Genomic DNA, 576,716 nt, shown 5'->3' on the forward strand with positions numbered 1-576,716 from the left:
ACGAAATTTTTCATTCCCCCTCCCCCCCTTAAAAACCCATCGGTCCGATTAACCCGAAAACTCAGAAATATGCTCTTCTACATCCCCCAACAACCCTAAAAAGGTTTCATAAATCTCTCTTCACTTCCGAGCAAAAGCCTTTTTTTTGTCTAATTTGACTGGACTACAATAAATGTATATACGCACTGAGAGCAAGTAGATGATGGTAAAAACAAGGCAGAAAAGAAATTGAGTGAAGACAGAAGCTCGAAGTATGAGAGAAACAAAAAGCGAAGAGAAGAATAGCAAGCAAGCAAGAAAAGAAAGAAAGAAGATCAGAATAAGGCGTCGTACAATAAATGTTTTATTTGTTCTGTATGTAGGTTGCAGGTAGGGAGGAGAGGAAGGAAAGCCAAAAAAAGGAGGAGCCGGACAGATGAGACGGAAGCAGGAGGGACGGATGAGAGGAAGTTATGAGGAATATTCAGAGGAACCGACAAAGAGGGAAGGGAGCCAGAAAGAGGAAAAGGAAGGAAAGCTGAAGGGAAGGCCGGGGAGTATTAAGGAAAAGGGAGGGTGGGTAATAGCATGTGAGGAGTCCCCAATGGCCAGGATTTGAAGGGAAACTATGAGTTTGTAAAGGTTTGGGTACGTTCCTCAAAAACGCCTTGTAAAGCCGCGAGGCATACAATAAACCAATTGATATATTATATATATGTATATATATATTTTGTACATCTATATTATTCTTAAAGATTGACGTAATTCGTTGTACAGATTGTGTAGATCGTGCGCCTTAAATATTAATATCTAAAAATCTAAATTTAATAGAGATACAATTCACATTTTACCCATGTTCGAGCAAAAGCATAAATTTGGATTTATCGCAATACCACATGCTTAACATTGTAAAGCTGTTTGTACCTTTTCTTTCATCTTTCCGTTCGTTTGCATTCAATCACGGCGTTAATTGTAATATTTTGGCACAGATAGTATAAAACAGTTTATAATTGTCTATAGAATAACTTATTTACAGTATGTGATCGAGGCAATTTCGGCTTCCCAATATTGCAATAAATTAGCAGAACAGCCGAATCAAACCAAAATTTGCAATATGATTTGTAACTTCGTCTTTTAATTGTATGTGTGTAGAAATAGTCTATTGAATCGAGAGAAGAAAAGTAACTAAAAACTTCACTACACAACTGGCAGCGCGCGCGATTTCATCAGTCTTAACATGCCAAACTGATATTTTATAAACACGATAATATCATTCAATCTATTACGTAGGAATGTAACAATCACGATGAGTCCATTACTCGCAATGCGAATAAGATCTAAAAGGAAAAGAAATATTCAGTTTTTCCTTCTTGCGAAGAAATACACGACTTATACAATGCGTAATATCCCAAGTAGAGCAGAAAAGTCAAAACGATGTCAATTTGACGTCATATTGACCAAAAAAACGATATAAATTGGTCAATATGACGTCAAATTTACATCACTTTCATTTTCTGTACTCTTTGAGATCTCTTTTTGTTCGAAGAATTATCTATTCATATTTGCTTTGACGTTTCACTCAAAATATTACAGACATATATACACATATGTCTAAAAGATTGCATCTCAATTAAACAAAGAAAAAAAAATTACATATTATTTGTACATTTATTAGGAATCTGCTATTACCGATTCCTATTAATGTTGATTGAACATATTGATTGAAGTTATAATTTTTTTGTTTAAATGCATTTACATGAGAAAAAAACCGTTTGCGATATGCTAATCCGTATGTACATGCACGATAATATTTTTTATTATCGTAAATAGCCTTTTTTATTATTTGTATTTAGATTTTTGCAGATCATACATTAACATATATGTGCATATAGAAAAATTTCACGTGAATCTATACATACGACCATGCACACATAGAACATTCTGTCGACGTGCATATTTCACTAAGATACATATATTTTAGAAGTTTTAGTGCGCCCACCCGTTACAGTAAAACTGAGACGCACAAAAATTTACTTTACTAACGTCTTCGCAATCTCTTCATGTGTCAAAATTGCTCCACAATATCACACTTCTTCACACCATTTATTCCAGAGACGAAGTTCTGTCTGCAGAGAGACATTCAGTAGAGTTTCGCGTACAAACGGCGATCGCCTCTGACGTTGGGGTCTTCATTGGTACTCGTCTTATCCATGTACACCATTTCCGTCTTCTTGTCAGGCGATTCGTCTACTGCTTTTTCCAACGCGGTATCCTGTAAAATTGTCAGCGCGTGTCAGTTTCAGTCAGTTGCGACAAAAATATTTTTCTTTCAGCCGCGAAAAGAATTCAAAGAGTTTTATCAATCGTATACGTACCGCTGGAGGTATATGTCGTTTCTTCTTGAAATAAAGGAACGTTACGGTACCGATTAAGCATAATCCGATAGTTATCATAATTATGCCTATACTACTTAGCATCACGATTGGGTAGATAGGGACAGTGGCTAGTAACAGGCTTAAATTTGATGCCATCTCCTCGTTAACTTGTATCTTCAGCTCGAACCAAAATATCGGCATGTAGATCTTAGGCACATTTTAAACATCCTGCGTAAACATGTTTTTCCTTTTATTTATGCAATCAATTGTAGATAAGATCATTGTGAAGATATGTAGCTACGTATTGTCTTTTTTTGTAGTTTAATAAGTTTTGAAATCTTTCATGTACTTACGTCACAGTCTCCGATGGCTGCATAAGAACATTAATTTGGAATCTAGCCGATACGTCTAGAGGAATTCCCGTCATCTGAAATATCGAGCGTACTTTGTAAGACAACACCTATATTTGTCAAGTGCCTAAGCGCTATGATGTGTAACACGAAGCTACGCGAATAAACGCAACGCGATTGCTTTCTCAATAGCACGTATTATCGCGGGCAGTGCCACATCCTCCGCGCTCGATAGGCCGGATGAAAGGCGATAGTAAAATTAGTATCTCGGCAGTAACGCACGGGGTTGACTGACCCGCGCCGTTATTTCTATCGCGGCGAATTTTATCGTTCGCGCTCCAGAAACGATTTCGCTAGATCGGCACTCACGGGTTCGAGGGTGATGGAGAAGCTGTGATCCTTTTCGTTGGGCTCCAGTCCCTCGACTTGGTCGAGAAGCATGGGATCAGCCTTGTTGAAATGAGGTAGACTTAGGAAGACCGGCGCACCGAAACGGCACGCAGACACGTTTAACAGACCTGACGGCGTGCACTCATCACCGCAGAAGCAATGACCTAAGTTAATGGCATCCGGATCGTCGTCCGAGTATTCCGCTCTTTCGGACGAGCGACCGTTGTCGGAAGCCACGTTTCGGTGGTCGTGCTGAATCCCATCTCGGACAAATGCTCGGCTACGAAGAAGTCTTGGTCGTCGTGGTCGGCTCGAAAAATTTTGCCTGCTCGTGAGGATAACGTCGTCTCGTGTTGTTACCGAGAGTCTTCTTATCGATGGTATATCGATAACCCTCGATGCCGAAATGAGAAACCGTTCCCTCGTATTCGTAGATTAATGGACTAAAATAATATAAAAAATAAACCGGAAATAAGATCAAAAGTGCAGTATATGATCAACTTTGTACCACTGCTTGGAAAAATATTGGAATAATATTATAACAGGAAGTTGATGATATGTATGTGGCACTAAATGGATTATTTTTATGCCGTTTCTGACGCCATGGCGATTTGAAGATACTTAAACAACTGATATGTGATGTGTCTCGTGAAATTCTGTAATTCTGTTTATTAGATAGAACAAGATGCTATCTAAAATCTGATTATGATATTATTTATACGGCGATGAAAGTAGAACTGGATTGCTATCTAAAAGTAAAATCTCGATCTCTCGTTGAATACCGTTTGATTCGTTATTTGTGAGCGCGTAAATAGACGAAAGCGCATCATAATTTATTCTATTCTGCAAACTTGATAGTATTTTTTGGACTAACCGGCATAGGTCTACGCTGAACAAAGTAATCTCATCTTTCGTTCTGCTGGGTGGCCAAAATTCTCCCGCGCTGCCTTCAATAACGTTACAAGGACTCTTGTAGGATTTCAACGTATCTCTATAGTTCCACTTTCTCAAGATTCCCAACTGGCTGATGTCATTCTCACCCGTTTCCATATTTAAGTGCCCGTCCCATTCGTAGCTGCCGTTTCTCTACATAATCAAAATGACAATAAATTATATAGTACACATTTCTTTTCGATTATTTTCTAGCGATTTTAACCTTTTAATAATTATATCAGAACATGTTTATGTATTGTATCGCGGATTGATAAACTTCTTGTCAACAAAAAGTTATGTTTTGTCTGTTTTTCTTTAATATTTTTTATTAGCATCGATATAAAGCAGCGATTTAATTTATTTCCCATGTGAGCGATGCGTGTTATCATTATCTCTACGAGAGCCAGTTGTTTCAACAATGTAATCGTAGCTACTAAACTTTTAAAGTGTTTAGAGATACGCCCTTTCGTATAAATCTACTATAATTTTTGCAGAGCAGTAACATCGGTATAATATATAATGTATCTTTCGGGCGTTTTATTCGCTACGCGGCGCGACTTATATGTGATCTCTTCCATTCATTATCGATTTAAACCTGATTATGTTACAAGTACTCTATCGTCGACTGTAACGTCCATTGCCTAGTACCATGCAGTTCAAATTCTCCGCGCACTATTTTGATATTAATAGATTTTGCATCGCTCGTAGCGATCCCCAATGCCAAATGTTACTTTTAATATTAGCAATTTTAAACCGCTTATAAAAGACATGAACGATTTATTATAAGGTCACAAATTGGTACATGTTTCTGGTTTTCAAATATTTGGAGAAGTAGAATGATGCAATATGTAGTAATACTTAATATAGGTAATATCTACTCAAAGCGATTGCATTAAGTTCTTACGTGGGAAATTAAAAATGATTATACGCACAATAATTATACAAACGCATACATTACGATGTTTTTTTTTACCTTGCTGACGGCTAAAAATAAATCGCTAAGGAGAAGAAAAGGGGTATTCTGTCTTATTATAAAACGTACCATGTAAAACCAGCCGAAACGATCGAAAGGCGGAACATCATTCACCGGCCCAACTTTGCTCAGGGTGAGCAGGTTGTCACTGTAGCCTGCAAACAGCAGTTCATTTACTGTTTTACTAGTGTAATGCCGTCGTCTGATTTGCCTCAAGAGATAGGACAATACTTTCTGCGAATCGAGATTCCAGTATCGAATTACAGCGTACACTCCTGACTGCAAGAAAAAAATAATATATGTATAGTATCGAGTATATCTTTATATCTTCCTGAATCAATCGTGTTTCCATTTTTAAATCAGGACGGAATTTAAAAAAGCAAAAAACATTTGGATACATCTTTACGGTTATTCCTTGATTACCTGATTACTTACGATATACTTGATGCCCTCTGATATACGTGATTATTTTTTCACCTCTTTTATCGCCTCTACTAATTGATATCGAGAATTCAATTATTGTACTAAGCACGCGACAAAAGATGCAATAAAGCAGCTTACCGCAATGACGACGTCCAAATTGGTAATGATGTCGCTAAGACTCCCATTGCTCTGCTTCTCATCGAAGTACCATAATCGTCGTTGCCTATAGCTGACAGTGTTGTTCTCATGATTAAACTTGATGTAGTCCTTTTGCCTTACTTCCCTGCAATTCATAATTGCATTAACGATTTCTTCCGTCTTTATTTAGTCTTGCGCAGTCTAAATCTCTTTTCTAGTTGCCGAGCATTATTCGTAAATGAATTAGAAGATAACGTTAATGAAATAAAATTGAGTGTAAGCGTCCAGTAATCCTCTTTATATGGAGGGGTAAAAGCCATAGTGGTGTAAGTGAAATTTATTTAAAATATTGACTCGTGTGCAATTTATATATTTTATAGATTGCATCTCTCTCTCTCTCTCTCTCTCTCTCTCTCTCTCTCTCTCTCTCTCTCTCTCTCTCTCTCTCTCTCTCTCTCTCTCTCTCTCTCTCTCTCTCTCTCTCTCTCTCTCTCTCTCTCTCTCTCTCTCTCTCTCTCTCTCTCTCTCTCTCTCTCTCCTCTCTCCTCTCTCCCTCTCTCCCTCTCTCCCTCTCTCCCTCTCTCTCTCTCTCTCTCTCTCTCTCTCTCTCTCTTTGCACACACGAGTCAATATCTGAAGAAACATTTGACTTACACCACTGTGGCTTTTACCCCTCCATATGTAAGTTGAACAATATATGCATTTTCTGCATCACTTTAATTGATACATATTTCATTGGTCGGTACGTGTCGCGAATTCTGAAGTCGTTTGTTCAACCGCCGCTTAGACATCTGACCTACATATTTTGCTTATTAATATTAACAGGGCAATTGCCACGCAACAGGACGTACGCATGTAATGATGATGACCATACCTAATGCTCTCTTATTGTCAAAGGTGCAATCTTTATATTACCGATACAATATTAGGGACGGAAGCCGGATTCTAGGACAAGAATTTGAAAGGGGAAAATTCTGTTTTATTTTGTTCTTTTTTTAATGTTATACGCTTTTAAAAAAAAATTGGTGGAATTTAATTGACAATCGTTGTTCCAAAAGATTACGTATACATGGTTTTATATTTCGCTGACCACACATAATTCTGTTTATTGATCGACGAAAATTGCAGAAATTTGGAGTTTTAATTATATGTTTAAAATTTGATCCAATTGTTGTGATTGCCACTTTTTTATTACAGTATCTGTTTTAATTTATTGCTGTTATTGAAGAAACAGTTCACAGGAATTATCGCAGTCACATTATCTTTTAATACTCAGTTTTTCTTCATTTTTTCATAATAAACGGCACGCGAGGTATAATCTTGCGAAATCCAAATTGCCGATGATACTGATACCTCGGATCATTTCCATGCAAGTTGGTGTTTCGCGCGCTTACCGGTTTTAGCGTGAAAGTATATTGAGGTAAACCAGTCGAACGAAGGTCATGATACATGCGAAGCGGCACTTATCGAAGAGTCGCATCCAAGGCATGTGTTATCACGGTCGAGAAGAAAGTAATTAATTAGTCAATTACTTCATACAGGTTCGCTTACGCGTCGCGTCGCATGATTGGACCGGTATTTTTTTGTTCATTAAGATGTCAATATAACGAGGTTAACTATTTCTTCCTCATTGTCATTATTGGATTCGTTATATTGAACTGTAATTTTGTAGTCTGATTAGAATAATCTAATTTTTAATACATGCGAAGTACATCACATTACGATGCATTTTTTTACTTGCGGATAATTTTTTTACTGTTAATAACACTGATTAACATACCAATTATGATAGTTAGGGTGTTTTTTTTATCAATTCTAACTTTACTGATTGCGTTTTTATGTGAATGTCATTTCGATTTCAACAGTAATTGCAGCTTGTAATTTTGCATGCAAAGTTGTCAAGATCACAAATTACGTAATTATTGTGTAATTTTTTGAATACGATTATGATTTACATAATAAATATTTTGAAAAATGGTTATTTCGTCTTAAGGTCAATCAATTCTGTTGAAAATTCAGCTGTTTGTTTAACAATCATTTGTTTCACTTGCTGCTTTTTCAGCTGGAAGATATGCAATTTATAAAATATTAATTTTACAACGCTGTGTTTATAAGCAAAATTAATCTGATTAAGACGCATTAACAGGACGATATTAATTACTATACACTATTGTAATTTCATCTTATCTGGAGTGGCATGCGCGTCAATCGCACGATCTCGTAACTTTATATTTCCGCGGTCATCGGCTCGTAAAGGAGGGTCCACATTATCGAGCAGAACCGCGAGCCGAACTTCGCCGCGAACCGATCATGCGTCCACATTATCGAGCCAAACTTTGTCGGCTCGATAATGTCGGTTCGTGGCGAAGTTCGGCTCGCGGTTCTGCTCGATAATGTGGACCCTCCTTAATATTCATAAATGATATCTAAATATATTGATCTTCTTTTGAACGAATTAGCACATACAAGTGAAAGTTAACAGTGGAGTCTTGCTCAAGGAATTAAGTTTGGCCTTGTCGATGTATAAGGAAATGCGCTCTTCTTTTGCGTTCTTTTTTTTGTGACCGCGTTTTTAGAATTCGAGGACTATAATCAAAATCGTTCATTCGGGTGAAGGTTACTTACTTAAAGTAGTAAGGCCCAACTTGAGTGAATTGCGGTTTCTTTAGCCTTAATTCCTCCGGATTTGTCCAGTTAAAGAAATATATTTTCATAAATATTGGCGGTATGTTGCTGGTGTCCTTCCATACGTGGAAACTCTTAGAAGTCGGTGAGAGGGCCAATTCCTAAAGATAGAAAGAAATATTTAACAGAAACGAAAAACAACGGCCGATGACAGCAAATGTCACTTTATAGTTTGATGATGTTTCGCTGATTGCAGTTCAAGTGCGGTGACGACAATGCAAAATAATTTTCTCTTAAAATGGTACTTAAGTTATAGCTATTCAGATCGCGCTTTACGGTTGATGAACGCACGCAACAGTTAATTGACAGATTATACGGTAGCTATCCGCGCGGTCACAATAACCCATTAACGACGAAGATCGTTGATTTTTCAACATATTTTTAAACCTCATTTCCATGCCTGTAACAGAGGAATAAATGGATCAACGTTAGTGTTCCTTATATTTTCGGGTATGCTCTAACAGAATTTGGGCTCAGAATAGAGAATTTCCAACTACAAAATTAAATATGGCGGCCTCTGTACAAAAAAATGAGAAAAAATTGTTCATTTTTAATGTTTATGATTTTTTTTCGGACTAAAATCACGCAGAAATCTGGAATATCGCTCAACCATCGGTGCACAAAATTGTTGAAGTTCAACAGGAATTTTTTTGATATTCATGTTGATGACTTTTCCTTCCAAAATGGCGGCTAGAACGTAAAAATGTCCCCAAAATTAGAGTTTTTCGCTAATATCTCTTATTTATTATATAAACTATCTTTATTGCTTATCCCCGCAGGGTTTGCAAGTCGTTTTTATAAGGAACGTTACCCAAACCTTTACACTACTACCCTTTCTCCTCTCACTTTAACCCTTTGGACCAACGGCTTAACGTCTCTTTCCGAAAGACGGAGCCCAGTTTGCTCCGCACAAGAGCCTATCTTGCACGGAGGGCGCAGCTTCGGAAAAACATTCCATGTTTACATGGCTCTAGTGGACTCGAACCTGGTTCCTCAGATTACGAGTCTGGCACTCTACCACTAGACCACACTGCCGCCCTCTTATTTATTATATTATTTGAAGCTTATTATGAGTTCAGATGATAATTATCGAGTCTCTTAACGACGGTTGACGCAATGATCAATTTTTAAAATGGCGGGTCCAATATGGCGGCCGCAAAGTGGCTAAGACTCAGTTATTTCTTGTATTTTTCGATGAATTTTTTATTTCTATGATTATCTTATAGGTGAAATCATAGGTAGGAAAAGTCATCAACATGAATATCAAAAAAATTCCTGTTGAACTTCAACAATTTTGTGCACCGATGGTTGAGCGATATTCCAGATTTTTGCGCGATTTCAGTCCGAAAAATATCATAAACATTAAAAATGAACAATTTTTTCTCATTTCTTTGTACAGAGGCCGCCATATTTAATTTTGTAGTTGGAAATTCTCTATTCTGAGCCCAAATTCTGTTAGAGCATACCCGAAAATATAAGGAACACTAACGTTGATCCATTTATTCCTCTGTTACAGGCATGAAAATGAGGTTTAAAAACATGTTGAAAAATCAACGATCTTCGTCGTTAATGGGATAATGCGAGAAAAAAAAACAATTTGCACGATACATTGTCCTGAATTGCAGGCGTAAAAAATCCAAAAATACCAAATTATTCATATACATATTGTAATATATATAATTATGCATCTACAATTTACAATTTAATTTATTACTCACTTGTGATGCAAAAGCTTATTAATATCAATTTATCGACACAAGATTGAAAGATAATATTTGTAGTTAGTCAGTTATTAATAAATTGTAAATTGTAATGAGAAACGTGATAAGAATTGGATTTGATGGCGGTCGATATTGAACAAGAATTTATCCGCGACAGCTGTTAATCTTCGCGTTGCGTCGGTTGCGCGAATGGTTCGGTAGGTTTTTTTCCAATCAATCATAAATTTTTTGAGAAATATTTTGAGAATTATGATGGTAATCTCAAAATTTGTTTTTAAGAAATTATTACCAAAAAATACGCATTAAAAAAATATAAATAATAAATAATCCCTGAGATTGTGGTGTGGCTTTCGAGGGTTAATTATTAGATTATTTTCCTGTCTTTAAGTCAAATATTTTCTTAATCTTGTGTGAATAATCGGACGACTTCGTAACTGACTGTTTTTCGAAACTGTTTCTTTTATTAAATTTATGATTCGGCGATAACATAGACAAGATGCCCACGTATATATCGTGCCGCTGAGATAAGCAAGATTAGATTGTTAAAATGTCAATATTCCTTATACAAATCCACACAAATCCGTTTTAAGTTCAACTTATAAAAGGACAGTAGTTAAAGCAGATCTTCAAAGTAAACTTATCTAAATTTGATCCATAAATTTGAACCATACGTAAACATGTTGTCGCGGATAAATGTAATAATTATCGTCTACTCACTTTTTGAAGAATCTGATCAAAAATTGTCGGCCATAGGAAGCAGAGGGAGTTGCCGAGGGTTACCAGAAAGAGCCCTAAAATTCCAAAGCTAAGCGACTTGTTCATCCACGGCCTCATAGTGACGCCCTCATTTTCTTTCCGCCTCGACTTCGCCTGCTCAGTCGCCAATTCCCTCATTTGAGGCAAGTCAGTAAGGACGACGTTCGTTCTTCGTCCTTCATGAGTAGTCGGCTGTCTCGGAGCGGCTTCAGGAAACGCTGAAATACTTTCAAGCGTCGTTGCGATCAAGTTCCACCAAAATGTATCACCATGAGACATGGATAAAGCCGTGGGATCGAATTTGTTTTCGTTCTGATCGGCTGCGTCGGGTTCGGCTGCGTTGAGGTAGGCTTCTTCGGGATCAACGAAAGTAAAAGGGTACTCACTATCCGTAACGCTGTTCGGCAAAAATTCGCATTCCTGGAAAATGTCCGGGTTGAATGGAGAAATTCCAGTGCATTCAAACCCGGACACAATATTTTGATACGTTACGGCAAGTGGTAGTGCCTTAGCCACGATTCCGGGAATGTCGTACATTGTCATTGTCCTACCAGGATTCGACGTCATCCAGTTATCGCACTGTGCGTTTACACATTTCTCTAACGGGTCGTAGACGGTGCGTTTCAGCGGTTGCAGCTTAGGCGAGCAATGCGGCGGTAATGATAGGACAATGATTCCATTCGCTTTACAATAGTCGAGACCAGCGATGGACAAATGTGATTCGTGATTGTCGAGTATCAGTAAAACTGGAGCGTCAACGGAGGCACGCACATGGGACTGGAAGAACTGTAAGAAATTGACAAAATGCTCCGCGTTCATCCAGCCACTTGGATTCGCTTTACCTGCGCAGCCTGGCGGTCCGCCGTTAAGGAAATATTCCTTGAAATGTTTACGAGGAAAAATAAAAAAAGGAGGTAGAAAATTCCCGATCGCTGACACCGCCATTGCCAAAGTTACGAGGGTTCCTCGTTCCGCAAAAGTCACTCGCTTGATTTGTTTCACTCGCCCGATGATTCTATTCGGTGTCCGAAAAGTTGTTATTCCTGTCTCATCCATATTCCATATGCAATGAATTGGGAAACGATATTTATCCAGCACAGATTTTAGCAGCGCAAAGAACCTTTCTACATTTGGCCGATTGAAACTGGTGTCACGTGCTAAACTCGTCGCTTCCGGTTTGCGTATAGATAATGTTCGATGTCGTTTGAGAAAGCGGGTTAGCCAATCTTTACCAGCTATGCGAGCGGCTTCCCACGATGCTGGTACCTTCAGATTTAATTTTTTAGCGAAATCAAACACTAAACCGCGGATTTCCTTCGTAGATAGCCCAAAGTACATCTCGTTGCAATGTGCTAAGTATTCCACCAAAGTGCTTTCACTTTTAGAGTCCATAATCTGCATTTGAAATTAAGACGTTGCACAAATATGAATTTCGCTGAGCAGAGAGCATGCGTTTAAAAATTAATTTACATTATTTACCGATAATCCTCCATGATATGATACGGCCACGTCATCGAAGAGTACTATTGCACTATTACTCTTCCTTAGCCAGTGGGCCAAGGTAGATCTCGTGATTCCGAATTGTTTTGCGGCTACTTTAATCTTACATCCATCTTTTTTCACCACAAGAATTGCCTTCTTGAATCGCTCTTTGTCGACGGGAGTCGTTTTGCGACGGTATATGCGAACCATTTTCCTGCAATTGAAAAAAAAACAATAACGCATTTGCAACGGAAAATAGAGTGCAACCACCGGGGTAAAGTTGTCACAGTGACGAGTCTGCCCCGATGACTTAGTGACGACTTCGCGCCGGACACAGATTACAAGTTTAGTCACTCACGAAATATTAGAAATCAACGAAAATGAAAAAACCTCACTAGATTCGTGTTCACCATGCGTTACTCTTTAGAATCACTTACCTCGAGATTTGGAGAAAATAATACGTAATAATATTCGAGAGAAAAAAATATCACTTTTAACCTCCGTTAGGAAAACACGTTTGCCACGATCTGTTGTCTCGGCTGTATCCTTCTCTCTTGAGCTAGTTGAGCTATGACTGCCTATGACGTAGCTGCTTTATCACGCGCCGGCTATGCGACGTTGCCACGACCACGATACCACGCATTTCGGGTATTGCGTCTCGTGCCTCGCCGACTGCCAAGTCTCGAGTTAGCAAATCGACGATACGCTACGTTACATTTATAAATATTTATTTAATTATATTTACAATTTTTATATTTATAGGTTTTAAATATATATACATATACATGTACATAAAAGGTATATGTTTTACGTTGTTATATATTATTTATCATATATATACAATATTTAAGAAATATTAAAAAATGTACAGAATAAAATACGGAACGCATATCTTTATTTTATTTTAAAAATTTATTGAAGCAAAAACATTTCTAAGATTTTTGGATTATGACATTTCGGGACATTGTCTCAGTTCTAAGATTTCAAGATTATACCCTTTCGGCACATTGTCACGTTTCTAAGATTTCGAGATTATGCCCTTTCAGCATTGCATGTCCACCAGCCGATCGTATTAAGGTAGTTCGATGATGAAATAACTTTTGCCAAAAGTGATAGGTTTTATTTTTTATATCGAAAGAAGGAACTCTCCTGAATCGATTAAGCCCAGAAAAAAAATAATTCACCGTCCCATTCTCAAGATATTAAATTTCAAAATTAAGTGGTTTTAATGATTTTAACATTGGTCTAATAGGAAAAGAGGTATAGTTTCCTATGAATAACACGAGTTTGCGAAAAATCTTTTGCCAAAAATGTCCGAACAATATATATCGATGGAAAGAGGACACTGTGAGAAAGCCTATAGTTGACGGTGAACACCATCCACCGTACAGTTTTTTTTTAAATTAATAATTAAAGTTGAAAACTAGTCAAGCGACGCGTTAACACACACTTTATTTTAATCTATTTCAGGCAAAATATTATTCTACAACGTAAAAATTACTTACTAATGGTCTTTTTACGTCGTTACGAAGCTTTGCGATGCGTTATTCTATTTTTTTATAATCATATAAATAAAAAAATCATAAACATTGTTTTGACTTCGGCCATTCATCATCAAAATACCTTAAACGTAAGTGTGAAAATAATGGGATAATTTCACGTGTGTGAAGTTGGCCCCGCACTTTTTGAATTCTGTATTTTTAATAATTGTGCTACATTGTGCTACGTTTGTGCTGTATTGTGCCGCAAACCGTAACTCTGTAACTCAAAGCGTACTCGAGAAAATTAAAAGAAACAAAATTTTTAATAGCCCCGCACTTTTCGAATTTTTAGTTTTTTTTATTGTGCCGTATTGTGCTGCATTTGTGCTGACTTGTGCCGCAAACGCGAGATTGATAACTTCGATAACAATTAAGAAAAAAAATAAAAACAAAATTATACTAGCCTCGCACTTTTCCCGAAATAAACCTAATTTTTTTGGTTGATAGGTAGTAATTTGTGCCACGTTGTGCCGTTGGAATAAACTCGATATCTCTGTTCATTTGGTAGATAAAAAATATTAAATTTCAAAAACAAAATAACAAATAATTATTTTTACAACGCATTTATCGAACTTCTGTAAGCTGTGTTGAGTTTCGCTAGATGAGTACAACAAAGAAATGGCCGGAGATGCATAGAAAGTTGTAGGGATTAAAAATAATGGGCTAAGGGAGGAGGGGGGAAATGAGGGTGAGAGAAAAACTTTACATTTTTAAATTTTGTAAAATTGTGCCGGGTTGTGCTCGGTGAGTACAATAACTTTTTCCTAATGACAAAATGTCCGCAAATCGTTAGTTTGCGCAGCACAAGTATCTAAAGAAAGCAGTGTTTTTAGGAATTACAATTTTCAAACCGCTATAACTTTTGGACTGTGACAGGGAATGAAATTTTGCGACTTGTGCTGAATTGTGCTAGTCGAGCACAACAAGAAAACGGCTAGAAAAGAATCGAAAGTTGCAGGGGTTAAAAATAATGAGCCAAAGGGGATGGGGGTGAGAAAAAAATTACCATTTTCAAATTTTGTAAAATTGTGCCGGATTGTGCTAGACGAGTACAATAACTTATCATAATGACAAAATGTCCGCAAATTGTTAGTTTTCGCAGCACAACCATCTACTCTCTAAATTTTTTTCGAGTGAAATATCACTCTAATCGAGTGGAAATTCACTTGAGCAAAGAGTGAAAATGGAACATATCTTATCGAGTGAATATTGACTCGGTTTGTCGAGTGATTAGATCACTCGCGTGCTCGAGCAAAATTTGACTCGTGTATTTGAGTGAGAACTTGCACTCGATCAGAGTGCCTTCTTCAGATGTCTGATTTTGCTGTTCGTTCGTTCTTAGAGTAAAGTTTTACTTAAAAGGCGAACATGTTTCCTAAGGCTCACCACATAGCATTTCTACCTGTTATTTTAGAACGTTGGTTAGGTTAATTTGCTAAGGCCCGGTTGTTCCAATCTATTGGTAAACCAACTAATAGTTAGTTTAAGGAAAAACGAATCGGGAAGCCGCGAGTTGCGCCCTCGCGCGAGGAGGAGGCTCTTCGTCGGCATCAGGACACGATGCACGACGACCGCATCCACGGGGAGGCTCGCGAAGCCGTCGCGGCTACGATCTGCGCCCGCGGAATCACCACCGTGCGAGCATGACCGCGACGTCGGTGACGAGCCTGACGGTGAGCACCCGGGTGTACGAGGCAGTACGAGGGTCAGAAGCCGGGCACCTCGGGCCTGTGGAAGGCCGTCAAGGTCTTTCAGCAGCACTACACGGAGAACTTCGTGCAGGCGATACTGGATGCCCTGGGCGATCAGCTGACCGGCTGCATTTATTCCACATGTTTCTAACATAATAAATAATTTTAGCATTGTGAAGGACAATTTTTAAGATTAATAAAATGAAAAGATAAAATGTGAGCAGCAATAACGTTTGCAAATATTATCTTTTCACAACACCTCCACGGAAAGTTCGACTTTCCATGCCTGTAGAGAGGGGCGAAAGCGGTCAATTTCACGCCAAGGCGGCATAGCGGGCGGAAAGTAACCACTTTCCTCCCCGTTTAGCGGGTGGAAAATTGTCACTTTCCGTCCTAGGGAGGAAAGTGGTTACTTTCCGCCCGCTATGCCGCCTTGGCGTGAAATTGACCACTCTCGCCTCTCTCTAGGCATGGAAGTCGAACTTTCCATAAAGGTATTGTGAAAAATATCGTGTGCACCTCGGGGCGAAAGCTTTTTCAGATTCGAGTGATTTGCCGCCCTCGCCTTGGCAAACTTCACACTCGTCTGAAAAACGCTACTTTCGCCCCTTGGTGCACAATATATTATATCAAGTTGTTCCTTAGAATATACGTGATTTATAATATCAAGTAATTTCTCTGTGAAAACAAAACGAACGATTTTTAAATCTTAATATAATATACTTTCATGATTACAAGCAGAAAATATTTATCCAGAAAAAAATAACTTACTTGGGTTTTACTCTCTCCCAATTTTCAAACATATGATCAAGTACTAAGTTATCTCTTGCATGTCTCGCAACATTGTAATAAAAAAAATTAATATTATCTATGCTATCTTCTCTTATGTCTTTAAAAATCTTTTCATTATACTCTTCTGAATTCATAATGATGAAATTTATGTAAAAATGTTTAGAACAAGCCAGGAACTCTAAACTTTTTCTTTCTTTTCGATATACAATTTCCTTCGAATACATATGATACACACTTGTTAAAACAGTTTTATCTGCTACAGATAAACCATTACAATATATCCATTTCTTCCACCCAGGCGAGAATTTATGAAGTCTAAAGAGACAAGTTATAAAATTTAGTTTAGAATCTTACACGTGTATATTTTAAATATTTTTACAAAATACTCTATCAAGCATTGTAAGTAATATAAATGTATGGTTAAAAAAGAACGTTGAAACGTAAATTACTCAGGATTTGTTACGTGACCTTGCAATTTCTTCAAAGCCATTCTCTTGCAATTAGGATGATTGAGAACGCACGACCATTTTGCAGCTTCTTGTCTTAAACATTTCCTAAATTGTCGTTTGGTTCGTCAGAGTATCTTATTGTTTCAAGAAGCGGATCCAGTTGTAGGAGTATACTCGTCTAAATATTGTAAAATTATTTATTGAAAATTTTTTATTTGTATATTAAAATTTTATATTAGATTATGTCTAAAAAAGTGACAGAGTGTGCGAATATATATAAACACACACACACACACACACACACACACACACACACACACACACACACACACACACACACACACACACACGCACACACACACACACACACACACACACACACATATATATATATATATATATATATTCGCACGCTCTACATGTACATATACGTGTATTTAAGAACAGTTTTTGAAAGAAATATGCAACATAATTAGAAAATTTCTCGACTCTTTTTTTTGATCATTGTATGTATCTTATTCAATACATTGTATGTATATATCTTATTGATTATCTGACACAATATTACATAATTTAATATTCATAGTAAATTGATATTTATAAAGTTTACATTTTTGTGAAAAAGTTAACCAAACGTTAATAAAAATTCTACTACAAAATATATATTTATAATACACACATGTAGTTATTTCCTATACGTATTTCTTCAAGATACTTATAATTTTTGAAAGTTAAGTAAAATATTTAATTTAAATATTAGTATATTTCGTCAAAACGTTGCTTTATGATTTAATAATTAAATTTATTGTTATTTAAAATTAATTTATATTATAATTTTTGTACTTAAAGTAATGGAGTTAGAAGAGTAGTGTGCGTTAGCGGTCGCGTGCGTTAGATATGTTTTGTTTAACTTGAATTAAATGCCTAATTAATTTTTTCATACCTTCAAAAACAAGTGAGACATAGGCTTTTAAGTTAGAAGGGAAATCCTGTATATGTATATACATATATAAATAATTATACAATGTTTAGTATCTGAATTAAATCTAAATTATGAAAGTACCTATATAAATTTCATGATAATCACAATTTTTTACGCTCTATAATAATTTTTGCGGACATTTAACGCTCTTTTTTCTTTTTTTTAAAAGGGTAATTTTGTGGTAATAATTCTTACAATATGGAAATTTTTTACGTTTGAATGTTTTACTTTGAATAAAATGGTAGAAGAAAATGACGAAATTATTTCAGCTTCATATGTATCATAGTTTATCAAGTCTTATGTGTTTTTTCAATTGTTATTTCATTACGAAGCATGTAATATTTAGGTGTAACGATTTTTCTAAACAACATCTTTTACCTTGAAAGATTCACTTTCATATGGGAAAGGGAAGATATAAGACATGCGTTCAATAGCTTTGATCATAGGATACCATGCCACATATTCTGTCTCCCACCATAGGTATCTCGTAAGTTCCAAAAATATAGAGGCATCAAGCTGGCCCGTTATGCTAAAGTAAAATGCATCGATGATTTGAGCACGATTAAGAACATGAATATTCTTATAATTTTTAGAATTGAGGTAACATGCAATTCTTCGCCAATTCTCAGTATCGTACTTGACACGATAATATCCTGTTAGAAAAAAAATTAATGTTATTGACTATTAAACCTTCTCCCGAAAAAGGGTAAAAGAGAGGTACCACGTGTATAAGTTCAATAGTTCAATAGTTTAAAGTGTTATATTTTTATCATTTATTATAATTATCTTTGATTCAGCCTTTTGTTTCATTGAAATACATGGCATCTATTACACACTTAAAAATTTCTTATGGAAATATACTCCGAAATATCATATATTTTTTAAGATATTTAGCTTTACAATCATAATTAAATACTAAATACTACTATAACAGTTTTTATCGAAATTATGTATAGCTATACTATATTCTTGAAATTATAGGTATATTTATAACGGTTATAATATTCAATATTTTGTAGATAATATCTAATACAATCAATTGATGTATATACTTTGTTCAAACATGCACTTAAAGCCTTTCTTATCTTTCTTTTAAAGAAGTAATTTTTAAAAGTTTATTAATGCAATACCTAACAATTTAATTATAATGTTCTTGAATAGACATTTATTGAACACAAGTATTCCAACAAAGTAGTTTCTTGCGTAAATGTGAATGTGCATCTGAATTAAACTTTAAAATAATATAATTTAAAGCTAACAGTAAAATATAAAAATAAAATTTTAAGTGAATCTACAGAAATGAATTCAATAACTTTAACTTTCATATTTGATTAGAGTTCTTTTTCTTCCTTATTGTTTCACTAGTTCTTAATTATATAAAATAATCGCAAAAATATTATTGAATAAGCAATATTTACCAGTTTGTTGCAAGTTTGATATTACCCAGCCATGTTTCAACTTCGAATCAAGTAAAGCATGTGTTTCTCCCGATTTAATATGAAAGTACTAGATAAATTATTAAAATTCATGTCCCATGACGTAGTAAATGTTGTAGGAATAATCCACCAAGTCTCTGAGGCATTTTCTGATATCGTCATAGTGAGATAAGTTTTATCCTTATAATCTAGAGTCCGTTCCGTTTCACGCATATGCGCGCATTTATCTATAGCATACGTAACATTTAAGGCCATCGCACACAAAATGCATAGCTTAGCATAAGCGTAGCATAAGACCGCTGGACCAATGAGCATCTTATGTAAATCAATATGGCGACTTTATGCTGGATGCTCATTGGTTTAGCGGTCTTATGTTACGCTTATGCTAAGCTATGCAATTTTGTGTGCGATGGCCTTTACTATAGAAAATGCGCGCATATGCGTGAAACGGAACGGACCCCTAGTGATACATTTAGAACAGGATAATAATTTCGAAATATCCAAGGATATATTATCTCTTTTATGTTCATTTTTGGTGATGTAAAGACTTCGTGTGTTTTATTATAAGCAGTTTGCATGGCAATCCAGAAATAATTCAGAGAAGCTGATCTAACAGAAATTTTGCAAAATTTAATTATATTGATACTAAGTGTATTACATATCATAACACATATTGCATACATCTTAGGAACTAAAATTTATTGTTTAATTTGTATGTTAAGACCTACTGTCATTTATATAATTTTAATTTATAAAAAGATAAAAAGTTATATGGAAAGTTCAATATGGAAGTTATACGGAAAAAGAGAGAAATAATTTATATGATACAATCTAATGTAACTCATACAAGAATAAATTCTAAGAAATATATACACTCGCTTAGAAATGTAGAAAGTTAAAAAATATGTAAATTAATTATTGCACGATAACATGATTCTATAGATATACAGTGGATCAAAAAAGTATTTGCACACCCAGTTGTCTTACAATAACTTTATTCGAAAGAATAATACATAATTACGAATTGTGTCCATAAGTAACTTATTACATATACTGTATGTAATAAATTACTTATGGACACAATTCGTACTTATGTATTATTCTTTCGAATAAAGTTATTGTAGAAAAACTGGATGTGCAAACACTTTTTTAATCCACTGTAATGTTATGAAGAGAAAATTATTAGAATATTTTTCAAATAAATTAAACATAGGAAAAATGTACGAAAAGAGAATTGATAAAAATAAATAAAGCAAAGATAATGATAAAGAAATTAAGAAGAAAATAATGATATGTAAGTTAGTAAAAAGTATAAAATAAAAAGTGAGAAAGGGTTAAAAATAGAAACAAAATATTCTTAAAAAATATTGTTTAGTAAAATAGGAAGAATGAATAAAAACAAATCACCAAAAATTGTCAATTAAAACCCAGAAAGAAAAGTAAATGGAATGAAAATTATGGACACGTGGAAAGAAAATAGAGGAAGAGATAAGAGATTCACATTCGAAGAGAAGGAAAATAATGTATTAATGCAAAAACAAAACATTTCTTGTTAATAAAACATAACAAATAAATGCAAGTTTGGTAGAAAGTTGAAGATAATATGAAGATAGGGCAATAAAAACAGAAATATATACTTACTATCTTTTTAAATATAAATCGATACCACCTCGAAACACCTGATCGCTCACTAGATGTTGCAACATGCGTAATATAGCAGGTGCTATGACAATTGACATTATAAAATAATTAGATGTAATTAAATAAAATTATTAACAGCAGAATAAAAAAATTTACGAGAATCATTTATTTTGAACAAAATTAATTTTTCATTTTATTCGGATACTTCTTTTTCATTACTTCAAGAAATTAATATTTAAATAAATTAAAGATAAATTTGATTAGTGTATGTCTTATTCATTCCTTTTTAACGTTCAAGAAGTTTCTAATTATTATTTAATTATATCAGGTACTTCTTTTTACATTACCTTTGATATAATAGGCAAAAGGAAAAATTGAATTGATATCAAAGATCGTGCTGTATTCTGATGACATACGAGATTCCACAATTTCTTGGCCTTCGAAGTAGAGAGATTCTTGGAGATCTCGGGCAACAAACAAATCTGACATGCGAGAGTCTGGAATAATCTAGAAATAAAAGCTTTCATGATGATGAGATTAATTATTAAATATTTAATTTAAGAAAATGCTCTAACTAGCAATGTGCAACAGCACCACTTGCATGCTGTTACTGCAGTTATTTTAATATTTTTTATTAAGTTTAAAAATATGTATAAACACTTTCAATGTAAGTATTTTACAATTTTGTAGATAGCATTAAGTGAAATAATATATTAGACATATAAGAAATTAACCTTATCAATGACATCCGATGTGAAAAGAACCGTAGCAATACCCTCTTTTGAATCCTCCTACTTTTATCTGAAATTTATCTGAAACTTTTATCTGAAACATTTTTCCAATAAACTAATGCTTTCTAAGATAATTGGAACTTTTGATACGCACACTATGTATTATTATGTTCATTCATAAATTCAATTGTAGCGTAAAAGAAAGTGTTATAAAAATTATACTAAACAATATATTATTTATTCATGTTAAGAACACGAAGAAATAAGATCTTTATAATAATAATAAATTGGTGGATGGCTAGAAAATAAACAAATAAAAAAGTCAAACATAATTTTCTGGAAAAATGTCTAAATGATTCCAATTTTATGTAATTATATGTAATTATGTATTCTATATTTAATAACTAAAGTTATTAAGATGTTCTTTATAACACTACAAAATATTTTAGTGTTATTTTCACGCATTCTTTATATCTAATAGTCTATTTATTAAATTTTTCATAATCGGTTAAAATACTCGAAATTTTTATAAGTAATTTAATTATTAATTTTTCTTTAATAATGCATATGTATGTGGTCTTATTAGTTTTAAATCTACTCACTCTTTATTTTCTTTCTCGTTTATAAACGGAATCTTGAAGAAACCACCCTTGATGGGATCATTCATATCAGATATGTTGCCCATAAATTCCATGTTTAGAAAATAATTACCAGGTGATAATTCATCGTCAAAATTAAACGTGATAACTTCCATTTTACCTAAAGAAAAATTCATACTAGCGATATGCTTGGTCTCTTCACGCATATTTTCAATTGTTGCTGTATTTTTAATTATATCCAAATATTTTGAGTGCAGGGATATCGCTTTTGTTTGTTTATAAATAATGATGCTGATATTGGATATACGCCGTGGAAGATATTCTTTTCAATGTCCACTTTTAACTTAATCTTATAATGCTTCGGTATTATATCATTCAGCAAGTGATAATTAATTTTGTCTTCAGTGTCAAATATCTCTTCAGGAAAAGAAGCCGACATAATAATTGTTTTAAGTAGTAATTCTAAAAATTCCATGACAATTTTCTAAACAGGTTTGATGGTGTTTATAGAAATGAACCTACATTAGAAGAAAAAAATATGAAATTTGTAGTAAATATTTGATATTTATAAAGAGAGGAAAACAATTTAAAATAATTTCGTAAGATATATTCCGTTACATGTACAATTAAGTTCGTGACGAGGAGTTTTTGAGGTTCATACGTTTATAAGACAGCATTAATAGACTTTTGTGCTAATAATTGTAAATCCAAAATTAAACTTTCTAATTTTAAAGTGTGCTGTTTAATATAACAAGTAGCAAGTAATCTAATTGTGCATGTAACTAATCACCGAAATGCAACAAATTTGGGATCTTTGAATGGAATAAGCAAAAAGCAATGGACAAGAATAATAAATGGCTTGTTTAGGGAATGCAAAATTTAATTCAATCTCAATACAAATCTGAAAATAAGGTTAACACGTAAATTTTAAGTATGGTCAGATAACACGATGATAAATATAATAATTTATTTTTGAGACCCAATTATTTCAAAATATTTAAGTGTAGCTAATGATTTAATAAAAAACTGTGTTTTCATATTTTGCGTGTTATAATATAGTTATATGAAATTGATTCAAAATATACTTATATAATAGAAAGATCTTACAAAATAATTTGATACTCAGAACTTACAATAATACAGATAAATTTGAAATTAACTGTAATTAATGCTTACCCGTTACAAATTATCGATACCAGAAGTTTATCTACAGAATCGCGACCTTCCGTCTCGAGAGATTATATTAAGAACTGAGGACGATGGTAATAAATGTTATAAATATATAGTGTCACAAGTTCTAAAGTCGTTAAAGTTGTGTTATTATCCGATAAATGTGAATATCGTTATATTGTTATTGAAGCTTACCACATATACAATTATATTTTTTAATAAATTAGTATACATATGTATAATAATGTATAATAAATATATATAATAATATATATATTTAAATTATTTCATAAACGGCAAAAAGATTGTTTTATATAAATGAAGATGTTCTGTAGATAGACTTCTGGTAATTCGTAACTGGTAAGTATTAATCACAGTTAATTTCAAATTTCACCTGTATCATTATTGTACGTTTCGAGTATCGAATTATTTTAAGATCTTCTAGGATTATATATATTTCGAATTAATCTCATACAACCGTACTTATAATACGCAAAATATAAAAGTTTCTTATTAAACCATTAACAATTTATAATAAAACTGACAATACCTATAAACATTTTGAAAAAATTGTCTCGAAAAAAATTATTACATTTATCTTGTTATCCGACCTTGCTTATATTTGAATATAAATAAAGATAAAAATAAAATTGAATATAGGTGTATAAAGATCTTTCTTATTGTAATAGTTTTTTCATTGTCATCGGATTCATTTCTGATATAGAGTTGAGGTAATTAAAATTTTATAAAACTAACAAAAGGAACTATACGGGGTGTCCTTTTCCATTTTTGATGCGGTTTTAATATATTTTGCTCTAGATCAAAGGATATATATTTTTATATATGTGCACAATCGCGTGTTTCGAAAATTTCGGAGCACAGATTGAAACGACGTACAACGTTGATACAGATATGTCTGACGCAAGCGACATATCTATTTAGATGTAATTTATATATATGCTTAATTTATAAATTCATAATACATCCATATACTATATCCATATACATATATGTATAAATCATTTTATAACATTGTGAATAGATTGTTAAATATAAATAAAGATGTTAAAATAAAAAAAATTATAATTATCTAATTCTAATGGCATTACAATTGGTTTTAAATACTTAACGCTTTCTTTTTAAAATAATGTCAATTTTATTATATTTGTATGTACATACTAATACACATTTATAAATGTATTTCCAATAAAGACAATATTAATGTTTAATACAAATTATTTAAAAAAATACTATGTTTAAATATATATTATTTCATATTCTATTGTTTTAGAAACAGTTTATTTCATATTAATTTAATCATTCCACAACTGTAAACAGTTTTATATTTCTGATAAACACACGAAAGTTTGGTTTCAAGTTTCCATTAACTTCACCAATAATAAGGAAATTAAAAAATTAATTTGATTAAAACAGTACTTATTTTATATTCAATAACCATGTTGTAAGCGGGGATAATGTAATCTTATGTAAATAAGGAGTCAATAATATAAAATACTTCATTGCAAGATTGCATATTATTATTGCATATTAGATTGTAGAAAAATATATGTAGAAGACATAAATCTTAGTAACAATATAACGATATTCGAATTTATCGGATAATAACATGACTTTAACGACTTTAGAAGGACTTGTGAGACTACGTATTTATTATAACGTTTATTGACATCATCCTCAGTTCTTAGTGATCTCTCGAGACGGAAAGGTCGCAATTCTGTAGATAGACTCGAGGATATACTTCTGGCAATTTGTAACTGGTAAGCATTAAGCCCCTTGCACAATGCCAGGCAACAGGCAATAGGAACAGGGAATAGAAATCAGAAATCATGTATAAATGCAGAATAAACAGTGACACAAGCAATAGACCCAGAGTTTCCGTCACGTTGAAAATTCTGTGCCTATTGCCTGTTGCCAACCAATCATAGTATTCGAATTTTTTAGGTTGTAATTAAAATTTTTTTGGTTATTTCCTGTTCCTATTGCCTGTTGCCTGGCATTGTGCAAGGGGCTTTAACCATAGTTAATATTTCAAATTTTACCAATATCATTGTGAATTCTGGAGTATCAAATCATTTTAAGATCTTTCTAGAATTATATATACATATAAAAGGGTAAACTTGTACAATCATACTTATAATACGAAAAATATAAAAATATAGTTATGTAATAAATCATTAACTACACCTAAGTATTTTAAAATAATGGCCTCGAAAATAAATTATTATATTTATTATGTTATCTGACCTTGCTTAAATTTTACGTGTTAATCTTATTGTTAGATTTGTATTGAATTTGAATTAAATTTTACAGTCTTTCCATAAACGAGTCATTTACTTCTTCTTTATTACATTTTACTTATTCCATTCAAAGATGCCAAATTTGTTGCATTTCAGTGATTATATGTAGTTAGTTTGCTATTTAATATATTGGACAACACATTTCAAAATTAGAAAGTTTAATCTCGGGCTTACAATTAGTGGTATAAAAGTCTGTTACTAACTGTCTTACATGTAATTCGAGCAAACTTAATAACAAATTCGTGCAAAATAATAAAAAAAATAACATGTCATAATTAACGTGGTATTTTGCGAGATGTTATATGTATATTAAATAAATATGTTGTTTCTTCTTGTACTAAATTTTTGAGATTTAGAAAACCTTGTGATTTTCTAAAGATTACCTACTCGAATGATAGCAACGAAGCAAACACGATTTAAAAAATTACGAATTATACTTAAGGTATACCACAAAATACGTGATAAAAAAATTATCTATTTTTTTCAACTCGATTAAATACTTGTAATACACACTTGTTGGAGTTAAAACGAAGAGAGGGTCGTGGAAACAAAATAATCAATCTCATTTGTACAATCACAGAATAAGTCTTTATTTTATCACGATAGTTTATTATATTACGAGATCTGTACAATAAGGCCCAGTTTCATTAACGTCGATTAACTGTAACCTTCGATTAAACTCACTCTTCGTCTCTTTCTAAGGGGGACAGTTGGAAAGAGACGAAAAGTGAGTTTAATCGAAGGTTACAGTTAATCGACGTTGGTGAAACTGGGTCTAAAAGGTGTAACGTTTGAACTAAACTGAGGGGCAGAGAAAAGCGATGTATATAGAATAAACTGACGTGTACATGCTGTTATTTATCGCGCTTAATCAAAATACAAATTACAGTACATAATTACAAAGTACAGTAAGCATAGCATTAAACCGCACGAATCTCAAAAATACCTCGTCATAAACTTAATCGTACACGTAACGGAACATACATACAAAATTGTTATAATGTTTTCCTCTCTTTACAAATATTTACTAAATTTCATGTTTCTTTTTCTTCTAACCTAGGCTCATTTTTACAAACACCACTGAACCTGTTTAGAAAATTGTCATGGAATTATTAAAATTGCTGTTTAATATAATGTTCATTATGGCTTTTGTTTCTAAAAAAATGTTTATTACTGAAGTTTGCGCCAATATTTATTACCGCTTGCCGAATAATACAATACCGAAGGATTATGAGATTAAGTTAAAAGTGGACGTTGAAAAGAATATCTTCCATGGCAAATCTACTGTCAGCATCATTATTTACGAACAAACTCGTACGATACATTTGCACTCAATATATTTGAATATAACTACAAAGGGAACAACAATTAAAAATATTGATATGCGTGAAAGGACCAAGCATATCGCACGTTCAAATCATATTTCATATTTGAAGGAAATGGAAGTTATAGTGATTTATTTTGACTATGATCTAATACCTGGTAATTATACTCTGAATATGGAATACATGGGTATCATATCCGATATGAGTGGCTCCGATATAGGTGGTTTCTTCAAGACTCCGTTTATAAATGAAATAAGAGATAGAAAGTGAGTAGATTTAAAACTATAACATGAACATGTTCATGTTAACATACATGTTTATTATTAAACGAAAATTAATAATTAAATTGTTTATATTTAAATGTTAACTATTTTAATCGATTATAAGAAATTTCATAAATATGCTATTAGATATAAAGAATGCGTGAGAAAAACACTTTGAAATATTTTAGAGATTTATAAAATCATAATAACTTCAGTTAAAGATAGGGCAAAAATGTAATCGGAATTATTTAGACATTTTGCAGAAAATTACATCTTGCATTTGACTTTTTTCATGACATTTTCATTGACTTGCCATCCATAATTATATTATCATTGTACAGATTTTATTCCTTCATGTTTTTAACAGTATATTGTTTAGTAGGTATAGTTTTTGTAACACTTGATTTTACGGTACAAATAAACAAATGAGTGCACATATTTAATGTATTATAGGTAATTGATTAACAACAAAGGTTCTTTTATCTTAATCCAAGTGCTTATATTTGTTCATATTTTTAATTTAGATGATACAAGTAAGCAAGTTTCAAATTTAAACCGTAGAAATATCAGATATTGTAAGATGTGCTAATCATTATATTTATATACAATTTCAATATTTCAAAAGCAATCGTAAATTTTGTATTACGTACATATATTTTATGCGTAAAGGACCCTGCACTAAACATCATGAAAATGAGCCCCGACGAAAACGACTAAATTTGAAATATGTTGTACTTTTTGGGTCAATGAATAAATATTTCCTCAGGCAAAATGTAAAAAAAATGGACAGTTTCGTCATCTCAACCCTTCAAATATATAAAATTGTAATTAATCCTTAAAAGCCTGAGGTCAGACCATATAATGATAACCGCATTGATCCGAAAGTGATATCTTTGCTGGTTAAGGATTAATTACAATTTTATATATTTGAAGGATTGAAATGACGAAACTGTCCATTTTTTTTACATTTTCCCTGAGGAAATATTTATTCAGTGACCTAAAAAGTACTACATATTTCAAATTTAGCCATTTTCGCCGGGGCCCATTTTCATGATATTTATAGTGCGGGGTCATCCTTTTATATTACATTGCATACTATAGAAACATTGTTAGATATTGTATATATTATAGTATAGTACACTCTTTAATAGAATAATATATCGATATAAATTAATAATAAAAAATGCACACAATAATATTATAAAAAAATATTATTTTTTTATCGTAACATATAAACGTATTTCGTTGCTCCTATGCCACATATTAATACTAACGCATATTAATAATTTATTATTATTGAAAACATTGTTAAAACTCATAGATGGTTCGTCACAACACATAATTCGGCTACTGGAATAAGACGAACGTTTCCATGTTGGGATGAGCCAAGAATAATGGCTAGATTTAAAATTATCGTACAGCACCATAGAAATTACACGGCTTTATCTAATACGTTTGGTTATACGAGAGAAGTCGATGTTAATGATGGCATTGTACAAACATATTTTGAAGAAACTCCTGCAATACCCATTTATCTCGTAGCTATAGTGTTGTGCAATTTGCCTTATACAAATATATTTGAGAACTTGAGAGACAGGCAACAATTTAAAATGAATGTGATCTTGAGAAGCAGGTCACTATTTATACATGATGATTTAATATTCGCACGTCACGTCATTGCAAATATTACGCGCTATTTCCAAGACAAATGGAGGCAATTGAGGGTGTTTCCAACGCAAGAACATGTCGCGGTTCCAGGCTTGATAGATGACGGCATGACGACAAAGTGGCGACTTATATTTTACAGGTAAATATGATTAGATATTTTTCACCAACAATTAAACATCCATAACAGATAATATTATTTTTACTCCTTACAACTAAATAATTTAAATATTTATATATTTTTATTGTTAAACTGGTTTCATTACATGTATACATATATAATGTATAGTGATACATAACCGTGCTATATAAATTTTGTTTCTACACTGAGAGCCCCATTTTGTTGAATCAACTAAACCGCTTGTTTGGATATGAGCAAATAAATTTTTTAGTTAATATAACAAAAAATTTAATTAACACAACAAAAAATTAAGTTACGTAACAATTTAGTTAATACAACAACAAAAAGTTTGTTTGAAATAAGTATAATGTTACAAAAACAAACTTTTTTGTTATATTAACTAAATTGTTATATAACTTAATTTTTTGTTGTGTTAACTAAATTTGTTGTCATATTAACTAAAGAATTTGTTTTCCCATATCCAAACAAGCGGTTTAGTTGATTCAACAAAATGGGGCTTTCAGTGTAAAAAAAAACAAATTTATTTTATAACCAAAATGATAAATTTACTAACATAATTTTAGTACAAAATATACATTCGTTTTATTTAGTTGATTAATTACAATATAAAAGGAGTCATGTCTATTAAAAATGTTCTTCTTTTATATTCACTTATGTATAAATTTTAGAGAAAAGACTGACTGCTGATTCTAAGACTCAGTGAAATATCGAGACTTTCAGTGTTGAAGGTACTTTCGATATTCATCGATGACATACATGCCACAATAGATAAGTGGTTTGTGGTTGTTTAAAAAAATATGTGACAATACAAGATTTTTAATAATTATAGAACATTTTTAATAGTTAGGATTATTTTTGTATAATAATTGGCCCATTTATTTTAACAATTTTGTATATATGCTATTATCTTACAGCAATAACAGATATTTGATAAAAGTTGTAAATAAATTTTTTAAAATATATTTGATATTTCTTGCGAACATTTTGCTAGGAATTGTGGTAGGCTCAAACATAATCATACTATTTAAAGTATAAACAAAGGAAAGTTGTATATAAGATTTTAAATATATTTTTTTGTAAAGTTACATATTAAGATTAATGTCTATTTTCTTTTATAAATTGTGTAAATAAATTTATGTTTTTAAATAAACATATATTATACAACCTTTCCTCATATCTCTTAAAATAAAATAATCGCCTATCTAACAATTCATTCTGAATTACATTAAGTATAAGTAATATTAAAATGAAGATAATTATGATATAATAAAATTAAAAAAGCGATAAATAAGGCGACAAGATAATACGATAATTATAAATGATTTTCAGAGACGAAGATATTATTTATGATGAGATGAAAGATAATATTGCCCGCAAAATGGAAATAGCGTGTTTAATCGGACGTAAAATAGCACGACAATTGTTAAATTCTGAGACAAGTCCATCGTGGTGGAACCACTTCTGGTTAAATGAGGGTATTGCTGGGGTTCTTTTTACATCAAAAATCATTGATAAGGTTAATTGCTCATACATCTCTTATATTATTTTACTAAAAAATGGAGTGTACACTTAGAACTAGGATTCCTGAAATCTCTCCCAAAATAATACTGGGAGAGATTTCAGGAATCTTTGTTCTAAGTGTTTTTAATGCTATCTACAAAATTGTAAAATACTTACTTTAAAAATGTTTGAGCATACTTTTAAGCTTAATGAAAAATATCAAAATACTACAGTAACAGTGTACAAGTGGTGCATATTATTAGTTAAAGCATTCTCTCAAATTAAATATTCCATGATTACTCTCATCGTCATGTAAGCTTTTGTTTCTAGATTATTCCAAATTCTCGCATGTCGGATTTGTTTGTTGTCCAAATTCTGCAAGAATCTCTCTATTTAGACGGCCAAGGAATTATGAAACCTCTTACACTGTGGAAACGCAAAGGCATCATGATATCTGATATTAATTCAATTTTCTCTTTCTCCTATTATATTAAAGGTAATATAAAAAAGTACATGATATAATTAAATAAAATTTAGAAAATTCTTAAACTATAACCAAATGATAACCAAATCCATCTTCAATTTACTTATATTAGATATGGAAATGTTAATTTCTTAAAGTAAAATGGAAAAAATGTATAATGTACAAATAAACTGCATAATTAACTTTTTTTTTTAATAAATGGTTTTTACAAATTTTTCATTGCTGTTAATAAATTTAGTTAACTACATCTAATTATTTTATAACGTTATTTGTTATAGCACCTGCTATATTGCGCATGGTGCTACATATGGTGGGCGAACAAGTGTTTTGGAATGGTATCGAAATATATTTAAAAAAACAGTGAGTATATATTTCTGTTCTTATTGCTCTATATCTATATTGTCTTCAAGTTTTCCCCAAACTTGTATTCATTTATATTTATTTCTGTACCATTAACAAAAAACGTATCTTTTTTGGATTCAATTACTTTTACTTCTCGTCGAATGTGATTCACTTCCCAGATATCAGAATAATGTCTAAAGACATCTTAATGACGTTTTATTGACGTTAGGAACGTCATTACTCTGCTACCTGAGTTATTATCTCTTTTCTTTCCACATGTCCATAACTCCGAGCTAATTTTTATTTTTGTTCTTGTTTTGGTTTTATGTTGACGATTTTTGATTATTTGTTTGATTAAATCTTCCTATTATACTACTTCCTACTATTTTTATTCAATAATAGATTTAAGAATTTTTTGTTTTTATTTTGTTCCCTCTGTTATTTTTTACTTCTTTTACGTTTTTTACTAACTTACATTTCAATATTTTCTTCTAATTTCTTTATTATAATCTTTGCTATTATTTATCTTAATGTATTTTTTTGTTTTTTTTATGTTCAACTTATTTCAAAAATATTCTGTTTATTTTCCTTTCGTTACTTAATATCTAATCATGATTTCAATATTAATGTAATATGTTAATAACTCACGTAAACTTTCTTTACTTTTTACATCACTGAGTAAGTGCATATTTTTCTTAGAATTCCATCTTAAACAAGTTATATTAGATTGTATGTGTCATGTAAATTAGTTCTATCTTTTTCCCTATAACTTTTTATTTTTTTGCAAGTTAGAATTATATAAATTGACATCAGCTGCCAACATACAGAAATAAATAACCAACAAATTTTACTTTTTATGTAATATGTTTGTAATAACTATATGTGTTGTAATATACTGTGTCAACGTGATAAAATTTTGCGAAATTTCTATTAGATCAGCTACTTCGAAAGATTTCTGGGCTGCCATGCAAACTGCTTATAATAAAACATCAGCACTTATATCATCAAACATTAACATAACACAGATAATATATCCTTGGACAACACGAAGTCATTATCCTATTCTAAATGTAACATGCGATAAGAATGAAAACTCTTTTATCATAAGGTTGAAAAATCTATCCGAGACATGGAGAATACCTTTGACATTTACTAGGCAATCGAAAATCACTTTTGATACTTCTCCTTCTATAGTTAGATTAAAAGATAAGTTCAATATACCTGTGCCTTTAAAAGATGACTGGATAATATTAAACTTGCAACAAAGTGGTAAGTATTTTGAATAATTATTTTCTTGTATCTTCGCATTTACTTCTTAACTTGCTAGATATAGCAAGTTAATGTAAGAATTTGCTACATCTAGCAACAAAAGCTAGTCAATTTGCTATAGTAAATGTAGCATTGATAATATTATATTATCAATATATTAAATATGCTTATATGCCATTTTTTCTTATTTAATTTAAATCCAGTTTATGAAAAATATGTTATATTATATAAATTTAAATTTGTAATGCATGTAATGTAAATGCATGGTGACTTCGACAGCAGAATAATGATTAATTAAAGTATAGATTAGATCAAATAAATATTTGTTATTGTTTAAAAATATTTTTAGCTTTCAAGTTCTTCGTGTTAATTATTTTTTTATTTTAATAACATATTCTTTTCGTGTCACCAATTATTTTCTTCGATTTTTATTCTTTGGCTTATATGTTTCTTAAGATTCTAGGCTTTATATTTATGTCACAGAGCGAATATATTATATTTTATCGGATAGAATATTTTAATGTCAACATATAGTAATTAAACATACATTTTATTTCAGCTGCCGCAATTAGATTAGTACTTTCTTAGGAAAAATAGATTTAAACGATAAGTTTATAATATTTTTGTCACGTTAAATATATTTGCTCAAAATTATGATGTGTTTTCTTATGATGTTAAGTCTATTTTTATATAGCAAAATGCTTTTATAATACTTTTAAAGTATCTAATTACACTATTTTTAAACTTAGAGCATTTTAATAGTCATATCATGTTTCTTCTTATCCTTCAACTTTTTATAAGTAATATACAATTCAATTAATATGTACACTTTATTGAACTTATGCACATGATGGCACCTTTCTTTTACCTGTTTTTTTTCGGGGGAAGGTTTAATGGTCAATAATATTAATTTATATTATTACAGGATATTATCGTGTCAACTACGATACTGAAATTTGGCAAAGAATTGCATGTTACCTGAAATCTAAAAACTATAAAAAAATTCATGTTCTTAACCGTGCTCAAATCATCGATGATGCATTTTATTTTACCACGACGAGCCAGCTCAATGTCTCTATATTTTGGGAACTTACGAGTTACCTAGGGCAAGAGACAGAATATGCGGCATGGTATCCTATGATCAAAGTTCTTGAACGCATATCTTACATCCTCCCTTTTTCAAATGAAAGTGAATATTTTAAGGTAAAAGATGTTGCTAAAAAAAATTGTTATATCTAAACATTATATACTTTGTAATGAAACAACAATTGTGACGTAAGATTTAATAAAATATCCCAGTAAATAAAATGTTAGCAACATGCATGCAGATTGGCAGCATAAGACCCCGCACAAACCTTATGGAAAATTGCACGGAGTACAAAACTATTATTAATGGTACAAATTAATACAAAATGGAAACTAATTTGTACCACTATTAATAATTTTATATAATCAACAAGTAATCTGATAGGTCTTGCTAGCTTGATAGATATCAGAGGTGTCCGGTACTTTTCTCGCACACGATCACACGTGGGTAGCGTGACAACGCCCGGAGTGGTGGAGTAGCGCGCTCTCTGCCTCTGCCGAGAACTTTTATTTTTTCAGTTCACAAATTAATAAATAAAAAATTAAACAATTTTCAAATTGCTTCATGGATTAAAATTCAGAGTAAAGAACAGGGCAAGAAAAGCCGTAACAGAATGTTCGTGTTAAATTATTATTTTTAATAGACAATTATTCCAACCATAGTAAACTGCGCGCCGACAAATCGTCAGACTTGAAACACAATTTTGGTTGGAGTAGTAAAATCCCCTCTCACCCCTCCCCCCTAATTAAATCGTTACGATTTAATTTATGATGCTAAGCATCTAAGAACTGTGTTTCAAGTCTAACGATTTGTCGGCGCACAGTTTACTATGATTGGAATAATTGTCTGTTAAAAATAATAATTCAACACGAACATCTTGTTACGACTTTCCTCGCTCTATTCTTCACTCTAAATAAAAATTAAACGTTTGACTAAGAATAGTACACGGGATCAGATTGATGCAGTTGATTCTGGGTAACGCCAAGTACATAAAATTTCGGCCTTTAAACGGCCGCCATTTTGAATGGGGCTATCGTAGCGACTAAAACTGGTGGGATTTTGTCTTTAAAAGACCTTTCAAATATGCCCTCACTTGACCCTGAGTGCCTTTTAAAATTTTTAACTCCCATCTCGCACCCGCGCACCTGGGGATGAGAGATGATTGACGTTCATGCTAAAAGATAGCTTCTTTGAAATATTGAACACGTATTTTACCGTTTTTCAATATTTTTATTTTTACAAAAGTTATTTGGGGATTTCCACACTTTTGATAAACTTTGTATAATAATTTTAAAAAAATCAAACAATTTTCTAATTATGTTAAATCTATTTTTTTAAATTGTATTCTTAGTCCTAGAACACCACACTGGGTGTAGCACACCCATGTTTGTTTTAATAATGCCCGATGTTCTTACGATATAGTGAAAGTTAGAGAATCGAAGTGGTAAGGTAAATAAACTTTTGTTCTCTTTCCACAATTACCCATGCTGCCGTTTAGTAGACGTATGGCTACACCCAGTTGGTAGATGGGATTAACACGGTGTGGTGTTTTAGGGTTAACTACACGTATATGTTCGCATGTTACATAACGTTCTTCGAGAAAATCAATAACTCAATAAAAAATTTTTATAATTTTACAATGTTTAGACGATGATACTCGAACAATTAAAATCGCTTCTTGGAACAATAAAATACTCAGACGAATCAAACGAAAGTTATTCAATGGAATGTTTAAGGCAAGAAGCTGTAAAATGGGCATGCGTTCTCAATGATTCTAGCTGCAAAACAATGGCCTTGAATAAACTACAACAGCACTTAACAGACGGGTAATTTACGCTTAAATGTTCTTTATTAACCATACATTTACATTACTTACAATGCTTGATAGAGCATTTTATACAAATATTTGAAATATACATGTAAGATTCTCTAAACTAAATTTTATAACTCGTCTTTTCAGATTTCAAATCTCGCCGGGGTGGAAGAAATGGACATATTGTAATGGTTTATCGATAGCTAATAAAACTGATGTTATAAAAAGTGTATATCATCTGTACACATATAAATATGAAACTCTATTCCAAAGAGAATCAAAAAATTTAGAATTCCTGGCTTGTTCTAAACATTTTTACATAAATTCCATCATCATGAAATCAGAATATTATGAAGAATATTTTAAAGAGATGTTTGAAGATATGAAGATAAGAAAAGAGCCTATTAATAATATTAACATTTTTCATTACAATGTTGAAAAACATGCAAGAGATAACTTAGTACTTGATCATATATTAGAAAATTGGGAGAGAGCAAAACCCATGTAAATTATTTTCTTCCGTATAAATATATTCTGGTTGTAATCATGAAAACATATCGTATATGTATACGAATTAAGAATCATTTGTTTTACTTTTACAGAGAAATTAGTACAACTATAGCATTAATTGATATTATAAACCACGTATATTCTAAGGAACAACTTGATAAGGTAATATTTACGTTATTTCAACTTACATGTTATCTTTCGATTTTATTAAGCTTACATATTTTTGTGTATTCTCAGTATAATCTATTTATCGTGACAGAATAAGTTTGTAAAAAATAACTTAAAAAACTACAGCCACAAGTGTATATTCTATATGAGACTAGTATTATTTTATGGATATATTGAATAGTAAAATAATCTGTGTATGTTTTAGATGTCGGAATTTGTAAGGAACATGAAGATTGAATCACTGTTAGAACTCACTGTTTCTCCTAATCAGTCCTTTAACTCAAAATTATTTAGCGAGGTAAAAATTTATACAGGGTGTACCAGACCACTTGTCCCACCCGATTTTTTCGTAAATGTTAAGCCTTATATTCTATCCGAGGAATCGAATGATGGTATTTTCGTTTTCCGGAACTGATTGGGAGTAGTGACTACTACGGTCAACTCTATTGTATTTAGATTTTTAATGGAAACATATGTCGTGTAGTGTATCGTTGGATAGATCTTAAAAAAAGAAACATCTTTTATTGGAACATAATCACGACATCTTCAACCGTTGAGGAGAAACAACTGGAAAACTGAATGGTGATGGTATCGTAATAATAATGAACTTTCGTATCCGAAACAAAAAATATTACTTTTATTAAGCCTTACAAATGTTCAATATGTCTTCCATCTTATTTTAAACAAAAAAGGATTCTGTCTTTGATTGTTCGAGAAACATGCCGATCGCTAAACGTGATGCAAAAGTCCTTCGAGCTATAGATAACATCAGAAACAGAATCCGTTTTTATTTAAATCAAGACGGAAAGCACATTTGTGAGGTTTAATATAAGTAATATTTCTCATTTCAAATACGAAACTTCGTTATTATTGCGACACCATCATCATTCAGTTTTCCAGTCGTTTCTCCACAACGGTTGGAGATATCGCGATTATGTTCCAATAAAAAATGTTTCTTTTTTTCAAGATCTATCCAACGATACTTTACACGACATATGTTTCCATTCAAAAATTTAATGTTGAGCTCAGTAGCCACTACTTCTGGTCAGCTCCAGAAAGCGAAAGTACCCTCATTCGTTCTTCGAATAGGATATGGGGCCTAGTATTTCTCCCCAATTTTCTCTCACCGTTTACAAAAAAATCGGGTGCGACGGGTGGTCTGATACATCCTGTATATATAAATTTGAAAGTATTACACATTTACAAAAAAACATGTCATCAACATTTATTATTAAACTTGTGCAACTCTGTATATCACACACTCAAACTTGATTACACATATATGACACATATATACATATATGACATACATATAATTCTCAACACAAAATTTATTCTCCTATCTAATTATGTAACATAATTATTATTTTAAATTTAATTAATTTTGCTAAATCACGAACGCAAACATATGCATGTGTACACATATACATGGGCACGTAATAGGTATACATGCAATATATTTTGTAGCCGCATTAAACCTGCAAAAATTGTAAATATTATCTCTTATAATTCCAAAATCACTTATTTGTTGACAACATGTGGAATAAATTATTAATTTATTTGTAATATATTAATAATTTAAAATTATTTTATAGATCCGTGAATGTATTAGAAACAGCGCACCTAAACTAATTTCGGATATTGACAAAAAGATTGATGTACGTTTGTCTCAAATCGAGAATCAAAAAAACACTTTCATTTCCGTGTTTGGAAACAATTCAACCGGCCGAAAAATAGAAGACTGCAATGCTTGAATCATATTGTATTCAACTACATCTAAAACGTAAAGTAAAGCAACAGAATTATGGATTTTTTTAAAAATTGTCATCAAACATTTCTATATATCTCTTATGCTACTCCATTATTCATTCGGATTTATATATTGTTTATTCATTGTCCATTATATATGAATTTTATAGTTACTCCTATGTTGACATAGAATATCTTAAATATTATTGTAAGAGTTACCAGTTATTTTAATATATATATATACATGTACATACATATATATTTATATGTGTGCGTATGTATATAAATATAATTTATTGTTTAATGTAATAACTTCTACAAATACATATATTGGTGCATATATAATAAAATTGGTAATAATACAATTAATACAATTAATAAATATAATAATATTAATAGGTTATTTATATTACTAATGTATTATGTTAATACATATTATTATATATTTTAGTCAATAATAATATACAATTATTGATGTATTAATGTAATAAATATATGATTATTATATCAATAGTACAATAAAGTATTAATAAAATATTAATAATATATATTAACACATTATCTTATTATGCAATATTCAGTTTAAAAAACCGAATATCTATTTTTAGTTTTAATATTTTTAATTTTACAATAATATTTATGATATATTATTTAAATTAAATTGTATTTTTTTATGTTAGGAATTTAATTTTTTATATTAATATTACACACTTTCTTTTTATTCATATTTATAATTTATGTAATATATTAATTTTTGGCATTTTTATATATAGTGTTCGAAAATGTAATGTGTGTGTGTTTATTTCTGATTTATACAATAAAGTATTTTATTCTTATGCTATACAGCTTCTTTCTTTTTGTAATGGTCTTTTCTTTATCATCTGATTCATCTCTTATGGTATAGAGTTGAGATAGTTAAAATTTTATACAACTGACAAAAGGAACTATAGGGGGTGTCCTTTTCCATTTTTAATGCGTTTTTAATATATTTTGCTCTAGATCAAAATAAAAGATATATATTTTTATATATGTGCACAATCACATGTTTCGAAAATTTTAAAGCCACTAATTGAAACAATGTACAACGTTCATACAGATATGTCTGATGCAATCGACATATCTATTTAGATGTAATTTATATATATGCTTAATTTATAATATTCATAATATATCCATGTATGTATAAATTATTTCATAACATTGTGAATAGATTGTTAAATATAAATAAAAATGTTAAAATAAAAAAAATTATAATTATCTAATTCTAATGGCATTACAATTGGTTTTAAATACTTAACGCTTTCTTTTTAAAATAATGTCAATTTTATTATATTTGTATGTACATACTAATACACATTTATAAATGTATTTCCAATAAAGACAATATTAATGTTTAATACAAATTATTTAAAAAAATACTATGTTTAAATATATATTATTTCATATTCTATTGTTTTAGAAACGTTTTATTTCATATTAATTTAATTATTCCACAATTGTAAACAGTTTAATATTTCCGATAAACACGCGAAAATTTAGTTTCAAGTTTCAATAATAAGGAAATTAAAAAATTAATTTGATTAAAACAGTACTTATTTTATATTCAATAACCATGTTGTAAGCGGGGATAATGTAATCTTATGTAAATAAGGAGTCAATAATATAAAATACTTCATTGCAAGATTGCATATTATTGCATATTAGATTGTAGAAAAATATATGTAGAAGACATAAATCTTAGTAACAATATAACGATATTCGAATTTATCGGATAATAATATGACTTTAACTGCTTGAGATCGCGATTGCATCGTAGCGTGCATCGATTTCGTCGCACGAAAAGGCACAATGCGTCTGCCTTCGTTGTATTATAAGTTCATAACTTCAATAAAATGAGATTCGTTGTATGTAATTTCTTTGTGCTTTGCGTTATAACGTGGGCTTTTCCAAGTACATTTTTCAATCTATAATATTTCAGACGTTTCTCGACCTTTGTTTTTATGTTCTTGTGCGATAGAAAAACCCATGTTATAAACACACCACGGCGTGACAAACAACAACAATTGCTAACGGCCTGTTAACAATATTTCGTCTTGCGTCGGCGCGTCGCGGTGACGTAGGCAGCCGATTGCCAATCGCTCGTCTCAATCCGCGCCTCGCGCATGTCAGGTGCGAATTTATGCGTGGCGGGTCCCGTGGCCGCCAATCACACGTGAAGACCTGGACGGTCACCTCCGACGCACAGTGGGAAATTCTGTGCTGTTTTTGGACAAAATTCTTGTAACAGCACAATTTTTAAGATATCCCGTTGATTTTTTTTTTTTAAATGCTCAGGAAGACTTGTGCATTAATGCAGTACTGCGGAAATATATTTGTCGCACAACGAAAATGGTTAAACATAGAGTGCAATCCAGTAAATATGAAATTCATATGCAAAAAACGGTAATCCCTTCATAGACACAAGCTTCTAGGGTATAGTTTAACCGAGATGGATATCATTTTAATTATGTTTCAAGTCGTTGATAACAAATTCAAGCTTTAAATTTCAAAATTAATTTGTTTAAACAAATTATCTCAAAGTAAGATGTTTTATAAATTTTTATTTCAAAATCTGTGGATAGAATTACATAGAAAAAACATAGTAGGCCTTCAAAGTAATATCTTTTAGATCCAAATTGTTAATAATAATTTACGATTATTTTTTTAACCCTTAAATGCCACCCGGGGTCCAGCGGACCCCAGACCCTTTAGAATGATATATTTTCAAATGTTCCCGCCAAAAATAGAGCTCATATTTATTTATTTATTATTTTTTATTTTTTTGATTTTGATGCCAATATTTTAACTGTTGGCGATCTTAATTTTTTATACTATGTTGAAATTGAAATTTTAACAATATAAGCATTTTATTTTCTAAGCCTTGAACAACATTGAAAATAATTTTCATAACTAAATATCAAAAAATCAATAAGTAAGGAGACATTTTTCATGCTGGGGTCTTTTAGACCCCATGTGTCATTTACGAGATTCTTGAGAGGTGTGGCATTTAAGGGTTAACTTAAAGTATAATATCTCCTATATCTTTATTTAAAGGAATTAACGGAAGATTATCAAGCGAAATGAATATAATTTTCATGATTTTTGATAGCTGATTACGAATTTAACCTCAGAATTGCAAAATTAATTTGTTTAAACAAATTTATTTAAACAAATTATCTGAAAATAATATTTTTTATGAATATTCATTTCAAAATTATTCTGCAGATGAAATTACATAGAAAAAATAGAAAAAGCCTTCGAAGTAACACCTTGTAGATCTAAATTGTTAATAATAAAGGTTGATTATTTTTTTATAATATTTTTTATTTAGTATTACACAATAAATATTTGTATAATTTTCTCTGAATTTTCACTGAGTTTTGTTTAATGATAATAGTAATTTTCTTTTATGATTAACTGTCTTTGGTTATCGTTTTTAATATTAAAAGATGCTTATATCTTTTAATATTAAAAACGATAACCAAAGACAGTTAATCATAAAAGAAAATTACTATTATCATTAAACAAAAACTCAGAGAAAATTATACAAATATATATTTATTATGTAATACTAAATAAAAAATATTATAATAAATTAATCAACCTTTATTATTAACAATTTAGATCTACAAGGTGTTACTTCGAAGGCTTTTTCTATTTTTTCTATGTAATTCCATCTGCAGAATGATTTTGAAACAAATATTCATAAAAAATATTATTTTTAGATAATTTGTTTAAATAAATTTGTTTAAACAAATTAATTTTGCAATTCTAAGGTTAAATTCGTAATCAGCTATCAAAAATCATAAAAATTATATTCATTTCGCTTGATGATCTTCCGTTAATTCCTTTAAATAAAGATATAGGAGATATTATACTTTAAGTTAAAAAGATAATCGTAAATTATTATTAACAATTTGGATCTAAAAGATATTACTTTGAAGGCCTACTATGTTTTTTCTATGAAATTCTATCCACAGATTTTGAAATAAAAATTTATAAAACATCTTACTTTGAGATAATTTGTTTAAACAAATTAATTTTGAAATTTAAAGCTTGAATTTGTTATCAACGACTTGAAACATAATTAAAATGATATCCATCTCGGTTAAACTATACCCTAGAAGCTTGTGTCTATGAAGGGATTACCGTTTTTTGCATATAAATTTCATATTTACTGGATTGCACTCTATGTTTAACCATTTTCGTTGTGCGACAAATATATTTCCGCAGTACTGCATTAATGCACAAGTCTTCCTGAGCATTTAAAAAAAAAATCAACGGGATATCTTAAAAATTGTGCTGTCACAAGAATTTTGTCCAAAAACAGCACGGAATTTCCCACTGTGCGACGCCTAAAATAATTGGTGCTTGTCGAGAGAAAGCTCGGTTATAAAAGAGCGACGGAGAAGCTCTCTCGCTCGCAGTTCACCATCTCAGTTCTTCTTAAGCTCTCGAGACGGAAAGGTCGCGATAGTGTAGATAGACGTCTGGCAATTCGTAACTGGTAAGTATTAATCACAGTTAATTTCAAATTTTACCTATATTATTGTAAATTCGGCCGCGTCAAGTGTTATAGAATCGGAAATCTATTTGAATAGAAAAGGAAAAAGTGTTCAAGAAAGAAAATGTATACGATGAAAGGATTTCCAATTCTTATTTTCCTAAGTATAATACCATATAGACACTCAGTTAGGCGTAACACGCACTGACCAAAACTCCCAAGCTCCCCAAGCTTGACGACCAATTTCGAAAGATAGCCCAGTTTCTCCGCACAAGCCCCACTCGTGCGGGGGGTGCAGTTTGGAATATAAAAATTCCTGTGATCAGGTGGACTCGAACCCGGTTCCTCGGAGTTACGAGTCTGGCGCTTTACCACAAGACCACACTGCCACCCTTGAAGTATCCTTGTTAGATTTGTATTAAACTTGAATTAAATTTTACAGTCTTTCCATAAACGAGTCATTTATTATTATTCTTTATTACATTTTACTTATTCCATTCTAAGATGCCAAATTAGTTGCATTTCGGTGATCAGTTACTCGTTATTGTTATATTAGACAACACATTTCAAAATTAGAAAATTTTATCTACTGGACTGACAATAAGTGGCATAGAAGTCTGTTTCTGATGTCTTACATGTAATTCAAGCAAACTTAATAACAAATTCGTGCAAAATAATAAAAAACAATAACTTTTCGTAATTAACACGGTATTTTGCGAGATGTTATATTGAATAAATGTATTGTTCCCTCTTGTACTAAATTTTTGTGTAATTTAGAAAACCTTGCGATCTTCCGAAGATTACTCGAATGATAGCAACGAAGCAAACATGATTTTAAAAATAAAATTATCTATTTTTTTTTAACTACATTAAATACTTATAATACAAACTTGTTATAATTAAAATGAAGGGAGGGTGTCCGGACCGCGGAAACAAAATATTTAATATCAATGTAATTGCATTGAACATACGGAAATATTGTAAATATTATCTTTTATAATGTTAAAATTATTTATTTGTTAACATGCGGAATAAATTATAAATTTATTTTTAACATAATTAAAAATTTGAAATTATTTTATAGACTCGTGAATTTATTATAAACGGAGCAATTAAACTAATTTCGAATATTCACAACAAAATTGATCTACGTTTGTCTCAAATCGAGAAACAAAGAAGCACTTTTGTTTCCGTGTTTGGAATCAGTCCAGCCGGCCGAAAAATAGAAGACTGCAACGTTTAACATCAACATTTTTATTTTATATACCACTTATGTTATTCAGATTCAGTATTCATTCCAGTATTCATTCAGATTTATATATTGTTTATTATATCCATTGCATTATATACATTGTTCATTATATCCGAGTTTTATAGTTATTCCTGTGTCTACGTAGAATATCTTAAATATTATTATAAGAGTCACTCTAGTTATTATAATATATACATATACATACGTATATGTTTATATATGTGCGTGTATAAAAATATGATTTATTATTTAGTGTAATAATTTCTACAAATGCATATAATACATTCGTAATAATTACTATAATATAAATAAAAACACTAATATTAGTATGTTACAATATTTATATTAATAATGTATTATATGTTAATATGCATTATTATTATTTTATTAATTAATAATAAATAATTACACAGGCACACAAAAAAAAAGTGTCTTGGCCGAGACACTACACTAGTGTATTCCCATGTACTTTTTCCCGCTGAATCCGAATCCGAAGTCAGAACTGTCAGATTGGCTAAAATTTATGAGATAACCACAAAAAAACAATTTTTTTTCCCTTTAATTCGTGTTTTTGAGCATTTTTTTGTGGTTATCTCATAAATTTTAGCCAATCTGACAATTCTGACTTCGGATTCGGATTCAGCGGGAAAAAGTACATGGGAATACACTATAGCCCGGGAGGTAACGACACAAAAGTGTCAGCGATTTGATTAGTCTTGGAACAAAGTAATTTCTCTTGTTTTAATAGTGTTGTTGATGAAATGCAGAGTCTGGCTGCGCTGTCTCGCTGGAATGGGCGTTGCGGCGCCTGTGATCTTGTCGTAAAAACACTTATGTTGGAAGAATTTGATTAGTGCTGAGCTTTTATATATTTGTTGTTTTTTGTATAAAGAAATGTTTTAGAAGAGTCTGGCATGCAACTGACACTGGAAAATGAGTCTGGCATCCTCCCAAAGTCGTTGTAAAAAGTCGATTTGTAGAATCATTTGATTAGAGCTGTAACTTGTCAAGATGGTAGTTTAAATATATAAAATTATAAAAAAATAAGTCTGGCTACTTGTACTGGCTGGAAAATTGGTCTGGCACCCCCTTTAAAGTCGTCTGCACGAGCGCGCCGGTAGCTCGTTGCCCGCCGTATCTCTAAATATTATTAACGCATTACTCATTGAAAAAGATTTTTTTTGTCCAAAAGGAAAAACGTAAACGATTTCGTGCTTATTAGTAGTGGAATAATGTGTAATTAATTATGTAATAATCAGAAATAAAGTAATTTAAAAATAAAACTATATTTTAAAGTAGTCAACATTATGCAAGTATACGCTTATAAAAAATCAATTAACTTTATTTATTAAAATTATTAATTTATTCATCTGGATAATCTGTAATCAAACTTTCAATTTCTGAACTTTCATTTTCATCATCGGTGAGCTCGGTGTTGTCGGTATCGTCATCGGATTCTTCTTCGATTTCCTTTGATTGAGTGCGTTCATGATCTGAAAATAATTCAAAGTTGAATTTATTATTAAAATTACACGATTTTAATAAGTTGCGATAAAAACAAAACTTTTACGAACTAAACTAATTAACTCGTTTTATTTGCAAAAAAAATATAAATTATTATCTTAAAATTATATTTCTAAAGTCATGATTAAAGATTTATTAACAGTGTTTAAACCAAAATTCTTTATATTTTTCTCCCGACTGCTGCCAACCTTCGGTTGGCGAAGACGAGGGAGTATGCGTTTTTATAAACTAAAATATTATAATATTATAAATGAATAATAAGTTATTATAATGATAAGTATCTTTATTAATTTCAAATTATTTGTTGCATCATTATTATAACTTTATTATTAGTTTATTTATTCAAAATTAATTTTGCATTTATTTAAAATAAAATTAATTTATGAAATATACCTTCATTTTCTTCCTCATTCGATTCAAGTAATATTTCGCTCACGAACGGGGGGCAGTTGAACTCCTTCGAACCAAGTAAACTCGTACTTTTCGTCAACTTCTTTCTTACTTGGTTCGAAGGAGTTCAACTGCCCCCCGTTCGTGAGCGATATATTACTTGAATCGAATGAGGAAGAAAATGAAGGTATATTTCATAAATTAATTTTATTATAAATGAATGCAAAATTAATTTTAAATAAATAAACTAATAATAAAGTTATAATAATGATGCAACAAATAATTTGAAATTAATAAAGATACTTATCATTATAATAACTTATTATTCATTTATAATATTATAATATTTTAGTTTATAAAAACGCATACTCCCTCGTCTTCGCCAACCGAAGGTTGGCAGCAGTCGGGAGAAAAATATAAAGAATTTTGGTTTAAACACTGTTAATAAATCTTTAATCATGACTTTAGAAATATGATTTTAAGATAATAATTTATATTTTTTTGCAAATAAAACGAGTTAATTAGTTTAGTTCGTAAAAGTTTTGTTTTTATCGCAGCTTATTAAAATCGTGTAATTTTAATAATAAATTCAACTTTGAATTATTTTCAGATCATGAACGTACTCAATCAAAGGAAATCGAAGAAGAATCCGATGACGATACCGACAACACCGAGCTCACCGATGATGAAAATGAAAGTTCAGAAATTGAAAGTTTGATTACAGATTATCCAGATGAATAAATTAATAATTTTAATAAATAAAGTTAATTGATTTTTTATAAGCGTATACTTGCATAATGTTGACTACTTTAAAATATAGTTTTATTTTTAAATTACTTTATTTCTGATTATTACATAATTAATTACACATTATTCCACTACTAATAAGCACGAAATCGTTTACGTTTTTCCTTTTGGACAAAAAAAATCTTTTTCAATGAGTAATGCGTTAATAATATTTAGAGATACGGCGGGCAACGAGCTACCGGCGCGCTCGTGCAGACGACTTTAAAGGGGGTGCCAGACCAATTTTCCAGCCAGTACAAGTAGCCAGACTTATTTTTTTATAATTTTATATATTTAAACTACCATCTTGACAAGTTACAGCTCTAATCAAATGATTCTACAAATCGACTTTTTACAACGACTTTGGGAGGATGCCAGACTCATTTTCCAGTGTCAGTTGCATGCCAGACTCTTCTAAAACATTTCTTTATACAAAAAACAACAAATATATAAAAGCTCAGCACTAATCAAATTCTTCCAACATAAGTGTTTTTACGACAAGATCACAGGCGCCGCAACGCCCATTCCAGCGAGACAGCGCAGCCAGACTCTGCATTTCATCAACAACACTATTAAAACAAGAGAAATTACTTTGTTCCAAGACTAATCAAATCGCTGACACTTTTGTGTCGTTACCTCCCGGGCTAATAGACTTATCGGTCAGGATGTAGTGTCTCGGCCAAGACACTTTTTTTTTGTGTGCCTGTGTTATTGATGTGTAATAATAAACATTAATGTAATTAATGTTTATTATTATATTAATAGCATAATGATAATGTTAATAAGATATTAATAATATATATTAACACATTATATTATGTAATGTATTTAATTTAAAATACTAAATATCTATTTTAATGTTTTTAATTTTATAATAATATTTATGATATATTATTTAAATTAATTTGTATTCTTTATATTAGGAATTTAATCTTTTATATTAATATTACATTCTGTTTATTAATATTTATAATTCATGTAGTATATTAACTTTTAGCATATTTAATGTTTGACAATGTAAAGTGTTTATTTCTGATTTACAATAAAGATTTTATTCTTATACTATACTATACTATCTTTCTTATTGTAATAGTTTCTTCATTGTCATCGGATTCATCTCCGATATAAAGTTGAGATAATTAAAATTTTATAAAACTAACAAAAGGAACTATACGGGGTGTCCTTTTCCATTTTTTATGCGTTTTTAATATATTTTGCTCTAGATCAAAATAAAGAATATATATTTTTATATATGTGCACAATCACGTGTTTCGAAAATTTCGAAGCCACTGCTGTCTGGATTGCGTTGCTCCACAATGTCTACAACACCTATCTAAATAGAACAGCGAATCCGCACGACAACAATTATATCAAAACACAACACCGATATTCTGCGGTACAAGAATAGCGTATTATGCACATTACATCTGCGATAATATATATATTATATATTATATATATGGACTTTGCAGCAAGGTCCGATAAAGCATGGTGTGGTTGATGATTGAGAAGCAGGTATACAGCGAATAAAGATAGAGAATGCGAAGGAGGAAAGACACAGAGGTATATCCAGAGGAACGTAAGTGGCAATATAGTTATAGAAGTGTACGACAGAGAGAGGACTGAGTATGATAGTGAGGAGAGCAGAGGCAAGCACAAACGAGCGGGAGAGGATGCCGAAAATGGAGCAGAGGATGGAGGAGAAGGAATGGGCCAAGGAAATCGTATGGATTGGCTGGATGGAGAGAGAAAGAAGAGAGGATAGGAAAAGGAAGAGTTGAGGAAGGAGTGCAGATTGGAGGAAAGATGGAAGAACGGACGAATCCGAGAGGGAAGCAATTCAAAAGCAGCTAAAAATGAGAAGGAAGATAATAAATGGATAGAAACGAAGAAAAAATATAGGACAAAAGCAAGACCAAGTCGAGGAGGAAAAGGAACAAAGGAGGAGAGAGATGATGGCAAAAGTAGCGTGGCGTGGTAAAGGAAGAGAGAAGAATGTGGCTAGATAAAGAGAGAAAAGAAGAGATAATGGTAAAAACACGGCAGAAAAGAAATTGAGTGAAGACAGAAGCTCGAAGTATGAGAGAAACAAAAAGCGAAGAGAAGAATAGCAAGCAAGCAAGAAAAGAAAGAAAGAAGATCAGAATAAGGCGTCGTACAATAAATGTTTTATTTGTTCTGTATGTAGGTTGCAGGTAGGGAGGAGAGGAAGGAAAGCCAAAAAAAGGAGGAGCCGGACAGATGAGACGGAAGCAGGAGGGACGGATGAGAGGAAGTTATGAGGAATATTCAGAGGAACCGACAAAGAGGGAAGGGAGCCAGAAAGAGGAAAAGGAAGGAAGGCTGAAGGGAAGGCCGGGGAGTATTAAGGAAAAGGGAGGGTGGGTAATAGCATGTGAGGTCGCCCAATGGCCAGGATTTGAAGGGAAACTATGAGTTTGTAAAGGTTTGGGTACGTTCCTCAAAAACGCCTTGTAAAGCCGCGAGGCATACAATAAACCAATTGATATATTATATATATGTATATATATATTTTGTACATCTATATTATTCTTAAAGATTGACGTAATTCGTTGTACAGATTGTGTAGATCGTGCGCCTTAAATATTAATATCTAAAAATCTAAATTTAATAGAGATACAATTCACATTTTACCCATGTTCGAGCAAAGCATAAATTTGGATTTATCGCAATACCACATGCTTAACATTGTAAAGCTGTTTGTACCTTTTCTTTCATCTTTCCGTTCGTTTGCATTCAATCACGGCGTTAATTGTATATTTTGGCACAGATAGTATAAAACAGTTTATAATTGTCTATAGAATAACTTATTTACAGTATGTGATCGAGGCAATTTCGGCTTCCCAATATTGCAATAAATTAGCAGAACAGCCGAATCAAACCAAAATTTGCAATATGATTTGCAACTTCGTGTTTTAATTGTATGTGTGTAGAAATAGTCTATTGAATCGAGAGAAGAAAGTAACTAAAAACTTCACTACACAACTGGCACGCGCGCGATTTCATCAGTCTTAACATGCCAAACTGATATTTTATAAACACGATAATATCATTCAATCTATTACGTAGGAATGTAACAATCACGATGAGTCCATTATTCGCAATGCGAATAAGATCTAAAAGGAAAAGAAATATTCAGTTTTTCCTTCTTGCGAAGAAATACGCGACTTATACGATGCGTAATATCCCAAGTAGAGCAGAAAAGTGAAAACGATGTCAATTTGACGTCATATTGACCAAAAAACGATATAAATTGGTCAATATGACGTCAAATTTACATCACTTTCACTTTCTGTACTCTTTGAGATCTCTTTTTGTTCGAAGAATTTCTATTCATATTTGCTTTGACGTTTCACTCAAAATATTACAGACATATATACACATATGTCTAAAAGATTTGCATCTCAATTAAACGAATAAAAAAAATTACACATCATTTGTACATTTATTAGGAATCTGTTATTACCGATTCCTATTAATGTTGATTGAACATATTGATTGAAATTATAATTTTTTTGCGTAAATGCATTTACATGAGAAAAAACCGTTTACGATATGCTAATTCGTATGTACATGCACGATAATATTTTTTATTATCGCAAATAACCTTGTTTTTATTATTTGTTTTTTTGCGTTTTTTTTGCAGTTATTTAGATTTTTGCAGATCATACATATTAACATATGTGTGCATATAGAAAAATTTCACGTCAATCTATACATACGACCATGCACACATAAAACATTCTGTCGACGTGCATATTTCACTAAGATACATATATTTTAGAACAGTGCGCCCACCCGTTACAGTAAAACTGAGACGCACAAAAATTTACTTTACTAACGTCTTCGCAATCTTTTCATGTATCAAAATTGCTCCACAATTGCACACTTCTTCACACCATTTATTCCAGAGACAAAGTTCTGTCTGCAGAGAGACATTCAGTATAGTTTCGCGTACAAACGGCGATCGCCTCTGACGTTGGGGTCTTCATTGGTACTCGTCTTATCCATGTACACCATTTCCGTCTTCTTATCAGACGATTCGTCTACTGCTTTTTCCGACGCGGTATCCTGTAAAATCAGCGCGTGTCAGTTTCAGTCAGTTGCGACAAAAATTTTTTTCTTTTAGCCGCGAAAAGAATTCGAAGAGTTTTTTTATCAATTGTATACGTACCGCTGGAGGTACATGTCGTTTCTTCTTGAAATAAAGGAACGTTACGGTACCGATTAAGCATAATCCGATAGTTATCATAATTATGCCTATACTTAGCATCACGATTGGAAATGCTAGTAATAGGCTTAAATTTGATGCCATTTCCTCGTTAACTTGTACCTTCAGCTCGAACCAAAACATCGGGATGTAGATCTTGGGCACATTGTTAAATATTCTGCGCAAACATGTTTTTCCTTTTATTTATGCAATCAATTGTAGATTAGATCATTGTGAAGATATGTAGCTACGTATTTTCTTTTTTTGTAGTTTAATAAGTTTTTGAAATCTTTCATGTACTTACGTCACAGTCTCCGATGGCTGCATAAGAACATTAATTTGGAATCTAGCCGATACGTCTAGAGGAATTCCCGTCATCTGAAATATCGAGCGTACTTAGTAAGAAAACACCTATGTTTGTCAAGTGCCTAAGCGCTATAATGTGTAACACGAAGCTACGCGAATAAACGCAACGCGATTGCTTTCTCAATAGCGCGTATTATCGCGGGCAGTGCCACATTCTCCGCGCTCGATAGGCCGGATGAAAGGCGATAGTAAAATTAGTATCTCGGCAGTAACGCACGGGGTTGACTGACCCGCGCCGTTATTTCTATCGCGGCGAATTTTATCGTTCGCGCTCCAGAAACGATTTCGCTAGATCGACACTCACGGGTTCGAGGGTGATGGAGAAGCTGTGATCCTTTTCGTTAGGCTTCAGTCCCTCGATTTGGTCGAGAAGCATGGGATCAGCCTTGTTGAAATGAGGTAGACTTAGGAAGACCGGCCCACTGAAATGGCACGCAGACACGTTTAACAGACCCGACGGCGTGCACTCGCCACCGCAGAAGCAATGACCCGAGTTAATGACATCCGGATCGTCGTCCGAGTACTCGTCCGAGCTCTTTTCGGACGAGCGACCGTTGTCGGAAGCCACGCTTTCGGTGGTCGTGCTGAATCCCATCTCGGACAAATGCTCGGCTGCGAAGAAGTCCTTAGTTGTCGTGGTCGGCTCGAAAAATTTTGCCTGCTCGTGAGGATAACATCGTCTCGTGTTGTTACCGAGAGTCTTCTTATCGATGGTATATCGATAACCCTCGATGCCGAAATGAGAAACCGTTCCCTCGTATTCATAGATTAATGGACTAAAATAATATTAAAAAAAGAACCGGAAATAAGATCAAAAGTGCAGTATATGATAAATTTTGTACCACTGCTTGGAAAAATTATTGGAATAATATTATAACAGGAAGTTGATGATATGTATGCGGCACTAACTTGGATTATTTTTATGCCGTTTCTGACCGTGGCGATTTGAAGATAATTAAACAACTAATATATAATGTGTCTCGTGAAATTCTGTAATTCTGTTTATTAGACAGAATAAGATGCTATCTAAAATCTGATAATGATATTATTTACGGCGCGGCGATGAAAGTAGAACTAGATTGCTATCTAAAAGTAAAATCTTGATATCTCGTTGAATACCGTTTGATTCGTTATTCGTGAGTGCGTAAATAGACGAAAGCGCATCATAATTTATTCTATTCTGTAAACTTGATAGTATTTTTGGACTAACCGGCATACGTCTACGCTGAACAAAGTAATCTCATCTTTCGTTCTGCCGGGTGGCCAAAATTCTCCCGCGCTGCCTTCAATAACGTTACAAGGACTCTTGTAGGATTTCAACGTATCTCTATAGTTCCACTTTCTCAAGATTCCCAACTGGCTGATGTCATTCTCACCCGTTTCCATATTTAAGTGCCCGTCCATGTCGTAGCTGCCGTTTCTCTACATAATCAAAATGACAATAAATTATAGTACACTTCTTTTCGATTATTTTCTAGCGATTTTAACCTTTTAATAATTATATCAGAACATGTTTATGTATTGTATCGCGGATTGATAAACTTCTTGTCAACAAAAAGTTATGTTTTTGTCTGTTTTTCTTTAATATTTTTTATTAGCATTGATATAAAGCAGCGATTTAATTTATTTCCCATGTGAGCGATGCGTGTTATCATTATCTCTACGAGAGCCAGTTGTTTCAACAATGTAATCGTAGTTACTCCACTTTTAAAGTGTTTAGAGATACGCCCTTTCGTATTAATCTACTATAATTTTTGCAGAGCAGTAACATCGGTATAATATATGTAATGTATCTTCGGGCGTTTTATTCGCTACGCGGCGCGACCTATATTATCTCTTCCATTCATTACCAATTTAAACCTGGTTAGGTTACAAGTACTCTATCGTCGACTGTAACGCCATTGCCTAGTACCATGCAGCTCAAATGCTCCGCGCACTATTTGTTTGATATTAATAGCTTTTGCATTGCTCGTAGCGATCCCCAATGCCAAATGTTACTTTTAATATTAGCATTTTAAACCGCTTATAAAAGACATGAACGATTTATTATAAGGTCACAAAAGTGGGACATGTTTCTGGTTTTCAAATATTTGGAGAAGTAGAATGATGCAATATGTAGTAATACTTAAGATAGGTAATATCTACTCAAAGCGATTGCATTAAGTAGTTACGTGGGAAATTAAAAATGATTATACGCACAATAATTATACAAACGCATACATTACGATGTTTTTTTTTACCTTGCTGACGGCTAAAAATAAATCGCTAAGGAGAAGAAAAAGGGTATTCTGTCTTATTATAAAACGTACCATGTAAAACCAGCCGAAACGATCGAAAGGCGGAACATCATTCACCGGCATAACTTTGCTCGTGGTGAGCAGGTTGTCACTGTAGCCTGCAAACAGCAGCTCATCTACTGTTTTACTAGTGTAATACCGTCGGCTGGTACTGCTCAAGAGGAAGGACAGTGATTTCTGCCAATCGAGATCCCAGTATCGAATTGCGTACACTCCTGACTGCAAGAAAAAAATAAAATATGTATAGTATCGAGTATATCTTTATATCTTCCTGAATCGATCGTGTTTCTATTTTTAAATCAGGACGGAATTTAAAAAAGCAAGAAACATTTGGATACATCTTTACGGTTATTCCTTGATTACGATATACTTGATGCCCTCTGATATACGATTATTTTTTCACCTCTTTTATCGCCTCTACAATTGATATCGAGAATTCAATTTATTGTACTAAGCACGCGACAAAAGATAAAATAAAGCAGCTTACCGTAACGACGACGTCCAAATTGGTAATGATGTCGCTAAGACTCCCATTGCTCTGCTTCTCATCGAAGTACCATAATCGTCGTTGCCTATAGCTGACAGTGTTGTTCTCATGATTAAACTTGATGTAGTCCTTTTGCCTTACTTCCCTGCAATTCATAATTGCATTAACAATTTCTTCCGTCTTTATTTAGTCTTGCGCAGTCTAAATCTCTTTTCTAGTTGCCGAGCATTATTCGTAAATTTATGAATTAGAAGATAACGTTAATGAAATACAAATTGAGTGTAAGCGTCCAGTAATCCTCTTTATATGGATTTTATACTCGTGTGCATAGATGCAATCTATATAATATATAAATTACATCTATTAACACGAGTCAATATTTTAAATAAATTTCACTTACACCACTATGGCTTTTACCCCTCCATATGTAAGTTAAACAATATATGCATTTTCGGCATCATTTTAATTGATACATATTTCATTGGTCGGTACGTGTCGCGAATTCTGAAGTCGTTTGTTTAACCGCGGCTTAGACATCTGACCTACATATTTTGCTTATTAATATTAACAGGGCAATTGCCACGCAACAGGACGTACGCATGTAATGATGATGACCATACCTAATGCTCTCTTATTGTCAAAGGTGCAATCTTTATATTACCGAGATACAAGATTAGGGACGGAAGCCTGATTGTAGGACAAGAATTTGAAAGGGGAGAATTCTGTTTTATTCTGTTCTTTTTTTAATGCTATATGCTTTAAAAAAAAAATTGGTGGAATTTAATTGACGACCGTTGTTCCAAAAGATTACGTACATGGTTTTATATTTCGCTGACCGCACATAATTCTCTTTATTGATCGACGAAAATTGCAGAAATTTGGAGTTTTAATTATATGTTTAAAATTCGATCCAATTGTTGTGATTGCCACTTTTTTTATTACAGTATGGGCCAGTTTCACCAACGTCGATTAACTGTAACCTTCGATTAAACTCACTCTTCATCTCTTTCTAACTGTCCCCCTAGAAAGAGACGAAGAGTGAGTTTAATCGAAGGTTACAGTTAATCGGAGATGGTGAAACCGGCCCTATCTGTTTTAATTTATTGCTGTTATTGAAGAATCAGTTGACAGGAATTATCGCAGTCACATTATCTTTTAATACTCAGTTTTTCTTTATTTTTTCATAATAAACGGCACGCGAGGTATAATCTTGCGAAATGCAAATTGCCGATGATACTGATACCTCGGATCATTTCCATGCAAGTTGGTGTTTCGCGCGCTTACCGGTTTTAGCGTGAAAGTTTATTGAGGTAAACCAGTCGAACGAAGGTCATGATACAAGCGAAGCGGCACTTATCGAAGAGTCGCATCCAAGGCATGTGTTATCACGGTCGAGAAGAAAGTAATTAATTAGTCAATTACTTCATACAGGTTCGCTTACGCGTCGCGTCGCATGATTGGACCGGTATTTTTTTGTTCATTAAGATGTCAATATAACGAGGTTAATTATTTCTTCCTCATTATCATTATTGGATTCGTTATTGCACTGTAATTTTGTAGTCTGATTAGAATAATCTAATTTTTAACACATGCGAAGTACGTCATTTCGATGCATTTTTTTTACTTGCGGATATTTTTTTTACTGTTAATAACACTGATTAACATACCAATTATAATAATTAGGGTGTTTTTTTTTATCAATTCCAACTTTACTGATTGCGTTTTTATGTGAATGTCATTTCGATTTCAACAGTAATTGCAGCTTGTAATTTTGCAATGTTGTCAAGATCACAAATTACGTAATTATTGTGTAATTTTTGGAACACGATTATGATTTACATAATAAATATTTTGAAAAATGGTTATTTCGTCTTAAGGTCAATCAATTCTGTTGAAAATTCAGCTGTTTGTTTAACAATCATTTGTTTCACTTGCTGCTTTTTCAGCTGGAAGATATGCAATTTATAAAATATTAATTTTACAACGCTGTGTTTATAAGCAAAATTAATCTGATTAAGACGCATTAACAGGACGATATTAATTACTATATACATATTTGTAATTTTATCTTATCTGGAGTGGCATGCGTGTCGATCGCACGATCTCGTAACTTTATATTTCCGCGGTCATCGACTCGTAATATTCATAAATGATATCTAAATGTATTGATCTTCTTTTAAACGAATTAACACATACAAGTAAAAGTTAACAGTGGAATCTTGCTCAAGGAATTAATTTTGGCCTTGTCGATGTATAAGGGAATGCGCTCTTATTTTGCGTTTTTTTTTTTTTTTAGTATACCGCGATTTTATAAATCGAGAGTTATAATCAAAATCGTTCATTCGGGTGAAGGTTACTTACTTAAAGTAGTAAGGCCCAACTTGAGTGAATTGCGGTTTCTTTAGGTTTAATTCCTCCGGATTGGTCCAGTTAAAGAAATATATTTTCATAAATCTTGGCGGTATGTTGCTGGTGTCCTTCCATACCTGGAAACTCTTAGAAGTCGGTGAGAGGGCCAATTCCTGGGGATAGAAAGAAATATTTAACAGAAACGAAAAACAACGGCCGATGACACTTTACAGCAAATGTCACTTTATAGTTTGATGATGTTTCACTGATTGCAGTTCAAGTGTGGTGACGACAATGCAAAATAATTTTCTCTTAAAATGGTACTTAAGGGTCGGCAGGAGACCCAGGCAAACTGAGGTGCACCTAGGTGCACTTTATGTAGGTACTAAGTGCACGTTAAACTGCACTTTAACTCCGTATTTTATTTTTTATAAATTTTTGAGAACAAAATTGCAAAATCGGGCTCTGTAGCGGACTGCATTATTATATAAAGAGTATATAAAAAAAAATTCACGAGTCTATGTAACTTATTTTATGAGAAATCTTGTTATTACGAATTACGGATTCGTTTTCTCCGATTTCTCATAAAATAAGTTACATAGATTCGTGAATTTTTTTTTATATACTCTTTATATAATAAAATATATTATATAATACTCTTTATATAATGCAGTCCGCTACAGAGCCCGATTTTGCATTTTTGCTCTTAAAAATTTATAATAAATAAAATACGGACTCGCAACGAGTCGCAGCTAAGCCAACCCGACAGAGGTCTCCTGCCGACCCTTAAGTAGCTATTCAGATCGCGTTTTACGGTTGATGAATGCACGCAACAATTGACAGATTATACGGTAGCTATCTGCGCGGTCACAATAATGCGAGAAAAAAAACAATTTGCACGATACATTGTCCTGAATTGCAGGCGTAAAAAATCCAAGAATACTAAATTATTCATATACATATTGTAATATATATAATTATGCATCTACAATTTACAATTCAATTTATTACTCACTTGTGATGCAAAAGCTTGCTATTAATATCAATTTATCGACACAAGATTGAAAGATGATATTTATAGTTAGTCAGTTATTAATAAATTGTAAATTGTAATGAGAAACGTGATAAGAATTGGATTTGCTGGCGGTCGATCTTGAATAAGAATTTATCCGCGACAGCTGTTAATCTTCGCGTCGGTCGTGTCGGTTGCGCGAATGGTTCGGTAGGGAAAACAAAGACAGACGACGCGGACGTGACGATGGTGAGGGTACGGTCTTCTACCTTTATCAACACCGAGATTATTCGCGCGCGATGATGTTGCCGGCGGCGGTGGCGTGAAATGGAACCGTTCGCGACTTCGCGACGTGCCGCGACACAGAGAGACATCAATTAATCGGACAATCGGCCACTTTTCCAATCGGGCCCCGGACTAGCGCCGAGACAAGTGTCCAGTCTCTAAATGCATAGTATGTGGACCAGTTCAACGAGAGTGATCTTATTTATCGCAAACGCGAGATGCTCTGCATGCAGCACCATGTTTGGCGGCGTTTAATACACGGACGTGCCAGCTCTCATTTTCCGCGATTATGGATAAGAAACACGCGACGCGCATGTTATTCCTTTCTGAGAAAAACTTGATAAATATGATTATTCGGGAACAACACATTCGCCGAGTCCGACGTCCGGCGTTTTACTAAGAATACATATTTAAGGGGTTACATGGGTTTGGAAATTTCAAAAAATCCAGGCAAGAGCAAAAGGATGCCCTGACATTGCAGCTGCAGCAGGATCTTTGCTTTATGGAGCTGGAATCGACGATTCTATGTAAGTTTAAAAAAAAAATTTTTTTTCGTTTTATTCCTACTTAAAACTTTAATCACTTTTTTCTCAAAACTCTATTTTTGAAGTCGGTGGACACGATTTCTCAAAAACTAATCGACCGATCTTAATGAAATTTTGCACACTTCTTCTAGATAAGATTGTCTAGTGATTGAACGAAGGTTTTTTTTTCTTTGATCACAACTTATTTTACAAGGCAATATGTGGTGTAGATTTTTCCGAAAATTGTACTTTTTTGCATACAACTCTGCCAAAAATTCAAATTTCAATTTTTTTTAATCTTTCGTTCAATCACGAGCTATACTCACCTACTAACAGAAAATATTTAGTTTTTTGATTTCAGATAAAGCTATCATGAGTTATCCTGACCACCGCAAGGATACTTTTTTCTAAGGGGTTTCCGAAAACCAGGTTCCGACGGCAGAATTTTCAAAATTTTTAAATGAAAATTTTATAAAATATTGTTAAAATGTTGCTCTTTTATATGCTTAAAAGTTTGAATAAAATAATTTTTTTATTATATTAAAAAAAAATTAGAGAAAATATGCTTTTTTTAACCTTCGAAACCCATGTAACCCCTTAAGAATTTAATTGTAAGCGAATAATCTGGAGCTGACGAAAGATGTTTATTTCGATGCTGATTGAACGCCGCTGGCGCGGCTTGAACGTATGAACAATCGGTCAATATTATTTCGTTCTTGTGAATACCATTTATAATTTATGTATCTACGCGGAAAAAAAAAGATTAGCTACTATAGCTAAAATAGTCGTAATATATGGATATTATGGATAACTAACATGCATTTTTTGCAACGAGAGTTACATTTTTTGCAGCGAGAACAAAAGGTTTTGCTACTATTGCTAAACTATAGCTCTCGCTGCAAAAAATATAGCTCTTGCTGCAAAAAATATTAGTTATCCATATTTTACGACTAAATTTAGCTAAATTTTTTTCCGTGTATGTTTACGTGTGAGGATAACAGCTTCTAATGTAATGACTAACGATTGGTCTACATAGATTTTCGGATGAGGACCGTTTTGCCGTAACCGTTTTCAACGGCTACGTTAAGATAAAGGAAATTTCGGGGGTAATCGTTCTCGCGCGCGTATCTGAATTGTGTTGCAATTATATATATCCGTGTAATAAAGATTCCGAACAAGTTCATTTCTCCCTCTTTGTCTCGCCCTAGAATCCATATATTTATCGGGTGGACCGATGATAAAAAAGCCAAAGAAGACGAGGCTATCTATATATAGACTGCGATATATATAAAATTAAAACGAACGAACCGATTTATGGATGACAGTATCTTGCTTCTTATACATGATTAAGAATTATTTGTTTATCTTTATTAATTAAGTCAATTAATTAAGTCAATCAACCAATTTATATACACTTTTTTAGAATAACAAATAATCTATTCAGAACTAAAAGTGGACTAGAGAAAAATAAAAAGTTCAAATGATAAAGCTGTTTATTATAACTTTATAATATATTTGTACATAAATTACGTTAACCTTCGCAGGTCACACTTTTTTGCATACGTGTAAGCTATATTGGGGTCTAGAGAAACCGAGTCATTTTTTGCTCAGTTTCGGAAAAATCAACGTATTGTTGTTTTTTTTTTCTAATCAATCGTAAATTTTTTGAGAAATATTTTGAGAATTATGATGGTAATCTCAAAATTTGTTTTAAAAAAATTATTACCAAAAAATACGCATTAGAAAATATTAAAAAATATAAATAATACACCCTGAGATTGTGGTGCAGCTTTCGAGGGTTATTAGATCATTTTCCTGTCTTTAAGTCAAATATTTTCTTAATCTTGTGTGAATAATCGGACGACTTCGTAACAGACTGTTTTTCGAAACTGTTTCTTTTATTAAATTTATGATTCGGCGATAATATGGACAAGATACCCACGTATCGCGCCGCTGAGATAAGCAAGATTAGAAGATTTTCTTGAAACTGTGAATATACGTTAATTTAGGTGTGCTTTATGAGTGGTATAAATTTCAGTACTTCTTGCGGTATAAAAATCGAGATACTGAGCCTCCAAAGTTTCAATTTTTACCAAAATTTAGTAAAAGTTGAAACTTTGAGGCTCAGCATCTTGATTTTTTATACCGCAAGAGGTACTGAAATTTATACAACGCATAAAGCACACCTAAATTAACGTATATTCACAGTTTCAAGAAAATCTATAGAAAATCGATTTTCTCTAGTATAAAGACCGGTGAACGTCCTTAAGTTCAACTTATCAAAGGACAGTAGTAAAGCAGATCTTCAAGGTAAACTGATCTAAATTTGATCCTTAAATTTGAACCATACGTAAACATGTTGTCGCGGATAAATGTAATAATCATCGTCTACTCACTTTTTGAAGAATCTGATCAAAAATTGTCGGCCATAGGAAGCAGAGGGAGTTGCCGAGGGTTACCAGAAAGAGCCCTAAAACTCCAAAGCTAAGCGACTTGTTCATCCACGGCCTAGTGACGCCCTCATTTTTTTTCCGCCTCGACTTCGGCTGCTCAGTCGCCAATTCCCTCATTTGAGGCGAGTCAGTAAGGATAACGCTCGTTCTTCGTCCTTCATGAGTAGTCGGCTGTCTCGGAGCGGCTTCAGGAAACGCTGAAATACTTTCAAGCGTCGTTGCGATCAAGTTCCACCAAAATGTATCACCATGAGACATGGATAAAGCCGTGGGATCGAATTTGTTTTCGTTCTGATCGGCTGCGTCGGGTTCGGCTGCGTTGAGGTAGGCTTCTTCGGGATCAACGAAAGTAAAAGGGTACTCACTATCCGTAACGCTGTTCGGCAAAAATTCGCATTCCTGGAAAATGTCCGGGTTGAATGGAGAAATTCCAGTGCATTCAAACCCGGACACAATATTTTGATACGTTACGGCAAGTGGTAGTGCCTTAGCCACGATTCCGGGAATGTCGTACATTGTCATTGTCCTACCAGGATTCGACGTCATCCAGTTATCGCACTGTGCGTTTACACATTTCTCTAACGGGTCGTAGACGGTGCGTTTCAGCGGTTGCAGCTTAGGCGAGCAATGCGGCGGTAATGATAGGACAATGATTCCATTCGCTTTACAAAATTCGAGACCAGCGATGGACAAATGTGATTCGTGATTGTCGAGTATCAGTAAAACTGGGGCGTCGACGGAAGCACGCACATGGGACTGGAAGAACTGTAAAAACTGGACAAAATGCTCCGCATTCATCCAGCCACTTGAATTCGCTACACCTGTGCAGCCTGGTGGTCCGCCGTTAAGGAAATGTTGCTTGAAATTTTTACGAGGAAAAATAAAAAATGGAGGTAGAAATTGCCCAATCGCTGACACCGCCATCGTCAAAGTTACGAGGTTTCCTCGTTCCGCAGAAGTCACTCGCTCGATTTGTTTCACTCGGCCGATGATTCTGTTCGGTGTCTGAACGGTTGTTATTCCCGTCTCATCCATATTCCATATGCAGTGAATTGGAAAACAATATTTATCCAGCACAGATTTTAGCAGCGCAAAGAACCTTTCTACATTTGTCCGATTAAAACTGGTGTCACGTGTTAAACTCGTCGCTTCCAGTTTGCGTATAGATAATGTTCGATGTCGTTTGAGAAAGCTGGTTAGCCAATCTTTACCGGCCATGCAAGCGGCTTCCCACGATGCTGGTACCTTCAGATTTAATTTTTTGGCGAAATCAAAGGCTAAACCGCGGATTTCCTTCGTAGATAGCCCAAAGTACATCTCGTTGCAATGTGCTAAGTATTCCACCAAAGTGCTTTCACTTTTAGAGTCCATAATCTGCATTTGAAATTAAAACGTTGCACAAATATGAATTTCGCTGAGCAGAGTGCATGCGTTTAAAAATTAATTTACATTATTTACCGATAAGCCTCCATAATGTAATACGGCCACGTCATCGAAGTGTGCTATTGCACCATTATTCTTCCTCAGCCAGTGGGCCAAGGTAGATCTCGCGATTCCGAATTGTTTTGCGGCTACTTTAATCTTACATCCATCTTTTTTCACCGCAAGAATTGCCTTCTTGAGTTGCTCTTTGTCGACGGGAGTAGTTTTGCGACGGTATATGCGTACCATTTTCCTGCAATTGAAAAAAAAAACAATAACGCATTTGCAACGGAAAATAGAGTGAAACCACCGGGGTAAAGTGGTCACAGTGATGAGTCTGCCCCGGTGACTTGGTGACGACTTCGCGCCGGATTTAGTCGCTCACGAAATATTAGAAATCAACGAAAATGAATAAAACCTCACTAGATTCGTGTTCAGCATGCGTTAGGGCCTGAGCAGAATAGCTGACTTATAATTTTAAGACAGTGTTTTATGCTTTAAATCTTTGTTTTTAGCAACGCACAATACTGTCTTGTGTCTCAAGTCTTACAATGTTGACACTTTGTACACTCGTTTAAGACTTGAGACACAAGACAGTATTGTGCGTTGCTAAAAACAAAGATTTAAAGCATAAAACACTGTCTTGAAATAGTTGAAATTATAAGTCAGCTATTCTGCTCAGACACTTACTCTTTAGAATCACTTACCTCGAGATTTAGAGAGAAAATAATAAGTAATAATATTCGAGAGAGAAAAATATCACTTTTAACCTCCGTTAGGAAAACACGTTTGCTAATGAAAATCACAACATGGCACATAACCTCAGTAAACTCCGTTGGTCACGTGGACATCATAAAGTAGCGACACAACGTACAGATTTCGAGATAACTGTAGCCATTGAACTATAACCATACCATAGTTACCTCTCATCCTTCTCTCTGTCTCTGACTGTTTATATAGCCTCAAGGAGAGGTTGAAGGCGTCACAGTATAAAACTGGAGCCTGGAGCGGCTCCTGGCTCCAGTGGCACCTCCAGTTATAAATACGGCGATAGGAACGTGCCTATTCCGAACCTTTAAAAAAAAAGTGCATTCTAGGCGTGCATTCAGAAATTGCGTTTGACTGAAAGAGTCTTCCGTCGACTAAAGTCACACGAGGTGCAACGTAATTATAAGGTTTAGCAAATTTCCAGAATTTAAATTCTAATTTATTTTCGCGTGATGACATTGACATTGACGTTGTCGAAGTGAAAGAAACGCGCGTTGAAGAGAACCAGTCATGGAGAGCAGCACTCAGTCGTTGTACATCAGCCTCTTCAGCGAAGAGAAGAACGACGTTTTGAAGGAGGTCGGTAATGCAATAACGTACTTGCTTTCGTCTGATAATCATCTGACTTATCTTATTTCGTGTTAAGTTGTTGCATGCGTGCGTCGACGAGATCTGCGGTCGCCCAGGACCATCGTATCGACAATTCGTCAACAGTATGGATTGGACCAGAGCGGAGTACGAAGGAGTGTACAAGCTAATATCGTCACTGCTGCGGAATCCTGCCTCTCTCTATATGGTGGAAGAAAAGGTGTGACTCTGCTGAAAAATTGACTGTTATGTCTTATCGTTAATTATACTACAACATAACTTGTGTAATATAACTCTATACTTGAACTCTTTTGAATTCTTAGAGTAAAGGACGATGGGTAAAATAGGCCAATTTCTGTCTAAAAGGTGTAACATAACTTGGTACTCGTGTAGTAGACTGTTGCTCAGATGTAACAATAATGGTCCTCTGGTTTTTTGCTCATGCTCGTTATTTGGATTCAATATCTATTCCTGGTGAATATTTAAATATCTTTTATGTTGAAGCCTTTTCAGACTCTGATGACAATGAATGAATTTACGAAACGCTATACTATACAATATAATACGAAAAGTACAATAGGGCTCCAGGCGTAGGTCTACCTTTAAAAACCTAATACGCCTCTAGGTATGAAAGTCTACCATTTTAACATCTTCAAAACTGTACAACGTGTACACATCTGATGAGACTTAAGATTCTTTGAGAATGAGGCATTGACTATCTTTTTTAATTTTTATATTATAATATAAATTAAAATATTGATTCTGTGTCAGATTTAGTATTTCTGAATTACTTTATTTTGAAGTATTTCCTTAGTTTTTAGTACAAAAAGTTATAAAACTAAACTATAATACAAGTCTACGAGTAATTAAATAAGTGGAACAAAATCGTCATTCGAGTATTTTCCCATTTATACGGATAAAAATGCTACCATCGTATTCAGCGATCCAAAAAACATAAGATTACATATATATATAGGTATATATTTACGTTACACTTTTTAGGCAGAAATCGACCTATTTTACTTATCATCCTTTTACTGTAAAATTATCGTTTTCTAGATGCCACAAGAATACCACGAGTTACCCGAGCAAGTGCAACAGAACATTCTTACTTGCTTAAAAGTGCGTAGGGAACAACTGACAAACGCTTTATTGAGGGATCATTACAAAAGGAAACTACCTACCGTAATCGATCATGATTGGAGATTGAAGGTATCAAACAACCATTTTATCAATGACTGCATTCATTAATTGATCTCTATATTTACCCTTGGCTTTAATTGCTTCGTTATATTTCTTTATAGTTGGTGATGGGTTCAAGCAAAATGGCCTCGTTAAGAGAATCTCTCCTTCAGTTAGATCTCACAGTAGAAGATAAGGAATCTCGACGCATTATAAATTTGGAACTGAATAAAGACGAGCTAGATACGATGATAAACAGTCTAGAAAGGCTAGTGTAATAGGTTTTGATATTTTTATAAAGAAAAAAGAAATATATATGTGTATATATCTCCTGTATATTAGTATTAATTGTAAGTTATGATATGCAGAACATAGGATCCGAGATGAAATAAATACTCGCCGCTGATATACTTTGTTTCACAGTTTATTATAGGTTTATAGATAAATGTAGAATAGTTTAATTACTATTATAACTGCTGATCGAAGATACTGGAGACTGTACTTTCGCGTCTGAGGCGGTTTCGATTCAAAGGTCTCATTCACAATTTTGGTAGTCTCCGGCACAAAATAAATAAACGAGTTTGCCTCGACGGCGCCTCAGAGTGATAACAATCACTAGAGAATGTTACGGGTGTACGGGTTATCATCAGTCTCGGTTCGCTCGTGAAGAATTTCGATAAAAAGTTCGCTCTCGTCGCCAAAACATGTCGTCCTATCGAGAAGACGATGAATTTCTTTTATTTTCCTTTTCGTTGTAAAGATCATTTTTACGGACAGATATATTTAATGAATGGTTTTACTATACAACTTTTAACTTTACTTCTTTCCCGCCCTTACACGTAAATATGTATGTAACCGCTTAGAAATTAATGCCGGTCACGGATACGAGTTAAAGACTCGATCCTTATCCTCTCTATCGCTCGGCGATATTACCGGATATCGGAGCGTGTTCACACGTGCTATAATGCGCTTCTCGTTTACAATTTTATGATCTATGCTACGATCTTGATAAAAAAAGCTTCTCGTAAGACAATTACTCTTTTACTTCTGGAGATCCGTATAAACGTAGAAACGTAGAAACATCGTATGAAAACTTGACAAAGGTACCGTTCCGGGGTGGTAAATTGTGCATATCTCGTAAATTGTAATTAGGCGATACTTTTTTAATGATTATCATAAAAATTACGATAGGCTTCGTCATAAGTGTTCTCCCTCGTATGGAGAAGTAGCAATGTTTCGAACAAACGCCGAATTTACACAAACGCATTCTCTCTATAGTCTAGATTAATATATCACTTACATCTCGTTTTTTTTTTTTCGACTTACTGTATATACTTTATCTCGTATGTTCCATGGTACGTATATACGTATACGCGGTGTAAAATGTCTTCTTTGCGTGTGTTGGTGTATAATGTGTCTCTCCTCGTGTTCTCGCAAGCGCCTTTGTGCGCGCGCGCGCCTATCAAAATTATATGTTAAAAATGTGCAGTTCCTCGTTACAACGTAAAACGTCTCGATTGTACAGATGTAAAACGGAAAAAGGAAAACCAAGGACCGCGAAGGAAATACGAGCGAAACAATATGCCGGGTGCCCTCGAGATCGCCGATGTGAGCGCGATATCTTATTCGTACGAAACTTTGTCGCGTGTCGCGTGAATAATCTTCTGCCCGCTTCTGCTTTCAGTTTTCTCGTTCGCGTATTTCCATCTTTTTCCTGTTCTCATCGTGGCGAAGACGCATCCCCATCTCTCGTTTCGCGCGCTATCATTCTCTTTCCCCTTTCACACCGTCAATCGCTATATCACACACAGCCTGCCCTCTCGATTTCCTCCTCTATATTTCGGCTTTCTCTTTCTCTCTCTTTCTTTCATTCTCTCTCATACTCTCCCTTTCTTTCTGTCTCACTTTCATTCTCGTTCACACTCTTTCGCTCTCATAGAGTACAATAGTTATGTAATTACGGGAGGGCGCCATCCAATGAGTATTTCCTCTGGAATGCGCGACGAACGATTCTCGCCCTATCGTCTTGACGATCTTAATTAATCGCTTCTATCGCTTGTCCGTCGCGCGATGTTCGAGCATTAGACTTTACTTCAGTAACAGTTAATGATACTTTAAAAATTTCTACGCAGCAGGGGCGATCGTTGTAACCCGCGGCTGGACACGGCCCGAAAGTATTCCGATGCTTTAAAGCCCTTTCCGCGTGCCACAAGGAATGAAACGAGCGTCGTTTAATCCGTGAAAGAGACCGTGCACGAACGTTATATGCGCTTCTTCAGAATCATATGTTCATGCAATGTATGATCTCGTAGTGAACGTAAACAGTTCTTAAATAAATGATCATAGACTTTCACGCACGTATTCTCGTTTGTCCTGCCGTTAAACACCGTCTAATAATTAATAGGCCTACTATAGAGTCTAATATGCTCTCGCGATGCCGCGGTCGTCGTCATCGTCATCGTCGTCATCGCCCTGTTTTCCCCTTTTGCTGCTCGTAACGAAAGAACGTTATTTTCTGTTGCAGGAATGGTCCAAATATACATATCTATATAATATACTTTTTTGGTTTTAACGAGAGAAAAGAACTTTCTTCTTTCCAAAATACAATTCGATTAGTGGCGCTTATTCGTTTATGTTGTTTTGGTGGTGCGCGTCAGCGATGATTTCCTGGAAAAAAAAAGAAAGAAAAAATTAATGGTCTTGTCTATTTGAGAACACTTATATTCGTGTTTCTAATTAATTCTAATTCAAATTAATTGAACTTACATTCGTGTTGCATTCGATAGCTTCGTTCACTGCCGCCGCGACTGCTTTATCACTTATGTCGATCTCCTCGATGGCCTTTGGAGAGAAAGAAAATAAAAGCATTAATAGAGTTTATGACTGCTTAGTCACTGTAAGGTGCAATCGCAGTATTAATGATCAGATGGCCCCTCGCTCATTAATCTTCGTCGGTCAATATACTCGATAATGACCTTCAGAATCATTTACACTCGTCGAGCATAAATGATCTCTTGGCGATCATCATGCATATACAATACTGAGTCACATCAAAATTGCCAAGTATTCCAATTATTTAAAGCAGCTAAGATATCCGATAATCGTCGAGACATACTATTATGTCTTCTTTATTTTGCAAATTGTTGATAAAACGTTAATAGTTAGAATTTATTGGGAACAGATACTTTTTCCGAGATTGAGGCTCTTTCCAAGACAAGTTTTACGATTGTCTTGGAAATTATACCCTTCATAATATAATTGTATAATTTAACAACAATATTTTCATTCTATCTCTACCATCTTTTAAATTTCTCATTAAAGCACTTTATACAACGTGCATAAGTAAAATCTCCAATCATTAAGCGAATAACGATAAAGAGCCGAGAGCTGTTGAGACTCTCCTCGCACACTGTACTCGAAAGGATCGATCGATGCTATCCCGCGTATCATCGACAATGACTCACTCCAGGCTAATAATAGCGCAGACGTAGCGCGTACGTGATTATAATCTTCAGACTGCGACTAGACTGAAAGAAAAAAAAAATATATATATATATACCTTGGTGACCGAGGCGACATCCTCGGTGATAGCCGGTGCTGTTGGCGGGGAGGCGGGTGCCTCGGTTGGGATAGCCGGAGGTGCAACTTTAGGGGGCTCATCGGCGCTTTCCGTCGTGCTAACATCGTGGGCGACGTTGTTTTCTACCGGTGCTTCGACTTCCGGAGCGTTCTGTAAAATACAAGTCTCCTTGTTACACGATCATCATCATGTGTTTCGTTCATTTATCATTTTTCTCGCGCTCTCTTTCTTCAAGTCCAAATCCCAGAGCATGCTGTAACGAGAACGAAGGACGTAAGACCGATTCTGCCGAACAGTTTTCGTTCATAAAACAAAATCTCTTCCCTTCTTGTGAATCATCAGGTTCAAATGAGTGTCACAAATGAATCACGAGATGATTATGTTGCATATGTTGCAGTTCAAGTAGGAGATAACGGCTATTCTGAGATTACTCAACAAGAGAACTCAAAATAGAATTTTTCGTGTATATACACATACATGTAAAAAACTAGTAGTAGTTTTTTTAGCAATAATTTATAATATATAATAAAACAAATGGAAATAAAGTTGACGGAATTTTCTAGGTAAATTGTTACTAACAATAAAAGTATAATTGATATAAAAATACGCGTTAAAACGTATTTCAAGTTTGGCCAGCCTTAGCAGTGCGCCTGGACAATCGCGATGACTATTACCTCCTCGCTTGAAGCGCAACGTGCGACGACGAAATGCCTCAGCAGAATCGTTTCGTCATGCTTCGGGCAGCGCAAAGAATTGAAAATCCCGTTGATGAACCCCTCAGATAAGGAAACTCGGCATGCGCAAGTTACAAGATGCTTACGACACAACAGATGCAATTACGAGAACAGCACGACAGCAAAGTATCGAGCTCTTCTAATGAGCACGTCTAAATCTAAAACGCCAGCTACCACGGGCGTGTCATTAGTCCAACTGCTTTTACGTCTATCAATGAGATTCACGCTAGAGGTACCTCTAACATATTCGAGCGTCTATGTTATATTATTAGTATAAGAGAGCGTTCGATATGGAAAAAGATACACAATCTACGGAAATGACATTAACTGGCGCGGCAGCGCGAATGGTTATTCCGCTATTCGCCGCGCCATAAAAAGTACTCTACTGCAACGCATCGATTTTAATCGAAAGGTCATGTTAATATTGTCAAGAAAACCAAGAGGCAAACAACACAGGTGGCAATTGTGGTAGTGTGATAATATATATAATATATAAATATGGACTTTTATAAGACGGAGAGGTGGGCGGAAGCATCGGAGGACATCGAATAGCAGAGTAAGGCTTGTGTTAATCACGTTCGGCAGAACGAAGGATGCACACGAGACGAGACCCTTGAAACACAGCGGGGACGCATCGGGACGGAAAATGGACTTCAGCGGACTCTCTGAGGACTGACCGGCTCCGGTCGTGCATCGGCACACCCAAACGGCAAAGTATAATTTTGTTCTCGAGACGAGAATTGTGCAAGGTCTCCCCCGTACGTAACTGTCAGTCTCATGTCACTCGATGTTACCCTTCGTCGAGAGAACGGGGCGGAAAGGCGAGGCTGTTCGCTGGATACGGGGAGGGGAGAGGGGGAAGAGGGAAAGCGAGAGTTTTTTCCAAGTTCAAAGTACATGTCAATAATTTCTGAACAGAGAGCACTGGAGGGATTCTGGGAAGAGTGTGGAAATCAGGGGGGGGGGAAAGCCGATATTTTCAGGCTATAAGACCACAGAAACAGTACTGTGCGAACCGTACGACGAAGATATACGTGGAACGAGGCGTCCGCCAAAGAACTTTGGCCGGCCGCATTCATGCCAGGAGGTTGTGTTGCGTGTTAGTCACCTGGTGATGCTCCTTGGTGGCAGTCGACGGGATGGAGTTCGACAACTGACACGACAAGGCCTCTTCCTGGCTTTCGGTCTTCGCTACACACTCGGCCGCCAGTCTCTCCTTCAACTCAACGTCTGATTGATTACATGACATCGTCAGCGGTTCGCTCAGCAACATCGATTGCTCACGATTGCTGCTGTCGTTCTCATAAAACGAAGGAATTTGCGAGCGATCTATCGTGGCGGTTTCTGTCGCGATGCCGGGTGTGGTATTGGATCGTTGGAAGTTAGGACTTATGGGCGGTGTGAGGAGCGTCTCTGTCGGGTCTCTCGGGCTGGCCGCGTGCTCGACGGGAGCTGGTGGTAGATCGGCTACAGACATGGTCTGGGGAGGAATCAATAATAATGGACAAGAGAGTTCTTCCGGTGGTAAAGGATAATCGAAAGAATCTAAGCTTTGTGTTCCCGTGTCTTCAGGCGCCGGGGGTAGATCTTCCAAAGAGATTAGCACGCTTTCGGGTTCGGGCGAGAGTACTAGCGTCTGAGGCTCACTCGAGTGCTTTTCTGAGAGGGAACATGTCGGAACGTCTGAGAGCAGTGACGGCAAACGATGCGTCGACTCCAAATCGTCTAAGGGATAGAATTTCGGCGATGTTACGCGATCCTCCGATGAAAGAGGACGTTTTTTTATCTCCTCGGTTTGCTCAATTCGCGAGGAGGATGTTATAAACGGTTCTGTCTCGATTGCACTTGTGTTTTGAAGCTCGGATATTTGAGAGCAGAATGCAGTTAAATCTTCAGGCGGACATGGCAGCGTATTTTCAATATCATTTCTCATATGACTATTAGACACGCCGACGAATTCGTTTAATGGCTCAACTGTCGTGTGTTCTGGGACAGACATGTCCTCTAGTTCTTCTGAGATCAGAGTCTCTTCCGTGGGCAATGCAGTGTCCGATTCAAGCTCATTTTCCAGTTTCTCCTCGTCGGTCTCGGGGATCATTTTGACAGATTCAGTGGTGTCGGTAAGCTCCTCCACGCTATCATCTTCCGGAATGATCAGCGCTGGCTTGGCTTCTACTAAAATATCATCCGAAACTGACAGTGGACCCTCTTCGGAATTTATGTATAATTCAATCGATCCTTCTTCTTCCTTGATTTCCTTTGGCACATATTTCGCGTAATCGTGTTCATATACGACCGGTATTCCACTCGATTGTTCCACAACTGCCGACGACTGCTCCCTAGATGGGCTTTCAATCAACTTTGCAAAGGATGCAGAACTGACTTCCGACGATTCCTCCGCGTCAATAGACACACATTTTTCAACCGAAGGTAGATCCGAGTCTGATGCTTTCTCAATTGATTCTACGTGCTGCGTCTTATTCGGAGGACTCCCCATATTTTCAGACGATAAATATTGCTTTACCGCCGGGCAGGCGCCTTTTGTTTCAATCTCAGCCGACGATAACGTTTCAGCGTCGACTTTTTCATTATATCCGGCATCAGGCAGTACGTTTATCTTCATTGCAACTTCACAGCTATTTATCTCGCTCTTTGTTTGACACTCCACGTCCGATAAAGCCTCATTCATAACTTTAGCCGTCGCAACAACGTCAGGAACTTCCTCCGCACCTTTGCTCGGTGTACTTTTACTATCGCACTCCGTCGCTAGTGGCAGAGTCTCCTTCGCCCTATTCGCCTCACTTTTCTGACACTCAGATACTTTCTCCTTCATCGCGACATTGCCCTCTACTTTCAGCTCGGTCTCAGCTTCTTTATTATCACGGCTACTCCCTAACGTCTCCCCTACCTTTTTCACATCTTGAGATGTCTCGACTTCGATCTCGACCTCTACCACCGGCAGACACTTTACTTCCGCGAGGACAAAGGTCGCTTCCGTCGGGGGTAAGTTGTCGGGAGTAGAGGAATCAAGTGATGTCAGGGACGCGATAGCGGTGGTGATGGATTCGCTTGCGCGGCTCTCTTGGGGAAGAACATCCTCGCGGGACGACGGGTACGCGACGTCGGACGGTGGTGCCGGCGTCGATTCCTCCTCGTCGGCAGCCACGGCAGGCAGCTTGAGCGCCTCGGCCAGGGCTGTGGCGTTTGCCGCGGCCTGCCGAGCCTGCTGCAAGGGCGATGGATCTATCGGGGTCGGTGGTGGACTGGACGGGGGCGGGGACAGGAGGTCCTCACTGGCTTTCCTCTCAATGATAGACGGCGTCGCGACTGGTTGGACACGGTAGACGGGAATCTCTACCGGGTCCGCTACGGGGTGACCGCCGGCTGACTGACTGACCTCAACTACTTTTTTCTCGGCCTCGACTTTTTCGACCGCCTCCTCTTTCTTATCCTCGACGGACGGGACGGGAGTGGGGGCGGAGGGAGTGGGTTCCTTTTTCTTTTCCTCGACCGGGCTAGCGGCGACGGCGGCTGTTACTGCTGGCGACGATGCGGTAGCCTCTTCCTTCGGCTCGGCCGCGGCTGCTGCTGTCGGCGCGGCTACCTGCTCGTCCGCCGATGGACTGCTCGCTGTTGACTTCTCCTCCACCGGACTGCTCGCGGCGGCCGTTGCGTTCTCTGCGTCTTCGCCACCCTGAACAATCGAGAGAACACGCTGTCTTAGACATTTCATACGGCGCAACTGATTGTGAGATTCTTATCTAATGCAAGTCAAAACTTTACATCTTAAGATTATTTGTTTTTATCACACAGTTTCATATAGAAAAATATCGATTGCAGTATTTATATCGTAGAAGTACAAAATGCATCATCTCTGCGCAAATAAGTTTTTTGTAAACAGATAATTAGTAGCGTCTCTATCTACACGAATTGAAAAATGTAGACAATAATTTCGCGCAGAGAAATATCTATTATCCAACGATTTCGGCAGTCGATCGACTCTAAATTGAAGGTGAGTCGCCACGTCACGTGGATGCAGCGCGATGGCGGAAAATGTTAGTTCAGTCGAGCGCGATATTATTTTTTTGTTCGTCGCGAGGGGTGGCCGCTGCACGATTGCAGCGTGCATTCTCTCGAGCCAAGGGTGAGCTCCGAGCGACTCAAATAAAAACGAGGGTGAACAGCTTAATGATACGTCGATGTGGAACGAAAGAGAGAGAAAGAGCGGTGTGTAGAGAGGCGTACGTATCCCTAGTGCACACGAGGGAGGTAAAAAGAGGGTGCGCGGTGGGGCGCCGAGTTACCAACGTTCTCACCCTTTAGGGGCCGTGTCAATCGTGTCACTGTGTCAATGAGCGTTTTTTCTTTCTTTCCTCTTGTTTTTTTTTCGAAGACGAAACGATCACGATTCTCTCTGTCAACAGCGCACGAAATAATAGAGATTTATCGCGAAATTTAGTGTTGTACAAAGAACGATTATTGCGCGAACAACGGACGTTAGGCACGCCGATGAAAGGAGAGACGGACTCGGACGACGTGTGACGCGGCAAGTGCCGTATCGTTTATACGCATAATTCTGTTATCAGCTTGGTAACGTAATATGCAGAGATAGAAATGAAGAAGTGCGCAGCGGAATGAAAAGTAAAGGCACGTTCCGCCGACACACGCCGACGCGTTATTACGCTCAGAAATTCCTCGGACGTTCGTCACGTCCTCATAGTAATTGAGATATATTTATTGCCACTGTAAACTGCTTGATCTATAAATAATATTTGCCACCGTCTTACAGGCTACCGCTTTTGATTTTCAATCCTTAACCCGTTAAACGTGAAGAATATTTTTCGCGCGCAAAGATATAAAATAATGTTGCGAATATATAATTTTAATAATTAATAAATATTCATAAGTGTGTATTAGAATAAATTTGCGTGAAAATACTTCGCTGCAACGATGCTGATATATGCAGGAATTTTATTTTTGTTGATTCATATATAACCATTTCGCTCGACGACTCGTTTGTTTGACTGTCATCATTAGTCTCCGCTTGGCGTGTGCCGAGAAACACTCTCGATAATACCTTTAGGCTTGTGCAACCTAAGGCGGCGAGGACAGCCGAGACAAAATCAATTCTTGAAACCCGAGAGGGAAACAGAAACCGGACGTGAGAAACGCGCCGTGCGCTTTATTGTCCCGCGTTCCGTATCGATCGCCCCGGCGCCGCTTCTCCCGTCGTAAGGATTTTCCTATAAGATATAAGCCTTCTCCCACTTAAAGAATTACAACGGTGCCCAACGGAGTGGCACTTAGGAAGGCATTTGTTGCAGCTTTTATGTCGGTTGTACCCGGGAATCACGATTTTATTCTCCTCTTGCGAAGAAAACTTCTCCTGCAAGGGAGCCGTGAGAGAATGTTTTCGGTATATAATACAAAGAGATGTAACTCGACGGCGTTCTCCTTCAAGCAATCTTCCGCAAACATAATCCTCTACTGCTTTTGCATCTTACGTTTAAAACAAATAAATAAATATCCTGCGGCTACAAAGATTTCATTTTTATTTCTTTTTATCGCAATTCTGTAACTAATGTCAATTCGGTGGTGATGCAATCGCATTTAATTTTTGCCGAGAATATTTTGCGAATATTTTATGAGAGCCGCGTCAGGCGACCCGAAAATCCGCTCTAATTTCCTGAACCGAGGTACTCGCTCCAAATTCCGCGCGGAACTTTCCACTCAGGGATTCCTCCACTTCCGTCCGATGATATTTAAACGCAGCGCGCGCGTCACCGTCGGAGTGAAAGCGACCGTAAATGGACGCTCGCGCCGCGAGAATTTGGCCTAATATCAAAACGTAAAAACGCACGACAAAACTGGCGAACGGCCAAGGGCCGTGGCACCGTGGGGCATTGTCCGCAGAGGCGAGGAGGCAAGTGCCCGAGGTAATGAACTTCCGGCTGCTCGGCGTCCTCCTACGATGAAATCGATCGAGAAATTGCGGACCCGCTTCCCTATATACGCAATACCGAATTGCCATTGGCCGACGACCAATTCTGAGTAGGTTAACAGCGACTATTACGTATGCGATGTGCCAGGAAAAAATTGCATACCAATCGCCGATCTCTCTGCAGCAAAAAGAATACCCTCGATTCTTTTCCGGCAAAAATTTGCGATCTTTATCCCTGCGATTCATTCCTGATTCTTTTGTTTCGCAAATATCGCAAAGAAAATTATTAGATAAATATATGTATAATACGAATAGATTTTATTTAAAAAATAATATATTATATCGTCCATTTAGCGAAAATTTAATGCATCGAGGTCTTCATTCAAGCAATCGTGAAATTTTCCGCTTAAGAAATATTACTAAGAAAAAGGTATTTCGTAGTCAGAATATTCTATGAATAGCGAATGCATTCATCGCAAAAGCGAGCAAACAGAGAAAGCACAATACTTTCCCGATGCATAATACCTCTATCGGTTCCGCGTTGAACGATGTTATTACAAGTATATTTCAACGAAGAGCGCAGTTTGCGACGTTTTTAACTGCTTGAAAGCCGGCCAAAGGAATCAAGTTACTCACGTATTCCGAATATTTATCTTTCAATGTCGTTAAGTGATGCAGTAATACGCGCCAATTTGCAATAATTTCGCCGGAAAGTGTACCGCTTATAGCTGCTCCATTAACATTACGCCGGCTGAACACGACGTCTCGCATTTCCGACAGACAGAAGTGAGTTAATTTTGCGCTAACGGGCGCCGGCTAAATTTTTAATCGTCCCGTAAAACGCTGACGCTCGCGAAATAAGCATACTCCCCCCGCGCGACGAGCTACGGGGGATGAAACGGCCTGGGGCGCGGAAGAGTCGACGAAATGCCGTAACTTTCACGCCCTCGCGAGCACGTGGAACATTAGAAATGCATTAGCTCTTATACCTATCGCCCAGCGAGAGACGACCCTCGTAATCGAGACGACGCGATCTTTCAACAAACGTTCGGAAATCTTTGCCCTCTGATAAAGTTAAAAAAAAAAAACTTAATAGATCTGTAAAGCAAATGCTGATCATTACACGCATTTTTCTATTCTTCGTTGTTTCCTGTTTTCGAGTAAATCAGAAACCAGCTTCTTGTTTTATTAATATTCTTCATATGTAATAGATATATATTTAACAAAAATCTGTTTTCAATTTTTAATTGTAATTATAATTTTTATATTAAATTCGCGGATATTAGAAACTTAAAAAATGAATTCTTCAACAAAGTCAGAGGAAGAGAATTTTGGAAATTTCTTGTCAGTAACGTAATAACGTGTCGTGTTTATTCGACCGTGCGAATTATCCTGCGTGCCATCGCGCCCACGACAGCTGACGTTCGCCAGCACCAAAATCAATTTCCTGTTTGGGAAAAAATTAGTTGGAGCAGAGCGACTGGCTGAAACAATCTCGTTCTGTCACATTGATACGGTAATATTCTGCCGAATTATAAATAAGCAGATTTTTCTAAATGTTAATGCCATAAAGATAATATCATATTTCATTAAAATCTTTGCTTCTTAAAAGCTTTCATGAACGAGCTCCTAAGGTCACAACGGTACTCTGTCATTATGTACAATTCTGAACTTTATGTCCCTTGGAACGGGATCTGATGGCCGCAGGACGAAAACGGAGCAGGCAGGCAACAGCTACGCCATCGACGTTCCGGAAGCAATCTTGCGTATTTAACGAGCGTGACTTAGACAATAGCTACGCTAATGATTCGCAGGTGTTTCGCGAGGGACTCATTGACGTATATCGGCGCGGCGTGTTCCGCGAATGACATGTTCATCGGACACGCTCCGTATGCGGGCGTCGCCGTCACCGTCTCTCTTAATACGCCGATCGAGAAGCGGCGATATATATACCGCGTCTGGAAGACGCCGGGCTCGCGATGTACGCGAGCAACAAAATATAGCGTTTGTTTTAACTTCGCCATTCTTTCGCGGATATAAATTACGGGCATTTATCCGGTTCACCGGAGCATGTCCGCCAGCAATATCGCGCGCACCGGCAAACAACGCAAACGCGATCGGCGCGAGGGAGAGGCGCGCGTTTCGATGTATGCGTGAACGTCGAAAAACGCCCGATAGTCATAGTCGTAGAAAGAGAGAAAGAGAGAGAGAGAGAAAGTAAGAGAACCCGTCTATTGTTCCGTCGTATCTCTGCGCATCGATATGAAACGTTTCGAAATGCTCGTCGTTCCGCTACCACCGTGTGTGCACGACCGATTTCGCCATTGATTTAATGCGATTGTGAGATAAATCGGCAATCAGTTCGACGATCCACTTACAGTTTACTTCCCGCTGAGTATCGCATCGTAATGCTAGCGTAGTACGATCGAGAAGCGTTGCGAAATACTGGACTAAACTGGATATCTCATTGAATTTGCGGAGAACACCCTGCATTTAGAGAGCTAATAAAAACCTCGAGATATCGCGATTAAATTTCATTTTAATTAACCTTCGCGGTATCAACTTTCCTTGGTTCGCGCTAAATACTGCGCGCTTAGTTCCGCGCTTAGCTTCGAGATTGGCTTCAGCGAACGAGTAGGAGCGAGGTCGCAGTCGATTTCCTCCTGACGGCTCTTGGGCTTTTCGTAAGGCGCTTGGCACGCGACTCGAGCGTCGGCTAACAATCCCGCGTAGATAGAAATCTGACACGAAAGCCGACGCGAGAAGCTAGCTCGCAGCCGGCGTGTAAACGGCTCTTTAGGTCGCGGCGAGCGTCTCGCGTGTTTCACGCTTCGCGGTGGCGAGAGGCGAGAGGTCCGAGAGACGTATCCGTGTATGTTGGCCGTGCATAAGATCTACACGCCGTACCACCGTAATTGAGGCGTTCGGCGCGCAGGAACGAGAGAGGTCCGTAATCTGCAAGGTTCACATTTACACGCGGCTTAATATCCCGAAGAAGATACCTTTGTGCGAATTCGCGGACGTACCTTCATTTGTACCGACGAACCCTTCAATTCGCGCGACAAAAGAGTTATCAACTGAAAATTGTTGATTCAAGCGCTCGGCCGGCGTTTATAAATTTTCCCACAAATGTCAGTTCCTCGCCGGGCTTCCTGGCCTTGGGATAATTCGCCGCCCGGGGATAAACGTTCGTATGGATAAAACGGCTCGGCATGATAATTTAATCTCGCAGCACACCTCGCCCCCGGCACGAACGAGTCGCCGCGCGCCGCTTTCCGCTCGGTGAGCCGGGTCGTAATAAATTTCGATAAATCTCGTTGGAAATTCATAGCTAATCAAGGATTTAACACGCGCTTTGAGCGCCGGCTGGGCATAAATTGTATTTTTCCCCGCGGGCTATCATAACACTGAAGAAATTCAACCCTAGCGGAAACCATGCCAGCCGTCCATCCATCCCTGATAATGACCTATACAACCGCGAGTGGCTTGGCCCGCCGATGCCGTTGAGAGAGGTCAAGCGAAAACACTAAATAAAATACTTTAGAAAGGAGAGAAGTTTCATAGATCGTAAATTATGTCGTCGCGTCGCTGTGCATTATGAAACTACTCCCGCTGGTGCGATCACGCCCCATGCGACGACGCTCGAATAAACTGCGAAGCTGGGAGCTCTACCGAGGAGCGCAGCAGCGTTGATCTTTAGTCTCGAATAAATCGCTATTTTGGCACCGCTGACGCCTCCGGTCGACGAGCCTCGCGCCTCGTCTCAAGAAAGCATTCCGTCGCTTTTCTCTCGCGCGCCTTCGCGTTCCTACGCTCCTTCGTTCTATTTTCGCGCGCGCCTCTCGCATCTCGCGCGCGAGCGCAAGAGTGTCGGTTTACCGTGGCGGATATTCCATCCATTTAAATTTAACCGCGCGCGTATTCACCAATTAGGTATTAATTTATCGCCTAAACGTTAGAAGCAAAATTAATTTCGAAAAAAAAAAGATTACTAAAAAAAATGGAGCGCGCTAATAGAGTTTACTGTACCGTGGGTGGTTTTGCATTCTCTTCCTGCGCAGCTACCGGAACTGCAGTAATGCCCAATAGTGGAACGTAAGCTAATATTCTCCGAGTTCCGCATGCAAGGGCACTCGCCGCCCTGCACATGCCATTGCCCAAACTGCGCCCCGCTCTTAGGATGTATTCCATCTCGAGACAAATCTTCAATTAATCCTGTGCGTGCAATTCTCAGATTTTAACTTCGCCACTAAGATCTCTTCTCCCCGGCTGATGTTACAATGAACGATCGAGATTCTTATAATTCTTATAACAAATTATTCGTTTAAATAACTTGTAGATTATAGTCACGATTTATATTCTTGAAGCAATTAAGATATGAATCTTGCTTGTTGCGGACATGCGAAGGAGTCAAATAACCGAAAGCGTGTGTTAATTTTTAAATTAAGAATCTTGAAAATATTTGGATTAATTCGTAATTATAATAAGTATAAAATATTTGTTTAATATTGCACAATAAAATATTTACAGAACAGTATAATCAGTATCATATCGAGCAGCGTTCTGTCACGCGTATTTGCTTCGTCAAGTACGTCAAATACGATTATATATCGATCTATACTTAGAAAACTGGAGATTGCTTCTATATGTTCAATCTGGATAGTTTGCCACTCCCTATTAATAGAACTGAATCACCAAGCGAATGATTTATTCTACGCAGAAAAGTTTATATCGGCATAAATCGTGGGAAAAAAATCACAATTAGCATCAAATCGGGTCAAAATTACACGACATGAAATAAAATGATAATGAACATGTTTAAATATCCTTCACTAATCATTATTTTTAATGACGCAACACTTAGTTTGTTCAACTGTCAACTTTAAATCACATATTGCGTTGTGAAATATCCACAACAGGGAAATGTGTCAACACCGGAAGACCTCGATCGTCCATGAACATCAGCATATCATAATTGCGACACTACCTTTATCACACGCGCGCACGCAAACACAAGTGACAAGAACGGAGGCAGATCCGTACTAACTGTTCGCCGTTGGCGAACTACTTGGGCCAAGCTACGAGTTCAGTCAGGGTTTATATAGAGGATCGTCCCACGTCTCCTAGCGAAAGAAGAGAAGCGAGAGTCACACGTCGAAAGAGAGAGAGAGAGAGAAACTCACGAGAGGAGTTAGGAGTTAGTCACTAGCGACTGCGGCAAGTAACTAGAGATGTAAGGTAACACTAATTGTGAGTTAATGTATACAAATGATTGAATTGTACGAGAAAAGACACATTCCAGAGCTGATTAATCAATCAAATTATTATTACTAATATTTTATTATTAATATTTAACGTCAAAGTTCATAAATGTAAATAAGTTCATTCAAAAATAGCAAGATTCTGTTTCCAGAATCTTAATTTCTCTCTCGAAGGAAAGATTCAGATCGCTGTTTAATTATTTCAAGATTGGCGTGTTTCGCTTTAAAATTACACACGGATAAAATTAAAATAGTAAATTAATATGTGCAATTTTAAGACGTTATCTCTGGAACGAAAACTGTAGAAGATACTTATATTTTTATGCACATAAATTTACTCGGGGCTCTAAATATTCACGTTTTTCCGAGATGGCTTCAAAATACACATAATTATACATAAGTACACATGTCGTGCCGGAGGAGTCCGATTCCCCGGCGAGATACGAGGCAAAGAACGAAGAAAGCTGATCCGCGCGTCTTTGTATAACGGGTAGTTGCAAAGCTTTCGAGCGAGCGAGCAAGCAAGATAGTGAATTAGGGACAAGAACACGAACGGAGAGAAGGGAAAGCGTACTACCTACATGGTGAAATTAGGAAGAGAAAGATCCTCGAGCATACCGGGGCGATACAAGAGCGACAAAGTGCAGTAAAAGAGGCGAAGTTGACGGTACCCGAAGAGGAGAGAAAAGGGGAGTCCGATTCATCCTAGAAACGCACAGCTGCTAACCAATGCGTCGCCACGGACGAAAAATTTACGCCGCAAAACCGCCGCGCGGTTTCTATTCTTGGACGACCGAGACAGGAAGACAGGGAGACGGAGAACGCGCTAAATGGAAGAAGCGGGCGGAACGACGACGGAAATACGCATTTCTTCTTATTAGCGCTGAATTTATACCTATCCCTGCCGCAAGGACTTCTACGAATATATATACAGATGGCAAATTTTATTTCTTTAATCTTAATATTAAACATCTTTTTTCCCTTTTGAAAAAAATACTTCATAAAATTTTCTGGTCCATAAAATGTTCTGTCCCTCATTAGACTGCACGTATTATGTTTCGCGAAGAAAGCGAATTGTGAACAACAAAGAGAATGTGCCTGTAACAAATAACAGGTCGCGTAATCTATTGCGGTGTAACAAAACCAATGCTGCGCGATAAATGATAAATATGTCCGATAAATATTCCTTGAACAACGTGGTTCTTCAACAGTGTATTTTAAAGACGACAGACGCTCGCTTGAAAATGCAACACCGGCAATTTACGAGAAAGCGAATCGCGATAAGGTCGCAAGTCGTAGAAATTGTTGGACGGCATCCAAACCAGCTGAGTTTATCGTGGACTTTATTGTTCCGCTTTTGCCAGTTGGTACAAACACGCGAGAGAACGCGACCCGTTCGGAAGGCCGAAAATAATCGCGGATGTCGTAAAGAATATTGTCGCGAACGCGGCGACAACATAATTTCCGATTTCTCTCGGAAAACGGGAGCGCCGTTCCATTTATCTCTCGTCGCGCTGCGCTTCGACGCGAGCTTATCAAATCTCGCGGCGGCTGAAATAACCATGACGCGCGGAGTCGTCGGAATAACCGCGATACCGATAAATGAAATTCGCATCAGAGTGATCTTGCGAAATTGAGCGCGCGTTTCCTCTAACAAAGGATAACAAAATTTGTTTTAAAGCTCAATTATCCGGACATTGAAACGTTTTAAAATTTGTGTCGATGATAAATGGGACTCCCGTAAAATCTCTCTCGAAATTAACTCCAAAAGTTATTGCGGAACCTCTGGCTGGAAAACAGTGATTTAGGAGAACACCGTGCAGTCTAAACACGAGATGCACTCTTTTGGCACAGCTTCGATGCGGAATCGTTGGCGGCAGCATCGACTGCGAGCCTCAATATTATTCTTAGACGAAGAGACGAAGAGGAAAGAGGAAGCTTACCGAGAGAGATACTCGGACGGATATCAAGCGAGCGTTCAAACAGATGGAGTCGTTACTATGTCGGGAGAAGTAGTCAAATGACTCTTCATTATGAGCATTCTAATAATTACCGATAACGAAGAAAGGCATACGTGTTAAATAGCGGGGTTAAGAGCTACTTTCTTGGTCGGCTTACTGCCCGAAAAAAAAGGGAAAACGCTGCTCTGTCGCATTGCCATGTAAGTGTGCTTAAAAAATTATTCAAACGGGAATTTAAAAAAAAACATGGGCTGTTCCGAATAATACGTACGCTTCAATTTAGGACTGCAAAATTTATCACGATTATTCATATCTATTGAATATATATTTTCTATTGAATTGCACGCGGTGCTACACATGTAAATCTGTATGTCATCGTTGAGTGTCCACATATTTCGGAGTTGAAATTTTTCGAGAGTGCATGCACCAGCCAACAGTTATTCTGGATCGGAAGAGCATATTTCCGAAATAAAAGCGAGGTGAATCGTTTCCTGCAACGGCCAGGGATGCAAAACACATAAATCACATTTCAATTTTCGCTCGTTAGTCGAGCTTTTGCTTCCCACCGCGCGCTATATCGATCAACCTGCCGGCGATACAGTCATAACGAATATGTCAGTAGTGTTTCACCCATTCAATTCCGCTATAATCCGCTTTTCGGATCAACACTACTCTCCGCCTTTACTCTACGCATTCTCGACGCGACGAAACGAAAGATAAAAATTCGAGGACTTAACGAGTGTATATTTTGACACGTATGTCCACTCGATGGTGTAAAGTCGACGTTGAGCTACTCAATTCTAGATTGTGGCTCATGTATAAAAGGGTCCGATGAACGAAGCATATCTTGGGACTTCACGCATCGAGGCTATTTTTATTTTCGCGACCAAGTTCGAGCGCGACGATAACCTGCGAATTACAAGTATTTAAAAAACAATATATTCATATAAAATTGTTTAATTTTGTACGCGGGAAAGATTTACATAAATGTACGCCCTGAATTACAAGCATTTAAATATTTAAATACTTTTGGTAGAAAATACGTGCGCGACCTGCAGTTGCAACGACATCAGCGTTAATGTTACAGATAGAAACACATATATGCACTCTCGTATATTCACCCTCTTATCCGTCTTCTTCAGCCTTTCGAGAGTCGTGAAGCGCAACAAGAGGGGTGTGCACGAAAGGTAGATATCGATTTTATCACTCTACATGTGTCGATTCTACGTAGAATTGTGTGAGAGTCGAGAAGGTTGAGGATTAAGCGTACATATAACGAAATGGAAGCGAACAATACACGAAGTGATTAAACTAACAGAAAATTTAGCAAATATGTTAAATAAATTATTTCTTAAAAATCATTTGCGCAATTTCTTGTTTTAAGCAATCAATTTCGTAAAACCTTATTTTCAAGAATTCTCTTTCCCACAGTTTTGTATAATTTATCCTCTCGCAAACATTGACATACACTTCCAATAATTGTTTCCTCAGCTGCGGGAAGCGTACTAAAATAATTAAACACGAGTCATAAAAAAATGCACGTGCGATGGTTTGAGTTTCGTGTTTCTTCGGTATCCGAAAAAAAATCACGTCCTTCACAGGAGAGAAGCATTACGAGAAGCACGAACATGACCATCGGTAGCATGTGTGAAATCTTGACTACGTGCGGTCGAGGCCAGCTATCTTGCATAATTGAGAATCACTACCGCGTCTCTCGAGCACGTCTCCCGATGATGCTAAGCACTGGAAACCACGTTCCTCAATGAATACTAAACCATGCATTCATGGTCCATCCATTTCCGCAGACGCGCGATTCTCGAAGGGCAAGAAGCTCTTAATACAAGAGAATCAGAATACTCGAAATATAAAGAAAGGATACTCTCGAAAGAATCCTGTTAAGTGATATTTTAAATTGACGAAACAAATTTCTTACAAACCATTAAAGCTATTTTTGATCATCGTATTTTGACTGATAATCTACAGTATCCTAACGAATATGGCGTTATGGAATAAGAAATAATTGCATGCGAGACGCGCGCTGATGTATAGAAACAATCGTATCGCGGAGCAACATTTGTTTCGCGATCACGTAGGAGTCTTTTATCGTCGTCCGAGAAAAGTTGAATTTGCGGTCGCGGAAAATCGGGGAAATCCCGCTTGGCAATACCCCGACAATGTGAAACTCGGCAGAACGGCTCGCAATCTCGTGGGAGGATTCGCTCCCGAGAGCAGAAATGGGGCTCATCGATTCGAAACTACAGCGAAAAAGCGACGGCGCGGGCGGGCGGGCGGCGGCGGAGGTTCAGTGCGAAGAAAACGGAAGGAAGACTGATAAAGTGCAAACTGGAGCGAAAGATGACCGTCGTGATCTACCGACATAAATCCGCAATTCACCGAGTTTCCCTCGGTCCCAAACGAGCAAGAACGAACAAAGAGAGGGAAGACATTGCCGCATCCACGGCAAAAAGCTTCGCTCTTGTAATCTCTGAACGTGAGGTCAGTGATACGTCGCGGTTCTCAAAGGAAGCAATATCTCGAGCAAATGACACCGAGCTGCTCTCTCTCTCGGCGATACTTGATTGAACAACAGTCACCCCGGTGTCGCAAAAAAAAAAAAATGGAATAATACGCGGAGTTTCTAACAAAATTCGAAACCTGTTTCCTCGCGGAAATAGCGACGGTTTCTCAGTTTTTGTAAACTACCACGCGGAAGGACTAACTCTCGTTTATCTTCCCTAAAAGAAACGTGCCCGTTTGTGAGAACGTTTGCGGTTAGAATTTTTATCTCGTGGAAATCGGCTCTCGCATGAAAGAAAGATAAGAGCTAGGGACTTCGAAAACTCTTGTCTGCAATCTCGAGGCGTAATCTCAATCGTGGAAAAAAAATTTTAAAGGGGAACGACACAAAGCAAAAATTTCGAGACAATGAATTAGATACTCTTCAGTGTTAGTTCTTCAATTTTATCAAGATCAGTACTTCAGTTTAATAAAGAAGAAAAAAAGATGGCCAAAGAGAAAATCAATAAAAGTATAAAGATCAAATTGTGGAAAGCGAACCAATGTCGTCACCTTCGCTCTCCATAAAATTCCATAATTTGAAATTTCTCGACGAAATGATAAAAAGCACTTCGAGAGAAATAAGGTAAAAAGGAAAAGGGCGCGACAAAAATTGCGACTGAAAATCTCGTGAAACTAGTACGACTCGAATCGCATTTCGAAGTTGCCGTACTTGGCAGTTTCGCAGGGCGAGTCATTCTCAAGCGAACGCTTGAGTTTCCGAGAGTGCCGACCTTCGCAGTTTCGACCTTCACTGACGCGACACGGCGCGGGCCCGGGAGTCGTTCTCGTCCACGAATAAGAGAAGAAAAATAACTCGAATGGAAAACTCGTTATCGAGTGTCTCTCCGTCCCGCGCGGAGAGCATCCTGCGCGCAGCTTTCAGAGACGCGTCAAGGGCCATCAGACGCGAGAATTTCACCTCACGGGAAATCACGCGACGACCAGGTTGGCACATCCGATCGCAATTAACAGACGAACTTTTAATGAAACCGAACGTTCGATTCGCGCGATCTCTTTTTTTTTCCTTTCCTTTCCTTTCCTTTCTTTCTTGTCGCGAAGGCGACAGTCTGTGAAAACCGCGAGTGGGAATTTATCGTCGCGCGCACAGTCGCGACACGATTCAATTCTGTCAACTCGCAGTGCGGGAAAATTAATTAACAGTAATTAACAGTGTACCTTCTAAATTGATTATTGACAATATTATTGTCATTATTGGCATTCGTTGCGAGAGATCGCTTTCAAATTGTATGTAATATCTTGTTTATACGTATGGGGCGGATGTCGATACTGTAATCCTGATTAGCGCTAAGCCTATTAGCAACTGCGATATTTATGATAGATCGTACATGTGCGAAATAATTGATTCGCTATATATGTTAATCGATAATTATCGCGCGCTGCAGATTGCGAGAGATAACCGCGCGGTATAACTACGCGGTTTTATTTCACTAACGCGGAGAGGAGGCGGGGATTCTTTATTAGCGCGTTATGGGAGGCTGTTAGGTGAATCGCAGACACATAAAAGGCCGGTAAAGGCCATACCCATTACCCGACCAAGCACCGATTCCGCTTCCGCGTTCGTGAATAACAAGCGCCGCGAGATATCACTCGAACGTGCATTTTTACCGATCGGAGTTGCAAAAATATGCCTCTTACGCTTCTTCGTAAGAATGCTCGTAAAACGTAACAGTAACGCCGGCTTAGCTCGCGCTTCGCTCCTTAAATCCAACCGCATCCGATGTTTATACGGCACTTAGGAAAGTGTGATGGCAGGAATACAGGTAATACTTTACATCTTACGTCTTTTGTCTCGCGCATGATAATATGAGAGGAAACCGAAAGAAAAGCGGTTACTTAACAATCATATTATGCGATGTCGCAAGAAAGGACTTTCGACATCTAAGACACACGTGTGTGAACTGTGAACACATATCGGAGCTTTTTCAAAATATGACTCCGAAAGCTCCCTTTTCGCAGTTTCCTCGCGATTCAATTAACACGCAAAGGGGATCGCGCATCGAGTCTTTTGTTCATATTCGAGAATGGATCGAATCTCACGTCGGCACGGTCGCCGAATGCGAAAAGCCCTGGTAGCCCCGTCGGTCGGCATGGCAACAGCTCCGAGCGTCCCGGCGTCGGGACGCTCGATACTAGACGACGACGGCCGTGGCGGTAGCGGCGGCGGTGATGGTGGCGGTGATGGTGGCAGCGGTGGTGACGGCGGTGGTGGCGGTGTCGGTGTCGGCGACGACGACGACGACGACGACGCCCAAATCCGAAAGGACGAGTGCGCGATGGGCGTTAGACGGGGTGCGTAAATTCGCCACCGCGTATTTCAGATCGCGATTCGCACGCAATCGTTCCCTTCGGCGGATTTACCTACCCTCTGGGCCCCCCTCCCCCCCCCCGCCTGCATGCGCGAGAAATACGTGCATGGGCGCCACGAGGTCTCGCAACGATGGCAACGACACGCTGCAAAACAATGTTGCGCGAAAATGACAGTCCGATAACCGGAGTGTCGATTTTCGGCCCTCACTTTCGGCCCGCGGCGAGTTGATCAAACAGAATTCGATATACTTGATAAAGTAGTAAATTCTATACGCGTACACGGAGAGAATTTTCTCTTAAAATTTACCCTGAAATCATGGTAGTTGTGGGACAACATGTACCACCAAGAATTTTATGCGAGCTATTCTGATTAATATCCACCATAATAAAAAATATTAATATCTATTACATTCAAATGTGAAATATGTTTGATTAATTTTACTAAAATATATCTAGGAAATTTCAATAATTTTTCAAAATTTACCAATCTGCTTGGTAATTTTTACCACGTTGTTTGTAAAATGTCTTTTGTATATTTTAAAAATTCCTTGGTGTTGCCAAGTTGTCCCAAGTTTGTAGTGAATTTAAGGGTAAAATATAACAAAAAATTATCTCCGTATACCAATTTCACAATGTAAATGTAATAATAAAGAACTAATGCTAGAGCTCAATTAACATATAAAGCATCTTCCTTTATATATCTGTACCTTAGAGGTAAAGTATCTCCAGTCTTTGCCAAAATGGAGTTAATACATTTTTTAACATAACAAGAGCTTAAATTGTACAATGGTAAAGCGTCTTATGTCTAAATTACTAGTTCCTATAAGATACAATGTTTAGAAAGTCGTTTTTTATAGTGCCTAATTTTTAAACCAGATACAGCGTGTTATTGGTAGTTGCACTATTAAACATGTCAGTTAAACTACTTTATTAAAAGCTTAATAAATCAAGTTGCTATTTTTATTTTATATTTAAAAAAATATAGAATATCATTTCACTATTTAAAACTTTAAACCTTGTTTTCACGAAATGTTCAAAAATGGACATACGATTCTTTACCTCTAAGGTGCAGACATAGGTATAAACTTAAAATATTTTTATGACATCATTGAACTTTATAATATGTATGACCTCAGTGATCTTCGTAAAATACTCTTTATGTGCGTTCCACATGATATCGCAGTAAATGCGCTCGTAAGAAATGTTCATTTTTATCAGCGCCGTCGCTGACGCATTGACGGTATTAAAGCGTGTCAGGAAACTGACATAAAAGACATAAATAAGAGAGGGATACTGGCGAAGAAATAAAAACGAGTCGCATTTTAAATTCATGTGCAGATCGACGAACGTTTCTCCACAACGAGGTCTTTAAACTGACACACTTCGGCTAAATTCAAACCGCGATTAATAACAAATGAGAAACAGGAAGGCGGAACGGGGTTAGGGTCGGTCTCTCCTCGGTCGTCATATTTCGGTGGAAAACACGAATAATACTCGCGATCAAGGTGCGATATATTTTTTCATTGTGCTCGGCGATATCAATCTGTTTATGAATGCAGGTATATCTTCCGCGCATTTGCAAAATTAGTTTTCCTGGCTTGCACCGACACGTATTTATTTCCTCCCCTTCTCGCCCTCCCCCAATCCCCGTCACTTCTTCCGGTATCGTTATACGGGAGTAAATTGGAGTCGCTGGCAGGAGAAACGTCGGCTCTTTCATCAAAATGTGAGGCTCCTTCGTGGCTCATGGCGAGAGCGGTGCGTAGTTTTTTTTTCCTCTTCCCCGCTACTCTAAGAGGGATGCACTTGATTAACTTCCCTGAAGGAAACCCTTCGTCTTTCACGACCGTCTGCTTTCGATCACCTCATTTACATTATAAAGTTTCTCAAAAGGCACGTGTGCCCCTAAGATAAGGACGCAGACGAAAATACACAGCCACATTTATCGTCAAGCTGTTCAATCGTTCTAGGAAAAACTTTAAAGATTCAGGAACTCCACCAACTCTTTTGTCAATGTGATACATTCGATATTTCCATTTCCTACATTTTGAATTTTTAGAGTAAACTCTTAATAGAAATTGAAGAGGAAGTAAACGTTTCAGTTTGACAGACTTCAGGTGATAACCAAGAATTGCCCGATAGAAATTTTTCCTCTGTTGACCGTCCGTCTCGTTATCGGTCGTGACGAAAAGAGTGAACTACGACTAGACCAATATTTGACGGGAAAGGCTGGCCGCAAGATTATAGCCATCCATGAACCTCGTCGCGCCGCCTAGAACACCATAGAAATTCGCGGAAACCGAGCGGAATTCTGTCCCGAGACGGAAATTAACGTCATGTTCTTCCACGTACTCCCTATATCTAATAATAAAAATGTAACATTGAAAAAAATATTAATACTGCATTAAAAATATTTCAATGTATTCTACATTCGTGTTACACTCTCGATAAAACCCTAACTGTAAATTGACAAAAAGATTACTTTTACTTGTGCTCGTAATACTTTTTTTCCTTCTTTTTGCAGAAACACATTTGAGTTTTTGTGGCCAATGCGAAGAATGATCGACTGATCGAAAAAGACAGCAACAAAACGAAACATTTGCCGTTGACAGCAGGTTCTCCGGATAATCTGTTTTAATCCGAACAACCTTCGGATGGCTTTCAGACACGTCCGAGAGGAGAACCTTCGGCAGTCTTGGCCGCTCGCCAAGCACTCCGAGTCTGATTAGCTTGTAATTGCGTATTGTTTTCCCCAGTGAAGTAAGACAGAACCGTGCGACGGACAAGGAAAAGAAGAGAATATAAAGGGGAACGAGATAATGTCAAGCTTCGAGTTCTTGAAATCTACGAAAGATTGCTCTCCACCGAGTTAAGCTCCTCGAGAGACTACTTGCCTCAGTAATGACGGAGGAAACCGCGAAATAGCACAAGACAATTCAGCGACTTTAGAATTATTCAGTTAGCGTAACTAAAATACTTTGGTTAGAGCACTTTAGCATAACTAGAATTCTTCAGCTACACTGAATCGTTACATACTACACTGCTAAACGCATTTCTGTAAATTTAAATTCCATTTACTCGATAGACAATAAAAATATTATGTGTTTCAAGTCCGACAAATAATCGGCGCGCAGTTAAATAAAGTTGAAAAAATATATGTATATATATATATATATATATATATATATATATATATATATACACAGAAACTGACACGAAGACCTTGTTACGGCTTTATGCCTCTTTTTCATACGTTTGATTTTTAATCATTAGAGCCTTTTAAGATTATTAAAAATATATTAAATCCTCGTTTTTGATCGAATAAATAAATTTGAAATCTGGTGCAATAAGAGATTCAAGAACCGACGGAATGTCTCGAAGAATGTCTTCCGACTTACTTGACCGCTCTGATTTTGTAATACGATCCTGCTGCTGTCTGCGAGCGAGAACGACGGGCGAAAAAGTGTGGAAAAGGCGGCCATCGGCATGCGTCTTTCACGCGCGGATCATCGAAGGGGTCGAGAGCCCGTAGAGGTCCTTTGAACGCGGTCATGCACCTCTTTTGTGTCTCGTCACAATAAAGAGTGGACCCTTCTCTCCGACTTCCTTTCTCCATTTCTCCTCCTCGCCGCGGTTTTTTAACGGAATTTCAATCGACGACAAGTACGCACCGCGTCCGTTCGGGCGCGTTGAAAAGTGATCGTTAGAGTTCCCGCTACCTCGTTAACTTTCCATCTTTCCCGACTCGTTAAGCATCCCTTGAAACTTCGTGGAAGCGTAGACGCGCGTTCGATGCTGACCAACATTTGATTGTTCACGCTGTCGTACCTTTCCGTCCGATATTAATCAATTCACCAACGTAATGAGCGGAGTCCTTGTACGTTTCCGCATAGGGAAACTTCGTTTTATCGCCAAACGAGGAAGCAGTTTGCTCGCTTAATTTCCGCGAACGAAAGTTTGGAGCGTGGCTGCGGGAATATATACCTGGCAAACTTTTCTACGTTCGCAATCCCGAGGTCTTTACGATAGGTAGAATATAAATGCTCGGAAAAATTTTTCGCAAAGTCTGACGAGCGAAATCGGTGGCTCGAACATTACCATGAATGATGGCCGGAAAGCAACTCTCAGGCCGGAGGGAAAAAAGTTGGAAAGACTATAAGAAATCGTACCGTCACTTTGGACGCTTTCAGGATATCCGTGAGATTCCGCGAACAGAAGAGAAAAGTTCGGACTGAAGCGCGCTGTATTTCGTCTCTATCGTGAATCTCCGCGCGAGTCTCGAGCTTTTCATTTCACCTGTCGCATTGCTTCTGACCGTGCTTCCGAACGAAAGCACATAACTGAAGGCGAAATGCGATTGACGACACACGTAAGAACACCTTTCAGACGTCGGTACGTCACGCGGCACGTTCTATATATCGTTATTGTCACTGCGAATCCAGCAGGAACGAGAATTGAGCAAAGAGAGAACGAAAAGAGATGCTTTTCAAACTCGACGCGCGCAAACAGCATCATTCCTCTTCATTCAAACGCTCGTTTTTACGTGAATACTGTTAACAACGCATTTACATTATATTTACATTATAACATAGTAGTGTCAAATTATGCTCAATTTGAATCATTTTTAACCATTCCTATAGATCGCCAGTGCTTCTACTCAGCATGTCGTTAATTTAACTAAACCAATGAAGTGAAAATAATATTGTTTTGATTTAAAATAATACATTTCGACATACATGCTAGTTAAAAATAACGAAATGTTATTTAACTCAAGATACTGGTTTAAATTTCATTCTTTAATTTAACGGTATAGATAAATCGTTTGTCAGTAGTCTTAATTAAGATTATAATGTAACCAATAATGTACCATCAACAGAGCTACAAATAAAAATAAAAAGATTTTTCGACAAATTTTCATTCAATTTCTCGATAAGTTATTTTAATTTTTCGAATGTATTTAGACATGTATTTACGAGACTGCCATAGGAACCAACATCTTCAAGCACGAGGAAGTATTCCTTTTCAAAGGTACGCGCGCGTGAACGTGATACTGCATCGAGATATATATATATATATATATATATGTATATGGACGGTAGAACTCGAGGGATCGTGGGATGAATTTCATCGGGGCCATTAGGGATGAAATCGAACCGACGCGGACACCACCGCAATGCTTCTCGCCGCGCATGAAAACCGGTTCCGTACCACAGTCCTGGACTGTCACTACTGTCGTAACAGTCTTACTCTCCCGGTGCATCGACAAAACTGCACGTGCACGCATCGTTGCATGTGCAACGCTGTGACGGATTTACAACCGAGGATAGAGCGCGGCGTCTTGTCACATACGCGGCGAAATCTTTTTCGCAATCGACACAAGATTACACGTCGCGTAGAAAGTGAATATCGCGGAATCAGTAGTGATTCTCTGATGCGGATCTAACGGAAAAATAAAGAATTTATATTAATTAGTCATATTAATATATAAAATTCATATTGATGCGTTACATTAAAACGTGAGATTGATATTGATATAAGTTATATTAATTAATAAATTATATTGTCATTGAATTCATATTAAAAAGTTCATATTTACTTGGACTACTGGCCCATCGTGCGCAATAATTAAAACAGTTAAATATTTCCTATATATAGATAATTTGTTTATCGGATTTGAAATTTCGTATCCACTTCCTGCAGATCACAGAGGCATTTCTTAATTTAACTGAAAGCACATAAAAATTTGCCTCTGTCGCCGTTCAAAGATATGCTTACGCATCACGGCCAGTGACCTTCTATTATTCTGTCCTAAAATAAAGTACGCATGCAACGCGAACGCTTTGAGGTTGCACGTCACACGCCTGTCAACTTCGTGTACATTACGAAAGAAAAAAAAGGAACGAAAAACATTTACGCTCGCGAGCTGAAACGAAGAATGAAACGAAGTCTTTCCTCGCGCGTAAGGTTGGCCTTAACCCTCGCACAGGTGTTTTCTCTCCTCCATGGGGTGAGTCACGCAAGGCTAACTTCGGCTCACGAAAGCTCCCCCCTGCCTGCACTTTCTGACCGCCGTACTCTCCTTCTACACGGCCTACACGCACGTACCATGCGATACTAATTAATACCACTCGGTCGCCCCGCAATGAAAGTCACGGCGACGGTCGCCGGTCGGGGCAAAGTTCGGGGAACGAGCGAAGAATGAGTCGGACGGCCACACCCTGGAACATGCGGCGGCATTGTGCGCGAGGGTGTTGGAGACAATGTGTCACATTCACGAGACTTCGAAAAAGAGGGTCGTCTCATGCTGGGCGTCGAAAGAGATCTGAAGCACCTACAGGGTCGGCTCATTGACAAAAACAACCGTTCGAGATGCGAGAAGTACTTCCCGATGCTTCGAGGAGAATAGCGTAACATTTTTAAAGACTGTCAACTCGAGCCGAATATAGAAGAAATTCCAAACAAAGCTCTTCTTTTGAAAGCCTAAATAAAACGAGGGATTGTCCAAGTATAAACCGCCCAAAACGAAATATTTATTTTAGAAATTTCGTTCGTCGTGCTCGAAAAATATCACTTTAATTCGTAAGAAATATGGGTATTTTTTAATGCTTGTATTATTTTATATTATTAATGTTTAATTCACGGATGGAATAATTATCTTAGAATTTGTAAAATTAGCTGACAATACGGCACGAGCAATACACGCTGTCGATAACTGAAAAGAACATTGTAATTACATGAAAAATAACAGCTGAAAGACTAATTATTCGCGCGTTTCGTGAGAGTCGAATTAATGAATTCAATCGAGCGTCCGTCCACTCCGACTCGTCCGACTTGTTAACGTCGTTATCTGTATAATTTACTCGCAATGCGACCGCGATAAGGGCGCGGTCCCAGGAGCTAAATATAAATGGGCACGATATTTATTATCCGCCCGGTGTTGTAATTCACACGACGATATAAATTCGTTTAATCGAGCTCTCTTCTCGCACGCGTGCTCGGCGGCGCGCCGCTTTCATCCCCGGTCCTCGCTCGACGTCGGTCGCGTTCGCCTTTAAGATTTTACGCGATCATAAATAAGCACGCAACGACGGGCGAAGAACCTAACCGAGCGTGGGACGGATGATGAATCGAGAAAAAAAAGGTCACGCGCGCGTATATTTCCCGCAATTACTCGAGCAATCGATTTTTACACTCGACGTACATCTTAATCCCGCGTAGGTACCCACTTGTCGTGAGCCACGCTTTTTTCTCTTCGAGCCCAACGGACGCGTCTCGATACAGTTCTCTTTCCGCGACGAAATAGCGCGCCGTAGGCAAGTATATCCGGGAAGTTTGGGCCATTGAACCGTGCTGCTGGCGAACACAATGAGCGACGCCGAACACGGCGTAGACACGGCCACTGACCGGTGCTCGGTACACCCGGAGCCCCCGGTCGCCGATATCCCCGTAGGAAATTGGCCCAAGGGCCGTGACCGCGTATCGACGTTACGTCAAAGTCGCGTCAATCGTACTATCAACATTATGAAATAATTAGCGACGTCACCGCGCAGAAGAGCGATACACGATCGATCAACGGCATTCATCCAATCGCCCGTAATTCCAGAGTCCGCGAGGGGGTAACCGGAACATGCACGCACGCACCACTCCCATCAACATTTCGCGTCACGTAGAGCGTAGTCGGTCGCGTCTGCAAAAAAGCGCCGCACACGCAAATCCGAGTCGCGACGACGCGGTGTTCGGAGACAAGGTGGTCGACCGCGAGATACCAGCGGCAAGATTTATCGGAGAAATATCGGACGGTCTTCGTTGTGCTTTTACCCAGCATGAAAATATAACTACGTTTCCACTTCTGGTAAAAAGCGTTTTGTAAATAAATTCTGTGACAAGAATCAATAAAATTGCATAAATAAAAACATAAATAAATTATTTGTTAAATCTGCCCGTTAAAAATGGACAAGATAATAATAAAGATATTAAATTATTCGATTTGAGAAATGGAATACAATGGAATAATTTCTTGATAATTCAGTGAAGTAAATAATTAAATTTATCTCTCGTTAATTAAAGACAACCGAGATTTCCCGCGAAGAATTTCCAGCGATTACTTCATCGATTCGTCTGATTCATAATTTAACTCGTTTCAGTCTATGACCGTATTATTTTTTACCGACATGGCATTCCGTTCACGAGACAGATGTACATCACTTTAAATTAATTTTTGTGGAATGTAAGTAACACGATTGTATTGCCTCGACCCGCTTCTTCCTTCACCGCGTACGTGATAATGAAGACGTGACAAATGCCTGAGAAGGTTTAGACGCTTCGCGGACATAAGAATGCGTGAAGAGACAATTTAAGGGAATTAAGAGTTAATTGCCTTGAATTGAAAATTTCGCCGCCAATTAAAGCGAAACGAGCGCATTACGTAGAAATAGAAAAACGTGTCAGCCCGGCTGAAACTATGCGACGAAAAAGTCGCTAGATAATACATTTCGGACAAACAATCTCCCTAAAAGAATAATTAACGAGTCTTATCGTGTCGTATTACCGATTAACCAGCACACTTGATGCGGCGTTTACGTTATCTAATAATAAATATGATAATTATTAAAACGTCAACGAGAATCGGCAACAAGTCGGAAATGAATCATTAGATACGGGAAAACTTTTTCCGCTAATTGCTCGAGAAATTTCAATCCGCGTGCTAGGCGCTTCTCGACGTGCAATAGATAAACCGGTCGGCGCGGAGCAATAGGACTTTACAACCAGCACGACCGTGTCATAATATGCTCAACAATGTCATGTCGCTATTACGAGGCGCACACAACTGCGCTTGCACGCGGTTGCATACTACCACTTGTAATTCCTTAATGACTCCGGAATGCTGGGCCGTTCGAAGGGAGTGAAAGTCGTGGCTGAACAGCTGAAGCTCGCGGTGATACTCGCGATGACTCGAAGGTTGCACGGAGAGTGAGACGTTCTCTCTCTCTCTCTCTCTCTCTGCATGTACCCGCTGATGCCGCGATACATATCGGGTGTGTATATACTATAAAATCGTTATATAATCGTCGAACAAATACAGAACAATAATTACCTAAATATATATTATTAATTAGAAGATAAATGATCGTCAAACTCGTTCGGAGGATAATAAGATGCGGCAACTGCCCGGTTCATCAAGGTTACATTAGTGTCGGCAACGAGACGATACCGGCTATAAATATCTAGAATTCTTCTGTGAAAGAGCACGGGACCTTCGGTCCAGCCCGCGCTATGGAGAATGCATGTTTTCAACTGTCCGAGCGATACGACCGCATCCATCATTCGCGGTGATAAACAACCGCGAGAACGGACGTAAAAATGATCCGCCGATAAAGCAAAAAGTACCGCAAGACGCCCGGGGTCTATAAATAACGTAACAACACGCTAATGAAGCCCCGTCATTACCATGCCCCAACGCGATCGAAGGGGTCTTCAACGACTCGCATTCTTGCTTTCATCAAACCGATTGATAACGCGGGAGAATAACGGACGATGCTACGTTATTCTATACGTCGGGCAATAATCAAATAAATCTTTAATAACGCCGCAACTTGTCGACTTGGGCAGTGCGTCGATCGGACGATAAAATTATCGTGCTCGTGTAATATCGGGCGAAGAGCCATTGTCTATCGGGACACACGAGCTACAAGTCGAAGCCGGAGGCTGCGACGAGGGATCAGGCTGGCTGGTTGGCTAGCTGGCAGGCAGGCAGCAGACAGCAGGCAAGCAGGCAGGCAGGCAGGCAGGCAGGAAGGCAACCGGCGGGGATAATTTAACCACGCGCGGCGAGGAGCCGGTTTTCCACGGCGGCCTATCACGAAAGTTGCGCGCGCGCGGAGGTACGACGAACCGAAGGGATGAGTCACGGCTGTTCTTCTCTCTTCCCACTCTCTTTCTGTCGCGGCGAGGTCGCGGCGACGAGGAAAGGAAGGGAGACCACGCACGCGAATGCGGTTGAAACTGCAGACTGCAGAGGAAGACGAAGAGGAAGGTGGCGACGGTGGTGAAGGAAACGAGAGAATCAGCCGTCGCGAGGTTCCGCGGCTACGCGCCTCGCCTACGCGCGCGGCTACGGTCACGAGAGAGGAAGATAAGACGAGGAGCTGCAGAGAGCGAGGGTAAAAAACCCGCGAGAAGAAGCGGGAAGAAAAGCGAGAGCCAGCGTCGCTACTTATTATACATCTGCCGGCAAGCCGATCGCAGCTGCCCGACTGCGTTAACCGGAAAGAGTTACGATGATTCATAGCCGCCTCGGGATAATTAAGCATCTTAGTATGCTTTTCAGGATGTAGGTTTAGCAGGTGGATATGCAAGTGAAGCGTTGCCTTAGTCTTATCACTTTTATGTTCATTTCCATCAATGTAGATTAACTTTAATCTCGGTTTAACTTACTTTTCATCTTTTTCTAATTCTGAGAAGCAGAAAAGGGTAAAAAGTTAAATCGAGATTAAAGTTAATCTACGTTGGTGGAAAAGAACATTAGTATCTGATCTGTAGATGCAGGTACGCAAAATATCCAAACCATTTCAAGAAGAAATGTGTGAATCGTGTCACAGGTAAAATTGTTACAGTTACGTTTGTCGTTATCACACGTATTATGATTTAGTCATTTATTATACCTTTAATTTCTATCCAAGAATCGATCGCGGCTCAATCGAAGTTTCTAATAATGCAGTAATATCACGCGAGGCACCATCGCGCGATCATCGCTAATCTATATAGCTCGATACAATCGCGCTGATCGGAGTGTAAAGCGCGCGTAACGTGGAATAGCTTGTTAAGCCGCGCGACGAAGATTAATAATAACGTCTACAAAGTGAGCTCCATCATTCACGGAGCTCGTGAAAGGCCGTCGCGCCGTTGTAATGGTTGCGCCGTCAGCGTCACAAGGTATAACGTGCAGCTGCATAATACTTCATCATTTCCCTGCGCGACAATGATGCGATACCGGGGATGGCCCTCTCGTCCCGCCGATAAACACGCAAACCGAGGAATCGTGAGCGATGTTAACGAATAACTTTGTTAACGCGAGCCCCCTCGCGTCGAGTCTCGTATCATTTCTACCAAATAAATCTCCGATAATCGCGAGCGCCTTCGAGATTTATCGAGTCCCGGGGCCAATTAAGCACCGTCTGAGAGCCCTCGATTCCGTGACGGCTATCGCGTGGCCGTCCGCGATTATCCCTCCGCGCGCGCGGTGCACGCGGATCGCGGCGCACGAACTTCAAGGGAAACACGAAGTGCCACGCTTGATCAAACATAGCCCGTTATTGGCCGAGACTTTTTCGACCTAGCCGGCTAAATCGATTATTCGGTCGTGGCGATTATACGGGCGGGAAAAGATCGAGGAAGTCGGAACGGGGTCGCGGGCGATTCATTGCCGCGGCTCGTAAAGCCGATCGCTCCGTTTTTTTTTCCCCGCGTTGCGATTGTACCACCACCTACGCTACCTTGTCGTGGAACTTGGTCAGGGCGCCGCGATACGTACCTATTTCACGAGAGTCGTTCGATGAGCGCAAAAATATCTCACTCACAACGAGCAATAACGCAGGGCGCTATCGAGGCGCATTGCGAGTAACGCGCGAGTTTTATTCGTCGTCGCATCGATAACAAGGAGTGGCAATATCGGCAAAATTGAAAATTGGCGACTTTGTTTTTTCGAGAATAACGCAACGCAAACAGGCGGCGCGATATCAAAGAGCGGCGCAATTAGCTCGAACGAAATTGAACTCGATATACGCTCTCGTGCGCGAGAGCGCGATAATGTTTAACGCGAAAACGCATGATCGGTGTTATGAAATTTGGTAGAGGAGTAAAATTATCCAATTGCACGTTACCGAGAGTTAAATTACGCAAAATGTTTTAATTACGAATATCCGAGGGTAAGGTTTCCAGGTGAGCTATCGGATAACGAGAAAAAACTTCCTCGCAAATGTATTATCTCGCTCTCCCGAATTTTGCAATCGTAACGATAGAGATATAACGTTCTGTTAACGTTAAAAATAGTTCTGTTTGTTTTGAGAAGCACAGTGTGTTTTCGCAAGTAATTTCCTGTCGCTCCAACACTTGGAGTAACAATGTATTCGTGTGGATGCTCTCTCGCGACTCACCTCTGCGAGTGGCTCTTCCTTGGTGACGTCTCCATTCTTGGGCGTTTCATCGCGGCTCGGCTTAGTCTTGTCTTTCTTGCTGAAGCTGATCGACCTGAAGGACCACTTTTTCTTCTAGAAAACGAGAAAAGACCATCTGATAGCGATCGGCAGACTCATCGCGCGTAATTGCGCGTTGTAAGTACTTGGTGAAAATTAAACTTCTAAATTAAGGTGAACAACTGACTGACACGCGAATAGGTCTCGATGTACGAGACGTGACGTGAGGAGAATTTATTTATTTGTCATCGAGCACGATTAATTAAGCCTGGATCGGCGAGTCGCCTTACCTTATCCTTCTTTTTGGTTTCCTTATTGTCTGGAGAGGTGGCAGTGTTCGGACTGGCAGGGGTGGCCTCTGTGGGCGTCGTGACCTCTGCAACCTCCGCGGGAGAGTCTCCAGACGATTCTGGCTTCGTCTCCTCGGCTTTTACTTCTTCTTGCTGCGGTTGCTGAAAGCAGAGGTAAAGTCCTCCTTCGAATTTGGTCCTCTGAGATGTAACGTTAATCCTACGCGAATGGGTGTCTTCGATTCGAACGATAAAGATACTTTTCATGTACAATGGATATGTAAATATGTCTTACGATTACGACAAATATAAATCGTCTGTAAGTCTCGGAATCAGTCAGAATAATATGAATTGTCATAAATAGTACTTTACCCTAGGGTAGAGATTTCCTTAAGCATGAAGAACATGAACGAGAATAAGATACATAAGCAAGATATATACCACGTCGTAAATTGTAAATCCTATATCGTAAATCGATACTCTGTAAAGCTATAATGTATGACTTCCCGCGGTGATTCTTCCGAGTTCAACCATTTTGCAAAATGATAGCGCTCGAGCAGTTGATAGCTGCTTTCAACGTGGCTCGTCACGACACGCGATATATTTAAAGTCGTTAAAGAGAGACCTAGCATTTCCCATGTCATCCTAAAATCCGTGTATGCCTTTTACAACTTCATTACTTTGCTTCACTATGTTATCATTAACGAAACATCGAATTTCGCAAATTACATTGCCAAGAACTTTGAAGAGGGTGCAATTATGATAATCATCAAAAAGCTGATTAAAAATTGAGATTAATTTTTCATAGATTTAAATTAAGAACCTAAAAGTAATGTCACAAAAGCGTTAAACAAATTACCTTGATGCTTCGCTAATTCACTCTGGGACTTAAGTCATACCAATTTATACGAAAATGTAGAAGCTACGCAACATTGAAAATTTTATTATCTCATTTCTCGTAAACTATAGTTGAGTAAAACTGATTACACGGACAGGCTTTTCGCCCGCGAGCGTATACGTTTCCGTGATGATACTTGTATAGTCGTTGAAAGTTTCTCATCTTGCGTCCGGAAGTACCGCAGGCACTCCGGAATGAAGTCGCTTAACTCTTTCCCATCGTATTCCGAGGCCCATCACTTATAAATAATATCAAACTTCCGTGAACCGGGTTAGTTTTCCCGGAAAGCACATAGTGCACAACGAGCTGCACGACACGAGAGGTTTCTTTGTCCCGGGTCCTGAAAGGCCCTCGACGGTCTCTCTCGTCTTAACGGCGAAGTGTGCAGCTTACCAAACTAACCGAGAAAAGTGCGGCCGACAAGAGCTTGTCGGCCCATCTTTGCCAGAAAAAGTTCGCTGGAGTCGATTAGATTTCGGGGGTCGAGCCCTAAAGCCCCGGAATTTCCCAGCCTCCATAGAAATAATTGCATACTTGATCCAGTTACGATAAGACAAATAAGCCAATAAAGGATTAGAAAAAGAATCGGGTTACGATACTTCCATTAACATAAATCGCGAGTGACTTGTGTACAATCAAATTAGGATAAAATGCCATTTACGTCCGGGCTTGGATCTTAGTAGCCTAATATTATTTCTGTGTGTGTATATATATTATATATATTCTAATTTATTAAACTACGCGCCGATTCTTTGTCGGACTGAAAAATTGTTGGAACATTAAGTAAAATCCCTTTTCTCCCCCCAGATTAAATCGATTTAATTTTTAATACTATAAGCATCTAAATAACTGCAAAGAATTTATTGCGACTTATTTTTCTACCGAATTTAGGTACTTTACCGAAGTTACTTGTTGAATTTATGTACAAGTGTTAATCCACGTATAATTATCCTTGAAAACATGAAAACTATCTTGCAAATTTGCGAAAAAAATTCTAGACTCCTCGAGCGAAAAAGAATGCGACGTAATCGTTCGTTACCTCGGTGTATGTAATTATGATTCATGGCGCAAAGCAGGCGGACAGAATAATGCTTCGTTAAAAACGCTTCTTCGAAGCTGGCTGAAAGATCCCTCGGCATTGTCTCCCTAAATTTTGCGAGTCATCCTCCTTCCATAAACTAAAATTATTTTCTCCTATTATTAAAATTATTGTCTTCGCATTCACTTTCGCGTAAATAATTTTTCGTCACAAAGTTTTATTCCAAAAATCGAAACTTTTATTTTCCGCCAGCGCTGACTTCAGCTATTTAGCTGCGTCTATCCTTCATTTCCAATTCCTGATCGATAAAGCTGGTAACCGCGACGGTAAATATTGTCCGAGTCGAATGAAACAACGCGTGAATGGCGTTTTGCAAGTCGAGGCAGGTGACTGGTCGATTGTACAAACAACGAGCTACTTTATTATCGATGCAAATACGCGGGAACAATTCCACACGTTTATCCGAGATACGCAAACACGTACGGACGTACGTACGTGCGTCGCGATGCGATAAAACAACGCAACGGCCAATCAAGCGACCGTTCCACGGCGTCGTTTAAGAACGATATAAATCCGACGTGGGCGTTACATGGTGGATTTCCTGATTTACAACGGACTGGGAGGCACGACGCGCTGTCACATTCGATTACAACTAACGCGTATGCACAACGCCGTTCTCTGCCTCTCTCTCTCTCTCTCGCTTTCTCCTTCTCTTCTCGTCCGCATCGCCGTCTCTTCCATAACGACGGCGAGACGAGGCGAATCTCCTCAGACGCGTTTTGCGCGCATTATATTATGTAAATATCGGCTTATTTCTGCATTCACGAGACGCGCAACGACGACGAGTCTCGCTGTATCCGGCGAAGACGAGATACGAGCAAAGGCAGAAGAGAGGACAAAAAAAAGAATGGCCGGAAAACGAGGTCCGAAAAAGACGAGGGGCAACTGCGCCCGGAATATTCGCCTCGACGTAAGTGCCTGGGTACAATGGCACGAATATGGGGAACTCTGCATATTAATATGAACTACAAAATGTTGAGGATAAAAAGTGGATACCCACCCAAGTCAACAAACGCAAAAAATTGGTCAAAAATTTCAGAACGAAAGATAGGAAAACGCCGCGTTTTTGCTATTATTTTGTACCCAAAAAGTGAAAAAATCGTGATAGGATACATAACGCGAAAGCGAATCGAGCTGTTTTTCAAGCTGCGTTTCTCTATAAGTATGAATATTGCATTCAGTGTAAAACGAAATAATGAATTAAGATTCCGCGCGCGGATCGTATTACCGAAGACGCAGGCAAATAATAATAATGAGCGTCGCGACGAGAAGCCGATATATTGGAATTCGGAGGCCACATGAGTTTACCACTAATTAATATTCAAAGATACGCGGCGCGCGAGCAACCTTGCGCGGCGGATAAAGACGCCGGATCGTCGCGCAAGCCTGATCGCACAATATTGGAATACGAAGGAATCCACGGCACGGGACGCAGCGGGCTTTAAAGCGAAGGCCGAGAGATTTCCACAATAAATTCCTCGGCGCTGCAGACGTGCATATATGAATACGCATCATCTGTCCCGCGTACGCAGTTTCTATAACGAATTCCCAAGCGTTGAGTAATCGTCGCATATGCGATCGACGTGTATACGCGAATCCCGTGTTTTATTTTGACTACATAAGGCGATACCGCCCGCCGTGAAAACGCCACGCGATCGCGTAAAGCGAGAAATTACACGCAACGCGGGGCGGTTAAATTTAACCGTTAAAATACTCGGCTGGGGGAGGGATTTACCGCGTTTCACCGGAGCTGGAGACCGCGAAAGGAGATGGGCGTTATCCGCGATGCTCGCTAGACGGAGGAAACTCGCAGGAATTCAGACGGGTCAGAGATGCAATTACTGGCGGCAAAGCAGATGAGTCGTATTAATTAATAAAGCGCGTTCGTTCCGAGCTATGCGAGCTACATGTATGATGATTCATCAACAAAACGCGCGGCGCCGAGATATCACGATGTTCGCGCGGTATTAATTATACGTGAAATACTTTGCTTAATTTCCGTACGATATATTCCGTGCGGCTGATTCATCGTTCGGAAAGGAGGAGATCGATAGGCGGATCAACATCCCTTTGCCATCTATGTTAATCGCGTATAATATATCTCTATATCGATGTGTGTTGCAGTCTACAAGTTAATTATAGAAATCAGAAAGATTTGTGAACTCACGAGATACAAAGCACCCTGCAATTTAACTGTCGACCGCGGAGCGATATATCAATCATTAATAAATTTCAGCCTATTAGTGTCACGTTTTTCTTTTTAGTCAATAACATCGAGACTCGATATCAATCAAATTATAATTCTCTTAATTTTTATAAGTTGATAGACGATGACCTCGTAGATTATTTTGTACCATTATGCAATATTATTTTTTATCAGGTACTATTATGCGCAAATTATTTTTATCGGCTACCATTATATTTTTAAAACGATGGGATATAATAAATATATAAATGTCTTTCACGGTAGAATCTTTATCGCACGGTCAGGCGTCCATCCGCGACGCACAGATGAGTCACGGCCAAGGTTGCGATCCACGCCTCGCTCGTTACGGATTCGAGAGCGTGCCCTCTGCCGTACACGCACGGTGCACACAGTTTATTTCGCGAATATACGCACGATCGCGAATTCTCATTCAAAACAGGCCGAAAGCATCGTGTCGGACCCGTCGTCATATCAGCGCGGCGTATTAAGGGCAGGTGTTCAGCAAGACGTACGGGTTGACTCTTAAGCAGATCGCGTACACGCACCTGCCTGGGGATTTGGTAAGATTGCGGATAGAGAGCGGCGCGGTACGTCGCCAGACGCACGGAGACACCGGAGGAAAGCGATGAATATTCATGAGACGCGGCGGAGTATAATCTCGTACGTCACACAAACACGCCGCTTTAATCGCGATGAACTCGAGCGCGATCCGCGATCGAGAATCGTAACACGCGCATAACAACACAATGTCCTTTAACAACCGATGCGGAGCGACGGGTAAATCGAGGTAAACCATGATGACGTTATGCTAATGAGATTGACATATTTAAATCTGAATGTGGGTTAAGCAGCAACGCGACGGCAATGAAAGAGACACGGCCAACGAGACGCGGAGATTGGAAAGGAGAAACTCCTCGTGCCGCGCGAGAATATTTAATCTATAACGGATCGGTTTTACGACATTCTCCTTATCGCATTTATGCAAACACTTCATTAGCAGGGTCTCTCTTGCAGCGCAGAAAGAAATTCACGGAACGGAACTCGCCGAGATGCGATGTGACCGCGCGGAATTATTTGAGATGTGTCGGTCGAGAATGATCCAGCGATCGAGATACACGCGCGAAATAGTAACGCGAGGGGGGGAAAGGGAGATAGAGAAGATTTATTCGTCTAGGACAGTTAGGTATGCCTCGGTAAAGAAAAGGTACATGAAGCCGGCACATGAGCCGCGAGATTACAGTTAGTCGCGGGAATCGGCGAGTGTGCACTTGCACACGGCGAAGTTAGTCAAACGGTATTCGCTCGTTTTTTGTCAAAAATTTAACGGGCATCGCGAAGCTCGAGCTACTCGATTCACGGCCGATGTGTCATGTCGGGACACCGATCTCCATCAGACGCTTTATCAGACGCTCATGATATTCAAACGACAGGCACTCGCGATAGCGCGCGAATCGGGAAGCGATGGGCCTCGATGCAATGAGATTTCGATTGGCGGACGGATAATCGAGATAAACTCGCTGTCGTCTCGCGGGAAAATGATCGACTCGATACGCGAGAAGCGAGCGGATTCATGTTCGATGGAACGATAACGGGACGGCATGACTCAACGTAGCGTATCAAACTAATTTTTCACACGGTCTCTATGGAGACCGTGCTGGAAAATGCGCGTATCAACCTGGCGAAATCTTATTAGAAAAGAAAAAAAGAAGAAAAGAAGAAAAGAAGAAAGAAAGAAAAGAAGTAAATCGAACGTGCGGAATATTGCTACGAGATTCATCCGCTAACGCGAAAGCAAGCTCGCTTTGAACCAAAATTCTTGCCGCTGCTTTCGAATCGGAATATCTTTATGACGAGGGAAAGATACTCGCTCGAGTGGTCGAGGTAAGTGACGCCTTAAACCGGCGCGAAATGGTGGAGAACGAGAAATCGAAAGAGGAGCAAGAACGACTTGTCGAAAGGAAATGAAAGGAAGGAGAGGATGGTAGTAAAGTGCGCTCTCTCTCGCGTGTCGTCGTATCTGGTGCGTGACAGCTGCCGCCGCCGGTCTTGCTCAATCGGGAAAATATCAAGTTTCGTCTATAAGGAAGGGGAGGGTGGTATTTCGAGATATAAACCGCCGCGAACTTATGAGATTCGAGTCGAGAAGAGGGAAAGAGAGAGTGAGACAGAGAGAGACCCGAAAACTTGGCACGACGGAATTGACACACGCGCCACCAATTTTTCGAGTAGAGCTACTCCGAAGTAGGAAAAGTTCGAAAGACTAAATTGCCTGGAGAACGTTCACTCCAGTTCGGGCAAATAAAAAATACGGTTTTATAAAGAGTAAATACCTTAAAATAAAAGGTTACAATTAGAATGCTGCTAGTGTTTTTCGCACATTTTCATAAAATTTGGAGTTCGATAAATCAATCGATCGTAAGTGCGTGCAGTAGTACATATCATGTTATTATAATTAAAGTAACCGGAAAAACTAGTTGAACGGATTAGACGCGAATGGAATCTCAAAAATGCGCACGAATACGAATTCATCCGTGTTGCTTGTCTAGTCTACGTAATGTTAATGCACTTTGTAAACGCTAATCCGTATCAACGCGTGATGCGCAATTAATCGCGAGCGTATAACGAGCTTTCCGTTTATAACGCATCTTATGTAACGCCATGATTATCGGCCATCAAGCCGATATGCGCGCTTGAGCGGTCATTGAAGCGATGCAATGATCCTGTGAAGAGGAGATCAGCGCGCTGATTCTCGCGTTTATAAGTTATAACACGGTACGAGCAGGAAATCGATCGTTATCGAAGGTAGGCCGTTCTCGGACCTGCGAGTGAGGTAGCATTTCGCCTAGGTCATGCCCAAGAATAGTCAACCCCGGATGTCGTAAAGGCGACACTTGACGCGCGCCCCGCGTCAAGTCCGGTTTATACGGCGCTCTTTTGTCCGGTGCCAAATAATTCCTCGCGGGGGACGCGGCAAAGAACGCATCGACAGGAACGGGGAAAAGAGCGATAAAAACAGCATGCACTGTCACTGTCGCACTAATCCATTAATTGCTAACGTAAGCCACTAATCGTAATGTAATTTACTTTCTAAATAGATGTATATTGCGATGTCGATAATAACGTGTAATTCTGTTTTAGCGATACTTGCCAGAATCTTAAATTGAAGAAAATATCTCTCGTTAGCGATATCAGTAGCGGTATATTATTATCATTACATTATGACTTTATTATAACATCTCGGGAAATATTACGTATCAACGTCAAACGCGCTATACTCTACTAAAATAATTTGATGATTGTATAATACATTGTATATTATTTGATGATTTATTATTATTAGCTATTTTACACGCACATTTTTAATAATGAAGCTGCCGATAAGTATAGGTAACACAGTGCAAGAAGGTGATACGCCGTCGCTTTCGACGAATTGATTAAGATTAATGATTCGTCGACGCGTGCAACCTCCACCGGATGAATCGTCTCAGCGAGATAAGCTTCGAAGTAGTACCTACGACTTTTACGAGCAAACGCGTGATTCAGCACGCGCCCATTGTAAGCCGTTCGCGTATAATCCGAACGAGATCATTGAGAAATGGTCGATAATTGAGCGAGTGACTCACCGCAAAGCGATTTGAGAATGTCAATAATCAAGCGAAGAGCGAGTGGAGAGAACGTGGCATTTAACATGCCACGTTATTTAATTTGCCCTCGCACTCAAGAAAAATAATTATACGCGTGAAACGAATCGAAATAGTGTAATCGAGAGGAATTTCGCGGCCTGCCCAACGATAGGCGTGCTCATGTATAATCAATCAAGCCCGGAAATTCGAGTCAATAGTATGATTTTCTCGACTAAAATGTTCATTAATAACGAAATCGTGCGCTAATACGGTATTAATGTATGCCTCGTAATGAAAAATTATCGCGAAATTATACGAACTTCGAATGCAAATATGATCATATCGCTCGGACTGAAATCGAGGTAATCACCTGCGCAAACAATTAACCTTAATACGATCGACATGATTTTAAGATAATATGCATACATGACCCATATGGTACGAACAGAAGCTTAACGTCAAACGAACTTTATTTAGTCTAGTCGCCAAATATTAAATCAAACAATAAAAAAGTTAAAAATAGAGCTTAAAATTCTTTCGACAAAGCTCCTCTTTATTTTCTTGTACAATGTAACATAAAATTATATTCATCAATTAATTTAAAGCCTACAAAGTAAACATTATACATATATATATTTATCGCGCGATTAAAACCTCGCAATTAAAATCGCTCTTCAATATTTCGGCTTAAAACATATCGCCTCGACGAGGCAATAAAAACTTACCTGCTCCTTATCCTTTTCGGTAGTCTCATCTTTGTCCTTTTCTTTGTCCTCGGTGGAGTCCGTGTGCGGCGCTATGCCGTTGGTGGTAGGCTTCGTGTCGGCCTCCTCGATCCTCTCCAGCTTGCCATCGCCAGGTGCAGCCGCGTCGCCGACGACGCCACCTTCGGCGGGTATTCCCTCCTTCTTCGGCGTCGTCGTTATGTCCACGGACCTCTTGCTCTGTCTCGCTCCCATGTTTGCTTCTTACCTTCTCGTGCCACCTGTCTTTATCTCACTTGCTTTCTGGGTACCAGGTGGTGTCCAGCTAAACCGTCCTGCAATCAGAGCAAGAGAAAAGATCGATTAAGATATATTTTGCCAAATTTTCCAAGACACGATAAAAAGTAAAACTAACGACTTAGAACGTACTAACGATAAAATTAAGAGCGAAAGGAGCTCGAGAGAGCGAGAGCTGGTAAATCCGCGTTCGTTCGGGTTCTGCAATTTTACGCAGTTATTTGCACGCGTTGATTTGCACAGCGGTTTCGCCGCCGCGGATAAATTCATCCGTCTCGCGATACGCGAAAAGGAGCGGGAATTAAACTTTCACCGTACCGGAGATACATCGGAGATCCTCTCGGCGAATACTCGCTCCGTGTCGACGAACGGAGGATCTGGTTATAAGGACATGCAAATCGGAAATGCAAGCGGTCGCGATTCGAAAATGACGCAACTTACATTCACCTGCGCCAGATTGATCCGATAAGCGAGATTTATAGTTATCGATTCGCAGCCACGCCCTTCGTAATTAATAACGACTTTCGTGCGGATTGTGAAGGTATCTGTCTCTCTCTCTCCTCCCTCCCCCTATTTTTCTTATACCAGAAATCTCTTCTTAAAAATTTATTCGTATCGTATACGACAAACGTCAAATGGCTGGACGATAATGAGCCATACGAGAGACACAGTTCAGAAAACAAAGAACAAACAGCTAGCACAACGGAAAAGCTCTTCCATCGAGAAACAACTAGGCATTGTTCTACCCAAGGATTCGCTTGTATTCGTTTCCGTTATACGTATTGGCTAAAACGCGAAAAAAAGAGCGTGGAAATACCAGTAAACGCGTGAAAGCATTTTTGTCAACAGTATCGAAGCTATCATTTATACAAAGCGTTATGTTACAGAGGACTGTTAGGGCCATTCTACAATACGTCGCGAACGATTGCCAGTTGTTGTCGCCAAAAAAGGTTAAAAGTTCGTCAACTCTCTTTTGACAACCGCAACTGACAAGCGCAACCGGAAATAACACTTTTCAACTAACAGTTGCCATCTCGTTTGCGACGTATTGTAGAATTATCGCCCTTTGATCGAAGTAAATATCCAACGTCGAGAGATTTCGAGCTATTTTATTCGCGCTATTATCTTTCCATTCTAGAACACTGAACTGGAGATATCAAGTTCGGAGCACACGTCGCCGACGAAAAAGTACAGATCGCTCTTATTGCATTACCTGCGGCACTCGGAGGCGAACAGAAATACACGTCGCCGTCACGATTCTAATTATCCTCGGAAGAAAAGAAAAACAGCTGGTTGGAAGCTCGTCGGGGAGCGCGAACGAGAATAACGGTATGTACCGCGGCGATGACTTCGCTGGTAACGAAAGCGGAAACGCGCGCCGCGCCGCGCCGCGCCGCGCCGCGCCGTACCAAGGGAACGGCTGCGAAAAACTGGCACGGCGCGCGGCGTGGCGAAGCGCGTTAAAAGCCAGGCTCACCTAGACCACTCGTTTGTTGTGCGCGCGTTAACGCGCATTTAAACGACCACGTGGCTCGTGTACGCACGCACGTATCTCGCCGCTGTTTGTATACGTGCGCGCGCGAGCAGCTGATGGCCGCGATGCGTAACGCGGGATCTGTGGTCGCGACGAACTTACGCGAGGTCGTCCTTTGTGTGCCACTCGATGAGGAAGATCAAGGGAGAAAAACGATCGGAAATGATACGAAGCGCCATTCCTCAAGCGAATATGTAGAGATGATCGTAGAATAAATTGCGCATATAGAGAAACTATGGCCGGGGTATTCATAGTCAGATCTTATTTCAAGACCGTCGTAAGTAATATCTCAAGATGCTAATACGGCTCTGTGATTGGTTCATAACGTCTTAAGATTGTACTTAAGACGGTCTTAAATATAAGAACCGACTATGAACACCGGTCTATATCCTTTCTTTGATTCGAGATCTTGAGACAGATCTTTCTATAATGAAAATGCCTTAGGGCCAATTTCACCAACTACGGTTAGCTTAACCGACGGTTAAAGTTAACAGGATTGTCCAATAGAAATAAATCCACCCTGCTAACTTTAACCGTCGGTGAAACTAACCGTGGTTGGTGAAAGTGGCTCTTATAATGGACTTTAACTCTCTTGTTCGAAATTAACAAAAACTATAAATAAAAGTTTTATCTAAGAATAATAATCTTACTTAAACCGAGACATTTTGGAAAGATTTTTTATCTCTTTAAATTCCAAGTATCAATTGTAATATTTAATGTATTATCATAAAAGATGTTTGTAGAAACTTCTGTCATTAATATAAAACTTAATTAATATAATTAAATATTCTTTCATTCTCTATCGCAATAAATTATAATAAAATAGAGATCCTTATAAGATAAGTTCAATATAACGGCAATAACAAGTAAACGCACTATCTACATTAATACACTTTTATTTCGGTTTAAAGTACGCAGTTTTCCATATAGTCGCACAGAATTCGCTTGTTATGTGTAAAATGCCTCGTGACCGATATATATCTGATAATCTTTTAAGCGTTTCTCCTCGACACTTGACGTTAATGTTTAAAAAATCGATAGCCTGTGCTCTAAGTCAATAACTCTTATCACTACTTATCAGCGTTAAGTAGGTATAGCAGCTCTCATTTAGACATATCTGTCGGCGATGTCTCGTCGTTATCATATACTTGTACTATTATTTATTTCCACTTTCATTTTGTCAGATATATTTATCGATGAGTCCTGAATTTCGATTATGCGCAGAAATCTTACGAATGCGGCACCAATAACGTCTGAATTTCCATCGCGCGCATTTTCCGGATCTTCGCTAGGGAGGAAAAAAGTCCCATTAACGAGGCGATTTTTATCGCGCAAAACGCGCGGCGAAATTGGCTTTCTGCTTTCTAGCGGCGATTCATTTCCCGAATGAATTCGCCCGGCGCATTCCTCTCGCGCTACACGTCGCAGTTAAGTTACGCTGAACGAATGAAAGTCAGTGAACAAATAGTTACATTTAGCGCTAATTGAGCGACGAGAGCGTACGGAATGTAAATTGATTCTCCCCGCGATTGGATTTCGTTTCGCGAAAACAGAGCTGCGCGCGCGTCAATGCGAAGTCGGAGAGCTCTGTGAAGCGACCGTATAGCTGCTGTAGCTATATCACTGTCACCGCATAACGCCATTTGTTTCAAGGTATCCTATTCACGGTGCATTGCACCTCGCGCTATAGCTCCGCACTGTGTATCGGCTGACACACCACACACACGTCTAGCTGTCGCGCGTGCGTCGGATGACGGATCCCGAGACGGAAACACGATGACACAATATTGTTACCTCCGCGAGAATTCCTCGCGCAGCTCCGCTCGCTCGTAATTTTTGACACATTCCATCACCACTCGGTTAACGAAGTTTAGCAACACGGTCAAGAGATACCGGACGGTCGTTTGTGCTGTCGACAAGCTCGCGCACAAGTGTATTCCTATACAGAGATTATAATTAATAGACGACAATCTCTCGAAATGAATCCTCTTCACTGGGATGGGCAGAATTGGCAGAATAGAAGCCGTTATTACGATTCGTCTTCGCCTCCGGAAATAATGCCGCCCTTATAGACTAACGAATGGTATGTTTCCCCTCCGACACATCCAAATTTTCGGAACCAATTGCAGTAGGCTCCATCCACACAAAAGCTCGTCACGTCGTCGAAAGGGAGACGATAGTTGCGGGCGTTCCGCTTCGTTTCACCTTTATTTCTTCCTGGATTACCGAATTAGTAGAGTAATTCATGTAATTTCACATCCCCCTCTCTTTGCGATCAATTTATTCGCGCGTACACTCCCAAAAATTGCACGTTTCGCGCGAGGCTTCCCGAAAGATCTCACATGCCGGAAGGAAGACTCATCGTCGAAGCATCCGTAAAAATAGGCAAACAAGAAGACATAATTAGCGTCTGCTATATTAGGCGACGGCAGGAAGAGTTTCGACAAATATTTATGTTATCCCATATCGTGCTTGTGCGCACCACGTGGGAGTCGTGCGTCCCGCGAAGCGTTACGGTAAGAAAATAGCTCTATCGTACGCTCGAGAAGCGCCGTAGATCATCACACGTGTCGATTTACTAAGGGGCGAACGTGGGAAACGGAAAATCGTCTCCGGCAAAAATGGAAAAATTATATTTTCCTTCGAGCCGCGAGCTTTCCTCTTTCTCTCCGCTTCGCGTCGCTCGTTAATCACAATTCGAAGCGCGAATTTCCGGCGGTGGAGGAAGGTCACGGAGGCGTATCGCGGACGCGGACGCGGACGCTATATTTAGAAGCGTGTGACATCGAATCGCGAGATAAACGTCGCCGGCGCCGAATAAGCGTTGCGTCTCCGCTGAAAAACAACGATCGACCGCTGTGTTGTTTGCGCGTGGAAGAACGAAACGCGCGCGTGCACTCGCGCGAACGCGTTTCTCTCGGCTCAAAGTTCCCCGCGATAAAAATAGTTTCCCGGCGGAGAAAGGAAATTCATCGCCGCTCGAAAGAAAGAGAGACACGCTCTTCCGAGTCGATCCATGCAACGGAGCATGTATATGCTCTCCTTTACATTGTTATTTATTTTTCTTGTGTTTCGAATCTCTCGCGCTCGCTCTCTCTTTCTCCCCGTCTGCCGCGCCTTGTCTTTCGCATTAACAATCTCGTGCACGGTCCTATTATCGCGGCAACCATTTATATCATCCTTGGAGAGGAGCGACTGCGCAAGAACTGGTAACGCGAGATGTCTTGCATAAGAGTAACGATAATTGAACAGATATTTTTTCACGTTTTAAGACTTTGCCGCGCGTATTTAGCTTGCGCGCTCGGTAAATCGTGAGCAATTTACTACGCAAGTATTATTAGGTCGCGCACCCCTCGCGTTAATATAAATCGCGGTTGTATAAAGCAATTTTCTGAAGTACGATATAGACATTCCGCTGCTTATTCACTCACGAACACGACGAATATAGCATCCAAGTTCCGTTCGGAACGGCATTATTCTTGATCAATATAAGATTTTGTAATCGAACATTTATAAAACCATTCTTCACGGTGACAATAAAATATGAGTAAAAAGAATACGAAAAATATCTGACAGGCTTGACAAAATTCATCAAGTCAAATCCGATAACGGTGTCGTAACAATTCTCTTTTACGACGCCTTCTCTCTTTTATTCTCTCAAATAAATAGTTTCGCGGCGCGCGTTGCGAAACAGCGTTGCGCCGCTCGAGGCCGCGGAGATGGAAATGCGCACGCGAGAAGGCGTGTTGAATATACACCGAGCGAGTCGTTGCGGTCGCCAGCGAGTGCGCGATACATCGGAGAATAGATTCCGCGATCTTCTCGCGGTGGACGCGATTCCGCGCCAGGCAGGTGAAAGATGCGCGAAAAAAAGCGCGAAAGAAGCGCGAAAGGCGATTGCGAAATAAAGCCTACGAAGACGAAACAGCTCCTTCCTTCTTTTCCCCGTATTTATCTGCTTCGTACGGAGCGAACGAGCGCGGCCGAGGTATAATGAGCGCCGAGATTTCTTTCGGTCGTATCGCTCAATTGATTAATAAGCGCGCATTCAGAGGTCGATGCCGTCTATTAAGGCGTTAACAGCGACATAACGACCGCCGTCGGCCGTCGTTGTGTGAGAGAATTCCTCGCCGGCGATAACGCCAACGATAAGCACGACCTGCACGATGCACCGAGAAGAAAACGAACGGAACGAGCCTATTATGGGACTATAATGAAACGACGACGGACGACAAGAAGCGGCCGGAAAATTGGATACCTCGCGGCGATTTCAAGGTTGCGCAGGTGCATAAATAGGCGTCGATGACTCGCGTGTTCGTGCGCGGGGTTTTCGATCGGCGGCTCTTTCTTCGGCTTCTTCCCCGTTCGCGTTCCGGAATAGCGTTCCTCGCTTCTCGCTTTCACGCCGTATCAGCGAGGACACAATGGGTTTCAATCAAATTTTTAAATCGGTCAAATACAACTCACTGAATTTACATGAATCGTGAGAGACGATTTACGCGAGTAATGGTGCGGTACGTTAAAAATTTTGCCTCTCGCTATCGCCGCCTTGCCAAGCGAGCTAATCCCTGAGCGAATAAGGATCCTCTATCTCGGAACGGTGAGACGAGATAAACTCGAGATCGATGTTCGCCCGCAACCTGATTCAACACTTCAAGCCGATGTCACATCCGCTGACTCATCCGATGCACCAAATGACACACGCATTCTCCGCGATAAACAAAAAATTCTTTTCTACGACACTGCGCGAGAGTGCGCCCGTCCCCTAATTCCCACGGGCACGAAATGTGCATGCGCGTGTGTGTAATGCGTGTGTGTGCGTGCGTGCGCGTGGCTGTGTAACTGTACGCCCAATCAATCAGCCATTACTTCCTCGCGCCTGACGCGTCTAATTCGATGGTTCAGCTCGGACAGAAACCGACACACATTGAGAGACTGAAATAGAATAAGAAGGAACAAATATAATCATTAAAGGTAAGATAGTGACCGAAGGAAGCTACCAATCGGATGGCAAATGTAACAAAGAGAACAGCGCGGATGAACGATCCTCTGCCTATTGAAACAGCACTTTGACATTGTGATTAGTTAGAAATATAGACATACTAGCGCGGGCTGTATTCTCGTGCTCCTGTTTTGTTCCTCGTCTCATTCTTTCGCCTCATTGTACTCAGTACTGACCCCATTTTTCGTTCCCGAAAAAAAAAGACATCTGCTCTTTCTCTCGCAGCCGTTATCGAAATTGAGAATAACGTAGCGCGCGAAAGAATAGGTGTCGAACCAACTACCACACCATGCGAGCGGACGCGTGTCCCGCATGCGTGAGCAGATACGCTCGCACGTGCTCGCGCTCGCGCTCGTTCCGCCGAAAACCAGCCGAGTGGCCGTCGTAAGGGTAAACGGGGAAAGTTAGTGGGCCTGAAAAATACGTATGCATACGTGTATGTACACCCGGACCGCGCCGCAGAATGGATCTATTTTTGGCCCCCGGTTGCGGCGCGTGCACCCCCTCGGTCCGTGTAAACACGCGACCAGAACGCAACAGGGGCGAAATAAAGTCCCCAGGAAGCGGATCCTAAAGAGCGCTCGTAAAAACGACGCCGGGACAAAACGGGAACGCGGATTCGCGTGGACGATAAAAGAGAAATCGGCCGGAATTAGCACGATTGGCAAATAAAACATACGACGTGCGAAAGCGATATCAAATGCATTTCAACTTCAATATTTTGCCGTAGAAATAAAGCTCTCCTTGACGAACAATGACAGGCGATTCGGTCGGCTGCGATTAGCGCTAACCCGATGTCGAAACCGAGTCCGAGCCTCGCGTTTCTAACGTGAAAGACCGCGCTCGATCTTACCCGGGAATCGTATTCAGCGCTGAATGCGCTATAAGAGCAAAACCGCCTCCTCTCTCGGAGGCTGTGCGCGAACAAGAAAAAGGCAGATGTGGGCAAGTTAACGACCCGTTATCGCATGGACGCCGCCACCGCCGCCGCCGCCGTTGCTGAAACTGGTTGCTGCCGATTGTAGGAAGCGGGACGCGGATCGAGGGGGTCGCGGCCAAGCCCCGCATGGAGGAGAGGCCTCGGGGCGCGCGTTGCAACGAGGAGCGGCGGGCAAAGCGCGAGGCGAATCGCCTTCGCGCGAGAAGGTGCGTTTGACGAGGCCACGAAGAACGAAGAAACCAGTCGGCGTCACGGTGCAGGTGTACCGACGCGCGGGCTCGCGCTCGCGCGCAAATGCCGCGCGAGCGGATTTTCGCGGGAAAGCCGCGGCGCGCGGAAGGCGGCGTCGTCTTCATTTGCACACAATGCGCACGCGATGTTAATTAACGGGAACGTATAATCGACGATAACGTATAAAGTCGTTACGACGATGACTGGATGCAAATGCAAGCGTTAGTTACCACAGCGAACTATACGGAGACAAACGTTTTTTCTCGTGAAAACGATCGTTGAGAAAGAGAGAGTCGGAGAGGATGAAAACGTGCGGTGCGAAAAATCATCCGCACACGGAGAAAATGTGAGAACAAGATGCATTTGCCAAAAGGATCGGTATTATTTCGAGCCTTTCTCTGCTCGAGCTGCCCGTTCCTCCGACCAGCAACAATCGCTTCCGTGGAAGCCTTGACTGCAGGTAGAAGCCTGTTATACAAAATCGGCACAAAAGCGAAAAACGAAAGGGAAGAGACGAGCGGATCGTGCGCCTGTAGAAAAAACCCCCAAGAATACATCCTCGCGTCACTTTTTCCCCTCTATCGCCCTTTTTAATTCTATCTCAACTGTAAAAAGCTGATCTCTCTTCACGAACGAACACAGGATTTAGCGAGTTTAAAGTATACACGCAGTAATTTATTACGGCTGATTGTTCCGCTGCAAAATAATTAAATTCGTAAGCTTCTCTTCCTGAGATACAAAATAATTAATAAATTAAAATGTTAATCTACGGATTAATAGGCCGAAGTTAATTACTGCTAAAATACTTGATTATTCATAAAATCGTTAGATTTTGTTTTCAATAATTTTGAAAAAAAAAACTCAGAATAAAAACGTATGTTAACAGGCCTAATATATTGATAAACGCATGTAGATTTTAGCTCAACACACACATAGTTAAACACGATATAATATATATCTAAAATTATGAAAGTCTATATTTTTTAATTTTCGGCTACGTTTACTTTTTTTACATGACTTTTCAATCTAAAGGTATAAAAGTCTGTATTTTAATTTTCGACCACGTTTACTTTTACGTATTAAAGACTTTTATAATTTTAGATATATTATACACGTGTTTAACCATTAAGACCTACATGCGTTTATCAATATATTAGGCTCCATAGCTCGTTAACGTACGTTTTTATTCTTTGAGTTTGATTCTTAGTGAGCCTCTTTACACAAAGCTAATTATTAATTTTAAATTTCTTTGTTCTGAGTGAAGAGGTATAAGAAAGATTGCTCGTCCCCGTCTGGACGATTCGAAATGTCGGCGCGACAAAGAATACCGGCACAGCGGTATGCGCGATCCCAAGCGCGGAAAAGGTCGGCTGGAAATCGCGCGTGTACGTACATTACATACGTGGATACGTGCCGTATGCACGGCTCGATCGTTCGGGGGTTAAAGAAGTGTGCGACCACCGAGCAGATGGTGGGGCACGGAATCAAGATGGCGTAACGACCGGTCGTTCCTCGAGGGATCGTTCGTTCGTTCGATCGTACTCTCGAATGACCGTACGAATCTCCCGCAAGGTACGCCGGTTCGACTCGACTTCGCGGCTCGACTCGCAGGGCGTAGGGGGCTCGTCCTCGGGAAGGACGAGCGGGACGCCGACGTCCTCGAGGTCCCCCTCGCGACGCGGCTGGCGCCGTCCGCTATATCGATTGCCGTTCCGGCTTGCCCATTTTCAAAATGGCGCGGAGAGAGGGGACGGTCGAAATCCGGATGCCCCGGAGCGGCGGCCACGTTCCCGGCTGGGACTCCGCCTCGGCGTTTCCTGGGGGGCGCGCGAGATCCGTCGGTTGGTCCCCCCGCCGGCGAGAGAATTCGCCGAGGCGAAAGGACTACGAGGACGATGACCACCAGGACGATGTCGGACATCGCGCACGCACGCGCGGGTGCCCGCGAAAAAAAACTTTCGTGGACGCGCAACAGTTCCTTTTCGGGGGCTCCGCCGCAAAAATACCAGCTTCCTTTTGTTCACCAACGAAAAATAGAAGAACGCGAAACTCGACGATCGATCGACGAGACGCCGAACGCGATCGTCGGCACCCGCACCTCACTTGGTACTCACCTCTCGAATCTCGGCGGTAAAAGCGACGCGCTGAGAAATATTCTCCGTGCTGCGAGGAGACGCGACGTATGTATATATACGTTGCCGGCGACGCACACTTCGCGATGCACCTTGTATAAACCTTTTTCCTCGACGAAATCGCTCGGAGGTTCGCCGGGCGCACGTCCGGCGGGCACAATGCGCTTTTACGGCGTCTCTCTCTCTCTCACAGGTTCACGCGGGTACCGATACAACGGACGGGGGACGCTCGCGTTTATCGCGGCGATGCAACGTGCGTGGGGAAGAAAGGCCTTTCTTTCTCTCTCTCTTTCACTTTCGTTACGGCGTGACGAGGAAGAACTTTTTCAGCCGGGAGCACGATCGCGGACACATCCACTTGGCTCGGTAACGCGCGACCAACTGGCGGTGATTCGGTGAACACGAGCGGAGGGGAAGCCGCGTCTGTCTGTCGGGTCCGTCTGTCCGTCCGTCTTTCTGTCACCAATGCGTCGCTCGCTCTCGCACCAACGAGTTGGTTCCCTCTCCCTCCCTGCTCTTCTCTCTCTTTCTCTCTCGCTCGGTTGTCCGTCCTTTCAGGATCTTTCCGTCTCCCTTTCTCTTTTTCTCGCGTTCCCTCCTCTCTCTTTCTGTTACTCCGTTTCTGTCTCGCCAGCAGTTTCCTCTATCTCCTTCTCTCGCTCTTTCTCTCGTTCTCTCTTCCCTCTCTCTTTATCCCCGCCTTCCGTCGCTCCTGGACTTCTCCTTTCTCTCTATCCTTCGTTCTCTTCAAGCGCACACCCTGTACCCCGGCTCTTTCTCCCTTTTTATATCTATCGTCAGCCTCTCCTCTCTTGTAAATCACAGGTACGCCGATGCCCCAATCGAGAGGATCGTGAAAGGGCGCACCGGGGAACGTGACGGCCGTGGCTCTCTCTTCCTCTCGCGCCCGAACGTCCTCGGCGAAGGATGCTGGAGCGCGTGGCGACGAGACGTGTACACGCGGGACGAATCACAGGGCGAATTCACGGGACTACGCGGCGGTGGCCGGGCTCTACGGTCGGGTTAATGATCGATCGGCTCCTCTCTCGGCGGCGCGGGTAGCAGCAGCCAGCAGCAGTAGCAGCGACGACGAGAGATATCTCGCCGTCGAGAGACGCTCCTTTGTTCTGCTTGTGCCTGCGTTCGGTCGGTCTGCGTCCTACACGCCCACGCGGACGCTCCCCTCCGTCCGGAAGACACGGCCGAACGCGATATCGAGAGAGAGAGAGAGAGAGAGAGAGAGAGAGAGAGAGAGAGAGAGAGAGAGAGAGAGAGAGAGGCTCGCGCTCTCTCCACGCTTTTCGTTTTTCCCCCGGCTTTTTTCCTCGCGCGGTCCTGCGGTACAAAACGCTGACACGATCCGCACCTCTCGACCGTCCGGGAAAGAATGAGTACCACGACAATGGAGACGGAGGGGTAGCAGGGATGTAACGGGCGAAACCCGGCGCCCCCGGGATCTCGTTTCGCGCCATGGTGGCAGCCCTGCCGACGACTCCAGCTCTCTAACCAGGAGCGAGAAGAGAGCGGCGGGGTACGAGCGAGGTCGACGTAGGGCGGGGCCCTGTGTTACGAAGGGTTACCTTACCTAGGGACACCCCGAACCTTGTTTCGACGCGAGCACGTCGAAGTAGCGATTTTCAGGGTCGTGTCTTCGGGGTCGGAGCACGTTCTGTCCGTCACGTCGAACTTGGCAAATTTCACAGATTATCATACTGATGATACAGACTTATCGTTAGCGGAATGTATATGTAGCTTCTTCCTACGTAATTTAATCTTGTGTGAGAAAATGTTATGTTACAAGTTATGGTTGCGCACACATGAGAGAATATAAATTTGCCAGATTACCCGTTCTCATATTTATATAGGTACACCTGAATAACTAGCCAAGAGAGAATGTCCATGAAATATGCTATTTTTCTAAGACGTAGAAGCGAAAGAGGATACACTTAATATTAAGCACACAATAATGTTTACCGTGGATATACAATATCAACAATATGCCGGCGATATAGCTCATTCACCCATACTAATCTAATTCGTGGGACGCCCAAAGTGCCAGGATAGAATCCTTTGATGAGCATTTTATGTCTTATACGAGCGAAGAGGATTAAATCACGTTCCTCTGCACAAATCGAACAAGTTTCCTCCTTCCTCGGATTGTTCGGCTCTCCCAAACTGGTTTCCCCGCTGTCTCGGCTAAATTTCAGTTAAGGATCGCGGATAACGATCCTCTTAAGCTCGCGTTATCCCCGGTAACGGCGCAAATAGCCGGCAATCTCCCCCGTGATTTTTTTATAGTCTCGTATAACTCCCACAATCGCTGAGTGGAATCGCGTATTATACGTTATCGCGAAATTTTCGTGGAAAACTTTCGTTGCAAAAGGCGCCGCGCCCTACACTGCTCAAACACTTCGAGAAATTAGAAATTAATTATTCTGTGTTTCCCCTATTTTTAATGAAGTCGCTAGATTTCGCTCGCGCGACATTCAGGGAATTTCAAACGAATCGATCAATCGCTAAGGCGATCGTGATACAACGAGTTTCATGACTCCCCCTGATATAGTTCAGCGAATCGTATTTAAGGACGATTAAAACAACGATTATCGCCGGTCGCTCGCGTAATCTCTACCGATTGCGGTGCACTACGGAGAAACCGGCGCGGTCGTTTGGACGACTGCGGTGGTCGCTCGAGCGAAACAAAACACGCATTATATACCTGCTCGCAGCCAGCTCGGCTACATTACGAATCGCCTTTCGCCTTTGGCAACGGGAAGCCGATGACTAATGCGAAAAACACCGAGCGAGGGATGTTTGAAGCGATGGAACGCCGAGTTAGATAACGAACGGAATTTCAGACCTTGATCGTCGTATACGGTAAATAAGGCACGAGGAGAGCATGAATAGAGACCGAGATAAAATACTAACGAAATCCTAAGCGATTATCTGGTATCCGTGATAAAAGGAGATAAATCGTAGGAATGTGCGAAAACCCTGTAGTAAAACACGAAACTGAATCATAAAACAGCAGATGGCACCTCCATTGAGAAAAATCGCTCGGTCATTTTTTTCAGACATACGTCAAGCATGAGTCAAGCGTCTTCGAAAGGAAGATCTCTTTCATCGTTCGGGCATCCTCAAAGTCACGTGTATTCTTCTCTTTCGTCGATAATCTTAATCATGGAAAGGGATTCCTCATAAGAAAGTTAGGAGTGGGCGCGATCGGCCCTCGTTATCATTTTTACGCGAGTGAATTAATCCCCCGGGATCACTCTCTCCATCTCGGCGCGGCGCGTCGCTGTATCGCGATGCAAGCGAGCTGATCCTCCTGCTGCCACGCCCATAGAGCGATCGTTTCGGCTCACTTGCGAAAGAGCGAGACTACCTATACGCGACTACGACGCTCGATGCAGAAACTGCAAGAATACTTCCGCCGTTTCGATTGGCCGCGAGAAGCGATAGAAGCCACGACTTTGTTTTCCATTTCATTTATCTCCGGCAGAATGACGCGCGACGTTAAAGAGCCGCGGCCGGCGCGGCCTGCTCCTCACGATGCATGCCTTTCACTACGAATCCGATCTGTCCGGTCTGTCACGATCTAATGGCCGGCTATGCTAATCCGTGCCCCACGTAGCGAGCTGTGGTCTCTCTGTCTCTCTCGTTTGTGTAATTAGACGAGGGAGATAATTTCTGATTCGCGCACTCCGCACAACGGCTTACTAATTAAATGCAATTATCCGTTAGCAAACAAGTTTGATCCCCTCGCGATTTGCCGTCCACAAAGGGAAACATTTATTAATTTCTCGTGGGTCTCATTTAAGAGACTCTTGAATTTTGTTTCGAGGTTACGGGTAATTGAGATCGGATAAGTGGGTCAACAATTTTCTAATATCAAAAATTAATAAGCATTATAAAATCATTAAAGAACGATTTCTTACTTCATACCGTTATATTTGAAATTTATATAATTTAATTTCTGTATTTCCAATATAGAAGCATCACGTGAGTCATAAGCGATTGAAAAGAAACGTTAAAAATTAAATAACAAATCTGTAACTTCAGACAAATTTTGTTTCAACAGATTCTTCATTCCACGAGCTTAATATTATCAAGATACTTGCAAGACGTTGTAAATGTTGAAAAACGTTAAAAGTTATAACTCAGTTAGTCTCAGTTCTAAATAAAAAATTTGCACAAAGTCTAAACATAGGCTAATTGCGAGCCATCATACACAGTTACGATCCGTGCAACCGTCACGGACAAATCATCGCTGGAGCATCCGTGCAATTTGTCCGGGCACCTGTCGCTCGCATCGAAGACGATATCAATATTTACCAGCACGGCTTTGCCGTCAGTATGCAAAACTGCTTACGCATCGTTTAAGTGTAAGACGTCGTATGGTAATCCGTCTGGAATGTGTAAGCTCTAATCGTCGTCTCGATTCACGACAATCAGTCCTGCGACGCACTTGGCGACTGGGATCGCTTTCGTGGCTGGTCACCGGAAATCGACTATCAGGAAATGGAAGATCACTCCTTCTCGGTACCGCGCAACGTCTATATGTATGCACGTAAGCGCGTGTTGCGCGTCAGCTAAGATGCGCCAGCGCATTCCATGCCGAGGACACTCTCGTGCGCGAGTAAAACAATAACCGGATAGAGATTTCCCACGAAGGAAAACCTACTCGTAACACCTGCGCAGAATCCTGACCTCCCACAACTAATATTATTGACGAAAAAAAAATGCTGAATGTGTAAACTGTGAGGATGTTCGTGCTCAAATGCCTGCACAGAAAAAAAAGAAGTGTTAAATCAAGACTTATATACTTGTATATAAGCAAGAATCTATAATCTTCTTATAGGAATTTCAACTTTTTATTTCAACTTTTTTTTTCTTGATTAAACTATATAGGTAAATACCTTTATTCAAACAAGTTTTCTTCGTTTAACACAATTTATATCTCATTTCAAGATTACAGATACTTGCTTATACACAAGTATATAAATCTTGATTTAACGCTTCTTTTTTTTCCTGTGTGAATAATCCAATAAACAAACTTTTCTAACCGCGCAACAGGAATGATTAAACGGTCAATTTTCCAGGAAGATACGTCTCTAAAGTTGCTAAATCACGAAAGACGTGAAAATACCGCGCAATATTCCATTATACGTAAGAAGTTTTATTATGAGCGCGCGGAACGTGTTCTCGACTTGATTTTTAAAGACTTTATTATAAAGCGGTCAATTCTACGGTTAAAATCGTGTAATTACATTTCAGTCCTCGTCGCGCATAAACGGTCAAACGATTTCATTCGACGCTGAACAAACAATTACACGAGCAGCGGATTATTCCAAACGAGAAAGTTAGGAAAGTTCAAACCAAAACGAAAACTTTGGTCAAACTTTCCGAGTTAGCGAAGCGTCCCCTCGGTCGTCAAAAATCACAGTGGCTCGCCTGTCTCCCGCGGATTAAAGATCTGACGAAGCGCCGTGCCGAATTGTAAAAGCGATAGACGTTCTCTGTACGAGCGTGATGAAGAAACGAGACCGCGAATTCCGCGTACTGCGCGATGCGGATTACTCACTTGGGATGGCGACGAACGACAAACGACGAGTGACGACGATGACAACGATGTCGTAACGCGAATTACTCATAACGTCGCTGCTAGTTCTGACGATCGCGACAATCTAGCTCGTGATACAATCCGAAAGTTAAATGGCCAACGTTGACGACTATCCGCTTCTGCATGAATGTCTCAAAGGTTCGCTTTATTCGAACAGGTACGAAGTTGTGAGACGGCGAAAAGCGAGGAAAACGCGCGACTATCTCAATGTCAAGAAACAGATCTTAAATTATGAGAGATTTCTGGAAAATTATTTCAACAATCTTGTTGGACACCGATAATTTCCGGTTTAATAGAATATCACGAGAAAATCTATTCAAAACTCGCAGAAAAATTCATAATTGAGAGAAAGTGCACGATTTGTGGTGTACCACATATATCAAACGTGCTCGTAATACAAGGGCTGCCCACGAATTAATGGAAATCGATTTCGAAGGCATCACCCGCGAGCCTTATAGATTCAATTTATCTGTTATAAAAGCGATCCTATCTCCCTCTCTCTCTCCCTCTGATGCGTTTGGCGCACGTCCTATAATCGAAATCTCTCTCTCTCTCTCTCTATCTCCTAGATAGATTTCCCAATTACCGAGAAGCGTTACAGAAACACGCAGTAAAAGTAATTCGATTAAACCGTTATGCATCCAAGAGGCGTGCTGTTTCGACAGTAATCCGCTATTTCCTCGTAATTTCCAAAATTGGCTCCTTCGAAATCGCACTGACGGAGAACGATCGTCAAGCCGATTAACAAGTGAAGTCACGTAGAACGTTAATTTAACGAACGATCCTTCGCGGAGGATTTAACGCTCCATAAATCGTAACACGACAAAATGTAGCGAGCTGGCATTTCTTAAACCGATGGTTAAACATCGTACAAACTTGGACCCTACAGAAGTAGAGTCCAAGAATAAGCGGGTTATTTAATTCTAAAATTTAACATGTTTATACTTTTCCCTTTCGCTCCCATCGCGTGCGTATCACCGCGTGCACGCCAGATTCTACGTCTTCAATTAAATGAGGCGGGCATGCTCAGTGGCGAGACGGATAATAGAGAGCGAACGCTGTCACGACTCGGCGGCGATAATTGACATTCTTCCACGCGGACTGAAAAAGGCCCAAGCTCGCTCTCGCGCCGCTCGCGTTAACTCAATTAGACGCGACAATGAGAGCGATCTCTATGTTTCCATAGAACGGCGGTCGTTATCAATAGACAATAGTCGTGGCAGCAGCACCAACGGTGGCCAGTTCGCGACGCGGTGGTCGGGTGCGCAATTTCTTTGTCCCTTGTGTACCGTATATTGCGCACGTCGCGGCGCGGGGCGACGCGTCGTCGTTGCTGACGATGCTTTTCAGGATTTCCCCGCGCATCGTCACTATAGTTGACTACGTAGAAACGAAGAACGAAGCGCGACTCTTTTATCGCATTGCTCTCCTTTATGTCGTCCCGCTTCTATGCGCCGCATATTACCGCAGCGTTTCCGCTCGGAATGTCGCTCGGATGCGCGGCGACGACAGCCAGAGACTCCAGAGAGCAGTTTTTGCAGTGGAAACGACGCGACGATTTGTATATATCGCAGAGATTTCAACGTACAAAGCGCGAGTTTCGCCCGCGGCAAGCTCGTCGTTGCAACGCGTCGGAAAACAAGTTCACACGCTGCCGATTCTTATTGTGCATCGCGCATGCAAAGGATAATAATACTCCAACTTGAAATCTCTCGAAGTCGAGTCGCTGTTACATAGAACATTCGTGCAACAATATTTTCATTATTTTTATTATTAAAACGGAGCATAGTAATTGCCGCACTCACGACGAGCAAATGGATGTATAAACTACTTGGATAATTAACTGGAAATATAATTAAAATAAAGAAGAACCCAACCGCTCGAATGTAGCAAAGCTATGCACGTTCAGACCAAATTACGAGCTCCAAAAAAGGGTGTTAGATTAAAATAAAATCAATTTATTGAATGAACAGTATAATACATACGTTTACGTTTCGACTATCAGAACCAATTAATATGAGAAAATAAAATGAAAATTAAAAAACATAATAATTAAGTTATAATAAACATTGAAACAATTTCCTGAAGTAATAAAGTAAACGACACAATCACAAATACAAAAACGCCGAAATAAACGTGCATAATTAAAATGCGTCATCAAATTTTGTAAAACTATGCATAAACTGTTCCTGTAGGAACGTCACCGTCACCGAGGAATGATCGGAGCGATAGCGAATTCAGCCAGGAATGCGAGAGATGATTGGATCAGCCGTTCAACGATAAATCAAATTTATTCATCAAACGAGGTTGAGTAGTTTAATATGTCACGTTCCACCGCTTCTCTCAAAATACCCACGTTCACGAAGACGAATCTGTAAATGCGCGAATGCGAGGCATGGAAGAGAGCATCGCCGGCTCGTTTGCAGGAAACGACGACGACGACGACGACAACGACGACGAGGAGAACCAGAACAGCTCGTTCTAAGGAGCGGCTGCTTGCCAACGGTACAACGGCGGACACATGGCGAACGTGCGGAGGCGATTTCCATGATACGTCGCGATAAGACGTCGCGTTGGGTATACGCAGACACGCGAGCGAGCGGAGCGAGCGAGTGCACTCGCACTCAACCGACTTACATGGATCGTGAGTTAGCCCGGCGGCATAGCTAAGAGCGCTGCATCGCAATCGCGAGATTAAGGGATTAAAGATTCAATGAGATTTTAACCACACGCCAGACTTACAACTCCTGGAAGCGAAGTTTCTCCACGCTTTCGGTACAGAATACGTCAAGACGGAATGTTGCGAACGTGGGAATTATTGTACTAAAAGTTGTAAATTCATACATGAACCTCTTAAAACCCAATTACTTCAAGCCAAACTTAATTTTTGCAAATTTCTTAATTGCAGTATTATAATACGTAATTAGTTTATAACTTTATCAACTCTGCTTTTTATTTCATGGATTTGATTTTATTTCGTAAGTGCGGCTTCTGAAAGTTTCATATATAAATCGAAAAACTAAAGCGATTGTTCATGACATTTCCAAAATATATCAAAAAATAATATATTTCGCTCTGATTTTGATCGATTTGAGATAGTATCGCATCTTTTCCCCTTCGTCTGAACGATGTTTGTGCGAAGTTGAAGAGGAAGTCGGCGAAAATAAATAAGAAGGAATGCGCCTCGAGATAGAGAGGGTGCGGAAGAAACATTAACCTCGGGACGTCTCTTGACCCGCGGCATTATACGTCGTAAATTAATAAAGTGGTTAACGACGGGGGGATAAAAAGGTTCCCGTGGTTCTTCGTGGCTTCGAGATCGCTCTTTCTGAAAGGAATCAACGAAGAGATTGATGTACGTGAGTACACAGTGAGTGCCAGAACAGAAGGAACCAATCACGAGACTAACACATTCCCAAGACTCAGGGCCCTCCGCACAATCAAAAATATAAGGAACAAGGAACAGATATTAGCGATTAGGAATAAGAAATCAGGAATAAAGTTGGTGTAGCATTGATACACGGCTTCCGATAGGTTAAAAATCTATTGCCTGTGTTTTTCATTGTGCATCCAATATCTATTCCTTGTTCCTTGTTCTTATATTTTTGTGTGGGGGCCTTCATATTCTCATAATATATAAAATAGAGGAAGCGATGACGTAGCATTGTTAATCTTGCGTTAATCAAATCGTTGAATCATATATTCCTGCCAGGTACATATCTGAAAGAAGAACCATCTCCAAGAGCGGAATTACAAAATTACTTTCACAAACCCGTAACATTACGAATTCCTCTAGTAAATCGGCTCTCGTAAAAAGTTGCGAGGGAGTTTGAAAAGCAATTTCTCGAGATTGATCCACAGCAAATGAGCGACTCGACGATCCACGTGCAGATATAGCGGGTAGTAAAGACGGTGTCGATCCTGCACGTTCTCCGGCACGTTTAGTGCCGGAAACGGAAGCTCCACCTTAGTCGTTGCTTGCAAATAATGTTTGTGCGAACGCGCTCGAAGAATGTCGCATGGCGATGTAGTTGGATATCTAATCACTGTCTAACTAACACAAACGTCGCGTACGCGCGATATCCTGCTGCGATAAAAAGAAAGGAGCGCTGCATAGTATTTCGGATACTTCGACCATTCGAAGTTGAAAAGCCGATTTTCAGTGCACATATTGATCTTGAACGCTATATTTACATCGGATAAATAGAATTTTCATTAAATAGAGATTGGGATACGGAACTGTTTCCGTCGAAAGCGAAACCGTGTATACATCGCAGGTAACTCTATTTCAAATTGAATTACCGCACATTTCCAGATCCAGTCGTTTCAGCGACTCCGGCTGGATCGATCATCGGCTAAATTGAATTTACTGGGACCTGACCGGCTAAATTTAATTTAGAACAGTTTTAGCCCGAATTAAATAAATACATAGGAAATAATTAACGCGGTGCGCATCTAATACAACGTAACATTTAATAATGTAATATAATAATATATAATCTAACGTATAATATTTGTATGTATGTTATAATAATATAACCTAATGTAACGTAAACTGTTTCAAAAAATAGTTTTCCACGTAATACAAAAAATTAATCAATTTTATTACATAATTAGCTTCTCTTTATTTTGCGTGTGATTTGAATTTGCCTACATACATGATTGAAACAATTGATCAAATAATAATACGGTTAAATTAATTAAGATAATTTTAAAACTTAATGACTGCATTTAACTAATCGCTTCAGTTTATATATTGATGCATGCGAACGTGCGACGGGGTGTGCGTGAAGCCCTGCCAAGTGGTCGCGCCGCGGGTCTGCGTGCAGCAGACATGTCGTGGCCTTCTTACCGAAGGAACGAATGAATGAACGAATAAACGCCCGCGCGCAAGACGGGAAGGTCGACGAACCAGATGTGGAGGGAATATCGCGGATCGCAGAACGGTTCGACGAAAATGCAATTGGGTGCAAGGTCATGCGCGACGCTCTGATTCGCTGCCAAGAAGGCAACGGCGGAGTTTGCACGGTCAGTTTCCGCTGCGCTATTAGACTTCGAGGGAAGCTTCCGCGGCAGGAATCGCAAGCGAGGACGCTGCCACGACACACGGCAATTTGCCCGACACGCGTCGATTTGTCAGTGTCAACGTAGGTGGCCCCAAACGCGGCACCTACGACTTCCCTTTACCGGCCTCGCGGGATGGAATTGGCTCGCGCGCCGCATCCGGTTTCGTCGGTCCATGAATCACGTCATTGAGATTGGAAAAGGTTATTTCTTCTTTTTCCGCGGATTTGTCGTTGTCGCAGTTACTCATTGCTACCAATCGCCAGGAATCACGTTAATCGATCGAAACCGGGTCGTCTCTTCGGATTAATGACCTATTCGGTTGAAGCGATTATTTCTCGATGATGAGGGGAAAAACAGCGAGAATTGTAAAGTTTCCAAACTAACAATAAATTGCAAGTTTTGCTGTTTTCTTTTTGGTTTTATATCTTAATATTTTATAATAATATTATTATAAAAGTTATAATATTTTAGTGTTAATGTTTTATAGAGAGAAACGGAAAAGGCTCATTTAATTTGTATAGAGTTTCGCAGAGGCGTCGAACAACCATTTGTAAATTACAATAATCCCGCGATGCCTCATTATGATTTCAGTGTGGTATTATACGCTGCTTCCGAACCGTGGCGCTTTACTTGTACATCCGATTAGCGCGTGCATGCGTCTATGCGTCGCGTAATAAGTTGTTCAAAAATATATCGAGCACTCCGTAAGCTTCGCGCATCGAAGAGAGAGAGAGAGAGAGAGAAAGAGAGAGAGAGCCCATACCAAGCACAAATATTTATTCGTGTCAATGTAAACCGAGCGTCACGCTATTCTTCCGGACTATTTTATCGCGCCACTTTATCGCAGCATAACTCGCAGCGAAGACCTACACCTTCTCTCGCATTTTGTCGCGTATAACGGACGAAGTACTACGTGCGCGATCTGCATGTCATTCGCAGGCTAATGTCAAGCCCCCCGGCGTACGACATCAGACTACGTGCATGTTTCATATAATTTACGGTCGTTTTCTATTCGCAAATAAATAGAGAGACTCGAGAGACACGAATTTATACATGAAATTTATTAATAATAATCTTTATTAATTTTTATTAATCTTTTTTAAGGTTTTAATAAGATGCTTGCCTATCGTTAATCAATCTTGTATCTTTTCGACCCAATACGCGTCTGGCGATCCAGCCCGACGCTCTTCCGCACAGGAAAGCGAAAGCCGAAAGAGCGCTATATGGATGATATATAATTCTCACGAACAAATCTCCGAATCCCCTCGACTTCAAAGCGTCCAACGACCGCTCTAATGTCGCATTATTCGACGCCGGTTCCGGCGACCTCATAAACGCACTGTCCACGAATCATACCGCGCCGACCGACCTGCCATTTTAATACGGTTAAACCTCCACTTCCGAATAAAACTTCATCAGCCCCCACGAATCTCTCGCATCCGTCGGAACTGTGGACGGCTGGCGCCCAAAATCGCTCGTGTGTGCATCTCCCGTGCGTGCGCGACGTTCACAATCTCACGCACGGCCGTACGCACACACGCACGCACGCCCCCACGTGTTCACGCCCTACGTAGTGCTAATGCGAATATTGCGAATGCATGCGTGCACTACCGAGATGCATGCGGATGCACTTCCCGTGAAACTTTTGTTTCCTTTCACCCCCGTATACTGCGACAGGGCCGATATCTCCCCTTCCTTGCACGTGCAAAATATCGGGCTTTTACTCCTCTGTCGCTCGGTGAGCAGATTTGTCGGGCAGATGTCGAGGAAACGCTTCGGCTATCGTTTGGAAGATCGGAAAATTGCGATAGCACCGCGACAAGCGGTGTCAATCGGGATTTTCAGAAAATCGAAATGCACGCTAATTCGAAGACACGTTTGCACGAACGTACAATTTAAATTTAAGTTTAATTAAGGTAAATGTACCAATGCCTGGACAAGTACCTATGTCTGAACATTTTTATCATTTTAGTCCTTAAATAAGTATTATAACGCGAATTAAAATCAAAGAATCAAAGATAAAAATATTTTTCTTGTATTATATTTTTGTCTTTGATTTTAATTCGCGTTATACTTATTTAAAAACTAAAATGATAAAGGTGTCCAAACATAGGTCTTAAGTGTCCCGGCATTGGTACATTTACCTTAAACGCATGAAAAAAATTCCGACAGACTCGAGAGTATTCGAGGTGGTTTCTTACATACTTAATTTATAATAGTGTCCAGATATGTTTTCAAAATGTTTTCTCGCAAAAGGTGAATGTTATTCAAATGTTCGCGTTAATAAACAGCTTCCGCGGTTCCAGCGAAAATCCTTTATTATACCTATCACGCACGATGAATTATTCACTTTCCGTGATGCACAATGCGCGGGCCCCGCGACGAACAATTGTCTCTCGTATGTAATTGGGTAAACAGCGTGTCGATCGTGCCTGTAATTACAGAAATGTCGCCAACCGAAATACGCGTATCATTCATAAATTCATGTCACGTGACGAATGACAGGACCAACAATGACCAATGACTGCTGTACGAACGGCGTAATGCAGACGGACACCTCCTTTTCCGGAAGTCACGCTGACGGAGCGTGAACCTTCTTCCGTCTTTCGTGATTTCCAAAGCCAGGAGCTCGGCCGTGTTATACACGGAATATCAACAAGAACATAATTTATAGGTACCTGGCCCCTTCTATTTTATAAAATCTGTTACATTCTACGAGAACCAGAAATAAACATACAACCAGAAAATAGACCGAGCTATCGAATACTTCATAAATAAAAATGAGCAAATTATGGAATTCTAGAATCATTAATTCTGCTGGCACACAAAACTTCCAAAGTAAAGATAGATGACCTTTATTCAAATATCTAATATACTTTATGGACTTGGACGTTTCGCTGCTATTTATGTTTATGTAAATTCAACGAACGACGCGAAGTCAACGACGAACGGTCGAAATGACAGGTATGGTAAATCGCGTATGCTAAATTTATAGTCGGCGGCGAATGGCGGACGATAAATATTTTCCACATGGATCGCGTATCGAAAGTGACAGCAAAAGACGAGCGGAAAAATGTGGAGCCGTTTAGCATGACGCGTCAGCATATCGATATCTCGATGGGAATAATTCATCCCCGTGTGGCCCCGTCTTCGACGGACGGCGGTGCCGATGGACGCGCGAAAAGGAGCCGATTCGTCATGCGCGACGGATGCTCCGCGAATTCTTTACGCGCTAAACTCGAGCTCTCTCGAGTCACGTATGCCGAGCACGCGCGTGCAACGAAATGCGCATCGTGCACACGCGCACGCATAACGAACGTCCGAATTCTTTTTCTCCCCTTTCATTCCTCCCGCTTATCATTCCTCCTTATTTATCCAGTATCCGTGACAAGTATCCAGTACGATTCAAATAAAATAAAAACAGCGAGCTAGCGAAATATTAGTTATGTGTTTGATATATCTGTAATGTTAAATTCTATCGCATTAATTTTTATAATGGCAGCCTCCTCAAGTAATTGAAAGTAAAAATTTTCTTATATAAATATAATGTATGTGTATGCGTGCTCTACGCATATTTATCGAAATATAATTTATAATTTATATTAGAATGTTACGTTTAGATGTCTTAATATTGGCCACTATGTTAATAGATATCTCACAAATGTTCGTAATGTACAGAGAAATAACGCGCGACGTCGCATTGTTTACTACGTATTAGCATATCCCGACGTAGCTCGGAGGGAAGTTTTGCAATAGCGAGATACATCTGCTTTCTCCCTTGTACAACGCCTGACAACACCATTCGTCGTGCCGTACGCGGACAATAATGAAGCGCGATTTGCCTAAAACACTAATGGCGCATTGTGCTTCGGTGGGCCCTCATCGTCGTTCCTACGAGACCGCCGGTATATCACCGCCTGCGGCGATGCAATTAAGATCTAATTAAGCGTCACGAGAGAAATACGACGCTGAATTCATTCATAAGGTAACACACGGGCGCGCTCGCAGGATACGTGCGATAATCGTTAAATCGATTAGTATTGTTTAGTGCAAACAAATAAGTGCTTCTCACACTGATTATTAAACACTGATATTTATAATTCCTTCTAAATTGACTGCTTAGAAATTATATCTTGAATAAATTTCGATAAACCTCATTTTAAATTAAATAAAAAATAACTTCCTGTTATCTATCCTTATACTTTTAAAATTTTGCTGTAAGAACATAAAGAATTACGTTTTTTTATTTCTTCCTTGGTCAAACCATTTTTATCAAAATATCTTTTTATCTTTTTATCTAGTACATCCTGTACGCATACGAATCACGAACTTCTCGCAACTCCGTTTCTAAGTAGGATAACACCGCCATGGATCGAAATCAACTCACGTACTCGCCGTTCCCGATGGCCAGGAACGGCCGGTAAATGAGGTAAAGGCTGAAGTGACGGGACATCTCATCTCGAAGATTGAATTAAATACACTCCTAGAAGAACGTAGCCGTTATACGTGCGTGCTATAACGGTCTCGGGGGACGACCATGACCGCGAGATCACAGTGACTAGGTGACCCGTGTAGCCTCAATACCGTACGAGAGCGAATAAAAAAATTAACGACCTGTCCACGGAGTTATTCTTTTAAAGTCGCGTAGTTCAGCGTTTTACACATCGGCTAAAAATCTGATCACAAATACGTATTATATATATTCCCACGCAAGTGTAATAATTTTTCTGGATAATTAACTGAAAAAGGATTAATCTAACTTTAATAAACAGAGAAAAAAATATTACACACTATGGAAGCTAAGAGGACAGATGGGGGGGGGGAGGGGCGAAACTTGAATGTGAACCAATATACGTAAGTAGCGTTATTCAACGTGAACGTGGTACCATAGAGACGCACGATGCCGCTCTTGTCTGGATCATAAGTGACATTGAATAGACCGAGAAACTGCGTTTTGTCGGACCATTTGTGTAGTTCATTTTACTGCGCTCAACGACAATGACGAAGCGATTAATGACACCGTGTGAGCACGCACGTACAAAAGGACTAATGACACTCTGTGCACTGGTCGCGCGAGTACAATAAGTGTACGTGCACTGTAGAAAACGGAAGTACCGATTAGTATTATACTTTACCGGCGACACAAGTCAAGCAGTCAACTAGACATATCGAACGAGCTAATTTCGGAAGACTTTACACGACAGTTTCACAAAACAAGATAACTTCGAAATACGACAACGATTCCTTCTTGCGAAACGTTTCGATGCTAAAATTTCGTTGAATCGTAAATCGAGCACACAGAAATTTTGCGCAGAAAAATCAAAGATTAATTCACATCCGTTAATATAAATGCTAGCAGATTATTTATGCGATAACTGACAATTAAAGTCAATCATTACGAAAAATGACAAAAATTTAAAAACAAAAATTCTATCTACTTTTCTCGGCATCATGGTTTTCGGTTTAGCGGTCAAAGACTACCAGAAAGTTCTTAAAGCAATAAAAATGGTAAACGGAGAATGTCTGTCGCTTTACTTTATCCTGCGGGACCGTTTGAAGTGCAATAAAACGACTCAGCTCCTTGCGACCGAATGTTCAAAGACAGACGTTTTTCTCTTCCAAAAGCTCAAAAATTCGGAGCTCTTTCTAAGCGCAATACTTGTTTGTGTGTATAACGACTTACGAGAGCGATAAACTGAATCTAATATTCTATCAGTAAAAGACATCTTTTTAATAATTTAAATTTTATGATATATTTTAAAAAAGATCAGCATGATATCGACATAACATTCTGCAAAATATTTCTGTACAGTAGATTTCGTCTCTAATTTCTCCGTATAAAATCACCATTTCTATTTTCTCATTATTATATTTGAAATCCATTCGCATACGTCGACTCTTATTAACCACAAAATGCGAAGGGAGGGTTCCAGACCGCCACGTCGGCGGAATAACGATCCGCTCTGCCAGAACTCGAAAATTCATACGGACAGGAAGCCCCCCATTCGCATTCCCGAATCACACGCAAGATCAGTGTTACAAAAGATTAAAATAGCATTCATATATAAATTAAATAACAGAAAAATGGTAAAATAATAAAATAATAAAGAGAAAAGTTCATACCATTAAGGCACATAATAAATTTATCCTTCTAATTATAATTAAAAAAAGTGCAGAACAGCTCTTTTCGTTATCTAGCGTTACTGCTATTTAATATAATCAACTCTAATTGTCATATTTTACTTGTAATTGCTAAGAGGTTAATTATAAGATGGTAAAGATATCTTTCTCTTTCCATAAATAAATTTCTGCCGGCGCTTTGAAGAATACTTTAAGAACGCGATTATTATAAAACTTAATTTATATTAATTATTTGTGCGTCAAGTTTTATTCTTTGCTTGATAAGTTTCGAGGTAAAGAATCCTCGTGTTATTCGAAGAGAATTCTGCATTTCTGGCAACACTGGCCAGAGAAACGACCCTTCACGATTGCGAACTCAACCGGACCCCGACGGTGTGCCACGAGGGTTGCCGCTTTCGTATTGATTGTACGTCGGATGATTCATGGGGTATTCTGGTACGGTGACCACCCCCGCGATATTCTAAGCAGTTGCCAACCCCAAGCCTCGGAAGCTTATCCCCGCCGCCGAGACGGAAGGACACTGGCTGGAAACTACATGTTGAGATATGACAAATAAAGGGCATTATGCATCCTTGCTAAATACACTGCAAATTCGAGGAAAAACGAGATAATGCAACCTGGAAATCCCGAAGATCAGTATGCAGTTGGCATTGTAGTACTTTAGTGATATCTGTGCTATTCTAATAGTTTAATCCCGTGTCATATCTGTTTAAAAAAAATATTATCGTACAATCGAATAACGCGTGCATACAAAGTAAAATCAATAATTAGATGCCGCAAAGAAGACGCAGTTGTAACTGTAAGCAACTGAAATTAAGCAAGCCACTTGAATGCAATTTCGTGGACGACCCTCGCGCAGGTGGAAGCACGGAACAGGTTTGAGAAGAAAAGGAAGACTTTAGAAGACAAAGAAGAAAGTAAGAATTTAGAAAAGTTAGTCTACGATGCCATGGAACGCGAATTCATTAGCGAATCCTTAGAGCAGCCAGATAAAAATGTCACGATCATAAGTGCCACACCTGCCGCCTGAAGTTTCAACAACACTTGGCACAGGTGCGTCTATAAATATACAAGTGCAGAAGAACTCGATCACCGAATAAGCTAATGGACATTTCGTTTGTTATCGGCAGTTTCGTCGAATTTCGTCCAGGTGACGATATTTATTCTGACGTTTTTAACGCATCGATTCACTTTCTGTTAATTATGTAAATAAGTCAACCCCTCGAGAGAACTTACTTCGCACGTGCATTATATTCGCGCGTATATTTAATTGCGACTGCAGGACGAGAAAAAGTATGCTTTAAAAGGCAGCACAAGGATTACAGTACATTGTCCAGGGAGCTATATAGAATTCACGGAATTACTAATAATTACACGCGCTAATTACATTGCCATTCCCGTATGATTAAATTTCATCAATTAGACGAAGAAATAAATTTTTAAATAATTATTTAAAAATAATAAATAAAATGTAATAATAAAAATAAAACGTGATAAAAGAAATTTCAGATACTTGATATGTGTGTCATTCGGTTACGCCTTTCGCGAAGAATTATAACGTTTTACTTAAAACTAAACACGTCTCGATTCTACTTCCGCCGGATATAGAAATTCGTTCACTTCAGCACAATGTCGTATATAATCAATCTCCTCCTCAAGCCGCCCTCTTTCCTTTGGGCACTCACCCAAAGAATATTAAAGCCTTTCGCGGCTACTAGTGGGTGGAGGACGCGGCACATGGTCCAGAAGCAGCAGCACGAGAGAGAGAGAGAGAGAGAGAGCTATTTTTACGATTTCCGAAATAGCGTAACTGGCACGACGCGCGCGCGTACCTTACATTCTTCCCTGAGCTCTTTCTTCTCGAGGACCCTTCATCGCGAAAATAACGCGCAAAGACAGGCCAATGTCTCTTCTTGGCAAAGCAGCAGCCTCGCTGTGGTATTCTACATCAGACACCGAAACATAATCTCGATAAATTCAGAACGTTATTGCCTCGATCGTCGACCGTTATTCCGAAATATTGCCAAAGTCCATTTACCTCTAAATTGGTTCTCCTAATTTTGTCGAAAATAATCGTGGGTATGATTCCGGCGATTCCGGCGGAGAGTTTGGCCAACACTCTACTCACAATCTATCCGACGCGACGTCGCGAGTGCACGCGTCCGCGCGCCGCACGTACGAGGCCCCGGCACTTTCACTCGTCCGCCTCTTTCCCCGGATTTCTACGATCGCGATGTGAGAATAACGGCATTGGCGTATGGCGCCGTGGATATTTGGCACAGACCTGAGAGAGCGTTACTATACCGCGTCGCTCCCTCTTTTCGACGTGCTACACACGTGCAAGCGACGCCGCTTGTGGCACATCTGGCCGCACATTCAAGGCCGGACAATCAACTTTGCGCAAAAGGAGCCTCTTCGTACGCTATACAGGGTGTGTCGTCAGCTACGACTGACCTGAGAATCCTGACAACGCGCGATTCGCCATGTAGGATATTCTAAAATGCACCCTAATGAGAATAAGAAGATAAAATGATAATTTGATGACGTGGATTCTTCCCAGTCAATATCGTCATCATATTGGAAATTCTATTAAACTTTCTGCACAGTAATATCTTTTGATTTCCCAAGATATCGTTTCTTGTAATTCATCTATTAAGAGAAACAAATTTTTTAATCTTTATTTCTAAATGTGTGATGTATCAGCGATTTTTTCTCTTTTATTGCAAATTTTTTTTATAAATAATCAGAATCTAAGAGAAGTACCACAGTGTAAAATTATGGTCTTAAAATATTCTTGATCTTACAATTAGTGTAGTTTAAAATTAAAACACTCCATAAGACTACAATATAAGACACTTATTCAATCTCACGTTATATAAACGTTTTGTTTCAAGTGATATACAATATACGTTATCAATAATAATAGATGAGTCCTGGAAAATTAGAATAAAACTTATTTTCTCTCGGATACCACGGATACCGCGGTATTGCTCATGATACTACGCGATACTATGTCACCGATAGATGTCATTTGGTATTCGTAACTTTGAACACTCGATTGTACGAGGTGCTCGTTTTCATCAAAAGCTACGAGAGACCAAATTTGCATCGTTTATTGCCGGGATCCGAGGATCCCGAAGGATCTGCCGATAATGATCGCTCCAATGAATGACTTGATTGTCATGAATCCGTGCCGGTCGGGTAAACAAGTTCCTCAACAAAGAACGCCGACGGATGACAACGCTTTTATACGGAGACATGCAATGAATGCGAAATGCGCATAAGCTAGCTATCGAAAACAAAGCGAGGAAGTAACGAGTGAATACACTTTAAATACGCTTAGCGTTTTTCGACAGCTTCGCGGTTCTATCGCGATATTTTTATAACACGTGCAAAAGCAAACGAACGACTATCATGTATTCTTCGCCAGTACTTTTAATTGTTTACAGCTCGAAACTCGGAGCCTGAATCCTTCAGGCGTCTAACATCCGTCATCAAAGTACCAACTATTTCGGAGCACCCTGTAGAAGCTGTACATCATTGGGAGGATTGCTTCAATCGATGAAATTGATGTAGCGAATAACTACATAGATTCTCAAGATATCGGCAATTCGATTGATTGTTTCTGCTGTTACGACCGGTTGCGTCAGCGCGGCATTGTACGAAAAAATTGCGCAACGTCCTCGAAGGCCGTCGATTTCTCACATATATCTCGCGTTCGCGAGATTTCTTTTTCGCGCTATAACGCAGTAGTATCGCACACGTCACGGATCATTAGACTTGCAAAAGCTGTTCGGCGTATCGGCTTCTCGTTATCGTGTCTCGCGATGCGACGGTACAGTCACTCGAACCGTTCAAAACTGTGCGATATCGAATACTATCGCGCCGAGTCGTGTGTAAAGCGAACAAAGCTACAGAGTTTCGAAACTATCGCACCGTCGGTTAAGCCGCCGGAACGAGGAGGCTCGATCGGATGGTTAAATCCTCGTGCCTCGATGTTGTATCCTGGTTCCGGCATACTTTGGCTTCGGTATAGCGTTACCTAAAAAAAGGTAGCCGGCGCACGTATACGCAAACAAAGGCTCAGTCCTTTTATTATAGCCCTAATTCGACGTGAATCATGCACCACGCACAAACCGTGTGCAAAATATTATTCTCCTTTTTTTCCAGGGTAACACTTCGATAATTACTAATTATCAGTCGGCATAGTGTTATTTGCGCTGTAATCCGTGATTCGAACCAAACGATAACTTATCTCTTGAGATGTTCGGGGAAACAATCCAGCTCGCCAAGAATATCCTTACCTCGAATCTATCTCGACGACCTACTTTGTTTACGTCTCCTTTTTCAAACTTTTCACATGTGAACTTTACGATTCTCGGACAAATGGGCAGTCGAGAAGGAAGTCTCGTCCCTACTCGAGAAGTTCTTACCTAGCCTTCGCGTCAGTAGAGAAAATAAGACGCGTATAATTAAACCCCCGCGGGTTACAGCGTGGTACGTTTCTCTACCCGCGTTATTATCGTAAGACCCGTGGACGGGACGGGCTCGAACGACCGCGGGCACTCGTTATTACGGCTTATTAGCGACTCTGTCCCGATCAGGACGCCTGTAATGAGCGTCTTAAGTATAATCCAGTTCGAGTAGAAATGATTCGGGACGAAACGGTTCCGAACCTGATTGTTCGACGGAGTCAAGTCGGTCGACCGGAGAAAGCAGCGTGATCGTAATTACCGTCTCGTCGTTCGTGAGGATCCCCTATCTATTTAGTCGTGTCGAATTATGGACGCGCTCACGGGAGAGGAAGAGTACTGACCCACGACAAGAGCGGAAATCTGTCGGTCGCGGTATTCTTATACGTCGTTTTCAAGCTCGACTCTCTCTCTCTCTCTCGGCTCGGCTTGACTCGTCCCTTCCGTAACCGTAAACCGTAAAACACAATGCCGTAAAGTATAACGCGACCGTTGCGCTGTTGATCTGTCGTAGGTAGGTAAGTGCACGAGAAACCGAGGGATTTGGCTTAGAGGTCATCGGACGGGTGTCCTCTTCCAGCGACAAGATAAGACGTTAATTCGATGCTTCCTGGCTCGATTGAAACCGAGATTTTACAGAGGAGATTTCAGCCCCCTCTCCCTCTCGTGTTACGTAAGAACATACGTCGCGATGTACCTCTCCTTGAGTCCCACTCGGATCTTGCGCTTCATCTCGAAGTTGTTTGATTGTCGGAGATAAACGCAATTTGATTTCTATACGTGTAGAATATAGATATAGATGGGCACGCCCACGAGAGAGTGACACGGTAAACGAGCTGATAAGATTATTATTCTCCTGACCCCTTACAGGGAAGCCTGGCTGCTACAATACGTATTTATAAATTATATAACGCGAAATACGTACATAATTCTTATTAATTGTTCAATACTGAAAATACCTTTTAATAAGCGTTTAAATTATCAGAAATATTTCTCGGTTTTACATCAAGTACAACGCATATGTTCTGTAATCTTTTACGAGTGCTATTTTCCTCGTAGCATCTTTCTAATTAAATAACACAACGTGAACTGCGAAAGTAGGAAAATTTGGAGGGAAGGAATTTTCACCGCATGCGCGCCGAGTCAGGCAAGTTTTTAATAGTACAAATTCGACCGAATATGCACCATATTCTCATAGAAGTTTCGAGGATCGTTCGAGAGGGCAAACTGCCAACTACGGTTGCGAGTTGGAAACAAAATTCCAGCCGCGCCACGACACGAAGAGCGAGTTTCTCTCTGTTTATCTCTATCTCTTCCTCTCTCTTCCTCTCTCTCTCTCTCTCTCTCTCTTCTCTCTCTCTCTCTCTCTCTCTCTCTCTCTCTCTCTCTCTCTCTCTCTCAGCCTGTGGCATGTAGGAGTACGCATATTTGCGGGGCTCAAAGGGTCGTTCGAGAGGGAATCGGAATCGAGAGACCTGCGAGCGGGTTTACTATGAAAACAGGTACACACGAGTCGTGCGTCGTCGCGGGATAACCGGTTTCCGGCGATGTACATTTGCCGAAACGCCTTAATTACCAGGACCGCCGGGGTACATCCTCTCGTTCACGTTTCTTCGTCCAGCCTCCTTTTAAGCAAACACCGTTAACGGGAATCCGTTAATACCGCGGCAACGGTGGATATCGGTTAAACGAAGCCTGAACTGCATCTGTCACGCTCGGTAAATCATCGCTCGGTAAACTTACTTAGACGCGAGACAATAAAACCTGCCCGGCCAAATGAGCGTGCAGGCGAGTGTGCGCGTAAATTACGCTCTCGGTCTCGAAACTAATCTGTCGTAACGCGCGATACTATTAATAAAACCGTATGACTGATGGATAGCTCGAGGCATACGCTCTCAATCTATCGCGGTCGAACGGGGCAACAACGTTTGCCGTCGTCGCAACTTCGCGAATTGTATCTCGCATCTATAAACTCGCCCCGGGAGTGTTTTCCTTCACGCGCGGGCCGCGGAAGAATTAATTAATTGCTGGCAACCGTTAATTACGCAGCAGTAACTAAGCGTCAACTTTTTGTTATCTGAATCTGGCGTGAGTTCCCAATTTTCATTATCGCCGTCCGGGCAACACGAGTCGCGAACGAAGGATAGCAGCAATTTTCAAGCAACTTCGAATGGCATGTACATATGAAGCTCCGTTGAGATAATTATATATGATAGAAAAAATATTGTAGCGTGTAAAAAATATTGTAGCGTGTTTTTTTAAATATCTGATGATATACATATATATAACAACCGCGTTAACGTATGCAACTAGAAACTGGAGCAAACGCGAATATATATCCTAATACCGGTTAATATGCATGTCGTTAAATCGATATGTAATTACATCAGATACGTTGTTCACAGTTCATCGCTCTCCTGAACTCTTTGACCTTCTAGCAATATATCTTGAGGCTTAATCTGCGTACATAATTCCCAAAGATCTAACATAATTGGTTAATTATGCAAAATGGTATCTTATAAAAATCTAAGCAAATATAGGGTAATTGAAACTGCTAAGTGAATGGGACAATTTTATAATTCATCAGTGATAAAATAAGAGTTATTGCAAACTCGATGAAGGCCAGTGATTACTAATTTTATAAACTGTTTATAAACTCATTATAAACTGTTAAAATCAATCATTACTATTGGAAGATATAATTACAACACAATAACGCTTATATAAAATTAAATGTAAAATTATTAAATATAAAAATTATGTAATGTATTTAATTAATTATTAAATGGTAAAATTATTAAGTGTAACAGTAGGTACTCATCCTGTCACTCATGTAAAAAATAGATAATATATAAATGTTTTTGTATAAAATATAATTTAAGTCATATTTAATACTTAGAATCAAATGTACAGAAAGAGAGGCGTATTAATATGAGTTTCCAAACTTAATATTTCTGGAGAATGTAGTTCAGCAAGCTTTTGAACATAATCCCTAGCACATTAACGACTAGCTAATGACTACAAGCAAATGCAAAAGTCAAGAATTAGGTATATCCATGCTTTAATCCATTTTCTTAAAAGACCCGCTAAGTAAGCTGAATCATAGAAAATTCTCTTTCGTCAACTCCGTCTTGTGCATTGCATCCTTCATGTGCAGAATTTATTAGCGTATATCACGTTTCATCGCGTTTAATCCCGTAAAATGCAGAAAAAAAATCTGGCTAAGTTATACAAATGAACCAACTCGCAATAATTATATAGGACGTGTTATAAATATATACGTTTAATCTTCATTATACTTTCAAAATTTTACGTTGCAAGTAAATGGACTAGATTCGATTCCATTCGTTACATGTAATTGTTTTACGTGATTTCGCAACGTTTCCTCTATCGATCGTAACAAACGGAAAAAAAAAACATCACGGACAACGCCCGCAATCTACAATTCGTAAAAAATATGTCGCGTGTACCTATTAACGAATTTTACGCAAACGTCGAAATTCATTCCTCGGCATTTCTAAAACCGAACTCTGAAAATGTTCAAATATCATGAGTGCATCGATTTTTGTATCAAGACTGAAAATTATTAATAAACTAAAACCTCCAACATCGGAAACGCGAGAATCGAGAGTCGGAAATCGTAATACCTATGGCAGTTTTTCTGCAGAAATCAATTCAATTCGCGGGCGAGGTCGAGGATCGGTACGATTTAGTTGGCTGACACTACGATTAGAGAAACAGCGAAGCGAGCCTCAAGCACGTTGATTCGAGCTACGACAGCGTTCACGAGGTTCATAGTGCAGCGAACGGTTTACTGTTTCTTGCCAAGAGCCTGTCATCTCTCTTTCTCTCTCTCTCTCTCTCTCTCTCTCTCTCTCTTTCTCTTTCCTCGGCAATTCTTGTTTTTCTGTGTCCATCGCTCTTACATTGTAGTCGAGCGCTACAGTGCGCGCCATAGAGCGATACGTTCTGCCCTCTCGCTTCGATTCCCGCTCTAGCCCGGCTCTCTCAGCTGGCCGCGCTCTATTCACGTGTATTACTGAGAGACGAGGAGATTACCAGCTCGGGGCTGTGACTCATTCGTACAGCGTACACCATGGAAGCCATTCCCGTGATAATCCTCTCCAGTTTCTCCTGATGTTGCCAGATCAATAGAATCCTACAGGACGCTGAAGTTCACCGGACTTCAGTTAAATTCATAAGACGCTCTAATAATACGGACGCGAGCGAAAATCCCGCTACGAAAAATACATGTAAAATTCAGGCGCATCTAAAATTGTTACTTAATATATTTTAAATAAAGATTCTCATTCAAGTTTTTAAATATGAGAGGAATCTTTTATCTTCAAGTTACACGATAAGTTTTGCTGCTGCAATTCTCTCGATTTAACGGGAAGTAAAAGCGTGTTATATACGATATAATCGATGTTGCACTCTCGCATTAACTTCGGAAACGTGCTCGGAAACCGTTTGAAGCGCGCGGATTCCGCGATGCTCTCTTGTTCGCGAGACTAGCCTCTTCCCCCAGCAGTCCCTCCTCCTCTTAACGGACGTATCTTAACGACGTAGGTCACGGAGGCCAAAGAAGCAGTCCATTACTCCGTATCTCCGTGAAGGAATTACTCGCTCGGGAAAAACATGACGTCTCTTATTCTCGGCGACGATGAACGACGTTCAACATCACCCGTAACCTCGAAGCAGCGTGCCGGGAAACGTAACTCCTTCCTTCGTGAAAGATCGGAGTTTTAGTCACAAAAAATAGGGGTAACGAATTGCTATTTTTGCAAAATTTTGAAAAAACTGGATACAGAGGATATTCCGATTTCGGCATTTTTCCGTTTTTTCTTACTCGAGAAAATTAACTAAATATAAGTCAATTTCGTAAATAAAAGATGACCTGGTAGATCTGGAATCCTCGGAGCTTGTAAAAGAATCCTGAGAGCTTGTAAATGTAATGCGACATCGGACGCTGAGAAGTTAATCTCGGTCTGTCAGTGAAACTTAAGCCGGAGACGCGCGAGCTATCGCGAAACTTTATTTAGACGGTAGGCAAACTCAAACGCGTATTTATCTGCGCTGGCAGATAAAGCGTGGCGCGCGTCTTGGCATGGCTTGCGATAAAAATTTCTATTCTGCGCGGAACACCGCAAACAGCGATAACGAGCGACTGACGATTACGCCTATCAAAACGGAGGATATTGGATAACGATAGGTGAAACCAAAACAAGCATGCACGAGAACGGCCGCGATTAATTTACAAATTGCGATACATATTTACGAGCACCGAGAGAACTTTTAATTCCATGTCTCGCGAAACGCGCGCGTGTCTAGTTTGTGATGCGCATCGCGCGTTTACACGCGATGATGAATAATCGCAACGTGGTTACATCATGCCGCAAAATATTCCGCTTCAACCAACATTTATCACTTAAGAAAAAAGGAAAACACTCGAAAATATAAAAAGGGCTATAAGTCAGGAACATTATAATTGATTATTATTTTCAATTGGAATTTGCTTTGATCGAGTCCGAGATAAATTCAAACTTTGAATAGATAAATAATTTGCATGCGATACATTTTATGGCACAAAAATAAATTTATACTTTCATATAATTTGAGCAATCAAAGTTACTGATAGTAGTTCGATTTTAGATAGTTCCGGAGCGTTCTAAAATTTATCGGCTAATCAAATAACTCGATCGGAAGTAAAAAAAAAAAATAATCAGAATCAATATGATTCGCATTTCGAAGTGCAATTATTCCACAGTGCTGGAAATGAAAATTTCAACGGAGGATTCGCCGGACGGGACGTAGCTCGCTCGAAACCTACAATATCTCGTTTATTAATGCATCTCTGTAAACGCACGCACGCGCACGCGCGCGCGCGCGCGCTGCATAACGAGCAATTAAGAAATTAAAAAAAAAAAGGTCGTTAGGCTGCGCCCCACGTTTTAACCGATACACTTTCACGTGCGCCTGATGCCGCGGCAACGGGGATACGCGGGTGCACATTAGGCGTGTCTCCCCCCTGAACCCCCGTACTCAACTGAGCATGGCGAAACCGGAACCTGAATATATCAACTCAGCCCCCATTTAGTTTCCATCTCGCTCCCGAATCCGCTCGAACGTGTAGCCGCCGTGAAATGGAAATCCGCCCGCAGAAGTCAGGGGAGCGTCGGGCGAATTTTCTTTATGCTCGTTCGTCGTACGTACATCACAATCGCGAATTTTATTCAACCCTCGAACGTCTCAAAATTATCGAAGGATTTATTCAAGGAAACTAAGGCATAAAATTCTCTTAAAATTCGATGTAACTGATATATAACAGATATCGGTAACTGGAGAATGTAAAAAATAATCGATATCAATAAATATAATTAATATCAATATATTTGTAATTAATACACAATTATAATTAATATCAATATAGTTAGATATAACACGGTTAAACCTGAGAATATTTTAAAAATTAAGCCATTATAATTAGAGCTTCTTTTATCGATTACGCTCTAAGTGTATCAAACCAAAACTATATTTCTTTATTTTAGACAAATCACAGAATTCTTTTAAAAAGTTATAAGTAAGAAATCTTCTTCGGTGTTATTCTATAAAAGTTTTTGTCCCAACCTATTAAAGAGAGAATATATACATATATATAAATAATTTTAATACATTACGTGACACGTAAATACGTTTAATACCCCAATCATCGTTATTAATCGACCACGATTCGTTCGAGAAATCCATAAACGAGGTGCACTAAAGACCCTGTACATTTCCAACTGTCGCGTTAGGGCTTCCGCCCGGACGATACGACCCGTCTGCGATTGCGATTAAATCGCCCTCAGACGGGCGTGCGCGCTCCCGCCATGTGTACCGCCGGCCATTTAATCCGTCATCGCGTCGTCCCGGCGTCGTACGCGGCTTTAACCTTCACCTTGAACACGCCCTGCGCGCACGAAAACTATTTTAGGGTCGTCCGACCACCCTAAGAAAGAGAGAGAGAGAGAAAGAGAGAGAGAGACACGCACACGCATAAGCGTAGGCTCTCTCCCGCGGCCGGGAGCCTGCATTCTAATCTCGGTGCCGCATCGCGCGGCCGCCGCTCGATCGAATTATCACACCTCCCTCGCAACTTTACGTTTCTCGCACGTGCCGCAATCGCAACTACCCAGAAATTTTCGCGAAATTGCACGGTGTAAGGATAGCGGCAGCCGCCGACGTCACGCGCTCTGCCGAGAGTCGCGACGCGATCGTGCACGAAGGGGGCAGAGCCTGCCCTAATTCACGCGCTCCTTCGACGTGGAACTGCAACTTAGCCGCGAGGAAACTGCGGATCCGGTAATTTTTGGTTCGTTAAGATGTTATCGGCAAAATGGGTAATTTGCATCTCGACCGGTTCGCCGTCGGAACCGTCGAATAAAATCGCGGGCCACTTACCGCGGCGACTACACGCTGCACTGCAGAAATTACTAAGTGCGAGCGGAAGATGTACGACGACACAAAGTCGCCGCGCCGCGACATCGCGCTTGTAATCCCGGCTATTCTACTCTCGCGTTCAACGCTCCGATCATTTATTCATTCGCGAGAGAACGTCGGAAAAAGCGGCGACGTCCCACACAATCGCGTGGAAATAGCATCGGTGAATTAGCGTGGGTGTCTCGGTGAGTCAAGATGATTCACTGCTGCACTATAACGGAGGTAAACTACCGTGCGATATCTTAGTTACGACTGCATAATTATACTCCGCTTAAAGTGCCGGAAGTAGATTTGAGAGAAATCTTTTGAGATGAATCAGATAAATTGTGAGTATGTACAAAGTTTCGCTTTCGTTCAAACATTCCCGGAAAAACCGTCGGTAGCCGACGTAATAAAGAACCGGAGGTTTTATTGCATCGTTGTTCCCCCGGTTCCCGTGTAAAGAAAGTAGCAAGTGTGGCACGCATCTGTGAATACACACCAGTAGAATGGTGTATCCTTCACCAAATATTTACAGGATCCGAGCGAAGAGCGCAAAAAGGACGCCAGGATAAGAAACGCGCGCACGCTCTTGGCGAGCAATAAACGGCTGATCGTGAAGAGCATGAGACAGACATATTCATTTGTAAAAAAAACAAGATTTCAACGTTAAGTTATTCAGTGAACCGTGCAGAGCTCTCGATGATGAGCGTCGTAATCATCGAAGAAAGCGGTAGCTTCCTTACTAGAGAAACTAATCGGCCGTAGAAAATGATTTATAACATCCGAAGCTAGACGTTTAACCGCGATGTAACTATCATCGTGGAAGAGAAACACAAGAGGGGGCCGATATTTACGCGAGACAGTCCGCCATTATCCGGGACCCTTCAATTATCGGACGGACGTTGACATTCCCGCATCTCGTTCGAGCGATTCGCTCCGTTTCTCCGCCTGCTGGACCTTAGGCTCCGAGTTCGACACACCACTCGGAATTCACCCTAACATTCACAGCCGTTAGGAATGGAACGGCGCAAAAACACGTGTCGCCCGTGGACGCGCTCGAGAAAACAAATAGGGGGGGGGGGGGTCCTAGAACACCCTTCGGGAGGAACCCGAAACACTATCTCTTTCCCTGCGAAACTCGATGCCGCGGATTCTATATGGTCCCACCCTCCTTTGCCAAAACAATTCGTTTTGATTTCCACGGTAGGAAGATCGAGACTCTAAATCTCGTAACTCGTAACGTAACGTCTCATTTGCCAAGTAGCCAATTCTCTTGATTTTAAAGATCCTGACTGGAGTAACTGGATTCCTAAACATTACCATTAAATATGAATGATGATAAATTATTTATCATCTGAGAAAGCATAAAATAGAACAAAGGCGAAAGATCGTGTAAAATCGCGTGAAACAGCCGGAGAACATTTTTAACAACTATCCTTTAACGAGTTTGAAAAATTCATGATGGAGATACGTTATACATATGTAATAGATATTTGGAAACATATACAGAAGATGCGATGTAGAAACTCAGGTAAAATGCGAAATGTAAGGAGTGACAGCGCGACAGAGAGGTATGCGACGCCGCGGCCGTAGGAAACGGCGCAATCGCGTTAGTTGCGCTAATTGACGTAATTAACCACAATTAATTAGAAGCAAAAGAGAGACCGCTCGGGAGAGACCGGTGGAAATCATTCTACGGCTGATTCGACGAAAGCTTGATTCGATGGCGACTCGCGGCCGGCGGATTTCAGAGAAACCGCCGTCTGTCATGTGAAAATTTAACTGAGAGGTCCAATTAGGGAAATCAACCGAATCAAGCGCTCGCGCGAGCGAACTCTGCGTGTATCTGCGCGCGCGTTCCTCGTGCGTGCAATAATTATTATCGCAAGATCTTTCGTATGCGAGAACAAGTTGTAATGTCTCATAAATATTTTTCGAGAGTACAACACTTTGATAACATCGGAGCGCTTGCGAGTTAACGTTTTATTTTTGCGGAGAGCGGCTACGCCGAACAAAAAAGCATGTAATTACGACGCAACGCGAGCAAGAATTTAATAAAGTTAAATCATTTAAGATTCTTATGGACGTTTAAGACGCAGGTCACTTCTTGATTGTTTGTTTGTCAAACAGTTTCTTTCAAGAGAGACTAATAGAATGGAAGAATAGAAAAAACTTGTAGATGTATACACAGCTTGAGGTTACGACTGCCTCTTCAGATAACGACGAAGATCGTGACTATGGACTTACGCATTTATCATGCTAGAATATGTTAACCTTTTTAATCAGTTATCGTATCGATCAATCAACGGACCGAACCCCGAGGAGAAATGAAATTCAGCGACATATTTTTAGTCTGAGTCCGAAAACGTATATCAAACTTTATCTTCTTTGATTTCTTTCGTCCCTAAGGACGAGAGGGGACAAAACAAGGGATAAAAAGGAACCCTCGTAACCGTATCATCGCGGATTTTCTATCGAATCGTCAATAGACATGGCTTAAGTAATCCATTATGTAAAGGTTGTGTTCGATTTAGATATAGTTCTCTAGGCATATATGCGTATTCTCGTAATATAAATAACGAGAAATAGTGAAATACGATATATATAAATATAAATAACAAAATACGACTACAAAGATATCGAAAGATAATCAAAGAAAAAAATGGAGCGCTGAGTGTTTACAAAAATTCGATTAGCACAACAATATATATATATAAAATATTTAATTAATCAAATCAATTGAAATTATGAAATTGTATTTTAAGTCCCAAAGGAAAGACGGAGGAAAGTCGCTAAAATGAACGCTGACGTTGGTTGTCCGTTCGTCAGTCTGCATAATCGCGGAACGTACGAATTTCGCGTCTGCTGGAATATTCCGCGTGTTACGGTTCACGAAACGAGAATAGAGACTGAATAGGGTGCCGGCTCTCTCGTGGGCGCCACTTCTCTGTCCCACAATACACGAGATACCGGAGGCGATTCTACATGCATCGCGTCTCGACGTAAAAGAATGCGAGGGTTCGCCGGAAGAAAGAAAGAGAGAGAGAGTGAGAGAGAGGGAGGGAGGGAGGGAGAGAGAGAGAGAGAGAGCAACGTTTTGGAGATGCAATATACGCGCGCTATTCAACATCCTCGTCGGGCAAACGCTTTCAACAACAACGAAGTTAGCAAGCCGTGTTCGGATCTTTTTACGGCGAAAGAAATTACTCGTTGCTGTCGGAATCAATATGACGTCAAATAAAAAATAAAATTTTTCTCGTTTACACATAAAATGTCATTCCAAGAATCTAAAAATCAAGTGTAAAAATATATTACGTGAAGCGCATACGCGTAATATATTTTTTTACACAAATGGGCCACCCAGTCCGCGCTTGTGTATGTACACGTGTATAAATCATCTCGCAAAATTCCGGGGAAATTGGCGGTGCGGCTTTCGTACAATTTTGCAAACTACACAAAAGGTTGAGAAAAAAATTAAAAAGAAACGGTTGGCGGAATGCAGAAGCAGCGACGAACGACGAAAAGGTGGAGTTTCAACCACACACGGGCCGCCCGTCAATCATACGAGAAATTCTCACAATGTGCACAAAGAAAGAATTTCCCGTTGTGCATCTACCTCGAGGCTGAAGAACCGGCGCGGCGAGAGATTTACGTTCGTCTCAAACGCGAGAAACTTTGCAATATTTTGATCACATGTTCCCAAGGATTGCGTAACGCTATCTGATTGCGCGCAAGCGTGCTTGTACTTCCTGCACTCTTTCAACAGTTTGAATTATGATCAAATTCTTTGATCAACATCCGCCGATTTTCATCTCACTACTCGTTTCTTTAATTATATACCTACAAGTCAAACTTAAAGTCAATCTAAGTAAATCAAAGCTCTTAAAGATATTATAATTTTTGAAAAATATGCTTTCGTTATCATTTTGCATAAAATTAAATAAAAAGTATTTTAATCAGTAATTATTCAATAAGCATTGTGATACTTGAATATTTTCGTTGGCAAAAAGTTGACTTAACGTTTGTCTAAAAAAATATATAGTAAAGGATATAATAAAAAATTTACATTTCGTGACTCGATAGAAACTTCTAAAAGTACGTTGGTATCGTGGCGGCTCGTACGAAATCTCCGTTACGATCGATCGAGGATCGAGAGAGAAACGAGAAAGGGAGCGGACGGGCACAGAAGCTACGAATTTTTGTACGAGCGCGGAGCGGCTTGGGGGCAGCGGGAAAGGCGGGGGAATAGCGAACGCGCGAGTGGGGGAGGAAGGGCGAGGTTAAGCCGAGCTAAGAATGCGGGGGAGAAGAGGGAGCGAGAGCGTGGAGAGTAGGGCACGGATGGTGAACAGCTGCCGGTGTCTGTAGTGGCCGTTTTGTGTGAACGTGCCCCCATAACCCTCATACCTCCCCCTTCCTCCCGGGCCCTTCATCCGTCCATTCGTTCGTCCCTGGCCGCGCCGCTTCTCGGGAATAAAGGCGCGCTCGCGACCGACGCGCAAGGCGCGCGTGTGCACGCACGACACAATAGGTACGCGCGCGATCGAGAAGTCGAAAATCTCCCTAGGTGAGGGAAGGTCGCGACACGCGCCTCTACGCGAGCTATCGGGCGAACGGGAACGCCTTTGTTCAAGGGGTTCGAAATCTCTCGGCGATGAGAAAACAAACTTTCCTCGTCGCAACGAAATCCCACAAGGAAACATCTCGCCGAAGTTTACGGAGAACGGTTTGATAAGAGACACACAGGAATGTATACCTCGAGTAATTTATGTTCCTTAGGTTTATAGATGTCAGATAGCACGCAGGCACGAGACGTTTAGATTGTCAGTCACAGTCTTATCGTAAAATTATACACACATAATTTTCGTTAGGATTTTCCGTTAGAACGATACCTCGCTCGTCACGTCTCGCGGCTTCGAATAACAAACCTAAAAAATCTCCGAACCGTTGGAGAACCGCGCGTTATCGTACCGAAAGATAGAAAACAGGGTGACGCGATACAAAAGTTGCATAATCACAGCGGAACCGGGCTGGTCCGCGCCTTTCTGCGGCACTTATATACCGCGCCTGTGATTTATTCCTAAAGAATTCGCTATCGCGTTCAGTGGTCCGTGAAAGGAACCAATCTTACGAAATAATTAATACGATCTATTCCGGGTCTATATATATGTATACTTAGTCGATACGATAGCTCGAGACGAGAATCGCTGCCGAGTGCCGACATCATAATGGTGTATAAATGCTATGTATTCTACAACCCTCTTTTCCGTTGAGACAACGCGGCACACCACTGCGTATATCCGACATTTCCTGTCGGTGATGATTTATGACATCGCATTATTGCGGGGTTGATCCGAAAGTAAGGCGACCATAACTTCTTAGGCGTGTTTATAAAACGGGAAGGAAAGGAATAGGACATTTATAATTCTTGAAACGTGAAACGAAACTCTCTATTTGTGTTTTATATATTCTTTACTAATTATAAACATCATTATGGCTTTATTTTTAATTATCCCTCGAGTGTACCACTTAACACACGAGTCTCACATTTAAGTACTGTACAAATAAATTGCAGTTGAAAGAGATACATCTTCCTGTCAAATCACACGCTGCAAATACGTGATTAGGCGTTTCCGAAACCCGTGAGAACATTTCAAGAAAAGATGTCTCTTGAGCAACAAGAATGTCTAGTCACCCTATTCAGGAACTCGCGCAGACGTGAAATAAAATAAAATAAAAAAAAACACTCGCTAATTCCGTCTCTTCTTCCACTTTTGCTTCCTCCAAAGATCGCAACCGGCAAGAGAGAGCGATTGTCGGTCGCAATAGACACGAGATCGAGAATGAAGCACGAACGGAAAAAAAGCGAGGAAGACCGGTAGTGCGGGGAAAAAAAGCGCATGATCGCAGGAAACCATTTACCTTCCTTTTTGCCGAGAGACGCGCATCGCCGTTTTTACGGAACGGCGCTTCATTGCTATGCATCGCGTATGAACATCTTCGCAGCAACGCGAAGTTTTTAATCATGCGGCGTTCGCCGCGCGTCACGTCGCGACGTCGTCCCGCCACGTGCATGGGCGTATACGCGTGCACGTAAAAGATCGCAATTGACTTTACTAACGATAACACGACTCGTCGAGTTCGCGCTCGCGATCGCCGCGATCCGGAGAACCAGTCCGGACCGTTTCTATTATTCTTAGCATCAAGTTTCTCTGAACTACGAGTAAGACTAATTTATCAAAAGTCATTCTTGATCGCGTGCAAGCAATAAAAAAATAATTGCAGTGCGCGAAACTTTTTCCTATAAACTCCCACGTCATCTTTATGTCAGTTTCTTTAGGTCCACGAATCTGATGTGTATTATTTCGATCGAAAATCAACAAATTGTGCCGGCCGCGCCGCCGCGCCGCGAGATAATCGAATATGGCGGGTGTGCCAATGCGCATTAAGCCTAACCGGGCCGGCTTTCCTTAATGCACACGGCCGCACGGTATCCTGCCGCACGGACGGTATCGCCCAGGGATTCTCATTCGGGCCCGGCGGGCCAATTAGGCCGGATGAAATCACGCGGCGCGGCCGTAATGCGTGAGAACCGCGCACCGCTCTGGCGCGGCGCGCGGTTTAAGGCGCGAGAACTGGTTCCGAGAGGCCTACCCTGATCGCGAGCATCTCTTCCCAAGGCCCCCGTGTCCCGACGTTAAACGCGGCGCGTAGATGTTGCGAGAGAGCTCCTCGGGACTGTCTGAAATTAAACGTCGGGGACAAGGAGCCCCGGCGAGCTCACCTTTCCTCGGGGGCCCCCGGGCCTTCGCCCATTCGAAACGCGGGGCCCTCCTGGCTCTCTCCCTCGCCTCCCGCGCCTCCCTCTCACCCCCGACCCCCGACCGATCGACCGCCTCCGCTACGGCTGTGTCTTTTGCTTTATTTCTTCCTCATCTTCTTCCTCCTTCCCTCCTCGACTCTACCCCGCCTGCCTCTACCTGGCGAACGTTACGAAACGCATCCTCGGATCCTCGTAGATCCGAGAGCTCGGAATTTCATGGACGAAGAAAAAAAAGGACGCCGCGCGTGTGAAGGTAGTGAATAACATTTGAGATCGATTGACCAAGATGAGGCACACAAAACGTATGTTACGATCGGACAGGCTTCATCCATTACTGATAATTATTAAGATATTAAATTGATACATGAGCCTTAAGTGGTCTAGTGGAATGGAATGTTGTTTGCTATCTGGTCTAGGATACGTCATGTAAATTATGAAAAGAATACGTCGAAATGTTTTCATTGGAGAATAAACTGTCAATAGACGTAATGATTATTATTGGAAGATTACGGGCGAATTTTTCTCGACCTAATCATACGTCCTGCGTGTTCCAAAGTATATCTTTTCGTGTTGAAAGAGAGCTAAATATTTCCCGTAAAATCTAAACGGGCGGCGATTACACAATTTGAGGGTTAAGCTTGGTATATTTATAGGGGAGGAGGAATGTGCGCGCGGGTTATTTGGTATATAACCGGAGAACGGGGCATGTGGAATGAAATATCACGTGCACAAAGAGTGCGCCTCGGCCACGCGGTGGTTCTCCGTCGTCAAGTGGACAATATCTTCTCGTGTTACGACGACGTTACCGCTGTCGAATAAAACGAAACGACGCGCGCACACAAAGACGCGCTTCAGGCTTCGCAGGCCCTCCCCATTGGCCACATACGTGCCTGAGATATCGCGTTATAATTTGTTGTTACTGACGGCGAGACGTCACGTCGTGAAACATTCATGTCTCACCTTACTTTACCTCCTGCCTCTTGCGGCTACGAACACCTTCAACGTGCGTGTAAATCGATATTGATCGTCGAAAAATACATTCCCTTCTTCCTCCCGCGTTGCACATAATAGATCAAAGTAGCTAAAATCCAATAATTCTAATCTCTAATTCAACATTTTCATCTTTTCACATATTTAGTGTCAGTTTGGCGCGCATTAATGGCTTTTTCAAAAAGTATAATATATCAAAATATCATAGAGATCCATAAACATGCTTGCTTAACTAAAATAAAGATTTCATCGAACAGAATCAAGACAAAAAATTATATTGGAGACTCGAGTTGAAAGCTAGTCTCCCACCGAATTCATTAATCAAATAAAGAATATAAAGATGACTGATTGACCATCTCCTTTCTCTCTCTCTCTCTCTCTCTCTCGTTTCCCCGCGTCCCAAAGTATCTGCCACGGAAAACTATCGAAACATCTTTCGTGTGTACACACGAAAATTCCTCCCCCGATCGCCGGCGGTTCGATCGCGAGCAGAGCGAAGGTTTCCGCGCGCGCGCCCGGAACAAAGAAACCCAATGCCGCAATGCCTTTGCGCCGTTTTTTATGGTTTACTCCAAATCCCGTTAGAGGATTTCACCTCGCCGGCGCGTTAAAAAGAAAACGACAGAAGCGTGTCGAGCGGGGCGAGGTCGACAACCGCAGCTTTCGACATCTTGAATCCGAGAATGATTCGCGAGTATGGCCGTACCCGGCCGAAGGCAACGCGATATTTATTTTCCTTCCGCGAATAGTTAGCTAGGCGTAATCGATGATGAAGGAGCGACAACAAGAGAGAACGAGAGTCCCCTGGAGCTGTTCCGAACATCCTATCGATCGTATCGACGCTTCTCTTTCTCTCTTTCTCCTCTCGTCGTCCCGCGTGCAATCTCTCACGATTCAATTCAACTTATAACTTCTGTTATACATAATAATTTGATAATTTATTTATTAGCGGCATTATGCAATACCTCCCTAGCGTTAATTTCCCCGCAATTAAATGCTCGTTAACGCCGTCCCGACGCTATCTCCGCCATCTCTTTGTCGGCGCGGAGAGAAACAAGGGAAATTAATTTACGGCGGCGCATAAATAGATCGGGAAGAGGTAGAAAATAATAACGGGAGCGGCGAAATAATGAAAACTCGCAAAGTTGCGCGTAAACATCTATAATTGCCTCGAACGACACGATGATGGGCGGTCTCTGGAGCATCTTCCGGAGATGAGAAATACACGGTCGGTATCTCGGTCGGCGGGTGCCGAGCAGAACGAGCACGAAACGGAATACACGCGCGACGATACGCGATACAAGAGGAAGAAGAGGGCGTCGAAGACGAGGGCGAGGTGTATTCGCCGGGATGCGGAGGATGCTTATACTTGAATAGGAACCGGAACTCCGCGGTCCGTGCTCGGAATCGGCTACGCGATCGCACGCGTACGGGCCGCGCATATGAATCAGATAAGAGAGACAGCCGGAGGGGTTTCCTACCGCGGTGGAGAAGGAGGAGATATGAGAAGGAGGGAGGCTGTCGGCTGTTCGTCATTGATTTCTTCGACGTGCGCGAAAATAAATCTGCCCTGTCTGTACGTACGGAGATGACGGACGGAATCGCGAAACCGCAGAAACGAATCGAAAACCGCGCGACGAGATTGCCGCTCTTATGATCCACGGAAACCATATCACGACTATCGGAATCGTGAAATTAACGACAGACCGTTCTCTCGTCCGGAGAGGCGGGAGAGGGTAGAAAGAAGAACTTATTCCGCATAGAAGTCATCCGGCAAGTGTCGTTGCATACAAGAAAAAACGTAAGAATGTCAGTAAATGATCGGAGAATACATTTCAATTATTTCTCGTGTCAGATTAAAAGTAATTCGCAGACCGTACAAGTAATACTAATAAATAAAATTGAATAAATACAAATCATAAATTGTATGCATATAATTTAACGTAATCGAGAAAAAAAGCAAAAATGTACTTTTGATATATTTTTAGCACAAAAATATCAAAGCAAAAATACACCCCTAGTATAGTTTTGCTCAAAAGTAAACTAATTTTCTATAAAAACTACAATCTCAGATTTCACAAAATGGATCTGATAAATTTCCGGACTGCACAGTATTTTTATTCTTTCGATTATACGAAACATCTGAGTTCGATTGAATCAAATCTTATCGATACCTTCCAATATCACTATGTCAAGTTATCATCTACCTGAAATGTCTAGACTCGCCTTTTTTACGTATTTCCAGTGATGAAATGATCACAAATATCACATACAGTGTTCTCATATTCAGCATATAATTTTTTTATTAGCTCGCGTTGAAACTAGATGTAGAATATTTATAGTCTATTTAAATCTTATATTTAAGTCTTAAGTCTAGTCATAGAGTATTAAAGCGATCTTAATACTCCAATAAAATGATTATATGGCGTTTTGAGATACGAGAGTACGAAAGTAATGCCTCCTAATTTTTTTCTTTCAAACCTAGCGCCATAAAAAATTTTGCGTTTTACCGAGTTGTTATTTGAAGTCTCTAGTTGCATTATGTTAAGTGGCGTTGTGATCAGGTACGTGACTGTGTCACAGGAGCAGTTCAAACTGGTGTGTGTTTCAGATATGCGTACCAAAAGTACAAGAGCAGTGATTAAATTTCTTACCGTGGAAGAAATGAGTTCCAATGGCTGCGTTCAGCGGAGAAGACAACTCAATGAGGGCGCATTGATTCTTTACTACGATTGGTTTCTACACTTGAATCCAGAGAAGAAGACAAGGACCTGTCATTTTAAAAAATCACTGATTGCTCGCTGAGTTGTTTTTTCTGCTAAACACAACCACTGAAATCCGTTCGCGTCTCAGAGATGTTTATGATGACATCATTTCTGAAATGCGAATGCATTTCAATAGGACTCATTTCTACCAAGAAATTCAATCACCGCCCTTGTCTGTTACGCATATCTGAAACACACATCAGTTTGAACTGCTAGTGTGACACGTAACTGACTCACAACGCCACTCAACATAGTGCAATTAGAGACTTCAAGTAACAAGTGTAACAACTCAGTGAAAATTTTCTATGGCACCAGATTTGAAAGAAATAAAATTAGAAGGCATTTTACTTTCATACCGACCCTCGTAGTACTTAAAGTAGACAAGCGAAAAATGGACCTTCTTTTAAAGTTAAATATTTAAGAAATAAAAAATTCTGAGTATTTGAAACTTTTGCACATAATTCTATATTCTTTTATGGTTATTTAATAACTCCCGTTATTATATTAATATTTCTTAATAAGTTCTTTTTAAATAACCATAAAAGAATATAGAATCGTGTGCCGAAGTTTCAAATGCTCAGAGAGAGTTTTCAATTTCTTAAATATTTAATTTAAAAAAAAAAAGATAAATTTTTGCTTGTCAAGGTTCTCTAGCCCCTTAAGACGATCTTAAACAGGTATAAGAACGGACTATGAATACCGGCCGTAATACCGAAATTTTGTTTATTATCCTACCGTTTGGCTCAAGATTATAGAAAAGTATTATCAGCACATATCGGTACACGAAGTATACCAACATTCGGCACATGCGAGGGCACATGCTACATGAACATTCGAGCAATGTAGAATTTTTCTCGCGTCAAACAGATGTCGAACTGACAAAATGGCACATGGGCTCGGGAGAGAATTAACTGCCCTCTACGCGTTTCCCGAAGGGGGAGACGAGCAAGAAACGTGCTTCTTGCCAGGCAACGACAGGTCCGTAATTCTCTTTGACCCTGCTAACCTTGAATCGAGCGCGACGACACGCTCGCATAAATGCGTAAACACAAAAAGGCGGAATGTCCACAAACAAGAGACGATAATAAATATCTTACGGCCGCGGTGTCTACAAAAACGTGCGCGGACAAAACCGGCATTTTCCTGTTATAAAATTTGACGGTGCAATCGACGAAAAAAAAAACCCAAGATATATCCCAACAATTTATCCGATTTGCTCCGATTAATTTATCGTCGTAGCAATACCGTGAAACGGATACATTTCAACAATCAACGGAAATAGGTTCGTGCCCCCGGTAAAAATTTCAATATTTCGTCACAATGACTCCTGTTCTGCGCAAAAGTTTCGAGAAATACACAGAGTTCTTACTTCGGCTCCAGGACGACGTGTCGTTCGCGCACGAATAGCAAAATCCATCGCCTGTCGCCGGCCGCGGAGGAAGGGGGAAGGGGGAGAAGAAAAATTTCTAACCGGGGGGAAAAAAAAGAGACGTACTTTTCCCCGGATGGCGGAGCATCCCGGATGGACCGATACTCCAGACGGACTCGAGACGCCCGTATTCGATCGAAATTCTCCCGAGACTTCCACGTGATCTCGCCGGCGACAGGCGAGATCGGCTCTCGCGAAGCCGGCTTGCCCGGCTTCTCTCTCCGGCCGGTCGGACGCGCGTACGCGGGACTTTATGGGGTTTTTGCGGCCGGAGTAACGGAAATCCCGGGGCGGCGACAGGCGGGTCCGCGAGCGCGAGGCGCTCGTTCGCGCGAGACACGATTACACGCTAGCACTCACCGTACGCGGCGTGGCGTCCTCCGTCGGATCCGCAAAGGAAGGCACGGGCCGCAAACCGTCAGGGATCACTCCGCAAATCAACGGACACTTCACTCGCCGAGACGCCGGGTCACTGCGTTCGTCTTGGCCGCTCGACTGCGCTTGTGCAATGTGCGTCTCCCACCGGCAGGTTAGGTGCGCCGGCCGCCGCGCTCGCGTCGCCCTGGTGACGCCATCCGGCGGCGTCGCGGCGAACGACGGCGACGGACTCGCGAAAGCGCGCGAAACCTCGAAACGCGGGTTTATCCAAATAACGCTCACGAAGATCCTCGATTAAGGGCGTGTGTTTCGTTAGGTGCGGTGGACACGAAATTGGAATTTCGGTAAATTGTGTCTAACGTCATTTGCCGCTGATTGTATTTATGTGCAACTCGATAATTGTCCGATATTTTTTCTGAAATACTCCCGATACTTTATTCTCGCTTACGACAAAAGAACTATAAGCAGTGAAAAGTGCGGCAAAGAAAAAAATGATCGCGATCACTGCCTCACTACATTATTATATATACATTTAAATGTATTGCCAAGAACTGTTTAACCGTATTTAAATACTGTCATCATTATATGTTTATTAAATACTACCAATTGCTACGTATTTAAAATTTGCTAAACATGTAACGCATGCATGTATTCCAATTAAATCATACGCTTGATCGATCTGCGGGAAATGTACGAGTAATACCACGGTTGTGCGAAATTCGAGACCTGACGAGACTATAATCGCGTGTTCGCTTGACGAAACTGTCGCATGCTCGTATTTTACTGACGTAGCATACCGCAGCCATGAGCCAAAAGTACTAAGATCGTACGGACCGAGAGAAACCTGAGAGAGGCCATTCCGGCCTTTTTCGTGAGGTGAGACTGTCGAAAGCCCTGTACACTACCGCCAGTACATCCATTTTCGAAATTGGTACTACGTAGCCACGTTCATTTTCCGACACTGCTGATAAAACAATGTATATCATTTTGGTGCGCGTCCGTGCTACATCTGCAAATGTATACATATATATGTATACATTTGCAGATGTAGCACGGATGCGCATTAAAATGATGTTTTATCGGCAGTGTCGGAAAGAGAAAGGGAGAGAGGGCTATTAGATATTTAACATATAATATAAATATATAAAATAAGTTAATATTTATCAATACATGTAAGATATAAATATTTATTCTCGATTGTAATTGGTTGAGGATCAGTTTAATATTTATATCTTACATGTATCGATAAATATTAACTTAATTATTTTATATATTTATATTATATGTATATGTTAAATATCTAATAGCCCTCTCTCCCTCTCTCACTTTTTCTCTTCTTTCACTTTCACTTCCCAGACAGCACAATGTCCAAAATTGGGACATAAGACGTCTTTCAGTCATCTTTTCAGTAAGACATCTAAAAGATGTCTAAAAGACGTCTTCTAGACGTCTTATGTCTCGCTTTTGAACATGTGTGCTGTCTGGGTTATTTCAAATAAGAAATATGTATCTCCTATCAATTTAAAAATCCGAATACGAGACAATAGGCCTTTATGGAAAATTTTGTAAGCAAAACGAATAAAATATTTGGGGAATAAGCAACAGAGAATGTTTTATAATTTTTAAGTATCTCGGCGGCGACGGTTCATCGTCTTTTATGGTATGCGCGATCACCGCGCTGCGAGAACGATCGCGAAGAAATTCTTACAAACGACACAATTTACGTTAATTTTCGGTACAGTAGAGATGAAGAATAAAAAAGCATATAATACGTACAAATAAATTTGAATTTACGTGACAAATTACATGAACGAGCGAGTTACGTGCCTGTTTCTTTAACGAAAAATGAAATTTGTATTCGTGGACGCACTTGTTCGCATTCTCGATATTCATACGCGCTTCGAATTCGAAGCAAGCTCGCTCTCTCGTTCGCGATCGCTCGCAATCGCGACAGGAAAAGTGAGAACGCCAAACGCGCGATCGTTCTCTGCAAGATTACTCTTTTGATTATTAATTCCCACGCTTAAACAAGAGTTTGAAGCTATTTATTGAAGCGTCTTTCCACGCGATTCACTTATTCGAGGTAGAAATCGAAACGAAAGCAAGAGACGCTTTCGAGGTTATCCGTCTCACTGTGACACGCGGGACGATAATTCTATTAAAATTCGGATATATCGCGCTTCGAAACACTTATTTCTCATGTAAAATTCACTCACCGATCGCTGGAGCACTGCAGGAGATCCGCTAAATCACAGCCGGGAGGGAGACACGTATAACGGAGTCCAGCACGGCATTCGGCATTCGGCATTCGGCATTCATTTTGCCCAGTGACAGCATCCCACTCATTTCCCTCGACACAAAACGGAACGGAATATTCCGCGTGCGTTCACTTTGTAACACTCCGTAACTGGATTTCTTTTCGTTCACGAGAAAAGAATTACACGAGCGACAACGTCTCGCGCGATTCGAGATTCGACCGTTGAACGTTGAACGTGTTACTTGCGCCGCTTCCGCTTGCGCGCGCTGCTGCCGCCGCCAGCCGCCCGAGCCGCCGCACGTCGAACGCGATTGGCTCGTGAGTCGAGCCCCCGGATCTGGCCAATCACGTTCCGCCGCTCCGCGCCGCCGACGCGGCGGCTCGATGCGGCGCGGCGGCGTACTAGGCACTAGGCACTCTAGACTATGGCTGCGTTCGGAAACGTCACCCGGGTACACACGGGTATACTCCCTTCTCCTTCTAACTCGCTGAGATAGAAAGAGAAGGGAGTATACTCGTGTGCACTCGGGTGACGTTTTCGAACGCAGCTCTGAGGCACCGCACAGTCCGTGAGTCCCTACATACTAGCGGCGCGGCCGTTGAACTTGAAAATTGCGTGTCTTGAAAATCGGCGTGTTTTCATCGTTGTTTCTGACGATGTGCGGACTCGCCACTTCTTCCCGTCAACGCTCGGAGTAGTGTTACCTGCGTAAGTAAACTCATTGTCAGTTATCACTCTCCCGAGGAATTTCGCACAGGTAGGAAGTGTTTGTGCTCCGCGCGCGCGTGCCCGTCACTGTACTTCATGCTGTTTCGGTGATTGGTATTTCTGCTTCCTCGTTTCGCGGGCCGCGGGAATAATCGCTACGCCGACGCGAGTACCGCGCGCCGTGTGTGTTCAACAATTTTACGAGTGTACGTATCAAGTGTTTTGTCGAAATGAACGTGTCGCGTGACTCGCTCGCTCGAGACGTCGAGGCGAAGGAGGTATGTACGGCAATTGTGAACGATTTGCAGTTTTGCTGTGATATTCGCGGGTAATAGTCGCTCGTCCCGCCATGTCTGGACTCGCGTGCCATGGCATTTATCTCGTGTCGTGCTTTGAACGCTGTGCAGGAATTGTGTGATTTATTGTGTCGTCCGATTCTATCCGTAGGGAAAAAGAGGGCTGAGTGATATCGTCGTATAATCGAGTGATTCGAGTAACAGAATACCGTGATACATCGCCCGTTCGTGAATGCTTCATAATCTCGATTCTCGTATATCTCGCGTCGCGTAAGTTAGCGGCCGGCAATCACGATTCTTCGTCGTGCATAAGGGCCGTGGCACATAGAAAAACTTAAGCGGGGAGCACACACTTCTACACAACGCATAATGCGTAAGCATAAGAAAATTGATTGGTCTATTTCCTTATGTACATGTGTATGGAACAATCAATTTTCTTATGCTTACGCATTATGCGTTGTGCAGAAGTGTGTGCTCTCCGCTTTAAGCAGTAAAACTTAAGCAGTAAGGAAATCAACGGTATGGATTCGCTGCCGCTTAGGGCCGTGCCTTTAAGTTCTTGACTGTGATTGGCTGATTTGCTTACTGCTTGAGTTTTACTGCTTAAGTTTTTTTTATGTGCCACGGCTTTAATAATGCAGTTTTACTCTCGCGGGATTTACGAGTTTGGTATCATACTGTGCGTGTGATATTTAATTTCGATAGCGTATCTTTTTGATTCACGAAGTGCGTGTCTTTATTAACCGTGCTGCTCGACTTGCGTAGTATCGCGCCAAGTTGCCGACATCTCGGAACATTTTGTCGCCCACGTAACGCCGGTAACGCGGTGTTGAACGCGGAACGAATCGAGGCAATCGGCGTCGCGACTCCTTCAAATTTGCACGAAAAATCTATGTTACCTGCTTTTATATTAGATAGAGTAAAGTACTTCCTTCCCATGGGTACGACCTTGGCGAGGTGGGAAGGCTCAGTACCCAGTACGAGGATTTTACCCAAGCAAAACTCTTGTTCTGCTTGGATAAAAATCCAAAGACGGGGAAGCTAACGTACCCTCGTCCGCCGATTTAATTGAATAAACGAACCGCAGCCGGTTCGTCGCGTTTGCTTCGGGAGTGCCGTTCAAGTAATCGGACTAAAGGACTTTTTTAAACGGGAGTGCCGTACAATATCACGCGAGAAAGACTTTTACTGAAATTAGTCCACGCGCGATTGTAATTTATTATCCGTGAGTGTTTTTCGCGAGTGTCCTGTGCGGTGAGAGGAGAAGGAGGAGAAGGAGGAGACCCCCCCTGACGTCCTGAGAGGAGGAGGAGGTCTGAGAGAGACATCGGGTCCCGACGGAGCAACATTGGGGTGAGTATCATCTCTTATCTGCATAATAATTCTTTTCCATTTATTTAGATAATTTTATCTCGATAAGTTAAAAATAATTAGAGAAAGAGAAATTATCTAAAATTTCACTTTTGCAAAAATCTTTTTCGGTATAAACAGATAATTGTATTGCTAAATATTTTATTGAAAGACAAATTAGAGGCGCGTAAGAATTATCTTTTGAAATATTTATCATTTTAAACGCTTTTTTAATTTGAATTTTATATTTGTATGTTACAGTATCATCGTAGCTACGTGAATAATTCCGCCTGTTGCGCATCGGGTTAATTGGTGAGTCAAAAAAATTTGTTTTTTCTGAGGTAACGAATCTACGATTAATCAAAGATAGAACAAATATATCTCGGTACATGTCGAATTATAACAATAAATTATAATATAAATTTATAAATCTCGTAGATACGTTGCCTTAAAATGGATGGGCTAAAACTAATTATGGCAAATATTTAATCTTGGTCACTTATGTTTATTGATGTATTGTGCGATTGTGCTTGAGGAAATACTCGCACACTTTGCACGCAAATAGAGCTCGCAAAGAGCTCATTATTGTTGAATTATATTGACAAACTTTCGCGTTCTAAATAAATAATTTTTTAATAAAATTTTAAATCCTAAATAAAATATTATATCGAATTAGAATTTTATTTCGCGAATTTAAATTAGTAAATTACACAGTAAGTTAAATTTTCGAAATTTTGTTACGTAGATCAATTCTACTTACAATTAGATTAATAAATATTTTTGTGAAACACACAGAAATAAGATGTAAAGTAATACTATCACAATTAAAGTAATGATTTTGAAAATGTAAAATTTTTATTTAGATCTTTTATAAAATTATTTTCGTATTATTTTTCTTGAACAAAAGAAAAAAGAGTAAGATATTGTGTTATAAAAAAAACTGTCTGTGTAGATAGGGAAAAATTATGAATTAGTTAAGATTTGTGTTATTTATACCCTTCTATTCCTTTTCATATACTTAGCTAAGATTAAATATTATAAAAATCGATGCAAGGAAGCAATATACATATAGATATATGTATAATAAAAAGGATAAGAAATATTTTGGTTTTATTATGAAATTTATTTTATCAAAGCATTGATTTTATCCTAATTTTTTGTAGCCTATTCATCTATTTTTGATTGAGAAATTGACTTTATACCAGTCAAGTAATATATGTGAGATTATAAATATTCTGTCGAGAAACGCTGAAACTTTTTAAATTATTTTAGAATTAATTGTATAATATATATATATATATATACATACATATATATATTCAATTTTGCAGTATGAATACATATAAAATCTCATAAAATATGTTAATTATAAAATATTATTGTTTTTTATTATTTTGCACAGATTTGTTAAGTTTGCTCGAATTGCATATAAGACAACGTTAATAGACTTTTTGTGTCGCTAATTGTGAATCTTAAAACTGGGTCTACATTATATAACAAAACACGTTATATAGCAAAGTTATACAACTTGTTACAAAAAAAGAAGAAAAAATATCATATAACATGATGTTATTTAACATTTTTCGTGTTATATAGCAAGTTATATGTTATCCATCAGTTGTCGGTAAAAAATTTTTGTAAAAATAATTTTAGTAACAAGTTGTAAAACATTTTTCACATCTCTATTGATAATGACGTCAAACGTAGAAAATGCAAGTCTCGCAGTAACAGCTTGTGTAATTTTGGCTAGACAACATATTAGGACTAAAAGGCGATTCTGGGTGCGACCATCAGAAGCTCGAAAAAAATATAGTGGTACAACCCTTCTAGCAGATCTTGAAAGAGATGATAGAGATCTATTAATGGGAGAAATTCGATGTGACGGTAGTTTCAAAAACTTTGCAAGGATGACCAGTTCTGATTTTGAACATCTCATAAACAAAATCGGCCATAAGATAGGTAGAAAAGACGATAGATAGAAAGGACATTTGAGATGCAGTAAGAGCAAGACTGAATTTCTGAACAAAATCAAATGGATGTTTTAGTTTCAACAAGTTTCAAGTGTGAACTGAAATATGTTATATAGCAAAGTTTCATAACTTTCTTTGATCTTTACCGACAACTGATGGATAACATATAACTTTGCTATATAACACGAAAAATGTTAAATAATATCATATTACATAACATTTTTTCTTCTCTTTTTGTAACAAGTTGTATAACTTTGCTATATAACGTGTTTTGTTATATAGTGTAGACCCAGCTTGAAATTAAACTTTCTAATTTTGAAATGTGTTGTTCAATATAGCAACTAACAAGTAAATAATTTTGACATATAATTACCAAAATGTAACAAATTTGGTATCTCTGAATGGAGTAAGTAAAAAGCAATAAAGAAGAATAATAAATTAATGGCTCGTTTATTGAAAAACTCTAGGATTTAATTTAAGTTCGATACAAATCTAACAATAAAGTTAACACGTAAAATTTAAGCAAGGTCAGATAAATATAATAATTTATTTTTGATACAATTATTTCAAAATACTTAGTTATTGTTAATGTGCTCGTTTATTCTTAAATGTGCTCGTAAATTTGCCATATTTGTTAAGAAAGACACTGTTTTACCACAATCTTTACATTTTGCCTTATATCCCGTTAACTCCGAGTAATATTGCCTTAAGTCGTCAGGTAATGTGAAAGTGTTATCATCGAGAGATATTCCATGTTCTTTAAATAAGTGTACTCTCATTATTTTTAGGCATACTGTTGGATGAGATATCTTAATTTCTTTTTTACAGGTCGTGCACTTTACCAACAAAGGTTTCAATTGCTCGAAATAGTTCCACAGCTTGCTGCGTTTTCTTTTCGATGCAATTATAACAGTCCTGTAATACAGATTATCTGATACTAAATGTGATACAGTGAGTGCCTTAAAAAACGCTTGTAGAATTTCTCACAAAGATAAAAAAGAGATATGGTTTTTTATTTATTAGAGTGAATGTAATACGAAATCTAGTCATGCGCCTGCGCACAAGCCTGCATCGTATCACATTCGTTTATAAGGATGCTCTGATAAAAAATTTATTCGCAGAATTTTCTTTAGCTATTGATTATTCCAAACAAAATTAGAAATGTTGACATTATCGACATCGAGGAAGTTCGACCGTCACTTCAGCATCCCCTTAAGTGTGTTTATCTTAACGTCGGGCGGACGACAAAATGCTGCTTGGGTACTCATCTCGACTCTGGATTCTTGTGGAATGTATTATTAAATGTTTTCTTAAATATCCGTTTTTTGTTAAGAAAGACACTGTTTTGCCACAATCTTTACATTTTGCCTTATATCCCGGTAACTCCGAGTAATATTGCCTTAAGTCGTCAGGTAGTGTGAGAGTGTCATCATTGAGAGATTTCCATGTGCATTAAATAAGTGTGCTCTGATTATGTTTATGCGGCTTGATAAACTAGATATCTTAATTTTTTTTTACGGGTCGTGCACTTTACCAGCAAAGGATTCAGTTCCTCGAAATAATTCCACAACGTGCTGCATTTTCTTCTCGATGTCATAACCGTTCTGTAATACATATTGTTTAATATTAAATATGGTATGTTTAAAATTAAATTAATCTTTTGCAGAAGAGTAAGTATTTCAAGAGTAAGATATCATTATATTGTATGATATAAACAAAACAAATAGTTACCCAATACGTGCCCTTTCTTTTTTCGATTGTTCACATGTTTGAGGATCCAAATCAACCGTTTCCTGACTTTGACAAACTGCAGTAGGATTTGTATCAAAATCCGTTGTAATTGAAGTGCTTGGTCTACATTAAAAAAAGGTGCAATTAAAAACAAAATTATATAAAATATTAACGTTGGAAAATTACTTTCTTGCAAAAGAGTAAAAAATGGTAAATCTTGTAAAAGAGTAAAAAATTAAATATCAAGATATCGTTATATTGCATAAGCAAAACGAATAATTACTCATTAAATGCGCTTGTTTTTTCTGTCGTTTCTTTAAATGATTGAACGGGCAAACCAGATGTATCTTGACTTTGACGTTCTGCAGAAGGATCCATACCATTATCCGCTAAACTTGAAGTGCTTGGTCTGCATAGAAAAGTGGTGTGATTAAAAATAGAAAAAGGTAATAATTATTAAAATACTACAACTGTACGTATTACTTAATGCTATTATATGTACTTATTGTCGGTAAACCGTAATGGAGTAAAGTTTTGAAAGTGAGAGTGAGAAGGAGGAAGAAAGAGAAAGAGATAGGGACAGAATGTTTTATATCTCGAATTTCTGTAATGCTAATGTCAAACAATTAATGTCTAGACTGAACTTGTGCGACCGATATGATATAAAATCAAATTAAGGAGAAACGCTATTTTAACGTAATTGTTTTATTCTAGCTTTAGTTGAGATGAAGAATACCCCAGTAAAAAATGATCTATATAAAAACATATTTAAATATATATAATCATTTAATATTAAGGAAAAGTCGGGCAAAGCGGATAAGCTGTTTTTTCGCTCATCTATATTAGATATAGCGTTATAAGTCTTTGCAGGAAGAAGGAGCGACCGGTCGCTGATGCCATGGCAGTGCGAAAGAGCATGTGATTGCTCTCGTGCGTTTTTTATAAGAAAAAAATAAATTTTGTGTTTTCTTGCGATTTTCGCTAAGGTACGTAGCTCAATTATTAGTAGTAATTGTTCGTTAACCACTGTGAATGTTTTTTTTATTAGAATCCTCTGTTTTTAAAACTCTATTGGAGTTTAAAAATTTTTACTTGTTGCTCATACTTATTTTAACCTTTCCAAGTTTACGCCAAGTAGGTTTTTTGGGCAAAGCGGATAAGGACAAAGCGGATGAACCATATTCTCTTCGCCCAGTCATAGGCCGGTATTCATAGTCAGATTTTATATTTAAAACTGTCTTAAGTACAATCTTAAGATGTCATAAAGTGTCATAAACCAATCACAGAGCCGTATCTTAAGACATTATACTGAGAGTCCTGAAATAAGAACGGACTATGAATACGGGCCATATTGTGACTGCTGTTTTTTCTTGTTTAAGATGGTTTTTCAATACAAACGTAAAACAGACCGAGCGAAATGGACAGAGACCAGTTCCAGGTACCCATCTGCTTTATCCCAGAGGGGTCGGGCCAAGCGGACAGTTTCTTTTGCTTTAATTTTTTATTTCAAAGAGATTTAAATGTTTAACTTTTTCATTTTTTTCTTATTTTATTTGAAAGTTAATTACTTTGAGAGGATTATTAGAATGAAAAAGGTTTTTGATTTTAACTGTGTCTTTTTTCTTGCTAAATCTTAACACATACGCGCTGGCCGGGCTTCCCCTGTATAAAATATTATATAAAATATGTTCATATATATGTTTATACTATGTTTTCTTCTCTTGTATAATCTCTGTATGTACAAAAAAAAATAATGAGGAAAAGAATTAGAAAATAATTCGTGTCCGTCGTCCTGACAAGTTCGTTAATTCCGTCTCTTTATATATATTTCTATTACTACGTTTACGCGAGCGTTACTTCTATAGTAACTTACGATAATTCCTTCGCGTAAACGGGATTTTGTAGTAACTTACGATAATTTATTCCGCCTAAACGAGTGATCTATCGTAGTTACTACAGAAGTAAGTAACGCTCACGTAAACGTAGTATGTATCTTTTCGGATGACATCTTATATACTTACATACTATTCTATATGGCTTTGTGATACTCTTGTTCTCCTGACTATCGGATATCAATTTGATAGTTAATGTCGGTTTTGAATCTCCAAATCCTGAAACTCATCTAACAAGAGTGGAGAATGGGAGTAATTAATTTATTTTTCTCGCTGAAGATGGCTCAATCCCGAGCCGAAACGTACGAATGTATATTACACTGGAAATAAATCAGTGATTCTGATCATTTACGCACCGATAACTGCGTCTGACTCTCATAGCCATACTTTTATCAATTTTTAGAAAATAATTAAAAGGATAATTTTTGCATTGTTTTTTTACAAAAGAATAAAGTCTGAGCAAATGTGAAATTTGCTCATATATAATTATATACAATTGTATTTTATATACAATTATTACATTTATATATGATTATATATGATTTTATATAGGCAAATAAATGAACAATGCAAAAACAATGCAAAAATTATCCTTTTAATTATTTTCTAATTCTTTTTTTATTATTTTTCTTGTACATACGAGCTGCAGAGTTTATACAAGAGAAAAAAACATATATATATATATATATATATATATAGATATTTTATATAATATTTTATATAATATCGTATAATTAGGTATATTTAAATATGTTTTTATATGAAAAATTTATTACCGGGACATGAATTCACACAAATAATTTTATTAGACTACCAAATCTTGTCTTGATTGTAAAATAGCGTATCTCCCTAATTAAACTTGTAATTTTGTATTTTGTACGTTATAATAACGTTCTCCTTAATTTGATTGTATACTATGACCGTAGTGTTTTACTTATTTATTGCTTATATACGTCGCCCAAAAGAAACATTTTTCCTAATATACATATAATTTAAAATAGAGGCTGTCTTAATGTGAGTACGCATTTAAACATAAGACGAATACTGTTATCAATCAAAACGGTTGAAAGTGATGAAATGTTCTCAGGAAAAATTGTAGAATATGCCAGAATAAATTAGGTTGGTGTTATATACATATACAATAATAACTTAAGAATAACAAATAATGAATATCACTATGCTGACATTTGTAGACCTACAACGTATATTCAAATACTTATATAGATTTTATTAAATATAGAGCTTTTAATTTAAATATTTATAAGAGCTATGTATAAATTGTACATTTTATATATCTATTTCTAATTTCTGCAATATTAATGTCAAACAAATAAATATCTAATGTAAATAAATATCTAATCTAAATTTCTAAATTGTCTATATTTAGGATGCATGGAAGAACGTGAATATAAGCAATTCGTATTTATTTAAATTATATTTGCGAACTAATTGAAATATTATTATTATTATTATTTGAGAGGCACATTTATGATCAGAATTGCAAATAAGTATTATAAAGATGCACTAATAAAAAAATTTTTCGCAGAATTTTCTTTAGCTATTGATTGTTTTGTTATTACATATATTTTATAATCTTTAGTATTAAAATGATTTTTGATTGTGTACTTACTCATCGCGACTTTGGATTCTTATGGAATGTCTACTTCTTAAATGTTTTCGTAAAATAAGATGATCTCGCATGGGATATCTGAACAACACGTACGAATCGGTGTTGTACAAACTCCGACATTCCATGCTGCGTATGCGTCTTATGAACTTGCAATCATTGAACAGCAGTTTGACGAAATCGTACTCGAGTTGCGCGATCGACGTGCCCGGCGCCAATTTGAAGGCATACGTCTTGCTGGTGAAGCGTTTACGTGGCTCGTATCGGCGATTCGTTGCGCGACGCAGCTCCTCGGGCGAAATGTTCGTGAAAAGTTACCGCGACGTCGCTCGCCGTGGAGTAACGCATTTTGAAGTACTTACCGGCGCTTACCGAAATCGCGCTCACGGTTCCGTCCGTCAATCGAGCTCGTTCTCGCAAAAGCGTTCTCGCGAATTCGAATATCGCGTTGAACTTGCCGTTTCGCGCCACGTTCGCATCAAACTGGCCGGTTTCATTGTACCCGAATCGCAGAATGTTTTCGCCCTCGAAGCTCGCTGTCTCGGACGCGCTTGGAAAATTATCGTACTCGTACCCCACTCGGCATGTTATGTTGCTGAAATATTGAAATATTCGGAAACAATGCAGAAACACTTCATTAACATCTCACTTGCAACTATGCATCTAAAATATTTCTAAAATGTACCTGCACCATGTTTTTTGCAATATTGCATTAACAATATGTCTGAAATCTTTCAGAAAGTTGTTTACAATATTTATAAGTTTCTGTAATATTGCAAAAAAAATGTAGCAGATGCAATATTTCAGAAACATTTCCAAAGCACTGCACTATTACGTTTACTTTGCACGAATAATATTTCTGTAACATATCAAACGCAACACCGCATCTAAAATACCTGTGAAAAATCTCCGAAAGATTGCGTCGGTAATGAAAAATTGAATTGCAGGCAGTGAATTTTCTACAATATTGCGGGAGAAATATTGCAGATGCAATGGTTTTAGAAACATTTCTGATACATGATAAAACTATTATTATGTTTGCATTGCACGCGTTATATTTTGAATGTTTCACATACAACATTGCATTTGTAATATTTCCGAAAAGTTGCTGACAGACTTTAGAACTTATAAAAATTAAATTTATTATTATATAATTATTGCATTTTTTCTCTTTTATTAAGAATTTTCTGATATTCCAAATTTTGTCATATGGCATTTTTAATATAAAATATAAAATATTTAATAATATTTAATATAAAATAATATTCGACGCTGACTGGCAAAAAGATTTATTCGTATATCTGTATTGTTAATATTGTTATGCGATAGCTTTATGCTCACCAAAATAAGCAAGTATAAGAAAGAAAGAAGCGTCAGAGTCAGAGGATCACCACTACCCTGTTCGATCATCGATGTCAAGCGACAAGGCGCCGGTATACTACTTGGATGGGTGACCGGTTGAGAGAGCGGATTTCTTCGGACAAACGCGCGACGGCTATACGCACATATACGGCTTAATATATTTTTTTTTGTTCCGGTAATAAAATATTTTATTTTTCACATATCAACAAATAGTTTTTGCGTCAGTAAGAAAATTTTGTTTGCTAATACGAAACATTTTTTTAGTGTAAAATGTATTTGAAACATCTCTGAACTGTTTCTGCAATATTTCGTAGATATATTTGAGAAATACTTCATAACATTGCCAAAATCTTTCAGCATGGTCGCATTTGAAATAATAGCGGACATTGAAACATTGCCGAAATGATGTAGAAACGGTCGTGAAAAATTTATAAAATATTAATGAAAGATGTAATATTTCAAATGGAATTTTGCAGAAATGCCTTTGAAATATTACATGCCGAGTGGGACAGAACGTTTATTTTCGGCGAAAGATCCGACAGAGTATTCCAATCGAGCGTCCCGCGTTCCGTCAGCGATGACAACTCTTCGGCGATCTTCCCGTACAAATGACGATTGCATATGCGATAGAACGCAGATTTGGATTCGCGTTTAGAAATCGCTTTGTAGTGATCCTCAATACAGCGCTTCGACATAAAAGGGTATCTCTCGAACCATTCGCCGAGACTTATTCGTTCGGCACCCTTCGCGATTAGCTCGTCTAAAAAATACACGTCTTCGTTCGAATGATTTCGACGGAACCAGGATTCGTCGATGAAATTATCCAACGTATTCATGGCGAAAATATACATGGTGTGCTCAGTATTGGTCTGTCTTTTTCTAAAATCTCCCGGCTCTCTCTTTTCTTGTCGCCGATAAACACAGACTTCCATCAACAAAATATCCCTAGAATAGTGGGTATTTTGTGTTGTTATGATGCAGAATTCACTAGGAAACTCTATACATACATATAAAAAAACAAGTATGTAGGGGAGACCGGGGCCTAACCGTCGCCGGGGTTGAACCGTCAAATCAAATATCTCGGAACCTGTATATTGTGCGAACTCGCTATTAACATTGTAAACGCTGCTTATGGTACCCATGTGACCAACGGAGTTTCGGCAGGTTACCTGCCGTGTTATGATTTTTACGAGGGCAAACGTGTTTTCGGAAAGTGAAAGTTACATTTTCTGCGCGTGGAAATTTGTAATATCTGCAATAATATTTGCTCTCCAAATCTCGAGGTACGTGATTATAAAGAGTAATGCATGCTGAACACGAATCCAGTGTAGTTTTTTCATTATCGTTGATGTCTAATATTTCGTGGGCGATCAAACCTGAAACTTGTGTTTGGGGTTAATCCGTCAGTAAGCAGTCCGGGTGCATTTCCAATGCATTTCCGGGCATTTCCAGGCTCACTGCATATGGAATATGGATGAGACGGGAATTACAACCGTTCAGACACCGAATAGAGTCATCGGATGTCGAGGAGTGAAACAAGTCGGGCGAGTGACTTCTGCGGAAAGAGGAACCCTCGTAACTATTTTTTAATAATGTTTCGCATAAAAATTTTAAATAAATTTTTATATTTTTCTCTTAAAAAACAATTATTAAGATGTATCCTATCATTTTTCAGGATTAGATGTACGTATATGTATTGAAAATGCAGTGTGACGGTTAAACCCCGGCACTTTTGAGATTTCAATTTTTCCACCGTTGTCGTTTTTGCTCTATACCGGTTAAACAAAGCGACGTAGATACAAATTTCCTATATAAATTTTGTAGCTAAAGGTTCACTCTTTACAGTGGTATACCACATTTAACTAAAATTATTTATTTTCTTGTTAAAAATCGGCACCGAAAAAAAACTGACGGTTAGGCCACGGTCTCCCCTATGTCTAGTCTACCTGTGCGTCAAAAATTTGTGAGTCATGCGAAATTATGCCGTTTATATTTGTAATTTATCCTTCTAAGATTTCAGGTGAGTTAATGATTATTATTATTGTTATTATTATTATTAATATAGGTATATATATTTATTTAAGTGAAATGTTTCATCCACATCGTAAGTTAATGATAAATTTAAATTGCACCTTGTAAAAATAGAAATGTAATACATGTTCTATAAAAATTTTCTAGTTGAGAAACTTGTTTTAATTTAAAATTTTAATTAAAACAATACAAGCTGGTTTTTCTGTAAAAAAAAGTTTTGGAGATGAAAAAGTAGCTACAGTTCTTTCGAAACATGTAGCGTTATCACCAGATGCAACACAGTGGCCTACAATTGCACAAAGTTCAAGTATAAAAAGTTTTGGTGTAAGTTTTGCTGCATGGTTACAGAAGCAATTTGTGTCATCAATGTGAAGGCAACAGCATCGAGGACTTAAGAGTCAGCCTAATTTTCAATTTATTTATCCATCTTTAAAGAACTACACAGTAAAAAATTTTGTGTCAATGGAAGTCCACTCTCAATTTTGTGTTAAAATAACTCATTCATCGTGTTATTTTTGACATTTAGAAATGTTATAAATGTCGATATAACATTTCTAAATGTCAAAAATAACACGATGAATGAGTTATTTTAACACAAAATTGAGAGTGGACTTCCATTGACACAAAATTTTTTACTGTGTATGAAGCGAGTTTTGACTGCAAGGCTGGATCATGCTGTCTGCCATATACTGCCAGGTATCTCTAAAAGTAAAGTTGACAGAAGGTTAATGTTTATTTAATATATAATGTATTTAATTTGAAATATACACACAAAGACAAGGTAACAATCAATATAAAACATAACAAGTTTCTTATATTTATGTACATTTTCTTTTTGTCGGAAGAACGTTTATTTTTTTTAATTTATTTTCTTTTCTTTTTTTTCCTTTCTTGCGTGTGTCTTTTTGCCAATTTCTTTAACTCGAATGTATGTGCGAGTTCTAACAAGGCATTTTAATACCTCCTCAGGTACCCAATTGGCGTTGTATCCAGAGTTGCTCTTAACAAGAGTGACCACTTTTCTGACGACATACTCTTCTTTTGAGAAACTGTCCCCATGAAAAGCTACAAAACAATCCTCCACAACTTTACTAAGCTTCATCAATTCCTCTGACGGAATGATGAAGTACTCTTTCGAGACTGTTTGGACCCAGTCACATTTATCGTGGCTAGAATTGTAAGTGTAATCGCCAGTGGCCTCTCCTAGAAATGGGTACTTCGACCTGAATCGATGGGCTACATACCCCGCAACGTATTGCAGTCCTGCCATTTGGACTATGTCCGAGCTGTTGGCACAGCCGTGCGGTTTCTCCTCTTCGTGTGACAATGAGTGGAAGCTATTTTGCATGAATTTCCATAATTTGTTGCAGTCTTTATAATTTCTATTTCTACTGCTTGTTCCGTTACGTCGAAGTTGTCTTCTGTACAATTGTCACCTTTGTCACGGGCGGAATCGTCTAATATGTCTTCGGATGTTATATTTATAATATTGTTGAATAACTCCTCTGTTAAAATTATTTCTTCTTGAAGGTTATTATCGTCATATTTAGAAGTGTTCTCAACAACATTCCCATCTGTGAAGTTCGGTGCGTGAAGTCTGATTACTGAACTTGGAGTCAAAGACTTTCCAGTCGATTGTACGGAGCGGGATTTAGTCTCCCTTGTTGTAAGAGAAGTATCAGCAGTTGACGAAGACATACAGCTTGCATTTAAATCTTCTTCGGTGTTTCTGTTCATGGTAAACAGAGCTTGGGAATGTTTGCCAAGAATGTACCAACGAAGTCGATATTGAAAGTCATACCCAGAGGGACTGTCATTAATTGCACCCATTCCTCTAATGTACGAAAAAAAGTTTTCCAATATATCCTGCTGGAGCCGGCGTGTTATTATATACTGGAAGTCTTGCGGGAACTTCATTGACAAATAATCATACAATGCTCGCAAAGAGGCATTGCTGATAAGAATGCCTTTTTGAAATGGCATTAGCGATGTTCGACAGCCCACTCGCATATTTTCCGTATGCAAAGTCATTAGAGTTAGTGCTTGTTCCTGATTTCTCAGATCTACGCCATAGCCTTTAACGCCTGGGTGTGAATTATGCACATCAAACCAATTATTAACGGCCATGACAAAGTCCGAGTATTTCATGTATTCATCCTCGCTTAAAAGCTTCTGATTACCGACCCATTTGATGGCCTTCGCAGCAGTGTGGGACCACAGTTTTGCTGCCAGATGCACTGATTGTCGTAAGTTTTGTCGGGCATCAAGAAGTGGTTGTGTTATTTTATGAGCTACGCGAAGATCTCCGCCGTTGCCCATCTTTACGATTTCCTCATAAACTTTGACAGTGAACTTACTTGTGCAATTGTGCAGTGTGAAACCGGCATTTACAAACCAGTTTCTCAACAGCTTTAGGAGGTGAGGAACATCGGCAAATACAAATACTTTACCGTCTGGGATCATCGGGTGTTGAAAATAGTGTTTTTCAGGAGTGATCTCAAGTTCTTCCCATACTCCCTTGTTTCTCATATCCGATGTACACGCTACTACTTCATAACCAGAAGTATATAGAAGGGTTAATGCAGTCATTAAAATGTCTTTCCTCATTATTTGGTCAAATTTATAATAAATTGGCTGCTTCCAGTTTCCAAATAATCCACGAATCATAATTACTTGAACTTTGGAGCATGGCCCTACCAACTTTTCTAATTTCGAATCGAAGCAAACTTTATCAGATAATGCCATTTCGTCAAAAGTAAGTACGGAAATCTTTTCCATATTATTCAAATCTACGGCTTTATTCTTCATCATTGCTAAAACGTCCATTAGAAAACCTTCGCGGATATCGAACTTCTTTAGTGCCCATCTTCTTAACGACGACAGCGATGGCAGAGGGAAACGTAATTTCAAATGGAAGTACCGGTATGCTTTAGGGCTAATACTTCGAAATAAAATTGCAGAAGCGTAGTCATCAACTGACCACCTGATACATTTTTTATTTTCCAATATACACCGAATTTGTCCCTTAGTTAAATAGGGATTCAGTACCGTTTTCATCTTTTCAGAAACACGTACTGTTAGAGCCGCTTCTTTCTCGCGTTTCGCCGCTTCTAATTGTTTGTTAAGTTCGGCAATGGACGTCTTCAGTTGGATATTTTCAGCAAGAATGGTCTCCCGCTCTGCCAGTTGCAATGTTAGTGATTTATTTTTCATTTCAAGACTGTTCAATTCCTGCATACACTTTTCTACTGAACTTGCATGAAATTCGTATAGAGACCTGTAATGTTTCAAGTCAGCTTTCAACCACGTTATGGTCTTATGTGGATCCTCTTCTTTGCTTGCCGTGTTTCCAGGAACATTGCTGATAATGTTTTCGTCCATATATCTGAAAACATTTTTACGTAATTAAGATATGATTGTCAATCTCACATAGAGTATGAAGCATGCCATGTTGAAGGTAAAAACATGAGAAATCATGTCGAAACCTCATGATTTCTCAATTAATTTGTCCTTTTATTATTTTTCGTAAACTTAAATAAAAAAACATGTGACCATGTTTGCTTGTTTTTTTTCTTGTACAACTGATTAAGACTACTTTCAATCCATTAGCGCATATGATGATAATTAAGCGATATTTAGGTAATGCAAATTTGAAAAAAATAACACGAATTCTTTGTCGGTAAAAGAAATGGTTTTTCTTACAGGTACACCAGGAGATTATAAAAAAAAACCTGGGGAGTCCTGTCGGTACTATACGGGACAAATGTCATCGTCTTGCAGAAACATTAGGTAAGGAAAAATGGAAAAAAAAATGAAGTTATGCTTTGTGGATAAATTTGTTGTGAATTTTTTCAGGTTTCAGAAGACATAATTATTGGTTTGAATCTTTTCTTGGCACTACTTTGCCAGAATTACCTCCTCCCTAATGGGTTATTGCGATCACGTAAAAAATTAGTAAAAAATTACATGATACACAGCACTTTAAAAAAGTACATGATTCTTTAAATTACTTCAAAAATGAATATTATACTTTTCAACATGTCATTTGAAACTGTTATGCTTTTAAAACGGAAACTTAAGTCACTTTTTTTAAACTGGTGATAAATAATGAATATCAATGCAATTAAAAATTAATCATTACTACATATTGCACCATAAATAGGCAGTAAAGTATTTCACTCACCGACATTGACGTTTCAATGGTGGACTTCCTTGTTCTGCCTCGTGAACTTTCGTCTTGGAGCGTATTACTACATTCTTCTTTTTGGATCTACAAAATAAGTACATATATAAGGTCATTAAAGAATTTCCTGACTTGTCACTGTAAAACTTAATTATTGTATTGTTAAAACTAAACAAGAATTAACAGATATAAACAAATCGTTGTGCAACGCATTAAAATGGACTTGCTGAAAAATTTGTTAAAAATTTTCCATCTATGTGTACGAGTGTGTTACCTCACGAATAAATTTTACTAACCTTGTTGGAGAACTATCACTGCGCAACAGTTCATAGGATACTTCCTGAACATTGTTGTCACTGTTGGTTGGTTCCTGGCAACGATTACTGAAAAAACATATAGAAAATAATGTTACAATTAATGTACACCAAACTTATAGTGATGACATATGGGAAAAGACCTGTGCACATTGCATTTCAAAAGAATCAAAATATCTTTAAATGGCTCACTTGAGTCGAATATATATTACACAACTGTAGGAATTACATTACTTATTGTGGAAAAAAATAACTTGAATACAAGATATATCCTCAAAATGTGGTACACTTGTATTTTAATACATACGTAGTAGATACTGATGTTAATGTTTCATGGCAATTCGTTGAGTCTGTCATCAGCAGATCCAAATCTTGTAAGTGCTCAGTGACTCCTGCGGGGGATGGTCCTGGGGTCGAAGATCGTATCGGAGTATTAGTGCTCGTGGATGGGCAAACTAAATTAAACTCCCGCTTTTTCACCTTCATATTATCTTCTTTACGAGATGCTCTAAAAGAAGGAAAAAGTTATTGTAATTTCATATACATACTACAGAAAGACTACAATTGCTAGCTTTGTAATTTTAATAAATATCAGAGCAATGAAAATGATTGTTATATCTCGTCTAATAATTCATAAATAATATATTATAGCACTATATATTATTAACGATATGGAGCTATGGTTAAAAAAGGACTATATTGATTTTTCCTAGTTAACGTACTGTTCATTTAATGGCAGCAGATACAATGTAGGTACAGCGGATGGCAAAAGACTCCGCCTTTTTGAAATCTTTTCTGCCGCAGCTCTCTTCCTCTTCGGCTGAACAAATGACTCTGGGGTAAAGTGCATTGAACAAATTTTTGCTGTAATAACAAAAAATCGTAATGTATTTTGTTGATGTATGAACATCACCTTTAATTTACTTCTCGATGAATGTTATTACTAATGTTATAAAATTTTTAACTAACGCTCGGAGTCAATTGAATAAAAAATAATGTTCCTTCAAATTAGCTAACTGACGTTTATTTATATATATTTTCTTAAAAAGTAATTTCTATCAAATTTACCCAAAAACAAAATGAAAACAGCAGTTTATCACTATTCATTTCTTATTGAAATAATTTATGAAAATTTTTTACCAAGTGTAAATATGGCTCATCGACTAATTTTCAGTTAGATCTAAAAGCTATCAGAAACTGTCAATGTACAAAGTTTTATATGTGTTTGTTTATACCCATGTTTGAATTTAAATATAGATATATTGTTTACAAAGTGTATATATTTCTTGTTCATTTACCTTCGTCAGTTAATATGAATAAACCAATTTCAAATAGCGAAGAAAGCTTACACATGCGTTATTGAATTTATTAGTGTCTTCTTTAATATTAATTATGTCTTCATTAAATAATATATGCAACATTTGCGACTATTACATTAGATGATTTAACAGAAGCAATAGAATTTATCAAGACAAATACCTATTTTCTTTACTTTTACATAAATTATATTTTATACAAATTAATTGTAATGAAATTATATATGTATATATTAATATATGTATGTATATGAGTTAAATTGATATTTTTGGAGTCATAAGGATGGTAGCAAAGACACACTTTTATACAATTAATAAAAAATCGTAACATTGAGAGACTAGTTTGTGATTTCAAAGTAATTCACAATCGATTACACTTTAAGAAAATTTTAAAAATTCAAATAAGCATAAACATTTACATATATTATACTACAATTTATTAATTAGCATTATATTTATTATTATTAAGACTTACCGTTCACCGTATTGGGAGGAAGGACAAGTTCTCCGATATTTTTGTACCATCCTTTACGCATGTTTTCCGGTATTTTGTGGAAACTTGACTTCCTCCGGAGTACATGTTGTATTGGTGTTTTTACAATTTTTTACAATACACCGCACCATTTTTGCGTTCTCCAAGCTCCTCAAATCAATTTTCAAAATTAAACAAACGTTGTCTAGTAAGTGGAGTTTGAAAATACACACACACACTTTGTCCTGAAAGAGACAGACGACGACAGAGGAGTACGAGATACAGGGCCGATATCACTCTCCGCATATCGCCCGGCGAACTTTTTGACGATGGAAAAAAATGTCTTCGCCGCTTAGCGACGATCGTTGGTGAGCCGTAAAACGAGGACTCCCGGTATCAACGTGCGTTGAATTCGTTAATTTATGATGATTGAACAGAAACAAAAAAGCAAGAGTAATAGCAATCAGGCCCCGAATCACCGCGGGCATTGCTCTCGTGGCGACGAAGCCAGACGAGCAAATCGAGCACCGACATTTCTTGCCCACTTGTCGCGAGGTGTCGTCGAACGAGCTAATCAATCTTTTTATTACGCTCAAACTGGAGAAGAAAAAAATCACGATCTCAAATGTCGCGTACATTCGAGGGTAAAAGTCGTTTTGGCGTACATACCTGTTGCTCCTCGTTGGCTCAATGCCGAGAGAGATCGATTCCTCGAGAACGCTTGCAACGTTTCCAATCGTTTAAGTCTCCGGGTGTGAATCGTCTTTCGTCGTCTCCACGACGATCACCTTTGATCATCAACTACAAAAACGCTATACTTGAGGCGCACAAAAAAAAAGTAAGGATGAATACACGACGTTCAATGATCGTCGGACACGATTCGATTTCGCAGGGATAATTTCACGGCGGGAAGGACCGATGATAGAAACGTTGGACGGACTTCTCCGTCGAACTACCCGTTACTCAATGTACCGAATCCCGGGCGCGCTGCCTCTCTTATAGCGTACGATGAGAAGGGCGGTGGGTGGAGCACCACGGAAACATTTTGTCTCGCGACTTGCGTACACGCGCGCGGAGTCAGATAGAGCGCGATAATAACGCACGTTCGTCCTGTCAATTATGATTCGAGATGGCCCGGCGGATGCTTTTTTCGTTGTAACTGAGGACCATCGGAAGTCTAACCGCCAAGATAACGTCCCCATATATCGCCCGGGATGAAAATATATACAACGCCATTGGTCGATAGCGATAAAAATGAATATTATATATTATGATAACTTTTTACGAGGAAGCGAGCGACAACGACGACGCGTGGCCGTAAAAAAGATACGAAGTTCACTGAAAAGACAAAAGCTTGACCGCAAATATCGCGGTTTCTCGTCGATGCGGTTTCGTAATGGCTCGACTTTAGTATGCTTGCAACACAATGAACTCGCTGTTCCCGCAAAACGTTCAACGAATATTTGAATGATGAAAAGACAATAGACAACTAACATTACGCTCGAGTCTCTTAGTCGTTGAGTCTTGAAAATATCTTCGTCGACCTTTTCGCCCAACGGACGCTCCTCGTGGCAGGGGCAACCGCCATAGATCTCGCTGACGACGTTGGTACTGGTGTTCTCGTCGGTAACGTTCGTCGTTCGATGTAAAGCCCCTTACACAATAGGCGATAGCGATAGCGATAGCGACAGCGACAAAGTTGCCGACAAAGGTATAGCTTTGTCGGCAACCTTGTTGCTGTCGCTATCGCTATCGCTATCGCCTATTGTGCAAGGGACTTTACGCGTACCCTTGTATTGATTTCGTGAAAATGACTCGTTCGAGATTTACCGCGCTTTCCGCGCTATCCGCGCTGTCTTGTATCTTCGTATGGTCGTTTATGGAGTTCGAGTTGACATCGCGAACAGCATTCTCCGTCTTTGATCAGAGGTTTCGATCTCATGTAGCCTACGCTTCTCTCGTTCTTGCACGACGAATGTTTATAAACGAGACCGCATTGACAGCGTGAAAAATTTGTGCTCTGCTCGTCGGTCATGGTGCACACGCCTACCGTGCAGATGTGACAAATATGAAGTCTACAGTCGCAGTCGAACTCTAATAGGAATCGAAATATTTCTTCCTGTTCGTACATATGTTTGGCGTGAGCAAATTCGAAGTTGCACCCACCGCATTTGTAGATTCGCCCTTCGTTTATAATGGACAGGTTACCCGGATAGAAGCAGAAATGCCATAATTCGAAAAAGAACATTCGCGACATCGCACGCAACGTCTCACGCATCTTCGAGGGATCGGGCGAAATCTCTGCGCGATCGACTTACAGTCTATATATCGTCACCATTATGCCGTCGTCGTCGTCGTCGTCGTCGGATGAGGAAGACGATTTCAGCGTTTCGAAATCTCGTCCTTCGTCGGAAACGGAGGCGATCGGAGCGTTGCGTTTCGACTCATTCGTATTTTTTAAAAGTTAAGGTCGTCTGCTCTCGGTAACACGCTTCGTTCTTCCGACGTTTCTTCGCGGAAGTGTTCCTGTGAAAACAATGTATCTCACTGTATCCAAGGTAATAAATAAGTCGGGGATACCTCACGCGAAGATGTCGGGTGAAATTGGCAGTGACGGATTGCGAGTAGCGTATGAGCTAGAACTTACTTCGCGCGGAGTGGAGTTAAAAGTATACCATCCCTCTGACAAAGCTGCGAATATACGCGCGAAGCGAAACCGCAATATCGTTGTCGGGCATAGACAAGTGACAAGTACGCGTAGAAAATACATCATATCCTTACTCATCCTACGATTGCTGCGATTCCGTGGTCTTGACTCGACGTTGAAAGCGAACGTCTTCATAAATTGCGAGGATTTCGTTCATTTCTTGACGAACCAGGAGAGCGGTTCGTTCTCGTATCTGTGAAACACGACCCTTCGCCTTGCGTTGTCGTGGAATCGGTGGAATATAGAAGTACATCGATTCGAACAAATTCGCGTGAATACCTAAATTCGTTTTTCTCTAACGCGGCGAGAATCTAACACAGTTGAATCGAATTGTAATTAAGCACTCTACGAGTTATACGTATGTGAATTAAGCACTCTACGAGTTATACGTATGTGAATAGATTTCTTCGTCGAAGCCTTTCAACGTCACCGTACCTGTTTCACTCGCCGAATGCCGAATGTCACATGTCACATCCGTTGCCGCGCTCTTATACCACCGCTCGCATATATCTGTATTATTTTTTTTCACAATATTTAGTAATTCGTATATTTCAGTTTCTCGACTTAACTGGCAAAGTTTCGTACATCAAATTTCGCACGACGTTTCGGCCCTTGGTTTGGGCCCTTATCAAGTGACTAAATCATCTAAAAGACTCGTCGTAAAACATTGCTTCCGTCGGTCGGTCGATCGCTTCCGTGCGAACATGTCACGTTCGGCTATAGTTAACTTGTATATATCTTATCACTCGACACACAAGACATCTTTATGATTTTCCTGGAACAACTTCATATTACGGATGTCTTGTGATGTTTTACGACGAGTCTTTTAGATAATTTAGTCACTTGATAAGGGCCCAAACCAAGGGCCGAAACGTCGTGCGAAATTTGATGTACGAAACTTTGCCAGTTAAGTCGAGAAACTGAAATATATTTATTTATCACTGGCGAACTACGAAAGCTGTTTATTTTTAGTAATTCGTTTACGGACCAAATGGTTTTCCATTCTCGGTTGTGCTTTCTAAAAGCGTCGCGCCTATCGATCGTTGTTTAAGAATTGAATCGCCATTTCACGAAGATTTCATTTTTACGACGATAGGACGGATAAAGTTCCGTCACGTAAAAGCTATTTTCACGAATCGGCTATTAATTCCATATCTAAGCTATTACTTTTGTAAACGATTTCGTCGTTTCAACCACGCGTTTTTTCCACGTCGTGCTCTTAAAACACTTCGCCCGTAAAGAAAATTATTTCGAAACACAGCGCGACGATATCTCAGTCCGTCGTTGTCGTCGTAAAAAAATGCGACGATAGCTCGTCGCTCGTTAAGTTTTAATGTTGAATGTCAAACCGATGTAAAAAATATAATGGCTAGCATTTCAAATCATTGTCGAAAGTGAATATCAAAGCGATGCGAATAATGAAATAAAGGAAGACAAGGAAATAAACAAATAAAATATGTCAGATATAATGTTCTGCAGTATGTGTATATAATTCCAATTATGTATTCCCTATCTTTAACTGAAGTTATTACAACGTCTCTTATAATCCTCTAAAATATTTTAATGTTTTTTTCACGCATCGTTATATCTAATAGCATATTTATGAAATTTCTTACAATCGGTTAAAAAAGTCAACATTTAGATATAAACAATTTAATTATTAATTTTCATATAATAATGAACATGTACAGGTTCTTATTAGTTTTAAATCAACTCACTGTGTGTTTCCTTTTACGCTTATAAACAGAGTCTTGAAGAAGCCACTCATGGAGTCACTCATCAGATATGATACCTATGTATGTCATATTTAGAGTATAATATTACCATACCATACTATCCCTATATAGTATATAGTCAAAATAAATCGATATAACTTCTATTTCCTTGAAATAGGAAACTGAATTTGCGATATACTTGGTCTCTTCGTGCATAGCAATGTTTTCAATCGTTGTCGGTTGAATTATATCTAAATCTCCGTGTACATGCAAGGATATCACTTGAGTTTGTTTGTAAATGATGATGCTGACATTAGATACGCCGTGGAAAATATTATTTTCAATATCCACTTCCAACTTAATCTTATAATGCTTCGGTATTGTATCATTTAGCAAGTGGTAATTAATTTCGGCGCGAACTTCAGTGATAAGCATTTTTTTAGAAACAGAAGCCATAATCAACATTATATTGAATAGTAATTTTAATAATTCCATGACAATTTTCGAAACAGCTTTGGTGATGTTTACAGAAATGAGCCTATGTCAGAAGAAACAGACGAAAATATAAAATTTAAAGTAAGTATTTGATATTTAAAAAAAAAATAAAAATATTCGTAAGAATTTTGCAAGTATATTCCGTTACATGTACGATTAAATTCATGATCTCCAGGCGTTTTTTGTGCACTATTGTGCACGAGATGGCAACATATACTTCAGTTTACTCTGTATACGTTGCTTCTCTCTGTCCCTCAGTTCAGTTCAAACGTAGCAACTCTTATACTGTATAAATTTCGTGATGTACAATAAAGACTTGTTCTGTGCTTGTATAATGAACTGAGATTGATTTTACTTTGCTTCCCTGTCTAACGGCACCTTTCCTTCGTTTTAACTTAACACATTTTTATTACAAGTATTTAATATACTTCGGATAAATTAAAAATTTCTTTGTCACACATTTTTTTATTTTAAGTATAATAGTTGATATTTTAAATCCTGTTAACTACCATTACTTATTGCTACCATTTGATTAATCACCCGAGGATGACAAAGTTCTAAAGCATAAAAATTTTGCACAAAGAAGCAATATGTAGGGGAGACCGGGGCTAGACCGCTAACGGGGTAAATCCGCCAAATCAAATATCTCGGAACCTGTATATTGTGCGAACTCGCTATTAACATTGTAAACGCTGCTTATGGTACCCATGTGACCAACGGAGTTTCGGCAGGTTACCTGCCGTGTTATAATTTTTACGAGGGCAAACGTGTTTTCGGAAGGTAAAAATGAAATTTTCTGCGCGTGGAAATATTGTAATATCTGGTTGACTCACACATAAATCTGGTTGTGCCAACCAGATTCAATAGTAAAATACGGAACAACCAGTTATGTGTTTGCTGCAGTCACAGAGCAATTGTTGAGTGACTATTGTTGCAGCAGTGACGATACCTGGTTGCTGCAACCAACCTATTTTCTTGATATTTCTTGATACTTCAACTACAAATATTGTTATGGCAACTACACCATTTGGTTGGCTTAGATAATATGTCTTGATGTAGTATAAAAGTATAAATCCCTATCACACCTTAATTACAACCATATTGTAAATACGATATGGTTATGTAAATATGAAACTGTCGTACCTTATTGGATTATTTGAAGGTATGTATGATTAAAAGTCGGTTTAGACATAACCGTGCCATACCCGTACCGTATCCGTACCGTGCACGGACAGAAAAATTAGACAAGGATGGAGACAATAGAAATCCTTGTCTAATGTTTCTGTCCGTGCACGGTACGGATACGGTACGGGTATGGCACGGTTATGTCTGAATCGACCTTTAATCATACATACCTTCAAATAATCCAATAAGGTACGACAGTTTCATACGTTGCAACGCAATTTTGCAACGCTCATCCATAAGGACGAAATAGAAAATGATAGAAACTGATAAATAAGTTGACCCGACGAACTCCTCAGTCAGCACGATATGTATACACTCTTGCACTTATATTTGACACTTTTCACCGTACTTATTTCACTTATATTCACCAGTCTTTGTATCAGCGATACTAGATAATGCGCTCTATAAACACGTTGCAACGCGTGCAGAGAAACGCGACTCATGACTCACTACGCGCTAGAAAATGTATGCGCGGGGCATAGCGAGTCGCTTTTGTTTTCTGACATCGCTGCCTCATCCCGATTGACGCAACTATACGGATAGATAGTCCATCCAAGTTCTGGTTGTGGCAACCAAATTCCGCGCAACTACATTCATGTAGTTGACATATAAAAGTAAATAAGTCACATCAACCATACACATAATTGTTACTCAAAGATAACTAGGTGATGCAGCTAGGTTGCTTACAACTAAATTTTTCTGGTTGTGTGCATCATATCATTTTTTTCCGTGTGCAATAATATTTGCTCTCCAAATCTCGAGGTACGTTATTATAAGAGTAATGCATGCTGAACACGAATCCAGTGTAGTTTTTTCATTATCGTTAATGTCTAATATTTCGTGGGCGATCAAACCTGAAACTTATGTTTGGGCCTTATCCGCTAGTAAGCACCCGGGGCTGGTCCGCTAGTCTCGTCACTGTGGCGCGCCGGGCGCACGACTTCAGCTCACGGCGATTTCAGATTAGGTTTCCCTCGAGCGGCGTGATTCTGTCTTCCCTTGCACGTGCGTCAGTTTGTATAGGAGGGAAATGGTACGCACGTATCGTCGCAAAAGGACTCCCGTCGACAAGGAGCAACTCAAGAAGGCAGTTTTTGCGGTGAGAAAAGATAAAATGAGCGTTTCCGCAGCCGTAAAACAATTCGATGTCCGGAGATCCACGTTGAACGACTGGTTGAAGAAGAACAACGATGAGATAAAAAACTTGGATGACGTGGTCGTACTACATAAAGGACATATCTCGGTGAGTACTTAACGATTATTAATTTTTAAAAGCATGCACTCTGCTCAGCAAAGTTTATATTCATGCAACGTCTTAATTTCAAATGTAGGTTATGGACTCTGAAACTGAAAAGACTTTGGTGGAATACTTAGTACATTACAACGATATGTACTTTGGGCTATCTGCGAAGGAAACCCGTGGTTTAGCCTTTGATTTAGCCAAAAAATTGAATCTCAAGGTACCAGCATCGTGGGAAGCCGCTCTCATGGCCGGTGAAGATTGGCTAAGCAGCTTTCTCAAACGACATCCAATATTATCAATACGCAAACCAGAAGCGACAAGTTTAGCACGTGCCACCAGTTACAATCGAACAAATGTAGAAAGGTTCTTTGCGCTACTAAGATCTCTGATGGATAAACATCATTTCCAGGTGTGTTAACTGATGAATAAATGTTGCCAGTTTTAGTCGAAAATAACGTTTCTCATCATTTCCAGGCTCACTGCATATGGAATATGGATGAGACGGGAATTACAACCGTTCAGACACCGAATAGAGTCATCGGACGTCGAGGAGTGAAACAAGTCGGGCGAGTGACTTCTGCGGAAAGAGGAACCCTCGTAACTTTGGCGATGGCGGTGTCAGCGACCGGGCATTTTCTACCTCCATTTTTTATTTTTCCTTGTAAAAATTTCAAGCAACATTTCCTTAACGGCGGACCACCAGGCTGCACAGGTGTAGCGAATTCAAGTGGTTGGATGAATGCGGAGCATTTTGTCCAGTTTTTACAGTTCTTCCAGTCCCATGTGCGTGCTTCCGTCGACGCCCCAGTTTTACTGATACTCGACAATCACGAATCACATTTGTCCATCGCTGGTATCGAATTTTGTAAAGCGAATGGAATCATACTTCTATCATTACCGCCGCATTGCTCGCACAAAATGCAACCGCTGGATCGCACCATCTTTGGCCCGTTAAAGAAAAGTGTACACGCACAGTGTGATAACTGGATGACGTCGCATCCTGGTAGAACAATGACGATATACGATATGCCCGGAATCGTGGCTAAGTCACTGCCACTTGCCGTAACGCATCAAAATATTGTGTCCGGGTTTGAATGCACTGGAATTTCTCCATTCAACCCGGACATTTTCCAGGAATACGAATTTTTGCCGAGCAGTGTTACGGATAGGGAGATGCCTTCTACTTCCGCTCATTTCGAAGAAGTCAACCTCAATGCAGCCGACCCGGACACAGCCAATTCGGAGACAACCGAACCGGACGCAGCCGACCAGAACGAATTCGATCCCCTCGGCTTCTTCCATGTCTCGTCCTGGTGATACACAGAACGTGAGCGCGACGCTTCAAAGTATTCGAGGGTTTCCTAAAGCCGCTCCGAGGCAACAGACTCGTAAAGGACGAAAACGAAGAAAGAGCGCCGTTCTTACTGACTCGCCTGAAATGATGGAATTGGCGGCTGAGCAGGCGGAGTCCATGCGGAAAAAAAAAGAAAAACCTGCTACGAGAAAGACGTCAAAATCTACACCTGCCCCTGCGCCGAGAAAAAGAGGCCGGCACAAAAAAAATGCCACACAAACAGAACCACAGCCTTCGACGAGCAGTGGGCGTAAATCGAAATCAAGGAAGCAGCAGCGGTCGGATTCTGACGAAGACTTGGATAATACGTGCTGCGTGTGCTCAAAGAAGTTAACAATCCGAGCATATGGGAAACAGTGCATTGCGTGTGACGTAGGGCACACAACACATGCGTGCGCTTGTCAGGATCTGTATTCACGTGCCTTAATTGTTTTATGGAATAGGTAAAACAATTATTTTTTAATGTTTCGCATAAAAATTTGAAATAAATTTTTATTTTTCTCTTAAAAAACAATTATTAAAATGTATCCTATCATTTTTCAGGATTAGATGTACGTATATGTATTGAAAATGCAGTGTAACGGATTAACCCCGGGGGGGGGGGGGTGGCGGTTCAACCCCGGCATTTTTGAGATTTCAATTTTTGCACCGTTGTCGTTTTTGCTCTATACCGGTTAAACAAAGCGACGTAGATAAAAATTCCCTGTATAAATTTTGTAGCTAAAGGTTCACTCTTTACAGTGGTATACCACATTTAACTACAATTATTTATTTTGTTGTTAAAAATCGGCACCGAAAAAAAACTAACGGTCTAGCCCCGGTCTCCCCTAACATCTCGCAAAATACCATGTTAATTATGAAATATTATTGTTTTTTATTATTTTACACAGATATTTGGTGTTTGCTCGAATTACATATAAGATAACTGTAATATACTTTTGTGTTACTAATTGTGATACCGAGATTAAACTTTCTAATTTTGAAATGTGTTGTCCATCATAGCAACTAGCAAGTAAATAATTTTTACATATAATTACTGAAATAATAAATTTGGCATTTTCGAATGGAATAAGTAAAAAGTAATGAAGAAGAATATTAAATGGTTCATTTATGGAAAAACTATAAAATTTAAGTCAAGCTCAATACAAATAAGGTTAACACGTAAGATTGAAGCAAATTCAGATAACACAATAAATATAATAACACAATAAATATAACACAATAAATATAATAATTTATTTTTGAGACCATTATTTCAAAATACTTAAATATTGTTAATGATTTAATGCATAACTGTGTATTTTTATATTTCTCGTATTATAAGTACGGTTGTATGAGATTAATTATGTATATATAATCCTGGAAAGATTTTAAAATAATTTGATACTTTGAATTTATAATGACACTGGTAAATTTGAAATTAACCGTGATTAATGCTTACCAGTTACGAATGCCAGAAGTCTGTCTATAGAATCGCGACCTTTCCGTCTCGAGAGATCACTAAGAACTGAGGACGATGGTGGTAATAAACATTATACATATATAGTAAATACGTACTGTCACAAGTTCTAAAGTCGTTAAAGTCGTATCATTATCCGATAAATTCGAATATCGTTATATTGTTACTGACAATGAGATATATCTTTTATTAGTTATATTTTTTTTAAAACTAGTACGCAATCTTGTAATAAAGTATTTGATATATTATTGACTTGATCTTTACATAAGGTCATATTATCCTCTCTTGCAACATGATTAGTGAACATAAAATAAGTACTATTTTAAACAAATTTTTTAATTTCTTTATTATTATTATTATTATTATTATTGGTAGAATAATGCAAACTTGGAATTAAGCTTTTGTTTATCGGAAATGTAAAATCATATACAGTTGTAAAATAATTAAATTTAAAATAAAACGCTTGTAAATAAATAAATAGGAAAGTATGTGAGTTTACAAATTGCATTTTTTTTTTAATAATTTGCATTGAACTCTAATATTATCTTAATTAAAAATACATTTACAAAGATGTACATATATAGTATGTACAAATATAATAAAATTGAAATTATTTCAAAAAGAAAGCTCTAAGTATTTGAAACCAATTGCAATGCCATTAAAATCAGATAATTAATATTGTTTTTTTATTTTAACATCTTTATTTATATTTAACAATGCTTAATTTATTCTCAATGTTATGAAATAATTTATACATACATTTAGAATATGGATATAATATGAACGTTTATAAATTAGGCATATACATAAATTACATCTAAATAGATATGTCGATTGCACCAGACATACGAGAAACACGGTAGCGTGTCTCCCAACAAGTACACGCGCAGCGCGAGACCGTCATGTATCTTTACACGAAGGGGCGAGTTGTGATCTGTATCAACATTGCACGTCGTTTCAATAAGTGGCTTTAAAATTTTCGATACATGTGTGATTGGGAACATATAAAAAAATATATATCCTTTATTTTGATTTAGAGCAAAATATATTAAAAACGCATCAAAAACGGGAGAAGGACACTCCCGCGCATAGTTCTTTGTTAGGTTTATAAAATTTTAATTATCTCTATATCAGAGATGAATCAGACAATAAAAAAGCCATTACAATAAGAAAGAGGCAGTATAGTATAAGAATAAAGTCTTTATTGTGTAAATCAGAAATAAACACTTTATATTTTCGAACATCAAAAATGCCAAAAATTTATTAACTACATAAATTACATATCAATAAAGAGAAAGAGAGTAAACTTAATATAAAAAATTAAATTCCTAACATAAAACAATGCAATTTAATTTAAATAATAGGTATCATAAATATTATTATATAGTTTAAAATATTAAAATAGATATTTAGTATTCTAAATTAAATACATTAAATAATATAACATATTAATATATATTGTTAATATCTTATCAACATTACGACAAAGCTATTAATATAATAATTAAACATACATTACATTAATTATATATTAATATTCATATATTATTAATTACTAAAATATATAATAATATTAACACATTATATTATAAATATATGTAACATACTAATATTTGTGCTCTTATTAATATTAATAATTATTACCAATATATTATATGTATTTGTAGAAGTTATTAAAATAATAAATTATATTTATATACACATGCACACATATATATAAACATATATCTATGTACATGTATATATATTAAAATAATTAGTGAGAGAGAGAGACTCTTATATAATAATATTTAAGATATTCTACGGAGTCACAAAAATAACTATAAAACTCATAAGTATAATGGACAATGGGTAAACAATATATAAATCTAAATAAATACTGGAGTAACATAAGAAATACATAAAAATGTTTGAATACAATTTTTTCAAAAATCTATAATGCTATTGTTTTACTTTATTATTAAGAGTGCATTCAGTTTCACGCATGATGCGCATAACGCATTATTTATCCTTGTTATTCACCGAATATTAAACAAAAACAAATAATGCATTATGGGCATCAAGCAAGAAACGGAATGCACCCTAAATGTAGTTGAATACAGTATGATGTCAAGCATTGCAGTCTTCTATTTTTCGGCCGGCTGGACTGATTCCAAACACGGAAACAAAAGTGTTTTTCTGATTCTCGATTTGAGACAAACGTACATCAATCTTGTTGTGAATATCCGAAATTAGTTTAATTACTTTGTTTCTAATACATTCCTTAATCTATAACATAATTTCCATATTATCAATATGTTACCAAATACATTTATAATTTATTCCGTATGTTGTTAACAAATAAATAATTTTAACATTATAATAGACAATATTTGCAATATTCTTCCACGTTTGATACAGCTAAAAACATTTCTGAATGTGTATTACGTAACCATACGTACGTACGTATGCATATCCCAGTGAGAAATACCTCATCAAAACGATATCAAATTGACGTCAAATAGATGAAATTTTCATCTATTTGACGTCAATTTGATATCGTTTTGATGAGGTATTTCTCACTGGGATACGCCCACGTACATGTTGCGCCTGTGATATTGTAAATTAATTAAATTTGATATAAAAACAATGTTGCATGGAAAATGCAAGAATATTGTGTTGAACATTATATGTATGTCATACACATATGTACACGTCTATGTCGTGTGTAATCAAGAGTGTATATGCGACATACAGAGTTGCACAAGTTTAATAATAAATACTGATGCTACGTTTTTATGTAAATGTGATAATACTTTCAAATTTATGATAAATATCTTTACCTTGCTAAATAATATTGAGTCAATGGACTCGAGAATAGAATAATCTATAAACAGCGGTTCAAGCTTTAGATTTTTTACAAATTCCATTATCTAAAACAGGTTATTTTAATATATATTATCTTTAAATAATATTAGTCTTATATAGACTATACTTGCTATTATAGTTTTTTAGTTATTTTTCATAAAACTATTCTCTCACTACAATTAGATTGATTATGCTAAGAATACACAAAAGTCTTATAAGATTGATGAAATGGAAAGATAACATGTGAGTATAATAGCCATAACGTTTATAAATATTGCCTTATCAAGTTGTTCCTTAGAATACACGTGGTTTATAATATCAATTAATGCTGTAGTCATTCTAATTTCCCTGTAAAAACAAAATTAACGATTTTTAATTTGTCTTTATATATATAGATATTCTATCGTAATTACAAGCAGATATATTTATACAGAAGAAAATAATTTACTTCGGTTTTACTCTCTCCCAATTTTCTAATATATGATCAAGTACTGAATTATCTTTTGCATGTTTCGCAACATTGTAATGAAAAAAGTTAATATTATCGATAGTCTCTTCTCTTATATCTTCAAACATGATGATGGAATTTATGTAAAAATGTTTAGAACAAGCCAGAAACTCTAAACTTATTTTTGTATCTTTTCCAGATAGAATTTCTTTCGCATACATATCATATACACTTATTAAAACAGTTTCATTAGCTATCGATAAACCATTACAATATGTCCATTTCTTCCACCCCGGCAAGGGTTTATGTCTGAAAAGACAAGATATAAAAGTTAGTTTAGAATCTTACATGCATGCATATTTTAAATATTTTTAGATTACTGTATCGGGCATTGTAAGTAATACAAATGTATGGTTAAAAAAGAACGTTTAAATTACACGGGATCTGTTAAGTGCTGTTGCAGTTTATTTAAGGCCATAGTCTTGCAGCTAGAATCATTGAGAACGCATGCCCATTTTACAGCTTCTTGTCTTAAACATTTTATAGAATAACTGTCGTTCCGATTCTCGTTGTATCCTATTGTTTGAAGAAACGGTTCCAATTGTTCGAGTATGATCATCTAAATATTGTAAAGTTATAAAAATTTTATATTTGTGTATTAAAACTTTTTATTGGTTTATGTAAGAAAAAACGATATAGCGTCCGAATATATACGTGTACTTAAGAATTTTCAAAAAAATAGATGCAACCTAATTAAAAAATTTCGTAACTTTTTAAAATTTTTAATGACACTAAAAGGATCAAATGGGGACTTATTTAAAAAGTTTTTTGAAGACAAACAAAACACCATCAGTTTTAAGTCGCTACCACACCCTCATCCAAAATGGCAACCGTTTCAAATGTAGAAATTTTATGCATCTGGCGTTACCCAAAATCAACTTCGTGGAAGTGGCACAAATCTGATTCCGTGTACTATTTATATATGGTCAAACGTTTAATTTTCAAGTCATTAATTTGTGAACTGAAAAAATAAAAGTTTCTGGCAAAAGTAGAGAGCGCACTATTTCGGGTGTTGTCACGCCACCTATGTGTGATCGTGCGCGAGAAAAGTACCAGATACCTTTGATCTATTAAACTAGTGGACCAAATCAGCAAAATTAAACCGGACTTATCGGATTATTTGTTGATTATATAAAATTTTATTATCAGTAGTACAAATTAGTATCAATTTTGTATGAATTTAATAATAATTGCTAATAATAATTTTGTACCCCGTGTAATTTTCCATAAGGTTTGTGCGGAGTCCTATTATTAAATTGCTTAATATTGCTTAATTGCTTATTATTTAATTGCTTTAATTCTTATTTCATTACAATTAAAGCATATAATGTTTAGACGTAACCATTTTCCTGAATAACATATTTACCTTAAAATGTTTACTTTCATTTAGAAAAGGGAAAATGTAAGATATGCGTTCGATAGCTTTGATCATAGGATACCATGCCACATATTCTGTCTCTTGCGATAAGTATCTTGCAAGTTTCCAAAATATAGAAGCGTTGAGCTGGCTCGTCATGGTAAAATAAAACACGTCATCGATGATTTGGGCACGATTAAGAACATGAATATTCGTATAATTTTTAGAATTGAGGTAACATACAATTCTTCGCCAATTCTCAGTATCGTAGTTGACACGATAATATCCTGTTGTAATATAAATTAATATTATTGACCAATAAATATTTTCCGAAAAAAGATTGAAGGAAGGTGCCAAGTACACATAAGTTCAATAAAGTATACATATCAGTTGAATGTACATTACTTGTAAAAAGTTTACTGTTGATGCTCTGAGTTTGAAAGTAGTGTAATTACATACTTTAAAAATATTTTAAGAGTGTTTTACTATGTAAAAATAGACTTAACGTCACGAAAAAATTGATCATAATTTTGAGCAAATATATATATTAACGTGCCAAAAATATTATAAGCTTATCGTTTAAATCTATAGTAAATATGCATAAAAGGTCAGTACTTCCCGATTTTATCGCCACTTAAATATGTTGTAGAGGAGGTCTTTCTGAGTAATTCTACGCAAGAAATAAGTTGAGGACGGCATTGGTTAAGAAGAAATAACAAATTAAAGTTTTACAATTTTATTACTTTTTTTAGATATATTATAAAGTAACATTAGTACTAAAAGAAGTAATTTTCTGATATGTATGGATGGACACGTGTAGGCTACCGCCCCTCCACCGCAAGCAGGAGTGGGTGGTGGTGGACCTTGGTTCGCGTGGAAAGTTAACCCTTCGTGTGCAACGTCTTTTTCGGCACCTGTAACGTGTAACGTCGGGTCACTCGTGTCCGACGCCTAAAAAATAATTTAAAGTGTTCTAAAAAAATCTGAAAAAATTCATGTTACCTTATTAACTATCCTACTTTAAGGATCAATCGCTACATTGCCGATTTTTTCATTTGTTTAAACATTATATTTATATAAACAAATACAGCTACAGGGGACAGTCACTTTCGCCAGGGCACGAGTGACCCGACGTTGCACACGAAGGGTTAAGAACCCGTTTTTTTTTCTTTTGTCGTTTTGTGTGAAAAGTTGGATTGTGTAAAAATGCTTAATATCTGTAACAGAAATAATTTGTTAAAGCAGAGAATAGTTATATTATATTGAAAAGTATATATGCAATTTTATATTTTAAAAAGTATAAATACAAAGTATTCTCTGCTTTAACAATGGCAAAAGCATAAATTGTTGTTTTTCGTTATTGTACGGTTCCACATTACGTACGGGTTTGCAACTTTCCATACGAAGCGACGTTCATCCCACCCCACCCCATCCTTGCTTATAGGGCGAAACAAGGTTTATTATTGTACAATTCGGGTTTTTAACTTTCCACGCAACCGTGGTCCACCCCCACCCACCCCCGCCTACATGTGTACTGTCTATACAAACATATATCAGCAAATTACTTCTTTTAGTAGATATTAAAATTGTGAAACTATAATTTGCTACATCTTCTAAATCAATGTTGTCCCACTTTTTTCTTTCGTAGAATTACCCAGAAAGACCTTCCCTACAACAGATTTAAGAGGCGATAAAACCGGTAAGTACTGACCTTTTATACATATTTACCAAATCTATTTTTTCTAAGAAAGCAATAATCTAATTGCGGCAACTGAAATAAAACTTATACACATAATTGTTTCACTACAATGTTGACATTAAAATATATCCAATAAAATATAATGTATTCGCTCTGTGACTTAAATATAAACCATATAGAATCTTAAGAAACATATAAGCCATAGGATAAAAATCGAAAAAAATAAATGGTAACACGAAAAAAATTTGTTATTAAAATAAAAAACACAACGCAAAATACTTGGCACTTAAAATATAGCTTAAAATATTTTTTAATAATAAAAATATTTATTCAATTAAATCTATACCTTAATTAAATAATTAATAACTTTACCATAAACTTGATGCAATTTTATTCTATCTGCTTTCGAAGTGACAATGCAATTTACATTACATGCATTTCAAATTTAAATTTATATAATATAACATAATTTTCATAAGCCCCATGGGGATATGCAATAAATATACATACATACATAATTTTCATAAACTGGATTTAAATTAAGTAAGAAAAAATGGCATATAAGCTTATTTAATACACTGATAAATGATAATATCTACAATAGTTTTTATTAAAAACTATGTAGTTGTACTATACGTTTGAATTTATTAGTATATTTTTAACGGTTATATCGCGCCTTTCTTTAACCTTTATAAAAAAGTAATTTTTTTAATTTATGTAATTAATGTTTAACAATTTTATCTTAATGTACTTGAAGATATTTAAGCACATTAAATATATGTGCTTCAACAAAATAGTTTGTGACATAAATGTGCATGTGCAATAATTTGAATTTAACAATAAAACAATAATAAAATCTGAAAATAACAGTACCTATAATATAAAAAATTAAATTTATAGTGTAGTGAAACTGTATAAAAATAAATTTAACCTTTGGTTGTCACCCGGGGTCAAAGTGACCTTAGACTATTTTTTTATATTAAAGTAACATATATTAAGAGTATTATTCAAAATTTTGAGCAAAAAGCACTGAAAAATAAAAGTTATGATTTTGTTATTTTTCCGGAACTTACATTTTTTTAAGGATTATTTTGAACATGATGCCTCTCAAAAAATTAATTTTTTTCTAATGAGAATACATTCTACAATGTTTAAACTTAATTCTAGAATTTTTTGCGATCCACTTAAATTGTTAGTTTTTGAACAACAGCTGCTTGAAAATTGGTTGGGGTCAAATTGACCCCGTGTGACAAACGTGTTCGAAAAAAGAGGTGTGACAAACGAGGGTTAATAACCTTGACATTGATATACTTGATTCGAGTTAAATTTTCTTCGTTATTGTTTTACTAGATTTTGATTATGCGAAATAAATGCAAAGATATAAGAAAATAATCGTTTAATACTTACCAATTTGTTGCAAGTTCAATATTATCCAGTCATCTTCTTTAAGAAGGTAAATAGGTATATAGGTATATAGGTACAGCCTATCTTTAAAAGTAACTATAGTAGGTGAAGTATTATAAAAATTGTTGTACGATCGCGTAGTAGATGTCAAAGGTATCCACCATGTCTCTGATGTATTTTTCATCCTTATGATAAAATGGCTTTCATTGTTATATTTACATATTACATTTAGAACAGGATAATGATCTTGACTTATCCAAGGATATATCATCTCTGTTATGTTAATTTTTGGTGATATTATTGTTGATGATTTATTATAAGCAATTTGCATGGCAGTCCAGAAATTATCCGGAGTAGCTGATCTAATAAAAATTTCCCAAAATTTAATCACGTTAATACAGTATATGTAATGCAACACATATTACATTAAAAAGTAAAATTTGTTGCTATTTCTATATGTTAGCAGCTGATGTCAGTATACATAATTTTAACAAAAGATAAGATAAGAAGTTACAGGGAAAAAGATAGAAAGAATTTATACGATACAATCTAATATAACTTGTTGAAGAATGAATTCTAAAAAAATATGCACTTACTTAGAGATGTAAAGAGTAAAAGAATACGTAAGTCATTAATATATTGCATTAATATATTGAAATCATGATTAGATATTAAGTAAAAAAGGACTTATCAGAATATTTTGTAATAAGTTGAACATTGAAAAAAATAATTAAACTGAGAATTGATAAAGAGAAATAATAGTGAAGATAATGCTAAAGAAATTAAGAGAAAATAATGAAATGTAAGTTAATAAAAAACGTAAAAAATGTAAAAAATAAGGGAAAAGAAATAAAAGCAAAAAATTCTTAAAACTATTATTAAGTAAAAATAGGAAGTAGTATAATAGGAAGAACTAATCAAACAAATCATCAATAATCATCAATATAAAACCAAGAAAGAAAATAAAAATTAGCTCGGGGTGTTATGGACATGTGGAAAGAAAATAGAGATAAGTTAATCACATTCGAAGAGAAGAAAAAGTAATATATTAAAAGCATAAAAGATACGTTTCTTGTAAATAGTACAGAAATAAATATAAATGAATACAAGTTTGGGAGAAACTTGAAGACAATATGAAAAAAAAAGTAATAAGAACAGAAATATATACTTACCGTTTTTGTAAATATATATCGGTACCAATCAGAAACACTTGATCGCCTACTATATGTTGCAACATGCGCAATATAGCAGGTGCTATAACAAATGATATTATAAAATAATTAGATATAGTTAATTAATTTATTAACCGCAATAAAAACCTCGTAATTTTGTAAATTTAATTTTTTACATCTTGTACTTCTTTATATTACCTTTGATATAATAGGAGAAAGAGAAAATTGAATTAATATCAGAGATCATGTTGCCTTTTTGTTCCCACGATATAAGAGGTTCCATAATTCCATGGCCGTCCAAATAGAGAGATTCTTGCATAATTTGGACAACAAACAAATCCGACATGCGAGAATTTGGAATAATCTAGAAACGAAAGCTTACATGATGAAAAGAGTAATCACGGAATATTTAATTTGAGTGAATGCTTTAACTAGCAATATGTAACAGCACCACTTGCACGCTGTTACTACAGTTATTTTGATATTTTTCATTAAAAATATGCATAAACACTTTCAAAGTAAGTATTTTACAATTTTGTAGATAGCATTGAAAATACTTGAACTAGGATTCTTAAAATCTCCACCAGTATATATCATTTTGAAAAAATGCACTCCATTTTTAAGTAAAATAATATAAGAGCTGTATAAGCAATTAACCTTATCAATGATTTTTGATGTAAAAAGAACCGTAGCAATACCCTCATTTAACCAGAAGTGGAACCACCACGATGGACTTGTCGTAGAACTCAACCATTGTCGTGTTATTTTGCGTCCGATTAAACACGTTATTTTCATTTTGTGAGCAATATTATCTCTTACTTCATCATAAATAATATCTTCGTCTCTGAAAGTCATTCATATATATAATATATCGCATTGGTTTGAACTATTCTTTACCTTGTTACCTTATTTATTGCTTCCTTAATATTATTTGGTATATCATAATTACTTGTATTCAAATATTACTCAGATATAATGTAATTGAGAATGAATAAAAATAGGCGAATATATCATTTTATTTTAATAGGTATGAGGAAAAGTTGTAATATATTTTTATTTAATAATACAAATTTGTTTACTCAATTTATCAAAAAAATAATTATTAATCTCAGTATGTAACTTTATAAAAAATATATTTAAAATTTTATATATAACTTTCGCTATAGTTTACACCTCTAATAGTATGATTACGTTTTAGCTTACCACAATTCCTAGCAAAACATATTTGCAAAAAATATTTAAAAAAAAAATACATTAAAAAAATTTATTTACAACTTATCATATATCTGTAATTGCTGTAAGAAAAAATGTATGCAAAACTGTTAAAATTAATTAACTAATTAGAAAACAAAAATAATTTTAACTATTAAAAATGTTCTGTGATGACTATTAAAAATCTTTCATTGCCACACATTTTTTTAAACAACCAACGACTTATCTGTTGTGGCATGCCGTCATCGATGAATATCGCATTGACCTTTAACAAATCGACATTTAAAGCCTCGATATTTTAGTGAGTATTAAAATTAGCACTTTCTCTAAAACTTATACAAAAGTAAATAAAAAAGAAGGACGTGTTTAATAGTCATAATTCTTTTTATATTGTAATTGATCAACTCAATGAAACGAATGTATATTTTGTACTGATTTTATTTTAGTAAATTTCTTATTTTAGTTATAAAATAAATTTGCTTTTTCTTAGGAACAGAATTTACATCTCAGTTATGCACATATATTACTAAAATTATAATATGTATGTACAATCATGTAATGAAACCAATTTAACAATGAAAATATACAAAATTCTAAATTATTTCGTTAAAAAAGCAAAAGTAAATCTCTCTTAATCCGATATGCATTAATGTTTGATTACAGTTAAAAAATATCTAACCATATACATATATGTTACCTGTAAAGTATAAGTCCCCACTTTGCCATGCCGTCATCTATCAAGCCTGGAACCGCGAAATGTTGTTGCATTGAATAAATATTCAATTGATTCGTAAAGTTTGCCATAACGCGACTTGCAAATATTAAATCATGTTCAAATTGCTGCTTGCTTCTCAAGTTTACATTTTTAAAGACAATTGTTTCAGGCAAATTGCACAACACTATAGCTACAAGATAAGCGGGCATTGCAGGAGTTTCTTTAAAATGTGTTTCTACAATGTCATCATTAACACGGACTATCTTTCTATAATGCGTATTCGATAAAACCATGTACTTTTTGTGGTGCTGTACGATAATTGTAAATGTAGCTTTTAATTCTGGCTCGTCCCTACATGGAAATGTTCGTCGTATTCCAGTAGCCCAGTTACGTGTTGCGACAAACCATCTACGAATTTTAACAATATCTCAAATAATGATAAATTTTTAAACTGTGTTAGTGTTAAAATATGGCATAGGAGTAACGCGTAGGAATAACGCGTATGGCATAGGAGTAAATACGTACGATTACGTGTTACAATTAAAAAATAACTTTTTATTATATTATTATTTATTATGCGTATTTCTGTTATTATTTTGTATCTTTACATTATTCTATTATATTATTCTATTATATTTGTACAGTATAACATGTAGTAATGTCTTTATATAGCATGCAACATATACGAAACATAAAATTCACGATTGCTTTATAAGTGTGGAAATTTTATATAAATATAACAATTAGAGCTTCTTTCAACATTTGATATTTCTATGGTTTAAATTTTAAATTGTCTTAATAGTATCTTCTAAATTAAAGATACGGATAAAGATAGACTTGGATTAATATAACGAATACTTTGTTCTTAATGCATTACATACATTACTACATGCATTCATGTATTTAATTGTAGCGTAAAAGAAAGTATTACAAAAAATTATACTAAACAATATATTATTTATTTATATTAAAAACATTAGAAAATAAAATCTATACAGTGGTAACAAAATATAGGATGAAACAAGGAAACGAACAAATAAAAACTGTTCGGTGTAATATTCTGCATTATGTGTAAATAATTTCAATTACGTATTCCCTATCTTTAACTGAAGTTATTAAGACGTTCTTTATAATTCTCTAAAATATTTTAGAGTGTCTTTCTCACGCATTCTTTATATCTAATAGCATATTTATGAAATTTCTTATAATCTGTTAATATAGTCAACATTTAGATATGAACAATTTAATTATTAATTTTTCTTAATGAATATATTCATGTATATGTTCTTGTTAGTTTTAAATCTACTCACTCTCTATCTCCTTTTTCGTTTATAAACGGAGTCTTGAAGAAACCACCCATATCGGAGCCACTCATATCGGATATGATACCCATGTATTCCATATTCAGAGTATATTTACCAGGTAATAGTATATTATGGTAAAAATTAATCAATATGGCTTCCATTTCTTTGTAATAGAAAATTGAACTTGCGATATACTTGGTTCTTTCACTCGTACCAATATTTTCAATTGTTGTTGTATTTTTAATTATATCCAAATATATTGAGTGTAAGGTTATTATATATGTTTGTTCGTAAATGGTGATGTTGACACTGGATTTTCCATGGAAGATATTTTTTTCAATGTCCACTTCTAACTTAATCTTATAATGCTTCGGTACTACAGATTTCTGCAATGGGTGATTAATATCGGCGCAAACTTCCGTGATAAACATTTTTTTAGAAACAGAAACCATAATGAACATTACATTGAATAGTAATTTTAATAATTCCATGATAATTTTTTAAACAGGTTCAGTGATGTTTGTAGAAATGAGCCTAAGTTAAAAGAAAAAGAAACATAAAATTTAAAGTAAATATTTGTAAATAGAGGAAAACATTATAACGATTTCGTATATATATTCCGTTATATTGTACAATTAAGTTTATGCTCTCGGGGCGTTTTTGAGATTTGTACGCTTTGATGCTACTAATTGTAATTTTGGCTAAGCATATTAGATGGCAAAACAAATATTTCAGTTTACATTCTATTCTATACATGTTACTTTTCTTTGTCAGTTCAATTCAAACATTAATGCTTCTCTTATTGTAAAAATCTCGCGATACAATAAAGAGACTTTTTGTGATTGAGTAACAAACTAAGATTGAAATTAAATTTTTGTTTCCCCATCTAACGGGGATCTTCCTTTCGTTTAAAACCAACACATTATTATTACAGGTATTTAATTATACACTTCGGATAAATTAAAAATTTCTTTATTACACATTTTTTTATTTTAAGTATAATAGTTGATTTTTTAAATTATATTAACTACGTTGCTACCGTTTGATTAATCATCAGACGATTGCAAAGTTTTCTAAATCATAAAAATTTTGCACAAGAAAACAATTAGTATATTTATATTTAATGTGTGACATCTCGCAAAATACCATGTTAATTATAAAATATTATTGTTTTTTATTATTTTGCACGGATATTTATCGTTTGCTTGAATTACATATAAGACAACCTTAATAGACTTTTGTGTTACTAATTGTGATACGAGATTAAACTTTCTAATTTTGAAATGTGTTGTCCATCATAGCAACTAGCAAGTAAATAATTTTTACATATAATTACTGAAATAATAAATTTGGCATTTTCGAATGGAATAAGTAAAAAGTAATGAAGAAGATGTTAAATGGTTCATTTATGGAAAAACTGTAAAATTTAAGTCAAGCTCAATATAAATAATGTTAACACGTAAGATTGAAGCAAGTTCAGATAACACGATAAATATAATAATTTATTTTTGAGACCATTATTTTAAAATACTTATGTATTGTTAATGATTCAATGCATATCTATTTATTTTCATATTTCTCGTATTATAAGTATGGTTATATGAGATTAATTATGTATATATAATCCTGGAAAGAGTTTAAAATTATTTGATACTTAGAATTTATAATGACACTGGTAAATTTGAAATTAACCGTGATTAATGCTTACCAATTACGAATGCCAGAAGTCTGTCTATAGAATCGCAACCTTTCCGTCTCGAGAGATCACTAAGAACTGAGGACGATGGTGGTAATAAACATTATATATAGTAAATACGTACTGTCACAAGTTCTAAAGTCGTTAAAGTTGTATCATTATCCGATAAATTCGAATATCGTTATATTGTTACTGACAATGAGATATATCTTTTAGTTATATTTTTTTTAAAACTAGTACGCAATCTTGTAATAAAGTATTTGATATATTATTGACTTGATCTTTACATAAGGTCATATTATCCCCTCTTGCAACATGATTAGTGAACATAAAATAAGTACTATTTTAAACAAATTTTTTAATTTCTTTATTATTATTATTATTATTATTATTATTATATTATTATTATTATTGGTAGAATAATGCAAACTTGGAGTTAAGCTTTTGTTTATTGAAAATGTAAAATTATATACAGTTGTAGGATAATTAAATTTAAAATAAAATGCTTGTGAATAAATAAATAGGAAAGTATGTGAGTTTAAAAATTGTATTTTTTCTTAATAATTTACATTAAACTCTAATATTATCTTAATTGGAAATGCATTTACAAAGATGTACATATATAGTGTGCACAAATATAATAAAATTGAAATTATTTCAAAAAGTAAGCGCTAAGTATTTGAAACCAATTGCAATGCCATTAGAATCAGATAATTAATTTCTTCTTTTCTTTTAACATATTTATTTATATTTAACAATGTTTTATTTATTCACAATGTTATGAAATAACTTATACACACATTTAGAATATGGATATAATAAATTAGGCATATACATAAATTACATCTAAATAGATATGTCGATTACACCAGACATATCAAGAAACACGGTAGCGTGTCTTGCGCCAAGTACACGCGCAGCGCGAGACCGCCATGTATCTTTACACGAAAAAACAAGTTGCGATCTGTATCGACATTGCACGTCGTTTCAATTAGTGGCTTCGAAATTTTCGATACATGTGTGAATGGAAACATATAAAAAAAAATATCCTTTATTTTGATTTAGAACAAAATATATCAAAAACGGAGATTGAAGGACACTCCCGCGTATAGTTCTTTGTTAGGTTTATAAAATTTTAATTATTTCTATATCATAGATGAATCAGACAATAAAAAAGCTATTACAATAAGAAAGAGGCAGTATAATATAAGTATAAATTCTTTATTGTGTAAATCAGAAATAAACACTTTACATTGTCAAACATCAAAAATACCAAAAATTAATATACTACATAAATTACATATCAATAAAGAGAAAGAGAGTAAACTTAATAAAAAAAATTAAATTCCTAACATAAAACAATGCAATTTAATTTAAATAATATATTATAAATATTATTATAAAGCTTAAAATATTAAAATAGATATTTAGTATTCTAAATTAAATACATTAAATAATATAACATGTTAATATATATTGTTAATATCTCATCAACATTATGACAAAGCTATTAATATAATAATTAAACATTCATTACATTAATTATATATTAATAATCATATATTATTAATTACTAAAATATATAATAATATTAACACATTATATTATAAATATAAGTAACATACTAATATTTGTGTTCTTATTAATATTAATAATTATCACCAATATATCATATATATTTGTAGAAGTTATTAAAATAATAAATTATATTTATATACACATGCACATATATATAAACATATGTATGTACATGTATACAATATTAAAATAACTTATACAGTGAGAGAGACTCTTATAATAATATTTAAGATATTTTACGTAGTCACAGAAATAACTATAAAACTCATAAGTATAATGGACAATGGATAAACAATATGTAAATCTAAATAAATACTGGAGTAACACAAGAAATACATAAAAATGTTTAAAAACAATTTTTTCAAAAATCTATAATACTATTGTTTTATTATTAAGGGTGCATTCCGTTTCACGCATGATGCGTATAACGCATCATTTATCCTTGTTATTCACCGAATATTAAACAAGGATAAATGATGCATTACGCGCATCAAGCATGAAACGGAATGCACCCTAAGTGTAGTTGAATACAGTATGATGTTAAGCATTGCTGTCTTCTATTTTTCGGTCGGCTGGACTGATTCCAAACACGGAAACAAAAATGTTTTTCTGATTCTCGATTTGAGACAAACGTACATCAATCTTGTTGTGAATATCCGAAATTAATTCAATTACTTTGTTTTTAATAAATTCACGAGTCTATAAAATAATTTTAATATGTTAAAAATTAATTTATAATTTATTCCACTTGTTGTCAACAAATAAATGATTTTGGCACTTAAAAACAATATTTATAATATATTCGCACATTCGATGCAGCTACAAAATGTCGCGTGTATATTATGTGTACATACGTGTACATATATGCATATATGCCCACATATTTGTTTTTGCTCGTGACTTCGTAAATTAATCATATTTAAAATAATAATTATGTTGCATGGAAAATACAAGATTATTGTGTTGAAAATTATATACATATGTCATATTATGTCGTGTGTAATCAAGTGGCACATAGAGTAGCACATGTTTAATAATAAATGTTGATAATACATTTTCTTGTAATTGTGATAATACCTTGAAAGGAAGGTATACAACATTGAGGTTTTGGAAACTATTTAAAGAAACGAATACGTATTCTTACACATTTTGAGCCGTAGAATGGCTATGAAATTTACGCCTGCAGGAGAAAACGTAGAAAATGAAGTAAAATGGAAAAAAAACGTAAAATTATTGAAACCCCGGACAGAGTTATTAATTAATTATTAACTAATTTTCTTACGTTTTCTTACGTATTTTGAGTCACAGAATCTTTAGCCAGCTGTCTGGGGGTACTCAACATATAAAAGGTGTCCCAAAAGTCTGGAAACAATCAAATATCTTGTAAATAATAGATTTTAGAAAAAAATGTTTTAAACAAAAGTTGTTCAAATCAATGAGTAGAAAGAGAAAACACAATAAAAAATAGGGGTTTTTATTTGATAAAATAAAGTTGGCCTTGATCTGACTTTGACAATGCCACTTATGGTCAAGCTATAACTGCCATTAAATGCGTCTTTTTAAACCTTACGACTTCTGTCTAAAACATTTTTTTTTTCTAAATCTATTATTTATAAGATATTTGACTGTTTCCAGATATTTAGGACCTTTATATGTTGAGTACCCCCAGATTGCTGGCTCAAGATTCTGTGACAAAATATCTAAGAAAACGTAAAAAAATTAGTTAAAAATTAATTAAAAATTTCGTCGAGGAGTTTTAACGATTTTACGTTTTTTCCCATTTTTCTCCATTTTCTATGTTTTTTTCGTAACAGCTGTAATTTTTATAGCTATTTTCAAATTCTAAGAAATATGTAAGAATAAGTAAGATTTATTTGTTTCCCTAACAGTTCACAAAACCTCAATTTTGCATTCCTTCCCTTTATGTATAAATCCTTACCTCGCGAAATAACTTTGAGTTAATGGACTTAAGATTAGAACAAGCACTGAATTCTAACAATGAATCTCTCTTTATATTCTTCACAAATTTCTTTATCTAAAACACAGATTATTTTATATACTATTTCCTATCTATAAATAACTTTCATCTCATATAGAATATATTTATTTGCTACTATATATTTCATTTTGTGTTAAATTATTTTGTGTTAAATTATTTTTTCACTACAATTAGATTGATTATGCAGAATACAAAAAATTGAATAAAGTTTATAAAATGGAAAGATAACATGTGAGTATAGCAATAACGTTTCTAAACATTACCTTATGCAGTTGTTTCTTAGAATACACGTGGTTTATAATATCAATTAATGCTGTTGTCACACTAATTTCTCTGCAAAAACAAAACAAACGATTCTTAATTCGTATACATATATGATATGTTTTCATGATTACAGCTAGAATATATTTATACGGAAGAAAATAATTTACTTGGGTTTTGCTCTCTCCCAATTTTCTAATATATGATCAAGTACTAAGTTATCTCGTGCATGTTTCGCAACATTGTAATGAAAAAAGTTAATGTTATCGATAGTCTTTTTTCTTATATCTTCAAACATCTTTTTATCATAATATTCTGATTTCATGATGATGGAATTTATGTAAAAATGTTTAGAACAAGCCAGGAACCCTAAAGTTATTTTTGTATCTCTTTGAAATAGAATTTCTTTCTCATATATATGATATACACTTATTAAAACAGTTTCATTAGCTATCGATAAACCATTACAATATGTCCATTTCTTCCACCCCGGAAAGAGTTTATTAAGTCTGAAAAGACAAGATAATAAAAGTTAATTTAGAATCTTACATGCATGTTTTAAATATTTTTAAATTACTGTATTGGGCATTGTAAATAATACAAATGTTTGGTTAAAAAAGAACGTTTAAATTACACAGGATATGTTGTTAGGTGCCATTGCAGTTTATTCAAGGCCATTGTCTTGCAAATAGTATGATTTAGAACGCATGCCCATTTTGCAGCTTCTTGTCGTAAACATTTCATTAAATAACTGTCGTCGTTGTATAATTCCATTGCTCGAAGAAACGGTTCCAATTGTTTGAGTATGATTGTCTAAATATTGTAAAGTTATAAAAATTGTTTATTTGTGAATTAAAACTTTCTATTAGTTTATGCAGGAAAAAATGATGAAGCGTGCGAATATACACGTGTACTTAAGAATACTTTTTCAAAAAAATAGATGCAATTTAATTAGAAAATTTCTCAATTCCTTTTTTGATCATTATACAAAGTTTACCAATAGTATGGAAACCTTTAAATAACTTTCGTAGAAATGAAAATATCGGAAAACGGTGAAACATGTGTTTCATAAAAGCTACCATTTGACATGAGTGCCTATCATCTCTCTAGATGCGCGGGGGCGGGATGGGGATAGAAAATTTTAATTGATTCTTGGGTTCAAGTGGGAGTTTATTTGAAAGATTCTTTAAAGGGAAACAAAACCGACCAGTTTTAAGTCGCTACGACACCCCCGTCCAAAATGGCGGCCGTTTAAAAGTCGAAATTCATGCACTTGGCGTTACTGAAGAACAACTGAATGGAAGTGACATGAATCTGATCCCGTATACTATTTTTAGTCAAACGTATAATTTTTTATTTATTAATTCGCGAACTGAAAAAATAAACACATGCAATCATGAGTACGAGAAAAAACCGAACACCTCTGTATTATGCTAGCGGGACCAAATCAGTAAAATCAAACAGGACCTATCGGATTATTTAGTACCCATTTTGTACAAATTTGTATCACTCATAATAATTTTGTACCCCGTGCTATTTCGAAACACACACACACACACACACATACGCGCGTGCTTACACAACATACACGCATATTTCCACATGTGTAATATCGAACTAGTCAATATATCTCCAGCATACGTAAATCTAATACAGCCGTTTTTGAACAGTTACAGCAAAAATTCTGTATCTGTTCATTTTCGAATGTTGTGCTCGTTGGGATTTTTTATCAGGCGATCATAAACTACAACATATCCAACTTTTAAACAATTTAACCGAGATCACTTTTCCATAAGGTGATATGCGGTTTCGCTGTACTTTGCTGACAATCTGCGCGCATGTTGCTAACATTTTGTTCACTATATAGGATATTTCATTAAATCTTACGTCACAATTGTTATTTCATTACAAAGCATGTATTGTTTAGATGTAACAACTTTTCTGAGCAACATCTTTTACCTTGAAATATTCACTTTCATCTGGAAAATGGAAGATGTAAGATATGCGTTCAAGAATTTTGATCATAGGATACCATGCTGCATATTCTGTTTCTTGCCATAGGTATCTCGTAAGTTCCCAAAATATAGAGGCATTGAGCTGGCTCGTCATGGTAAAATAAAACGCATCATCGATGATTTGAGCACGATTAAGAACATGAATTTTCTTATAATTTTTAGAATTGAGGTAACGTGCAATTCTTAGCCAATTCTCAGTGTCGTAGTTGACACGATAATATCCTGTTGTAATATAAATTAATGTTATTGACCATTAAATCTTATCCGAAAAAAGATAGAAGGAACTGAGAAAAGTGCCACGTGCATAAGTTTAATCAAGTGTGCATATCAGTTGAATGTACATTACTTATAAAAAGTTGACTGTTGATACGCTCTAAATTTAAAAATAGTGGAATTAGATACTTTAAAAATATTTTAAGTTGCTTACTATATAAAAATAGACTTAACATCACAAAAAAGTGTATTATAATTTTGAGCAAATATATTTACGTGAGAAATATATTATAAGCTTGTTGTTTAAATCTAATATTTTTTCTAAGAAAGTAATCATCAAATACGGAAACTGAAATAAATATTATACACATAATTGTTTTATTACTATGTTGACATTAAAATATTATATCCAATAAAATATAATATATTTGCTCTGTAATATGAATATAAAATCTAGATAAACTAACAAAGGCAAATGAGAGCTGGTTCGCAGCGATGGTCGGGCGAAAGTAATAACACTAAAGTTACAAAATTGAATAAATTATAACCAACTTAATTTTTATTACTTTTCGTCCGACCATCGCTGCGAACCACCTCTCATTTGCTTTTGTTAATTTATTTATTGTTATTGAGAGCTTTATCCTTGATATAAAACCTAGAATTTTAAAAAACATTTGAGCAAAAAAGGAATAATGTAAATATGTTATTAAAATAAAGAAATACTTAACACAAAAAACTTGGCGTTTAAAATAGAGCTTAAAATATTTTTATATAATAAAAATTAATTTAAACCCAGTTTATGAAAAGTATGTTATATTATATAAATTAAAATTGGAAATGTAACGTAAATGCGTTGTCACTTCAAAAGCAAATATTCATGAAATTGTATCAAGTTTATAATAAAGATATTAATTAAGATTTAGATGTTTAAACTTAATTCTAGAATTTTTTGCGATCCACTTAAATTGTCAGTTTTTGAACAACAGCTGCTTGAAAATTGGTTGGGGTCAAATTGACCCCGTGTGACAAACGTGTTCGAAAAAAGAGGTGTGACAACCGAGGGTTAATAACCTTGACATTGATATACTTGATTGGAGTTAAATTTTCTTCTTTATTGTTTTACTAGATTTTGATTATGCGAAATAAATGCGAAAATACAAGAAAATAATCGTTTAATACTTACCAATTTGTTGCAAGTTCAATATTATCCAGTCATCTTTTTTAACAAGGTAAATAGGTACAGGGAGCCTATCTTTAAAAATAACTATAGTAGGTGAAGTATTATAAAAATTGTTGTACGATTGCATAGTAGCTGTCAAAGGTATCCACCATGTCTCTGATGCATTTTTCATCCTTACGGTAAAATGGCTTTCAGTGTTATAATTACATGTTGCATTTAGAACAGGATAATGATTTTGACTTATCCAAGGATATATTATCTCTGTTATGTTAATTTTTGGTGATATTACTGTTGATGATTTATTATAAGCAATTTGCATGGCAGTCCAGAAATCATCCGGGGTAGCTGATCTAACAAAAATTTTGCAAAAATTAATCACGTTAATACAGTATATGTAATACAACACACATTACATTAAAAAGTAAAATTTGTTGCTAAATTTATTTTTGTATGTTAGCAGCTAATGTCAGTATACATAATTTTAACAAAAGATAAGATAAGAAGTTACAGGGAAAAAGATAGATAGAATTTATACAATACAATCTAATATAACTTGTTGAAGAATAAATTCTAAAAAAATATGCACTTACTTGGAGATGTAAAGAGTATAAGAAAAGAATTTATCAGAATATTTTGAAATAAGTTGAACATTGAAAAAAATAATTAAACTGAGAATTGATAAAGAGAAATAATAGCGAAGATAATGCTAAAGAAATTAAAAGAAAATAATAAAATGTAAGATAGTAAAAAACGTAAAAAATGTAAAAAATAAGGGAAAAGAAATAAAAGCAAAAAATTCTTAAAACTATTATTAAGTAAAAATAGGAAGTAGTATAATAGGAAGAACTAATCAAACAAATCATCAAAAATCGTCAATATAAAACCAAGAAAGAAAATAAAAATTAGCTCGGGGTTATGGACATGTGGAAAGAAAATTGAGATAAGTTAATCACATTCGAAGAGAAGAAAAAGTAATATATTAAAAGCATAAAAGATAAGTTTCTTGTAAATAGTACAGAAATAAATATAAATAAATACAAGTTTGGGAAAAACTTGAAGGCAATATAAAAAAAAAGTAATAAGAACATAAATATATACTTACCGTTTTTGTAAATATATATCGGTACCGATCAGAAACACTTGATCGCCTACTATATGTTGCAACATGCGCAATATAGCAGGTGCTGTAACAAATGACATTATAAAATAATTAGATATAGTTAACTAAATTTATTAACCGCAATAAAAACCTTGTAATTTTGTACATTTTATTTTTTACATCTTGTACTTCTTTATATTACCTTTGATATAATAGGAGAAAGAGAAAATTGAATTAATATCAGAGATCATGTTGCCTTTTTGTTCCCACGATGTAAGAGGTTCCATAATTCCTTGGCCGTCCAAATAGAGAGATTCTTGCAGAATTTGGACCGCAAACAAATCCGACATGCGAGAATTTGGAATAATCTAGAAACGAAAGTTTACATGATGATAAGAGTAATCACGGAATATTAAATTTGAGTGAATGCTTTAACTAGCAATATGCAACAGCACCACTTGTACGCTGTTACTGCAGTTATTTTGATATTTTTCATTAAAAATATGCACACTTTCAAAGTAAGTATTTTACAATTTTGTAGATAGCATTGAAAATACTTGAAATAGGATTTTTAAAATCTCCACCAGTATATATCATTTTGAAAAAGTGCACTCCTTTTTTAAGTAAAATATTATAAGAGATGTATAAGCAATTAACCTTATCAATGATTTTTGATATAAAAAGAACCGTAGCAATACCCTCATTTAACCAGAAGTGGGACCACCGCAATGGACTTGTCGTAGAACTCAACCATTGTCGTGTTATTTTGCGTCCGATTAAACACGTTATTTTCATTTTGCGAGCAATATTATCTCTTTCTTCATCATAAATAATATCTTCGTCTCTGAAAGTCATTTATATATATCGCATTGGTTTGAACTATTCTTTACCTTGTTGCCTTATTTATTGCTTCCTTAATTTTATTTGGTATATCATAATTACTGCATTCAAATATTACTCAGACTTAATGTAATTCAGAATGAATAAAGATAGGCGAATATAATTTTATTTTAATAGATATGAGAAGAAGTTGTAATATATTTTTATTTAATACAAATTTGTTTACTCAATTTATCAAAAAAATAATTATTAATTTCAGTATGTAACTTTATAAAAAATGGATTTAAAATTTTATATATAACTTTCGCTATAGTTTACACCTCTAATAGTATGATTACGTTTTAGCTTACCACAATTCCTAGCAAAACATATTTGCAAAAAATATTTAAAAAAAAAATACATTAAAAAAATTTATTTACAACTTATCATATATCTGTAATTGCTGTAAGAAAAAATGTATGCAAAACTGTTAAAATTAATTAACTAATTAGAAAACAAAAATAATTTTAACTATTAAAAATGTTCTGTGATAACTATTAAAAATCTTTCATTGCCACACATTTTTTTAAACAACCAACCACTTATCTGTTGTGGATTGCTGTCATCGATGAATATCGCATTGACACCTTTAACAAATCGACATTTAAAGCCTCGATATTTTAGTGAGTATTGAAATCAGAACTTTCTCTAAAACTTATACAAAAGTAAATACAAAAGAAGGACGTGTTTAATAGTCATAACTCCTTTTATATTGTAATTGATCAACTCAATGAAACGAATGTATATTTTGTACTGATTTTATTTTAGTAAATTTCTTATTTTAGTTATAAAATAAATTTGCTTTTTCTTAGGAACAGAATTTACATCTCAGTTATGCATATATATTACTAAAATTATTATATGTATATACAATCATGTAATGAAACCAATTTAACAATAAAAATATACAAAATTCTGAATTATTTCGTTAAAAAAGCAAAAGTAAATCTATCTCTTAATCCGTTATACATTAATGTTTGATTGCAGTTAAAAAATATCTAACCATATACATATATGTTACCTGTAAAGTATAAGTCCCCACTTTGCCATGCCATCATCTATCAAGCCTGGAACCGCGAAATGTTGTTGCATTGAATAAATATTCCATTGATTCGTAATGTTTGCCATAACGCGACTTGTAAATATTAAATCATGTTCAAATTGCTGCTTGCTTCTCAAGTTTACATTTTTAAAGACAATTGTTTCAGGCAAATTGCACAACACTATAGCTACAAGATAAGCGGGCATTGCAGGAGTTTCTTTAAAATGTGTTTCTACAATGTCATCATTAACACGGACTATCTTTCTATAATGCGTATTTGATAAAGCCGTGTACTTTCTGTGGTGCTGTACGATAATTGTAAATGTAGCTTTTAATTCTGGCTCGTCCCTACATGGAAATGTTTGTCGTATTCCAGTAGCCCAGTTACGTGTTGCGACAAACCATCTACGAATTTTAACAATATCTCAAATAATGATAAATTTTTAAACTGTGTTAGTGTTAAAATATGGCATAGGAGTAACGCGTAGGAATAACACGTATGGCGTATTACGTCTTAAATTAAAAAATAATTTTTTATTATATTATTATTTATTATACGCATTTCTGTTATTATTTTGTATCTTTACATTATTCTATTATATTATTCTATTACATTTGTACAGTATAATATGTAATAATGTCTTTATAGCATGCAACACATACAAAACATAAAATTCACGATTGCTTTTAAAGTGTGGAAATTTTATATAAATGTAACAATTAGAGCTTTTTTCAACATTTGATATTTCTATGGTTTAAAGAGTGACCGCAAAAACAGGCCAAAAATAGCCTCTTTTTTTACCCTTGAATTTAGACTTCTACTTAGTACTAAATGATAGTCTATAATGAGTCATGAATCCTGAGAAAGTTTCAGATTGAGCCGGCTTTTTTTTTTACTGCTACTTACTACTACTAAACACAGAATACTAACATATATTCGCGTATACCTGTAAATAATCACATAACAGTAAACGTATACGTTTTTTGAACCTATTATTATGTAAGTTTCCATTTCAACGTTTTAAAACAACGAATGCGCAAGTTGGTGAAATTGCAAGTTGGTGAAATCAACAACTTTGACCCTCCATATCTTGAAAATAAAAAGCCGGCAATCTGAAACTTTCTGAGGATTCATGACTGATTACAGACTATCATTTAGTACCAAGTAGAAGTCTACATTCAAGGGTGAAAAAAAGGCTATTTTTGCGGTCACTCTTTTAAATTGTCTTAATAGTATCTTCTAAATTAAAGATATGGATAAAGATAAGATTGGATTAATATGACGAATACTTTGTTCTTAATCATTACATACGTTAACTACATGCATTCATGTATTTAATTGTAGCGTAAAAGAAAGTATTACAAAAAATTATACTAAACAATATATTATTTATTTATATTAAAAACATTAGAAAATAAAATCTATACAATGATAACATCAAAATGTAGGATGAAACAAGAAAACGAACAAATAAAAAATGTTTGGTGTAATATTTTGCATTATGTGTAAATGATTTCAATTACGTATTCCCTATCTTTAACTGAAGTTATTAAGACGTTCTTTATAATTCTTTAAAATATATCAGAGTGTCTTTCTCACGCATTCTTTATATCTAATAGCATATTTATGAAATTTCTTATAATCGGTTAATATAGTCAACATTTAGATATGAACAATTTAATTATTAATTTTTTTAAATGAATATATTTATGTTTTTGTTAGTTTTAAATCTACTCACTCTCTATCTCCTTTTTCGTTTATAAACGGAGTCTTGAAGAAACCACCCATATCGGAGCCACTCATATCGGATATGATACCCGTGTATTCCATATTCAGAGTATAATTACCAGGTGGTAGCATATATTGTTCAAAATAAATCACTATGGCTTCTATTTTCTTGAAATAGAAAACTGAACTTGCGATATACTTGGTTCTTTCACTCATACCAATATTTTCAATTGTTGTTGTATTTTTAATTATATCCAAATATATTGAGTGTAAGTTTATTGAAGTTGTTTGTTCGTAAATGGTGATGTTGATATTGGATTTTCCATGGAAGATATTTTTTTCAATGTCCAATTCTAAATTAATTTTATAATGCTTCGGTACTACATATATCTGCAATGGGTAATTAATTTCGGCGCAAACTTCCGTGATAAACATTTTTTTAGAAACAGAAGCCATAATGAACATTACATTAAATAGTAATTTGAATAATTCCATGATAATTTTCTAAACAGGTTCAGTGGTGTTTGTAGAAGTGAGCCTAAGTTAAAAGAAAAAGAAACATGAAATTTAAAGTAAATATTTGTAAATAGAGGAAAACATTATAACGATTTCGTATATATATTCCGTTATATTGTACAATTAAGTTTATGCTCTCGGGGCGTTTTTGAGATTTGTACGCTTTGATGCTACTAATTGTAATTTTGGCTAAGCGTATTAGATGGCAAAACAAATATTTCAGTTTACATTCTATTCTATACATGTTACTTTTCTTTGTCTCTCATGCCAGTTCGATTCAAACATTAATGCTTCTCTTATTGTAAAAATCTCGCGATACAATAAAGAGAGAGACTTTTTGTGATTGAGTAACAAACTAAGATTGAAATTAAATTTTTGTTTCCCCATCTAACGGGGATCTTCCTTTCGTTTAAACCCAACACATTATTATTACAAGTATTTTATTATACACTTCGGATAAATTAAACATTTCTTTATTACACATTTTTTCATTTTAAGTATAATAGTTGATTTTTTAAATTATATTAACTACGTTGCTACCGTTTGATTAATCATCAGACGATTGCAAAGTCTTCTAAATCATAAAAATTTTGCACAAGAAAACAATTAGTATATTTATATTTAATGTGTGACATCTCGCAAAATACCATGTTAATTATAAAATATTATTGTTTTTTATTATTTTGCACGGATATTTATCGTTTGCTTGAATTACATATAAGACAACCTTAATAGACTTTTGTGTTACTAATTGTGATACGAGATTAAACTTTCTAATTTTGAAATGTGTTGTCCATCATAGCAACTAGCAAGTAAATAATTTTTACATATAATTACTGAGATAATAAATTTGGCATTTTCGAATGGAATAAGTAAAAAGTAATGAAGAAGATGTTAAATGGTTCATTTATGGAAAAACTGTAAAATTTAAGTCAAGCTCAATATAAATAATGTTAACACGTAAGATTGAAGCAAGTTCAGATAACACGATAAATGTAATAATTTATTTTTGAGACCATTATTTTAAAATACTTATGTATTGTTAATGATTCAATGCATATTTATTTATTTTCATATTTCTCGTATTATAAGTATGGTTATATGAGATTAATTATGTATATATAATCCTGGAAAGAGTTTAAAATTATTTGATACTTAGAATTTATAATGACACTGGTAAATTTGAAATTAACCGTGATTAATGCTTACCAGTTACGAATGCCAGAAGTCTGTCTATAGAATCGCGACCTTTCCGTCTCGAGAGATCACTAAGAACTGAGGACGATGGTGGTAATAAACATTATATATAGTAAATACGTACTGTCACAAGTTCTAAAGTCGTTAAAGTTGTATCATTATCCGATAAATTCGAATATCGTTATATTGTTACTGACAATGAGATATATCTTTTAGTTATATTTTTTTTAAAACTAGTACGCAATCTTGTAATAAAGTATTTGATATATTATTGACTTGATCTTTACATAAGGTCATATTATCCCCTCTTGCAACATGATTAGTGAACATAAAATAAGTACTATTTTAAACAAATTTTTTAATTTCTTTATTATTATTATTATTATTATTATTATTATTATTATTATTGGTAGAATAATGCAAACTTAGAATTAAGCTTTTGTTTATTGGAAATGTAAAATCATATACAGTTGTAGGATAATTAAATTTAAAATAAAATGGTTGTGAATAAATAAATAGGAAAGTATGTGAGTTTACAAATTGTATTTTTTTTTTAATAATTTGCATTAAACTTTAATATTATCTTAATTAGAAATACATTTACAAAGATGTACATATATAGTATGTACAAATATAATAAAATTGAAATTATTTTAAAAAGAAAGCTCTAAGTATTTGAAACCAATTGCAATGCCATTAAAATCAGATAATTAATATTGTTTTTTTATTTTAACATCTTTATTTATATTTAACAATGTTTAATTTATTCTCAATGTTATGAAATAATTTATACACACATTTAGAATATGGATATAATATGAACGTTTATAAATTAGGCATATACATAAATTACATCTAAATAGATATGTCGATTGCACCAGACATACGAGAAACACGGTAGCGTGTCTCCCAACAAGTATACGCGCAGCGCGAGACCGTCATGTGTCTTTACATGAAGGGGCGAGTTGTGATCTGTATCAACATTGCACGTCGTTTCACTAAGTGGCTTTAAAATTTTCGATACATGTGTGATTGGGAACATATAAAAAAATATATATCCTTTATTTTGATTTAGAGCAAAATATATTAAAAACGCATCAAAAACGGAGAAGGACACTCCCGCGTATAGTTCTTTGTTAGGTTTATAAAATTTTAACCCTTAAATGCCACCCGGGGTCCAGCGGACCCCAGACCCTTTAGAATGATATATTTTCAAATGTTCCCGCCAAAAATGGAGCTCATATTTATTTATTTATTATTTTTTATTTTTTGATTTTGGAGCCAATATTTTAACTGTTGGCGATCTTAATTTTTTATACTATGTTGAAATTGAAATTTTAACAATATAAGCATTTTATTCTCTTTTCTAAGCCTTGAACAACATTGAAAATAATTTTCATAACTAAATATCAAAAATCAATAAGTAAAGAGACATTTTTCATGCTGGGGTCTTTTAGACCCCATGTGTCATTTACGAGATTCTTGAGAGGTGTGGGTTAATTATTTAAGGGTTAATTATCTCTATATCAGAAATGAATCAGACAATAAAAAAGCCATTACAATAAGAAAGAGGCAGTATAGTATAAGAATAAAGTCTTTATTGTGTAAATCAGAAACAAACACTTTATATTTTCAAACATCAAAAATGCCAAAAATTTATTAATTACATAAATTACATCTCAATAAAGAGAAAGAGAGTAAACTTAATATAAAAAATTAAATTCCTAACATAAAACAATGCAATTTAATTTAAATAATATATCATAAATATTATTATAAAGTTTAAAATATTAAAATAGATATTTAGTATTCTAAATTAAATACATTAAATAATATAACATGTTAATATATATTGTTAATATCTCATCAACATTATGACAAAGCTATTAATATAATAATTAAACATTCATTACATTAATTATATATTAATAATCATATATTATTAATTACTAAAATATATAATAATATTAACACATTATATATAAATATAAGTAACATATTAATATTTGTGTTCTTATTAATATTAATGATTATCACCAATATATTATATGTATTTGTAGAAATTATTAAAATAATAAATTATATTTATATACACATGCACATATATATAAACATATATGTATATACATGTATATATATTAAATAGTGAGAGAGAGAGAGACTCTTATAATAATATTTAAGATATTCTACGTAGTCACAGAAATAACTATAAAACTCATAAGTATAATGGACAATGGATAAACAATATATAAATCTAAATAAATACTGGAGTAACATAAGAAATACATAAAAATGTTTGAATACAATTTTTTCAGAAATCTATAATGCTATTGTTTTACTTTATTACTAGGAGTGCATACCGTTTCACGCATGATGTGCATAACGCTTTATTTATCCTTGTTGTTCAACGAATATTAAACAAGGATAAATGATGCATCATGCGCATCAAGCATGAAACGGAATGCACCCTAATGTCAGTTGAATACAGTATGATATCAAGCATTGCAGTCTTCTATTTTTCGGCCGACTAACTGATTCCAAACACGGAAACAAAAGTGTTTTTCTGATTCTCGATTTGAGACAAACGTACATCAATCTTGTTGTGAATATCCGAAATTAGTTTAATTACGTCGTTTCTAATACATTCCTTAATCTATAACATAATTTCCATATTATCAATATGTTACCAAATACACTTATAATTTATTCCGTATGTTGTTAACAGATAAATAATTTTAACATTATAATAGACAATATTTGCAATATTCTTCCACGTTTGATACAGCTAAAAAAATTTCTGAATGTGTATTACGTAACCATACGTACGTACGTATGCATATACGCCCACGTACATGTTACGCCCGTGATTTTGTAAATTATTTAAATTTGATATAAAAACTATGTTCCATGGAAAATGCAAGAATATTGTGTTGAACATTATATGTATTTCATACACATATGTACACGTCTATGTCGTGTGTAATCAAGAGTGTATATGCAACATACAGAGTTGCACAAGTTTAATAATAAATACTGATGCTACGTTTCTATGTAAATGTGAAAATACTTTCAAATTTATGATAAATATCTTTACCTCTCTAAATAATATTGAGTCAATGGACTCGAGAATAGAATAATCTATAAACAGCGGTTCAAGCTTTAGATTTCTCACAAATTCCATTATCTAAAACAGATTATTTTAATATATATTATCTTTAAATAATATTAGTCTTATATAGACTATACTTGCTATTATAGTTTTTGCTTCCTCATAGAGGAAGCTTTGTTTAGTTATTTTTCATAAAACTATTCTCTCACTACAATTAGATTGATTATGCCAAGAATACACAAAAGCCTTATAAGGTTGATGAAATGGAAAGATAACATGTGAGTAGCCATAACGTTTATAAATATTACCTTATCAAGTTGTTCCTTAGAATACACGTGGTTTATAATATCAATTAATGCTGTAGTCATTCTAATTTCTCTGTAAAAACAAAATAAACGATTTTTAATTTGTATGTATATGTATAATATACTATCGTAATTACAAGCAGATATATTTATACGGAAGAAAATAATTTACTTGGGTTTTGCTCTCTCCCAATTTTCTAATATATGATCAAGTACTAAGTTATCTCGTGCATGTTTCGCAACATTGTAATGAAAAAAGTTAATGTTATCGATAGTCTCTTCTCTTATATCTTCAAACATCTTTTTATCATAATATTCTGATTTTAAGATGATGGAATTTATGTAAAAATGTTTAGAACAAGCCAGAAACTCTAAACTTATTTTTGTATCTTTTCCAGATAGAATTTCTTTCGCATACATATCATATACACTTATTAAAACAGTTTCATTAGCTATCGATAAACCATTACAATATGTCCATTTCTTCCACCCCGGCAAGGGTTTATGTCTGAAAAGACAAGATATAAAAGTTAGTTTAGAATCTTACATGCATATTTTAAATATTTTTAGATTACTGTATCGGGCATTGTAAGTAATACAAATGTATGGTTAAAAAAGAACGTTTAAATTACACAGGATCTGTTAAGTGTTGTTGCAGTTTATTTAAGGCCATAGTCTTGCAGCTAGAATCATTGAGAACGCATGCCCATTTTACAGCTTCTTGTCTTAAACATTTTATAGAATAACTGTCGTTCCGATTCTCGTTGTATCCTATTGTTTGAAGAAACGGTTCCAATTGTTCGAGTATGATCGTCTAAATATTGTAAAGTTATAAAAATTTTATATTTGTGTATTGAAACTTTTTATTGGTTTATGTACGAAAAAGCGATGGAGCGTGTATGCACGTGTACTTAAGAATACTTTTTTTTTTTAAATAGATGCAATTTGATTATAAATTTTTTCAATTCTTTTTTATCATTATACAAAGTTTATCAATAGTGTGAAAATCTGCAAATAACTTTCGTAGAAATAAAAATATCGGAAAGTAAAACAGTGAAACACCTGTTCCAATATTTCAAAGAAGCTACCATTTGGCATGAGTGTCTATCATCTCCCGCCTCCAGGTGCGTGACGGCAGGATAAGGATTGAAAATTTTAAACGGCTCTCGGGTTCAAATGGGAGCTTATTTAAAAGGTTTTTTATAGAAAAACAAAACCCGAACAAGTCGCTACGACACCTCCATCCAAAATAATAGCCGTTTAAAAGTCGAAATTTCATACACTTGGCGTTACTCAAGAACAACTGCGTGGAAGTGGCATGAATCTGATCCCGTATACTATTTTTAGTCAAACGTACAATTTTTTATTTATTAATTCGCGAACTGAAAAAATAAAAGTTCTCGGCAGAAGCAGAGAGCGTGCTACTGCGGACGTTGTCACGCCACCCACATGCAATCATGAGCGCTAACATTTTGTTCACTATATAGGATATTTCATTAAATCTTACGTCACAATTGTTATTTTATTACAAAGCATGTAATGTTTAGATGTAACAACTTTTCTGAGCAACATCTTTTACCTTGACATATTTACTTTCATCTGGAAAATGGAAGATGTAAGATATGCGTTCAAGAACTTTGATCATAGGATACCATGCTGCATATTCTGTCTCTTGTCGTAGATATCTCGTAAGTTCCCAAAACATAGAGGCATTGAGCTGGCTCGTCATTGTAAAATAAAACGCATCGTCGATGATTTGAGCACGATTAAGAACATGAATATTCGTATAATTTTTAGAATTGAGATAACATGCAATTCTTTGCCAATTCTCAGTATCGTAGTTGACACGATAATATCCTGTTACAATATAAATTAATATTATTGTCCATTAAATCTTTTCCAAAAAAAAAAGATAGAAGAAAGATGCCAAGTGCAAAAGTTCAATAAAGTGTACATATCAGTTGAATGTACCTACATTACTTATAAGAAGTTGACTGTTGATATGCTTTAAAGTTAAAAATAGTGTAATTAGATACTTTAAAAATATTTTAAAAGTGTTTTACTATACAAAAATGGACTTAACATCACGAAAAAATACATCATAATTTTGGGCAAATATATTAACGTGAAAAATATATTATAAGCTTATCGTTTAAATCTATTTTTCCTAAGAAAGTACCTAATCATCAAATTACGGCAACTGAACTAAAACTTATGCATACATAGTTGTTTTATTATTACATTGATATTAAAATATTTTATCCGATAAAATATAAAATATTTGCTCTGTAACATAAATATGAAACCTAGTATCTTATAAGAAACTTTTGAGCAAAAGGATAAAAATCGAAATATATTATTAGAATAAAAGAAATACTTAACACAAAAAACTTGGCGTAAAATAAAGCTTAAAATAATTTTAAATTATAAAAGTATTTACTATTACTATGATCTGATCCATATCTTAACCAATAACTTTACTGTAAATTTGATGCAATTTTACTATCTGCTTTTGAAGTGACAATGCACTTACATTATATGCATTTCAAATTTAAATTTATATAACATACTTTTTATAAACTTGGTTTAAATTAAATAAAAAAAAATGGTACATTCCAGCAAACACAATGCAACATGTAACGTACAGGTTAGTTGTAATTTCCTACTCAACAATATAAATGCAATATAACACGTGTGATAAGCTTAATTAATAAATTGATAAAATAATATTATTGAGGCTACATTTGCTGTAGAAAATTTACTAGCTGCTAGATATAGCAAGTTCTTGCATTTAGTAACTTCTTGTTGTAATAATATTTTTTTTTATTTTATATATTGTTTTTAATTCAGCCTTTCTATTGAAATAAATCTATCACACACTTTAAGAAATTTTTATGGAAATATACTTCGAAATATCATATATTCTTTAAAGTATTTAGCTGTACAATCAGAGCTAAATACTTCTACAATGCTTTTTATCTAATCATTTTTTCTCGGGTATGTAGCTGTACTTGATTATTGAACTTATTGGTGCACTTTTAACAGTTCTAGGTATATCACGTTTTACAACATTCAATATTTTGTAGACAGTATATAATTAATTGACGTATATACTTTGTTAATATGCGCACTTAGCGCCTTTCTTTATCTTTTTTAAAGAAATAGTTTTGAAAACTTATTTATAGAATCTAAGTGTTCCAACAAAATAGTTTCTTACACAAATGTGCATGTGCATGTGCAATAATTTGAATTTGACAATAATATAATCTAAAATTAACAGTACCTATAATATAGAAAATTAAATTTATAGTAAAACTGTATAAAAATAAATTTAACCTGTAGTTGTCACTCGGGGTCAAAGTGACCCTAGACTATTTCTTTATATTAAAGCAACATATCTTAAGAGTATTGTTCAAAATTTTGAGCAAGAAACATTAAAAAATAAAAGTTATGATTTTGTTATTTTTCTGGAAGTTACATTTTTTAAGGATTATTTTCAACATGATGCCTCTCGAAAAGTTAATTTTTTATAATGAGAATACATTCTACAATGTTCAAACTTAAGTAATTCTAAAGTTTTTTGCGATTAGTTTTTGAACAGCAGCTGCTTGAAAATTGATTGGGATCAAATTGGCCCTGTGTGACAAACGTGTTCGAAAAAAGAGATATGACAACCGAGGGTTAATAACTTTGACATTGATATGTTTGAATGGAGTTAAATTTTCTTCTTTATTGTTTTACTAGATTTTGATTATGTAAAATAAATTGCGAAAATACAAGAAAATAATCGTTTAATACTTACCAATTTGTTGCATATTCAATATTATCCAGCTATGTTCAAACTTCTTATCAAATAAAGTATGTTCTTCTCCCGATTTAATTAAAGTACTAGATAAATTATTAAAATTCGTGTCCAATGACGTAGTAAATGTTGTAGGAATTGACCAAGTTTCTGTTGATGTATCTTCTATCACTATACTTAAATATTTTATATTGTTATAATAATTTAACGTTACATTTAGTACAGGATAATAATTTTGGCTTATCCAAGGATATACTATCTCTTTTATGTTAATATTTGGTGATATAAGTGTTGGTAATTCATTACAAGCAGTTTGCATGGCAGCCCAGAAATCATTCGGAGTAGCTAATCTAACAGAAATTTCCCAAAATTTAATCATGTTAATACAGTATATGTAATGCAACACATATTATATTCAAAAGTAAAATTTATTGCTTAATTTATTTCTGAATATACAGCTGAGGTCAATTTATATAATTTTAACTTAAAAAAGATAAAAAGTTTAGGGTAAAAAGATCGAAATAATTTATATGACAAATACATTTTTATATGACAATCTAATAGAAATTGTTTAAGAATAAATTCTAAAAAAAATATGCACTTACTTACAGATGTAAAGAATAATGGAATACGTGAGTCAATAATATATTGCATTAATATATTGAAATAATGATTAGATATTAAGTAAAGGGAGGAAACTTATCAGAATATATTGAAATAAGTTGAACATTGAAAAAAATAATTAGAACAGAAAATTGATAAAGATAAGTAATAGCAAAGTTAACGATAAAGAAATTAAGAGATAATAATGAAATGTAAGTTATAAAAAAACGCAAAAGAAGTAAAAAATAAGAGAAAAAATGAAAACAAAAAATTCTTAAAAATATTATTAAGCAAAAATAGGAAGTAGTATAATAAGAAGAACTAATCATCAAAAATCGTCAATATAAAACAAAAAAAATTAGTTCAGTGTTGTGGACATGTAGAAAGAAAATAGAGAAAGACATAAGTAGTGCACATTCATAGAGAAAAAAAATATATATTAATACAAGTAGGTATGGGAGAAACTTGAAAACAATATATGTAGACAAACCAAAAAGAACAGAAATAAATACTCACTGTTTTTTTAAATATATATTGATACCGATCTGAAACACTTGATCTGTGACTATATGTTGCAACATGCGCAATATAGCAGGTGCTATAACATTATAAAATAATTAGATCTAGTTAACTACATTTATTAACAGCAATAAAAAATTTGTAATTTTGTAAATTTTATTTTTTTATCTTGTACTTCTTTATATTACCTTTGATATAATAGGAGAAAGAGAAAATTGAATTAATATCAGAGATCATGTTGCCTTTTTGTTCCCACGATGTAAGAGGTTCCATAATTCCTTGGCCGTCCAAATAGAGAGATTCTTGCACAATTTGGACAACAAACAAATCCGACATACGAGAATTTGGAATAATCTAGAAACGAAAGCTTACTTGATGATAAGAGTAATCATGGAATATTTAATTTGAGCGAATGCTTTAACTAGCAATATGCAACAGCACTATTTGCACGCTGTTACTGCAGTTATTTTGATATTTTTTATTAAAAATATGCATAAACACTTTCAAAGTAAGTATTTTACAATTTTGTAGATAGCATTGAAAATACTTGAACTAGGATTCTTAAAATCTCCACCAGTATATATTATTTTGAAAAAGTACACTCCATAAGAGATGTATAAGCAATTAACCTTATCAATAATTTTTGATACAAAAAGAACCGTAGCAATACCCTCATTTAACCAGAAGTGGGACCACCACGATGGACATGTCATAGAACTCAACCATTGTCGTGTTATTTTGCGTCCAATTAAACACGTTATTTTCATTTTGCGAGCAATATTATCTTTCTCTTCATCATAAATAATATCTTCGTCTCTGAAAGTCATTCATATATATAATATATCGCATTGGTTTGAACTATTCTTTACCTTGTTACCTTATTTATTGCTTCCTTAATATTATTTGGTATATCATAATTACTTGTATTCAAATATTACTCAGATATAATGTAATTGAGAATGAATAAAAATAGGCGAATATATCATTTTATTTTAATAGATATGAGGAAAAGTTGTATATATACATATATATATATATATATATATATATATATAATATATTTTTATTTAATACAAATTTGTCTACAGCATTTACGACAATAATAACACAGCCCCACAAAAAAAAATTTTTTTCTGTCCGGCGGACCGGACTAGTCAATTCTTACGTATTTTTGGTCGCTGAATCCGAATCCGAGGTCAGAATTCAAAAGTTGGTTCGTGTTTTTTTTCTAATCTCAAAAAACATACTTTTTTAGTACATTTTGAGCCGTAATGAAAAAGCGCGAGCTAGTTTCGAAATTCTGACCGTGGATTTGGATTCAAAAGCTTGAATTACATAACAATTGACTAGATTTTTTAATACAAAATGGCAGATTTAATATGGCGGACCCAATACGGCGGATGTTTTTTCAAATTGATCCGATTCGCTTGAAACTTGGTACTCAGGGGTTTTTGTGGTCGCTGAGTACGAATCTGATGTCAGTTTTCCAAAATTCAAAATGGCAGATCCAGTATACCCGATGAGTTTTTGAAAATTGACCAGATTCGCCTAAAATTTGTTACTCGAGAGTTTTTGGGGTCGCTGAATACGAATCTGACGTCATATCATAACATAATCACACTGAAAATGCAGTTTTTCCCACATGACTCTGAGAAAGTACAAATCTTATATATTTGACGTCCAAGATCACAATAGTCAAAGTATATCCACCCTGGCAAAAATGAGAAGTTTCATAAACGTTTGTTTGATGTTTACGTGAGCGTTTGCAGAAGTTCGTTGAGAGTTTAGAAACGGTCAGTAGAGAGTTCGTAGAGCGGAAATTGCAACGCTACAGCGTTTGAAAGGCGTTTGTATATAGTGTTTTTGAGAGTTTGCACAGCGTTTACATGACGTATGATGTTTGCTGAGAGTTCTTTAAAACATTTAGAGATCCTCTGTTAAGCGTTTAGGCTGCATTCGGAAACGTCACCCGGGTACACACGGGTATACTCCCTTCTCCTTCTAACTCGCTGAGATAGAAAGAGAAGGGAGTATACCAGTGTGTACCCGGGTGACGTTTCCGAATGCAGCCTAAACGCTTAACAGAGGATCTCTAAATGTTTTAAAGAACTCTCAGCAAACGTCATACGTCATGTAAACGCTGTGCAAACTCTCAAAAACACTATATACAAACGCCTTTCAAACGCTGCAGCGTTGCAATTTCCGCTCTACGAACTCTCTCCTGACCGTTTCTAAACTCTCAACAAACTTCCGCAAACGCTCACGTAAACATCAAACAAACGTTTATGAAACTTCTCATTTTCGCCAGGGTGGATATACTTTGACTATTGTGGTCTTGGACGTCAAATATATAAGATTTGTACTTTCTCAGAGTCATGTGGGAAAAACTGCATTTTCAGTGTGATTATGTTATGATATGACGTCAGATTCGTATTCAGCGACCCCAAAAACCCTCGAGTAACAAATTTTAGGCGAATCTGGTCAATTTTCAAAAACTCATCGGGTATACTGGATCTGCCATTTTGAATTTTGGAAAACTGACATTAGATTCTTACTCAGCGACCACAAAAACCCCTGAGTACCAAGTTTCAAGCGAATCGGATCAATTTAAAAAAACATCCACCATATTGGGTCCGCCATATTGGATCTGCCATTTTGTATTAAAAAATCTAGTCAATTGTTATGTAATTCAAGCTTTTGAATCCGAATCCACGGTCAGAATTTCGAAACTAGCTCGCGCTTTTTCAATACGGCTCAAAATGTACTAAAAAAGTATGTTTTTTGAGATTAGAAAAAAAACACGAACCAACTTTTGAATTCTGACCTCGGATTCGGATTCAGCGACCCAAAATACGTAAGAATTGACTAGTCCGGTCCGCCGGACAAAAAAAAATTTTTTTTTTGTGGGGCTGTGTAATTATTAATCTTAGTATGTAACTTTATAAAAAATATATTTAAAATTTTATATATAACTTTCGCTATAGTTTATACCTTTAATAGTATGATTACGTTTCAGCTTACCACAATTCCTAGCAAAACATATTTGCAAAAATATTTAAAAAATACATTAAAAAAATTTATTTACAACTTATTATATATCTGTAATTGCTGTAAGAAAAAACGTATACGAAACTGTTAAAATTAATTAACTAATTAAAAAACAAAAATAATTTTAACTATCAAAAATGTTCTATAATAACTATTAAAAATCTTTTATTGCCACATATTTTTTTAAACAACCAACCACTTATCTGTTGTGGCATGCTGTCATCGATAAATATCGCATTGACATCTTTAACAAATCGACATTTAAAGCCTCGATATTTTAGTGAGTATTAAAATTAGCACTTTCTCTAAAACTTATACAAAAGTAAATACAAAAGAAGGACGTGTTTAATAGTCATAACTCCTTTTATACACTAATTGTAAGAAAAAAATGTTCTGGATTTTAGTAAATATTAGTTTGCATACAACTGTGACTCCATTTACTAAAATAAAGAAAATTTTCCTTTTTATTAGTAAACGAATGTATATTTTGTACTGATTTTATTTTAGTAAATTTCTTATTTTAGTTATAAAATAAATTTGCTTTTTCTTAGGAACAGAATTTACATCTCAGTTATGCATATATATTACTAAAATTATTATATGTATATACAATCATGTAATGAAACCAATTTAACAATAAAAATATACAAAATTCTGAATTATTTCGTTAAAAAAGCAAAAGTAAATCTATCTCTTAATCCGTTATGCATTAATGTTTGACTGCAGTAAAAAAATATCTAATCATATATATGTTACCTGTAAAGTATAAGTCCCCACTTTGCCATGCCATCATCTATCAAGCCTGGAACCGCGAAATGTTGTTGCATTGAAGAAATATTCAATTGCTTCCTAACGTTTGTTATAACGCGACTTGTAAAATTTAAATTATGTTCAATTTGCTGCCTGCCTCTCAATTTCTCAAATATATTTGTGTAGGGCAAATTGCACAACACTATAGCTACAAGATAAGCGGGCATTGCAGGAATTTCTTCAAAATGTGTTTCTACAATGTCATCATTAACACGGACTCTCTTTCTATAATGCGTATTTGATAAAGCCGTGTACTTTCTGTGGTGCTGTACGATAATTTTAAATGTAGCTTTTATTCCTGGCTCGTTCCAACATGGAAATGTTCGTCGTATTCCAGTAGCTCAGTTACGTGATGCGACAAACCATCTACGAGTTTTAACGATATCTCAAATAATGATAAATTATTAATCTGTGTTAATATTGAAATATGGCATAGGACTAACGGAATGTGAACGATTACGTGTTACAATTAAGAAATAATTTTTTCCTAATATTTTTATGTGTATTTCTTATTATTATTTTATATCTTTACATTATTTTATGCATTACAGTATAATATACTATAACACGTAAAGATGTTTTTATAGTATGCAACATATACGTAACATGAAATTCACGATTGCTTTTAAAATGTGGAAATTTTATATAAATATAACAATTAGCGCTTCTTTCAACATTTGAAATTTCTATGGTTTAAATTTTAAATTTTTTAAATAGTATCTTCTAAATTAAAGATACGGATAAAAATAAGCTTGGATTAAGATGACGGATACTTTGTTCTTAATTGATGGTTACATACATTACATGCTTTTATGCTTTCATGTATTTTATAATTATAGCGTAAAAGTAAGTATTACAAAAATTATACTAAACAATATATTATTTCTTTAAAAACATTAGAAATTAAAATCTATACAGTGGTAATAAAATAAAGGATGACAAGAAAATGAACAAATAAAAAATGTCAGATTTAATGTTCTGCAATATGTGTATATAATTCCAATTACGTATTCCCTATCTTTAACTGAAGTTATTTTAGGACATTTTTTTATAATTCTTTAAAATATTTCAGAGTGTTTTTCTCATTCATTCTTTATATCTAATAGCATATTTATGAAATTTCTTATAATCGGTTAAAATAGTCAACATTTAGATATAAACAATTTAATTATTAATTTTTTTAATGAATATATTCATGTATATGTCCTTGTTAGTTTTAAATCTACTCACTCTCTGTCTCCTTTTTCGTTTATAAACGGAGTCTTGAAGAAACCACCCATGAAGTCACCCATATTAGATATGTTGCCCATAAATTCCATGTTTAGAATATAATTACCAGGTGATAGATGATAGTCAAAATAAATATACGTAACTTCCCTTTTCTCAATGTAAAAATACGTATTTGCGATATGCTTGGTCCTTTTACGCATATCAATATTTTCAATTGTTGTATTTTTAATTTTCAAATATATTGAGTGCAAATGTATCTTACGAGTTTGTTCGTAAATAATAATGCTGACATTAGATTTGCCATGGAAGATATTCTTTTCAACGTCTACATCTAACCAAATTGTATAATGCTTCGGTATTGTATCATTCGGCAAGGGCGAATTTCGGCGCGAACTTCAGTGATAAGCATTTTTTTAGAAACAGAAGCCATAATCAACATTACATTGAATAGTAATTTGAATAATTCCATGATAATTTTTTCAACAGGTTCAGTGGTGTTTGTAGAAATGAGCCTAAGTTAGAAGAAAAAGAAACATGAAATTTAAAGTAAATATTTGTAAACAGAGGAAAACATTATAACAATTTTATATGTATATTCCGTTACATGTACAATTAAGTTTATGTTCTCGAGGCGTTTTTGAGATTTGTGCGCTTTATGATGCTACTAATTGTAATTTTTGTTTTGGCTAAGCGTATTAGATGGCAAAACACCAACATTTTACACAAAAAAACAATATGTATATATTTAATGTATAAAATCTCGTAAAATATCATGTTAATTATAAAATATTATTGTTTTTTATTATTTTGTACTTGTATATTTGTTAAGTTTGCTCGTATTACATATAAGACAATAATTACATATAAGACATATAAGATTAATAGACTTTTGTGTTATTAATTGTGAATCCGAGATTAAACTTTCTAATTTTGAAATGTGTTGTCCATCATAGCAACTAGCAAGTAAATAATTTTTACATATAATTACTGAAATAATAAATTTGGCATTTTTGAATGGAATAAGTAAAAAGTAATGAAGAAGATGTTAAATGGTTCATTTATGGAAAAACTGTAAAATTTAAGTCAAGCTCAATATAAATAATGTTAACACGTAAGATTGAAGCAAGTTCAGATAACACGATAAATATAATAATTTATTTTTGAGACCATTATTTTAAAATACTTATGTATTGTTAATGATTCAATGCATATCTATTTATTTTCATATTTCTCGTATTATAAGTATGGTTATATGAGATTAATTATGTATATATAATCCTGGAAAGAGTTTAAAATTATTTGATACTTAGAATTTATAATGACACTGGTAAATTTGAAATTAACCGTGATTAATGCTTACCAATTACGAATGCCAGAAGTCTGTCTATAGAATCGCAACCTTTCCGTCTCGAGAGATCACTAAGAACTGAGGACGATGGTGGTAATAAACATTATATATAGTAAATACGTACTGTCACAAGTTCTAAAGTCGTTAAAGTCGTATCATTATCCGATAAATTCGAATATCGTTATATTGTTACTGACAATGAGATATATCTTTTATTAGTTATATTTTTTTTAAAACTAGTACGCAATCTTGTAATAAAGTATTTGATATATTATTGACTTGATCTTTACATAAGGTCATATTATCCCCTCTTGCAACATGATTAGTGAACATAAAATAAGTACTATTTTAAACAAATTTTTTAATTTCTTTATTATTATTATTATTATTATTATTATTATTATTATTATTGGTAGAATAATGCAAACTTAGAATTAAGCTTTTGTTTATTGGAAATGTAAAATCATAAACAGTTGTAGGATAATTAAATTTAAAATAAAATGCTTGTGAAGAAATAAATAGGAAAGTATGTGAGTTTAAAAGTTGTATTTTTTCTTAATAATTTACATTAAACTCTAATATTATCTTAATTGGAAATGTATTTACAAAGATGTACATATAGTGTGTACAAATATAATAAAATTGAAATTATTTCAAAAAGTAAGCGCTAAGTATTTGAAACCAATTGCAATGTCATTAGAATCAGATAATTAATTTGTTTTTTTATTTTAACATCTTTATTTATATTTAACAATGTTTTATTTATTCACAATGTTATGAAATAACTTATACACACATTTAGAATATGGATATAATAAGAACATTTTTAAATTAGGCATATACATAAATTACATCTAAATAGATATGTCGATTACACCAGACATATCAAGAAACACGGTAGCGTGTCTTGCGCCAAGTACACGCGCAGCGCGAGACCGCCATGTATCTTTACATGAAGGAACGAGTTGCGATCTGTATCGACATTGCACGTTGTTTCAATTAGTGGCTTCGAAATTTTCGATACATGTGTGAATGGAAACATATAAAAAAAAATATCCTTTATTTTGATTTAGAACAAAATATATCAAAAACGGAGATCGAAAAACACTCCCGCGTATAGTTCTTTGTTAGGTTTATAAAATTTTAATTATTTCTATATCATAGATGAATCAGACAATAAAAAAGCTATTACAATAAGAAAGAGGCAGTATAGTATAAGTATAAATTCTTTATTGTGTAAATCAGAAATAAACACTTTACATTGTCAAACATCAAAAATACCAAAAATTAATATACTACATAAATTACATATCAATAAAGAGAAAGAGAGTAAACTTAATAAAAAAAATTAAATTCCTAACATAAAACAATGCAATTTAATTTAAATAATATATTATAAATATTATTATAAAGCTTAAAATATTAAAATAGATATTTAGTATTCTAAATTAAATACATTAAATAATATAACATGTTAATATATATTGTTAATATCTCATCAACATTATGACAAAGCTATTAATATAATAATTAAACATTCATTACATTAATTATATATTAATAATCATATATTATTAATTACTAAAATATATAATAATATTAACACATTATATTATATAAGTAACAATATAAGTAACATACTATATAATATTTGTGTTCTTATTAATAATAGTAATTATTACTAATGTATTATATATATTTGTAGAAGTTATTAAAATAATAAATTATACTTATATACACCCGCATATATATATAAACATATGTATGTACATGTATACAATATTAAAATAACTTATACAGTGAGAGAGACTCTTATAATAATATTTAAGATATTCTACGTAGTCACTGGAATAACTATAAAACTCATAAGTAATGGACAATGGATAAACAATACATAAATATAAATAAATACTGGAGTAACATAAAAAAAATACATAAAAATGTTTTATAACAATTTTTTCAAAAATCTATAATGCTATTGTTTTACTTTATTATTAAGAGTGCATTCCGTTTCACGCATGATGCGCATAACGCATCATTTATCCTTGTTGTTCACCGAATATTAAACAAAAATAAATGATGCATTATGCGCATCAAGCATGAAACGGAATGCACCCTAAATGTAGTTGAATACAGTATGATGTCAAGCATTGCAGTCTTCTATTTTTCGGCCGGCTGGACTGATTCCAAACACGGAAACAAAAGTGTTTTTCTGATTCTCGATTTGAGACAAACGTACATCAATCTTGTTGTGAATATCCGAAATTAATTCAATTACTCTGTTTTTAATAAATTCACGAGTCTATAAAATAATTTTAATATGTTAAAAATTAATTTATAATTTATTCCACTTGTTGTCAACAAATAAATGATTTTGGCACTTAAAAACAATATTTATAATATATTCGCACTTTCGATGCAGCTACAAAATGTCGCGTGTGTATTATGTACATACGTGTACATATATGCATATACGCCCTTACATCAAATTAAGAAGTAGTCTACCACGTAAGGCAGTTGGCTCACGATCCTGAGGTCCCGAGGTCCCGAGTTCAAATCCCACCAAGGTAAGTGTGTTTTTCAAATACAAGAAAATATTTATAATTATAGACTGCATCTTAAGAAACAAATTTAGTTATAAAAAAGTAATAAAACTAAGAAAAAAATAATTTTTTTTATGCCGGGTAAATATCGGAAATCAGTGTCCTCTAGTATTAAGAGGACTGCAATCTTGTAGTACTGTAATCCTGTAATATTTTCCTGTAATCCGAGCGTATAGTACGAAAATATTACAGTATATTACAATACTTCAGTCTGTAATTTTGTGTAATACTTTTATGTAGTTCCTGTAATATAATTTTCTGTAATCCGCTGTAGTTTCTTTCCGTAAGGGATATTATGTCGTGTGTAATCAAGTGACACATAGAGTAGCACATGTTTAATAATAAATGTTGATAATACATTTTCTTGTAATTGTGATAGTATCTTCAAAGGAAGGTATGCAAAATTGAGGTTTTGGAAACTATTTAAAGAAACAAATACATATTCTTACATATTTTGAGCCGTAGAATGGCTATGAAATTTACGCCTGCAGGAGAAAACGTGGAAAATGAAGTAAAATGAAAAAAAAAACGTAAAATTATTGAAACCCTAGACAGGGTTTTTAATTAATTATTAACTAATTTTCTTACGTTTTCTTACGTATTTTGAGTCACAGAATCTTTAGTCAGCTGTCTGGGGGTACTCAACATATAAAAGGTGTTCCAAGGTGTGAAGTCTGGAAACGATCAAATATCTTGTAAATAATAGATTTTAGAAAAAAATGTTTTATACAAAAGTTGTTCAAATCAATGAGTAGAAAGAGAAAACACAATAAAAAATAGGGGTTTTTATTTGATAAAATAAAGTTGGCCTTGATCTGACTTTGGCAATGCCACTTATGGTCAAGTTATAACTGCCATTAAATGCATCTTTTTAAACCTTACGACTTCTGTCTAAAACATTTTTTTTTTTTCTAAAATCTATTATTTATAAGATATTTGACTGTTTCCAGATATTTAGGACCTTTATATGTTGAGTACCCCCAGATTGCTGGCTCAAGATTCTGTGACAAAATATCTAAGAAAACGTAAAAAAATTAGTTAAAAATTAATTAAAAATTTTGTCGAGGAGTTTTAACAATTTCACGTTTTTTCCCATTTTTCTCCATTTTCTATGTTTTTTTCGTAACAGCTGTAATTTTTATAGCTATTTTCAAATTCTAAGAAATATGTAAGAATAAGTAAGATTTATTTGTTTCCCTAACAGTTCACAAAACCTCAATTTTGCATTCCTTCCTTTTATGTATAAATCCTTACCTCGCGAAATAACTTTGAGTTAATGGACTTAAGATTAGAACAAGCACTGAATTCTAACAATGAATATCTCTTTATATTCTTCATAAATTTCTTTATCTAAAACACAGATTATTTTATATACTATTTCCTATCTATAAATAACTTTAATCTCATATAGAATATATTTAATTGCTACTATATATTTCAGTTATTTTGTATTAAATTATTCTTTCACTACAATTAGATTGATTATGCTAAGATTACAACAAATTTAATAAAGTGCATAAAATGGAAAGATAACATGTAAGTATAGCAATAACGTTTCTAAACATTACCTTATGCAGTTGTTTCTTAGAATACACGTGGTTTATAATATCAATTAATGCTGTTGTCACACTAATTTCTCTGCAAAAACAAAACAAACGATTCTTAATTCTTATACATATATGATATGTTTTCATGATTACAGCTAGAATATATTTATACGGAAGAAAATAATTTACTTGGGTTTTGCTCTCTCCCAATTTTCTAATATATGATCAAGTACTAAGTTATCTCGTGCATGTTTCGCAACATTGTAATGAAAAAAGTTAATGTTATCGATAGTCTCTTTTCTTATATCTTCAAACATCTTTTTATCATAATATTCTGATTTCATGATGATGGAATTTATGTAAAAATGTTTAGAACAAGCCAGGAACCCTAAAGTTATTTTTGTATCTTTTTGAAATAGAATTTCTTTCTCATATATATGATATACACTTATTAAAACAGTTTCATTAGCTATCGATAAACCATTACAATATGTCCATTTCTTCCACCCCGGAAAGAGTTTATTAAGTCTGAAAAGACAAGATAATAAAAGTTACTTTAGAATCTTACATGCATGTTTTAAATATTTTTAAATTACTGTATTAGGCATTGTAAATAATACAAATGTTTGGTTAAAAAAGAACGTTTAAATTACACAGGATATGTTAGGTGCCATTGCAGTTTATTCAAGGCCATTGTCTTGCAAATAGTATGATTTAGAACGCATGCCCATTTTGCAGCTTCTTGTCGTAAACATTTCATTAAATAACTGTCGTCGTTGTATAATTCCATTGCTCGAAGAAACGGTTCCAATTGTTTGAGTATGATTGTCTAAATATTGTAAAGTTATAAAAATTGTTTATTTGTGTATTAAAACTTTCTATTAGTTTATGCAGGAAAAAATGATGGAGCGTGCGAATATACACGTGTACTTAAGAATACTTTTTCAAAAAAATAGATGCAACTTAATTAGAAAATTTCTCAATTCCTTTTTTGATCGTTATACAAAGTTTACCAATAGTATGGAAACCTTTAAATAACTTTCGTAGAAATGAAAATATCGGAAAACGGTGAAACATGTGTTTCATAAAAGCTACCATTTGACATGAGTGCCTATCATCTCTCTAGATGCGCGGGGGCGGGATGGGGATAGAAAATTTTAATTGATTCTTGGGTTCAAGTGGGAGTTTATTTGAAAGATTCTTTAAAGGGAAACAAAACCGACCAGTTTTAAGTCGCTACGACACCCCCGTCCAAAATGGCGGCCGTTTAAAAGTCGAAATTTCATGCACTTGGCGTTACTGAAGAACAACTGAATGGAAGTGACATGAATCTGATCCCGTATACTATTTTTAGTCAAACGTATAATTTTTTATTTATTAATTCGCGAACTGAAAAAATAAACACATGCAATCATGAGTACGAGAAAAAACCGAACACCTCTGTATTATGCTAGCGGGACCAAATCAGTAAAATCAAACAGGACCTATCGGATTATTTAGTACCCATTTTGTACAAATTTGTATCACTCATAATAATTTTGTACCCCGTGCTATTTCGAAACACACACACACACACACACACACACACACACATGCGCGCGCGCATACACAACATACACGCATATTTCCACATGTGTAATATCGAACTAGTCAATATATTTCCAGCATACGTAAATCTAATACAGCCGTTTTTGAACAGTTACAGCAAAAATTCTGTTTATTTTTGAAGGTTGTGCTCGTTGGGATTTTTTATCAAACGATCATAAACTACAACATATCCAACTTTTAAACAATTTAACCGAGATCACGTTTCCATAAGGTGATATGCGGTATCGCTGAAAATCCTTTGCTGACAATCTGCGCGCATGCTGCTAACATTTTGTTCACTATATAAGATATTTCATTAAATCTTACGTCACAATTGTTATTTCATTACAAAGCATGTATTGTTTAGATGTAACAACTTTTCTGATCAACATCTTTTACCTTGAAATATTCACTTTCATCTGGAAAATGGAAGATGTAAGATATGCGTTCAAGAATTTTGATCATAGGATACCATGCTGCATATTCTGTTTCTTGCCATAGGTATTTCGTAAGTTCCCAAAATATAGAGGCATTGAGCTGGCTCGTCATGGTAAAATAAAACGCGTCATCGATGATTTGGGCACGATTAAGAACATGAATATTCGTATAATTTTTAGAATTGAGGTAACATACAATTCTTCGCCAATTCTCAGTATCGTAGTTGACACGATAATATCCTGTTGTAATATAAATTAATATTATTGACCATTAAATATTTTCCGAAAAAAGATAGAAGGAAGGTGCCAAGTACATAAGTTCAATAAAGTATACATATCAGTTGAATATACATTACTTGTAAAAAGTTTACTGTTGATGCTCTGAGTTTGAAAGTAGTGTAATTACATACTTTTAAAAATATTTTAAGATGTTTTACTATGTAAAAATAGACTTAACGTCACGAAAAAATTGATCATAATTTTGAGCAAATATATATATTAACGTGCCAAAAATATATTATAAGCTTATCGTTTAAATCTATAGTAAATATGCATAAAAGGTCAGTACTTACCGATTTTATCGCCACTTAAATATGTTGTAGGGGAGGTCTTTCTGAGTAATTCTACGCAAGAAATAAGTTGAGGACGGCATTGGTTTAGAAGAAATAGAAAATTAAAGTTTTACATTTTATTACTTTTTTTAGATATATTATAAAGTAACATTAGTTCTAAAAGAAATAATTTGCTGATATGTATGGATGGACACGTGTAGGCTACCGCTCCTCCTCCGCAAGCAGGAGTGGGTGGTGGTGGATCTTGGTTCGCGTGGAAAGTTAATTAAGAACCCGTTTTTTTTTTCTTTTGTCGTTTCGTGTGAAAAGTTGGATCGTGTAAAAATGCTTAATATCTGTAACAGAAATAATTTGTTAAAGCAGAGAATAGTTATATTATATTGAAAAGTATATGTGCAATTTTATATTTTAAAAAGTATAAATATATACAAAGTATTCTCTGCTTTAACAATGGCAAAAGCATAAATTGTTGTTTTTCGATATTGTACGGTTCCACATGGGTTTGCAACTTTCCATACGAAGCGACGTTCATCCCACCCCACCCCACCCTTGCTTATAGGGCGAAACAAGGTCTATCATTGTACAGATCGGTTTTTAACTTTCCACCCAAACCGTGGTTTACCCCCACCCACCCCCGCCTACATGTGTACTGTCTATACGAACATATATCAGCAAATTACTTCTTTTAGTAGATATTAAAATTGTGAAACTATAATTTGCTACATCTTCTAAATCAATGTCGTCCCACTTTTTTCTTTCGTAGAATTACCTAGAAAGACCTTCCCTACAACATATTTAAGTGGTGATAAAACCTGTGAGTACTGACCTTTTATACATATTTACCAAATATATTTTTTCTAAGAAAGTAATAATCTAATTGCGGCAACTAAAATAAAATTTATACACATAATTGTTTCACTACAATGTTGACATTAAAATATATCCAATAAGATATAATGTATTCGCTCTGTGACGTAAATATAAACCATATAGAATCTTAAGAAACATATAAGCCATAGGATAAAAATCGAAGAAAATAAATGGTAACACAAAAAAAATTTGTTATTAAAATAAAAAACACAACGCAAAATACTTGGCACTTAAAATATAGCTTAAAATATTTTTGAATAATAAAAATATTTATTCAATTAAATCTATACCTTAATTAAATAATTAATAATTTCACCATAAACTTGATGCAATTTTATTCTATCTGATTTCGAAGTGACAATGCAATTTACATTACATGCATTTCAAATTTAAATTTATATAATATAACATACTTTTCATAAACTGGGTTTAAATTAAGTAAGAAAAAATGGCATATATATAAGCTTATTTAATACACTGATAAATGATAACATAATATAAATCTATTACCCACTTAAAAATTTCTTATAAAAATAACTCCGAAATATCATACGTTATTTTGGGTATTTGGCTTCACAATTATAGCTAAATACATCTACAATAGTTTTTATTAAAAACTATGTAGTTGTACTATACGTTTGAATTTATTTACGGTTATATTGTGCCTTTCTTTAACCTTTATAAAAATGTAATTTTTTAAATTTATGTAATTAATGTTTAACAATTTTATCATAATGTACTTGAAAATATTTAATCACATTAAATATATGTGCTCCAACAAAATAGTTTGTGACATAAATGTAAATGTGCAATAATTTGAATTTAACAATAAAACAATAATATAATCTAAAATTAACAGTACCTATAATATAAAAAATTAAATTTATAGTGTAGTGAAGCTGTATAAAAATAAATTTAACCTTTGGTTGTCACCCGGGGTCAAAGTGACCTTAGACTATTTTTTTATATTAAAGTAACATATCTTAAGAGTATTATTCAAAATTTTGAGCAAAAAGCACTGGAAAATAAAAGTTATGATTTTGTTTTTTTCCGGAACTAACATTTTTTAAAATATTATTTTGAACATGATGCCTCTCGAAAAGTTAATTTTTTTCTAATGAGAATACATTCTACAATGTTTAAACTTAATTCTAGAATTTTTTGCGATCCACTTAATTTGTTAGTTTTTGAACAACAGCTGCTTGAAAATTGGTTGGGGTCAAATTGACCCCGTGTGACAAACGTGTTCGAAAAAAGAGGTGTGACAACCGAGGGTAATAACCTTGACATTGATATACTTGATTGGAGTTAAATTTTCTTCTTTATTGTTTTACTAGATTTTGATTATGCGAAATAAATGCGAAAATACAAGAAAATAATCGTTTAATACTTACCAATTTGTTGCAAGTTCAATATTATCCAGTCACCTTCTTTAACAAGGTAAATAGGTACAGGGAGCCTATCTTTAAAAGTAACTATAGTAGGTGAAGTATTATAAAAATTGTTGTACGATTGCATAGTAGCTGTCAAAGGTATCCACCATGTCTCTGATGCATTTTTCATCCTTACGGTAAAATGGCTTTCAGTGTTATAATTACATGTTGCATTTAGAACAGGATAATGATTTCGACTTATCCAAGGATATATTATCTCTGTTATATTAATTTCTGATGATATTACTGTTGATTTATTATAAGCAATTTGCATGGCAGTCCAGAAATCATCCGGGGTAGCTGATCTAACAAAAATTTCGCAAAAATTAATCACGTTAATATACAGTATATGTAATGCAACACATATTACATTAAAAAGTAAAATTTGTTGCTATTTCTATATGTTAGCAGCTGATGTCAGTATACATAATTTTAACAAAAGATAAGATATGAAGTTACAGGGAAAAAGATAGAAAGAATTTATACGATACAATCTAATATAACTTGTTGAAGAATGAATTCTAAAAAAATATGCACTTACTTAGAGATGTAAAGAGTAAAAGAATACGTAAGTCATTAATATATTGCATTAATATATTGAAATCATGATTAGATATTAAGTAAAAAAAGGACTTATCAGAATATTTTGTAATAAGTTTAACATTGAAAAAAATAATTAAACTGTGAATTGATAAAGAGAAATAATAGCGAAGATAATGCTAAAGAAATTAAGAGAAAATAATGAAATGTAAGTTAGTAAAAAACGTAAAAAATGTAAAAAATAAGGGAAAAGAAATAAAAGCAAAAAATTCTTAAAACTATTATTAAGTAAAAATAGGAAGTAGTGTAATAGGAAGAACTAATCAAACAAATCATCAAAAATCGTCAATATAAAACCAAGAAAGAAAATAAAAATTAGCTCGGGGTGTTATGGACATGTGGAAAGAAAATAGAGATAAGTTAATCACATTCGAAGAGAAGAAAAAGTATATAATATATTAAAAGCATAAAAGATACGTTTCTTGTAAATAGTACAGAAATAAATATAAATGAATACAAGTTTGGGAGAAACTTGAAGACAATATGAAAAAAAAGTAATAAGAACAGAAATATATACTTACTGTTTTTGTAAATATATATCGGTACCGATCAGAAACACTCGATCGCCTACTATATGTTGCAACATGCGCAATATAGCAGGTGCTATAACAAATGACATTATAAAATAATTAGATATAGTTAACTAAATTTATTAACAGCAATAAAAAATTTTTAATTTTGTCAATTTTTTTTTTACATCTTGTACTTCTTTATATTACCTTTGATATAATAGGAGAAAGAGAAAATTGAATTAATATCAGAGATTATGTTGTCTTTTTGTTCCCACGATGTAAGAGGTTCCATAATTCCTTGGCCGTCCAAATAGAGAGATTCTTGCAGAATTTGGACAACAAACAAATCTGACATGCGAGTATTTGGAATAATCTAGAAACGAAAGCTTACATGATGATAAGAGTAATTACGGAATATTTAATTTGAGTGAATGCTTTAACTAGCAATATGCAACAGCACCACTTGCACGCTGTTACTGCAGTTATTTTGATATTTTTCATTAAAAATATGCATAAATACTTTCAAAGTAAGTAGTTTACAATTTTGTAGATAGCATTGAAAATACTTGAACTAGGATTCTTAAAATCTCTCCCAGTATATATCATTTTGGAAAAGTACACTCCATTTTTAAGTAAAATATTATAAGAGATGTACAAGCAATTAACCTTATCAATGATTTTTGATGCAAAAAGAACCGTAGCAATACCCTCATTTAACCAAAAGTGGGACCACCACGATGGACCTGTAGTAGAACTCAACCATTGTCGTGTTATTTTGCGTCCGATTAAACACGTTATTTTCATTTTGCAAGCAATATTATCTCTCTCTTCATCATAAATAATATCTTCGTCTCTGAAAGTCATTTATGTATATATATAGAACTATTCTTTACTTTGTTGCCTTATTTATTGCTTCCTTAATTTTATTTGATATATCATAATTACTTGCATTCAAATATTACTCAGACTAGTCAGACTTAATGTAATTCAGAATGAATAAAGATAAGCGAATATCATTTTATTTTAATAGATATGAGAAGAAGTTGTAAAATATTTTTATTTAATACAAATTTGTTTACTTAATTTATCAAAAAAATAATTATTAATCTCAGTATGTAACTTTATAAAAAATATATTTAAAATTTTATATATAACTTTCGCTATAGTTTACACCTCTAATAGTATGATTACGTTTCAGCTTACCACAATTCCTAGCAAAACATATTTGCAAAAAATATTTTAAAAAAAATACATTGAAAAAATTTATTTACAACTTATCATATATCTGTAATTGCTGTAAGAAAAAATGTATACGAAACTGTTAAAACTAATTAACTAATTAGAAAACAAAAATAATTTTAACTATTAAAAATGTTCTGTGATAACTATTAAAAATCTTTCATTGCCACACATTTTTTTAAACAACCAACCACTTATCTGTTGTGGCATGCTGTCATCGATGAATATCGCATTGACACCTTTAACAAATCGACATTTAAAGCCTCGATATTTTAATGAGTATTAAAATTAGCACTTTCTCTAAAACTTATACAAAAGTAAATAAAAAAGAAGGACGTGTTTAATAGTCATAACTCTTTTTATATTGTAATTGATCAACTCAATGAAACGAATATATATTTTGTACTGATTTTATTTTAGTAAATTTCTTATTTTAGTTATAAAATAAATTCGCTTTTTCTTAGGAACAGAATTTACATCTCAGTTATGCATATATATTACTAAAATTATTATATGTATGTACAATCATGTAATGAAACCAACTTAACAATAAAAATATACAAAATTCTGAATTATTTCGTTAAAAAAGCAAAAGTAAATCTATCTCTTAATCCGTTATGCATTAATGTTTGATTGCAGTTAAAAAATATCTAACCATATATATGTTACCTGTAAAGTATAAGTCCCCACTTTGCCATGTCATCATCTATCAAGCCTGGAACCGCGAAATGTTGTTGCATTGGATAAATATTCAATTGATTCGTAACGTTTGCCATAACGCGACTTGTAAATTTTAAATCATGTTCAAATTGCTGCTTGCCTCTCAAGTTTACATTTTTAATGACAATTGTTTCAGGCAAATTGCACAACACTATAGCTACAAGATAAGCGGGCATTGCAGGAGTTTCTTCAAAATGTGTTTCTACAATGTCATCATTAACACGGACTCTCATTCTATAATGCGTATTCGATAAAACCGTGTACTTTTTGTGGTGTTGTACGATAATTTTAAATGTAGCTTTTATTCCTGGCTCGTCCCAACATGGAAATGTTTGTCGTATTCCAGTAGCCCAGTTATTACGTGTTGCGACAAACCATCTACGAATTTTAACAATATCTCAAATAATGATAAATTTTTAAACTGTGTTAGTGTGTTAAAATATGGCATAGGAGTAACGCGTAGGAATAACGCGTATGGCATAGGAGTAAATACGTACGATTACGTGTTACAATTAAAAAATAATTTTTTATTATATTATTATTTATTATGTGCATTTCTGTTATTATTTTGTATCTTTACATTATTCTATTATATTATTCTATTATATTTGTACAGTATAATATGTAATAATGTCTTTATAGCATGCAACATATACGAAACATAAAATTCACGATTGCTTTTAAAGTGTGGAAATTTTATATAAATGTAACAATTAGAGCTTCTTTCAACATTTGATATTTCTATGGTTTAAATTTTAAATTGTCTTAATAGTATCTTCTAAATTAAAGATACGGATAAAGATAAGCTTGGATTAATATGACGAATACTTTGTTCTTAATGCATTACATACGTTAACTACATGCATTCATGTATTTAATTGTAGCGTAAAAGAAAGTATTACAAAAAATTATACTAAACAATATATTATTTATTTATATTAAAAACATTAGAAAATAAAATCTATACAATGGTAACAAAATGTAGGATGAAACAAGGAAACGAACAAATAAAAAATGTTCGGTGTAATATTTTGCATTATGTGTAAATGATTTCAATTACGTATTCCCTATCTTTAACTGAAGTTATTAAAAGACGTTCTTTATAATTCTCTAAAATATTTCAGAGTGTCTTCCTCACGCATTCTTTATATCTAATAGCATATTTATAAAATTTCTTATAATCGGTTAAAATAGTCAACATTTAGATATAAACAATTTAATTATTAATTTTTTTTAAATGAATATATTCATGTATATGTTCTTGTTAGTTTTAAATCTACTCACTCTCTATCTCCTTTTTCGTTTATAAACGGAGTCTTGAAGAAACCACCCATATCGGAGCCACTCATATCGGATATGATACCCATATATTCCATATTCAGAGTATAATTACCAGGTGTTAGATCATAGTTAAAATAAATATACGTAACTTCCATTTTCTCAATGTAAAAATATGTATCTGCGATATGTTTGGTTCTTTTACGCATATCAATATTTTCAATTGTTGTTGCATTTTCAATTATATCCAAACATATTGAGTGCAAGAATATCGTCCTCGTTTGTTCGTAAATGGTGATGTTGACATTGGATTTTCCATGGAAGATATTCTTTTCAATGTCTACTTCTAACTTAATCTTATAATGCTTCGGTACTACATATTTCTCCAATGGGTAATTAATTTTGGCGCAAACTTCCGTAAGAAACATTTTTTTAGAAACAGAAGCCATAATGAACATTACATTGAATAGTAATTTGAATAATTCCATGATAATTTTCTAAACAGGTTCAGTGGTGTTTGTAGAAATAAGCCTAAGTTAGAAGAAAAAGAAACATGAAATTTAAAGTAAATATTTGTAAACACAGGAAAACATTATAACAATTTTGTATGTACATTCCGTTACATGTACAATTAAGTTTATGCTCTCGAGGCGTTTTTGAGATTTGTGCGCTTTGATGCTACTAATTGTAATTTTTGTTTTGGCTAAGCGTATTAGATGGCAAAACAAATACTTTAGTTTATATTTTATACATAGGTATATGTTAGGTTTCTTTGTCTCTCATGTCAGTTCAATTCAAACATTAATGCTTTTCTTATTGTAAAAATTTCGCGATACAATAGAGACTTTTTGTGATTGTGTAACAAACTAAGATTGAGATTAAATTTTGTTTCCCCATCTAACAGGCATCTTTCTTTCGTTTAAACCCAACACATTATTATTACAAGTATTTAATACACTTTGGATAAATTAAAAATTTCTTTATCACACATTTTTTTATTTTATGTATAATAGTTGATATTTAAAGTCGTGTTAACTACCATTACTTATTGCTATCATTTGATTAATCACCCGAGGATTACAAAGTTTTCTAAATTATAAAAATTTTGCACAAAGAAGCAATATGTATACATTTAATGTATAACATCTCGCAAAATACCATGTTAATTATGAAATATTATTGTTTTTTTTTATTATTTTGCACGGATATTTATCGTTTGTTCGAATTACATATAAGACAACATTAATAGACTTTTGTGTTACTAATTGTGATATCAGATTAAACTTTCTAATTTTGAAATGCGTTGTCCATCATAGCAACTAGCAAGTAAATAATTTTTACATATAATTACTGAAATAATAAAGTTGGCATTTTCGAATGGAATAAGTAAAAAGTAATGAAGAAGATATTAAATGGTTCATTTATGGAAAAACTGTAAAATTTAAGTCAAGCTCAATATAAATAAGGTTAACACTTCAATAAGACTGAAGCAAGTTCAGATAACACTATAAATATAATAATTTATTTTTGTATTTTATCATTTTTTCAAAATATTTAGTTATTGTTAATGATTTAATAAAAACTATACTTTCATATTTTGCGTATTATAATATGGTTGTATGAGATTGATTCAAATATAAATAAAAATATATATAATAGAAAGATCTTACAATAATTTGATACACAGAATTTACAATAATACGGATAAATTCGAAATTAACTGTAATTAATGCTTACCAGTTACGAATTGCTGATCCCAGAAGTCTGTCTATAGAATCGCGACCTTTTCGTTTCGAGAGATCACTTTAAACTGACGACGGTGTTGGTAATAAACATTATAAATGTAAGAACGATTTTCTTTGTTTAACTTACTATGTTGATCTCGCGTTTAATGTGCTTTGTCATAACGTGTCTATAGTCATGTTTATATTTTACTTTCGAAAGCTTTGACTTATTATTATCGAGTCCTTCTCAAGTGCTTTCGAGAAGGACTCGATACCTATTGTTTCACACGCGACAGCTGATCACGCACGCGTCTCCTTCCCTGGTGAAAAATTTTCTCATATTTTCTCAGAAATTTTGTAAGAATTGAGACTTATAAAAAATGCAGATACTTTCAGAAATAATTAGATGAGAATTTCGTATAAAAATCAGAAAAATTCTGAGCATTCTGAGAAAGTTTGAAAATTTTTATAAAAATTCTGATTAATAATATGAAAACTTCTGAGACATTTTTCCACCAGGGTAGGCTAAAATAGATTGCGGTGAATATTTAACACGTTATATCATACATTATAATATTTAAAAAATTATATAAAAAATTATATAATATTAAAACTGCATCTGTTTATATTATTTTATATACAATAAATTATATATGACACATTTGTACATCTCTTTTTAAAATATCTTTTTAACCGAACTTTTTATAAATAAAATTATAAAGTTAATCTTTATATACAATTTTGATATTAATAATTGTTTATACAAATCCATTTATATTAATCTTCTTTATGCATGTCTTCACAAAAATGCAAAATACGATATTCTTATTGTATAATACTTTATTAACTATTAAAATAAAGTAATGTAAATTGTCATCAGTTTTTACATTAAAACGAGAATTATAAATATGCAACTCTCAGAACTCGATCGTTTCCTCGAGATTCAAGCCGTTCCAACTATAAGCAACGCCGAATTTCCTCTTCGCGGAATCCCGACCGACAAATCGACGCGAGGACACACACGCGTTCCGCAGGAAGCACGAAATTTAACATTGTCGCGAATTCGAGGACGTCGCCGAAAGCGGACACAAATAAATACGCGCAGGAATACGAGCGAACAACGGATTCTTGTGACGGGAAACGGACGTTAAGGACAATAGCGTTACGAATTACATCGATACGCGCATATCGATTAACCGATCGTTCAACCGGGTGGTTTCGCTCTTGCAACTCATCGCGTTGCTTCGCTTTACGGACCACATATTGCATTAAAATAAACTAAATGACCGAAATGACGTCGTTTCTATATTATACATTTACGCTTGAAATTTGAATTATGCAGCATCATCATTTATTATATTAATGCCGTTTCCCCGTAACAATTTATGTAATCTCGCACAATCGTTTGTGTATCTCGCATCAGATCATGAACGGAAGATCTAGATTCTTCTTTCCGTGTCCAACGTATAAAAATCCATGATGAGGAGAGTTCAACTTGTGGAAGAAAGTCATTCCGTGCCAATACAAGCTGTGCACAACGGCCAGACGACCGCCCAAGAGAAACTGCAGATTCCAACATTCTGAAAACAGAAATATAGATGTTAAATTATATATACATAGATTATTGACCAGGAACATAAAAGAAAAGTTAAATCAATGCCGTTCAACTTCAAACTTTATCGCTTAAAACTATGTCGAATATCGCCGAATATCGCGTTTAGCGTTATTTCACGCATTTTTTTTTATCCCTGTCTTTGACATTAAAGTTTGCGCTTCGTCGCTGTTTATACCCTGAGGAACGTCCATGTCTGTGCTGTCCAAAAAGTCCAGCGCGTAATTGTAATCGGACGACCGGGACGACAAATTCACGTTCCACTTCTGCTTCGGGGGACGGGCGTGCAAATAGGATTTCAGATTCGCGGCGTCCACCTCGCACAGACCGCCGAAACTCGAATTCTCGATCACATCGCCGTTCGGACACTTGAACCAGGCCCCTCGCGGAATGATCGCAGCATCCTCGGTAATCGATTCCACGGTGGCCGCGAGACGATCCTCTTCCTTCAGTTCCTTCGGCATAGGATCCTAAAACGTCATTTTTATATATCTTTTCATTATATTAGATTAAACTAGAATTCTAAGAAACCATAGACCTCTGAAGATGTAAAAAATGACATAAAATACTCTTAAGATACATTAATATTCAAAGTAGCCGAATCATCGCGACAATTTTCTTGAATTTCTTGAGTAGATTTTTCTCAGAGCAAATTTAAAGAAAAAGTCATTGTTCGCAATTACCTCGTAATAAGTCTTGGGATCCTCATTTGGCGGAAACGGTGGATTGACGTCGTAAACGTTCGTGACGATGGATGGATCACCTTCGAACTTATTAATCGCCAAGGAGCTCAGAAATCGTCCGCATTTCGTCGCTTTTGGCAGCAGCAGTCAATTCATACCATCTGTGCTGTAAAAAGAAACGTCAGAAATAAACGTTATTTCGATTAATTTTTATTTGCCCAAAACTAGCATTAAAACAAACGTATAGAAATTCCTTTTATAAAAGTAATTAATTTTTTCTTCTAAAATCTAAGATCGGCTTTGTGATATTAACAATTTTTAACCAAATAAATTAACAAATATTTTTTCTTATTAATGTATTTAAAAAAATTATACTGACAAGTTTGATATGTATCATAAACTTGTCTTTATCTCAACAGTATCTTTTTCAAAGGGGCTTCAATTCGCGAAAAATTCAAGAAATTCCTTACCTGTAATAATATACCTGACCGTTCATGCAATCCTTTTCGAAACCGTACGCGACGTGATAGTCGTTTTGTATCCCATTGATCCTGCCCCAATAGTAACATTTTCGAAAGTGATTTTCCGTCTGCAAAATGAGCAGCAAATTCTGCAGCAGGTGCGAGCTTTCGGTACTTATGCAAATACCGGCGCAGCCGAATATATCAAGAGTTTCCAGTAACTTCAAGCAATCCATTTTGCTTACTTAGCTTATAAAAGACCTCGACGACCTCGACATTTCTGACAAACCCTGACGCTCGAAATTGTCTCTTTTCAAATGTTACGTATTAAACGTCATTTAAATGGTGTTCTAAAAAGTCATGCATCGACGATGAGAGTTTATTGCTTTAATAATTTCTTTATTCTTTCTAAGCGTATTAGATGGCAAAACACCAACATTTTACACAAAAAAACAATATGTATATATTTAATGTATAAAATCTCGCAAAATATCATGTTAATTATAAAATATTATTGTTTTTTATTATTTTGTACTTGTATATTTGTTAAGTTTGCTCGTATTACATATAAGACAATAATTACATATAAGACATATAAGATTAATAGACTTTTGTGTTATTAATTGTGAATCCGAGATTAAACTTTCTAATTTTGAAATGTGTTGTCCATCATAGCAACTAGCAAGTAAATAATTTTTACATATAATTACTGAAATAATAAATTTGGCATTTTTGAATGGAATAAGTAAAAAGTAATGAAGAAGATGTTAAATGGTTCATTTATGGAAAAACTGTAAAATTTAAGTCAAGCTCGATATAAATAATGTTAACACGTAAGATTGAAGCAAATTCAGATAACACGATAAATATAATAATTTATTTTTGAGACCATTATTTTAAAATACTTATGTATTGTTAATTAATGATTCAATGCATATCTATTTATTTTCATATTTCTCGTATTATAAGTATGGTTATATGAGATTAATTATGTATATATAATCCTGGAAAGAGTTTAAAATTATTTGATACTTAGAATTTATAATGACACTGGTAAATTTGAAATTAACCGTGATTAATGCTTACCAGTTACGAATGCCAGAAGTCTGTCTATAGAATCGCGACCTTTCCGTCTCGAGAGATCACTAAGAACTGAGGACGATGGTGGTAATAAACATTATATATAGTAAATACGTACTGTCACAAGTTCTAAAGTCGTTAAAGTTGTATCATTATCCGATAAATTCGAATATCGTTATATTGTTACTGACAATGAGATATATCTTTTAGTTATATTTTTTTTAAAACTAGTACGCAATCTTGTAATAAAGTATTTGATATATTATTGACTTGATCTTTACATAAGGTCATATTATCCTCTCTTGCAACATGATTAGTGAACATAAAATAAGTACTATTTTAAACAAATTTTTTAATTTCTTTATTATTATTATTATTATTATTATTGGTAGAATAATGCAAACTTGGAATTAAGCTTTTGTTTATTGGAAATGTAAAATCATAAACAGTTGTAGGATAATTAAATTTAAAATAAAATGCTTGTGAAGAAATAAATAGGAAAGTATGTGAGTTTAAAAGTTGTATTTTTTCTTAATAATTTACATTAAACTCTAATATTATCTTAATTGGAAATGCATTTACAAAGATGTACATATAGTGTGTACAAATATAATAAAATTGAAATTATTTCAAAAAGTAAGCGCTAAGTATTTGAAACCAATTGCAATGTCATTAGAATCAGATAATTAATTGCTTTTTTTATTTTAACATCTTTATTTATATTTAACAATGTTTTATTTATTCACAATGAGAATATGGATATAATAAATTAGGCATATACATAAATTACATCTAAATAGATATGTCGATTACACCAGACATATCAAGAAACACGGTAGCGTGTCTTGCGCCAAGTACACGCGCAAGCGCGAGACCGCCATGTATCTTTACACAAAGGAACGAGTTGCGATCTGTATCGACATTGCACGTCGTTTCAATTAGTGGCTTCGAAATTTTCGATACATGTGTGAATGGAAACATATAAAAAAAAATATCCTTTATTTTGATTTAGAACAAAATATATCAAAAACGGAGATCGAAAAACATTCCCGCGTATAGTTCTTTGTTAGGTTTATAAAATTTTAATTATTTCTATATCATAGATGAATCAGACAATAAAAAAGCTATTACAATAAGAAAGAGGCAGTATAGTATAAGTATAAATTCTTTATTGTGTAAATCAGAAATAAACACTTTACATTGTCAAACATCAAAAATACCAAAAATTAATATACTACATAAATTACATATCAATAAAGAGAAAGAGAGTAAACTTAATAAAAAAAATTAAATTCCTAACATAAAACAATGCAATTTAATTTAAATAATATATTATAAATATTATTATAAAGCTTAAAATATTAAAATAGATATTTAGTATTCTAAATTAAATACATTAAATAATATAACATGTTAATATATATTGTTAATATCTCATCAACATTATGACAAAGCTATTAATATAATAATTAAACATTCATTACATTAATTATATATTAATAATCATATATTATTAATTACTAAAATATATAATAATATTAACACATTATATTATATAAGTAACAATATAAGTAACATACTATATAATATTTGTGTTCTTATTAATAATAGTAATTATTACTAATGTATTATATATATTTGTAGAAGTTATTAAAATAATAAATTATACTTATATACACCCGCATATATGTATATAAACATATGTATGTACATGTATACAATATTAAAATAACTTATACAGTGAGAGAGACTTTTATAATAATATTTAAGATATTCTACGTAGTCACTGGAATAACTATAAAACTCATAAGTAATGGACAATGGATAAACAATACATAAATCTAAATAAATACTGGAGTAACATAAAAGAAATACATAAAAATGTTTTATAACAATTTTTTCAAAAATCTATAATGCTATTGTTTTACTTTATTATTAAGAGCGCATTCCGTTTCACGCATGATGCGCATAACGCATCATTTATCCTTGTTGTTCACCGAATATTAAACAAAAATAAATGATGCATTATGCGCATCAAGCATGAAACGGAATGCACCCTAAATGTAGTTGAATACAGTATGATGTCAAGCATTGCAGTCTTCTATTTTTCGGCCGGCTGGACTGATTCCAAACACGGAAACAAAAGTGTTTTTCTGATTCTCGATTTGAGACAAACGTACATCAATCTTGTTGTGAATATCCGAAATTAATTCAATTACTCTGTTTTTAATAAATTCACGAGTCTATAAAATAATTTTAATATGTTAAAAATTAATTTATAATTTATTCCACTTGTTGTCAACAAATAAATGATTTTGGCACTTAAAAACAATATTTATAATATATTCGCACTTTCGATGCAGCTACAAAATGTCGCGTGTGTATTATGTACATACGTGTACATATATGCATATACGCCCACATATTTGTTTTTGCTCGTGACTTCGTAAATTGATCATATTTAAAATAATAATTATGTTGCATGGAAAATACAAGATTATTGTGTTGAAAATTATATACATGTCATATTATGTCGTGTGTAATCAAGTGACACATAGAGTAGCACATGTTTAATAATAAATGTTGATAATACATTTTCTTGTAATTGTGATAGTACCTTCAAAGGAAGGTATGCAAAATTGAGGTTTTGGAAACTATTTAAAGAAACGAATACGTATTCTTACATATTTTGAGCCGTAGAATGGCTATGAAATTTACGCCTGCAGGAGAAAACGTGGAAAATGAAGTAAAATGTAAAAAAAAAACGTAAAATCATTGAAACCCTGGACAGGGTTTTTAATTAATTATTAACTAATTTTCTTACGTTTTCTTACGTATTTTGAGTCACAGAATCTTTAGTCAACTGTCTGGGGGTACTCAACATATAAAAGGTGTTCCAAGGTGTGAAGTCTGGAAACGATCAAATATCTTGTAAATAATAGATTTTAGAAAAAAATGTTTTAAACAAAAGTTGTTCAAATCAATGAGTAGAAAGAGAAAACACAATAAAAAATAGGGGTTTTTATTTGATAAAATAAAGTTGGCCTTGATCTGACTTTGGCAATGCCACTTATGGTCAAGTTATAACTGCCATTAAATGCATCTTTTTAAACCTTACGACTTCTGTCTAAAACATTTTTTTTTCTAAAATCTATTATTTATAAGATATTTGACTGTTTCCAGATATTTAGGACCTTTATATGTTGAGTACCCCCAGATTGCTGGCTCAAGATTCTGTGAAAAAATATCTAAGAAAACGTAAAAAAATTAGTTAAAAATTAATTAAAAATTTCGTCGAGGAGTTTTAACAATTTCATGTTTTTTCCCATTTTTCTCCATTTTCTATGTTTTTTTCGTAACAGCTGTAATTTTTATAGCTATTTTCAAATTCTAAGAAATATGTAAGAATAAGTAAGATTTATTTGTTTCCCTAACAGTTCACAAAACCTCAATTTTGCATTCCTTCCTTTTATGTATAAATCCTTACCTCGCGAAATAACTTTGAGTTAATGGACTTAAGAGAACAAGCACTGAATTCTAACAATGAATCTCTCTTTATATTCTTCACAAATTTCTTTATCTAAAACACAGATTATTTTATATATTATTTCCTATTTATAAATAACGTTAATCTTATATAGAATATACTTGCTACTATAGTTTTTCAGTTATTTTTATACTATATACTATTCCTTCAACATAAATAAGTAAATTACGTTGAGAATACACCAATTCTTATAAGATTAATAAAATAGAAAGCTAACATGTGAGCAACAATAACGTTTGTTGATATTACCTTATCAAGTTGTTCTTTAGAATATACGTGGTTTATAATATCAATTAATGCTGTTGTCACACTAATTTCTCTGCAAAAACAAAACAAACGATTCTTAATTCGTGTACATATATGATATGTTTTCATGATTACAACTAGAATATATTTATACGGAAGAAAATAATTTACTTGGGTTTTGCTCTCTCCCAATTTTCTAATATATGATCAAGTACTAAGTTATCTCGTGCATGTTTCGCAACATTGTAATGAAAAAAGTTAATGTTATCGATAGTCTCTTCTCTTATATCTTCAAACATCTTTTCATCATAATATTCTGATTTCAAGATGATGGAATTTATGTAAAAATGTTTAGAACAAGCCAGGAACTCTAAATTTATTTTTGTATCTTTTCCAGATAGATTTTCTTTCGCATACATATCATATACACTTATTAAAACAGTTTCATTAGCTATCGATAAACCATTACAATATGTCCATTTCTTCCACCCCGGCAAGGGTTTATGTCTGAAAAGACAAGATATAAAAGTTAGTTTAGAATCTTACATGCATATTTTAAATATTTTTAGATTACTGTATCGGGCATTGTAAGTATAATACAAATGTATGGTTAAAAAAGAACGTTTAAATTACACAGGATTTGTTAAGTGCTGTTGCAGTTTATTTAAGGCCATAGTCTTGCAGCTAGAATCATTGAGAACGCATGCCCATTTTACAGCTTCTTGTCTTAAACATTTTATAGAATAACTGTTGTTCCGATTCTCGTTGTATCCTATTGTTTGAAGAAACGGTTCCAATTGTTCGAGTATGATCATCTAAATATTGTAAAGTTATAAAAATTTTATAATTGTGTATTAAAACTTTTTATTGGTTTATGTAGGAAAAAACGATATAGCGTCCGAATATATACGTCTACTTAAGAATTTTCAAAAAAATAGATGCAACCTAATTAAAAAATTTCGTAACTTTTTTAAATTTTTAATGACACTAAAAGGATCAAATGTGGACTTATTTAAAAAGTTTTTTGAAGACAAACAAAACACCACCAGTTTTAAGTCGCTACCACACCCTCATCCAAAATGGCAACCGTTTAAAATGTAGAAATTTTATGCATCTGGCGTTACCCAAAATCAACTTCGTGGAAGTGGCACGAATCTGATTCTGTGTACTATTTATATTTTGTCAAACGTTTAATTTTCAATTCATTAATTTGTGAACTGAAAAAATAAAAGTTTCTGGCAAAAGTAGAGAGCGCACTATTTCGGGCGTTGTCACGCCACCTATGTGTGATCGTGCGCGAGAAAAGTACCAGATACCTTTGATCTATTAAACTAGTGGACCAAATCAGCAAAATTAAACCGGACTTATCGGATTATTTGTTGATTATATAAAATTTTATTATCAGTAGTACAAATTAGTATCAATTTTGTATGAATTTAATAATAATTGCTAATAATAATTTTGTACCCCGTGTAATTTTCCATAAGGTTTGTGCGGAGTCCTATTATTAAATTGCTTAAATTGCTTAATTGCTTATTATTTAATTGCTTTAATTCTTATTTCATTACAATTAAAGCATATAATGTTTAGACGTAACCATTTTCCTGAATAACATATTTACCTTAAAATGTTTACTTTCATTTAGAAAAGGGAAAATGTAAGATATGCGTTCGATAGCTTTGATCATAGGATACCATGCCACATATTCTGTCTCTTGCGATAAGTATCTTGCAAGTTCCCAAAATATAGAAGCGTTGAGCTGGCTCATCATGGTAAAATAAAACGCGTCATCGATGATTTGGGCACGATTAAGAACATGAATATTCGTATAATTTTTAGAATTGAGGTAACATACAATTCTTCGCCAATTCTCAGTATCGTAGTTGACACGATAATATCCTGTTGTAATATAAATTAATATTATTGACCATTAAATATTTTCCGAAAAAAGATAGAAGGAAGGTGCCAAGTACATAAGTTCAATAAAGTATACATATCAGTTGAATGTACATTACTTGTAAAAAGTTTACTGTTGATGCTCTGAGTTTGAAAGTAGTGTAATTACATACTTTTAAAAATATTTTAAGATGTTTTACTATGTAAAAATAGACTTAACGTCACGAAAAAATTGATCATAATTTTGAGCAAATATATATATTAACGTGCCAAAAATATATTATAAGCTTATCGTTTAAATCTATAGTAAATATGCATAAAAAGTCAGTACTTACCGATTTTATCGCCACTTAAATATGTTGTAGGGGAGGTCTTTCTGAGTAATTCTGGCATTGGTTTAGAAGAAATAGAAAATTAAAGTTTTACAATTTAATTACTTTTTTTAGATATATTATAAAGTAACATTAGTTCTAAAAGAAGTAATTTGCTGATATGTATGGATGGACACGTGTAGGCTACCGCTCCTCCTACGCAAGCAGGAGTGGGTGGTGGTGGACCTTGGTTCGCGTGGAAAGTTAATTAAGAACCCGTTTTTTTTTCTTTTGTCGTTTCGTGTGAAAAGTTGGATCGTGTAAAATTGCTTAATATCTGTAACAGAAATAATTTGTTAAAGCAGAGAATAGTTATATTATATTGAAAAGTATATGTGTAATTTTATATTTTAAAAAATATAAATATATACAAAGTATTCTCTGCTTTAACAATGGCAAAAGCATAAATTGTTGTTTTTCGATATTGTACAGTTCCACATGGGTTTGCAACTTTCCATACGAAGCGACGTTCATCCCACCCCACCCCACCTTTGCTTATAGGGCGAAACAAGGTCTATCATTGTACAGATCGGTTTTTAACTTTCCACCCAAACCGTGGTCCACCCCCACCCACCCCCGCCTACATGTGTACTGTCTATACGAACATATATCAGCAAATTACTTCTTTTAGTAGATATTAAAATTGTGAAACTATAATTTGCTACATCTTCTAAATCAATGTTGTCCCACTTTTTTCTTTCGTAGAATTACCTAGAAACACCTTCCCTACAACATATTTAAGTGGTGATAAAACCTGTGAGTACTGACCTTTTATACATATTTACCAAATATATTTTTTCTAAGAAAGTAATAATCTAATTGCGGCAACTGAAATAAAATTTATACACATAATTGTTTCACTACAATGTTGACATTAAAATATATCCAATAAGATATAATGTATTCGCTCTGTGACATAAATATAAACCATATAGAATCTTAAGAAACATATAAGCCATAGGATAAAAATCGAAGAAAATAAATGGTAACACAAAAAAAATTTGTTATTAAAATAAAAAACAACGCAAAATACTTGGCACTTAAAATATAGCTTAAAATATTTTTGAATAATAAAAATATTTATTCAATTAAATCTATACCTTAATTAAATAATTAATAATTTCACCATAAACTTGATGCAATTTTATTCTATCTGCTTTCGAAGTAACAATGCAATTTACATTACATGCATTTCAAATTTAAATTTATATAATATAACATACTTTTCATAAACTGGGTTTAAATTAAGTAAGAAAAAATGGCATATATATAAGCTTATTTAATACACTGATAAATGATAACATAATATAAATCTATTACCCACTTAAAAATTTCTTATAGAAATAACTCCGAAATATCATACGTTATTGTGGGTATTTGGCTTCACAATTATAGCTAAATACATCTACAATAGTTTTTATTAAAAACTATGTAGTTGTACTATACGTTTGAATTTATTAGTATATTTTTAACGGTTATATTGTGCCTTTCTTTAACTTTTATAAAAATGTAATTTTTTAAATTTATGTAATTAATGTTTAACAATTTTATCATATTGTACTTGAAGATATTTAATCACATTAAATATATGTGCTCCAACAAAATAGTTTGTGACATAAATGTACATGTGCAATAATTTGAATTTAACAATAAAACAATAATATAATCTAAAATTAACAGTACCTATAATATAAAAAATTAAATTTATAGTGTAGTAAAGCTGTATAAAAATAAATTTAACCTTTGGTTGTCACCCGGAGTCAAAGTGACCTTAGACTATTTTTTTATATTAAAGTAACATATCTTAAGAGTATTATTCAAAATTTTGAGAAAAAAGCACTGGAAAATAAAAGTTATGATTTTGTTATTTTTCCGGAACTTACATTTTTTTAAGGATTATTTTGAACATGATGCCTCTCAAAAAGTTAATTTTTTTCTAATGAGAATATATTCTACAATGTTTAAACTTAATTCTAGAATTTTTTGCGATCCACTTAAATTGTTAGTTTTTGAACAACAGCTGCTTGAAAATTGGTTGGGGTCAAATTGACCCCGTGTGACAAACGTGTTCGAAAAAAGAGGTGTGACAACCGAGGGTAATAACCTTGACATTGATATACTTGATTGGAGTTAAATTTGCTTCTTTATTGTTTTACTAGATTTTGATTATGCGAAATAAATGCAAAGATACAAGAAAATAATCGTTTAATACTTACCAATTTGTTGCAAGTTCTCTATTATCCAGTCATCTTCTTTAAAAGGCCTAGATGAAGAGACCTTATCTTTAAAAGCAACTATAGTAGGTGAAGTATTATAAAAATTGTTGTACGATTGCGTAGTAGATGTCAAAGGTATCCACCATCTTGTCTTTGATGCATTTTTCATTCTTACGGTAAAATGGCTCTCATTGTTATAATTACATGTTACATTTAGAACAGGATAATGATCTTGACTTATCCAAGGATATATCATCTCTGTTATGTTAATTTTTGGTGATATTATTGTTGATGATTCATTATAAGCAATTTGCATGGCAGTCCAGAAATCATCCGGAGTAGCTGATCTAACAAAAATTTCGCAAAATTTAATCACGTTAATACAGTATATGTAATGCAACACATATTACATTAAAAAGTAAAATTTGTTGCTAAATTTATTTCTGTATGTTAGCAGCTGATGTCAGTATACATAATTTTAACAAAAGATAAGACAAGAAGTTACAGGGAAAAAGATAGAAAGAATTTATATGATACAATCTAATATAACTTGTTGAAGAATGAATTCTAAAAAAATATGCACTTACTTAGAGATGTAAAGAGTAAAAGAATACGTGAGTCATTAATATATTGCATTAATATATTGAAATCATGATTAGATATTAAGTAAAAAAAGGACTTATCAGAATATTTTAAAATAAGTTGAACATTGAAAAAAATAATTAAGGACGTTCTCCGGTCCTTATACTAGAGAAAATCGATTTTCTTAGGATTTTCTTGAAACTGTGAATATACGTTAATTTAGGTGTGCTTTATGCGTGGTATAAATTTCAGTACCTCTTCCGGTATAAAAAATAAAGATACTGAGCCTCAAAGTTTCAAAAAAAAAATTTAAATTTAATTTTTTTTTAGTTTTGGCATTTTTTCCTTATAGAACTCGACGAGAGGAGCAACTTTGGTCCTCTTGGCCAACCTCGTATCTCTTACCGTTTGGCCTGGAAAACCTTTTCATTAGTAAAAGTTGAAACTTTGAGGCTCAGTATCTTTATTTTTTATACCGGAAGAGGTACTGAAATTTATACCACGCATAAAGCACACCTAAATTAACGTATATTCACAGTTTCAAGAAAATCCTAAGAAAATCGATTTTCTCTCGTATAAGGACCGGAGAACGTCCTTAAACTGAGAATTGATAAAGAGAAATAATAGCGAAGATAATACTAAAGAAATTAAGAGAAAATAATGAAATGTAAGTTAGTAAAAAACGTAAAAAATGTAAAAAATAAGGGAAAAGAAATAAAAGCAAAAAATTCTTAAAACTATTATTAAGTAAAAATAGGAAGTAGTATAATAGGAAGAACTAATCAAACAAATCATCAAAAATCGTCAATATAAAACCAAGAAAGAAAATAAAAATTAGCTCGGGGTTATGGACATGTGGAAAGAAAATAGAGATAAGTTAATCACATTCGAAGAGAAGAAAAAGTAATATATTAAAAGCATAAAAGATACGTTTCTTGTAAATAGTACAGAAATAAATATAAATGAATACAAGTTTGGGAGAAACTTGAAGACAATATGAAAAAAAAGTAATAAGAACAGAAATATATACTTACTGTTTTTGTAAATATATATCGGTACCGATCAGAAACACTTGATCGCCTACTATATGTTGCAACATGCGCAATATAGCAGGTGCTATAACAAATGACATTATAAAATAATTAGATATAGTTAACTAAATTTATTAACAGCAATAAAAAATTTGTAATTTTGTAAATTTTATTTTTTACATCTTGTACTTTTTTATATTACCTTTGATATAATAGGAGAAAGAGAAAATTGAATTAATATCAGAGATCATGTTGCCTTTTTGTTCCCACGATGTAAGAGGTTCCATAATTCCTTGGCCGTCCAAATAGAGAGATTCTTGCAGAATTTGGACAACAAACAAATCTGACATGCGAGTATTTGGAATAATCTAGAAACGAAAGCTTACATGATGATAAGAGTAATCACGGAATATTTAATTTGAGTGAATGCTTTAACTAGCAATATGCAACAGCACCACTTGCACGCTGTTACTGCAGTTATTTTGATATTTTTCATTAAGCTTAAAAATATGCATAAACACTTTCAAAGTAAGTATATTTTACAATTTTGTAGATAGCATTGAAAATAATTGAACTAGGATTCCTAAAATCTCTCCCAGTATATATCATTTTGAAAAAGTACACTCTATTTTTAAGTAAAATATTATAAGAGATGTATAAACAATTAACCTTATCAATGATTTTTGATGCAAAAAGAACCGTAGCAATACCCTCATTTAACCAGAAGTGGGACCACCACGATGGACGTGTCGTAGAACTCAACCATTGTCGTGTTATTTTGCGTCCGATTAAACACGTTATTATCATTTTGCGAGCAACATTATCTCTCTCTTCATCATAAATAATATCTTCGTCTCTGAAAGTCATTTATGTATATATATTGAACTATTCTTTACCTTGTTTCTTTATTTATTGCTTCCTTAATTTTATTTGGTATATCATAATTACTTGCATTCAAATATTACTCAGACTAGTCAGACTTAATGTAATTCAGAATGAATAAAGATAAGCGAATATCATTTTATTTTAATAGATATGAGAAGAAGTTGTAATATATTTTTATTTAATACAAATTTGTTTACTTAATTTATCAAAAAAATAATTATTAATCTCAATATGTAACTTTATAAAAAATATATTTAAAATTTTATATATAACTTTCGCTATAGTTTACACCTCTAATAGTATGATTACGTTTCAGCTTACCACAATTCCTAGCAAAACATATTTGCAAAAAATATTTTTAAAAAAATACATTAAAAAAATTTATTTACAACTTATCATATATCTGTAATTGCTGTAAGAAAAAATGTATACGAAACTGTTAAAATTAATTAACTAATTAGAAAACAAAAATAATTTTAACTATTAAAATGTTCTGTGATAACTATTAAAAATCTTTCATTGCCACACATTTTTTTAAACAACCAACCACTTATCTGTTGTGGCATGCTGTCATCGATGAATATCGCATTGACACCTTTAACAAATCGACATTTAAAGCCTCGATATTTTAATGAGTATTAAAATTAGCACTTTCTCTAAAACTTATACAAAAGTAAATAAAAAAGAAGGACGTGTTTAATAGTCATAACTCTTTTTATATTGTAATTGATCAACTCAATGAAACGAATATATATTTTGTACTGATTTTATTTTAGTAAATTTCTTATTTTAGTTATAAAATAAATTTGCTTTTTCTTAGGAACAGAATTTACATCTCAGTTATGCACATATATATTACTAAAATTATAATATGTATGTACAATCATGTCATGAAACCAACTTAACAATGAAAATATACAAAATTCTGAATTATTTCGTTAAAAAAGCAAAAGTAAATCTATCTCTTAATCCGTTATGCATTAATGTTTGATTGCAGTTAAAAAATATCTAACCATATACATATATGTTACCTGTAAAGTATAAGTCCCCACTTTGCCATGCCATCATCTATCAAGCCTGGAACCGCGAAATGTTGTTGCATTGGATAAATATTCAATTGATTCGTAACGTTTGCCATAACGCGACTTGTAAATTTTAAATCATGTTCAAATTGCTGCTTGCCTCTCAAGGTTACATTTTTAGAGACAATTGTTTCAGGCAAATTGCACAACACTATAGCTACAAGATAAGCGGGCATTGCAGGAGTTTCTTCAAAATGTGTTTCTACAATGTCATCATTAACACGGACTCTCTTTGCATAATGCGTATTCGATAAAACCGTGTACTTTTTGTGGTGCTGTACGATAATTTTAAATGTAGCTTTTATTCCTGGCTCGTCCCAACATGGAAATGTTTGTCGTATTCCAGTAGCCCAGTTATTACGTGTTCCGACAAACCATCTACGAATTTTAACATTATCTCAAATAAAGATAAATTTTTAAACTGTGTTAGTGTTAAAATATGGCATAGGAGTAACGCGTAGGAATAACGCGTATGGCATAGGAGTAAATACGTACGATTACGTGTTACAATTAAAAAATATTTTATTATATTATTATTTATTATGCGCATTTCTGTTATTATTTTGTATCTTTACATTATTCTATTATATTATTCTATTATATTTGTACAGTATAATATGTAATAATGTCTTTATAGCATGCAACATATACGAAACATAAAATTCACGATTGCTTTTAAAGTGTGGAAATTTTATATAAATGTAACAATTAGAGCTTCTTTCAACATTTGATATTTCTATGGTTTAAATTTTAAATTGTCTTAATAGTATCTTCTAAATTAAAGATACGGATAAAGATAAGCTTGGATTAATATGACGAATACTTTGTTCTTAATGCATTACATACGTTAACTACATGCATTCATGTATTTAATTGTAGCGTAAAAGAAAGTATTACAAAAAATTATACTAAACAATATATTATTTATTTATATTAAAACATTAGAAAATAAAATCTATACAATGGTAACAAAATGTAGGATGAAACAAGGAAACGAACAAATAAAAAATGTTCGGTGTAATATTTTGCATTATGTGTAAATGATTTCAATTACGTATTCCCTATCTTTAACTGAAGTTATTAAAAGACGTTCTTTATAATTCTCTAAAATATTTCAGAGTGTCTTCCTCACGCATTCTTTATATCTAATAGCATATTTATAAAATTTCTTATAATCGGTTAAAATAGTCAACATTTAGATATAAACAATTTAATTATTAATTTTTTTTAAATGAATATATTCATGTATATGTTCTTGTTAGTTTTAAATCTACTCACTCTCTATCTCCTTTTTCGTTTATAAACGGAGTCTTGAAGAAACCACCCATATCGGAGCCACTCATATCGGATATGATACCCATATATTCCATATTCAGAGTATAATTACCAGGTGTTAGATCATAGTTAAAATAAATATACGTAACTTCCATTTTCTCAATGTAAAAATATGTATCTGCGATATGTTTGGTTCTTTTACGCATATCAATATTTTCAATTGTTGTTGCATTTTCAATTATATCCAAACATATTGAGTGCAAGAATATCGTCCTCGTTTGTTCGTAAATGGTGATGTTGACATTGGATTTTCCATGGAAGATATTCTTTTCAATGTCTACTTCTAACTTAATCTTATAATGCTTCGGTACTACATATTTCTCCAATGGGTAATTAATTTTGGCGCAAACTTCCGTAAGAAACATTTTTTTAGAAACAGAAGCCATAATGAACATTACATTGAATAGTAATTTGAATAATTCCATGATAATTTTCTAAACAGGTTCAGTGGTGTTTGTAGAAATAAGCCTAAGTTAGAAGAAAAAGAAACATGAAATTTAAAGTAAATATTTGTAAACACAGGAAAACATTATAACAATTTTGTATGTACATTCCGTTACATGTACAATTAAGTTTATGCTCTCGAGGCGTTTTTGAGATTTGTGCGCTTTGATGCTACTAATTGTAATTTTTGTTTTGGCTAAGCGTATTAGATGGCAAAACAAATACTTTAGTTTATATTTTATACATAGGTATATGTTAGGTTTCTTTGTCTCTCATGTCAGTTCAATTCAAACATTAATGCTTTTCTTATTGTAAAAATTTCGCGATACAATAGAGACTTTTTGTGATTGTGTAACAAACTAAGATTGAGATTAAATTTTGTTTCCCCATCTAACAGGCATCTTTCTTTCGTTTAAACCCAACACATTATTATTACAAGTATTTAATACACTTTGGATAAATTAAAAATTTCTTTATCACACATTTTTTTATTTTATGTATAATAGTTGATATTTAAAGTCGTGTTAACTACCATTACTTATTGCTACCATTTGATTAATCACCCGAGGATTACAAAGTTTTCTAAATCATAAAAATTTTGCACAAAAGAAGCAATATGTATACATTTAATGTATAACATCTCGCAAAATACCATGTTAATTATGAAATATTATTGTTTTTTTTTTTTATTATTTTGCACGGATATTTATCGTTTGTTCGAATTACATATAAGACAACATTAATAGACTTTTGTGTTACTAATTGTGATACGAGATTAAACTTTCTAATTTTGAAATGCGTTGTCCATCATAGCAACTAGCAAGTAAATAATTTTTACATATAATTACTGAAATAATAAAGTTGGCATTTTTGAATGGAATAAGTAAAAAGTAATGAAGAAGATATTAAATGGTTCATTTATGGAAAAACTGTAAAATTTAAGTGAAGCTCAATATAAATAAGGTTAACACTTCAATAAGACTGAAGCAAGTTCAGATAACACTATAAATATAATAATTTATTTTTGTATTTTATCATTTTTTCAAAATATTTAGTTATTGTTAATGATTTAATAAAAACTATACTTTCATATTTTGCGTATTATAATATGGTTGTATGAGATTGATTCAAATATAAATAAAAATATATATAATAGAAAGATCTTACAATAATTTGATACACAGAATTTACAATAATACGGATAAATTCGAAATTAACTGTAATTAATGCTTACCAGTTACGAATTGCTGATCCCAGAAGTCTGTCTATAGAATCGCGACCTTTTCGTTTCGAGAGATCACTTTAAACTGACGACGGTGTTGGTTTATCTAAGAACGATTTTCTTTGTTTAACTTACTATGTTGATCTCGCGTTTAATGTGCTTTGTCATAACGTGTCTATAGTGACTATAGTCATGTTTATATTTTACTTTCGAAAGCTTTGACTTATTATTATCGAGTCCTTCTCAAGTGCTTTCGAGAAGGACTCGATACCTTATTGTTTCACACGCGACAGCTGATCACGCGTCTCCTTCCCTGGTGAAAAATTTTCTCATATTTTCTCAGAAATTTTGTAAGAATTGAGACTTATAAAAAATGCAGATACTTTCAGAAATAATTAGATGAGAATTTCGTATAAAAATCAGAAAAATTCTGAGCATTCTGAGAAAGTTTGAAAATTTTTTTAAAAATTCTGATTAATAAAATGAAAACTTCTGAGACATTTTTCCACCAGGGTAGGCTAAAATAGATTGCGGTGAATATTTAACACGTTATATCATACATTATAATATTTAAAAAATTATATAAAAAATTAAATAATATTAAAACTGCATCTGTTTATATTATTTTATATACAATAAATTATATATAACACATTTGTACATCTCTTTTTAAAATATCTTTTTAACCGAACTTTTTATAAATAAAATTATAAAGTTAATCTTTATATACAATTTTGATATTAATAATTGTTTATACAAATCCATTTATATTAATCTTCTTTATGCATGTCTTCACAAAAATGCAAAATACGATATTCTTATTGTATAATACTTTATTAACTATTAAAATAATGTAATGTAAATTGTCATCAGTTTTTACATTAAAACGAAAATTATAAATATGCAACTCTCAGAACTCGATCGTTTCCTCGAGATTCAAGCCGTTCCAACTATAAGCCACGCCGAATTTCCTCTTCGCGGAATCCCGACCGACAAATCGACGCGAGGACACACACGCGTTCCGTAGGAAGCACGAAATTTAACATTGTCGCGAATTCGAGGACGTCGCCGAAAGCGGACACAAATAAATACGCGCAGGAATACGAGCGAACAACGGATTCTTGTGACGGGAAACGGACGTTAAGGACAATAGCGTTACGAATTACATCGATACGCGCGTATCGATTAACCAATCGTTCAACCGGGTGGTTTCGCTCTTGCAACTCATCGCGTTGCTTCGCTTTACGGACCACATATTGCATTAAAATAAACTAAATGACCGAAATGACGTCGTTTCTATATTATACATTTACGCTTGAAATTTGAATTATGCAGCATCATCATTTATTATATTAATGCCGTTTCCCCGTAACAATTTATGTAATCTCGCACAATCGTTTGTGTATCTCGCATCAGATCATGAACGGAAGATCTAGATTCTTCTTTCCGTGTCCAACGTATAAAAATCCATGATGAGGTGAGTTCAACTTGTGGAAGAAAGTCATTCCGTGCCAATACAAGCTGTGCACAACGGCCAGACGACCGCCCAAGAGAAACTGCAGATTCCAACATTCTGAAAACAGAAATATAGATGTTAAATTATATATACATAGATTATTGACCAGGAACATAAAAGAAAAGTTAAATCAATGCCGTTCAACTTCAAACTTTATCGCTTAAAACTATGTCGAATATCGCCGAATATCGCGTTTAGCGTTATTTCACGCATTTTTTTTATCCCTGTCTTTGACATTAAAGTTTGCGCTTCGTCGCTGTTTATACCCTGAGGAACGTCCATGTCTGTGCTGTCCAAAAAGTCCAGCGCGTAATTGTAATCGGACGACCGGGACGACAAATTCACGTTCCACTTCTGCTTCGGGGGACGGGCGTGCAAATAGGATTTCAGATTCGCGGCGTCCACCTCGCACAGACCGCCGAAACTCGAATTCTCGATCACATCGCCGTTCGGACACTTGAACCAGGCCCCTCGCGGAATGATCGCAGCATCCTCGGTAATCGATTCCACGGTGGCCGCGAGACGATCCTCTTCCTTCAGTTCCTTCGGCATAGGATCCTAAAACGTCATTTTTATATATCTTTTCATTATATTAGATTAAACTAGAATTCTAAGAAACCATAGACCTCTGAAGATGTAAAAAATGACATAAAATACTCTTAAGATACATTAATATTCAAAGTAGCCGAATCATCGCGACAATTTTCTTGAATTTCTTGAGTCGATTTTTCTCAGAGCAAATTTAAAGAAAAAGTCATTGTTCGCAATTACCTCGTAATAAGTCTTGGGATCCTCATTTGGCGGAAACGGTGGATTGACGTCGTAAACGTTCGTGACGATGGATGGATCACCTTCGAACTTATTAATCGCCAAGGGGCTCAGAAATCGTCCGCATTTCGTCGCTTTTGGCAGCAGCAGCCAATTCATACCATCTGTGCTGTAAAAAGAAACGTCAGAAATAAACGTTATTTCGGTTTATTTTTATTTGCCCAAAACTAGCATTAAAACAAACGTATAGAAATTCCTTTTATAAAAGTAATTAATTTTTTCTTCTAAAATCTGAGATCGGCTTTGTGATATTAACAATTTTTAACCAAATAAATTAACAAATATTTTTTCTTATTAATGTATTTAAAAAAATTATACTGACAAGTTTGATATGTATCATAAACTTGTTTTTATCTCAACAGTATCTTTTTCAAAGGGGTTTAAATTCGCGAAAAATTCAAGAAATTCCTTACCTGTAATAATATACCTGACCGTTCATGCAATCCTTTTCGAAACCGTACGCGACGTGATAGTCGTTTTGTATCCCATTGATCCTGCCCCAATAGTAACATTTTCGAAAGTGATTTTCCGTCTGCAAAATGAGCAGCGAATTCTGCAGCAGCTGCGAGCTTTCGGTACTTATGCAAATACCGGCGCAGCCGAATATATCAAGAGTTTCCAGTAACTTCAAGCATTCCATTTTGTTTACTTTATAATAGCTTATGAAGACCTCGACATTTCTGATAATCCCTGACGCTCGAGATTGTCTCTTTTCAAATGTTACGTATTAAACGTCATTTAAATGGTGTTCTAAAAAGTCATGCATCGACGATGAGAGTTTATTTTATTCTTTCTAGATTTTCCTACTCGGAAACGCTCAAATCGACGTTTCTGCATCAGGCTCTAAAAGAAAACAGACGTTATTACACTTGATAAATAATTATAAAATTTTAATGAAATATTCGATCCTGAGAATCTGGAAACATATACAATAAATTCAATATATAGCTATAATATTAAAGAAACTACAGTAGGAATCCGTTAATTATTCTTAAAAATCTGAATGTTGGATATCCGCAGATTTATATATCTACATATTAAAAAATCTAACAAATGTAATACGAAAATTGATGAAGAAGCGTGTCATCCCGTTGTAAGAAAGACACTATCGCCAACGGTCAAATCACGTTTTTAATGTACAAGTTCTCGTCCGATCACTTAAGTCAAGCAACGTTGAGCGCGGTCAGTACTTAAATGGGTGACCGTTTGGGAACACCGCGTACTGTTGACATTTCTTTTTTTTTCTTTTTTTTCTTTTTCTTTTCTTTTTTAAATTTAGAAATAATATGTTAAAAAAGCTACAATAAGAATTTATTTTATAAAATTGAATTGTAAAGAGCCATCATCATTGCTCCAATTCGCACGTGCTCAGCTTCGTTGCAAGACTTGCAAGCAGCTGCGAGACAGAGAAGTCGCACAGCTGATACTGCTGATAGTGTCGAGTTTTGAAACAAGACGAGCATGTCATCGGACGAGGAGAATGACGAATTACAAGACCTGGAGGCGATACGCGATAAGATTCTCAGCAGCCCGCGCGGCGAGCATATGCAAATGAGTGCCTGGGAGGACGACGACGACGGTGTGGAGGCGGAACGTAATGCGAAAGGTTAGAATTCTCACCGCGTCAAATTCGGAAACTAATTGCATCTCGCAACTCATCGGGGGGGCGATAAACCCTTAATGTCTGCAACTCGAAAGCCCCGAGAATTTTTCTACAATTAATTTCGTGCCTGTGTATGCCTTTATAGCGTATCTTTGTGCCTCCAGAACCTGATGCAAAGGCGATACTGAACGCTGCCGAGGAGGGAAATCTGGCGAGAATTAGGAAATTGCTGAGCAAAGACCGTCTCTTACTGGACTGCACGGATAAGGACGGCTATACTCCGCTTCACAGGGCGTGTTACGGCAATAATGTGGCAGTTGTGGAGGTAGGTTTATGAAGAAGACCTTATTTCCGTCTCTTAGCATTTACAAAATTATTTAAAGTGGTTCTTGTATACATCGTGTCTCTGTCTCAGCAGTATCTACTTGAAGCTGGAGCTAAAATAGACGCTAAAACTCAAGACGAATGGCAACCTTTGCACTCTGCATGCTGTTGGAACAACACGGAATGCGCCGAGACCTTAATCGCAAACGGAGCGGACATTAATGCAAAAAGCAAGGGTGATCAAACACCCCTACATCTGGTTTCCGCTAGTTCGCACAACTCCCCGGCCCTTCAGCTTCTTCTACTGCATCCTGACACGAATCCCTACCTGGTTAACTCGAGCGGAGATACCGCAGATCAGATTGCGAGGAGGACGACAAAGTATTATCCTATGTACGAAATAATTGAGCCTTGCCTAAATGAGATTTAAGGTAAGCACTTAAGAATTTGTACAAATTGTATAAATCCCACTGTGTCTTAATGCAGTAAAGATTTATTTGATATACATATACATATATACATGCATTAGCATAGAAATATCAGCAAGAAGCATGCAAACATTGGAAAACAATGATAGTTTGTATAAACACGTCTGTTGTTGCTGCATTATGTTACTCTATAAAAATTTTTATGTATAAATTATATCATTAAACAATGAGATATACAATCTATACGAATACATGATCCAATATAAAAATTTATATAAAAATATAATGCAGAATATATAATTACGGATACAGTTATATCGGAAGAATCGATAAAAATAATACTTCATATTGTTCATTTTTCCTCCAATGCGTGTCATGATTATGATTATGACTAAAGATAAAAAAGATGAATATGATTAGCCGAAACGAACACATTAGTTCTTAAATAATAACGCAGAATGAAAAAAAAAACTTAATTACATCAATAAATCATATTAATAAACGATATGAGAAAGCTACATATTAACATAAACATTACAAATGTAATATATAAAATAATATCGTGTTTATGCTTCCAATCTATTTCTCTTTCTCTATATATAAGCTGTCTTCCCAGTTCGTTCCACATTCTTCGTCTTTAAATTGGGGTAATGACGGGATAATGATTCTACAGATTAGTATGACGTCAAGTTGACGAATTTCGGAGTACCGTTGCTGAGACGCTTAGATCCCTCCCAAATGAGAACGGTGGAGTCTTCCGTGACCGCGTACAAATGATGCTGATCCAGAGGCCACGCCACAGCGATTATCGCGCCGCAACCTCTCACGTTATTCGAAATTTCTCTGACCAACTGCAGATCCCAACTGCTCCATAATCTACGTTATCAGGGACACAGTCTTTCGTTCAATAATTGTTCGTAAATTTAATAAAGTAACATATATGTATATATATAGATATATATATATCGTACCTTATTATTCCGTTGTCTAAACCAGTTGCGATGACGTTGACAGAAACACCCTCCGGCGCGTTGCTATAACAAAGTGCCGTTACACGTCTTCTGGATAAAATGGAGCCCACGGCCCTCGCGTTTACAGTGTGCACCGTTAATTCGGATTGATTGTTGGTCGCGTTGTCCTCTGATCCAGGAATGTCATAAGTAGCGGCTACATCCCCGAGTGTCTCGCTAATACACAGGAGATGTACAGCGTAACCTTGGTCACAGACTATTGACCTCACATACGTTAAGCTGTTTCAAAATAAAAATATACAGATGTGAGACTCATATAAATTGCAAATATAATTCTTTATCTCTCCACATGCTTAAATATCTAAGGTTCATTTATGTACCTGTTCAAGTCCCAAATAGCAATGATACCGCTGCCATCGCCGGAACAGGCAACGCTAAATGTACGTGACAGACATATCACTGTCACCCGACTTCTGTGAGCCAGGAGCACCGTCGCAGACGCTGAACTGAATTCGATTTTACCCGTCGTCCCTACGGTATATGCATGCACTGTGATTCGGCCTGATAAATGCCCAATCCAAAGCTGCCCACAATCAGGAGTAGATGCCAACGTCGTAATCTAAAAAAACAATTGGGCATTATATGTATATTTAATATTATATCTCAAAAGAAATAGTTTTAATAATCCTGCAAATGCAAGAAATTGTTTTCTTCTTTTATTATTATTTAATTCTTGCTGGCGTATTATTCATTGCGAAATGTGTGTTAAGATACTTACGGGATCAAGGCCTGAAGATTTAATTAGAGGCCTTGGCGGTTGTTCCTTCTTACATTTCAATCTAGCAATTCCATCTGTGCCACTCCATGACGCTAATGCGACACCCAATACAGACATACCGCTCAACATGCTGCTGCCTGATAACATAAAACGCTTTCATTCATATCTATATTTAAAGCTTCGAGTACAAATAGCGTTGCACAAATAGCGTTATGGTATGCAATAATCATGATATGACTCACTAACCTTTTTCTTTGGTATATCCAAGGAGAAGCGTGGTGTAATTAGGCAAACCAAAAACGTCACCGGTTGCTAAAGGAACCAGAGAAGCTAGCGGAGTTTTGTGCTTAAGTTTCCAACATAATGCAGGCTCATTGCCGGGCGCGCCCACATAATTTCCCCATTTTATACCTGTGATTATATCATACAGTTGCAACATTTAATTGATTTAATTTAATGGACTTAATACATAATTTTGTATTATCGTTGATCGATTAACAGTTTTAAGACGCAGAAAGATGCATGAAAGATAATTACCATTGATGCCTTCAATAACCTGCGGCGTCTGATTAGTTAACGATATATTGCCGATATTTTGTATCAATGGATGGGGAGCCCTGAATAATTGCGCGGGCGTTTGACCATAAGTTCGTACCATGGTTTCCCAGGCCTGACGTTCTAAGGGATCGGTTATCTGCTCCACGTCGAATCCGTAATAGGTCTAAATACAAGGAATTGAGCTGTTAATATTCATCTCTCCGTTCGAAGAGCTACGCTGTGATAACGTAAGAGCACGTACTGCGGGATGAAAAACATTTATAGCCTCTATCGCCGGTCTTCCTGTCTGTCTGAATCCAAAGACGAGGTCAATCCAATATGGCAATACTTCCCTCACAATATCAGATTCCAGCGCGGCTCTATGTGCCAATATAAATAGGCGTGCGTCGCCGGCGCACCACTTCGGTAATTCGACATCTCCAACTTTGTTACCATTTTGTCGAACGCCGAAATTGAATCCTGTAACACACATGCAAATGTATTATTATATATTATTTATATACATATTATTTTATGCGCGCAATATTTTTTTCAATATTAAATGCAATGCACTGGGATTTACCCTCGAAGTTTAATAAAAATTCAGGCAAATAGAAAAATTCTGGTATCAATTCCTTCACGTCCGTTGTTGAATCGCAACTAGTTAATCTCCATGTGGTAGCTAATGCATGGAATGTTCGATCAGGAATATCAAAATTGTTATCTGTAAGTAAAAGCAGATTTTTAACAATAATCAACTTTTCGATGAATATCATTGTAAAAAGAATAATCTTTTGTGTAACTACCTTGATAACAAAGGAACATGCTAGTAAACGGTGGAAGCCGTACCAAAAAGTGTAATACAGTTCCAGAATTACTATAATGAGAGCCATAATGGAATGGTCCTTGATTTAAGGCAATTAGATTAAATCCTTCTGTTAAAGTTTGTTTCAAATACTGTATGAAAATAAAGTTATTAGTAATGCTACAACAAAATATCAAATAATAACGATTATTACTTTAAATGGCTTACATTATAATTATTTATATAGTGTTGCTCATTCTTTTTATCTTGCACAGCCATCGGTCGTTTAAAATTCCTGTAAAATACACAATATGTATTCGCGTGTATTACAGAAATGTATTCGAGTGTATATGCGACATAATTTCCATATTATTTACCGATAAATTTTCGGATTGTTCAAGTCGATCTTCTCACTGACGTAATCCGCCAAAACAAACGGGAATACGGGATACTGCATTAAGTCATTATACGAACGGCCTGCCAGTTTGTTCAAGCAAGTTATGTATTCCCAATTAGTGAGCGCTCCACTCCTCCACAAGGCCAGAGCCTCCCCCAAGTCATCGCCGGGGATTCGCCTGGGTAAGTTGCAAGCAGACAGTTCCGTCGCAAATTCGTCCCTTTCCTTAGACGAATTGAACGCCAACAGGTATGTCCTGCCGGTAATGAGAAAGATTTCGATGGCTCTCTCTTGCAATTGGTACCTTCTTCTGTGCAACTCTCGAATATCCTCGAGACGCCAAGCAGTACCACCAGCCACAGCCAAATCGAAACCACCCAATGCTATCTATAATTAACGATGGTTAAGAAGTTAATTGTGAAATTATAATTATGGAAAACAAAGGAATTGCTCACGTCTGTATGTAACGGCATATCGGGGTTGTCCGGAACGAAATACACGCACGTCTCGCCAATGAGGACTTCTCCGGCTAATTCAGCCCTAGGTGTAACTACTTTCGCCTGAGACATCTTACGTATTTTCTCAGTCGTGTGCAACCGTTCGATCAGAGCCGCAGTATTGGCGTCTTCGCGAGTGCTCGTAAATAAGTACGATAATGGCATCTCGATATTGGAAGACTCTGTAAAACATAAAATTTAAGATTAAAATATGGATGGAGAATTGATTCAATTTATTCAATTTCATTGCGTACGTGAATGTTAATAAGGAAAATATATTCTATTTAAAACAACCTGAACTGACTACTTAAGACAAACTGAATGTTTTCCGTAACAATTTATGATAATATTTGTAGGCACACCTAATCTGTCTTGATATTCAGGCAAAAAGAATCTGTTGTCAATATTCAAGTGACATCTCTGAAGTCTTATTCTGACTCTCGCAGGGCCTTCGGTCGGATCCAATTCCCAATTTCTCGGATAGCTTTCGGGAAAGTGCCATGGCGCCCGTTCGTGTGTTAGTCGCTTAGCTATGTCTCTCCATCTGGCCACCGCCTGAGCCTCTAATGCTCGCGTGTGTTTCAACTGCTCCATCAATACTTTACGCTCGCGGTTTTGTTCCTCCACAACCGAACGCGTTATAGTCATGGCGCTCTCGATTAGCTGTTTCGCCAACGCATCGAATCTTTTGCTGATTCTAACGTAAAAAATTACATCGTTTTATTAACTTGTCAACGAAATGCTGATTTCCAGGATAAACATGACATATGCGTCTACCTTAAAATCGCGGGATAATTGTCGATACAAATATCTTGATCTGGAAGCAAATCTCGACGTAACAAAGCTAATTCGTCGTTCCACACTTCAGAGCTCGCTTGCTCTATCCCTTTGGCGAGGTTCCATACGCGCAGGGCTTCCCTCAACTCTGCACACACTCTAGCATCGGCACTTGGCATCTCGTCCCGCTTTTGCAATAGGTCCCAGAAGAACATGGTAAACTTTTGCTCCATCTAGACATAATTTACAGATAATACAGATAATAATTTCATATTTTGCCTCTGTATAAAAGCGGTCTTAGACAAGTCCCGCTTTCGATTCCAATTTTTATCTCATGTATGCCTCAATTTTATAAGAAGTTGATTGGAAAATTAAAAGTTGTGAATGAAAGAGTGTGAAATAACAATAGTAACTCGTTTCGGGAACTCATACTTCAATATAGACAGATAATTTCAGGTCAAATGCGTAATATGGGAATACATATTGTATAAATTAATTTTAATTAACTTTAATAATTTTATTAAATTAATTTCATTAATGTAAATACCTGTGGGTGAACTTCCAGGATACACGACAAGATTTCACGAGCTCTTGGTTCTTCCATTAGAGATCTGATGGCGTATATTCTCGTATTGATACTCTGATGCGGTTCCAGCAGCCACACCATAATTCTAGCTGTATGCTTTCTTAAAGCAGTTCTGACGGACCACGTGTTACTCCAGTGATTTTTCTTCTCCAGCGGACTGCATAGACCGTGCAGAAGAACGGAAAACAGTCTTCTCGTTAGTTGCAATTCGTTGACGGACGGCGACGCGTCAGCGGCCATGATAAATTCAACGGCGCGTGTCACAATAATACGAAAACGATCGTTCAACTCTCCTTTACTAGGTTCGCGTAGCACCGGCGGCGAATTCGTGTGAAAGTTCGCGTAGCTAGACGAACGGGACCCATGATCGCTCTGCTCGCTGGACGTCGTGAGAACTGAAAGAATTTTTTTGAGTGTAAATACACAAGTACCGGAAACTTTCGCGCGCTGTAATCACTACCTGAGGTAAAGTAAGATGCCGAAGCCAAGTAGGATGCCGTACTACGTAAACGGAATCCCGAAGGATTCGACATTTTAGTCGTGAGCACGTCCAACTCTCCGTCGAATAACGCAACTTGGGCGTCTCTTATGGCTGTGCAGGTCAAACTCGCGCGGCACCGTAACTTCTCCGACAGTTCCATGTAATCGAGTATCATGTGTAGATCTAATACCGCTTGCATCTGATGATTTCCCGGTAATTCTAGAAGTTTGGTCGCGATTGCTACGAACAGTACATGAATGTCTCGGTGAAGGGACGTCGAGGTACCTTTATGCGCCATTGCGCATAAAGCTTGTGCCAATGACTCGATCAAGCCTTGCTCTAGAAGTACTTTCAGTGCACTCGTATTCTGGAATAAAAATTAATTTGTATGATCGTACGTCGAAGTTACTTCCGTAAGCTACCGTATTTTCCATTCCCATTACCTTTGCTATTAGGTCAGTGATAAACGATATAATTGGCCTGGCTACGCTCGAATCAGAGGCCGCGGCCTTTGCAATCATTGCCATTAACGGCGGCATCGCCGCCAATGTCGGACCTCGTAGAGCTAAGTTTTCTAAAGCGACAATCAACGATTCGCTTCCGGGATACAAAGCTATCTGATTTCCTAAATGCATGAAATACTTTTGTTTTATAAATTTATTAACTTCTTCGTCGCTAGCGCGTTGTAGATAGGTTTGTATCACCTGTAAGATATCACAAGATACTGATGAAACATTTTATTCGCTCCGTGTCTCGATGGAAGTTATACGATATATGTTGCACTAAGAAATTATTTACCTTGATCAATGCTGTGCGTACGCGATTATCGGGATCATTGGCTAGAACTAATAGCAGTTCAGCTCTTAAAACGTGCTTCAGTACTAATCCAACTTGACAGTCTGGTAACACTCTTACAGCATCTCTCAGTAACAGTAACAGCCCCTCGCAGACTAAACCCTGACAGGCTCTTCTTTCATCCGCGTATGTTGATTGCCTTTCCTAAATAATATACGATGCATGATTCGAGTAAGTGATACGTAAAACTATGTTGTATACAGATTTTACATTTCTCATTATACATACATTGCTTTGAGGGTTGGATCCATCACTACCTGCAATCCCGGAATCTTCTCCGGCACTAGTATTATCCGATGACAGCACATTTTTACGGTCCTTCTTTTTAGGACTTCGCGTTTTTTGAATCTGAAAAAATTAACGATTAAATATAATATTCGTGTAATTTTCACAACCAAAGAAATTTTACCCTGCAAAAATCACACCTGTTCATTTGTCAGTGCCTTGTTTAGTTTGCTATTCTCCACCATGCCTATCGAGTCATCGGAAATGACAGTATCGTTCCTTTTCGAATTATTGTCCTTGAGTTGTGGCAACATAAAATAGATATTATGTCGCGAATGAGTGACATAAGTCTCTGATGCTTGATGAACGAGGACCAGGTAATCAGTGATGGCGACCAAGTGAGCAAATTCGGGCGGTGCACCCATCAAAGCGCGCATCAATTCTACAATAGCAATTCCGGTATTCGAGTCCAATGTGGTATTCTCTTCTTCATGCATTTCGTACATGAAATGTTCCTACGAAAAATAGAGATATTACTATAAAATATGTAAATCGCGTATTAATGTATATTTTATTGTGTGCAGATGTGTGTTCTTTATGAATTATTTTTTTATTTACCTTACACAAGGTAAGAATCGTATCCACGATACCGACCCTGTTTAACTGCGATGCGTTGAATTCACGATGTGAATGTTGATCTCGCAATAAAAGTAGTAACGCTTGCAACAGTAAATTTAACGTATCGTATTTAACCCACGCTCTCCATGCGGTAAGAGCGCCTTTGATCAGCCCCGGGTCTGTGATAACGGCTTCGCAATTCTGTGAGATTGAATGGTTACCGCTGCCGATATCTTTGATAATGATCGAGCTATCGCATGCCGCATCCAGTATCGCCTTTAGGATGTGTCTACCTGCATGACATCTAGACGATTCTAGAACACGCAGAATCAGTGACGTTCCGCCGTCCGATCGGTATTGGTTCAGGAGTTCTGAATCACTACGGACAAGATGCAGGACTATAGACAGAGCCAGAGCTTGTTCTTCCTCGGTGGAGTTTAATTCGACCACCTGCAAGGATTCACGAATGTTTAAATAGGATATGCAGACGCTTTTATTATTTCTTTCTTAATTAATTTTTATGTAAATATAAAGTATCTATAAAAAAAGTACTTACTCTCGCAAAAAGATATAAAAATACCGGTACACCGCCCACTAAGATCGCCGCAGGTACAAGACCTCGGTATTGCTGGCTCTCTAAACGAGTAGATACAATCGGAGGTATCGATAGAGGTGGTTGCTGCGATACTCTGTGCTCTGGGACCGAAACGACTCTAAAACCTGGTTGGCCCGGAAAGATACTTCTCACAACAACTATAAAGATAATGACAATAATAAAAATGACATAAATAAAAATAAATAAAAATAAAAAATAAAATCTAAATAAAATAGAAATAAAATAAAAAATTAAATAAAATAAAAATTAAATAAAATAAAAATTAAATAAAATACATGATAATTCATATGACCTGCACAGTCAGAAACATATCAATAGTGATGAGTATAACTTACCAGCAGGATTAGCGATAGCTTGAGGATACAAATGTACGACGTTAGGATTTTGAGCCTCATAATTGAGAAGCAAATTATCTTGCAGCTCACTAAGATGCGAGTTCGTCGCGTCCATAACGGTATCCCAATCGATTTTCGAATCTGATACTACCGTCTCGACGGCGTGCCTCAGATAGGTACCACCATAAGATTTTCGCCGGCTTAAATCAAATTTACCTCCTTCTACAATGCGCAAAAGTAAATGTTAAAGTCTCAAGTTTTGTATAGATACAATATTAGGCTGTTTAGTGTACAGTTATAGACATCTATTAATCATAATACATTGCTAACCGTATCTCACTTCACGAACGCCATTCAATGCGCCGGATGCAATAAGAGGCGCAAAATCAGGTTTCATCGTATTTAAAATACAATCTGCCAAGTTGGTGTAGTTTGGTCCGAGACCTGCCAGATGCAATGCACGCTCTTTCGTAAACACTGGACATCTGCGAGTAACAGTTAAATAAATATAAATGATTCTGTTTATATATATGAATTACTTGGATGCTGAATAACAAAATAAAATACCTAAAAATCATTAAATTCCCAAGGTACCATGCGCCAATACTGCTCGACCCAATTTGACCTAACAAAATACACGTAGTACCAGGCTTTCTCACCAGTAAACCGTCAAACGGTAATTGAGCATTGACTTCTTTCCAACCGTCCACCCAGAGCGTAACTTCAACCACAGCACTGCGCTTATTCAAGACAGTGTCTTTAATGTTTAAAGTCAAGTGGTGCCAGCATCCCGAAGGAAGCATGCCGTTTACCGAAGTTTCGGAGATCGTTCGGTTTGTCTTATCATCCGGTCGAGTAAGTCGTAAGATTAATTTATCTAGAAATTATGAAATCAATGTCAGCGCAAGCTTTCGAGCTTTATTGATAATTAGCGAATTTTAAAAATATATACCTGATCTGAGATCGAGCCAAGTTTCCAAAACCAACGACTCAAACCCGATGGACATCAAATGTATTATCGATGTTGGCATGGGTGGCGACACAGAACCGTCTACGACTAGAAGAAGCATCAGACATTGATATTTGTTCTTTTCGTGACAATTTCATGAATACGTCCGAATAAGAAATAACGAATTTGTTACCGGTAAAATAAAACTTGTACCACGTAACGTAATAACGTAAGTGTGCAATTAGGGACAATAAACATAATTGTTGATTAATAATTGTTTTCTCTCTCTACTAACCATCCCGACTCCAGTCATCAGAAAGAATACCCCAGTCTGATAGACTCTCGCTGTCCGAATCAAGCAATGGGGAAGTGCTGTGAGCAGTCGCACGCCCGCCGACCGATAGCCCCCTTTCTACCCTTAACCACATGGAAGCGGAGCAACCGTGCAACCACACCGACCAAGCAAGTTCCGGCCCGACGGGCAGGCACGTTGCATGTACGGACCATGGACTGCAAATTCCCGCAGCAAGATGCTTCTTTCTAAAATTGTTCACGAGATTCTCGGCTTTCTCTAGATTCTTATGTTCCTCCGTCTGGATCTTCAGCGACGCTTTCGTGTCGTATTGCACGGGGAACGACAGGATGAAATTTGGCTGAGGTCGTGCGGCCAATACCAAGTGATATAATGGCTCCAGCAAGAGCAACAACAGCGGTTTCTTCACTTTGAAAAACGATAGATACGCGACTAACTCCGTCGGTGAGATTGATTGCGTCGCCAATAATGTGAAAACTTCCAGTGCCGCATGCTGCAAGTCTGTAAAAATTCACTGTACAGTGTGCTAATATTTTGTGAAAACATATACCTTCCACGTGCTAAAACTACCTCGATATCGCGGATCGTTATCCGTAAATACGTTTTTAAAACCATTCAGTATCTTCATAATAGTTCCTGAGGCCGCGAGGGCAGCACAACTTGAGGCACTTTCCCGACAAGTAAGAGTGACCCTTCGCAATCCACCAGTTATTATTGATCCTCTCTCTAAATCTAAACCTCTGTGAAAAAGGATTTAATAAAGTAAAAATAATGTAATACATTAACATATATATTCGCAAAAGTGTTCAGGACTTACTGTTCACTGAAATGAATTAAAAGATCTATCGCCAAGGAACATAGAGCAGGATGCGCATTGGCGTGACCTCTCGGTTCTATCACAGGTCCAAGTGGGCTGCTGCTTTTCTTGGAGACGCTTTTGCTGGTATTTTTTCCAGGGACTTCGATATCCGCTTCATATCCATCGTCAGCGGTTACATATTCGCCGGTACTGCTATCTTCCGCACCGTAATCCGGTAGGGTTTCCAACGACACGGTTGGTAGCTGTAATAAAATAATTCCATTAATAAATATTCAAGGTTCTGGATTTTTAACAACTGATGTTGAGATTTAAAACATTATCAGCACGTACTCGGGGACGCGGTTGTTGCTGTATGCTGTTTTCTTGCGCTGGCTTCAGCATAGAGACCTTCAAGACCGCGTCCACTATCACAGCTATTCCACGGCCAAGCGTTATCCCAGTATTCATCAGTGTCTTTCCTAACTCCATGACAATGTCACAATCATCTGCACCGCAGAATGTGTTTGTCGTTATACAAAATCAGCAATGGCAACGGAATAATAGTTCAATAAAGCAAATATCAAATCTAATTCCACGTGTAATAAGATAACCGGTCAAGTGATTTCAAGAATGACGTTTACTATCCGCCTACGTTCTTCGAACTGTTTTTCTGACGAGTAAACGCGCGAAACATCTTCGGATTATAACGCCGCAGCTGCACGAGCGACTGATATACATGTATATACATACGTAACCGACGTGTGTGTCTGTTACGCTCTTTATTAATCGCATTCGTAACATGAATACACTTACCCAACGGAGATATCAGACAACACGTAATCAGGGCCTCGAAGAGCTTATGCGCCGATTTATCTGAAGAAAAAAAGAAATACGATACGATTCATTAATAATTTCTTAACAATAATTTTTCAGGTATTATCATTCCACATGTCGCAACTATACCTTCAATACTATCCGTGGCAATGCCCACAGTTAACAACTTGAACAAATGCAACGATTTCCCGGATACTGAATGCACTGATAGTTCAGCGCGGAATTTCGGGCTGCACAGCGCTACTCCTGCGGCAGCCCTCCAAGCCGCGCTAGCCTGATGCAGGCTAAATTTGTTGTACGACGCGTCCTCGTCGTCGCACACTTCGGTAGCCTCCTCGATAAGAGGGTGAAATTTCTCAAACGAATTCGAGATCGTTGCGGTATCTGTCGCATCAGTCTTATTCTCTAATTGTTCGCGGTGAATATCATTTTCAGGCAGTTGCGCTAGAGTATCATCGAGATCTTCAACCGCCTCGGCGGTCTCCGTTCTCAAATCTTTTAGAGCAGATAATTCAGCTTCTTGATTGTCAGAATGCGTATCACGTACATCCTTCTCGCCTTGCTGGTCCGCTTTCTCACCCACTCTCAGTTCCTCGAGACGCTGTAGGCCGACGAACAATCCGTTCGTCTCTCTGTCGAGGGTTTCAAAGAGGAACTTCGTCGCCGGCGCCTCAATACTTTCCGTATTGTTGAGCTCCTTACAAATCCTCCAGATCTCTACGGTCGCGGTGACTTCCAGAAGAGCGTAAACGCTCCTAGTGAACGCCGCGTCCGCTATTAGAGACAGTATCTCGTGCAGTCCGTTTATCTCCATGAATTTCTCGCACAGCCTCAGGTTCACGATTAAACACGATATAACGGACATACAGGATTGCAAAAGGAACCTCGCCGTTGCGTTGCCCTTGTCGGTCACGTAACGCGCTTTGGCACGCAGGAAAGTCGGATAGAAGACCTTGAAGAGAAGCTGCTCTCTGACGTGAAACCGAGAGCCGGGTGTGACCTTCAGCAGATGCGCCATGACTACGTAACAGAGTTTCGGGTCGTCGGGGCACAGCAAGTCAATGTATAACTCCAAAAAGTCCCATGAGTAATTTGTCGGTTTATCACAGGTGTTGCATGTATCCGTCGTCGAGCAAGCGCCCAATTCTCTGAAAAGCGTACGCTCCAGGAACGCCACGGCTGGCGCATACGTCGAGGGGTCGCGTTTCCTGAGACAGGCGATAACGCTCGAGACGAGGGTCCTCGGCGGGAAGCAACAGCACGTACCCGCGGCGGTAATTATCCCGATCAGTCGCACCTGCAACTCGCTCGCGAATAGATGAGATTCTTTCAGTAAACTCGTGAGTGTCGCGAATAATGAGGAAATGCAGCACACTTGTTTATCGGCCACGCCGACGATTGGTTGGGCGTACGGTGCTCCGAGCACGTCCGAGTGATGATGACTCTGAACGTGATCGATGCAGGATTTGTGTTTCGTTCTGTGGCACTGCGTGGCATGCGACAGATCACGGCGAACGCGCTTCAATCCGCTAGTCAGCGCGCCTATTATGTCGATTATCTTTTTGGCCCGTACTATCGACTTCGCTGGATCGACACTGGGCAGACCGACGATCGCGAATATCGTTCTTTCGACGAGCCTGCCGTCTTGACTCTCGACGAAGAGTCGAAATAATTCGAGGAAATCCGAGAGCTTGTCGACGTTGCTGCTACGCTGGTGCAACAAACAATAAAGAAATGTGACGATCCCGTAGATGGTAGCGAAGATGAATTCCTGCAGTAGCGAACCTTCCTCCGGCTCCAGCACGTTCACCGGCTTGCTGCAGGCATTCTCCAGCAATCTCAGAGTCATCGGCAGCAGGCCATTGTGAATCACCGCCGTGGTAGGTTCGTCGGCCCTCAAGGCACGTTCCAGAGCCGTCAACATCAGCCTGGCGGCCGCTGCCTTCAGAGTCGCGCTTTCCGTGCCGTTCAAACTGCTGCCGTCTATGCCGAACTGCAACGACCAGAGCGTGTCCAGAGCGAATTTTAAAACCTGCACGGCTGGCGTTTGCTCAGCGGGTGTGTCGTAGTCGCGCAAGCCTTGCAGCAGCTGTATAATCAGCAAACTGATCTCGAAGTTACTGATATCGGCGTCCAGCACATCGCGGATCCTTTCGTCGATGTAGTCGCGCGGCGTTTTCCTTACGGGACGTGGCGGCAGCTCGTACAATTCAGCCCGCCACTTCTGCTCTTCGTCGCTCCTAACGATCGACGTGAAATATTCGAAGTCCATCGGATTCAGGCGAATCTTCAGCGTAAGAGAACGTGCTGGATCGATGCCATCCGTCAATGGCTCGAACTCGCTGCTCGTCTCACCCTCCGGTGTATTGCGTCGCGCTTCCAGAATCGACGACGGTTTCTTCGGTTTCTGACCGGCGGATTGTTGGGTCTTCGCAGCACCGACGGCGTGCCGGCGAGCGAATCTCCTGCGCGAAGGTATATCGACCTCATGAGAGAAACGCCTGCGGCCAGAACTTTTAGCGCTCTTGCGTTTTGCGTGCAGCACGATATTCACCGTATCGACGGTATCGTCGTTACAGTGAAATCTCATATACTGGTTGCGTATCGATGACTCGACGACGGCGGACTCGCCGTTAGACTTTTGCGTCGCGGCGGTCAAGTTGGCCTTCGAGTCGGTCCCTCCTTGAAACGCGACTTGATAGAGAGCGACCAGCAGCGTGACCAGTTCGCGACCGCAGGACAGACCACGTACACCTAGTAGATGCAGCACCGCCAGGTAACGCCAGCCGCGATCCTGGACCAGATACTTCCGCAGACCGATCAGCTCGCCGCCGTCGTTTCCGCACAGCTCGTGCACATCCGAGAGCAATTCGCAGGCCACGAGGGTCGACACACCGCCAACGCCAACCGAACTGAAACAAACGGATGTGCTTGATGTGTACCTATTTTTTTACTATCTCATTCAATGATTGAGTTATCAGATGTGAGTTTATCAATGAGATACGACAGTTACGTACATATTTGTTATTTCTAGTAGCTCATGTGTGATACCGCCACTTTTTACATTGAACAATAAAGAAAGGAAAACTTAGCGCTTATCAGAAAGTGATTCACAACAGAATACACAATAGCAGGTCAATGATTTTTTATATTATGTATGTGTGAATATTGTAATCAACACGCTAGTAAGTTTAATCAGGTATTTAAAACATTTAAATAAATAAATAAATACAATTAACAAGCGTGACTGGCAGAAAAAAATAAAACGAGCTACCAGATCAAAAGTCAGCTTCTAGCTATAATAAAAATTCTCAATTGCAACCGCAGAAGTGCGATCGAATTTTCACATTGCGGTTGAGGCAAAGACAGTGAGTCATAAAAATAAACGCGTAATCGAATACGCTTCCTAGAAAGTATCGCGTCAACTCTGCGGGAAATATTGCGCAGAATTCGCACATAAGATAATAATAATAATAAATGTATTAATATAATAATATGAGATTCTCACCAACAAGACAGAACATCTTTCACGTCTTTGCCTTCTTTAATTTGCGCGAGCAATTCCGCCAGAAATATATCAAGCCACGACGATTTCTGAAACAATCATTATGATATCAATGTTTGTCGGAGTATTTATCAACAGAATTTGTATGAAACGAGCAAATATCTTTCGTAAAAAAAAAAGAATGTATTCGCAAAACCAGTTATGTAGAACTCGTACAATAATTAATACTAATTATTCAATCCGTAAACGTGAATTCGGCAATTCAGAAGATACGATACGATATTCGTAAGAAAAAGCCACGTTAAAATATTACTTCAAAGAGAAAATTAGTGGATAAATGACTGTGCTCGAGATAAGAAGAAATACAGACATTTTGTTCATTTACTTGCCAAAATTGACAAAGATAATTTTGGCTCGCGTCTCTGCGCGATATAGTAATCAACATTTTAGCGAGCATAAAATGAAAAACATAACGATTAAGCATATTGCAAAATGACATACTTGCGGACCGCTGTTTCTGATATTCACAATTTAATAAAAAAAAAAGCCTTATAGATATGAAACTGGAGCACTCCGAATTTTAGCTATTCTTCACCGACAGAAATAGGGATTGTTGTCTAACGGTCGTTTAATGTATGCGTATGACGAAGTCTGTTTACTGTAGTAATATAGACATGCGATCGGGCACGTATACGCGTGATTCACGATGGAAATAACCGTCCGCAATGAAAATATGTCGTTCAGAGAAAATTACACAATTGAAATCTCATAATTGCTACAAATTATAATTTAAAAATAGATACATGTGTCACATTTTGTTAACGCATTTCACATAATTGTATCTAATTATATCTGTTTTTCTTTTAATTCTATTATTATACGAGAGAGACATTAAATAATGCGGTTTTTCGATCAGTTGAAAAGGTTGAAAAGATTGTATAGCCGAAGAATGTATTATTTCGACGCTCTCCACGAAGTATTGACGAGCAAGGCGCAGATAACTTGTAAGGCATCCGTTTCTTTCGTAAGCCGCTACAATGCGGTATCTTCGGTCGCGGAAACAATCCAATTACAATGCAATAGGCTTCGAGGCTACAATTAAATGTTGAACTTGACAACAATAATTTATTCCCATGCTACGCGTTGTATCGATGTACAACGCGTAGGAAAAAGATTCCTTACCATAATAGACTTATTATGGTCGAATCTTGTTAAAATTAAACGACAAAAATTCACAAAAGCTTAAAAAAGAGAAAAATAAGCGATAAAGTGGAATTCCGAAAATCAAGAGAAAGCATTGTTCCCGAAAACTGTGCTAATACCTCGTAACTCTGGGGTTCGGCGTGGATAAAGTGGTCCCATAGAACTTGTAGTTTATTAATCGATACCGTAGACATCCCTGAACCCCGTTTGTCACGCTCCTTCTCGTCCTCCTCCTCTGGCTCCTCGGTCTTCAACCGCGCATCTTCCTCGTAACTCGCCACCTCGTCGAAACTCAACCACCCGCACAGATTGTCCTCGTGCTGCCTTTGACGTGCATCCTTCGACCAAGTAACTTGATCACCTGAAAGACCGGGATTCCTCACGTCGCGCTGAGTAAACCAACACGTGTTGAAATACATGATCGATATGTCTCCCGTCTCGTACGTCACTTAAAAGTCGGAAACTGTGTGTGAACCCGGTATACTCTGTACGCTGACAATTAGAATTTGTTTCACATTTTCAATACATGATCAAGGAATACATTATATGTACATGATATACAAAAAGGACCGGTGTTTCAATGACACCTGAATTTAAACGCTTTGCGAAAACGAATCAATGGATCGCAAATTGTTTCAATAAAGGAGTTGATATTTTGATTCGACTTTATTCAATCGTATTCATATCGTCGCGACTGTGAAACATTGTAGCGTATTGCAAATCCGATCCCGACGCGGGAGTGTCGAATGTGTTTACCGAACGCGAATATGGCTTACATAACATCCCCACGTATTCGCGATTGACCACCAGTTTGCAATCTTCCGCGGGGAAGATCGGAAGTCTCACGGAACCTTCACGAAACGATCGGAAAGCGGTAACCCCAGATTTATAAAACTCCTCGATAACGATCACTGCCGTCGCTACTGCCGCTGTCGCCTCTATCACGGCACTATCGATAAACCATCACCACTACTGCCGATCCCACGGAAACACGAGCCGCGCGGAGGAATCCGGAGGAATCGCCGCTACAACCGCGATGGCAGGATCTGATCTACCGCTACTGGCAATTCTTATCTGTCGACTTGCTCTCGTGCCGCTTACGACAGTGCCTCGTTATCGCCTTCACGGAGCATGTGACAATCCGCTCATAAATCTCACAACGAGCGAGAGAACGCAAAGTCGTCCCTCTCTGGTAAACCCTTCTCCTCAATTCTTACAGAGCCACCCGTTGAAAAATACGACGCGACGACCAAGGCTATTATCGTTTCAATTATAGGCAGGATTCGACTTGTCAAAGTTAGAAAATTAAAATCCAAGCGCCTTCGCTTCTAGACGATAAGCTTCCCTCTGATCATTGTTCGTTCGTTCGCCATTCAAGTCTAGGGATTGAGAAACTGATCTTAAATACCTCGTTAAAATATGATGATAAAAATATGATGTTTGAAAATTAATACTGCAGAGTATCAATTACGATTCTTGGTACATCCTACTATCTTTGATATACTATAACGCGCACAGCGACTTAATATAATGATTCGGAGAACGACATTGATTTTATTTGCAATGCTCAGCAACAGTTCATTATATCAAATAATTAAAAATAAATATTACATGATATCTTAGGATATACAGATATAAGTACGTTAAAGAAAGAAAAAATAGTTATTCACAAACAAAGGTTTAAATTGCCTGCTTTTCTACCGCAAATAAAATCTTGGATTACAAAATTAATCGAAGAATCAAATTCTAATTGTATGATTTTATAATATTTCCGATACTAGTAAAATGATAAATGATTTGAAGTCCTTTTTCAGTTTATAATCCTATCCATTGTATGCAAAATGTCTCAAAATAAACAGGCCCAATGTTAATAATCCTTTTGATATGATTCAAAAGCAAAGTCAATATTTTTCCTCAGAGAAAATGTTGAAGGAGATTCAATTCATAGTTTTGTAGTTTATTAATCTAAAAAGTTTAGTTTCCAAAGATCTCCCAATTTCTACTGTTAACTACTATTTGTCAGAAAGAAAATACGATTTGTACAATTTAAACCGCTTATTCGGGGACACTTTACAAAATTTATATCATTGTATTGGAGATATAGAAATCTCAGGCTTACTTAATAAAAATTAGCGTTAAATTACGTTCGTACGAGCAAGTCGAACACGATGTCTATCCGCGCACGCCGATGAACGAGAGTACACTCCTCTTGCTCGTTAGTTCGTGTCTCCGGCTCGAGTCTTCAGCTGGGGGTGAACGTTGGATATTAACTATCCGCAACGAGGAAGGGGAAATCCACGGTCGAGCCTCCGGCGCCTCCAATCGGTTTTCTTCCACGACGAAAAATCGTGGTTCAAGTAGCGTCGGCCCCTCGCCAGTCTATCGACAAATAGAAAACGAATCAACAAACGTGTCGCATGAATGCGATGTATGTGATGCAAATGATAACGTGCAACTGATCTCGGAAAAACGTAGCGATAAACTTAGTCGCGACTGAGCGGCAATGCGCGTTGCATCTCGATAATTGGTGGAGGAATTGCCAAACGAAAGAAAAAAGAAAAATCATTATCATTTGCCATAAATCATTCATTGTAAATATCAGAGATAATTAATCTTTAATTTCTCTCCGTTATCTATATTTAATTTTATCAATAAATATGATCAATTAAGCGTTATATCTTGTTGAGCTGTTTCTCTTTTTCAGGTTCACGGCATCATCGGAAAAAGGGATGAATCGCTAATTTATAATTAATTGTGTAATTTAACGATTTTTTAATTATCCAGAACATAATAATTTTATGGATACGCTCCTGGTATTATCGCGGCGACGTTTTTCCATATAGCTAATATAGATAACGACTGATGTTAGCGTTGTTCAGACACAATGCAAAATATCGCATTCTCCCACCCACGATGTTGAACAATCCCCAAACAATTCAATCAGTAAACACGACAGTACGATAACCGGCAAACAATTGAGAACAGTTCAGTGGACAACAGCCGCATGTGGCACGATTGTCGATCAATCTTTGAACAAACTCGCGCAGTCGGCTGGTTGTTTTATGGTGACCGATTATCTTAATGAAGTTCTACGCTCCGTCGTGCTTTAATTAGCCCCTCGCCCTCAGCAGTGCGATAATAACGTGTTAAAGATGTGAGTAATTTTTCAATGTCCTTCTCCGAGTGAAGTAAAACGATAAATCGGCAATAAGACGTTCCCCTCGAAGAAGATCGTCGTCTCTTGACCGTTTTTATAGGGATCTAGAAATGTCGAAATATATATACATATATATATTAATACGTAGCTTTCACAATTCTACTTAAAAAAAAAACGGTGTAATTTTTGTGGATTCGATCTCCGACTGATAATATAAAATCTTACGCCAAATAAACTCTCCATTGTTGCGAATGAATTAAGATTTCTTTCACGCATTCGCAACATTCGATATTAGCTCGTTAATTCAGATCGCACCAATCCCGACATATGGTTTTAGTAAGCGACAAGTAAGCGACGAGCCTTATTGCTTCTTTTTCTTTTCGCGTTCTATAATTACTTTATCGCCTCGCGGACTTTTCGTGATCAGCGCGCGACGTCGATAAACAGCGGCATCGCCGACGACGATAACGATAACAAGCTGACCTTCGCTACTCTCGTCTCGTAAAATTGACAATTAAGAGCATCCATTTCCTCGCGGGCTCTCTTCTCTTTTTCACGTTCCCCGCCATCCGTTCCTCGTTTGCGCGGTGTCGGCCGAGATTTAGAAATCCGCTCGTTTCCCAATCGCGTTTCGTTCACTTTGTTTCATCCTCGGTCTATCTTTCCGCGCCTAAACATACATCAATCTCATTTTAAACACGAAACTATACTGTTCACAGTATTCACACGAGTATGTTTTATGCCTGTCCCGTTTAGCTACATTTTCTTTTCACTTTCATGTCCATTGTTTCCATCAGCCCAACACGTTTTCAATTTGAATCACGTTCCCGCCATTCGTCCCTCATTCGTGCGACGTCGAGCGAGTCCTCGTTTCCAGACTTCTTTCACAATTCATTTTAATCGTATTTCATTCATTCGAATCTTCGTTTCATTCCTCTAACAATCTTTCTAGATTTCTAAAACCTAAACGTACACCAGTTTTTATTTTAAATTGCAAAAAGTATGAAAATATTTTGAAAGCTATGAAAGTATAGCTAATGTGAGTGTATGTTGTGCCTTTTTAGCTACTTTTCTCGCCTACTTGCATGCAGACTATTAAATTCGTAGTGTCAAATTATACTCAATTTTAGTCATTTTTAACCATTTCTATCGCCACTGCTCCTACTCAATATGTCGTTAATGTAACTAAAACAATGTTAATTTAACTAAATTAATGGAGTTAAAATAACTGTTTTATATTAAAATAATAAATTTCGATACACATTATATAATAGTTAAAAATGACAAAATGTTATTTAACTTAAAATATTGGTTTAAAATTTCACCCTTTAATATTTAAGACTTAAATATTAATTAAAGGGTGAAATTGTAAACCAATATTTTAAGTTAAATAACATTTTGTCATTTTTAACTATTATATAATGTGTATCGAAATTTATTGTGTTTATTTAGGAATAAACACAAGAATGCACTTGAAATTTAAGTGCATTCTTGTGTATCGAACACAAGAATGCACTTAAATTTTAAGTGCATTCTTGTGATTATTCCTAAAACGTCAATGTATGATTTAAGGCAGTATGAGCATCTTACTCCAAGTACAGCGAGTGTCAGAAAAGAGAAAGCCGAGGCAAACGAGCTGCGATTCTGTCTAGCGAGTTCCATTCTCCATGCGTTACAGCTGATTACGGAAGCTACTCGGTTCAGCTTGTCGATTCACCTTGTGCATCTTTTATTTCTTTTTAGTTTCACGCTCCGAAGAGTATATGGGTATGAATATAAGAAACGTGGGAAGGGCATAATTAAACCTACGTGTAAAATTCGATCAATAAGCTTGTTTTCTCAACCGCGGTCTCTCGCAGTTTGCTCCTTTTCCCCCGAGGAGTTTACATTTTTCGTTCCGCTCCGAGAAAACGTACGACGATCCGCGTAGCTAAGGAAATCGGAGTCACGGACTTCACGTGCGTGCGGGAGGTCTTCGCCAGGTCTTCGCCGCAGGACGGTCAGGTCGACGCCAGGAATCGGCCGTGAGGTATGTACTCGTCGCCGGTGACCCGTCGTCGACGTATGTACCTCGGAACGCGACGTTACTCGAGCCTGGCACGCCGTTTAGTGGTTAGCTGTCACCCGGACGACAACAACACACACCGACTCCATCGCTGCGGCTGCGGCTCCGGAACGCAGCGCCGCCGCCGCGACCCGCGACTCTCGCGCGAGATATTCTAGTAAACAAGACTCTCGGCAGGAGGGAGAGAGGAGGAACGTCGTCGTCGCGGTCGTCGCGATACTCACACGGTCGCGGCGACGACGCGGCGTATTTATTCCCGTCCGCGTGCGGCCTCGCGCATTCGTCGTCCTCAGGTGTGTGGAATTGAAGATGCCGGCGAGGATGGCCGTTCCACTCCGCGAGCGGAATATTCAAGAGAATCAGGACTTATTAGGGCTGCGTTCGGAAACGTCACCCGAGTGCACACGAGTATACTCCCTTCTCTTTCTATCTCAGCGAGTTAGAAGGAGAAGGGAGTATACCCGTGTGCACCCGGGTGACGTTTCCGAACGCAGCCCAGGAGTATTTTTGCGCGCGCGGCAACCAGCGGCGACGGACTTTCAAATGGCGAGTGCCACCGCCTGCGCTTCCCGCGCGACCGGCGTGGTAGGGAAACGTATCAAACGTCAACGGGGGGGGGAGTCGACCTAACCTCGAAAACGCGCCGTCGCTGGCCGTCGCGCCGACGCCTCTCGCGTATGCCAGTGTGAGGGGAGGAGCCACCCCGCTCTCTCTCTCTCAGGTCGCCGACGACGAAGCATGACCGTCTGGGAGAGGCTGCGTAACCCATGCGGCTGGCGCGCGGGCGCCAAGCAGATCTCCGTCGATGCGATGCTGCCGTTGCTGGTGGTGCCGATCCTGGCGGTGATCGCCGCCCAGGCCTTCCTCTGCACGGTCGTCGTGTTCCTGGTCACGCCGGTCCTCGTCTACTACCTGCACCACAACTTCCTCAGGTTTCTACTGCGCACCAAGTTCTTCCTCATGTGGACGATCACGAGCGTGCTGATGATGATGCTGGTGTTCGAGATGTGCGTCGTGCCGCTGCTGGAGATCCTGCCCGAGGAGAATCTCGTGTTCATGATGTGCGTGGTCGGCGGGATGTGGTGCGGCTACAAGACCAAGCTCAGGGCGGACGCGACCGTGCAGGAAGGAGGCGCCGTCGGCTCCACGCAGAGCCTCGAGCTCGGCGAGGGCAGCGGCGAGCTCTGCGCCACGTGCAGGAGAAGGGCGCCGCCCAAGGCCCACCACTGCCGCTTGTGCCAGACTTGTATTCTCAACCGGGAATATCACTGCAAATGGTATCTTGGATTGGCCTTTTTCCTTGACGCTGGATTATGTAATTATCAATCTGTACGATCCGACTTCCAGCGTCTTGTATTAATCACCTCCCGGCTTTTTCTTTCAGGCTGGATTGCTGCATAGGTTCCAGCAATTTAAGGTCCTACTTAGGCTGTTTATTCTTTTCCGCGATCGCTTTTATATACGGTTCCAACTTGACTATGACTAGCGTCTGCCATCCGTTTATACTTATCGGGACTGTACTCCTACCGGACGACTGCAGCGACGTGTATCATCAGTTAGAGTACGTATTTACCATGTTTTCTAATTGCGGCTTGATAAACATTGAGAATATCAAAACACACGCTGTGCATATAGCTCTTGAAATTATTCCACAAGAGGATGAAAAGTCAAGTATATCGTGAGCACGAGCGGGAAGGGTGTCGCTGATACCAAGTCTTGATGAAGTAAACTGGAAAGATACAGGGGATCCATAAAGTTTAATAGTCACAAGATAGTGATAATTGTCAGGTCCGCGAGACGTAGCGTCTATAAATATTGTTATATCTCTTATTTGCTTTCTGATATACGATAAAAGTTCGACAGATAATGTGTCGCCCAACTGTTCGTACCGAACGTTCCGAGCCGATCAATATTGCAATAATGTGTATATTGTTTCAGCATCGCGCTTTGCTTCGTCTCCGCTCTGTATAGCCTCCTCGTGGGTCTAATGCTCTTTTGTTATCTCATTTACCACCTATGGCTGCTCTACAACGGCACGACATCGAACGAGCGACGATCGGATACCAAAAATCAGTACGATTATGGAATGTTGAAGAATGTATCCCGATTGTTCTGCTGCAAAACTTAGGGATGATATTTGTAAACTAGGTCACTGAATTTACTTCGCACGGTGTAAGTATTACGCTGTGTACGAAGGCTGCAATGAAATCAAATTCGACAAACTAGAAAACGGTAAGGCCAAAATATTTGTCATAGCGCTAAGCCGTAATAATAAGTTCCGCTCGAAATGATGAATCTGAGAATGCCAATTACTATCGGCTCAATTGCACCCTGTCTTCATCTACTTAATGTATCCTGATATCTACGATTCATAACTCATGAAAAGTATAATAGATATGTTACTTCCATGCATAATGTTACACTTATGAAATCATGTTCGACATATCACGAGACATCAAAATTTATTACATTCATCAACCTTAATGTATCATTGCACATAACATTTGTATATTTATTGTAACTGTGATAAAAAGGCCATTGTGTACGAGAGTAATATAGTAAAGTATAATAATATAATAAATTACATTCAGTACACACGAACATACACGTACACATTCTAAGGTAAATTGAAGTAAAAAGAAATTTAAATACGTATGTACAGTAATGACTTGCGTTTTAAGGTCTATCCAAACAAACTTGCATAGCGCATAAACACAAACATAAGAAAATTGATTGATCCATATACATATGCATAAGGAAATAGACCAATCCATCTCTTTACGCATATGCTTATGCACCTATGCAAGTTTGTCTGGCTTGACCTTTATTCTGCGTAAAAGAATGATGTTACTCTATCTTGCGTGTATTTAGGAATAAGACTATTCTTTACCTCAATCAAATACGAGGCCAACGATTGTCGCAACAGTATTAAATCTAAGTTATTTCTAAATTCGTTAAACTAGTCTTCTAATATTACACCTCTTTGCCTGGGGTCAAAGTCTGGGATTATTTCTTGCACAATTTCCCGCCACTTGTTTCTTATTCGCTTCCTCTCCGTGATAATAGGCAGCACTTCTGGATATCTTTTCCACATATTGAAATACTTATTTTTCAACTTTTCTTCGTAATGGTCTAAAGCTAAACGTTCACGCTTCAGTTGTTCCACTTTATATTGCACAGCTTTTATTTTCAACACTTTAAAGCATTTGTTCTGTAATCTCATGTCGGAGAAGTCTCTAGCTACTTGGTCTTTTCTTTTCTCCTCCTTCACCGCTTCCTTCCACTTCCGCAATGTGTACCGCAATAAATTTTTGTTGTACCACGATGCAGCTAACTCGGATTTGATTTTATTCAGACGTTCCGTCTCCACCTTCCACATCACGAACACTTTTTGAAGTAAGCACCGCTTATAGTAGTCCTCGGCTTTCTTCATATCGTTATTCCTCTTTTCGACGAGCGCGATTATACAACGTCGTAACAAGTATTTGCGATAAAATGCTTCCGCCATGGCATTTAATTTCTTATATCTTTCTACTTCGCGTGCTCGTTGCTGCTCCCGTTCCTCGCGCATTCTTCTTGCCTCGCGCAAGGCCTGAGGACGAAAAAAAAATTTTAGATTAAACGTGGGGTATATTTCTAAATGTAGCGTATAAGCGGCATTAGAGGGAATGCAATACTTTATTATGTAATAGAGTAAAGTACAAAGTAAGCGAGTATTGTATGCAGTAATGTAAGCTAGAGTATTACAGTGTAACATTTACTGGAAACGTCCCTCGCAAGAGATAATTTTGTTAGCAAGGTGAAAGCTGTGAGAGCTAAGTGTACTGTACACACTCAATACGATATTAATATACTTTGACCTCTCATATTATCTGACCTCTTGTTGCAATCTTTTCCGCTCTTGCTCCTCCGCCCTCCTGGCAGCCTCTTCTTTCCTCCTCTCGTCCTCCAGTTTCTTCTGACGCTCTTCTTCGCGCAGCTTTATTCTGTTTCTCCTTGCTTCCGCCCGCGCTTCCATCCTCGCCAGAAATTTAGGAGGACTCGGCACCCGTACCGGCGCCATCAAGGATTTGTCCCTGTTAATTAAAAAGGAACGTCTAATTAAGGACCCGCCAAACCGAATTACGTTCGCGTTAAAAATCCGTGGCGATTCAATTTACTATAACGCAAAAGGCCGGACTTTGAACAGACTCTCCTCTTTAAAATACTTTCTACTTCGCAAACTGCAGAAAGACCGGCGCGTGAAGCGAGCGATATAATCAACGGTCCACTTTAATTTGGTTCGCAAGACCAGCTTCCAGCGTCTTTATGTTTTACGTCATCGTCGTTCGTTATAAAAGAGCTTAGCTGCTCAGAATACACTCGCGTGCAAATAGATACCAATGTCCGATGCAAACGACGTTATATATAAACGTAAAGAGATATTTTATGTGGAATAGAAAGTTGTGATTCGAGAAGATGCGATTATTATTCTGATTATTGTTCGAATTAAGATTTTCAATGGCGAGTTTATTCAAGAATCTTGTTCGAGAATTAGAAATTTATTAACCTGAAGTTATATTCTTTTTCAGATAAAGAATTCATGGTTGAGTTACGTCTTGAAATGAAATAGGACGCTCATAATTACAGGACTACCTGTAGCCTGCTTGTCTCATTAGTTGGATCAAAGTCCTTCTGGTCTGCTGGCCGCAATGGGTCAGGGTCTCCCTGGCCGCGTTCACCGTCTCCTCGCCGGACCTCGTTATCTCTTCCTGCACCTGCTTCAGCTTCAGTTCCTCGATGATCTTGCTCTGCTCGGCCAATTTCATCCTCTGCTTGCGAATGATCTCTTTCTGGGTGTTCAATCGACACTGTGCCGGCGACTCGACGACGTAGAACGGCCTGGAAGGAGTCTTCTTCTTCGTCTCGGTGTCTCTCGAGTTTGAGGGAGGAGGACCCTTCGACTCCGCTCTTTGACTCGACTTCAACTCTTTCTGCGTCTCGCTGATGGTGTCGATGAGCATCTCGATCTTCCGCGCGTCGGGATTTTCTGCCGCGCGTTCTCGCTGCGCTTTCACCTTCCTCACATGCGTTTTCCACAGGTGAACGTACGCTTTCAGTTTTCTTCGCGACAAGATGCTCTGGATGTGGCTCTCAATTTCGCAGAGACGACGCTTATCCTGCGCGTTTTCTCGAAGAGTCTCGAAATACGATCTCAACACACGTAATCGTTGCTCTTCCGATTCGCAGCTTGATTTATCCTTGATGGTCACTTTAATGCTACCGAAAGATGTGATTTCGATCCCGTTTGTCGAACATCGCCTGCTGTCTTTCGATTCGGCAGACGAGACTTCCGCAAGTGGCTTTCTGGCTTTCTTTCGAACGGCCGTCGGCTTTTGCTCAATCGTTCTGTTCCTCCTTTTATTAATGAGAATCCGCTGTAAATTTTCAGACTTGTTAATACAATTAATTTAGATATTTGAAAACTTACGATATATTCGCAGGCACATTGAAAATATAGTGATTCATCTTTATTAAATGTTTAAATATATTCGTCGCCGAGCTTCACCTTGACTCTGCTGGATGTTCTCCAAAAGTTCTCGTCGTCAGAGCTAGCTATATTCTTTCTGCTGCACAGTCCGCAAAATTTAGGACGGGTCTTTTGCAAGTCTTGCTCGAATTTGCGTAATTCCCTCTCTATGAAAGCCTGTTCTCTTTTCAACTGCAGTTCCCTCGTTTCTTCCTTCGTCAGTAATCTGTAAACGCATTAATAAAATCTATCTTTACACAATACAAAATTAGGTGATCCATTTACGTAATTGTATTAAGCTTAACAATAAATTAACAATAAAAAAATTGATAATTAAGATAAACGATAAAGTTAAAAGTCTTATTTGCGATAACTTATAAATCCTATAGATACACATATTATAAATAAAGTCTGGACTTTATAAATCGTATGTAAAGATCGAGGTATATAGATACATATATTATAAATAAAATCTATATTTGTATAAGTCGTGCGTGTAAAGTTCGAAGGTATACCTTCCAGCCTCTGTCAGGACAGAAGACTTAATCGCTGGAGAACTGGCCAGGTCTTCGCGAAATATCCTGTGTCTCGCATCCATAACCAGATTCGGATCCAGAAAGGTCTTCCTTTCGTCCTCCAGCATTCGGCGTTTCTCGGACGGCTGGAAGATCGTTATCTTCATCATGTCGTTCATCAGCTTCCTCGCTTCATCGAACAGCACCATCGCGTCTCGCGTCAGTCTGAGACCTGAAAACGAATTATCAATAATTGTTCGATTCGTGTCGCGGACTGCGCCAAGCCCTTGTTTATGCGTGCTTGTTTCTCTGTTGTTAGGGAAAGCTTCAACCCCCCGATCCCACGTGAATGGGGTCCCATCCCCCATTCATGAATTGGACGGGTATAGAAGACAAGGGGAGAAGCGATAACCGAGGAAGAGTGAAATGCAAATATTACGCGGTACACTGATAATATATTCTGCCGCGATAAATAAATACCTCGAATTCTTGTTAATTAATTATTTTAATTAAAAATACAGTAAACGATTATAATATAGAATTCAACTTGGAATTTTTTAATTAAAATGTTTATATTCCATTAAAAGAGATAATAGTTTGAAAATGATAAGTTTACACGAATAATTTTTCAATATGTTTTTTAATTACAATGCGTTATATATCAATTTTTTATATATTTCCTATTAATTTTATATAAAGAGAAACATTTTTTTTTAATTTTACCTCGTACGCATCCGCATTTATTTAAAAGATAATTGATAAAACAATTTCGAATTTTATGATTTTTATAAATAGATTTTAATTCCAGTATGTGTTTCAATTACAATGCGCTACGTATCTTCCATATATTTTCTATTAATTTGGTACAAAGAGGAATATTTTTTTATTTTTCTGATGAAAAAATTTCTCATATTTTCACAATTTTATAAGAATTGAGACTTATAAAAATGAAAAAAAATGTATACAATTTCTCTGATACTAACAGAAATAACTGAAGGATTTTCGGAATACTTCAGTATCCATGTGTATAAAAATTTCTTATAAATTGCACAGATTTTCTCACATTTAATTCAGGTTTCTACAAAGATGTGTTGATGGGAAAAATCTAAAATATTTTATTATTATTTTGTCTGAGTTTTTCTGAAAAACGTTCCTATTCGTATAAAAAAATCTGAAAAATTCTGTGCATTCTGAGAAAGTCTGGAAATTTTTATAAAAATTTTGATTAATAATATGAAAAATTCTGAGACATTTTTCCACCAGGGTGCTAAAACAATTCTGGATTTTACGAATAAGTTTTCTAGATAAATTTTACGATTGTGCAAATAAAATCGTAAGATAATTATAATTGCGCGCGATACGAGGGGCTGTCTCGCGGATGGACGTTCAAACTTTCCCGCCGTTCCGACGTTAATCAATCGCGATGCGAGATCGGCAATCGTCGACTGTTGACGGGCCAGTGCTGCCTGTGCTGCTGGCAGCAGCAGGTGCATCCACCAAGCGAGAGGTGCATCGACTTCGAAGCCTATATGTCGAGGCTGACGAATTCTTCTCGTGTGAGTTCAAAATAACGAGGGCCCGTCTCGACGAACACTTGTTTCCAGCCTCTCGCGCGATGTCGCGCGCCGCCCGCGTCGTTCCCGCAACACCGAGGGACGCGCGTCGCGGTTAGAGCGACCTGGCGGTCACCCACATCACACGGCCCGTCAGTCTCTCCCTCGGTACTTTTGTGTGCGCTTCCGCGCGGTCGGATGTGACTGTAATACAGGCACAGGCGAGACAAAATCACGGAGTTCGCTGGTGCGATACGTCGACGTAAGATGGATCCAAGGGGCCCTCCTGAGGGGGCCCCTGCCGAGTCCTTCGAGATATCCAGCATCGACAGGGGGGCTGACACCTCGGTGAATTGGTCTACGGATCACCCCTTCGCCTCGTCCCTGTGCGAGCAACCGAAGAAGCTGAACAACAGGCTCCTGTTCCTGACCGTGAGTAACTCTCTTTGACGATGACCGACATGCCAGCGGTGTACTTATGATACGACCGCTCCGTTCACTCTGTTGCCAGGTGGAATATGTGGAGGATCAGTCCCGATTGTTCCCCACGTATGAACAGATCTCCTTTTCCCCGAGGGCGGCCTCTCCTCTGTCCGAATTCGAGCATCGAGTCAGCCCGCTGGACCCAAATATGAGCTCCGCTGCTAGATACTCCCCCACGCCGGTCCAACTGCCTTCCTCTCCTTTCCACAACTCCGTTGTTGTGCTCCAAGGCCCGTCCTCGCCCTTGATGTCCCAGCCCGAACCGAATATACGAACGAGCATCAATTATGTGACTCAGCTGGCTCACCCGATTGACACTCAGACCGTACCTCAGACGGATACCACCACAGACTTTGTTGGCAATGGGAACGAGGATGGGCTAGTGTCCAGCGTCAGCAACGAATTGATTTTAATGCAGGGTAAGAAATGATTTTGCTTATCACGAGATAAGGTACAGCAGATAGTCGTGTTAGATGGTTTTTTAACTTGTTTTTGACCATTATATGACATTTGCAGAAACTGCACCTGAATTGGAATCTTCAGCGACTCCCTTAATGCTAACAGGAATACCGGGCACAGATTTCGCTCTGACTAGGGACTTCTTGGTGATGCAGGATGATCAAATAAACGTTATCAACACGTTTAAAAATCAGAATATAGAGATGGAGGACAATCCTATTACTTTACCATCTATTGCCGAAGACGCGAATAAAGAAAACAACAATCTTGCTTTGTCAGAGTGTGATAAAGAAATTCGACAAATTGCCAAAGAACCACCGTCCACCGAGAAGAAGAAAGTAGTTGAGAAAAAAGATGTAAGGAGATCCAAACGGCATATAACAGATAAAAAAGATTTCTGTAAGTATAATATTTATTTTAAACATTTAATATATACGGGGTGTATCTGAATGGTCCGTACAAACTTTGGGAATGAGTTCCAGGGACTTAAACAAGCAGAAAATGTCCCATGAACATGGGGTCGGAAACGGTTGCTCTGGAGTTACCAACGGTTCGAGGTTTTCCTGCAATGGTTGGAGAAATTATCACGTCAAATCGCATGGGAGTTACAAACTGTGTTTATTTATTTCCTCAGTTTTGCCACGGACATAACAGGACAGTACACTTGCTACAGCAAATGCTCGAAATGGCCTCGGCGTTCGATTCCAAGAAAGCCTACGCACGTGTTTATTTATTTCCTCGCCTAACTTTTTTTTCTGAATCCCTCGCCAGTCAGTGCGACGTGCGCAGGGTTCCTTGGAATCGAGGTAAATAAACAGTTTGTAACTCCTATGCGATTTGACGTGATAATTTCTCCAGCCATTGCAGGAAAACTTTCAATCGTCGCAACTTTAAGTTTCCGATGTTCATGGGACATTTTCTGCTTGTTTAGGTCCCTGGAACTTTATACCCATAGTTTGTACAGACCATTTACCCTGTATATCTTATTACTTTATATTTAGTTATAGTACTTGATATATTGGATCGGGCATTTTTACAGGGGGCGACGACGAATACGACGGTAATTGTGCCAAAGACGACAGCTCTAATTTGACCGATGTATGCGCAATCGCGGATCAACCTGTGCCATCGCGTGCTGTAGCAACACTGCCAGGATCATATCTTTTGTTAAACAAGCTATCTACTTCGCATGCTGCAGCGAATAGCGTGACTTATGGGGTTTTTGCGAAACGTAATATTCGAAGGCGCACGCAATTCGGACCCATAGAAGGTCTATTGTGCCCTTACGACGGCTCACCTTTCGAGAATGCTTTGCCACTGCTCTATGAAACTGAGACCGGGGAATTCCTGAAAGTGGACGTTTCCAATGAAAGTAAGTAATCATCGATCTATAGCGCTCGTTTCTGGTTTAAGGTATTGAACTTAAATCTCCGTTACGTTTTCAGACACTTCGAACTGGATGCGTTTTGTACGGCCCGCGCTGACGTATAAGGAGCAAAACTTGATCATTTGTCAGCAGAAAGATGGAATAGTGTTTTTGACTAATAGAAACATTTCGCCGAAGGAAGAATTAAAGGCAGGTCCTAGTCCAGACTACGCAAGTCGCAGAAATTTGCCGATACTTAAACCAGATGCAAAAGATGAAAAAGGTATAAAGAATTGTAAGTGTAGATATAACATATTATATAGTATAGAAACATTGACCAATGTAAATTAATTCCTTCTTTTCTCTTTAGGGGAAGTGGCTAACCAAATATCTACATGGCCGCGTTTGGATGGCAACTCTTATAATCGACGCATAAAAATGTTTTGCGACAGAAACGTGAAAGAAAAGGAGAATTCGCGACAGAACAAATGCGACAAGGAATGGAAATGTTCCGTGTGCAGCTTGATTTTCAGAAAGCCATCCCTGCTTAACTTGCACGCAGCCGTACATTCTTCTATCGATATCAAAATTGAAAATCAAAGTCAACTCCAGTCCGCATGCCCGCAGTGTGGATTGGAGTTCCAGAAGCAAAGCGAATTGGTGAATCATGTGTCTCAGCACGGGCGAACGGCGTTACCTAAAGCAAAGAGATTAAATCCTTTAGGTTCATACAAGTGTTCAATGTGTTACAAACGTTTCGCTACAAAGATACGATTACAACAGCACTGCTTGGCGCATGGTGCTGAAGACCAAAAACCACTGCCATGCAGTATCTGCTTGAAACGATTTATGAACAACTCCGCGTTGTCCGGTCATCTGAAAACGCATAAAGGTAAATCTATAACAAATCGGTCAATCAGAGTTAAACAGTACCGTATTACTCTGTGCTATAACAATTCCGATTTGCAGAAAATAAACAGGTTTTCGAGTGCCCAATGTGCAGGCAGCTATTTCGCCAAAGTACGATGCTGAAGGATCACGTTGAGACACATAGAAATCAAGACGGTATATTCAATTGCCCTCACTGCCAGCGAACATTCATCAAATATTCGGTCATTCGCAAACACATCCGGGCACATCACTGCGAGAGGAAGCACAAGTGTCAGCATTGTGCAAAACGTTTCCCGACGGTCGACAAGTTGCGAATGCATTTGCTGAAACACTCTGATCACAGGTACAAGTTTTAATTTTAATTTAGCGTGACGATTACGTTAATAAGATATATGCAAATTTTAATTAACTTTTATTTGCGCAGAGAATTTCATTGCGCGAACTGTGGTAAACGGTTCAAGAGAAAGGACAAATTGAAGGAACACATGACTAAAATACACCACTCCCAAACGGTTAATGGAGAACAAATAACACAGAACAATCAAGCGAAAAAATTTGTGCCAAAGGTATGTCAAAATAAAAAGGTGATTAATTATATTAATCAATTATTTTGTTAATAGATGGACGTGATTGATAAAAACGTTATTGATTATATTGATTAATCAATTATTTTATTAAAAGGTGAACCCGAACGATTACAATCGCTTTATTTACAAATGTCATCAATGCCTGGTGGGTTTCAAACGAAGAGGAATGCTGGTGAATCACCTAGCGAAGCGGCATCCCGATGTCGCCCCCGAATCTGTGCCGGAACTGAACTTACCTATCCTGCGACAAACCAGAGACTACTATTGCCAATATTGCGACAAGGTATCATAAAATAAATTTCCATTTCAAGGTAGAAATAAAATTATCGTATTTTTTCACACATCACATATTTTTTAAGGTCTATAAGAGTAGCAGTAAGCGTAAAGCGCATATTATGAAGAACCATCCTGGCGCGGCCTTGCCGCCTAGCAACCGGCAAAAGGAGTCGGAATTTTCAGGACTGCCGAATCCAAGCTTCAGTCAGACAGTGGGCAGCATCACGACTAGTCCTCAAGGTTGTCAGTGGTGTCATAAACAATACGCCAGCAAGGTAAATCTATATATAAGGCTCGATTACATTAATCACACCGATTGACAATCGACGAAAGTTAATGAATATATTTTATTCAAGGCCAAGCTCTTGCAACATCAACGCAAGAAGCACGCACACCTGATGGAGCCGGCGGATCAAATACCGCGATCGCGGAACCGGCCGCCGCAAAATCAAAATCAACCACCCGCGCTGAACGATAACAACTTTGTGATATCCGATTATATACAAGGATGCGACGGGGATTTCCTGAAGCAGAAAATAATCAAAATAACTAACGACGTTGATCTGATAGGCAACGGAGGTTTGGAGACGATCGGTCAGCAGTTTGTGCGTATGCGCGACATACGTTGAGGAAAAGCGCGACATCCTCGACACGGAGGATGAGCGTCGCCAATTTATCGAGATATGAATCTCGCGACCTTTGTACGCAGTCGAGATAGGCTGTGTTTTTTTGCTGCCGTTACCAAATCGTGGCGACGTCGCCTGGACGGAGCGGCGAAGCGTGTCGCCCGAGAATATTTGGGAATATTACGCGGCTTTGTCAGCGTCAGTGCGAAACACTGGGCGCTGTTTTGTTGGTTGTACACGTTGGTCGATCGACAATGACGACGGTTACCGATGATAATTAGTGGCTTTGGTGGATTTGTTGGAAACGGAGCACGCAGTTTTAAGAATACTTTGACCGAGCCTCGAAACGAAAAAAAGAGAGGGACGCCTAAAAACGTTGACTGAAAACCAACGAGGCTCGAATCTACCCTACGACGGAGAACATTGTAGTCTCGTACAATTGTTGAGATCTTTTCTTGAAGTATTAAGAATACCGTAAAGAGAAAAAGAAAAAAAAAGGTAGAACAAGTCCTGGTACTATCGGCACGCCATTTGCGCTAGGCCTGGTAGTTTTACTTTTAAAATCCGATGTCATTCGAGTGTGAAGTAGATGGACGAAATTTAAGCGACGAAGTTTAAAGCGATGTTAAAAAAAAAATACCGGCTTAAATCTGGTGGCGGACGGGTCCGCTGCGTCTTAGATCAGCGTGACTCCTTCCGTACAACGGTGATTGGACGAGTAATGTTAAAGATTCATTATTCGCAACGTATTTGGCTTCACTTAACGGCGAGCGATTGTCTGTAGATTACGTGAAAGCTTGCGATCTCTGCAAAGAATCGTCCATTTCACTTTTGCTCTTTCTCTATTTCTCTCTCTCTCTCTCTCTCTCTCTCTTGTAATTCCAAGATCTCGTAAACGCTTGCGTCCACGTTCTCATTTTAGAGTAATATACAAGTAACATGCGTTCTTAGATCTTCAACGGAACATACTGTTTTCACGTAATCGTTTCGTAATCGCTGGTCTCATCCAGGTATGAGTCTAGTCGTCACAGCCGAGAGCTCGTTTGAATCGTCAGCTCGAGATGTCCGATTTAAATCGACCGCACGGTACCGTAGTTACGTAGCCAAGGGAACTTTCGCCCTCGCAATTTTACGAACAGCAGGAGCAACAAGTACGTGTATTTTAAGCTGTGTATTCCTGGCCGCGCGTTCACTCACACGTAAGCACACGTACACCAAGAGTTTCCGCAAAGATTGTCCAAAGATTGTGTATTCCGCAACGGTGTCTGAATTCGGATAATTGTGTCCTCTCGTAAAACCCTATCCGGTTGGTGTGTAAGTAAAAAAAAAACCCGCACGAACGATTTTCACACTCAGAGAAATTCACCGACGAAACGACGACGTTGAATTTATTTTACACGCGGTATTATACACGAGATACATTGTCGCAATTACGAAGACAGGAGATTGCATGTTTGTCGATGTCCGTTGAGTACATGGAGGACTGTACTGTAAACATGACTTAAATAAAGTTATTGGATGAGCGATACGACGAGCATGGTATCATTTATTACATAGACATATAAAGGAACAAACGTTTAGACGAATATTTATATCTAATTTCTATATTATTAATTTTTAGGCATTAGCGCACAAAAGATAGTCAATGGCAGCAAATTTGCTTTAAAAATTAGCAGATGTCAAGGCGAGGTAAACGATATCGTGAAAAACATACTCAATACAGGTGTGCTATCATTCTTTTATATATTTTTTGTAGCCTCTATTTTGTCATAACTCCTCTATCTGTTTATCGTGCTTTTACTTTCGAACTTTTCGCTGGCGATCGCGAGCGGGCCCACCGCTCCGGGCTTCAACACCTGGTGATTCGGCGTGACGGCGAGCGATCCTCCACCCCTTTGCTTCTGCGCGGCGTCGTACAACTGCTTCTGCATCACAGCAAGGGAGACTTTATTCGCGGACAGGAAATCCTTCATGGAGATCATCTCGCCCGACATCCTGCGAGGCGTCTCCGAGTTGTCCTCCGCCCTGATCGAGTCCCTGCCGACGAGCCTCGTTGGCCTCCTCTTCGAGTAGTATACAGTCGACACCGAGGACTGCCTCCTCGGTAAATACGGCGCCGCCACGTCCTGATTACCGTATTGCAACTTGTGTATCACATAATTCAGGCCTTGCTTTATCACGATCGACGTGACGTTCAGCAGGGAGTATATGCAGCAACATCCCACCACGAGGAAGACGAAGTTCGTGAATCTATACCTGCATGATGATCAATAATGAAAAATATATTTATTTGTATTTTCAAAGTTTTAACGTAAAAAGATATTGGTATTTTCGCGTTAAAGAAAAGTCGATGTCATATTCGAAAAGAGTCTGGTCATTCAAAATTTAATTTGTGGAATTTCAACTATGCGCCTCAGATACATTATACGAGTTCGATCTCGTTGGGGCGACAAGGCAATCTTCGCAATCTTACCAATGTACGTAAGGGTAGCTCGGCTTTTGCGTGCTAACAAAATCGCCGAAGCCGATAGTGGTGAAGCTGACGAAGGCGAAGTACAGCGCGTCGAAGTAATCCCAGCCCTCCAGCGGCGCGTAAAGTGCAGCGGCACAACAGGCGACGATGCAGGAGGTGACGGATAGGTAGAGCATGACCCAGTACACGCTCGGTTTCCATTGGTCCAGGTCCACATGATCGTCGTCGTCAAGGATGTCCGGCAGAAACGATCTCTGGGTACTCGACGACTTGGAGATCCGTCGAGATGTCAACGTAGTCCTGCGGAGACGTCTTCTCAGTCGGCGTACGTGCCAGCTGCGCAAGATCCACGCCAGGAGAGTAATGATCCTCTCCAGAAAGAGATTGAAGAACAAGATGCCACCTAAATCATCACTTAACGTTGGGATCAAATAGTTTTCCCTAAATGGCATTTAGGTTTTTATTTCATCAGATTCGTGAAGTCTTGTTTTCTACTTTCAAGACCCAATTATTTTCAATAATTGTTACTTATTGCGATTTCTTAAACATGACGTAAGACACTTTGTCGTTTTTAAATGTAGATTTTTTTTTGTTATTACCGGAACAACCGAAGAAACCATAAAGAACGACAGCCGCTTTCCCCGCCGTTGTCTGGGGCGCGGTGCTTCCGTACCCTGCAAAATAACTTCAGTATCACGCTTTCTTTCATTTCAGAGGCATATTACACGGCGACGTATGCATATATAAAGATCGGTGACCAAAGGACAGTCAGCCGTGTAGATAAGTGCGAGACTAGGTCGCGGGATATTAGCATTCCGGAATTCACCGGGACATTCTCGTGCCGGCCGACGACCCTTACCCTCTTAACGTCATTACGACCAAGTTTTGCGGAGGAATGCGATCGTCTCGGCAAAACTTTTGTCTATCGTGTATTAATACTTGTATGCCGTGAAGTCATTTTTATTCGCACGAGAAATAAGGAAGAGAGAGAGAGAGAGAGCAAGAAGAAACCAAGTTATTCGAAGTACGATATCGCTTTTATGATTTGTACTATATAAATGAGATAATTTTTTCTCCAGATAATAGAAGCTGTATATTAATAACAATAAATTAAGGAAAAACGCCATTTTCAGGACTGGATCCTGGTAGTCTAATAATATTCATGTGAATTTTATGTATAGATTTTCGCCAGTCCTGATCGTAAAATGTTTTTTCTGTCGTTTTTTCCCTAATTGATTGTATATCATATCGATCCTGTTTCATTTATTTATTGTTAATAGTAATAATTATAACAAAAAAACTTTATTTTCACAGATATTAAGAGTCGCGAGTGCGGAATCGGCAGGATCGTCCCCCTGAAAGTTGATTTTTTTTCACGACGCGCGACGTCGCGAAAATATAAGAAACCGAAAGAGCGCGAGGAGGCGTAAAGCACGCGACATGAATCCCACTGACCCCGATATTCGTTGCCACGACGTGGACACGGATGACTAGTAACCGGTATTGCGCTTTGCGCTACGTAGCTTACCGATCGTAGAAACTATGGTGCCGACGAAGTGAAAGCTACCGGGAAAGTCCCAGCGGCGTCTCTTGTTAATGATGCCGGTAGCGGAAGCGTTGCCGTAGGCGTACAGCAGCTCGTGCAACCTCTGCAAGGCCAGGGGGCTACCTCGCAGGTGATGCCTCCGAAACGCGTGATAGACCCGCCAGAATTCCGTGGCCTGTGCGCCCCACAAAAATATCAATTATTAGATATAACAAATCATTTATTTTAAACACGCTTCAATCCTGACTTGCAGATCTCGCGATGATACATCGATCACGTTACAAAAATACATGTACAATTCATTGATTTGTTTGGCATGAATTAATGATTAGTTGAACGAGGCCCTCGTTGCCCAATTCTCATCTATTTATAGTACTTCGCATGAAGATCACTGTGACGTCTGTTAATTTTGAATAAGGGTCACATTTTCCTCGTGAGAATTGTAACAGAAAAGAGTAATTTTTTATTTATACGTCCGCGAACACACTTTTTGTACCTGTCGTATCTCGAGATCGCTCTCTAGCCTTTGGAAGAGAGCCGCGCCTGCGAGCATGTACGCTGCCAGGACAACGGCAAGGAGGATGATCCTGGCGTTGTCCTCCGCGAGGCCTCCGCACAAGCACATCACCGGCGACTCTCATCTTTCCGACAGCCGGCTGCTGCACGCGATCCCCACCGCGCTTTTCGTCCGGAGCGGCGCAAGCTCAGCGGCCGGAGAAGTATTCGCGAAGAGATACAAGGACGTGGGAGAGGATCAATTTAAAGAACACCTCCTCTTTAACACACAGATAAGACTTGTGATAAGACTGATCAGAAGATATTGCTAGCCAATTCAATTTTTCCCCTCCCGAAAGTAAACATTAATTTTTTCATGTTATTAATTTTGCCCTCTTTGGTGGAAATTACTCAAGATTTTAATTTTCGAATGCTTTTAAGTTTACGCGAGAGGTATACTAAGCAACGAGGAGATAAAATTGATCGGCGCTGGATTGGAAAATATCCTAATTGCCTCGCATTGACGCGACGATGCCGGACGACGACGTACAGGCAGAGCCGAGATGTATATGTAGGGCAATCCAACGCCCGCACTATTGAGAGCAAATCTTTTGATGAGATAAAAATAGAAATACAAACAACTTGCTTGCGTATTCAACGCGTGAATTCCGCCGAGGGGATGTCTTTTCGTGAAAAAGCGGCTCTGAGTAAACGCGGCGGATAATTAACCGGCGGATGCGAAAAAGACGGATGCTAAATTGCGACCTTACGCGCTATGGATATCTTCAATCGTGCCAATTAAAAAGTGAATCGGATATTTCGGGAACCCTGCAAAGTCTAATTTTGGAAACTTTGTTATAATTAAAACGCTGGAAAACATATGAAAGCTACTCGTTTGTAAAATAATTTGTACTGCTTCTCAAATTTATAAAAGACTTTTGACGAAGAAGGGAAAGGAAAAGGGCGAGACCAACTGAGATAAATCGTAGACTATCGTATAATAAAAATACTTTGTTAATAAACAATCTGTAAAAGCTACATTTACATAAATAGATACTATCGGTACTCTCATACTGAGATTATTGTACAATCGTATAAAAATCTACATAAAATATCGTTTACATTATTCGCTATACTATCTTCATGTCACGAACGTTAGAATTTATTGCTTCATATTAACAGTACTCAAAAATTGACAAATACTTCTCCCGGCACGATCGTTAATGCCTCGCTTGCGGACCTTCCTCCAATTTCCGCCAGACGACCTGGAAAGCAAAGACGATTAATCAGATTGATAGAAGATAATGATAGTGATAGAAGAGAAGAAAGTTGTGTCCCTGTGAAGGGGGAGTGAATTTGATGTGTGGTGAAGTTTTCTGAACACAATTCCTCATGAATAAAAAATAGAAGAGCGGGATATCTCCTCCAACACAGGGCTTTCCTTCTTCGTGATATTGCTAATGTAGATATAATAGCTGTAATTACGCACTATAAAGCACATGCGTGTGTGTATATTATATATATATATGTATATATATATAGAGTCACAAAGAGGGAGAGTAAAATAATCGCAAAACTCTCCCAAAAAGGCTCTCAGGAAGAAGAAGAACCACGATGATTGGAAGATGAAATCGTACGTTGGTTTATCTATATTGGATTGCCCTCTCTAAGAGAGGAGGGAGCAATATTCATCCAATTATCCTCTAGAGTAGAGTATGTGATGTTGCATAGAAGAAGGGGAAGAATTAAGTTAACAACTCTAGGAAACGGGAAAGAAATACTCTCACAACAAGGACTCTCAAGATGTATGAAAATTCAAGGCGAAACTTCTCTCAAACTTTCCCGGAACACCCCTCAAGAGAATTCTCGTATCATACGTATATCGTAACGAACACATATCACTCATCTCACGCGGAAGATTTTTTTCGAGCGAGTTCTACGGTATCAATCACACAAGATAATCGTATTTCAAAAAAGATTCCTATTCTACTTGAAAGATATTTTGTCGTAAGAATCGCATGTTAATCGACGAACGTTTTACTTACATTGCACATCTCTCTAACTAACGCCTTTTCACCGTCGTGACCTTCTTCTCTCTCCAGCTGTTCTCTGACCTCCAGAACCTGAAGAGCGCGCACTACGGCTTCCGGCCGGCTTCCCAAGTGAGTATTGTCGGTCGGGCTCGCAGGACTGTCCCAAACTTCACCCGATGGTAGCACGTCCCAGCCTTGCGCGCGAGCCTGGAGAACACTCTTGTCTTCCTCCAACTGCTTCACCCGTTGCTCCAAGCTCCTTACGTACTGCATTGTTTGGTCTGCAAGAAATTTGCGATTGAATCACTCCGACATTCAAGAAGATCATTAAAATAGATCAACTATAGCCTGCGTACTGCCGCATATAATAATTATGAGTATTTCACTTGATGACGGTAAGCACTTTCAATTTGCCTGGTATTCATCACGTATGCCATACTAATGTTATATATGTAAACACAAGCAGTGGCTTCTTTAGAAAAGCTTTCATTTTCTACGAATTATGATTATTACGTCTTCTTCTACATCCGAGCACATTTCTTTCCGTGTTAAATAATGTTTGCGCTCATTGACTTAACACAAGACGAGGGAGAGAAAGAGGTCTGCATTTTTTTAACTAGATTTTACCGTTAAATGTGGAAGTGTGCCTCGGCCTCGGCGGCGCGGTTTCCTCGGCGTTCGTACTCGAGCTCGACCCGTCGCCGTCGTCCCTTTGACCACCGCCGCGTTCCTCATCGAGATACAGGCACAACTCTTTGAGCTCTAGATTATCCTTAATTAATTCCTGCTGCTTATTGTCCAGTTGACGTAGCTTATTCTGGTAGGCCGAGACCTCCTGTCGCATAACGCTCACAGTGTATCGGCCGAACCTCTGCCACTCCCTCGCCAGCTTGCGACCCTTTTGTCGATCGTCGTCTAAAAAGCAGCAGAGATCGCGCAGTTCCTGGTTATCGTCGTTCAATCTTTGGTTGGCTTCCTTCAGCAACCGCAGCTCATTCAACTGGAAAGTAGATAGTTTTGTCAAGTCGCGCTCATCCCATATTTCTTAAAGTCACAGGCTCTTTTGAAATTTCATATTATTGTTATGCACAATGCAAGTGAAAGGATCTATACAGATTCAGATATATGAAAACTGTTGAAAATTATTTCATTTTTTTTTATTCATCGATTGCAAATTGTATAAAACTTTATAGATGTCACAATCATATAAATAATTATTTGAATACATTTCCTATATTGATGTATCTGATTTTATACATATAGGTTGTATATATATATATATTTTTTACAGATGATACCGACATATCTTCCATTCAGCCGAATATCTATTGTATCATTAATTCGCGTGCGCCTCCCCTCCGCCCTCCGTATTGAGAGAAATAACGGAGTCATTGATCTCCGCGTATTCGCGCCGCGGTACACGTCGATTGCCGAAAAGAAGCCTTTCACCTATTCATCACGCGTGTGCGAGCGACACGTGACCAATTTCCGACCGAGTGCTTTTGGTAAAATCAGCACTTTGCTGGCCAGAGGAAACTGATTGTCCGTACGATCGCTTGCGGTTTATCTCGCGTATATGCATGACCACTTGAAATTACGACGGTCGGTTCAATCTGTGTATGACCTACAAGAGCCTCTCGCTCAAAAACTTCCGTGTGGCGTGCTAAAGATTTCAAGGACAGCAAACTGCATCCTACACATCTCCGAGATATAACGAAATATTATTTATCGTAACGTCTTATTGATATAACGAATTATATCATGACACCAGAAAAACACAACATTTTCTCGTTCCACTCGCAAGGTATCTATAAATGAACCCAGTGATTGGGAATGGAAGTGGATATATTGCCAAGCGAAACCGTTATGCAAAAACGATAATAAACGAGGTTCTTAAAGAAAAATAAAAAGAGTGAAACATATGAATAATTATTTAGGTTGCGTTCCACATTTTTTTATCGCATTCTAAGTGTAATTATTCCAGGCTTTTAATTCAGCTTTATAAAGATATAAAAACAGAACAAATTGTAAAAGTTAATAATAATTCTGAAAGAGTTAATAATTCTGAATAATAGTTCTAAAAGTTCTGAAATTCTCCTAGTTCCTACGAATTTGCATTCATACAACTTTCAATATGTAATTTACACCGTAGATAATTACAGCAGATAATCACAATAGAAAACTTTTCAAATTACACTTTTGAATTATTGAGCTCCAAGCCTGTGATACGTATCGTCAACGATTGAGTCATGCTAATTTCTCGATTAATCATATTACAGAGAACCAGAGAATCCAAGGGAGGACTCACCAAGTTCTGTATCTGGCGATTCTGCTCGGCGGCGAGCCTAGCGATGTCACTCTCGGTCTTCCGCACGAACTTGAGCATCTCCACGGGACCGAGTCGCAGGAATTCGTCGTCGCTGATCCTCTGTCTGACCGGCGCGCTCTGGCTGTTGCCCACCGCCGGATACTGGCTGCTAGGTGGCAAGTACGGGCCCTGGCCGAGCTTAGGTTGTTGGAGGTAAGTCGACGGCTGCGGTTGGCCTTTGGACGCTGCCGCCGGGTTACCCGGTTGGGGATGATGACGATGCTCTATCCTCGGCGAGTACTTGCTCTGCGCATCCTTCGACGGTGGCTGTTGCTGCTGCTGCTGCTGTTGCGGTTGCTGCTGCGATTGATGCTGTTGCTGCTGCTGCTGATGTTGATGATGCTGCGAGGACGGCAGGGGTGGCGGCAACGTGCGCGGCTGTGCGCCTATCTGGTGATGGCTCAAGGCCGCGCCCAGGCCTTGATTATTGCCGGCTTGAGCCGAGCTCGGCGCCGACGTAGCTCCGTTGGCGAAATGAAGATGGTTCTTCAAGATGCCACTGGTAGGCTGCGGCGGGGGCTGATAGCGCGGCGGCAGTTGGTCCACTGATTTGATCACGTGCGGAGGATGATGCTGCTGCTGCTGCTGCTGCTGTTGCTGCTGATAATGCTGCGGCTGCGGCGGCTGCTGCTGCTGCGGCTGGGACTTACTCTTATTGGACATCGCGGCTAATTTAGCTCCAGGCTGCGCCGTGTCCCATTTCAGAAAGTCCGCCGCGGCCTCCTCGCGCCGGTTTGACCCGCCGAAATCTGGGTCAGCGCGCGATCTCTCACGAGTAGCAGCGGCGACGGCAGCGGGCCCGGTCCGCGCGACCGGCCCCGCGCGATACATACGTCGTTCCCTCCACCGGCACCCGGGCCTCGCCTTATCGCCGTAGGGGGCCTTACTCGCGCGGGCCTCACTCTTTCGACGACCGATTTCTGCGTTCTCCTTCTTCTTCCTCCTCTTTTTTAGCTCTTTTTTTATGTCTCCTCTTCGCCTTCTCCTCGCACTCGTCTTCTTTCGCGCGCTTCTCGGCCCGAGTGCACCTGCCAGCGGCGCCTCACTGTTACGTATTGCGAAAGAATCTCGTCTAGCGAGAATCACATTACTTGTTATGATTCCCTTCTGGCCCGTTTCTTCGGCATTAGTTAGCTAATCTCAGCTTTCTATCCGTTGCAGACCGTGGCTCAGGAGAAGACGGGGCGGCGATTAACCAGGTAACTTTATCCAACGATTGACCGGAGATGAAGAAATCGGAAGCTAGCTGTTTTTGCGAAGTTACCGTGGCACGATTAGGCCACCGTCATCCAGGTCTGAATTCTCCAAGGAATGGTACCAATGGACGACGGGTCTTTCACCGTTCACAATGCACCTTGAAAGAACATCGTAAATTGAACGTAAATCACATTATCATTCCGGATTTAAATGGATCATTCATATAAATTGAAAGCTATTATCGTCTTGGAGTATTCGCCACTCCGTCGAACGGTCGGATATGATTCAGAGAGTGAGTACGTTCCCTTCTGGATGCTGTTCACTTTCAAGACTGCTGTCAGACCGCAATGCTCGACTCGCACACGCGTCAGCGTCGGTCTCGCAACAGTCGCACAATCGTGGCCTTCGCGTTCAACTCAAGCCGCAATGCTGCTCACAATCGACATACCAGTCTCCTCGTATCGCTAATCCCCGCGGTAACACCGCGGTCCCCTCTCATGAGCGGTCACGCGTCTCCCGTCTCTCTGCGGCTTGGGTGCCCTTCGCTTCAAGTGGGTACGTAAGCGAGGCACGGATATGTCGTGTCAATTCTCCTCTCACAGCATTCACACGTTACCCCTCTCTCTTTCTCTCTTTTCAGTATACTACATGCCCGAGCGAACGAGGTAAGAATCACGCCAATTCGCGCGTTTTCTCGTCAAGAGGATCACCCTGCGCCTCTCTCCTCCTTTGCACACGAAGCGAAGACACGGTCAATTGTCGCTCTACTAGCAGCGTCTCCACCTTCGCCTCGGACACTGTCGGATGCCAACGAAACGCAAGTTCAATACCAGTTCTTGTTTATCAGCATTCGTGCGTCACACCTTCCTTCACGTGTCTCTCACCTCTTGCCTCGCAGAGACGGAGCAAACACGCCGCCTTGCCACCTCGGCATTCAGAGACGCGGATCCGTTCGCTTACTCCCGGGACCGGAGCGACTCAGACCCGCGTGGCTGTCATCTCGTCCTGGTCAGGCGGCGCAAAAGAGAGTCGTGTCGACGAAGGGAAGCCCGCTACGCCGTTGCCGTCGTCCCACCTGGCTTTCGCCCCCTGTCCCCCTTCGTTCCTGCGCGCACCCAGGTCTACGATCTCGCAGGAGACGCGCATTCCGCGGCGTCACCCGATCACGTCGCCGCCGAGCTGCGCGTTGAGTTGCACCGAGGCACGTCCGCGGGGCCCCCGTCTACTCGCGAGAGCGACTTACCGGTCGCCGCGGGACGACCGCCGTGTCCGCACTACGCGCTGGCAATGCCCTGGCTCGCTCGCTCGACGGCCGCCGCGCGCCGGGTCCCCGTTTTTCTCGCCGGCGGGCCGCATTTCACGGGATGCCCAGTGCCGTGCTCACCCGGTCGGGCCCACGTTGACGTGCGCGTTAACGACGTCCTTAATCCTTAACGACGTTGTGTTTCTATGTGGAACCTCCTTGCACTCCGTATTCCTTCATACAATCGTCATTATTATTATCATAATCGAGGGTTCCTTTTTTTACTTTGATGTATAGTATATGTGACAAAACTCGGCTCATAATATGGGGTCCTCTAATTACAGCGTCGGCCAGCGCAATGATCTTCCCTCAGTAGCTGATGATCGCACGATTTGGAGTTTGTTATTGAATTTTGCTCTTTACGAATCTAATGATATCAGTGTTTCATCGACCCCTACGCGGGCCCCGACTTGCACGAGCCGCGTTTGGAATCACGTACTAACAATATGGCGGCTACTCGCGGGACTTGAAGTGATTGCTGACGACGCCGGGCCCCACCGGGCCCCCGTGAGGCCCCGACGCGGGAACCGCGCACCGCGCCGCAATCTCGCGATTGGCTCGAGAAGGGAGAGGGTTGAAGCGTGAGCTTCAACTCCGAAGTCGTGGGAGGAACATGAGATCTTCACATAGGGCCCCGCGGCTCGTTGGGGCCCAACAGCGAAATCGAGAAGATAACGACAGTCGCGAATTCGAAGTACGAATCGATATGACGAGCTCGTTTCCATTATTTCTTCTTTTATTTATATTTACTATACTTATATTAATTTACTTTATTATATTTAATAGAATTTTACTTATATGTATATATTTACTAAAATAAATTTAGTTAAAAAAGATGCAAAAATATCTCGCGAAGCTACCGTCGATAAACTTTTCGAAATCGGAGATCCAGTCAGATTTCATAATTGCGACAAAAATACTCTTGCTGCTTTCTCGAAATTGTCGACAGATTAAATTCTGGATTTTTTCCGGTATCTTTAACGCGCGGATCTCAGCATTCAGAGAAAATCCCGACCCTTCATGGAGTTTCTCGTGGGACTTTCCGGCCGCTTGACTTTTCAGCGGAAAACGAGTAGACCCAACGAGGTAGCGTTAGCATCTTTACGATCGGCAAGCGGAAGGCACGGCGTAATTTCCGCGTAATTTCCATCAACGCATCGCGCGTGTCGGCGGAAAAAGGCCTTCCCTCGCGCCAGTTACCAGCAATCTCTGCAGTTACGCAGAAATCGGCAGCTCGACAATGCGACGGGTACAAAATTAGGGATCAAGCATTCCCTATATCATGAGACGAAAATTGTACGATCTCGGGAGTTTCTAATAGCGTTTTTCACTTGCAGAACTGGTACGCACTCAGTGCACATTAAAGCCGTTGTACACTGATTTAATCTCTAATTATTTAAAGTAAAATGCAAATATTTCGACTGATAAAATACCCAGTACATATTTTACCAAATAGTGCAATAAAGAATATTGAGGATTTCATGATTTAATCCGTTTATATTAAACATACACTTTACGTTGGTTTGTGTACGACGGCTTTAATGTGCACTGAATGCGCACCAGCTCTGCCAGTGAAAAACGCTCTTAAATTTCTAAAAATCTCTCTCTCTCGGTACTCGCATCCAAGCTTAAAACACACACGCATTCTATCTCTCCTCTTCTCTTCTTTTCCTTCTTCATTCTTCTTCCTTCCTTATAAATCACCGACGTCTGTCGATCTTGCGGACTGTACCGCACGGCAGGTGTTACTCCTTCACGCTCGTTCCTCGGCAGAGAGGTAATCTTCGAAAATATTCTACCTGCTCTGGCATATATATATATATACATATATGTATACAGATACACATCGGGTATGTGCACCTGCATTCCAGTGCCGTTCGCGTTTCGCGCCGGGCGTCTGGCGGGCGAAGGGACCGGGTAAAATTTCAAAAGCGACCCTTTAAATCCGGTTCCGTCAATGCGACGGAATGCCGGAAAAAACGAGTCGAGAAATCCGGCTGTGACGTGGCGTTCTATTGTATCATCATAGAAAAGCCCTTGCCAATATATAAATATAGCAGACAACGGGCCCGTCGGGCTTTTGAGTCATGATTGAGAGAAATTGGAATTGTTCACTTTTGTAGCGGAAAAAACGTGAAAAATTTAAAGCAGGAACATCTAAATTTATATTTTATTCCATATACACACAGAAAAAAAATGTCAACACAGAATACTTGTATACATATATACGCAAGAATATAATACCTAGAGGCAATTATAAGAATTTCAACTTTTTATTTCAACTTTTTTTCTTGATTGAATTATATAAAACTTCATTTAATTATATAAATGACTTCATTCAAGCAAGTTTTTTTCGTGTTGAACACAATATAATCTCATTTCAAGATTATACGTATATTCTTGTGTATCAAGTGTATCAGTGTTGATTTGACACTTCTTTTTTTTCTGTGTATAGTTACGTAACCGAAGACGATACAAATTTTACATTTTAATCTTCCATTTTCATTTCGACCTATAATTTTCATTTTTAAATATCGACTGAACATTAATCAGCCGCTAACTTCATCGAAATGTAATCTCATAGACCCGGATTAAAAATTGTAAATTTTTAAATTTTAAAGCCGTATCGTAAATTCATTTCAAAACAACGCCACCTCGACAGCCCTTCGTGGAACACCGCGAGAGTTTTCGCGCAAGATTCAAGGGACTGCACATTTGAGGAATCTAATTTATCGTCGCTCGAAGTTCGAGCGGATTGGAGCGTGGAGCGGAGCTGGAAGATAAGTACCGAGTCCCGACGGCAGATGTGGCCGAGCGCGCGAAAAACGCGCCGGCCGGAGGCCGGAGAGCTGGAGCCGGGACTGCCGGGAGCGCGCGACGCGCGCGCGCAGGCGGCGTTCGCGGCTACGTTCAGGTGATTCAGGTCGCATGTAACGGCGCGGCGCGTGCACCACCGGGGAGCGAGAAGGCGCGTTTTGTATCCGCGGGCCCGCGGCGCGAGGCCTCCCGGAGTAGGAAAATCGATGGCCGGGACGAGGTGTGTCATCGACAACGACGCGGGATTTTCACGGGCGAGTCTGGACGCGCGCGTGTAGAGTGTAGAACGAGGGAACGTATTAACTCCCGGCGCGACGCGCGACTGATCGCGCGGCTCAGCGAGAGACGATCGAGAGACGGGGATTTCGATCTCGGGCGGTCCTGAGACTCCTGAGACTCCCCGAATCCCGAATCCGGTTCGGTCGCACGCGAGCGCGCACCTTCGCACCCGGGCGGCGTTGTCAACCCTCGCCTCGCGCGCGCTCGCCGAGCCGTCCTCTCATCATGATACCCGCCAACGTCAGCGCGCGTCGGCGATCCCCTGGCAATCGCAGCGTCCGCGGCACCAACGTCCCACGGAGCCTCCGCGCGATGTATCGGGTCAGAGTCTGCAATCCGGACTAAGACGGCCGCGATGACGACGTGCTGGACGGACCAGGTAAGGACTCGCCGACTTCGATACGTCTTCCGTCGCCGCTGCGGCGTCGGTCTCGGGGTGATCGGTGTACAATGACAGCAAAAACTGTCGTAACTCAGGTAGAAACAAGTGACAATAAAGTCAAAATAACGATTTTTGGTTATTTTAGCATCATCTTACCATCATTTTGACGTAATTTTGACTTTATTGTGGCTTTCTGTTCTACCTGGAATAATAATAAATATAATGTTAACAATTAATTATAAATTTCTATTACTGTAGAATGCATTTAATTCAGATCCAGAGATGATCGTGTGAGAACAAGCGAGAATAAGTACGCAAAGCTGCATGGGTATATTTAGACACATAAATTAATAATAGAAATCTAGGGGATGCGCGACATAAATATTACGGGATAGAAATTTTCCATTGTCCTCTCTTTTGAGGAAACTACGAAAATTCCAGATTTGGTATGTACCTCTTTAAGTACTTCGCGTGTAATCTGTGTTTACCGAGGTGTTTACGTTTTCTTGCAAAAATGTTAGATAAACATTTCGTGTTGTGCGAACGAGATTGAATTAATCTATTTTGAAGTGCAAATCGTAAAGTCGTAATTCGTAATAATAATAATTCTTGTGTTCGTGCTTTTCCTCTTCTGCAGCTACGGGAGATTATTTGATCAGTGCAATTTAATAGAATAAATAAAGCGGATGGATTTAAAACTTGAAGTACCTGAATACATTACGCCGATTCTCGCGTAAGTTTATTAAAACTCCATTAAAACTCGATATCATTCATCTTCGCATTTAACTAGACTTACAATTAGTTATATATTATATAATTTTTATTTTTCGTTAAATTTTTAGGTCTGCCATGCAGATAAAACGTGATTTCGAATGCGTGAAAAATCGTACTCGAAGATCGAGGTCCGTGATGCAATCAAGTGAAAATATTTCTTTACGATATCTTGTAAAATTCTTATTTGCTTTCATTGCTCGCGATACATCAAGTACGATTTTTGTTCACGTTCGTGATTATACTAATTAGCAAGCGTCGCATTCGCATTAATAAGCAGTTATCGTAAAATTGTCAATGCGCGCGCGGCGTTGGTTACGTGAAGAAATAATGCCAACATCCGCTTGTATCTGCTTACGCAATGTACGCCTTACGGATGTTTATTTAATTTTATTAATGATAGGATATATATATATATATATATAATTATGCTTTTTAAATGTCTTTAAAAATATTAATTTATCATAAGTTGCACGAAAAATATCTGGTGGTGGAGGTCGTCAGGAGAAATTTAATTTAAAAATATCAGAAATGCAAATAAATAGATATTTCTACTTAATAATAATAATAATAATAATAATATAATTAATATTATATATATATATATTATATATATATATATGTATATATCTATGTACATAATATATATTCTATTGCGCGTTGAACATACACACACGTACACGCACATTCACGCATTCGCGATTCTAATTTCGGAGCACAGATGCCTCTTCCATGGCGGTTCTCAATGTTACGTCATTTTTCGTAATGTCTGGAAATAATTCATTAGTTACGACATGCGAGCGACTTTGTGCTCGCACAAGCGTTATTTATATGTTATACGTAAAATTAAATTATAGTTCACATTTATCTCATGCACAGAGATACCACAAATAGCCTAGAGTCTAGACAAAAAAAACTGTTTGAGCTGATAAACCGACGATTAAATTTAGCGGCTAAACAACGGATATTATGCATGAGAAAACAATTGAATTATTCGTTCATTTCCAGAGTTTATTTTTAGAGTTTCTCTAGCGATATCAATTTTAATCCTTCGTAAGTTTCTACCGTAAAATATCTACGACAGAAGGCACCTATTCTCGCAACATTCTATGTTACGAATTATTTGCATTTATTCAAGCAGATGTAGGCCTTCAAGTTGTTAAAGTCTGTCGACCGGCGTTGTTTAATGACTATAATAGATGATATTAATGCCAGACATTGTGTTTATCTTACGACACAAGAGTTATGGCGTTGTAACTTTGTGGTCTAAATACTCGTTATCGATAGCGATAATTAAAAAAATGTATAGTCGAAACCTTGCTCCGCATCAGACATTATTTATCGCCTCTTTGAAGTACATTTCCATTTGCGCTACGTCACGAAGAGATATTCGCCGTAATCGCACTGATAATAATCGTGTACTTTCTCTCTACATCCTCCTTCATTAACTTCCTTGTTGAATTTAAAACGTACATCCCATTTAGTAATCTTGCGAACGGGTGTATTTGGAAATGTGCGACGCGCGATGATGAAATTCAAACGCTCGTGTGATTTACGCACGCGGAAAGACGAGCAGCTCCTCAAATTTGCCGTAATCTTTCTGAAATCCATATTATTGATTGACAAAAAACATCGTTTTTTTCCATCTCAGTAATTTGATAGCACAGTTTATCTGCGAGCATATAGATCATATATGTTATCATGTGAAAGTTACATGAAAATTTCTTATCTCTTTAGCAAATTAATGAGTGTTACTTTTATTCATATACACGCGTATGTATTTCATATTTTATTATATTTTATTCTGTTTTATATAATGAAATTTCTTAATTCTTTTTAAATGGATTTTTGTGAAACAAAAATCAGTTTGATTCATGTGCTCTTTATATCTACAATCTACATAAAGCAATTAGATATGCTCGATGAAAAAAATCACGAGCCCTTATCACGCGTAAGATATCGTTTTTGCGTTCTAATGTCATGACATTATCGAGTATCGCAATGCCTCTCGTATCTCAATTTTTATTCAGAAAAATTAATCTCGAATTCTTCCTTGGTGAATAGTTTGCGAAATCGCTCTTGCGTTATCTTCGACTGGAATCCGCTCCGAGAGGATTTCAGGTTCCAATTATACCAGGATGTTCAATATCGAAAGTCAAAAGGCGTAGCTATAATGCAAAAGCTGTAACGAGCTCTTACTGTGTAGGTACTTAGTTACAAGAAAAAGAGTGAGGTGTATTAAGGGTAATGCGATTTAACTTTACACCATGCCCCAGCTATCTTTTTATTGATGTCGTACAAGTAACGTGTGGATCAATAAGAACGCATCCGTGCCTGTAATCTAGGAAACGTAATCTGCGAAAGATATTCACAATGTGACGCCGTAACTTGGCAGAAACGTGACTGGCAGAAGTGCGTCACAATTCTTGGTTTTTTTGCTACTTATAATTATCTTAAAATCTTCGTTGGCACCGCATATAGATAATAACGTATAGCAACGTATACCGATCAGGACGTCGAATATATTAACTCGTTGAACAGCCTGAAACCATATTTCAATGGCAAAACATCTTTTTCTACCGTCCGGCAAATTAGTCATCTACCAGACATCGTTTCTAAATCTTGTTCTGTTATTAATAACTGTCAGGTGGAAGTCAATTTAATAAGACGCCGATTCTTATATAATCCTTCACTTGCCGGCGCTTTTAGTTCGATTTTATACACTTTACAGAGTACAATTATAAAAATTATCGTAGCAATCTCGTTTTTTTTATCCGTGTGTTTTTATCTCTTCTAATCTAAGCGTTATTTACATCTGTCTGACTACATGACATTTCTAATTGCAGGAAAGTCGTACCGCAAACACAGTCTTGTTGCACTATGACGGCTGCACCGAGGGGACTGATATCTCACGGCTAAAATCGCCTTGTGAAATCGCGCCATTCATCGCGCGGCCTTCGGATACGAAGCTTCCGCGGGAAAAACGATAGCGCGTGGCGTGCACGCTTCAGTACGACGCCGACTGTCGGGTAAGGAGCATCTGGTGTCACTAGCCGTGCTCCGGCGTAACCGGTCGACCAACGAAGCTCACGTTCTTCGATAATCGGCTCCGACGTGCAGCGGGAAAATCAGAGGCCGGAACAGATCGACGCCCTTCTTGGAAGAAACAGGTACGCTATATATATATATATATACACATATATATACATATATCCCTTTTTTTCTCTCTGCATATTTGTACGCGCGATTCCTGACATTCTGCGCGAGAACGACCACATTGTATATAGATAGCAATCTACTCGTTCTATCGATCCATAATTATATCTGTCTGAATACCGAAGTAAGTATGAAGTGACAGCGTGATTGACGGTCGGGAAATAAAAGGAAAATGGGAGAGCGTTGTTGTGTATACGTGTTGTGGATACTTTCTAAGTAAGATCCTCGCCGCAATTCGCATGTGACGGATGTCTCGAAAGTTTATTGAATTTATCTCTTAAAGGTATGACAAAGGGAGACCGCCCTTAGGGATATCCATTGAAGATTAATTTTATTTATAAGATTATAAAAAAAACGTAATGAGATCCGAAGAAGCTTCAATTCTCTTCCAATGGGAATATTCTAAAAAGGGGAACATTCTGAAAAAGGGAACGTTTTGGGAAAGAATGTAATATTCGTTTTCAATCTAACACATGGATATTATTGATTCAGGAACATTGTTATGTGGAAATGCATTTACGCCGCGTGCCAACTTTTGCACTTTAGAGATAATTAATTAATATCATAATAGCAGAAACTCTTATTCCGTAAAAGCAGCAAATCCGTCATCTGTGTACTCACGATATATTGTGTATAGGCATCGTTGTAATCGCGATTCGGTAGATTAAAGGATATCGGATGGATTACCCAAATCCTTTCTCGACGGACTCGCTCGAAATTGTATTCTCTCGTGAAATAATTCTGTTCACGTGCGCTCTTCCGTGCGCTCTTCCGTATAAACCTATAAGTGACGTAATTGTCGGTGCCGGTGAACGGAACATGCGATGGCGCTTAATCCGTCAATTACTTATCCACCTGAGAAGTTCAACGGAAAGTACCCGTATTTCGTAACAGGAACCTTAATTTAACAATAAAGTGAATAAATCGAACGTAATCAATAATAATGATTATTATTATTATTATTAGTGCACGTTAAATGTGAAATTGAAAATTAAAATTTCGCAATTATCAATGATATCAGCAATATTAATATTGATAATAAATTTAATATTGTACTTCAAATTAATGTTTTATCCGGCAATGTGATATCGACAGAAGTGGGATACATTTCGGAAAAATGGAGACGCGTATCTTTGTAGAATTTTTAAATTAAAGATTGTAGAATTGCGTTATCATATTACTGATATAATTTTAATTTTCAATTTCACATTTAACATTGATAATAATATTTTCACCATTCCCGAGGTACGTTCACAAATTTAACGATAATGATTACGTTTTATTAATAACGATGTTCAATTTCCCGTTTTATTGTTTAATTTCATTATCGCAATTAATCGCAATCTCGTTTTCGTTACGTAAAGCATTACAGAAGCCAACGACCGATGGTACAAATTTATTACCTGAAACCCGGTGCAATTTAATCGCGCGCGTATTTCAGCTTGCCGAAATTTGGCGGATATTCTGGGCTTCATCTAATCTTCGCTGTGAAAATACGCGGCTTGCTATCGCGAGAATACTCACCATACCGTCCTCTCTTACGTCAAGATTTTAATTTATGCATCGCTTTAATTATCAGCTGCGTCTTCCCGAAGTTATGATCGCAACCGTATTACGCCGTTTCAGGTGGTAACAAACGGTGACTTGCAAAAAAGAATCGACTCTAAACTGCAGGACACCGGTTTATTATCGATACTTGTTCGATCATAAGAAACATAGTGATTACCGAGTTATCAGAGCGTTCCCCCTCCGGCTGTATAAATGTCTTTATTTATGCTCATCATAAATATGCGCAATTTCAAACAACAACTAGTGGTTGATAGAAATGCTCTGACAAAAATTGAACTTAGAAGCGAAATTGTTATTCTAGGTATAAGAGGCTTTGAGTCGAAAAGATTTTCGGATGACTTGGCACTTATTAAGTTAAAGAGACGCGAGAATACAGTTTCGAGTAGTAATTATTTTATTGTTTATTTCTGATAATATTGAGTAACTCGAAACTTTTTCAGTTGATAAGAAAAAAAAAGATAAGAGAAGAATTCGATAAATATATATCATATTATAAAAGGCAATGAAGTTAATTTGCTGGATATGTTTCTGATTATGGTATGAGTCTGAATAATGTATTCACGGTGCGAGTGCACATTGTAATCTCGCTGCATCATGCTGCGAAATTACGGCGGCACTGCAATACGATTTTTTTCTGCGATGCACGATGCAAAAGACGAATGCGGCTTATGTATGCTTACGTAACTATTGATCTCGGTATCAAAAGTTACGTGTGCTGCGAAATTCTGCGAGGTCTTACTTTTGCCGGTGACCGAAATTCGAGTTGGCAACGCGCGAACGGACATCCGAGTTTATTCTTTTCTCCATAAAGGAAACACTCGTAAATCGCATTACGATGATATCCGGAATTTAAAAAATCACAGAGAGTATGAAAATCCGAAACCACGCAAAAATAGAGTACCGATGGAGTAAATCAACGGATTCAGTGTAACGCAGTTTTTTTTTTTTACAAATTGTTAAAATAGTGAATGTATGATTTAGCTAAAATAGACTGATATTATTCAACAATACCACTGGAATACTAATATGCAGGTTTTTGCTGAGCAGGTCCGCTATCAAACATTAAAATAGTGTCGCTATTGCGACTATAATAGGCGTCATTCCATTCGGTCGGCTAATGAACGTAACTGCTTATAAACATATAGCATTTCGCGATTAATTCCACGCGAGCGAGTTTGTTGTATAAGTTAACCCGCAACAACGCAGGTTAAATGCCGAGATAATTGTTGCGCCGAATAAGAGCCGGTGGTCCCCATGGTTCGTGTTTACTGAATCGTCCGGTGAAATTGATTAACATTCTTCTGTAGCATTTGCGTTTCTCAAACGAGTAATACCGGCAATAAACCGGATTTTTTTCAAAAGGCATTGCGATATCGATTACGGTTTTTTTTAAATATACATTTACCTTTTAACAGATTTGCATTTACCAACAATGCATTTTTCCTTTTTTTTTTTGCTGTTTTTTTTTGCAATAATCAGCATGAATCAGTAGTTTCGCCATATGCATTTATTATTATTGCATATTCTAGGTGAATTTACATTTTATCATTTTATTTGACGTGCGTTCGTAAAAAAAAACAATAGTTATTTATTTTAAGTTAATGTTAAAAACTGGCAATTTTGATGACTAACTCATTAGTTACTGTTTGCAAAACGCAGCACGTGTACGGCAACGATTACGGCAAACTTTTTATCAGTTTATGTACGTCATTTCTATTTCGTACTTGAATTTACAAGTAGACTGAACAAAGGCTCATTGAAAATTAGAATGTTTCGTAAGAGTTATTTGAAACGTTTCTTTTTGTCTTGTTTACAAGCGTACCTAAGTGTACTTTGATACTTTAATTATTTAAGGGGGGAGCCTGAATTAGAACGCTAAAAAAAGCATAATTTTTGCAATTTTTTTTCTCAGCTCCAATAAAACGAATCTTTTCGAAACTTTTGGGGTGTTTTATCACACATTTTGACATTAACAAAAAAAATTTTTTTATACAAAAATATTGATTTTTAGTATTAAATGTTCAGCAATATCTACAATCACGTTTTTCGAATTCTTGTACAAGATAGAGAAAAATCTATTTGACTAATCGACTTGATCCAAGATTTTTTAGTTACATAATTGCATTTTCTTCTATGTGAACCTAAGAGATTTATAAAAAAATTAAATTTAACAACTTTTTTTTAAACAATTAAGTTGAAAATTTTTAGCGAAAATCGTAACTTTTTTTTCAAAGTCTCACAATTAGTTTAATTTTCGATATTAAAAAATTTTTTTTGTTAATGTCAAAATGTGTGATAAAACACCCCAAAAGTTTCGAAAAGATTCGTTTTATTGGAGCCGAGAAAAAAATTGCAAAAATTATGCTTTTTTTTAGCGTTTTAATTCAGGCTCCCCCCTTAAGGGATGAAGGATGACTATGTCATAATAAATGAAAGTATTATATTCCAAGATGACCTCGCACTCAGATATTTTACATCGTAAATTTTACCTGCCATTTTCCTGCTGTTCCGAGATTTGTAATTCTAGGAAAGCTACGCTCAAGTTACGGATTATCTTTCATTAAGGTCGCTTCTGACGTCACAAAAATATCAAATTTGCGTGGCAGGTATTTTCAGTTTCTAGTAACACTCCTAGTCTTTAAACAGAGATTTACAATATAGATCAGTATCTTTCAGCATTATCATCACTTTTCTATGCCAAAGAGGCATATCCTGTTTTTCTTTCAAACTAATCAGTTTAATTCCGAATTATAATTTTGCGCGAAGCGTTGCATATTTCAAAGAATCGAAAGTATATCCCATTGAAGAGAATAATAGTATCTGAAATTATCGTACCTCTGATACAGTATAAAAATCTTGTTTCATAGTTCGCAAAACTTTTTCGCGTGTTTTAGTAACATTAATGAATCATGAAATATTAAGATACAGTCTTTCGTAGAACAAAATAGCTATGACACTCTTTGAGTGCATAGTAAGGAATAAGATAATATGATTTTTATATAGAATTTTTTACTAAATACTAATAAGAGATTTCGAAACGCCACTTTAGATAAAAAAAGAATTCTACGGATTGTGAGGTTTATTTTAGTTGACAAGCTAATTCTAAGATTATATCTTTCAGAAACTGATGGTTAGCTAATGAAATATATTTCTTGGTTGACTGTTTCCGAGATTAGATTGCTGGACCACGGATTCCTTGTTTCGTTTCTTTGAAATTCAGGGGATACGAGAGGAAAAGAGAGGGAAAGAATCCGACAGGAAAATGGAAGAACAAACCGCGCTATGTGATTAGATGAAGAAACATGTATTCGTAGTTTCGACTTACATATGTGTGGATGAAGGCGAATCTAATTCTGAAAATTTGCTGCAAAATTTCCGTGATCTATACGTTTAATCTCTCTTATTCGTTTCGCCGACTAGACATAAGATGCTTGTGAACTTTATCGCGCAGTGAAATCGAAGAACGAGATCTGCGCGTGACGAATTTTTAATTGAAAACGAATATCGCGAAGAGCACAGATCGACGTCGGTGCTTCGTGCGATATAAGAGGAATCTTTAGATCGTCTCGCTCTAGAATTGATGATCACCTCCGTCCGCGCTAACCGAATTCCATTCAGGCGCCTCGCATCGCTTCTCGCCGCCGATTAATCGTCGATTAAGAATAGAAGACGCTGCGCTAAGCGCCAGCGTTGCTAGAATTGTTGGGGGGATAGATATCTAAATGCGCCAATAAACGCACCTGTAGCACGATTCTGTAACTCATCGTTATATGCCTGTATCAGATTATGGATTGGGATTGAGATTGCAGGATTAAAATTTGACCAATCAGAGCAAAGTTCAGCTAAACTTGAGATCAGTTTTCTGTATTCTGTTTAATTAAACTTCAATCCAATCTCAATCCCAATCCGTGAGTCTGTACGGCCCGGGCATTATGCAATATCGTTATCGTTATTTTGTCGCTGTCCAACGACAACACATTGATAACGATAATGCATAACGAGTTATTTTACGTGCCGTAACTTGATATTTCACGTATTTACAAATTCTGTTTCTAAATTCTTACAAAATAATTTTTCCTCGTTATTTTTGTCTAGGCCCTTATCTTTACGTGACTTACTTTTAATCTAAAATTCTTTCTCTGTATCTAGTCACGTACAGTTATAAACGACTAATTCTATTACGCTAACAGACCTTTGTTGGGTCCTTTTTTAAAGGACTTAGCCGAATATCTCGAAAACTGTGCCCTGATATTATGTCTAATTTTATTCCTAAATTAGAGATATTCGTTGCTAACCATTATTATGATGCTTTAATCGATTATATTTCTTCCTTGTGGTATTCCTAATTTCGCCTTCTAGAAATGTTCATTATACCGCCCATTTTCCTAATTCGTTTGCCTCTAGAATAACTCTGGAGCTCCCTCAGCCTTTAATGAGTAACAAGATCTTTTTCCGAGGGTAAATCGGCTAGGCGGGATGCTGACCACATCACTCCCTATAATCCATGAAACCTCATGGGCTTTCTTAATCGTTAAAAGAGGATATCTTTACCAACCTTATGTGCTCTATTTTGAGTTGTTTCTATTTCCAGCATATATTGTGCGTTATAATTGTATTTTTAACAAAAATATGTAAGGGTGCGATATTAGGAACATTTTTTTCGATGTCGAAAAAATACTACTTTTTTTGTTTTCCTTTAGATAAGATAGTTAAAGTAAACTTCGAACACATTCATGCCATGGAGATCATAATATTACGATAATCCTAGAGTAAAATGATGCGGTTTAGTTATATTCTTATAGGAGTTTTCAGTCAAAAATTTGAATTTTAAAAATAGGGTGCGATATTAGGCATGACAGTCAGTTCTCCTACGTTGCGTCTCGCTCGTAACAGTTACAAAATCATGCTAATGGTTACGATCCCATAAAGGCGACAACGCGCCTGTTGCCTTGCGTCAGAATCGCGATTATGTTATATCGTACATAATAAAACCAACGATCTCACTTCATTTACTGCGTAACGCAAAAGTTAAGGTCGCGCGTCGCCTTTTTAAGATAGGCGACTCTTCTTTCACGACCGATATTTGCATGCGCGGTTTAGAGATAGCGCACACACATTGAAAAGTCTGCAAGATTATAAAGTGCTGTTAAGCGCCGAGTATATTTAATTGAAGCGTCAACATTCCGCGGGGCGAGATCCCCATTGCAATTAATCGCGCGCCGACATTTACATGGCCCAGTTCTCACCCAGTCTGGGGAGAACATGTAGAATACACGATTAAAGTTTCAATACGGATGTGACATTGGACATAGCGCCTGATTAAAATTTCAATAGAGATTTCATAGAGCACTCCTTCCTTTACAAATATAGGAATACATCCGTAAACTGGATACATATCGAGCGAGTCGTGACCAGTTGACCCCAGCGAGACATCGTTTTGTACCTATATATACGTGTCTTGCGAAAGGAGGCATTCAGGTAACTATCGATTTAACCAGATCGTTAATACGTAACGACCTTACATCTTTCGTCTTAATGGATTTCGCGGAGCGAGTTCTTTTTTCCTATTCCACGTTTTTCCACGTCCAGTCACTCGTATGATAAATTATAAATGATAAATGTCAGATAAAGGACGCATATTACCGGAAGAATATTACCTCCTCGTTTTTGCGTCGTGCCGCGATGATTTTATCGCTTATTCGTACAACTTATAACGAGAGAGAGAGAGAGAACTATTCCGCAACGCGATAAAACTGATAACCGATACATGTGCTAGATACCACAAATTCTGCATATTCGGAGGAAATAACGGCGCTTAGAAATAAAATTCCGGGTGAAATGCGGGGTAGCGTTACAAAACGCACGAGGCAACGTTCCCCAATTATCCGTATTACGTTCATTATAGATCATAATAACGAATAATCCTCTTTCAACGACTTGACGTCCCTCGCGTTGCTAAACGACGTCCCATTTTCACGCAGGAATAGATCATATTCGTCATTATTCTCCATCGATCTTCCGCGCGGCTTTCCCACGACGAGCAGTAAGACCGCTATCGGTGACACGAGGGAGCACGTAAGCCGATCGCTTGAATATTTCTCCGTGCCGTGAATAATGCCTTATTGTCAGAGAGCCCATCTCACCGGTGCGGTGGGATACCGTCAACTCTCCGTCGATCGATATCGGCGCAATCGTGCGCAACAATCATTTGCCGTTTGCCATTCGATAGATTCCGCGATGAAATTCCTTCCCGCGTTATTCCCCCGAGGTATTGCCGGTAGGATATCGTAGCTTTTTCCTTGATGGGACTCGATAAGCAAAATAATAATAATAATAATGCTCTCTTGCCAGTGTACTTTAAAACTGTATAAGTACTGATAATGTTATTTTTGTCCACCTGCACGCCGCGCCGCGCCAGCTGACGTTCCTTATCTCATAAAGATATCTATTCCGACAATTTTTATCTTAGGTCACGCACTTCTCGTAAAAATTCACACTCGACAATACCAATAATCTGACGTTGAGATCGAAATGCCTAAATCGCGGTTGGACCATTGTCAATTCTTGTCTCTGTCGTTGATCTTCGTTTCTCGAGTGACGTTGCTATTCTTAACTGTTAAGCATCATAATGAAAATGGACCGTGCTACAAATCGAGACGTTCCCCGCGGTTATTTGCGGAGCAGGTGATCTCGAGTAGAAGCGACGGGTAATGAGGAGAAATGGAGCTAAGTATAACGATCTCTCGATCGTGCGTATAAACTAGGCGACCCATTGACGCTTTTTAACGACCGCGCTTTCTATCATCTCACGCGTCAGTTCGTCCACGAACGCAAAACAAAAATGTAATTTTTATCTGCACATTTCTATGTATTTCTTACATTTTTATTATGTTATTGTTTCTATTATTATTAGATTATTATTTCTAGCAACTATTTATTCTTCTACATTTATTTTTCACGTCTTTTTATACATCTCTATTTTTAATATGTCTTCGCCGGGCTCATCTGACAATGAGTAACCAGGCCGTTTTTAACGGCCGAAAGGTTTGCCGATTTATGTCGCGGTAATTGTACTTGGGACACTTGAGTGAACTCAGTGAACCGGTTAAGCGTTAGAGAGTAGGAAACACGACGCCAGCGAAGGCCGCTAATGAGAACGAAGGTCACGACTTTTACTTTTTAAAGACGTGATCGTCACTTATCTTCAAGATCTCTCGCTCGCGATCGATATAGATTCTACGCGATTCATGAATTACTCGTCGTAAGAATGTTTGCACTGATTATTAGAGATATCACTTATAACACTTTACATTCATAAATCGCAATGTCATCCAAAAAGTAACGTTGTTTATTTGAAGTATAGTAAATCGTTTATCTTATCGACTTTTTACATATTGTGTAATTAACTAATGCGTAGAAAACTCTTTTATAGCTTGCTTAGATAAGTTTTCGCAGTCACTAATACGCAATTGTAGACGTATAGAAAGTAGAATGCAATATATATTCAATATATATTTAATATATATTTAACCCTCGGAGAACATACAGAGGGTCAATTTGACCCTTACCTCGAGTTTTATCGTAAATATCTTGATACACGTAAATTTTTAGTCAGAAATATTAAAAATAAAAAAATAAATTTTTTTTCGTAAATTACGTTTTTTTTTTCAAAAAAAAATTTTTTTTTAAAAAATTTTTTTAAATATGTAAATAATTCCAACGGCACTTTTTATTTATATCAATTGATTTAACGATGTTCCAAGTACATCTGGAAATTTTTTCAAGCTGATCGCACTCGTCAATTTAAAATGGTGGACGATCAAAGTGTGTGTAGGGTCAGATTGACCCAGAATGTTCTCCGTGAATGAAAAAATAGGTGTGTTCTCCGAGGGTTAATTATATTTAATAGATATATTATATATATTTAATATATATATTTAATATATACTTAATAAATATTTAATATATGAAACATATATTGATATGTAGATTTATGCCTTGGTATTATGAAATATAGGAATTTTTGTGAGATTATCTACTCGTTCAGAAAGAAATTATCGGCGCCGCGTAACGATAACGTCTTGTGTAATAATCGCACTATTTATAAGTGCGACAAATGTTGAGACAGCAATTAAAGATTATTTCAAGGAAAATGCTGCGTACTATTTTACTCTTCTGTAATTTTGTACTTATGTGTCATTAAATTGTCATTTACAATGTTTTTACGATAAAGTAATCGTTCTCTTTGCAGTAGAACGGATCGACGGGAGAATTGCGTTTACGGAGATATAAGATACACGAAGAAGAAAAATGCAGAACGGATTTGAGATCGACGATAACGACGTCATTTATAAAGATGTTGTCATCATAGGTAAGTGCAGAGAAATGTCTTGAGCTTCATCGAGATTTAATAGCTCGATAATAAAAGGCATACAAAAATCGCGCAAAGGGATAATAAGAACATACCCTGATAGTAAAACGTGAATGTGCAAAATCATGCAAACGTGTTGCTGAAAACAATTTCTGTTGTCATAAACATTATGTAAACATGAATCGTAACTCGTCTAGGATTCATACTTATAGTGCTTTTACAGCAAAGATATGTAAATTGCTTCCATCAATATTATGTAAATTGTACACCAATACTTAGAACCTCCGGGCGTAAATATGTAAACTGTTGGAAAAATGTAACGAATATTGAATAAACCGTTGCTTGAAACAAATTCAATACTATTTTTAAGCATTCGCGGACGCAGCTTTACATATTATTTGCACAAACGCTCGTCACGAGTTTCGGACATATTTCGTAAATATGACGGACGTTTTGCTATCTGGGTACAATCTAACTAAATTTTTTAACGTGCATACGTATGGTTATTTGACACCACTAAAGGTAAATGTACCAGTGCCGGGACACTTAAGACCTATGTCTATATAGGCACCTTCATTATTTTAGTTTTTAAATAAGTATAACGCGAATTAAAAACAAAACTAAAAATATAATACAAGAAAAATAGTTTTATCTTTGATTCTTTGATTTTAATTCGCGTTATAACTTATTTAAGCACTAAAATGATAAAAAATGTCCAGGTATTGGTATATTTACCTTATGTTGAGGATCAACAAGCTTCTTATTTTTCCTGTGTTTGGCATTAATTTCCCACAAAGCTAAAATTCTTATATCGTAAGAGCAATAGCGTCTCAAATAAAAAGTTCGTGGGAAGAGTTAAAATATCTCTGAAACAGTCAGCAGTTATAACTCGGAGCTCAGTTGTCGGGAAATTGGAGAATATATCACACATAAAAATATTCTACATTATCTCTGATCCTTAGGAAACGGGCCTAGCGGGATATGTCTGTCATATATGCTCGCCGGAAACTGGCCTTACTACAACGGCGAACCTCATCCCGGCGACGATATGCTGACAGCGCGATTGCGGTTCTACACGACCGGCAACGAGGAGTGCGGCGACGCGCCGGACGATGCGAACATCGACGTGACCACCAACAATCGTCGTCAGTGCTCCAAACCCGGCAGAACACAGGGCGGGCTAGCGCACAGCACACGGTCCAAACTCGAGTGCCTGTCCTCCGGCATCGAGGGCAGAGGCGGTGGCCGACCGCTGGCTCTTCTCATGGACCAGCTGCAGCATCCATGTGTCGACGCCGGCCTCGATGTAGCTTCGCTCCTCGATTGGAGTTCCGCAGACGAGCATCCCGAGCACAGGATCGTGGATCACGTTGTCCTTGGCAAGGGCCAACCCGGCGGTGCCTGGCAGGTACATAGTGAACGATATTTCCTTGTAATCCTGCAAATAGTGGATTCTCTTCCACGAAACAAAATGTGTCACGATGAGTATAAAAGTAATGAAAAGAAAAATCTTAATAAATTAGAATATCTAATTATTAAAAAATTAAAGATTTTACGTTAGAAATTGATAAGGCTGATTGCAACAGTATTTACTCTTAACGCAATATATTTATGTGAAAAGTTCTTTCAGTATAAATTTGACACTTCTTTAATATTATCTTTTAGTCTATGGATCCCAATGTACTCACCATCAGTCTGAGTCGATGGATGTCTCTCCCTGATTTGGATCTGAGGCATTGGGAGAAACTCGTCGAGGTCGAACACTTACAAAAGTCGGTTTTAGCGGAAAGCGACATTTATGCGCGGCTAGAAAAACTGAGCGTTTGTAAGGCGTCTAGTCGAGTTTCCATGGGTACCGTAGCAGCTTATTACAAGGACTACGTGCGCAGAAAAGGCTTGAAACAATACTTCCGATGGTACATATTTGAAAAAGATTATCTATGGCACGAATCCGTCACTGACATCGATGCAGATTTTCACGAAGCAATTTGTTGCAGTGGGACCACAGTTACCTCAGTAAGACCGAACCCGGAGAGCAAAGGAGGATACAATTGGATTGTAGACGGGTACGAAAATAAAAGTGGAAAGCGATTTCGGTATTGGTGCAAAAGGGCGGTTCTCGCAACCGGCACGACCGATTTATCGAATCATCTAGAGATCCCAGGGGAGAATACGAATCCCAAATGGGTGACACACGATCTCAATGATCTGGAGACTCGATTAGGACGTTTGGTCGACGAATATGGTACGTAAATGCAAGATTATATAAAGAAAGAGAGATTGCACCTAATTTGGTGATTTTTGAGAAAGCTTATCTTCTTTCTTGTACAATTTTTCATTTTGTTTATTGCAGAATTCGATTTGTTCTCATCTGAGAAACCGTTAACCGTAGGCCAAGAGTTGACCGACGAACAGATTCCACCCGTGTTAGTAATCGGAGCTGGTCTGAGCGCGGCCGACGCAATTATGGCTGCGCGTTTTCGAGGCATACCCGTGCTGCACGCATTCCGCCACTCGCTGAACGAGTGGGGCAAACAGACCGCCGAGAGGATAACTACTAGTTACGATCGATTGCAATGGCTACCGGATTCCATATATCCGGAGTATCATAAAGTGTACGAGATGATGGCTGACGGAGGTACAAATTATTCTCTGTACAAGTCGTTGCCTGGATACACGCTTGTCAGTCTCTGTGAGAATCGCGAGAATGGAAACACGCATACAAGGAGGACAGCCACTCTTGCTGCTCCTGACGGTCGGCTGCACACATTTAAAGTATCCATTGCGGCTATTCTTATCGGTACACATAATATATACTTCTTAATAACAGTTCAAACTAGTAAATCTTGTGAAATAAATATGATTGTAGATATTGAAGCGTTCAATTGGCAAATTTGCTGATGTTAATGTATTGAATAATTTATTTTAGGATACAAACCAGACCTATCATATTTGGAAGGTGGCGGCATAGGATTGGGTAAATTTGCAAGTAAGCCGATCAATAGTAAATCGAATCCAATTGAAATCGACGATTTCACATACGAAGTGATCAACGCGCCGGTAAAAGGACTTTACGCATTAGGACCTCTAGTCGGTAACAACTTTGTTCGCTTCGTTCTGGGTGGTGCGCTTGGAATTCTGGCGCACATTCTACATACCACAAATACCTGAGAGATCTGACAGCCACTCGCGCGACTCGATCGTAGCTTAGTAAAATTATTTTTAACGAGTAACAAAAAAAAATGAGCTTTGACAGTTAAACGCGATTAGTTGTGCATGAGTTAATGTTATGTAATATTTGTATTAATAATTTAATATAAATTATAAATCGTACGTTTTGTCGTTTTGAGCCATCTTTATTTCACTTCTCTTTGCCGGTTAGTATCAATTTTCACTTCTAATCCGAAAATTATGCTGACTGTGAATATTAGCAGAATTTTTCTGGTATTTTCCCTTGAAAATTATGCTACCTTTGTACATTCAGTTTTTAAATACTTACCCTATAATCTTTTGTCGGAGAACTAGAGGTTATTTCATTTATCTACCGTGTATCGCTGAAGATGGTTTAAAGTAGAGCCGAAACGTACGATTTATAATTTATAATTTATATTAAATTATTAATTTAACCCTTAAATGCCACCCGGGGTCCAGCGGACCCCAGACCCTTTAGAATGATATATTTTCAAATGTTCCCGCCAAATATGGAGCTCATATTTATTTATTATTTTTTATTTTTTTGATTTTGGAGCCAACATTTTAACTGTTGGCGATCTTAATTTTTTATACTATGTTGAAATTGAAATTTTAACAATATAAGCATTTTATTCTCTTTTCTAAGCCTTGAACAACATTGAAAATAATTTTCATAACTAAATATCAAAAAATCAATAAGTAAGGAGACATTTTTCATGCTGGGGTCTTTTAGACCCCATGTGTCATTTACGAGATTCTTGAGAGGTGTGGCATTTAAGGGTTAATATTACATAACGTTAACTCGCGTACAACTAACTTGACTCTCAAAGCCCATTTTTCCTTGTTACTCATTAATTTTAATATCGAGTCTTTAGACTTAGATAATTAATCATGTATCGAAATTATTTTATATGTAGACATATTGTCAATGTGTGACTTCGTGTGACTCGTGTGACTTCTGCTCAATTCGTGTGAGTGCTGAATAACTACCCTCTTAGTTCTTAAACAGATTGCATAAGATCTTTTACAGATCTTTTGCAGATCTTTTACATAAAGAGATTGCTTGGTAAATATGTTTGTACATACTATTAAAATTATTTTTATATTCCTTTCCATATTACCATTCGCGAGGAAACGATCGATTTTTTAGTGTATATAACTATTTGATTGTTCAAAATATCTCCTAGTGAAAGGTAAATGGCGAAGAGATTACAAGATTTACTCAGCGAGTAGTGACTTACAACGTGCGGAAAAAGATGATAGTTCAAATGCTACCTTAGGTCTATTTTAAATCTGTTCGCGCTTGTTAACATTCCATTTAATAAGGAGAAATTATTTATGGGAGATGGTATCGATGATATGACTCGCACCTAAATTTGACAATTGTCATATTATTGATAAATTTGTCATGACTATACATTATCTCTCCAGAAATACACCTTATTAGATTCCACACTTCGTAGAGTGTACATACAGTTAATACATAACTGTTGGGGTCTGTATTGTAACGAGTTTCGAAAAGAAAAACGAATAATACAACGAAACTCTTGACATAAATTCTAATACTACATACGTATTTAGGATTAATCTATGTTTGCCTTTTTACGATTAAGTTAAAAATGCTTTTTATGCACATTTATCTATACACGGTTTATATGTAGAAATGCTTTTAATAACTTTTATTTTCGTGGGATTAGAAAGGATATTTATATACCCAGACGACATGCATGACTCAAATCGGGACGTATGACGTCTTAATGACATCTTTAAGACGTCTTATGTTTCAATTTGGGACATTGTGTTCACTAGGTATTATTATTAGAATGTCCGGACAGTTGTGCTTATCGAAACGCACAAGCATTTTTTACATTGCGCATTTTTATTTCCTGACAATTTGCAAATGAGAACACGCGTGAATTAGACAATTACAGACGCATCTTTTACGTAACATCTTTAATCCGCCGAGTAATATGCCTTTACATCTCTTATTAATAAGCTGTGATTACTTTAGTGAAATAGGCTAGTAATGTTTTGCTGTTAGTATAAGGTATATGATATGTAATACTACCTTTTTAGTACAAAACGTTTCCAGAAAACTTATTTTTTTATTACTTAATAGTTTTTATTTACACTTAATTTAGAAACAGCGTGCCTTATTGCTTATATTTTACATGATTTTATTTATGACATGCGATACACAATTACATATGTACAATTATATTAATTAAGTTTTATGTTAATTAGGTTTATTCAGTTTTAAAAATGATTTTAAAAAAAGAGAAATATACTTTTCATAATTTTATTATATTTCAAATGGAGATTTTATTGCTCTTTGATAATGTATCGTGAAAATGCGAGAAATATTATCTTGTTATGTTAAACATGCGGTATGTAAACTTATATGTTAATACGTACTTTAAAAGTAAGCCTAAAACGCGTATTCAATATAATGTTACGATACATTTGATATTAGCGGTAAGGCGAGATATTGTAGCGTATACAAGAGATGAAGCGAACATTGAAGCGTATCATTTATAGCATAGAAACATGTGGTTTTTAGAAGTTTTATTAATACGAAAGTTGATATATATTGATATATTAGCTAAATGACGACAGGGATATGTATGGATACTTAATACGCAATCTGTGATAGGAAATGCAATGTTCAAGAAGCGATGAAGTAGAAAAGAGACTACGTAAATAAAACTTGAGCACCATTATATTTGGTAGACACGTATTTTTACATGCAGAATGAGGAGCGATTTATATAAGAAATATTATATTGGTATATAATATTATATAGTTTTATTTAAACAAAATAATGGAAGAAATCACATCTGTCTCTTTGATAGAACGGCAGCGGACAATCCCACTTGTCACAAGAAACTCGTAGTGAACTTTAAAATACCAGGAAAAAATCGTATTGTTACTTCTTATGGTGTTTGAAAAAAAAAAAACAATTTGTAATACCTTATATAGACCATTCTGTGTATGTGTACACAAGAAAATGAGCAGAATTTATAAGGACTTAATTAGTCATTGTTTTATTATGGAATGATGATTTAACAATTGGATGTACAGAATAGTTTACAATACAGATATAAAAAGTTAAAACGCATTTTTTTTTCTATTATGCGATATTACACGGAAATAAAAATAATTTATACACGTTATCGCTATAAAAAAATATACATTCAAGTGAGATAAATAAATTATTCTATTATAAATCTTATTTTTGCGATCACTCTTAGTATACATTAGAAGAATTAAAATACAGCGGGATTATCTAAATAAAATTGCAGGGATTACGATATATTATGTGTGGAGGATTGTTTTAAAGATTAACATCGATTAAAAAGATTAATGCCACATTCATAGTTGATTATTTCTATCATATTAATTCATAAACAGACTGAACAGACATTTGCCATAATCTTATGAATACATAATTTTTTCCCGACAACACTTGAGAAAAATCGCACATACTATTTTAAAAAATAGCTTTCCACATCATTATATACATTTACAACAAACTCTCTATAAAGGATTGTTTTATTTTATGGAACACGATGATAAATACCAACAAGTATATCAATATTCTTACGTTAATTTTATTCTAATTATAGTTGATTCTACGTTTTAAATATGACGAACAGGAAGCTAAGTAATATAATAGCCGCCGCGAGAATCACGATGCAGTACAATTTTTTATTGGCCTTCTGATACGAGTCGGCTTTCTTTAATTGCTTGTAGCCCTCTTGTACTTGTACTTGCGTTTGCTCGAGGTTGTAATCGATCCGGTCTAAAATAGTACCCTGATCCTGTACCATTACCGCAAGATCCTGTGCATAATAAAAATCTAGATTTTTATTCGAAACTATCGTCTTGTCGCCACTGGCAATAAATATCAAAACAGTATACTTGAATTTACCCCCAAATCAAAGATTTGTATTTGCTGCATTATATCATTATTATATTATCATAATTATTCGCGCGCGTGCGTAATATACAAAACTTACCTTGAAAATATGTTTTAAGTCTCCTATACTTTGAACTATACTTCCAATCTGTTCCTCCCTCTCCATCGCTAATTTCATTCTATCTTCAGGCTCCTCCAATTGTAATAAAACCGAGTCCTGCCGTTGCTCACTTTTTTGCCAATAATCACCAGCTGCCTCGTTTAATTCCATCAACCACGGATCGGTTGCTACATTATTTAAAAGAGATTGGTCTTCCGCGAAGAACTGGTTGTTCCTCTCTTCTCTTGATCTCACCTCTGCAAAGATTCATCGAATGCAATATAAATAGCGCTACAGTTCGTTAAAAATATTAATAGCTGCTTATCTTTAAATCATACAGAGGACATACGTGTCAGATAATGATTCTGCGCTGCTCTATATCGAAGACCTAACTCCTGCAAGGCAGTCGAGAGGGCCATTACCGCGCTGGCAGCTAGACGACGTTCCGTAGGTTTACTTTCATGCCTGCCAGCCGACTTAATTGTTTGTACTTGTCTATAGCCACTGGAGAACGCACGTCCGATCTCTCGCGTCAGCTGCTCCATTTGCCTCTCTTCCTGCGCAGTGTTACAAAACACATAAAAAATCCTGACGTTGCAATTATTATGAAATGTAAAAATTTCACTTGGTTGACGGTATTCTTCTTTTGCGAAGCAAGCGACAGAAGCGGTTCTTTCAAATCCAGCTGTCTGTCAAGAACCAAATTACAACAGGAGGAACTGGCGAACCTGAGACGTATCGTCCAGGGTGGGCCTGGTAAGCTGCTTAGAGTGCAGCTCGACCAGGCTGTCTATCTTCACCCGCAATCTGCTCAGGATGTACTGCGTCTCTTCCAAAGCGTCCGCCCAGGCAGGCGGTGCACTACTGTCCCCGCTAACGCCCCTGAGTTCGACATTGTCGGATGCGCCAGAATCTGATTCCACCAGTGCCGCGCGATCGGTGAGATTCTGAAAGGGCATGTATTGAGGATCATAGGGCGAAGATAAAAGCGGCAAGCGGAACAGGTTAAATGTATACGCACCTGTTCGGCGTAAATGTGCCTACTCTGCAGAGCGTTGTTTCGCATTAAAACGAAGGGCTCGGTCAGGTTCCTCGTGGCCATTTTTCAGGTGTTATCTCTCCTTATCTCTACGCGATATATCTCGTAATCATTCCACCGCGCTGCGCTACGCACCGCACACCGCATCAGCTGTCATCTTGAAACAGCTGATCAGTCAGATCAGTGATCACCAGGCCTGACCAGGCATCACCAGGCCTGCTCCCTCTGTCTCTCTCCAGCTTTGTCTATTTTTTGCACCATCTGTGTTCAAGGGTCGGCAGTTATATTATTTTGAGTTTAAAAAAATGAAAATTGTATCAACAATTAACTTATATTCCATTCGTAGATTACAATTTTGTTCATAAAATTGACGAATAAAGGATAATGAACAAAGCTAAAGTTAATCTCTCATATTTCCTTATATATTTATCTGATATTTTACCAATTTACCAATTTTTCAAAGTTTAAACTTTTAATATTTAAAAATTAACGTAATTTACAAAATTACAATCCCTGAAGTTTCCTAACTGATTATATTCTCCTGATACTTTTATCAATTTTTGAGATTTTAAATTTCTATTCTAAAATTTCAGGAATTCTTAAAACTTGGAATAATTCTTAGAATCTCGATTCTCAAAATTTCAATTAGTGCAACCTCCTTGCTAGTTATATTCTCCTGCTACTTTGATCTTGGAGAATTTATAAAATTTTGTAACTGATTCTCTCTCTCTCTCTCTCTCTCTCTCTCTCTCTCTCTCTCTCTCTCTCTCTCTCTCTCTCTCTCTCTCTCTCTCTCTCTCTCAATGAAGGTTACTAAATTATCAATGGTCTGTAAATTGAAAATTTATTTTATCGGCTGTGGTAAAATTGCCAGCATTATTTATAAATATTTTATACATATCGACAAGTATCAAGAGAATATATAAATCAGGTAAAAAGTTGCACTAGTTTAGTAGTTTTATAATTATGAAAATATCAATCTGTGAAATCAAACCTCAGAAAGTTCAATTTTTAAAATTAAAAAAGTATCAGATTATAATCTGGCAAGGAGTAGCATTACTTGAAACTTCAAAAAGTGACAGATAATGCAATTAACTGAAATACTTTTTACTTCTTTTACGAATATAATTTCTATTTAATTAGTTATTTGTAATATACATTTAATGTCACACTTGTAAAATCATTAATCTCATAGATATACAAGGGATACATAGATATACAAGAGTTACTATATTAGCAAAATTTTATTTCTTATTTAACAATTTGAAAAGCATTATACAGTACCTAATCGTATGTACAACATATATAAATACAAAAATACTTCAAGATATACATAGTGTCATATAAATGAAATTCTGCTGCGGGAACTACTGAATTTTATTTTGCACCGATATATGAAGAAATTATCAAACAATCACAGTTTTAAATGATGTCTTTGATACGCTCGCATTAATTATTACATCTTAATTTCAGCCTGTCTCGTAGTATTAAAGGTAAAAGCTGATGCAATATTAAATTAAAGGTAAACCGCAATTGTGTACTCTATTTTACTATGTTACTAGTTTGCTTTTGGTTTCAATTACCAAAAGCCTAGTGCTGTAGAGATTGCCTAATATGACCTGTTTCTTGATCATTGTTAGCGCCTCCTGTCCTTTCGCGTAACATTGCCTAATCTTCTCTTTATCCTCCAACGCCTTGTTCTCCTTGAACTCGTGTCGTACTTTTCGCAGTGTATACATTCTGAAAAGTACCGAACAATTATTATTTTCTATACAGTCCATGCACCTTTCATTATCATATGAAAGGCACAATTAGATGCTCGATGATAGGCTATAGTTATTTGCGAAATAAAAAAGATTTTACACTTCTAGATATATACAGAAATAAATCACGTTAACATAAGAGAATTCTTGAGGATAAAATTCTTAGTATTTAAAAAAATGTATACGTATACGAGAAGGAAAAAGAAATAGATGATTTTTTTCCACTCTAATACGTTCACTAAAACATCGTCTTGATGATATTACATTACCTATAATTGTACGAGCTCCACTTCTTGCTTTCCCGGATTAAATTCCGATAGAGGCTCAGAATCGCGTCTCGACCAGGATTCATTATATTCATAAAAACTAGAGATCCACTACAATCTAAATGGAGCCAAATTCGGCGACTCTGTCGTAGCACATGGTTATGTGGCGTACCAGTGGCGTACTGAGCGATAACCCGATGGCGTCTTGTTGTTTTTGGTTAGTGTTCTTCCATGTGCGACACAAATGGACTTGTGCGAGCCGCGATTTAACGCGATACCGCGACTAGACTTACATTGTCATCCTCAATATCGAATCAGATAACGTTATTTATTTATTATAAGTGGTATTCGATGCCTGTCTTATCAATATTCTGATGTAAAAATTGACACTTTCTTATATAACCTCCACATATTTATTTTTTGCAAAATTTTTGGAGATGCGTTAATAATTTTCGGGAGTTAATAACGCTCTTTGCTTTTAGGCAGATAATAAACAGAGATACTGCACACAGTTTACTATTAAATAATTGAAAAAAAAAAATTTTCTTTCTACATTACAATACATTTTAAAATAGTCTTATTTATATAATGTAAATGAATATGTATGCAGAAGTATGTAGAAATAATGAAAAGGTATTTTTTACAGTTTAGTGCAAGCTACACATACTTGGAGATTTATTCTGAAATCACTTTAAGATAAACCAGTATAACGCACCCTTGTTATAAGTAAGAGAAATTAAGATTTAATAATGTGGTACGCAATGTCAACATATTTTATCTATCTTTAATGAAACAATTGATTCTTGTTTAAAGTACGTATTTTTTACAGGTGTATCACGTGTCGCTTTTGCAAGGAAACCCTGATAAACAATGTTAAAACAGCCTATAGGGCAGCCTCAGTTGCCGCCAATGTTAATAAGAGCAACGAGCTGGTGCTCTTGGGTCAGAAGTACGCGACAGACGACTGGACGAATGTCACCCCGAGTATCGTCGCCAAATTGGGGAGGAACCTGCACGTCCAGCAACACCATCCGCTCTCGCATTTACGTCAGCGCATCGTGAACTTCTTTTACGGGCAGTTCCGCAGTAAAAGCGGGACCCCGTCGTTCAGTATCTATGACAATCTGCGTCCCGTGGTTACCGTCGCGCAAAACTTCGACTCCCTTCTCGTGCCGAAGGATCATCCGAGTAGAAAGAAAGCCGACTGTTACTTTGTAAATCGGGACACGCTGCTGAGAGCGCACACCACCGCGCATCAGGCCGAGCTGATCTCGATGGGATTGAATAACTTTCTCGTCGTCGGGGACGTGTACCGACGCGACGAGATCGACAGCACGCATTACCCGATTTTTCACCAGGTCGACGCGGTCAGATTGCGTACGTCGCGAGAGATATTTCGCGACGCGAACGACTCCGAAAGTCTGCAGCTGTTCGAGCACAGGGGGACAGAGAGTGCCGAGAAGCAGGCTTGTCATAGTTTGGAGGCGGTGAAAGTTATGGAGCAGGAACTGAAGAGTACCCTAACTAGTCTGGCACAAGCTGTCTTTGGGAAAGGTATTGCTTTCGTTTAATACTTCCGACGGGCACGCATTTCATTTTCAAACGAGGACCGTCGCGATGCTTCACTGAAATGACTTGAAATTAATTTGAGTATCCTGCTAACACAGATGTGCAGTGCCGATGGGTCGATCAATATTTCCCATTCACCCATCCATCGTGGGAGCTAGAAATATTGTACAACGACAATTGGCTCGAAATACTCGGCTGTGGCATTATGCGTCAGGAAATTCTACAGAGATCCGGCGCCGTGGATCGGATCGGATGGGCATTCGGTCTCGGCTTGGAACGTTTGGCCATGCGCCTATATAGCATTCCGGACATAAGATTATTCTGGAGCAACGACGCGGGCTTCCTAAATCAGTTCAAAGTAGACGATCCTAATGCACGTATCCAATACAAGGTAAAATAAACGTTCAATTTATTTTATTATTAGAATGTTGTGTGCGTTTCATCATATCTCTTGTATATTGTATATTAATTTAGTTATAATTTATATGAAATCTATATAGAGACGAATATAACTTTTTAGCCTGTCAGTATATATCCACCTTGTACCAACGACATAAGTTTCTGGTTGCCGGAAGACGGAAGTTATTCTTCTAACGACTTCTACGATATGGCCCGAGAAATAGGCGGCGATTTCATCGAACAGATTGTATTGAAGGATGAATTCACGCATCCAAAGTCCAAGAAAACATCTCATTGCTACAGCGTAATCTATAGACACATGGAGCGTACACTGATTCAGAGCGAAGTTAATAGAATTCATGATAAAATAGGAAAAGCGGCAGCCGCTAAACTCAATGTAATTATCCGGTAAAGTTGGGAATAAAGTATTTTCCAAAAAATGGGACTTTTATATGTCAGTTCTGTAAGATACCTTGATAAAATGCGCATGTGAATGTGTCGTATGAACAATACAAATATCACAGGAAAAGGAATATATTATTTTATTTGCGAATAAATTAATTATAAACGCGTTACATAGCAAATAATAGTCGTCTAGGAACAACTATACTTGCGATACGTTTCACATTAGAGATAACAACGATTACAGTTATGTTCTACATGCTTGCAGTATTTACATGAATATAAAACATTATGTAATCTAGTATTATTATTTATGTGCTTAGAATGTAAATGATAACAAAAGATATGCCCTTCGTGTAGAAATATTTTTAATAAGGCATAAAATTAAAACAAGACATCTCGAATAGTTTCAGTGACTACAGCTTCTTATATGTATAATAACATCAGTGCAAAAAATGCCGGTTAGGTTTAACTCGCGAAAATCACAGTTTTATTTCTTGATACTCAAATTCTAGATCTCTTAATCGTATTAATTCTAGCCAAGTAAAATGCATTTAGTTATCGTTATACAAATTAAAATTATATTGATCCATGCGAATACTTGAAGATTTAGATACACGAGAAATACTGTTGTGCTCGATTAGAGAACATATCGAATTAATATTTCAAAAATAAACGATATATAGAGCAGATATATGTGTCGCAAAAATATGTGCGTATAAACACATTGAAATGGAAGATGCGACCTTTGGCAATGTATTAAATAAATTAATGTACAAACAAAAGAAATATAAAGAAAATCGAGTATAAAAAAAGTCATGTATTTAATCTAAAGCCAAGATGCGTGGAGGATGAGCTTGCAGGAAGAATTAACATTATGCGGAGAGTTGTGAAGTTTGTTTCGCTTATAACAAGTTTAATCCAATCCATATTTCCTTGAAATCAGTGCGCAGATATAATACAAGAAATTTAGAAACTGCCGGTTTTTAGCTTTTGCGGTTATTATTTCCTGTTACGTCAATCCTCTTTAGGATTAACGTCGTAAAAATTGATTGTTACAAAAATAGCTGGGTGTTATAAAACGGTGCATTTTTTTTCTTATTTCATTAAAAATTATATTAATTGGATTGGATTAGGGATATATTGTGTAGAACAAAAGAAAATTTTTATACAGCTCTTCATTGAATTATGTTTGATGTTTTATCCTTCCTTGTCCTCATCTCTATGCGGACAAATCAATTTCCGCATAAGATTTTAGGATAATTTGGTGTAACTGGGAGGTGAAAACTTCTTCCTCAAAAATTTCAGGATATACAGCGGCATACATGAGACCAACGTTATCACCAATACCTTCCATAAGAAGTCCGTTGTTTTAATAAATTCAGCATCTATATTAAAATAACAAGAAAAATATTGTAATAACGATGTGAATTTATATTTATTTTTTGTTGTTAAGTAATTATAAACTCACCGAAGTAATCCTTCAGGACGACCAATGATAGTAAATAGAGCGCTAGAGAGAAGATTTCTGCAAGCATCATTATGTGATGCCAGGTTCTAATTGTTAAAGCAACCATTATTAATTCTGTCAAAACTAGCGCTGAAAAACTTATGGCCACTATATGAATGAATTCGTCCTCGAACATTATAAGCGCGCCATACATGATTACTCCTCCTAGAATATGTCGTCAAAGATGTATCTTCTTTACTTGTATATTGCATGTATCTAGATTATCGAGATTTAACTGAAACAATACGTACCTTGATATATACTTATCAAAACCCACATAAAAAATGTTTTATATGATAACGAACGGCCTTTACTAAGCTCTTTATAAAGTTCTGGATAGGTAAGCGCTATCTTTCCTGACACATCTTTGTCCAATACCAATGAAAAAACGGGAAACATTGTGTATATTGTAGCGTACCTAAAAATTTTTATATACATAATAAAGTTATAGTACGTTCACTCCGATCAAATCTGATTGACTTTAATCGACGATTAACTCGATCAGCAGGGTTGTCAACAGCAAGACTTTTAACTGTATGTCGTTCTTAACTCATATACCACTTCGTGAATCATAGACATATATATAACATCCCAGTAAGCATATATTTCTGTCCTTTAGATCTTGTCTACAGCTCTCCAATGGGAATGCTCTGGCTATTATACGTATACGTCTATGTCGGGAATAAAGTTGTGTTTTGATACTACAAATCTTTTTTAAAAATAATTATCAAAAATTTCCAGATAATTCATACGTGGTCTAATTATACGTAGTTTTCGTTGATTTCTTCCAAGATCATAACTCTCGTATTCATCAAATAATAAGAAATTAATAATAATAATTCCATCCATGTTAAAACTGTTTTCGAGACAGATATTTTAATTTATCATCTGATATCACAGTACAGAGTGTATCACGCATCGAAGAGATTAAGGCAACATTGCTGATCGAGTTAATAATCGAGTAAAGTTAATCGGAGTTGGTCGAAGTGACCCTAAGAAGTATGTGTAAAAAGTTTTGTCATAAAATTACTGAGACTTACAACAAGTTTTAAATTTAATTTTTAACAAGTATACTTGAGTTACTTACCCTACCATAAGAAAACCTTGATATAAGGCAACCGAAGACAAATAAAAGACTGCAGAGAACACAGCTTGCATAGTCGATATTATCAAACCACGGTGTATAACGAACTGACTCAATGCAGCCGACCGTTTGTAACTTCTTCTACCGTGGACTAATAGTAAGTTAGCGAGATGACTAAACTGAGAAATTGAAAAATCAGCAGCTAGCGATGCTTGTCTTCCCTCGAGACCCTCAAGACCAATCCCTGTAAGAAAATATAAACTGTAATAAAAAATATCTAGATACTTATATTATTCAAAAAATTAAATAAATACCAGCGTCCGCGGCTTGTATCATGGAGACGTCGTTACCGCCGTCGCCGACGGCCGCCGTCCTCTTGCCGGTGTGTCTTTGTATGAGACTCACAACTTCGGCTTTCTGCGTGGGAGAGCACCGGCAGCAAACGACGGCGGGTGAACCACAAGCGAGCTCCAGAAATTCTTGCTCGTAATACTGCAAGCACACCTCCAGAGAATCGCCGCTGATAACTAAGGCACAATCTTGCTTCTTGCGAAATGTATTCAGTTCCAAATGAGCGTCGGTGCGTGTCACGACAGATTTGAAGACGTGCAGGCCTTGCGTGCGCGACACAAGACGCGAAGATTTCGCTATACAAGTCGCGGTCTCCAATTTGTCACCGGTCAACATCCATATCTTGATCCCGGCATTCCTCAAGAGTTCCAGCGTAGGCCTCACCCTGTCTTGCAATCTGTCCTCGACACCGGTCACGCATAACAATTCCATTTCTCTCTCGAGACTTTCCACCACCGCCGCGACTCTCGATACACGGTCGCTGACGCTCATTCTCGCCGCGTTATATCTATAAAACGTACAATATAATTCAGTCATACATTGAGTAATTGTAATACTCTTAATGATACATTACCTCGCTTCAAAATCGAGATATTGGTCTTCGGTCAGATTTTTCTTTGCCACGACCAACGTTCTGAGACCTTCACGTGCCATGTTTTCGCACACCTCGTCCAGCCAATCATTATATTGCACAATGCCAGACATCACAACATCAGCACCTTTCAAGTAGAAAGTGATCTCAGAGCTGGACTCCTCCCTCACGATAATTCCCATTCGCTTGGTTTCCGACGTGAAAGGGAATATTTGCAGTATGGTGTAATTCAATATTTGACCGTTCAGAGTTTTCAGCTGCATCGAATTAAGGTCCCGCTTGACCAGAGGCAGTCCCATTTCCTCCGTCCATTTCACCAGAGCCACTTCGTCCGGGCTCGAGGCTTGATAATTACGTTTCTGTTCCGGCAGATAGTAATGTTGATCCGCCTCCGTTTGACTGAAACGTTAGAATTTCAATTAAGGATTCATATTAAGGATTAACGACGGTACTGAGGCTTTCGTAACTGATTCAACGAGACATTATTACCTCTGAATGGAACCTGTATCTCCGGTTTCCACCGTCTGCACGCTCACCGAGTCCAGATTCGAGGACTTGTTTACCTCGTCATATACCGGGGTTACGTTGTGGCACAGAGCTAAAGCATGCACGGCATCGTAGATCCGGGTATTCTCGGATCTTCGGACTTTCCCACTGTACGCCGGCTTCACCGGTGAACGCTCCGTGTCAGTGGGATAATAAGTCTTCAGTACTGACGTTACTTCATCGAACGTCTCCTGGCCGTAAGATATGGTGCCCAGATGTAATTTTTTGAACACCATCTTATTCTGCGTCAACGTGCCGGTCTTATCGCTCAGCAAATACGATATACGTCCGAGTTCTTCCGGAATAGTGGTCGTCCTCACGACTGTACCGGCGATATCTTTATCCCTTTGTATACACCAAGCGTAAAACGCTTTGCCCATGTCCAGATTCACTCTCAAGCTGATCGGTATGATGTAGGAAAACAGCAGGACGAAACGGAACATGTAACGATACCACGGTCCGTTGAATCCTTTCAAGCACATCATTACAAGCGCGAGTCCTATTACCGCGCAAAACAGTACCTGCCGAAGTAAAGTTAGAATGTACAAACGTTCATACGTGCGCATATCAATCTCGACGCATAATTTCTACGTGCATAATACCTTTGTTAACTGATTGATCTCTTGATCAAGCAAACCAACTTTTGATCGGATTTCTGAGTGATTCATCAGAGATCGCGTTTCCTGACCGGTGTAAACGACGATACCAAGGGCGGAACCGGATGCCACAGCTGTGTTGGCCCATAACGTGTTGTCTACCCCTAAGCTCTCCTCACTGCTGTATCCATCATACTAGAAATAGAGGATAATTACATAGAGAAAGCCAGATTATTTAGAGCAAAACGATAAGGAAGTTAAATTTCTCACCCTTGCAAAAGTGCCAATGAAGCTGTGTATATCCTTCTGAGGTTTCTCAACATACAAACTTGCTTTAATATCAAACAACTGAGAATTGCTTTCCAATTTTTGCGTTGCAGGCACTGCTAATCTTAATTTCCAATCCGTTTCACCATCCAACTGATCGGTCCGCACGAAACACGCGCCAGATTTCTCGGTTGTGCGTAATAATACTAAGTCGGCTGGTACTCTTTGACCCTTTTCTACTATAACCTAGTTATCAGAGAGAAGCGCAATCGTTAATAGCTATACCAAAACTTTGTTACGCAAAAATTTAACAAGAATAATTACTAGTGAACAGATACCGTAATATGACTTACCAAGTCGCCCACGCGTAATTTCGAACTTGGTACTAATTCTGGCGTATTAAAACCTTTCACTAGTCTATAATATTTTTGTGCATTGACCTCCTTGTCCCTCTTGTATCTTCTAAAATCATCGATGGCTTCGCGGAAAATTGTCACAGTTAAAACAAAGCACAATGGCCCCCAGTACGTGTACAAGTACCCTATCCTTATGTCTGGTATAAATTGAGATATAGCCATAAGCAGAAAGTATAAATTCAAGAAGAATTTGAACTGTTGAAAGAGGACCTGTAAAACAAGGACGGGCGTTATCGATCCGTTTCAAGCGGTTTCAAAAAAAGATCATTCTCCCATCGAGAGAGGAACGTACCAAAGGCAGGAAAGTAACAACATTGTATTTTTGATTTCTTATAACATTAGTGGGAAACTTCTCGTGCATCGGCTGCCCAATATGGATAACTCTGGCTCTCAATTCCCGTTCCCTGCAGCATCTCCTCCACATCCAAGTACAGCATCTGCAATCGCAAGAAACAATCCCGACTTAACAAGAGCGACGTACAAAACTGACAGAATGAAAAACTGTCAACTCTTCTTCCTTTGATATTCGCCAAAATATTGTCTATGAATATAACTACTTTGCTTACTGCTTAAAGTTTTTCTACGTGCCATGACCCTTTGTCTTTAGTAACGCACAATACTGTCTTGTGTCTCAAGTCTTAAAGTCGTTGACACTTTGTACACACATTAAGACTTAAGACTTGAGACACAAGACAGCGCTTTGTGCGTTACTAAAGACAAAGATTTAAAGCATAAAATACTGTAAAATTGTCAGGGCCTGAGCAGAATGGCTGACTTACAATTTTAAGACAGTGTTTTATCCTTTAAATCTTTATTTTTAGCAACGCACACACAATACTGTTTTGTGTCTCAAGTGTCTTACAAATGTTGACACTTCGTATAAGACACTCATTTCAAGACTTGAGACATAAGACAGTATTGCGCGTTACTAAAGACAAAGATTTAAAGCATAAAACATTGTCTTAAAATTATAAGTCAGCCATTCTGCTCTAAAATCGTGATTTCCGATATTCACTGTCAGTACTGCAAATCTATATTTTATGTCACGTATACTATAGATTTTCAGTACTGAAAGTTGCTGACAGTGAATATCGGAATGCAGCCTAAATACAAGGTACGACTACGAATACCTAAATCTTAATTCATCGACGCGCAACGTTACACGACAAATAATTGTGACGATCAAATCTTAATCGTTAAAAAGTTTGGATATAAACAAATGCGCAGTCATATAGGCCTGTTCGTTTTAGCTGAACTTCTTGCACAATTCATCTTTTCTCTTTTTCTCTCTAACGTGAAAAGAAAAAGAGGAAAGATGAACCGTGCAAGAAGTTCAGCTAAAACGAACAGGCCCCACATGTCATCCAGCGTCATCGTCGGATCGACGCCGAATTCGCGCGTGGGCATCTACTGTCAAACGGTCACCGATCGGACAGCTGATCCAGAGACTTGCCGTCACGAGTGAATTCTCGCGGGGGAATTAAGGGGGGGGAAGGGAGGGGAGTTGGAATTCTCGCGTCGCAAAAGAACGAGAGTCGCGAAATCGAGGTTCAGGTTGTGGCGTCGCGACGAGGGATACGTCACCTCGACCAGGAACTGTCGTTCCGCGGTTTGGATATCAGCGGGATGTCCTCCTTGGACATCCTGATAACGTTGCTCTGCGTCTCCATTCTCAGGGCGCTACTTCCTCCACATTAGTAGATAGACGCTCGCTCCCAAAAAAAAAAAAGAGCTGGCTTACTCGCGCGCGCGAGCACCTCGCCCACCTTTTCTTCGCGTTTCGCGGGCGGAAACACACTGCTTATCCGATAAAGCGTATTATCAATCTATCAGTGGATCCTACAGTATTATGACATCACGTCGTCGCGTCGTCGCGGCCGTGAAACGCACGATTCCCGCAAGATGCGCCCGTTGAGGAAAACGAGCGCCCGATTGGGCCGCGTCCGGTCGATACAACAGCGCCGGGCCAATAGTCTGTCCCCTCGAAGCGTCACAAGCTACTCCCGGCGCGCAATCGAAAATAGTTCGAAATATTACTTAAGAATTAATTAATTCTTCAGCTCTCATTGTCAGAATTGTATTTATTCTATAAATTCTATTATGCAGTTTTTAACTCAATGTTCATATTATATCGAGAGAGAGAGAGAGAGAGAGAGAGAGAGAGAGAGAGAGAGGGGAATTGCTGAAAGAAACTTACTAATAGTCGAAACGTCGTACAATGCGCTTTAACTTATTATTGTGAATAAATTCGTTTACCTTTTCTCCAAGTTTTCCTAAGATATTTTCAGATGAAAATTTTTCAGAAAATAATCGAAGAAATGTACGCTAAAAATTCAATTAAATTTTGAAATACGTAACACGCGTGTATTATCACTTATTATAATTAGAACAAATTATTGTTCTAATTGATCTTTGGGGATTGAAAGAGATATCGGTCTGTTAAGAAAGGAAAAAACTTGAGTTTCGATTACTCGAAATAATGATAATTATTGCCTCAAAATTAGATCTCTATAAAAAAAACTAACTTCTGATACGTTTAGCAACGTTAAGGAACGATAATACTTATAATTCACTTTGATGCTGTACGGTGTACGCAATGAGAACAATGTACCCCAACAAACACAGAATATAAATTGCTACGTAATACAGGAGTAACACGTAATACACGACGGATGTTATACCTAATTAATGTAATAAATAATGCCCTCTTTTATTAATGTATAATATATGTATAAGTGTATAAAAACGCCTTGCAAACCCTACGGGGATAAGCAATAAATATATACATACATACATACATATAGGTATGTACAAGTGTGTGTTCTATTATACATTCTATTACAATATGTAAATTACGTTCTGTTACATAGGTGCAACTTCGTATGAGTGGGAAATTAAAACTAACACCTTGCATTGCACGTTATATTACGTGTTACATTTTTCATTATATTATGACTTATGACCACTAGTAGTATGCTAACGGTGTTTGCTGGGACATAAATGACAGCGAAAACAAACAATGTTAATATTAAGAACAATTACCGAATTCCACGGTCGATTAGGTCACAATGATTTCTCTCGGTGAACGAGAATTTTCTTGTTTACACACGGCCACGCGTGATTAAAGCGTTGTTATTTTATCGAGAGCCGAGCATGAATGCCCGTTTCTGTGTTTGCGGAATATCTCGCCCAAGTAATACGGCGGAGCTTCGAACAGGGTTGAACAGGGTCGGACGCTATTTCGGGCGCGCGTAACGCGAGGCTTTCGATCGACCGTATATCGCGCGAGATGAGATCCGCCGATTTACCGGTGAAACCGAGGTACACACGGCACACCTTTGACCTTACTAATCGTCTTACGAAGTACGTGAGCTTCGTATTCTCGAATCAGCTGGAGACAGTTAATCCCCTTCGCGTTAATCCTCTTTCTCTTTTCTCAGTCGGGCGACGGAGACGCGATTAGATGTGTCGGAGACGTTAGAAATAAATGATGAGGTCTGCAATCGATAAACGATGAGAGAAACGGATGAGAGCGCGTCGCTCGTGTAGCTCGCGCGGTTTATACATCGTGTTAATACGTCATTTATCACGGATTAACAGCGTGTTCTTTCCTTCTTGCTTTGCGTCTTATTTTCACGTTTTCTACGTGCGTGTTTGAAAAAAACATGAAAAAAAAAACGGCGAGAGAAGATGCATTTATCGCGAAGAGATAAAAGTAGAGGCTCAACGAGCTGCGTCCACGTTTCTCTTAAATCGAATAATATTAAACCGAATGAGTAATATTTACCTCGCCAGTAAATAATTAACCTAATTAACAGTGAAGACTTATTAATCGGCCTAACTGGCTATCATTGTAATCGTCACGACAATACGACCATTGGTTTTTTGGTCAAATTAATCGTCAAGACGTTTCGACTATATGGGTCTTTCTAAATTGATGTAAATTTGATGCTTATATATATATATACATAAGCATCCTATTTAAGTAGGATCTGAAATGTCTCGATGATAATCTGTTCAAAATCAATGGTCGTATTGTCATGACGATAGTCAGTCGAGTCGATTAGAATTCTTAATAGATTAATAAATAATATTAATTAATCGATCGATTCGTGACGAATTTCTACTGCAACATCCTGCGGAATATTGATTTGTTGACTTGAAATATGACTATTACCGTCTGGTCCTTTTGCTGGTTCCCCGCATTATTTTGGTACACCACGTCTTACTCGTTGTCGTTATATTTTGTCTCGTATGCTTTTACGATTTCTCCGTAGCTGCACCCGCGCACTTGATTTTCGCACTGTATATATCGCGTCGAAAAAAGTTATTTTTTCCCCTATCGATCCCGTCTTAAGACGCTCCTCGTATACGTAATGCTACATATACACATACGTCGTCTTATTTATACGGCATTATTTTAACACCCTGCCGATAATCTAGACTAAAACTTGTTAGGACAGTTATTCCCGGCGAGCAAATATAGCACCGAAAACAAAAAAGATATAGCTCTTCTCTTAACGAAGTTCGATTAACTTTTGATATTCGTTCCGTAACGAAAGCACATATGGAAAGCGTTGATACTATTGATCGATCTGTGAATCGATGATGATTATATTGATTTCTCATTGGAAAAGCCTTCGAGTGTTAGGCAAGTCAACACGATCGCCGTTCGTTCGCGTACTAACAGTTATAATGAGACAACTTGAGTGACTCGAGTCCGTTGTAAACATTGCGCTATATTTGGCTATACAGAGCGTTCTAAATTTCGCGAATATATTTCAGTAACGAGTCCTTTTGCACGTTTTACCTTAATTAACAAAATGCTTAATTTTAAACGTTAAAAGCTAATTAGATATAAACGAAGAAAATTTACTCCGTTCTAAACTTCGCGAATATATTTTAGTGACAGATCTTGCGGCATGTTTTACGTTAATTGACAAAATGTTTGATTTTAAACGTTAAAAGCCAATTAAAATATGAACAAAGAAAATTTACTCCGGTCTAAACTTCGCGAATATATTTCAGTGACGAGTCCTTTTGCATGTTTTACCTTAATTAACAAAATGTTCAATTTTAAACATCAATACTGTTAAATATTAAAGAATGAAATTTGAACTAATACCTTGAGTTAACTAACAATTTGTTATTTTTAACTACCATCTGTGTAAAAATTCATTATTTTGACACAAAATAGCAGTATTATTTTAACTCCATTGGTTTAGTCAACATTGTTTAGTTAAATTAACGACATATCAAGCAGGGGCAATGTAGGTCTTATTAAAAATGCCTCAAATTGAGTACAATTTGACACTATACGAAAATTTAACAGTAAAAAGCTAATGTGCACGGAAAGAATTTATTCAGAATTAAACGTAAGTAGGTATTCCGCTCATTCGCATCCATAAACTCCAACGCGCATCTCATTAAGGGCCGGTTGTCCCAACCTGTTGGTAAACTAACTAATAGTTAAATCATATATGTGTCTTTGTTTTTCTTTCAAATTAAAAAAGGATAGACGTATGATTTAACTATTAATTAGTTTGCCAATAGGTTGGAACAACCGGCCCTAAAAGTTATGTAAACAAATTAAAAAATCACCATAAATACCAGTTTTCAAAATAAATTCTAATATAAAATGAATCTTAATAGAAACTATTAAAAATGGCTAAACAAGAAAAAAATACGCACAATTATAACGTGATATACTCAGTGCACTAGACTTATTAAATAGAGCCTCGCGAATTAAAAGAAAAAAGTCTTTAAATTCTAAAGCTGTCAGAAGATAGAAATTTATATAGACAATTTTCAGGATCGTTCTCACAATCTAGGTGATAAGAAAAGCGATAAGGACGGAAACGACGAGAGTCTATCGCGATCGCGAGTTGGACGGCGAGGGGGGTAAAAGAAAAAAGAAAAAAGAAAAAAAAAAGAAACGACGTGAGCGCGAGCGTGACGCGTCGTTCCGAAACACCCGGTAGACTCACCCGCAGAGGCAGCTCTTCAGGCACTTGGAGCAATCGGCGATGCGCCGTCGCCTCGACGTCAGCTGCCTGATGCTGTCCTCGGACGGCTGCAGCAGGTAATCGGTCTCGTCGTCGTCCATTTCAAAGTCCCGCTCGTCGGAGCTCAGCCGCAACGGCATCTCCTCCAGCCTCATGGCGGTGGCGTCGAGGCGGCGCGGGCGCGGGCGCGGGCGGCGCGCTCTCTCGTTCCCCGTTTTTGTTTATACTTTTCTCTCTCTCTCTCTCTTTCCACCTTACGGCGTCGCGCCGCGACCGTCCGGGGCCCCCGTCCGTCGGCTCTCACCCTCGCGGCGACGGCGAGAGACGCGTGACGCGAGTGACGCGACGGTGATCGACTGATGACGCGCAGCGGGCCGAGCGGGCTAATCGCCGTCGTCTCGCGCGCATATCTTATCTCGCGATCCTCGGCAGTGTCGTTGAGTGTCCCGGACTCCGGCGTGGTCCGGCGCCCGGCGTCGGCGTCGGCGTCGGCGTCCACCGTCCGAGAGCGTTCTGTTCCGGCAGCTGGAGGAGCTGACGACGCGACGGCGACGGCTCCGGCTCCGCAGCGGCGGCGCCAACGACGTCCGACGTGCGTCGACGATGGGATGGCGTGACGAAACCAGTCGCTTGTTTACGTCCGTGCACACGCGCGCGCGCACGCACGAGTGACAGAACTGACAGACGGCGGCCGGGTCGCGTCGCGTGTGCGTCATGGCGCCCATGGCGGTCCCGTGGGACGCGCGTATGGGGAAACGCGGCGAGTTCATGGGTGTCAGTCATTCCCGAGACGTTCGACGTGCACTTGCGCACGTAACTGATAGGAATAGGTCAACGCGTGCTCTGTCGTTGTCGCGTTTACGCGACGGTCACGGTGTTCTTCGCGTACGCGGCGCCGTGCACCGCGCGCCGCCATCTTGCTCGGCTGGTCACGTGGTCGCGTCGTCTGCTCTGGCTCCGAATCGACTTCGAGACCAGTTCGACCTTTCTTCTCCGCATTTGATTCGAACGAATCGCGTGATTACGGAGGATTGTTTAATTTTATTTATTCTTAGACTACGTTTTAATTGGTTCCAAATTGTTTGTAATATTAATAATAAATTGACAGTGGTCTTTAATCATTTATTTTAATTGCTTTACCTCTCCCGTTTAGCTTGGCTGATAATGTTCTTTGTGAGACGAATCGCTTTTTATTTTAGCAACATTTTGGCAACATAAATTAATTAAAATAATAAAGTAAAGTAGTTTTTAATTATTTATTTTGCTTTATCTCTCCTGTTTATCTGGACTGATAATATTGTCTGTAAGACACGATGAGCCCACGTATATTGCCCTTTCGATAATTGCTGAAGTCCTTACCGACTTTTCTTTCGAATGGCTCTTTCTCGTCGGGTTGGCAGAACCTTTTTCGGACGTCTCCGAAGCCAAATATTTAGCCGCAACATCATAAACGGTCGATCTCGGGTACCCGAAGAACCGAATAATTTCGGTCTGCGAACGCCCAGCGCGGAGGCCTTCTTCGCCGCTCTTCAGTTATACTCCGCACTCGATCTTATCTGCTCGGACATTTTGAGATTATGCACGCTTACTACAAATATCTGACTTGCCCGAACGTCAACAACGACCTACCGCCGAAATCTATATAAAGTAGGAAATTTAAATTTAAATTTGTCCGGATTTTGGTGGCGAACCCTGATTATTTGTAAAACGAATACATTTTATTTTTAATTTTAACAACAAATTCTTCGACCAATCTTAAATTAATTCCAGATGAATTATTTGCAATAATAATAACAACAATTGAACAATAATAAGTTTCAATCATTTATTTTGTTTTATCTCTGCCGTTTATTTATACCATTCGTATTATTATATGCAAGACGAATATAACTACTGTGCTTCATTAATCAAGCTTAACCCGATATTTCACCGCTAACGATTTGACTGTATGTTTCAAGGATTCGCCTGGCGATCTTCCTTTAAGTTGCAACTGTTGGAAAAGCTGCTCGCACGTAGATTTCTCGTCCCTCGTCATGAAGCATACCGTCAGATCGAACCGATTACACGCGCTCAGTATGCCGAGAATTTCTATAATTGACGTTACGTCGTCCACCTTCGACGAATGCTGCAGACACGTATTCGCAAAGTCGCCGAGGAACGACGCTGGGATTTCCACTCGAAAAACGTGATGCCGCAGATCGTTCCTGTCATAAAAAAAAAACGTCGCTGATACGTGGCGATATTCTTGCGCGTTCTGCGATTCTCACCTTAGATTCCATACATAAGTAAACTTTTCGGAGTGGTCCGCAATTGTTCTCCAAAATTGTAAAAAGTTCTCGCACGTCTCCCGAAATTTTTTCGGGGAACTTCCATTGTCCCCTTTATCGCGTGTCGATTTTCTTGAGGCTGCCGATGCAGTCGAGTCACGAGGCTTAGTGGGATTAATCAGCGGATTCCATTGCACGCCGATCTTAGGTTTCATGTCGTCGCGATCCAGAGGTTTCAAGTGAGCACCATTCACCTGTCGTTATAATTAATTAATTCGAAATTTACTGGAGAACTTTTATATTTTAAAATTATAATTTATTATTTTTATTTTATTTATTTTATATTGTAATTATTTAATTATATATGTATATAAATTCTTCAGTAATATTGAATATAAACTGAACGCAGAAGCTACGCACGACCACATATAGATCAAGATTTCTCGCTTAGACGTCGACAAATAACCAAGATATTGCAATCACCATCTGTCTGAAGTGCTCATACGTCGGCACTGCTTGTTCCACCGCTCGAATTTTAGCGTCGTTTTGTAATTTATACAATTCGTCGGCTGCGAGAGCCGCGTGAAGTTCCTCTTCCAAGTTTCTATGGTCTATCGGTGTTTTTAACGCGCTCATTGTATATGTACGTCTTTTTTTCCTTTCAGCACGTTCATCGCTCGAGTTCTACGACAGTCTGACATGATTGGTTTGTTGTCATGGAAACTCCAACATCAGCTCGCGATTTATTGATTAAAATTTCACTTGCTCTGGTCTACATCGCAATCATTTTATTTCGGACCCTTACAAATTCGTCGTGCAAAATGTTGTGATTTTGACATAGCTAAAAATTAAATAAATAAATTGACAATTCTCAAAAATAAAACGAACTACGTACAAGTAGTTCGAGATAAATAAATAAGATGCTCATTACTTCTTCTCACAGCTCCTAACAACAATGGCTTCCCCCGCTTAAGATAGAATCTTCTCCTTTGACATTCTGCTTTGCCTTTTCTTCAGCAATCTGTCGTGGGTTCTCTTCATCTCGAGTATCTCCTTCATCTCCTCCTTGTCCTCCTCCTAAAATCGATACCGTCGGCCATGGAAGATCCGTTTGTTCCGGCCGCGAGTTCACCGTATACTCACAGTCTGGTGTAATCGAAGAACCAACGCCTTACGACCGTCGGACATGGGTTGAGAATAGTCCGTCAACTTTCTTAGCCTTTCAGCGGGACTCACGCCTCTCTCCACGACCAGAACTATGCGCGCCCACTAACATACACACGAAACAAAGTCAGCGTGCGTGGAGTTTAATTCCATTCAAACCGCGTGTACCACCGATGGTCCACGTTGCTGCATTTATTATATATATGTACTAAAAATTGCATTTATATTTAATAATATACATATACAGTATATTTTATAGTAGCTTCGAAATCACTGCACCGCGCAATCATCACAGCGTGATAACTATCATGTTAATTACGTACCAATCAATGGATATTACACTGTTATATTCGTAGTGTCAAATTATACTCAATTTGAGTCATTTTTAACCATTCCTATAGGTTCTGTTTCTACTCAATAATATGTCGTTAATTTAACTAAAACTGCAATGTTAATTTAACTAAACCAATGGGAGTTAAAATACCACTATTTTGTGTTAAATTAAAAATTTCGACACACATGGTAATTAAAAATAACAAAATGTCATTTAGCATAATGTATTGCTTTAAATTTCATCTCTTAATATTTAACGGTGTATAAAATATTTTTGTAGTAATGTATCTGTGTTTATATTCAAAATATCAAACGGCCTGAATGGAAAAAGCCAGCCACGGGCCATCGGTGGTACACGCGGTATGGACTATGTTAATAAACGTACTTGCCGTTGCCATTCGTTCCTGGTTTCAGCGATCTTCTGGTAAGTGTTGCCCATCATAGCGATCAACATGTTTACGAGCAGAATCGCCACGATCGCCATGTACAGCACAAACAGTAGCTGCAATTAGTAACGATTGCATCTTTTGCGTGGCGCGTATGCAAGTGAGTCATTCGTTAAATTTGTGTAAATTATTTAATTGTCGTTGAAACGTGCCACGTGAACGTCAATTAACGTGAATGACAATATCGTTTATCTCTATCCATGAATACCGAACGCATCTCTGCACTGTTAAATTTGTATAAGTGTCAAATTATATTCAATTTAAATTAATTTAAACTTTAAACCATTCTTATAGGCCGTCGCTGCTTCTACTCAATATGCCATTAATTTAAATAAAATATAGTATTAATTTAACTAAACCAATAGAGTTAAAATAATACTCTTTTTGTGTTAAAATGATAAATTTCGACACATATACATGGTAGTAAAAAATTAAAAAAATGTTATTTAATTCAAGGTATTGGTTAAAATTTTATTCTTTAATATTTAACGGTGTACGCGATCGCATTCAACGCAATTAGCGAAGTACCTTGGCTTCGAATTCGTGCTCGGTTCTCTCGAACGCGCCGAAGTAATCGCCGAAATTCGTCATGCTCATCAGGAACATCGCCATAACGCTCTCCATCGGCGACGGCATCGGATTCGAGATCGAGTCGTCGATGCCCTCCGGAGTGTTCGGATTGTCAAACGACAGGAATATGATGTAATACGCTGCAAAGAATATCGACATCTATTTTATAACGACGTTCGTTGTTTTACATCGCGTGCGACGTGCGCCTCTACACAGAAAAAAAGAATATTCTTGATTTGAAAATATCTTTAATTTTCGATATTTAGTTTTAACTTCATATAACTTGACAAAATAAAACTTTTCTGTATTAAAACCTATTCAGAGATATTCCTAAATCTCAGAGCTTCAAAATAAAAGAAAAACAAGTTCAAAAATATTAATCTGAACCAGAGTTACAAGTCTATCAAAGTTATATGAGTCTTCCAGATCCATAGTGTGTTTTCAAGATGCTCTGGAAGCTGTGTTCTAGAGTTAATTTAAGTATATTTTGATTTGACACTTCTTTTTTTCGGTGTATCCGAGTTGCGCGAAAAGACGTCATCGTAGAAATATTCCAGACATGTCTATAGAGATCCCGACGAGGGGATCTCATCCTAATTGACCGATCGCTGCGGATGACATACTATCGGTCGTATAAGATTTCGTATCGAGGAAGACTCAAGGGAGTATTGAGGAAGTCGTATTCGCGAGCGAATAGACGGTCCATTCAAGCGGCGACGCCGTTTGTGAAAAGCAAGACACATTGGCACGGTAGCGTTGCGGCTTGCACGCTGCTCGTTGCACAATGGCGCGTGTCGCACCATTTAACGTATATATCGAGACCTTCTCGGCGTATAGCGCCTCCTTCTGCGGTCTCTTCCCCGCCTCGTTCCTTCGTACGATTGTCCTTCGGGCGGCCAGGCGAGATGTGTGTCAATGTCGCGTTGCAGTGTCCAGTAAAATCGTCGATTAGATCACACACGACGTTTACGCGCGCGCGTCCGATGCCGATGCCGTTATACCAGCGGCTAATTAACAATTGTTGGGAGTCAATAGAATAAGGCACCGGCCGATCGCCGCCGCAGCGCGGCGTGTCACCGCGGCGGGAATTGATGATGTCTCTCGTCCCTTACACGTGCCGTTACGTCTCTTCGGCTTCGATTATCAATTGCGATAATCGGCAACAAGGTTTATTATGCCCGGGACAAGCCTCATTCATAAGGATAAATGGAACAGCCGTCACGCGCAAATCAAAAGAAGAAGAATATGAGGATATCCTCTTTCTTCGTGTTCGGAACGCCCGCACGCGTTACCTTGGGAGAATCCCATCACGAAGACGAGGTAGATGGAGACGAATCTGAGGAGGTCGCCCATGATCATCCTGTAAATCATCACGACGAACGGGCCGACCGTTTTGAAGCCCCGGCAGAAGAATAGAAAGTACGGTGCCGTCGTCAGCATCGCCACCACCGCCAGCATGTCTTCGACTTCGTCCGCGCAGGCAAATCGTAGAAACGGGAACAGCAGCAGGATGCAGCACGAGAACAGGAACATCACGCGCGACGGCGCCGTCATCTGAAAACCGCGCTCGCGATTAAAACGAGTGGTTTTGCGGTTTTCGTTATCGTAAATCGACTCATTAATATGCTCAGTTTATTATTCGCTACGACAACCGTATAATCTGTTTGAAAATTCGGAATTGTTAATAAGGTAAATTTTAATCACGACGAAGTTCTTATAATATTTAATTGTAATATAAATCGACTCGTTCAACCAACTTTTGTATATTGATTATGACGTCTTAATTGATTCTTACGAGATTTTCGATGAACATGTTAAGACCCAAGAATCTCGCCTCTCGCAACGCAGCCAAGATGTAGAGCATCGCTGAGATGTACATAAAAATTTCCCCAGTTAAACGAATCTTCGCACTCGTTTCTGTTAGCTGCATCAGCCTGCACTCCTCCGTGAGATCGTCCCACCTGTCAAATAAGTTTTTATTCCATGATATCGGAAATTTTTCAGAAAAAAATAAGGTAAGAAATTTACGCCAAATACGAAAAAATATTTAAAAGTGTATGTCATTAAATGAAAAATTAACTGCAAAATACATGTAAAATTGATCTAATTAGTCAAGCATTACTGAAATAAACCTAAATCTAAAAAAAATACTTTATATATACCTACTATATGTATATATATTCAAATATCTATAAATTTTTTATTAAATTTTATGCTAAAGCTGAATAAATTATATATATAATATATATATATATAATTAATATTTTTATTATTTTATTAGTAGCGTTTAAATCTTTTGCACATGTATTACAAATGCAAATGTGTTATTTTAGTTGAAGCTTCTTACACATTTCTTGCCGTTTTAAATCACGTCATTTAACATGTAAAAAGAAACATGTAAAAAGAAACATGTAAAAAGAGCTCCAGTCAAATGTCATTTTTAGACGTTTATGCGTGCAAAAATAACACACTTGGATTTGCAGTGTGCGCTCATTCGCTCAGACGTATTAGTTAATTACTCAACTATTGCGAATTTTGCGAAATGGTACATGACTCTTCTTATCAGTTTGGTTGTGTTAATCACCTTGTCAGAAGAAAGCAACATTTAATCATTATTGAAGAAATCACCTTTTTCTTATCAGTTTGGTTGTGTCAATCACTTGTTTGTCAGAAGGGAGAAGACAACTTTTTAATCATCATTTAATCACCTTTTTCCTTTTTCGAGAAATTTATCGAATTTCTCTTCTTTTTCAACGGCACTATAGCTCAAGATCAAGCCGTGGCCTCCTGAAGTTCGGCCTGTATAAAATCCGAGGCCTCCCTTCTGCAATGCTTGCTTAGAGATACACTCTCGGCGGGTTGCCATTAACCCTTCCGAGAGGTGGCGATCAAATAAAAACCGACGATTTTCGGTCGGATTTGAACTCGGATCTTCAGCTCATTAGAGCAGCGCATATCTTTCTGCGCCATGATCGCCACCAATATATCGAGTTTACTAGATAACATTTCAGCTAAACTAATTGCTGTTTATTGACGATTGTCGATGTTTGTTTTTCTTATGTTAGAAAGTAGAAGACCTTTAACTAACGTTTCATTTACCTTAAGGTAACAATCACGCATGCGTCTAAATGACATGATAATACGATTGAACGTGTTAAATGACGTAATTTTTAACACATGAAGAAACATATGTAAAAAGATCTTCAGTCTAATGTGCCACTTTTAGACGTTTATACGTGTAGAAATAACACACTTGGATTTTGCAGTGCAATATTATATGTATTTTAACATACCAATCTTCGTGATTAAATTTTGATAACGCGATGTCGTCGACGATCGCCTTGGCAGTCGAATTCGTATCGGCCGCGACGGTTTCGTTGTACGTATCCGTGAAATAGTTCGACGCATTTGGAGGGCTGTCGGTATACCACAGCGTATGAATGGCGGCCTCGTCAGGAGGACTCAGAATGCCCTCGTTTTCGCTCAGCGTCAAGAGCAAAACGTTCTTCAGGGCCGACGTGATGTTCGACGTTACTTGCAGCTGGAACTTCTCCAGCGATTCCCGCGTCATGTTCAAGGATGACTTGAGATTTGAGGTGAAAGCCGCCACGAAGCTATTTGTAACCAATTCCGATAGATCCGCGCTTTGGAGGGGTTTAAGAATCGTGGGCTCCGTCATGTTGGAGGAATTCGTTCTCGTCAACGTGTCGTTCGCGCTATCGTCCGTTTCCATGGTCGACGGGCCAGGGCGAAGGGTGAAGCTGATCAGCGACAGGATGAAGTGGAAGCAGAAGAGGAAGAATTGACGGTAGAATCTAAAAATTAAAAAAGTCTCACTTATATCTCTTCTAAGCGTATATAATCGCTTATAATTACTTTTTTAGTTATATTTAAATGCAGAAATTAGCTTTAGCATATTTTTTTTTTAAATAAAAAAGTGAAATATAGATAAAAGATTATTTTCTCTTTTATAGATACGTACCGGGATTTGACGAAGGTGTTCCACTTGGCGTTTAGAAGATCGACTAGCACACCGTCCATTAACTCTAAATGTTCATCTTTGTCCTACAATCATCGTGAATCGTGCGTGATCATTCTGCGTGCGTGACTCTAACACGATAAAATATAATTAGCGGAATTTATTCACTTACGCCAAAGACAACCAGATTCAGGGCAGAATTGTTGTTGATTGTCCCCGTATTAATGTCGATCGTATCTATTTGCGACAGAGGATAAGCCGCGCAAGTTATGCTACCGATTTGCCAGTATATCTCCCTTTCGATGTTCAAAATGTGAAAGAACATTTCGATTCTGGCCAACTTTGCTGATAGGGTCAACGGAGTCAGATGCTGGACGTTTCTTAGATCGAGAGAAGCCCCTACCTCGTAGGCCATGTCGAACGTGGCCTGAGATTAAGTCGAAAATGAGAAGAATGACAAACGCTACATTCTCGAAATTATTTGTAGCACACTTTTATTTATTTTTTTTTCAGTAAACAAGTAGCCTATTTTATTATTATTATTTTTAGATTGGTATTACAAAGTCAATTCTTAAGTCAATTATTGAAACAATATTTTCGGGAAATAAGTGCAAGTATCGAAAGTATATAATACCAGTTTCTCGTATATCACGAGCATGTGCATGACGGTGTTTCCATTTTTTTAGATTGGTATTACAAAGTCAATTCTTAAGTCAATTATTGAAACAATATTTTCGGGAAATAAGTGCAAGCATCGAAAGTATAATACCAGTTTCTCGTATATCACGAGCATGTGCAAGACGGTGTTTCCATTCGTGTCCTGCTTATCAGGATCCGCGCCTCTGGCTAATATAAGCCTGTAACATTCTTCCTGACCGAGACACGCGGCGAAGCTCAACGGATACTCTCCCCAGTACACGTAGCTACGGATATGATAAAATAGATAATAGCTAAAATAGATCGTCTAATTTCTAAAATAGATCGATCTAATTTCACTAAATTAGACGTATAAGACGTATAAAACTACATTATGCTCTCGACATAATCGCGTTTGACAAGATTCATTAAAATCTCTGATGGACGAGCCTGTTTATGTGAGCCCCGCGGAATTTAACTCGTCGTGACATTAGGTCTCGTTTACGCTCGAAACGAAATGTCGTCCGAAGCTGACGGTTTAATTAATGTTCAACAATGGAATCTTTTCTGCCTCGTCTTTAAGCGAGGAGGCAGAATCTAATGCCGTTTCAGATAAAATCTAATGTCGTTCCCGAAGATAATAAGTACAGCGCACCCGCTGTAATTGGTCTCCGGAGTGACGCACACCCACTCGTGGTCCATACTGTCAAACCTCGACGCCTTCTGGTCTTCCGGACTCATGAAATTGCCGAAGCATCTCTCGTGGATGATGCTCGGGTCGTCCGCCCCACTGTCGAGAAGAAACTTCACCAGCGATGGATCCTCATTCACGATAGCGATGTGCAAAACGTTTTCTCCTAAATCCGAAGCAAATCGTTATAGAGTTGAAAGCAGTAACTGCCCGAGAGATGTAGACTTTCTCTCCTAGTATAAGTTACATTAATTATATTATATTATATCCTACATAATAATAATAATAATAATAAATTTATTGCAATGTACAACATTAAAGCGAGCAAACACTAGATAACTACTAGATACAAGAGACAAAGTAGTACACGCAAATGATGAGGCATTAACAATACTGCTGTTATAAAATCTACCAATAATAACAGTAACATTAAAGGAAAAGGAAGCGTGCATAATAAATGCACAATATCATACATAAAACATGCGCACACGTGCACATACATGTACGCAACACGCGTATACACACAAACAGTGTACTTGTAATATACACACTCAAAAAGAAAGTTTATTATTTGCAAGAAAATTAATTTTTTTTAAATTTAGTTTCCTTAATTCAAAGAAGTATTAGGTATATTCGAGAAAATATTTTAAACTCAGAAAAATGTTTTCTTAAATCTATCCAATACTTCTTTGAATTAAGGAAACTAAATTCAAATAAATCTATTTTCTTGCAAATAATAAATTTTTTTTCAGTGCATTGTTTAAAAGAGTATGTGCTCGAGAACAGGCCGAAGAGAATAAGTAGCAATAAATGTTAATTTTGAGAGAAAGCAGACGAAGAGATGAAACAAGAAGCTGCGGCGCGAAAAGAAGATAGAGAGGAGGTGGATTTGATGGAAGAGAGAGAGACGATAGTTTATTATAATATTTGACAGCAGGGTATAAATAATATATATGTATAAATAATATTTTTGCAACAATACGTTTCGTTGCGCGATGCATTCACGCGATCTGAATTCAGAAAAACTTCTCGATTAGATAATAATGAAAACCCGCGAGGGTCCCCGCTGAGACTAAATGGTTTACCTTGGAAATGCTAATTTTCCATTACGCAAACGATACGCTATGAATAGATAATTTAGCAGCGGGCTTATCGAGGAATTTATCGGCAATGGATATTCCACGGACAATCTACACGCTGCCTCGTGAACGAGGTACAATAATAGCTTTAAGCATTTAATCCATTTCAGAATCGATGATCGTCATACATTTCATAACGATCGCGGGAGGACTCAAACTTACCGTAATATTCATCGCTCAGATAAATATCGTGTATAAGCCGCGGATAGAAACGCAACAGTCGTTTCGCCAAATCGGCGTGGATAGCGGTCGCATTTAACATGCATAAATGTAAAATAGTTTCGCCGACGGCACCTCTGTCGCTTAGATTCCAACACACAAATCTGTATCTGCTCTTATCTGCCAAGAATGTATTTTTTTTATCGGATAAATTATTATAATAGCGTGTAGGTCAGTAGATCGTAAACTTAAACGACCATATAGAAATATTTCTGCGTAACGCGACAATAATTTACATCGCGATGTAAATTGTTATTGAAATTAAATTACGTATACGATATTACCTATCTTAGCTTCGTCAACTTCCTCGTCGCCCATATCCTTATCGATGTCGTAATCCGCTGGATTTTCCATAGCTTTCAAGGGTCCCAGCTGCGCAGCGCGAGAGAATAATTATTCAAAAATTCAAAGCAATGGATATCTAGAAAGTGAGTGATGCCTGAGGCTGATCGCGATACCATTTTGTGCCGCGGACGGTCTTTATTTCGTAGAAGGACCAATTTTTCCACGGGTATCCATTTGCCTTTTCCCTTGTTGTACAGAAACGGCTCGACCTTCGTTCTCAACGCGTGATCCAGCTCCGCGTACTGCTTTGTCTGCGTGGCGCTTTTCATCATGTCCACCAACAATCCGCCGCCTGCAACGGTGTAGTTAGCTAAATATTTAATTGCGCTGAAAAATCGACGAGAAAAAGTCAAACGACGAAGGAGTAATAAGGTCACTTCTCGAAAAATGAAACGAAAAAGAAAGAAATTCCAACCTGCACTGTTAAATTCGAAGTGTCAAATTATTATACTCAATTTGAGTCATTTTAACATTCCTATTATAGATCGCCACTGTCCCTATACCTAATATGTTCCTACTTAATTCAACTAAACCAATGAAGTTAAAATAATACAGTTTTGTGTTAAAATAATATATATAATATTTCAACATACGTGGCAGTTAAAAATAATAAAACGTTATTTAGCTTAAGGTATTGGTTGAAATTTCATCCTTTAATATTTAACAGGGTGATCTCGCGGCGTGATTCAGATATCGAGGGACGCCGCGAGGAGAATTGGCGAAAGTCGGCGCGAATTCCGGAAGCCGTGTGCCAGCAGCGAGGCTCAAGAAGGTCCGCGAGCGCGATTCGCGGTCATCGTAAGATTAAATCGCGGGCGGCACGTGGACGCGCGCGTTGCGTCACGGCCGTCACGAGTGCAAGTATTTGGATCGAGTGCTCGAGAGCCCATTATATCGGGCATTAGCACTCCGGCCGTCACCGTCGGAATCGGTACGCTGACTCACGGACAGTAAATACTAAAGCCGAGGCGGAAGAGAGCGGAGAGCTTTCGCGGCTCGCGCGGCCCTCGCGGTCATCTCGATTGGCGCGTCAATTCCGCGCGACGTGTGCCGCGCGGAACGCGCCCGCGCGCCTTATGACGGCATCCCTATTTTCACGATCGAAAAGCCCTCGGCGTTTTTCCTCCGCGTTGGCTAAAAACAACACGCGCAATTACGCTACGCGCTACCGACAGATGCAACCTGTCGGCTCGTAGTGTCAGGACGGGCAAATGTTATACAAATAAGGGGACGCCGAAACCGTCATTCTTTTTTTTTCTTCCCTCGCGTGTAACTGATTATCATCGCGATAAATCGGCCGTGGATCCTTCATTGACGCAGATTTTTAATAAAGTTGCGTTCGACAAGTGGACGATGAGAAATCGCGGCTCGTTCGTTTCTAAATTTATCGCGTTGATCTAGCTGTTAGTCAGGCGTCATTTCGCACCGCTCAGCTTTATATTACTCCGCAATTTGAAAACTCAGGATTTATGCGAATCAATGACCTGATGACGACTGCACATCGAGCTGATTCCAACAGAATTAAAATCGTACTTTGGACCATGCATGAAATCATGATTTCCTTTTAAAACAGATCCGATGAAAGTACCTATCGATCGTAAGGAATGTTAAAAATGAGGATGTAATTTAGTCGTGCGATATGTAAGCCATACTTTAGAAAATAACAAGATAAGGGTAAACTTGAAGAGTCGCGTTCGCGGCAATGGGAGCTAATTGTAATCGTTTCTCGCACGGACGCCATTAGCGGGAGAGCCGCGGGGGAGAGGATATATATATATATATGCGTCCTTCTAATATATACAAATATATAATAATGTGTACATATGTAACCGGAAAACTCCAACAAATTAAACTTTAAGCTATATTTCTTTTTAGTTTTCATTTACGTATTTATTTATGTATCTATTTATTTGTGTTATTTTTTTAGTTTCCAAAGTCCTCTCTCCAAAATTTATAGCTAACAACGGCGCCAGTGTCAGGTGCTTCGGTTGAATATAATAGCGCGAGATGTAAGAGAAAATCGGGACACTAATAAAATATAATTATGGGTATTTAAGCAACAAGTTAGTTATATCATAATTAGTTGATTATAATTATTATATTGCACTTAATCTGGAAGTCTTAACGAGAACCTTACACGTGAAGCCGTTTCGGAAGTGATGAGAGGAAGAGCACTAGCTTCGAGGACGTTCGGCACCACGTGACTGATAAGCGCTATCAAACTGTACGCGAAAAAACCAAAATAGAAAAAATTAACATATGTGTATTTATTTTAATTATAAGCGATATAAGGCACGCGATATCGTTACACAGTCGTTATATTTTTTATCAAGAGACACGGTAGTGCCTCGCGCTAATATAAGTGTACGCGCAAGGCAGACTGTGTATCTGCCTGTGTATCTACACGCGAGTCGACTAGTTGAGAGATCCTTAGATCTTATTGGGTCTCATTAACGGCTGAATCGATCAAGTTCTGAGTAGGCTCAATCGATAGCTTGGGTTCGAATTATACGAAAGCGTTTTTATTTTTCGTCTACGTATCCTACGAGCGCGGAGCGGAGATACTGCAAAGTCCGAATTGGCGAACTCACGTTTAAGAAACATCATCGTCATCGTCGCTTGTACTGTTGGTTTTTGTCATTGGATGGCGTAATTTCTCGCTAGCACGTTGCATTTAAGAAAATTATTGGGAATATCTCCATTTCTGTGACAACGTCTCTACCACATCTATAGCGCGAGGCAGTAATATATTCCAATACAAAAGAGAAAGCAGGTACGTATATATACGCTAAGAGCTTCGTCTAGCTTCAAGCAATAGAAGGAGGCAACTATATGATGTCTCCTTTTCTTCCTCGCTATATATAATTCTCAGTTTAAACAAAGAGACATTATTATGTATGTATAACTAAAAATAGTGAAAAGTCCAACTTTCACCTTCAAGAAAAGAAAGTGAAAAAAGAAAGTAAAAATTACATGGAGTAGATATTCGTCGAGCAATATTCTTTCGAAAAGTGAAATATCTTTCGGTGAAGGAGAAAGAATGAATTAAGCAATACTAATAAAAAGGTTTATATTACTGAGTTTTCTATTTATTTAATACACTATACTATATACTTTGGCAACTTTATTTTCTCACTTATTTCTAGAAATCGCTTTGCGCGGTTGTGGAGGCCCTGCGAAACAAAGGCATTGACATGAGTCACTCGAAATTTAAACGACACGCTGCGAACTTGGCACGCACAATAAAAAAATGTATGCCTGATCTTAAAAATCTTAGAAACATTCTGCGGAAATCTGGAAGTACAAGCGATCGCATGTTGAAACTAGCCGAGCATCACGTACTGTTTCTTATCAATACTATATCAATAGATTGACAGTGCTCATGAGTACATTAGTAAAATTCAACAAGTTGCACGAAAGATTTGCTTTTAAATAGGGCATTATTATTAAAATGAACCAAATATATAGGTGCTCGTATCTTGAGACGTGTGTTTACACTATGACTTTTATGAATATAAATTAACTTAATGATATAAGGTAAAATGTGTTAAACTGTAATAAAGTAAGATTTAAAAATTGTATGTTGTTACACTCACATGCAGGATATTAAACATTTTCTATATAAATAAAAATGTATTTTTAATAAGCATGGTTTTATATATATATTAGCTTTAAAAAATGTTATATTTTACAACTTATAAGTAATTAATAAAAGGCGTCAAAGTAAAATGCAACTTGTAATAACTTTACGAGTTAATGCACGTATACATACATCACGCACAATCGTATCTAACATACTTAATAAAGATATGATATCTAAAAACTTATCTTTTAAAAAATGATACAAAAAAGGCGCCAAGTACACGCACCTTTCTGTCTACAAAAAGTATGATATCAGAAAATGGCGCCAAGTAAAAAATAAATCTTTCAAAAAAGCTGTATATTTTTAAAAAATTTAATCAAAATAAAAATATATTTAACCCTTTGTAACTCCTGGTGACATTACTGTTACAAACCGGCAAAGTTTCCATCAACATTCTAAATCATGAATTTATCTGTTGTAAATTAATTTAAAATAGTTGTCATATTTTTTATTTTTGATAACATGAGTTACAAAGGGTTAATTGAAAAAAACTTAGAGCTGCTACATCTGAAAATATTCTATGCCTTTTTTTTTCAAAAGGTTTTATAATTTACAATTTATAAATAATCAATTAGAGGGATGCTATTTAAGGTCCGAGCTGGATCTTGGTAACCTAATAATATTATAATATTCTGTGAATTATACTTTTTCCAAACTCAGTAAATTGGGCGCCGATTTTTTTATCGGTCAGAATATAAAAATATACAAAATTCACAAAATATTAATTATTAGGCTATCAAAGATCCAGCCCGGACCTTAAATGGCAATTTCTCTAATTGATTGTATATCACGTCGTATCCTGTTTCACTTATTATTATTTACAATTTATAGTTTATAATTTTGTTTTAAACAAATAATGCTTTTCCCTCGAAAAAAGATTTTCCATCCTGAAAGGTGTTTTCTGGCGCGATGGCGAAATTACAGGCGAGGAAATATTGAGCACGGAGAATTCCTCCCCTCTCCCCACTTTCCTGAAGACTCTCGCCGACTCCATGGTTTTACGGGCGAAATTCATGGCGGGGGGGCGACGGCGGAAGAGGGGGCGGACGGGTCGTCGGCACGTCGGAGCACATGCAACGCCATCTTGTACGGTCTGGGGCAAGTGTTGCATACACCGTCACGGCAATTGCTGGCGCAAGTCTTCTGTGGGAAGAGCGAGCGGCCGGGATTGCCCGTCGCTGCCGCGGCATACCGTCAGTGATTAGACGTGGCACAGTGCGGTGCCAATACGGCGGTAACATGGCGCAGTGGAGGCAGGAGACGATATTAAAGCTGATCAGTGCGTATCGCGCGAGGCGGCTCCTCTGGGACCACAACGCGCCGGACTACACCGATCGGAGCAAGAGGATCTACGCGTGGAAGGAGATCGCCGACGAGGTGCGACGAGTCATACACGCGGCGCAGACCGAGATCATAAGTAAACACCGCGCTCGCAAAAAAATGCGCTACCTATGTATACGCGTTCAGACTTTTTTTTTGAGTCAGCACCGATATTCGTTTAACTTTCGGCGTCGCAAAAATCGATCCGGATGTCGTGGAAATTTAGAAACCTTTTGTTCACGCAGAAAGTTATATTTGATTTAAAAAAATATATATATATATATGTATGTTTGATTAAAGAAATATATATATCTGGCTGTATTATAGATTAACGAAAAAAAAAGAAGGAAAGGGACACGAACAGCGTTTCGTGGAGTCGCGTTATGACTAATAGCGGATCGATAATTTTTTAATTAACGAAAAGAGCGTTTCTTCTTGGTCTCTCTCTACGTTTACGTGTCACGTAATTCGCGAATGCACGCGTACGCCAGAAGCACCGCTGTCCACCGCTGGCTACCGAGTGAAAAAATATCTTGGGAATGTATTCTAGACGCGCGCGTCCAACACTTGCGCAAGCCGTTGCGCAATGCTGGCGCATCGCGAGCGCACGCGGTAGTCTTTATCGCCGCCGCCGCCGTCGCCGCCGTTATAATGGAAAGGGCGAAGTCTCGCGTTCGTAACGGTTCGCGCAAAAAGAATCCGCGCTTCACTTATTTATTGCCGGATTATGTAACGCAGGCCTGGTCAACTTCGAGCCGCGAAGCCACGACGCTTCCCGCTTTCCATCCACGGAGAGTGGGGGGAAAGGGGTTCCAGTCCGGTTCCTCCGCTGGATGAAGTTTAGCGGGCATAATCAACTTCATCCAGCGGAGGAACCGCTGTCCCCCACTCTGCGTGGATGGAAAGGGAGAAGAGTCTTGGCTGCGAAGCTCGAAGTTGACGCAGGCCTGATGCAACGCGTCTTCGAATCACCATCGCCAGCGCGTTCTCGCGACGATGCGAGCGCAAAAGAATAATAAAAAAAAAAAGAAGAAATGCACGACGCGTTCTTATCTCATTGGAACTTGCACTCAGCTCGGATGCGACGTGATGACGGTGGAGAGGAAGCTGAAGAGCCTGAAGACTCACTTCATGTCGGTCCACAAAGCGTACGCGAAACGCAGGGTGAAGGCCGATCTGAATCCTGGCAGCGTCGTCACGCCCAAGTGGTTCGCTTACGAGGCCTTGACTTTCCTGAATAAAGGACGCTTGACGCGAATCAATCGCGAGACGCCGAACGTGGAGAAGCAGGTGCGCCAATGAACTCTCGCGATTATCGCCCGCGACCCGCTTGCGTACAGTTAGCATACGGTTTATAGTATAATTACAATGGTATAATTATGAATAAACACAACGTCCAATGTCTTAAAGACTTCTTAAAGACGTTTTATGTCCCGATTTTGGACATTGTGTTGTCTGGCAAGCTAGTATATAATATAGGCTTATATATTATTATTGAGAAAGAAAAATTATAATTAAATTGTAATCATTGCAATTCTATTTGCTAATTCACACTGAGAAAAAAAATTGTTGATCCCAAAAAATATTTAGTCCGATACGTTCAACTAAACATTTTAGTTAGTTAACTAAACATTAATTGTTTCAACAATTTATTTAGTTTCTTTAATCAAGAATTAATTAATTCAACTAATGTTTAGTTAACTAACTGAAATGTTTAGTTGAACGTATCGGACTAAATATTTTTTGGGATTAATAAATTTTCTTTCTCAGTGCATGTATCCTTCTTACTTCTTATTCATTGATTGTCAATTAACTTTTTGAAGTAATATTATCACGCGTCGCGAAATAGAATCACATGCGTTATAATTAATTCGATGATGTTTTTTTTTTTTAGAATCCCGCGCCGGCCCCTAATTGGAACCCGCAGGTACATTTCAATCTTTCTTGCATTACAGCTTGAATTAATATATCACATTGTAAAAATCGCGATGCAGCGTTAGCGCATTATTACGTAATGCGACATGGGGAGCTCTCGTTTCCCCTTTCCCCGCCCGATATGACATATTATACCCGCGTCATGTTGAAAACTTTCGATCTGCACGACCTGCACGCTTATAAAACCCTCGGTCGACGTCACACGACTTTTTCTCTCGCACAATTTCAGGAGATTTCGTCAGGCCGTGACGAATTCACGGTTTTTGCCGAGCACGTCGCCATTCGGCTGAAGAACATAACGGACGTGCGTGCGAGGCTTGTCGCGCAGCATCAGATAAACAACATCCTGTTCGAGGCCGAGATGGGAAAGTATAACGTGCAGCAGCCCTCCTTCGTCCCGAACAATCAGGAGATTATGGAGAACCTGGACGAGCCCTCAACGTCGAACGAGGAGAAAGTGATAATAAATAATATTCCTTAAGCGGTCTAATCGCTGATCTTTCCTCCGCAAACGCGCGATCGTTATGTCCCGAAATTTTCAGCGAGTCGTCCGTCTCGCGACCCTCATTATTTACATACCGCCCGATTTTTTCGCCGCGGTTGTTGACAACGACGGTGATCTCTCTTCTCGTTATTTTTGTGGTAAATAATAGCGAACGAGAAAAGCCATCGGCTTTAACGGCGAGTTTTTTCCGCGGGACGGCGAGAACCGCGTTTGGCAGGTTTGCTGAATTTGCTCCGCCAGACGTGACTCTATTTATGTGCCTTCGTTTTGCCCGGCATGTCATATCTTTCGTCGTTACAAACCTCGAAAGCCGCGTCAAAAGCAAGCTTTCGCCTTTTTTTTTTTTTGACGGGGGGAAAATCCGCACGGATACCCCCTCCCCCGGGGCGGGGAGGACGGTTATGTGGGACTCCAACCCACTAAAAACCCCCCGGTTGTCCCTCTCGGCACGTTTTACCTAACGGTTGGGGGGGCAGCGGGAAACGCACTGATTCGTCCGCCACCAGCTTTCGCCTAGCGCGGCCAATACGTACATTACATACGCTGACGTTGCTGACAACGCGCAACGCGCGATAGACCTCGACGACGTTGGCGCTTTCATTTTTTTTTTCACTCTCGTATATTCCGAGTATATAAAACGAAGTACATATGCATATATGTGACGCAACATCGACTCACATACATATGTCGGCGAAGCGAATCGATTTCCGTCAATTGTATCTAATTGTTTTACGATAATGGATCCCGCCTTCGTTAATTGTGAGAATTGAATAAATTGCGGTCTGTAAATTGTATACGCTTGATTATTTCGCTCACCCTTCAAGTCGACTAATTTATAGAGCAGGATGGACGACGTGTCCGTTTGTTTCTTCACGCCGCTCGTAACATTGCTCTCGGTATTACCCATCGTTTACAAAACACTTCACTCCCGACGTTTAAGCACTTGTAGAGGAGACGGGCTCTCGCATATCGAATGTGCAGCACGGTGTCAACGGTGTGTGCGATAGCCGCCGAAATTGATAAACGCGTCTGTTTGGTTGCCAGGATACCGCACTCGATTATCGATTAAACGATAACGGACCTTTGAACAGCTCTTCCTTGTGGACTTACAGTAAAATTCGATCGATTTACGCAATTTACCGCGTCTTCTATTGTTTCCTTTCTGAATCATATAATTACATAATACATACCTTCTCCTCGTTTATCGTGAATCGAGGAACAACCGGCCGGAACTTTTACGAAACGGAAAACCGCAAAGGGATCCGCGAAATTAGAACGGCGGAAAGACACAACCGGCCCAGGGGCGCCAAAGGGGATAATTCGGCAGGAAATCCTGTTCTTGCGGCTCAACAGAATCCTGTGCCGAAATCCGCGAGGCAAGAATTGCGACTCTAATTACGTTGATAGAGCACGCGTTGACCGCATAAACCAAACGTATTAATCGGCCGATTATAGCGAAGAAATAACGAAATGTATATAAATGCGCACCGAATGCGTAACGAATTAAATACTAAATAGCTACGTGTCGAATTAAATAGCAATGATAAAAATTAATTAACAGCGACGCTTACCGCATCGAAATACAATGAATCAATCGCGCGCCGCTTTGATAAAATCGGCATTATCATTTAAACGCGCTCGCGCTCTAATTTATGCAAGTGTTACGCAGCGTACGCTCTATTTTCCAACGGGGTGTGAATTAAGGTTGACAGATTTATAAGTCACGGTGAAGATCAGCTATCTCGTGTCACTCGCGGGTCATCGCTTAAAGGCGCTCATATACAATCGCTTAAAGAATGCAAGGTTTGCGAGGGGCACTGCCGACCGCGACAGTGTAACAGAAACGTTAACATCGTTTAGGCGTGTCTCGTCCCTCGCCACGCGTATCGTAACAGCGAGATTTTCAATAACTTCGCGTTAGAACGTAGACATCGATAAACGGCGGATTGCAAAATATCGTTTCGCCGTACGGCGAGATGCAAATTTTCTCGAGCGACCGGCGCGGGCGGCGCCTGATCGCCGCCGGAACGCCACGTGAGCCTCTCTTTCGCTCTCGACTGGAAAGCCGCGAGCGAATTTTCGCACATACCTAAGCGATGACCGCGCTTTAATTTAGACGGCCGAATGCCTTTAGACGCCGCAATGCCGCAATTGATCTTACGCGTTAAGCGGTTATAAATAACGGCTTATGAGCCGTAGGCTTACCGCGAAACCGGGCGTATACGCGTGTATACGAACAATACCTTGAGCAGGAAATTAGATTCTATTATTGCCCGCGCGACGGTCTAGGACAGGAACGAGTTCCACTCGAATTCGAATGCCGAGTAATTCGATTTACAATCTCAGTGAAGTTTTATGAATCCTAATGCACGATACTTCAAATACTTACACTATATAATAATTCGTGAAATGACAGACTCATAGAAATGTGTTTAATAAAAAATCCACGTTGCTGGGTCATCATGTCGACAAGGAATCGTTGTTTCTCGCGCGATTATTATGCAGGCATCTCTTCCGTTATGACGATCCTCGTGGGAGAGAAAGAAAGAGCGAATAATGCTGGCGAAAATTAGAATCTCTGTCTTTATCCAATATTGATATTATTATGATGTCCAATACATTTACATTTAATTTAGGATAGCTAATTTATAGCCTGACTTTGTATTGCGCGATATAGACCCACTATATCTCCAATACACGTCAATATCCAATATCCAATATCCAATATCTAACTCTAACTAATATGTATTATCAACATTGTGTTGCTACTAGGAAGGAGGGGAAGGGAAAAAGAGAGAGAGAGCCTGATACAAGATGTGTTCTCTGTAGCCTATATGCCTTTTATCTTTTATCTTTTCTCTTTCTCTCTCTCCGTCTGCTTATTTAAAATGCAAAAAGTATAAAGTAGTGCAACTACGAAAAACAAATCTACAATCACGCATATTTCGAGAACGGTAAAATCAGATGGAAAAAAGTAAAAAAAAAATTCACGCACGATCCTCGTGAAGGCCCCGGAGGGATTCGAACCCTCGATCTCCTGTTTACTAGACAGGCGCTTTAACCAACTAAGCCACGGCGCCCGAATGATTTCGTTCTTCTAATAAGGAGATATATATGGAACTCAATATCAAATAACATTTTTCAGTAAGCAATTCTTTATTTATATAGAAAGAATTCACGTTTACGTAAAAATATTTTACGATTTATCGGCAGCAGAAATCATCGTCCCATTTGTCACGTTGCACAAGATGCAAGCGCGTTTTGGAAGCTGCGGGAGTCATAATTCTCTCCGCGAGAACGGTCCGTCACGACTCGAGCCACCTATATATGCTACATCGGCAAAAATTTATGGATACTTAAAAACGATCCTCCTTCTGTACGCGCGACCCACATTTTCAGGGGCGTTATATTAACTTGCAACACGGCGGCGAAAAGAAGACGAAGCGGTCGATCTATTTGTGTGATTGAAATATATGAACGTGCGCGCGCGCGCGCGCGAACGTTGCAAGCTGTTGCCTGTCGTTCCGAAACGAGGTGTAACATAATCAAAGTGAAATATGGAGCGTTAAACAAACGACTGAAGGGAAATGAGAATTTGAAGTCGCGTTGAAACTCGGCCGAGAGAAATATACGTAACGCACACTGACGTAGACAGAAAAAAAAGAAGAAAACGCTTAATCGAGTTTCGTTTTTGTTTGTGTTTTAAATAATTCAAATTTCAGCGCTATAAAATGCAGGAAAATAATGCTCCATAAGTGACGCGATATCTGAACCTTTCAAAAACTGTGTGTGTGTGTGGTCAACTCTATTTTTTATAAATTTCTTGATTCCAGTGTCAATTTGTAATTTTGTTTTCTTCACTTTTTTATTCTCGACTGCTGTCAACCGAAGATTGGCAAAAAGACGGAGGGAGTATACGTGTTTCATCGAAATCGAATCGGTTATTACCTTATTCCTTCGGTGACTACATTTGATGATAAGTTTCTTATCGTACTTGTTACTTTACGGAGTTGATCAATTTGACTTCTGAGAGAAACCGAGTTCGCTTTTTTAGTCGATATGGAAAATTTAACTTATTGTTGGAGTCACATCGGTTTCGACTCCCACATGACGCTGTATTGCGCAACTTTTGGTGAATAAATTTGGTTTTATTAACTTCTCGATTTGTAGCAATGACGACGGAAACGAAATTACGTTGCAAACCTGTAGCTGGCGCACCGTACTATTATGAGCGAATTAAACGGGCATTTTTCAGGACGAGTTTCCGAATTAGGATGACAGAAAAGCGAAAAAAAGCTGCCAATATACATTAGCAATAAACATTAGCACAATTAGAACCGCGGAATGAGGCTCGCCGTCGGCATTTCTCGGCGATCTTATATCGATTCGCGCGAGAATAAAGAGTTCCATCGGCGCGATGTTATCTGCCGATTTTATCTTGTTACTTAGTTACATAATTAGCGGAGGACAAGAGGTCGATGTGCATTTTACATGCCAATTGAAGCGGAAGATAATCGCTAATTATACCAAGACTGATAAGCATTAAGATACGCAAAATCGGCGCTGCTTTCTTTTTAACGCTCGAAGAGAAAATATCTGATTGGTGTAAAAAGATGATTAGCGTGGTCTAACGAATGACGCACTGAAGATCATGTATTTCTAAATAACAGAATTCAAATGGAGCACAAGGTGTTTCGTGATATACAGTCTGGAAGCATGACCTCGTACGAAGTGGCTCGTTGGTCTAGGGGTATGATTCTCGCTTAGGGTGCGAGAGGTCCCGGGTTCAAATCCCGGACGAGCCCGGTTCTTTTTTTTTTCTTTTGCTTGTACATGGATTACCGTTAGAAATTCCGCGGAAAGTATCCGCATTATTTTTTTTCCTCACTTGAATGATATTTACTGAATATTAAATATTTCTAGAGAACCAAACGTGTTTCTCACTTCATGTGTAGATGATATAACGAAAGACCAGTGCCTGCGAACGTTTTACACTGATTGTATAAGACGTTACATACCGAGATTCCATTTATTTTACACAAATCCCTGAAACGTCGAGGAAAAACTTAAACGTCGCAGCCTCATCAAGTCGCATCAAGTTGCATCATTAGCGGTCGCCTCGGGGCAATTTCCATGGATTAACATCTTCCTTCTTTTTCCTCAATGTCGTTCCGAAACAATGAATAATTAAGGCCGGACGGTCAATCATTATAAATAGCTCCGCGCGTATATTCGCCGCGGCTTTAATCGGCGACGATGCGACGATCTATCGTCTCGCTGTGTGTGTGCGCGCGCCCGCGATATTAATTAATTCCTAATCCCTCGCGGCACGCATTATCTTCACCGTTCGATAGATTTTCAAATGCGACGCTCCGATCTTTCGCATTCCGATCGAAGTCGATTCTTTGCGATTCACGCGCGATCAGTTTATTTACATTAGTGCCCGTTTGCCGGCATTCTCGGCGAGTTCGTCATCGTCAATTAAACCGTCGGCCGAGTATTATCCGACCGGCGCGGGTTATCGCAATCATTCGTCGAAGTGACAACCGTTACAAATTCGATAAGCGTCCCCGGTATTTCGCGTGTCACGGTTTACGAGCGCGATTCAGAAAGCTTTTGCGCGTTTCAAGGCGAAAGATCTTAATATTTTGACTCCAAAATATTTTAAACTTCGAAATTAGATCGCGCGAATAAGAGCGAGGCGGGAGGCGCAGAAACACGCTTCGCGTTATTTTTTTCCTTCGTGCGCGAATACGATATTTTGCTTTTGCTTGAAAAAGCTCGTCTGTTTTATATTTAGAGATGTTTGCTCGCGAACGTCATTGTTATCAGCGCGGGGTATCAACATTTCAGTCGCGCGAATCTATCCATAATCATAATACGATAACAATTCGTGATCTGCATCGTTCGCATCTTCTCGCAGCGGGCGTGCGGACACTGCGGACGCGCTTTGTTACTTTGCTAGTTTAAAGTTTTATTAGTGAAATGAAGTTTAAACGAAAGTTAGGAGAGATAAACGTAAGAATACCGTGTTATCAGGACGATACACTGTTTGTAATGTTAATTTTGTTAAATTAACTCAATTTGAATCATTTTTGACCATATAGGTCGCCAGTGCTCCTACTCAAAATGTATCGTTAATTTAACTAAACCAATGAAGCTAAAATAAATACTGTTTTGTATTAAAATAAATTTTGACACACATAGTAGTTAAAAATAACAAAATGTTATTTAACTCAAGATATTGATTTAAATTTCATCCTTTAATATTTTACAGTGTATGTACTGTTGTAGTATCAAATTATATTCAGTTTGAATCACTTTTAACCATTCCTATAGGTCACTGCTCCTACTCAATATATTGTTAATTTAACTAAACCAAAATGGAGTAAAAATAACACTATTTTGTGTCCTTGGCAGTTAAAACTTAAAACTAACAAAATATTATTCAACTCAAATTTCGTCTTTTAATATTTAACAGTGTAGCTTGCAACAATGCCGAGACTATTTTTGTCTTAAGAAGACTCCAATTGTTCCGCATGCCCGTGTCTCGCGCCGCGCTTGTTCCTTTCTCAAGGTATCGCGCGGTATTCGTGTGGTATTTCTCGCGCGATGGATATCGAAAGACGAAAGCCCGAGATAACACGTGGGCGCTTTTTCGCGGAAACGTGCGCGCTGACCTTTCAGCATCGCATCTGTACCGCAAAGTTTATCCTCCCCGAATGATCGCCGGGCTTTGCGCGCGTCTCGACAATGACGAATCTCGTCGGAAGTGCGCTCGGTTTCGGGAGATCCGGTCGGCAAAATGAAACCGATATAGATTTCAGTCCGTATTACTCGACTCGACCCTCAGTCGCGCTCCAGATCCGCCAGCAGCTCGGACAGACCTTTTTTTTCCCCCGATTGGTTCCGGGTGCAATATCGAGAGCGAACTTGTCGCCGATACCGAGCGCGCGTATCGATAGAGAGATTGACCTCCCATCTCGGATCAAGTACGCACGCCGAGAGTGAGTACCCAAGTCCTTGACCGTTAATTATATACGCGCTCCTGAATACGGGATTAGCGTCGGGAAAGACGGTAGACGCTATCAGCGTCTTCACACAGAAGTATCCGATAGCGATAGCAGAGGGTCGCCTGTTGGTTCTAGAAATAGGATAGCTTCGCCTATAGGGTTGGCGCTTGGAGAGGCCTAGGGCTTAGACAACCAATTCAGCGTAGCTTCTCGAAAACCTTACGGAGTCTCTGAGATAAAATACCGATTGCCTTGTTTTTTAATTTTATCACATAACGACTGTTGGTTCGTCGCGCTGGAAAATAGCGGAAAATGCCACCTTCGTCCTTGACCGATTTTTTTCCATGAAGACCTACGCGGTTTCCCGTGCTCGATTTCCTCGCGATCTGCGGCTACGATACGGCATACCGTTCGCGGGTTCGCCTTCCCGGCCTTCGGCGACTGTCATCATCCGCGCCTTCGTCATCCCGATGCGATGACGGGGAACGACGGAAGAGAAGACACGCCGTGGCAAGGAGATGCCGGTGGGTGGTGGACCATGCCGATCGTGTCTCACGCATGTCGCTCGGCCGTGGCCGCAGCTCTCCGCTCCTCCGCGTGGCGGTTCGAACCGAATTGTGATACCGAGACTTAGTTTAGCTTGCGTTTACCTCTCGTCTCCGCGGGTCAGTTAGGCTCGCGCTTTCGAGCCGCCAGCACCGGCTGTGTTCTCTTTCTCTCTCCCCTCGTGATCTTCCTCGATCGCGAGGCCGATCGTCCCAGCGTCTCGGCCAGCCGAGAGCCCCGACCCGCGAATTTCTGTATCGATAATTTTTTTTTTTTAACATTTTGTTTTCTTCTTTCTTCTCTCGTCACGATCGCGCAGTCGTTCCCGGCCGTACGAGGCACATGCGAACCGACAGTCATCGAAGAAGATAGTCCTCGATTCGGACCAGACTGAGTCTCTCGCCGTTCTCGAGTAAGTGATGGAGATTGTTGAATGGCGTCGTAAAATATGCGCGATCAATTTTTTTTTAAACCGATTTCTCGAGAGTGAGCGCGATCGTGGCAATTTAAGTGAGAGATCGCTCGAATTTTGTCGAAGTTGTACAAATAGCTGTCAACTGGTTTTACAAGTCGCACGAGTTATGCGGAAACAGAGAAACCGTCATAAAGTCATAAATTATTAATATGTTGAACTGTAAAAACTGTGTACAAATAATAGTAATTTTCTTTTTAACTCTTCGTCTGTATATGTTTATTTTGCACTCTCGGAGTGTATACGTGGGTCTGTCACATTTAACGCTATTTTTCCTTACTTTAAAGTATTTTTAAAAAATCTGAAAAAATTCACAAAACATCTGTCTACATTGTATTATAGTTGACGATTTTATAATCATTTTGATAAACATCGTTTATTTAATATTCTCTGGCAGGTTTGCTAGTTTTACAGTTGCGAGCAGATATCATTTTGGCTCGGACGCCGTAGACCCACGTGTACAGACGGAGGATTAAGATCCTCATTGCGAAATATTTAATGTCTAAATTCATAATTTGCGAATCTCAATGTCTGAAATTAAATTTACTACGACACGTAGCTTTCTTATCGGACAAATTGCTGATAAATGAGTTTCAAGATACAACGCTAATTGTATTTTTCTCTTACTTTCATTCACGATCGTCAACTTTATCTCTCTTTCGCGAATGCAGACTTGAATATCTTATCAAATTGCTATCAGGTGCTGGTGTCATTCGCCAATATACGTCGCGAAAGAAATGAGAGGAATGCGAATAATCACTTTATTTCTCCTTCACCTTCTTTCTCAGAAGTTCTCGTGGAGTTACAAAAATAAACGATTGGTCGCGTATATACGTGCGTTTGATCGCATTCTTCAGGCGTGTTTTTTACATCAAAATAATAGCTGTGGGAATATACTATCAAATTTTATTTCGCTATTTATTATAATACATTTTTATCTCGATAATCCTCGCGTTATATTCACGTTTTCTAAAATTACCAGGAATAAGATGTAATTACATAATGTAATATTACATTTATACTTGAAAATGTTTATCTCGATCGGTATATATTCTCGCATTATACGCGTTATCTAAAAATATTGGGAATAAAATACACAATTACATTTCATGAATTGTTGAAAATTTGTAATCTTATAGCTTGTTTAATGAGCAGAATCTGGATTTTTTAACGCTGACGATTGGACATCCGTACTAATGCAGATCTCAAAACACTCACATTTGGACAATCGAATAGCTTCGTTCAGTCCAACGTTTCGCGGTTCCTTCGTTCAGTTAATGCGAAAAAAAACTTGATAGAGATTGACTGTTCTCAGGCACCGGTATTCATAATCAAATCTTATATTTAATATCGTCTTAAGTTTATTTTTAGGCGCTACGATAGTACGACTCGTTTCGGCTACGGAATATCTAAAGATGAACTTAAGACGATCTTATATATAAGATCTGACTATGAATACCGGCCTTAGAATCGCTTGATTTTAATGATGAAGTCAGCGACGAGAAAAAAATGCTGGGCACGTATATGTATCTAACATGCACAACGAGAATTATCCGCCGACGAACTTTGACAAGTTATACGAGCGCTCGAGTTTGATATCCCGATGTCGCGACCTGCGCGATGGGAATACCAGCCACTTAAATAGCGATTTATTTGTCGTTATCGGCCTAATCCACAAATTGTATCAATGTACGAATCCAGAGATGGCGACCGTTCGATCCGTCGAGGTCAACAAGTAGAAATCGAATAGATTCTTGTTTATCCCCCGGATAGATAAATAAGAATCCTTTACAGTCTCGGATTGATTTTCCTTACAATAAGCCAACTAGGATCAAGATTCTTTCTCAAGAGTCTCTCTCTCTCTCTCTCTCTCTCTCTCTCTCTCTCTCTCTCTCTCTCTCTCTCTCTCTCTCTCTCTCTCTCTCTCTCTCTCTCTCTCTCTCTCTCTCTTTTTATTCGCTCGATGCTCGCGTTATATCTGCGAGCTCGAGAAGAAAGCATCATCAAGTCGCATTCTTAGCACAGGCGAGCAATTTATATCACGACGGGCTTGTAACTCTATGCAACGGATATCGCGCGGCGATTAACGCGAGCGAGCGAGTCTACGCTTCGCGCGATAAGTGTGTAAAACAAAAAAATGAAATAAAATAAAACGAAGAGAAAATAGCAGCGCCGAAAAATCTCGTTCGCTGAAGCGCATCGAAAAATTCACGCTGATTCGACGAATATCTCGAAACTCGCAGTTCGCACTTTAAACTTCTTCAGTTCTTCACTCTAATAACAAAACGCAGCCTTCGTCGCTAAGTGCCGATTACTCGTTTATATGATAATATTGCAACTTTCATCGGGCTGTAGCATTTTAATAGCGCTGACTTCTCCGTACGTACGCGATAGATAAATTATAACCAGCTTGCAGAGCTGTATGTCATACGAGGCGACAAGGCTGCGACGAACGACTGCGGCGGGAAGATGTTAGCGCGGAACTTTACGCGCAATTCGCGTCGCAGTGCTACTTGCGCAGCGCTACGAAAGCCTCAGACCTAATTTGACGAATTCTTTGAAGAGATCGATCCTCGGTTCGGAAAAGTTTGGAAGAAAGTGATTTTTGAGAGACTATTTCTGCCGGCATTTTTCTTGCGATACTTTTATTTCGTTAATTGCTTCAGAAAGTGCGGCGATGACGGATGAAAAATAAGCCCTTAGGCTTCGTGAAATAAAAATTCGAGATACGATCTCTCACACAATGTTCCTTATCTCCGGACACTCGAAGGAATGTCACCTTGGTGAAATGGAGCGTATCACAGGCGTATTTCAAATATTCCTTGCCGCCCCGTCACCCTCGCGCGTGTAACGTGAACGTGTAATGTGACTTATCTCCATCTCGTGCGATAAATACGACAGTTTTTAGAATGTTTTGAAAATCTACATTCTATCTGCGGTGCGTTTCGCCCGCTTTAGTAGAAGCGTACGCGGCACGCGGTGTTTCGCGAAACTTTCATAGATATTTTCTCGAGCACAAACTAATGAACACACACAGTGAATTATTAAAATAGTAATTTACAGAAAGAGATTTATTCCGAAAGTATCCAGAAATTAAATAGGCTTGATTTTAATAAAATGTTATAATTCCGCCTTTTTTGCTTGAGATAATAATATAATGAGATATTATATTACTGACACTAAATATCTCTTTTACGTTTCTCCTTTAAAAAGATCGCGCTCTCGGAGTAAAATGCGCCTCCTAAAATGGCAGGCTCGATATTAATTTGTAAGCTGTGTGCCTCTCGTTGATTCTTCCGCCGCCGCAATCAAAGTCGACGCAGCGGCAGCGGATTTACCGATGTAATTAAAACTCCCACGGTGCAGTTGCATCATCAAAACAAAACGACGATTAAGAAGTCCCATCCGACGACTACTGTTCTACTTCGAGCGAGCGTATTAATAATCTTCCCCGACGCTCGTCGCGACGGAAAGTAAACATCTTTTGATGGACGAACTGCGACGCGGATAAATCCCGCGCTAATCCCGCGTTAATGAAAAGGTCGTTATCAAACGGGCGCGAGATGTGGGTCAGGCTCCGAGAGGTAAAATACTATTAGCATTATCGCGGACGTTTATCAAGGACGTCGCGGCGCGCCTGACAGTTTGAAGAACCGGATTAATCGCGGCGTTGATCTAACAATGAGATTTCTCGTTGCGCGCTCGCGTGGAGATTTCGTCGGGATTGTCCGAAAAATCAACGTGAAAGTATAAGACGAAGGTTGAGAGACAACGGCGAGAAGTGCTTCGCTAGGGACAGGGATCTGATTATTTCGGAATAGAACGTGTGCGCGACACGCGTCAGTTTCGCAATCACGTATGCGTCAACGCTACGACGACGTAATCCCCCGACAAGACGCCGCTCGCATGTAATTCATTTCTCGGAGAGAGATCGGTATCGGGACACCGCGCACCGGCAGCAGCGAAGTGCTATGCCGGTGCCAGGCGTGTCCGCGCAATTTGCCGATAGTCATCAGCTGGCACGCATTAACGAGTGTTCCGTGACAATAATTGAACGATTATCGCGTCGCGTTACGATTGCGATGACGAGAACGATCCGTTATACGCATTAATGTGACTTCGGTATCGCGGAAATTGATCGACTAAGATATACGACGGAATATGGAGTTTTGCTAATTATCGGGGAATATCTTAAAAGTACGTGGGCGTCTTTAATTGTAGCCACCGGATAGATTTCCGCTTACGATTGAAATCGAAGACGGACGCAGAGCTGATGCGGATTGTCATCGCTATATTTACTTGCGGCGTATGCAGCACCGGCACTTGATTGTCTATCATAGTTTACCGTCTAAACCGTAATTCTGCCGAAGCGGAGTAACGATAGAATTCTAATAAAAACACCGTCGGGAAGAAATCGTTAAAGAAAAATTATGTATTTCGTTTTATTTTTATACATTTTTCATTTACACGTACGCACACACACGGACACGGACATTTACGCGCGTCGTAAAAGAAGAAAACTGATTTTTATTCCGTCAGCACATCGGTGAAGTGCGTATGTTAACAGTTAATAGAGCTAAGAACATTCATCCACATCATATATAGCACCAGGCCATCGTCATAAACGCGCAGATTGCACTGACACGCGCCGCGCGCGATCCGATATACTTTATTGCTGTAAATTAACTGAACGCGCTTATTGCGATTTACCGTTATCATAGGCGCCGCCGTTCAACGGCATATTAATCGCGTCCAATAAATCAGTTTACGACGTTAGAGAACCATTGATAAATGTTCGCGAGACGAGATACGTGTCAGACACGTGATTTGAAGACGCGCTCTCGGTGCTAAATCGCGTTCCCTAAAATTGCGCCCGGCAATGTTGGATTTCAACACGGTGATGTTAACGAAACTTTGTACTATGAGCAGGTTTAATTGCTAATTAAATTTAGCACTATTGCGACATCAAAGCCCGGACGACAAGCGAGAAAATCTCTGACGATAATATAAACTCATCGAAATCAATGAAATGACACGTATATATCGCGTAAGTTACAAATTACAAGCTATCCCGGAATAAATGCTTTTCCGAAGGCATGCGAACGCAAACAACCTATAATACCGTGGAATTTGGGGCAACAGCGCGCATCCATCCTGTCCTTCTGCTTGATATGACGTACCACGCTATTTTTAGTATTAACAATTTGTAGGGCCGCGAATAACCGCACGGCGCGCCGTGCAGTAAACATACTTTAAAAAAAGCGGGAGTGAAATTTATTTTACAACGCGTAAAAAAGAGGCGCGAGCGAAAGAAAATCCAACGGGCCGTTTATATAAAAGTCTAAAATGTTGAAAAAGAAAACAGCCTCGCAACTAATAATAAACCGGATTAGTAACGTAACTTTATTTTGGCCTTTAATTCATTGAAAGTATCCAATACACGCAAGGAATTATTATTTAAAAAATAAATTTATGTAAAATAAAATAAAATAATATATTTTTTTAAATTCACGCAATTATGAAATATATGTTTATTGAAAATTGGTGCCGCGTTTGCCCGTAAAATTTCAACAGAGAGTTTACCGAGACGGATCGGTCATCAACGTGTCACGGTAAATCTTTCAATCAGAAAAAATGATGACAGACGGAATTGCGCGCGGGGTGCCAGAGTATGGGGTGTAAAACGTTCGCGCGCGACAATCGGAGCGCGCAATTCCGCCGTGTGCCACATGCGTGACATTTATCGCCCGTCGTTTCTCGTCTCCAACGTGACACAGAGGTGTATAGCATAAAATCGGCTGGCACGCGTCTCGGGGTTGACGCAAGAGGCTTTGAGCTTTCGAGCGATCGCTGTCCGATCCGGCGCGGCGCGGTATACGGATTCTCTATTTGAGAGCGATGACCATTCGCGTGGGTCGAAAGCTCTCGAGCAGAAACGCGCTCCTTTAGCGAAGCGGTGGCTATGTTGCAAGCCAATAATAGCGCCCGTTCCGCCGGCAATAATTGCCTCGTCGAGCTATAAATCTCGATCAGCTTTTTGTATACGACGCGCGTCACCATGCGCGTCTCCGATATCCGAATGGAAAAAGAAAGAGCGATTTTTTTTTTCCAGGAAGAAGATCGGCGATGTGAGAATCCCCGCGATCGCGCGCGTTGATCCGAGCCAACCGGACGCTACGGTTATTATTTGCTTTTGAGCTTATACTCCCGAGAACGAGCGCACAAAGGGAAGATGCGTCTCTCGCGGCAGCGTCGCTCACTGTGAAAAAAAAAAGAAGAGCAAAGACGCGGGAAGACCCTTTCAATTCCGATACGGTCTCCTCCATATACGCTTTTCGTACGGGTCATAAAAATAAGCAGAGGCACAGAATATAAAGCAGGGGGCTCTATATCGTCGGCCTGTTTATTTTTCCAATATCCGGGCAGAGCGGAATGCCCGAACGCATTCAGAAATATCTACACGAAAGAAAGCGCGCGCTCACTTCGACCTCCTCCCTCGGGACGATCCGCGATTCTCTCGAAATATATCCCTGCAATCCGCGTGGAGATAAATGCAGCGGGGCTGCCTCGCCGGCGTGGAATAAAGAAATTTTCGACGATACTTAGAAAGCAAGGTAGACGATAAGATTCGAATTAATTTGCTCGAATTTGTATGAAATTAAATTAAGACTGATTGGAAAGACTGAAGAACGTGTAGGAGTGTTAATGGGCAACTTTTCCCGCGGAGAGCAACGCCTAGTCTCCTTCGCGAAAGAGGACGACGCGCGAAAGTTGATACGCGTGCCGGTTCGGTACGCGGTGTCGTATACGTTGACGCGCGTGCATTGATATCGTGTTATGTCATTGCGTTTAGCGGCGCGCTGCTTGATAGTCAGTTCGCTGCCAGGGATTATAGAACGCGCTCCGCCTCATGAATGTATGCAAACGTCGTCGGGTTGTTTAGCATAGACGAACGCTCGCCGATAGAAATTTCGTAATTCGGTTCTTTCGACGAAATTTCGCTCCGAGCGTTGCGGTTTCCTGAACTTTAAAGTTTTACGTAAAAATTCGTTGCGGTCTCTTCAGCGAATGCGAGAAATAAACGAACAAATACACACGAAATGTGCACTCTCTAAATCTCATAGAGTGGTTTTGTCACTAATATATTAGAATCAGAGTGATTGCGATACGCAGTCTGTCACTCCAAAAGAGAGGGTCGTCACTCTAATTTGGGTAAATGCGGGCACTCATATAGGGTAGGAGTGAATTTTTCGCTCAAATTTTTAGAGTGGCTACTCTGCCGGAGTAGTGAATCACGATTCACGAAAGATCGACATACTCTGCATACTCATCGGAAGTTTGGCGAACGGCGGACAGCGAACTCTTCTTTCCGGGGAGGAGAGGACTCGCTGATTCGCAAGAGTAACAATTCGAAGGACAATCGCGCCGGTTGACGTATATTCTATAAGTATACGCGCGCGTAATCGAGCGTTGTATCACGTTGTATCAGTCGCGGAATGAATCACGCAGCCGATTCGATGACGGGTGGACGTGTGTTACGAAAAAATCGGAGAAACCCGCGCGACTCGCGGAAGTGGCATCCTCAACGACTTCCTGACGCGAAGAAATATCGCTCGGAAGAAAGACGCGATTAATTCATTGCTATCCGATGGCGTGGCGCAAACGCGCGGGCGAGTTGACGCGATGCTCATGGAATTTAATCTATAATTATGATGTAAAGACCATGCTCTGGCCGGCTAATCGGAGACGCGCGTTGCATTTAATCAGGGAGGCTGCGTCAGCTCCGAGCACCGCCACGCGCGCCTGTAGCCGCGCTGATCTCACTCGTCATCGCTGCCGCTTCGGCAAATCGATATCGAGGAGCATCGCTGGAACACGTCGTGAACGATACAAGCGTCGTGAATGAAACCTCCACGATTTTTCACGATGCATGTTTTACGCAGTATCGCAGAGAGATAAGCCTTTTTAACACGTTAACTGCCACGCTGTTTAATTAGGTATTTAACTAACTTTGTTTATATATTAAAATAAACGAATATAATAAAATGTAACATTAAATATAACACGCTAATATAAAAATGGCATTTTTATATTAGTATGTTATATTTAATATCGAAATGTTATACATATTTAATTATATTTATCCGTATTGTATTATATTACGATTTTTCAAAATTTGCAATAAAAATGTAATAAATTTTCATTTTTCCCTTTAAAAAATTAGCGAATATAGCCGATGTCTATAGTTCGCCAACTATGAGTCAATTCATACTCGGCAGTTCGACTGAAATAATCTATAAAAAAGGGGAGTCGCTCGAGGAACTTTTCTTCTTTAAATTCGACCGATTTAAACTCGAAAAGTCGGTCACGATAATAAAGCGCGGCGATAAAGGTTGCATAGCTTTCCGTCGGCGGTATTCATCGAGCAATCTCGGATCTGACGTCACGCAAAACGCACGATTAATCGATACGCGACAGCTGTACCGGCTCCTGTATGCTCCATTACTTTCGACGTAAAGACACTCGTGACGGCCGAGCCATGATGTTGCGAATCTTTTCATTGATGATTACGTTTGTGTTTCGCAACGTACCTATATATATTGTCGCAATGTCTTCGAGACCATATTGACTTCATAGAAATCTTTCACGTCTTTACATCGTAAATGCGACGTATCGGTTAAACAATGCCACACTGTTAAATTCGTCAAATACTTAATTTGAGTCATTTTTAATCACTCCTAAGGTCGCCACTGCTCCTACTCAATATGTCGTTAATTTAACTGAAACAATGTTAATTTAATTAAACCAGTGGAGTTAAAATAATACTGTTTTATGTTAAAATAATAAATTTCGACATATATTGTAGTTAAAAATAACAATGTTATTTAACTCAAGATATGGTTTAAATTTCATCCTTTAATATTTTAACAGTGCAATCTCTTTGCCAAAGAAAATTATTATTTCTATCGGGAATTAATAAATAAAGTAATAATAATATGTAGAATAAATAAAAATGACGCGAAACAAATAATCGCGCGAACAGATAGTAATTGCGGAAATGGTATTTCTGTAAACGACACGCGCTTCCTTATTCGCGTCCATACCGGACAATATTGCGGCTCGAACCGCGCCATGCGCAAATCAGGCGCGAAAGAGGTTCACGCGGAATAATTAATGTTCGTGCGGACGTCTGATCGTTGTAGGTGGGCAGGATCAAACCGCGGCTGCATCATGAATTTGCTGTTAATGAGGCTAAACGGGTCAAGAGAGCTCTGTTATGCGGTAATGGATGATAATAGCGGCGATAAACGGTCGCTTAATATCACGCGTTACGCGAATCGCGTTATCTAACACGCCCTACAGCCTGATTTTTGTGCGTGCCAGTTGATAGACGGCCGGCAACGAAATTGGCCCGTGCCGAAGGAAGAATTATATACGATCGATCGGCGATGCTTGCACGGTGGTCCAGAGCCAATCAAGTAATTTCACGAAGTATCAGACTGATAGATAAAATCATTCTTTTCTTTATGTATTTTATACTGATAAAAAAATGAAAGAATTTTAATTAAAAAGTGAAAATATCTAACATATTATAAATCGTCGAATAAAAAGTTTACTTTGCACATTAAATCGGAATTGTTTGAACTCAAGATTGGCTATCAGTAATTGATCGGACATATATTTTGAGGAAAATTGACATAAAAAGAGAAATACTCCGAGATGGTCCAATTTTAGAGGGCGATTTCACGAAATATTAGATTGATAGACGAAATTATTCATTTCTTTTTATGTAAATTCTTCATTGATGCAAAAACGAGAAGATATGTGAAAATGTCTGATATATTAAAAATCGCTAAAACGACAAGTTCATTTGGAATTACAAGTCAAGATTATTTCCACTCATCATCAATTATCATCAATGAATCAAATATATTTCGAGAACAACCGTCATAAAAAGGGAGAAGGATACACTCTCCCGTTTATAAGTTATAAGTTGACCCGACCCTTTCGGCGGAGGGAATTTATGGGATGTCGAGGGAGAGAAAGGGACAGCTAAAAATATACAATCTGCGATCTTCCCTGCGGCGAAGGGAACCTTAAATTGACTCTATTTTCAAGGCTGACTTTAAAGTGGGCTCATTGAATCGGAGGTCCTAGACCAGCCGTGTGTCTTAACCTTGGTAACCTTAGAAATACCCCTGGAGTCGCGCCAGTCCTCGAAACCGGCCGGTTAAACGAACTGTCCGTCTCCAGTCACACACACACACAGTGTGTCAACTCCACTTACATTAATGAACATTTAGATATACCATCGGTCTTACTCCTCGGCTGTGATGTTCGACCAAAGCTCGTATTATTGTAACTGCCGGTCTAACATTCTGGCAATTACAGCTCGTTGGCCATCAGTCTCGCACCGTGCGTGGTCAGCCGCGCCGCGCCGCACCGCGCCGCGGGGTCCCAGCTGCGATAAAACGAAAATAGCGGGGAACTTTCGGCGTGCTATTTCAAGTGCATCGAAATTAAAGCGCTGTCGCCGCGCATGCCGCCGGTGCATGCCATGCCAACGTCGCTGAGCGCGAACGTTTGTTACCTAATAACGCGTCCGGCGACTCGATTCGCGGGACCCGTTATCGCGAAATATATCACGCCCGCGAATGATGTAAACTTTGGACCGCGTCCAGAAATCGCTCCCGCTGATGCGAGCTCGCTCCTCCGGACAGATGAGCCGCGCGCGAAGGCCACACTCGCACATTTCACTTTACGACTTATTATCGATCAACCCTGGGAACATTTGTAAACACTTCTGCTATGCCGTTCCTCTTTGCCGTCCTTTCCTCTCAGCGCGGCTGACCGACTTCTCTCTGTTACATTATCGCCTTATCGCGAGTGACACATCGCGGGGAATTTGCGTATCAATGAGCGCCCGACATTGATTAACGCGGCGCGGCACAATTCTAAATTATTCTTTTCACGTGTGCTCCATACAGACGAAATAACGCAGGCTCCAAGACGTTCGCGCCGGAGAGAAGGCCCTCAAAATGCAAATTCAACTCTCCGAGATTCCGCATGCAGATATCCGGTGATTTATAAATTCACCGAATGAACTCCTATCGAGTCTCTTCTTTTAACTTCTATTTATTTTTTACAACTTGGGAGAGCTCGTCCAACGATGCATCTCGGGTTGCTCGTCAGTCGCAAGCTCGCTTAATTTAGACTCCGTAGTTTTTAATTAACACGTTCCTTCCGTCTGTCGCATGTCCTTATTGTGACCTTCGTAGGGCGCGACGCTGCGCTGATGTCATGGGTCAGCTGTCGCCGGTCTCGTGGACGCGCACCGCGTTGCGCCCATATACTTTTTATTCAACTCTCGCAGGGTCTTAACTCGAGTTTTACGATCATTCGTTTGCTTTTGTTTTTACGCTGATTAATATTATTTGTACTCCTCGTCGGGCGGTTGCCTGGTATAATTTTTCTGTTATTCTTTTTTTATTTGCACACTTGTCGTTTGTGGGTGAATTATCGTTTATTGCGTCGACGGCGACTTGAGGACACTTTGTGGCGTCTCGGGGGAAGGAACGGGTCAAACGAACGACCTACTTGTATTCACGCGTTCCCGCGCTGCGCGCTGGGATTATTTGCATTAATTGCCCGTTCCTCAATGAACGCGCTCGTCTCTCGCGCGGAGAGCCCGCGCGATCGGGGACAGCTCGCGTGATCCTTCCGTCTATACGCGCACAGAAGCGGCTGCCGATGCAGTTCTCGGAAGCATGTAGAACGAGGAGCACATCGGAGTACGCATCGTTGAGTAGAATAATTTTGCGCTTCATGTATTATAAGAATGTTATACGGATTATGTAAATTTTCGCGAATGCGCCGCGCGTCCCGCGATTTCTCGGGGCTAATTTCCAATAAATTCTTTTTTAATCTTAAGAAGGACTCAGGTTGTTCAATGAGGTGCGATAGTTGTCCAAGTCAGAAGCAATTAAAGTTTATTATTAAATGTTCATTTCTTTTCGAGCAAAACGCTTATTCCTAAAAAAATGTAATTCTGTGTGGTGCATTCGGATCCTAGCGAAGTGTATATTTAAATTTAATTAAGTATCAATTAAGTCGATACCGGAAAATCGGTATCGTTACGCAAGCGTGTGCGCCTGTCAGGGCTCAGGAAGCTGAAATCACGATCCTCGTTCCAGTCTGGTAAATTTCATCAATATTATAATGCAGCCGATTCGGGTGACACTCGTTTCAGAGTTACGTGATCCGTAATAGACGATGTGTGGACCGATCGTTCGGGCAACGCGGGCAACTGATGTTAAGCTCATCCCTGCCGCGGCGAAACCCGGTTGAATCGTTGTCGCCGAATGAATCGTTTCAATCTGACTGTAGATTGTTAAGTTTCTTGATTCATACGTTCACTTTACCGACAAGAGATTAATTAAGCTTTGAAGCTGTTATTAACACGAGAACTACCAAAGCAATTGCAAGTAACTGTTTATATTTTTTTTTAAATTGTTCAAATTTATAACGCATTGCATTATTTTCTGAGATTTTTCATGATTTTTATTGTAAATGCAGATTAAATTGAGCAATTTAATTTCTCTCTTATTGCAAAGGTAGGTATATTGTACATTAGAATTAATCATTAGTAGTTCTAATATTAAGCTATTTTTAGTGAACTATTTTAATTACTTTTAATCTTTAATAATATTAACATAAGATTAATAAAGAAGATAATAAGTATCAAAGCGTTAAATATCGCGGAATTTTTGATGATCTTAAAAGAACAAAGACACAAATCTCTAAATCCTCGGATAATATACGACATCGAATATTATCCTAAACTTCCACATCCATGCTAAACATCCAGCTTCATAATTATTCGGTCGATTTCTCGCGCCTATAATGCACGCGCTATAAAGTAAAAGAACCAGAAGTCAAGGAGAGAGATCGAGCGGGGTTTGTTCGGCAAAATGTTACGCGTGGCGACATTGCACAAGCCTAGGAAAGACTTCCATCATTCCCTCTAGAATGTCTCATGACGAATCGTGCGGCATTTAAGCGGCCAACACCTTGAAGTCGTTCCAAAGCAGACGGGATGACGCGTCTCGCCGCCGGCCCCAATAACACTGCAAGCTCCTGGCAGCGTTTATTGTTGTCAACTGCCAGTTGTTACCGAACCCCACATATCGCGTGAGCGAGCACACCTGGTTACGCGACATTGGCTCGAAGTTACGCGCGAAGTTAACGAAAAGACTGACAAGTTTCGCGAGATTCAATTGAAATTAGATAAAAGTGCGTCGTGAAATTAAAGCGAAGTGCATATAGTATTTAGAACGAATGCTATGAAAGAGTGTAAAGAAATGTTAACGAAATTTGGTATTTTATTATAAAATAGTCCTTTCCAGGATGTGGACCGCACACTGCCAAAATTTAGTGTTCATCGCCTTTGTGTTCTTACCCTCGGTCGTGAGAGGCGTCCCGGATTATTCTGGATTGCCGCCGGGACCGTACTGCGCCTCGAGGTATCCCGGAGGCAGTTGCTGTCCAGGACGACAGGATGAATGCAGCGCGCCGATCCTCAAGACGCTGTGCTACTGCGACGACTTTTGCAACCGGACCCGCGAAGAGGATTGCTGTCCGGATTACTGGTACCATTGCAGAGGGATCGCCCCGAACATCACGGAGCCCGGGGAGATAAGGAGTGCGTATAATTGAAATATATAAATATAAAAATAATTTAGACACGTATATTTATATAATAATATTATACTATAATAATTTACGTAATGTATTTGTATAATTAAACTTACCTTGCGTATAAAGAAAGTAAGTCCCAAGTGCGTAATCGGAATTATAATGTAACTGTTTATATTTTTATTATTGATACGATGTGAGTTATTATATTCTCCAAATCTCGTGTTGTTCCAGGAATGTCGTGTTCCTTCCAGGGAAGGGAGTACCATCACGGGCAAACGTTAAAAGTTAATTGTAACACATGGTAACATCTCCCTTTCCTTTTTTAATATAACAACGGGTGAGGGAAAAAAAACACGCGGATCTTGCAAGTTTAATTTATATTATAGTAAATGCTCCTCGCTGGGTCAGCGCGCCGAAGTGCTCTGCGAGGAGAATCGGTGCTTGATCGAGCCGGAATTGATGGAGGAGGTCAACCTGCAAGAATTCAATCTGGGATGGCGAGCGGGCAATTATTCCGAATTCTGGGGAAGGACACTTCGGGACGGCGTGGAACTTCGCCTGGGCACTCTCAATCCCTCGCAATCCGTAAGTATCTCGAGAGTCGCCATCGCGGAGATCCGCGGCTTAAATAGTCGAAAGTCTTATGTAAATTGTCGTAAAATATTCGCGGAATATTCCCCAATAAATCTTTGTTACACCTTTATCACGGCGAAATACGTTATTTAAGAGAGAGACATAAATTATTCAAGAAGACACATTTAAAAAACGCTGTAGGAAATTTTTTATATAGCGGAATTGCACGAACTTTTCTCGTTTATACCTCGTCGGATTCAAAGTGAGGCAACCTTGTTCTTAACACGTGACTGTGTATAGACGCAAAACTGCCTCGTAAGATTAGGTCAGTTGCGACCAAAGTTAAAGTTCCACGGTTGAAGTGATCCTTTGTACTTTGCTGCGGGGCTTCTATGAATAGGAGATCGCCCAACGTTGCTCGCAGGCAACGCCGGAAACCTTTAATTCTCTGAAGTACCTGAAATTCAGTGCCCGAGGACGCGAATATCCTTTTTCCTTTCCCCGATCGTAAATAAGATCCGTCGTATACACGGTAAATTGAACGCGATCAAAGAGGGCCCAGGGCCATCTCGCTTAAAGCTACTGCTTTCTTTCGCGTAGGTGTACAAAATGAATCCGGTACGACGCATTTACGACCCGGATGCGCTGCCACGGGAGTTCGACTCCAGGACGCGCTGGCCGCGCGACATATCCGGCGTCCACGATCAAGGATGGTGCGGCGCGTCCTGGGCCGTGTCCACGGCCGACGTCGCGTCCGACAGATTCTCGATCATGAGCAAAGGCGCCGAGAACGTGGATCTGAGCGCTCAGCATCTGCTCTCTTGCAACAACAGGGGACAACAAGGCTGCAGAGGCGGCTATCTCGACCGCGCCTGGCTCTTCCTGAGAAAATTCGGGTACTTTTTACAGTCCGAGATTCTCTTTCTCTTTAAAAGTGTTGAATAATGTTCTCCGTTCTTAATTATACAGGGTGTTCCTGAACTTAGTGCCAAAGCGGCTTTAGCACATAAAAACAGGTCGAAAACGTCTAATAAACATATGTCCGAATCCGAACGGTTTCGGAGTTACCTAATAACTTCGAAACCGTTCGGATTCGGACATATGTTTATTTGGCATATATTTATTCGGTGTCATATATTTATTCGGCATAGAACGTACCTGGAAGAAACGATTCGTCATTCTATGTTTGTGGCCAAAAATGTATATATGCTGCATTCATCTTATCTTTACTAATGTTTATTAAACATTTTCAACTTGTTTTCACGTGCTAAAGCCGCTGTGCCAATTTTGGCACTGAGTTCAGGGACACCCTGTACACACAACTTTGATCAAAGAGATTTCATTATCTTATATATTACCTGTGAGTATAAAATAGATTCATTTTGATTCTGCAATAGATTGGTCCGACGAGATCAATCCTTTATTAGATTATTATTTTATTCGATGTCTAAAAATACGCCTTAGGCTTATATGCTGTATTCTATATCGTCGCGATGACGAATTTCTGTTTAGCGCGTTATTAATTTACTAATTTATTAATTCTCCCGTCGTAGACTGGTGGACGAGGACTGTTATGCTTGGACCGGCAAGAATGATCAATGCAGACTGCGTAAGAGAAGCAACCTAAATGCCGCCGGTTGTCGAAACCCATCGCACCCGCTGAGAACAGAATTGTACAAGGTCGGCCCGGCCTACCGCCTGGGCAACGAGACTGACATTATGCAGGAGATCCTGACCTCTGGACCCGTGCAAGGTAGCCGCTATAACTCACAATCTGACGATCGCGTTAGTCGAAATTCTAAAAATGCGTATTGACATTTAGAATCGTTATGTCCCGCGGAAGATGGCATAATGTTGTACGACGTTAAGAGAACATTGTGAAGTAACGTCCGTCGTTTCGTAGCTACCATGAGAGTCTACCAGGACTTCTTCATTTACAAGAGCGGGATATACAAGCACTCTCGAAGCGCGGAGTTGCACGATTCCGGTTATCACTCGGTGAGAATAATCGGCTGGGGCGAGGAGACGTCTTATCACGGTCCACCGCTCAAATATTGGGTAAGTTTATGCCGTATCAAACAGCTACGTGATAACGTTCGTAACAGTCTCTAAAAAAAAAGAGAGAGAAAGAAGATCACAGTGAAACATTTCTTATACGTATCCGTTGAATTGCAAGGATGTCTCAACTTTTGGACACGTCGCGAATTGTCTCGAGATTTGAAATTATAAATAAACTCAAATTTAATCTCTTCTTCAGCTGGTCGTGAACTCCTGGGGACACAGCTGGGGAGAGGACGGGCTTTTCAAGATCCAAAGGGGAACGAACGAGTGCGAGATCGAGTTGTACGTGCTGGCGGCATGGGCCAAGACAATATAAAAGAAAAGAAAGAAACAAGGAAAAAAATACCAAAGTACTAGAATATCCGATTGTCATAACCACTGTTGGTGCATTTATTGAATCTCCGCCGTCGTCGTCGTGCGCAACGATGCGATTGCCTCGGGGACGATGAACGATACATCGATGTTCGAAAGTATTATGTGATCCAGTGCCTCCGTACATGCCTTATTACACGTAGGACCGAGAGGGAGGGAGGAAGGAGAAAGAAACAGGAGGACGACAGAGCTGTTTATATAAATATTTAATATAGATACGTGGATAACCGAAAAAAGAAAGTGTCGTCGTTATTTTCTCATTATTCAGACCATAATAATCGTTTTACATAGACACGCGCTCGTCGTTACGCGTCGATGATCGATCTATGTTGCGCAAAAGTCTCTCTCACGTAATATCATCCATGTGTCGCGGTGACTTCGACGTGTAAGAAGTACTAAGTGCCAAGAGCTTGAAATAAATTTTGTAAGTACGTAATTATAGTCCTTTTTTTCTACTACACGTGGAGATAAACACTTGGCGAAAATTTCGACGTTAATCGATTGCGTGTTTCTTTTATTTTTTAAATCAATTAAGTTCTCTTTGTGTTCTACATATTCTACCTAAAATTAGACACACGTTTGCTATGTGTGAGGGATATACACATAATATTCCCATAAGGTAAATGGCAGTGTGATGGTGTATTACGATGCGGTACCGTTAATTCTTATCATCGAACTCTTTTTGTAGGTACGTCAAAATACTTGTGCAAAATGGACATTATAATTTCCTTCAATCCTTTTTCATATCGAGATCTTTCCGCGATTGACTAAATTCATATCAAACACATATCCCACACAGCACAAGATATTGCAACATTCACCAGATATCCGAGGGATCGCAATATGTCCAAATATTGATCACAATAACCGTAGGACATCCATAGGATCGCAATATGTCCAATGTGATATCGCTATATCCTGGTAATATCCCCAGGAAAAAGTGTGCTGTGTGGGATACGGCATATGATACACGGTATTAGGCACTCGAGGAATGATATATTGTGCACGTTGCATCACTAATCAGAAGGAACTCTCTCTCACGATGACTTCACCGTTAGACTACGACGCTTCGCCTGTTGCTCTTGCAATGGGGACTGTACACCTCTAATTTGTCCCGCGGTGTGTTCATCGCGGAATAATCGATCGGGAACGGTATGGTATTACCGCGAATCATGCAGGAGTCCGTCATGCCCAGGAAATGTTCTCCCGGGCCGAACGGGCCGCGGCCGAACAGAAAATTGGCGAACACTAACTGATACTGCGCCCAGCCGAGAGGATGGTCTCCATTCTGGAACAATTTTTTTCTATTGTTATTAATAAATTTTGAATTAATTTCTTATGAAGAAGTAATAAGAATTTAATAAAGAATTAAAAAAAAATCTATAAGATTTTGTATCTCATAAAATTATGACTTTTCTTAATCTTACAAAAATCTTAAGGTCTTCCTCATTTTTATTTATTTTTTTAAGTTTTCGCGATAAAGGAGTAAAAAAATATTTTCTTAATTCACACAAAAAAGTTAGCCGTACTCAAATTGTACTTTTGATCGATAATTGCTCACGAAAGCTATTTTATGGACTTAGCTAACCGAAGTCATAGAGCTGTAGGCGATGTCCAGGCACTTGTTTATCCTGTCGGTGTCGAGACCGACCACGGATCCGTAGAAGGCCGCGAGTTCCTTCTTGCTGATCATCCCGTTCCCGGAGCTGTTTATGGCGAGGAAAAAAACTTTGGGCATGACTTTGATCCAGAATGGCATATCGTTGTAACTGGCACCGTCCGGCGGTGCGACGATCTGCGCCCACCAGGACAACCAATCTTCGAGATTGATCTTTTTATCCGGCTCCACGGGCCCTTTCTTATTCTGAAGGATCAATCCGGCGAATCCATTCTCGATCTCCAGAAGCCTCAGGTACTCCGGACCGTTCCACGACCAGTCCGCAAATCTTCTCAAACGCTTTTCGAGGCGAAAAAAAACTGTTATTTTTATATCGACTCGACGTTTTTCGACTTGTTACATAGATATGCAATTACAAATAAAAAACAATAAAATTTTGTATAGGTACATATATTGGCTCAAATCTACAAATCTATTGTGTGATTTCATTATAGACGTCTTTTCTTTTCTCATAGAAATGTAGAAAAGAAAGTAAAGAAAGCTTTTTATATTACTCCTATATAAGTTTCGTAAAAATCGAGTTTTTTTTCAAAGCGAACACTACCTCGGAGAATAATGTAAAATCCTTCCTGCTGATGTAACCGTCTCTATCGTGGTCTAAGAGGTGCGTAAAAAAGTGTGTGAATTTATCACGTTGAATGAGAGCTAAGGCCTCCGAGCCTCCGCTTTTACTGAAGTCAAAGGCGGATAAACTGTCGTCACTCGGAAAGCGGCTCACCCAGGTCGCTATAAATCACGATAATTCTCATTATATAACTAATTTTAAATTAGGCTATCAATATATCTCATTGCCACGAGAATAACAGAAACTGATTAATAATCTGAATATATTATTTATAAATAAATTAACTAGGCAGTAATAACAATTTAATTATTTACTAAATATTAATGGAATAAATTGACATTACTAAAATAAATCTATATATTATTTGTATAATTTCGGCGAATATAGCTTTTCATGCCTTAAAGAGATTTGCCATCATCTGTTATTCACCCAAGCACTTATAATTTCTAACTTAAACAGTTAACTTCCCTTTTTTTCATAAAAAAATATAGAAAAAAGTAAAAAAAGTTGATATTTTTCATAATACATATCTTGTCAAAATAAAAAATCAAATTTTTGAAACAAATTTGATAAAAAGATTTTTTAAGTACTGTTAAAAAATACGACTCTGCGGGATTAGGCCGCGATTAATTAAACAAATTAAGAAGCTTGCTCGAGAGACTATAACTCGGAGAGTTACTCACTCCAGACGTGCACGCTCCAGCTGGGCTGCTCCAGCTGTTCGGGGACGACGACGGGCGCGATCGCGATCTCATCGACGTTGCTGCTGGTCGTTCGCCATCTCTTCAGAAGGTCCTTGGTCCGGTCCTTGGTACGGTCGCACGCCTGCCGCCAGTTGGTGATGAATTTGCGCGGTACCTTGAGCGCGTTGGGGTCGTCCAGGCTGATCTCCTGGCTGTTGAGGGAGCTACGCTGGCTCTTGTCTTGTTGCTCGCTGCCGCCGCCGCCGCTCGACGTGCCGTCGTTCTCCGGATAATACATCGGGTCCTTTATGCTGCCCGAGCGGCTCTCCATGACGGACTACTTAGCCCGGCGTCATGCCTAGCCGACGCTACGTATATTTCAAAGGGGGGACCTCTCTCGCGCTCTCCTGAAAATAATCAATTCCACCGGCCGGAGAGGTCACCGGGTCGCTCGATATTGCGACCGCGCCGTTTCGTCGAGACGCGGACTCTTCCACGGGGGTGCAACCAGGTGAGACGGCAAAGACGTAGACGTGGTAGACACGTAGATCTCTTTCTTACACAACAACGTCATGTTTCACGTGCCATTTCCCTTTCTTTCTTCTTTTCCCTTTCATTTTAGTATTGACGTTGAAATATATTCCTTTGCTTTATTTAGAATTGCAGAAGAGATAGAATTTATCATCGCTAGGACGAGAGATTGTTGTTGGAAGGAATGCAATGGAATGGATGCTTCTTGAGTGATTTCGCTCCGAAAAAAAAAATTGAATGAAAAAAAATAATGATGCTTTGAGATGAACGGAATATGTTTAAATAAAATCGAAAATAAGGAGATAAAAAGATAAGGGAGACATAAAAGAAATTATCCGAAATTATTCTAAAATTAAAAAATCCTATAGGTACATTTTTAAAGAATTCTGAAAATGTGAAATCTGCGTATAAGTTAGTCCTCTGTAGATATCTAATAATAGTTATAGGAATATTTCATGTCATCTAAAAAATATAGTAGTAATTTATTACGCATTACCGGCATTACACATGAGAGTAAATATTAACATCTATCTCTTTTGTTAACAGAGATAAATAAGTAAAGGTAATGACGAAGAAAAGAGGGGTTGAAAGTAAATTCAGACCGGAGATTAAAAAGTTATGAAGGGGAAGAAGTAAAATCTACGTATAAAAATGCTCTTATTACAGTTTGTTTATATATAAGTATCTAAATAACAAATGAATAATTAATTATAGTCATTTCACGTCTTCTAAAAATACAGTAGCGATTTATTACGCGCGATATGATAAAATATGACAAGATATTAACAGAAAATACTATCTCTTTAATTATTTCTTATCAAACATAAATAAGAAAGAAGAATAAAAGTAATAATGAAAAAAAGGGGTTGCAAATAAATTTAGATCGGAAATTGCAGGAATAAGTTATGAAGAAGAAAAAGTAAAATCTGCGTATATAATAATATATCTCTTTTACAGTCTTCTTATAGGTATCTGTATCTATAATAAATGAATAATTAATATAGTAGGTGTATTTTTGTATGCATGTCTTCTAAAAATACAATAGCTGTCTATTACGCGCGGTATGAGAATTAAGATATGACGAAATATCAACAGAAACTTTTTTTATTTATTATCAGATATAAATATAAGTAACAAGAAAAACAATGATGAAAAGTGAGAAAGATGGAATAAAAATAAATTTATATTGGAGCCTAAAGGAAGAAGAAAAAGACAAAGAAAAAGAAGAAGAAAAAGAAAAGAAGAAAAAAGAAGAAAGAGAAAATGAAGGGAATTGTATGTACACAGAGAGAATTTTCTCTTAGAATTTACTCTGAAAATCATGTTAGGGATAATAGTTGTTGGGATAACATGTATTATGAAGAATTTTATGCGAGCTATTCTGATTAATATATCTACTATAATAAAAAATATTAATATCTATTACAATAAAATATAAAATATGCTTAATTAATTTTACGTAAAATATATAGTAAAATTTTAATAATTTTTCAAAAATTACCAATCTGCTTGGTAATAATTTTTATTACGTTCTTTGTAAAAATGTTTTTTGCATATTTCAAAAATTCCTATCGTTACTGATAATATTTGATTGGTTGCCAAGTTTGTAGTGAATTCGGATATCATATTTGAGAGGAGAATTTTCTTATATGTAATATATATAATATTAAGTTTATGAAAAGCATAGAATATGCTCTTTCATTATCAGAATTGGAGATCACGTAGTGCTTTCGCGTTGCGTTAGTAGATATATAATTGGAGTCGGAATTATAAGAGCGACATGCTTTCTCATTCCGACATAAATTTGAGCTTGACCCAGATTCTGCATATCGATACAGTCTGGGTAATCTTTTTGCGAGAATCATAAATCGCATATACATATATACATATATCTTGAACGACCATGCGCGCCTGCACGAATGGGCAACCCGTCATGCTGACCTGTTATGTCAGTGCAACAACCGGTGTAATATTTTATGGCAGCCATCTTGTCTCGGATATCGACGGATGATCGCGCACGCGATTCTCGCCTCGCATTTCAGAGGTCTCTGGGAGTGACGTGGAGCACGCGCCATCTTGTTCTTGTAGAGCGGCGCCATCCGGCATCCCCCATCAGCGAAAGCCGGACTTCTTTCCTTCTGTTCTCGCGTGGGGTGAGTGATACGTGTTGGAAATCGCGTTTTATTACAGACATCCTAGATTTCACGAGCGTCGGGAGGCGGGCAGATTGTTCATCGGACTACCCAATTCGAGATCCCTTGATATTTTTCGCAGATTTTCCCGTCGTTCGATTATTATTCGCCGCAACAGAAACGCTAACCTCGAGGAGATGCCCGCCGCACTCGTGCTCGACGTTTCTCTTCCTCGAACGCGCTCCGCGAAGCATCGCCGACAAAAATAACGATTCAAACGTGCACGCTTTTCGTTGGCGAAAGAGAGAGAATTGTTTAAATGAAATTTTCGTAGCGCAGGAATCACGTGTAATGCATTCTAATCATGTATCCATTATTTGTGCCTTTAGGGATTCGCGATGGGTGCGTACAAGTATATGCAGGAACTGTATCGCAAGAAGCAGAGCGACGTGCTCCGCTTCTTGCTGCGCGTCAGATGCTGGCAGTACCGCCAGTTGACCAAGATGCACCGTGCTCCTAGACCATCCAGACCGGATAAGGCCCGCCGTTTGGGTTACAAAGCCAAGCAAGGTAAGAATCTGGCCGATTGTTCGGGCCGATGAAAAGCATACTCGTGTAAAAATATTCAGTTTAACTGATTTTCTGTTTTACCGATATCCAGTTTTAAAGATATTTGAGAGCCAACAATTTAACATTTATATGATGTCTGCTTCTCAGGTACATACAGTAAAAAACAGTTTTGTTTTTAGCGCCAAGGTATTCTGGCAATTTATAGCAGTCGTGGAGACATCGTATAAATTTGCCAAATTATTTCTTTCTTTTTTAGATGTCTTGTACACTTTTTATTTCACGAGGAAAGAATATGGCTCCGTGACTGTTAATCAGTTTTATTTTACATCTAAATTAATGAGTAATTTTTCAATGTGATTATACAGTTATACTGAACTACCTTATTCTAGCATCAGAATGTATGACAATTTCTTCTACGTGAACATTAAATGATGATTTTGGACGTGCACCACTCTGACAGTTTTATGGAGAGACTAATACCTATCTAATGTCTACTGATGTATTTGACGAATTAACTTTACGCGACGAGTACATAATCGTAAATGGAAAATAAACGCAATATCTTATTTTTGTGCAGGCTTCGTTATCTTCAGAATCCGCGTGCGCCGCGGTGGACGCAAGCGTCCAGTTCCTAAGGGCGCGACCTATGGCAAGCCCAAGAGCCACGGTGTCAACCAGTTGAAACCAACGAGGAAACTGCAGTCAGTTGCCGAAGTAAGATGTTGAAATATGCACAGTTAAATTGCGTAAAAAGAATCTTGGAAATCTCTATGATGAATTGTACCATGCACCACTCTTACATTAGAATGGGGAAACAGCTGTACCTCTGATCACAGACATGCAGAAATAATAGCTTTAGTAATATCAATTAACGTCAACCGAACAGAATCTTAAATCTTATCATTATACTTCTAAAAATGATGACAAAAGTTTTTGTATTAATGAATAACGTTGATTTTTTTTCTTCCTTGGATGTCTGAAGCCGTCGTTAGTTTGAAGATTATCTTTCTTTTTAATAGGTCTCTTCACTAAGAATATTTATTTGCAGGAACGCGTCGGCCGCCGATGCGGTGGATTGCGAGTACTGAACAGCTATTGGGTAGCTCAGGACTCTTCGTACAAATACTATGAAGTTATTCTGGTCGATCCTGCCCACAAGGTTAATATTCAAAATCAATTTATAGCTTTTAAAAGTTTCTTAAAAAAAGCAAAATTATTATTTTATTACTATTATATATCCGATGATATATCAAATATTCGATATACTTTTTCACATTTGACATGATGACACTTTATATCACCAATGAACGATTACATGATTCTTTATCTTCCTTGGATGTCTGAACACAACCTAAATTTCGAGAATCATTTTTTAGGGATTTGTTCGTCACACGTTTTTAACATCTGCCTTTGTTTCAGGCAATTCGTAATGATCCTAAGGTAAATTGGATATGCGACGCTGTGCACAAGCACCGTGAGCTCCGTGGTAAAACTTCCGCCGGCAGAAGCTCTCGTGGATTAGGTAAAGGACATCGTTATTCGCAAACGATCGGTGGTTCGCGCCGTGCGGCCTGGAAGAGACGAAACACATTATCTCTCCGCAGAAAGCGATAATTATTTTGTTTGTAACCTCCGCAATGCGAGATACATCATTTTATTGCTACGCTTTACGTTGTATCAATATCGTGGCGTATTCTGTAAAAAAAATAAATATCTCTTTCCTAAAACTTGTAAAACTTTGGTATCGTGTTTCCCTTTCTGTACCACATATTCGTGTATAATCTCGCGAAATTTCTATAAAGCATTTGTAATAAAACAAGTGAAAATGTGTGACGAGAAACGGATAATGGTTTTTTTAACCGCTTTATTTTTCAATCGTGCACATTTTCAAAACAATTATAAAGGAAATAACTCATTGACCGGGTCCAGACAGCGACTTGTCCATGAATTTCTTTTTTGCAAAACAGAGCCACCATTTGCTCGGCTTCCCATCCTCGCCGTATACTTTTTCAACAATTCTAGCAGCCGTTTCCTGCCTGATTTGATGAAGATACTGCCTCATAAGATCTGAAAATTGAAAGTAACGTTATATTATCTGGAAATACACGTACGATCTTTACTGATTACTATTATTTACTAACTTCTACGCGTGTTCAACGAGCTCGGTACTTACCAGCTTCCGCAGGGCTGCTTGGTTTGGCGTATACAGAATTCAAGGGAAAGCCAGGATCACCGGGGACGTCAAATTTGGAGATAGCAAGGGAAAACATCTCATTCATGGCTTGTGGCTGGGTCGCGCACTTTTGTAGCTTCTTCAAACATTCGGTAATAAATAGAGTGATGTAGATTAAAACTCTGTCAGCCTCGCTCTGCAACCAAAGCACAACTTGACACTTGGAGTTATATTGTCTCGCGACAGAATTGAGCTTTTAGATGTATTACCTTGATCTCGTACGTCCTGAAGAACACGTTTGCTTTGAAGAAATATAACGCCTCGTCGATGATGTCCTGCTCTTTGTTGTTGAAAGGTGGCGCGGGACCCCTGAATGTGGTTTTGATCGGCAGCAACGCCATGTTCCCGATGGTGCCATGGCTCTTCGTGAAACTCGAATGATACGCCTAAAACATTTAAACAAATAGTAAGCAAGAGACACTCAGGGTATCACAAACGAGACGGATGACTAATCCGGTTGATCCTAAACTGTGCAACACGCTCGTTGGACATTACTATTCCGTATTCGAGGATCGTTTGTCACCCAAGTAACGTAATTTGTACGCGAGAATGTTTAATTTAGCGAATGTTGAATAGGGACAGAAATAACGGTAGAAATCTAGGCTGAGAAAGAAGTGACACCAAGTGACACCACACTTTGGTTATGTTAAACGGGGTGACGCCCCGCGTTGCTGCATTTACTTCGAGACACCGCACGTTCATGCTGACGCAAGGTGTAAGAACTTACAGGCATAACGACGACGAATTAACAGCGTAAACAGTAACTATATGGATGGACCGGGACGTCGGCTACAACATGCCTCGAAATGTCAGATGATGTCAGACTGTGTCAAACTGGGCTGAGAAAACCTAACCTAACCACAACCGCAGTTGACACTATTGACAGCCTAGTTCGAACGAACGACAGCAGGCCGCGCTGAAGAGGCTACTACCGCGTCCAGGGGACGCACCAGGGGAAAGAGAAGAGAAGAAGAAAAAGAAGAAGCCAGCGACGACGCGTGCTTGTGTGGCGGTCAGCATTGCGGAGTCCCGGACGATGACGTCGCGTCGAGGATCGCCGAATTCGTGAAAAACGTTCCAAGCCTGGAACGCTCGGTCCACTCGTGCTTCCCCGGAAACGACGACGACGGAGAAAAGTGGGAGGAAGCTCGTCCGCACACGTTCCCCATGCAAATCGACAGCGGAATGTTGACGCGGACGAATCCGGACAGGAGCCTCTGCCGCGTCTGCCTGACCGTGGACCACAACAACCAGTGCATCTTCCGCAGGAACTGGGACGGTCCCGACGACTCCTCCTCTGGGCTGTCGGAGAAGCTGCAGTTATGCTGCGGCGTGGAGGTTCGTTTTCCACTTGCACCTTCTGTTTACCTCGCATGCGGACCGCGAGACAATCTATTTTTTTTTTCTTATTCAGGTCCTGGAAGGCGACGGCCTGCCCACTAACATCTGCCTCGAGTGCGTGATGAAAGTCAACATCGCCTACGAATTGAGGAAACAATGTCAGAAAGCGGACGTTGAACTCAGGAAGCTGTACGGGAAAGCCTCGAGGACAGACGTCGCCGGCAACCGCATTCCTACAAAAGTAGTACTTTGCTTCTATACGAGTAAAATAATAATTTCAGTGCCGTTCAGGCACTGTCAAACTGTATCTCTTTTGCTTTGCAGGATCAATGTTGTCAAACTGAGCAATCTCTTATCTTGGGTGCAATCAATTCGGAGGATAATACAGAGCTAAGTGCGGACAGTGAAGTTAACATAGAGAAGAATACCTTGCAATCAAATGTCATGAGACAAGGACAAATACCGGACGCTTTCGAACAAATCAAGCAGGATGTTCTAGTAGACAGTGAAATGGATTTGGACTGCGGTAGTAGATATAAACAGGTAGAAGAATATGACAAAATAGCTAAAAAGGATCTTTATAGAACGAGAAGATTAATGTTTAAAAGGGTCACGTCTATAGAAAATTTGAAGAATTACAAGGAAAGACAGAGACGATATATCAAGAAGAGCGTGAACGTCAAACGCGAGAGCAGCGACGGCGAGTATCAGACGAAGGCGAGAAACGCCCACGGCAGGATGGAGAGAACGTCCGAGCTCGAATTACAATATAAATGTCAGAAATGTGATAGATTATATTCCAGTAAGAAGTCTTTAGATAGACACACGTCGACCCATAACGATAAAGAGTTCAAATGCGATAGCTGTGATAAGCAATTCTTCTGTCTGGATAAATTACATAAGCACGTTAATCTGCACAGAACGAAGGAGAAGCCGAAGCCGGTGTCGTGCAAGATCTGCAACAAGAGTTTCAGAAAGATCGACACGATGGTCAGGCACCTGAATACTCACAAGAAGGCCTATCCCAAGGATGTTTTTTCCATCCTGAAAGAGATACGGGACAAGAGAAAGTTGGAAAATAATCCAGAGTCCTTTGAAACGCCACTTACGATGGACGAGGACGAAGAAACGCAGGCGCACGACGGTCAGTTACACAGTGAGAACGACGGCACGACGAGGGAGCTGAGAAAACGTAACAATGCAAGAGTGGAACAAAGAGACTCGGATATGATGAACAGCGACTCCAGCGATGATAAAACCGAGTCGTTCGACGACGCGTCGCTCTTCCGCTGCAAACACTGCAGCAAGAGTTATCGTACCGAGAGGTCGCTCCAACGTCATCTGCTGGTACACGACGAGAAGAAGTACGTCTGCAACGTCTGCAACATGAAGTTCTTCCGGCAGGACAGGCTCAAGAGCCACATGGATCGGTACGGTCACGACGAAACCAAGGCGTGCCCGGAGCCGCAAAAGCCGCCGGACGACAAGTCGGCCATCAAGCTGATAAACACCTGGATAAGAGAGGAGCTGGATTCCGATAACGAGGGCAAGGGCTTCCCGTGCGGAGTCTGCGGAAAGTCGTACGACACGAAGAAGTCCCTGATGAAGCATCAGATGAACGCGCACGGCGGACAGGACGAGGGCTGCGCGAGCTGCGGTACCGTGTGCAATTGCGCGTACAAGGATCAGGAGAAGAGCAACGAGAAGTCGAAGCCGTACACCTGCGAGGAGTGTAACAAGTCGTTCGAGAAGGAGATCAAGCTGCACAGGCATCTGCGAATTCACGAGCGCGCCAAGGAGCAGCAGGACGCCAACTTCAAGCGTTTCCTCTGCCACATATGCAGCAAGACGTTCCGCCAGAACACCGGCCTCATGTTCCACATGAGGACGCACACGGGCTACAAGCCGCACGTGTGCAAGTACTGCGGCCGCGGCTTCACCTCCAACTCGAACTGCATCAATCACGAGAGGACTCACACGGGCGACCGGCCGTTCGTCTGCCATTACTGTAGCGCCGCGTTCGCGAAATCGTGCACCCTCAAGGCCCACATCACCACGCACACCGGCGAGGCGAACTATCACTGCAAGACCTGCGGCAAGTCGTTCCGTCGACTCAAGTACTTGAAGGAGCACAGATTCACGCACACGGGCGAGAAGCCGTACGCGTGCAAGATCTGCGGCACCGCGTACAGCCATTCCGGCAGTCTGTTCGTTCACGAGAAGAAGTGCAAGGCCCAGTACAATAATTATCAGCCGGGGCTCCCGCAAAACGCGCAACAGCAGGTTCCCTACGGTCAGTCTCAGCAGACCACCGGCGGCGGCATTTCCATGGCGTCCACTTCTTCGGTAGTCGCTCCTATCATCGCTACGCTGCCTCAGGCTCACCTAAATGTCATCAACAGCACTCTGAATGTACAGGCGAACAAGGGCTACATGGACAATGTTCAGCGAATGAACGCGCACGCGGCGGCTAACGCGACCACGGTCGTCTCCGCGTCGGGTCTGCACCCGAATGTCGACATCGCCGAGATGAGTTCCGCCGTGAGGAACTTCTCTATCATCGGCCAGATGTTTCACACTTAGGAATGCGTATACGAGCGTAAACGTGAATCAAGACTACTGTGATAAATACCCCCCCCCCCCCACTCTTTTTTTAACGATACTTGTCAAGATATATTTTACACTTCGAGTATAGCATATATATTTTGCTTTCTCTTTCAATAATCATCAAAATAAGTATATGTTTTGTATTGTACACATCACACAATATGGGAAGATGGGTATGGAATGTATATTTGTAACGTACGATTATTAGAAATTTTTATTATACAGAATTTTTATATAAGTACGGCAGAATTCTTATTGACCTGTATAACTGTTATATGGAAATATTTGATAACATAATGTTACATTCTAATTCATCGAATTGTTATTTCTGTATATACGATCGGTGTAATCATCATGCACGTGATTCGCCCATCGAATCGAGCAAAGTTCAGTCACGAATTCTTACGATAAGTTTTGTCCTGCGTCGAAAACAATTTTTGTAAATTTCGTAACAGACATATATTCAGCAAGTCTGAAGATCTAATTCATGTATACAACATGATTAAATAAATGAATTTTGCACTCATACAGTTTGCTCGTTTTTCAAATTATATTTTAAATTAAAACTTCGCATCGCGCGCTGATTTAATTCTCTGTTACATTACGTGCACGGTTTTTAAAATGATTAATCAAGTGGAGTGCATTTTATACCATGCTATCTTAATTTTCGTTGTTCTCTTTGATGATTTACAATTAAATAAAAGTTGATAATATTCTATATATTTTATTTTCTAAATAAAGAGAAGTGTAAAAGTAGTTAAATTATGAGATAATTTGTGCAGCATTCGATCGATAAAAAAAATGTGCTCTGTGAAATTTCTAAGGCTGGAAGATATTTTATACCCTACCGTGAAATTCCTTAGGCTGGAAGATATTTTATACCTTACTGTGAGAGAGAGAGAGAGAGAGAGAGAGAGAGAGAGAGAGAGAGAGAGGAGAGAGAGAGAGAGAGAGGAGAGAGAGAGAGAGAGAGAGAGAGAGATGAGAGAGAGAGGAGAGAGAGAGAGAGAGAGAGAGAGAGAGAGAGAGAGAGGAGATATGTGACTACTACATGAGCGCATATATACTGCATATCCGTGTATCTGAAACCGGAGCTTGTCGAACCGAGATTTGTGATTTGTGCCACTTCGAAAAGCCGATTCTTTCCCGCCTTTCCCATCATTCCACATCATTCGGCTAACTTCGCTTTCCGAAGCCGTACGAATTTCGCTTCGGTGAGCTTCGACTTTTAGCTGCACGCACGGATTCACGGATATCTAATATCTATGTATGTGTGTCGGTAAGACAGACCACGTCTAGTGGTGGGGAGCTTCTACCTATAACGTACTGGGAGGCTGTGCTGGCGTGCTAACCAATCTTACCCTACGGGCTACGACGGCTACGACCCGGGTGGTACGATCTACATTCTATTGTAAATCCAACACAAACAGCACAGTAGTTGGCCTTGGTTAGCCTGCCGTCGAACATCGTCGATTGGTGACTGTAACAGCACATTACTGTCGACGCCTCTTATCTGCGTAGAATTCTCTAAATTGTAAGTAGAACTTATGCACTATCGTATCCCATTAGATTAAACTAGATAGATTTAACTTAACTAATTCGAGATCATAAATATTGTGATATTACGTCGTATATCTCGAGTAAGGGCGTTTCGTGGTCACCGCCCGGCGCCCGGCTAACAAAAATAGTGGCCGGCAAAATTAGTGACGCTTGTGAAAGCGGATTAATTAGTCGTTTTATCATCGTGCTGAAGCAACAATTATGACAAGATTGATTCGGGGAATGATTCGGTACAATCGTCGCCTTCGGAGAGTATCGTGTTACAACAGAAAACAGAAATACATATATGTACGTATATGCATATATTAAAGCCGGTTCTACAATACGTCGCAAACGATGGCAACTGCTAGTTTGAAAGTGTTATTTCCACGTTGCGCTTGTCAATTGCGGTTGTCGAAAGAGAGTTGGCGAACTTTTAACTTTTTTGGCGACAGTAACGCAATCGGCAATCAGAAATAACACTTTTCAACTATAAGCAGTTGCCATCGTTTGCGAGGTATTGAGGTGTTGTAGAACCGGCTTAATCCAGAATGGTCAGGGACTCAGGGACAGGGGAACGCCTCAATAATGGCGTCTTTCATAATATTGGAAGCGTATAATATTTTATAAAGTATAATAAATCGTGATTAATAACAATCACATATTTTAAAAGTCTGAAAGCTGTAGAGTATGTCACGTTAATTAAACATACACATTTAATTCTTTTTCCCCATACAGAATATTTCAAACAGATGTTTTGCATTTCTTTGTAGATTTTACATCCCTATCCACAATATGTTTAAAAGTTGCAAGAGATGAATATCATATGCTATATTTAAAAACTTATTCTATGTATGCAATATTTCCAGTTATGTATTTCGTTTGATAAGAAAGATATGAAAAACTGTACTCATTTGATGAAGATGATACCGATCAAAGATTTATTTTGAAGTCCCGTTCCAATTTTGATTTACATATATATTATATACATATATGTATATAGGTATATATAACATAAGGATATCTCAACAGTTTTAAATTTATTTTTTATCGATATTTAATATATATATATATATATATATATATATATATATGTGTTAAATATAAATATGTGTATATATATATACACATATTTATATTTAATAAAGCCTAGAATTAAATATCGATAAAAAATAAATTTAAAGCTGAAAGCAGTAAACAAAACTTTTTTAACAAGATCGGAAAATATTGAAGCATATTCTCCGCCGTTGAGATATCCTTATGTTTCTAATCTAGAATTATGATGACGATGAAGAGAAGAATAACAAGTGCTTTTCTTTCAGCAACATGCCTTCCTACAAGCTGATTTACTTCCCCATCACGGCATTGGCCGAGCCAATTCGATTTTTGTTCAACTATGCTGGCATCGAATTTGTGGATGAACGTTTCGATAGGAAAGATTGGCCAAAACTTAAGCCGAGTAAGTACAGCTGATAAATATTAATAGAGAGTATATTAATAGAGTATATTAATAGAGTATATTAATAGAGAGTATATTAATAGAGAGTATATGTCTCTGTTAACGATTACCTATCGTGTACTTAATCCTGCTTATTCATTCCTGAAGTCCGATTTACGAATAGTTGACGTGGCAAAAATATAGCTTTTACATTATCTTCTGGAATGCCGACTGACCATTACTGTGTACTTCTTTATTCTTAAACATAAATTATTTTGATGTAGGGATTATGCCACATTTTATGCATAAGGAGACATTCATTTCTTCATTTAGCTTGTAAACGACAGAACCAGAAATAAATGTTATCTCTTTCGACAATAGAATCTTCTATTTCTTATTACGTATTGTAATGTTCTGTATAAGATAATTGATATTGCTAGGTAAATACTATGCGTTGTATTCTCACGTGATGAAAAACGTACTGTCGTTTCATTGCATGGTTCCTTGTTGATGTAAGAAAATCAATTATGTGTCGTTCAAGTTAGCCAATCAATCGTCGAGAAACCATAAGATTTGAGAGACAAACCATTCAGTATCATAAAGCTATGTAAAAGGCTGAAGAGCATTTTAATGAATTGTATATCAAAAAAATAAAATTTGTCATAGAAATAAAAATTAAGATTTGTATTGCCAAACTCAGACTTAGAAATGTAATTGTACTTATCTTTAATTGTGTAATTATTAATTGTCAAAACTCTTTAATGTATGCATATAAACAATTGCTATAGGTATAAATTCCAATTTTTGTAGATTTGAATTAATAATAATCGAAATGGTTTTTCTATAAATCTTATTCAATTTTAACAGCACTTTGTATTCATGTGTCTTAATATCATTTTTTCAGCTATGCCATTCGGCAAAGTACCCGTGCTTGAAGTAGACGGAAAGAAGATCGATCAGTCCGTAGCTATTTGCCGTTACTTGGCGAAGCAATGTGGTCTTGCCGGCAAAAACGATTGGGAGTCTCTGGAAATCGATGCGACCGTCGACACCATACACGATTTACGTGCCAGTGAGTAGATAACATACTGTTTACGCTATATTTTTCTGATTACTTTATTTACCAGGAGCGGAGATTTACTTTTAAAACAGATTTGAATCACACCATTAATAGGTTTACATTTCGGTAATGCGAACAGATTTATTCCGAAATAATGATATATAGAGAAGAAACAGGTTTTTCTACATTCGCGTTATAAATTCGATCTACTGAAATGATTAAATGTCATTATCTTATTTGTTTTATCATTCTTTTGCTTGCATTAGATATCGCTCGTTTCTTCTATGAGAGTAACGAACAGGCTAAAGAAGAGAAACTTAAAGCTGCCAAAGAGACGGTGCCGTATTATTTGGAGCGTTTGGACGCTCAGGTGAAGAAGAATGGCGGTTACTTTGTCGGCAGTACTCTGACGTGGGCCGATCTCACTTTCGTCGGTCTTTTGGACTACTTGAACCACATGATGAATGAGGACATCGTCGAGAAGTATGAGAATCTGAAACAACTCCAAAAGAAGGTTGAGGAATTACCGGCCATCAAGAGCTGGATCGAAAAGCGTCCACCGACCATCTATCCGAATTAATTTGGGTAATTTTATCAGCTGAAGGCTTGTTACTCAAATTGTCACGTGACAAAAATATTATAAGACTATATCTAATTAAAACTTGAATTATTTTTTTTTTCATTATGTAATTTTGCATCTCAATAAATCGCTACTCTTACTATTTTTTTTCGTCGATTCTTTTGTATTCACAAAACTTACCTTCCCATTCGTTCAATTTATTATAAACTGTCGATATTCCTAATCTAAAATAACGTAAAAACATCGGAAGATTACATCATAGATATTTAACAGGTAGTTAAAAAAATATTTGAAAAATTGGTCTTTTTGACGCTTTTATAATATTATTTTTGGTTGTCCCTTCAGGGTATTTCTGCTTGCTTACCTCGACAATGATTGACTCTTGATAATTCGCAAATAGCAAAGGGCCGTAAGTGCCGAGGGTTTTTATACGCGTGCAGAACAATGGGTGTGTTGTGAATGACGCACCCTGAGAAACAATCACCAGAAAACGATTAAGCTCATCTTATTCGCGGAAATTGTAATGCAATGACCTAGGTGGTCCGTTAAAGATTATTCCTTTAGTGAGATATTGATAGCTGCGGTGGCTAAGCTAACGTAATTTCGAGAACAACGTGAGGCGGATGTGACATATAAACATAAGAAATGATACAGCTGCGATACTTTCAACGAGTCTAACGTTATATCCTTCCTAGAATTAATGCCGCTCGAGAAGCTTCAAATTCTCGAACATTCTTGGACATAAATGTTCAAACATATGTTATGCTCATAAATGTTCATAAATGCCTGCGTATTGAAGATGTTTGAATATTTCTCTGTTTACATTATTTAAAGTTTTTATTAAAAATATTAGAACTGTAAAATAATAAATGTGTATATATATATATATATAGTCAATAAGGTGGCAGTGCGGTCTAGTGGTAAAGCGCCAGACCTAATTACGAAGAACCGGGTTCGAGTCCAACTGATCACAGGAATTTTAATATTCTAAACTGCACCCCTCCGCGAGAAATTAACAGGGAGAATCTTGTGGGAGAAACTGGGCTCAGTCTTTCGGAAAACCGTTCAACATATAGCTGGCAATTGTTATGTGTATTCCCCATTTGCCATCATGCCAGGGTGCTGTATAGGCTAATCACCACCAGCACATCTAAATTTAAGGCGATTATTAAAACCTCCCAGAAGGTCCTACGTTCCACTTAGGAAAATTAAAGGAACTAATCATTAGTCCATAATTGATTACATTTACCTTTCACGACAGAATAAAACATCCGACAAATCGAGCTGCTTGTTTTTTCTAGTAAAATCCGAATGTTCTCTCATCGTCACTTATTCCACATGCGCATAAAAGAAACCTCGTTGGGTGTTGTGGGGATCGGCGTTCTCTGCCACAATATTTGTGATGCATGCGATGATTTTTCATCTAATTACATATTGAATTCTAAAGGAAACAATTAAAATGTTATTTACATATGTATACGATTGTGAATTCAAGAATATAGAGATAAAATAATTTATAATAAACATTTCAAAATTTTAATATTTAAAAACAAAAAATATTTTAATATTTAAAAACAAAAGAAGAAGTGGTGTAAATTCTGTACTGTAAGAGATTGTATTGTAAATTGAGGATCTCGATTTAAAATATAACACTTTTTAGTTAAAATTGAAAAAGAGAATAATTTAGAATTCGGGGTTTCTTCTATGCGCATGTGGAATGAGTGATGATGAGAGAACATTCGGAATTTACTAGAAAAAGCAATTTTAATCCTTCGTCTGTATACGTTTTCTTGCATCCTTAGAGTGTGGGTCTGTCACGTTCGCCGCTATTTTTCCCTTTAAAGTATTTTAAAAAATCTAAAAAAATTCATCAAATATTTATCTACATAGTATAGTTGATGATTTTATAGTCATTTTGATAAACATCGTTTATTTAATAATTTCTGGCAGGGTTGCAAGTTTTACAGTTACGAGCAGTATTATTTTGGCTCGGACGATGTAGACCCACGTTTACAGACGGAGAGTTAAAATATTAATTTACCAGGAGAACATATTAGCGTTCCATATTTGGTAGAATTGTTTCCATCAATTTCGTTATCGTTGAAATAGGAAGCATGTTTTAATATTTATTTCTGATCGAGGAAAACATGAAAACGAGTGGATAACCATTATCTAATAAGATAATGGTTATCGAATTAAGGTTCTTTTCATTGTTATTCTACCGACACCATTCTTTTACCTTTCTATCCTGCTTTTCCTTCCTTCGTTCCTTCTTTATATTTACTTGACAATTGACTTATACACATTCCTTTTCTTCCTAATATGAATTTTCCGTTGGTTCCCAGATATATTGATCTAATTTATTCTCGTTCTTGCTTAACCCTTCTGTCAATGCATAATTCTTCATCTATCAATATATAAGTATCCGGGTACTCACTGCGTGTTTTCGACATTGCACTGCGACAATTTCTTTATAGCATTGCTGGGCATCGATTTTAGAGACTTTTTGACAAATTTAACATCCTTCAAACGCAAGTTACATTTAATATGAAATATCGAGCATATGATATTTCTCAAAAATATGGATGTGATACTTCCAGATTTTCGCCATTTCGCCCCTCATTGACGGTACGCTATCATATAGTCTATCTTTGTCAACATCGCTATTCGAGATACGAGTTCTTTAATGATGAATAGTTTTAGATAACGCTAGGAACCGTCAGGGAGAATCTTGAAAATTGTTTAAAGGGTGGTTAAGATACGTTGGAAAAAACTGGAACATTTTTCCGATGCTGATATATATATATGTAGTATCTACGATATAAAATAAGCGTAGCTTTGCGTTTTCGGAAAATGCATATGTGCGTTATCGTAGCGAGCGAGGACGAGAAGCACGAGGAGTTGTAATATGAATCAGCCAGCAGCGATAAGGTGTCGGATGTCGACGCCGAGGCCGCGAGGACGAGAAACAAGAAGAGGCGGAGTCGAGTCCGAACAGCGAGCGAGTTACGACGTGCTTTTGATAAAAATAAAATAAAAGAGGAGTTCAGTTCGCCGCAAGATCTGCCGGTTGGTGACTGTAACAGCGTATTACCGTTGACACCTTCCCCGTCTGTGTAGAATTCTTCAAATTGTGTGTAAATAGAACTTTATCCATTCTTATTATTTAAACTGATTCAAGATTGTAGATATTGTAATATTACATCAAATATCTCACGTAAGAGCGTTTTGTCATCGCCCAAGGACGTAAGAATACCTGGACGGAGCGTAAGCTAGGTACCTCTTTTAAACGCGGGGAGTGAAGCCTAAGAGGTGAGAGATCTATCATCGGCTGCATTCGGGGAGAGCGCTATTAGCGTTATTTGCTTATTCTATCCTTGTTTTACACCTAATGAGCGATAAAGATAGAATGATGCAATAGCGCTCCTAATGAGCGATAAAGATAGAATGAGCAATAGCGCTAATAACGTGCTCACTGAATGCAGCCATCGTGTCTCAGATTTAGCGTCTACTTTCACGTCGCGCGGTATCACTCGACTAGAGACATAAGGCCTGTTCGTTTTAGCTGCACTTCTTGTGAACGGTTCATCTTTTCTCTTTTTCTCTCCAATGTAAAAAGAAAAGGAGAAAAGATGAACCGTGCAAGAAGTTCAGTGAAAACGAATAGGCCTATTGCAACGATCACATTCCGTGAAATTATGCCGCCATGTATCGATATGTTTACAAATATATTCGTTGCACGAAAAAATAACGTGATTACGTAAAGTGATTATTAGTATAATGATTATTAGTATTAATATAGTGTATATGTCGTAGGCAAATGGTTATTTTAGGAAAATAGCTTCTGACTAGGCAAATGCTATCTGCCTGGCCAAATAGCTTTCATCATTTATTCTTGCTATTTTCCTAGTCAAATGCTATTTTCCTAGGCAGATGCTATTTGACTGAACCGCTGTTAGGCAAATGGTATTCCGCGAGCATGCATTGGTGCACTTCAGTGACGCGCTTTAAAAGTATTTAACTGTTTAAAGCGCGTCACTAATCTATACGCCGAAGGCGTGTCCTAAAATTAGTGAGAAGTTGTCGCGGGGCATGTTTATGGTCGCTACATCTCGTCGGTATGACAGGAATCATAACCTAATTCCTGTCAACTTTAACGATTAATATCTCGCTTCGCGGGGCAGAGCGACACTTTTTTCTGCCAGATTCTTTCGTTTCGTGCAAAAACGCGTCGAATAAGCCTAATTTCATCGATTTCTGTGCTGGGGTAGCTAAACTGAAGAATTACCCACCAATGCATGCTTCGCGGAATACCATTTGCCTAACAGCGGTTCAATCAAATAGCATCTGCCTAGGAAAATAGCATTTGACTAGGAAAATAGCAAGAATAAATGATGAAAGCTATTTGGCCAGGCAGATAGCATTTGCCTAGTCAGAAGCTATTTTCCTAAAATAACCATTTGCCTACGACATATATAAGAGCAAGAGCAAGAGACGTGAGTATGCGTTATCCTGAGGCATCCCGAGCGCAGAACGAGAAAAGAGAAGCGAAAGAAAGTGTGACTGTAAGTAGGAGAGAGGAAGGAGAAGGAAGAGGGGAGTGGGCAAGGTGGAGGTAAAAGGGGTGAGTGAAATAAAGTGAAAAATCATTTTACAGACGTAGAGAGGAGAGAAGAGGAGGAAGGTGTGTCGGCCACGGTGTGACGGAGGAAGGGAGAAGAGGAAGCAGCGCAAGCTGAAAGAACGACGAGAGGGTGGTGCAAGGGGAAGAGGGAGAGAAGGTGGAGAGAAGGCAGCAGAAAGGAGAGAGGGGAGATGGAGTGGTCGGAGGACCTAGTTAGGGTGTTAAATAGGATAGGGGATGAGTTAGGGAGGATTAGAAGGGTTATGGAGAGAAAGGAAGGGGGGTCGGAAGGAGAGGAGAGTGTCGAGGAGAGGGAGCGGAAGGATGATGGAGAGAGGAGCGAGTCGGGAAGCAAGACGGAAGAGAGAAGTATTAACGAGGAGGGGTGGTGGAAGGTGGTGAAGAGGGGAGAGGAGAGGAGACAGAGAGGGGAGGAGGCGGACGAGTGGGAGAAGACAAGGAGATTGAGGGAGAAAGTGAAGAGGATGGAGGAGGAGAGGGAACAAAAGGAGAAAAGGAGGAGAAATGTGATTTGGAGGGGGCTGGATGGGAGGGACGCGGAAGAAAGGAGGAGTTTTATGGAAAGGATAACGGAGAAGGTAATGGGAAGGATGCCGAGGATAAGAAGGGTATGGGAACAGAGAGGGGTAGGAGGGAAGGAGGTGGTGTTGGTGGAGATGGAGGATGAGAAGGAGAGGGCTGAGTTACTTCAGAAGTATTGGGAATTTAGGCAGAGGTGGGGGATATGTGTTGATGAAGACCTCACTATGGAGGAGAGAAATACGAAGTGGAGAATTATGGAGAAGGCGAGGGTGGAAAGGGAAAGAGGCAGGAGGGTTATGACAGACAATAGAAGAATTTGGGTTGAGGGAAAGGAGATTTTCTGGAATAAGGAGGAAGAGAAATGGGAGGAGGGATAGGGGGGCAAGGGCAGGAGGGGGTGGAGGGAGGTAGGCTAATCGAATGTTCACAGAGAAAAAAGAGGAGAGGGCGATGGAGCAGTCCGAGAGGGCAGGTGAGGAGGTAGAGAGATGAGATGCGGAGTGCGGGAGGGAGGAGGAAGGAGCAGGCTGGAGGAGAGAAGACAGGAGGCGAAGAGGAGGAGGAGGGGCTCAGGCGGAGGATGCGGAGTTGAGGGGAGAGAGAGGGAGTGGGAGGGGTTGGAAGAGATGGAGGGCGGGGGTGGGGTCCGTGAGGGTGGGAGGTAACAGACTGTAAAGGGTCGCTTACGGCCAGGTCGGGAATAGGGGTGTTGTGCATTATGTAAGAGGTTTGGGTACGTTCCTCACAAAAACGCCTTGTAAATCCTGCGGGGACATACAATAAACCTATCTATCTATTTATCTATAGTGTATATAACATGCCGGCGTCGCCACCATCTTACATATCTCATTCGTTTCAATAGACAATTCATTCCCTTTACCTTTTGTGCTTTATCCCCGCAGCATTACGCTCTGTCTAGGTATTCTTACGTCCATGTCACCGTCCGACTAATTAGTGGTCGGCAGATTAATGACGCTTGTTGAAGTGAATTAATTAGTTAGATTTATCACCATGACGAAGGAATTAAAAATGACAAAATTGATTCGGAGAATAATTTTGATATAATCGCCGCATTCAAAGAGTATCGCGTTACAGCAAAAAGAAATATATATATACATATATTAACCGAATGATTAGGAAAGAAAACTCCACAATATAATGACGTCTTTCATCAATATCGAAATTGTATATTTTATAAAGCATAAATCCTAATTAAAAAGAATAACATTGTATAAAAATTCCGAGTACTGTAATTCCATGTCAATTAAACATATATTTCTTTTTCCTATGCAGAATATTTTAAATAGAAATTGTACGTAAATAAATGAATAATCACGTTTGTATGCATCAAATATTAAAATAAAAAAGGCCAATAAACGAATAACATTATATTGCTCCTTCATTGACCATTTTAGTACAAGTTTTATATTTCCAAATTTACATCATTATGTTTGATACAATATGTTTGAAAGTTACAAAAAAGCAGAAAAGTTGCAAAAGAATGAAAATACCATATGCTTTGTTTAAAAATGTTTATATATACAATATTTCCAGTCATGTATTTAGTTTGATAAGAAAGATAAGAAAATATGCATGACTTTGTAATGATTAATTGCGTAATGTAAGTTATACTATTATACAGATTAAGAGCTTGCGGTGTTTGGCGCATAACAATTTTTTTTAAATAAATAGTTTTTATATAATCAGTGGCTGTTTATAACTACTCGAACATTAATCGAACTGTTTAAAATTTTGGTGACAATTGTTCGAGATCGCGAATGCTCGAGATCACGAATGTTCTTGAATATTCTTATTCTTAATTAGTCGACAGTGTCATGAGTACGTCACGTCGGAAGTGTAACACGATATTTATCCAGCGAATCGCCGCTTATCTGTTTCGCGCTCACGTCTTCAGAATTATTCTCCGTACGATGTCGAGTGTCACTCTGATTCTCCGGCACGGTCTTTTCGACGATCGATTCTCTAATTACAAAGATAACTGGCTATCTGCATCTTCGGTATTTCAGTTCGAGAACCCTCTATTCCATTTTGACCTTCGCTAAGCGTTCGTCATTCCTGGCGCGTTCTTTGTCTCGTGTGGGTATAAAAACCCATAGAACTTACGGCGCGTCGCCATTCGTCAACAGTGTCAGTGGGTCAAGATCTGTCATCGGTCGATTTGCGATGGTCAGTTTTTATTCACGCGCGGGTTATCCGACACGACAAGCGAGAAAGTGTCGATAGAGAATTCATTTAAAACGCCCGCGTTTCCGAGTTCCGAAATAAACTATTGTGTTACTTCAAGCTTCGGTGTCAGTGGTCCCTCACCCACTATCCCTTCCTCACTCACACGCGCGCGAACACGTTCAATTTTCTTTTATTTGAAAGTACACGGAAAGAACGGTTTTGCTGAAGTACCTAAAAATTTAGCTAGATACAATTTTATTGCACCATCAAAATAATTATAGTAGGTCGCTGAAGTATGATGATAATGCTGTAAAAAATTTTGACATTTTAGCAATCGGTTTGAGTGTTCTACATAATTATTTTGATGGTCCAACAAAATTATTTTCAGATCTGTATCTAGTTAAAATTTTAGATACTTCAGCAAAACCGTTCTTTCCATGTACACATGTAGATGAGGGAGGGGCTCCTCCGCATAAAAAAACTAATCTAACTCTAAGCTTATTTTTAAAAACTTGAAATTAAAATTCGAAATAAGGACAAATATTAATCATAAATTTTTTAAAAATTATTTTTTCCGTTCCTCGCCAAAAATGCCTCCAAAAACCACAAAGTTATTGTAATCGTCCTAAGCCTAGAATCAAATATCGATAAAAAATAAATTTAAAACTGAAAGCTCGCCTCGGTAAACAAAACTTCTTTAATGAGATCGGAAAATATTGAAGCATACTGTCCGCCGTTGAGATATCCTCATGATCCTAGCATTATAATGACGATAAAGACAAAAATAATTAACAAGTGCTCTTCTTTCAGCAACATGCCTTCCTACAAGCTGATTTCTTTCTCCATCGGTGGCTCCACAGCATTGGCCGAGCCAATTCGATTTTTGTTCATCTATGCTAGAATCAAACTTGATGATGAACGTTACGATAGCAAAGATTGGATAAAGCTCTTTAAGTCGAGTAGGTACAGCTAATTAATATTAATAGTATATGTCTCTGTTAATGATTGTCTATCGCGTACTTAATCCGGCTTGTTCACTCCTGAAATCCGATTCACGAATAGTTGATGTGGCAAAAATATAGTTTTTACATTATCTTCTGGAGTGCCGACTGACCATTACTATTATGTACTTCTTTATTCTTAAACATAAATTATTTCGACGTAAAAATTATGCCACATTTTATACGTAATGAGACATTAATTTCTTCATTTAGCTTTCTTGTAAACGACAGAACTGGAAATAAGTTATTATCTCTCTCGATAATAGAACCTTCCATTTCTTATTACGTATTGTAATGTTCTGTATAAGACAATCGATATTGCTAGGTAAATACATAATGCGTTGTATTCTCACCTAATGAAAAACATACTGTCGTTTCATTGTATGGTTCAACGTAAGTAGATTTCTTTGTTGATGTAAGGAAATCATTTCTATGTCGTCTAAGTCAGCTAATCAATTGTCGAACTACCATAAGATTTGAGAGACATTACCATTCAGTATTATAAAGCTATATAAAAGGCTGCAGAACATTTTAATGAATTGTATAGCAGAGAAAGAAGATTTGTCATAAAAATTAAAATTAAGATTTTGTATTGCTCAGACTTAGAAATGTAATTGTACTTATCTTTAATTGTGTGTAATGTGTAATTATTAATCGTCAAAACTCTTAATGTATGTGTATATAAACACAATTGCTGTGGATATAAATCCCAATTTTTGTAGATTTGAATTAATAATAATCCAGATATGCTTTCTCTATAAACTTTATTCAATTTTAACAGCATCTTGTATTCCTGTGCCTTAATATAATTTTTCAGCTATACCATTCGGCAAAGCCGTGCTTGAAGTAGACGGAAAGAAGATCGATCAGTCCGTAGCTGTTGGCCGTTACTTGGCGAAGCAATGTGGTCTCGCTGGCAAGAACGATTGGGAGTCTTTGGAAATCGATGCGACCGTCGACACCATACACGACTTACGCGCCAGTGAGTAGATAATATTCTGCTTATGCTATATTTTTCCGATTACTTTACTTACCAGGAGCGGAGATTTACTTTTAAAACAGATTTGAATTACAACATTAATAGGTTCACATTTCGATAATGCGAACAGATTTATTCCGAAATGATGATATATAGGGAAGAAATAGATTTTTCTACATTCGCGTTATAAATTCGATCTACTGAAATTATTGATTGTCATTATCTTATTGCTCACTATCTTATTTGCCTTATATTTTTTCGCTTGCATTTAGATATCTTTGCTTATTATTACTTCGAGGGTACCTATGTGAGTACCTTGCATGACGAGCAGGACGTGCAGAACTTGGTGCAGAATAAATATGCAAAACTTAAAGCTGCCAAGGAAACGGCGCCTTATTATTTGGAGCGTTTGGACGCTCAGGTGAAGAAGAATGGTGGTTACTTTGTCGGCGGTACTCTGACGTGGGCCGATCTCACATTCGTCGCTCTTTTGCGCCACTTGAACGGCATGATGAATGAGGACATCGTCGAGAAGTATGAGAACCTGAAACAACTGCAAAAGAAGGTTGAGGAAATCCCGGACATCAAGAGCTGGATCGAAAATCGTCCGCCGACTATCTATCCCACTTGGCGTAACGTGTTATGTTGCTGAAATATTGAAATGTTCGGAAATGGTGCAGTAAATTTCATTAACATTTCATACATAACTGTGCATCTGAAATATTTCAGAAATGTACCTGCATTATGTTTTTTTATAATATTGCATTAACAATTAATATTTCTGAAATCTTTCAGAAAGATGTTTGCAATATTTGTAAGTTTCTGTAATATTGCAAAAAAATGTAGCAAATGCAATATTTCAGGAATATTTCTGAAACATTATATAAGTAATATTATGTTTACATTGCATGTATTATATTTCTGTAACATATCAAACGCAACATTGCATTTAAAATATTTCTGAAAAATTTCTGAAAGATTGCGTAGGTAGGGGAGACCGGGGCTATCTGTCTACGGGGGCTATGTGTCCACAGTACTGCTATCTCAAGTTTTAAGAGACATATGTCTTTACCATTGTAACAAGTATTTGAAAAATGCCCTACATAAGAGATTTAAATGTTGTTTGTTTTTTTTGCGATGCCTCTCGCAGACGCTATATACGTTAAAAGAAAAGCGAAAACAATTATTTACATTTTTCGACGGTCGAAAAATTTGCTGTGCGTAGTAGTTTAACTCAAATTAAAGTAAGCAATTCATAATATTATCAATTAATATATAGTTATCAGGTGTGAGAAGCGTCAAATCTTAATTTCGCATAATCTAAAATTGGCAACATGTTGAAGACTGAAAAACGTGGTCGGGGCTATCTGTCCTATTTTTGATGGGGCAATGTGTCCACACTTCAATGACGGATTGTTCTTTTATTAATAGATAATGCTGCGTAACGACTAGGCAGTTTTTTCAATATTATATATTAATAATAAATAATATTATAAATAAGTATAAAAATTAATATAAGTAATGTGTTTTTTATTATGTGGATAGATAGCTCCTCGAATGTGGACAGATAGCCCCGCATATGGGGCTATCTGTCTACGCTTGACTTGCCCACTTAAAAAATTCGCCTCTTTAAAATGTTAAAAGGTTAACGATTTTAATTATGTTTTTTTTAATAGCAAGGTTGAAGGGTTATACCATTAAAATTTTAGCCAAATATCTTTATTGGTTTTTTAGTAAACTTGAAAAAAGCGTAAAGTGTGGACACATAGCCCCGGTCTCCCCTAATGAAAAATTGAATTGCACGCAGTGAATTTCTGCAATATTGCAGAAGAAATATTGCAGATGCAATGATTTAGAAACATTTCTGATACATGATTATTACATTTACATTATATTTTTGAATGTTTCACGTGCAACATTGTATTTGTAATATTTCCGAAAAATTGCTGACAGACTTTAGAACTTAAAAAAAATTAAATTTATTATTATGTAATTATTGTATTTTATTGCATTTTTTCTCTTCCGTTAAGAATTTCCTGATATTTCAAATTTTGTTATATGACATTTTTAATATAAAATATGAAATATCTCGTAAAGTATTCACTTTTCGATGACTTTACCTGTATCAGAAAGTGAACTTTTCTTCGCCAGTGAATAAAGAATAACAAGGAAAATAATATTCGACGCTGACTGGCAAAAAAGATTTATTCGTATATCTGTATTGTTAATAATGTTATGCGATAGCGCTGACCGGCAAAAAAGATTTATTCATATATCCTGTATTGTTAATATTGTTATGCGATAGCTTTGTCACCAAAATAAGCAAGTATAAGAAAGAAAGAAGCGTCAGAGTCAGAGGATCACCGCTACCCTGTTCTTGAGGTCCATAAACGATAAACACCAGCGGTGACGCCTTTCCCTCCCATTATATACATAAAATATATGCTTAAAATAAAATAAAATAAAACAGCACAATTTAATAACATTTGTCATGCTCATGAAAACGCATAGGAATAATTAACGTATATCTCACGAATGTACAAGTAGCTCCGATTATTATAGTATAATTATTCTTTCATAACATTCTGTTGTCATGCTACTCAGACAGCACCATGTCCAAAATCGGGACAAAGACGTCTTTTCGATGTCTTTTAGACGTCTTTTAGCCATCTTTTGCTAAAAGATCTTTTAGACGTTTTGCTAAATGTTTGAAAGACGTCTTTTAGACGTCTTATATCCCGCTTTTGGACAAGTGTGCTGTATGGGTACGGATTCTATTGACTGTAAAACCAGAGATTTTCGAAATAAAATTTAAATTGTCTTAATTGACTTATATCAAATATACTTTTAATTTTTATATTAATTATTATAATTATTTACATTAGTAGCGGCTTCACCAATTTTAATGACTTTGATATACATTGTCAGGGTAGACCTCGCGTCACGTACGTGGAAAGTTGGAAATCAATCTAGAATTATTTTATTTTTTTTAAAATTCTTCTTAAATGTACATTGTTCGAGATTACGAATGCTCGAGATCACGAATGTTGTAGAATATTATTATTCTTAATTTATCGATACTGCTATTCGTCATAGCGTGAGGTGTAACACGATATTTATCAAGAGGGTCGAATAGCAGTAACGATAAATTAAGAATAATAATATTCTGCTAAAACCTTTTGAAAGTTACACAGGGTCGTATTCTTGACAATATTGATTCTTGACATACATATATATATTAATCAAAGTCATTGAAATCAGTGAGATCGCCACTAATGTAAATAATTATCTTTATATTCTTCTGAGTGTTTCAAAGTGGTGACTGAATTACTTTTATGATGTGTTTCTTAACTACCGCGACATTTTGACAATTCGCGATGACTTATGACGAAATCGATATCGTACAATATAAATAAAAAGTCTTGTAATTATTAATACTCATTCGGATATTTCGTAAATTTGAATACATACCTATCTATATGGTGTACTATATTGAATAATCTTACACAACTGCACTTTTATGTTCCAAAAAATTTAATAATATCGACAGTGTTTAAATATGCTTAAATCCACTTAACAGATGTAAAGAAGTAGTTGCATTAGAAATAAAATTATTCAGTGTTAAATTAATTATCTTTAGTAAATTAAACTTAATGACTTTATTAATATCTTTTGCAGTACGGAAAGATACGATTGGCTGAAAAAGTATTATTTTAACTGTTTTGGATTCGAGTAATTTGAGAATCAAAGATTTTATTTTAAACTGGCTCTGATGCGCTATTAGCTGAACGAGAAAAATGTCGAAAACTTTGGAAATCTCTTCCTTAGATTCCCTTGCATACAAAAGCGTAAAAATACTTAGAACTTTGGATACTTACTCCATAATGTAGTGTACCATTTCGCAAGGTAATCGTGTGATGAGTGACGCGTGTTGCTCCGCGCTAGTGCGAATAATTAGTAAATGAAGGGTCCCGGGTTCGATCTCGGCCGGGCCTTCATCCCACATTTTCCTCGTTTAAGAGCTAGCATCCCCTGATTAAGGGGTAGGTGGTTAAGAGGAAATATATCCTCGCTTAAGAGGAGGTTTCCCTGATTAAAGGGAAGTTTAAGAATTAAAGTTTCGCAAGGATTAATATAAAAATTGCCCCCGATCGACGCTCTCACCGACGATCTCATCGGACAACAAGAGTGAGGCGGGTATATACATATGTATATGTACATAAACCAAACTGAGGTAGTTTGGTGTGCAGTATTGCAAGTGTTTCTATTGCACATTGCTACAATAGAAGCACTTGTAGTACTGCATACCAGATTACTTCAGTTTTGAAATGAAAGAAATCTCTTATCATCTTGGCATTTTTATGCTGTCAAAATAAAAAAACAAAATGTTAATTAGTGTTTTATTCAAGAGTTAGTGCGATTGTCTTTTGAACTTTTAGGCAATTAAATTAATCACGTATCGTTATATGGGGTATGTTTTCTGTTACTGAACTGGCTGCACTAGTTCAGTAACAGAAAACAGACCCATGAATACGACTTTTCGATTCAAAATGCAATTTATAATTCTGCTTAAATCCGTTGCATATTCTAATGTGGAATAAGTAATAACAATTAAAAAAAAATAGCTTGAAAGCAATTAAATAAATAATCCACATCTCTTAATTTACATTATCAATCAATAAATACATATAACTATACGCACATAGGATCAAAAGCGCGTGAATTCGAACGCAATAAAAAACGTAACCATGGCTACTTAGCATTTATAATAATCGAATAAACAAGGGACTTTCAATAATGAAATTAACAAGAGACAAGTAAAAAAAAGGCTTTTAGAGTTCAACGCGGTTGACGATGCGTGAATTGATCGTGAGTGAACTTTATATCGATCTTTAATAACTAATATGATATACAAAATTAGAAATTAAACGTACTTTAACGTGCAGCTTTAAGTATTGAGTCATTTATAACATTTTTATTTATTTATAACATTTTTACAAGATCCATTAACATTTAGGAAGTTCATATCTCTAAGGATATGTCGAAAAGTAAAAGTAAGATCACAATTTGATGGCCATCAATGGAGCTTAAAGCACGGTTGTACATAGGACAAATTAAATTTTATAATATAACACAAATAATTATAGGTACTGTAGTCCATCGAAGACTATTTATTGAAGATCTCACAATCAGTACAGATCGAGTAGAGACCAGTAGAGATCGGTTTTGGAAATTACATTCACAGTATAATTATTTGTAGTTCAGATAATAAAATACCGATTTATTACAATAATATAGATACAAATAGAAAATATTTCGACTTATCTAGTCTGCCTCGGAACGCAAACAGAACTCAGTCAATAAAGTCAATAAAGTGTAACAATTTTCGTTGGAAAGTGCGAAAAATGTAGTTTCCAAACTTAAAATAGATTTCTAGAGAATTTTAATCGGTGATGGCAGAAATAAGCCCACTTATTGTTAGTGCCTACTGTAAAAACGAAAATCAAAGTTACTATCAGTCAATGCAATATTAAGATGGAAATAATTTATGGTTAAAAACTTACATTTATTTCAGCCGTATTTTAGTCTAGCAGCGCTAGCCTTCTTTGCATCAATATCTTTTCGAATTCAATATCCTTCAAAAATGCAAGTTACATTTAATATGAAATATCGAGCACATGATAATTCTCAAAAATATGAGTGTGATAATTTATGGACGATATCCGTTTTTGCATATAAAATTGTGGACTCATACTTACAGATTTTCGTCCCAATTTAATGGTGCATTATATAGTCTATCTTTGTCAGCATCACTACTCAAAATACGGGTTGATAATGAATAGTTGTCAGATAACGCTCAGATACCTCTCTAGTGAGTTTCTTCTAGAGATCGAAAGTGAGCCACGCATAGACTTATATATATATAAGTCTATGGAGCCACGTCACAACGACGAAGTGGGGATATCTCTTGATAGGAAGATGAATAAAAGAGGAGTTCAGTTCGCCGCAAGATCTGCCGGTTGGTGACTGTAACAGCGTATTACCGTAGACACCTTTTCCGCTGTGTAGAATTCTTCAAATTGTAAGTAGAACTTACCCACTTATATTATTCAAACTGATTCAAGATTGTAAGATATTGTAATATTACATCAAATATCTCACGTAAGAGCGTTTTGTGGTTACCGCCCGACTAATTAGTGGCCGGCAGATTAGTGACGCTTGTGGAAGCGAATTAATTAGTTAGATTTATCACCATATGACGAAGCATTAAAAATGACTAAATTGATTCGGAGAATAATTTGATATAATCGCCGCATTCAAAGAGTATCGCGTTACAGCAAAAAGTATGATTCGGAAAGGAAACTCAATAATGACGTATTTCATCAATATCGAAATTGTATATTTTATAAAGCATAATAAATCCTATAGTTAATAAAAATAACACATTGTATAAAAATTCCGAGAACTGTAATATGTCATGCCAATTAAACATATATTTCTTTTTCTTATGCAGAATATTTTAAATAGAAATTTTATGTAAATAAATAAATATAATCACGCTCGTATGCATCAAATACTAAAATGAAAAAGGCCAATAAACGAGCAACATTATTGCTCCTTTATTGGTCTTTGTCATTTTAGTAGAAGTTCTACATTTCCAGATTTACATCATTATGTACAATCTGTTTGAAAGTTGCAAAAAAAGCAAAAAAGTTGCATAACAATGGGAATACCATATGCTATATTTAAAAATGTTTATATGTGCAATATTTCCAGTCATGTATTTAGTTCGATAAGAAAGATAAGAAAATATTACTTGTAACGATTGCGTAAGGTAACTTATATACTATTACAGATTAAGAGTTTGTGGTGTTTAGCATATAACCATTTTTTTTAAATAAATGGTTTTTATATAATCAGTGGCTTTTTATAACTATACTCGGACTTTTATCAAACTGTTTAAAATTGATGACAATTTTAATCCAAATCCAACTTCAATTTTAAATTAAACGATCAAAAATAATACCGATCAAGATTGGTTTTAAGGTCTGGTTTAAATTCTGATTCACGTATATTTAATAAAGCCTAGAATTAAATATCGATAAAAAATAAATTTAAAGCTAAAAGCTCATCTCAGTAACTAAAACCAGTTTAAAGAGATCGAAAAATATTGGAGCATATTATCTACCGTTGAGATATCCTCATGATCCTAGCATTATAATGACGATAAAGACAAAAATAATTAACAAGTGCTCTTCTTTCAGCAACATGCCTTCCTACAAGCTGATTTATTTTCCCATCACGGCATTGGCCGAGCCAATTCGATTTTTGTTCAACTATGCTGGCATCGAATTTGTGGATGAACGTTTCGATAGGAAAGATTGGCCAAAACTTAAGCTGAGTAAGTACAGCTGATAAATATTAATAGTATATGTCTCTGTTAGCGATTACCTATCGTGTACTTAATCCAGCTTGTTCATTCCTGAAATCCGATTCACGAATAGTTGACGTGGCAAAAATATAGCTTTTACATTATCTTCTGGAATGCCGACTTACCATTACTATGTACTTCTTTATTCTTAAACATAATTATTTTGATGTAGGGATTATGCCACATTTTATACATAAGGAGACATTCATTTCTTCATTTAGCTTGTAAAAGACAAAACCAGAAATAAATGTTATCTCTTTCGACAATAGAATCTTCTATTTCTTATTACGTATTGTAATGTTCTGTACAAGATAATTGATATTGCTAGGTAAATACTATGCGTTGTATTCTCACGTGATGAAAAACATACTGTCGTTTCATTGCATGGTTCCTTGTTGATGTAAGAAAATCAATTATGTGTCGTTCAAGTTAGCCAATCAATCGTCGAGAAACCATAAGATTTGAGAGACAAAAGATCTTCCCTTCAAAACATCATAAAGCTATATAAAAGGCTGCAGAGCTTTTTTATGAATTATATAGCAGAAAAAAATTTGTCATAGAAATGAAAATTAAGATTTGTATTATTAAACTCAGACTTAGAAATGTAATTGCACTTATCTTTAATTGTGTGTAATTATTAATCGTCAAAACTCTTAATGTATGCATATAAACAATTACAGGTATAAATTCCAATTTTTGTAGATTTGAATTAATAATAATCTAAATGGTTTTTCTATAAACCTTATTCAATTTTAACAGCATCTTGTATTCATGTGCCTTAATATAATTTTTCAGCTATGCCATTCGGCAAAGTACCCGTGCTTGAAGTAGACGGAAAGAAGATCGATCAGTCCGTAGCTATTTGCCGTTACTTGGCGAAGCAATGTGGTCTTGCCGGCAAGAACGATTGGGAGTCTCTGGAAATCGATGCGACCGTCGACACCATACACGATTTACGTGCCAGTGAGTAGATAACATACTGCTTACGCTATATTCTTCCGATTACTTTATTTACCAGGAGCGGAGATTTACTTTTAAAACAGATTTGAATCACAACATTAATAGGTTCACATTTCGATAATGCAAACATTATTTCGAAATAATGATATATAGAGAAGAAACAGGTTTTTCTACATTCGCGTTATAAATTCGATCTACTGAAATGATCGAATGTCATTATCTTATTTGTCTTATCATTCTTTTGCTTGCATTAGATATCGCTGGTTTCCACTATGAGAGTAACGAACAGGCTAAAGAAGAGAAACTTAAAGCTGCCAAAGAGACGGTGCCGTATTATTTGGAGCGTTTGGACGCTCAGGTGAAGAAGAATGGTGGTTACTTTGTCGGCGGTACTCTGACGTGGGCCGATCTCACTTTCGTCGGTCTTTTGGACTACTTGAACCACATGATGAATGAGGACATCGTCGAGAAGTATGAGAATCTGAAACAACTCCAAAAGAAGGTTGAGGAATTACCGGCCATCAAGAGCTGGATCGAAAAGCGTCCACCGACCATCTATCCGAATTAATTTGGGTAATTCTATAAAGTGATGGCTGATTTTTCGACAGAATTATTATTATTATTCGTTGACGTTTGATTTGAATAAAATATTGATTTTCTCTTTTCGGGAAATCAAGTTTATATTCATGTACGGCAAGCATTTATAAGAGATTCAGGAAATACGCATTGGAGATACAAGTGTATGTTTTATCAATCGTTGGAGGCTTGTTGCATGTATCGTCACATGATAAAAATTTTATTAGACTGTATCTAATTAAAGCTTGAACTATTCTGTTTATTGTGTAATTTTGTACCTCAATAAATCGCTACTTTTATTATTTTTTGTTGTTGATTCTTCTTCTCTTTTTCGTATTCACAAAACTTACTTTTCCATTCATTTATTATAATTCGTCGATATTCTTAATCGAAAATAACGTAAAATCATCGAAAGGTTACATGATAGATATTTGACGGATAGTACATTAGAAAAATTGGAAGTGGCTTTTCGACGCTTTTACAATATTATTTTTGATTGCCCCTTCAGGATATTTCTGTTTGCTTACCTCTGTAGCAAAATTTCCTGGAGATAGGAAATAAGCCAAATTGCAACGGCAAAATAAGAATATCGAAAGCGATAGGAAGACAAAGAAATACAGAAATTTAACAGTCGAACTTACTACTAAATCTCTGTACTGATTCAGTCGTGATTGTTACGAAAATATATTAAACGCGTTTTCTATCTTTTGTGAAATTCGCTAAATTATAAGTCGAATTTGGCCTTTCTTATCACTTCAGATTTTAATTTGTATGACTAAATGAAACCTATAAATATCATGATACGACCTCAACGATATTTCTTGCACAAAAGCATTTTGTAGTCACCATTTGGCTAATTAGCAGCCGCAAAGTAGTAGCGAACTTGTGGGCGGATTAATTAATCGTTCTGTCATCATGGCGATACAATAATGACTATGAGATCAATTCAGAGCATGATTCGAAGAAATTGTAATAGTGTTCGGAGTTTATATGAATCATGTAAGTATACATTAAATAAAAAGCTTAATATATTTCTATATAAAGCGTCACTATATATAATGTGTTTTATGCATAATAAACACACTTAAATGGCTTGTTGAGAAAATATTTAAAAATCGACTGTGAGTAATTGGATCATGCAAGTTGAAAAAGAATGAATATCGTATACACTAATATATCTAAAAATTCCTATAAAATTTTTTTCAATTATATGTATTCGCTTTTATAGCAAGAGATAAGAACATTGAACTTGTGTGACGATTACACTTTATCATGCAATATAACTGCATTTATGCTTTTATATACTATTTGCGTTGCGGTGTATAGGAATAAGTAACTGTATGTAACAATTTTATTTAAATATTTTAATGAACTGTATTTAACAAATAATAATTTTAAATATCGCATGTATTTAATTTATTTAAATAAAAATGCAAGTCATCTCTCTCTCTCTCTCTCTATTTATTTTTGCTTCGCCTTCAATATCCTTCAGGATACCGTTACTAGTGCAAATTACATTTAGTCTGAAATATCGCGTGTATGTGATAATTTTTAAATATATGAGTAATAGTAATTTTTGAATCATATCTATGTTTACACATAAAATTGCGGATATTTCCAGATTAAGAGAGAATTAAGTGAACTCTATATCAGACTTTATCTTATCGAATCCTTCAAACGCAAGTTAAATTTAATATAAAAAATATCGAATACATGAAAATTCTCAAAAATATGGGTGTGATAATTTTTGGGCAATATCTGTCTTTGCATATAAAATTGTGGACTCATACTTCCAGATTTTCGTCCCTATTTAATGGTACATTATATAGTCTATCTTTGTCAGCATCATTACTCAAAATACGGGTTGATAATGAATAGTTGTCAGATAACGCTCAGATTAACTCTCTAGTGAGTTTCTTCTAGAGATCGAAAGTGAGCCACGTCACAACGACGAAGTGGGGATATCTCTTGATAGGAAGATGAATAAAAGAGGAGTTCAGTTCGCCGCAAGATCTGCCGGTTGGTGACTGTAACAGCGTATTACCGTTGACACCTTTTCCGTCTGTGTAGAATTCTTCAAATTGTAAGTAGAACTCTTACCCACTTATATTATTCAAACTGATTCAAGATTGTAAGATATTGCAATATTACATTAAATATTTCACGTAAGAGAGTTTTGTGGTTACCGCCCGACTAATTAGTGGCCGGCAGATTCGTGACGCTTTGTGGAAGCGAATTAATTAGTTATAGATTTATCACCATGACGAAGCATTAAAAATGACAAAATTGATTCGGAGAATAATTTGGTATAATCGCCGCATTCAAAGAGTATCGCGTTACAGCAAAAAGTATAATTCGGAAAGGAAACTCAATAATGACGTATTACATCAATATCGAAATTATATATTTTATAAAGCACAATAAATCCTATAATTAATAAAAATAACATTGTATAAAAATTCCGAGAACTGTCATGCCAATTAAACATATATTTCTTTTTCTTATGCAGAATATTTTAAATAGAAATTTTATGTAAATAAATCAATATAATCACGCTCGTATGCATCAAATACTAAAATGAAAAAGGCCAATAAACTAGCAACATTATTGCTCCTTTATTGGCCTTTGTCATTTTAGTAGAAGTTCTACATTTCCAGATTTACATCATTATGTACAATCTGTTTGAAAGTTGCAAAAAAAAGCAGAAAGGTTGCATAACAATAAGAATACCATATGCTATATTTAAAAATGTTTATATGTGCCATATTTCCAGTCATGTATTTAGTTCGATAAGAAAGATAAGAAAATATGACTTGTAACGATTGCGTAAGGTAACTTATATTTACAGATTAAGAATTTGCGGTGTTTAGCATCTAACAATTTTTTTTAAATAAATGGTTTTTATATAATCAGTGGCTTTTTATAACTATACTCGGACTTTTATCAAACTGTTTAAAATTGATGACAATTTTAATCCAAATCCAACTTCAATTTTAAATTAAATGATCAAAAATAATACTGATCAAGATTGGTTTTAAAATCTGGTTTAAATTTTGATTCACGTATATTTAATAGAGCCTAGAATTGATTAAATATCAATAAAAAATAAATTTAAAACTGAAAGCTCATCTCAGTATAACTAAAACTAGTTTAAAGCTAGATCGAAAAATATTGGAGCATATTATCTACCGCTGAGATATCCTCATGATCCTAGCATTATAATGACGATAAAGACAAAAATAATTAACAAGTGCTCTTCTTTCAGCAACATGCCTTCCTACAAGCTGATTTATTTTTCCGCCACAGCATTGGGCGAGCCAATTCGATTCCTATTCAGTTATGCTGGCATCGAATTTGTGGATGAACGTTTAAATTATGAGAAAGATTGGCCAAAACTAAAATCGAGTATGTACAACTGATTAACATTAATGACACATGTCGCTGTTAGCGATCACCTGTCGCGAACTAATAGAGCTCGATCATTCCTGAAATCTGATTTACGTACAGTTGACGTGGCAAAAAAATAGTTTTTACATTATCTTCTGGAGCGCCGACTGAATCGTTGTCACATGCTTCTTTATTTCTACTAGACATAAATTATTTTGATGTAGGGATTATGCCACATTTTATACATAATATTCATTTTTTCATTTAGCTTTCTTGCAAACGACAGAACTGGAAATAAATGTTATCTCTCTCGAAAAGAACCTTCCATTTCTAATTACGTATATACGTATTGCGATATTCAGGAAAATTGATATTGTTATGTAAATGCATCGCGTTGTATTCTCACTTAACGAAAAGCATACTGTCGTTTCATTGCATGGTTTAATGGTAAATAGATTTCCTTGTTGATGTAAGGAAATCAATTTCGTGTCGTTCAAGTTAGCCAATCAATTATCGAAATACCATAAGATTTGAGCGACAAAAGATCTTCCCTTCAAAACATCATAAAGCTATATAAAAGGCTGCAGAGCTTTTTTATGAATTATATAGCAAAAAAGAATTTGTCATAGAAATGAAAATTAAGATTTGTATTATCAAACTCAGACTTAGAAATGTAATTGCACTTATCTTTAATTGTGTGTAATTATTAATCGTCAAAACTCTTAATGTATGCATATAAACAATTACTGTAGGTATAAATTCCAATTTTTGTAGATTTAAATAAATAATAATCTAAATGGTTTTTCTATAAACCTTATTCAATTTTAACAGCATCTTGTATTCATGTGCCTTAATATAATTTTTCAGCTATGCCATTCGGCAAAGTACCCGTGCTTGAAGTAGACGGAAAGAAGATCGGTCAGTCCGTAGCTATTGGCCGTTACTTGGCGAAGCAAAGTGGTCTTGCCGGCAAGAACGATTGGGAGTCTCTGGAAATCGATGCGACCGTCGACACCATACACGATTTACGTGCCAGTGAGTAGATAATATTCTGCTTACGCAACATTTTTCCGATTACTTTATTTACCAGTAGCGGAGATTTGCTTTTAAAACAGATTTGAATCACAACATTAATAGGTTCACATTTCGATAATGCGAACAGATTTATTCCGAAATAATGATATATATACAGGGAAGAAATAGGTTTTTCTACATTCGCGTTATAAATTCGATCTACTGAAATGATCGAATGTCATTATCTTATTTGTCTTATCATTCTTTTGCTTGCATTAGATATCGCTGGTTTCCACTATGAAAGTAACGAACAGGCTAAAGAAGAGAAACTTAAAGCTGCCAAAGAGACGGTGCCGTTTTATTTGGAGCGTTTGGACGCTCAGGTGAAGAAGAATGGTGGTTACTTTGTCGGCGGTACTCTGACGTGGGCCGATCTCACTTTCGTCGCTCTTTTGGACTACTTGAACCACATGATGAATGAGGACATCGTCGAGAAGTATGAGAACCTGAAACAACTACAAAAGAAGGTTGAGGAATTACCGGCCATCAAGAGCTGGATCAAGAAACGTCCGTCGACTATGTATCATAATTAATTTGGATAGTTTCATAAAGTAATGGTTTATTTTTCGACAAAATTATTATTATTATTCGTTGACGTTTGATTTGAATAAAATATTGATTTTCTCTTTTCGGGAAATCAAGTTTATATTCATGTACGGCAAGCATGTATAAGAGATTCAGGAAATACGCATTGGAGATACAAGTGTATGTTTTATCAATCGTTGGAGGCTTGTTGCATGTATCGTCACATGATAAAAATTTTATTAGACTGTATCTAATTAAAGCTTGAACTATTCTTTTTATTGTGTAATTTTGTACCTCAATAAATCGCTACTTTTATTATTTTTTTTGTTGATTATTCTTCTCTTTTTCGTATTCACAAAACTTACTTTTCCAGCATTTATTTATTATAATTCGTCGATATTCTTAATCTAAAATAACGTAAAATCATCGAAAGGTTACATGATAGATATTTAACGGATAGTTAAGATACATTAGAAAAATTGGAAGTGGCTTTTCGACGATTTTACAATATTATTTTTGATTGCCCCTTCAGGATATTTCTGTTTGCTTACCTCTGTAGCAAAATTTCCTGGAGATAGGAAATAAGCCAAATTGCAACGGCAAAATGAGAATGTCGAAAGCGATAGAAAGACAAAATGTATATTTTATAAAGCATGAATTGCGAAAAGTAGGAATCACATTGTTTAGAAAGTCCAAGAATTGCGTAATAGCATGTCAATTGGACGTGCATTTCCCGTATATAAAGTATTTATGTGTATCGTGTAAGTATACATTAAATAAAAGCTTAATATGTTTCTATATAAAGCGTCACTATACATAATGTGTTTTATGTATAATAAACACACTTAAATGGCTTGTTGAGAAAATATTTAAAAATCGACTGTGAGTAATTGGATCATGCAAGTTGAAAAAGAATGAATATCGTATACAGTAATATATCTAAAAATTCTTATAAAATTTTTTTCAATATGTATTCGCTTTTATAGCAAGAGATAAGAACATTGAACTTGTGTGACGATTACACTTTATCATGCAATATAACTGCATTTATGCTTTTATAGACTATTTACGTTGCGGTGTATAGGAATAAGTAACTGTATGTAACAATTTTATTTAAATAATTTAATGAACTGTATTTAAGAAATAATAATTTTAAATATTGGATATATTTAATTTGTTTAAATAAAAATGCAAGTCACTCACACACACACACACACACACATCTCTCTCTCTCTCTCTCTCTCTCTCTCTCTCTCTCTCTCTCTCTATTTATTTTTGCTTCGCCTTCAATATCCTTCAGGATACCGTTACTAGTGCAAATTACATTTATTCTGAAATATCGCGTGTATGTGATAATTTTTAAATATATGAGTAATAGTAATTTTTGAATCATATCTATGTTTACACATAAAATTGCGGATGGATATTTCCAGATTAAGAGCGAAAGTGAACTCTTTATCAGACTTATCTTATCGAATTCAATATATCTTTCAAACGCAAGTTAAATTTGATATAAAATATCGAACACATGATAATTCTCAAAAATATGGGCGTGATAATTTTTGGGCAATATCTGTCTTTGCATATAAAATTGTGGACTTATACTTCGAGATTTTCGTCCGTCTTCAATGATACATCATATAGTCTATCTTTGTCAGCATTGCTACACAAGATACGAGTTCTTTGAAATATGTTCCGGGCAATTTCTGATTGCTTATAGTCCGGTATTCATAGTCGGATCTAGTATATAAAATCGTCTTAAGTTCATCTGCAGATACTCCGTAGTCAAGAAACGAATCGTACAACGTTTGAATAAACTTGAGACGATATTAAATATAATATATATCTGACTACAAATACCAACCATATTTCTCTAGTAAGTTTCTCCTAGAGATCGAAGTGAGCAAGTGAGCTATGGTCGCAATGGTCACAACGATAAAGTGGGGATGTTGAATTGGTAGGGAGGAATAGAGAAGTTTAGCAGGCGCTGCAGCCGGTTCTGGACATCACCATTGATCACCATTGTTGACTGTAACAACGCAATAAATGCCATTTCTGCCTCTGTGAATTCGTAGAATTCACCGAATTGTAAGTAGAACTTGTCTATTCTTATCCCTTCAGATTTAATTCTTACCCCTTGATTGGATAAATAAAGATTGTAAGTACCGTGATGATACATTGAATATCTTACATAAAAGTGTTTTGTAATCATCACTTGGTTGTAATACCGGCCGGTAAATTAGTGGCCCTTGTGGAAGTCGACTAATTAATAATTCTGTCACAATGATGAAGTAATAAAAGAAATGAGATCAATTCGGAGTAATCACGGCATTGCAAGTATCGCATTAAGGTTATATATATTAGTTGAGAATGTGTATTAGAAGAGAGAAACGCCTCATTGTCAATAATGATGTCTTTCATCAATAAATATGGATTGAATAAATAGGAATCACATCATGTAGAAAGTCTAAGAACTGCGTAATGTCATGTTAATTAAATGTACATTTTCTCTATGCGTATTTTAAATAGAATGCCAACATTTTTATACAGATTTCATATTACTGTGCACAATATATTTTATGTATAAGAATTGCGATAATTATATGGTTTGCTGAGGAAATCTTGAAAAATATCTTGCAAGAAGATTGAGTCGTGTAAGGCTAAAAATGGCAAGTGAACGAATATTATAGATGAATAGCATTGTAAGTGACAATTTCATTTTTAATGAATAATACATAATTTTATAAGTACTTGAACTTTTGTCTAACTGTTTTAAATTTTGATGACATTTGCAACAGATTTAATGTAACGTAAATTTTGACTTAACTTGAAAATGATATCGGTTAAAGATTAGTTCGTCTCATCAAGCAAAATTTCTTCATTAAGACCGAACAATGTTGAAGAGTATTAGTTGTTGAAATATCTTTTGTTACTAGAATTACGATAACGATGATGAGAAGGATAACGATTGTTTCTTCTTTCAGCAACATGCCTTCTTATAAGCTGACTTACTTCCATCTTACGGGATTGGCCGAGCCCATTCGATTGCTGTTCAGTTATGCTGGTATCGACTTTGTCGATGAACGTATCGACAAGAATGATTGGCCAAAACTTAAGCCGAGTATGTGTCCGATTAATATTAATAATACATGCCCTTATTAACATTCACTGATCGCTTAAACTGGCTCAAAACTATTCTTATATACGATTAGTTGCGATAGATTCAACACAAAAATATAATTTGCATATCCTTATGAAGCGCCGACTGATCTTTCGTTGTAACGTACTTCCTCGTGCTTAAGCGTTCCTTAAACATTGTATAGCATAATCCCTGCGTCAAAATATTTTATTTGAGAGAGATTATATTATACAATTTGATGCTGAAACAAGATATTTCCCGTTTCATTGAGCTTTCTTGTAAAGCAGAAGCGGAAATGAATGTTGCTTGTTTTGACAATAGAGCCTTTTATTTTTTATTACGTGTTGCAATGATCTGCGCAGGACAATCGGTGTTGTTATGCAAATACAATACTTTGTATTCAGTTCTTTAATCAAAAACCCACTGTGCTCTCACATGTGGTTTTAACTGTATATAGGTACAAACAACGTATTGATGTAAGGAAATCATTTTCGCGTCATTCAAGCTAGCCAATCAGTCGTTGTAATAGATGCTGTAATAGATTTGTAATTAAGAGGGAAATCCTTTAGCGTTATAAGCGTCATGAAGTCACACAAAAGGCAGCAGAGCGTTTCAATAAATTTTAAAACAGAAATACAAGATTGTCGTGAGAAAAATTCTTAATTTAATTTTCTTCCTAACTTCAATCTTGTAGTAATTATTAATCGATAAAAAATTTTTAATATATATACTTATAAGACAACTGCTACAGATATAAATATTAGTCATAATAGTAATCCAGATAATTTCTCCTGTGCTATAATGATATTCACGTTCTTAATATCATCTTTCAGCTATGCCATTTGGGAAAGTACCTGTGCTCGAGGTCGATGGAAAGAGAATCCATCAGTCTGTAGCTATCGGCCGTTACGTGGCGAAACAATGCAGTCTTGCTGGCAAGAACGATTTGGAGTCTCTGGAAATCGACTCAACCGTCGATACCATACAAGATTTATTAGAAGGTTAGTAGATATTATTTCATTTATTCAATTTTTATCCGAATTCTTTTGTTTACCAGAAGCAGAAATTTATATTTTGAAATTCAAATTCAAAATTTTAGATGTGTGTTCAGATCTCAATAATGCGCAAACGGATTTATTCGCAAACGATAGTAAATTCAATTCACCGAAACGCTTGATTCGGACTGTTCGAATCCACTTCATTTATCTTCCTTTTCTTGCTTATACTAAATACCATGGCTTTTCAGATATTTATGTGAACTACGTACGGGCTAAGGAACAGAAACTCGAGATTGTCGATGAGACGGTGTCGTATTACTTGGAACGTTTGGACGCTCAAGTAAAGACGAACGGTGGTTACTTCGTCGGCGGTGCTCTGACGTGGGCTGATCTCACTTTCGTCGGTGTCTTGGATTACATGAATTTCCTGACGAAAGAGAACATCGTTGAGAAGTATGAGAACCTGAAACAACTCCGAAAGAAAGTCGAGGAGATACCGGCCATCAAGAGCTGGATCGAGAAGCGTCCGTCGACTTTGTACGAAAATTATATGTGAAAATTCGTTATATGTGATAATTTCTTAAAGTGATAACCGACCTTTCGATAAAGTTTTTCGTTGATGTGTTGCATTTGAGTAAAGTATCGACTTTTCTTTCTTCCAAGATGCTTACATTTACATACGACAGGCGCGTATGATGAATTTTAGATTGCACTGAAGATACAAATTGTATATTTTAACACTTGTTGAAGACTGATTGTTACTGTTGATATTGTCATACGACAATAAAAATACTGTGAGATTTTTAATTACATCTTGAAAAACAAACTATTTTTTCATTATGTAATTTTGTACTTCAATAAATCGCTACTTTTACTATTTTCTTGGTGATTTCTTTCGCATTCGCCAAACTTTTCCATTCGTTCAATTTGTTATGATCTATCTACATTCCTGTATTCCCACCATTGTCATTATTTTTACCTTATTTTTCCTTATTTTATAAAATCCTTTTGTATTTAGGTTAAAGTAAATATGGTTTTAGCTGCATTCCCAGAAAAAATTTCATATCGACAGCAGCCTAATTAAGAATTTAACAGAGTCAAGAGGTCGATTACCTAGATTTGCAAATAGATATCTGTCTTCAAAGCGCTATTGATACAGAAGAGGCGTGTACAGTAAATAAAATACATAAGTGCCGAGTAATTAATTGACGATAGCGCAGATAACGCACTATCTGCTTTTATACACAGATAGCATTGAAGATGCCTCTTTAGTCATATCGTGATGTGGCTTTTGCAGTTGCTAGGTTGCTATATTACTGTAGAGTGTAACTATATTGCCACCGAAGGTCGCACAAGTTAATTCCAATTGAGGGAGCCTATGACTATTCACTGAGTAACTGTAAACGTTTACTGTAGAGTTTTCTATGTATTACGCCGTAATGTGACAATTACACTTCAATATCATGGTCTTTCCAGAAAACAAACAAAATTTCGATAAAATATTAACATTGATTAATAATTTTTTCCCAAGAATATTCTTACGATATAGTGAATGTTCGAAGAAAGTTCTCCACTATGTCCTTCAACTAATTTATGTATAGTACGTGTAAGCGTGTCTTAAAAATTTGTTACGCCTATACTTCATGTAGATAAAGATAATAATACAAAATATTTAAATAAAGATTTAATATGTAAATAACGATCGACTGATATTAAAAGATAGATATACTAAAAAGCTCGATAATTTAAATTCAAAAAGAGAATTGAGTTAATAAATTCTTTGCATTTTCTTTCATTGACTTTTTTAAATATTAAAACTGTGTACTTTTAATTTATAATTAAATTTTTAATCATTTTCTTAATATTAAAGTTGCAAATATTTCGCTATTAATGCTCTGCTATATTTAATCAACTTTTATCATTATTTATCATATTTTTCCCTCGATTTTTTATGCGCGTGAAACTTGCAAGTCATTTAAAAGAAATAACAAGCTTATTAATCGATAATACGCTATTAATAGCGTGCAGAGGAATTATGAAACAGTTTATATACGTAATGATGCGCATTACATGTTGCAGATAATGTCAGTACAGAACTGTACCTTATTTACGATAAGCTTGAACGATACAATTGCTGATTTGAAAATACAGCAAGTATTTATGAAAAACATATGGCCAGCGATTGCAGAATTACGTTTATAGCTTTATCCCTGGCAAAACATGACATTATTTCATTATTAATTGTATGTCTAAATATTTTAGAAAATTTTTTATTTAAAAGAGTACATACAATTATTATATTATCATATTATATAAATAATATTACATTATTATATGATATTATCAATTAATATAATCGATCTCGACTTCTATAATTTTGTAATACATGTTTGTTACGATTCAACTCTAGATAGCATAACGTTATCGCGCGATAGCATGCAGACAATTATTTTGATCACTTTATTTTATCATGAGTCACTGTTTCGTGATTAACATCACGATAAAAAAATAAGAGACGTGCAGCTTTTTTTTCCATATTAGTTAATGGCAATGACTAATTTTTTTATCGTTTGTAATAAATTGTTTGTTAAATAAAAGAAGCTAAGAACAATCGAAAAATCCCTATTATACTCTAATATATTTGCCGTAAAAAGAATACGCAGCAAAATATTAAGTGCAAGAAATTCTGTCTATTGTTGTAACGATAGGCCTTGATGTAATTTCATGCTTCACTGTTCCGTGATTAGCATCTGGATCTCAGAGAGAGAGAGAGAGAGAGAGAGAGAGAGAGAAAATAAGAGGTTCTCTTTCTGAGAAAATAAGAGCATGCATCTTTTTTCCCATTGGTGTTACATGCAACCTCTGTGCGTGCACTCTGAAAAATTCATTCTGTGCCTTGTATTGTACGTGTGTAAAACCAGTATTTCTCCATAATCGTTCGTGGCAAGAGGACGTATGTCCCCAAGGACGTGTGCCCACAACGTAGTTACGTTTCAACCAAACGTTCAGTCGTTCTCGATCCGTGAACAACTTCGCATCGGTTACCTGAGCTTGGATCTTTTACGAGATATCAGATTACAGACTGCAAGGTAATAAAGAATTATATCTTCTCCATTTCGTAAGCTGCTTCTAAAATAAATACAGGAAATAGATACAAATTAATACTTTTGAAAATTATTTATTTTTAAATAAATGCGACTGTTATAAGGATACTAATGCAATTACGTAATCAAATGTCGAATATTAAATTTGATTATGTTTCTAATTTTCTATTTCTAATCTTTACAGTTAATGATCAATAACTGTCTGAAGAAGATCTAAAAGTAAAGATTGAAGCTAGTATCGATATATTTACCGCGAGTATTTTCAATAATATACTGTGTACACATGTCATACAGATGTTTGCGTTTAACGCCAGCATTAGTATCCTCGCTTAGATATTTCTAAAAACGAGCTAAATCAAAAATATTAATTTTTATATTAATCTTTATAATTTTCAGAAGATGCCGACGTACAAGCTAACGTATTTTGATGTTACCGGCCTTGGAGAGTCACTTAGGTTCCTATTAAGTCATAGTGGCGTTAAATTCGAGGATGTTAGACTCAAATTCGATGATTGGCCGAAGTATAAACCAAGTATGCTTATGTCATACGTTATTATTTTTAAATTATGAAACAATCGTAATTTAAATTGCTTTTCCATCGGAGTAACGAATAGTATTGTAAAATTTATTTTGCGATTTTCGCAGCTATAACCGGTTTATTCAACGATCATTTAATCGCGTTTCCATCATACACGCGCACATGAAACAAATATTGTTTGCAATAATCTAACGGAATTTTTACAAATTATAGACATGCCCATGGGACAAATGCCGGTCCTGGAAATCGACGGTAAGCAGTATCATCAGTCCAGGGCGATCGGTCGCTTCCTCGCGAAGAAAAGTAATTTATACGGATCCAATGATTTCGAGGCCATGGAGATCGATGCCGCTGTTGATTCTATGGACGATATAAGACAAGGTAAGACTGTTGATAATGAGCAAACGCGAGAGGATGACAAGTCAATTATATAATCATCAAAACAACATAATTGTGACTTTACGAATCTTCCGCGCCGACGGGATTAATCAATATGACGCATGCACGTTGCGCATATGCAAATCGAGTGGGGATTTAATGTTACTGTTGCAAGGTACTCTGTACAAAGCAGCTATTTAAAGTTAACAAGCAATGTATTTCCTGAACGATTGTCGCGCGCTGTATCATTATCGCTCTTCTCGCGGCGTTTCACAACGGAAGCTCTCTGTATCTCCGTACGACGCAAGAACCGTAAGGCAAATTTATTTTTGCAGCTCTGTCCCTTTATTATTGGCAACAAGATCCCGCCCTCAAAGAGAAACTCAAGGAGACCGCCTTTGAAAAGTGGCCCTACTATCTCGACAAATTCGAGGAACAGGTTAAAAAGAACGGCGGATATTTCGTGAATGGCAAGGTAACAATGTTTAATCAAGTGCCAATCTACTGATCCTTGTCTCGTTAATTTTGTCTTTGTAAAGAGACAAAAATATATTTCTGTTATATTATTTTAGCTGTCGTGGGCAGATTTCCTGTGGGCTGGTTATTGTGAGTACCTGAGCTTTATCCTGGGCGGAGACCCGAACAAGGATCATCCCGAATTGAAGAAGCTAGTGGAGAAAGTTCGCGCTTTGCCCAACGTTAAAGCTTACATCGAGAAGCGACCCAAGACTCAATTGTAAATAAAACGAAATTTGTAATTTTATATATACTCTTCCTTTAATTTGTTACGCGTCAATGTCGTTCTTTAAGAATTATTCTCTTTCGAAATGTTTTGTAAAAGAATAGCGTGCTAATACTGCTAATGCGTTGCTTCCGAATAGCTTCAGGCAATTTCTCTGTACTTTAACACCAATTAATATTATTACGTAATAAATCTAAAAAGGAAATAAAATCTTTTGCACTCAGTAAAAGTGTGTGCGTTTGTTTTTAATCTCTTCTCACTTATATATGTTTGAAAACGTCCTGTATAATTATCAAGCAATTTCGTATATAATTATTATTGATAATATACATCTTTAATAATACCAGATATCGTATTATAATTAGCACAAAATTATCTTGATTTTTTTATTACTATTGCAAATAACAGTTTTTTTTTATACTGCGTAAAAATATTCTTTTTATGTACGACTTTTGAATGATATATATTTTATTCTTTCTTTCTTTATTATAATCATATAAAATATATATTAATAGTAACCAAATTATATTATTAAAAATATTACTGTATAATTAATTTTATGCTGTGTTTTAATTGAATCCGCGGCAATCAGCATACTTTGACAGGTAATTAATCTAATTCTGTGGCTCCACTTTGTTTTACAAAAAAATATTCTCAATAGTTTTTAATATTTCTATGCAAATTAATAACAGATTCATATATTAATACGAAAAATCTCGAAATTGTTATGTTATTGTATGTATGCTTTTACATATTTTGAGAAGTATTAGTGTTATGTTATAGAAAAGCTAAGAATAAAATGAAAGGTAAGAATGATAATTTGATTTTGCAACTCATATTGTCTTTTAAGTTTTAAAGGAAAAGAAAAAAAATTTAAATTTCTTCTCCTGAGATACTTTCAATATAGCAATAAAAAGAACTTACTCCTATCTAAATTGATCCCGTCTCTTTCGCAAATATTTTCTTCTGTTTTTATCTTTTCCAGTAATTGTAGGTTTTTTTCTCTCAAAACATCGCACTAATCACTATTTCTATAATAGAACATATTGCTGTTTAATAAAATTTGCCTCTCTTAATAAATGAATGTCTATCTTGAGTTGAGTTTCTCAGTGATTTTTGATCCAGCACACTACCGCTAATCATCAAACTTATCAAGTGTATCGTTGTCTAAATAAAATTTTTTCAAGAAGACAGTTTTTTTACTTATTTACACTTAAAATATATATTACGTAGTGTATCGTAATTTTGTTTTCGTGGACGCTGGGAATTGTGAATTAAAATATTATTTTGCGGATATTTTGATGCATATCAAAGTCAACGTAAGTGTAAAATAATTATTATAGAATTAATCACTTCTCAAATACAATTAATACCTAAATTCATTGAAAATTATATTTTGCTTATAGTGTTGATTTAATTAAAAAAAAAAATAAGAATAATGTTATTGATTTATTTTGTAAAAATGACTTTTGTTTCATTTAAAAAATAAGATTTAGAAAGTACTTAAATTTAAATTATTTTATATAACAATTTTATGTGAGAAATTGCAAGTAATTTGCTCATCTAATTGCCAGAATTATGAACAACGTGAATTCGGAAATTACTATTAAGTGCAATTGTGAATTTGTTCATTATTATATAAATTAGTCCATTATTATATTAAGTATTTAGTTAATTATTATATACGAGCGACGGCTAAAACTTTTTATATTATTCAAGGATATAATCTTGATAACATATGTCAAGATGAAGACCGTATCTTGTTGCTCCGTTAAATGTATCATTTATCAGATATAATTTTGTGTGTGTAAATCCAGTTCTACATAATCGCCAATATTTCTATACATATGTCCCTAAGAACGTACATATGTAGTTACGTTCTAACAAAACGCTCAGTCGTTCTCGATCCGTGAACAACTCCGCATCGATTGCTTCGATTTTTACGAGAGACTGATAATACAGACTGCAAGGTAATGAGGAATTATATCTTCTCAATTTTGAAACCTAATTTTTGAATAAATACACGAAATGCACTGTTAAATTCATAGGGTTAAATTATACTCAATTTTGAGTAATTTTTAACTATTCCATAGGTCGCCACTGCTCCTACTCAATATGTAGTTAATTTAACTAAAACAATGTTAATTTGACTAAACCAATGGAGTTAAAATAATCCTATTTTGTTTCAAACTAATAAATTTTGACGCACATGGTAGTTAAAAATAACAAAATAAATCTAACTCATGGTATTGGTTTAAATTTCATCCTCTAACCTTTAACAGTGTGGATGCAAATTAATACTTTTGAAAATTATTTATTTTTAAATAAATGCAAAAGTGGCTGTCACTAATGCATTTACGTAATCAAATGTCAAATATTAAATTTGATTATATCTCTAATTTTCTATTTGTAATCTTCACAGTTAATGCTCAATAATTGATTAAAGAAGATCTAAAAGTAAAGATTAAAGCTGATATCGATATATATTTATTGCGAGTATTTTGAATAGGTAATATACTGTAGAAGAAGTGCGAGTATATTGTGAGATAGTGGGGCAATATGAATCGTCACGATATCTATACTAGCTTATTAAGTGTTACACGCAGCAACTAACGTACAAAACTGCAGCGTAGTACAAAGTGTCATAGAATTAATATGTTAAATTGAAGATTTGATGTGTATCGCTTACTGCGTAAGGTTTAAAAATTCTTTCCTAAAGTTAAAGTACATGCACTAAAATAATTTCAGAAATTCAGATCTTCTTTACCTACTCTAAGGTTAATAGGTCGTCTAAACCTGTCAACTCGTGATATTTGCTTTATACAAAAATTCTACAGTTTGTTACAAAATGAGAACACTATGGAACGTGGATTACATGAATAAGAAATAACAGAGTCCTCAAAATCAGGTTTAGACATCTAATATAAAAGATTAGTGTGAAAAAAGATTAATGTGAATGTGTACGTGCAATATTAGTACGGAAGAATACTAGAATATATCGATTATCGTTCGCTGAGGGGTACATTAGTGCATAATACTTTAACTTTAGAAACGGATTTTTAAATCTGTAAAGGCAATAAAAAGATAAGTTTGTTTTACAAAAATCGTGTTTAATCGGTAAAACAAACGACTTTGGAATCTTTAATAGTTTTCAAGTCATCTCAGAAAAGGCTTAGCATATATCCCACAATACTAACACTTCCACTATACATGTTGTGTTATGGTGCTTGCGTTTAGCATTAAGATCTTTGTTTAGATTCTTCTAAAAACAAATCAAACATTTATATCTATTTTTATATTTATATTTACAATTTTTTTCAGAACATGCCAACGTACAAGCTAACGTATTTTAATGCTACCGGCCTTGGGGAGTCTATTAGGTACTTGTTAAGTCATTATGGCATCAAATTCGAAGATGTCAGAGTAGACTTCGATGATTGGACGACTTATAAACCAAGTATGCTATTATATATATATATATTTTTTTTTGAAATGATAAAACGATCATAATTTTAATTGCTTTTCCATCTAAGTAACGATTAGTATTGTAAAATTTACTTTATAATTTTCGCGGCTATAATCTGTTTATTCAACGATCATTTAATTGTATTTCTATATCATAAACATGAAACAGATATTGTTCGTAATAAATCTAATGGCACTTTTACAAATTATAGACATGCCCATGAGACAAATTCCGGTCCTGGAAATCGACGGTAAGCAATATCATCAGTCCAGGGCGATCGGTCGCTTCCTCGCGAAGAAGGGCAATTTATATGGATCCGATGATTTCGAGGCCATGGAGATCGATGCCGCTGTTGATTCTATGGACGATTGTAGATTACGTAAGAATTTTGATAATCAGCAAACGCGAGAGGATAACAGATTAATTACATAATCATCAAAACAGCATAAATGTGACTTCACGAATCTTCCGTGCCGACGGGATTAGTCAATATGACCCATGCACGTTGCGCATATGCAAATCGAGTAGAGATTTAATATTACTGTTACAAGGTACTATGCACAAAGCAGCTATTTAAAGTCAACAAGCTATATGTATTTCCTGAACGATTGTCGCGCGCTGCATCATTATCGCTCTTCTCGCGGCGTTTCACAACGGAAGCTCTGTATCTCTGTTCGCGACGACAAGAATCGTAAGGCAAATTTATTTTTGTAGCTCTGACCCTTTATTATTGGGAACAAGATCCCGACTTCAAGGAGAAACTCAAGGAGACCGCCTTCGAAAAATGGTCCTTGTTTCTCGACAAATTCGAGGATCAAGTTAAAAAGAACGGCGGATACTTCGTGAATGGCAAGGTAATAATTTTTAATTGCGTGCCAAGCTACTGATCCTTGTCTCGTTAATTTTGTCTTTGTAAAGAGACAGAAATACATTTCTATTGTTTTAGCTGTCGTGGGCAGATTTCGTGTGGACTGGATATTGTGACTATCTGAGTTTCATCCTGGGCGGGGATCCGAACAAGGATCATCCCGCATTGAAGAAGCTAGTGGACAAAGTTCGCGCTTTACCTAAGATTAAAGCTTACATCGAGAAGCGACCCAAGACTCAATTGTAAATAAAACAAAATTTGTGATTTTATACTCTTCCTTTGATTTGTCGTTCTTAATTAAGAACTGATCTCTTTCGAAATGTTTTCTGAAAGAATAGAATGCTAATGCGTTATTTCCGAATAGCTTCAGCCAATTTCTCTGCGCTTTAACAACAACTAATATTATTACGTAACAAATATAAAAAGGAAATAAAATCTTTTGCATTCAGTAAAAGTGTGTGTTTATCGCTTGTTTTTAAATTCATCTTATCTGTTTGAAAATGTTCCATATATTTATCGAGTGATTTCGTATATCTTCATTGATATCTTCAATAATACCGGATATCGTGTTATAGTACAAAGTTATCTTGATTTTTTAATTACTATTGCAAATAACAATTTCTGTTATACTAAATTTAAAAATATTTTGTTTTTAATACAACTTAAAGGTTACAAATTTTATTCTTTTCTTATTTAATATAATCATTTAACTATATCTTAATAGCAAACAATTTTTAAAAAATTGTTTGCTATTATATGATTATAGTATTAAAAATGTTACTGTATAGTTTATTTTATGCTATGTTTTAATTGAATCGGCGATTCATTTTAGTGTAAAGAAATAAGATAAAAGCCCAAATTACTGACAATGTCTATATTACGTATTGTCCACCGAAGTTTAAATGTTTTTAGGATATAAAAATTATATCTTGTGTTATTTTATTAAATTGCAATAGAATTCTTAACAAGTCTAATTATTGTTGCAATAACTAATTAAAAATAAAAGCTAATCTACTAATTAGAAGGCAAATTTAAAATTCGAAAAACTAATTTTTCTTTCGGGTCATGTTTTATTATTATATTAGAGTTAGACAGAAAATAGCTACAAAGATGACAGATCATAGACGAAATTTGAACAATAAAAGTTATTGAAATGTGTTTTTCATAGTATCGAAATTGAGCAAAAAAATATTGAATAAGTTATTAATTTTATATTATAATTAATTAATAGTAATTCATTTCTTTGTGCTTTTCCTAATACTACTGATAGTATTACAGAACGGACATCAATTAAATTAATTATAGTCGTATTTTGGCAAATAGCAGATATAACTTCTAGTAATTCTAGGGTTTTTCTTTCGGAACATCGCAATCGTAATCTTATTCGTAATCTTATCATTTCTAATATTAGAACGCATTCGTTTAATAAAGTTTTGCCCCTCTTAATAAACACAGATCCATCTTGATTTGAGTTTCTCAGTTCTCGTCAGTGATTTATAGCAAACACACTTTGGTCCAGCACACTATCGTAACATTGCTTATCAAGTGTATTGTTGCCTAAATAAAACTTTTTCGAGAAGACAGTTTTTTTTTACTTATTTATACTTATAAATGTTACGTAGTGTATCGCAATTTTGTTTTCGTGGACGTTGGGAACTGTGAATTGGAATATTATTTTGCGGGCATTCTGATACATATCGAAGTCAACGTGAGTAAAATAATGATTATCGCTTTGAATATACATATATAGAATAAATACATAAATTCATTGATATTTGTATTTAGCTTATAGTGCTGATATAATTAAGAAAAAAATATGGATAAAGATAAGGATAATCTTTTAATGATTAGATAATGTTGCAAAATAACTTTTGCTTTTCTTAAAATATTGGATTTAGAAAGTACTTTTTAGATTATTTTATATAACAATTTCATGTGAAAAACTTGTTAGATATTCCAATATCGCGCTAATTGTCAAGCCATATTTTGATTAGCGTGGTCACTAGCCTCGCACCCGGTAGCTTATTTCCGTCTTCTTCTATCAGAACCCCCCCTCTTCCTTCTTGTCTGCCACGTCCTTACCGTTTAGACGCAACGAATGTAACTCTCAGTGAGTTCTGTCTATATATAATAAACATTCCATTCTTTTGAGGCTTAATCGAGGTCTATTGTTTTCTATCGCAACCCCGGATAATCCAACAAAACTGCAAATAATTTGTTTATCTAATTGATAGAATTATGAACAACGCGATTAAGAAATTATCATTAAGTGCAATTGAGTTTGTTCATTATTATATTAATTGAGTATTTCGTTATTTATTATATTAAATATTTTCAAAGTTTGTAATAGGAAAAAATATTTTAACACACCAAAGTATCATCAGTTATATTTAAATTAAATGCAATAAACTAAATGCTTAATACATCAATAATATGGCCTTTCATTTTATGCAAAAAATTGAAAAACGCGATAAAAAATCAGTTTATCATTACAATGACAGGTTCTAGGTGTGATAATTGACAATGTGTCACTGTTGATTAGTATCACGCAAAATGACTTATATGAATTGAAATGCACTTGTGGAGTTCATAATTCAAACAGAAAAAGTATGTATTTTTTCGTTTTTTCAAACTTCATATTTCCAACTAAAGATAATTTTGTATACTTTGCACCTCTGATAATATATCTATATCTAATTTAGTTTTCACCCGTAAAACACTTTTGATAAAAGCACGCTTGTTTGTCCCGAGCAGTTAGATAAAGAGTATCGCTTTAGCTGTTAGCACAATATTCGTATTCGAGTTGTGAATAATTCTACATCTACTAGAAAGTTGATTGTTATAAGAGATCGGATTGTAGACTGCAAAGTAATAATATAATTATAAATTTCTCGTAACTTGTTTTTTGATTAACGAATTGATATGCTTATAAATTGACATCCTTCAAAAAATTATTATAAAATATTATTATTATAAAATTATTATAAAATAAATGCGAAATATTCTTAGACTATGTAAGGATATACTGGTCTCAATATTCTTATTTCCTAAATCAAGCGAATCCTTATTTTCTAAATTTATTTTTATACTACTTCTCTCCAGAACATGTCGACGTACAAGTTAACGTACTTTAATGTTGGGTGCGTTGGAGAGCCAATTAGATACTTGTTAAGTTATTGTGACACCAAATTCGATGATGTTAGACTCAGCTTGGAAGAGTGGCCGAAGCATAAACCAAGTATGTTATTTCTATGCTGTAATTTTGAGAGTATGAAATAATCGATTGTAAAGTTAATTGTTTAAATATTGATTTATACTATTTTATTCTGTGATCCTCTCATTTATCGTCAAGTTCACTGCTCTCTCATTTAATTATATTTTTTAAATAAATATATTTGTAAAATTAAATATTTTTCAGTAATAATATAATGGCAAACATAGTCATTTTCGTTGTTACGAATTGTAGACATGCCCATGGGACAATTGCCGATTCTGGAGATAGATGGTAAGACATACCATCAGTCCAGGGCTATCGCCCGTTTTATCGCTAAGAGAAGTAATTTATACGGGTCCGATGAATTCGAGGCTATGGAGATTGATGCTACAGTCGATTCTATCGAGGATATAAGACAAGGTAAAAATGCCAATGGGGTCAGCGAACGCGATCGTGAATAATAGGTCAATGTTCTAGAGAAACCGGTTGGTATTATGTAATTAAAAAGGGGTACAGAAGTTTTCAATATCTCTACGCTAACGGGAGATCTGATTAATGAATATGATGAAATGCACGTTGTGTATTATGTTATAATTCGAGTGAGAGATTTTAATGTTACGTAACAAGGTACTATACTATAAAATAAAAAAGCGGAAACTATTTAGAATCAACAAACCGTGAACACTTCCTGAACAATTGTCGCACACTGTATCACTATTGCTCTTCTTGCAGTGATGCAATGTGACTCTCTATCTCTGTGCAACTCAAACGCTTCAACTCAGATTTATTTTCGTAGCTTTGGGTACTTACTACTGGGAACAGAACCCCGCTTTCAAAGCAAAACTCAAAGAGACCGCCTACGAAAAATTGCCCTTCTATCTCGACAAGTTCGAGGCTCAAGTTAAGAATAACGGCGGACACTTCGTCAATGGCAAGGTGATGATTATTGATTGTGTGTCAAACTATCGATACCTGTGTCTTGTTAATTTAATACGAAAATACACTTCTGTTATTTCAGTTGTCGTGGCCTGATTTCATGTGGGCTGCGTACTCGGAACGTCTAAGTTTTATCCTGACCAGGGATGTGAACCAAGATCATCCGGAATTGAAGAAGCTAGTGGAGAAGATTCGCGCCCTGCCCAACATTAAAGCTTACATCGAGATGCGACCTAAAATTTAATAATACATAACATTTTTTATATTTATTACGTGTCGATATGCGTTCTTTGCTCAATTTTTTAGACCAAAATGTTTCATAAAAATAAAATTTGTAAAATGATAATGTGCACGCATTCATTATATTATCTATTTCGAAACGGATTGTTATATTTTTATTTAGCAAATTATATGCAAATATATTATACAGCTGTCGTTTTATGAGTTCACTATACAGATGTATTGTCTGTAAAATAAAGCTAGAAACGTTAACTATCATCGTAATAATATACATATAAAAATAAATGCTGAAATTAATTCAGAGTTGCGCATATACGCACAATAAGTACATCGACAATATCAATAATACATATAAATATCGTAACTACCTTTTAAATATTTTGAGGAGACATTCCTCAATGCAATTTTATTAATGTATGCCTTGAGAGAGAGAAAGATATTGCAATTCTAATCTGAATAATTTTCTATTTTAAATTTTTAAATATTTTCTACTCTAACTGATAAACAGCCAAACTTTTTAGAAGAAAATTATTGTACAAATTGCTCTACTTCTGAAAAAATTATGATTTTGCAGTCATATACTTTTCATCGATATAAACATCGAAATAATTTTGCGCAAGTTGGCGCTCTTCCAGCATCGCACGAGATACAAAAATAAATAAATTAAGCGGACACTTTATGTCTTGTATTATACAAGTCTTTGATCGCGATTAATATCAAAACCGGTGTGCAATCTGGTTTTATCACAAAATATATAAATATTCACGACACACATAGAAGAGAGAACAAGAAGCTAGCTTGCGCGTTGACATGCCGATCTTGACAGAACGTTCCCCTTGATCTCATATATCTTATTATTAACGAGAATATTATAATAATCATCGCTATAATGTTCATTATACATTTTTAGGAACGCTGATACTGAATCTGCAAATTCTTCCCGCTTCTGCAGAGAAGACTAGCGTTATTAAACAGCCATGCTATAGATAGGGAAATATAATGTTCACACACATACGTACTTTAGATATCAAACATCCATGCTTCATATCCTGTGTCGACAATTATAATTTCCGGCTTTACTCTTTGCGTGAAGCAACACACGTAAGCGTTCAGTCCACAAACCACAAGCGATGATTTTAATATCGTTTATTTGCATTATCGCTATGTTTCCATATATTTCGCACCTTTTTTATGCGATCGAAATGATCGAATTAGTTCCTTTCTCTTCCTTAGACAAATAACTCTTTGCAAAACTCTCACTTTCTCGACAAATGTCCCACGCTAATTCATCACGATGTGCCTCGTCCAGGACACTAAATCCATGTTGGTCTTGATTACGGAAAAAATCTTCTCGGATTAGAAGTTTGTACAAACCTGCGGTTCCCACAACCAAAGAGTTCCGATTTGTGCTCGGTGTTCTAATTCGAGAGACGGCGTTCTCCCGCGATGAACGGACGTCAGGTGACGAGTTCGAAGTTTAACTCGCCCATGTAGCGCGCCAGCTCCGTTCCGGTGAACTCGGTCTCGTCGAGGTCCTGAAGGCTGGAGTTGCTGATCGTATTGGCGCTCTCGATGCTCGGATGACTCTGAAATCGCGGCGGCATCGCAATGACGTTTTCTGGTTTCGTCGCCGAGCTGGTCGATGAATTCTTCCGATGCTGCGCGAAGAATCCCTTCGTGCCGAGCCCCAATCTCTCCGTGAGGATTCCTGCTAGAAATACCAAAGTATTAGAAATATCTTTCCTATTCTGTCGAATGAGAGTTAATGCGCAGAGCAAAAGTATCTGTTTTTTTTTAACCGCAAATGCATTTCGTATAAATATAATTTTTGCTTCTTACTTTGAAATAAATTTACTTTTTAATAATAAACTATGATACTGATCGTAGAAAACATATGTATGTATAAAAATTATAATATATTTTTCTTGTGACTATAATTTTTCGTAACATTTTTTACAGTGAGTGTGGAACGGGCTAAGTAAGAGCCAAGCGCTGTTGACGGTGCACAAAGGTTAGGTGCACTAACACCTTTTTTTTACAGTTTTGTCCTTACGGATACCTATAGACACTTTAACTACGAAGCGATAAGAGTCTGTTTCGAAACGCTGCTAATTTTATTAATAAACAATAAGCATGCACTTACTGTTTCAAAGGAAACATTTTTACGCGTATTTGAAGCTCTTAATATATATTCACCATTCTTCAAGGCATTTCGATAAGACAAAATAAAAGTGTTTAAATCATTATTTGTATCTTCGTGAGATAATATTTTATATACATAACTATGTTGCATCGTGCGGACATGTTTCTCTATTTGAGAGGATCTCCCAATTAATTCGGCAAATTTAAAGAACTGCGCGTCATTGAATCAGCCATCATTGATTAAAGGACAGCCTACGGATTAATTAATTCCGCGAAGATACAGGTGCAAAAAGACGCTACCTAAAGCTTTTGGCGACCTGTGGATCCTCAGTAGGCATTCGTTCGTGTTGTTGTTGCCCTCGTTGTTCAGGCCCTGCTTGCTTAAAGATGTCATCACGGTAAGTTGGCTGCTGTCGGAATCTCTGGACACTCTTCTGGTATAATCTCGACAGCCTACGGTCTCTCTCATCGTAGCCGCGATGTTGGATCGCCCTTCTCGCTCCCTCTGTGACTTCGCGAGTCCGTTCGGCTCGCAGGAATTCGCGTTCAGTGCGATATGCGTTAATCGTTGCTGTTCGTCGCTGACGGATATCGAAGGCGAGTGCTGGGCGTCGTCGAATCGATGCCTCATCGACCTCTGATACCGCGACAAGCTGGTGTAAGTCGGCTGTCGACGGTTGCTCTTGTGAGACGAGAACTTCCTGATGCAATATTTGGGCAGCATCGACTGGAAAGAAAAGATAAAGTAAAATTACGAAAGGCTTGTGATTCTTACAATGTTCTCATCGTAACTGACATTCTTATCGATAATGTCTAATGAAAAAAAAAAACGAAATTATTAGTTAAGTTAACAGAATCTGTGTTAAAGCTAAAAATATTATATTCGATCATTATGTATAAATATATTAAATATATTTAAATATAAAAAAGGTGTTTAAAAATGTTAAAAACGTAATAAGATATAATTATATTTAATATATCGGTCATCAACTAGAAAATATTTTTTATTTTAATGTTACGTAAAATTTATTCTTCTAATTTTTGCAAGTATATGATCGATCATAAATCGGCCCACGTGGGAGTCGCCAGTGGAAAATGAAGCGATTAAAAGCAATTCCCCGAAACGGCTCACCTTGAAAGCCTCTCTGAACTTGTTAGACATGATATTGTAGAGGAGCGGATTCACCGTGGTGGATAAATAGTAGAATACTCCCGACACGTACGTGAGTGTGGTATAGATTACGACCATGGTATCTTCCGGCTCATTGTCAGACGAGCTGCTTTGAGCGTACACGGCCAACAACCTCTGAGCGTGAAACGGTGCCCAGCAGATGAAAAAGCCCATCACCACCGCGACTGTAAAGACAATATATAATCATAATAATAATCATAATAATAATCATCAGTCAGAAGCCGGTGGGGAAACGGAGTAAGACGAATTCACTGATCTCTCACGTACAAAATAGGAAATGAAGCGAAAAGATTTCTACGAGATAAAATTAGAGCGTACTTTGATTAGAAACATCTTAGAAACATCGTTTTCATTTTAGAGATTACGACAGCTGTAAGATATATGCGCGCCGTTAGTGTCGGTTTCCAAACTGTAAGTGATTTTTTAAAGTTAATAGGATAAGGATTCATCTATTTTCAGGGATGAGATGTGAAGAAATCCACTGTGATTCATGATTCCCGCAATGCATCGAGGGAAATACGACGAGTAACAACGCAAGGTCATCGCGGGAGCCATTTGCCTTCATTTAGCGCTACTTCAGGTCACCTTTCGTGATTTCATTACTTCGCATCAAGAAAATGAACTTTTATTACATCGCACTAGTCACATTGCTGCGAAACGTTTGCAGTCTTCGAGAGACAATTAACCCATGGCGATTGAAAAAGTCGAAAGATCTCGACCCTAGATTGGTATTAGCTTTCTCACTTATTGATGGAATATTACTTTTGCACGTGCATAAAAATATCAAGTTAAAAATTAAAAAATTATAAAGATCCATTTAGTTTTTAAAGATTAAAGTTTACCGAAGAAATTTCCACTTTAGTACATATCAGGTATAGATAAGAAGAAGAAACATTTCACATTAAACGAAGTGACTAATAAAATTTAGGGGATACGATCTTGATGGATGAAAGTGATTTACTTTTCCCAAGATAGGTTTAAGATTTTCTCACAATTTCAGATAATTTCTACTTTCGGATTACCTAAGTTGAGTTCGGGTTCTCTGATTACACGAATATTTTTTTTTATATAAGTTCTTTACTCCGTTTCTATAGCCTTCGGCAAATGATAAAGGATAAGTTAGAATTTAAACACCACTTTTTTCAAATATTCCTGAGATCTGAATCGAATGAGACTGCACAGTTGCATGCAATTGCTCCGTGTTGCATTACAATAATAATTAAATGTAGTTAATAAGTAACCCGCTTTTATCATGCTTTTTTGTTAATCAACGTGTTTCTCTTAAACTTGTAAAGTATATTCTTATGTAAAATTTGTAAAATAAATTGAAGATTTACGAACACAATTGCGAGAAAAAAAAATACAATTAAATGTTTCATTTTCTCAGCAGTGAACAGCACAACGTGAGCTATTTGCGGATGCTTTCGCTTAACTCATGTATATTCCACACATAAATTTTGTGGCCACAATCTTCTACAGTTAGACGGGGAGCGATGTAATATCTGTTTAATTTAATGTTTAAAAATTTTCGAGGAATTAAGAAAGAAAGATTATGTGAAAGAAAGATTATCAAGAAACCGTGAAGATCCTAAATGCAGAATTCAGTCGACCATAAAGACGTTTGAGAACGCGAGTGAGATTAATGGATCCCTTTGTAACTAATGCTATAATATGATAAATGATATAGCTTTATAACCCGTAATTAACGACGTATACCGAACGTAATGGAAGCCTAGAAATATTATAAGCAGAAGATATTTCTCTCTCTCGTTTTGTGTTGCAAGTATTACAATATATTATAATATCATACTTTGCGTGCTATTACTTTCTGTATCTGAGAAGCAAAGGCGAAGAAATCTAAATCTTGATTTTGGAAGCGTGACTCGGTAATTTCGCAGGCATGACCTTCGAGAGAAGTTTTTAAAAAGACTTTAAGAAAAAAAAAAGCTATAGAAAGGCTAAAGAAAGGTTCAAGAAAGGCTTACGCGAAATAACTGGGATCACAAGAATTATGAATGATCGCAGGTGTGAATACACAAGGTTAAGGACGCCGTCGCAAATACTTATATTGAAATTGATAACGGGATGGTAAAAATGTACATAAAAAGAGTTTTGCCTTTTGCCCGTGCGTCCTCGGGCGGAGCAAAGAGGATCACAAATGTGCTGAAAAGGTGAATGAATTATGTAGAACAAAATAATATTTCAAAATCTAACATAAATTTCTGCATAGCAATGGAAAAATTTAAAAAGCTATACCAAGAAAATATTTGCGTACTTTCGAAACTCGCCAAAATAAACTCAAACGTAATAATTTAAAAAACCGAACTTTTGCTATTTTACGAAATTATTTTCGCGATTAGGTAAATAATTTAAGAAAACTCAGCGTTAAAAAAAACCCCGATTTTCTCTTCTTTTCTTATAAAATAGTTGCAATATTTTAATTGCAAGGAAAAATTAGTAGCGAAAGACTCAGAGATAAATAATCGTGGTTCATTAAGAGCGATTCTAATTAACAGGCAAACTTTGCTTTATTTTAAGTTGTGCTTTGCCAGAGTTTAAAAAATGTGTATAACATTTTACGTGGCAGTTTTCGACTTTGGGAACTTGAAACGAAAAAACTCCCATTTTTTAATATCTTTGGAGAAACGTTTCGTAATTTCTGGAAAAATTCACGGTAACTAACTTTTCACAATTTGTGAGATACTGCAACCGTAAATACGCGCTTCTGGTCGACTTGGGATCGAAAACACAAGTGAATCATCGGTGCGTTAATTCGAAACACCGTTTCGTCACAGTTTTTCGTAATGGCGGAAAACGTTCGGCGTTATGGAAATGCGGAGGAATGTGTTTTTTTCCTCTTTTTTTGTAGATAGGAAGCCGATTTTATTTCCACGCGTGTCGTCGACAAACGAGATTCGCCCACGTGCTCGACGGTATGAAGGTCGACATTTTTATTTCGATTATCACTTCGGCCGAGGCACCTAGCCACCGTAGGAGCGAAGATAAGCGATCCCGCTGCGATCGTAAATTCACCGGGCGAATCAAACGGTTCCTCGTTTTCAGATTCACGAATCTGGCCGGAACATTGATTCGCACGTTTAAACACGATGGTATTGCGCAAAACGAATAAATGTCACATGAAATGTGACATTCTTTTATTAAATATCTTTTATTGCTTTCCATATCAATTTAATGCATACGCATTTGTTTGTACTTGAATATTTCTGTTGTTGCCGTACATCGTAAATGTTACGCGCGTTCGCTACGTATGTGCCATCATTACTTACAAATGTGCAACTTAATAATGGAAAAAACATTGCGTAAAAGTGACGGACGGTTGTCATAATTCACGAAAGCTCGTTTATTTTCGTTTGCTTAAAAACGGGTTTTTTTTATTTTATGCGTGAGCGCGGATTTCAAAGTTTACCGCTTCAAATGTACATGCATATAATCTTTATTATATAAATATCAGTGAATGTGCCATATGTGCGGACAAAATTTATCGATTATCACCGATAAACTCACGGGCGATCGTTTCCACATTAATAGAATAGCGACACGTGTGCATTAAAATAATGAAGTTTTCGCCTATTAATAATTTTCGTTTCCAAACAATAACTTTGAGAAGAGCAATTTTGGCACGCGATCGATATATGGAATATCGTATATGGATTTTGGAATTATGTTATATTAATTTCAAATTTATGTATATTTTCCATGACAAACTTTTAATTATATTTCTTAATACAACTAGAAATATCGCGAGAGTTCGAAGATTTAAGATAAACATTAATATCTCCCTACGACTTATGGAAATATCTGCACATCATTCAGCGTCCCTCATATGCTTATTATGCTTCGTTTCAGATCCAATGGACCGTTTGATAACACGAAGATTTCATTACGAAGATAACCACAACCTGAATAACTTTTCGAAGCCAATAAAACGTATCTTCTCCGCTCTCGTTTTCGTGGAACGCGGGTGATTTCCTTCGATCGGCGCGAAAAAAAAGAAAACATAGACGCGCGTGTAGAAAGAAATCTTTTCTCTTCTTCGAAGGCATTCGGAGGACACGCATTATCCCTGCAAGAGTAAATAAAGGGAGAAATCTTTAGTCTGTGCCCAAAAGAGAGATGGTGTAATTTACCGAAATGCGCTTGGCGAAGCGCTGATCCTCCCCGATGATAAATTGAATTGACGTGAATAATCAACGATCGCGAGGCGGAAATTAGATGATCATTATCCCGATGGCGATCCAGAAATCGAAAGTAAAAGCGGAAACGTCGTTTAGGTATTTTTAGTCGGCACGCGGACCCTCCGTTTCCCATCAAGATCATCTGGATAACATAACGATGGTTTAGGGCGGGATTTGCGTGGAATTCGAAGCGCTATGGAATTCTTTTACAACGAGGGATTACGAGAATGCGATAACTATGATTTCGAGATCGACGGCGTGTTTTTCCATATGTTTTTTCTTCATTAAGCTCGGTATATACCCTCGGTGTTTCGATAAGAGGAGCCTAAATAAAGCTTCTTGCCGCGAGATTTGTGCAGAGAGATTTGTGTTACCGCTATTTCCGACGGTGCGTTTGACTCTTGCATAAGAATAGACTTACATAAGAGTAAAAAATCTGACCAATAAGTCAGATAACAGTTTCAATTATTCGAGGGGTAATCGCTTATCAATTTTTCATTGACGTGGAATACTATCGTATCTGGCTGTACGTGCATAAGACGCAGAGATTTTAGAGCTCTTGACTCGCGATTTTTTAAGAAGTAAAGATACGGGAGGCACGGGAGCTCGAAACGTTCGGCATATCGTGCGCTTACACGAGCGCATAAATCGCAACCGGGAAGAGAGAGAGAGATCTGCAAACTGCCATCATAATTCAGAGTAAATTTGGATGCAACCCACGATCACGTGCAAGCTTCGATACTTCGGGGGATTACTCGAGTCTTACGTAAGTCGATCGGTCGGAAAATAGATTGGAATCGTTCCGGTTAGCTTGAGCAAAGGTATACAACCGGCCGCATCACCAAAATGCATTCGTAAGTTTGGCAATCGCGACAATGGCAATTGCGTTTTGCGTTTGCCTAGTCATTTACATTAAATATTGTAATATATGCAAAACGCACAATATAAGTAAATATAAATTTATAATGTTTCAATAAATTTTTCATCTAAATGTTTATTATAAAAATACGATACTAAGTTCAACGGTATTTTCTTATAATACGCATTGTCTCATATTTATAAAAAGCGTCGACTAATTGAATTATAAGTTGACTTCTCTATCTTTCCCCAATATACTTTCCCCTTTACATCGCTCAAATTTGTCATTAGACTTGACAACCTTGAAAGCAAAGTTCGCAAGAAATTTAATAAAGAGATCTTGATCCAAAAGTTGGATGGGGAGGCCTCTCAACTTGTCGATGGTCGACCGAGGATAAAATCGGCGCCGCCACGTGGCACCGTGAATGATTAGAAGCGTGACAGGAAGAGCAGGTCGTTTATCCACGGCTGAGTATTACCGAGGCGCGAGCGGAATAATTATTCGGCCTTCTAGACGCAAGTTCGCCCCCGAACGCGAGGCCGCTCGTAGCGAGGCAGAGAAGATAAGAAGATAACTCACGAAAAACATCAATAACGGTCCGGGTCTTATATACCCTCATATTTCAAATTTCATCACTACGTTGGGGCGCTGCTGGATGCCGATTTAATCTCTTTTTTTTTTGGCGTCGAGGTTGAAACTCGTCCCAATCGATTCGCTGAAAATGTAACGACACGCTTTTTTACGAGAGAAATAACGAGATTGGCGAATACATCCGAATCGATTGGCGAATTACGAATGCTACGTCTCATCCAATTTGCGATTACGTATATTCGCTTTAAATCGAGCGTAAAATAGGGTTTTAAAATTGAGGAGTTTAACTTACAATCCTTTAATCGTCGTTCTGGAATAATTTTGTAACGTTAGAATTCGGATTTCAATTTTATTGAGAAGAGACTTTTAAAATCTGTCCAAAAAATTTACTAATGTTATATAAATCTGGAGACAGCTGATATGCAACAACGGAATATAGAAATATGAGCACCTCGAAATGTTGAAATATTCTTGTTCTTATTCGTTTGACGTCGTAATATTTGCTTGATTCGACGGGGGATCGGTGGAGTGGACGCCGGTCGGCGGAGGATCGGCGGAGGATCGGCGGAGTGGACGCCGATAGGCACTGAAAAAAAAATACTTAGATCCAAAAAAATATTTTTTCACATTATAGTACCAATGGCTTATTTACTTAATATAATCACATATTTATTTAGAATTAGATATTTTTACTTAATTTAAGTAAATTATTATTTTTACTTAATTTAAGTAAAGATATCTAATTCTAAATAAATATGTGATTATATTAAGTAATATAAGCCATTGGTACTATGTGAAAAAATATTTTCTTGGGGATCTAAGTATTTTTTTTTTCAGTGGGCGGAGGGTTGGCGGAGAATCAGCGGAGGATCGGCGGAATGGACGCCGGCCGGCGCGGCGCGGCGGCGGAGGGTTGGCGAACCGGCGTCCACTCCACTGATCCTCCGCCAACCCATTTTGTGATATAATTTTATTAAGGAAAAATAAAGCTACTATATCACTTAGGTTGGATTTTTGGATTTGCAAAATACATTGCATGTACTTGACGCCTTTTTTTACCTTTTTTGAAAAAGGTATGTATTAACGCTTAATATGTATCCAACCTGATAATTCTGAAAATATACGGCTGTAATGTAATCGAATCCGAACTCGGTTGATTTATCAAGACATGGGCACGGCTGGCTATTTTCAAAATCTCATCGTGTTCGGTGATCTCGGTTGATTGTCCTGCTGAAGAAAATAGCTCAGCCTCGAGAGACTTGTCAACGGTTCTTCCAACGAACGAGTTCTAGTCTATCCTATTCGTATCACGAACGAACCGTGGTATCGTAAGAATGACACGTCGCGCAAAGATCTATTACGTGTTCGAGGGCAATGCGGAAACAGCGTAGAAATTTTCTTTTCCCATCAAGACTTTCCGAAGGATGATTTGTTAGTAAATTATTGTATATAAATGTAACATTATTTTAATTCAAAATATATTAATTCAAATTTATATTCAAATATATTAATTCAAATATTAATTTAAAACTGGAGATTTACATATTACTTCTCTGAAGATAACTTCTTAAATTTTTATTAGTCTTTTGAGTAGAATTAAAAAAAAGAATTGCAATATGCAAAAGATTATTTAAACACACATGGAGTAAGAAAAAATTTTTCAAAAATATGCTTATATATATACAGATATTACATATTTTTAGTTGTTTGTAAAGTTAAGATATGATTATTTACTAAAAATTTAAAAATAAGAAAAGAATTTAAGATGTTTAGAAAATAGAGCACGTACATGTAAAATAAATTTCCTACAATTTAAATCTAAATGTCGAATATAGCGGAATTTGTAAAGCAACCAAAGTAAATGTAAATAGTTTCATATGAATGGTGATGTCGCGGCAAAAAAGAGAAATATATGTGTGGTTGTAAAAAGCCGATCAAATGTCCTCAATCCTCGAATAAAATCGATATTTCTTGATATCTCTGATATATGTGCACCGAGCCGAACACGTGACGGACTGATATTATTGATTTCCGTTTTAAAGAAATTCGCGAAGCCAGGCACGTTGATATGGCAAATATCGCGTCCCGTCAGAATCGGTGGAAATAACAGTTTTCTCTCGAAGTTTCCCTCTTTTAGCAGTCCGAGCTGAATTTGGGAACGGCAATTATTCTTGTCTAATTCTTATATTTTATTTGGGAAATGGGCATAACAATGTTTTGCATCTAGTCTGGTATAGCGACTAATAAAATTAACAGCGTCGCAATTTCTTTTTTCCTACGAGATTTAATCGATGTGTCTAACCAATGTTCAGTCTATTATATACGCCTATGGTCCAACTAGAAACATCCGAGTTTCGAAATTATACGAAACTCTTGATCTCGCCAGGACTTTGCTTGATATCGAATCATATCACGAGACGTATCTATTTTGATGTTTATAACGATGTAAAGTTGTCAAATAATTTGTATAATTCTTATCATGTAAAAAGTGATCGGTAAATGCTTGTATGATTTTTCAGATCTTTCAGATATTTATAGAAGATTTTTCAGATAGAAACTCTCAGATATTTATAGAAAGTACGCGATATCTATGGGTATGCTTACAGGTTTATATTTAATAAACAAGCGGCTTTAAAGTGTCTCTCTGTCGCCACAGTTTTGCGTGTTTGCGAAATTACTTGCATATTATCAAAACGCGGCAAGGCGCTTGCAGCGTTATTCGGATATCTACGTTCTTTTAAGCAAAGTTTGAATAATTAAGTACGAATTTGAATATTTCACGACATTGCTGCAGGAACGTCTGGCTAAGCATTTGTAATATGCCAACTCGCTTCGGGCGATTTAAGCTCATTTGAACTTTTCGTGAGGAGAGAACGTCTGGCGTGATACGTTTGAATTATTTGCATGTGAAACTATGCGAACTTACGAACTTCGAACTAGAATATGTAATATGTTACATTCATACCGCCAACTAAGCATTAATGTAACTAATTACTGACGTCATTATTGGCATAAAGCTTGTTTAATTACACCATTGTATGATATATTTCTCTCTGAAAATGTCACAAGTACCGCATGCAAAGTGGGATACATTTTTATAACAGATTCCTCGCCAAATATAAATTTTTTCTTCGGTCAAAGCTTTCTAAGTTTTAATTATGCCTTTAAAACTAAGTTTTAAACTGGAATTTTGTTAAAGCTCTTTTGATGAAATTGATTGCAGTTTTACTATCCGTTTGACCTCTTGTGTGGACTTATCATTACACAGTGACCTATTTATTACGATGTTCTGCGTATCGATTCAAAGTATATTCTTTGAAACAGGGCAATAAAATTTCCTGTAAATTTTTCCGAGAGTTATGAGCTCTATTGGGACATCGATATTCGGCGAATTTATTGACAGATCTTGATAAAAGTCTTTAATGACTTCTCCGACTCGGGAATCGAAATAAACCCGATTTCAATCATCTTAAACCGCGTTTCTAAGGATGCTCGACCGCGCGCAGTAATTTCCGACGATCAAAGAAACCGCATCGCTTACCGAGCATGCGAATAACGTTCCTCTGAGCGTTTGTCTTCCCTCTGCTGCTGTCCACGTGATTCAACACACCGGGAACGTGATGTCTTTTACTGACGGTGGTGGTGAGCAGGCTCGAGCGTCGCAGCTTGATGGCGATCAACACGTACAGCACGGTGATTATCGTCATGGGCAGCACGAAGAACAGGATGGTCGAGATCTCGAAGGCGTGCTCGATTAGCGTCCACCGCAGCGAGCATCTAGCGCTATCCAGGTTGGCGGTGCCATTATAGTGATCGAAGATAATGCCGAACTGGATGGCCTGTGGTACGGCGAGGCAGAGAGCCAACAGCCAGATCGCCACCACGAACTTGACCGCTCGGGATAGCTTCGACATTGTGTGCGAGATGAAGGGATGGCAGATCGCCACGTATCTGCGGAAAAAAACACACGCAGAAATATTAAAAGGGGCAAACATTTTGTTTCCGAAGAGATTAAAATCTGTCGAAGGCTTCATCTCGCGGGTGTCCGGATTTATCGATGTTCACACACAATCTAAAATCGCGGCTAGAATCGACGGATATTGGAACTTCTCTTGGCATTTTATTTTATCGATCTCCACACCAGACTGGAGTTTTATATATGTATATATATATATATATATATATATATATATATATATATATCGCGGGTTTTTTTTCATTTTTTCACGAATTTTTTCGCATGCGAAAAAAATAAATAAAACCCGTGATCAGGATACCGATAGATAAAATCCGAATGATTGGCAGGGTATGGCTATGGGATCAGCGAGCGTCATATATATTTATGACATTTTTATCAGTCAGATTTGATATATGCGCAATATAATCCGAACCCACCTCTCGATGGTGAATGCCGTGATGGTGAGAACGGTGGCGTTGGCCGAGGTCTCCGAGGCGAAGCTCTGGATAATGCAGAACGCCTCGCCGAATACGTAAGGAAAGTGCGACCATATGTAATACATCTCTGGCGGCAATCCGAACACGAGTAGCAGGAGATCGGACACCGCGAGGCTGAAGAGGTAGTAATTGGTAGCGGTGTGCATGGACTTGTTGCGCGCGATCACCACGCACGTGGAGATATTGCCGATCAGGCCGGTGAAAAAGATCACGACGTAGATTATCGTGATCGGCAATACGATGTACAGGGAATCCCGTCGGCCGTTTTCGTCTCTGTCAAAATTGTTTTGGAGCAAGGCAACGATCGTGCTCGAGTAGTTCTCGTATCGCGGATTCGCGTAAACGACCGTGGAACGAAGCTCTTGCTGATTATCATCTTTCGAGAGGCTGCTCCAGGAGTCCCCCGCGGGCCCCGCGTCTTGAAGGACGCTGGTGATATTCGCTATCGTACCCGAAATCATCCTGCTTCTTTTATCGTATTCGGATCGGCGAGCGATTAGCATCAAAGGATAACGATCGGCAAAGATACGCGTTGACTTCGCGTAGTAGGAAGCAAATTAATATTTGAGACTTCGTGGCCGAAGATTTCAAATCAGCAGCTCAAACGCGAGCAGATATCTCTGCGCTGCGGTATCTCAGTATCTCTTCTGCCTATATTTTTGCTGCTTTAATTCGTCCATAAATATTCCGGATCATCAGCTGAAATTGTCACGCAGTAGCGACGATTTAGCCTGCGAAATGCAATTACGATGTCTTCTTTGGATAGTATTGACGTTTTCGTGAAGATCCGTTGTTTAAATCCTGGCTTATGACCGATATTGGTGCATTTCGGTCTACATCTTGTCGGAAGCGTCAATATTTCTTCACGAATGGTTTCTCAAGATAAGATCTTCCCGCTAGCGCTGTTTACCTTCGTGTTAACCTGAAATTGCAAGTTTTTTTTAAATTTTTACGACGTTTGGGCGACCGATCTGCGTTTCGAAGGGACAAACGTCGCGCGATACGAGCATAATCGAGCAATTAAATTTTAAACGCGAGATTATCGCGTTCTCGATCTTCTGCATTTCATGCAGTAATGATGTATTATGGATGGTACTACGGTTGGCATTACGGTTGGATAGATAACGGTTTCCATCATCCGTCAATTAACGAGACGACATACCACGTCCTTGCCCGACGCTTCGATTAATTTCGGTCAATTTGCGCGAGAATTGAAGGGCCGTCCTATAAACTCCTCAATTAGGCCGACGTGCAATGTTGTTCTTTCCACAGCTCGTTTCGCGATCGATATAAAAGTTCTAGCGTGAATTTTTGTCAGCGCCGTTTGACGTACCGAATAAACTGACCGTCTCGCTGCATCGCGAATCCGCAATCATCTCGTGTCGCGAGAGATCGGCTCGACCAATTATCCATGTCCATCACGCCAATTATACAATGAATCCGCTAATGTATAATAGGCTCCGCTGACTCGGGAATATGCTTGTGACGTTGCTGCACGCACGCATTATAATAGCTTCATTCATTAGTTTCATTTACGTCGGCGGTGGATCCGGTCTATTTTCCGCGAACGCTGTCTTTCATAATGGTCTCATTAAGGCGTAGAATTATTCACGAAATCCGTCGCTAATGAGAGGTAGAGGTCTACGAAAAGATTTTAATAGCACGTGCGATACGATTTCCAGCCGTATATGATATCCCGGTTTGTTAACAAATATCCGCTTTTCACATTGTCACCATTGTTTGCCATTGTGTTAAACTGCTCTGACAAGGATATCGCCTTCCGAATATATACAGTGACCTTTTAACACATCGCCTTTAGCCGCGGTACTGGCTATATACACGTATTGCAGACCATTCAATTTTCAAAATATCGTGTTTCCCTAAGTACGACAAATCATTGGAGATGGATAGAAATACGAGAACTTTATTGAAATAAAATCACGGTGCATTAAGTGCAAAAGTGGTCCGACATATATAAGACTTTTTTAAAATCTAAAAATATTTTTTGGATGCTATACTGTATATCACAATTTTTTATATGACAGATTTTTAACATTAGAATTACCAATAATTAATTTCTACTATTCAAGTATATTGTATATATTTGAAAAAAAAAGAAATAAAGAGGAGGAAGTAAATTAATCAATTTAATAATTTTCATATTGCAAAAGTCATGGAAAATTTTAGAAAATAGGTACACTATTATAAATTTGAATAGTTTAAAAAAAATTACAAGTTGTATCGATTGCTTTGATAGTTGCAATGTTAAATTTAATCATGATATTTTAACTTTATAATATCTCAAGACGCATATATTTTACATACGCAATACACAACACTCAGAGCTTACACGAGAAAATAATTTTGACAGATGCACCAGTTATGTTTCCGATAACAATAACATTATTCTCAATAACTGATCATTTTTCTTTTTTAACACCGGTGAATGTAAAATATATTTATCTATATAATGTAAAGATCCTATCGTTGCAGAATGATCCCGACTTTATTCACGAGCCACGTGAGCTGCAGTTGTAGCCGATATTTGCTCCAGTCATCTTAACAAAACAAACTAGACCTTCCGGCCAAAAATCACAAATCGCGCACGGCACACCACGTTGCATTCTCGACGGAGTCCTAAACCCGTTCTGCGTCGTCACGTCCGCGAAAATTGTTTCCAACGCGCGCGGCTGTATGTGTGCAGTCATCTCCACGCTCGTTGCCTTTACGATGATGTTGTCATTGGCGACGCGGTGCTTTCGTAAACGCCGTTTATCGACAGAACGGACAGAACGGAAACACATTGTGCTATTTTCGACGCGGCTCGTGCTCCCAGCTGACACCCAACATTGTCTAATTACCGTCAATGAGTCGTTAAATTCTTCATGGTCACGCATTTTATTCGAAAATTGCTCCGCGAAACGAATACGAGAAATTCTCTGATTTATCCATTTTACGTTTCGTTATCTCGTCAATTTTCAACGTAAATGTTTTGGGCAATTTGTCTGTATTTCGGGATATCTTATTAACGAACTCTCTAACATGTACTTTAGACACAACTGTCGGTTTTTATTATATGTACTGTGTCTTTATCTAATTCTTATTTATATATAACACTAATGTCCATTTCTACTAATATAGATTAACTTTAATCGCGGTTTAACTTACTTTTCATCTTTTTCTAGTTCTTAAAATTAGAGAAAGATAAAAGGTAAGTAAAAGATCAAAGTTAATCTGCATTGGTAGAAACGGATATAAGCAGTCCTCATATAACACAAATCCAATCTTTTATTTCACAATTTTAAAGCACGCGATCTTTAATTCTGCTCTAGTTGTTGCATTGACACGTCCAAACGGTCCAAACGCAAGGAGTGCTGTCAGTTGAAATTTACATTTTAATAACCGAAAGCTATGATTGGTTTACAAATAATGCATGTATGAGCTATCCTACTTGCATCGCATTAAATTTTAATGGAAAATCTCTCAATAAACGCACAGTTGAGCTTTTATTTCAGCAAAATATTTTCAAAAGCCTCTCACATTAAATGCCTCTTCGCGAACCACGGCTTTCCTCATCGTCAAACTTTTCGAAGCTGTAGCAGTTTAGTCATTTATTTGACTTACATGTCTGCGCTCGTTAATTTTTTGGCAACTTGACACGAAGTTTCGGAACATTGGACTCGCTCAGTCAGTAAATCACGGTCCTGTTTTGTTTAAAGATTTAGGAACATCTGATTTAGGGATCAACGCTTCAACTTGTTCTTCTTATAACTGCCACGTATATTTATTATCGTATACTCTCATTCCAGCTTTATATTTATGAAATAGCGCGTGCGAAACTTTTAAAATAATAACACGAAAAATCACTTAATACAATGATTATTTCCGCGAGACATTTTTACGACGCGTCCCGATCGTGACAAATAAACGCGTAGCTGTGAATCCCGCTGCGTCGCTCTCGATTAAGCTCTTGAGATTCTAGTCAGAATCAATCGTTTACGTTACAGTCTTATCGAATCGATGCGAACCAATTCCGTAACGCTTATTGCGCGCGTTTATTCGTGTGCATGCGATGCGCGACTCTGCGAATGCAGCGAAGTTTACTCGCGTTGGTTTCTACCGAAAAGAATTGAATGTATAATTTCGAAAAGGACATCTCGCATTTTTTGGCTCATAGGTTTTTTCACTAATATGTACTCTAGTCAAATGACGATACCTTAAAAATATTTTTTCTTTCGCATTCTATTGTGATTTGACCCTAAAATGCAAATTGTAAAGTTTTGCATCACTGGGTACAATAGTTTAATATTAGGTCAGTTTTTTTTTCATTCTTGAAAAATTTTAATTTTCAGAGATGTGCCCTTTTCGAAATTGCACATTTAATTGTTTACGCGATTAAATTCTCGTACCTCTCTTACCTGAAGTATCGACGTGTTAATTAACAATCGTTCCCGGTCGGATCAATTTGCGAAATACAATACAATATAACGCGCAAAGCTCTCTGTTGGAACAACAGGCGGTCCAGATTAACGCACAATAATCCTTGTTGGAACAATACGCAATGTTATATTTCCATTAACATACAGAGCTCTTTGTTGGAATAACTGGCTGCTATCGACCGGAAAATTAATCCTCGCATCCGTGGAAGGCGTCAACGGTGAACTCCACCGGGACCATAATTCAATCTGTCATCTGATCCGAGTTGGATTCGCATTATCACCGAACTCGGCGCAAATATGATAGGGAAACGCGAGAATGTGACGTCAATTGACAGCCGTGGAATGATAGTCGAGAGCGTTAAACCTATTTTCTTGAAACAAAACATCTCGGGGAAATGCAGCGCGCCTCGGCCGATCGATCGCCTTTGATTAGGATGATGCGAAATTGGCGCAGCCACTTGATAATGTATACGCATAGCAATTTCTCGTTCAACCGAGATCGAACGCGACGTAAGAGGCGCTCGGAGATGTTATACAAACTTCGAACAATTTCGCGTTATGTAAATCAAGCGATTCTCGTAACAAATCGAATCTTTTATTCCGAGTAATTTTTAGTTGCATAATTTTCAATTTTGCAGTTTCGGAGTTTTATTTTCAGCTGGTATAAAATGTAGGTATTTAAAAGAAATGTCTTAACTGACAATGAGATAATGGAAATTGAATAGTTAACAATCATAAATGGATTACGAATTATAAAACGCTTTATGTAACGGACATTTTTAAAGTTAATGTAATACTAATTTTTAATTAGCACAATTTTCTGATGGAGTCTTTCTGATGGAGCACTGTTGTAACTTCTTGGTTTTTGAATTTACACAGCATTGTAATCAATCAAAGTTTTGATAAAATATAGTCTTCTCTCTCTCTGTATTGAGATGAAGAAGACTTCTTATTTTTTATAATTACAAATTAATTACAAATATAAGTGTAATTACGAATAATTACCAACAGAATTTATGAGATTAGAGGAGCGGAAAGTAAAATAAATCTAATTATATTTTCGACTCCGATATATGAACCTAATTTAGTTTCTAATGTAAGCGAACAAGTTTAAAAGGAGTTAATAAAATTATTATATCGCACGTTTTAGGGTGTTTGCCGGTGAGAGTAAAACGATTTGTGTGTGTGTGTGTGTGTGTGTGTGTGTGTGTGATTAATTACGGGCGGGACGTTCTGAATTAGATTTGTCAGAGAACTCTCGAGAACTTCAAGATCTCGATATTTCAAACATTATTAATCTTTCTAGCAAAATATTTTTAATATTTCGCATTGATATCGCCATTATTAATGAGATAATTTATAAACAAAATAATTAACATTTTAAATAAAAATACGAAGTTCTTCTTTGAGTTTATAACGGAAAATCAAACGAACAAAATTGAGTATTGGTATTTGCCATAAAAATATCAAACTTAGCAAGAGAATTTATTGAATAAATGTTACGAAACTTATTATAAAATTCTATGCTCCAGTTTTGTTACTAGAATATTCGAAAAGAATTTTACTGACAAAACAAATTCGCGGACTTTTCCTTCATTTCATAAGGCATCACAGCAGCCTCTGTAGTATCCAATTATTGGAAATGACATCCCTCGGTTATGATCGCGCGCAATATTCGCGATTGCAGCTTTTAGTGCCATTGAAACCGTTGAATATCGATAGCACGGACCATCTATTAATTAATTGAAATCTCATACGTGGAAATTGCACTTGCCGTAGTAAGTTTATTTACTATTGAGTTATTTTCCACATTTTTCTCAAGCTGTGATTATTCGATATACTGATTTTACTTGTTTTATCTATAGTTCCTTTTTAATTATTAGAAACAGCTACGACTTGGAATGTATATGTATTTAATTTTTAACACGTGATAATTTGATGTTTACTACCTATTACAGCAATATTGCAGTATACGCATCATAAACATAATTTTAAATGCACAAATGTAAATAATTAATGATTAGTTAAAAATAAAATAATAAAAGTACAACGCATTTTGCTTGATAAGCGCTAATCGATGCGTCTAACACACTTTATCCACATTATGCATCAAATGACGAAGAGGAAACGACAATCGTGCGAACAGGAATCGAATAAACTTGACAGCGTAAAAATACAGATAAGCGTACTTGGTCGGAATACAAAGTTATTTATCAAAACGAGCGAAGTTATTTATCACAACGAACAACGAGTTTTCCTCGTTTATCTCTGTAGTAAAATAAAGCAAAATGTTGAATCAACTTTTAAACTGTTTCAAACTTTCCTAATCTATCTGCAATATTAAGATGTTTCCGTATTTTTCTTTCTCTCGTTATACTGATCGTACGTCGCAATTTTGCACGTTTAATTACAGTTTCTTGTTTTCTATATATATGAAATTGCAAATTGCCTTACAAGAAAATTACAGAAACAATGTTTCTATATTCTTTTATCGGTTGCGCGACGAATTGCTTAAGACAAGCGAGTTCCGGTGATGTATTATCGAAATGTATTACAGATCGGCGATACGGTCACTCTTAGATTATTTTCCAGGAAAGCGCGACGCGTCTCATATTCAAGTCGCCGTTTATCATCGCAAAATATTCGATCGTATAAATCTTGACGACGATCTACTTCGAGACTGGAGCGAACTCGCCCATATTCGCATGATGCATGCAACATGCAACGATAATAAATTTTAATTCTGACCCGCACGTCTGGTGTCACCTGTTGCATTGCGATTTCACAAACTTCCAGAATACGATTTTTTAACTGACTGTTCTGGATCATTGGATACCCCAACGACGCGACTATACTATTGAATTATTCCCCTTATCGTTTATAACAACTTTAATGGCAGCATTAATTTATAATACTAAATTGATTGATAGAATTTTTTGTAGATGCATTTTATACAGGATTTTCAAGCTAAAATTTTGGTAGAAATATGTATGTAAGAAAGTAAATAATATTTAAATATTATTAAAATTTGTTTTGGAATGCATATTATATCTGTACGTTTGCTTGAGAAATGTATATTATATATTATATTGTGTTTTGTATCACGTTACCTGTAAAAATGCACGGTACGACAGAACGCACTTTCACCCGTGGTCGGTTTCTTTGATTCACGGTATGTCATCACTTGCCTGTCTCTGTTCATTCACTGCAATAAAAATAAAATGAGGACGAAGGCTAAACGTAAATCTCGTGACAGCGTCAATTTCCCGTGACATAAATCATTGTCTTAAAAATATGTGGCGTGTATATAATATGTCACCCCTCTAATAGAACAACAATACCTTGAACGTCTGGCACGTGGGAGATTCTGTGTATACAATTTTTAGTTTCTATTTTTACTCCTATTTCCTGGACGCGAAGTTGTCCTAGTTATCACGAATTTGATTATCCGATGTGATAATTTATCGCGGTATTTTATTTCAACACTCGAACGATATTTTATCTCATTCTGTCTATAACAAATAAATCCTCCACTTTTTTGCACACAATTTATGTGTTTTACAAACTATCGATATGTGTTTGTTTTGACGACTATATCAAATCGATGAAGATCGAAAAAATTCTACATACTACATACACGATCGTGCACAGTGTCTTTGTATTGTACTCTCTTTCACTATATCGCGAAGATCTGACCGTCACATCGTGCCGGGGAAAAAGCCGAACTCGATTTGACGTGGAAATGTCGAATCGTCCCTCGAAGCTAACGCGTGCCGAAGATATCCCATGGTGGGAGTTTCGCGCCAGCGCGGCGAGAAGATCTCGACCACCTATTATCTATACATTCGTATCGCATAACAGTGTGAAACTCGATCTACGGGGGTAAAAATATTTTATCTAATTACCTGTGAACACAGACATATTATTCATCGTTGAATATTAATACTGTTATAATAAAGTATATTTATATATATATACTGTTATAATGAAAATTCAATATACATTTCACTAAATTTATATGACAAACAAGGGCAATATTGATAGTGAGTAGTGAGTCTGCAAAAGCAATTGTTGTTTATTTAACATTTCGACAATATGAGTATTTCAAGATGGTATTTAAATTGTGAATACTTTTTCGAGAAAATTTTTGTATGTTACAAATTTTACAGACGCGATTAATTTTAATTTTAATTTAATTTAATGTTAAATTTCGTTGTACATGAGAGAAGGGCATTTTGACAGAAAAGTCGAGAAAGTTGTGGCAACGCAATCCTAACAAATCCTGCGAACGCTTTAATCGTAAACGTTGGTTTAATCGTAAACACCTGCTGCGTTCGCGGGATCTAAAGTGACGCAGTAAAGGGAAATTTATGGCGAGGATAAAGTTAAGCTCTCTTCGCTGTCACACAAAATCACGCGGACATTTTATTCACTCGAAAACTTCCGCTTTCCCCTCTGCAATAGCGCTTAATTGCTAATTTCGACGTTTCCTCGATAGCGTAATTTTCCATTAGCGGACTTTCCCTCGGTGGAGTCCATTCTTTTGCGTCGCTGCATCCGGCCAGATGGCTCTTAAAGGACGCCTTTCGATGTCGCGCATCTTATACGGTTGACCTTTTTTTTTCCGTTTATAAGTTCACCGTACCTTTCCTATCACTCGTCGGACTTCCACTTCAACGCAGCAAAGTGCATTTTCTGAGACGATTAAAAACCATTTTCTCCAGGAAATTAAAAGTTCGTTCGAAATTGCGCGCACTTACGCGTGAAATATCTCAAATATTCACATAAAGCCTTCAAGCTCCAAATATTTTCATAATTTATCTCTTTATAAAAAAGTTATTGCAAAAGATAAAAAAGCTATACAGTTACATAAGGTTTTGAATTCAAGCAAAAAAGCTATTCTTGAGTGCGGAATTCTAAGAAGAATTGCCATAAATTTAGTTTAAAAAAACTTTCCTTAAAATTGTCTATCTTCATGTAATTAATGCACAATTTTTATGCGTATAATACTAATGTTAATTTTCATTATTTAAAGAGAAGGTATACTTCAATTTCTTATATATTAAACGAGTACGTGTAATTAACTTCAATATTGCCTAAACAGCTAAGTTAAGATATAACATTATAACTTTTCGAATTTTTCCGCTCCGAGTTTAAGACAATTTGCGGGCGAAGCTTATAAATAAGATATAGTGTACCAATTAAGTACTTCGTCGGTGAAAAATTAATTGCTCCTTTATTAAATTAAGTAATTGTTCTTTTACAAGAAGAACGAGAAGCTAGGCGACTTGGTAAACGGATTATATAAAAAGGAAAAATTTATTGATCAAGCACGAGGAGAGGAGGGACCCCGTAAATTGAAGAGACGCGATATTTGTCCTACGCACCAGTCATACGTGCGGCACACCCTATACCCAATGCAAATTTTATTCGCTCGTTCCGCGTGACCCAAGTGCACTATTCTATTTTCTCGTTCCTTTCTTGTTATTGTTTCGATATTCTCCCTCAGTAATATCCACCTGGACTTCCTCCGCACGAGGACCCCCACTTTATGTACTTCCAGCGCACTATCGTCTATTTGCAGAAGAAAAGGCAGAATTCACCCCACGTACACTGAATAGAAACTGCTCACTTAGCTTAGGACAGCGACAAAACTTTTTACGACAATGGAGTTTACACTTTCTTGCGTGGATGTATAGACGGATTGAATTCATCAACAAAATCTAAGATAAGTCATAAGGTTCCTCGACTTCGTAAATGCTGTAATTTTATGCGTTGTTATCTAGAGACACGGTAATGTCTCGTGCCAAATATACGCGCTCGCGTATAAATTACGTTAATAATTCGTATTTAAACTGTAACGAGTAACTAAATTAATTACCATTTTAATTAGTACGAAAGGCAATATAAAGGATTGTTTTTATATTAATTAAGTTCCATTATACTAAAATTTAGGATTTTGTTTGTTATCAGAATGCTTGAGTTGTTAATAAAAATAGCTAATTGAACAAAAATAGAAATCCACAATAGCAGAAATAATTTCAGTCTAAAGTGATGGAAGTCGTTTTGCATTTTCGTCGAAAAATTGCCACGCCTTGCTATATTTCTCGTTTCATGACCTTGCCATCAAAGATATGAACTACAGAATAGTTGGAATTATCGTAAAAATAAAATTCTAGAATGGTCCTATAACGCTGAGAGACGCTGCCGAATAATGTGATCCTCAAGCCATTCATTGCGTCGTAAGAAAATTACGAGGGGGGCCTTGTACTAAAGCTATACATACGACATAGTCTCGACAAATGTCAGGATCACCATTTCTGTATTTAAGGACGTTCTCCGGTCCTTATACTAGAGAAAATCGATTTTCTTAGGATTTTCTTGAAACTGTGAATATACGTTAATTTAGGTGTGCTTTATGCGTGGTATAAATTTCAGTACCTCTTCCGGTATAAAAAATAAAGATACTGAGCCTCAAAGTTTCAAAAAAAAAATTAATTTTAATTTTTTTTTTAGTTTTGGCATTTTTTCCTTATAGAACTCGACGAGAGGAGCAACTTTGGTCCTCTTGGCCAACCTCGTATCTCTTACCGTTTGGCCTGGAAAACCTTTTCATTAGTAAAATTTATACCACGCATAAAGCACACCTAAATTAACATATATACACAGTTTCAAGAAAATCCTAAGAAAATCGATTTTCTCTAGTATAAGGACCGGAGAACGTCCTTAAAATGGCATTTTGTGATGCAGAGAAAAATATGTATATATTTATTTATTTTCTTTTCTATACTCCAGCACAACTGAGCTTTTATTGCTAAATTGTCTATATATAGCTTTTATAATCGTCACATACAAACGTAAAAATGTATGCGGTGCGATGCAATGTTAAAGTTTAAATGGTCAAACGATCAGTCGGATTTAGTTTATAGGTAGCAGTTAACACTAATCGACCTCGACAAGGACGTACATATTTCAGTTGAAATGCATTTCGATTCGGATGCATCAAGATGAACAGTAAAATACGAAATGGGAGGTAAAATATGATGGGATCAAAAATATATGACAGAAATTTTATGCGAAAATATAAAATGGGAGATCTATGTAAAACAACAATCGCTTTTCATGTAAATAGCCCAATTAAACATTTGTAATTAAACAAGAAGTTAATTGTCAATTTATTTGCATTGTGCTCGGGCCAATTTGAAGGTGCACTCGAACGTGTAATATTAAAAAATCGTTAATTAACATCGCTTACGAGTTATAATGAAATAATAAGGAATAAAAGAATATCGTTGAAACGAACGCTTTGATTTTATAGCTATTTTTTTATCTCTCACTCGGAACGTACATATATATATATATATATATATATATATGTATATATTGTAACCCAAAGGGACCAATAAATTTATCTATCTATCTAGCTGTCTATTTCTCACTCAATACTCAATAAGCTGAACGAAGGATAGCAGAATCCCTGTTCCACGTAGCCCAGTCTCGACAGAAGCCAAATGGAATTATTATCTCCGCGGGAATAGCGCGTCTGGAAGCGAAAGGAAGAAAAATTGGAGGACGAAGAATCCGTACGGATGATTTTTTGCTTGACGTTTACGAAGTCATTTAACCGCAATTCTGAGCGGTGCGAGAAAATAGTTCATGAGTTCTTCAAAGTCTAGAAGAATTTGCAAATTTTTTTCTTGCGTTTCGATTTTGCGAGAGAAGTTTTCTTAATTGCGTTAAATATTACAATATTTTAAATGGTATATTTCCAGACCACGTTACGGTTTTAATAGGATAATAATAATTTCTCACCAAGAATTGATCCATTTTTTGATATTTCGCAGAAAGTCTTCTATTTGGATGCACCGCAAGCTACGCCTATTATGAATTTACCATGTATGTCTATTTTGAATATTGAAGTTCACTCGTGACAAGTCGAGGAATATTGAGGGAGCTTATAAATAAAATTTGATTATCTTTGCGGATTGTGCGATATTATGCCTATCATCTTCTCTCTAAATCTGAATCAGTGAATGGTCACTGATATCAGTGTAAAGTATGCCACTGATTCGAAGTCAAGGAATATTGAGGGAGCTTATAAATATAATTTGATTATTTTTGCGGATTGTACGATATTATGCCTATAATCTTCTCTCTAAATCTGAATCAGTGAATGGTCACTGATATCAGTGACTATTCACTGATTCAGCAGTACTATTCACTGATTCAGATTTAGAGAGTTCGCAAGACGGCGATTTTACGGGGGATTTCATGTAATTACATTAGAGTATGAAATTTGCGAATATAACAAGACAAATTCGCTTGATAGTTTTAATTAATTTAATTAAAAACTATTGTTTCGTTATAAGCAGAGTATTATCGGTTTGCTGGAGCTTATTAAGGTATTTTTATTTGAACAAAATAAACTGCAATAAAAGAGAAATGAAAATTACGATAAATTGTTCATTAGCTTTAGTTGCTTTAGTTAATAAGGATAACTTTTTGCTTTGTCGCTTTATACTTACAACGTTTGTAATTCCAAACTACCCAATTATCATAATCATTAACGGCGTGATAAAAGTGCAAATAAGAGAAAGGCAAAATGGTAAAATCGAGAATACTGGATTATGAGGCTGTACGTCATACATCTTATGGGTAGCGTACGCCGTACATCGATCACATGTTCTTCCCAATTGTGGAAAATAAAAATCGACCGTTGGATTTTGTTTTATTTACATCGCAAAGCTACGTAATGTTTCTTTTCACTCGGATGTAAAGTGCATTCGCGGCGCCTTTCTTATTGTGAGTGCTCTTAAATAGAATGAATCGTCTGTCTCGCGATTTCATTATGTCGTTCTAATGCTTCTGCCCCCCCCCCCCCCATCAATTCGACGCGTTTATTTTCTCTATTCCTTTTTCCGCGATTGTAGCGCATCGATATAACAATGCACGCGCGCGTGTAATGTTTCTTTCATCTTCTTATTAGCGAAGTTTGATCGAAGTTCCGTTGAGTAGAGCAGTAGACCGTCAGATATTTTTTGCGTAGCTCCGAGCAAATTGCACCCGTCGAGAGCGGCGCAAAGCTCTATATCGAAACATTATTACTTTTTTTTTATACGTAGAGAAGTTATGCATTTCTTATGGGCGCTACAATTAAGAAACTCCAAGTTACTCAGCAGAGGCGAGGAAGAAAAACATTTCTCACGGAGCCTGCCCTACTTAATTGTCCGTTTCCATTGCGCACGAAATATTGCATTTTGCATTATAGACTGAATTTTAATAAATTTTCAATTTTTCTTTTAACGTGTGAACACTTAATATCTTTTTTCCCGCAATTTAAAGCAGAAGGAGCTTCGACTATATTTCACAGCAATAAAGAGACTATTATTTCGTTGTATCGATCGTATAATCCCGTCCGTATACGGATAAAAACGTCAAACCGTTTCGGGATAATAACCATCAACATTGCGAAGAGAATCCCGTGGGATCCTCTGAAGATAAGCGGCAACTCGTCCCCTTTTACGGGCACCGAATCGAGCTTCAAGGGCCATTGGTCGAGCTTCAAGGGCCGTGGAATCATCCGGTTGTTGGACTCCATCAGCATGTTCGTTGACGTGCCCTTTCTTTGTCAATTGTTTGTCGATCCTATCATAAAAGCACAGGTCAGAATTGCAGCGATCGCTGACACGATGACCTGGAAGAACGTTGTTAACGATGTTGTTGACTCTCGGTACGAAAAGAACCAGAAGTAAGTCGAGCGGAATTCATGGGACGGGATCAAATTAGCGTACTGCTTGCTTTCGTCGACGTCTGCAGGGGATAGCGACGTTCGGAGAACGGCAGACACATTCGCGAATCTGAAATAAAAGAGTCGGTGCGTCAGCGAGAGTGCATCAGTAAAGGAATCACAAAATCGCGAGACTGCAAACTGAATAAAGTGAGATTAATCGAAACAATAGTTTCATTCAACTTATGAGCGGAGTGAGATACGAGAGAAGAGAGGAGTCTTAGCGAAGTTTCCCTGATGATGATTTGGAATTCGTTCGCGGAACGCAAAGAAGAGAACACAGTTGATATTAATTGCTTGAGCAACAGCTTCTTCTTGTCGTCATTTTTCTTGTGAATTACCACAATTTTTGCAGCCCCCGTGGAGTCTCGATCATGACCACAAGTGACGCACGAACGCGCTCGAAGGGCATTACGAACGTCTGCTGCGACGTCAATGAAAGAAAATGAAAGATAAGTGCACAGCAACTGTTAAATCATAAATTATCACATTACATTCAACTCGTTATAGTTCTATTTTAGCTGTGGATATACGGATTAATCGAGGTAAAGTTATTTTAAGACTTATAATATGTTTGTGAAATTTAGAACATCTTCATGTGTAGGCTTGCATAGAATTGAGCGATTTTCCCCTAGTTAGCGTAAACATGGGGAAAAGGATCTTGCGAAAAAATAGATCCATACATAATTTATAAATAAACTTAATTATTTTAGAAAAATCCTATAATTAACGAAAACGTGAGTTTTCACTATATTTTTTATTCTCTTCCTCCCTTCTCTCGTTTTATTTTTTAAATAAAGATACACATGTATTTTATAACGTTTTATAACTTTATAACTACTCAAATTAAATCTTTAAGTCTTCAGTTTTTGAAACGCTGTTACTAAGAAAAATAACCGATTTAATTAATAAATATATCTTTCAGATGCACTTATTTTATTAGCATTGCTTTTGCAACGGCTTAGCCGGATATTGTAAATGTATGATTAATACCGACTTCTGTCAATTGCAACATAAGAAGATTTGATCGAACGCTGCAACGCACAAGTTAGTAAACGTTTAATCGTCTGAATGATTTATTGCACAGCACGCCCAATGCTAATCCAGCAACACATGTGCACCCGTAGGAAAACTATCAAGTCGGCTTGCATCTGTTTCAGTAAACAAATCGTTGGATAAAAGTATACAGAACATCCTCCAGCTATCGAACCAATAATTAATGTATGTACATAGCTAAACATTAATCTCTTTAGACTCTTCAATCTTCAGTATTAAATATTTTTACTCGAAGTAATACTCTGTTAAAAAAGAAGAATCCGTTAAAAACTATACAAAAATTCTATTGTTTTTTGCATCTCTGCAGTTTTATTGGCTGCGTTCAGCAGAGAAAGCTGCTTTGCAATTGTTGTAAAATTCGTGAATTTGTTTGGTGTATACTTTTAGCTCCGGTAAAAATTAAAAAGCATATATCAATCAGATTCCTAAATTTTACAACAGTTGCAAAGTAGTTTTCTCTGCTGAACGCAGCCAATTTCTCGTTTTACCTCCTCTTCGTTTTCACTAGCTTATGGCTTAAAGACTAGTCTCAACATTTCTCTCTCTCCGCGAGGAAAAAATCAATTCCAAATTCGCCAGAGATTCTGCTACTAATGGTCGATTTGGGACAAAAGGCAGACAAGGGGAACTTTACGTGATCATTTAGAGAATATGTGACATTCGTCCCAATAAAAGACAGATCTTTTTCTTGTACAAGACGGGCGCCAATCGAGCACGATGACAAACTGATATTTTTATTGAGCAGAAACGACGGCAACCTTTATATTAACGTTCGACAAAATATGACAAACGGAGAAATTGTACATTTAAATTATAGCTGTGCGCTTTGGAATTTAAACAAATATTCTTAACATCTCATGTTAAAAACACCTCATCAATTAAAATCAGATTATAATTTTCTTAATTGTAAAATTTAATTTAAATTAGTATTTAAATTTACAAATTGAATGATATCGAATAATATAAGTACTTGTTTCGACGAAGCTTTAAGCTTCGAAACAAGTGATTATTCTATACAAAGAAACGTTACCTTTTCAACTTCCGTATAAAATGGAATCTCGTAGTTCGTGCACTTTTCAGTTAAATAGGAATGTAAGCTATTATCATTATTCAGCCTTAACCGCATTGAAAAAGCTATTTTTCATAACAATGGTACAAAAGGTGATGTAATGCCAACTAAACATTTTATTACTGATGATATTAATGGGTAATATTATGGAGAAGGAATTTCGTCATGGAAGAGGAGACGCATTCGTGCGAAGCCTCTTGGCTTTCTCAAAATGTAAGTTCGCGTCTTAATCGAAAAATCGCGTCGCAAGAGTGGGAGAGATATATAAATGGTAAAATGGCAGAACGCGATAATGGAAAGCTTCTTTCACATTTGATACGGCCAATCATAATACGTGAGCTGTAGATGAAGGAGTATACGAGGAATACGAGCTGGCGAGAGAAATTGAAAAGAGGACTTGATCCAAGATTAGAGATTAGACGAGAAAAGCCCGCAATTACCCAGCCATGGTGTCGAAATGGAAAAAAAACTTAGCCAATTATACTTGTTGTTCCGCAAATTAGAAAGAGTGTAGCATACACTGAGAAAAAAATATTTAGATCAAAAAAATATTTATTAAAGTGGCATACACATATTTATTTAGAATGAGATATTTTTATTTAAATTAAGTAAAAATATCTAATTCTAAATAAATATGTGTATTATATTAAGTAAATAAGCTATTAGGAGTCACTTAATAAATATTCTTTTGGATCTAAATGTTTTTTTCTCAGTGTGCCGTGAGTATAATTCGGCATGTTCCACTTAGCTTCAGAGTCTACCATGGATATGTAATTGGAACTTTTGGTCGAATTTATATACTTTCCATCCGAGTGAATAGAAGAGCGTCAATAAATGAAATGTTCGCAGATAATCGTAGAAACTTTTCTTATTTCTGTGAGTTTACTTAAAGTAATATAAGTACACTTTTCCAAAAGGGAGGAATTCGATACTTTTCGAAAGTAATATTACGGGCTAATATTTTCATTGGGCAAGAGAATGGAATAAACTAATTAGTTATATTTCTTAATTGGTGATTTCTGGCGGTTCTACCCCATTCGCAATTTCAGCTTTTATGTTATTTTATGGGCTATCGTTCTGTGAACTAATTGATGTTCATAGACGAGTTGCCATGTTTCTAGCATCTTTCCATGACATGAAGAATTGTAGGAGATACGAAACAGTCTGTAGTCGAACAAGTCATTAAATAATTCGAGCTTTATAGTCGATATTGATTAGATTAAATATTATTAGAAAATAATGCATCATCTGGAATAATTCGAAAGTGATTGATATTATATGTATGCCAGAAAAATATAAAAGATATCTTTTCAAAACGAATGTTTTCATTAAATACACAAAATCAAAATCAACATTATAGAAGTACGTACAATACGGGAAAAAATTTGTAACTTTATAACAAAATAAATATAATATATCGTAAAAGAAAATGTCGTGCGCGTGCCTGTAAAAAAGTATTTTTCGCGATATTACTTTGGTTGAAAGCGCTCGTATTATTTGCATTGGTGCTACAGAGCTGCTGCGTATTTGATTAGTTGTTTAACCGGCATCGAAATGTCATATTGCTGCAAAAGAGTCCCTCTATTTACGTAACATTAAACCGATGTATGTGCGGCAGTTTGAAATCTGTTTTATGTCTCGGATTTGCTCATCGTTGTTTTTCTGTCTCTCCACTAGATTCTATTCTGATAATGCAAATAATTCTCAATAGCGCAAATAGAATATGGCAAACATTTCATGCAGCTTTATATTGCATTTTTCGATAAGCCCACTTGTATCTCGCAAAAATGTTTTTCCAACTGACCATGCAATATCCGTCATATCGCAAAATGCTGTCGATAGTTTCCACGGCGCGATACTTTCGACTCCCATCCTGAACTGAAATGACAAGATGGATTATTTTGTTCCTCGTGGATAAAGAAATTGATCCTGCGTGCAATCCTGATCACATTTAATTACGTAAATAAATTTTTAAATAAATCTGCAATTAAAAATCTTTCTTCTATTTTTATAAAAAAGATTTTCTGGAAAAAGGTATATTATGTAACATAGAGCGTGGTGTCGTGAGAAACAAGTTTGTGCACTGTATTATGATGAATTAAAAGACTTTATCATCCCTCTAGACTCTAGACTATTTTATTGACCATAACTGGCCAATTGAATGTGTATTAAACCAATTATAAGAGAAATAGAATGTAATACGATCGATCTCACAATAGATCTGACCTTCACGAATTTTCACATATATGGAGGAGTAAAAGCCATAGTGATGTAAGTCAATTTTTTTTAAGATATTGACTCGTGTGCATAGATGCAATCTATACAATATATAAATTGCAATTTTCATCTCTGACAATCCAATACTCACAGTCAAGGAAAAGAATTACCAGTTAACAGTATAAACATGCTATATTTAATCACAAAATTATATTTCTATAAAATTGTATATATATCAGTATCAAGATTTATAAATGCGTTCCATAAAAGACCTGTTTTGTGCTTCGCGCAAAATGCATATTGATGCTTTTGTATTTGTGTATGACAATCACGCTGCCACAGTAATTACTAATTACGTAACAGACCAGAACATTTGATCACAATGTAATTTCAGCATATTAAATACAGTCTTCTTATCCATCGTATTTGACAGAGTAATTTTCTTTTTTTCTTTAAAGTCAACATATAAAATCACAATTAATTGACGCTGCCAATAATTTTTGACAATTGAGGCATATAATACCAAGATTTAACAAAAAATTATTTGTTTTTGTGAGTAACTGTTAAAAATCAGTATACATTAAAAGAGTCTGTCTTTCTTTTCAGCTGTCTTGCATATTGAGATACTTTTGTTGGTGCGTTCATCAGGTCTTACGAATGCCAGTTTCTGACGACCAGTTTTCAGCGAGCCAATTTTTAAGTTTTTCAGTATTTCTAGCGAGCCATTTGATATTTTTCGAGACTGTCTCAAGAGTCTTGACTCGACCCTCCGCACCGGCACCAGCTTCAGGATATTTCGCGAAGAAAGCTTTTATCTCGTCCAGCTTAGTTTGCGTTGCAAAGGTACTTGTAATAGATGGTATAAGTTCGCCGAGATAACGATCGTTCAATGTGTATCTGTTCACCAGGAATTCCCAGTTCTCGCGCACCCAGTCCCACACCAGCGATGTACCGTCGGGATTTTTCGAAATTGTAGTCAAGCACTTCAAGAAATCTTGAGTGCGGACAATTTTCTCATCGCGCGCTTTGGTGATGTAGCTTAAAAAGAAAGAGAAATACGTGTTATTTGATTTTGAATAAAAATAAAACATATTTAAAAAGTTGTCGATAGTAGACTTAATACTAACTCCTTTAGAATCTCGGTGGAATGTATGCCTGCTAATCCTATCATTATTTTATTTTTCTCGCTAGGATCGGTCTCCTCTTCAAATAGTTTGAACATGGTATTCCAGTCGTTTTTATCCGAATGATAGCGCATACCTAACGAAAGATTTTGCATTCCATTAGAATTTTTTTTTTATAATCAGATAATACAGGAAATTGATGATTACATTAGATAGACCAACCGTAGTAATAAACCAATTCGCGAATATCAGGATGCGTCGCTTCCTTTAGTAACAGCCATTTCTTGAAGAGTTCACCGGCTGTTTGCAGGCATTCGGATGAACCCATTGCACAGGCCAATTCGAGTACCGGCGCTCGCACTCTATTGTCAATCTGCGTGAATGGCACGTCGTCTTCAATGGAATCATCGACGGTCCATGTTACACAATCATAGATGGTTTCTACCAATTTTGCGACGAAAGACTAGAATTGTATTATATACACTTAAAAATGACTTTCGCGACGACATCGGAAGGTAATTTGCAATGCTTTGATTGATATATTGCCTGGAACGTGTCTGCAATATTTGGTTCACTCGAGGAAGTTAACAGAGTGTGCATTGTCATCAATTTCGATCTCGCAACCGCCCATGGAAGAGTTTGATACTCCTCGGTGAGGTACACACTTATATCCATCACGATATTGTATTCGAGCTCACCGGCATCAGCTAAGCTGAACAAGTCGTCCAAAAGATTCGCTCGATCCAACGACGATATTCTCTGTAATAAAAAAAAAAAGAAGAAAAATATAATAAGAAGGCATAAAAAATAAACCCTCGAAGAGACTAATTAAAGTGAAAATAACAAAGTAATGCATTAATCTGTAAAATTGTAGGTTTTTATTTATAATAACTCTTGCATTAAACAAAAAAGTAGCGTAATTTTACCATAAGGTGAGCCCGAAGCAGCTCTTTAAATGTTATCCATTCCTCGTTATAATTAACTCGATAATAGCCAACTTGACCCGCATTTAATTTGATCCACCTAGTACGTTCGTCGACCTCGATCGTCACTGTAAAATATAGAATTTTATAATAAGAAAAGAGAAAATGATATAGAAATAATTCGTACAGAGAAATTATAAATTATTAAATTTAAATTCAAACCTTCGTCCTGATCCTTGTCAAACCATACAAGAGTGGGTACCTCGTTTCTGTTAGTGATATATACGATGGGCACAGTCCATCGATATCTGTAAGATGTAACATGATTTTGAAATAAGTTTGCCGATTATTGCCTCGAGATAAAATAACTCACCCGTAATTTGATTTTGAGGGATCGGATTTGGCGTCCTGATCATCCAAGAATCGTTTCTGGGTTAATACAAATTTATTATTTCCGGACTTTTTCACGTTAATAACGGGGTAGCCTTCTTGTCGCGTCCAAGTGTTCATTATAGCTGTTACGTTTAATTCGTCTCCAACCGAATCTTGCAAAACATTGAAGAGATCCGCCGTCTCCGCATTCCCAAGGGCATATTTATTCAAATAGGTACTAATTGCACCGAAAAAGACATCAGATCCAAAGAAGTTCTCCATCATGCGGATTACAGATGCCCCCTAAAATAGGCACCAGTTCGAGTAAATAAATAAGATAGAAAAAAATGACAATAAGAAATTGGTAAGTGCAAAATTATAAAATAATATGTTATGATCATATACCTTTTTATAAGATATTCCATCAAAGAATGATGAAATATCGTCTGCATTTTGGACGTTATAAACTATAGGATGAGAGCTCAACTTTGCGTCGGTAACGAACACTTTCTGCATTACTTCAACAGGAAATTCCTCCATCTGAAAACAGTATATTATATTTCCTCTCATATTTTAAATATTTATATCAATGTTCGATTAGATTATATTAAAAAACCAACATATCCCTGGTTTGGTAGAATCTCATTTGAACATTTAGATGCCATAAATGTAGCAAAACCCTCATTGAGCCATAAATCATTCCACCATTTCATGGTAACTAAAAAAAAGTATGTCTCTCATATTTTTATTAACCACAATTGATCGATCTAAAATATTTACCGAGATTTCCAAACCACATGTGCGCCAATTCGTGACAGATCACGTTAACGACATCGCGCTTATCATAAATGGAGTTATGACGGTCATCATAAAGAATTCTTGTTTCTCTATAAGTCACTAAACCCCAATTTTCCATAGCGCCGGATACAAAATCGGGAATACTAGCCATATCTGCAAAAGAAATGGTTTTATAAATGTATGTACTTCAAAATAAATCCACCGAGAACTTTAAATGTGCATGACAAGTTTGTATTTTTCCGTAAATTTTAGTTGCATATTTACCGAGTTTTGGCAATGGATAATCTATTTTGAATAAGTTTATGTAATATTCGATAGCCTTCACGGCAATATCCAATGCAAAAGCTCTTTTCTCCCTCGACTGAATTCTTGTGGTATAGACACTGACCGGAAATTCTTCACCATTTAAATTCTTTGCCATCTTACTCATACTAACGAAATCACTGACAATAAAACAAGCTAGGTACGTCGACATGCGTTTTGTAGTTTTTGCAAAGGTCACTGTTGCTAGACCACGTTCCGGTGTATTTACCGCAGTGCTCTGAGGCAAAAAATAACTTCTCAATAAACTGTTTAATAATTTTCTGAAAGAAATGACAATTAATATAAAAAATCATTTGTATACCTCTACATTCATATTGGATAAGGCACTGTAGCAATCATCCATAGGATGAACCAGCTTTATCGAAAAGTGTGCCTTAAAATTGGGTTCATCGAAACACGGGAAAGCTTGTCTTGCATAAGTTGGCTCGAATTTACTAGTCGCAATATACCTGTTGATTAAAAAATATAGGGGATACATTACAATCATAAGTCTATTCTGTCATATCATCAAATAGAGAAACTAATTAAATTCATCACAAAATTCGTGCATTACTTATTAGTAAAATGACAAGTTTATATTACCTGGTTTCGTTAGCTTTATACCGATATTTGCTGATATAGAATCCCACTATTTTGTCTTTTAGACTTCCCTTAAATTCTAGGTTTAACTTATAGAATCTGGGTTGAATCTCGTTTTCAGTTGATACCACGAAGATATCATATTTTGTGGGCTTGCTGACGGAGGAGATTTCAATTGTATAGTCGTCATTTAGGCCGTACGTTTTTAATTTCGTCGATGTAATGTTGAGATCTTTTTGATGAAGAGCTATGGTTCTTCTATTGTCGTTGACTTGAATAAGGATGGTCACATTTCCGGAAAACGTGCCCTCTTGAAGGTTCGGATGCAAGAGGAGATCGTACTCGATAGGTATGACTTCCTTTGGCAATCTGAAGCTTTCATCGGGATTAGACATTGTTGTGTATGCCTCTGGTCTATTCGAATCTATAAATAAAATTAATGTCTGTAATAATTATCCACAAATAATTGTCGTGTGTTGCGCGCAGATAAATATTAACGCATAATCTAGGAACCACAGTCTTTATCTGTCTGATTAATCTCATATGCTGATGTAACCAACAAGGTAACAAAAAGCCTTCTCTATTTTTCTGAAATGTAGATTGAATGAACAATTTGGCCATCAGTCGATTGAACTAAAAGTTTGAGGAGAGCTATAACTAAATCGGAGCGACGATCTGAATGAAATATGTTTGGAAAGCGATGCATCATTATGGATTGTCAGTGAGATAATATTTGCAAAATGCGAATACAAAATATTTCTTCGATTTGAATTATCACATTGCAAATTATTGCTGTAAAATGCGAAACATTGTTCGAGTTTCTTCCCGAGCAACTGAACATGAAATCGGAGCATAGTTGAATGTCCACTTTCTTTCGATTCAAATGATTTGTAAACATACGAACATGTCTACGTGTCTAATCGATAACTGGACTTTGAATTTTAAAAGTCAAGGCCACCTGCGATATCCAGAAAATAAATTCTCAGATATTAAGTTTGATAACAGTCAAGTTTACCTGTTTTCTTCAAAAAGAATTCTACCCAATAACATTTTGTATCTATATATGGTTTCTAGTGATATTTAGTTGTAATCTACGCTTCGTTGAATAAATAAACTTATATAATAAAGTCTTCTAAAAAATTACTTTCGCGCAGCGTCAACTAAATTATCAGCGAAGCTTAAAAACAGTATTCTTATAGCGACAGACATAATCTGTTATATACTTTTAACTATATTGAATCAACAAATTGTTCGAATAAAATATTTATTATTATTTATTTTTAAGAGCCAAAAATCTATCTACTCCGTGATAGATCGTTGACACGTTTGTCTAGCGGAGAAATACTCCAGCGAATTCTGAAATATTGAGAAGAAGAGCCTACGAAAGCACTTTTAAATCTACCGCCAGCAATCACAATACTCGTGACATAAGAAGAAGCTTGTCACGTTACTGGCCGAGTTGACAAAGCACAAACACATCGAGTAAACTTTCATTGAACGCGCTTTGAATGCTTTCCAACTTGTATTTCCGCGAGCGGTTTTATCAATCTGCTTGCGGAGCAATCTCCTTTTATCGAAAACTTCCGGATCTGAGACATAATTAGTAAGCACGACACAATTTTAACACAAGAGCAATATTTCTGAACGTAGAAACTACTCCACTTTGCCACTGATAACAGGTGAATTTTCCCGTGCTCTCTCACCGTGTCGATCGTGGCTCGCCGCCTCGACGGTATGATCCAGCAAAACGACCAACGTCGCCAGGCAGGTGCAAATTAAACTCAGGACAAAGCAGGCGCCGCAGGTAAAGCAGAGGAGCGCGGAAACGACGTTGTTACGACGAAGTGACTCCGATATCGTTGATGCTGATGCTGAGTTGAGGCGAGGCGCGCCGCCTTTCGGTCGGCTCTCGACTTTGTTGCTGCCCATTATTTCGGGTGCGAGGGATACCGCGTGATTTAATTCACTACCCTCAGTTTCTCAAATACTTTTACGCGAAGCGTAAAGCAGATAATCGGTTTTCGGACACCTGAAAAATCGATATAGTTGATTATAAAATCAGCGAGACACTCGATAATTAGTATTCGGAATATGAAAAATATAAACGTGGAGTTTTCAAATTTTTTTAAATGGGCTTTGAAAATCGACGACCATACGTGTAATTTTTTTATTTTGAATAACAACTTTGGAGACGAAGCAATTAAAGTTCGTCGACTATTTATCACAAGTTGAGGGTCACTCAATCAGTACATTTCGCTATCCGTTTAATTAAAAACAAAATCGCATTCAAAATGATTTAATTCGTAATACTTAGTAAGAATAACAATACAATTAGCCGATTAGATACTCTTCCGACACGCATGATTGGTAAACATGCCTAATTGGTCAAAATGGGTCTATGTATGTGCTCCAATTTTCCGTGACGCAGACAGCATCTATGCGCGCTTAATGTAGGTAATGGATGACGATACAAACTCTCTTGGTGACTTGTTAGAAATAAATTATTGCAGTTAAAAGATTATGCACTGCGTCACACTATAATTCACTATAGTGCACTCGATATGCAAGATAGATTAATGCGTGGGTCTACCTAACAGCATGCACACGTGTTGCTTCGCGCGTGCAAACTCCGATTATTAGACATAAGACATACTTTTCATTTTACCGTTAAAAATTATTTTAAAAAAGGATATTTTCCTATATGACTGATATGAGCACAATTTCATAAAAATTAATTCCTCATTGCACACAAAATAGATTATTACTTTGGCTCCAATTCACATATTTATAAATAAAATTGCAAGTAAAATGTTTACCTGACGTTCTCAAGAAATCGGATGGTATGACATTGCGCACATATTCTGAAGTTAGTAATTCTAACAGCATCGGAGACCCTCAAGTAAGAGTCTGGCCACTGATCGACTGTGTGCTGATTGATATTATAACAAACCACGGCAGAACCAATCCAAAATAAAACAAAAACAAAACAAAAATCCAGCCCATATTTGTTATGATTTGACATACAAAACATGTCGTCATGTGTCTCTAACTAATATTAAAACTAATACTAACTGATATATAAATATAGAGTGCATTATTTTTAAATGCAGCCGTCAGCTTTATTTGCCAAATTGACCAGACTTTTACTTGAGAGCCTCTAAACAGTATAAATAAAACTACGAAGTTTATAATGACGCTCACCTTGCTTGTTTGCGCTTTCTAAAACTCGTGATCTTTCGTCCTCGGATTACTTCATCGGCGCGCTACTCGCATATCGAGTAACAAGTCGATCATAGTGTAAAATGGAATTCTGCAAATATGCAATCTCTCGTAGTGTTTTTATGGCAGATGTTCTTATCTCTGTGTGCCTGGAAAATTTCCGCGCAATATTATAATTTTCCACAATCTACTCGATTAACAATAATCCGACTGATTTTAGCAGATGCATCACTTTCTCTTTTTTTTGTCTCCTCGGTTTCGTTTCACTCTCCGAGAGGTCAAAGTGATCGTAATTTAATTGTGCTAATATCATAGAATTTTTTATTAGACTTATAATAACATTACGGAAGATTAGAAGTATTTTTTTTTCAGGACAATAAGAAATATATAATATAATCATTGGTATATTACGTCTGCGCATACGTTGCAAAGATTTTATCTTTTTCCCAATTGTCATTGATTATTCTACAGTTCTACAAATATTTATGATTAAAAAGATTCGCAAAAAATATTCGAAATAAATTATAAAACTTCTTATGCACTCTTTCCAAAAATTGCCATCAGAACTGTCACTAATTAAAACAATTTTCTTTTCTAATAAAAATAAATCACAAACAAAAAACTACAGTTTTATCGATCAATAACGTTTCCCAGAAAATATTCATTTATCGCTAAACAATAATGCGCCCGATTTATTACAGATTTCCTTCCAAACTTTAACGATTTTATTGTCACATATTCTTGTTTGAAAATAAAAACACAGAAAAATATATAGAATACCTATCTTATCCTCTCATTTTTCTTTGAACATTATAAATGTATAATTAATTTTTTTGCACATATGTTCTCTGCGTGTATATATAATTTGCTTCCCATAAGTTCTTTCCTTGCACAATAAATTGAATGAAGTGCACTACGCGAAATTAGAAACACTATAATTAAGAAGCAGTTAAACACAACGTGAGAGAGATTCTTAAATTCAGAAACTCGCGCGTGGAAACGTCTCTTAGCTAAAGACCCATCATTCAGTTTCACTTCTCGATCTCCTTCTCGCTCTATCATCCGAGAGAAACTGCGCGTCTAACTGCCGTTGCTGACGGTACGCGAGAGCCGATTCGCTACGGCATACGAAAATCGTTCTTAATTGGATATGACACAATGTCGGCGACACGGCCGACTTGCATTCAAATTCACGAGCAAAATTGGCTTGAATTAACCGTCGCGTACGCATACGTTCATTAACATCCGCCGAAATTGATGTAATTAACGATCCCTGGCCGCGAGGCGAGACTAATAAGTGGAGCGCACCCACACTGTATTTTTGAAAGTACAATTAGGAGCACTTGATTCATTCATATTATCGCATTACAAGATTAAATCATATACGTGGACGATTTCACGTAAAATTGGAATATTTTTCTCGAATCTTTAATTTTCTCACAGTTCTACATGATATTGCTTAATATTAAAACATTTACGTTTATATATAAATTTTCAATATTATAAACCATTATTACCGAAAATTTTAAGTTCATACAAATTTCAAAGTCTTGAAAATGTTCTAATTGTTAAAATTTAAACGATAGAAAATTAATTTTGTCACAAAGCTTATTCAAATATTAAGATTATTTCCATTTCTATAAAAATACATTAAGAATACATCAAGTGTTGAAAAAAACAATAATGCTATTTAATTTTATTTGTAAAAATAAGAATAGATAAAAAAATTACCAAGGAAACTTATTAACGCTAAAAAAATTACATTTTTCAAAAGATTTTGAAAAAAGAAATTTTTCAATTTCTTCGATGTGTGATTTTCGCGCTTCAGATAATGTTAATATAAGGTACAAACCACAGAACTTTACATAGTGTTCAAGATAATATGTATAAAGAGAATTATTCTGATTGTTTTATCTCCTTTCTTAATTTAATTATTTTGTTTTACATTGTTTCCTCTTTTATTATAGTGTACTCTTCCGGCTTCTATCTATTACTGGCAAAAATCTAATTTAGAAATATTAGAAAGAGATAAAATGTATTATTACAAAGTATTCCTTTGATAATAAACATATGTGTAATAATGTTCTCTTTAAATTTTATATTTTCCAAAAATTTATTCTTTTTTGTCTTTTGTGTGTGTGTGTGTGTGTGTACCGGTATCTTTTATTTTATAATCTCCGATTCTATGAAAAATTGTAAAGTCTTGTTTAACGAAAAAACTTTAATATATTTAATAATTTAAATTAAATATTTTAAATATGTGTTTTATATATAAAAACCAGTTAAAAAGAAAAACTCCACAAAGCATGGATTGCAACAAGAACATTATCATTACACACATCTCGACAAAGTAATATCTTGTAATATTTCAAAGATAAAAAGCTTCTTAAATATATCATAATTTTGGAATTTATATAAACTGAAGAAATCTTAATAAATGTTCACGTGTGGTTATGGTATTAAAACTTAAATAAATACATGTTTCAAAATTGTGCAAGTAATATTATTAAAAAGAAAAAAAATCACTTATTTGTTGTTTAATTTAACAAGGAATTATTAATACATGAATCGTGACAGTTGCAGAAAGTTATCGCATTACCGATGCATTTCTTGTAATTATGGTTACAAATGTCATAATAGCAAGAGTACCATTATGGCATAAAATTGCCATGATTGCTGATGAAGTTAATATATTTTACTTTCTCATCACTTACAGGATTCGGAATTTACGATTCCACAACGCTGTTATTCTACAGATCTTCGCGATAAATCTTTATAGGATTGCGAAAAATATGAATGACTCGTTATATGTGCATCCGCCGGCGAAACTCGTTGCAAGGATCGTAAAACAGTCACGTCCGACTTTCGGCAAACTGTCGAATGTCGTAGCCGAAGCTTATGCACACGCGAGAATGTACCTTTATCGCGAATTGCAAACATGTAGTGTACGATCGAAGCGATCCCATGGGTACGCAGCACGCGGACAGGGCGAAAATCTAGAAACAACAGAAATTTCATAATGCAGAGTTACGTAAACTTGTGCGGATGTCGTAAAGGTGCGACTCGTTCTAAGAACCCGTGATTAAGCAAAGCAATTATTAGCACTTTACGGAGGATACACAATCTGTGCGATCTACGACGAGGGATAAATTGCAATTTCGTCACTTTGTTACCTTGCGTTTGTGTCGCGCTCCCTGAGAGAAGTGAAACGCGGGATGGCACACCGATTCTCGAGTAATTGGTAGTTAAATCGTAGTAAGCAAATGCAATTAATGAATCTAGGATTGTGTTATGCAACAATTACATGGGAGTATGTATATGTATACACGTACGAAACAATTACAAATCCTTGCATCAATCCATGATACTCTATAAGATAATGACAGTTGTGACGTGAAAACAGCGTCGATTTGAGGTCCGTATCGATAACAATAATTTATTTATATAAATACAGTGTAAATATATACATACATATGTTTATATATATACATATATATTTATTTATATATCGATATTGTCTTAGCAAAGTCTACGTTCGCGTGGAACGACAACGTAACTACGACGAAGCGTCATTCGTTTCGACGTTTTAACTCTTACAGATTATTAGCCATATATTGTTTCCCCTAAAAGCTACGCTCTTAGAAACTTACGATTACAGATAGGGTGTCTAAAAACAAAGCGATTCGCAATGGGAATTCTGGTTATACTATACTCTCTTAAAATTTATACTTAAAGTAGAAAAATCGTGGCCTCTCGCAGGGATTTTTGTCAAACGGTCGTCTCGGTCGTAGCAAAGGATTCTAAATCATCACAATAGATATAAATAGAATCACGCGAATAAGTTGTATGCACGAGAGTACAAATCAGTAAGTACAGTCGGGCAAGTATTTATGACATAGATTCTCATAAAAAAGTCTTGTTAAAAATATAATAAAACAAAGAGCGAAAATAATCGTGTAGAAAGATCAGCGTAAGGCAGAGCAAATGTTAAAAAGTTTCTGCCAAAATTCACGTCTTTATTACAATTCACAAAATTATGCGATTTCTTCAGTATTGCTTTCAATACATCGAAAAGATAAAATATAAGGTGTAATACACCTTTAGAATGATCGAAAGTTCGGAGCGAGTTTATTTTATGTCCAATAATTGACGATAATTCAAGTTTAACGCTTAAATGATCCGTCACCTGGAGTTTAAATCAATAATTATAAAGTATTATAAAGTAATTATATATTAAATATAAACTAATAATTATATAAAATAGACCAAACTAGTGTGTTTTACTAGTTTGGCCTATTTTTGTAAAATTAATTTTATTTATTTATTTATTCGTATGCAAAATGTTAAGTAATAGACATATTTGGTAAAGAAAACTTTGTTTTAAAGGCTGTATTCGTCGAATCTATCACTGGATATCTTGCATACATTATACTTACATTATTGCGGAATATACGTTATCGCAAGTATAGAAATTCATACAAATTCACTTGACTGTTCGACTGTTAAGAAAATTCGTTCGCTCGCGATTATCTATATGCGATTGTGGCCTCTATGACACAAAAATACCGTTCAATCGTTCGGGGTTCGTTGTAACGAGTCGCTATAATAAAATAACGGATTTTAATTAATTGCGAGTCGTGTAATTAGTCTTACGTGTTCGAACAGTGTGCTTTCGTAACATTCGCTTTGCGAAATAGCTATTCGAGGCTGCGTGATCGGACTCGAATTCAATACACGACGATTATTTACGGAAGACAGACGGAATTCGGGTCCGTGCCGCGCGACATCGAAAAACGCTTAATTATGTAAGTAACGAACAGGCTCGATTGCCATCGCGTCACCTACGGGGAGTTATGTCAGAGCTGACCGCCAATCACCGATTTCTAATCGCATCTCCTATCCATCTTACTTGCACAATGTAATTATAAATATTTCAAAATTAATATCTTAGTCATAAAATTACGCACTAAATTATACAAAAAAATCTACGTGTCTCTAACGTAGATTTTATATAATTTTGTGAGCAATTTTATAACTAGGATAGTAATGTTAAAATATTTATAATCACATATATTGCACAAGTGTAACATATACAATTTATAATACATGCCAAGAATGTTCATTTTATGCTATAATTGTGAAAAAGTGAAATAAATTCGTAATTGTAAGATTTATTATCTCATATTTAAAATAAATCTTTCAAGTTATAAATTTTATATTTTTTATTCTCCCGTTAAATTATCCCGATACCTTAATTCAGTATCATCATGTACTCGCAATCAAAATGAGGAACGCGACTGGCATGATACTCGACAGTGAAAGTGACACGATGCCACATGAAACCTTTATCGTCGTCGTGTTGAGACAAGTCGAGAAGTCGATTATAATATATGAGCGCCTATTATTTACGGTCACTTGCAACGATAATGTTGATATGAGCTACAGTCATATGAGCTTCTGTCATCTACGTGGTCAATAATCATTAAAACTAAATCAATAATCATTAAAACTTTTCATATATAAATCTTCTATCGTCTTAATGATTATTGTTTTCTATTGTTTGAAACGTGACAAATATTGACTTCCGGCTAATAGTAATAGTGTCTAAAATTTATTATATAAACTGGCTACTTGACATTATAACAACAACATTAGAAGTCGATAATGACTCGCGCTCTGTCGCGTCGCAATTATTACGGAATTGACCTCGAGGTACCGGAACAATTTCGATATAAATACGATAACTCTAAATACATAAACAGTCATTCAGAAGGCCACGAATAAATTTGATTCGTAGGTACGTAATTGATTGTAAGACACGCCAGCACATCCAGATCGTCGCTTAATCATTCCGGATTCGCGAGATCTCGATTTATTTCCTAACGAGGCCGAGTTTTTCCTGACAGGTTTATCTCGAATGAGAGACGATATAGTGTGCGCCTCTCGCGATCATAGATCCCTGAATGAAAACATTTCTAATCGATCGATCCTGGAATCTGATCGATCCGAAAAAATCGCTGTCGCGCCTTAAGTTTTCCGTCCCTTCGTTGCAAGGCGATCGAACTCGCGACGTGTTTCAACGGCCGATTTGAAGAGAGGAACGATGTAACAATGTACAAATAATATTATACAATAAATATTAATTGACGCCGTTAAACATTTAATCATTGTTCTTTGGGCGATTATATCCCTACTCGATAATGCACAACTTTGTAACATATAACGTGCACATTCAACAAGTATAAATGTTCTTATTAATAATTTATACGTGACATACACACGGTGGCATTTTCTTTTCAATTTTTACGTTTTTGCATAAAATTTGCATATATCTTTTAAAAGAAGTTTTCATAGAAAAATTCATAATGGAATATAAGAAACAAAAAATGTGATAAATTCAAAAATAAGTTGAATACCTAGTAATGGGATAAATAATATAATATTAAAATTACAAATTTAAATAGTTACTATAAATATTACCTTTAAAAAATATTTCTATTTAAAGCTAAACAAAAGAAATTGTATATATAATCACAGTCGCGTCTTACACGCGTCATTTCCATCAATTAAGAGCTGTTGGAAAAAAATAAAACAAATTTACACAAGAGCTGTTGAAAAAAAATGAGGCAATTTTACCATCATCGTTATTATTATGCATTGATTGATGATGAAATAAGTACTACACATCTATAAAAAAAAATTACAATACCTCACATGATGTATAATGATATATACTAAACCTTCAGAGACACGAGATCTCACCAAATTCATTATAAATTTACAATACCATCATAAACCACAAACGTCTGTCGAACGTCCACGTTCTGCGTAACTTCGACCGGGTGTAATGTCACGTATAGAGGTTTTTGGAACTGAATCTCGGAACTCAGTCGAACTTGTTAATGATCTGAGCCCCCTGCTTATCTTCGGGTGCCATATCGGCGTCGTCCCATCCCCATATAGCCCCCTCGTGCGTATGATCATGCTCGTCATGATGATCGTCCGTGACTCGCTCATATTTCGAGCCGTCGCCTGTTCGGGCCGCGCGTTTCTTTATCATGCTTAATGCCACGGTCTTCAGATCGTACGCCCAGCCGATCCAGGCGAAGAAGTCGATAAAGGCGGTAGTGAAGTTTGTGCGATAGTTGCCCAATTCGGCGGCCTTGTAATCCCACGGGAAAACATGATGGTAGTTATGCCATCCTTCCCCGAAAGCGCTGATGCCGACGCTGTAGCTGTCGGTGGGGCTAATGGTGCTGCGACACAAAGATACGAACGCGGTTCTCTTATCGACTTCCGTTTACGCAGGTTTACGATTCGAAATAGGGTAAATGACGTAGGCGTATCTTTGATGATACTCACTTATCGTACGGTTTCATGCCCCAAATGTGGGCCGCGGAATTCACCAGCCAGGTCACGTTCAGCTGTATCGTGTATCTGAAGAGGGTGGCGTACCACGCGTACATGAGTTTCTCATTCCAAAAGTAGCACGGTACCCAGGTGGGAAGTAGGAAGCAGAGAACAGGCATTAGGACAATGTAGAGCCTGTAGCATAAACGTAGAGATTCATTTTGATCAAACCGGACGGTAATCTTTCTTTAACAGAGAACGCATGATAGCACTTCACCAACTGTGAAACTTCACCAACTGTTCTCACAATTAGAAAACGATGTCTTCGTCGATGATAAATTATCGTACCTGCGTTGCCAGACGACGACGGGATCCTTATCGAGATCGCTCATGTCGATCGTTGCTCCTTTGTTAATAACGTCCGGATGCTTGCGGAGCATGAGCCAGCCTATATGCGAAAAGAAGAAGCCTCTCTTTGCGTTATGCGGGTCCGCATCTGTGTCTGTGAATTTATGATGCACTCTGTGATCCCTTACCCACTCGTAAAGGTGATTCTGCAAAACGCACATTAAATAATATTATAACAACTCTGTCTTTCAGAAGTTTCTCTGTAGAATACACATTTTTTATGAACAATAAATCCTTTTTTTAAATATACTTTTGGTGTAATATTTTTTTTAATCTGCGATATTTTTTAAACTATACCTATGGGATAATAATTACAAATTTATAATAATGATTGTTGCTTTCTTTAACGCGCGTGAATAAGTTCGTGTAACAGCGTTGCCGAGAGAGACTTACTTGGAAAGCCGTGGTCTGTAAAAGCATAAGAATAACTCTCATCGGCCATTTCGCTTTGTAAGACCGATGAGCCCATAGTCTGTGAGCACCTGCTGTAACACCGATAGCCGCAAACACTACGACTACCAAATCTGAAAGAATAAATAAAATGTGTCGATATAACATCATAAGATCTTTCGTAAATGAAACACTTGCAATTATTATTATTTTATCAAGATCTACTAATTCAAGCTCTATCGATCTCTACTCTTTATAATAGTTTATATTATTCCTTCCCAAATCAATCGGTTGCAATTAATAAAAATACTCGAGTTTTAAGTCTTAGGTTTTAAAAGATAGATAAACGAAACGTACTCCAAAGGAACGTGTAAAATCTGGCGGCCGTTAATAAAATATACAATCCGTAAACTGCACCGAGATGAAGGTAGACAAAGGCTATCAGGTTTCTCCAGACAATCTTCCACTGGTACTTAGGTTTCGAACTTTGTGCCTTTTGGATTGCCAATTTTTGCGTTACAGTCTTCTCTGCCGCTGATTTCTTTTGCGACACATCCTGCTGAGAAGCTTCCAGGAATAAAGTCGCTGAACTGCCGAACAAATTCGGCGCCATATCGCTGAAATATCTATAACAAGTATTTACAGCTCTAAAATTGAAGAAAACTGTGGTATATATTTGATAATGTTTTAAAACATTTACAACATATATTGAGAGAGAGAGGGGGGGGGGGAGAGAGAATTGGCGAAAGAGAATAGACATCTAATAGATAATAATATTCGCAATTGATCAATCAACATAAAAACAATTATAGGCTTAACTTTAGAAGGCTCGCCTTTCTAATTTCGTTAAAATTTTACAGATACGTAGCATTTACTAAATTCAGTCGGAGCCACTAGTGCGGAGTTGTAAAAATGCCTAGTTTCCGAGAAAATTATATTTCAATTATTCGGCTTAATTAACATTTTTCAAGATTTCAATATAAAAAAAATAATTAGAATTTAAAATATTTTGCTAAAATGTTTTATTTTATTAGAAAACTGTATGTACAATGTTGTCAAAATATCATTATTAAAAAAAAATTAAAAAAGCTTGTTTTCTCATTATATTTTTTGATATCATTGCTCGTCGATCGTTTATAAAAAAGTTACGTCATAAATAAACGTAACCACATGGGTTTCCAACTTTCCACGCGAGGTCCACCCCACACCGCCCCCTGCTTACAGTGCGAAACGAGGTTTATCATTGTACGGTTCCACATGGGTTTCCAACTTTCCACGCGAGATCCAACCCATATCGCCCCCTGCTTACAATGCGAAACAAGGTATATCATTGTACGGTTCCACATGAGTTTCCAACATTTCACGCGAAACGAAGTCCACCCCATATCGCCCGGTAACCACGAATATCTTACAGTGCAAAAAATGTAAGAAAATGAGCTTCTTCGATTTGTTTTTTTTACAATGACATTTTGGCAACATTGTACGTTTCCTAATACACTAATTGACTAATAAAATAAAACATTTCAGCAAAATATTTTTAAATTTTTGTTATTTTTTCATTTTGATACCTTAAAAAATGGTAACTAGGCCTAATAATTGAAATTTAATTTTCTCAGAAACTAGATATTTCCGCAACTATGCGCTAGTGGTTTCGAATACATTTAGTAAGTACTACGTATTTGTAAAATTTCACCTGTACAAATTTGTACCTGTACAAATTATATTACTTCTCGCTGTATTTTAACATGACTTCATGCTATATATGTATTTTCGCATTCTCTGAACTGGCGAGTAATGTCCATTTCTACCAATGCGGATTAACTTTAATCTCGGTTTAATTTACTTTTTATCCTCTTCTAATTCCTAAAATTAGAAAAGGATAAAAAGTAGGTTAAACCGAGATTAAAGTTAATCGGCATTGGTATAGAAATGGACATAGGTCTAGTTTCCAACGTCGGTTAACTGTAACCTTCGATTCAACTCACTCTTCGTCTCTTTCTAGAGGGACAGTTATAAAGAGATGAAGAGTGAGTTTAATCGAAGGTTACAGTTAACCGACATTGGTGAAACTGGGCCATAAGTGTTTTTTGTTACTCTGAACTGGTAACTTCACATCTCTTTTTGTCCAAGTTCTGACTGTCATTTTGATTTTGATCATATAATAAACTATGATCACTAGGCAAGTTTTATTTGAATTTTCTCACAGAAAATTACGTTATTTTTAAACCGCCAAATTTTAAATTTTACTCACAAATCAAAATGGTCTCATATTCACCGAGAAATAAGTGAGCAACTTACTATGGAAAAACAAAGGCCAATAATCGAGCAAACAGTGGATGTCAAATTTAAAAGTTTATTTCCATCTCAATAATACATACTACGTCGGGACGTTTCAAACTACACAGAGTCTTCTTCAGCCGACAAACAATGTTAATTAAATAAATGAATATAAGTTAAATAATAAATTAAAGATAGTATAATGAAATATTAGAACCGAGGATTCGTATCGATGGCAAATAACAAAGTCAATCGGAGTCACATCAAACATGAGAGCAATAAACTATTAAATGTAAACGATGTATAATATGTAAATATGAAAGTCGAATATAAAATTAATTGGTGAATCAGAAGCTGGAAGTTAAATCCATGATTTATTTTTCGTTTTGATGGCGAGAAAGACCCAAGTCAGTCGTGTTAACCAAGCATCAAGTTTTATGTCAAATTACTGGGTGAAGTCAGCTTTAGAATTAAATTCTACACTCTAACTTACATATTTACCAATTAATTTTATACGACTTTTTATTGGACTTCATCCATATAGATATTTACATATATACATTTTCTATTCTAACATATATACTGTTCTATTCTAAATCAGATTTCTATGAAATGTAAACGATGTATATATGTAAATATCTATGGATGAAGTCGAATATAAAATTAATATTCGCCCATATTTACATATATACATCGTTTACATTTAATAGTTTATTGCTCTCATGTTTGATGTGACTCCGATTGACTTTGTTATTTGCCATCGATACAAATCCTCGGTTCTAATATTTCATTATACTATCTTTAATTTATTATGTAACTTATATTCATTTATTTAATTAACATTGTTTGTCGGCTGTGTAGTTCGAAACGTCCCGACGTAGTAGGTATGTATTATTGAGATGGAAATAAACTTTTAAAGACATCCACTGTTTGTTCGATTATTGGCCTTTGTTTTTCCTTTGTTGAGACACACGAGCGAGATCCTTTTAATTAATTATTGATGCACAAATAGTTAGACACGATGTATCAAGCTATTATTTGATTCGGCCGCGACTATTTTCAATTGGGAAGGCATTAATGTGTACGTAATAAGCATGCACACATTGTTCTTTTAATCCGTTCACGGATGACAATTAATAATGCTGTAATGTTAATGAATATTATAAGAATAAAAGACTCGTTGAGAGACTTTCGTTCATAAAAGAAAAATCAATTAATTTAAATACAAAAAAATATTTTTGAATTTTAATTATTTTCTTATATTGAAATCTTGAAAACCGCGTTCAAGTTAAATAATTGAAATTTAAATTTCTCGGAAATTAGGCATTTCCGCAACTCCGCGCCAGTGGAGTGGTACTAAAGTCTTATAATGAAATTAACAAGTCTCTTACATTTACACAGTTTGTGGTTAAGCTTCATGTGATTTTGAAGACGAGTCCTGTGTTTCGTATATAATTTCGTGTATAAAGAGTTACACGTATAATTCCTTTTTAATTTTTTTGAGGCTTTTAATTAATTATTAAAAATTTATTTATATCTTCGTAAAAAACATCAAATTAATTTAAATAAAGATTTTTCTGTATAAAATCATTTGAAAGTCATATTGTTATCAAGAGACACGGTAGTGTCTCTTTCACATCTTTTTTTGAAATACATATTACTTGGGTTGAGTTAGGTAACTCAGTTTTGTGAATTATTTTGTTAGGAAGAAATAAAGCTACACAGAGAGAATTTTTTGTTATATTTTACCCGTAAATTCACTACAAACTTGGGACAACTTGGCAACACCAAGGAATTTTTAAAATATACAAAAGACATTTTACAAACAACGTGAAAAAAATTACCAAGCAGATTGGTAAATTTTGAAAAATTATTGAAATTTTCTAGATATATTTTAGTAAAATTAATCAAACATATTTTATATTTTAATGTAATAGATATTAATATTTTTTATTATGGTAGATATTAATCAGAATAGCTCGCATAAAATTCTTGGTGGTACATGTTGTCCCACAACTACCATGATTTCAAAAATTTTAAGAGAAAATTCTATCCGTGTACTACTATTTAGGATATTTGGATTTACAACATACATTGCGCGTGTACTTGGCGCCTTTTTTTTTACCTTTTTTGAAAAAGGTAATTTTGTACTGATGTAAATTAACGACACATCGCATTTCAGAACTACCTCGGTCATCGGCAAGATCATGGTAAATGGACGAGAACGAAATATATCAAAGTTTCGTAAATTATCTGCCTACATAATGCAGGACGATAATCTGCAATCACTTTTAACAGTGCAGGAAGCTATGCTCATCGCTGCTGATCTCAAACTTGGATTGAATGACCATGAGAAATTACAGAAGGTATAGATATTACTGACAACGCTATTGTGTATATAATTTTTCGGGGACTGTGGGGGAACTAAATAAAATATCTTATATAACAGATAAACAGAATCATTTCCGGTATATAAGTAATTTATTGTGTTAAGAAACGACAATTTGGATTTCCACGTGCAAACAATTATTTTTGCGTCGTTACTTTGTGACGCTTTGGTTCTCCTCTTGAACAATTATTATTTACATTTCCAAGATCTGCATCTGTTAAATAAGCTATAAGCTGTTAAATAAGTTATAATACATATCTTATTAGTCCAAGTGATCTAAATCTCGCTTTTATTAAACAATTTTTTATAATATGTGTAGATTGAACAACAGCGTGAGAAAAACATTAATTTAATAACGTACAAAAAATCGATCGGAAATGCTAATGGAAATCTGATAATAAAAACTAGCATGCGTATTATATTTGCAAATTTATTCAAAACTAGCATGGATTCAGAAGCGTATCTAAGATTCCTCGCGTCCTTGGCAAAGAGCTGTGTCGGTGACCCTTCCTTCCCAGAAAAAAATAACATCTGATTTAATGTATAAACATTTCATTACTTATATAAATTTATGAAAGTTACAATTTTATTTTTCCTTGTCTCGGCTAAAGCGAATTCGTCTATTATTGCATCTACATTTATGTGTGAAACCACTTCTTTTTCTATTAATAATAGTGCAAGTCTGATTAATCTTTCTTGATTCATCGCAGAACGGAGATAATTCTTTATTAACTTGAGCTTGCTAAAACTGCGTTCGCAAGACGCTACAGTCACTGGTAAAGTTACATAAATTCGAAGTGTATGCAGTCTTGATGTTTGGATAAATATCATCTAGGGAGTATTCTTGAATACATTTTAATAAATACAGGGGAGTTACTGATTCTAATTCCTCGATATATTAAACCGTTAAATTTTTCTTAATGTGGTGTTATTAAATAGCGTTGTAAATGTTGTTTTGTGTAATGAGAGATATAGTAAAATGGCGCGTGCTTGTAGTGTTCTAGTGACAGTACAAAGGGACTTTGACGGTTCAACGCGGTTGGCGGTGCGTAAATTAACGTTATATCGATCTTTAATAATTAATAAGATACAAAATTATAAATCCGACGTTTCAGCTCCGCTTTGGGCCATCTTCAGCTTTGCGGTAACAATTAAATCGAAATAATCTCACTTTCACCGAGAAATAAGTGAGTAGTTTCAAAATTTGGTCTAAAAGTAACGTAATTTTTCGCGAGGAAATCCAAGTAAAACTTGCCTAATAATCATAGTTTATTATATATAATCGAAATCACAAAATGACAGACAGAACTTAAGCAAGAAGAGAAATAAGGTCATTTACCCACCAGCTCAGAGAAGTGGAGTCACTTACCCACCAGTTCAGAGAATGCGAGAATATAAAGCATTGAAGGCATGTTAAAATACATCGAGAAGAGCAATACAACTTGTAAGTAAAGGATGTCGTTACAATTAAGACAATAATTACTTAGCATTCCCAGACAGAAATAATCAGTCAAATTGATGCGTCGATGAATAATCGAATACTGACTGATAACTTTGTTATATTTGACCTCATCATCATTGCTTTAAATTTATGTTAATTGAGTAATCACGAATATTTTTATGAAATTTCTATGTCTTTCGACTAATTCTATCGAATGCATAAAGAGACACGGTAGTGTCTCGCGCAGTGTTGGCGTAGCAAGACACAGACCGTATATTTATTCGCGAATCGACGAATTGAGAGATCCTTCGATTATCAAATCTTAACGACTAAACCGATGAAGTTCTAATGAGTAGGCTCAATCGATAGCTTGGGTTTGAATGATATATAATAAAAGTATTTTTTTTATTTTTCATTTATGTGTCCTACGAGCGGAGATATTGCGATGCAAAGTCCGAAATGTAAATATTTTACATTAAGACCGTTATTATCATCATCGTCCTTGAGAAATGTTGTTGCTCTTCCACTTTTTTGATACAAAAGGTCGCGAGCGCGGTTTCTTCCTGCACTAAAAGAAATTGTTGACACCATCATCAGCGTCTCTATGGCCGGTATTCATAGTCGGTTCTTATTTCAAGACCGTCTTAAGTAATAGTCTTAAGATGCTAATACGGCTCTGTGATTAGTTTATGACATCTTAAAATTGTAGTTAAGTCGGTCTTAAATACAAGAACCGACTATGAGTATTGGCCTATGATAATGTCTCTATCGTATTCATAAAATTTGAATTTCTCTAGACATTTCCGCAACTCCCCATTAGCGACTCCAAATACACATACGTAAGTAGGTATTGTAAGATTTTATCAAAATCGGAGGAGGGTAGCCCTCTTGTTTATATTTGAATATAATAAAAGTATTTAAATAAGAAACATTTGTCAAAAATTTAGTCTCAATATTTTTTTTCTTCAATATATATTGGCTGTCATTTATGCATGCAAATAGTAGCGTTATTTTTTGCGATATATTTATCATTATATTTATAGCGAAAATGGAAAGTATAAAAAATACAAAAGTTATTTGCGTTCTATTTATGCCTTTTATTCTTATGTAAAGTGATCGTTGAACGTTTGCTGTTTTTGTGTTTTACACATTATAAAGTTTGTGCATTAATTATCATTAATTAATGTTTTAACATGCTAATTGCTTATGTATCGTCTATTCGTCTATTGAAAAACAAGAATAATAATCAGTATCAGCAAAAAAAGGAAAGAAACCGATATCTATAGACTTTAGGAATCTTTTATTTATTATCAATATTCAACACTTTTATCTTTTGCTCGTCTGCTCTTTTACGTGATAAAAATCGGCGAGACGGTCTCCACATTGTCGCGTCGCCATTAACCGAAGATTCATAATTCTTTGATGACTCTCGACGTGCGTTATATATGTCCACGCAACGATCTCGTTATAGCTTTCCAGAACATTACATGCGGTTAATATGTGCGGCACACGTGTGGAAAGTATGCGTGCAAAAAAAAAAAGAGAATTCTCTAAACGTCGCACTTTCAACACAACGAACGAGTGTCTCGCGGTCTGTCCCGCGGAGAATGATATTCCTGAATTGTGTACGAAGAAGAGTGCCTTCGCACGAGCACGCTGATGTCGACCACATTAACGGCCCTTCACGACGAAGTGGTACGCGATTGTTGCGTCAGAGCAGCTTCGTAACCGCCGGTGATATTACATTAGCGCGCAATCTCATTGCGGTTCAGCGAAAAGTGGATTTTTTTTTTATTACGTTTATCTTTGTAAAAGCGTCGTCGACCGATCGTCGAAATCGCGATCTTTTATTTCTAACGTTATACCTCGTGCGTTGCGATTTTTTCGAAATCAAAATTATTACGTCGCCGATTTAAAGCAAGTAATTTTCATAAAATTTGAATTATGTCGTGAATTGAAAGATTTAGAAAATAGTACAAATAACATTCCTAGTAGCAAAAGCAGAAAAAAGTTAACTTTAAATGGCTGACACTTACTTCTCCAGCACGATAAATCAAATTCCTATAGATGCTTCAGAGAGTCGACTTAAAATAAACGCTCGGAACTAAACGCGCACATTCGTGTTCTTCCTCCTTTACGGCTAATTAGACACAAAGTACAGCCATCCCTCCTCTAGGCGAGTTCTTTGAGATTGACGATGACGTGAAGACGACGCGAGTTATGTAGGTGCCCTACTTCTAAATATTCCTTTCTTTCAGGCGCCTGCTTCTCTCAATGTCGAGAGTTTACGTGTAATTTAACGGAACCTGATATTCGCAATACCGCTAGTCATTGTGAATCTTACGATTAAATTATCGATACCGCATCGATGAACACCGACGTTTATGTGTCCGACATGTATCTAATATATAAAATTCATTCATAGTATAGCATTATTCTAAATTATTAATACTTTCTTGACTAAATTATAATATTTTTAATCAGATCGAAAGTGTGTTACGGATCATTTATCGAGAGACGATTCAGACAAGAAATTCACTTCTTCTATTTTCTCTGATTTACAAAACTATTATATAGCTTTAGTTTTTCTCATTATCGAAGAAAAAAATAAAAATAAAACTTAAATTCTCATGGATTTTTTATTTCGTTTTTTAATGTACTAAATAATAAAAGTACATCGAATTCTCTCTTTGGATGTTTACTGGATAGCTTAAGCTTAAATAATACTATTATATATGTAATTTTTGATTAAATAAAAATAATATTATATCGTCATATTAAAATATCGGAAATGGTTTACATTTTTCTGTAAACTTCGTGTTAGAGAAATATTATTTAATATTAATAACATGGAAAAGGATGTTTATAACATCACGGATATTAGATCATCAAAGAATGAGAACAGAAACTCTAATAAATACACCTCTTTCTCTTTCTTTCTATATTTATAGTAATTATAATCGGATAATATTATGCTGTCAGTCTTAGGGAAACATATTAGTCTTCGGAATCGGAGATTAGAAGTAAAAGTTCAAATATCATTGCGTCGAAAGTGTTCATGTTAAACGATTATCTGTGACGAACGTGTTTGCACAACGTTGACTGTCAATCGGCGTAGATGTTCGCAGAACAAAAATGCAACCGAGTTTGAGCGAAAAATTCTTGACTTACGCTAATATTAACTCTTTACCTAGAGTAACCAGGTTGACGTGCTATTTCCAAAGTAGCTTACGCTCTTCGTCTTTAAGAGTACGTCATAAATTCTTACTTAACTGTTCAATTTACGGCGTTAGAAGATAGCACGGTTAGAAAGGGGGGGAGGGGCTTTCAAACTTTAGAGAAGAAGCTATCAAAGAGAAAGTAGTATAATTAGTATAAACATTAATGTTACTCCGGATCTTAATATGATGAAGTATCTAAGATTAATTTGAAAGAAATTTATCAGTTGCGCATGAAGAGCATTATCCGTTTCAAAATCAGTAATAATTCTTAATAAAATCGGGTTATAAATAGCGATAGAATTTGAAACGGAATTCTACTTATAATTTTATATGCTGTATAGCATAGAAAATGTTTGAAGAATCTTCAATTAATGATAGAGTTTTGAATTTATGACTTCTGACATGTTCTTTGTACGAATGTACGTGCCGATTCTTCATTGAAGAATCGGCACGTAGACTCGTACAAACAATATGTCAGAAGTCATAAATTCAAAACTCTATCATTAATTATGGATCGATTGGAACGAACGAGCTTTAGAGATTATAATTGATTAAAGCTCAATTTTTAAGGACTGAAATTACGCAAGCTATTTGAAGCGTATATGCACTTTAGCAAACAACTATAATTATTTCTAAATTATCCGCTCAATTGTATAATTCGCCTGTGTTCCGAATTAGCCTTGAATAAATAAAAAAGCGTTTGCTTCTTGCACCCTTAATTAATGTACTAAATTTTGCTACACATATACCATCGACAGATGTCGTTTTCCTCATTCTTCTCTGATCAAAAGAGAAAAGATCCACGTGACTAAAGGTTAATTACGGATTCACTATAAGTCAGTGGTACAGCTATCTCCTCGTTTTCTGCAACTGTATTGCTGTCATGCAAGTGGTAAAGTACGGGTGTGAATAATCCTCGTGAAAGCGCTGTCGAAAACGTGTATCTCACAAACGGCACGATTTGAAATTTCACGATAACAAGATGGTTCATAACAAGACTGAAGGTCAGTTTTGAAGGATTAAAACTGTAACGATTCATGCCTCTTTAATTTTTAATAAAAATGTTATTACTAGTATACTAGTGAAAAACGTATTTTGGAATAGAAAACCTCGTGCTTTTCATTTATTTTTTGCATGCATAAAAATATACCTAGGTCAATACTGATTGTAAGTAAATAAACAAGGTATATAAATAAAATCGTACAATTTAGTATAATTAACTTTAGTATAGTTAACAGATAACTACAAATTTAATTCAAGACCAATACGTGAACCTAAAAATATACAAGCCAAATAAGAGATATTTACTTCGCTTGAAAATTAATATAAATTAAGAATTCTAATTGACTCGTCTGCATATAAATAAAAGAAGTGTTAAATCAAGACTTATATTTCGCTCATAAAAAAACCGTGTAAAAAATTTTATTGTTGACGCTTTTCTGCGATGCTAATTGGTTCTCTTATTGCGCTCTGACTTCATGAGCATCTGTCATCGCATATTTTAACAGTTTCATGTGTATCAAGAGGTTAATAATGTAATAGTAATAGTATAATATTAAAGCTAAATATAGCGCGCGCAAAGCGCGCGTCTGTGATGTTTAGTGTTGTATATAAGCAAGGATCTATAATATTTTTATAAAAATTTCAACTTTTTATCTCAACTTTTTTTCTTGATTAAACTATATAAGTATCTTCATTCAAACAAGTTTTCTTTGTTTAACGCAATTTATATCACATTTCAAGATTATAGATTCTTGTTTATATGTATACAATAAATCTTAATTTAATTGCTTTTTTATACCCTGGCTGAGGTAATATTTTTCGCAATAAAATTAAATTATTGAAACATTTAGAATATTAATTTAGAAGGACCAAAATCCTTGGTCTGAAATGTCTTGACGATAATCTGACCAAAATCAATGGTCGTATTATCATGATGATGATAGCCAGACAAATCGATTAGAATTCTTAATTGCTAAAAATATACGTGCGATTAATATGTACATCGCACGTATTTTCAAACACTTAAATTCTTTCGTTCATTTAAAGCTATCGAGGATATTATAACAATATCGAAACCGGTATTAAAAGGCCTTTCACAGTGAGTCCAAATGAAAATCGTTTAACAGTTGATATTGGTGTCAAGAAGTCTATTGTGTGCATAGTAAATCTTATCAAAGAATGTTTAAAATGCAAAAAGGATAAAAGAGAAAATTCAATTTTATCAGACATACATCCGCTCCTTGGATCTAGTATTGGCTTTAAACTATTTATAATTTTTATAGTTCAAATTTTTATATATTTTAATTTATAAATAAATTTCAGAGTTCAAGCTGAACTTTGATATGTATGTAGATATGATCTACTTTATTTTCACACCTCAACGCACAATTAAAAAAATTATTCCTGCATCTTGAATTTTCAGTTATCAATTCATATTTAATAAATTATCGTTTTTGTTTCATCAAGCATTTCCTCCTCTGTAAGAAACGTAAATTATTTGCAGTATTATTTCCTGTTTTTATTCAAACAGATAACAAATGTACTCGCATGCAAATTTTCAGTTTCTCCCACTTCACACGATATATAGTCGTATATAGATTATTAAATTTGGAAATATAACGTCAGGTTAAATAATTTAATAATAGCACACATTAATATAGTTAAATAATTTAATAATAGCACAATAAAATTAATACGTAGTATCAAAGCAAACGTTAATGCAATCAAAACTACTTCGAGATTGGACAGGCTTCACAGTACGCCGGAGAATGCACTTACGCGTGCGTTTCTCTTCCGGAACGTAGGCTCGGCGCGGAGAAGTGTCATCCTAGTAAAAGTGCTTGCGGCACTTCAAAACGGTACATGATGTAGTCGGACCAGAATACGTTCAAAGCGGAGAAAGGGGACGACCGTAGAGGGAAGAGATTGAGAAACGAGAAAGAACATAAATAACGCTACGCTTGAGCAGGAACAGGTTCTTCGGAAAGCAGGCCAATGGCGTCTTTAAGGTCATTGCCAATCGCGGATCGAAAATTCCTAGACTTTTATAACGGGCCCGAGGCGATTCAGACGGGATCGTGCAGCGTCTTACGTTTTCGACCGGAATGACAGGTTTCGCTGCCTTTACTATTCGATAAGGAAATTGTACAAAAAGCTGTACTGAAAATGTGTGATTTTTATGACCATCGTGTGAAGTGGAAGAAACTGAAAATTTGCATACGAGTACATTTGTTATCTGTTCGAATAAAAACAAGAAATAATACTGCAAATGATTTATAATTCTTACAGAGGAGGAAATGCTTGATGAAACAAAAACGATAATTTATTGAATATGAATTGATAACTGAAAATTCAAAATACAGGAATAATTTTTTTAATTGTGCGTTGAGGTGTGAAAATAAAGTAGATCATTCATCGGATTATTGATGACCGAAAATGAATGGACGCTTCTCGATGACCGAAAAGAAGCGGAGGATGTTGAAGAGGAACACTGACCTACTAATCCCACAGCACGTGACGTTTTCTCTCGAGATTCAACGCACGCTGCTACACGTATCTGACAAATAACGTACAACTTTCTTTTGAGGCGAAACGTACGTACGCTTCAATCTGTGATATTGTGCGCATCCATATGTTGATTCAATAAGATTCTTGCAATTCGGGACAATTCACAAAGATACATTCGTCAAGACGGGAGTCTTTCAGGAATAACACTACTTCCCTTAGAAAAATGTAATTCCTTCGTGTCCTTCGTCGTACACAGCATTACGATTTCGAGACGACTAATTGCGAGAAATAACGCGCGTGGAAACTGTAGAATGAAGTCAGTACAATGAGTTGCATCTCGAAAATATCGTTTAAATATTCGTCTTAAATAAATTGTCATTAATAAATCACATTTTTCTCGACATCATGGATTACATTGCAGAAACGGAATTATTTACGGAAATTGATTACGATTAGATGGAGTGATAAGTCTTTACATATTCTTCAAAGCGGACATGATAAAGATATGTAAAATAATGTAAATATACGAAAATAATGTAATAAAGATATGATAATTACTACAATTACTTTTTACAATGCGCGATGCTTTCTTTCCGTGCCAGCATTGTGCAATTGCTTGCGGAAAGGTAATGCTACCTTTCCGTTTCTATATTTCCATTTCTCCGTAATTTTACTTTCAGTTGCACGAATTGCCACGCAGATGAAACTCGAACAAGTGTTGCAACATAATTGTGTTACAGCGAAATTACTCTCATCCATTAGCACGTGAACCGCTCCGCACTTTGATCCCAAACTGCCTTGTCTGGCATTTTCGTCTTGAAATTGAGTTGCGTGCATCATACGCAAAACACGTGCCGTACATTAACAAGATAGTTCGGCTGATGGTTTGGAAAACCGATTACACTTTCTCATCTACCCAAAATATCAATTACCTTATGAAAAATCGATACAAAGTACGAGTTTTTTCTAAGAAACGGATAATAAATCAGTATTGAGCGTCACCGGATACTGATTAGCATGGAATTTTTTTTACTACACGTGTCGCATAAATTAAAAATTGTCATGTTAACGACAATTTCTTTTTATTGCAAAATGCAAAGCAAAATATTCATGTGATAATAACTACATAACATATATTACGCTTATTAGGAATTATCATAAGATTCTATTCAATTCTAATAAGTAAGACAACCGTTCAAGAAAGTGTGCCATACGTGAAGTTTATCGGCATAACAGATGGAAAGAAGCATTAGCGAAAAAAGATTCACTACGATGTGCGTATTTAACTTTTAGACCGCCGGAAAACCTAAATATAGACTCTACGTGTGATCGGAACTTTGTATATGTTATATATAAGATATAAGCACAACAATTTGAGGACTTTCTCATCAAATGCCGGCGGTCTAAAGGTTAAGCGTGAGTAGCAATATTTAAATCACTAAACCAACTGAAAGAAGATTACACAATATATATATGCCTAAATAAAACTATAGTTTTAAAATCTGATATTATAAATTCTTTGGTGGAGGGATCGGTAAACCGATTATAATATCAATATATATCTGTTTAAATAAAAATATCGATTTATTAAATAAAGTTATAAAAGCAATGTTAAAAATATAAAGTTTTAAAAGAAAATTAAAATAAAAGAAATTTTTGATAAAGATTAAGTTTCGGGGAGGAGGTAGCAAAATTGCATTCTTCGTTTAATTTGATAGACTTTATCTTAATAGAATTTTAATTTAAAGTGCTTTACCTTCATGCAAAAGATATTAAAATTAAAACGAAAATTATTCCATTCCAAAAATGTTCAGGAATTCTTTTCGCAAAAAAAAAATTTACATTTCGTATCTTTACAAAAATATAATCGCGCGATAAAATATAATCGCATGAAAAATAATCAAGTATTTCAAGTAAATCCGTATATAGCGAAATTATTCAACGAGTAAAACAAATACCGCGTACCGGTAAGCAATAATAAGGACTTTACACTTAAATTTATTGTGATTTGCGTCTAAGAAGTAATAAAAGCATCAAACAAATTATCATAAAATTTACAGTCAATCGTATTTGTATATGTATATTTATAATAATATTAATATTCGTAATAAAATAACATAATATCTACGATCACATTGTGTGATCGTAGTTTTCCAACTTTTTTTAAACTAACATAAATATCTGTGGTGCATATAAATATTATCTTGGATAAAGACAGTATCAGGGTGTAGGATATGGAACGATTCAATAATTCAAACTAATATTTCACTTTACACAGATTTCAAAAGGAAGAGTTTTAATATAAAAATTTTGTCGATCACAATTAATTTGCCGATAAATATCCAGAATAGCGTGCACAGTTGGAAAACTTGCGTTAAATTTAACATGAATCACAAACGGTCCACTCAAATTGTTGTGTTAACTTAACATAATATGGGCGCTGTATTAAATGGTAACACTGATACTGTGTTAATATAATTTTACATTTCATATTTGTTAAGTTTAGTTAACATAGCAGACATGTGTTAAATTTACACATAAATATGTTGATTATTTAACACAAAAACTTTAACCAGCAGATTTTTTTTCACCAAAGTACACAAATTTTCCAACTGTGTACCGCTAATATCTCCTTTTTAATTTCAGCGATAGTTATGTTAATTGTTAAGTGACAGTCGAAGAAATCAGAAAAGATGAAGAATCAATGACTTACGACTTGAGCGACGAGTGTACGTGGGTTGAGCTCGCGACTACCTTCGCAAGGTAAGCTCGACAAGAAACACGAGGACGGCTCTTCAAGACGGATGGTCCGACCTGATGGCGAGTTCACTACGAAATACTGAGATGCTGGAGCGTATGTCCCACTTATCAGCTTTGCGCCGCCCCACGTAAAATGACGACCGTCAACGAAACCCCCCGCTTGTTGTGCCGGGTGTCCTAAAAAGCACGGCTCTTGTTGGAGCAGCGACGGAAGTGGCGGATTGCAAAAACCAAGAGTTATATACGATTCGCTTTCTCGAAATCTATTATTCCTATTGGATAAAATGCACACCTATTCTCATGCTCCCAATTCGCGATTCCGGCGTCACGTCGCGCTTTACCAATCGCTTTGTTACCTCAATTGTTATACGCAAATCATACATATGTGATTCTATACATATCGCAATAGCTTAGCATCTAACGTTTGCGAAGTATGATTAGGTATATAGGCGCGCAGTTTACTAACAATAAGTTGGAAATATATGATGTATAAAATACATACAGAAATATGATTAGGCTACCAAGCTCGGACCGTAAAATTTTCTCTTCTATAATGATTAGGTATTTTTTCCGCCAGTTTGTATCGATATATACTGCACGTATCAAAGAAGATTGGACTAAAATAAGATCGAAACTGTTGACATCGACTTCGCCTATTTAATATTATATTTAAATGGTTAAAGAAAGTTACTAATATATTTGAATAATGCATAACACAAAATTAGAATGCGCTTGAGAAATGAAAATTCTCTCTAATTTTCTAATTTGCTCTAATTCTTTGGTTGATTTATTTAAAAAATATATTTATTTTAAATAAGTTTCATAATTAAAACAATTTTATAACAGATACATTATTTCTTTATGGTCTCCTTTTTATCTATATCCTTTAGATTGTTTAGAATATCATACACATTCATAAAATTGTTATATATACAATACTTATATTGTTAAAATAAAATTATTTATAGAAATAAATTTGTAAGATTTATTTTTTGCAAAAAATTGATTTTTATATTTCGATCTTATTATTTTGTTTATAAATTTACTAACAAAGTCGTTGTAGTTTTGCGAATCCACGAAATAATTACCGCTATAAGTAATAATTAAGCATTAACATTATGATTAAAAATCAATGTTAGTAAAAAAAAGGCACAGAGTCACAAGGTGTTGTTGTTTAACAAATTTTTAATTAGATCGAAGACTTTACAAACATTTCGGCCTAGAATCAGGCCATCTTCAGTGTACAGTATTAATTCTAACTAATTTTTGACGCGGTAAACGCTTATCACATAGTGTTATCTCATATAATGTTATTTATAGTTTGAAATGTCAAGAACGAGTCATTTGACATTTCAAACCAATAACATCATAAGATTCGACGTCAAAAATAAAACAACATCATAAAAACAAGTCTTAAAATTTCAAACTAATAACGTCATAAGATTCGACATGGAACACCACAGGTTCTCGCGCCACATAAACTTTACTTCACGACACATGTTGTTTCCCTTCGCAATGTTCTAATTATTGCTATATCTACTATGTGATAAGCGTTTACCGCGTCAAAAATTAGTTAGAATTAATACTGTACACTGAAGATAGCCTGATTCTAGGCCGAAATGTTTGTAAAGTCTTCGACCTAATTAAAAATTTGTTAAACAATAACACCTGGTTATGGCTCTGTGCCCCTTTTTTTTTACTAATATTGATTTTTAATCATTTGAGCCTCCTAAAATTATTATGATTCAAATTGAGGACAACGAGAGCTACATTTTGCGATCTTCTTCACCAAAGACAGCGAAGAAACTTTAGTGAAGAAATATTGGGAACAAACATAAACTTTTTGTTGAATGTTTCAATATGCACGTAGGATTTTCTTCGATGTTTCGTCAACTTCGCGTGTCATCTCTTTAATTATAAACTATAATTTTTTACGAAGATATTCATAGAAATTCCTTTCTAAGTAGAGTAGTCTAATTCTTTGAAAACACGTGTAGAAACTAAACAAGGAGTAAGAAGAAATTATACATTAACCTAATTTGATACATCTTACAAAGAATTTTAGCGAATATAATAAATAATTATCTACTTATCTAGCTTATCATAATTAATGCCATACACCCAAACATTTCCATAAGTAAAGTTAATTTGATAATATAACTCAAAGCTTTATGAAAAACGGTATTTCGAACAATGTACGGTATATTGCTGATAAGAAAGACATGTGATAACAATTCTATCTATTCAAATTTCTACGTAAATCTGCAAATACGAATGTAATTAATAAGATTGAACTAAATTCCATAAATCTATCACCTTTCCCCTTCCTTTTTCTTACATATGGCAGGTTGCAAACAATACGAGATTACAAAAGATTATTTTGCTAATCAAAGTCCTTTCGTCATATGTTCCCACGATAATGCGATTATGCGCCGCACTACATTTATCGCTGTTTCAACATGAGGACTACATATGAGAAATACATATCCGGTTTTATCTCTATAATATATAAATAAATATAAATATATTATAAAATAATTAAGTAATCGAAAAAGATTTAATAAATTTTTTTATTATATAAATATATTAGACATGTTTTTATGTCCAATAATATATTTATATTTAGTAATAAAATGGATAGTTTGCAGCCTGTCTTATAATAAGTGTCAAAGAAATAAGAGAGTTTATAGTCGATAAAATTCGTATTAATGTAGTCAGAGAGATAAAATTAATTAATTTTATCAATGTACCTTTAATATATATTAAATGAAAATTTAACGTTATCTTTTACGCGTAAATATCATGTATGTGAAAATAAATAAATAAGATAGAAAAGCACATAAAAATTTAAATAAGGTTTTCCTTAATTAAAATTTAGATTTCTCTTCTCTTTTTCGCTATCAACGTATGTTTTATAAAACAAAAGAAATTGATAGTAAAAAAATTATTGTGCTATTTTTAAATAAGTTGTACAAAATTAATGCAGCAAAGTCGAAAAGTTAGGAGCCGTATGAATCTACCTGATATTTTCAAAATCGATATCGCGAAGCTCTGATAGAAAATGTAAGATGTTCGTAGTGCATACAATTCCACATCAGTGTGAAACCTCGTTGCTTAATTAATGCAATGCAATGTACGGAAAAAAGCATTCATTTAACTAACTTTTCTGCAAAATATTTACGTACGCACACGATGTATAAAGAAACTATTAATAAATTGTTTTTAATTAAATAAATAAAAAATGAACAATTTAAATAAATAATTAAATTAAAATAATAAATAATTATACGAAGTTTGAACTCAATCGAGTATGTAATTCAGTACACGAATTGCGGTCAAGAGTGAAAATTGTCCGAAGATTAAAAACCGTCCTCTCTTTCTTTCACTGTATATAAAAATATCTATTGATCCGGTTTGAATCTAAAGAAGCATGAACGTTGGACATTTTCATAAAAATAATTGAAATTTTATTAAATTTGTTTTAAGTTATGCTCATCTATATCGCACTGAGAAAGAGTCGTCGTTTCAACGCAGTACGCACGATGTTAAAACCAAGTGAGAATGGAGTTTCACGTCCCTTCGTCAAACATTTGTTATGCATAAATTGCCAGTGCAATAGCATTGTGCAATATTGATCTCGGAATGACGAGGTGGGTGCTGCAGAACTTTGTCAAGGCTGTCCTTTCCGGTTAAGATACCGATGGGAAAAATAATGTCGCATTGCGCCACAAGACCTAATTACTTAATTTGCTTAACTAAATAAATTATTGTAATTTTTTAGTTAAGCAAATGTGGATATCGGACAGACTTACGTATAATAAGGAATCATAATAATAATAATAGATGTAAGCTGAAGAAAGAATCCAGTTAACCTAAAGGTAAAAAGATTTGCAGAAAAACAGATTTTTTATCTTCTTATCTTTTTTATCTTAAATTACTTTAAGTAAATTAAATAAATGTTATTTATAATTAATATAAATTACATTAAATTAAACGTGTAATTGGAAGTTGTAGTAGTATAAATTAGACATTGTATAATACAAAATCATATTATTGAACATTGTATAATACAAAATCATATTATTGAACATTGTATATAATACAAAATCATATTATTGAACAAATGCACATAGAAACTATTTTTATCGCATAATATAGCTTCTTAATTAAATTTTATTCTTATAGCACAGCTATACATTTAAAATATATACAAATATATATTCTTCTACATGTGTTATTCAAGTTCATGTCTATGGCCAGTATTCATAGTCAGATCTTATATTTAAGACCGTCTTAAGTATAATACGATCTTAAGATGTTACGAACCAATCACAGAGCCGTATTAGCATCTTAAGACATTACTTAAGACTTGAAAAGTCTTGAAATAAGAACTGACTATAAATACCGGCCTAAGATTCGAATTTATGTAAAAATATAAAACAAAAATGCAGGTGTTTCTCTAATCTTTAACCTATCGATCATTATTTTAGATTCATTCTGAAGTCACATGTCTTCCTGCAAATCTTTTTTGCATTCGTAAACAAGAATATCAATTTCTTAAAATTCCATGATAATTCATATCATAAATTAAAATAAATTTAATGTAAAGATAAAATATCATTTTTTAAATAGTATTATATTATTTTAATTGAATATAATACTTAAACAAGCTATACTTTCTCCTCCCAAAAATCCAAAAGAGCTTAATAGATTTATTTCATCTTGAAAAATGTCATCCTTAAAATAGAATGAAATATAAAAGTGTTTATAACAATATTGTGAATAAATCTCTTATTTCTATATTGCGCTTGAGGCATGAGAAAAAATTGAAGCATTAATTCTATTTCGATCTATAAATACTATTGTGCAAAGACATATTTATGTTAAAATAAATGATGAATTAATTAAAGATTATCGATGTTAAAGTTAACGAGTAACAAGGAAAAGTGAACTTTGAGGGTCAAAGCGGTTAGTTGTGTGTGAGTTAACGTTATGTAACATTAGATTAGATAATAATTTAAATTATAAATCGTACGTTTCGTCTTTACCTTGAGCCATCTTTAGCGGTGATAGATAAATTAAATAATCTCAGCTCTCCGACGAACATAAGATGAATATTTAAAAATTAAATATAATATGGAGGGGTAAAAGCCATAGTGGTGTAAGTCAACATTTTTAAAATATTGACTCGTGTGCATAGATGCAATCTATACAATATATAAATTGCACGAGTCAATATTTTAAAATATTTGACTTACACCACTATGGCTTTTACTCCTCCATATAAAAATAGCATAATTTGTAAGATGAAGAAATACCAGAATAATTCTGCTAATATTCATAGTCTGCAAAATATTTGGACTAAAAATAAAAAATTGTAATTAACCGGCAAAGGGATGTGGAATTCACTCACCAAGTCCAAAGAATTTAAGATTAACAAACTGAAGATTTGAGAAAGATATCGGAAACTGAAATGATTTTTAAACGGTAGTGGTTGTATAATCAAAACAATGATACATGATACATGATAAAAACGGACGTTTTAAATGACAACTGATTCGTTTGGCAATAAATCGTTGATTCAACTACTATTATTTAAAACCAGGTCATTGTCGACTACAATTTAATTGTGTCATTGTCTCGATTATATCAACCGGCGCTTAAAAATCATCTCAGTTTCCGAGGTTTTTTCCCAAGGCTTCAGTTTGTCAATCTCACGTTCTCTGGACTTGGTTTGATGAGTGGATTTCACTTTTCTTTGCTGATTAGTCCCAATTTTCATTTCTAGTCCGAATATTTTGCAGACTATGAATATTAGCAGTAATATGCTGTGTATTTTCTCTTAAGGAGGTTGGTTCGTTCTCTGTGCGGGGAAGGGGCGCGCGGCAGGGGAAAAGCATATAGGTTAGATTTTCGTCGCGTAAAATAAACGAATTTTAGCAAATAAATACGTGGAATGCATTTAATTGCTGTTTCTTAAGGTTTAAAAAGAGTTGTTTGTACAATTGAAACCCAAATACGTTATTATCCACATTGAAATGTGGAAATAATAAATGTGGTCCTGTTTTATTTTTACAATTTCTTGATAACTATAAAGACGAATCATTTCAGTCTTCGAGAAAGTTCTTCCTAAATATGTAAAAAGTTATTTGCACCTATTTTCACTAAATTCTTATCATTTTTAATATGCTTTCGAGAGTTACATTACAGGTTAGGTAACATTTCTGCTGTGTCGCCCGTGTATAAGAGAGAGACAAGAGTATAACTTCAATAATTAATTACTCGCCAACCATGCAGACGATTGTCTTCAACTTTGGCATGGACGACAGATTCCCATAGACGAATATTCTCCGTAAATTTGAACTAATTCTTATCAAATTGATTTTACTAACCACCTTCCTTAAAAATTACATTATCTTTGTACATTTAATTTTTTAATTCTCACCTTCTGCTCGACGGAATGTTTGAGATTATTTAATTTATCTATCACTGTGTCACTAAAGACTCAAAGAGCAAAAACAATTTATAATTTATATTAAATTATTGATTAAATGTTACATAACGTTAACTCATACACAACTAATCGCGTTTGACTCTCAAAGCTCACATTTCCTTGTTGCTCATCAATATTAATATTTTTTATTACAAGTGCGTACGATTAATCAAGTGCCATCGTAAATAATCTCTCAAAGAATTTGATGACATTACAAGGTATGTAGCGAGATATATTTAATAAGTTGAGCATGTAAACAAGCATTTCACGAACGAGCAATTTAGGTATTTAGGTATATAATAAGAATATTATCCATATTCATACACGTATGATTTATGGTAATCGTACGTGTAAAAGATTTCGACGTTCTGACAGTAGAATAATATTAATTTTAATTACAAATTTTCTTTTTCTCTCTATTAAAAAGAAAACTGAGTACTATATTATATTGTATGAAATAAAATGTATTAAACATTTCTTTTGAATCTCACCGAGAAACAAGAATATCTTCACGAAAAAAAGGAGTTGTAAAATATGGACAAGTAACATTTTTTTTGCTGCGAGACCCTTTTGCTACTATTGTTAAAAATATAGCTCTTGTAGCAAAAAAATGTTAGTTGTTCATATTTTACGACTATAGACTTGCTGCGGTAGCTAATTTTTTTTTCCGTGTCAGGATATATTTAGCAAGTGCGTGCCAAAATAACGGCATAAAAGAAGAAACACGAGGCATTGGACTGAAACGAAATCTATTGATAAAGGATTTCTTTTGGTTGTCAAATACCATTTTAGCAAAAATTGTCGACGGCTTGAAGTAATTATTAAATCAAACGGTTTCTCTCTATTCACTTATTAATAAAAATTAATTAATGCTAATAGCCCATTGGGGCGCAAAAGAAAAGGATAAAATATCTTACTTTCCAAAGTACAATTTGCGTACGTCATCTATTATAAATAGACTTATTTACTTTTTTTTTACTTATTAATAGAGAATTATTTAATGATAATATATAAAGTACATTCGTAAATTGCCAACAATATAATAACCGTGTCAACCAGTTTCTTTTATTTGGAAGATATTTACGAAGAATCTTATATACCTATACAGTTAGCTGTGTGTAACTTCGAAATGTTTGGATTTACTCATAGGATTCTTATTATGTATTCGAGAATATATAAATGCAAATTGTACTTTGAAAAATAGGATATTTTTATCCTTTTCTTTTGCGTCTCGACAGGCTATTATTATTAACAATGAAACTCTTATATCATCCGGCTATAATTGGAAATTATTCCCTATTAATAAGTAAAAAAAAAAAGAAGTAAATAAGTCTATTTATAATAAATGACGCACGCAAATTGTACTTTGGAAAATAAGATATTTTATCCTTTTCTTTTGCGTCTCGACAGGCTATTATTATTAACAATTAAACTCTTATTTCATCCGGCTATAATTGGCAAATAATCATCGTGACAATTCGACCATTGGTTTTGGTCCCTTAATCGTCAAGACGTCTTGACGATTAAGGGACCAAAACCAATGGTCGAATCGTCACGATGATTATTTGCCAATTATAGCCGAATGAAATGAAAGTTTAATTGTTAATAATAATAGCCTGTCGAGACGCAAAAGAAAAGGATAAAAATATCCTATTTTCCAAAGTACAATTTGCGTGCGTCATCTACTGTAAGCAGACTTAATTTACTCGGTTCGTTCGTTAATCCGTTAGTCAATTCTTTGAAGTAGACGCGCGGCGCTATTTTAAGGTAGTCGCGCAGCACGATATATTCTCGAATACATAATAAGAATCCTATGAGTAACTCCAAACATTTCGAAGTTACACACAGCTAACTGTATAGGTATATTGGATTCTTCGTAAATATCTTCCAAATAAAAGAAACTGGTTGACACGATTTCAACAGAATACTAAGAGTATTCTTGGAATCTTAAATCGAATACTCCAAGTCACAAGAATCGATTATTGCATTATGCCAGTCCAGTAATATCACAGGACCACAAGAAGAGTTTTTTTTTATCGGAAAGAAGAACCACTATTTTATATGTATTTCGACATGCTGAAACCGAATATGACCTTTAAAATAATGTAGCACGTCAAGTTTTTGTTATAACAGACATAAAAGGCCCAAATTAAGCATTTTTCATATTCTTCATAGGATGTGCATACTGATTAAATTTTCTTAGCTCAAAAACAATAATTATGTACATTTGTGTCTATTGTGTGGACTCAGGGAAATCAAGCACCCCGTATAATATAGCTTAATATCTCGCTTATTAAAAGTTTTGTATGTTTCATCAACACACAAATGTACATAATTATACACTGTTGGAAAATTTTTGTACTTTTGTGAAAAAATCTGCTGGTTAAAATTTTTGTGTTAAATAATAATCAACACATACATGTGTAGATTTAACATATGTCTGCTATGTTAATTGAACTTAACAAATATAAAATGTAAAATTATTAAAATAATTAAAAAAATATGTTAAAGTAACACAATTTGAACGTATTTATTAAATGTGTTAAAATTTACAGAAAAAGAGTGTTGATTTGACTCTTTAACAGAAATGGGAATAAAAATTTACAGAAAAAAAAGTATTAATTTTACTCTTTAACACAAATGGGTGTAAAAATCTACAGAAAAGGAGTGTTGATTTTACTCTATAACAGAAGTGGGGATGACGTAGTCTCGACAAGTTTCGACAAGTCTCGACGTCGCTCATTACCGCGCGGCAAGTGTTTCCGGGTCCCATGTGCAGAAGCCAATGGACAAGAAACGTCGCTGACGTGTGTGAAGCTAGCATCTCAAGTGTTAGCATCTCACAAATAAACTGCAAATTCACTTGCATCCAGCATAGTTCTACAGTTCCTGATAAGTTTTAACAATAGTTCTGATGAATTTACTATTAAAATCGCGTTTTTAAGAAATGAGATGCTAACTTCCAAAAACACCTGATAGCATCTCATCGTATTTCGAATACATGATCACGGAGGAGTAAGATTCCATAGAGTTCTCCAGTCTAGACGCATTCTGTCAATAGTTCTGACGATTAAACTCCGTAGAAAATAATTTATAATTACAAAACCCATCTGATCCTATGTGTATGAAGCTGGCGTGGAAACTCACTAATTGTTTACAGTTCTAGAGTTTCTCTATGAGTTAAACAAATAGTTCCGACCATTAAAGCAAAAGAATTGATTCAGACAAAAAGTTGACTGAGACGACAACTTTACGCTGCGTCTCAATTTGTCTTAAAGCAGCTCCTTTACACTATATCTCATCAGATTTTGATTTGCAGTTAAAGACGAGTTCTATAAAAAATTCTGCAGTTTAAAACCAAAAACATCGATTAAAATAACGTAAAAACTAAGGAATATAGTGTAACAAATATATCAAGCTGAACGATTTTTCAGAGTTCTGGCTTTTCCAAGATAGTTCTGTACAATTATGAATACATTTATGCATTCTTTAAAGAGTTCTAGACACTATCAACGTTGTGTTTTCAAAAAAATGAATACTGCCCGGAAAACGCATTTTAATACAGATAAAGGTGAGATGCTGGACGATATTCGAGAGTTCTACTGATCGTAAGCACTACCAACGTTGTGTTATTTTTTAAATAATTAATACTGCCTGGAAAATGCATTTTAAGACAGATAAGGCTGAGATGCTAGTCGATATTCGGTAGTTCTAGTCGTCGTAAAATATTTTTCGCGCAGTACTGAACGTATTTAACAATTTCCTACAGAGTTCTAAGCACTACCAACGTTGTGTTATTTTTTAAATAATTAATACTGCCTGGAAAATGCATTTTAAGACAGATAAGGGTGAGATGCTAGTCGATATTCGATAGTTCTAGTCATCGAAAAATATTTTTCGCGCAGTTCTGAACGTATTTAACAATTTCCTACAGAGTTCTGGGCACTACCAACGTTGTGTTATTTTTTAAATAATTAATACTGCCTGGAAAATGCATTTTAATACAGATAAGGGTGAGATGATGGTCGATATTCGATAGTTCTAGTCAAAAAATAACACAACATTGGTAGTACCCAGAACTCTTTAAGAAATTGTTAAATATGTTTAGAACTGTGCGAAAAATATTTTACGATCACTAGAACTTTCGAATATCGTCCAGCATCTCACCCTTATCTGTATTAAAATGCATTTTTCAGGCAGTATTAATTATTTAAAAAATAACACAACGTTGGTAGTGCCCAGAACTCTTTAGGAAATTGTTAAATATGTTTAGAACTGGATAAAAAATATTTTACAATGACTAGAACTATCGAATATTGACCAGCATCTCACCTTTATCTCTCTTAAAATGCACTTTCCGAGCAGTATTAATTTTTTTGAAAACACAACGTTGATAGTGTTTAGAACTCTTTAAAAAATGCATAAATGTATTCATAATTATACAGAACTATCTTGGAAAAGCCAGAACTCTGAAAAATCGTTCAGCTTGATATATTTGTTACACTATATTCGTTAGTTTTTACGTTATTTTAATCGATGTTTTTGGTTTTAAACTGCAGAATTCTTTATAGAACTCGTCTTTAACTGCAAATCAAAATCTGATGAGATATAGTGTAAGGGAGCTGCTTTAAGACAAATTGAGACGCAGCGTGAAGTTGTCGTCTTAGTCAACTTTTTGTCTGAATCAATTCTTTTGCTTTAATGGTCGGAACTATTTGTTTAACTCATAGAGAAACTCTAGAACTGTAAACAATTAGTAAGTTTCCACGCCAGCTTCATACACATAGGATCAGATGGGTTTTGTAATTATAAATTATTTTCTACGGAGTTTAATCGTCAGAACTATTGACAGAATGCGTCTAGACTGGAGAACTCTATGGAATCTTACTCCTCCGTGATCATGTATTCGAAATACGATGAGATGCTATCAGGTGTTTTTGGAAGTTAGCATCTCATTTCTTAAAAACGCGATTTTAATAGTAAATTCATCAGAACTATTGTTAAAACTTATCAGGAACTGTAGAACTATGCTGGATGCAAGTGAATTTGCAGTTTATTTGTGAGGTGCTAACACTTGAGATGCTAGCTTCACACACGTTCGCTGATCGTAGCGCCGCGCCCGCGACGTGATTGACTATCTAGTCTGGGTAGCTATGGGTTGAGTTATCGTTGGCGCGAAAAGTGCCGAGTGCGAGTAAAGGAAAATCGGGAAGTTGTATGTGGACTGTGGTAACGCTAACGCACGGCATCGGCACGAAGTCCTATCGGTACCGATTGCGTGACGAAATTCTTCCGAGGGTCAGGATCAACAGCGAGCCTTCGTATTTTTGTTCTGTTCACTTGGCTGTCAAGAGCAATTTGCACAAAAACTTGACGTAGAAACTCAGACGGCGGATCTTGTGATTCTTTATCTGAGGGTTTGCCTATACTTTTAGTAAAATTTTGTTTTTTTTTCCGTAGAATCCGAAGTATATGCTGTATGTGAATGCTGGAACACTTTACAAATATCATCCTCGTGTTTAGGATATATTGTAAAAAGTATGTCTATTTTATTTATAGTAAAATAAATTGATTTGTCGTATACTAAAAGTTAGGAGATCTACGAATCCTTAGAAAAAGATTTAGTCATTATAACTAACCACTTTTTGTAACTCTTTATAAACAGTTTATATTTACATATTTAAAATAATGTAACAATTTATATAATAATTGCAAAACATATAAAATATAAAAAAATGTTATTTTTACATTCTAGAAATGTTAATTTTTTATTAATATACATATAGGGTGTTAAGTTTATAAATTATTATACATATTAAATAATTGAAATAAAAGTATTTCAATTATTTAATATGTATAATAATTTATAAACCCAACACTTTATATGTATATTAATAAAAAAATTAACATTTCTAGAATGTAAAAATAACATTTTCTTATATTTACATTTAACAAAAATAAAATGTTACGTTAAATGTAACAAATCTTTTGTTAAAAAATAAACTTTTAACAAATAAATAGTGTAACTTTTACACAATATACTAATCAAAAGTTTGAGTTGTTACATTTGCAAAATGTAAAAAAAAACATTTCTTATATGTTAATTTCAACATGAAAGTTATGTTATTTGTACACACAATTAACTTCAAATTACGATCAAAATTACATTTTTTTTTCTGTTGAAATATTAACATAGTATCAATATTACCATTTAACACATCCATATTATGTTAAATTAACACAAAAATTTGAGTGGACCATTTTGGACATGTGATTTATGTTATAAACACAAATTTTCCAACTGTGTAGTTTTTAAGCTAAGAAAATTTAATCACAGCGTGCACGTTCTATGTAAAATATGAAAAATGCTTAATTTTGAGCCTTTCTTGCCCGTTATTACAAAAACTTTACGTGCTACGTTATTTTAAAGGTCATATTCGGTTTCAGCGAATACGTCAAAATACATATAAAAATAGTGGTTCTTCTTTCCGGTAAAAAAACTTTCTATTTTTTGTGGTTCTGTGTATTTAAAACGCATTACTTAAATATCGGCTCGTTTGTCGAAGTTAATTCTTGCCATCATAATATTAATAAATTAGCGTATATACAGAGTGATATTAAAGGGAAAATGCAACTATTGCAAACATAAACTGAACTGATCGATTAAAATATGCCACATTTACATATAATTAGCTAGATTTCATGGTTTAAAAAATCGCGAATAAGTATCTTGACACTCGCACGTGTCAGGCGATAAGTCGGTTGGCGAACTCGATCGTATTCGGACGTGTTTTGTCCGGAAGAAAAATTTTTTTGAAACTATTTCCACTGTTACCGTCTGCGTTGTTTAACTATCAGTACCTTGTATCGGCGCCTTTCGAGGCCTCCAACCTTTGTAATTTACGCCGCTTGCGTAAAGACGAGTGAATCGCCCTGGCCTTATTTAGAGCAGTATTGCTTGACGGCCAAATTATAAGAAGAAGAAGTGTCAGGCGATAAGTTGCAATTATGATCATATGCAATCATGCAAGTTAAGTCAAGAACCTTTGACTTGAGTGCTATAATTATACGATCGACGGATTAAAAATCATAGGTGACGGCGATTAAAGTGAGATAATGAGATATAAAAGTCGATGACCGATGACAGTCAGCGTGGCGGTAGCTGACGACAGACGACCGATGCACACCTTGCCTCGGGCAAGGGTTGCGCAGTGCATCAGCAGCAACACCGCCACCACCACCCCATCCCCGGAGGTATACTCGGTCTCTCCCTGGCTGTAATTCACCGCGATCTCGATCCTCTTATCATACCGATCTTTGGCTCGCGTCGCGAGGAAAGTGAGTGCATGCGCGCGACTGATCGCGCGAGCGAGTTAAAGTCCTCCGTTCGCGGAAAATAACAGGTGGAAACAGTAAAGACGGTACCGTACCCGGATGGTCCCGGCTGGTCCGATTGATCCGCAGCGCCACTACTGCCATCATGCCCGCGGTCCACGGCGAAGGGGAATACTCGCAGTTCTCTCGGTCGATAAACAATGACGAAAAAGAGGGGAAATATAGAGTTTTAGATCAGCCTTTCCAAAATAAAAATTTATTTAAATTCGAATTAAATTAAATAGCAATTTTTATGTCAATATATCTGAATAAAAATAATCTAAATTGCCTTCAAATTCAAATTCAGATCCTTTAGATTTATTCAAGTCTGTGAGATTGTTACAGAATCCACGAACTTAATTTTATTTTTATTTTAATTAAAATCTAAATTTTACTTTAAATTAATTTGTCAATCATGTTAAAGAATAATGTTTGTTTAATTTTAATCATAACAATAACTAATTTTTATATTTATATTATTTACAGTATCTCTGCTGCAACAAGAACTATATTAGTGATTTCATGGATATCTATATATTAATATTAATTTATTTAAAAATTGAAAATATCTCGAAGCAAGAAATGCAACGACTTTTCCAGTCGGTGCTGCCACGCGTGGTACGACCGCAAACGCAAATGCAAAGTAATAAAAATAATGCGCAACTGTTCCTTCTTCTTTTTTAGTTCAGTTTTAGATACTTGAATCAAACGTAGAGGAACGGGGTGTAGCTGCCCCGGACAGATGGGTAGCCCCGGACATTATTAAAATTCAAGTATCCCGCGTATCTATGGCCATTGTTTAAACATTCTGCATATGTCGAGATACGCAGAAGGGCATATTAGATGTGTAAACTGGCTTTTCCCCGTTCCCCTACAATACTGGTATCTTAAATTGTGACAATAAACTGTATCCAATAAAATTTGTTAAATATAATCAGTTTACAGCTATAAGTTTCATATAAATGTTGTCGCGAATGACTGCAATATCGAGTACTATTACTTATATTTATTTGCATCAGGGATAGCTCTTAAAAAGCGGCTTTTTTTATTATTTTGTTTTAACTATCTTGAATTTAATGTGTGTTATGAATGTGCTTGATTTTAGAATCTAACTATTCATCAAATTTTCCTATATACTTATCGGATAAAAAAATATAAAGATTAGTATAGAAAGAGAGAGAGATTTAGTTCACTATAGGATAATCATTACAAAATCGCAAAATTGCGGAGGCATTAAACAAAATAAAGAGATAAACTTCTAGACGTACAAATATATAAAAATATCTCTTACATATAAATATGTAGAAATATTAAAAATTTTAAATTTATAAAGACACATACAAAATTTAATAAAATGTAACAACAAGATAAAAAATATTGAATTAAATACGATTAAATAGCAAATATAAAAATGTCAATTTCGCATATTTCCACAATAATTGCGTATGTAAATATGCAAAAAAATCAATATAACAATAGACATTTACAAAACCCGACGCGCCAAAGTCAAATTTTTCAGTTTAACATACATAATTATGACAATTATGTCAATTCTTACCGTTGGAAATCAATGCGATTGGAAGCATTCTAATTACTATATGCATGCGATATAATCTGTTCTTTTCAGTTGCATCTTATCTATATATATTTTACATATGCGTGTATTTTGTACACTAAATGATATTTGTATAATTCGAATTCGATATATTCCTTTATATGAGAACTAACGGATCTAACAATTTGTTAAATTGTAACAAGGAGTAAGAAAAAGGATAATCAAAATAGAACAGATTACAGTTACAAGAGAAACTTAATTAGCACTCACCATTTCGCGACGTCCTTCGACGTCCATCGATGCATCTTCCGCTGCAATTTCATCTGGGACAGCATTCGGAAATAGTCCAGTAGCATCCCTGTGTCCCACGTCGATTGCACTTTACTTCAGTACACACAATACACTCGCGACACGAATTCGCGGAATTATATTTATGGCAAATTTAATAATATGATCACAATAAACAGTTAAAAACGAATATAATAAAAAACGAAATTTGCGAATTCGATTAAAGAGTTTCTATGTCCATTGCACTTTATTTTGTATTAGTTCACATGAGAATGCACCCGCGACGCGAAATACTAAATTTAATTTACGAATTTATTGAAAAAATCTTTATGGCAAAAAATTACTTTTTATAGATAATCTATCGCGTAATAGTTAGAGATAAAATATGAAATATGTTTAAATCTGGAAAATAAAACGTACGAATTCTTCTCATACAACTTATTGTTAGTGTATGAACATTGCAATATTCCTCCGCAATATTTTTGCGAAAATCACCTGACTTTGCAATATCTCTGTGCGAAGTTTGTTCTTGCAATATTTCTGCGAGAATCGCTTCGCCCTCAATATCCTTGCGAAGCTTAACAATTTCTTTGGGAGTATCGTTTATAGAAATCGCAATATCGAGAGAGATAAGTGTATGTAAAAAATCAAATTTTAAAAATCGTAACGGTATTTAACAATTGTAAAGTAGTTGTAGTAAAACACACGCAAAATGCTACTACAAAATATTTTTAATATTTAAAATTCGCGCATTTACTTTCATGAAATTCATATTCATACCGTCTATAGATATGGTAAATCTAATCGCGAATACATATAAAGTAAAAAACTAAAAGTTGCAGTGATGGTAAAACTTAATATTTGATAATTTATATATATGATGAAACACCTTTGAGCTAATATTAATAATTACATAAACTATATAAATAATTCGGCAAAATTCGCGGTATTCTTTGCAAACGGAATCTCTATTCCTATCTAATAAAGTAATCGTAGCAAATATATAACTGAAAAGTCACGATTTCTACGAGAGATTACAATTATCCTCATTTTTACGAATTTCTATAATTCGTAATCTTTTTCATTCAAATTGTTGTTGTACGAAAAATTAAAAATTAGAAAGTAAAACGGAAAAGTTATAATCGCAAATTAAAAATTGCAAGATATCCGTTAACGCGCACAAAATATTCCCGGCGATTTCTGATCCATATTATTTCTTCGCATCTTACGAGGCTCAAGCGTCAACTTTAACGCTAAACGAGGTTCATGCAGAAAGGGGACATCATTAAGAACGGATAAGAGATGTAAGTCGACACAATGACAAATCGCATTTATATTTATGAAAGATCGTATGCATTTTATTGTTGGAAATCAATTCTGAATTATATTATAGTAAAATATTAGATATTTATTCAATCGTGACTGTATAATAAAATATTAATTAAGATTATCAAAGACAAAATTTTAAAAATATTATAACAAAGTTGTTAAAACTTTGAGCAAGTATTTTTGATATGTATCTATCTTTTCTTTCAATATAAAACTGACTTATATCTCTTTTTTATTCGATGCTTCCCATGCGAATGTTCGCATCTACAAGTCTACAAGCAAAATAAATCGCATTGATTTCAGAAATTACGATTTCGGCGGAAAGAAAAACCATCACCTGTACCCAAAATTCCACTCACCGATTCCGCCGACTCAGGAACGGCTACGTTCCGCATCTGAATCTGCAACAAAAACATTATACCACTGATTAGATTAAGTTAAATAGTTTAACAGATAAATTGGAATTATTTGTTAATTCGTTAAGTTACTTTATCTTCAAATTAAATTTATTATTAAAAAATAATCAAAAACAATTTTTTTATTATTATTTGGCAAAAACGTAATAGGCATACTACTATCTTTGAAATATTTTCTAATTAATACATTTAAATTAATACAGTTAAACAAAGTTGAATTATTAAAGTGGAATAAGCGTATTATATACCTTCGTGCCGATCCTGCTTGGCCCGAACCGGATCCTCCGATGCTGCCTCCGCCGAAGTTCACAGATTGCACTTTACTCTTTACCTATTGTTTCATTAATTTTAACATTAATCACACGTGCGCGCGAAATATCTTTATAATTTAACACAATATACGATACGATTAATGAGGTATTAACTCTAAGCAATTTTATTTAAAAAAAATTGATATATTAACATATTTCAGTTTATAATTAATATTATTATTACATACTGCGATATTGCAAGAATAATTTATATTTTTTTTCATAAAAATATCAATTATCACGTGTAATTTGACAGGATACTCAAGGAACTTAATGTTTAATCGATCTATTAATATTATTTGTAACATTCCCGAAAAGTAAATGCAACTGCAAAGATACAGTTTGTTTGTATACACATACTTATGCGTTCACACATTAGCGTAATATTAGAATGGATTCCGATCGGAGTTGTTTAGTTTCCCCCTAGATCTCTATTGTGTTTTCTAGAGAACACGAAATAAATCGGAATCCATTCCGAAAAGTTCCGTAATAAGTGTCCCGATTCTCTAAATCGTCGAGCCGGTTAACTTGGCGAACAGCGAGAATACAGCGCGAAAGAAAGAATGAGAACATTACGTGACTATCCTCGTCCATTGTTCGAATCTAACCGAAGGTCCGAGCGTACACACTACACGTACGCACGCGCCTTCTCTTTGTGTGCGTATCCCTACAATCCGATTTTCGAGTGAGCTGCGATGAGCGCGAGCCGTCTCCTTTGCTCCTTTTATTGCAGCTTCCAGCATCAAGCATCAGTGCGCGCTACCCGAACGCCCCTCGGCTAATTCAAGTCGAAACAGGTCGAAGTGAACAACCGCGCGCTACGCAGAACGCGGCAGTCGGTATATACGTGGTATGCGGGTATTGTAGATACCTTCCGCGCGCCGTGCCTCTCCCCACTCTACTATACGTGCGCGCGCCGTGCCTCGACTCCCCGTCACTACGGCGCGGCGGCGTGCGCGCGACGTACCTCTCCCCAGTCACCACTACGTAGTACGTGCGCGCGCCGCGATGCGCCGCGACCGGCCTCGAACGGCTCGAACTCGAACTGCCGCGAACGTGCTGCGTCAGCTGCGTGTTCTCGTCGAGAAGAGCGAGTAACCGGAATAATGATAATATCGCAGGCATAGATATTATACGCAGCACCGACTACACCGCACGTATCGTATTCCCGTAGAACGAGAGAATTCGGAGGATTCTTTTCTTTTCTTGTGCGAGGAATCGAGGATGAGACGCGCGCGTAATAGCTCACTGTCAGTCGATAAAAATCTCTCACTACGGTAATCTGATGGATAAAATCTAACACGCTGAAATGGGTAAATTAAACGATTCCGTAACTAACTGAACTGTATTACGATTTGATTGCTTAACTGTTAGCTGCTGTTACGATGTTTTCTCGCATTGTGTGATTTGAACAGATAACACGCACTGAACCGTGTATAGATATTCAATAAATGAACTATTTTACGATTTAATTACAACAAATTAATTTTTCTATTATATATACTTCGTTGTAAACGATATATTACATTGGATATATCGACGATACTTTTATTCCGTACGATGTCAGTTTAATATAAAATACGTACGTACTGAAAGAGAGAGAGTGAGAGAGAGGGGAGGGGGAGATAGAGAATCACCAAGTCGCGTCGCACGCAGTAGGGAGAAAGAACGGCGCGCGGTCGCGCGGTGTCGCCGGCGCGGCCCGCGTTCGGTCAAAGTCGTTGAATTTAAACGTGTCTTTTACGCTGTATTATTTACATGTTCTCGTCGAGCTTAACAAGTAATGATAAGGAAATAACGGCAATAAAGACTCCGCTTTGATTATCGGCTCTCATCGAGAGATAGATAGGTAGATATAGATAGTAGATAGATAGAAACTCGCGAGTCGTTCTGTTTTCTTGCTGCACAAGTTGAATTCGTGATCGTTTACTGTTAACCGTCGTTATATATCTTTCGCGCAATGTTAATTTAATGTATAACGCGCTTTGAAATGTAACTATTTTTTAATTAAAGTATTATAATATTATTATATTATAATTTAATTAACAGTTATATTTTTTATTGCGTTTTATTATGATTACATTACATCGAACATATTAAGATGGTGCTACGATTTAAATGTTACGCTAATGTGTATAGAAACTCAAATGTGAGTATATAAAATAAACTGTATTTTGGCAATTACATTTACTTTTCGGGAATGTTACAAATAATATTAATAGATCGATTAAACATTAAGTTCCTCTTGTATCATCGTATCAAATTATACGTGATAATTGATATTTGTGTACCGTTGAACGTACAATGCGAAAAGCTGGTAACAAAATTTATTTATTGATAGGTGTACAACGTTTGGCGCGATGCTCACCGGTCGCGCGTACCATATACGGCGGGCACTTGTCAATTATATAATCGTTTGACTGTTCAGCGCTTCGTATTAATATTTCTCGGAGGCACTCCACGTTCATTTAAGATAAAAATACGCAAATAGAATATAATAAGTATGTTAGTGACTAGGCGAACTCGGAGCGATCTAACTATTCGTTCGGCGGTTGTTGGAGCGACTGACTGTGCCGCGGTCTCGAATACACGTATTCGGCGATCTTCCCCCGGTTCGGCAATTCGCGCACGAGGCCCACGCGTGATCGGGTCGTGCGGCATCAACCGTTACGAAAATATAATATATAATACATACAATATTTTTATGCAAAGAAATATAAATTATTCTGGGGCGAGAAATATAAATTATACGCGCGCACGTGTGTGATTAATGTTAAAATTAATGAAATAATAAAGAGTAAAGTGCAATCTGTCAATTTCGACGAAGGCAGCACCGGAGGATCCGGTTCGGGCCAAGCAGGATCGGCACGAAGGTATAATATAACACGCTTATTCCACTTTGATAATTTAACTTTATTTAATTGCAGTATTAATTTAAATGTATTTTAGAAAATGCTTCAAAGCTAGTAGTACCTTACGCCTATTACGTTTTTTGCCAAAATAATTAGTATATTAAAAAATAGTTTTTAATTATTTTTTTATAATAAATTTAATTTGAAGATAAAGTAACTTAACGAATTAACAAATAATTCCAATTTATCTATTAAACTATTAATTTAATCTAATCAGTGGTATAATGTTTTTGTTGCAGATTCAGATGCGGAACGTAGCCAGTCCTGAGTCGGCGGAATCGGTGAGTGGAATTTTGGGTACAGGTGATGGTTTTTCTTTCCGCCGAAATCGTAATTTCTGAAATCAATGCGATTTATTTTGCTTGTAGACTTGTAGATGCGAACATTCGCATGGGAAGCGTCGAATAAAAAAGAAATATAAGTCAGTTTTCTATTGAAAGAAAAGATAGATACATATCAAAAATACTTGCTCAAAGTTTTAACAACTTTGTTATAATATTTCTAAAATTTTGTCTTTGATAATCTTAATTAATATTTTATTATACAGTCACGATTGAATAAATATCTTAATATTTTACTATAATATAATTCAGAATTGATTTCCAACAATAAAATGCATACGATCTTTCATAAATATAAATGCGATTTGTCATTGTGTCGACTTACATCTCTTATCCGTTCTTGATGATTTCCCCTTTCTGCATGAACCTCGTTTAGCGTTAAAATTGACGCTAATGACGAATATGAATTTCATGAAAGTAAATGCGCGAATTTTAAATATTAAAAATATTTTGTAGTAGCATTTTGCGTGTGTTTTACTACAACTACTTTACAATTTTTAAATACCGTTACGATTTTTAAAATTTGATTTTTTACATACACTTATCTCTCTCGATATTGCGATTTCTATAAACGATACTTCCAAAGAAATTGTTAAGCTTCGCAAGGATATTGAGGGCGAAGCGATTCTCGCAGAAATATTGCAAGAACAAACTTCGCACAGAGATATTGCAAAGTCAGGTGATCTTCGCAAAAATATTGCGGAGGAATATTGCAATTTTCATACACTAACAATAAGTTGTATGAGAAAAATTCGCACGCTTTATTTTCCAGATTTAAGCATATTTCATGTTTTATCTCTAACTATTACGCGATAGATTATCTATAAAAAGTAATTTTTTGCCATAAAGATTTTTTCAATAAATTCGTAAATTAAATTTAGTATTTCGCGTCGCGGGTGCATTCTCATGTGAACTAATACAAAATAAAGTGCAATGGACATAGAAACTCTTTAATCGAATTCGCAAATTTCATTTTTTATTATATTCGTTTTTAATTGTTTATTGTAATCATATTATTAAATTTGCCATAAATATAATTCCGCGAATTCGTGTCGCGAGTGTATTGTGTGTACTGAAGTAAAGTGCAATCGACGTGGGATGCTATTGGACAGGAATGCTATTGGACTATTTCCGAGTGTTGTCGCGGATGAAATTGCAGCGGAAGATTCATCGGTGGACGTCGAAGGACGTCGCGAAATGGTGAGCTCCGAGTTTCTACTGTAACTTTAATCTGTTCTTTTCGATTATACTCTTTCTTATTCTTTGTTGCAATTCAATAAATTCTTATATCCATCAGTTCTCATATATAAGGGAATATATCAAGTTTAGGATTATATACCGTGTAGTGTATAGAATATACGCGTATATAAAATAATACGGAATAATGCAACTGAAAGGAACAGATTATATTGCATGCGTAGTAATTAGAATGCTTCCAATAATCGCATTGATTTCCGACTGTACTCATATACTAATATAGTATACTATATAGTATACTATATACTATATACTAGTATACTATATAGTATACTATATACTATATACTAGTATACTATATACTAATATAGTATACTATATTAAACTGAATATTGAACTAAAAATTTTGACTTTTTCGCGTCGCGTTTTGTGAATTTCTATTATTATATTGAGATTTTTCGCGTATTTGCATACGCAAGTATTGTTCAAGTATGCGAAATTGACATTTTTATATTTGCTATTTAACTTAATATTTTTTTGTTTTATTGTTATATTTCATAAAATTTTTCTATGCCTATGTTTATGAAATGTTATAATATGTATACATATGGACATATATTTGTGTAATTTATATATATATATATATATATATATATGTAATTGTATGTGTTTTTATACATAGATTTCAAATTTTTAATATTTCTATGCATATATTTATATATTAATCGTATAAGTAACGAATGTCGTTACAGTTGAAACAATAATATATTTAAAAGACAAGAAAACACTTCTTATTTATAACTTAGAAGCTGTAAGATAAGTACACGAGGTTGTTGCAGATTGTTTTGTTAATAAGACGTACAATGACCTCGTTATGTTCATGCTTAATGGAATTGTTCCAATTAGTAGGTATTAAGCTATCTAACAATAAGCCAAATTATCAGAACAATAAATTATATATAGGTATAATTAATTTGCTAATCATTTGCTATTTTTTGCTTTCTAGTCTATAGACTTATGTATATGTTTTTTTTTACAATGGCGTGGTAGTATAATCTTAAGCTATCTAGCCCTTTTTAATAGTTGGAGCAAAGAAATTACTTTTGAAAGAAAAAAATTACAAATAATTAATAAATTAATTTTATATATAATTAATTATATCCGGATAATTTGGCTTAGATAGCTTAATACACCTCAAATTAGTTCGGTTTCAATGCTTATTCTCTGAACTGGTGGATAAATGATCTCACTTCTCTTTTTGCTCAGTTATAAATGCCATTTTGATTTCGATCATGTAATAAACTGTGATCATTATCTAAGTTTTACTTAGATTTCCTCGTGGAGAATCACGCTATTCTTAGATTACACCAAATTTACAAGTTATTCATTTATATCTCGGTAAATGTGAGATTTTTTAAATTTAATTGTTACCCTGTCGCTGAAGATGGCTCAAAGCGGAGTCAAAACGTCCGATTTATAATTTTGTATCTTATTAGTGATTAAAGATCAATATAACGTTGACTTATTTACGCATCGTCTAATGTTCCCCCCCCTTTTTTTATTTGTCACTTATTAATGTCATTATCAAGAGTCCCTTGTGTTATTTATCATCAATCATTATTTATCTATCGACATATTTGTCTTTATATGCAATTTAATGTAGCTCTTTTTGCAATTTTTTTAATTCTATAATGATTATTAATCGGTGTTTGATGGGATTTTAAACGCCCGTGTGATATATCATTTTGATATATCATTTGCTTTAAATGGCTCTTTGTTAGTATATATATTTTACATTTTTATAATAAATATTCGAATAATTAAAATAATGTAAAATATTTTTTGACAATAAACTGACAGTTTTTATAAATCTATAGAACATTAATCCTTGAACACAAGGCTGTAATTAATCACGTTCTTAATGAAAGATTGAAAATTACGATTATTTTACGAGTATAAAATACCTGTAGGCGCTTTAAATTGTCGCATTATGAAACTTGAGCAACAATAATGCATAATGATCCATTCTCTCAATTCCCGAATCTTATAACAGCGTACGGTGCATGTGATATCGATCGAAACTGTCGGGGTTTGCTCTTCATGCAATGCAGGCTAATGTAACACCGGCCACGTATCAATAAATCGGTGAATCGATTTCTCTTTTCTACTTAAATATATATAGGTTATTAACCGCAATTCGATCGTCTATGTAACTATTTATCCGAATTGTGATGTACATTAAAAGTACAAAAAACATTTTATAACAGGTATAAGATTTCATATTTTTTAACCTTTAAGTACACGCGTTATTTTTAGCAACATATAATCACAGGTGGGATCTGCAGGGATTCCCATAAGTTTTTTTTGTTTTCTCTAAAAATAATGTTAGATATGTAAGTTTTAGAGTACATAATAAATAAAACACATATCTCGCACAACTGAGAAAATGCGTAACAAAAATAGCACTTGGGGTCCACCCAGACCCCGCCCGTGCAGTTAAAGATTAAAAGCAGGTAAAAAATTTAAGTCATCTTATTGACGTCTAAATATTTTGCAGTTAAATAATAAGTTAAAATGTTATCAAGGTCCACTTAAAATTGAGTTAATAAAGATTGCGCTATAAGTATATTCGGTGTATCTCACGAAACTTAATTTACAAACCATCTCTTCACTACAAATCCAACACGGAGAAAATTTTATATTAAATTTTACTATGCTGCCGTACCAACTGCGGACCATCAAGACGCCACAAGTTTAAATGCTACGATCATAGCATTTAATGCTACGATCATAGCATTTAATGCTACGATCATAGCATTTAATGCTACGATCATAGCATTTAATGCTATAATTATAGCATTGAATGCATATAATTATAGCATTGAATGCTATGATCGTAGCATTTAAACTTGTGGCGTCTTGATGGTCCGCAGTTGGTACGGCAGCATAGTAAAATTTAATATAAAATTTTCTCCGTGAAGTTTGTTATTTTTACACGCATAAACGTCTAAAAATGACACATTAGACTGAAACTCTTTTTACATGTTTCTTTATGTGTTAAATTACGTCATTTAACATGTTTAATCGTATTAAATGAAAAGTTAATACGTTCAATCGTGTTAAATGACGTTATTTAAAACGGCAAGAAATGTGTAAGAAGAGCTTTAGCTAAAATAACACACTTGGATTTGCATGGCAGTGTTTGCGATGGCTGATAACTCCAAGAATTGGAGAATCACAGGATTTTTATCAGAGAAAAATTGATTTCAAATCTACTTACATGACTGTATTCTTTATTCTATCTACTCTTAATCTTGCATTTGCATTGCTTTAAAATGGAAACTTTGCTCCAAAATTTAATTACTTGTTATCGCGGAGTTACGTTTCAAAACTGGGATCCCTTTAATTAATCATGGCTCTTCCTGGATCTTCATGGATCTTCATGGACTGGCGCCATCTGCAGCTATAAAACCTACTCGGTGCCGGCACCGATGATGATCGCCGCCTGCGATGTTGCAAAACGGGGGAACCCGGCGCCGTGTGAAAGCCGTCACGTCGCGACGACGCTCAGTTTGCATTCGTACGCGCGCTTCGTTGGCAGGTGGCCGTGGATTTCCCTTACAACTTTCCGTCGTAGACACAGTGAGTAATTCAACCGATAAAGAAATAACTGATCAACTGATAGGATTATAAAAACGCGCGCGTCGCGGTGGAAAGCGCGTTCGAAATTAAAGTTCGAAAAATTCGATCTCGCACGTAAACACGATGAAACACGCGATAATGGGATAAAAAGAAAAGTTTTTTTTTCTTGCAACCGTGAGCGTTTCTCGATTAGCCTGATGGGAGACACCTCGCACGCGGAATCCTTTGATCCCGGTGACACCGGTCGTGAATGCTGAGCAGCTGATCGGCACGCGTTGCCACGGCAGTCGACACTCGTGGACTGAATTTTCGATCGCTTCGCGAAAAGATATGTCGTGCTCTATGAAGATTGACTAACTGCACGCTAGACGAAATAACGTCATCGAGTTTCCCAGAATTTCCTGCATATATGTAATAAAACTATAAGCGACTATACGTGCGCTCGAATCACGAATCTGAATCGAATTTAAACTACAGAGAGACCCGGGTTCGCGAAGTGGACTTATCGCCAACGTTATCGCAGAGGGTTTATAAAAACCGTCTACAGCCGCGATAGCCTGTTAGATCGTGGACAGTCTTGAGGAGAGGAGCAAGTGTCGCGTTATATTCCGGTCCGGTAAGTGTCTTTCCGGTAAATGTGTTGTTCCCAGGACCCTAGGAGAATTGAATACAGTTAGACAAAACGTATGAGATATTTACACATTTGATAAATGCTCAGTTATTAAGATATCTAAATAACATCCACACGGAGAGAATTTTTTGTTATATTTTACCCTTAAATTCACTAAAAACTTGGGACAACTTGGCAACACCAAGGAATTTTTAAAATGTACAAAAGACATTTTACAAACAACGTGATAAAAATTACCAAGCAGATTGGTAAATTTTGAAAAATTATTGAAATTTCCTAGATATATTTTAGTAAAATTAATCAAACATATTTTATATTTTAATGTAATAGATATTCATATTTTTTATTCTGGTAGATATTAATCAGAATAGCTCGCATAAAATTCTTGGTGGTACATGTTGTCCCACAACTACCATGATTTCAGGGTAAATTTTAAGAGAAAATTCTCTCCGTGCACGCGTTACATGTTGAGACACGACGTAGTCTTATTAATAAAAAATATTGTATTATTGACAAAATTATGTTATACAATTGTATTTTAAGTCAATGTCATGTGAGACGTCCGAGGATAAATTACAGGCATTATTTGCGACATCGTGCACTATACGGTCGCGTGATCGGGCATCAATTATATTCATTTTGTGAATTTATTGCATTCCATCGTTATAATCCACTTCTGGCGCAGTGTATAACTTGCAAAATTACCGTGCAACTAATTACTGGTAGGACGTGTATGGGATGTACACGTGTGAAATTGGAGACTGGCGGTAATAATGTATTTACAAAGTGGTCTCAGCAAACAAGAGAAGATACTAAATAAGCATTTTCCGTATGTTCAGAATTGTAAATGAAACATAACAAGTAAATATTATCGAGTCGCGTTCAACAGTTTGAAGTATATGTGATATAAAACTCTTCAACGATTGTTGTAACTTACAGATAATTTAATTGTAATTAGGTACAGTTAAATCATCTGTAAGTTACAACAGGTACAGTTAAATGCAACTTATAAATAATATTCCATTTGTTAGGCTTTTCAAAGAAAAACGGCAGAGAGAGAGAGAGAGAGAGAGAGAGAGAGAGAGAGAGAGAGAGAGAGAGAGAGAGAGAGAGAGAGAGAGAGAGAGAGAGAGAGAGAGAGAGAGGGGGAGGGGAGGGAGGGAAAGAGAGAGAATCGATCAAATCTCAGTTAACTTTAACGAGTGTTCATGGGCACAACCCATATTTAACAAATGTCAGTCTGAATGATTGATATTATTTTCTTTGGAGAGTCGATTATTTCGTAGATTTCCTACAACTTGATTAATTGATATGTAAATACTTTTTATTGCATGTCTCCACTTTATCATTTATGGTTTATTCAATATTGACGATTTCTAACTTCAGATAAATGTCGCTACTATTTATTTACAAACTTTTAGTGTGTTATCGTATTTTCTGCAAAAGAAAAATAATATACTCGCGGTGTATATATTACTTCCTGCAGAAAATACAATAGCATATATAAGTCGTCACTTTATTTTAAAGATAACAAGGAAGAAATTAATTAAGCAACTTAACATTAATCGATGTTGATACTATCAAGAACTTTAATCAATTGATATAAAAAATCAATGATATAAAGATAATCCAATATTAATCGATTATCTCCATTATTTTTTTAGACATTCCCAATGATACATATTTTCAAAATTGATTTTATGAACGATATAAATTCTTTCGATATCTCGCAGCGCGATTTCTAACAGCGTGTTTTCGTTATGCTTCAAAAACGCTACGTTCCCATGTGTTTGGTGCGCACTCAGCTGCCTGTATATTTCTTCACCGTTATCTTCACCTTGTGTAAATGTAAAGCTCAGGTACGTGGAAATATCTATTTCCTCCTATCTAATGTGTCGTGCGACTTCGAGCCTAGTCAACTCTTGAACAATCTTTAAGATTATCGCACGTTGTTCTATTTTAACGTTACTTCTAATGTGATCTTAATCGTTGTTATTTTATGACCGTGATATTTTTTATATTTTCGAGAAGAACTCACATTGAGTTGAAATAAAAGACAGAAGAAAATGTATTGTATAGCAACAGTCTAACGGGAAATAATCTTGTTAATACAATACATTATACTCTTGTTTTGATAAAACAAATATTTATTTTATTAATACTGTTATTGAATTAACAAAATTATTTCCAATTAGATCTAATTGTTAATATAGCATCATTTTTTCCGTGTACGTAAAATAAAGTATTATATAAGAAGTATTAATTTTTTATGTTGCTTATTCAGCAATCAACGTTACATTATTAATCGTCATCCTTATCTTTTTGAAGGTCGAAATAAAGTGTAAAAAATGGACTGTTAAATTATTGATAACCATTAATCACTAATAATTATGTGTTTAATCAATGATATGACGTATGCTTGTTAATATTTAAATACATATATGTAATCTTATAAATTTTCTATATTCTCTTGTTAGCGATAATCCTCTTTATCTACTTTTATAATTTTAATATGAAAGTGGTTTTTACAAAAATTGATGACCAAGAAGCTCACGACGTATCTGGACTTTCGTTATCATCTATATTTATATTTGGAACGATTTGCTTCATTCTTGATGCACAAATAATATCTTGATTTATAGTTGAGTTTTTATTTAAAAGTACATTGATCATTATTTAACAATTGCAAGGTTATAGCTCAATGTATTGCCAATTTCGCTTAGAAGAGTTTTTCTTTAAGTTAATAAACAAAGTAAATCTGTCACTCACAGATCATTTTAAGTTTATCAAAAATATATGTAAAATTCAACTTTATGATGAAGAGTTTTAATTGGTAGTTATCAGCTTGATGTTAATAAATCATTTAATTATGCAAGCGTAATGTTTGCAAAATTGATTGGTCATGTACATGTAATAATGATAATGCGTATATAATTGTACGTAGTACTGAGATTTATTAAGAGAGTATAGATAAGGAAATCTTTTTTTTTATTTACTATTTTTTAGCAATTCCATTCACAGAAGATGGAATTTTTTCTTAATTTCTTTTAAATACACATGCCATCATATGCGTTACACATGATTCATCACTAGCGAAGGTTTTAAGCCATTTTAAGGCGGTTTTTTAAAACCATGACAGGTAGCTTGTCACGTAATGTGTGTAACACATAGGTAATCTGGGCGTGGATTGAAACACGAGATTCACCGCATGAATGCGCACTTCCTCCTAAACAATCTTGCATGTTATGCACGATTGTTAACCCTCGAACCCTAATAGTTTGTTCGTTGTTTGATATCCATGCAACTTCCGTTGAAGTTTAGAAAATTCCTCTAACAATTTAATTAGCATCTTTTTAGCGCAAAATATATATTCCTTGAAAGAAATTGACTTAATAAAGACAAATTTAAGAACTAAAAAATGTATTATTCTGACTATTGTTCTAGGATTTAATTTATACAGTGGGTTTTATAAATGCAATTGCGTATCCTTTTCGATACGTCTCATTCGTATCAACAATCGTCTGACAATATGACGATTTCGAATTGCATTTACGTGGCTTCATTTTTCGATGACACGGTGTGTCTCTGTTGTTTTATGCTTACGTCGACAACTAGACTGTTTGAGACAAGCGGTAGAAAATTCTCGGTAACGAGGAGTGGCAGGATGAAGAACGATTCGACCGTGAACTATGAATTCCGATTAAACACAGTCGGGCACAGATGAAATGAAGACGATGCTCCGAACGGATGGATGGATTGGCCGCCTCGTGAATTGTAGAATGAATTGCCGATCGTCCGTCGCGACGGTATTTGTCTTTTGCAACAAAACTTTCCACGCGTATTGGTCGTAACTAGATTATGAGAGATCGCGCGACATTTTCCACGATTCCATGATAATTTTTAATGTACTCCATCACGAAAACTTTAATGCACGTGCGTTTAATTACCTTTTCTCGTATCAGAATCCAATTGCCGTATTGAAGTTGTTCATATGTTAAAAAATGTAATAATTGTCACGTATCTAAATATATTTAATGTTTTTTTTTATGCTTATGCTTAGAGAACATACGAGAAAAAAAGTATTATTTCACATATTCGTGATTTCTTGCAATAAATTCTCGTGATAAGAATACTCTCACGAAAAAGTAGTCTTATCACGAGAATATAGATGTATATTGTTTGTATATTTTTTTCGTTCAATGACTTTTTATGCTGAATATTCTCGATACGATAGAGACAAATTTAAAGTGCAAGTTAAAGTGCAAATTTAGAGACAAGTACATTGCAAAATTGATCTGAATGCTCTGATCAATTGGCGTTCATTGTCAGCGATATTAATAGTCGATACGCATTCTAGTTAAGTGTCTTGCTTTAAATAATCATTTAATATATCTAGTAAGATAAATAATTTAAAATTGCAAAATAATAATACGTTTACATAATTATTCTTTCTTCGTTCTGTCGCTAGTCTCTCGGCTGTGCTGCTCACTTTTGCCAGATCACAATCAATTGAATTATTTCTATTACCTACACTAGATGCTACATTGGCATTAATCATCGCTGTTTGTAGTCTTTGACTTTAATTGACTGCGCGTTTACGTGAATTAATTTGTTATTTGATTGATATAAAGCTTCAGATTTAATAACTGGGAATTATTTTGAATACTTATGTTATCTGAAAGGTATTGAAAATTATTGGAGCAGTTTAAGATGTGATGAAAAAGGCGAAGAAACTTTTTTATTTTATTATCTACAGCAAAAATTATCTCTTCTCATGTACATATTACATTTAGGTTATCGTGTATTACTCAAGAACTTTTAAAAGATATTTTTTTTTAATAACAACAATTTTCATGAAAGATAATAGTTAATGCGCAGTTGCGCTACTCTTATTGCTTGTTTACCACTCGTAATTCTTGCATTAATCACTATCAAACCTGAGAGACTGATCAGAGTTTATCAGGAGAACGGGGTCATAGTGCTTTACGCAATTACGCTTAATTAATTCTCGTTGCCCCAGGCGTTAGTAATTTCTCCCTTCGCGCGACGCATTAAATTAGCGAAAATGGTGTGCAACGTTTTATATATAAATTGTTACATAAACAAAATTCTAATATTATATTATACCACTAATATATTACTTTGGTCAAAGGTAACCGATCAAAGCCGCGGCTACTAAGATAACCCGATTGCGGAAACAGATATCGTAGATAAATTTGTCGATGACACACCCTGTGTCTACCCTGTATGGTCACTCCTTGCGTCGGTTTTCCAATGAAAATTATTGCGCTCAGAATGAAGCTACATTATTAGAATACCGCAGCAGGAAAGAACTAACGTTTACTATCGCAGTAGGCGCGATGTATTTATAGCTCATTATAGAGTACAAAAATACATGCTTCGCTTCGCACGCATGTCGGGGAATAAGAAATCGAGAAGTAAGACTGCCGAGAAGTAAGACTGCAACTCTCACTATCTGAGAGAGATTAAGGGTAATTGTTCAATAAAAGATATTTCTATAATTTAGAGAAATAACAGTGCAATTATACACGGGGATTATTTTCCGAGGAAAAGTTTAGAATGAATCACAATTACATACATAGTATGTTACGTCCCGCCTTTGGCGGTGATACAGTGAGTCATGTCGTTTATAATGTCGTTCAATTCGCGTAATAATTCATTATGTAATTCATTCACAGGAAGATCGATGCTTATGCGATCTATCCGTATCACTGGCGTGACTAATATCTTCTCGTTATCGCCCGATAATATATTTGTAGGCACAGGTGTGCGAAATCGCAGGCAACTATCTCTAAAAATAATCACAATTTTACAATAAGGAATACACAAGAATCGGTTATCGAAAGTTTCTAACAAAGTTGCGTGCGATAATACGAGCAACGCACGCGCTTAATCATCGCTTTCATTTAATCGATACATTTCGCAATTTGCGGAAGCATAGAATTACGAAATCTGTCAACTTGATCGAAAGTATAAATAAATCATCTTCAACTGACTGCAATGGTGCAGGCAAGATATAGTAAATTAGAATAATCTTTTTGTATTGAATTAGAACAAATTTATACGGCGTGTACGTAATAAAGAATTTCAAAAATTGCACTTTACGATTTGTAAGCACTTCGTCAAGATGGTTCGCCGCCATCTGTTAAGAACGGATGGATACAATTCTACAAAATGGTATCGTGATAAAAGAACATGAACAACTTTTCTATCTCCATTGATGAGAGAACCTCAAATCCATCTCCTATACTTAGGATCCATGGCGCCACTGACGGCGCATCTCTCTCATCACCGACGATATAACGGGTGTGCAGCACGAATGCGTATTTTCCCGATGTCAGGGCGTTACGTTATTTTCTCTAATGTAGATGTAATTTATTTATTTAAAAAAATAATAGTAAAGAGCGAAATACGTAATTTAATTTCTAATAATGATATATTATTAAAACGAAATCAAATAATAGATACCTGTTTTCAATGTTTTTAACTTATTTAAAATTAATAATTTTCTCGAATAATTGAAATCGATATTTCGTAAAACGTGCACTCGAGTAAATATGCGACGCGTGACGAGACGCGACGTTGCGAGAAGTAGTTCACAAACAATTAAATGAGCTGAGCAAATAACGTAATTGTAACAAAGGGAGGTCAGTGGTAGAAAATGAAGTACCGCATTGTGACAGATACGTCAGATACATGTAGGTACGTTCATCATTGTCAAAGATTGAAATAGCGATATTTGAAACCAGCGTGTATGCGAACGAGAAAATATTGATCGTACGTGGCGCACATTTCATTCGCAATTGTGTCATTGAGCAAATATCGTATAATTCGCTGCTGAACTAGCGGGTCAATTTTTTACAATTAAGTAACAAATCTTTTTTAACATTGAATTAAATTAATCGCGTTTTTGTTTTGTATAGATACGATAATTAATTGTACAATTAATTGCGTATAATAGTACCTATACAAAAATATATATATATACTCATAAATCTCATTTTTTATTCAATTTGTAATGAAAAAGTATCCGAAGTATACTTATGTCATTAAATCTTTAAAGGATATCTTCTAATGTTCGGAAATCTGGCATCTCATAGTGACTTAGGAAAGTTTCGTAATCGCAAACACGTAATAGCTTTTTATTTAGCAAGTATATCTTTACGATGTATGCATACATGTGCATCTTTGATCGTTAATACCGTCATCGTTAATATCGTCATCGTAAAAAAATCGGTAGATGAGAAAACAGAAATGTTTACTGATAGAATAAGATAAAGCAAACAATTAACAGAAATAATGGCTTGTAAATTAAAAAATCACAACCGAAGTAGAATAAAGGCAAATTTTTGTCCAGTTTTAATCGTTCAGACAACTGCGTTTGGCTCGAAACCTACCATTTCCGTTAAAATAATTATATTTTATGACGTATTACATCATCAAAGGACCATGAGAATAGATGCCGTACATTTGCTCGAGCGCTGTGCGAATGTAAACACTGTGCCTTTTTATTCCGCGCATCTTTTTATTCTCAAATTTTTACAAAATTGCATCGATAATTAATGACATATGAGCTTCTCATAATTGCTGAATGCAAAACTACGCAAATTATTTATTAAAAATGCTAATATAGTTCTTTGTTGTTGGTGATCGAGCGCAGGTACCGCGGAAAAATCCCGTGAACAGTCATGATGTCAGATATACAAGGTGTAGGGGAGACCGGGGCTAAACAGTCCGTTTTTTTTCGGTGCTGATTTTTAACAACAAAATAAATAATTGTAGTTAAATGTGGTATACCACTGTAAAGAGTGAACCTTTAGCTACAAAATTTATATAGGAAATTTTTGTCTACGTCGCTTTGTTTAACCGGTATAGAGCAAAAACGACAACGGTGGAAAAATTGAAATTTCAAAAATGCCGGGGTATAACAGTCTGCACTGCATTTTCAATACATATACGTACATCTAATCCTAAAAAATAATAGGATACATGCAATAATTGTTTTTTGAGAGAAAAATATAAAAATTTATTTAAAATTTTTATGCGAAACATTATTAAAAAATAGTTACGAGGGTTCCTCTTTCCGCAGAAGTCACTCGCCCGACTTGTTTCACTCCTCGACGTCCGATGACTCTATTCGGTGTCTGAACGGTTGTAATTCCCGTCTCATCCATATTCCATATGCAGTGAGCCCGAAAATGCCTTGGAAATGCACCCGGACTGCTTACTGACCGATTAGCCCCAAACACAAGTTTCAGGTTTGATCGCCCACGAAATATTAGACATCAACGATAATGAAAAAAACTACACTGGATTCGTGTTCAGCATCCATTACTCTTTATAATCACGTACCTCGAGATTTGGAGAGCAAATATTATTGCAGATATTACAAAATTTCCACGCACAGAAAATGTAACTTTCACCTTTCGAAAACACGTTTGCCTTCGTAAAAATCATAACACGGCAGGTAACCTGCCGAAACTCCGTTGGTCACATGGGTACTATAAGCAGCGTTTACAATGTTAATAGCGAGTTCGCACAATATACAGGTTCCGAGATATTTGATTAGACGTATTTACCCCGTAGACGTTTTAGCCCCGGTCTCCCCTACTCTCTCGTAAACCTATCGGATGACTTATCCTTTTGTGAACCTCTTTTCTAAATTTATGTAAGACAAAATTATCTTTATTCTTTATATTAGATTGTACATAATCTGTCAAGAGGTGCATAGTATGGATTATTTAATACAGTAAATGTACGTACATTTAATAATCTCTTAAAGATATAAACAGAAGGTTAAAAAATATATAAAACATATAAAAACTGAAGATATAAAAAATAATAATTTATGTAAATCGGGGGTGTTATCATCTATGATGTACGTGCGTACGAATATACTTACATATATTACGCAACACATATATTACGCAACACAAAGAAACCGATTAACGTGGGAATATTTTTGACACCGTAGTTTAGATTCCGTAGTTTACGTGCCTACAAGTGTGAATTGACCTTTAGATTCAGAATGGACCGAAAGTATCTCGTAATGGGGTCGGATTCGCGCCCACATCCACCAACGTAATTAAACCGATATGTGAAATGCCTGAACTCGAGAGAATGCCCTCTTCCTTGAACAAACACTTTTCGCTTTTATATAAATGTAATAATGTAAATACTGTTCGTTCATTTGTCTGTCTAAATTGAGAAAAATTTAATGTTGTTAGCTAATGATGATTTATACTATTTATAGTTTTATATAAGTAATTTATCAACAGGTGCATTTAGTATACGCAATATTTCTTCTTGAAACAAATCAGATTAAATGTAGAATATGAGAAATGTAGAATATGTAAAATATTTTATTTTTCAACTAATTTTAGATTTGTTTTTAAAATCTGAACTGGAATTGAAATTTATTTACATTATTGTTTTATTGTTATTCAATTTTGAAACATCAAATATAAGATGCAATATAAATAGAAAAAATAATTTCAATTTTCACCATATGATATTATCTTTATCAAATACGCGTATTATTGTAAACATTACTGCACTCTATAGATTCAATTTGCTTTTAATCATAAGAAGTATTCCGAAGCTTTTCGCTTGTGGTACATGTTGACCTAATATCCTAAAAGCGAGCAAACACCATTAGTTTAATGAGAAATAGCTCGAGTTAATGAAGCCGGCAAGACGGATATTAAGGAATCTTTGATGACGTCTTTCAATGGCTATAACTTCACTTGTTTCTATTTAAGGTGTTATCGAGAGCCTACTTAAATATTTCCTACTATAAATTCGAGTATCCTTGTACCTATAGGTATCGATCTGTAATCAATTTATTTAATTACAATGAATAAATTATTTATCAACTGCTGACTTAATTTTTGATAGATTTTTGAAAATAAATTGATATGGATATTGGGGGTCGTGCAATAAATTAAATAAATTAATATAATTTGACTTGTGTGTGTGTGTGTGTGTGTGCAGAGAAATACATGCACGTAATGATATAATTACATATTGATGTTTAATAAATATTATTATAATATAAAACAGTCCGTTATAGCGTTCAAAAAATAACGCGAAATAAAACGCAGATTACCGCATATTCACCGTTACGAGATGTTGCGTCGTAAAACTTTACCACGTTTTGTTTAGTCTTGCCGTGTTTTCAGTGAAGGACAAGATCGGTCGATCTTGATTTTCAAAGTCGTGTCATATAACGTGTGGTCATGACAACCATCCGAATATCTTTGCATATGTATATATATCCGAGAATCGGCGACGCGCTGCTACGAGATACAATGAGCGCGTTTTCCAGTCGTTGCGAGCACATCGATCGAATTTCGAGTCAGCAAAGAAAGGGGCTGAAGGAGAGGACGAGAAACGTGCGAAAAGGAGGACACATTCTACTTTAAATGTTTGCAAAGTACAGGCAGTTTCAGATCAAATTTATCAGCTGAAGAATGGTTTAATGGTTCTTTATTTCGAAGACAATTACGCGAAAATTATTATTGTTAATATTACCAGAAGAAAATCATATACAAGATAACTTTTGATACAATTTTTATATACGATATTAACATTAATATTTAATGTTATAATAATATGTAAATTAATTCATCTTTTTGCATGTTTGTACTCATAACAATAATGCATCTATTATGCATTATTTTTACCTAAATTATTTAGATTTATTATTATTATTTATTTGTAATCTGATACTTCGCCCATGGTGGAAGGCATGACTTCGCCTAATTTCACGCGACAGAACTGCGTCATTCCGACACGAGTTGCGAATTGTTTTCGAGTTGGAGTTTGTCAATCGATCGATCAGTCGGTTCTCTTGTCATCCTCGAAGTTTGGCATTGGCGTTGAAAGTAACCAATTATCAGTAGATATTGTATCAACGTTAAATAATCCAAGGGAAGGGTTGAAAGTGCTTTTTCTCCACTACCAGGAGATCCATAAAAAAAGATATTGTATCGAAATACCGGGAAACGTTGCGCGCGTTACTTGTTCCGGGTATATTTTTTTAATATACCAGAAGAAAGCTGATATTCTTGTAAGTCTTGATAAATTATCAAGTATCATAATCTACTTTTGATACGTATAATTATAAGAATAACAATATATTACTATTGTTGTCATTGTTATAATTATAGCAAATTATAATCGTATTATTTAAAATAGCAATATAAGAGAGAGTAGCATTTTTTTTTATTTATAATTAATAATGTAGTAATAAATTTTCTGGACTATATATTATAGTCAGTTATGAGTGTAAACGATGCTATTAATTACTGAATTACTATAAACATGCTGTATTTGTATAATGTATGTACATTTGAAGCATTACTACTGTTTACACCTTTAAAGTATTACTACATTTTAAGGATTAGCGACAAGTGTCTTACTGCACTGTTATCATCTTTTACAAATTAGCCAAGAATGTTCATCGGACTCTCATTCAGTGCGTTAACAGCAGTTTTACCTTTTTGTGCGGTTATTTTTGCAGTAGAAATTTACAAATATACGAATTTTTCTGATATTACTTCTAATCAATTATACTCTGAACAATATTAATTGTGCCCCAATAATATTAATTACATTGCTAATGCTCTCATTAATTTATATTTTGATTATAAAGATACGAAAAAACGATGAATAACTGCTTTCCGAATAATACATGTGCTTAAATAAAAAGTTATACGTATATATTTACCATTTTTATATTATTGATATACTTTTTCAATATTTGATTAGTTTGTAAAAATTACGAGAAATATTTATCTTTTATCTATTTTAGGGATATTTATCTTTTATCGGGTATTCGGAGATAAAACGTGACTTATGTAATTAACGTGTTAATTCTAAAACTGTTTACAAATGACTAACATGTTATAATGCACGGCATATTGGGTCGAGGATATTTCTGCAGATTGCACCTGTCGTTGTTAAGTCACCGTGGAAAATGTTTCCGCGGTCGTGCTCGGTTGATTTACATACCGAGATATACGTAACGTGTTAGCGAGACTTAGCCTTGCCATAATTCACATAAATTCGTATGCTTCTAAAGATATCTACATCGAACTCATCCCAGTTGATTATCAGAAATGACGTTGAAGTATGCCAGATGTTCTAAATTTAAGATAATTCAGTAATTAAAAATCGGTGTTTATCGAATGTCAATTTGTACTAACATAACAAAACTGATCAAATTAACTATGCTACATTTGATTAAAAAAAGCAAACGATGAAAGATAAAATAATTCCTGAATAAATGATCTTTTTCGATAACACAAGTTTTAGAGAATACCGGGAACAAATCTTATCGCGATGCAAGCTGAGTGGCTTTATCAGCGATCAATATGTAATGTCCTAGAGCATGCATTCCCCTCGATCGCTTTTATCACAAAATACTTATTTAACGAATAATGTAGAATTATCAAAGGATAGAAGTGAACAAGATGTTCTAAAAATCCTGACGTTGATCTTTTGACAAATTTGAAGTTGTTTAACGCTGTAGGAATATTGTTGAAAGAAAAATATTAACCAACATGCATATTTGTCATTATTTTAGATCTCTGAAAAGAACCGTCCTGCCTGATGAGTCGATCTGAAATTTCGCTTCGCTATATCTAGATTCGCTCTTATTGATTTTGCACAATATCGCAATCGATAAATCGGATCACGGGTATTGGCCAATCTCGCGAGAGCTACTTGAAATGCAGAGCAACGATTGAATCGATTCATATGCCGGAAGATCAACAGTGGATTGTTGGTGTATGGTCCGCGGGGGTTTCTAGACGACCGCAAAGCGTTTGAACGAAACTCGATGAAGATGTCGCCAAACGAGGAAAGGATAGCGCTAACAATGTGTCCCAAGACAGAGACGGATTGTAACGTGACGCTGAAGAGGAATCGGTTGGCGAACGGTGAAACAATGAAGAACCATGAAGCGACGACTCAGAAGAACGATAAGTCGTCGATCGAGAGCGAGTACGTGCCGAGGATAAAGTGGCTGGACCTCATCGCGCAAATCTTCATACACGGCGGTTGTCTCTACGGATTGTATTTGGTGTTCACGCAAGCGAAATTGCTTACACCGCTATGGGGTAAGACGAATTTCCTGATCCATACGTGTATAACAAAATTAAGTGAAAAGAGAAAAGATTAATTACATTATACATATAACAAAAGATGGCACGTAATAAATAAAATAATATTATTATTTATCCTGTATTATGATACAAAGAGATACTAGTTAACTTGTAAACTCAAATATTTTAATTTACTGTTCAAATGTTTAATTTACCGTCAATTAACACCAATTTTCGCGAATTCAACATTATAATAAAAATTTCGACTTTATGAAAAGAATACTTTTTTCACATCTTCCTGTACAGCTTTGTATAATTTTGATATAGATATTGATATAAATATCTCTCGTTAGCTTTTAAGACTATACAATACGCATTTGAACAAGTAATTTTAACGCTTTGGGATACTAGATATGGTAGATAGATATCTCGGTATCTCGTTTATCAGGCAGGTGGAGATAAATTTATAATCTACGTACAGAACACACAGCTAATACTTATTTGGTTTTGGAATCTAATTAAAACATTTGCGTTTGCAAGTTAACTGTCCCATATCACAATACAGAATAAATAATACTTAATATTATTTTATTTATTACATGCCATCTTTTGTTATATAATGCAATTGATCTTTTTTCTTTCACTTTAAATGACAGTAATATAATTTAAGTTTAACGTACGCAAAAATAACTTTTACTTTTTATAATTTTATTTTTTAAAAATTATAATTTTAATGACCTTAGCATTTACATGGAACACATGAATCGATGTTAGATTGCTTTATTCGCTATCGTAAAACTATCCTAGAAATATGAGCATGTTGGAAACTTTGATTTACGCTAGCGTAAAAATGTAGGTCGTGCCGATAATTTCGCGTTATTTGCCAGTTAATCACAATAATAACAGCGCGATAATTCCGTAACGCTTGACCGAGTACTATACTCTGATTGTGAGCGTTGGGTTACCTTCTATCTGCGAATCTGTCGTTTTTTAAACATGTTTTGCAACGCGTGCAATGTGGGTAGATGAGAGCACGCAATCCATTCGAACGAAATTACGTCGGTGCGATAATTTATAAATGTCATATGCTGTTGCGTACAGAGTTTTTCTCATTGAGATTGGAATGTTGATATTCAAGAGAGGAAATAATCATGATAATTGTTTTTTATTTTATAAACAATACAAATATTTGTATTGTTTTTTTACGCTGTCACATTTTCTCTGTGCTCTTGATATATTTTTACAATTGTTTCTTAATTTTTACCGTACTTTTTTATAAGTATAAATCGAGATCGCTTGCCAGTACAGCCGCAAAAAAAAAAATTAAGCGCCGCCATGCGAGTGTTAAGACGCTTGAAATAAAAATTTGCGTCATACACTACCGGGTATAACTATTACCTATCTTACCTATATTCCGCGAGTTGAATCACACACGCGGCATTGGCCGTGGAAAGTAAATGGCTAAAAACACGCACGGCTATGGCCGTAAAAGCACTTACAAGAAAAGCCTGATAATGAGACGGGTTACGCAAACGCACGTGTTTGCATTCGATTGACGTTTAAAGCCGGCGTATCGAACCTACTGGCGTTGGATCCCGTAAAACGGAAGAATAAACCGCGATAACCGCGTCTCAGATTTCTGCATTCGTGGTTACCTTCGCTTTGCGACACGGTGAATATGTAACGTTTCAATCCTCAAGCGACAATCTAAAGAACGTGGGATAGAAGAAGGAACAAATATTATAGCTTAATTTATTTATTTATAACAATTTGTTAAGTAACTTGTTTTTCTCTTTCACGAACTTTGAAAATTACCTTATCTTCGTAAGGAACCAATATTAAAAATACGAAAAGATTATATGAGAATTTGAAATAAAAATGAACTTACAATTAGATAAACTGAAAGATAGTAAAGATGAAAAACTAAAAAAAAAAATAGAAGATAAAGTTAATAAATTGGATAAAATTATCACATGCAAAAAATTACGTCCAAATTATCACGTAAAAAGAATTTTCGTTTTTTCAATCAAAATAAATGATATCGTAAAATCTAATTTAGCAAGTGGATAGAGAGTAGGATACGTCAATGTTACTGCTCTATTTTAACCACCCGAATGTATATACTTCTGAAGTTCTGAGAATGTGTCGATGGATATATCTTTTATGATTACAGCGTTTACGACGATTTATACATCTGGCTTTGGTATTACGGCTGGCGTTCATAGATTATGGTCGCACAAGGCGTACAAAGCGAAATGGCCTCTGCGTCTACTTTTAGTCCTCCTTTTCACAATAACAGGACAAGTATGTAAACCCTTATGTAATAACAATAATCTTCTTAATAGTAAGTTCTCTATTACTATTGTGACCAGATTGTGACTGTATTATTATCGCTGTCACACGAAAAATATAATTTATATTAAAGATTATAAGTTTATAATTATAGATACATGTAATCACATGTAAGTATATGTCTAATGTATATACATATATACATGTTAAAAAACAAGTTAATGATTTTTGCTAAGAATTTTCTTAATAATGTTCTTCTTGTGCAGAAAGATGCGTACACGTGGGCATTGGATCACAGGGTACATCATAAGTACAGTGAAACCGATGCTGATCCCCATGACGTAAGGAGAGGTTTCTTCTTCGCTCATGTAGGGTGGCTTTTTACGACACCTCATCCTGACGTCGTCGCCAAACGTAAGGCGGTCGATGTGAGCGATCTAGAAGCGGATCCCATAGTTATGTGGCAAAAAAGGCAAGAGGCTTATGGTACTCATTCGTTCACATCGTTTGCTTTCTCTCAATATTGCAAAATATTTGCAAAAAAAAATATATAAGGAAAAATAAAATATATCGCACCTCTAGAAGAATACCGCGTCACAACTCAAAAAATTTCGATTTTGAATTGAGCCCATAAAAAGTATGCCTAAAATGTTACCTACGTGCTATAATAGTGTCACAAGTCTATATGCTAAATCCGCTACACGAGACAAAAGTGTTATTCTTTTAAACTGGTTATGTTGCGGTTGCTGGATGAATAATGTCACAAGTGAGTTGACAAGTAAATCACGCCAGACTACTTCACACACACAAGAAACTGTATGAGTTTTATTATAACAAAATATCATAATTGTAATTGCGTTAATTATCTCACAATTAAAAAAAAATTGAATTAAATTTGTTTTTCCTCTCTCCTGGAAATTGTGAATTTTTGAGTTGTGACAGTAATCTTCTAGAAGTGCGATATATCAAAGACACCTTTATCATTATTCTTATTTTATTCAGAAAATTTATGCGTGATATAATTAATGAAATTAATGAAATTATTTGTGATATATATAATTAATTTTAATATGAATCTATCTGTAGGTATTATATACCTCTATTTGCGCTGCTGACCATCGCATTACCGGTGGCGATTCCTTGCTACTTCTGGTCGGAGTCGCTGTGGGTTTCATTCTGGGTGAACTTCAATCTTCGCTTCTGCGTCAATTTAAACATAGCCTTCTGCGTTAACAGCGTGGCACACATGTGGGGACAGAAACCCTACGATAAGTATGTATTGAATCGCGAATCTATCGAAAACCACCGCTGGTGGGACGATTGAAAGAAAGCAACTATTTAATTCGATTTTTTTTTAAATATAATATATGAGGATTTCATCTAAATATTAGACCTTTAATTCAACAATTTGCTCGTAGGTACATCTCGCCGGTGGAGAATATTGCGGTGTCGATCGCGTCGCTCGGCGAGGGATATCACAATTACCATCACGTGTTTCCATGGGACTACAAGACCGGTGAACTGGGCGATTACCCGTTCAACATTACCACTGCCTTCATCGATCTGTTTGCACGGATCGGTTGGGCCTACGATCTGAAATACGTCTCGCCAAATATGATCCGTCGCAGGGCGCGTCGATGTGGCGATGGCAGTCACGTCTGGGGTTACGGCGATGTCGACATTTCGAAAGAAGATCTGACGGAGTTGGATATGATGGGTAATGACGAAATGTGAGACTGAAAAAAACTCGAGGCGTGTCCCGATCAAATTCTCTCGGATGGATCGAAAAAAATACGTTGAGGAGAAGCACCTTAATACGTCACACGTGGACCACGTGAAATCTTTCACAAAGATTTGAGCTAAACTGATACAGATTTAAGACTCTCTGGAACTTCAACTTCCACATAGATTGCTGTATACCATTGGGAAATGTTTATAACGATTACAATTAAAGAGATATTTTAATCGCAAGATAGTCGATAAATGTACAGTTGGCTCTCGATTATAATCAGCGATTAATAAATAAACTCTTTTAATTACGACAACCATGAATTATTTATAAAATTCATCGTAGAATTAAGATGCATACGTTGTTTATTTATTGTATATTTATGAGATTTGTTAGAATTGTTTGTTACATATAACATAATAATAAATTTTACAACGTCCAATGGTAAATATTATATAACTTCGCATAATCGAGGGTCCATTGTTTGGTACATGGAAAGCTACTGTTTAATATAATACGTATTATTACGTTTTATATAATACGTATGTAATCGTTATTTGTTATTGTCGTATAACTGTGCATTATGAAAAGTTTTCTTTTATTGAATGTGAATGACGCAAAGTACAATAATCTAAATGAGAGAGACCATTGTATATTGGTATGTTCTATGATAAGTTTTGTATATTCTTGAAATACTTTATTCCTTTAAATCTTTAGCTAGGAAATGGTATTTGAAATTTATTGTTTTTGACGATATGAAAAGAAATCGAGGATAAAAATAAAATCATCACATATTATTGAGATAATTTTCTCAATAAATTTTTCATATATTTCGTTTCTTCTGTGTAATAACAAAAAATTTCAATTAATACTCCATTAAAGTTTGAAACACATATCAAGATATATCAATCTTGATATGATTTGTTTTTAATATAACATTGTATTTAAGATAAAATTATTTTATGTTTTTTAATAATGTATATTTTTTTTATATTCTCATGGTTACGCTTAATTTTATGCTTTATACTTTGGTATCTCGAAAGTCTCGAAACGTCACTTCGACCAATTAGCTTAAACAGATTATACATGATTATACATGATAATTATGGTGCCTTTTATAAGATATTTTTTCCAACACAGTTCCTATATTGTTCACAAGCGAATCCTATTGTTATATATGTATTCTACATAATGTGTTAAAAATATTTTATATTTAATACTGTATATTAAATTAACAAAATGATACATGGAAATTTTCCATGCAACTTGCAGTTTAAAAGTTATCCAATGAAATCTAATTTAAAATATGTATAAGATTATAATATTGAAAATTATAATGTATGATATAAATAATTATGAAATAATAATGAACTTATAAACATCTTGTTAAATACGTATGTAAGTATAATTGTCCATAAATATATATGTTACAATAATCATTTGTGTATCGTTGCGAGCAACAGCTAAACTTATATTTTTCGATACATTTAACTATTAAGGTAACTTATTTAAATACAGCCGATTAACCAGTCAAATACAAAATGTATAATTAAATTTATTATACTTGCAAGTAAATGTCTCAATATATTTTTTAATTGCACAACTTCCTATATTTCCACAAAATATAATATTTATATAAGATGTACGATTTTTGATAACAAAACAAAAATTTGAATTACAATTTAATTATTTATTATCATTGCATAGCTACGACAATCTATGTATAATTATATTGGTGTCTGTATACACATGCATGAATTAATCTCGCAAAAAGACGCAAATATGAAAAGCATCGTCATCATTTGACTGTTGATGTGAACCTATTTTACTCCATTAATCGCGGACAAAGTGTAAAGTACATTCGCGGCATACTTAATTATTTGCTTTGCATGTAGGCTCAGTCAATAGGCTCTTCGTATAGGTTGCTCAATGTTCGTTAATGTTAAAATATTTTCATGCAAATGATAGGTGTATTTTTTGTCTCTGTAACAAGTAACTTCCACCTGAAGATCTTAAGCTTGTTGTAGTTCCAAATACAATACTGAAATAAAAAAAGATCTTTTTAAAAAAGAAAATCTCTTTTAATATGTAATATACGCAGCTTCTAGTTATAATTTGCTTCATATAAATGTGTCTTTGAAATAAACCGCTTCACTCAGTAATCCTTTAAATACGCATATAATCTATATTTTACGGATACTATTGTCGAATGCAACATGAATAAGATAATAAAAGAAAATAAAAGAAAATAAAAGAAAATAAAAGATTTCGTGATGCCATAAAAATAAAAAATTACAATTTAATAACAATAACATTTATTTAAGCAATTCCGTCATGCGTCACGCATGTGCGCAATTGACAAATGCATCGAATTCTAACAGGCAGGAAATGACGAGGAAAAAATAACTTATTTCTGTTGATAATGAAATTCTGAATGGGTCGTAAGGCCAATCAGAATATCCTCAACATTACCTTCGCCATGTAGTTCTCTACCATTCTTCCAGAAGCGCGTTTCAGTGCGGCTCTGTTTCGAGAAGTAAGTAAAATAGATACATTTATCTTTCAGAAAAAGGAATGTGGGTCGACGCTTCTTGTATTTTTCGTTCCAATTGTATTTATCTTTTAGTCTCTTCTCACTTTTACCTAATAAAACATTCAATAATTCTATTCGTCCGAGTTTAACTTCTTTAGATTCTTTAAATAGTTTTTAAATTGTTGTATCAATTTTTATTTTACATCTATAATTATATATCTATATTATAATTTACCGATACATTAGGAATAAAATTACTTAAGATATTTTACATCTTTATGAAGTCATAATTCCATAATTAATTAATCTATTCTATTTTTTGCTACTGTAACATCTTTCAGCAAAACATTATAATTTTTAATTATATTTGTTGTGTTATTAAATAGCAATTAATGGATTTGAAAAGTATTTGCAAAGTGTTCATATTAACTTTAAATTTTTTTTCGATAGTCGTAATATCGACATGACGGAAACCAAGGAAGAGAATAACTGCAACAGCACCAACAAAAGCAGTAACGAAATGGATAAACGATCTATAAAGTGGACGGCCGTCCTGTTTTATATCTATCTTCACGCCTTTGGTTTGGCCGGATTATACTTTCTGTTCTTTAAAGCGAAATGGCTGACAGTATTCTACTGTGAGTATCACAAATCATTACATAAAACTATAATACGAAAAATTGTATAAAAATAGAATTAATTAACTCTCTATGAAATCAGCTTATTTTGGAATAGTGGCAGAAATAAGAATCATTTTGCAAAAGAAATGTTAACATCAAACTGCTAGTACCTTTTTAAGTATCCTGTAAAATACAAGCTTTAAATATGTATTCATGAATAAAGCTTTCTGCCAATGGATTAATTTTTGTAATATGTCTATTATTTTCTTGTTGATGGTCATTTAACACGCGCGCATGTTATGGTAATATTTAATATTAATCTAATATTGTGCTAATTTCAGTTCTATTCCTCGTCACAATCAGCTCCATAGGACTGACAGCGGGTGTTCACCGATTATATGCACACAACACTTTCGTCGCTACATGGCAACTCAGACTCTTCATAATGCTAACACAAACTATGGCAGGCGTGGTAAATGAAAGATTTAACCGCACCGATTAAATATTAAATATTGTTCAAATATTCAAATGTCTTAATATTGTGCCAATTAATTAAAAATATAGTAAAATCAATTTTAGAGTACAAAAATTCTCGTATGGCAATATGTTATTTTTAATATTTATCTTTTACTTACATTTTTAATATTTATCTCTTACATGCATTTTTACATGACTATTAACGAGGTAGACAATCTTGACAGGCGAAAAAATAGATCTTTTTTTAAAGTTAAATATTTAAGAAATATAATACGCTAACTATTTGAAACTTTTGCATATAATTCTACTCTTTTATGGTCATTTTAAAAAAAGAATTACTAAAAAATATTAATAATAACGGGAGTTATTGGTAATAAAGGGAAATAGTTCTTTCCATTCAGTAGCTGGTTGTGGACATGATTCCGGAGTAACAAAAAATCTAAAACAAAATTTAAAAAACGGATTTATAATCTAGAAAAGTGCCTCTAAAATGTGTTGAAAGCAAAATTTGAAAAAAAAAACATTTTTTTAAATTTTATTAAAGAAAATGCAATTTTATACTTTTTTTGCAACTAAAATATTTTTTATTTTTTTGAAATTCTGTTTCCAATCCATTTTAGATACTGTTTTCAACAACTTATAAAAATTTTTTGAAAGAAAAATAGTTGGAGCCGTTTTCGAGATTTCATGCCCATCACCAGCTACTGAACTGCTTTCCTTCATTACCAATAACTCCCGTTATTAATATTTTTTAATAATTCTTTTTTCAAAATAACCATATAAAGTATGGTTATTTAAGTATAAAAGAATATAGAATCATGTGCCAAAGTTTTAAATACTCAAAGTTTTTTATTTCTTAAATATTTAGTTTGATAAAAGAAGATAAATTTTTTGCTTGTCACGCCCCTTAAAGGTTGTCTACTTCCTTAAAGTGTAAATTTTATCTATATCCATTGCACGCTTAACATTTTCGCTATTTCACTCTTTCGAAAAATGCAATTTGTTGCAAAATTTTCAGTTTTATTTGATATATTTTTAATAAAACTGGATTGCGCAATTATCGTCATTACTTATACATTCTGATACATTAATTCTATATCATAAAGCTCAAAGTCATCCTATTCAGAATATGTATGTACAATACATAATAGCGATCATGTTAACTGACTAATACTGTCCAACAAAAAAAAATGCACACGAATGAGAGTAATCGTTTTCCGTAGGTTTTTGAACGTTGAATACTATCCCGTTTATTATTACGTCACAATTTTGAGAAATTTGTAGCTGCAAAGAAAGGCTATTTTTGTGTATTTTGGCATATTATAACTATAATAGGCTATGTGATGCGTTGGAGAAGTTTTATTGCAATTAATGGATCAAAATTAAGTATGTTGTTAGGGCTTTCAGCCCTTAAGAGGAATTTGTTGTGTTGATTATAGTTAAAAAGATATTAATGATTAACATAGAGTCTATTGCATCAAAATTGTGACTTACATAAAACATATATCATTAACCCTCCGTCACCACCGTCATTTTTACTACTTTTGTTGCTCCCCTGGGTCCATTTTGTCCAACCTGCCGGATACTGGCGTCCCTTGGCGACTGAGTTCTCACTACTAACAACTTTTTTTAGAGAGGGGAGCCAGACCTCGCCCTCTCTTTATTTCGGAGATATTTTATGAGATCAAAATTTCGCTTGTGCCCAAAAAGACCCAGGGAGGTGACGGAGGGTTAAAGATCTGTGAAATATTTTTTTAAATTATGTTACTAAAACTCCAGAGTTTTTCAGGTCGTTGAAAACTTCTCCAATACGTCACATAGTGCAGTTAGAATATGCCAAAATACACTAAAATAACCCTTTTTTGCAATATATCAAAATTATAAATAGTCAAATTTTTACATTAGATTAGAATTCAGCTCCGTTTTAAATTTATCAAAACATCAGATTAGTATTCAATGACATTAGATTAGTATTCAATGATTAGTATTCACGTGATCAGATTAGTATTCACGTGATAGAGCAATTTAGTAAGAGTTCGTATTCGGCGTTTAAAAAACTATACGGAAAACGAATATTCTCTTTTTGTACTAAGAAAAAAAGTAATTTTTTGTTGAACAGCGTAATCGCAAAGTCAACGCGACTCTAGAGACATGGATTTTACAATAAAGAACGAAGGCTGTACAATGAACACAAAACTTACCTAGTATTATTAATAAATTTTTAATGTTGCATATATATATATAAAAAATGTAAATTACAAAAATAACCATATTTAAATTTTTATTAGGGTTCAATATATGACTGGGTATTTTGGCACAGAATGCATCATAGATATTACGGCACCGAAAGGGACCCGTACAATCATAAGAAAGGATTTCTTTATTCCCACGTGATTAGTAATCTCTTATCAGCACCCTCTGACTTGGAGACATACGCGAGAAACATTGATATGCGCGATGTGGATATGGATGGATATGTTTGGACGCAACGAAAGTATGACTCTTCAATTATATAGTTCAAATGTATTATAAAACAGCTTATTTTTTATGCACTGCTTTCTTCATATGTAAAGATTATATAAAAACGGGTTTATTTATGATTTTCTATTATTATCTATAGTTCTGTGCTTCGTCATTATCCTTTTTTTTCAGGGAATATTTACTTTTCTATCTCTTTATTTATTTAATTTTCTAGTTTCACACATTTTTTTTTATTAGCTATATCTTTACTTATCATATTTTTTTTATTTCATTTTTTTTTTGTATCTGAGGGGATTCTATTCCAAAGCGTTATATTACCTAATTCTAATCTATAACTTATCTATCTAATTACGATATAGAAAAATAATTTATTAAAACAAGTATATTGCGCAGGTTCTACTGGATATTCTTCTTGCTCGGACTTCTGCTACCTGTCTACGTGGCTGTAGAATACTTGGATGAATCATATACAAATTCGTTTTTAATCATTGGCGCAGCGCGATTATTGATAACCACCAATATTTCTTGGCTAGTAAACAGCGCCTTATTGGTTTGGGGCCTGAAGAAAGGAGACAAGTTAATATCTGTTTTTAATACTCTCTCGCTTTTATACAAGCTATTCTTCGAGATGCCGAAAAGTCACGGTACCGTTCGTATTGACAAGGATGGTATACATTGCAAGTAGCTCTTGACTGAGGAATCTGAGGATTTTAAGAATATTTCGTCGTAAATTCCAAAAGCATTACGAGTAAAAATAAAACTACATTCTTTCTCTTTCATAAAAGATTTAGTTTTTTATATCAATTATACAATTATTCTTACAATTAGTTTAAGATATTAATAAAATTATATTGTTATTAACAAGCTTAGAATTTTATATTATCTAAAAATCCTCGTATTAGTGAGACTTTGATAACTACCTTTCTTCCTTCCTTCCTTCCTTTCTAATAATATTCGTGTTCCTGTATTTTTTATAATTATAATAGCGTAATCTTTTTGTCATTATGTCTGTTGAGTTTGTTTCTAATCTAACATTGATGTTTCAGGTTTCCAGTCGATGACAATTCCGTCTTTTTCTTGTCGAAGTCCTACTGGCTGAATTATCATTACGTGATACCGTGGGACTGGAAAAATGATGAATTCGGCACTTACGAAATGGGATTCATCACGTTCGTCGTCAAGATGTGGCGCGAACTCGGACTCATTAACCAGCTAAAGACCGCCACTAGCGACGATGTGCGAGAAGCTCTCTACAAGATCGCAACATCGAAGATGACGTTGAATGAAGCTCTGGCGGAGATAAAAGAGAATGCAGAAGAAGCCGCTCACAAGGAGAAGCTGATATATCGCCATTAGGAAAGCGAATTCGCTAGAGAGTAAATTAATTTAATAAAATTACTATATGTAACTGATATTTTGTAAATTTTAGTTGAAAAAGTAAATTGTTTGAAATTTTGTGTAATAATATATGCAAAATAAACATCTAATTAAAGTTATTTACCCAGATAGCCAAACCTGCGCAGATAGATTCTGAGCAGATTTTGCAGTAAATTTTTCATGTCAGAAAGGCAACAAATTTCACATAGCAGCTGCTGTATCAGACGATGTTGTCAAACTGTTGCCAGAAATGCGATAAAACCTCCTAACATGGCTTTGTCTGCGTGGTTTCTATTGCCAATCTGTTCACATTGCCTGTCAGCAGGCTTCGTGTTCGACAGAACACGAACTCATTGCGAACATAGATGGTTTTGGTGTAGAATCTAATCAAATTTGCTGCCAATTTGTGCGCATGCTGCTAACATTTTGTTTACTGGGTAACTGTAGAACAATTTAAATCCCAATTTATATTAATCATAAAATTTCCTGTATATAATATATTATTTCTTTTATAAATTAAGTATATGACGCCTGATAAATTTATTGTCTAATAAAGAACGATACTCGCTAAACTGGAACATTCATTTATCACTATATTATGTAACTGGTTTATGATATTACTGATTAAAGTGATGTTTGAGACAATTTTACGTTTGAATTAAAGGTGTAGACGCTGAATAAAGAGACGCAAGGTACGTAATGTCTTTACATAAAAATATATATTTTATTAAACACTTTATTTTAGTTATTAATGCTTATTGTATAATACAATACGATACAGTCATGTGATTTCTTATATTTAATAGTAAAAATACAATAATTTTATTTTTGTGTTCTCAATAAACATATCATTTTTCGTGCTTGCCATACTGGACGAACAATTATAATCTTATTTAAGAATATGATATAAAATACAAATTGTAATCAAAAGACCGGATGTAGAAATTTGCAATAATGTTGACTTGAAAACAAATACGCGCGATTGTTACGTGTTAAAGTATCAATTTAAATTCTGTAAGGATATAAATTATAATTAATGTAACGTTCGATTAATTTGACACACTTACAAAATCGCGTTGCGTTTTCGTATGTACGATCTCAGATATTTTCGATGTCTTCGGAAGGTAGATGCGTAACAAAACGTAAGTAGAAGTGCTTTATGTGTATTTATATCATAAAAAAGTATAATCGCTTACTTAACTAGAGCGAGGAGCAACGAGTTCCGTCAGAAATCATGACTTCCCTCCCGTCTTTCATCGCTTTACAATTTTACATCACAAACTGTTATATAACAGTTATTCTCGAATCTTATATTATATTAATCGATGCAAACAAAATGATAAATTAATATACACATACATCGTATCTCGCACAACTGCATCACATTGGATAATTACATTCACTTACTTTGGTTTACGCAATCTTTATTACTATATTAGGAAATTTTTGCAATATCGTCTTTTAGATACAGTAAACGTTATCTGAATTGTTCAGATACATTCACTCTGTATCTGAACAATTCAGATACGGTTACCGTGTCTGAAAGACGGTATTGCAAAAACTCCCTATTAACACCAACTTTTTTTATTCACATGTTTCTTTCACCCTATTAGAAATAAATTATTTTTTACGTATAATTTATTTTACGTACAAATAAAAATAAATTATACCGAATCCATTGTTACAACCTAATTTATATAATATGATAAGCATGAAACATATTAATAGGAACTAAGAGAAAAATTACAAAAACGTGATGTATTTTTCAAATAACTTTTCATCGTAACGTAAATAAAAACTTAAAGAATTTTCATGCGTTTATAATGTTAATTTACGTCAAAGAAAGAGAGAAAATTTAACTTTTAGATTTGTTAAAGAATAATATTTCGCTGATGTTCTGGACGATACAGTACTTTTTAAAGTCAATTTTAATTTAACAACAAGACGGTATTGTCTTAAGATTATTATCAGATTTGAGAACCAAAAAATTTATTTATTTTTTGCTCAAAAAAGTGCAACGTACAAAACTTGATCACATAGTAAATGTTATTTAAACTTGAGCAACGATTTAGCAACGTTTATAAATTCTTAAAAACGATTTGTATTTATGTTAAATCAGATTCGTAATTTTTGTACCATATTTATTATTCTACCATTTTTTCTTACCGCAGTAGATTACCCACTGTAGACACTTTAAAAGGCAAAAGTACAAAATTATTATATTTGATCAATGTTCCAATTATACAAATACGTATGTATGTTCTCGTTACGATTACGTGTTAAAAAATTGTACAAATGGTACAACAATCTGTCCAATAATTACACAGTATAATTCGAAAGCTAACTCTGTATATCTCTGTAAAGGCGGTAAAAAACCTTATCGGGCGAGTACAGCGCTCGCAATCCAGAACACCATCGACATTACAAAAATCCTGCTCGGTGCTGGACCTTCCAAGACTGTATTACATGGAACCCGCCAAATAATCGTGCAACGACATGTCGGAACCGAGATACGCGACGGCGAGACTGTCCTGGAAGGTCGACTTAAATAGTATCTTTCATAAAATGTCTAAACAAATCGATTTGTTGACCGATTTGTGGACGAATGTGGAAAAAAGCCTTACTTAATCGAGAGTCTCGCACGTACGTACACGCAGTATCCTACTGATCCTTCGTATGATGATGCGTCACTATCGCTTCGTCTCTTTCCTCCTGCGTTTGGTCCTTATCGCCCC

General features: G+C 36.5%; 47 protein-coding genes, 5 long non-coding RNA genes, 2 other non-coding genes and 2 pseudogenes across 105 annotated transcripts in view; 28 read left to right on the plus strand and 28 right to left on the minus strand.

Annotated features, from left to right (window-relative positions):
* Positions 1-684: 684 nt before the first annotated feature.
* On the minus strand, positions 685-12,787 carry LOC139775877 (uncharacterized; annotated as a pseudogene).
* Positions 12,788-24,946: 12,159 nt separating this feature from the next.
* On the plus strand, positions 24,947-38,148 carry LOC139775935 (aminopeptidase N-like). Of its 2 annotated transcripts, XM_071712311.1 has the most exons (13): positions 24,947-25,015; positions 26,616-27,146; positions 28,465-28,950; positions 30,280-30,466; positions 30,781-30,946; positions 31,213-31,294; positions 32,211-32,545; positions 33,471-33,748; positions 35,280-35,458; positions 35,593-35,949; positions 36,048-36,117; positions 36,329-36,421; positions 37,719-38,148. In XM_071712311.1, exons 2-13 carry the CDS (start codon positions 26,659-26,661, stop codon positions 37,875-37,877), a joined length of 2,880 nt encoding a protein of 959 aa, XP_071568412.1. In that variant the 5' UTR covers positions 24,947-25,015; positions 26,616-26,658; the 3' UTR covers positions 37,878-38,148. The 2 variants fall into 2 exon arrangements, with proteins under 2 accessions (XP_071568412.1, XP_071568413.1); XM_071712312.1 differs by lacking the exon at positions 26,616-27,146.
* A 10,728-nt stretch (positions 38,149-48,876) lies between these two features.
* On the minus strand, positions 48,877-62,648 carry LOC139775928 (uncharacterized). Its single transcript, XM_071712305.1, has 11 exons — positions 62,501-62,648; positions 61,830-62,046; positions 60,315-61,745; positions 56,110-56,270; positions 53,749-53,893; positions 53,274-53,480; positions 52,175-52,386; positions 51,269-51,740; positions 50,903-50,976; positions 50,563-50,776; positions 48,877-50,459 (listed from the first exon to the last, which is right to left on the minus strand). Exons 2-11 carry the CDS (start codon positions 62,040-62,042, stop codon positions 50,328-50,330), a joined length of 3,261 nt encoding a protein of 1,086 aa, XP_071568406.1. The 5' UTR covers positions 62,043-62,046; positions 62,501-62,648; the 3' UTR covers positions 48,877-50,327.
* LOC139775924 (uncharacterized) lies at positions 57,276-58,479 on the plus strand. 2 transcript variants are annotated; one of them, XR_011718959.1, is made up of 2 exons: positions 57,276-57,921; positions 58,266-58,479. It is a non-coding gene; the product is annotated as an uncharacterized lncRNA (long non-coding RNA). The 2 variants fall into 2 exon arrangements; XR_011718958.1 differs by having other exon boundaries at positions 58,280-58,479.
* Positions 62,649-62,685: 37 nt separating the features above from the next.
* Positions 62,686-64,737, plus strand: LOC139775930 (COMM domain-containing protein 8). The gene is made up of 4 exons (XM_071712306.1): positions 62,686-63,140; positions 63,208-63,369; positions 64,209-64,361; positions 64,454-64,737. Exons 1-4 carry the CDS (start codon positions 63,072-63,074, stop codon positions 64,607-64,609), a joined length of 540 nt encoding a protein of 179 aa, XP_071568407.1. The 5' UTR covers positions 62,686-63,071; the 3' UTR covers positions 64,610-64,737.
* A 2-nt stretch (positions 64,738-64,739) lies between these two features.
* On the minus strand, positions 64,740-159,130 carry LOC139775927 (uncharacterized). Of its 2 annotated transcripts, none has more exons than XM_071712303.1 (8): positions 158,971-159,130; positions 107,728-108,041; positions 99,177-99,338; positions 98,848-98,961; positions 69,754-72,339; positions 67,891-68,061; positions 67,098-67,172; positions 64,740-66,998 (listed from the first exon to the last, which is right to left on the minus strand). In XM_071712303.1, the coding sequence occupies exons 2-8, from the start codon at positions 107,959-107,961 to the stop codon at positions 66,954-66,956; spliced, it is 3,387 nt and encodes a 1,128-aa protein (XP_071568404.1). In that variant the 5' UTR covers positions 107,962-108,041; positions 158,971-159,130; the 3' UTR covers positions 64,740-66,953. The 2 variants fall into 2 exon arrangements, with proteins under 2 accessions (XP_071568404.1, XP_071568405.1); XM_071712304.1 differs by lacking the exon at positions 158,971-159,130 and adding an exon at positions 117,825-118,871.
* On the plus strand, positions 79,613-89,805 carry LOC139775931 (uncharacterized). The gene is made up of 2 exons (XR_011718960.1): positions 79,613-79,824; positions 89,220-89,805. It is a non-coding gene; the product is annotated as an uncharacterized lncRNA (long non-coding RNA).
* Positions 159,131-174,866: 15,736 nt separating the features above from the next.
* On the minus strand, positions 174,867-184,031 carry LOC139775926 (uncharacterized). Of its 3 annotated transcripts, XM_071712300.1 has the most exons (9): positions 183,280-184,031; positions 182,817-183,024; positions 181,168-181,299; positions 180,502-180,666; positions 179,433-179,574; positions 179,018-179,218; positions 178,693-178,779; positions 178,397-178,483; positions 174,867-177,598 (listed from the first exon to the last, which is right to left on the minus strand). In XM_071712300.1, exons 4-9 carry the CDS (start codon positions 180,560-180,562, stop codon positions 175,489-175,491), a joined length of 2,688 nt encoding a protein of 895 aa, XP_071568401.1. In that variant the 5' UTR covers positions 180,563-180,666; positions 181,168-181,299; positions 182,817-183,024; positions 183,280-184,031; the 3' UTR covers positions 174,867-175,488. The 3 variants fall into 3 exon arrangements, with proteins under 3 accessions (XP_071568401.1, XP_071568402.1, XP_071568403.1); XM_071712301.1 differs by lacking the exons at positions 182,817-183,024; positions 183,280-184,031 and having other exon boundaries at positions 181,168-182,147; XM_071712302.1 differs by lacking the exons at positions 181,168-181,299; positions 182,817-183,024; positions 183,280-184,031 and having other exon boundaries at positions 180,502-181,156.
* Positions 184,032-193,696: 9,665 nt separating this feature from the next.
* Positions 193,697-202,972, minus strand: LOC139775878 (aminopeptidase N-like). Its single transcript, XM_071712207.1, has 10 exons — positions 202,927-202,972; positions 201,553-201,997; positions 200,301-200,487; positions 199,842-200,007; positions 199,644-199,725; positions 198,475-198,833; positions 195,378-195,655; positions 194,389-194,570; positions 193,952-194,260; positions 193,697-193,851 (listed from the first exon to the last, which is right to left on the minus strand). The coding sequence occupies exons 1-10, from the start codon at positions 202,970-202,972 to the stop codon at positions 193,716-193,718; spliced, it is 2,190 nt and encodes a 729-aa protein (XP_071568308.1). The 3' UTR covers positions 193,697-193,715.
* Positions 202,973-206,403: 3,431 nt separating this feature from the next.
* Positions 206,404-213,301, minus strand: LOC139775932 (aminopeptidase N-like). Its single transcript, XM_071712307.1, has 8 exons — positions 213,118-213,301; positions 211,820-213,000; positions 210,368-210,645; positions 209,043-209,221; positions 208,579-208,923; positions 208,411-208,480; positions 208,088-208,183; positions 206,404-206,847 (listed from the first exon to the last, which is right to left on the minus strand). Exons 2-8 carry the CDS (start codon positions 212,133-212,135, stop codon positions 206,689-206,691), a joined length of 1,443 nt encoding a protein of 480 aa, XP_071568408.1. The 5' UTR covers positions 212,136-213,000; positions 213,118-213,301; the 3' UTR covers positions 206,404-206,688.
* Positions 213,302-221,849: 8,548 nt separating this feature from the next.
* Positions 221,850-226,581, minus strand: LOC139775933 (aminopeptidase N-like). The gene is made up of 4 exons (XM_071712309.1): positions 225,495-226,581; positions 223,272-223,549; positions 222,325-222,506; positions 221,850-222,200 (listed from the first exon to the last, which is right to left on the minus strand). Exons 1-4 carry the CDS (start codon positions 225,871-225,873, stop codon positions 221,861-221,863), a joined length of 1,179 nt encoding a protein of 392 aa, XP_071568410.1. The 5' UTR covers positions 225,874-226,581; the 3' UTR covers positions 221,850-221,860.
* An 8,313-nt stretch (positions 226,582-234,894) lies between these two features.
* Positions 234,895-248,312, minus strand: LOC139775884 (aminopeptidase N-like). Its single transcript, XM_071712227.1, has 13 exons — positions 248,188-248,312; positions 246,457-246,981; positions 245,122-245,550; positions 243,880-244,066; positions 243,421-243,586; positions 243,223-243,304; positions 242,063-242,406; positions 239,189-239,466; positions 237,856-238,031; positions 237,392-237,730; positions 237,224-237,293; positions 236,910-237,005; positions 234,895-235,354 (listed from the first exon to the last, which is right to left on the minus strand). Exons 2-13 carry the CDS (start codon positions 246,936-246,938, stop codon positions 235,196-235,198), a joined length of 2,808 nt encoding a protein of 935 aa, XP_071568328.1. The 5' UTR covers positions 246,939-246,981; positions 248,188-248,312; the 3' UTR covers positions 234,895-235,195.
* Positions 248,313-248,996: 684 nt separating this feature from the next.
* On the minus strand, positions 248,997-252,068 carry LOC139775918 (radial spoke head protein 9 homolog). 2 transcript variants are annotated; one of them, XM_071712295.1, is made up of 5 exons: positions 252,017-252,068; positions 250,940-251,280; positions 250,470-250,635; positions 249,965-250,256; positions 248,997-249,754 (listed from the first exon to the last, which is right to left on the minus strand). In XM_071712295.1, exons 4-5 carry the CDS (start codon positions 250,248-250,250, stop codon positions 249,594-249,596), a joined length of 447 nt encoding a protein of 148 aa, XP_071568396.1. In that variant the 5' UTR covers positions 250,251-250,256; positions 250,470-250,635; positions 250,940-251,280; positions 252,017-252,068; the 3' UTR covers positions 248,997-249,593. The 2 variants fall into 2 exon arrangements, with proteins under 2 accessions (XP_071568396.1, XP_071568397.1); XM_071712296.1 differs by having other exon boundaries at positions 250,940-251,058; positions 252,017-252,060.
* A 1,542-nt stretch (positions 252,069-253,610) lies between these two features.
* On the minus strand, positions 253,611-267,269 carry LOC139775883 (thyrotropin-releasing hormone-degrading ectoenzyme-like). Its single transcript, XM_071712226.1, has 13 exons — positions 266,880-267,269; positions 265,145-265,669; positions 263,816-264,244; positions 262,569-262,755; positions 262,102-262,267; positions 261,903-261,984; positions 260,287-260,633; positions 257,425-257,702; positions 256,437-256,618; positions 255,975-256,310; positions 255,807-255,876; positions 255,498-255,590; positions 253,611-254,253 (listed from the first exon to the last, which is right to left on the minus strand). Exons 2-13 carry the CDS (start codon positions 265,624-265,626, stop codon positions 254,095-254,097), a joined length of 2,811 nt encoding a protein of 936 aa, XP_071568327.1. The 5' UTR covers positions 265,627-265,669; positions 266,880-267,269; the 3' UTR covers positions 253,611-254,094.
* Positions 267,270-267,682: 413 nt separating this feature from the next.
* Positions 267,683-270,209, minus strand: LOC139775902 (radial spoke head protein 9 homolog). Its single transcript, XM_071712267.1, has 4 exons — positions 269,625-270,209; positions 269,155-269,320; positions 268,650-268,941; positions 267,683-268,440 (listed from the first exon to the last, which is right to left on the minus strand). Exons 1-4 carry the CDS (start codon positions 269,849-269,851, stop codon positions 268,280-268,282), a joined length of 846 nt encoding a protein of 281 aa, XP_071568368.1. The 5' UTR covers positions 269,852-270,209; the 3' UTR covers positions 267,683-268,279.
* A 112-nt stretch (positions 270,210-270,321) lies between these two features.
* LOC139775936 (5S ribosomal RNA) lies at positions 270,322-270,442 on the plus strand (annotated as a pseudogene).
* A 244-nt stretch (positions 270,443-270,686) lies between these two features.
* LOC139775908 (ankyrin repeat domain-containing protein 49) lies at positions 270,687-272,885 on the plus strand. The gene is made up of 4 exons (XM_071712279.1): positions 270,687-270,817; positions 270,960-271,139; positions 271,230-271,569; positions 272,240-272,885. Exons 1-3 carry the CDS (start codon positions 270,809-270,811, stop codon positions 271,566-271,568), a joined length of 528 nt encoding a protein of 175 aa, XP_071568380.1. The 5' UTR covers positions 270,687-270,808; the 3' UTR covers position 271,569; positions 272,240-272,885.
* Positions 271,614-293,635, minus strand: Mv (lysosomal-trafficking regulator mauve). Of its 10 annotated transcripts, none has more exons than XM_071712211.1 (38): positions 292,614-293,281; positions 291,288-291,474; positions 289,767-290,026; positions 288,424-289,026; positions 287,767-288,008; positions 286,448-286,533; positions 283,069-285,851; positions 282,919-282,978; positions 282,457-282,611; positions 282,124-282,368; positions 281,877-282,046; positions 281,289-281,807; positions 280,997-281,101; positions 280,612-280,921; positions 280,375-280,529; positions 280,045-280,266; positions 279,650-279,846; positions 279,094-279,543; positions 278,676-278,990; positions 278,479-278,598; positions 278,194-278,394; positions 277,839-278,099; positions 277,375-277,762; positions 276,876-277,309; positions 276,329-276,561; positions 275,914-276,248; positions 275,510-275,733; positions 275,035-275,441; positions 274,886-274,952; positions 274,659-274,809; positions 274,436-274,576; positions 274,115-274,332; positions 273,853-274,036; positions 273,562-273,726; positions 273,316-273,452; positions 272,918-273,156; positions 272,538-272,816; positions 271,614-272,442 (listed from the first exon to the last, which is right to left on the minus strand). In XM_071712211.1, exons 4-38 carry the CDS (start codon positions 288,428-288,430, stop codon positions 272,241-272,243), a joined length of 10,407 nt encoding a protein of 3,468 aa, XP_071568312.1. In that variant the 5' UTR covers positions 288,431-289,026; positions 289,767-290,026; positions 291,288-291,474; positions 292,614-293,281; the 3' UTR covers positions 271,614-272,240. The 10 variants fall into 10 exon arrangements, 9 of the variants coding, with proteins under 9 accessions (XP_071568312.1, XP_071568311.1, XP_071568315.1 ...); XM_071712210.1 differs by lacking the exon at positions 291,288-291,474 and adding an exon at positions 292,395-292,530; XM_071712214.1 differs by lacking the exons at positions 291,288-291,474; positions 292,614-293,281 and adding an exon at positions 293,501-293,635.
* On the plus strand, positions 293,608-296,740 carry Gabpi (zinc finger DHHC-type palmitoyltransferase GABPI). Its single transcript, XM_071712266.1, has 3 exons — positions 293,608-294,146; positions 294,254-294,430; positions 294,808-296,740. The coding sequence occupies exons 1-3, from the start codon at positions 293,608-293,610 to the stop codon at positions 294,995-294,997; spliced, it is 906 nt and encodes a 301-aa protein (XP_071568367.1). The 3' UTR covers positions 294,998-296,740.
* Positions 295,315-299,276, minus strand: LOC139775887 (uncharacterized). The gene is made up of 5 exons (XM_071712231.1): positions 298,894-299,276; positions 298,418-298,604; positions 297,505-298,286; positions 296,747-296,945; positions 295,315-296,461 (listed from the first exon to the last, which is right to left on the minus strand). The coding sequence occupies exons 1-5, from the start codon at positions 299,259-299,261 to the stop codon at positions 295,829-295,831; spliced, it is 2,169 nt and encodes a 722-aa protein (XP_071568332.1). The 5' UTR covers positions 299,262-299,276; the 3' UTR covers positions 295,315-295,828.
* Positions 299,277-300,369: 1,093 nt separating this feature from the next.
* On the plus strand, positions 300,370-306,662 carry LOC139775881 (PR domain zinc finger protein 10). 2 transcript variants are annotated; one of them, XM_071712221.1, is made up of 11 exons: positions 300,370-300,878; positions 300,958-301,348; positions 301,446-301,787; positions 302,428-302,760; positions 302,834-303,049; positions 303,125-303,646; positions 303,724-303,988; positions 304,070-304,211; positions 304,327-304,515; positions 304,592-304,783; positions 304,865-306,662. In XM_071712221.1, exons 1-11 carry the CDS (start codon positions 300,714-300,716, stop codon positions 305,135-305,137), a joined length of 3,030 nt encoding a protein of 1,009 aa, XP_071568322.1. In that variant the 5' UTR covers positions 300,370-300,713; the 3' UTR covers positions 305,138-306,662. The 2 variants fall into 2 exon arrangements, with proteins under 2 accessions (XP_071568322.1, XP_071568324.1); XM_071712223.1 differs by having other exon boundaries at positions 302,834-303,037.
* LOC139775894 (potassium channel subfamily K member 13-like) lies at positions 306,661-309,828 on the minus strand. The gene is made up of 5 exons (XM_071712252.1): positions 309,650-309,828; positions 309,136-309,328; positions 308,207-308,281; positions 307,608-308,010; positions 306,661-307,390 (listed from the first exon to the last, which is right to left on the minus strand). Exons 1-5 carry the CDS (start codon positions 309,776-309,778, stop codon positions 306,913-306,915), a joined length of 1,278 nt encoding a protein of 425 aa, XP_071568353.1. The 5' UTR covers positions 309,779-309,828; the 3' UTR covers positions 306,661-306,912.
* Positions 307,102-310,565, plus strand: LOC139775922 (uncharacterized). The gene is made up of 3 exons (XR_011718956.1): positions 307,102-307,238; positions 308,322-310,006; positions 310,090-310,565. It is a non-coding gene; the product is annotated as an uncharacterized lncRNA (long non-coding RNA).
* Positions 310,566-310,644: 79 nt separating this feature from the next.
* On the minus strand, positions 310,645-316,496 carry Ccdc85 (coiled-coil domain-containing protein 85). Its single transcript, XM_071712247.1, has 4 exons — positions 313,990-316,496; positions 312,309-312,681; positions 311,694-311,962; positions 310,645-310,913 (listed from the first exon to the last, which is right to left on the minus strand). The coding sequence occupies exons 1-4, from the start codon at positions 314,878-314,880 to the stop codon at positions 310,869-310,871; spliced, it is 1,578 nt and encodes a 525-aa protein (XP_071568348.1). The 5' UTR covers positions 314,881-316,496; the 3' UTR covers positions 310,645-310,868.
* LOC139775934 (uncharacterized) lies at positions 315,276-317,393 on the plus strand. The gene is made up of 3 exons (XM_071712310.1): positions 315,276-315,363; positions 315,849-316,650; positions 316,834-317,393. Exons 1-3 carry the CDS (start codon positions 315,276-315,278, stop codon positions 317,132-317,134), a joined length of 1,191 nt encoding a protein of 396 aa, XP_071568411.1. The 3' UTR covers positions 317,135-317,393.
* Positions 317,394-319,463: 2,070 nt separating this feature from the next.
* On the plus strand, positions 319,464-340,515 carry LOC139775889 (oxidative stress-induced growth inhibitor 1). Of its 2 annotated transcripts, none has more exons than XM_071712239.1 (8): positions 319,464-320,024; positions 323,645-323,968; positions 333,838-333,954; positions 334,917-335,362; positions 335,620-335,870; positions 335,952-336,199; positions 336,308-336,754; positions 336,884-340,515. In XM_071712239.1, exons 3-8 carry the CDS (start codon positions 333,894-333,896, stop codon positions 337,123-337,125), a joined length of 1,695 nt encoding a protein of 564 aa, XP_071568340.1. In that variant the 5' UTR covers positions 319,464-320,024; positions 323,645-323,968; positions 333,838-333,893; the 3' UTR covers positions 337,126-340,515. The 2 variants fall into 2 exon arrangements, with proteins under 2 accessions (XP_071568340.1, XP_071568339.1); XM_071712238.1 differs by having other exon boundaries at positions 319,465-320,024; positions 333,835-333,954.
* A 2-nt stretch (positions 340,516-340,517) lies between these two features.
* Positions 340,518-342,427, minus strand: Syx16 (syntaxin 16). The gene is made up of 5 exons (XM_071712265.1): positions 342,187-342,427; positions 341,894-342,112; positions 341,515-341,722; positions 341,166-341,422; positions 340,518-340,988 (listed from the first exon to the last, which is right to left on the minus strand). Exons 1-5 carry the CDS (start codon positions 342,265-342,267, stop codon positions 340,779-340,781), a joined length of 975 nt encoding a protein of 324 aa, XP_071568366.1. The 5' UTR covers positions 342,268-342,427; the 3' UTR covers positions 340,518-340,778.
* A 1,002-nt stretch (positions 342,428-343,429) lies between these two features.
* Positions 343,430-344,371, minus strand: Bcn92 (LYR motif-containing protein bcn92). Its single transcript, XM_071712297.1, has 2 exons — positions 344,237-344,371; positions 343,430-343,944 (listed from the first exon to the last, which is right to left on the minus strand). The coding sequence occupies exons 1-2, from the start codon at positions 344,326-344,328 to the stop codon at positions 343,755-343,757; spliced, it is 282 nt and encodes a 93-aa protein (XP_071568398.1). The 5' UTR covers positions 344,329-344,371; the 3' UTR covers positions 343,430-343,754.
* Positions 344,328-346,646, plus strand: Phers-m (Phenylalanyl-tRNA synthetase, mitochondrial). Of its 4 annotated transcripts, none has more exons than XM_071712250.1 (5): positions 344,328-344,450; positions 344,880-344,987; positions 345,063-345,787; positions 345,901-346,193; positions 346,323-346,646. In XM_071712250.1, exons 2-5 carry the CDS (start codon positions 344,983-344,985, stop codon positions 346,611-346,613), a joined length of 1,314 nt encoding a protein of 437 aa, XP_071568351.1. In that variant the 5' UTR covers positions 344,328-344,450; positions 344,880-344,982; the 3' UTR covers positions 346,614-346,646. The 4 variants fall into 4 exon arrangements, with proteins under 4 accessions (XP_071568351.1, XP_071568349.1, XP_071568350.1 ...); XM_071712248.1 differs by lacking the exon at positions 344,328-344,450 and adding an exon at positions 344,459-344,609; XM_071712251.1 differs by lacking the exon at positions 344,328-344,450 and adding an exon at positions 344,466-344,577.
* A 73-nt stretch (positions 346,647-346,719) lies between these two features.
* On the minus strand, positions 346,720-358,588 carry LOC139775880 (probable phospholipid-transporting ATPase IIB). Of its 3 annotated transcripts, none has more exons than XM_071712218.1 (12): positions 357,953-358,588; positions 352,258-352,402; positions 351,903-352,175; positions 351,553-351,795; positions 351,289-351,477; positions 350,630-351,207; positions 350,123-350,539; positions 349,512-350,056; positions 349,201-349,441; positions 348,365-348,531; positions 348,075-348,278; positions 346,720-347,991 (listed from the first exon to the last, which is right to left on the minus strand). In XM_071712218.1, the coding sequence occupies exons 1-12, from the start codon at positions 358,123-358,125 to the stop codon at positions 347,858-347,860; spliced, it is 3,309 nt and encodes a 1,102-aa protein (XP_071568319.1). In that variant the 5' UTR covers positions 358,126-358,588; the 3' UTR covers positions 346,720-347,857. The 3 variants fall into 3 exon arrangements, with proteins under 3 accessions (XP_071568319.1, XP_071568321.1, XP_071568320.1); XM_071712220.1 differs by lacking the exon at positions 357,953-358,588 and adding an exon at positions 356,143-356,318; XM_071712219.1 differs by lacking the exon at positions 357,953-358,588 and adding an exon at positions 353,550-353,845.
* A 1,193-nt stretch (positions 358,589-359,781) lies between these two features.
* On the minus strand, positions 359,782-360,883 carry LOC139775905 (dynein axonemal assembly factor 19). Its single transcript, XM_071712270.1, has 3 exons — positions 360,721-360,883; positions 360,238-360,491; positions 359,782-360,174 (listed from the first exon to the last, which is right to left on the minus strand). Exons 1-3 carry the CDS (start codon positions 360,871-360,873, stop codon positions 359,874-359,876), a joined length of 708 nt encoding a protein of 235 aa, XP_071568371.1. The 5' UTR covers positions 360,874-360,883; the 3' UTR covers positions 359,782-359,873.
* Positions 360,884-361,003: 120 nt separating this feature from the next.
* Nan (transient receptor potential cation channel subfamily V member nanchung) lies at positions 361,004-378,115 on the minus strand. Its single transcript, XM_071712228.1, has 16 exons — positions 377,979-378,115; positions 369,873-370,051; positions 369,699-369,786; positions 369,358-369,534; positions 368,021-368,222; positions 367,499-367,652; positions 366,902-367,156; positions 366,733-366,815; positions 366,044-366,565; positions 364,546-364,711; positions 364,043-364,304; positions 362,709-362,890; positions 362,120-362,236; positions 361,381-361,506; positions 361,169-361,314; positions 361,004-361,078 (listed from the first exon to the last, which is right to left on the minus strand). Exons 1-15 carry the CDS (start codon positions 378,067-378,069, stop codon positions 361,207-361,209), a joined length of 2,712 nt encoding a protein of 903 aa, XP_071568329.1. The 5' UTR covers positions 378,070-378,115; the 3' UTR covers positions 361,004-361,078; positions 361,169-361,206.
* LOC139775921 (uncharacterized) lies at positions 371,890-373,401 on the plus strand. Its single transcript, XR_011718955.1, has 3 exons — positions 371,890-372,532; positions 372,675-372,825; positions 372,906-373,401. It is a non-coding gene; the product is annotated as an uncharacterized lncRNA (long non-coding RNA).
* Positions 374,456-377,956, plus strand: LOC139775903 (uncharacterized). Its single transcript, XM_071712268.1, has 4 exons — positions 374,456-374,779; positions 375,797-376,012; positions 376,617-376,649; positions 376,887-377,956. Exons 1-4 carry the CDS (start codon positions 374,474-374,476, stop codon positions 377,136-377,138), a joined length of 807 nt encoding a protein of 268 aa, XP_071568369.1. The 5' UTR covers positions 374,456-374,473; the 3' UTR covers positions 377,139-377,956.
* Positions 378,116-380,168: 2,053 nt separating the features above from the next.
* Positions 380,169-380,242, minus strand: Trnat-agu (transfer RNA threonine (anticodon AGU)). The gene has a single exon. It is a non-coding gene; the product is annotated as a tRNA-Thr (tRNA).
* Positions 380,243-381,895: 1,653 nt separating this feature from the next.
* Trnap-agg (transfer RNA proline (anticodon AGG)) lies at positions 381,896-381,967 on the plus strand. Its single transcript has one exon. It is a non-coding gene; the product is annotated as a tRNA-Pro (tRNA).
* A 1,933-nt stretch (positions 381,968-383,900) lies between these two features.
* Positions 383,901-402,333, plus strand: LOC139775890 (uncharacterized peptidase C1-like protein F26E4.3). Of its 5 annotated transcripts, none has more exons than XM_071712242.1 (8): positions 383,901-384,169; positions 398,600-398,895; positions 399,123-399,192; positions 399,278-399,476; positions 400,065-400,360; positions 401,018-401,217; positions 401,368-401,522; positions 401,722-402,333. In XM_071712242.1, the coding sequence occupies exons 1-8, from the start codon at positions 383,916-383,918 to the stop codon at positions 401,839-401,841; spliced, it is 1,590 nt and encodes a 529-aa protein (XP_071568343.1). In that variant the 5' UTR covers positions 383,901-383,915; the 3' UTR covers positions 401,842-402,333. The 5 variants fall into 5 exon arrangements, with proteins under 5 accessions (XP_071568343.1, XP_071568347.1, XP_071568346.1 ...); XM_071712246.1 differs by lacking the exon at positions 383,901-384,169 and adding an exon at positions 384,827-385,133 and having other exon boundaries at positions 398,590-398,895; XM_071712245.1 differs by lacking the exon at positions 383,901-384,169 and adding an exon at positions 384,827-385,133.
* LOC139775897 (uncharacterized) lies at positions 402,089-406,113 on the minus strand. The gene is made up of 4 exons (XM_071712261.1): positions 404,824-406,113; positions 404,120-404,301; positions 403,486-403,854; positions 402,089-403,185 (listed from the first exon to the last, which is right to left on the minus strand). The coding sequence occupies exons 1-4, from the start codon at positions 405,152-405,154 to the stop codon at positions 402,952-402,954; spliced, it is 1,116 nt and encodes a 371-aa protein (XP_071568362.1). The 5' UTR covers positions 405,155-406,113; the 3' UTR covers positions 402,089-402,951.
* Positions 406,114-407,429: 1,316 nt separating this feature from the next.
* Rpl15 (ribosomal protein L15) lies at positions 407,430-409,783 on the plus strand. Its single transcript, XM_071712269.1, has 5 exons — positions 407,430-407,507; positions 407,876-408,056; positions 408,634-408,770; positions 409,105-409,215; positions 409,476-409,783. The coding sequence occupies exons 2-5, from the start codon at positions 407,885-407,887 to the stop codon at positions 409,668-409,670; spliced, it is 615 nt and encodes a 204-aa protein (XP_071568370.1). The 5' UTR covers positions 407,430-407,507; positions 407,876-407,884; the 3' UTR covers positions 409,671-409,783.
* A 117-nt stretch (positions 409,784-409,900) lies between these two features.
* Arpc3a (Actin-related protein 2/3 complex, subunit 3A) lies at positions 409,901-411,170 on the minus strand. Its single transcript, XM_071712294.1, has 4 exons — positions 411,017-411,170; positions 410,499-410,675; positions 410,230-410,425; positions 409,901-410,123 (listed from the first exon to the last, which is right to left on the minus strand). The coding sequence occupies exons 1-4, from the start codon at positions 411,020-411,022 to the stop codon at positions 409,969-409,971; spliced, it is 534 nt and encodes a 177-aa protein (XP_071568395.1). The 5' UTR covers positions 411,023-411,170; the 3' UTR covers positions 409,901-409,968.
* A 68-nt stretch (positions 411,171-411,238) lies between these two features.
* Positions 411,239-414,763, plus strand: LOC139775886 (uncharacterized). Its single transcript, XM_071712229.1, has 3 exons — positions 411,239-411,627; positions 411,704-411,871; positions 411,955-414,763. Exons 1-3 carry the CDS (start codon positions 411,457-411,459, stop codon positions 414,211-414,213), a joined length of 2,598 nt encoding a protein of 865 aa, XP_071568330.1. The 5' UTR covers positions 411,239-411,456; the 3' UTR covers positions 414,214-414,763.
* An 808-nt stretch (positions 414,764-415,571) lies between these two features.
* Positions 415,572-418,996, plus strand: LOC139775911 (glutathione S-transferase-like). The gene is made up of 4 exons (XM_071712283.1): positions 415,572-415,771; positions 417,099-417,235; positions 418,119-418,286; positions 418,541-418,996. Exons 2-4 carry the CDS (start codon positions 417,103-417,105, stop codon positions 418,852-418,854), a joined length of 615 nt encoding a protein of 204 aa, XP_071568384.1. The 5' UTR covers positions 415,572-415,771; positions 417,099-417,102; the 3' UTR covers positions 418,855-418,996.
* Positions 418,997-421,685: 2,689 nt separating this feature from the next.
* Positions 421,686-431,028, plus strand: LOC139775906 (glutathione S-transferase-like). 9 transcript variants are annotated; one of them, XM_071712271.1, is made up of 4 exons: positions 421,708-422,166; positions 427,019-427,167; positions 428,027-428,191; positions 428,461-431,028. In XM_071712271.1, the coding sequence occupies exons 2-4, from the start codon at positions 427,023-427,025 to the stop codon at positions 428,838-428,840; spliced, it is 690 nt and encodes a 229-aa protein (XP_071568372.1). In that variant the 5' UTR covers positions 421,708-422,166; positions 427,019-427,022; the 3' UTR covers positions 428,841-431,028. The 9 variants fall into 9 exon arrangements, 7 of the variants coding, with proteins under 7 accessions (XP_071568372.1, XP_071568376.1, XP_071568373.1 ...); XM_071712275.1 differs by having other exon boundaries at positions 421,708-421,991; XM_071712272.1 differs by having other exon boundaries at positions 421,708-421,987.
* Positions 431,029-433,448: 2,420 nt separating this feature from the next.
* Positions 433,449-434,072, minus strand: LOC139775923 (uncharacterized). Its single transcript, XR_011718957.1, has 3 exons — positions 433,948-434,072; positions 433,753-433,824; positions 433,449-433,676 (listed from the first exon to the last, which is right to left on the minus strand). It is a non-coding gene; the product is annotated as an uncharacterized lncRNA (long non-coding RNA).
* A 37-nt stretch (positions 434,073-434,109) lies between these two features.
* LOC139775913 (glutathione S-transferase-like) lies at positions 434,110-437,458 on the plus strand. The gene is made up of 4 exons (XM_071712284.1): positions 434,110-434,270; positions 435,454-435,590; positions 436,416-436,583; positions 436,835-437,458. Exons 2-4 carry the CDS (start codon positions 435,458-435,460, stop codon positions 437,146-437,148), a joined length of 615 nt encoding a protein of 204 aa, XP_071568385.1. The 5' UTR covers positions 434,110-434,270; positions 435,454-435,457; the 3' UTR covers positions 437,149-437,458.
* A 1,624-nt stretch (positions 437,459-439,082) lies between these two features.
* Positions 439,083-442,460, plus strand: LOC139775910 (glutathione S-transferase-like). Its single transcript, XM_071712282.1, has 4 exons — positions 439,083-439,239; positions 440,422-440,561; positions 441,411-441,578; positions 441,837-442,460. The coding sequence occupies exons 2-4, from the start codon at positions 440,426-440,428 to the stop codon at positions 442,148-442,150; spliced, it is 618 nt and encodes a 205-aa protein (XP_071568383.1). The 5' UTR covers positions 439,083-439,239; positions 440,422-440,425; the 3' UTR covers positions 442,151-442,460.
* Positions 442,461-444,087: 1,627 nt separating this feature from the next.
* Positions 444,088-447,156, plus strand: LOC139775915 (glutathione S-transferase-like). 2 transcript variants are annotated; one of them, XM_071712287.1, is made up of 4 exons: positions 444,088-444,230; positions 445,127-445,263; positions 446,115-446,282; positions 446,528-447,156. In XM_071712287.1, the coding sequence occupies exons 2-4, from the start codon at positions 445,131-445,133 to the stop codon at positions 446,833-446,835; spliced, it is 609 nt and encodes a 202-aa protein (XP_071568388.1). In that variant the 5' UTR covers positions 444,088-444,230; positions 445,127-445,130; the 3' UTR covers positions 446,836-447,156. The 2 variants fall into 2 exon arrangements, with proteins under 2 accessions (XP_071568388.1, XP_071568390.1); XM_071712289.1 differs by lacking the exon at positions 444,088-444,230 and adding an exon at positions 444,262-444,844.
* A 2,051-nt stretch (positions 447,157-449,207) lies between these two features.
* On the plus strand, positions 449,208-451,270 carry LOC139775914 (glutathione S-transferase-like). Of its 2 annotated transcripts, none has more exons than XM_071712285.1 (5): positions 449,208-449,368; positions 449,780-449,915; positions 450,135-450,302; positions 450,635-450,774; positions 450,872-451,270. In XM_071712285.1, the coding sequence occupies exons 2-5, from the start codon at positions 449,783-449,785 to the stop codon at positions 451,037-451,039; spliced, it is 609 nt and encodes a 202-aa protein (XP_071568386.1). In that variant the 5' UTR covers positions 449,208-449,368; positions 449,780-449,782; the 3' UTR covers positions 451,040-451,270. The 2 variants fall into 2 exon arrangements, with proteins under 2 accessions (XP_071568386.1, XP_071568387.1); XM_071712286.1 differs by having other exon boundaries at positions 449,225-449,368; positions 449,783-449,915.
* Positions 451,271-452,875: 1,605 nt separating this feature from the next.
* Positions 452,876-455,829, plus strand: LOC139775909 (glutathione S-transferase-like). 2 transcript variants are annotated; one of them, XM_071712281.1, is made up of 5 exons: positions 452,876-453,011; positions 454,363-454,498; positions 454,719-454,886; positions 455,222-455,361; positions 455,454-455,829. In XM_071712281.1, exons 2-5 carry the CDS (start codon positions 454,366-454,368, stop codon positions 455,619-455,621), a joined length of 609 nt encoding a protein of 202 aa, XP_071568382.1. In that variant the 5' UTR covers positions 452,876-453,011; positions 454,363-454,365; the 3' UTR covers positions 455,622-455,829. The 2 variants fall into 2 exon arrangements, with proteins under 2 accessions (XP_071568382.1, XP_071568381.1); XM_071712280.1 differs by lacking the exon at positions 452,876-453,011 and adding an exon at positions 453,650-453,733.
* A 1,118-nt stretch (positions 455,830-456,947) lies between these two features.
* LOC139775916 (glutathione S-transferase-like) lies at positions 456,948-459,871 on the plus strand. 4 transcript variants are annotated; one of them, XM_071712290.1, is made up of 6 exons: positions 457,223-457,485; positions 457,877-457,982; positions 458,478-458,613; positions 458,842-459,009; positions 459,386-459,525; positions 459,608-459,871. In XM_071712290.1, the coding sequence occupies exons 3-6, from the start codon at positions 458,481-458,483 to the stop codon at positions 459,767-459,769; spliced, it is 603 nt and encodes a 200-aa protein (XP_071568391.1). In that variant the 5' UTR covers positions 457,223-457,485; positions 457,877-457,982; positions 458,478-458,480; the 3' UTR covers positions 459,770-459,871. The 4 variants fall into 4 exon arrangements, with proteins under 4 accessions (XP_071568394.1, XP_071568391.1, XP_071568392.1 ...); XM_071712293.1 differs by lacking the exons at positions 457,223-457,485; positions 457,877-457,982 and adding an exon at positions 456,948-457,083; XM_071712291.1 differs by lacking the exon at positions 457,877-457,982.
* On the minus strand, positions 459,869-481,383 carry LOC139775888 (pyrokinin-1 receptor). 6 transcript variants are annotated; one of them, XM_071712232.1, is made up of 7 exons: positions 480,981-481,383; positions 480,750-480,844; positions 473,141-474,122; positions 472,287-472,696; positions 463,040-463,263; positions 462,208-462,634; positions 459,869-461,476 (listed from the first exon to the last, which is right to left on the minus strand). In XM_071712232.1, exons 3-7 carry the CDS (start codon positions 473,701-473,703, stop codon positions 461,223-461,225), a joined length of 1,878 nt encoding a protein of 625 aa, XP_071568333.1. In that variant the 5' UTR covers positions 473,704-474,122; positions 480,750-480,844; positions 480,981-481,383; the 3' UTR covers positions 459,869-461,222. The 6 variants fall into 6 exon arrangements, with proteins under 6 accessions (XP_071568333.1, XP_071568338.1, XP_071568336.1 ...); XM_071712237.1 differs by having other exon boundaries at positions 459,869-461,473; positions 480,981-481,382; XM_071712235.1 differs by lacking the exons at positions 480,750-480,844; positions 480,981-481,383 and adding an exon at positions 477,619-477,731.
* Positions 481,384-491,941: 10,558 nt separating this feature from the next.
* LOC139775882 (glutamyl aminopeptidase) lies at positions 491,942-500,215 on the minus strand. 2 transcript variants are annotated; one of them, XM_071712225.1, is made up of 16 exons: positions 499,888-500,215; positions 499,090-499,198; positions 497,592-497,917; positions 495,892-496,312; positions 495,611-495,758; positions 495,250-495,526; positions 494,968-495,138; positions 494,808-494,905; positions 494,593-494,727; positions 494,189-494,490; positions 494,038-494,123; positions 493,819-493,943; positions 493,439-493,651; positions 493,115-493,355; positions 492,896-493,028; positions 491,942-492,806 (listed from the first exon to the last, which is right to left on the minus strand). In XM_071712225.1, exons 3-16 carry the CDS (start codon positions 497,815-497,817, stop codon positions 492,413-492,415), a joined length of 2,970 nt encoding a protein of 989 aa, XP_071568326.1. In that variant the 5' UTR covers positions 497,818-497,917; positions 499,090-499,198; positions 499,888-500,215; the 3' UTR covers positions 491,942-492,412. The 2 variants fall into 2 exon arrangements, with proteins under 2 accessions (XP_071568326.1, XP_071568325.1); XM_071712224.1 differs by having other exon boundaries at positions 499,090-499,256.
* Positions 500,216-502,516: 2,301 nt separating this feature from the next.
* LOC139775895 (acyl-CoA Delta-9 desaturase-like) lies at positions 502,517-540,272 on the minus strand. 3 transcript variants are annotated; one of them, XM_071712254.1, is made up of 6 exons: positions 540,252-540,272; positions 507,613-507,881; positions 507,259-507,389; positions 506,806-507,011; positions 506,470-506,652; positions 502,517-506,363 (listed from the first exon to the last, which is right to left on the minus strand). In XM_071712254.1, exons 2-6 carry the CDS (start codon positions 507,866-507,868, stop codon positions 505,994-505,996), a joined length of 1,146 nt encoding a protein of 381 aa, XP_071568355.1. In that variant the 5' UTR covers positions 507,869-507,881; positions 540,252-540,272; the 3' UTR covers positions 502,517-505,993. The 3 variants fall into 3 exon arrangements, with proteins under 3 accessions (XP_071568355.1, XP_071568357.1, XP_071568354.1); XM_071712256.1 differs by lacking the exon at positions 540,252-540,272 and adding an exon at positions 536,777-536,795; XM_071712253.1 differs by lacking the exon at positions 540,252-540,272 and adding an exon at positions 522,807-522,965.
* Positions 540,273-543,149: 2,877 nt separating this feature from the next.
* On the plus strand, positions 543,150-568,076 carry LOC139775896 (acyl-CoA Delta-9 desaturase-like). 4 transcript variants are annotated; one of them, XM_071712259.1, is made up of 7 exons: positions 543,150-543,492; positions 543,771-543,812; positions 561,953-562,487; positions 564,646-564,776; positions 565,031-565,236; positions 565,851-566,036; positions 566,183-568,076. In XM_071712259.1, exons 3-7 carry the CDS (start codon positions 562,208-562,210, stop codon positions 566,496-566,498), a joined length of 1,119 nt encoding a protein of 372 aa, XP_071568360.1. In that variant the 5' UTR covers positions 543,150-543,492; positions 543,771-543,812; positions 561,953-562,207; the 3' UTR covers positions 566,499-568,076. The 4 variants fall into 4 exon arrangements, with proteins under 4 accessions (XP_071568360.1, XP_071568358.1, XP_071568359.1 ...); XM_071712258.1 differs by lacking the exons at positions 543,150-543,492; positions 543,771-543,812 and adding exons at positions 548,568-548,711; positions 549,189-549,327; XM_071712257.1 differs by lacking the exons at positions 543,150-543,492; positions 543,771-543,812 and adding an exon at positions 548,565-548,711.
* A 794-nt stretch (positions 568,077-568,870) lies between these two features.
* LOC139775899 (acyl-CoA Delta-9 desaturase-like) lies at positions 568,871-574,553 on the plus strand. Its single transcript, XM_071712263.1, has 6 exons — positions 568,871-569,029; positions 569,477-569,664; positions 569,988-570,118; positions 572,412-572,617; positions 572,998-573,180; positions 573,651-574,553. The coding sequence occupies exons 2-6, from the start codon at positions 569,490-569,492 to the stop codon at positions 573,958-573,960; spliced, it is 1,005 nt and encodes a 334-aa protein (XP_071568364.1). The 5' UTR covers positions 568,871-569,029; positions 569,477-569,489; the 3' UTR covers positions 573,961-574,553.
* A 125-nt stretch (positions 574,554-574,678) lies between these two features.
* LOC139775898 (acyl-CoA Delta-9 desaturase-like) overlaps positions 574,679-576,716 on the minus strand; it is a 16,158-nt gene continuing 14,120 nt past the window's right edge. Inside the window, exon 6 of the mRNA XM_071712262.1 lies at positions 574,679-576,716. This exon is cut by the window's right edge and continues 251 nt beyond it. Coding sequence (XP_071568363.1) covers positions 576,643-576,716 — 74 coding nt within the window. The 3' untranslated portion in view covers positions 574,679-576,642.

Source organism: Temnothorax nylanderi, unplaced genomic scaffold, assembly GCF_030848795.1.
Source record: "Temnothorax nylanderi isolate EJ_2023f unplaced genomic scaffold, tnyl_v1.0 TNYL_tig0108_pilon, whole genome shotgun sequence".
Taxonomy (NCBI): Eukaryota; Metazoa; Arthropoda; class Insecta; order Hymenoptera; family Formicidae; genus Temnothorax; species Temnothorax nylanderi.

What these genes read in the sequence shown, in the direction of transcription:
- LOC139775935 (XM_071712311.1), top strand. Translation starts at nt 26,659, where the DNA reads ATGGAATTATTAAAATTGCTGTTTAATATAATGTTCATTATGGCTTTT. An exon ending in ATGAAAGTGAATATTTTAAG is followed by an intron (nt 33,749 to 35,279) that starts GTAAAAGATGTT and finishes TACAATGTTTAG; the next exon opens with ACGATGATACTCGAACAATT. An exon ending in TGGGAGAGAGCAAAACCCAT is followed by an intron (nt 35,950 to 36,047) that starts GTAAATTATTTT and finishes TTACTTTTACAG; the next exon opens with AGAAATTAGTACAACTATAG.
- LOC139775928 (XM_071712305.1), bottom strand. Translation starts at nt 62,042, where the DNA reads ATGGTACGCATATACCGTCGCAAAACTACTCCCGTCGACAAAGAGCAA. An exon ending in TACATTATGGAGGCTTATCG is followed by an intron (nt 61,746 to 61,829) that starts GTAAATAATGTA and finishes TTTCAAATGCAG; the next exon opens with ATTATGGACTCTAAAAGTGA. An exon ending in AACGACATGTACCTCCAGCG is followed by an intron (nt 50,460 to 50,562) that starts GTACGTATACAA and finishes CTGATTTTACAG; the next exon opens with GATACCGCGTCGGAAAAAGC.
- LOC139775930 (XM_071712306.1), top strand. Translation starts at nt 63,072, where the DNA reads ATGGAGAGCAGCACTCAGTCGTTGTACATCAGCCTCTTCAGCGAAGAG. An exon ending in AGAACGACGTTTTGAAGGAG is followed by an intron (nt 63,141 to 63,207) that starts GTCGGTAATGCA and finishes TTTCGTGTTAAG; the next exon opens with TTGTTGCATGCGTGCGTCGA. An exon ending in ATCATGATTGGAGATTGAAG is followed by an intron (nt 64,362 to 64,453) that starts GTATCAAACAAC and finishes ATTTCTTTATAG; the next exon opens with TTGGTGATGGGTTCAAGCAA.
- LOC139775927 (XM_071712303.1), bottom strand. Translation starts at nt 107,961, where the DNA reads ATGGGAGCGAGACAGAGCAAGAGGTCCGTGGACATAACGACGACGCCG. An exon ending in AAACCAAAAAGAAGGATAAG is followed by an intron (nt 98,962 to 99,176) that starts GTAAGGCGACTC and finishes CTCGTTTTCTAG; the next exon opens with AAGAAAAAGTGGTCCTTCAG. An exon ending in CTATCGAATGCAACACGAAT is followed by an intron (nt 66,999 to 67,097) that starts GTAAGTTCAATT and finishes TTTTTTTTCCAG; the next exon opens with GAAATCATCGCTGACGCGCA.
- LOC139775926 (XM_071712300.1), bottom strand. Translation starts at nt 180,562, where the DNA reads ATGCGTAAAGGATGGTACAAAAATATCGGAGAACTTGTCCTTCCTCCC. An exon ending in TTAACATCAGTATCTACTAC is followed by an intron (nt 178,780 to 179,017) that starts GTATGTATTAAA and finishes ATGTTTTTTCAG; the next exon opens with TAATCGTTGCCAGGAACCAA. An exon ending in AGTGATAGTTCTCCAACAAG is followed by an intron (nt 178,484 to 178,692) that starts GTTAGTAAAATT and finishes CTTATTTTGTAG; the next exon opens with ATCCAAAAAGAAGAATGTAG.
- LOC139775878 (XM_071712207.1), bottom strand. Translation starts at nt 202,972, where the DNA reads ATGGAATACATGGGTATCATATCCGATATGAGTGGCTCCGATATGG. An exon ending in TGGGGACTTATACTTTACAG is followed by an intron (nt 200,488 to 201,552) that starts GTAACATATATG and finishes AATGACTTTCAG; the next exon opens with AGACGAAGATATTATTTATG. An exon ending in TGGGAGAGAGTAAAACCGAA is followed by an intron (nt 193,852 to 193,951) that starts GTAAATTATTTT and finishes TTGTTTTTACAG; the next exon opens with GGAAATTAGAATGACTACAG.
- LOC139775932 (XM_071712307.1), bottom strand. Translation starts at nt 212,135, where the DNA reads ATGCAAATTGCTTATAATAAATCATCAACAGTAATATCACCAAAAATT. An exon ending in ATTGAACTTGCAACAAATTG is followed by an intron (nt 210,646 to 211,819) that starts GTAAGTATTAAA and finishes ATATTACAACAG; the next exon opens with GATATTATCGTGTCAACTAC. An exon ending in ACTCAAAGTTATTTCGCGAG is followed by an intron (nt 206,848 to 208,087) that starts GTAAGGATTTAT and finishes ATTATTTTATAG; the next exon opens with ACTCGTGAATTTATTAAAAA.
- LOC139775933 (XM_071712309.1), bottom strand. Translation starts at nt 225,873, where the DNA reads ATGATTAAATTTTGGGAAATTTCTGTTAGATTAGCTACTCCGAATGAT. An exon ending in ATTGAATATGCAACAAATTG is followed by an intron (nt 223,550 to 225,494) that starts GTAAGTATTAAA and finishes ATATTGTAACAG; the next exon opens with GATATTATCGTGTCAACTAC. An exon ending in CAACACTTAACAGATCCTGT is followed by an intron (nt 222,201 to 222,324) that starts GTAATTTAAACG and finishes TTGTCTTTTCAG; the next exon opens with ACATAAACCCTTGCCGGGGT.
- LOC139775884 (XM_071712227.1), bottom strand. Translation starts at nt 246,938, where the DNA reads ATGGAATTATTCAAATTACTATTCAATGTAATGTTCATTATGGCTTCT. An exon ending in TGGGGACTTATACTTTACAG is followed by an intron (nt 244,067 to 245,121) that starts GTAACATATATA and finishes AATGACTTTCAG; the next exon opens with AGACGAAGATATTATTTATG. An exon ending in TGGCACCTAACATATCCTGT is followed by an intron (nt 237,731 to 237,855) that starts GTAATTTAAACG and finishes TTGTCTTTTCAG; the next exon opens with ACTTAATAAACTCTTTCCGG.
- LOC139775918 (XM_071712295.1), bottom strand. Translation starts at nt 250,250, where the DNA reads ATGCCGAAGGAACTGAAGGAAGAGGATCGTCTCGCGGCCACCGTGGAA. An exon ending in AGACATGGACGTTCCTCAGG is followed by an intron (nt 249,755 to 249,964) that starts GTATAAACAGCG and finishes TTCTGTTTTCAG; the next exon opens with AATGTTGGAATCTGCAGTTT.
- LOC139775883 (XM_071712226.1), bottom strand. Translation starts at nt 265,626, where the DNA reads ATGGAATTATTCAAATTACTATTCAATGTAATGTTCATTATGGCTTCT. An exon ending in AGAGAACTTGCAACAAATTG is followed by an intron (nt 257,703 to 260,286) that starts GTAAGTATTAAA and finishes ATATTACAACAG; the next exon opens with GATATTATCGTGTCAACTAC. An exon ending in ACTCAAAGTTATTTCGCGAG is followed by an intron (nt 254,254 to 255,497) that starts GTAAGGATTTAT and finishes ATTATTTTATAG; the next exon opens with ACTCGTGAATTTATTAAAAA.
- LOC139775902 (XM_071712267.1), bottom strand. Translation starts at nt 269,851, where the DNA reads ATGGAATGCTTGAAGTTACTGGAAACTCTTGATATATTCGGCTGCGCC. An exon ending in GGTCAGGTATATTATTACAG is followed by an intron (nt 269,321 to 269,624) that starts GTAAGGAATTTC and finishes TTCTTTTTACAG; the next exon opens with CACAGATGGTATGAATTGGC. An exon ending in AGACATGGACGTTCCTCAGG is followed by an intron (nt 268,441 to 268,649) that starts GTATAAACAGCG and finishes TTCTGTTTTCAG; the next exon opens with AATGTTGGAATCTGCAGTTT.
- LOC139775908 (XM_071712279.1), top strand. An exon ending in ATAATGTGGCAGTTGTGGAG is followed by an intron (nt 271,140 to 271,229) that starts GTAGGTTTATGA and finishes TCTCTGTCTCAG; the next exon opens with CAGTATCTACTTGAAGCTGG.
- Mv (XM_071712208.1), bottom strand. Translation starts at nt 288,066, where the DNA reads ATGTATTTCAACACGTGTTGGTTTACTCAGCGCGACGTGAGGAATCCC. An exon ending in ATTTTTATTAAACTTCGAGG is followed by an intron (nt 274,333 to 274,435) that starts GTAAATCCCAGT and finishes TGTGTGTTACAG; the next exon opens with GATTCAATTTCGGCGTTCGA. An exon ending in AATCTTCAGGCCTTGATCCC is followed by an intron (nt 273,157 to 273,315) that starts GTAAGTATCTTA and finishes TTGTTTTTTTAG; the next exon opens with ATTACGACGTTGGCATCTAC.
- Gabpi (XM_071712266.1), top strand. Translation starts at nt 293,608, where the DNA reads ATGACCGTCTGGGAGAGGCTGCGTAACCCATGCGGCTGGCGCGCGGGC. An exon ending in CGGGAATATCACTGCAAATG is followed by an intron (nt 294,147 to 294,253) that starts GTATCTTGGATT and finishes TTTTTCTTTCAG; the next exon opens with GCTGGATTGCTGCATAGGTT. An exon ending in GACGTGTATCATCAGTTAGA is followed by an intron (nt 294,431 to 294,807) that starts GTACGTATTTAC and finishes ATATTGTTTCAG; the next exon opens with CATCGCGCTTTGCTTCGTCT.
- LOC139775887 (XM_071712231.1), bottom strand. Translation starts at nt 299,261, where the DNA reads ATGGGGGATGGGACCCCATTCACGTGGGATCGGGGGGTTGAAGCTTTC. An exon ending in GTCCTGACAGAGGCTGGAAG is followed by an intron (nt 298,605 to 298,893) that starts GTATACCTTCGA and finishes ATGCGTTTACAG; the next exon opens with ATTACTGACGAAGGAAGAAA. An exon ending in ATGAGACAAGCAGGCTACAG is followed by an intron (nt 296,946 to 297,504) that starts GTAGTCCTGTAA and finishes TTTAATTAACAG; the next exon opens with GGACAAATCCTTGATGGCGC.
- LOC139775881 (XM_071712221.1), top strand. Translation starts at nt 300,714, where the DNA reads ATGGATCCAAGGGGCCCTCCTGAGGGGGCCCCTGCCGAGTCCTTCGAG. An exon ending in AGTGGACGTTTCCAATGAAA is followed by an intron (nt 302,761 to 302,833) that starts GTAAGTAATCAT and finishes TTACGTTTTCAG; the next exon opens with ACACTTCGAACTGGATGCGT. An exon ending in CGAAAAAATTTGTGCCAAAG is followed by an intron (nt 304,212 to 304,326) that starts GTATGTCAAAAT and finishes TTTTATTAAAAG; the next exon opens with GTGAACCCGAACGATTACAA.
- LOC139775894 (XM_071712252.1), bottom strand. Translation starts at nt 309,778, where the DNA reads ATGTGCTTGTGCGGAGGCCTCGCGGAGGACAACGCCAGGATCATCCTC. An exon ending in GCGATCTCGAGATACGACAG is followed by an intron (nt 309,329 to 309,649) that starts GTACAAAAAGTG and finishes TGGGGCGCACAG; the next exon opens with GCCACGGAATTCTGGCGGGT. An exon ending in AGCTACCCTTACGTACATTG is followed by an intron (nt 307,391 to 307,607) that starts GTAAGATTGCGA and finishes ATCATCATGCAG; the next exon opens with GTATAGATTCACGAACTTCG.
- Ccdc85 (XM_071712247.1), bottom strand. Translation starts at nt 314,880, where the DNA reads ATGTATCGCGCGGGGCCGGTCGCGCGGACCGGGCCCGCTGCCGTCGCC. An exon ending in ATCGCCAGATACAGAACTTG is followed by an intron (nt 312,682 to 313,989) that starts GTGAGTCCTCCC and finishes TCTACTTTCCAG; the next exon opens with TTGAATGAGCTGCGGTTGCT. An exon ending in GCACACTTCCACATTTAACG is followed by an intron (nt 311,963 to 312,308) that starts GTAAAATCTAGT and finishes AATTTCTTGCAG; the next exon opens with ACCAAACAATGCAGTACGTA.
- LOC139775934 (XM_071712310.1), top strand. Translation starts at nt 315,276, where the DNA reads ATGAAGAAATCGGAAGCTAGCTGTTTTTGCGAAGTTACCGTGGCACGA. An exon ending in TCTGAATTCTCCAAGGAATG is followed by an intron (nt 315,364 to 315,848) that starts GTACCAATGGAC and finishes CTCCTCTCACAG; the next exon opens with CATTCACACGTTACCCCTCT. An exon ending in CCGGTCGGGCCCACGTTGAC is followed by an intron (nt 316,651 to 316,833) that starts GTGCGCGTTAAC and finishes CTCTAATTACAG; the next exon opens with CGTCGGCCAGCGCAATGATC.
- LOC139775889 (XM_071712239.1), top strand. Translation starts at nt 333,894, where the DNA reads ATGCAGAACGGATTTGAGATCGACGATAACGACGTCATTTATAAAGAT. An exon ending in AACCCGGCGGTGCCTGGCAG is followed by an intron (nt 335,363 to 335,619) that starts GTACATAGTGAA and finishes ATTATCTTTTAG; the next exon opens with TCTATGGATCCCAATGTACT. An exon ending in TTGAAACAATACTTCCGATG is followed by an intron (nt 335,871 to 335,951) that starts GTACATATTTGA and finishes AATTTGTTGCAG; the next exon opens with TGGGACCACAGTTACCTCAG.
- Syx16 (XM_071712265.1), bottom strand. Translation starts at nt 342,267, where the DNA reads ATGGCCACGAGGAACCTGACCGAGCCCTTCGTTTTAATGCGAAACAAC. An exon ending in GGCACATTTACGCCGAACAG is followed by an intron (nt 342,113 to 342,186) that starts GTGCGTATACAT and finishes ATGCCCTTTCAG; the next exon opens with AATCTCACCGATCGCGCGGC. An exon ending in ACTTAAAACATATTTTCAAG is followed by an intron (nt 340,989 to 341,165) that starts GTAAGTTTTGTA and finishes TATTATGCACAG; the next exon opens with GATCTTGCGGTAATGGTACA.
- Bcn92 (XM_071712297.1), bottom strand. Translation starts at nt 344,328, where the DNA reads ATGAATATAATGAATCCTGGTCGAGACGCGATTCTGAGCCTCTATCGG. An exon ending in TGGAGCTCGTACAATTATAG is followed by an intron (nt 343,945 to 344,236) that starts GTAATGTAATAT and finishes GGTACTTTTCAG; the next exon opens with AATGTATACACTGCGAAAAG.
- Phers-m (XM_071712250.1), top strand. An exon ending in ACAAGCTGTCTTTGGGAAAG is followed by an intron (nt 345,788 to 345,900) that starts GTATTGCTTTCG and finishes CTGCTAACACAG; the next exon opens with ATGTGCAGTGCCGATGGGTC. An exon ending in ATGCACGTATCCAATACAAG is followed by an intron (nt 346,194 to 346,322) that starts GTAAAATAAACG and finishes ATAACTTTTTAG; the next exon opens with CCTGTCAGTATATATCCACC.
- LOC139775880 (XM_071712218.1), bottom strand. Translation starts at nt 358,125, where the DNA reads ATGAGGCTGGAGGAGATGCCGTTGCGGCTGAGCTCCGACGAGCGGGAC. An exon ending in TATCTCGATTTTGAAGCGAG is followed by an intron (nt 350,057 to 350,122) that starts GTAATGTATCAT and finishes TACGTTTTATAG; the next exon opens with ATATAACGCGGCGAGAATGA. An exon ending in TTTGATAAGTATATATCAAG is followed by an intron (nt 348,279 to 348,364) that starts GTACGTATTGTT and finishes GACATATTCTAG; the next exon opens with GAGGAGTAATCATGTATGGC.
- LOC139775905 (XM_071712270.1), bottom strand. Translation starts at nt 360,873, where the DNA reads ATGAGCGCGTTAAAAACACCGATAGACCATAGAAACTTGGAAGAGGAA. An exon ending in ATGAGCACTTCAGACAGATG is followed by an intron (nt 360,492 to 360,720) that starts GTGATTGCAATA and finishes TTATAACGACAG; the next exon opens with GTGAATGGTGCTCACTTGAA. An exon ending in ACTTATGTATGGAATCTAAG is followed by an intron (nt 360,175 to 360,237) that starts GTGAGAATCGCA and finishes TTTTTATGACAG; the next exon opens with GAACGATCTGCGGCATCACG.
- LOC139775903 (XM_071712268.1), top strand. Translation starts at nt 374,474, where the DNA reads ATGCAACGCCATCTTGTACGGTCTGGGGCAAGTGTTGCATACACCGTC. An exon ending in GGAAGGAGATCGCCGACGAG is followed by an intron (nt 374,780 to 375,796) that starts GTGCGACGAGTC and finishes ACTTGCACTCAG; the next exon opens with CTCGGATGCGACGTGATGAC. An exon ending in CGCCGAACGTGGAGAAGCAG is followed by an intron (nt 376,013 to 376,616) that starts GTGCGCCAATGA and finishes TTTTTTTTTTAG; the next exon opens with AATCCCGCGCCGGCCCCTAA.
- Nan (XM_071712228.1), bottom strand. Translation starts at nt 378,069, where the DNA reads ATGGGTAATACCGAGAGCAATGTTACGAGCGGCGTGAAGAAACAAACG. An exon ending in TCGTGATATACGAGAAACTG is followed by an intron (nt 367,157 to 367,498) that starts GTATTATACTTT and finishes ACTTAATCTCAG; the next exon opens with GCCACGTTCGACATGGCCTA. An exon ending in TGAATCTGGTTGTCTTTGGC is followed by an intron (nt 366,816 to 366,901) that starts GTAAGTGAATAA and finishes CGATGATTGTAG; the next exon opens with GACAAAGATGAACATTTAGA.
- LOC139775890 (XM_071712242.1), top strand. Translation starts at nt 383,916, where the DNA reads ATGACGAATCTCGTCGGAAGTGCGCTCGGTTTCGGGAGATCCGGTCGG. An exon ending in ATCAAGTACGCACGCCGAGA is followed by an intron (nt 384,170 to 398,599) that starts GTGAGTACCCAA and finishes AGTCCTTTCCAG; the next exon opens with GATGTGGACCGCACACTGCC. An exon ending in CTCTTCCTGAGAAAATTCGG is followed by an intron (nt 400,361 to 401,017) that starts GTACTTTTTACA and finishes CTCCCGTCGTAG; the next exon opens with ACTGGTGGACGAGGACTGTT.
- LOC139775897 (XM_071712261.1), bottom strand. Translation starts at nt 405,154, where the DNA reads ATGGAGAGCCGCTCGGGCAGCATAAAGGACCCGATGTATTATCCGGAG. An exon ending in CTGGAGCGTGCACGTCTGGA is followed by an intron (nt 404,302 to 404,823) that starts GTGAGTAACTCT and finishes CGTGATTTATAG; the next exon opens with CGACCTGGGTGAGCCGCTTT. An exon ending in ATTTTACATTATTCTCCGAG is followed by an intron (nt 403,855 to 404,119) that starts GTAGTGTTCGCT and finishes CGCCTCGAAAAG; the next exon opens with CGTTTGAGAAGATTTGCGGA.
- Rpl15 (XM_071712269.1), top strand. Translation starts at nt 407,885, where the DNA reads ATGGGTGCGTACAAGTATATGCAGGAACTGTATCGCAAGAAGCAGAGC. An exon ending in GGGTTACAAAGCCAAGCAAG is followed by an intron (nt 408,057 to 408,633) that starts GTAAGAATCTGG and finishes ATTTTTGTGCAG; the next exon opens with GCTTCGTTATCTTCAGAATC. An exon ending in AACTGCAGTCAGTTGCCGAA is followed by an intron (nt 408,771 to 409,104) that starts GTAAGATGTTGA and finishes ATTTATTTGCAG; the next exon opens with GAACGCGTCGGCCGCCGATG.
- Arpc3a (XM_071712294.1), bottom strand. An exon ending in TCAGGACGTACGAGATCAAG is followed by an intron (nt 410,426 to 410,498) that starts GTAATACATCTA and finishes CTTTGGTTGCAG; the next exon opens with AGCGAGGCTGACAGAGTTTT. An exon ending in AAGCAGCCCTGCGGAAGCTG is followed by an intron (nt 410,124 to 410,229) that starts GTAAGTACCGAG and finishes TTCAATTTTCAG; the next exon opens with ATCTTATGAGGCAGTATCTT.
- LOC139775886 (XM_071712229.1), top strand. Translation starts at nt 411,457, where the DNA reads ATGCAAATCGACAGCGGAATGTTGACGCGGACGAATCCGGACAGGAGC. An exon ending in AGTTATGCTGCGGCGTGGAG is followed by an intron (nt 411,628 to 411,703) that starts GTTCGTTTTCCA and finishes TTTCTTATTCAG; the next exon opens with GTCCTGGAAGGCGACGGCCT. An exon ending in GCAACCGCATTCCTACAAAA is followed by an intron (nt 411,872 to 411,954) that starts GTAGTACTTTGC and finishes TTTGCTTTGCAG; the next exon opens with GATCAATGTTGTCAAACTGA.
- LOC139775911 (XM_071712283.1), top strand. Translation starts at nt 417,103, where the DNA reads ATGCCTTCCTACAAGCTGATTTACTTCCCCATCACGGCATTGGCCGAG. An exon ending in TTGGCCAAAACTTAAGCCGA is followed by an intron (nt 417,236 to 418,118) that starts GTAAGTACAGCT and finishes TCATTTTTTCAG; the next exon opens with CTATGCCATTCGGCAAAGTA. An exon ending in CATACACGATTTACGTGCCA is followed by an intron (nt 418,287 to 418,540) that starts GTGAGTAGATAA and finishes TGCTTGCATTAG; the next exon opens with ATATCGCTCGTTTCTTCTAT.
- LOC139775906 (XM_071712271.1), top strand. Translation starts at nt 427,023, where the DNA reads ATGCCTTCCTACAAGCTGATTTCTTTCTCCATCGGTGGCTCCACAGCA. An exon ending in GATAAAGCTCTTTAAGTCGA is followed by an intron (nt 427,168 to 428,026) that starts GTAGGTACAGCT and finishes ATAATTTTTCAG; the next exon opens with CTATACCATTCGGCAAAGCC. An exon ending in CATACACGACTTACGCGCCA is followed by an intron (nt 428,192 to 428,460) that starts GTGAGTAGATAA and finishes GCTTGCATTTAG; the next exon opens with ATATCTTTGCTTATTATTAC.
- LOC139775913 (XM_071712284.1), top strand. Translation starts at nt 435,458, where the DNA reads ATGCCTTCCTACAAGCTGATTTATTTTCCCATCACGGCATTGGCCGAG. An exon ending in TTGGCCAAAACTTAAGCTGA is followed by an intron (nt 435,591 to 436,415) that starts GTAAGTACAGCT and finishes ATAATTTTTCAG; the next exon opens with CTATGCCATTCGGCAAAGTA. An exon ending in CATACACGATTTACGTGCCA is followed by an intron (nt 436,584 to 436,834) that starts GTGAGTAGATAA and finishes TGCTTGCATTAG; the next exon opens with ATATCGCTGGTTTCCACTAT.
- LOC139775910 (XM_071712282.1), top strand. Translation starts at nt 440,426, where the DNA reads ATGCCTTCCTACAAGCTGATTTATTTTTCCGCCACAGCATTGGGCGAG. An exon ending in TTGGCCAAAACTAAAATCGA is followed by an intron (nt 440,562 to 441,410) that starts GTATGTACAACT and finishes ATAATTTTTCAG; the next exon opens with CTATGCCATTCGGCAAAGTA. An exon ending in CATACACGATTTACGTGCCA is followed by an intron (nt 441,579 to 441,836) that starts GTGAGTAGATAA and finishes TGCTTGCATTAG; the next exon opens with ATATCGCTGGTTTCCACTAT.
- LOC139775915 (XM_071712287.1), top strand. Translation starts at nt 445,131, where the DNA reads ATGCCTTCTTATAAGCTGACTTACTTCCATCTTACGGGATTGGCCGAG. An exon ending in TTGGCCAAAACTTAAGCCGA is followed by an intron (nt 445,264 to 446,114) that starts GTATGTGTCCGA and finishes ATCATCTTTCAG; the next exon opens with CTATGCCATTTGGGAAAGTA. An exon ending in CATACAAGATTTATTAGAAG is followed by an intron (nt 446,283 to 446,527) that starts GTTAGTAGATAT and finishes ATGGCTTTTCAG; the next exon opens with ATATTTATGTGAACTACGTA.
- LOC139775914 (XM_071712285.1), top strand. Translation starts at nt 449,783, where the DNA reads ATGCCGACGTACAAGCTAACGTATTTTGATGTTACCGGCCTTGGAGAG. An exon ending in TATGGACGATATAAGACAAG is followed by an intron (nt 450,303 to 450,634) that starts GTAAGACTGTTG and finishes TTATTTTTGCAG; the next exon opens with CTCTGTCCCTTTATTATTGG. An exon ending in GATATTTCGTGAATGGCAAG is followed by an intron (nt 450,775 to 450,871) that starts GTAACAATGTTT and finishes ATATTATTTTAG; the next exon opens with CTGTCGTGGGCAGATTTCCT.
- LOC139775909 (XM_071712280.1), top strand. An exon ending in TTGGACGACTTATAAACCAA is followed by an intron (nt 454,499 to 454,718) that starts GTATGCTATTAT and finishes TACAAATTATAG; the next exon opens with ACATGCCCATGAGACAAATT. An exon ending in GATACTTCGTGAATGGCAAG is followed by an intron (nt 455,362 to 455,453) that starts GTAATAATTTTT and finishes CTATTGTTTTAG; the next exon opens with CTGTCGTGGGCAGATTTCGT.
- LOC139775916 (XM_071712293.1), top strand. Translation starts at nt 458,481, where the DNA reads ATGTCGACGTACAAGTTAACGTACTTTAATGTTGGGTGCGTTGGAGAG. An exon ending in TATCGAGGATATAAGACAAG is followed by an intron (nt 459,010 to 459,385) that starts GTAAAAATGCCA and finishes TTATTTTCGTAG; the next exon opens with CTTTGGGTACTTACTACTGG. An exon ending in GACACTTCGTCAATGGCAAG is followed by an intron (nt 459,526 to 459,607) that starts GTGATGATTATT and finishes CTGTTATTTCAG; the next exon opens with TTGTCGTGGCCTGATTTCAT.
- LOC139775888 (XM_071712232.1), bottom strand. Translation starts at nt 473,703, where the DNA reads ATGCTAATCGCTCGCCGATCCGAATACGATAAAAGAAGCAGGATGATT. An exon ending in GAACGTTATTCGCATGCTCG is followed by an intron (nt 463,264 to 472,286) that starts GTAAGCGATGCG and finishes TTGTCTTTACAG; the next exon opens with TCGCGGTGGTGATGGGCTTT. An exon ending in AGTTCAGAGAGGCTTTCAAG is followed by an intron (nt 462,635 to 463,039) that starts GTGAGCCGTTTC and finishes TTTTCTTTCCAG; the next exon opens with TCGATGCTGCCCAAATATTG.
- LOC139775882 (XM_071712225.1), bottom strand. Translation starts at nt 497,817, where the DNA reads ATGGGCAGCAACAAAGTCGAGAGCCGACCGAAAGGCGGCGCGCCTCGC. An exon ending in GGCGAGCCACGATCGACACG is followed by an intron (nt 496,313 to 497,591) that starts GTGAGAGAGCAC and finishes TTTTATTTATAG; the next exon opens with ATTCGAATAGACCAGAGGCA. An exon ending in TCCACCGAGATTCTAAAGGA is followed by an intron (nt 492,807 to 492,895) that starts GTTAGTATTAAG and finishes TTTCTTTTTAAG; the next exon opens with CTACATCACCAAAGCGCGCG.
- LOC139775895 (XM_071712254.1), bottom strand. Translation starts at nt 507,868, where the DNA reads ATGGCGCCGAATTTGTTCGGCAGTTCAGCGACTTTATTCCTGGAAGCT. An exon ending in TACAGACCACGGCTTTCCAA is followed by an intron (nt 507,012 to 507,258) that starts GTAAGTCTCTCT and finishes TGCGTTTTGCAG; the next exon opens with AATCACCTTTACGAGTGGGT. An exon ending in GTCGTCGTCTGGCAACGCAG is followed by an intron (nt 506,653 to 506,805) that starts GTACGATAATTT and finishes TTTATGCTACAG; the next exon opens with GCTCTACATTGTCCTAATGC.
- LOC139775896 (XM_071712259.1), top strand. Translation starts at nt 562,208, where the DNA reads ATGAAGATGTCGCCAAACGAGGAAAGGATAGCGCTAACAATGTGTCCC. An exon ending in ATTGCTTACACCGCTATGGG is followed by an intron (nt 562,488 to 564,645) that starts GTAAGACGAATT and finishes TTATGATTACAG; the next exon opens with CGTTTACGACGATTTATACA. An exon ending in TTTTCACAATAACAGGACAA is followed by an intron (nt 564,777 to 565,030) that starts GTATGTAAACCC and finishes CTTCTTGTGCAG; the next exon opens with AAAGATGCGTACACGTGGGC.
- LOC139775899 (XM_071712263.1), top strand. Translation starts at nt 569,490, where the DNA reads ATGACGGAAACCAAGGAAGAGAATAACTGCAACAGCACCAACAAAAGC. An exon ending in ATGGCTGACAGTATTCTACT is followed by an intron (nt 569,665 to 569,987) that starts GTGAGTATCACA and finishes TGCTAATTTCAG; the next exon opens with TTCTATTCCTCGTCACAATC. An exon ending in TATGTTTGGACGCAACGAAA is followed by an intron (nt 572,618 to 572,997) that starts GTATGACTCTTC and finishes TATATTGCGCAG; the next exon opens with GTTCTACTGGATATTCTTCT.